This window comes from Stigmatopora argus, chromosome 1 (assembly GCF_051989625.1).
Source record: "Stigmatopora argus isolate UIUO_Sarg chromosome 1, RoL_Sarg_1.0, whole genome shotgun sequence".
Taxonomy (NCBI): Eukaryota; Metazoa; Chordata; class Actinopteri; order Syngnathiformes; family Syngnathidae; genus Stigmatopora; species Stigmatopora argus.
Genome location: NC_135387.1, coordinates 5,994,685 through 6,571,177, shown reverse-complemented (window position 1 = coordinate 6,571,177; position 576,493 = coordinate 5,994,685). Strand labels below are relative to the sequence as shown.

The 576,493-nt window shown below is 40.9% G+C and overlaps 28 protein-coding genes, 2 long non-coding RNA genes and 4 other non-coding genes across 64 annotated transcripts; 12 read left to right on the top strand and 22 right to left on the bottom strand.

Annotated features, from left to right (window-relative positions):
• Positions 1 to 4,554: 4,554 nt before the first annotated feature.
• On the bottom strand, positions 4,555 to 69,751 carry prkcz (protein kinase C, zeta). Its single transcript, XM_077615469.1, has 18 exons — positions 69,464 to 69,751; positions 65,990 to 66,111; positions 62,291 to 62,380; positions 60,640 to 60,690; positions 41,165 to 41,250; positions 39,744 to 39,875; positions 34,096 to 34,186; positions 33,604 to 33,659; positions 32,228 to 32,422; positions 28,902 to 28,999; positions 28,555 to 28,641; positions 25,223 to 25,358; positions 25,011 to 25,098; positions 24,736 to 24,855; positions 22,028 to 22,107; positions 19,217 to 19,306; positions 13,701 to 13,816; positions 4,555 to 8,805 (listed from the first exon to the last, which is right to left on the bottom strand). The coding sequence occupies exons 1-18, from the start codon at positions 69,538 to 69,540 to the stop codon at positions 8,718 to 8,720; spliced, it is 1,803 nt and encodes a 600-aa protein (XP_077471595.1). The 5' UTR covers positions 69,541 to 69,751; the 3' UTR covers positions 4,555 to 8,717.
• Positions 69,752 to 69,896: 145 nt separating this feature from the next.
• On the bottom strand, positions 69,897 to 107,963 carry LOC144085607 (tumor necrosis factor receptor superfamily member 5-like). Of its 4 annotated transcripts, none has more exons than XM_077615193.1 (8): positions 107,827 to 107,963; positions 104,122 to 104,250; positions 100,679 to 100,775; positions 93,597 to 93,722; positions 85,739 to 85,894; positions 80,883 to 80,970; positions 80,639 to 80,796; positions 69,897 to 70,137 (listed from the first exon to the last, which is right to left on the bottom strand). In XM_077615193.1, the coding sequence occupies exons 2-8, from the start codon at positions 104,161 to 104,163 to the stop codon at positions 69,974 to 69,976; spliced, it is 831 nt and encodes a 276-aa protein (XP_077471319.1). In that variant the 5' UTR covers positions 104,164 to 104,250; positions 107,827 to 107,963; the 3' UTR covers positions 69,897 to 69,973. The 4 variants fall into 4 exon arrangements, with proteins under 4 accessions (XP_077471319.1, XP_077471402.1, XP_077471232.1 ...); XM_077615276.1 differs by lacking the exon at positions 107,827 to 107,963 and adding an exon at positions 106,161 to 107,577; XM_077615106.1 differs by lacking the exon at positions 107,827 to 107,963 and adding an exon at positions 107,597 to 107,785 and having other exon boundaries at positions 69,898 to 70,137.
• Positions 107,356 to 111,236, top strand: LOC144085880 (uncharacterized). The gene is made up of 2 exons (XR_013304282.1): positions 107,356 to 110,629; positions 110,810 to 111,236. It is a non-coding gene; the product is annotated as an uncharacterized LOC144085880 (long non-coding RNA).
• A 1,045-nt stretch (positions 111,237 to 112,281) lies between these two features.
• On the bottom strand, positions 112,282 to 120,297 carry dnase1l1 (deoxyribonuclease I-like 1). The gene is made up of 10 exons (XM_077614977.1): positions 120,004 to 120,297; positions 118,034 to 118,201; positions 117,770 to 117,924; positions 117,533 to 117,621; positions 117,359 to 117,448; positions 117,166 to 117,278; positions 116,974 to 117,086; positions 115,961 to 116,118; positions 115,305 to 115,401; positions 112,282 to 113,876 (listed from the first exon to the last, which is right to left on the bottom strand). The coding sequence occupies exons 3-10, from the start codon at positions 117,914 to 117,916 to the stop codon at positions 113,769 to 113,771; spliced, it is 915 nt and encodes a 304-aa protein (XP_077471103.1). The 5' UTR covers positions 117,917 to 117,924; positions 118,034 to 118,201; positions 120,004 to 120,297; the 3' UTR covers positions 112,282 to 113,768.
• Positions 120,298 to 120,484: 187 nt separating this feature from the next.
• On the bottom strand, positions 120,485 to 126,506 carry LOC144085490 (solute carrier family 46 member 2-like). Its single transcript, XM_077614849.1, has 6 exons — positions 125,890 to 126,506; positions 125,398 to 125,607; positions 124,327 to 124,498; positions 124,134 to 124,217; positions 123,828 to 123,984; positions 120,485 to 120,664 (listed from the first exon to the last, which is right to left on the bottom strand). Exons 1-6 carry the CDS (start codon positions 126,433 to 126,435, stop codon positions 120,550 to 120,552), a joined length of 1,284 nt encoding a protein of 427 aa, XP_077470975.1. The 5' UTR covers positions 126,436 to 126,506; the 3' UTR covers positions 120,485 to 120,549.
• A 2,357-nt stretch (positions 126,507 to 128,863) lies between these two features.
• Positions 128,864 to 132,776, bottom strand: LOC144078512 (large ribosomal subunit protein uL16-like). Its single transcript, XM_077606613.1, has 7 exons — positions 132,639 to 132,776; positions 132,077 to 132,135; positions 130,758 to 130,865; positions 130,516 to 130,546; positions 129,537 to 129,644; positions 129,297 to 129,459; positions 128,864 to 129,069 (listed from the first exon to the last, which is right to left on the bottom strand). The coding sequence occupies exons 1-7, from the start codon at positions 132,659 to 132,661 to the stop codon at positions 128,914 to 128,916; spliced, it is 648 nt and encodes a 215-aa protein (XP_077462739.1). The 5' UTR covers positions 132,662 to 132,776; the 3' UTR covers positions 128,864 to 128,913.
• LOC144087315 (small nucleolar RNA SNORA70) lies at positions 129,127 to 129,260 on the bottom strand. The gene has a single exon (XR_013304683.1). It is a non-coding gene; the product is annotated as a small nucleolar RNA SNORA70 (small nucleolar RNA).
• Positions 130,942 to 131,074, bottom strand: LOC144087331 (small nucleolar RNA SNORA70). The gene has a single exon (XR_013304690.1). It is a non-coding gene; the product is annotated as a small nucleolar RNA SNORA70 (small nucleolar RNA).
• Positions 132,777 to 144,332: 11,556 nt separating the features above from the next.
• On the bottom strand, positions 144,333 to 147,298 carry rpl10 (ribosomal protein L10). The gene is made up of 7 exons (XM_077609070.1): positions 147,277 to 147,298; positions 147,124 to 147,155; positions 146,565 to 146,623; positions 145,357 to 145,464; positions 145,008 to 145,146; positions 144,768 to 144,930; positions 144,333 to 144,540 (listed from the first exon to the last, which is right to left on the bottom strand). Exons 2-7 carry the CDS (start codon positions 147,144 to 147,146, stop codon positions 144,385 to 144,387), a joined length of 648 nt encoding a protein of 215 aa, XP_077465196.1. The 5' UTR covers positions 147,147 to 147,155; positions 147,277 to 147,298; the 3' UTR covers positions 144,333 to 144,384.
• On the bottom strand, positions 144,598 to 144,731 carry LOC144087319 (small nucleolar RNA SNORA70). Its single transcript, XR_013304686.1, has one exon. It is a non-coding gene; the product is annotated as a small nucleolar RNA SNORA70 (small nucleolar RNA).
• LOC144087325 (small nucleolar RNA SNORA70) lies at positions 145,541 to 145,673 on the bottom strand. The gene has a single exon (XR_013304687.1). It is a non-coding gene; the product is annotated as a small nucleolar RNA SNORA70 (small nucleolar RNA).
• A 17,654-nt stretch (positions 147,299 to 164,952) lies between the features above and the next one.
• flna (filamin A, alpha (actin binding protein 280)) lies at positions 164,953 to 211,667 on the top strand. 4 transcript variants are annotated; one of them, XM_077614262.1, is made up of 49 exons: positions 164,953 to 165,159; positions 172,804 to 173,260; positions 185,795 to 186,046; positions 187,189 to 187,286; positions 188,669 to 188,816; positions 188,899 to 189,017; positions 189,106 to 189,183; positions 189,479 to 189,641; positions 189,720 to 189,920; positions 191,836 to 191,973; positions 192,870 to 192,996; positions 193,076 to 193,212; positions 193,287 to 193,483; positions 193,610 to 193,723; positions 194,003 to 194,146; positions 194,226 to 194,349; positions 194,523 to 194,683; positions 194,766 to 194,856; positions 195,217 to 195,386; positions 195,469 to 195,586; positions 196,199 to 196,311; positions 196,401 to 196,550; positions 196,619 to 196,937; positions 197,605 to 197,778; positions 197,853 to 198,015; positions 198,097 to 198,257; positions 198,813 to 198,980; positions 199,153 to 199,276; positions 199,342 to 199,498; positions 199,575 to 199,764; positions 200,602 to 200,625; positions 201,033 to 201,280; positions 202,542 to 202,616; positions 203,232 to 203,331; positions 203,409 to 203,549; positions 203,637 to 203,765; positions 203,842 to 204,015; positions 205,496 to 205,657; positions 206,125 to 206,328; positions 206,406 to 206,558; positions 206,640 to 206,762; positions 206,846 to 207,112; positions 207,198 to 207,335; positions 208,051 to 208,166; positions 208,783 to 208,915; positions 209,230 to 209,406; positions 209,490 to 209,708; positions 210,040 to 210,237; positions 210,433 to 211,667. In XM_077614262.1, the coding sequence occupies exons 2-49, from the start codon at positions 172,891 to 172,893 to the stop codon at positions 210,615 to 210,617; spliced, it is 7,635 nt and encodes a 2,544-aa protein (XP_077470388.1). In that variant the 5' UTR covers positions 164,953 to 165,159; positions 172,804 to 172,890; the 3' UTR covers positions 210,618 to 211,667. The 4 variants fall into 4 exon arrangements, with proteins under 4 accessions (XP_077470388.1, XP_077470438.1, XP_077470524.1 ...); XM_077614312.1 differs by lacking the exon at positions 200,602 to 200,625; XM_077614398.1 differs by lacking the exon at positions 202,542 to 202,616.
• Positions 211,668 to 214,402: 2,735 nt separating this feature from the next.
• emd (emerin) lies at positions 214,403 to 219,343 on the top strand. Its single transcript, XM_077613953.1, has 7 exons — positions 214,403 to 214,576; positions 214,656 to 214,735; positions 215,009 to 215,104; positions 217,302 to 217,336; positions 217,429 to 217,454; positions 218,871 to 218,924; positions 219,003 to 219,343. The coding sequence occupies exons 2-7, from the start codon at positions 214,657 to 214,659 to the stop codon at positions 219,181 to 219,183; spliced, it is 471 nt and encodes a 156-aa protein (XP_077470079.1). The 5' UTR covers positions 214,403 to 214,576; position 214,656; the 3' UTR covers positions 219,184 to 219,343.
• Positions 219,344 to 221,861: 2,518 nt separating this feature from the next.
• Positions 221,862 to 228,964, bottom strand: LOC144085026 (ninjurin-1). The gene is made up of 4 exons (XM_077614022.1): positions 228,276 to 228,964; positions 224,188 to 224,422; positions 223,841 to 223,976; positions 221,862 to 223,317 (listed from the first exon to the last, which is right to left on the bottom strand). Exons 1-4 carry the CDS (start codon positions 228,336 to 228,338, stop codon positions 223,233 to 223,235), a joined length of 519 nt encoding a protein of 172 aa, XP_077470148.1. The 5' UTR covers positions 228,339 to 228,964; the 3' UTR covers positions 221,862 to 223,232.
• Positions 228,965 to 229,177: 213 nt separating this feature from the next.
• Positions 229,178 to 229,774, top strand: mrpl49 (mitochondrial ribosomal protein L49). Its single transcript, XM_077614140.1, has one exon. The coding sequence runs from the start codon at positions 229,221 to 229,223 to the stop codon at positions 229,728 to 229,730; it is 510 nt and encodes a 169-aa protein (XP_077470266.1). The 5' UTR covers positions 229,178 to 229,220; the 3' UTR covers positions 229,731 to 229,774.
• Positions 229,775 to 230,768: 994 nt separating this feature from the next.
• Positions 230,769 to 235,777, bottom strand: haus7 (HAUS augmin-like complex, subunit 7). The gene is made up of 9 exons (XM_077613774.1): positions 235,518 to 235,777; positions 235,256 to 235,371; positions 235,094 to 235,164; positions 234,610 to 234,671; positions 234,340 to 234,524; positions 234,134 to 234,248; positions 232,725 to 232,940; positions 232,543 to 232,651; positions 230,769 to 231,139 (listed from the first exon to the last, which is right to left on the bottom strand). Exons 1-9 carry the CDS (start codon positions 235,590 to 235,592, stop codon positions 231,054 to 231,056), a joined length of 1,035 nt encoding a protein of 344 aa, XP_077469900.1. The 5' UTR covers positions 235,593 to 235,777; the 3' UTR covers positions 230,769 to 231,053.
• A 265-nt stretch (positions 235,778 to 236,042) lies between these two features.
• On the top strand, positions 236,043 to 238,355 carry las1l (LAS1 like ribosome biogenesis factor). The gene has a single exon (XM_077613650.1). The coding sequence runs from the start codon at positions 236,205 to 236,207 to the stop codon at positions 237,909 to 237,911; it is 1,707 nt and encodes a 568-aa protein (XP_077469776.1). The 5' UTR covers positions 236,043 to 236,204; the 3' UTR covers positions 237,912 to 238,355.
• Positions 238,356 to 239,543: 1,188 nt separating this feature from the next.
• crebzf (CREB/ATF bZIP transcription factor) lies at positions 239,544 to 244,965 on the top strand. Its single transcript, XM_077613897.1, has 5 exons — positions 239,544 to 239,733; positions 243,280 to 243,840; positions 243,941 to 244,101; positions 244,289 to 244,365; positions 244,613 to 244,965. Exons 1-3 carry the CDS (start codon positions 239,573 to 239,575, stop codon positions 243,987 to 243,989), a joined length of 771 nt encoding a protein of 256 aa, XP_077470023.1. The 5' UTR covers positions 239,544 to 239,572; the 3' UTR covers positions 243,990 to 244,101; positions 244,289 to 244,365; positions 244,613 to 244,965.
• A 2,967-nt stretch (positions 244,966 to 247,932) lies between these two features.
• Positions 247,933 to 309,171, bottom strand: atp2b3b (ATPase plasma membrane Ca2+ transporting 3b). Of its 5 annotated transcripts, XM_077613166.1 has the most exons (28): positions 308,983 to 309,171; positions 308,541 to 308,858; positions 299,398 to 300,132; positions 289,178 to 289,375; positions 288,662 to 288,919; positions 287,647 to 287,772; positions 286,757 to 286,882; positions 285,383 to 285,439; positions 285,026 to 285,067; positions 283,776 to 283,940; positions 283,586 to 283,657; positions 283,370 to 283,512; positions 283,009 to 283,141; positions 282,790 to 282,899; positions 282,565 to 282,699; positions 281,251 to 281,357; positions 281,081 to 281,156; positions 276,507 to 276,665; positions 276,220 to 276,399; positions 274,452 to 274,539; positions 274,179 to 274,285; positions 271,228 to 271,419; positions 269,973 to 270,186; positions 269,048 to 269,259; positions 266,505 to 266,612; positions 266,183 to 266,365; positions 262,194 to 262,353; positions 252,366 to 252,547 (listed from the first exon to the last, which is right to left on the bottom strand). In XM_077613166.1, exons 3-28 carry the CDS (start codon positions 299,633 to 299,635, stop codon positions 252,522 to 252,524), a joined length of 3,615 nt encoding a protein of 1,204 aa, XP_077469292.1. In that variant the 5' UTR covers positions 299,636 to 300,132; positions 308,541 to 308,858; positions 308,983 to 309,171; the 3' UTR covers positions 252,366 to 252,521. The 5 variants fall into 5 exon arrangements, with proteins under 5 accessions (XP_077469040.1, XP_077469206.1, XP_077469124.1 ...); XM_077612914.1 differs by lacking the exon at positions 262,194 to 262,353 and having other exon boundaries at positions 247,933 to 252,547; XM_077613247.1 differs by lacking the exon at positions 285,383 to 285,439.
• A 6,116-nt stretch (positions 309,172 to 315,287) lies between these two features.
• ccnq (cyclin Q) lies at positions 315,288 to 320,191 on the bottom strand. The gene is made up of 5 exons (XM_077602478.1): positions 319,639 to 320,191; positions 318,451 to 318,634; positions 318,046 to 318,178; positions 317,681 to 317,899; positions 315,288 to 316,080 (listed from the first exon to the last, which is right to left on the bottom strand). Exons 1-5 carry the CDS (start codon positions 319,787 to 319,789, stop codon positions 315,991 to 315,993), a joined length of 777 nt encoding a protein of 258 aa, XP_077458604.1. The 5' UTR covers positions 319,790 to 320,191; the 3' UTR covers positions 315,288 to 315,990.
• Positions 319,702 to 324,845, top strand: cfap126 (cilia and flagella associated protein 126). Of its 2 annotated transcripts, none has more exons than XM_077602493.1 (6): positions 319,702 to 319,823; positions 320,681 to 320,787; positions 320,865 to 320,927; positions 322,926 to 323,000; positions 323,095 to 323,292; positions 324,167 to 324,845. In XM_077602493.1, the coding sequence occupies exons 2-6, from the start codon at positions 320,761 to 320,763 to the stop codon at positions 324,383 to 324,385; spliced, it is 582 nt and encodes a 193-aa protein (XP_077458619.1). In that variant the 5' UTR covers positions 319,702 to 319,823; positions 320,681 to 320,760; the 3' UTR covers positions 324,386 to 324,845. The 2 variants fall into 2 exon arrangements, with proteins under 2 accessions (XP_077458619.1, XP_077458627.1); XM_077602501.1 differs by lacking the exon at positions 319,702 to 319,823 and adding an exon at positions 320,166 to 320,398.
• A 1,025-nt stretch (positions 324,846 to 325,870) lies between these two features.
• On the bottom strand, positions 325,871 to 354,376 carry ap4b1 (adaptor related protein complex 4 subunit beta 1). Of its 3 annotated transcripts, XM_077613539.1 has the most exons (14): positions 354,298 to 354,376; positions 353,994 to 354,122; positions 353,673 to 353,897; positions 353,468 to 353,598; positions 352,352 to 352,499; positions 350,850 to 351,135; positions 350,372 to 350,470; positions 349,720 to 349,831; positions 346,044 to 346,127; positions 345,837 to 345,940; positions 345,360 to 345,567; positions 344,976 to 345,284; positions 335,737 to 335,853; positions 325,871 to 326,406 (listed from the first exon to the last, which is right to left on the bottom strand). In XM_077613539.1, exons 2-14 carry the CDS (start codon positions 354,104 to 354,106, stop codon positions 325,910 to 325,912), a joined length of 2,433 nt encoding a protein of 810 aa, XP_077469665.1. In that variant the 5' UTR covers positions 354,107 to 354,122; positions 354,298 to 354,376; the 3' UTR covers positions 325,871 to 325,909. The 3 variants fall into 3 exon arrangements, with proteins under 3 accessions (XP_077469665.1, XP_077469581.1, XP_077469493.1); XM_077613455.1 differs by lacking the exon at positions 354,298 to 354,376 and having other exon boundaries at positions 344,976 to 345,281; positions 353,994 to 354,272; XM_077613367.1 differs by lacking the exon at positions 354,298 to 354,376 and having other exon boundaries at positions 353,994 to 354,271.
• A 3,473-nt stretch (positions 354,377 to 357,849) lies between these two features.
• sephs3 (selenophosphate synthetase 3) lies at positions 357,850 to 364,777 on the bottom strand. Its single transcript, XM_077605414.1, has 8 exons — positions 364,352 to 364,777; positions 363,597 to 363,700; positions 360,573 to 360,680; positions 360,334 to 360,488; positions 360,004 to 360,094; positions 359,821 to 359,920; positions 358,937 to 359,149; positions 357,850 to 358,787 (listed from the first exon to the last, which is right to left on the bottom strand). Exons 1-8 carry the CDS (start codon positions 364,626 to 364,628, stop codon positions 358,555 to 358,557), a joined length of 1,281 nt encoding a protein of 426 aa, XP_077461540.1. The 5' UTR covers positions 364,629 to 364,777; the 3' UTR covers positions 357,850 to 358,554.
• Positions 364,778 to 366,024: 1,247 nt separating this feature from the next.
• On the bottom strand, positions 366,025 to 382,585 carry ikbkg (inhibitor of nuclear factor kappa B kinase regulatory subunit gamma). Of its 5 annotated transcripts, none has more exons than XM_077611586.1 (15): positions 382,260 to 382,585; positions 381,643 to 381,783; positions 379,234 to 379,493; positions 378,655 to 378,729; positions 378,475 to 378,567; positions 377,309 to 377,485; positions 376,573 to 376,634; positions 376,319 to 376,366; positions 374,220 to 374,417; positions 373,978 to 374,130; positions 371,344 to 371,416; positions 371,124 to 371,258; positions 369,152 to 369,288; positions 368,956 to 369,032; positions 366,025 to 368,861 (listed from the first exon to the last, which is right to left on the bottom strand). In XM_077611586.1, exons 2-15 carry the CDS (start codon positions 381,779 to 381,781, stop codon positions 368,671 to 368,673), a joined length of 1,818 nt encoding a protein of 605 aa, XP_077467712.1. In that variant the 5' UTR covers positions 381,782 to 381,783; positions 382,260 to 382,585; the 3' UTR covers positions 366,025 to 368,670. The 5 variants fall into 5 exon arrangements, with proteins under 5 accessions (XP_077467712.1, XP_077467786.1, XP_077467868.1 ...); XM_077611660.1 differs by lacking the exon at positions 382,260 to 382,585 and adding an exon at positions 381,899 to 381,968; XM_077611742.1 differs by lacking the exon at positions 376,319 to 376,366.
• A 218-nt stretch (positions 382,586 to 382,803) lies between these two features.
• Positions 382,804 to 385,621, top strand: tmed4 (transmembrane p24 trafficking protein 4). Its single transcript, XM_077612147.1, has 5 exons — positions 382,804 to 383,015; positions 383,853 to 383,953; positions 384,091 to 384,216; positions 384,368 to 384,514; positions 384,586 to 385,621. The coding sequence occupies exons 1-5, from the start codon at positions 382,880 to 382,882 to the stop codon at positions 384,733 to 384,735; spliced, it is 660 nt and encodes a 219-aa protein (XP_077468273.1). The 5' UTR covers positions 382,804 to 382,879; the 3' UTR covers positions 384,736 to 385,621.
• Positions 385,622 to 386,115: 494 nt separating this feature from the next.
• On the bottom strand, positions 386,116 to 399,368 carry plpbp (pyridoxal phosphate binding protein). The gene is made up of 8 exons (XM_077612024.1): positions 399,200 to 399,368; positions 397,782 to 397,889; positions 397,662 to 397,697; positions 397,526 to 397,601; positions 390,952 to 391,092; positions 390,735 to 390,877; positions 389,116 to 389,214; positions 386,116 to 386,965 (listed from the first exon to the last, which is right to left on the bottom strand). Exons 1-8 carry the CDS (start codon positions 399,287 to 399,289, stop codon positions 386,783 to 386,785), a joined length of 876 nt encoding a protein of 291 aa, XP_077468150.1. The 5' UTR covers positions 399,290 to 399,368; the 3' UTR covers positions 386,116 to 386,782.
• Positions 399,369 to 401,595: 2,227 nt separating this feature from the next.
• On the bottom strand, positions 401,596 to 404,702 carry snrpg (small nuclear ribonucleoprotein polypeptide G). The gene is made up of 4 exons (XM_077596772.1): positions 404,552 to 404,702; positions 404,308 to 404,330; positions 403,899 to 404,023; positions 401,596 to 401,787 (listed from the first exon to the last, which is right to left on the bottom strand). The coding sequence occupies exons 1-4, from the start codon at positions 404,581 to 404,583 to the stop codon at positions 401,737 to 401,739; spliced, it is 231 nt and encodes a 76-aa protein (XP_077452898.1). The 5' UTR covers positions 404,584 to 404,702; the 3' UTR covers positions 401,596 to 401,736.
• A 4,289-nt stretch (positions 404,703 to 408,991) lies between these two features.
• On the bottom strand, positions 408,992 to 410,872 carry LOC144084411 (uncharacterized). Its single transcript, XM_077612795.1, has 2 exons — positions 410,722 to 410,872; positions 408,992 to 410,321 (listed from the first exon to the last, which is right to left on the bottom strand). Exon 2 carries the CDS (start codon positions 410,123 to 410,125, stop codon positions 409,502 to 409,504), a length of 624 nt encoding a protein of 207 aa, XP_077468921.1. The 5' UTR covers positions 410,126 to 410,321; positions 410,722 to 410,872; the 3' UTR covers positions 408,992 to 409,501.
• Positions 410,873 to 411,727: 855 nt separating this feature from the next.
• tbc1d22b (TBC1 domain family, member 22B) lies at positions 411,728 to 425,561 on the bottom strand. Of its 3 annotated transcripts, XR_013299816.1 has the most exons (15): positions 425,232 to 425,561; positions 423,454 to 423,510; positions 423,046 to 423,238; positions 420,249 to 420,366; positions 419,899 to 420,066; positions 419,734 to 419,804; positions 418,627 to 418,755; positions 418,479 to 418,544; positions 416,950 to 417,064; positions 416,592 to 416,698; positions 416,457 to 416,532; positions 415,410 to 415,537; positions 415,119 to 415,214; positions 413,703 to 413,949; positions 411,728 to 413,447 (listed from the first exon to the last, which is right to left on the bottom strand). XR_013299816.1 is itself a non-coding variant. In XM_077597560.1 (14 exons), exons 1-14 carry the CDS (start codon positions 425,285 to 425,287, stop codon positions 413,821 to 413,823), a joined length of 1,509 nt encoding a protein of 502 aa, XP_077453686.1. In that variant the 5' UTR covers positions 425,288 to 425,561; the 3' UTR covers positions 411,728 to 413,820. The 3 variants fall into 3 exon arrangements, 2 of the variants coding, with proteins under 2 accessions (XP_077453686.1, XP_077453687.1); XM_077597560.1 differs by having other exon boundaries at positions 411,728 to 413,949; XM_077597561.1 differs by lacking the exon at positions 423,454 to 423,510 and having other exon boundaries at positions 411,728 to 413,949; positions 425,232 to 425,556.
• LOC144072308 (uncharacterized) lies at positions 425,032 to 426,332 on the top strand. The gene is made up of 3 exons (XR_013299817.1): positions 425,032 to 425,661; positions 425,940 to 426,032; positions 426,273 to 426,332. It is a non-coding gene; the product is annotated as an uncharacterized LOC144072308 (long non-coding RNA).
• Positions 426,333 to 497,840: 71,508 nt separating this feature from the next.
• LOC144082390 (myelin transcription factor 1-like) lies at positions 497,841 to 551,818 on the top strand. Of its 11 annotated transcripts, none has more exons than XM_077609649.1 (24): positions 497,845 to 497,863; positions 502,050 to 502,156; positions 502,970 to 503,035; positions 508,363 to 508,417; positions 513,203 to 513,233; positions 514,015 to 514,077; positions 516,145 to 516,503; positions 517,350 to 518,354; positions 520,918 to 521,052; positions 522,204 to 522,294; positions 522,479 to 522,592; positions 525,671 to 525,885; positions 526,992 to 527,179; positions 529,576 to 529,830; positions 531,154 to 531,308; positions 531,388 to 531,450; positions 533,198 to 533,266; positions 535,514 to 535,576; positions 535,885 to 535,965; positions 536,422 to 536,643; positions 544,959 to 545,050; positions 545,131 to 545,234; positions 546,910 to 547,053; positions 547,193 to 551,818. In XM_077609649.1, the coding sequence occupies exons 2-24, from the start codon at positions 502,154 to 502,156 to the stop codon at positions 547,334 to 547,336; spliced, it is 3,717 nt and encodes a 1,238-aa protein (XP_077465775.1). In that variant the 5' UTR covers positions 497,845 to 497,863; positions 502,050 to 502,153; the 3' UTR covers positions 547,337 to 551,818. The 11 variants fall into 11 exon arrangements, with proteins under 11 accessions (XP_077466083.1, XP_077465775.1, XP_077465853.1 ...); XM_077609727.1 differs by lacking the exon at positions 497,845 to 497,863 and adding an exon at positions 497,886 to 498,144 and having other exon boundaries at positions 547,196 to 551,818; XM_077609568.1 differs by lacking the exon at positions 497,845 to 497,863 and adding an exon at positions 497,886 to 498,144.
• A 797-nt stretch (positions 551,819 to 552,615) lies between these two features.
• On the top strand, positions 552,616 to 559,699 carry LOC144083276 (protein-L-isoaspartate O-methyltransferase domain-containing protein 2-like). The gene is made up of 7 exons (XM_077611005.1): positions 552,616 to 553,020; positions 553,839 to 553,999; positions 554,622 to 554,772; positions 556,244 to 556,346; positions 556,412 to 556,583; positions 556,693 to 556,816; positions 558,180 to 559,699. The coding sequence occupies exons 2-7, from the start codon at positions 553,844 to 553,846 to the stop codon at positions 558,713 to 558,715; spliced, it is 1,242 nt and encodes a 413-aa protein (XP_077467131.1). The 5' UTR covers positions 552,616 to 553,020; positions 553,839 to 553,843; the 3' UTR covers positions 558,716 to 559,699.
• A 384-nt stretch (positions 559,700 to 560,083) lies between these two features.
• LOC144083175 (kinesin-like protein KIF3B) lies at positions 560,084 to 568,537 on the bottom strand. Of its 2 annotated transcripts, none has more exons than XM_077610784.1 (9): positions 568,106 to 568,537; positions 566,061 to 567,560; positions 565,792 to 565,893; positions 565,451 to 565,573; positions 564,090 to 564,208; positions 563,362 to 563,478; positions 561,744 to 561,849; positions 561,451 to 561,647; positions 560,084 to 561,333 (listed from the first exon to the last, which is right to left on the bottom strand). In XM_077610784.1, exons 2-9 carry the CDS (start codon positions 567,459 to 567,461, stop codon positions 561,228 to 561,230), a joined length of 2,271 nt encoding a protein of 756 aa, XP_077466910.1. In that variant the 5' UTR covers positions 567,462 to 567,560; positions 568,106 to 568,537; the 3' UTR covers positions 560,084 to 561,227. The 2 variants fall into 2 exon arrangements, with proteins under 2 accessions (XP_077466910.1, XP_077466996.1); XM_077610870.1 differs by lacking the exon at positions 568,106 to 568,537 and adding an exon at positions 567,847 to 568,005.
• Positions 568,538 to 569,515: 978 nt separating this feature from the next.
• Positions 569,516 to 574,791, top strand: LOC144067334 (kinesin-like protein KIF3B). The gene is made up of 8 exons (XM_077591027.1): positions 569,516 to 571,001; positions 571,625 to 571,726; positions 572,054 to 572,176; positions 572,298 to 572,416; positions 572,823 to 572,939; positions 573,848 to 573,953; positions 574,313 to 574,518; positions 574,590 to 574,791. Exons 1-8 carry the CDS (start codon positions 569,625 to 569,627, stop codon positions 574,693 to 574,695), a joined length of 2,256 nt encoding a protein of 751 aa, XP_077447153.1. The 5' UTR covers positions 569,516 to 569,624; the 3' UTR covers positions 574,696 to 574,791.
• The last annotated feature ends 1,702 nt before the right edge of the window (positions 574,792 to 576,493 follow it).

Sequence of the window (576,493 nt, the reverse complement as noted above, 5' to 3'; positions counted from 1 at the left end):
TAAGAGTAACCTCCGATTTTCGCTGGTCCCTTACAAGTTTCTCACTAACTCCAAACTTTCTTTCTGCTGCTCGATTACCGTTTTCGGCTGCATATTTCACTATTTGAAAATAACTTGAAATTATATAATAATGTGTTAATCATTTCACACATAAATCGCACCAGAGTATTAGTCAAACCCCCGGGCAAACTATGAAAAAAACTGTGATTTATAATCCAAAAAATGCGGTAACCTGAGGTCATCCTAAATTTTATATATTTGAAATTTTGGGTTATGTACATACTGTATGTGGGCACCAGGTCTTAATTATTATAATGACAAAGATGTTAGACATCTTAGTGGTTAACGCTTCAGCCTCCGAGTTGTGGAGACGTGGGTTCGATCCTTCCTGTGTTGAGTTTGCACTTTCATGTGCTAGCCTGACTGAATACTCAAAACTTGCCCCAAGGTATGAGTGTGAGCATGAAAGTCTCTGTTTCAAATTGCCCTGCGATTGGCTGCCCACCAATTTTTGTGTCCCCTGCCGTTGTGTCCATAGTTTGCTGGCATAGGCTCCAGCACCAACCACCCACGTGAGGATAAGCGGTTGAGGAGATAAAAGAATGAATGAATATTAGACATCTAGCACTGTCAATGGCACTCAGTTACCAAGGAAGTGACTCGCAATGCTCCAAAATAAATAGGAAGTACCGAAAATCTACAGGACGTGGGAAAGCAGAAGATCCGAATGATCATTGCTGAGTCTCCCTGGCGGAATAGATTGGACGTCCAGAACACCCCATGGCAGCCAATGTTAATTAAGTGCCCTATAAAGGGTTAAATATGGAATTTTGCTCCATTGAATAAGTATATTTCTAAGGGATTATTGGAAGCAATGACATCACGTGAAGAAGTCAAAGGTTCACAGAAAAACTATTGATTTTATTCTTTACACATAGTTACAAAGATGCCGTGGAGAAAATTAACATATGCAACGAGCATCGAATTCAAACAAGCCTGTGGACAATAAGTTGTTCTTTTGGTAGTCGCTGCTGGCCATTATTGGAATTATCAAAATGTCCACCTTTGGTTGCACAAGGGAAGAAAATTTCAAGTAAGATGGTAGAAGACTGCTGTACATAATATCTGAGGAATTTTCAAATGTTTATGTGTGTGTGTGTGTTTGCACTCGGTGTCTTTAACTGCTTCATTATCACTTCCCATGCTATCGTCCTCTCTGCATCTCAAGGCCTGCGGCTAAATGAGAACCTTTGACTCGGGAGCCACTAATTAATCCTATTATGGTTATCAAAATAATCAAGGATCAGATTTCATCATATAATTCCCAGCCCATGGAGTCATTTCTTCTTCAGCATATTTCAAATCTGAATTTGATGAATAAAATTAAATGTTTGATTTGATTAAACAGGGGCTCAAAAATCTAGATCTATATGTAGATGGTCAAACATTTGTCAAGAGTTAGAGAAAGGATTATATACAGTTGTGGTCAAAAGTTTACATACAATTGTGAAGAACATAATGTCATGCTCTCTTGAGTTTACAGTTATTTCTACAACTGATTTTTCTCTGATAGAGTGATTGGAACAGATACTTCTTTGTCGCAAAAAAACATTCATGAAGTTTGGTTCTTTTATGACTTTATTATGGGTGAACAGAAAAAGTGATCAAATCTGCTGGAAGTAATATAATACTCCTCGTATTAGATCAGAATAACAGGAAATGCAGCAGCTGAGCTTACCCACGTATTGATTGTGGGTAAAGTTTTATTCTGAGAAAGAGTGCCATTGCCTGTCGGCGTTGTGTGCACGAGTATACTTCATTACCCAGAAAGCCCTCTTTTTCCCGTGCATGCGCGTTGTGCGTTTCCTGGTCTGAATAACTCATTCGGTGCTCGTAGATATTGTTATACACGAAAGAGATGCAAAAAAGACAGTGCCATGGCCACCTGGCTTGGTCGCATCACGAAATTTTGACCGCATCACGGGCGAATTATTCGATCGAAATTTTCGTCGTAAGACAAGAATATTGTATGACGAGCGGTCGTATGACGAGGTACCACTGTATGTGTGTGTGTATATATATATATATATATATATATATATATACACACTTATATACGTATCTATGTATACATATATATATATATATACATATATATATATATATATATATATATATATATACACACACACTTATATACGTATATATGTATACATATATATATATATATATATATATACACACACACACATATATAAATTTTCATCGTAGGAGCACTGTGAGAGAGATAATCTAAAAAAAATCCAGAAATCACAATGTATTATTTATTAAATGATTTGAGTCATACATCTGCAAATAAGTATTTGAACACCTGTCTATGAGCTCAAATTCTGACCCTCAAAGACCTGTTAGTGCGCCTTTAAAAGTCCACCTCTACTCTATGTATTATCCTGAAACAGATGCACTTGTTTGATTGAGATCATTAGCTGCATAAAGACACCTGTCCACCCAATACAATCTGTAAAACTCAAACTTGTAACATGGCCAAGACTAAAGAGCTGTCCACAGACACAAGAGACAAAATTGTACACTTCCACACGGCTGGAAAGGGCTACTGAGAAATTGCTGAGCAGCTTAGTGAAAAATGTTAATAGTCTAAAAAAAATACCATACACTGTGATTTCTGGATTTTTCTTTTTGGATGATCTCTTTCACAGTGGACATGCACCTACAATGAATTTTTCAGACCCCTCCATGATTTCTAAGTGGGGGAACTAGCAATATAGCAGGGTGTTCCAATACTTATTGAACTGAAATAACAAAGCTGATGTTGAGCAGCAACATTATGTACATATTCCATAGAGTATAGTTTTTATTTGGGAAATTTATACTACAGATCTGCAGGGGCCTGTTATTTTTATAATTTATTGGCCAATCTAAAGTGGGAAGAATTTCCACCCATTGCCAGCAATATGTAAAATCGGGTCATTTGAATAATAAAATCAATGTTTAATGAATGAATTAATAAATTAAGATATTTTTCTTTTCAGGTGGCCCGGTGGGGCGATTGGTTAGTGCGTCGGCCTCACAGCTCTGGGGTCCTGGGTTCAAGTCCAGGTCAGTCCATCTGTGTGGAGTTTGCATGTTCTCCCTGGGCCTGCATGGGTTTTCTCCTGGTACTCAGATTTCCTCCCGCATTCCAAAGACATGCATAGTAGGCTGATTGGACATTCTAAATTGCCCCCTAGGTATGAGTGTGAGCGTGAATGGTTGTTTGTCTACTTGTGCCCTGCGGTCGGCTGGCCACCGATTCAGGGTGTCCCCCACCTCTGGCCCAGAGACAGCTGAGATTGTCTCCAGCACCCCCATGACCCTAATGAGGATAAAGAGGTTCAAGCACAGGTAATGCAACAAAAAAAATGTTAGGACATTGAAGTAATATTGTGAGTAAAAAAGTAATGTTAGGAGATTTAAGTTGTTTTCTTGATTTTACATTACTTATACCTGAAGGGGGTTTGGTTTCAAGGGCATCATCTTTTGGCGACTTAAAGTCTGTGTGAGTATAACCTTTCTTTTTATGTAACATTCGGAGATCTATATACTATTGGGAGAAAAAGTCATAAAATTATGAGATTAAAAATGTTAAATTACTTATTTTTACATCACTCCAACCGTAAGTTGTCCATGGTCGGCAGACATTAACTTTTGGTGACAATAGGTCAAGGTGAAACATTTGATTTTGGGGATTGTTTGATTCCTGTTGTAAAATCTTTGATCAGAATGACTTTATATTGTTAATATAAGAAACATAGTTTTAAACTACAAGATTTTTAGCTGGTGGTGTTCCTTGATATTTTTCAATGCAAAAGTGTAGGGAAACACTGATTTACAGTATCTTCAAAATTAAGTGCAGTATTTTAAAGATAATGAGTCACTTTTTTCATAGTTTATCTTTTCCTGCAACTCTTTATCCTGCTGTTCTCATTTTAGTATTATTATCTTTTAACATGTTTGTTCTCTGTTTCTGATCAAATAAAAAAATTGCCCTGCCAAAAATGCAACTTAGAATATTTTTTAACATTCATAGTTAATCTTTGGGGTTACGACAGTCTGAAAAATACGGTAGTTGGTAGATATATACTGCAAAATTAAGGTTAAATGTTAATAAATGAAACATTAGTTCAATGTTTTTAAACATTCAGCTCCAGCTGAAGCCTAACCGTGTAACTTTTTACTCCAAACTGGTTGAAAATTTGCGGGCAATGCAAGAAGAAAAGAAATGACTGGTTTATCTGTAAATATATTTGATTACAGTGTCAAATACATTTGTTATTTTGGTGGTTTGAATAAATAAAAACGGAATAAATGTAGAATTGTGTTTGTGATAGTTTGACAATTGCTGTGTCTACACTGTTAGTGTATAAGGGGGATTAAGATTTCTTTTTTTTTTTTTTAAACACAATTTTCTGAACACATCTGTATGTAAATAACCTAGGACGTTTAGACATTGTTTTGGTGCCTTGGCAACCAAGTTAGTCAAGTGAGAAGATTAGGTAGCTCTATCAAGCTTTAATGAAGATGGACACATTGTTCTACAAGAAAGCATGACCACCCAGCAGCTTGATTTTAACAACCAACTCCAGATGGTCCTGCAGTGCAGTGATTCCTCATATGGAAGGTATGAATAGGGTTAGAAGGCTACTTTTGCTCCTTCAAAAAAAACCCATCGGGGTCCGTCCGGACTATGTGCAACAGAAAAGTCTGAAATTTTTTTTAAAAAATCTAATCAATTATAATACTCTTGCCACACTCATTCGTTCCCAACCTCACAGATTGCACTGTACATTGTGAATAAAAAAATATCTGAGCAAAATACATCCATACTTAACCAAAGTGGTCAATAAATATTTCATTCTATTCAAGTTATTGTGCTAATTTCCTCCAGAGGGCCTTCACATCAGGAATAAAATATTTACAAAACTAGATGTCCAACTAACTAATTATGACCCCCAACAAGGACAGTGGCGATTTACATAGTGAAACCTTTTTTTCGCCAGACACACAAATAGTCATTTGCATATTTGTTCTAATAAGTTTTGATGCGTTCTTCAATAAATAGACATCGATAGTTAAGGGTTATATTAGATTTTAAACATTTGAGGGACCCCCGCAAAGCAAGGTGCCACGGGGCAATGAGACAGTGGAATAACCATACAAAACAGAAAATGCTGGGCTAATATTCGTCTTTTTGCCACCACATTGCTCGTTGCAAACTCATCATTTTATTTTGGCGAAGGGCTTAAAAGAGCCATGATGCAAATCAGGGTTCGCCAACTCTGGTCCTCGAGGGCAGCTATCCAGTTGTTGTTTTTTTCCTGGTCCCCAACACACTCGAATCAAATAATCAGGCTTGTTATCAGTGGTATGTCTTTGGCAAGACGTCGAGGCGAGGAAGCGGGGAATTAGGAACCAATCGCAGCGAAGCAGGCGAGGACGAGGGAGGTGATTGGATTGGATTGGATAACTTTATTCATCCCGTATTCGGGGTCTTTCATTGTGGCAGTAGCAAGAGGGTGGTTAGACAGAACAAAAAAGCAAAAGCACAAAGTACAAGCTGTAAAACACAAAAAACATAAGAGTGGACAGAGCTACTGCCACTGGCTTCCGTGTGACGCCCAAACCAAAACTTTAATAACTTAAACAGAATCTTAGAAAATAACAAAGACTTAGAAGTCAAATCACATAACCAAACCTGACAACGGGAGACACGGGAAAGCTGGGAACAAAGCATATGGAACAGGGATCGAGGTAACGTGGAAAGATGGCATGGACAAACAAAAGCAGACCAATGACATAACAATCAGTGGGGTTTAAATAGACTGACGGGTTGACAAGACAATTAGGAACACCTGGGAAACACATGAGGGAGAAGGCAGGGAATACACCAGGGGCGGAGAAACGACAGCTGAACACAATGGGCAATCACTCAGACAGGACACCAGAGGGGAAAAACCATAAAACCAAGCAACCCTAACAATCAGGCTTCTGGACAGCTTGCTGATGAATTGATCATTTGATTCAGGTGAGTTGGAGGATGCAGATGTGGAAAAAGACTGGATTAGGGGCCCTCCAGGACCTGAGTTGGTGACCCCTGATGCAAACATTAAAAAAAGCAAGTTTCAACTTTCACATTCATTCCATTCCTAACGGAGTGAGTACCTTGGCCCATTGTGATTTTTACCACTCATGTAAGGATCGAAGATAATAAAATACTGAAGAGGTTTACTTAACATGGATATTGATGGCTAGTAAGGTTTTCTGAACAAATCTATGGGACTGGTAAGGAGGAATACTCCTAACACACGTCTAAGCCAGTGATTCTTAACTGGTCGATGGGGACCCAAAAAGGACCCCAATTCAGTTATTATCAGATAACTACAGTTATACCTTGACATAGGAGTGTCCCAACATAGGAGAAATTTCTGATACAAGCAAAATTCCGATCAAAATTTTCCCCTGAGATACGAGACACATTTGACATACGAGCATACGATGCGGCCGCTAGGTGGTCCTTTTCAAGCTGTGCAGTGATATTCATGACAAGAGAGGGGGCTTCTTTTAATATGGATACAGGAGAAACAGTTACCGGAATCTACGAGGACTTGAAAGTAAAGCAAGCAGCTGATAAAGGGGAGACTTTGGCGCCAGCGGAAACCTTCAAAGCGGGTCGTGGCTGGTTCGATAACTTTAAAAAACAAACTGGGATACACTTGTTTGTGAGGCACGGAGAAGCAGCTAGTTTAGAGTCGAAAGCCACGGCGGAATACATTAACACCTTTGCCTCGGTTAGAGCACAAAGGTGTAGGTTTTGCAAGCTAAGTTCATTTAAGTTAAATTTAAAGTTTATGTTATGTTACGCAGTGTCACAAAAGCGTAGCGAACTGAACGTGTTGCCGTCAAGTCTCTCTCCTCCGCCGCTGCACACACCGCTCTGTCTCGAAGGTAAGAACTCCATACAGTATTGTACTTAACAATGTTACATTTTATTGCAGATCATAACAACTACATAAGTATTTGTTACTCTGTGAGCATAGGTGGTGAATTAGAACAATTAAAAACATGTTTTCCATTGTAATAACCTGGTTTTAAGTTTTTTTTTTTTTCCCCAGATGGTGGAAACTGATTAATTTGTATTTAGTTATTTTATAAGGGAAAAATTGATTTGAGATACAAGTAAATTGACATACAAGCTCGGTCCCGGAATGCATTAAGCTCGTATCTCAAGGTATTACTGTACTGCTATTACCAGAGGTTAGCGATAAAACTTTGACGCTTCCGGCCGGTGTACCAAATTATTTTGAAAGGTTTTTACTTGGGCTGTGAACCTTACATGTATTCACTTTTGTTTCGATTTTCCTATTACACATCGGTTATCCACATGGAACATATTTGGAAAAGAGTAACTTCCTTCAGGCTAACAGACAATGGCAAACTCAATTTAATTTGATCTTTTATAAAAGGTAATGAGTTTTTGGATGTTTAATTTGAATTTGTTTGCTTCTATAAATGCAGTTATGTTCACATTCACTCAATGTGCCATTCTTCTGAAATAAATGAATGCAATACAAAAATAGACATTTTCAAAAGTGTGTTTTTAAGAGGCTATTTTTAACAATACATTTTATTTTTCTTCTATAAAAGAGGAGCGGGACTTTGCAACAGTAGGCAAATGTGGATCCCAGGGTGACAACAGTTGAGAAGCACTGGGCTAAACAATTCTACGCAATATCCGGTTGATTGTAAGAAAATCAGATTCATTGGTCAAATATTAGACTTACTTAACCCTGCAATGAAATGTGCAAACTGGGAAACGTTCTCACAAGCCATTAACTCATCAAAACCGGTGGGTCATGTTTTGAAGTCATTTCCGACGTCGGGTTTGGCATCGCTGCACGTGTGCTTCAAAATTCCTCGATTTAAAAACAAACAAAAAATCCCTCGGTCTGTAGAGCTTATAAAAGAACCTGGCAAGTTACAGACTATTATATTCTGACTAGTTTGAGTGGGTAAAGGTAAGTGCAATCAAATACGTGGGAACTTGTTTGATCTGTGAGGCACTTCTTAAATCAAATTTAAAAAGCATGCTTCATGAAATTATTTGTTAGGGATGTAAAAGGGCCATTGGCATCAATAAAAAAGGCATCGTCAAATTTAGATTGAATACCTACGTGATCATTCGCAATAACTTAAAACTTTCATTCAACATTATACATTCTTATTTTAAATGAGTCGCACACCGCTCCTAATGACATTAAAAAAAGAGAGAGAAATTGCCAAGAGTTTGTAAAATGTTCAAGGCTTTTACAGAATCTGTGGTTCATCCAGAAATGGGCGACAGAAAAAAGGGCTGTCAAAAAAATTGGACACCAACGTGGACATTCTGTGGCATCAATGGAAGCAAAAAGACTGATGGAACCAGGAAAAAGGGCAGGATGGCTAATCCAGAAGTAATGTTCTTCGAGTGGAGTGACGAGTTGTTGGAGATACCGAAAAAAATAAAGAATTTGGTATCCCCTTAGTGCAGGAAGAAACATTTCATTTCCCGTTGCTTAGCTGACCAGGTCTAGACAGAACTGTTCTTCCTCTAGTTCTTGGGATGCCTTGCAAGAGGCTATTAGCTGAGATGAAAAAAAACCACATGGGGCACAAAATCACCTTCATACAGAATCTTCAGTAGACAGAAGAAGCGGGTTGATGTATTCAAATCCATCAAACTCCGACTGGTCTATTCTCTTGATGACACTCCTGGAAAGGAAAAAGGGGAGGCGTTAAACCACGTATGCATTGTGATATAAAAATATTAAAGGAATTTATGCATTACAGTAATCCCTTGATTATTGCGGTTAATGTCGACTAGACAAACGAAAAACCGCGAAGTAGGGTCACCCCTATTTAAAAAACAAATGTTTTTTTTGTTTTTACTTCAGTGCTCAGTTCTAGTCGCAAGCGGGGGACAGGGGAGTGGCTTCTGCTTGCGGGTTTCAGCATGGATTTTCACATTTTTATGAATTTACAAAAAACTTTTATAAAAAAAAAATGAAATTTCCCAAGAAAAAAATCCACGATGTAGTGAAGCCGCAATATTCGAGGGATTACTGTATACCATTGAGTGTACAAATGTGGCGCAAGAAATGTGCCAGAATGGCTGAGTTAGTGCTAGTTAGAATTACATAGCTTTCCTAATGTAGTGCCAACACTGCTGTTCTTTTCACATTTGGATGTTGGTCATACATTTTGGAACACACTTAACCAAAAAACAATGAGTTTGCCATACATGTATTATTTTTATTGTATTCATTTATTTCTTTTCTTTTCTGCTTATCTTCACAAGAGTCGCAGGGTTGCGGAGACTATCCTAGCCAACTTTGGCCAGTAGGCGGTGCACACCTTGGATTGGTTGCTAGCCAATCCCAGGGCACAATGAGACAAACAACCCATTTTTGTTTTAATGACGTCTATCCAAGACTGTTGAAATCAGCGTTTTTGGGTGCATTTGGTGTTTGTGCTTTTGATAGCAATCTACAACAGAACACACTTGCATTTTGGGGACTCATTAAATTGACTTAACTGGATAAGTACAAGCTTAGTTTTTTTTAGTCATTAAGCAAAATAGCATGCTGAGAATAGAGGGCAAAACTAATTCCGATGGTGTCTCTGACAGCAGCCCAGGAAAATGGCATGCGCTCAAAGGAAAGAAAGAATGTATTTGTGCAGACTAATCGGTACCTTTTGCTTCCCGAGTCTGCTGAATCCAACTTCAAAAACAGATTAATGAAGTGGAACCCCCTGACTAGTTGACGCAAACTGGCTGGGTAAATAGAAAGGCTTCCTAGCAACACTGCTGGCTTTAGTTTTCTAGCACATTGTGAGTGTTTTTGTGTTATTAGCGATACATTTCCTCAGAAGGGATGATGAAGAAAATAAGACTGAGCTTAAAGCAAAGGATGAGACTGAAACATTTTTAGGTGTAAGATTCTTGCTTTTTCAGGCTTTGGATGAATGCTGAAAAGTGCTGATGTTTTTCTGCAAGGCATCTCAGCTACAAAGACATATTTGACTCCATTTATTAAAATACAAATTCTGAAAAACTTTATATTCTTCTAAGACCCACATTTCTTCTACACCTCGCGTTTGTCTGTTCCAAAATCAAAACAATCTCCTTATCTAATGGAAAAAGTGGGCTTTCTCTGCTAAACTCCACTGCACCGACCTTGGCTTCTCAAATGATAGCACATTGATGGAACCTGTAATTGGATCCCGGACTTCCTCACCAAAGGCAGCTGAGAGTCTGAGTGGGGAGCCAGATATTTAGAACCCACTCAGGAAGTACTTGCTTTGGCTTCATTCCGAACCCCCTGTTGGTCACATATCCAATACTCAACTGCCAAATTGAACAATAACTCCAGCCAGTCAATCACGTTCAGCAATGCCGGCGAAGTCAGTGAGGTTCCAAACAGCTTTTTGTTCTACCCAACTATACAACCACCTGATTCACAACCTGCACAGCTCCCAAAAGGCCAAACCAGTTGATTACAACCAGATTCACTTGGCGGGTTTAGTAGGATTGGAGCAGGGATTTGCGATTGCGGGCAGTGAGGCAATATTTAGCGGCCCTTTATTTGACATCATTTGTTATAGTTCTAGGGTTCCAGGCACACCCCACGACTCTTGTGAGGATAAGTGGATGAATGTTATGTGATCATTTTAGTTTTGTTGTAAAACCGGGAGTTTGAATTACAGTTGATTTAATGACATTTTCTCTGAGTGGCACAATATTGTTGTTAATTATTCACACAAACTCAATAGCCTGGTGACTGATGTCACCACTTTAACAGGTAGAGCTGCTGGTTCAGGAAAATGATTCATAGTTATAATTCAGGCCATCGGACAACTCATGGCCTTCACCGATAACCGATTTAAATCAGTTTCTCTCTACAGTTCTAGTCTGTATGTTTTTTTTCTCATCTGATTTTCTGAACCGCTTTTTCCTCATTAGGGTTGCGGGGGTGCTGGAACCAATCCTAGCTGTCTCCGGGCCAGAGGCGGGGAACACCCTGAATCGGTGACCAGCCGATCGCAAGGCACATGGAGATAAAGGACAACCATGCAGACTCACACCCATACGTAGGGGCAATTTAGAGTGTCCAATCAGCCTACCATGCATGTTTTTGGAATGTGGGAGGAAAACGGAGTACCCGGAGGAAACTCACACGGAACATGCAAACTCCACACAGGTGGACTAACCTGGACTTGAACCCAGGACCTCAGAGCTGTGAGGCCGACCCGCTAAACACTCGCCCCACCGGGCCGTTTTTTTTGGTCAGGGTATTAATTTTTCTTTTCTTGTTCTTACATTTCTTTTGGACTAACATAGCTCAAGTAAATGATAATTTACGGTGGTGTTTCCATCAACTAGTTAGCCAAAGTGAATTGGAAATGCTAGCCCCATTTTCGGCAATCCTTGATGCAGCCCAGAAATACAGAGACTATTTCCAGCGCCCCAGCCGCTCAAAATGGAGTTTGAGACCCCTGGATTACAGTGTTGGTTGCCACCATTCCGATTTTTACAATAGCCGAGGCAGATCGAGAAATATACTTGCCTGGGTTGTGTCAATGGCTTCCATTTTCAAAGACTGGAGACTGTCATCAAGAATCTAAATGCCTCTCTCCCCCTTCCCCCTCACCACACCATCCTGGCAAGATCCCCCAGCAATCTGGTCTTTTAATGTAGCAATGTAAATCTCTATCATGGAGAGTTTACCCTTCTCTCGCCCGACAGTGCATCACTTTTCTTTCTTCTTGTGCCAAGCCCATCAGGAGTGGGAGCGAGGGGAGACTGGTGAGCTTTTTTGCATCACCCCCTCGTAGCGGGAGTGGGCGATATCTGCCTCTCTCCCTGGTAGCAGAGAGAAGAGACGGGAATGGGGAGATAAAGTACGGGGAGGCAGCGAAGAGCCAAGCGCCTTCTTTTGATGTGCCTTGGTGTTTGATGCGAGGTTGATATCTCCACTATGTGAACTGGCTTAGAGTTCTCCACCTCCCCAGCATTCATCTTCCCTCAATGGAACCCCCTCAACATCCAGCCTTCCTCCCACAAAAGACGGCTGCAGACCACTGTCGTCTAATTCTTTCACGTGTGATTTTGGATGCTGATGCAAGCAGCCTCGCCGCAACTGCTTAATTGGCTGAAAGGCTCAGCCGGCCTGAGGCTGGTTTGAAGCAGCGCACCGACTGCATCAACACGTTCAAAAGGTGAGAGAGTTGACGACATCTGTCGTGGGTTCAGAGCATGATGGGTATTTAATAAGGCTACAATTAACACTGACAGATCCAGTTTCTGCATGCACTCTCATCTTCCCACTTGCTGTTGAGTGGCAGGCCTGAAGTTGTAAGGAGGAAGTAAAGATACCTAACATTTAAAGCAGGGCTGTCAAAATCCTTTCGTTTGAGGGCCGCTTTGTGTGCCAGCTTGGCTCCCACAATTAATCGACTTATGAATTGACAGCTTTTCTGATAGTCGGTAGGTCTTTTATAGACATTAAAATGTATTCAAATCTTTTTGAGCCTCTTACTAGTAAATATTTTCATGGAATTTGGATTTTTTTTCTCCCCAATATATTTACCTTTTTGATTTTTAATTATCATTAAAATCTTTTGTCCTTTTGTTAAAAAAAAGTATAACTGTAAAGATCCAATTTTATGACATATTAAAGGGAATAGGGTATGCATTCTTTTATTTATTTTTTCACATTTTATATTTAAAAGTGAGTGAGACCATCCCTGAACATACCGTTTTTCAGATTTTTGTTTTATTTCAAACTTTTTCTAAAATAGGGAAAACATTAAATATTGTATTTTTCAATCAAATTAGAAAAATACAAGTAAAATCAATATATATTTTTTCGAATGCTTTTTGATTAAAAAAGCTACTTGAAAACATTAAATATTAGATTGTTTTAGTAAAAAGGTTAAGAATAAATATTTTCTATCTAACTAAAATCTTCAGTTGAGCTTTGGCATGAAACATGAAGTTGATACACATGATTTACTTTCATGAGGTACAGTGAGTACATTTTAACAACTATATTTCATTTTTTTAATTGTATCAAAAAATAAGAGTGAAACAGGAAATAGTTTTTTTTTATTTAAAGAAGACTAAAAATAGTCAATCTTAGTCTTTTAAAAGTTTTTTTTTATTTTTTTCTAAGGAAAAGCAACACTACATATTCTCAATATATTTAAAAACCTTTTTTTAATGTTAGCACAACCCGTGAATGGTTGTCCATCCCCTATTGCCCTGTGACTGGCTGGCCACCAATTCAGGGTGTCCCTGCCCCTGGTGCCCGAAGTTAGCTGGGATAGGCTCCAGCACCCCCCGCGAGCCTTGCGAGGATAAGCGGTTCAGAAAATGAATGAATAGATATGAACTGTGTAAGTGTAAATAATGATGAAAGCAAATTTTTGTTTTTGTTTGAAGTCATTAATGGACAGGTTTTTCAACTCCATCGCTTATCAAGGTGGCCAAAATGAAGTCAGAAAAAATGCATTCACGACTCCTGAGCATTTTTCACGTTAGTGAAACAATATGTACTATATTACTCAGTAATGGTAGTCATGACATTTGAAGAAACGGTACTTACTCATCATCCGGTGTTAGTTGTACTGGCTCATTGGTAAACTGAGTGTCAAAGTTTTCAAGGCCGTAGTCATCTGAGATTTGAGGCTTGAAGGGTGGCGTCATCTCCTTCTTCTCCAGCTTCATGGAAACAAAAACAAATGTATAGAATTAGTTTATTCAGGATGTTCCGTTGTTTCAGATGAACCTGTAAATACTATCAAAGTAACTTTTATATGGATAAAAAACACAAAATTTTAGCATGGAGCGCCTGGCAGCGATCTTTCAGCATCCAAAGAGTTACCGATACAGCACTAAAATTATGTCATCGGCATGGTGCCCACTAAGAAATAATGTGCCGCAAGTACATGCAATATATACTTTTCAAGATCTTTTTTTATAAAATTAAGTAACCATATATTTTCTGATAATTCATAGTTTAATATAAAAATGGCATGTAGAAAAAATGGATACGCTTTTTATATTGACAGGACTCAGACAAAAGTACTATCATATTCAAAAATTGTCTCAACAGTCTCCAACAATGTATTCCAGTATACTCAAAGTACACTATACAATAAATAAAAAAAATCCCCCAATTTAGTTTTGTGCTCATGGATCCCATTTATTTAGCTAACATCTTATTATTACAAACATAAACAGCCAACATGATTTATGAGAGATTAAGTTAAAAGCACAATAGTTAGTTTAAAAAACAACTGAATTTAAAGCTGCCAACCTGTTCATACAACTGCTTCACATGTATCTACCTTGTTAAGCAACAATAACAACTAGATTCCTTTGTTGTTTCTGTGTATAGTATTTGTGTTTATTTCCTTGAAAGCTACTGAGCTTCCACCTCCTTTCTAGGCCCTTTCTACACGCTTCATTAGCAGTACAGTTTCAAAGTGTTGTGTGAAAGGAGCTTCAAACAGAGACAGTCACTTTCCCTTCCAGACATCTCTCCATGGGGTTTTCCGATAGGGATTTTCAGGAGATTCAAGTCGCAAAATGAGCTCCTGGTTGACTTTGCTCAAAAACTCAGGGCATTCAGTTCCAAAACGACACCAGATCGAAATGACTTCAATCGAGAAATAATGCTTGTTATACATGACTTCACCAACAACAAAAAATATCCTCAACAGAGCCTTAATATCTTGATTCACCTTGGGAACTGAGAGAAAAATGTCAAGTTGCATTCTTCCTCTTGGAACTAGAGGATTATATACTTAACTGTAAGAAAAGAAGGAAAACCATTGGGTACCATTAGGCAAACCCATTTTTTGGTCACTTGAAGAGGAGTAAACTGTGATTTCTAAGTGGAAACCGTAATTGACCAACCAGTGGGAAAAGCCACCTGTTTATTTTGGGGTGCCTTCTCTACAATGAAAGATGTCAATCGAAAAACAACAGCCCAACTGCAGGAGCTTCCTTATTATTCACATCAGCTGCTAACTGAAAAAAAAATACAATAACATCAGGAGAGCCAGGAGAAAGTATATAAAAATAAGATGGAAGAGCTGTCGGCGCTTAACAGGCCAGAAAGGGAGTATTGTACTCTGTTACTGTTGGTTCTTCAGATCTAGACTAGTGAAGGACTGTGCGGATAAGCTTGGAAGAGTGATTCTGCATATTTTCAACCTCAGTCTCAGTCTGCAGAAGTTCCCCACCTTGTGGAAGACTTCCTGTGTGTGGTTCCAGTTTTATCTAGCTCTACAATGTCTTTTCCTGTGTCTGTATCCTTTCTTGCTACTGCAACCAAAATGGCGCCGCTCAAGTGGCAGCCGGTGGCAGTAGCTCCGTCCGCTCTTACTTGTTTCTTTGTTTTTACAGCTTTTCTATCTTTTTTTATATTGGATTTTAATATTTCTTAATACTTTCCTTTATACTTTACTTTCAACTTTAATGATTTCACGACCTTTACGACTGGACTCCACCCATCGTGTGTAAGAGGCAGCATTGTTCTATTAGTTTGGTTTCTTTATGCTAGTCCTGGAATTTTTTTGGAACCATTCAGGCCAGGAAGGCTACTGATACTGATGATCAGCTCCAGACTACCTAGGGAATGTGCGGATCAGCTTGGAAGAGTGATTCTGCATATTTTCAACCTCAGCCTCAGTCTGCAGACAATTGTGTGGGCTTCCTGTGTGTGGTTCCAGTTTTATCTAGGTCTACATTGTCTTTTCCTGTGTCTGTGCTTGCTACTGCTACAAACTGAATTTCCCAAATATGGGATGAATAAAGATTAATCTAATCTAAAATTACAAGGCTCGCAAAAACATGAATAAGCAAAACATTACGTCGCTGTATGAACATTACTTTAGGCAAGAAAGCCCAGGAGGGTGTTCACAAGGGTACAAAATATCACGTTAACAGACCAAAGTAAAGCAATTTCAATGTTCACACCTAATTTCTAGAGAGATAGGGATTGTAAGGGAGGACCTTCAAAATGTATTGATGGATAGAGAAGTATGGAATAGCATCGTTAGGTCTTTTTGAGTTGCTTTGGGCCCCGTCTATTTGCTGGGAATAAGTGGTGTTTAAAAAGCACTTCACAAGACTTTTTTTAAATAAGGGCTATCCGGGTTCAGGGACTAAGAAGGACTTGAGTGATTTCATCGCAAATGATCAATTCCATCAACCATTGCATCAAAAATGACACTAAAAAACCTTGCATTTGGAAAGAAAATGAAAGAGGGAGGGTGGCCCAGTGGCGCGAGTGGTTAGCGCATTGGCCTCACAGCTCTGGGGTCCTGGGTTCAAATCCAGATCATGTCCATCTGTGTGGAGTTTGCATGTTCCACCCGGGCCTGCGTGGGGTACTTCGGTTCCCTACCATTCCAAAAAACATGCATGGTAGGCTGGGTACTCGAACGTTTGGTCGCCCGGACGCTTGGTCGCCGGACGTTTGGTCGCCGGACGTTTACTGTTGAAACCAGCTCTCAAAATTATATTCATGAGAGAGAGTTTAATATCTAAATATCTACTGTTGAAACCAGCTCTCAAAATTATATTCACCCGGGCGACCAAACGTCCGGCGACCAAAAGTCCGGGCGACCAAACGTCCGGCGACCAAACGTCCGGCGACCAAACGTCCGGCGACCAAACGTCCGGCGACCAAACGTCCGGTCACGGGTAGGCTGATTGGACACTTTAAATTGCCCCTAGTTATGGGTGGGAGTGTGCATGGTTGTCCGTCTCCTTGTGCCCTGCGATCGGCTAGCCACCGATTCAGGGTGTCCCCAGCCTTTGGCCCGGCATCAGCTGGGATAAGCTCCAGCACCCCCCGCAGCCCTAATGAGGATAAAGCAGTTCAGAAGATGATATGAAAGAGGGAGGCAGGTAAATGATATTCAAATGTTTCATCTCTTCAGAGAGTAAAGCCGCACCCTAGGGAACTGTCTGATGAATATTAATTCGTAGTAACAACAGTAGCAGTGTGCCAGGCCTGTCAGAAATGGGAGACAGGCTTCTACTAGTTGGAGGGCAGAGAGCGTCGCTTCTCCACCTCTCAAAGCTTTGTCAACTTGTTTTCCCTCTGCACTACAGAGGGACTGCTTGCTGCATTCAGGAATCTCTCTTGCTTTGATATCCTTCCCCAGTTTGCCTTTGGTGTGTACTTCACAGCCACTGTGGCAGCACTCATTAACACACTGTCAATTGTTTTCCGCCGCAATGTGCTCCTATTACCTGACTCACATTAGACTTAGTCACACTAGAGAAATACCAATCACAGTGACATGGCAACTTATAAAGGCCCAGACCAGTATCGCTTCAAATGGAAAAACTTGAAACATCTGTATGTAGACTGCCATGAAAGCTGATAAAACACACTGAGGACATGAATGAAATTAATGAAATACAAATGTGAACTGACATTTTTCACTCTGAGGATACACTTCTTTTGAAGTTTTAGCATACATAGGTGTGATTTGATCGTTGGCCAAACTACTGTATGCCAACCACTGCAAGCAACCTGACGATTATTTTTTTCTCATCTGTAAGCACGCAGTACTTCCACATTCAGCGAAAGGGTGTGTGTGAACATCTGGTTACATGCACATGCATGGAGACAATAGCAATTACATTTACTGGTTTGTTTGGTATGCTGCGTGTCAACTGAGACACGACATAGCATCACATGGAGAAAAAAAGGATGTTTTTTTTGTTGACATAAACCAGGTTGACGTGACACAGTATAAAAAAAATACAATATATAGTATATTAATATATTGTGTTTTCTCACTAGTGGTTTCATCTAAGTGCACCATTATTGGGATGGAGTATTTATTGTGTTGTCAAAACCCTGAGTGTAGAGAGTAAACAACTACTGTGTTGTTTGGAAAAGTCCAATCAGAGACAGTGATGACAGCTATATTCTGTTGTCAAAGCTAGCTGGCATTAAATGTGGGTGTTCAGAGCCTACTCTGTTTGTTGTTTTTGCTACATTACATTGAAGTAATGTGACAGGTTGTTGAGTCAAAGCCCACAGCATCTGTCAGTCTGTCAGTTGAATTGTCTGAAACATAACTGATATGTAAAAGCTTTGTGTTTAGTCTTTGCCTTAAATAAAAATATTGTGTTATTTTCTATATGGCAGGGTTTGGGAACCTATAGCTCTTTTGATGGGTGCATCTGGCGCTGCTCCGCCAACCTGTAAACTTAAGAGTGAAACCCGCTAGTTCGCCTGACATGAACGAGCTGTGATGATATGATCATACATTCACACAATGATCTTGAACACTACAAACGTAGCTCAGAACAATACGCTTCAATTTGGTCCTCAATGGTGGTCGGTCCTCCCTTAGCAGATTGTGCAGGATGGTCTCGCCTTCCGAGACTAGATGTCTGGCGAGAGAGTGCGTCAGCCCCTCCCAACTCACTGCCAAGCAAACTGGAGAATATTGCGACAGCTGCAAGAACTTATTTATTTATTTTTTCCCCAGACTATAACTCGCACTTTTTTCATAGTTTGGCTGGGCCTGTGACTAATACTCAAGTGCGACTTATGTTTTAATTTTCCTCTCTGACCACCAAACGCTGGAGGGTTGTGATGTGTGTTGTTTTAGGCTATAGTTATCTGAAAGCGTACTATGTTAACAAATGCCAATTTAGCCCATTTTTCTCCATTTTCCTATTGTTAATTTAAGGCTGACTCAGAGTCATGGGAGCCCGCATCAAGAGACTGAAGAACAGCATCTTCTCCATGGCTGTAGAAAGACTGCTGCAGGGGCAATGCTGCCCCCGCACACATACACACAAACAACTACCTCTCTGCTCAACACACAATTTCTTGCAAATACATGCACTTTACCACAAATGACTTGTCTATTTATAATATGTATATACGTACAGTATACTTATTGTTCTGTTTTTTTTGTTCTAGTTGGTTTTCTCTACTTGTATCAGATGTGACTCGCTGCTTCTTTGAAGAGGGATGCAACATTTTATTTTTTTTTCAATAATAATGAAGCTTCTTTCCTTAATGTATGCTTTATTTTTATTTATTTTTAACCACAACTTCTCTGTAATGCTTCTCACCTGCTCCCAGTCTATACTGCGGAAAAATGTGTGGGACTTGATATCTGTGAAGCCTGTCTCGACCTGGCAACCCAGCCGCTCCTTGGGATCCTGTTGAAACAAAGACATCTGTTCAAAAATCTGAATTGGATAAACTCCATTCCATTTCATTGCAAAAAAATTCTAACAATGTCTGGACATCTGGATTCCCAATTGCTCTCTAAACCTAAATGGAGCCTCATATGGAAAGTAAATGAGTCTGAATGGGAAGGATATTCCATATCACATTCCAGATTTGAACAATTTTGAGCGAAGGGAGCGAGAATATGTGGAAAAGAAATTGTTTTGTTATTATATACTATACTATGTGATTGAAACGAGCTCTTTACATTAAAAAGATGAGCCAAAATGTTACTAGCATATATAGAGCAAATAAGTTTTGTGCACTTTACTATAGAAGACATTTTTGTTGACTGTTCTGACAGTTAAATCATCCATAATTATGAGTTAGTATTTCCATGAAAAGTGTGGTGTATGTGGGTTAAGGTCCAAATAAACAGTTGTTGGAGTGTAAATGGTGATAAAGATAATGATGTGCAAAGGTCTTAGTTAGGCATGTTTGTTAATAATAGAGTCTGGCTGACTTACAATTTGAAGACCTCCACCCCACTGCACATCTTTCCGCTCTTATGTCGTTATGCTGTGTGTAAAACCATGTGATTTTTGAGGTGAGTTGCATTCTACTGAAAATCTAAGTTTACTGAACAGTTTTTGCAGCAGATTTGAGGGAAAAATTAAAATATTCATGAAGCACTATTACTTCATGGGTGAAACTCTTTAAAACGGGCAGTGTTGTTCCAGTTACTTTTGAAATGTAAACCGCCCCCTGCCTGGTCCCCATAGTTGGCTGAAATAGTAATGTTGATATTTCCAGTCTAAGCAGCCCCCACTCTCAGTGTGATGGGCACTTACCATTGCAGCATGCTTTAATTTAAAAAAGTTTTGGATGTGTGAGTAAACTAGGTGTGGGCGGCCCGGTGGAACGAGTGGTTAGCGCGTCGGCCTCACAGCTCTGGGGTCTTGGGTTCAAATTCAGGTCATGTCCATCTGTGTGGAGTTTGCATGTTCTCCCCGGGCCTGCGTGGGTTTCCCTCCGGGTACTCCGGTTTCCTCCCACATTCCAAAAACATGCATGGTAGGCTGATTGGACACTCTAAATTGCCTCTAGGGATAGGTGTGAGTGTGCAAGGTTGTCCGTCTCCTTGTGCCGTGCCCTGCGATCGACTGGCCACCAATTCAAGGTGTCCCCCGCCTCTGGCCCAGAGTCAGCTGGGATAGGCTCCAGCACCCCCCGCGACCCTAATGATGATAAAGCGGTTCAGAAAATGAGATGAGATGAGTAAACTGGGTTTGTGTGTTTCTGTCTGTTAGTAAGCTGTACTAGTAAGACTCACCCTACTCTGTCAAACAGTCTCTGATTGGCTTACCCTGACATCTCGCCATATGTTACCCAATAAATAGCTTTTTCTGTAACATGCTTTATTCACATTAGAGCAGTGGTTCTTAACCTTGTTGGAGCTACCGAACCCCACCAGGTTCATATTTGCCTTCAACGAACCGTACTTCGGTGTAAAATAAATCATGATTTTTTTTTTCAAATTCAAGATATATAAATTTCTCGCAGCACTGATTGGCCAAGCAATGTCACGTGATCATCTGCAGCCAGTGATGGTCAAGTGGGGCATGTTATCGTGTATAGACATGATGAGTCGATGTGTCTTGACCTCCGCAGCAGAGGCTCCACCGAACCCCTGAGACCGACTCATCGAACCCAAGCTAAGAACCACTGCTCTAGAGGGATGTTCAAAACCCACAATTCAGGACAAATCTGCTATTGAATATTGCCCGAAAGCTGAGGGATTGGGAACAATGAAATTTGGGGACAATGTTCAGTTGAATAAAAATTGTGTTTGCTCAGTGTTTCTCACGTCCATTCATAAGTACAGAAAAAGACGTTTCATCACATGTGGATTACGGAAGTAACACGGGTAATGCTTGTTCAGTATTTTATATGGCTCTTATAGGTTAAAAATGTGATGGGTTATGTTAGAAGTTACAGCAAAAAAAATAGTTTCATTATGTAACATAATATATGTAACGACCTTATTTCCAACGCTGAAAATGGGCGTATACAATAATGTACTGTACACCATTTGGGTGTGTAAAAAAATAAAATAAAATCCTCCATTAATGTAATTCACATGGACAAAATGAATTTGGCAGTCAAATTGGGCTGTTTTTTTTTAAAGAATTTCATAGTTTTTCCACCTAAAACAATGCACACAGGGAACGCCCACTTTCCCCCCAGAAATTCTGGTTGTGTCATCAAAACTGGAATTGAATCTCAATTCTGTCTTTAATGTGTTGCGCTAGATAGTACATGTAGAAAGAATGACCGAACATTTAAGCAATTTGGAAAGTGCCATTTTACTTTAAGATCAGAATGGTGTCCACTTGTAGTAGGTGCCCCTGCCAAAGATTAATGTTTTTTTTCTTTGTCAACAAGACTGTTAACATTGGGAAATTGATGTGTTTGATTCAATCCTTGTGGTTCGTGTTGGCATGCTAGCGGTTAGCCACTTACCATGTTAAACCCGGCAATAGTTGTTGGAGCTCGACTGCTTTTTCTTTTACCTTTTCAAATACACCCGTTTCATGGTGTTTCTGGGTGTAGTTGTTTACATAAAACTATTAAAAAATGGGATTTGTATTTTGTGGTGTCACGTGTGCGGTGTGAGCAAAAGAAGTGCTGGTTCGGTGGCCGATTCTCACCTTGTTCAGAAAACCCTTAAGCACACTGGCAGCTTTAACTGACAGGGACCTTGGGATGCGAATGGGCTTCTCAAGAATAACTGTTGGTAAAAGAAAGCAGCAACACAAGAAGAGAGAGATTGAAAGAGAAACAAAAGGACAATCGTGAGAGGGGTGAAAGATGATTCACAGTCCAAACAGCCTGTGGGTCACCATGTCTGCTGTGTGGGAGTCCATGGAAAGAAGAAGACTCCATTCTGTGTTTGTTTCATTTTGATTGCGCACACAAGTCTTGACACTCACACATTCAAGCCATGATAAAATAACATAACACAAAAGAGGAAGTATAAAACTAGCTCCCAGTTTGAACTGTGCCTCGTAAGCATATCTCTTTGCAGGTGCCATTGTCGGGGGTTCAAACCGATATTGGTTTACAAAATCTATACCTAATTTTTTTTCCATTGGTGCATGCTCTTTTCTTGCAGACCCTTTTACGTCAGCCCTTTTCTTCTATATACAAGTAGCGTGTCGGCAAGAAATGTACCCTCCTGACAGTCAAGCGGTCATGGTCATACAGCAACACCTACAGAATTTTGAATTCAGTGCATACACAAGGCGCACCGACTGATTGGGCATCCCGTCCTATTTAAAGAAATTTATAGACTTAACGTTTGTATTTCCGAATGTTTACAAATCGAATGTTTTTAAGTTGGGAACCTTGTGTATTTCAATTATTTACATTTCCTTTATATACAAAAATGACCAAATGTACTGTATGGTAGGATATGCTGTTTGACTGCAGGATCAGGAATTGTGTCGACTCTCAAATTGACATGCACTGTGTTTCTTTTCCCTTGCAAATCAAATAAATTTCAAGCTCTGTGTGTCTGTCACACTAAAGCTGTGAGGCTGGCACATGTACTCAAAGCAGGACCAGGCGCAGTTTAGCTCAGTGGCATATGGTTGAGCAGCTCCTATAAGGATTGACTTGAGACGCGTTTAAAAGGCACGTGGCCAGGAACCTGCTGTTCTACCAGCAAACCCACTAGGAGGGTGCTATACTGGTAGCAGATGATAGCTACTGTGCTGCTGACAGTCACAGCATTGACATATTGCATTAACAAGCCTATTGCATTGCGGAGAAATTTTTGCTCTGAAAATCTGAAAGGAGTATAAAGGGGAATGTGCAATGTAAAGAGTTCAATATTGAGGAAACACATAAGAAAATAAATGTTTTAATATAGCACTGGAGTACATGTATGTGTGATAACTGGCAGTTTTTGTTTAATACAGTCATATCCCTCCTTATATTAAAGCTCATCATTGACTGTACAATTTTTTTGCATTCAATCCCATGCAGTCCTAACTCCTAATTATTTCCTGGTGATCTATCATGCTGTGTCTTTACTAGATGAAAAGGGGCTCTGCCAAATGAAATACTTTTTTAAAATATACTGCTTAAATATTGTAGGGATCTAAACTTTTTAAAGAAAAAAACATCCCAGTCATCCCAATAAAAGACAAATTACTAACTGTGAATATTTGGGTAAATTTCTTATCATTATAAAAAGATCAATGGCCAAACAGTATCTCAAAACGCGTAAACAGCATATAATATGCATTTGAAGTATTAGGTTTACAAATTTGCACTCTGTGGTTTTCCTTCAGTCATTATTGCATTGATGCATTATTATGTACGACCAACATGTAAAAGACCAAATAGCCGATTATGTCTTAAATGAACACAAACCAGATTTCATATGGAAAATGAAGTGAACTAAAGCAAATTAGCACAAGTAAGAAACTGAAATTAACCCTGTTAGTGATTTCTCTATGTATCATTAAGTATGCCAGAACTGTCTAAGCCTGTATTGGCACAGGTGCAAATCCTTCACAGCTTAAAGCTCATTTGTATTCCATTACATAATATTTATTTGTTTCTCGAGTAACGAATGAGAGGCTACGAGAATTAAGATCCACTCCAGTGCTACCCTCTAGTTGGTTTCTTTCAAATGTTGGATAAAATCAAATCTTATTGCTACAAACCATAATCAGAGCTGCCAACCTCCGTCGACCCCATTTCAGGAGTGCCCTTGTCCCATTTCCAGAGTATTTACGGAGTGAATGCGATTCACGCAAAAACGATATAAAATGTAAAAAAAAAATAAGTGTAGAACAATTTAAATCAAACTGTTATTATGTTTGTACATAATTTAAATTTTGTGGTTTTGCAAACTTGAAAAAGTACAGCATAATCAAAATAAGTATTAAAATAAGTTTAACTTTGTGTTTGGGTCCTTCCACGTGCGTTTTACAGTCATCAATTCCAACATGTGTCACGCGAAAGTCGCATTTGGGTGTTTTTGGAGACGATTGACACGCTGAAGTCGCATAAGATGAATCATTCGTCATAACTTGTAACTCAGACGATTCACAATGCACTCGTGTTACCGAATTGTTCCGGTTTACAGTGCAGTTGAATCAAGATGGCGGAAGCCGTAGCGATGGTGTGAATTTCGAGGCTTTTCAATTGGCAATTTGGTATTTGGTTTTCAGAAATGGTTGCTTCAAAAAAAAATGTAAGTGAAAATTTTGGGGGATTTCCGGAGGTTGTTCGGAGTCCCGGAGTTTGCGTTGCATTTTCGGAGAAACTCCTGAAAATACTGAAAATACGGAGTAGTTGGCAGCCCTGCATATTTCATTTATGGATCCACTGGGCCCCAACTCACCTTGAAAGAGGTACTCCTCGGTGTTCATGTCAGGATTGTCGGTGATGATGTCAAACGGCGACCTCCCAGCCATCATCTCAAACATTAGCACCCCTAAAGCCCACCAATCTACACTGAAGCCTAAGTAAGGAAGGAGAACTGCATTTAGTCAGAAGTTCAATTCTTGGCACCACTTTAAAAAATGACTTGGAATTCCAATGAAAATTGAAAAAAAAGAGTTATTTGAAAGATGAGGCATTTGAACTTCATCATGAACTCAAGACTTGTTTACTAACCGTAATCTTCTCCTCGGAGTATTTCTGGTGCAATGTAGTTGGGTGTTCCACAAAAAGTACTGGTTGTGTCACCTGGTCTGATTCCCTCCTAATATAAAAATAAAAATAGGCATACACTTCGGAAAATGATCCCCTCCCCCCCAAAAAGATTTGTCACTAGAATTAGACAATTTTATTTATTCATGTGGTTTATTTTAATCCCTGTCTCTCACCTTGCACATTCCATAGTCTGTAAGCTTGATGTGTCCGTCATGGTCCAAAAGAACATTGTCCAGCTTCAGGTCCCGGTAGATGATGCCTTTCTCATGCAGGAAGTTTAGAGCTATGCAGATTTCAGCAGCATAAAATCTGTTATGGTGGTTTAAAAATGCAAAGATTGGTTTGTTTAAATTGCATTCAAAACATTAAAATGCACAATCATTTAGTTGGTGTTGAACGTTTCATGAATTGTGTATTTTCAGGACCATACTTTGCTCAAATTATTGTGGAACTTAATAAGTATAGTACAACAGTACTTCAATCTTTCTTCTGGATTAACTACACTCTTGTTTTATTTCATTGACTATCCAATGGTCTAATCAAGCAGTGGAAAGTAACAGCGACTAGTATATGAGATGTTGCTATAAATCATTGCAGCTGTTTTGTTACCATTTGTATTTAAGTACGATATGGGGACATTACTTGTATAAATAATAGTTAAAAAAAACAATATATTATGGTCAAATTTGATTTGTGGCTTCATTATGACACAGAGAATTGAACAACTTTTACATCCTTATTCAGAATTCTGCTGCTTTTTATCATTGTGTCAACTCCCCAAATCATCTTTCACATTTTCCCCTATAACTTCATTTCTTTGTCGAATGTTTGAAAAAATAAAAATGCCCAGCGATGGTTCTCTGAGCCTTGTAGAATTCAAGCAAAAAATTGTGAAAGAGATGACAGGTGTGGGCAAATTATAGCACTTACTGGTAGCATACACAGTTCACAACTACTCAAATCACTGGCAGTCTAGAAGCTATTTATGACAGGCTATATGACGTTACAATATGAGAGATAAATAAAAGCATGATTAAGACACTGTTAAAGAAAATAGATTGAGGATGTGCCGAGTTGGTAGCTCATGCTGTCACAGGGAGATAAGCTTCTATTAAGATTGACTGGCCTTCTGCTTGAGTGCCTACTACAAATCCCTGAATGTCAACCACTGAGGAAAAGATCGTTTGACAGTGCAATGGCAAATCCCACATCGCTCCCCCACAATTTCACACTGACAGCCTTGATTGTATACAGTTGTTTCAGTGCTGGCAGACTGATAAAAGTACGGCGGTTTGCTCTCAGCAGCCCCAACCATCGCTCACAGACCGCCATCACCACGGCGCGGGGGAATGCATGAGGGCTCCCTAAAAGCACACCTCATGAATATGTACAATCATTATGAGTTATTAGCATGCTGCTTTGCATATGTGCGGCCACTGTCTCCAGAATACAGATTGTAGGGTCTGATAGGGGCCCAACAGTGCCTCTCTACATTACTGAGCCTTTGATCCAGCATTTATCAGGGGCACAGTTGGAGTGTCCCACAAGTAGAAAGGCAGCATGAATAATAGGGGCTCATTATATTCTCCAAGGCTGTAAAAAAGAAATGCTGTCGGTTGTGTGGTGCGTGTGTCCGTAAGGAACTGCTTAAGAATGATGTTGGGCAAGTGTTTGGAAGAAGCACTGAAAAGATGTACACTATTGAGGAATATTCAAATTGAGTCAGGGTGCAAAGGGGTCGCAAATAAATTAAATGGGGGCATCCCAAAGGTCTGCAATCAGATGCACCAGCAACAACGCCTACAAGATTCTCTGCTTCTGGTGTAGAGAGGAGCTGCACTCCCATTAGCAACAGCTACAACTATTTTACACAGTGAATGCATTTTAAATCAAGCTGAACTAGTGCTGCTACAAAAAAAACTGCAATTGTAGTCGACTAATTACCATAACTAAAGATGTGAGAAATATTAGCTTACTACGAACTGAGTTATAAATTCCTCCGAAATAGATTTCTTAGAACTTGATTAAACTGTTGCACTGTGGTCTTAAACTCGAAAATATGCTTTTATGAAATTTCAAAACAAGTTTTGGAAATAGAATACTCTTTATAGACCGGTGTCATAAAGTAGCTAAACTGTAAAGACATGGATGGCTACTGAAATCAAATTGGTGACTTCAATGTTCTCACTGCGCCTTATATATGCATCAATACGGGTCAATCATTGTATGAAATTCCCTTTAGCACAGCTCCATATGTTTGATGTATAAAACAAATCCTAACCAATATTAGTACTACTACAGCTCTATCTAGTGGACGTATAACGCAACCCCCTCCCTATTAGAGCTCTAGCTAGTGTATCTATAACACAACCCACTACTACAGCTCCATCTAGTGGATCTACCATTTTTACTCGCATATAAGCCGCATTTGTCGGACAATAAAATGATGACTGAATTGAGGGTACGGCTTATATGCGCATAAAAAGACGACATGCACAAAACTGCAAGGTACACCATAACGCCATGATGCCATAACTCAGGGGTAGGGAACCTATGGCTCGGGAGCCATATGTGGGTCTTCTGATGGGTGCATGTGGCTCTTTGCTAACCTGTGAGGTAAAATATGTATTTAAACCGCCGGTGCTGACATTACATCTAACTTCAATCATCTTTTTTTAATTAGACTTTTCTTGCTTGCATATTTTCATTGATTAGAAACTGCCATAACGCAAGACAATATGGCCGATACGGTCATTTGTTTCAAAATAGAGAACAGATAAACAGATAAAACGCCAAACAAAATTTATTTTGACGTCTCTGAATGAAATTCAAGGAAAAAAATGTATCTTGCATAAAACGTGTCCGACTCGGTGGCAGTGTGATTGGTTGTCTGTCTCTCTGTGTGTGCTACGACTGACTGGCAACCAGTCTAGGGTGAAGTCTCCTTTTCGCCCAAAGACAGTTGGGCTAGGCTCCAGCAACCCCCATAACCCTTTCGTGGATAGGCGGTATGGAAGATGAATTAATGAATGGCTTTATGATTTGTTTTTCATTTTCATGGGCCCTGATGAATTTGAGTGTGTTTTAAGAGAGAATAGAAATAAGAGAAACATGAAACGAGGCAAAGAGCCGCAGTATATACAAAATATGATAAGAAACAAAGCCGCATTCATTTTGGCCGGGAGCCGGATGCGGCTCAAGAGCCATGTATTCGCCAACCTGATCTAGTGGATGTATAACACAAGCCCCTACTACAACAACTAACACTCTGTTTTGTAATCTGGTGCGCCTTGTATGAAACAAATGTTAAGGTAGGCCATTCATTGAATGTGTGCGTTAAACTCCGGAGCGCATTGTAGTGCAGAGAATACTGTAAATCATTGCCAGTCAAAATGGATTGCCCCTCTAAATGGGCCGTCAATGGCAGACAGTGAGTTCAATGAGTTCCCCATAAAAGGTTAAAGCTTGATGACGCAAACTGATGTTAGAACCCTTGAATCCTTACCTCGCATGTTCTTCAGGGAGCTTCCTTTGTCGTTGCATATGAAACATCAAGTCCCCACCATTCACATATTCAATGACAAGAAATAACCTAAAAAAATTAAAAGAGGAAAGGTTCACTGAATTATTGGAAAGAAGAGAAATAATGGTGTGTATAAAAAAAGGGCCATGACTTTGAATGTAATAAATTCATTACAAACGAGCATGTAATACTTGTGGACTATTGACCTGATTTTAATTGAATTCCATTATAAGATCTCGAACTAAACTGTTTACTGGATCATACAGTACATATATTATGCTCAAGGCAAGCTTTATGAACTTTATGAATTTTTTTTCAGTTCTTCATACCGACTTTCCGTCTGGAAACAGGAATGTAGCCCCACTAAGAATGGATTTGTAGAAGCTTGCTCAAAGACATGCTTCTCCGTCTGCACCCAGTCAATATCCTAGAAATATTAAAAATATAGGTTCAATGCATGTTCACAATCAGAAAAAAAAACCTATATGATTAACCCCTTCATGCCTGTATTTAAATGTTACTTGTTGGCTGCTATTGATTGCTAAAAGATGTCCAATCTTTTTTGACTGGCAAGGCTGGAAGCCAGCACCCTAATCAAATTCTATTGGACGCCTATCGCTGTTGATGGCAGTGAAACATGAACACTCAACCCAAGTCCTTATAGTTGATATGAAAAATCAAATTTGTGTAAAAAAAAAATGAAACAAAACTTTGCAAGTTGCAACAACAAAAAAAGACTTAAGGCAAAGCAATGAAACTCAAGTGAGCATAGTCATCTGAAAAGTTGAATTTAATTAACACTAAGAAATGTTTAGATTAGATTAGATAAAATAACTCTATTCATCCCATATTCAGGAAATTTCACTGTCACAGTAGCAAGAGGGTGAGAATACACACAGGAAAAGACATTTTAGACATAAATAAATAGGTAATAAAAAAGTAAATAAATAAATAAGCGTGTTGCATGAAATATATATATATATATATATATATATATATATATATATATATATATATATATATACATATAAAATGTAACAGTTTCCATTTCCTGCCTCATTTTTCATTTACTTACATTTGCTAAATAAGGAGTTTCCTCTCAACAACAGTTGTAAAAAATAAACTAGCAATAGTATAGTGAAGCTTTAAATATTCTATAGTAGCTGTTCTATTCAGAATTGCCTGTTTAATGTTATCGTTTTAGTTCTACAACTTGGTAGATGTTTAGCCTGCGGCTAATAATTTGATGTTTTTTTTCTTAAATTGTCTCTGATGATTAGATTAATATTTGATATTAGCTTCAACTGTGTGTCTCTGAAATGTATCATTGTTGGATCATCTATGGCAGAAGAAAGCTGCTGGTGTGCATGTTTTCCCAAATTCCTAGTGACTTCTTAAATACCAACGGAGTGTATAATTATGCACATTAAACCATAGAAAAATATACTCCATTAGTAATTTTGTCTCCTTTATTACATGCTAGTATTTTTTGCGCAAAGCTAGTTACAAACCTACTTTGATGTCAGGCATTACAGCACTGGCGAGATTAATAATTCAACTAATGTGTATGTACTGTATATTGCCATGAATAAATAAAAACAAGATGTCTAATCAAACCAATAAGCAGATCCTCTACAGTGTAGATACTATGTTCTGGATAATGGTCATGAAAGTATTGCAGTTGTCAGTATGATTATGGTAGAGATAATCGTCCCATTTGATATTGGTAAACGCCTGTGTCAGATTTGGGATCTCCCGTTTTGGTACTTTCATCTGCTCTGATATGGGTTTTTTTTTGAGTGCATGAGTATCTATTTTTAGGAAGCTTTCTTGAGAATAGGATGAGGTTATGGTCTGATAGACCTGTTATCATATTGATCGTCTTCATCATATAGATCTATGCATGTTTCAGAAGAAGCCGTTAGTCTAGTAGGACTTTTGTTTAGTTGCGTAAAGTTAAATTTAGTTAACAGTGATTTCAACTGTCTGCGATGTGATTTGTCGAGCCAGTTATTATTTAACTATCAAAGCAAGATAACTTCATTTTTTGTGTCGCATTCCATAAGTAGGGCCCGAAGCTCCGTATTAGAGGCGGATGGAGGTCTATAAAACCAATCAAAGTTATTGACATCTGTGGGGATAATGAAATTTTAAGGCTGACACATTCAAGGTTGTGTAGGTTGACCAGGTGTTCCCTAACATAGAACATCACTGCCCCGCCAAGGCTTCCCACACGGTCCCTTCTGAAGATGTTGTGACCCGGTATCTGCAATCCTGCTATCGGGGAATTTACATTTAGCCAGGTCTCGGTTAAGCATAAAAATATCAAGGTTTGAGTTACTTAAAAATGAGGAATTTGGTCGCACTCTGGCAAGATGCTTCTGATATTTAAATGACCACTGAGGAGTCTTTTTGGCTTATGTCGTGTGTCTCTTAAATCCTGCTTTTCAATTCTCCCAGGCTGAAGGCCTCCTTAGTTGATTTACATCGCCATCCAGTGGCCTTTTAAAAAATCGGCATCTGTCCCCACTGCAGAGACTGAAACCAAGGAGCCAAGGAACATTCGTCTTTAACCCTTAAAAGTCCAGGGCTATTTTGTCCGATTTCTCATGCCTTTAAATATTTGAAAAGAAAGACTTGTTTACAATAACCTGCTTTGGTTTATTTTTTTCAGGACAACATAACCAACATCTCCAAACTGTTCTTCACTCTGACCAACTAACTAGCATTTTGGGTCTATAAAGACAAAAAAATGTCAATATGTTTGACAATTTTTTTTTAAATAGATGTTTTATTGACAACCAAACATGGTCAACGAACTGTTTTAAAGCTGGATAATACTAATTAAACTCGAAAAAATGAAACGGAATGGTATTATATTTGTATAACTAACAGAAGCAGGCATGGTCTTTGTTGTTTATGGTCCCCAATCATCATATGGTCAAAACAAGTTCTGTACAGTAGAACAACAGCGCCAAAGATGATGACGAACCTGGGTCACCTTTTCTACCAAGTTGTTATAATAAAATCAAAGTTACTTTACTAATCATTTCCAATGTCACTTGCATACTCCACTGACAATAAACTCTCTCACCAGGCACTGTACTCACCTGTAACAATTGTCAATTCTAGTTTGATCTCAGAAAAGAATCATTGGATATGTAGACCTATACAGTGTTTTCCAATTGGGAATAAAAAGGACAAAAACGAAAATAAAGACATGATCCATGCTGCGTTATTTATGAGGGCAATGTACCTCTATATACCTCTAATGGAATTATCTCCCACTTGGTGTATAAAAACGAGTGTGATGCTCCACTTGGTCACTTTCAAACTAAGGGTACCGCAAGCACGTGGGTGATTACATCGCAAGGCTATGAGGCTTGAAAAATGACACCCACGTGACAGGAAGTACCGGTGCATGCATCAACTCTAGAGGCAATGCTAATTGTTATTTAATTATATTATTTTCCCAACATATCGGGGGGAAAAATCAATTACTCTATTATCCTTCCGATGATTAGCACCTTGGTCGTCTATTGTCGTCAGTGGCAGCCAATGATTTAAATGTAAATGAAGGCATCAAGTGATTAAGTACTTTGGTGTTGGTTTCAGATGAGGATTTCCGTGATGTTGGTAAGTAGCGTAGCCTTACCTCATCGTCATGAACCAGCTCCTTCTTCACCACCTTCATGGCATAAACTTGATCATTCTTCTTTAAGCGAACCAGCAGCACCTTGGCGTAACTGCCACGCCCAATCACACGGATAAGTTCGAAGTCTCCTAACCCCAGAACAAAACCTTGAGACAGCTTGATGCCATCAATTCCATCCACCACTGATTTCATGTCCTTCAGTGAAAGAGAGAGGACAAAGTTTCAGTGTACTCAAGCATTAAATATACAGTAAAGTGCATTCAAGACATTTTTATTTGGATTTTTATTTATTTTGTTTAGCTGAATAGATGAATAAAAAACTGACGTGAAAAAAAAACGGTGGAAACAATTAAGCAAGTTTTTTTTATTGCGAGAGAGTAATGAATCTGCTGCAGTCAAAAAACTGTTATTGGCACCAATAACTGTTCTTTGACTGCAGCAGAGTACACATTTCATAACTATATAGAATCATAATTGTTCCCGAGTACTCGGGAAAAAAAATGGCATTTTGAAAAATAGTTGCCCAATTTTCCCATGTCAAACCTGTGTCAATTTAGATTAATGCATATAAAAGCAAGTGAAGTCACTGACTGGTCCAATACTTATAAAGTCTCTATAAACCTTTAGTAGTACAGTAACACCTTGAGATACAAGCTTAATGCGTTCCGGGACCGAGCTCGTATGTCAATTCACTCGTATCGCAAATCAAATTTTCCCATAGAAATGAACTAAATACAAATTAATCCGTTCCCACCCTCTGAAAAAACTCCCCAAAAAAGGATATTACAATGGAAAATCTTTTTATTCGTTCTAATTCACCACCTACTCACAAAGTAACAAATACCTATCTAGTTGTTATGATTTTCAATACTAAAATGTGATATTATTTAGTATAGACAGACGGTAGAGTTTACGGCGGAGTGCACGGGACGAGAGAGAGAGAGAGTAACATAACATAAACTTTAAATTTGCCTTAAAGGAACTTAAATTATGATACAACACACTTAAATGAGTGTAACTTGGTTGTGCTATAACCGAGGCAAAGATGTTAATGTATTCTGCCAAGGCTTTCGAGTAGGAACTAGCTGCTCCCCCATGCCTCACAACCAAGTGTACTCTCCCAGTACACTGTTTATCTTTTAACCACATGAAACGAAGGCTCTCCACCTCGTTATGAACCTCACTGATAAGCAACCTCTCGCAAACTCGGCCACCCGGATGGCCTCATCGGGAACCATCTCGTATGCTCGTATCTCAAATTTGTCTCGTTTCTCAAGGCAAAAATTCGCCCGGAATTTTCCTCGTATCTCAAATTTTTCGTATGTTACGACACTCGTATGTCTAGGTATTACTGTTTAGTATTGGATGATCCTTACCTCTGCATCTGTCTCTTCTATTTTGTCCACAGTACAATTGTGTGGTGAATACAGTCCTGAAATGACAAATAAACATATAAGAAATATGGGTAGTTTTGCAGACGTTTACTGTATAGAGAAATATTATTGCACATGATTGTTAGTTTGGCTTTATTTATGACGGGATACATTTTTCACTGCAAACAAAAAGCCATCAAATGTAAAACAGAACATAAAGGAGTATGTGAATGTGCCCTCACGTGCTGTACTCTGTGGATCTGTAGCCTCTTACACTAATAGATTGTAAACCAAGAACCACCTGTACACTGATTCATAGAAAAAACGTTTTTTTTCATCCAGCAGAGGGCAATGCTGTCCAGCTGGCCATGCACATACTAAAATAGGTCAACGCACACGGAGCTCCCGCCAAAATAAAACCCCTTAATAGTTTTTTTCCCCTTAAAACAAGACTAATAGATGACAGCAGTCAAGTTTTATTCACAACCATCTTACTTCCATCTGTGTCCTCTCTGTCCTCCAGTGGAAGGTCAACCTCTTCACTCTTTGCATCTGAAGGGGGCTCCTGTGATGGCATTGCTGGATCCTGAACAAAAACAAAAGGAAAGAAAAAAGCTGAGCCTGTTCAACCAACACTCCTTCAAAGATGTATAAAAACATCTACTCGTGTTTATCCACTGTTTACGAGTGTAAATGTTAAATTTAAAGACGTGCTCTAAAGAGTGCACAGAAAGATGCAAGATAATGTTGGGTTGCATCTGAAATCCCATAAGACCGTTTCATTAATGAGCCATTTACCTGGGAAATTAAACAGAGATACGCAGACTTTCATATTACACCAAACAATAGTGAAATTAATACAGAAAAAAGTCACTGATTTCGGGAACAGATTTTAACTAATGACCAGCTACCTGCACAAATGTGCCATGAACACAGTCTCATACTAGATTAGTGGTTCTCAACCTGGGTGTCGGGTTTGGTGGAGCCTCTGCCGCGGAGGTCAAGGCACATCGACTCATGTCTATTCACGATAACATGCCCCGCTTAACCATCACTGGCGGCAGATGATCACGTGACATTGCTTGGCCAATCAGTGCTGCGAGGAATTTATATATCTTGAATTTGAAAAAAATATCATATTTTATCTATAATCCTTATTTTGAACAAAATAGGTGCTGATAACAGTAATAAATTAATAATTCATAAATGGAATGTGTTATTGAAAAACCAAAAGGTGTTCGTTAAACAGAAGGTAATCTGTTTCTGTAAATTTCGTGTCAATCTGTCAAATGGCTTTGGAGCTAATGAACAAAATAAGTGCTAATAACAATAATAAATTAATCTATAATCCTTATGAAACGTGATTTATGGGTGTGTGAGTGTTTGTGTGTGTATGTTAAGATTCTTTCACTACGTTTGTCCAAACCGTGCAATGTAGAGAGTTTAATTTTTTTATGGTGGCCAGAAACGGCTGTCGGATCCTAATAGACAAGTGATTGAATTTCTTCACCTTCTCTAAGTGTGTAAACTCAATCTTTTATTTGTTAAACAACCATTTTTCAAAAGAGAATTTTTCAAAAGAGAATTTTTTAAATAGCGCAACAATTGTCTTTTGGTCCTGCTTGTTTTCCATTAAAGTAGGGTTCGGTGAATGCGCATAAGAAATTGGTAGGGTTCGGTAGCTCCAAAAAGGTTAAGAAGCACTGTACTGGATCCTACAAAGGAAAAGTATTTCAATCCACTTGAATAGATTTAATGTTTGACAATCCCCACCTCAACGCAAGTACATACAGAAATACCACACTACTTTGCGCATTTACCGCATTGTGGCTTCGATTCGCCAAAAGTTTTGAGTCTAGGAACAATAATACAAACATGAAATGGGGGAAAAAGCCAAGTCACAATTGGAGAGTGTTTTACCAGTCCCTAGTGAGCAGTGTCTACTTTCCGTAGTGAGGAGGAGGAGGCAAATGCAAGGAAGAGGACTTAAGCTGCCATCGCTCACCATTTTGGAGAGAATGAATCGACTATTTGCTAGGAGGACGAGGCTAACATTAGGACGATGTCCTCCATCACTTTAATAAGACAGAATAGATTTACGTCTCATATTAAGACTATCGTGTGCAAGGAAGCAGCACTGGCCATTTGGAGTGCCGAGAGAAGAACATAGCATTGGACATGAATATCATTACAACAAAGTACAGTAGAATCTTTATTTTATTTAATATTTTATTAATATTTTTATTTCTTAACAATTGTTCTTATTAGTACTGAAATGGTGAACAGTATTGTAATGGGTGGTTTAAATAATAGTACGTAGAGCAGGGGTCCCCAAACTTTTTCTTGTGAGGGCCACATAACTTTTCCCTTCTCTGATGGGGGGCCGGTGTCAGTTTGTAACAGAAAAAGTGTGACGATCATAGGGGAGCTTAATTTTTTTTTATTGTTTTCCAGAAAGCCACACATAACCAAATAACCCTTTCCAGGTTTTTTACAGAAAAAAAGTCAGGAAACATATAATAACACTATTAATGAAATAAATAATAACTAAATAACCCTCTCTGAGTTCTTCACAGAAAAAACAGGAAATAAATAACACTATTTATGAAATAAATAATAAATAAATAACTCTCTCTGGGTTCTTCATAGAAAAAAAAGCCATGGAACATTAACTTTCTGTTGTGCCATGCACAATCTTCTCCCTTTGCTCTGAAGTTTATGCACGACACCACAACCGTCATTACAGAATCCCACGTCAACATTTTGCAGCACAGTGCTTGGTGGTGAATTTGGCAGTGGACTCGTAGCGGGGCGGTGAGACCCCTTTTTTCCAACTCCCGGTTCATGCGTCCCATTATTAGACCGCGAGTTTCGGCCACCATGCTAGGAGCCCCGTCAGTCGTGATGCTAGCTAGCTTTGACCAGTCCAGGTCCAACTTCTCCATGGTTTGGCACACTTTGTCAAAAATATCCTCTCCCGTTGTAGTCCCTTTGAGACTTTGGAGGGCTGCCAGATCCTCGCAAATCTCAAAGTTTGCGCTAACTCCACGAATAAAAATGAGCAGTTGCGCTGTGTCTTGCACGTCCGTGCTTTCATCCAGTGCTAATGAAAAAAAGTCAAATTATTTCGTCTTCTGCTGCAGCTGGGCATATACATTACTCCCGATTTCTTCAACGCGTCTGGTCATTGTACTCACCGACAGACTTACGCCATTAAATGCATCTTTCTTCTCGGGACACACCTCCTCCGCGACAGTATCCATACATTTCTTAACAAACTCTCCGTCAGTGAAAGGCTTACCGCTGCTTGCTATCAATTTAGCAACCCAAAAGCTGGCCCGAACGGATGCCTGGTTCTGCTGAGATAGTAGTCCACTTTTTCGCTTTGAGAGTTTGTCTGCTCGTATTTGGCCTTGCAATCTATCGTACTTGTCTTTGTGACGGGATTCATAGTGTCGGCAAAGATTGTATTCTTTGAATACCGCCACTGTCTCTTGACAAATGAGACAAACAGCCTTTTCTTTGCATTGAACAAAAAAATAATCGTTTGTCCACTCCAGGTTAAATACCCTGCATTCTGAATCAATTTTTCTCTCACCTAACTTTTTCGCCATTATTCCGTTCTCAAACAGGTTGCAGTTTTAATATGCTTGAATAGTCCACTATGGTCCCAGGGCTTCGCCCTCACCTGCGATCGTGCAGATGTCTCGGTAACACTGCTTGTGCATGCAACGGTGGACGTGCCCGCATGCATCAAAGGGAAACACTCTCCCCGTGCATGTCACCAAAGAAGCAATGCGAAGCCCCGCTTCACTGGGATGATTTGTGGGCTCAGCAGGGGTGCAATGAACCAAACACAAGATTAAAACGTCCCAGTCTTCAAGGCCAAATAGGAAAAAAAATCCGATAGCGTCTCTGGTATTGTTCAGAGGGCCGGTCCAAATGTGCCGGCGGGCCGCATCCCAAAAAAAAAAAAATAAAAATAAAAAAATTAAAAAAAAAAAAAAATCCGCTAGCGTCTCTGGTATTGTTCAGAGGGCCGGTCCAAATGTGCCGGCGGGCCGTATCCGGCCCGCGGGCCGTAGTTTGGTGACCCCTGACGTAGAGGGTTTTAAAAGTCCAAATATAATTTAATAAACACCATAAAATCCCTGTCCCTTCATGTTGGAACCTATTAACCATGATGAACTAAGCATTACTGTGTTTAACAGTAAAATACTCGACTTTTCTACTTCATCCCAATAGTTACCATTCAATTAATGAAACTATATGACTAATTTCAAGAAGTAATACATTTTATTTCAGTACCAATGATTTTCAGAGGTCATAATGAGTCATAATCACAGCAGGTCTGAAGTCATGTTTAAAAACGAGTATTTTGCCTGTATCTCAAGAAAAAAAAATCTACCCCCACAGTACCTCGTTTTGGTCAAAATATCAGCCACACCCAATCACGTGAGTGCAATTTTACGCCTATTTAACCAGTGTGCCAGATCTTTGACCATGAAGCCTGACATTTATATTAAAACAATGTTGACAATTTACTGTAGCTGATCGGGAGGAGCAAGACATTCTTGTTTCAATTCTTGCATTTAATGGTACGCAGTTTATCTGCATCTCATTAAAGTAAGCTGTATTTTGTGCTCATCATGGAAGTAAGAATATAATGGCATACATTTGTGTGCCTTTGCTGACACCTTGTGGTATGAGTATAACACGATTGCGTTTCACTTTATCAAAACTTTGACATAGTTGAACTCAGTAAAGCATTTACTAACTTGGAGAGAGAGCTAATGGGGACCTGCCTCGGATGTGGAATGGCAAAAAGATAATATAACCGCCCTGCGCATCGTCCTTTGTCTGGCTTCTCAAATATGGGTAACATCTGGGCTGTTAAAAACAAGCAAGAAAATCCTTGACTAGAAGTTATGTCAAAACCTCTGTGAATTTAATCACACTATGGCTAGATGTAAATGTGGGTGCATTTTTGATGTAAGAACATATTTTGTTACAGGCAATGGGTTTGAAAACAGAAATGTGCAGTTATTAATATACATATGACAACGCATAAAACACAGAAATCGCAAGTCTCCACTTTGGTGGCAGTTGTTGAATAACTTCGTTTTATTGCCCAAAATGTGCGTTTGTGTGTGTGGGTGGTGATATGGTTATGAGTGTGAATGATTGTCTATCTTTGTGTGTGCCCTATGGCTGACTGGCGACCAGTCTAGGGTGTGGTCTGCCTTTCGCCCAAAGTCAGATGGGATAGGGTACAGCAATCCTTGCGAGCATGTGCGGTACGGATGATGAATGAATGAACGTGTGGAGGCGGCCTTAATTTGAGGGTTGTTTGGCCTTTGCATGTTTACTTGTGCTTGCTTGTTTTTTTCTGGATATTGTGGCTGACACCTTCATTCAAAAATTATGTTTGTTTTTTTCATGTAATCTTTTATAGGATGAGTGACTTTTTTTCTTTTAATAAAGATGCAATACAGATTTCAATTTTTTATTTAAGATATTTAAAAAAATAAACCGCTTTGGGGGGGCGCTAGAGCCTATCCAGCTACATATAAATTGAATATATACATAAATAGGAGAATGTTTGTGTTTATATTTGTTTTAAAAGAAAATAATTTTAATACTTATTAAAAATAAACAAGAGAATATTTACTTTGTATCATTGTCAACGATAGATGTGAATTTCATTTAAACTGGGTGAACTGCATGTGAATGTCTATGTTTCAGAGGCATTGACAGCACTAGAGGTCCAATCCATTTTGACTGGAAGGGTGAGCAGCAATCATCCGCTGTCAGCCTATACCAGTCAAAATGGATTGGACCTCTAGGGCTGTCAATGGCAGACAAGGAGTTAATTGAGTGACATCAAGGGTAAGAACCTAACTTGACCATATGGCCTATAGTATATGACCTGGGTACCCCCACCTTTTAGATGAAAACAACTTGGATAGCCTCCAGGGCAAACTTTTTGGTTTAGTTGTTGCATTGTTTGTTTTCCGTGTGTACCTAATTTGGCTTTGAGAATAATGTGAAGCACCACACCTAGCAGTTACGAAACACATACTGAATAATGCATGAGCTGTGCAATATTCACCAAATTGGCAACTAACAAGGGACTGACTCACCATAAGCCTTTGGCAGGTCTGAGGGATGAGTCTGTGACAGCGCTTATGGACCAGCAGTTTGCAGTTGATACACTTGTAGCCTTGTCCGCCAAGCCCCCATATCCTTTCACTGCAGTGGCCACAGTAGGCTTTCTGTGGGTTACACACAGGGCACCATAGAGTTGAAGATGAAAGTCAGAATCAACAACAAAAGGACAATAATACTGCTGGGTTATTATGAAAGTATCCATGAATGCAAAGAATACAAATAATTTAATATCAATTTTATAGAAAATAAAATTTCTACAATTTACATGATCACTCTCAGGACTTCAATGTTCCCGGCAGTGCTATATAAGCATGTCGAGCTTCTAGACTTTTCTTAGTCCCCCCATCCCACCAGTACAACTAAAACAGTGCTACAAAAAAGCACACATTTTAATAGCATTTCATCTGTGTTTGATGATACAGTTGAAAGTGCAATGAAAGTATTTAATGGGAGCTATGTGAACAAAATCTCTTCAAGCTCTGCTACTGAAATGAATTGGATTGTTGTGGATTGGGATTGTGCTATGTATATAGTAAAAATAATAATAATAATAGTAAAAAAATATATAAATAAAAATTCCTTTCTACCTAACAATTTTATTCTGTCCAAAAACGTGATATGCCGTAAATGTGGAGATGTTTTCTAGGGGGAAATCTGTATTTTTTCATTTTTGCTTTTAAAATGGATTTTTTAAAAACATAAATTAATGAAACCACAATAGTAGAGTACACTGTATAGTTTCATCCCTTACAGAGATCTGTAATATTAAAAAATAAAATAAAATATGGATCATGGGTTTTGACAGTTAAGACTTTTGCAACACACTTCAGCATTAGGGCGGCCCAGTGGGGCGAGTGGTTAGCGCGTCGGCCTCACAGCTCTGGGGTCCTGGGTTCAAATCCATGTCATGTCCCACCTGTGTGGAGTTTGCATGTTCTCCCCGGGCCTACGTGGGTTCCCTCCGGGTACTCCGGTTCCCTCCGGGTACTCCGGTTCCCTCCGGGTACTCCGGTTCCCTCCGGGTACTCCGGTTTCCTCCCACATTCCAAAAACATGCATGGTAGGCTGATTGGACACTCTAAATTGCCCCTAGGTATGGATGTGAGTGTGTGCATGGTTGTCCGTCTCCTTGTGCCCTGCGATCGTCTAGCCACTGATTCAGGGTGTACCCCACCTCTGGCCCGGAGTCAGCTGGGATAGGCTCCAGCACCCCCCGTGACCCTCGTGAGGATAGAGCGGCTCAGAAAATGAGAAGAGATGAGACTTTAGCATTAACCTCAAAATGCAATTGACACCCATCCAATGAACATATATTGAGTACAGTCTATTTTCTTACTGCCAATATTCACAGATAAAGTTAAAGAACAGTGAACAATGAAAGAAAGAGACATGCCGTGTTAAAGCGCTTGGCCTGGAAGAGGTGTCCGTTGACCCGGTAGAGTTTCCTCCATCTTCTAGCTCCTTGACGGTAGATCGATTCTGAGGTAAGGAAGATAAATTTAATCATGAGAAACATGATCCCAAAAAAGGAAACGGCTGAGGTACAATGCCCAGGAGGGATGAATTTGCAGGAACAAGTTGTACAATATGTACTTCAGTGCATTTTGAGAGCAGGCAGAAATTTTAACCAGTGGGACTTGCATTCAAAAGTTTAGAAAAGATTTTTAAAAAGTATGCCTGAAAATGTTAAAATGTTCAACTGTATTTTAAGTTCATCTAGAAATTTAACCTGAAAGTATTGAGAAAAAGAATCTTATTTTGAATGGCTAATTAACAAAATTAGTTCCAGAAAAAAAAACACATTTGTATGCATTCACATGGGTTCAACATTAATCTAGAAGAGACTGTTCACAAAATATGGCTATGGGAATAGCCACAAACAGCATTCTTAACCAAATAAATATAAATGTAGCAAATGCAAACAATGGGCAGAAATTGCAAATGATGCCACTCATTACTAATGGATTTCAATCTGGTTGGGTATTCTGCTGATTCCTCTTGCACTTAAACATCTTTTTCAGGCCTCTAATGATCTAGTAACTAAAGTTATGTTATTTCCACCTTATCGTGTAAACTTTCTTCTTAAATCCAACTAAATGAACATGTGAGAAAATAAAAATGACATTGCCTGATCTTATATGGTAAAAAGATGCTATGAATTCAAATGACAAATACATACAGCATTTGTCCATTCTCAATTTTGGTTCCTATTTGTTACTGACATCATCCCATGAAGCAAGGTGAACAAGGAAAGCCATCTATGAGCTGAGCTATTAAAGCATCACCGTCTTGAGCGCAAGGGACACAATGACCTATTTTATAGCTATTGGATGCTATCAAGAGTGCCACAGAGCATATGCCACAGAGTGAAAAAAGTGATACAATAATTAGAAATTAATACTACACCTCCAGATGCAAGGGTCAGTGCAAACGGTCCTGCCATTTTCATTCCAGGGTATTTCAAGAAGAGACGACCACTACAATTTTAGAACAGTGCAGTATAGCCGTAACTTTGGACAATGGTGGTACTGCAACGACACCACGCTATAACAGGACATTTTCCAAGGGCTTAACCCATTTCCAGAAATTGTTTCTCTTTCACAAACACACGGCCTCCTCCCTGATAATGAAAATTATATGGGAGGGGTAAGTTGAAGGGTAGTGGCAGAAAGGAAATACACAATTTTCTCTTATTGAGATTGGAAAGCAGCAGTATGCTAGTTTGAAATAGTCTTTTAGTCAGTACAGTATACTACGAGAGACTATATGAAAGCTGTAGTAAACTGCAAATAGCAGTATTTCTGGATACCATATCCCTGCTAGCAGAATCCAAGGGCAATTGAGTGTGGTTCTTGAGTGGTTCAAGGGTCTTAAACAGCTCATGTGTCAGGAACCAGATTAGCCAATGACGGGTCATTTTTTGTCTGCAGTGGGACACTAACTGTAACCCTCAGGGTCTCAATTACTGTCTCACATATTTATCAACTTACTGTTCTCGTCACAAACTTGTAAATCGGAGAGTCGATCAAACAGGCTCACAATAGCAGCACCCAGTTTGTGCATCCTCCCCATGTACCAAACAAACAATACAGTGATCCAAGGGTTTTTTTGGGCCAAAAGGGATTCAATTATAAAATTAGAAAATCTAACAATAAGCTAATATGAAATTCATTTAAACTAACACTTTGGACTGATATACTTTACAAAACCAGACATTGTGTTTGTCAGAACTTCTACATTATTTTCTGATTAATGGCTCAGTACCCATGTTACCATGTACAATTCTTCATCATTACAATTAAAATAAGTTTTATTAAATATCTCTGGCAAAATGCTTGCATGTGACATGAGCTATTCCAATCTGGTACGTACATTTGCCACAAGTTTAATTGGAACAGTTGTTTAAAGATGTGGCAAGCGCAGTTTTCTTCATCAAGATTGTCTTCACTCATCTATTTTTAGAACAGAAATTGAACTAAATAGTACTGCCAGCCCTACAGTTTGAATGACCTGGTCGTCTATTGTTGTCAATGGCAATGAAACATGATCATTCACTTCTAGCAATCCCTGTTCAAAAGGATTGGCCTTCTATCGCCATCAATGGCCGCAGTGAATTTCCCGAGTACGGGATGAATAAAGTTTAATCTGAATGAGTTTGTAAATGCTCCGTCTACAGAAAAGAGGAAAACAAACTCATCTAAAAAAGGAAAAACAGTTGTCATTAATAAGTGAAATCATTACTATGTCTTGTGTGCTCATAATACAAGTAAGAATTAATTATTGTGTTTACTACAGTATACTATGATATTTTCAGTACACTATTTGATTACAGGGCTACTGTATTTACAAAAGCTTGTTTAGGAGTGCATTTGTGTGTGCGTGCGTATTGATATTGATCAGTCGACCACTGCTAGAAATGCCACGGGGATGAATCAACTGTTTCCATTTCAGCACATCATTTACTAGAAACCACATTTACACAGCCCTTAAAAGCTATGTGATTATTGTTTACATGTCCATTTATGAGAACGACCTAAGACAAGAGATGACCAGTTACAATTATTTCAGATGACATAGGCAGTGAGGCAAAATACAAGTGTATGACACATATGTTTGCATTCCATTGGGTGTATGTCACAGTGTGTCACGAGCCTTATTCTGGAAGAGCTCTCCAAATTGATAATGACGCTTCTTCAAAATAATGGGATCTGGACTGAGAGAATAACATAAAAGTGGATACAAGCCAGATACATAAGCACACGTCACACCTAAATGTAATATTGTTAGAACTTCTACCATGTTTACTGTTAACTGTAAACCTTCCTATATTAATCAAGTGATAAACTATCACATTAACCTACATAGATAATGCAGTACTCACAATAATTGAGTTCTGTAGGGACCACATGAACTGATGAGGGCATAAAAGCATTAGCAGTAGTGTTGAATTCTATAGACCGGTATTTGTTTCTCCTGGGTGTCAGCCTCCTGTGCTTATGACTTAAAAGAAAAAAATCTTTCTCTTTCAAAGAATACTGACATAAAGATCACACCAAAACTGTTTAACAAGAACACTTAAGTACCATATGCACAACAATACCAAGAACAATTGTCCACAAGACACATGCTCGGTACCACATTGATACCAAGATGGCATAACAAGTTATAAATACTTGACAATGTTGAGGCATTTTACCCAAATCCAACGTTGAGGACTGTTTTAGAGTCAGGGCTGCATCCATTGATTGGCACACATCCTGTTAGATCTGCTGTGACACAACTAGGGACACTGAACTTGGTTCATTGTGATACCTATTTTATGGGGCTACTTTAAGTACAGTTTGTTTGTTTGAGATACGCAATGAATGAACTATGAAGTGAACATTTTCCTTGCATTTCTGCTGTACTATTTGTATATCTTCATAAAAGTTTTGCGTTTTTATAACAGGCGCTCCCCCAACGAAACAAGGTTTCTGTCTATTTGCCTCACCAGCGTAACAACAACAGGGAGGTTTGACCAAGCATTTTCTACATTCCTTTACGGTGATGTTGTGAAAGGTTGTTTCATGACTGGACCAATAACATTATCACTGTAACCTTTAGTCTTTTTTTCTTTATCACTCACAGGAATTTATACTATAGCCAAGCAAGTATTGGCCTTTTACTCTTAATCAACATTTTACTTCACTGCATATTCATCCCCGCTGTTAAATGCGGAGAATTAAGAGCAATATTTCTGCTAATCACATGTTTTCTTTCATTGCTTTAAAATAATGTGTATCTGTAGGTATGTCATTTATCTATCATTTAGTTTAAAAGAATACAGTGGTACCTTGAGATACGAGCTTAATGCGTTCCTGGACTGAGCTCGTATGTCGATTTACTCGTATCTCAAATCAACGTTGCCCATAGAAATGAACTAAATACAAATTAATTTGTTCCCACCCTCTGAAAAAAACACCAAAAACAGGATATTACAATGGAAAAACATATTTTTATTGGATGTAATTCACCATCTACTAACAGAGTAACAAATAACTAGTGGTTATGATGTTTAATAATAAAATGATTATTTTATACAATGGGGAGTTCGTGGATGGGGGAGAGAGAGAGAGCGTCACTTGACGGATGCGCTCGTAACGTAACATAAACTTTAAATTTAACTTAAATGAACTTAGATTCCGATACACACACTTAAAAAAGTTTTAATCTTACGTTACACTAAATTGAAACCTTCTTGTGCGATAACCAAGGCAAAGAAGTTCATGTATTCCACCGCAGCTTTCGGGGAGAACTTCCTGTTTCTCCATACATATTGACGAGCTAGCTCAGTCACATGTATACTACTCATGTTTTTCCATTATTTCCTGCTTAATATCGATTGTCATCATATGCCTTTTCTTCGCACTACCCTTCATTGCACCGGCTTGCTTTGGATCCATTGTTTCCCTTAATTCTGCACTGAATAATGCAAAAAAAGGAAAAAATGCAACGCTCCGCCCAGTGCTCGTAGAGATCTTTGCGCGAGGGAGATGCGGGAGGAGAGACAGTGTGGTGAAATCATAAAGCAGCCTCTCACATCGGCCACCTGGCTGTATGCTCGTATATGAAAATGTGTCTAGAATCTCAAGGTAAATATTTGCTAGGAATTTTACTCGTATCTCAAATTTCTCGCATGTCGGGGCCCTCGTATGTCGAGGTACTCGTATGTTGAGGTATTACTGTACATGTGATTATAAGAAATATTTCTCTTCAAGAATTAAAATGGATTCTTGTATTCAACGGGTGTGCTGTACCCTGGATGATCTTCAAATTGTAGCTTCAGAAATCTTCTAATCTGCTCCCTGAGAGGCTGCCAAATCATGGGCAACCCCATCAGACGTGTCAGAGGGAAAAAGAAAGGCCTTTGAGACAAATGATCTGCAATCCATTAGGATCGAGACCGCACATAATTTCATAATAGTTATCTTCAACAATCCAATTCTAAAAGCTCTACTTGCCAAAGACTTCTTAAGTATACACTGTTTCTTTATCAGGCCACAGATTGGTATGACCCAAATTCAAACACGATACAGTGGCACACCAGTCATTTTACTTAAAGAGTTAGTTCCAACCCAGTTAGTTAAAATAGAAAAGGAGGTGAAAGCACACTTTCAAAGAGGCGGGCCAACAATAACACAGACACTCAACACTCAACACATACTAAAGCTGGACAATAGCAACTAACTTCCAGTGCCACGGCGTGAAGACATTCTAATATTTAAATATGCATCACACCTAATTTACACAATTATGAATCCACATGTGGTGTTCTTTCATAAACACTGTACTCATCGCTTGTGTCAATCAGTATCATTTGTTATCTACGCATTATGCAAAGATCCTGCTACGTCATGGCTTTATAGCACTGCTTCATAAAGCAATACAGTGAACAAAATTAAATCCTGACTGCCCCATTGACAGTCATGCTTGGTTCAGTATTGCACAGCAAGCCATAGCTTGTTGCCAAGCAACAGTATCCTTCTTCATACTGCATAAAAAAGCCATAAAAAGGAAACATGTGATTCTGTCTCATTCAATAATCACTGTTACAGTATATTAGAAAAGTACTAGTACAATTTGACTCCAACCACAATACTGAACTTTAAGTTATTTGTGCCTTGTGATTGACTGGCAACCAGTTCAGGGTCTACCCCTCCTTTCTGGGATGGGCTCCAGCATACCTTTGACCCTATTGAGCTGAGATTTCTATTTTTGTTGTCTTCTGAATACTGCCTACAGAATAAGGAAAGACGCAAAGGCCATTAAACATTCTAAAACCACTCCTTATTTACTTTCCCACAATGTTGCACTAATGTGTATGTGTCCACGTTTTAATCATGACTTTTTCTACAAAGAGCAAGTTAGCATTCTTGGACTTAATTTACTAAATTTACAGTTGACAAAGGGTCGTCAATTTTTTTTTATTTGACGTAAGATAATTATTCTGACCCATATGATATTCTGTATTTCCAGTATATATTTTTCCCTGGTTATGCCAAAAGTTATCTAAATGGGTTGACTCTGGCACATTCTTGAACTGAGAGATAGCCAGATCCCTTGAAGTTACACATCATGGTGACTCAACCTTTCTGCTACTTAAACAGCAACATTTTGTTCATTTCGCCATCCAAAAATACCCTGTAATTGTGCTATATTCATAGAGTGATTCTTTTTTAATTCTGTGTTTTTTTTCTTTGTATATTAAACTGCCAAAGTGTTTGATAGTTGTTATAATTAGCCAGCAATCCAACGATAACACGGATGAAAATAGACTCAAGTTTAAGAAATTTACTACAGGTATAGACTTCAGAGTTATGGTTCATAATTTTCTTAACATGTCTCACAGGAAAATGACACTAAATTAAAGATTGTTGACCGTAACTGTCACATCTTAATCACTTGAAAATGTAATGCCCCCTTTAATGCAGTGTAATTTTTTTATTTCCATTTGTTTAATGTTGGGGAAAGAAGTCCTGAACCACTTTATCCTCACTAGGATCGTGGGGGGGTGCTAGAGCCTATCCCAGCTGACTCCGGGACAGAGGCAGGGGACACCCTGAATCGATGGCCAGCCGATCGCAGGGCACAAGGAGACGGACAACCATTCACGCTCACGCCCATACCTAGGGGCAATTTAGTGTCCAATCAGCCTACCATGCATGTTTTTGGAATGTGGGAGGAAACTGGAGTACCCGGAGGAAACCCACGCAGAGAACATGCAAACTCCACACAGATGGACGATGGACATGACCTGGATTTGAACCCAGGACCCCAGAGCTGTGAGGCCGACGCTCTAACCACTCGCGTCACCGGGCCGCCCGGGGAGAGAAGTATTTGGAAAAAATTATAGACAACTCATTTTCTTTGCATGTGCTCGTCATTAACTTAACCGTGTGTGCAGTGCGTAATATAGCGGTCCGCCTCCCCATTCATCTACACAAGGTAAGACGAGCAAGAGAAGTCCCTCCATTAATTTAGTGTGAAACAAACACACCCATGTGCTTTAACAGTGAAAGACAATGAACTCTGTTGTCCTCAAGTCTCTTTGGAAGAAAGATGAGGAAAGGTAGCACTCACACTATACACAGGAATATATAGTTCAACAAAATCTGGACTGTGGGCCATTTTCAATGCTATCTTTAGAATGTCTCGGGCCACAAAAATATGTATGATGGGCCACAAATGGCCCAGAGGCCAGACTTTGGACATGGCTACTATTGAGAGCAAGTGGTACAAAAAATAATGGATAGACTCAATAGCTCTTAGATTTATTAGATTTCATAAAAATGAGTACTATGGTATAGAGAAAAATATATACAAAGAAGGATTGTGTACTGTAAAGCTGTTTAATCCTAAACTATCAACACAAAATAAGCAAAGTTAAATGTACAGCTTCCACCTGTGTTTGAAAATCCAGAGAACAACATTTAAAAGTGAAGGAGTTGAGCTCTACTTTCTCAGCCTGAAGAACTGGTGGTGTTTCTGTACTAAATCTCAGGTATTGTTCATCTTTAAACATCCTCAGTGTTGTCATAGTGGGCCTCTGTCATTTCAAATAGGTTTGCAGTTTCTTGTGAATAAACAAAGCACAGTGTTACGGGGTAGAACGATAGTTCTCTGCTGTGCCAGAGTCAAAGCTCTAATTAAAAAATAATAATAATAATATTGACAGGTTTAAGACTTTGTTGACACCTTTACAGGTGCCAAAATAATCTGAGGCTCAAGTAAGAGAGTTTCCATTACTGATCGAATATTAGGAGAAATCAGAAAAACTCTTGAGGCATGTAGAAAATATATCCAGGTAATTATAATCCCAAAAGAATAAAAAGTAGCAAAAACTTTACTCTTTGAGTTGGATTTGAAAAAACACTGAGGCATTTGTGCCTCTGTTTCACTGCACTCAAGTTGAATGAATACTTCTTTTAAACCCCCACAGTGGTTCCTTTACAAAGCTCACATTGTATCTTTGTCACTTCATACTAGGATTTGGCTCTCACAAGTATGTAAAGGCAGAAAAATAACAGATAAACCCCCCAAAAATTAATGATGTGAAACCCAGGTATGCATCCAAAAGTTTAAATACACATTTTATAAATAGTAATTTCATTATTTGGCCTTACAGATGCAGGGATGTGGTTAAACATTTGATTCTTCATATAAAATTGACGAAAACAGATTCATGTCTGATAAAAGAAAACTGTTTGCAAGTCTGTCATTTCAGATAAATGTTTTCTGTGATAGAATGGTTGCAGTTTGAATACTGCTTCCATTTAAAGCGTATCTGGACTACTCATTTGTTAATCTTCCTAAATTTTAGTGGTGATAGTTTAAAAAGAACAGGTGTGCTCCCATATTTGTTATAGGCTAGAGTTTTGTACTGATTCGATATTCAGTATTGGCTGTTTTTGAAGTCTCGGACTTGGACAAAAGATCGGAACCTATCTAGTGTTCACATGTATGTGGCTTCAGCTTTTGTGCTGCTGTAAATCAACCCACTCGGGCCAACATGTTCACTCTGTGCGACTACATCTCTTAAGAAAACAGTAGTAATAAAATAGCATTGTGTTATATTTGTAACCATAGCAGTTCCCAAGCGGATACCAACTGGATCACTTTAAAATATCAGACAAATGCTAGTTTAAATGACTTATGTGAAAGACGGTTGCTCAAAAAGTGTAAATACATAAATCACAAATTTCTTAGAAATATAATAGTGGAGAAATTAATGGGAGTTGTCAGCTACAGTAGAGTCAATTGACAAAATTAGCACTGGCAAGTGTCTCATCTCATCTCATTTTCTGAAGCGCTTTATCCTAGGGTCGTGGGGGGTGCTGGAGCCTATCCCAGCTGACTCCAGGCTAGAGATGGGGGACACCCTGAATCGGTGGCTAGCCGATCGCAGGGCACAAGGAGACGGACAACCATGCACTCTCACACCGATACATACCTAGGGGCAATTTAGAGTGTCCAATCAGCCTACCAAGCATCTCTTTGGAATGTGGGAGGAAACCCAGACAGGCCCGGGGAGAACATGCAAACTCCAGACAGGTGGACGTGACCTGGATTTAAACCTAGGACCCCAGCGCTGTGAGGCCGAGCGCTAAGCACTCACTCCACCTGGCCGCCCACTGGCAGTATTTGAGGTTTTATTTTTATTTTTTCACAGTTAATTTGTTTTGTAAAATTGAGTAGTAGAATGGCTTTTAATTTTGAACTACAGTGGCGATTCATCCCTGCAACACATCCCTTATGTTATCCTAAAATAATCATTTAAGGCATCATTTTAAGGATGAATAATCTAAACAAAATAGAAATTTAAAATATGAAAACAATATCATTTTAATCAAAGCATGTAATATCATGTGGGGGTGTCTAGTGATATAAGGCAAGTGAGAGCCAGCCAAGCAGGAGGAGCAAAAGAACGGGCAGCATACATGCACTGTGACATTAATGGAGACAATAGCAAAACATGACTAAAACAAACTTTTGAGTGTAAGTAGACTGGAGGACATGGTTGATGTTCACTTAGAAGCACAAATTATTCTGATGCACTTCAACACAAAATGTAATCACCGGGGGATGAGCGACAAGTGGGCAGATGGGGGATCTGCTTTTCTGGATTCTGCTCGTCGTTTATATAGTAAAAATGTGCTTCAATAGTAAGGCTCATTTTCTCTCATGATGATGCTCATATAGTGACAAACTCGCAAGGTGTGGCACTCGTATCATGAAAGTTCACTATACTTGGTATTTTAAGTGCTCTACAGTCATTTTGACGATTTAAAATATAATATATATATATATATATATATATATATATATATATATATATATATATATATATATATATATATATATATATATATATATAATCTGTTTTTTTTTAAAAAGTGCTGAAAATATGGGCACAGGGAACGAGTGCTGAATCGCTGGGTTACAGGCCGAGCCTCTTCGGGTCTAATGTTTGACAGTTTTTGTTTCAGGTGTGTTTAAAACTTGCATTGTTGCCATCTTGAGTCCAAGCTCATCAATGCTTTCCGGCCTTTCACTACCACTATATAATCCAGTTGGTTTTCTATTTTAGCAAGGATCCCTACCACAGTGCTTTAAATATTCAAATTTCCTGGATTCCACAATGGAATAAACAACATGGTGACATTATTTAAAGTACCAAAAAATAAGGGAATTAAAAAAATCATTAAGAGCCACACAAATGGAGACGATTTTTTTAAAGGACTGCTTTCCTCCTCACTTATTAGAACAGTTGGTATATTCTGTTCAAGAATGTGATGCACTGCCATATCCCTTTACGGACCCTTAAAAAAACAGTGTCAGAAGTGTGATAAGAGACTGCAAAATGACAAACGGGATTTCTCCCCTCTCAAGGTTAGGCGACACTCCCGTCGACTAATGGGGAATAAAATCTGTTCCGATAAAGGGATACAAATCCCCGACTAAAGCCGTCTCTGCAGAAAGTAAGCATTTTACAAAGAATAGTTTTGCAAACTTCAGGCAGAGGCAACAGTGTTTCACGTGTTGATAAATTGCACAGGAGTACAAGTCACACCCCCGGCCAATTTTTTTTGTAAAAACTGAGAGATAGACTGTAAAATACGGTAATTAGGTCAATATGCTAGCAAATAATAACTACTTCTTTATAAGATATATATATTGTAAAAATCATTGAGGAGAAAAAAATTGATGGTAAGCATTCAGTTCCTTATGTCATTACTAGATTACTAACGACTCAGCTATCATTATCATAATCGTCATCAGTAGCAGTGAGGCCATTATGTGGGTGTGCTGCACTGCAGCAGGGAGGACCGACAAAAACACTTGCTATTTCTGGAGAGGCTTGTGAGTCAGGAGGTGTGTAGTCTTATGGGTGTGGCGTCTGGGTGCCAGTTCATTGGAGGTTTACTACAAATGACAGATGACATTTAAATGTTTAATTGCCAGCTAATGAGTAGCTCATTTACTGGTAAAGGAATTAAGTATGTGCCCTACAACTGACTGACGACCAGTCTAAGGTGTAGTCTGCCTTTCGCCCGACGACAGCTGGGTTAGCTCCAGCAACCCCCGCAACCCTTCCGAGGATGGGCGGTATGGAAGATGAATAAATGAAAAGGAATTAAGTACAGATGAGTTATTTTGTGATGCCTGATTTCGGGCAAAATAAAATCTTCCTCTGTTGCTAACACCGAGAAATAAATTTTTGCATTCGCTACAAAGAGAATGTCCTGTGGCTAAAAACCCTTAACAGACTAGTGAGTGAAGCATTGAATACGTGATGGATTGACTTATTAAAATGAAACATGTCATTATACAAATTGTAAATCAGAGACAATTAAGTCGTTGGAGTAAAAATCTCTCATCTCATTTTCTGAAATGCTTTATCCTCATTGGGTTGTGGGGGGTGCTGGAGCCTATCCCAGCTGACTCCGGGCCAGAGGCGGGGGACACCCTGAATCGGTGGCCAGCCAATCACAGGGCACAAGGAGACAGACAACCATTCACACACACTCATACCTAGGGGCAATTTAGAGTGTCCAATCAGCCTACCATGCATGTTTTTGGAATGTGGGAGGAAACCGGCATACCCGGAGGAAACACACGCAACCCCGGGGAGAACATACAAACTCCACACAGGTGGACCGACCTGGACTTGAACCCAGGAACCTAGAGCTATGAGGCCTACGCACTAACCACTCGCAACACCGGGCCAGGCCTGCAGTAAAAATATAAGGCATTAGTACTTTATTGGCATTTCTGATAATACAAACATGAAACACACTTATTTGGAGCATCATGTATTGTATCACTTTGAATTTTTGTAATATGAATCAAAGTATCATACCATGATTTGTAATGAAGAGTTGGAATCTTGTGTGATGAAATTAACACACCTAATAGCTTAAAGTGGAAATTTTCAACACTTTTACTGTACTGCAAATGTTTATGGGTATGCTCCCTTTCCCCTCACGTTATGAAAAATAAGTTAATATATAGATTGGCAATCTGCATGCCTGTGTAATTATTATAGAACACCCATGATCAGCTACATCAGATACCAGTGCCCATCACTGCACCAATCAGGTCATCTTGGTCAACTCAGACACAAGAATTCTGCCATCCTTTACTCTCATTCACTAAGCCATTACCTCACTGGCATCATGGTTTGCATGGTTTACTCCACACAGTGCATGGTGCAAACACACCTGAGGGCACATGTCATTTTATAACTGTTTTACATTCAGTCATAGGCCACTTTTAATCTAAAATGCATCTGTAACCTTGAGTGAAACATGCTCCGGGCGCAGCTGCTTCACGCGCAGGAGATCCAGAGTCAAATCTCCATTGTGATGTTTTTGTACCGAGTTTGAATGCTCTCTTCATGTCTTTCCGATCTGACATTTTACAAAAAAATGCTTACAACTGAAAATTTTAAATTGCCATTGGGTGTGAAAAGCTAAACTGAAAAAGATTGATGTTAGTAAATTCCTATTGGAATTTTTACCTTTATATGCCTGCCTTTCAGGTGTGCTTATAGAATATGCTTGACTAAAGTCATTACAGGGGCACTTTGACACTTCAGCTCTGTGATGCATAAAGCATCCTCCTCCTGACTCGTATAACTGTCCATCACCTCAACCCCTTTTCACTCACACAATGAGTGTTTGCATTCATCTCTGTAGCAGTAAAGATTTCCATTCAATCAGATGCCCCATTGAACTAGTGAGGTTAAACCCTCTTCCTCCTCTAATACTGTGTCATAATGTGATATCCACAAACAACCATCAAAAGCAGGACCTGAAAAAACATAAATTATTCAAGATACTATTTATTTTGTTTCAAGGCATGACTGAAAAGCATAAAAACTATATACACAAATATTGTTGAATTGGTTGGACATATTAGTGATGCAGGGCGGCCCGGCGGATGAGTGGTTAATGTGTCGGCCTTACAGTGGGGGACCTGGGTTCAAATCCAGATCGGTCCACCTGTGTGGAGTTTGCATTTTCTCCCAGAGCCAGTGTGGGTTTTCTCCAGGTACTCCTGTTTCCTCCCACATTCTAAAGACATGCATGGTAGGCTGATTGGACACTCTAAATTGCCCCTTGGTAAGAGTGTGAACGTGAATGGTTGTTTGTCTCCTTGTGCCCTGCGATTGGCTGGCCACCAATTCAGGGTGTCCTCCACCTCTGGCCCGAAGTCAGCTGGGATAGGCTCCAGCACCCCCGGTGACCCTAGTGAGGATAAAGTGGTTCAAAAAATTAGATGAGATATTAGTGATGCACCAAAGTGAAAATTGTTGGCTCGAACTAAAAAACAAAATCAGAGAATAAACTATAATTACTTTGATAGATTTTTTTTTATTTAATAAATATTTGTCTCAATAATGTTGTGGACTAAGCCTAATTTACAAGAGATTGAGCTATTTTGTTTTTCTTTACTTTACAAATTTAAAACAGTCATGTAATCAGCCGTCTGACCATGGAGCACTTTTCATTCCTAATAAACGCAGCAGAAATTGCTCTACATAACAAAATATCTGCGAAATCAGAGCAGATGCTATATTTGTGCACATTATTACACACAAATACACCGACGCACACAGACACTTGAAACTTTCATTTACACACCTATATATAGCTATCTAAAAAAATAAAATCAAGCTAAATCTTAGAGGATTTCTCCAAAATATATGATAAATACTGTAAAACATGTTTTGGTGGCTAATGTCCTCAATGGGAAGACTGGGGAGGCGTAGCCATAGATGTTTGTTTGATTAACTGCTTTTAGAGCATTACATAATATGTTGCTACAAACAGCAGGTTGTGCAGGTTTTTGTTCAAGTCCAGGTTTCAAAAAATATGTTGCATATCTGCTTTTGTATTTTTAAATCCATCATTATTCAACACATTTGAAACAAAGATAGAAAGCTGTTGTTTTTACAAGAATAATGCACAGTACGCAAAGATCTGTAATACAGGAAACTAAATACAGACGACCTACACAAGCTATGTCCTTGATGCAACACACTCAATAGTGTAATATTGCCATATCAAAATGCAAAGTAGAAATGTATGATATTGGAATGCATTGGATAAAAATCCATTAAAGAGAGCCACCCCCAATCTGTTGATGAAAGGGAATACACTGTAAAAATAGGTATTCATTCCTTGGGTGTGCTGAAGGATAAGCACCAGGTGGAGGGCACCCAAATTTTGGTGGCCAGCCAAGACATTCTATATATCTAATCTAGTCTATCATATCAAATTGGCACTGAAAAGAGAAAAGAAAGCCTCACTGTTTGAGTCTTTTTTCCATTTATTTATTAGCATTGTTTCAACGTTATTGTCAATATTTTTTTAACATTTTTATATTATACCCTATTGCACAAACAAGCATTGAATTGCTTTAAGATTACTGCAACACCAATGCAAAAGAAGTGGCAACCTTGGTCTATAAACCCCAAACCCCCAATAAATGAAAATGTATTTGATGGCCCAGACACCAAGAATCTAGGAATCCACAACTGAAAACAATAACTATGTACGACACCATAGCAATGTAATCTCCACAAGCAAAGATGCACCAACATGTCACAATCATCAGTTGCAATCCCTGAGTGTTAAAGATGAAACAGTCCTGTGAGGGAATGAAACAGTGATGGAAGTCAAGAAAAAATGCATCAGCCATGCTAACGGAACTAGCAGGTTGCTTGCACATAATTCCTGCCTGCAATGCGTGACACGACCAACGGCTGAATCTAGCACACATGCTAACAACGGCTGCAGAGATCACCCATGCATGCACACAAACAAGCCTGCAGCTAGGTGACGATTTCACACACTGAAATTCAGTGCTTCTTGCTTTTGTTTGGAGACAAATGGGTTGATGCAATGACTCCCATATTGATGGATGTGTATTGGATGGAATATGGAACAAACGTACATAGATATTGCTCACCGGTTTGTCTTCTTTTCCCTCTTCCTCTTTCAGCACATCATCCAGGTTAGCTGTCAGTCTGTATAGATGAGTGCGACTGTATATTTGTGCATGAATGTATGAGAGGTGAGCTGTCGACGACACGCCGCTACATCCACATCCTCCCTTGTCCCGCTCAGCTTTCTAAAAAATACTGCTTCCTTGCATCCTTCTTATTGTTCTTGATGCTGCCTACTCTAACCTCACAGCTGACAGCTCCCAAAGCATCTTAATTCCAGCTATCTCATGGCTGTGATGAAATGTTACAATTTTTCAGGATGGCTTCAAATAGAATAAAAACATTCTACATGAACTGCTTGATAAATTCAAGGTACGCTCTCTGCTATCGCTCTCTTGTTTTTTCTTTCGTATGCTGTGTCTCACCAGCTTGTTTTGTGCGATGCTGCAGCACTGTAAGCTCCTCCCCAGAGGGACAGTGGTGCCACACAGCTGATAAAGAGAGAGAGCATGGGGGGTATGAAAAGCCACAGCCACAGGGAGGAGGGAGCATCAAGAGTGGAAGAGAGGGAGGATGGGCGTGGCTAGTGGACGTTGAGGGGGTTTGCCAGAGAATCTAAAGCAAGCCAGGGAACCCTCAGGGATCTAATACTATTAAAGGAGCTACAGTAAGAAATACTACAGCAAGTGCCATTATTTATGGACATGAATCTATCCCCTCAAAAAGTGACAGTAAAAGGCTTAATAATATCAATTTAACTGATAATAAATATCTCTAAACAGAACATGATGTCACAACCTGAATGATATTTGCATTCTGCAACCATGCTATTCATAGACTTTCTATTCTCTTGTTGCCATTGTGACCGTTCTGTCATTGTGTCAACTGGTACTAGCTAGTGCAGGACTGGAAATCTAGATCATTAGTGAGCATGAATTCTGGATGTGATGCCACGACCAGAATGGTTGAAAAAAGTGGGCATTCCCTGATGCATTGTATTTTGTGGCAACACTTGAGTGCCAAATTCATTGTCTCCAAGTAAATTTACATGGGTGAAATCATTCTCATTATTTGACATGGTCACCATTTTATAGGGCCTTCAAGATTTAAAATTTTATGGCAGGCATGTCCAAACTATTCCACAAAGGGCTGCAGTGTTACAGTTTTTTATTCCAACTGATCCAGCTTGGACAGTTTACTCAGTGAGTTTTATTCTGAAACAAGCAGGTGTGTAGCCTAGCCAAGTATGGGGACCAGGCGGGGGACAGGCTGATTTGGTGGCCTGCCAAACAGAGGGTAGACAAGCATACACACTCAGACTCATACCTAAGGGCAATTTAGAGTGTTCAACAAGCCTACCATGCAGGTTTTTGGGATGTCGGAGCATCCTGTACCTGGAGAAAACCCACACAAGCCCGGGGAGAACATGCAAACTCCATACAGGAACGTCGAAACCTGGGATTGGACCTACGATCTCAGAACGGTGAGGCCGACGTGCTAACCACTCGTGCACTGAGCCGCCCAATAATGTTCAGTGAAAGCAAAATAACAGACTTGTACAAATTCATCATGCTAAATGATGAAAATGAACAATTAACAAAAATATATTTTGGAAATGTATAATATTTTTTAACAAAAGTAACTCACGCACCTCAATATTGGCATTGTTTCAATTTCAAAACGACTGTGGATGTGTTTCTAACAGCAGGTGCAGTACTATATTCCAAGTGCATGTTTTGTGGTTCTACTAACAGCATACATAGAAGAGTAGGGTGAATTGTGCCAGTTTTTACTGTGGTATAAAGCAATAGGATGACGTTAATGCCTCCTGCTAAAATATGTACATATATGTATGTTAGAACGTGGTGCATCCTTGGAAACAATCGCATTTAATCACAAGTTAAAAGTGTGTAAATTATGAGTGCGAGCATGAATGGTTGTCCATCTCCTAGTGCAGGGGTCGGGAACCTTTTTGACAAAGAGAGCCACAAACAATTCATATTTTCCAATGTTATTCCTTGTGAGCCAGACTACGAATTTAAAAGTCAAAATGCATACATGTAAACGAGTGCCTTTTCAATTTTTTATTGTAATTTCACCACTTTTAAAGTGGAAAAAATGAATGTTTTTTAAAAGAATCTTATGCTGTTGCTAATCAATGAGAGGATGCATTCCAGAAGAGTCTACTGCAAAAAAATGAAGATTAAAGCAGTTCTAGATGTAATATCTCAGTTCTGTCACCAGCGATTTCCATATTTTAGCTCACAGGTTAGCAACGAGCCAGATGCACCCATCAAAAGAGCCACATGTGGCTCCCGAGCCATAGGTTCCCTACCCCTGTCCTAGTGCCTTGCGATTGGCTGGCCAACGATTCAGGGTGTACCCCGCCTGTTTGTCGATGAAAATGCGACTGAAAAGCCACAGTAAACACTGTCATGTTTTGGTATGTTGTACATTGGGCTCCTCACTAAGAACGACCGACAACCAGAATGACGAAGACACCCAAAAACGCATCACACACACAAACTTCCCAAGGTGAAACATGTTGCCACAGCGAGTACGCAAGAGGCAGAGATGCAATATTACAAACAAGGACTGTAAATGTGTGTGCGTATATGCATGTGTGCGTGCGTGCGTGCGTGTGTGTAGGGAGGGGGTGGGGTACGCAGATTTTATAAACAATACATTCTTTCTAGCATGCTATGTTGAGTGGTGGGATGACAGAATTCAGCCTCCTTTATATGACAGATGGAGGTTGTGAATAACAAAACAGCGTCCAAAGAAATTAATTGTTGCTTTCGCCAATTAGGTGCTTTAAATACCTCCCCAGTCATAAACATATACAACAAATGCATACTGTATTTTTTGCACTGTAAGTACGGGGTGCCATTTGTAAACATGGAGATGCTGAACATTATGGTAACATTTTGTCACATTTAGCGCCAAACCTGAAAATGTTACAGTCACTTTTTTCAGTGTTAGGGATTTTATATATACAGTGGTACCTCGACATACGAGTGCCCCGACAAACGACCAATTTGAGATATGAGAAAAAGTTCGGGCAAATGTTTATCTTGAGATATGAGACAAATTTTGATATACGAGCATACAGCGGACGCGAGAGGCTACTCATGAGAACATCATGGGCACTGTCTCTCTGGTCGCAACTCCCTCGTGTAATGTCTCTACGAGCACTGGGCGGAGCATTGCATTTTTTCAGTGTTTTTTTCTCCCCGTTAACCCGTTAGCTCCCGTTGGCGGAGCGATCGCTAATATGAGACTACTTCTCGTTGGCAAGTGGTCGTGCGTTATCCTATTGTGAGGACATTTGTGTGCATCATTTTGGGAATATTTTGAACGGAAGACAAAAGCAAACAACCCTCGATAGGTTCCGTCTGAAAGTTAGGGTGGAGGCGGGGCAAATAGAGCCAACCCGGCCGGGAGAAGAAATGTATCAAAATTTAAAACAAAATTAGAATTAAGTTTAGTGTAAGGTTAGATTAAACTTATTTTTGAGTGTATCTGCATCATAATCCAAGTTCATTTAAATTTGTTTATGTTAAGTTATGAGCGCGTTGCCGTGCAAACAGTCCCCCCCTCTCTCTCCCCTCCGCGAAATCTATCTAACTTTAGTACTATTAAACACATTTTAGTTCTATTAAACCACTAGTTATTTGTTACTTTGTTAATAGATGGCGAATTAGAACAAATAAAAATGTTTTTCCAATCCAATATCCTGTTTTGGGTGTTTTTTCAGAAGGTTGGAATGAATTAATTAGTTTTTAGTTCATTTCTATGGGAAACGTTCATTTGAGTTACAAGTAAATCGACATACGAGCTCAGTCCCGGAACAAATTAAGCTCGTACCTCGAGGTACCACTGTATATATACACACACACACACATGGGTGAAACTTGATATTTAGCTAAAATCCAAATCCAAATGACCAGTTACCGTAAGTAACAAAATAAAAGGAGCTCAGACTTTGTTTACATCGCTAAATATTAAGGAAGCCTCACTCAACAGCGGCAATTCACGACGGAATATTAGGGCCAAAGAAATTAATAGTACTAGGAGATTATCATACTATTAGTACGATAACAAAGCCATATTATTACATGCATTTAACGTACCTAAATGAGTATGGAGGTATTGTTTACTTTATTTAGTTAAAACCTTTAAGATGTATGTCACTGAATGAGAAACCCAGTCTTCAATCTAAACATGAACGGTTTCTGTTAAAAATCACTTGACAAAGAAGAAACAAATACTGGAAATCTATCCTTGAGCCAAGCGTAGCTGTCGAAACTGTATGTTTGTATAAACCACATTTCCATGTCCAAGCTCAGCTATGAAAAGATAAGTGCTCAACTCACTGTCCTCTCCAGGGCATGGCATTCCAGGCTTCTCCGGAATACTTGGGAAGACTGTGTAGGAAAGCAGAGTGAGTGAGAAAGTCAATATTTTACTTTCCCCTTTATCCACCCAACAGATGTGCAACATATTCTATTGGGAAAATCAGGATTCACGTGATCCTCACATGACTAAAGAATCAGCAAATGAAACGTTGGCTGAATATATATCTCTGAAAAACAGCAATAAGTGAAGAATACAGTCATAACTCTAATTACGAATGTCTCTAGGTACAAAATTTTCAGGTTACGAAAGCAAATTAGTCCCTCGAGATACGACAAAGATTCAAGTTACAAAATCCCCCCAAAATTAAATGCATTTCAATTATTTTATTTTGAAATTGTGGCGGATGCATCGATTCTCACATTATAACCTTGCTACACTCTACTGGGCTCTCATTGGCGGTCTAACAACAGCCATCGATTTTTCAAGATTCTCTTCTGTACTTTTGACTGTTATTTGTTGTCACGTAGTTCTGACGGTGTTTTTTGTTAAGTTTTTCCAAGTGTGGATAAAGCAGCTCCTTCTGTTTTAATCATCATGCCTCCCAAGAAAATTTCCAGCCCGAATGAAAAGAATTGGTCAGCGGGGAGCATAAAACGAACTCAGCAATTTAGGAGCAATATAACGAGAAGGCGGACGAGGAGGGAGCAGCGACCATTCCAACAGCAAAAACAAAAGAAATGCTGGAGAAATTTCAGGAACTTTCTGTATTTGTCGAAAAAACACATCCCAAAAGTCTTCACGGGTCGTGTGATCACATGACAACGTTTGTTTGTTGCCCTATAGAAACATTATTAAAAGTTCTCAGAGGCAATCGTCTTTGGATAGTTTTTTTCCAAAATGTCTGTCAACCAGCACTGCAGAAGGGAAAGTTAAATCAAAGCAGGTAAGAACCGATAGCGACTAATAAAATTATATTCCAAAGAAATCATAAAACGTTAATGTTTGTTGTTGATTAATGTTATTAAATAGCCGCCTCGTGGTGTAGGGGTTCACTCGCCTGACTTTGGCGCGACCAAGTGCAGGCTCGATTCCCCCTGGTGCGGTATAATTGTAAGTACGCATAGTCGTTTGTCCCTCCGTTTGCCTTTTGGCTGACTGGCGACCAATCTAGGGTGTAGTCTGTCTTTCACCCGAAGTCAGCTGCATTAGGCTCCAGCAACCCCCGCAACCCTTTCTAGGATGCGTGATTTAGAAGATGAATGAATGAATAATGTTGTTGATTGAATTCTTAATGCGGTGTTTTTTAGATGTGTGTTCATGTGTATGTGCGGTCTCTCTATGTTGCCTACTGTTAGCTTCCTCTTGTTCCCCTGCGTTTCAACACGAGTAGATTTTGTGTATTCATTTTAAGACATTAATAAATAATTTTATGATCATTTTCTCTCGTGTGTGTGTGTGTTTCTCACATCTTTCTTACCAAATTGGTACATTTTGTCCAATTTTAAAGGGTTTAGTTGGTAGTTGTGTGAGGACTGTGGAACAAATTATAGAATTTACTTATAAAGTACTCCTCTTGGATTACTGAATTAAAAGACGTAGATTTAACTTTAATAATGTGTTAGTTGGTATTTTACAAAGGCTAAGATTCACTAAATTCAGTTATCTTACCATGCAACAGCAGTCCATAGCTTTTGTTTCGATTATAAATTCGAAATGCCTCCTCAAGTTCCAGTGGAGATGATATGGTACAAGGGTCTCCTGAAAACATAAAAGCAACCAGAATGACTTCTAATCTTGCTGGGCTACAAGGCTCGCTTCTCAGTTGCAATTAGATGCTTGGAACATGTTCTAAAAAAAGCTGGGACAGGGTCAAATTTACCACTATGTTATGAATTGTTGAAGCTTCATAGATGAAATTGTTTTACATTGTGCCTGATGTACAATTTAGCTGCTTAATAATCCTAAATGCGGCGCGGTGGCTCAAGTGGTTAGCGCGTCGGCCTCACAACTCTGGGATCCTGAGTTCAAATCCAGTTGTTCCACCTGTGTGGAGTTGTTTGCATGTTCTCCCCGGGCCTGTGTGGGTTTTCTCTGGGTACTCCGGTTTCCTCCCACATTCCAAAAACATGAATGGTAGGCTGATTGGACACTCTAAATTCCCCCAAAGTATGAGTGTGAGCGTAAATGCTTGTCCGTCTCCTTGTGCCCTACGATCGGCTGGCCACCGGTTCTGGCCCAAGTCAGCTGGAATAGGCTCCAGCACCCCCCACGACCCTAGTGAGGATAAAGTGGTTCAGAAAATGAATGAATAATCCTAGGTCGCCATTGTTTTGTTTTGTGCTTCACCACCCTCACGACAAAGCCACACTGTTGTAGCACTTGCACAATGTAGCATGGCATTGTCTGGCTGGAAAAGGCAGAGACGTCTCTGGGGGGGGGGTGTTTGTAAATGGCAGCATCAGTTGCTCTGAAACCTTCATTTAACTTTCATGATTAAAAGTACCTTCAGAACCTTGCTAAATACTATTGCTACTGAGCACTACACATTCACACACAAGTTCAATTGCAGATACAGTGGTACCTCGACATACGATCGTAATCCGTTCCGAGACTGAGATCGTATGACGAGATTCTCGTAACTCGAGCGGACGTTTCCCATTGAAATGAATGGAAAACAAATTAATTCGTTCCAACTCTCTGAAAAAACACCAAAAACAGGATATTGGATTGGAAAAAATGTTTTATTTCTTCTAATTCGCCATCTATTAACAAAGTAACACATAACTAGTGGTTTAATAGTAATAAAATGTGTTTAATCTAACTAAAATTGGGCGGATTTCGCCGACGGGAGACAGAGACGTTTGGGGGCGTGGGGGGGTGGGGTTCGTTTTTGTTTCCACGACAACGCACTCGTAAACGGAACAAACACATTTAAATTAACTTGGATTAATATATACAGACACTCAAACATACGTTTAATGTAACTTTACACAAAACTGAATTCTAATTTTGTTGTAATCTTTTGTTACCTTCGTTTTCCGGGTTGGCGGTTTGCCACGCCTCCACCCTCACGTTCGCTATCGATGGGCTGTTTGCTGTTGTACTACGTATTCCCTTAAAAATATTCCGAAAATGATTCACACAAATGTCCTCACAATAGGATAACCCACGACCACTTGCCAACGAGAAATAGTCTTATAGTACATTTTAGCGATCGCTCCGCTGCTCATAAAGACCGGATCGCAACTCCCTCGTTGAAATGGCTCTGGTTGCAACCGCTTTGAACGGCGCCTATGAGAGAGAGTTGCGACCAGAAATATTACAAACAGGGAATTGCGAGCCAGTGCCGCTGATGTTCTTAGGAGCAGCGAACGAGAAGTAATATAATACTCCTCGTATTAGATAATAGAAATAACAGGAAATGCAACAGCTCAGCTTACCCACGTATTGATTGTGGGTAATGAAGTTTCATTCTGAGAAAGAGTGCCATTGCCTATCGGGGTTGTGTGCACGAGTATACTTCATTACCCAGAAAGCCCTCTTTTTGCCCGCGCATGCGCGTTGTGCGTTTCCTGGTCGATGCGTATGAGAAACTCGTCTGAATTAATTGTTCAGTGCTCGTAGAAATTGTTATACACGAAAGATACACGCAAAAAAGGCTTGGTCGCATCACAAAATTTTGATCGCATGACGGGGAAATTATTCGATCGAAATTTCCGTCGTAAGACGACAATATTGAATGACGAGCGGTCGTGTGACAAGGTACCACTGTAATGGCTTATCAATTTTGGCCTGATAATCAGGATGGTGCTTTTTCTCTTTGTCCCAGAGGATACAATAGTTCCCAATAGTCATTAAGGCTGATCGAAGGTCTTGCGGTCGATAATTAAAATATCAGCCTTGATACCTGCGTAATGTGTATCTCATGCTATTATTGCATCCAGAGACACGGACACACTTCCTGGTTGTACTGCTCACGTGACTTCCCTTTTGTTATTTGTCCATGTGCAGGCACAACCTTTCGGAATGTGCAATCCAGCAGACGATCCTTTCGATTCATACAGTAGCTCAGAAATACAATGTGCGATTATTTTTCTTAAGATATTACCTTCAAAGTAACACATTTTAAAATATTAAAAGCATGAATATGGAGGTGAAAATTGTGAATCAGGGGGCGCCATACTACGATTTTAAGGCAATTTTAAAGGTGCGACTTATACGCAGAGGCAGTCAATATGCGAGAAAATACGGTAATCATTTGGTATTTTAGACAGTCTCAGAAATTAATAAACAGTGGTACCTCGACATACGAGTGCCATGACATATGAGCAATTTGAGATACGAGTAAAATTTTGGGCAAATATTTATCTTGAGATACGAGACAAATTTTGATATACAAGCAGACAGCGGACGCGAGAGGCTGCTCATAAGAACATCATGGGCACTGTCTCTCTCCCCACAACTCCCTCGTGTAATGTCTCTCTGGTCGCAACTCCCTCGTGTAATGTCTCTGCAAGCACTGGGCGGAGCGTTGCATTTTTTCAGTGTTTTTTTTCCCGTTAGTCAGTGCGAATGGCGTATATCCTACTTCTCGTTGGCAAGTGGTCGTGCGTTATCCTATTGTGAGGACATTTGTGTGCATCATTTTCGGACTCTTTTGAGGGGAATACAAAAGCAGCCAACACTTGATAGGTTGCATTTGAAAGTCAGGGCGGAGGCGGGGCAAATAGAGCCAACCGGGCCGGGAGAAGAAAGGTATCAAAATTTAAAACAAAATTAGAATTAAGTTTAGTGTAAGGTTAAATTAAATTTATTTTTGAGTGTCTGCATCGTAATCCAAGTTCATTTAAATTTGTTTATGTTATGTTACGAGCGCGTTGCCGTGCAAAAAGTACCCCCCTCTACCCCCTCTCTCTGTGCCTCTCTCTCTCTCCCCCCTGCGAAGTCCGTCTAATTTTAATAATATTACATACATTTTAGTGCTATTAAACCACTAGTTATTTGTTACTTTGTTAATAGATGGCAAATTAGAACAAATAAAAATGTTTTTCCAATCCATTACCCTGTTTTTGGCGTTTTTTCAGAGGGTTGGAATGAATTAATTAGTTTTTAGTTCATTTTTATGGGAAACGTTCGTTTGAGTTACGAGAAAATCGACATACGAGCTCAGTCCCGGAACGCGTTAAGCTCGTATCTCGAGGTACCACTGTATACATAGACATCCATTATTATTTGTGGCTGTGTGCTCTCAATATAACAATGACAACAAATTATGCACAGTTATGGTGGCATTTACTTTATTAACAATGCACTTGCTTTAAGGAAAATATAGCAAAACCTAGGCACTATTTCACTGTGAACACCAACCTTCATCATCAATCCACTTGAGTGTGAAGGGCTGCTGTCTGGTGAGGCTGCACATCATTCTCACCTCTTCACAAAGCTCCACAAAGGTTAAAGTGGCAGCCAGGTCTGTTATCAACATGTCTCTGCACACAAACACAGTCGAGCCACTTGGTTGAGTGGACCACAGGTCACGTAGAATGTACTTAAAGTAACCTCCCAATATTCTATTGTCAGTTCTTGGCTTGTTAGTTGACTATGGCAATTAAAAACAGTTGTCAATTTGGCATGTACTACTACCTTTATACTCAGGACCTCCTGTAGAAGTACATTATATACAACTAAAAACAATAGAGTGGTAGCAAGAATGTGACCCTTGTACTGGTGTTGAGTACTAGTGCTATATTGTAGGGCGTGCAAAATTCAAGCGAATTAGTCATGTGTAAGTATGTAACTAGCATATTGTGGCTACCAATAAAATGATCTTTGATCCCGAAAATCCATTGTTTCAATTCCATTTTAACTGCACTGTCATAGCAACTTGACCACAAGCAATGATTCACTGCCACATCCCATATTAACAGAAAAAAAGTGTGCATCCCATGTGGATCTTAAAAGCCACGCGCTCTGTCCCATATTGTAATGAAACTTGAAAATGGTATTTGATAGTGTTGTAGAATGGACGAATACTGATCAGGTGCTATTTTAAAATATGTAGGAAACATTTTTCTTACTGCACGAAATGTTCTGCTTTGTATATCCATTCATTTTCAATACTGCTTGTCCTTGTCAGGGTCGTGAGTGCTGGAACCTATCCCAGCTGAGCACACACAAGACTGGTCGCCAGTCAGTTGTACAAGGGATCACAAAGAGGCAGACCACCATTCGCACTTAGAATTACGACGCCACCAAATCGAAAACCAAGCTGCCTGTACTGAAATCAGCCAGAGGAACCACTGCACCATCGGTTCGCTTCTTTGTAAATTAACCTTCTCAATCCAATGATCATGCTGTCATGATCAATCACCCGCTATCTTTAAAGTTAGCAGGACAAGTCCACGTAAGTACACATACTCCTAGTGCAAGTAACCATAGTTGAGTACACCGAAATAAACATTCTATTAATAAAAAAAAAAAATAGAAAATAAGTCACCCAATGGTGTAGGGGTTCACTAGCCTGAGTTTAGTGCGGGCAAGCGTGGGATCAATTCCCTCTTGGTGGTGGTATGATTGGGCTTGCGAATGTTTGTCTGTTTCTCTGTGTGCCCTGTGGCTGTCTGGCGACCGGGCGAGGTGTAGTAGGGCTTTTACCCGAAGTCCGCTGAGTCCAGCAGCCCCCACAACCATTGTGAGGATACGCAGTACGGATGATAAATGAATGAATATTAAAATATTAGGGCCAATAATGAATAGTAAAAGAGTAGAGAACTCTTAGATATTACACCTCAAAATTTTCTTGGATTCATTATAATGCTTCAAGAAAGTTAAAGCAATCTCATGTTATTTATCCTATTATTTTTAGCATATTAAATCATGTAAAACTAATTCCCACGGATTTTCATTTATTTCACCAATAACAACAACATGGAAGGTATTTCAAATGATTTACTGCACTTCGCCAATGTAAGCCTAGATAGGTACCCTATTGTGAGACCGGTGAAAAGCTGCAATTAGGCTCCTGCTCACCCGGGAACCTAAACATTATAAATTGTAGAAAATTGATGGAAATGACCTTTGAGGCCACATTCCAATGCCAGAGCACCCTGCAGTATTGTTGTATCGGCACAAACAACACCAGACCTTAAATGTGCTCAGTGTCTTGTATTAAAAAAACATTTATATTGCTCAGCAGTCATTTTTGTATTGATTAAGTGATCCTTTAATTGAAAAGGTTTGACATACAGTGGTACCTTGACATACGAGTGGCCCGACATACGAGCAATTCGAGATACGAGTAAAATTTCGGGCAAATATTTATCTTGAGATAGGAGACAAATTTTGATATACGAGCAGACAGCGGACGCGAGATGCTGCTCATAAGAACATCATGGGCACTGTCTCTCTCCCCGCAACTCCCTCGTGTAATGTCTCTGGTTGCAACTCCCTCTTTGTAATGTCTCTGCGAGCACTGGGCGGAGCGTTGCATTTTTTCAGTGTTTTTTTTCCCGTTAGTCAGTGTGAATGGCGTATATCCTACTTCTCGTTGGCAAGTGCTCGTGCGTTATCCTATCGTGAGGACATTTGTGTGCATAATTTTCGGAATATTTTGAAGGGAATACAAACTCAAACAACCCTCGATATTGACTGAAAGTCAGTGTGGAGGCGGGGCAAAAAGAGCCAACCCGGGAGAAGAAAGGTATCAAAATGTCAAACAAAACTAGAATTAAGTTTAGTGTTAGGTTCGATTAAACTTATTATTGAGTGTGTCTGCATTGTAATCCAAGTTCATTTGAATTAGTTTATGTTATGTTACGAGTTCGTTTCCACACTCTAATCTAATATAAATCTAAGATAAAGAATGCTGCACAGAGGCAACAAAAATTACAAAGACTGCAAAGTGGTGTCCACAATATACAGGTCTGCTTCCCACATATGGTGACAAAATGGAGTGTGATTACTTCTCTTATCACGTGTGGTTTACGCTAGCTGGCCAACAAGTAAAAAAATAACCAGTTCTCATCTGACAATTAGGAGTCTCCTCCATCATATTATGTACTAGTTTTCTAAGTGTGGGTCACAATGAAGGACTCTCGGAATTGCATAAATAAACAGAACTTCACAATAATATCATCAAAAGATGCACAGCATTCCCATGCATTCCTAGCACTTTACTTGGCACGTTCTATATTCCTTTGTTTAAACCTATCATCTTGAATGCACATGTCATCCCTTGAAAAAATGAGGGTGTGTGTCTGACAAGCTTAAATTAACCACATGGATTCCTGCTATTCATGTTTTGCAACAATTTTTCATTTTTCTCCAAAAGACAGTGATGTGATTTTTAAAAAGCCAGCTGACTTGAGAATTAAATACTACAGTACATTCCAGAGTTAAGTCTTGGGAGCAAAGCACCGACACCCACAATTATAAGTAAATAAAATACATTCAGCTATAACACAAAGCCTGACCAGACAAAAGAAGACATGTACAGAATGTGTTTCCAATTCACATACTTAATAACTATTTCACTGCTATTGCGATGATAGACCTCCAATCACGTGACTCTTTTCAACCTTCTACTAAGTGTATATATATTAGTTTGACAGTGGTAGACGTCCAAACTATTCGAATAGGGAGGAGGATGGTCGACCATGTCAATTCAATTGGATTGGACGTCAATTGTCGATAATGGCAGTCAAACACTGAAAAGATCAAACATATCAAAAAACACATTAACAGTGTTCAACAGGTGTATCTCTACAATTACCAGACAGAAACCTAATCGCAACTTTTCTTCTTTTACTCTCACAATTTAAATAGATTTTGCGTGCTACTTACCCGCAGTAGTGCGCTTTAATTTTTACCGACTCGGACTCCAGGTCCATTATGGATCCGTTTGACGCTAGCATATGCATTGTACAGTTTTGCCAGGCTTCCAAGAAAGGCCGGTTCAACCAGCTTTCGGTAGTGGACTACCGATCGCTAATTTTAGAAGATAAATATAAGTTTTATCCGTGACAAACAGGAATGTAAACTTAGCGTACGACTTGAAAGTTTCTTGGGTTGAGATAACATTGGGAGTTTCGCAACCGCATGAGTCAAACTTTAGTTGTTACATCAGATGGTTCCGGATAGACCTTTCAATATAAAATATAAGCTTTGCGAAGGCAATAAACAACCGGGCGGAATTAATTTTACCACCTTTAGTTTGAAATAAACTCGCTGCTTGGCCACCTGACAACTACTTGAGTTACAGTTTGCCATGGTAACGGTAGACAAAATCACCTGTTTATGGATCAGAGAAAGTTATTTAAAAATACTTGCTCAAGAAAGACATTATTTAGGTATTCATTTATATGTTTTTAAAATTATATGTATAAATATTAATTTGATAACGGGTGGATGAGGGGCCACATTCTGGCGGCGAAGGTTCGATCCCAGGTCGGTCCTCACTGTGTGGACTTTGAAAGTTCTCCCCGGGCTTGTGTAGGTTTTCTCCTGGTATTCCTGTCAATGGCAGCCAAGGAGTAAAGAAAAAAATCTCTAAAGTTTATTCTATCATCCCCGCTTACTATTACATTTTTCTTTTGATTGACATGCAGGTAAACCAGTGCAAACATTGCCCAGTAGAAATATTCTCTCTCTCATTTTCTGAACCACTTTATCCTCATTAGGGTCGCGGGAGGTGACTAACTCCGGGCCAGAGGAAGGGAACACCCTGAATGAATCGCAGGGCACAAGGAGACAAACAACCATTCACACTGACACCCATACCTGGGGGCAATTTAGAGTGTCCAATCAGCCTACCATGCATCTTTTTGGAATGTGGGAGAAAACCAGAGTACCCTGAGGAAACCCACGCAGGCCCCAGGAGAACATGCAAACTCCACACAGTTGGGCCGACCTGGATTTGAACCCAAGACCCCAGAGCTGTGAGGCTGACGTGCTAACCACTCATCCACCGGGGCACCCCACTTTATTACAAATACGACACACACAAAAAGTGTTTTTATTCTCGTACCACACATTCAAATTTAATTCTGGTTACCCTTTTTCACACACACACCAAACAATGACAAGACACAAAAAAGCCACACGACAAAGACTATAATAAACAAACGATAAAGTTTTCGTCCACATTTGGCATCAGTTGACATAGTTCCAGGATATATCAGAAGATCTTCAGAATCGCATCTAGAATGACAAGTAAAATAGAAAAACTAAATGAAATGGTGATATCCATGCAAGAACAATTTAAATTCATTTGAAGCTTCACTCACTTTTTGTGTGGCTGACAAACTGTAAAGTTCCCAGTAGAAAAAGTTTCATTAGTGCAGTCTAGGCATATAGTGTCATTAAATGGGGTTCCTGTAAATGTAAATTATGTTGATATAATCCATTGTATTCTCAGATATAATCTCTCCTAGAAAGAAGCAAGTGTGAAAGTGGAACCAGAAACTTTAATACAATAACAATACAACTGTACTCCTGAAGCAGTTTCTAATTGACAGTGGGAATGGCCATTTTGTGCAGAACATTGTTTAAATATCTACAGTGGTACCTCTACATACGAGCTTAATTCGTTCCGGGCTTGGGCTTGTATGTCGATTTTCTCGTAACTCGAACGAACGTTTCCCATTGAAATGAACTAAAAACAAATTAATTCGTACCAACCCTCTGAAAAAACACCAAAAACAGGATATTGGATTGGAAAAAATGTTTTATTTCTTCTAATTCACCATCTGTTAACAAAGTAACACATAACTAGTGGTATAATAGCAGTGGCGGTCCGTGCATTTCCTAGTGACGCCTTGAGCAAAAACTATTTTATGGCTAAAAAACCTCTACTGCAGCTACAGCTGCGACACATAAAAAATAATCAATAATAACCTCATACAATTGAAATATTTTTTAGGAATATAGCCATATTTTACTCACCAAAAATCATTTTTAACTGTACACAATATCCATCCTCCTTTCTTTTTTCCTTCTTTTCTATCGCCATCGAAGCTAATGCTGAAAGTCGAGCCTGTCCTGTCGTGACAGGATGATTCGCCTAAAGACGTTTCGCCTAAAGACGTTTCGCCGACGGACGTTTGACAGACGGACAGGTCGCCGAATGAACGTTCGTTCAAACAGCCTTTAATGATTAAATACAAATACTAGTGTTTGTTAGTTTAATGATTAAATACAAATACTAGTATTTGTATTTAATCATTAAACGCTGTCTTCAGCTGGATTTGACCGAATTTGAGAGCATTTTGAGCCGTTTGGCGAATGGACGAATATGGACATTTTTTTGCCTCCATCGCGATAACATCACGACATTTTACCGAGGAATTCACTTCCCTGGGCTCGGTTCTAATGTCCAAAGAGCTCCAGTATTTGTATTTAATCATTAAATGCTGTTTTAGGATGGATTTGACCCGATTGCTGTCATTTTACGGCTCGGTTCTGCTACATCTGCCCGCCCAAGAGTGCTTATTCCCGGACTGCCATGCCCGCCCAAGAGTGCTTATTCCCGGGCTGCCATTGATGGTAGACTAACATTGATTTTTACTATAATTTGGACAACACCGGCGGCGGGCCGGATTAAAAATCCTAACGGGCCGTATATGGCCCGCGGGCCGAGGTTGAAAAATTTGTACACACACACGCCATAAGTATTCATGGACAAAACATAATTAACATCAGTCTGTGATTCAGATATTTTTTAGGGCAGCACAGAAGGCCTTGCAGGCCCTGATGGTCCACCACTGCAAAACTGTGATTAAAATGTTGCATGCTTTGGCAGGTGTAGGTACACAAACAGGCGTTGCACAACACTGTCTTTAAATGAAAGAGGATTAAGGCCAGGTGGACAAGAATCTGATACTACTTGTCATTTTCTCATCTCATCTCATTTTCTGAACCGCTTTATCCTCACTAGGGTCGTGGGGGTGCTGGAGCCTATCCCAGCTGACTTCGAGCCAGAGGTGGGGGACACCCTGAATTGGTGGCCAGCCAATCGCAGGGCACAAGGAGACAAACAACCATTCATGCTCACACTCATACCTAGGGGAAATCTAGAGTGTTATCAGCCTTCCATGCATGTATTTGGAATGTGGTAGGAAACCGGAGTACCCGGAGAACACCCACGCTGGCCTGGGGAGAACATGCAAACTCCACACAGGTGGAATGACCTGGATTTGAATCCAGGTTGGGCCACCTGTGTGCAGTTCCGGGTGTCCCCCGCCTCGTGTCTGAAGGCAGCTGGGATAAGCTCCAGCACCCCCCGCAACCTGAGTGAGGATAAAGCGGTTCAGAAAATGAAATGAAAAAAATAAATGTGACAATCAAAACAAAAGACACGACTGGAGCAACAAAAGTCTAAAGCTGAGGAATAAAACAAACTTGAACAGAAATCATCAGTGTTGTTTATTTGTTTCTGTATGCATTTATCTTATACAAACAAAGAAATATTTGCACTCAGCATCACGAACGCTATTTTTCAATATGAAAAATAATGCGTGCAGAATTTGCGTCTTTGGTTCATATATAAATCCTAAAAGCGGTAAGATAATGTACAGCTATGGACTATCACATCATAACAAATCAGTTTGTATTATTGTAATTTACTTCTAGACAGAAGTGTTAATTATTTTTAAAAAGAATACATGTCAATATAGTTGGGAAATCTTGTCAACTGTAATTCCGTTTGAGATTTGTAGAGAAAACTATAACTCACTGTATTTACTCGCATATAAGCCGCCCCGCGTATAAGCCACACCCTTAAAATTGTAGAATTTTACAATTTTTACAACTTTGTAAATCCAAAACATCAAAGTATTCAATTTGAAAAAAGAAATAAGTCTATCTTGATGAGAACCTGATGCTTTTTAATGACAGAAATTACAATTTTCTTATCAGCCGTGTAAGATGTTGTGGTGGCCAAATTGCTTCTAATGTTGAAATATCTCTTTTTTTTTCGATGGTTCATATTACTGCAATAGTTTACACTTTTGAACAAGAAATAAAAAACAAAAAAAATCAAAGCAGGATTTTGCATTATTTCATATCACAAATGTACAATCATTTTCTTTCAAAAAGGAAGTAACGTAAGCACAACCAGGAAGTGTGTCCGTTGGGGGTATAGCAGGGGTCACCAAACTAAAGTATTCAATTTGAAAAAAGAAATAAGTCTGTTTATGGATCAGAGAAAGTTATTTAAAAATACTTGCTCAAGAAAGACATTATTTAGGTATTCATTTATATGTTTTTAAAATTCTATGTATAAATATTAATTTGATAACAGGTGGATGAGGGGCTGTCAAAGCTGGGTTGCCTCGACAATAATCTTCATACAGAGGAAGCAGCAAAACACGTGGTAGTTTTGACTCCCGGCCGAATGGAGGTTATCTGGAAAGGAGGCCCCATCCCGACCGCTCTCAAAATGGTCGCCGCCCGCTCCTCTCTCTTTGTTCCTGGCTAGCCCCCTTGGCTAGCCCCCCCCCTTCCTAAGAAGGGGGCGAGCGGACGGACAAAGCTAGCGTCCACTTCGAGGTCCCCCATCCAGATACGCCGTCCGCTCGGTCGGGGATGGTATTTAATAGAAGTTAGGCGGAGACAAACTTTAGGCGGGAACACGAAGAAGGGGTGGGTTATATACAAAGTGATGACAGGCCTTGCCTGTAGGTGTCAGTAAAAATTCTATTCTAGTAACAATTCATAAGAGTGCAGAAGGGTGCAAGATTAAATATAAGAATACAGTTCATATTTCACATTTCCCCCCTGTTGTGACTTGAAAGAATTTTCATTAAACATATCAATTTGTATCCCTCCCCTCCAGTTTCTAGAATACAAATATCACTGACAGTTACTCAACAGGGTATGGAAAATAACAAAATCACATGTCAAAGCAGAGGCGAGAAATGATGTAATCAGTGGTAAAAATTCCTCTACGTCCCTCTTAATGAGCGAACCCAATATTTAAATCAAGACAAACACATTTGCATAGAGGACTCGTCACACTTCGAAAGAATGCGATAATCTCCAGTATGGTCTGTCATGCGGTGATACTGTGTCACTATAACCTACTAGCGTGTGCTGGATTGTGATTTGAATCATAACTTTCATACAGGGGATTACACACATAGAAAAAATACAGAACAATAACAAAAAAACGCAAGGTTGCAATTTTAAACAGAATTGAGAATCATGACCCGGTTATTAACCACGACCACAATGATACACCTACGGCTGAATGATCCTGGGCCATGGTGTTGACTAGGGCCTTTATTTCAGCTACGGCACGAGTAATGTACTGGTTTCATCTGGGATGAAGGTGCAGCAGTGTTCTCCCATCATGGCACACACATCTCCATCTTTGGCTGTTATCAGATCCAGGACTATCGGTCCTGCAACCTCCCTAGGGGCTTTTAAATCATCTGCTATACCCTGTAGGGCCTTGACAGTTTGGTTAATGAACACTCATGTAACAGCTCAATGTCTTTACACATGATTTTCTGTGGGGGTGGACCACAACCTTTGGTCAACAGGAACATCATCGCACCAGATTGAATCACGTGGTTTGAATTGCACTGATTTTGCACTGATTTTGATATCTTACTGTTATGTTCACTCTCCTTAAAAGGAATGCATCTTAGACCATCTGCACGACTGCAGATTTAAATGTGACGCCTCGACCCAGTGAATTCAGGATGTCAGGATCTGTGGAAATGGGTATACGGCTACACACATAACAACTTTCATTCGCAACAATCAGTTTTTTCTGGAACACCATGAAATTATACCACACGTCTTCTTCATAGTAATTCTCCAGATTGTTCTTTCATCTTGCTGTTGAGGGATCGAAGGCCCTCCAGGGCCTTGGTTAAACTCCTGTCAGCTGCTGTGTTGTTCGGGATGAACGTGCAGCATTGGTCGCCAAAGATGGAGCACACGCCACCTTTCTCTGCCAGGAGCAGGTCAACAGCAATTCTGTTCTGGAAGGCCATCAAGGAGGTCGCCGACAACTGTTCATGGATGGCTGCAAACCCTTCCTCCGTCCTGTTCTGGAGTCGTGCAATTTGGTCAGCGAGTTTATACTCATCTAGTACGCCGTGGGGAACCCCGATGTTGTTGATGTAGATTGGGTCCCCTGACCCCATCCAAGAGCGGACCGCTTGGCTCTGCCTTTCCAGTGATGAGGCAGGACGTTTCCTGCACTTGTTTTCCAACTCGAGTCTCTGTGGGCGGGGCGTTCAGATACGCCCAGGCTGTCACTGACAGTCCAGTCACTGTGATGTGGATGGCAACAGCTTTCACTGTGGCTTCTGTATAGAGGTGCAAAGTCTATGGGAGGTCAGGGTTAAGTGAGGGGTGCTCGTGGCTGGTGAGTAGACGTCAGATGAGTTTCTTCACGGACAAGGGTTTTGACACCGTCCGACTTACAGTCCTACTCAGAGTCACCTGTCTCGAACACCTTGACCTGATGAATCGACTTTGACTTTTCAGTGATCTTTGCTGCTGTGGAGGTTGGTGAGTTGGGCCACGAATGGGTCTTCCCATCGTGGAGAGAACCAGGACTTCATTTTTATGACTCGGATCAGGATCCAGTCACCTGGCTACACCACCTCCTGCAAGATAGACAAAAATCACGGCAGCTTATATGTTCTTTGGATAAGTTTCTCTCCTTCCTTAGTCTCTCGTCATGGGTCATCTTCCCATAAAGGAAGTTGGAATGGTCTTCCAATAACTCTCTCAAAAAGTGTTAATCTCAAGCTAGTTCTACCAGTTGTTTGCCATGTTTTGCACTATGCTGTTTGAAAAATGAGCTCCATTGTCACTCCAGATGATTCTGGAGATCCCATGTTCTTTACAGATCAATAAAATAACAAATTAAACAGTTCCTACAAAAATTTTAAAAGTAGGTATTTATACCTGTTCATCAAATCATTCCTCCCTTCTGAGGCATTTATGGCTCAATTTTGGAATAAATTTTTGGTAGGCACGGTAGCTTTGTACAGTTCGTCTGCTGACTGTTCTTGAGATCGGCTCAGTTTTGTTGTTGTGTATACTGCTGTGTACTGTCGTTGTCTTCAACACGTGCTTAACATTTGCTTACGGCTATTTTGTTGGGCTTAATACCTCAATGAACAAAAATCGCAACAATCTTACTTATTCCATCACTATAGTTTGTGAAAATTTAAATGCCTTATCAGTCAAAATCAAAAATGCTAGCTGGTATTCTATTATGATCACTGCTTCCTTGTTAAGATCAAGAACCCTATTTGTTTTTCCCTTTCCTCTAATTACACAAATTAACTAATCATACTAAAAATAGGAAAAACACAAAAAGTAAACCAGGGTGCTTTCTCCCCAGGAAAACAGCTTTCTCGTTCTCTGTAACAGTTAAATTCACATCAATTAATATCCAGAAACAAAATGCACACATTTATAATTCTGAATATAATTGAACCCACTAAATTGTAATCACCCCTTGTTTGTCAAGGTTAATATTTTAGCATAATTGTATCCTTTAAAGCAATTAAAACTCATTACTTATAAAATGCATACTAATCAAGTCCCAATTCATTTAACAATGTGTATCGCGTTGCATATTAAACTCAAGTTGTTTGAAATTCAAAATATCCCAATCTAGTAGTCTTTTTATCAAATGTAACATCCCATTGTCTTTGGAGTTTGTCAATCATCTCCTATAAAACGTTCTTAATCAATATTTTTCAATAGTCAGGCATAAAATTAAAATCTAGTTACATTTCTATCCATTGTAGTTTATTTTCTCTCTAATTGTTTACTTTAGAAATCTGTAAGAAGATTTGTCTCAATTGTTTACTTTAAAAATCTGTAAGAAGGTTTAGTCTCAATTGAAACGCTTTCCTTTTTTTTATGGAGACAATAAAACCAATATAAAAAGTTCCTTATGGCTTACAGCATTGCTCCCCGAGCAATAATCTTTCCAATCAATATTGGAGTGCTTGCCATTTCGTCTGATTACGTCAAAAAGTTTATCTTACCTGTCTCCTCATACGTTTCAACTGAGAGAACCTTGTTACAGTGCACAAAATGGATCCCGCTATTTTCATGTCTGCTGGTTGGTCAGGAACACGTGTGTTGAGCACCCAGGCTCCCGGGACCGCCGTTGGTCCAGTCTGTTTTCTGTTGGGAACCACAGTCTCCTCCTGCTAACCCAAATTCAGTGTGTTCCTTTAAAGTTTTTCTTTTATGCAGATAGCCAGATTAGCCTCATCCTCTAGTTCCAATCGTGTAGTGAACAATGACGTTTGGTATGGTCTACTAAATAGGATGTCCATATTTTGTTGTCCGGTTGACCTCGTTATGTAGGCGCAATGATTTCATAACGAAATATGGAACCTTTTTTCAATTCAGTCAATTATTCTGTTAACACAATTTGGATGCCATTATCACAATAAATCAATAGTACTTTGGAATTTCGTATCAAGCACTGTCTGTTTTTTCCCAGTGCTCCCAAATTTCGCATAGCAGATTTGTTTCTCCACTTCAAATTTCACATTTGGAGTACTGCTGCTTTTTCATTAAAAATATCCTTAGACGAAATATTTTTCCATAATTTGGCGTTGCCATCCGTAAAACGGCTTATTGGCGAATTCCGAAATCGATTCCAATTTGCTAAATCATTTTCCACCTTGATACCTAACCGATTGATCATATCTCGGTGGTCGGCCAATCAAAAACACAAAAAGGGACAAACAACCATTCACGCTCACTCATTTTCAGACATCAGTGGTCTGCAATTTTTTTTATCACTGGTGAAGAGCGCCATCCCCAGTCCTGGGGCTTCTTGGCAGCTAACCACCTTTCGCTGTGTCATGGCAAGTCATTCTAAAAGGAAATAGGTCAATGTTGTTTGGTTGGCATCAATTGTTCGATTCTAATGCGATCCGAGATATTCTCATAGTCATTCATTCTTACGACTCACGCTAAAGCATATTTCATCTGCTGATGGGCAAAACAAGACACATATCCCGTGCACTGAATATGTATGATTCTTTAATCCATCTCAGAGAAATCATGCCTATCCTAAATTAATTATTTTATCAAAACTGGCCAGGTACAATTTACCTAATACTTTGGATAATTCTTAATACTTAAGTCTAAATCGCAATTCATTCTCTTTTTGCTAAAATAGTTAAATTGCACTTGTTGAATTGCTATTCTGCTCCAAGATTGTGTTTATTTAATATAAGAGCCATTTTTTGTAGCTCACTCTTACCACAATTAAAATTTAGAGAAACTAACCTTCTAATTAGCAATTTCTTAATCATTTCCTAATGATAAATTTCAGTGTTTATTAGAGGACCCATAATTTGTCACTAATATGTTATATTGTCAATTTTCTGTCTCTAACTCTCTTCTTTTCTTTCTATTACTCTCTCTGCTCATGTCTCTTCATCACTGCTCCTCCTTGCTCATCGTGTGGAATGTGAGATGTAACCTGAGATTTCTTGCATTCCAGTCCCCCCCTCGTGTTCCTGGCCCCTGCGAATGGAGCCTGGCACGAGGAGTGGGCTGAGCAGAGGGGGGGGGGCACTGTTTCTCAACAGGCCTAATATATATATATCTTCCTGGGTTAGTGGAACGTGGGCTGGGGAAGAAAGGCAGTTTTAACTTCAGTTGGCTCGCCGCCATTTTTTCTCTTTGTTTGTGGGCTCGGCCATTTTTCCTCTCACATGCGGTCTGCTTTTCAACCCCCCCCCACCATCTTGTCCCAATGCACCCTCTCTTAAATACTTATTTTTATCCGTCTAAGTATTCTTTTTCGCCGATTAAACTCCTATTTTTCGCGGCAATCATACTTATATCGTTTATGAACGCGTCATAGCGTACTTATATATATATATCTATTCATATGAAGATTACTTGCATGCGTTTATAGTTTTATTCTATTTCTTTTTTTTTATATCGAGCTCTTTCATTATCTTGGCACTGTATAACAATATATTCCTTCTATATTTTTAACACAATCCTCGAAGTCCCTTGGCGGGGAGGCGCGACCTCCTCCTCTGTCTGCTTTCCAGGCAGATAGGCCGACACACAGCCTTTTATCGTGCTGTATACTATTTAACATAATTCCGACACACAGAAAAATGCCTTTCCGACACACAGAAAGAAGAATCTCCGACACACAGAGAAGAGTATACGCAACTTTTCTTTTTTTTTTAACGAATGAAGCATTTCCCTTCCTCGAAGGGAAACGGGGACTTATACTGGGTTGGATTCTACAAATTAATTTTAAAAAGTGCCTTACCGTTTTTTGGTGCCTCCTCTGTATGAAAGGATAATTCGTAATCTGTTCCCGGGCCAGCAGGCCAGATCGCCCTCTCTCAAGGCCGGAGTAGCCGACGTCAAGCCATCCATCCTTCTGTCGATCTGCCGTGGCCGGAAAGCAGAGAAGAATCCCGGGTTTCGGCACCAAAATGTCAAAGCTGGGTTGCCTCGACAATAATCTTCATACAGAGGAAGCAGCAAAACACGTGGTAGTTTTGACTCCCGGCCGAATGGAGGTTATCTGGAAAGGAGGCCCCATCCCGACCGCTCTCAAAATGGTCGCCGCCCGCTCCTCTCTCTTTGTTCTTGGCTAGCCCCCCCCTTCCTAAGAAGGGGGCGAGCGGACGGACAAAGCTAGCGTCCACTTCGAGGTCCCCCATCCAGATACGCCGTCCGCTCGGTCGGGGATGGTATTTAATAGAAGTTAGGCGGAGACAAACTTTAGGCGGGAACACGAAGAAGGGGTGGGTTATATACAAAGTGATGACAGGCCTTGAGCTGTAGGTGTCAGTAAAAATTCTATTCTAGTAACTAAATTCATAAGAGTGCAGAAGGGTGCAAGATTTAATATAAGAATACAGTTCATATTTCACAGGGGCCACATTCTGGCGGCGAAGGTTCGATCCCAGGTCGGTCCTCACTGTGTGGACTTTTAAAGTTCTCCCCGGGCTTGTGTAGGTTTTCTCCTGATATTCCTGTCCCCCCCCCCCTGGTTACCCTTTTTCACACACACACCAATGACTAAGACACAAAAAAGCCACACGACAAAGGCTATAATAAACAAACGATAAAGTTTTCGTCCACATTTGGCATCAGTTGACATAGTTCCAGGATCTATCAGAAGATCTTCAGAATCACATCTAGAATGACAAGTAAAGTAGAAAAACTAAATGAAATGGTGATATCCATGCAAGAACAATTCAAATTCATTTGAAGCTTCACTCACTTTTTGTGTGGCTGACAAACTGTAAAGTTCCCAGTAGAAAAGGTTTCATTACTGCAGTCTAGGCATATAGTGTCATTAAATGGGGTTCCTGTAAATGTAAATTATGTTGATTTAATCCATTGTATTCTCAGATATAATCTCTCCTAGAAAGAAACAAGTGTGAAAGTGGAACCAGAAACTTTAATACAATAACAATACAACTGTACTCCTGAAGCAATTTCTAATTGACAGTGGGAATGGGTGAAAACCTGGGATCCCAGCGGCCATTTTGTGCAGAACATTGTTTAAATATCTACAGTGGTACCTCTACATACGATCTTAATTCGTTCCGGGCTTGGGCTTGTATGTCGATTTTCTCGTAACTCGAACGAACGTTTCTGTTACGATCACGCTGCGTCGCTGCGTCGTCGCAGCGCGACCGGGAATATCTTAGGGGACCCAAGCGCAGGAAACGTGAGTGACTCGAGCCAGTTCACTTCAAACTACATTCTTTAATGAATAAACAAAGGTCTACAAATCCACAATGGGCTGGAACAGAATGGCAGCATGCTACGCGCACGCACAAACAAAGAGACGATCCGGCAATGGTCCTCTGACACATTGCTCCTTAAATAATAAAGCCAGGAAGCAATCAGCAGATTGACTGCAGCTGCTTCCCTGACGGCACGTCAGGAGGGACAAACAGGCCACTCCTGACAGTTTCCCATTGAAATGAACTAAAAACAAATTACCGTAATTACTCGAATATAACACGCAGGTTTTTGCTATATAATTAATTCCAATAGTTGGGGGTGCGTGTTATAATCAAGAACTAAAATAAATTACAAATTTTCGATCGAAAAAAGCATTGTCAAACTCACTTTGACGCACGGATTTTACGTCATCTCCTAAAGCCGACGCATGGATTTTACGTCATTTCGTAAACCCGATCGAAAATCGGAAAGCCGAGACCACCACTGCCCCCCTCTAGCCTCGTACTCATCTCAGTTCACCCTCTCTCAGTTCAGTGTTATAATCAATAACTAAAATAAATTATAAATTTTCGATCGAAAAAAGCATTGTCAAACTCACTTTGACGCACGGATTTTACGTCATCTCGTAAAGCCAATGGGAAATCGGAAAGCCGTGACCACCACTGCCCGCCTCTAGCCTCGTCCTCGTCTCAGTTCACCCTCTCTCAATTCAATTTTGGACACTGTACGAGCAACATGGCATCAAAACGAGCAAGTTATACCGCAGCGTTCAAAAGAAAAGTCATCCAAGTGGCAGAGGAATTGGGCAACAGAGAAGCTGTAAGAAAATTCGACCTTAGTGAAGCTAACATCCGTGGTTGGAGGAAGAAGAAAGACTCATTATTGAAAGAAAAGGCAACGGCAAAAGCATCAGGACGTGGAAGAAAAGCAATGTACCCAGATTTGGAGAAAGAACTTATTAAAACGATTGCTGAGAGGAGAGCTGCAGGGTGCTCCATTAACACAGTCGAGCTGCGTATCCTCGCCCTGAAAATCATAAAAAAAACCAACAAGGATTCCGGCTTCAAATCGTCTGCATGTTGGTGCTATAAGTTTATGCAACGGCACGACCTATCTATAAGAAAAAGAACGTCAATTGCCCAAAGGATGCCGGAGGACTATGAACATAAACTGATGGAGTATCAGCGGTTCACAATCAAGATGAGGAAGAAGCACCACTATGCAGTTCGGAATATAGGAAACGCTGATCAAACCCCACTGACTTTTGATCTGCCGAGCTCACTGACTGTGGATTTTAAGGGTGTAAAGTCAGTCACCATCAAGAGTACAGGAAATGAAAAATCTCGCTTCACTGTGATGCTTGGTGCATACGGGGATGGCTCCAAGATGAAACCATATGTCATCTTCAAGCGCAAGACCCTTCCGAAGGATGTTGTGTGGCCATCTGGTGTCATCGTCCGCTGCCAGGAGAAGGGTTGGATGGATGAACATCTCACCAAGGACTGGATAAGAACAGTATGGAGTGCAAGACCTTCAACACAAAGACAACTGTTAGTTCTTGATGCATTCAGGTGTCACCGCATGCAGTGTGTGAAGGACATCTTAAAAGAAGCCAGAACAGATGTAGCCATAATTCCTGGAGGTATGACCAGCCAACTCCAGGTCATGGACGTCTCGTGCAACCGTCCCTTCAAGCAACAGATGAAGCAGAGATGGGCGGAATGGATGGCTTCAGGGGAGAAAACATGTACAGCAAGTGGCAACACCAGAAAGGCATCACTGCAGGTAATCACACAGTGGATCAAGAAGAGTTGGGACGCAGTGGAGCCTGCCATCATCACCAGAGGCTTCAAGAAGTGTTGCCTCACCAACAAGTTGGATGGGACTGAGGATGATGTGTTGTGGGAGGAACAGGAAGTGGATGAAGGAAGCGTGGGCGTTGATAGGATTCTCAACGAAGAGATGTATGAGGAGACGGATGAGAGGACGGACAAAGAGAGAGAGGAATATCTGCAGAGACTATTTAAAGATTCTGATGCGGACTCATTTGAAGGATTCTAAAAAATAAATTTGTACTCTTGATGAACAGTTGTAGTTTAAACACATGTGATAGTCTTTTCCATTGTGGATATGTTCAAATCATTTATTTATTCAAGTTGTATGTTCCTTTTCTTGTTTGAGAATGACAATAGATATTTGAATTAAAACATGATATTGTCAATTGAAATGTAGTCAATGTTCAAGGAAGTCTGAAAGGTATTGCAACATAACATGTCTACATGATATGTTTGTCCACTCTGTGTATCATCTATTGCCCTAAAATTCAAACGCATAACTCCCAACTGCACGACACTCGACACGCTCGTACCTGAAGATTTCTCTGTCCGGTTTTGAACAAAACAATCGTGAAACGAAGAAAAAAAGGTAAGATTTCTGATTTTCGTCAGCGGGAAATTTTAGGTGCGTACTATATTCGAGTACTGCGTTTTTCCAGATTTTTTTGGCCCAAAATGACCTGCGTGTTATTTTCGAGTGCGCGTTATATTCGAGTAATTACGGTAATTCGTACCAACCCTCTGAAAAAACACCAAAAACAGGATATTGGATTGGAAAAAATGTTATTTCTTCTAATTCACCATCTGTTAACAAAGTAACACATAACTAGTGGTATAATAGCAGTGGCGGTCCGTGCATTTCCTAGTGACGCCTTGAGCAAAAACTATTTTATGGCTATAAAACCTCTACTGCAGCTACAGCTGCGACACATAAAAAATAATCAATAATAACCTCATACATTTGAAATATTTTTTAGGAATATAGCCATATTTTACTCACCAAAAATCCTTTTTAACTGTACACAATATCCATCCTCCTTTCTTTTTTCCTTCTTTTCTATCGCCATCGAAGCTAATGCTGAAAGTCGAGCCTGTCCTGTCGTATTTCTAGCATACGTTTTTATTCGATTTAGTGCTGAAAATGTTCATTCCCGGTTGTGACAGGCTTGCTTGCTTTGGAGTTGTCCGACCTTTCTTAATGAAGTCCAGCTTTTTTTTCTTGAAAAGTCAGTCTTAAAAATGGTGTTTAAATCAACACAACAATATATTTGCTTGTGCAGCTCGCTGCAGATACAGTTTGGTAGCTCTGGCTAGTCCACTCTATCACTAGCCAATCATAGTTGGTGAAAGCGATGACGTATCCCTACGCCTGCGAGAAGACAATGACGTATCCCTATGCCTGCGAGAAGGCAATGACGTATCCCTACGCCTGCGAGAAGGCATTGTGGTGTTGCCAACTTGAAATCTGATTGGTTAAAGCAACAGCCTTATCGATGCTTGTTTAATGCAGCAGAGCCTGCAGAACTGATTGTGAAGGCCTTGAGGCAGATTTCTGACCCTGGCAACAAATAATGGTTGAAATGTGATTAGTTAAATGCTTCAATATGAAAACACACATCTGGAAGCAGAGCAAACAGGGGGAAAAGCAATGAAAGGAAGCTAACAGACAATTTGGAATTAATTAATAAGTATTCATGGACAAAATATAATTAACATCAGATATTTCTTAGGCCAGCAGAGAAGGCCTTGAAGGTGCTGACGGCACACCACTTAATAGTAATAAAATGTGTTTAATAGATCTAAAGAAGAAATGCAACGCTCCGCTCAGTGCTCACAGAGACGTTACAAAATGGTAGTTGCGACCAGAGATATTACACGAGGAGTTGCGGGGGAGATTGCCAGTGTCCCTGATGTTCTTATGAGCAGCCAACGAGAAGTAATATACTATACTGCTCGTTTTAGCGATCGCTCCGGCATTCGCGCTGAGTGACCGAAAAAAACCCAGAAAAAAAACGCAGCGCTCAGCCCAGTGCTCGTAGATATCTGTTATACACGAAAGAGATGCGGCAAAAAAGACAGTGTGCTACAAAGATAAACAGCCTCTAGTGTCTTGGCCACCTGGCTTTCTCGCATCTTGAAATTTTTCTCGTATCTAGAGATAATTATTTGCTCGAAATTTTCCTCGTATCTCGAAATGCTCGTATGTAGAGGTACCACTGTACTATGTTCCAGACCTGCCAACTTCCGTCGACCCCATTTCAGGAGTACCTTTGTCCCATTTCAGGATTTTTTTCTTTTCATCAGGAATTTAATTCTTTCAGAATTTGTTGAGATTTTTTTAAATAGCAAAGATTTGATGAAACAATGTGTTCCAGGGGCAAACAATATTTACAGATTAGGCCTAAACAGCGAAAAAAAACATTTGAATGACAATTTGGAAAGCCGTGGAACATACTGAGAACCTTTTAAAACAAGAACATGCCATAGATCTACATAGTTCGACAGTTTCGTTTATTTTCATGAAGACGTGGGAAGAAATTGTAAGAACCTTTTTGGCTGATGTATTGTCCTGGTTGACAGATTTTGTGTTTCTGTGCGTGAAGACAGCTTTTGGCAACAGTGTCCAAACAGAAAAATCCGTCGAGTGGTTTACACAAAGCGTCTGAGATGCCGGTACACTCACGCTTTACTTCTAGACCAAATCCTATAGCCATAAGAAGAAAAAAAGGTCCATAATACAAACAAGCAATAAATACTAAGATCACTGAAGTTCAGTACTGAATCACGCAGTCCAGTCTGCTAATTTAAAACTTCAAATGGTGTCGTTGTATATCACACTCATTAGTTTATTCATTCATTTTCTGAACTGCTTTATCCTCACTAGGGTCACGGGGGGTGCTGGAGCCTATTAGCTGATTGCAGGGCAAACGCAGACAGGCAACTATTCACACTCACACCCATATTTAGGGACAATTTAGAGTGTCCAATCAGCCTACCATGCATGTCTTTGGAATGTGCATGTGTGGGTTTTCTCTGGGTACTCTGGTTTCCTCCCACATTCCAAAGACGTGCATGGTAGGCTGACCTAGACTTTAAATTGCCCCTAGGTATGAGTGTGAGCGTGAATGGTTGTGTCTCCTTGTGCCCTGCGATTGGCTGGCCACTAATTCAGGGTGTCCCTCGCCTCTGGCCCGAAGTCATCTGGGATAGGCTCCAGCACCCCCCACGACCCTGGTGAGGATAAAGGGTTTCAGAAAATGAGATGAGATGAACTACAGTTGATAATTGTCACACTCACTTAGATCCTATTTGTTGCCCTGGGTGTATATGAATTCTTTGGACAACTATCTGATACATATTTTTCGATATTACCTACCCTAATTTCATTTTATTCAATGCTCTTTGAGCGGTTTAATATGGTTAACGTTCATATATAACACAATTATTTACACATCAAATAAAGTAAAGACATACAAATGTTTTGTTATCTATTGGATTATTTTGTTACTGAAATATTTCAGTCGTTTGAATGACATTGGCTGCCTTTAACAAAACAAAATCTCAACAATGTTTTTGCATTTCATATGCTATTTGATATCACTTACCAATCAATATATTAATTCCGATCAATGTATTTTACCGCTAATATGAATCTTTTTGTTTTAAAATAAAATTGCTGCAAATCGAATACTAAAATATCTACAAATAGATGCAATTGAAAAGGTTACAAATATAAGATCATTGTAGTAGTGTAGGTTCTGTGTTTTGAGGGGGTGGGCAGCGCAAACAGGTGAAAGAAGATAAAACAGAGCAGAAAGGGCCAGGTGTTGTACCTAAACACAAACACAGGCGGGCAGGAGAATGGAGGGGAGACTGGAAGAGCCTGCTAAAAGATTAAGAATATACACAGAAAGATAGAAGGCACACAAACAGTCAAGTCCATTACTACATTGTTACATAGAACTTTCATCTTTTTGGCTCTGAACAACATCATAATGAATTAGATTTGAAACAAACGGCGTGTGCTCCAAACTAAAGATAATTTCTCTTTTACATAGAGAATATTGATTCATTCATTATTCTCACAGGGGTCGGGTGAGGGTGCTCGAGCCTACTCCAGCTAACTACTGGCACAAGGCGGAGGACACCCTGGATCGGTGGCCAGCCAATCGCAGAGCACAGGGAGACGGATAACCATTCACGCGCACACTCATACCTAGGGGCAATTTAGAGTTTTCAACCAGCCTACCCTGCATGTTTTTGGGATGTGGGAAGAAACCAGAGTAGCTGGAGAAAACCCATGAAAGCCCAGGGAGAACATGTAAACTCTACAAAATGAGGACCGACCTAGCATCGAAGCCAGAATTGCGAGGCCGAAGCGCGAAACACTCCTTCCCTGAGCCGCCTGAGAATATTTACATCAATGTAAATATGCTTTGAACTTTTTTAAGGTACCAATAATATTTGGAGAAACTATCCATCATGAGTCAAACGGTCACTTTTTGATACTTTTTGATACTTTGTTGAAAATACTCTGCAGTCAGAAACAGCCAGACGTCTGGAACCCATGAACATCAACAGACGTTGGGGTTCCTATCAGTTGATTCTCTGCCAGGCCTTTGTAGCAACTGTATTGTGATTTTTGAAGCATTTGACTGAATATCAGAAGCTAACATTGCATGTATTTAAACTGCTGTTTTGTCAGCAAACATGTAATCAATAATTACAAGGAAACCAGTTCTACTGGAAGCCATGAAGGCTTACGCTACGGAACAGCTGAGCAGCTAATTGCACCATTACTATTAGTAACTCCTCCTACTTTGGTAGATGGATACATTTGACTGTGTATAATTAGTGGGGCCTTCTACTTTAATATAAGCTAAATACATTTGTAAAAATGGTAAATAATTGTTTTACGATGTTAAATAGATATATGTAGAAATGTTGATTAATTTCAAATAGTCACATCAGTAGCACCTTACATAAAGGTTAACAGTACAACCACTCGCGATTGCTAAACCAATTAAAAAAACATCATAAATTCATCGCACAAACGATTGTGTGGACGACTGGTAGGTTCTGCACCCACCACCATGTGAAAACATAATTTGATACTAGAAGACAGTTATTTTATAAGGGATTTATCAGAACTACTTAAACTCACACTTTCAACGATGTGAAATAACTCCTCGAAATCATCGTGCCTTCCTATAGGAAGTGTCTTTCTCTCGATTGCCCGCCAACTTGTGCCATGTTCTCCCCGGGCCTGTGTGAGTTTTCTCCGGCTACTCCGGTTTTCTCCCACATTACAAAAACATACATGGTTGGCTAGTTGGACACTCTAAATTGCCCCTAGGTATGAGTGTGAGCATGAATGGTTGTCTGTCTCCTGGTGCCCTGCAACTGGCTGACCACCAATTTAGGATGTTCCCCGCCTCATGTCCAAAGTCAACTGGGATAGGCTCCAGCAGAGATTTCCCAATCCTAAACTCAGTATATTGGTATCGGCGCTCAAAACAGCTATTTTGGAGTATGAAACAGTATCTGATTTTGTCACGTCCATCCAATCCAGTAGTAGCGTGAGCTTTTCAACTGCAGTAAATCAAACTAGTAGGCAAACTGAGTTGGATAAATTCTCTTGAGAAACTAATGATGCAGAGTGTAATAACTTTGCAGTTTATATAACTGTTAATATATCCATAACAGCAATAGACGGCGGAGCCAGGGTAAAACACGTGTAGCTCTTTATTGCCACTGCCCAACAACACACACACACACAAACAAACCGGACACACAACACTACTACGTCCGGGTTACGCTGTGCTACCCCACGGCTCCAGGTGGCGTGGTTAAACACACTTCCATAACCCGAGGCAACTATCATTATCAATATATTACACTCCTCCCCCTTTAACTATGAAGTTCCTATTTAGACTTAGCACTCAACTCCAACAATTATCTTTGCCTCATTAACTTTTTATAATTTTACTTCTCAACTTGTAACTAAATTATTACTGCTAACACAACCATTAGACTCAATATTCCAGTCTTTGACATTTCAATCTCAGGAACTCTTTTCACATTTTTGTATGAACAGGAACTCTTTTATTTTAGGAACGACGTTCCTCACAACTGACCGATCACAAATTCAGTCGCTTCGGAGGTGCTCTATCTCTCACTGGGTACCTGCGCCCACACACCTCTGGGGAACTGACTGCTCGGTTGTCAGGTGTAACTGTCTTGTCACAGGCCACTGAGCCTGGCGAAGATGTTACACGTGTCTCTTCAGGTGAGTACGGGCTACCACCTACTGCTCCAGGTGTGCCTTTCCCCCCCACATCTGCGTGAACCACCACAGGGTACTTGTTTGTGATGTCCAGCTGCTCATCCGGAAGCTCCAATGTCTCTGGTCTGGACGGTTGGTTGTACAGCAGATGATCAATGTGGATCGAGCGTCGGCTCACACCATTCCACACCAGGTAGGTGACTGGTCCGAGTCTCTTTTCCACTGTTCCTTTTGTCCACCTCTCCTTCCCTCCATGGAAATTCCGGATCAGAACTGAGTCTCCCTCAGACAGATGTCTCAGCTTGGAGGTGGTTCTATCATGATAGTGTTTCTGCTTCTCTTGTTTTGCTTCCACCACTCGAGCGAGATCTGGTTTCAGTAAGCTGAACCTGGTCCTGATTTGACGTTTTAAAAACAGTTCCGCTGGTGCACATCCTGTAACAGTGTGCGGTGTACTCCTGTATGCTATCAGGAAGTTAGCTAGCCTGTGCTGCATAGTTATTGTGACCTTTTGTTTCTTCTCCTCGAGTACTTGTTTCAGCAGTGATGCTTTCACTGTCAGAACTGCTCGCTCTGCCGCTCCATTGGAAGCGGGATGGTAAGCTGGTACCAAAGTTTGTTTTATTCCGTTGCTCAGCAGGAATGTCTTGTACTCCTGCGAAGTGAATTGAGGTCCGTTGTCAGAAACAATCTCCTCAGGAAGCCCGTAGGAAGAAAAAATATTCCGCAACACCTCAATCATTTTGGCTGCTGTGGTTGTTGCCATGGCGATGACCTCCAGCCATTTTGAATGACTGTCCACTAGTACTAAAAAGTGGTGTTGGTCTTTCTCTGCAAAGTCAATATGTATTCTCTGCCAAACTCTAGTCGGCCATTTCCAGACGTGTAGAGGTGCGGTTGCAGGTAGTTTCCTCACACTCTGACAGGCGTCACATTGTTGTACTGTATGTTCTCTCCGGAAAAAGTTGACAGCTGCACTTTACTTACTTCCAAAGGCAGATGAGAGAGATGCTTCTTATACACTATTTCCGAAACAAGTGTTACCGCCGCCCCTGTGTCCAGTTGCATCTCTAGAGGAGTTCCTTCTAATATGACCTGTACTGTCATTTCCTTCCTCCAATTCCCGACAGCATTTGTGGGATACACGGCATTCAAGCGATATGACTCCCACAGTTCATCATCCGCACTTCCTGTTGTCTCATTTTGATTTCCTTTTACATACTGTGTGTGTCCTTGCCAACTTTTCGTTTTACACATCCTTGCTATGTGTCCTCCTTTTGAACACTTGTAACATGTCTCTCCTTTATACCTGTATTCCTGAGGGGCGTGGTTGCTCAGTCCACATCTGTAACAGGGTTGGTGATTCTCTTTTCTCTGTGGTCTGAATTTTCCAATTGTGGTTTTACTTTTCCAATCGCTGGTGGCTGGTTGGTATTTCCACGCACTTTTGCTTGTCTTTTCCTGGTCAATCTTATTTAATGTGGCAGGTTCTTCCATTTTGCTAGCGAACTCCAACGTACTCTTTGATGCCATCTCCATGGACAACGACAGTTCACATGTTTTTTTTAAATGTTAGATCTTGCTCCGTGAGTAATCTTCTCTGAATAGCTTCCACTCTCAATCCACAAACAAATCTGTCTCTCATTGCTTCGTCCAAATGGAGACCAAATTCGCAGTGGCTGGATAGCTGCTTCAACGCCACGATATAATCCGACACAGACTCGTTCTCTCTCTGATTCCTCTTTTGAAACTTGAATCGCTCCGCGATCACCAGCGGTTTCGGGTTGTAATGAGATGCTAATCTTCCACTTAGCACCTCATATGAGAGGCTACTAGGCTTCTCTGGTATGCAAAGGCCCTTCAACAGTCCGTAGGCCTCTGCACCTATTATAGACAGGAACACGTTGGTTTTTTTTTATCTTCCTCCACTTCGTTGATGATCATCCATTGCTCAAATCGTTCCAAGTAAGATTCAAAATCTTCTTTAACTGCCTCGTATTCGCCGAGATTTCCCAGGAATCTGCCCATGATGCAGCGCCGCCAATAGCTTAGCACTCTTGCTAATGCTAGTCTGCAAAGTCACGTTACCTCCTTGTAACGCCTTAATCTCCTCGTCCGAAACTTTTAATCCCTACCGCTTGGAAAGGGATCCCATCCTCGTCGCCACTGTAATAACTTTGCAGTTTATATAACTGTTAATATATCCATAACAGCAATAGACGGCGGAGCCAGGGTAAAACACGTGTAGCTCTTTATTGCCACTGTCCAACAACACACACACACACAAACAAACCGGACACACAACACTACTACGTCCGGGTTACGCTGTGCTACCCCACGGCTCCAGGTGGCGTGGTTAAACACACTTCCATAACCCGAGGCAACTATCATTATCAATATATTACACAGAGCATCGTGCAAAGAGTGCATTTCTTGAGGATGTACCACCGGTGCTCACTTTAATGATAAAAATAGCATTTGTCCCTTCATCTTGACTTGGATTATTTTTAGTGGATGAAAAACTCTGGCATCAGTATCAGCAAAACATACCTTGAGAAAAATTGGATCAAATCATATAATTCAAAAGGAAGGGTTAGGGTTAGGAGTGGACTCAATCCTGACCATTCTGCAAGCAAATCAACAGTGTTCAGGACCTGTGCACTCTGACACTAGAAGAGAATCACAGGAGAGTCGTTAAAGAGCTCGATTATCATGTAGTGTAAAGTCACCCTTACTCCTTACAATTGTCACAATTTTTTTGATAGTTGATTATATGTTAGCTAAAGCAAGACCGAGGTGGTGATAGCACACTCAGTCAAGTGTGTGCCCATGGACATGGGTTGGACCTTGAACATGCTGGGAAAAATAGAAGCAATCAAGCAGTGACATAATGACTTTGACAACCAATTTCCATCAAGATAAACAGCTTTACACAAAGCCTCTGGGGCTAAGTTCAACTGGATGAACCTTGGAGTTTCAGCTGTCGCTACAAGATTCATAATGATATCTGTGAGGGAGAAATAGATGGTGATAGACCCCAACCTCTTTATGAGCAAAGTTACACGCTGCAAATGACCTTTATTTTGCAAGGAAGTTTTTCTTTCAGGGCGGCCCAGCGGATGAGTGGTTAGCACGTCAGCCTCAAGGTGGGGGACCTGGGTTCAAATCCAGGTCGGTCCACCTGTGTGGAGTTTGCATGTTCTGCGTGGGTTTTCTCCGGGTACTCTGGTTTCCTCCCACATTCCCCATGGTAGGCTGATTGGACACTCTAAATTCCCCCTAGGTATGAGTGTGACCATGAATGGTTGTTTTTCTCCTGTGCCCTGTGATTGGCTGGCCACCAATTCAGGGTGGCCCCCACCTCTGGCCCGAATTCAACTGGGATAGGCTCCAGCATCCCGGCGACCCTAGTGAGGATAACCTTGGGTTGTCATAGTTTGTTCAGAAAATGAATAAATGATAAATTATTAGTTTTTCAATCACTATGCTTGCTGGTAGATATTTATATACATATAAATATGATGTTTACCGTTCAGTGGTTACTTGAGATCTTATGTTAATGAAGCTCAAGATGCTTCCGTGTCGGGTGATCTCTCTCTCACTTGTGTCCTGGTACGGTGGTTCTGTCTCCGGTTTAAACTTGTTATGGTTAAATCGGGATCATGTTCTTCGGGGCTTACTTCCTCCTCTGGGCCACTTTCAATTTTGTATTCCAGTTCGTCGCATGATACAGACTTCAAGTCTGGATTACTGTTTTCCATTGATCCATATACCCTCTTTATTATCCCAGCCTCTCACTACATTATCGGTTTCATCTATGCAGAGGCAAACCGTTACAGAAATAATTTTATTGCACAATTTAAAAATTACGGGTGTGTAAGGGTCATAATAAATATCTTTTAAATTCTCTTTGACCACAGTCTATCATCTAATTAGGATGTAAAAAGCAGGATAATGGGAATTAAAATGAGTGCAAAAAATCTGCATTAGTTTTTCTACAAACAGTTCTTTTCAGCTTGCGCAAGTGGAAAGTGAACTCATCGCAACCAAAACTGGAACCAGAATGTCCTTGAAAGGTTTGCAGTCCCTAGTGCCTAATAATTGATGACATAATATTTACCTGCGGTGCAGTTTGTGCATGGAAAGCAATATTTTAGTCCAGTCGGGATATTCATGAAGGTATTCTTCACGCACAACTGACATGAAGTGCTTCCATATTTAGTGCAGTCATTGCGAACATGAGTTCCTGAATAAAAAGAGAGCAGACCACCAGAATCAGGTCTCAAATTAACCGCCTCCTCATTGCTTGAGGAAACAAACATCACTGGAAAGATAAAGAAAAAAAATTAAACATAAACCATTCCTAATTGAGCAAACATTGCAAAACTTTAAAAAATATAATTTTACACTGGAGTATCTCATATCTTTGCCACGGCAAATTTTCTTAATCAGCAACCAAGAACAAACATACATTAAAGTAACACTTGTAAAATGGAGAACAATGGGATAAATAGGCATCTGTTAATATAGGTTTTTTGGATGACAATGGCCTAAAAATAACAACATAACATACTATTGGTGGTCAGGGAGAAAAATACGTAACTTGAGTATTAGTCGAGGGCCCAGCCAGGCTTTGAATAAACAGCTTCTACGACACTTGCCCTGTGTTGTTGTTGCTGGAACATAAATTGAAATTGCAAAGGTGGCCAATATCAATCCTCAGTGCAAGTTTTCTTCATTTGTTCCTAAATGACATTTGTCCTAATGATTTTAAGTTTTACTGCTAACGCAAGAGGCACTCATTGGAGCAGTCTGCAGCCTAGTATGAAGCTTCTGAGATAAGAATCAACACCTCCAAATCTGACACAATTTTTCTGAAAAGGTAAAATGCCATCTCTGCCCCAGGGATGAGGTCCTCTCAAGTGGAGGAATTTGAGTATCTTGGAATCTTATTCATAAGTGAATGAAGAATTGAGTGGGACATTGACACGTAGACTGTGTTTTGGTCGATGTGGTGAAGAGGGAAATGAACTGAAATGAAATGCACAGCTTTCTATTCACCAATTGGTTTACGTTCCAATCCTCTATGGTCATGAGAAGTGGATCGTGACCATACCACCCAAAATTAGTTTCATCGTTTTCGTGTCCTGGCTCTCCCAAGATCAGTATTTCCCAGGAGGAGACAGAGTAGAACTGCCGCTCTGCATCAAAAGGAGGCAGGCATGAGATGTCTGATCTGATTATGATATCCACTTGACGCTTTGTTGGTGAGGTGTTCTGGGAATGTTCCACGAGGTGGAGGCCCCGGGGTTGACTCAGCACAAGCGGGGAAGACTATGTCTCCCAGTTGGATTGGGAAGATCTTGGAATCCTCCAGGAAAAACTGAGCAAAGTGGCTGGGCTTCCTATTTTGATGAAGCCGAAGACGTACGAATTGTTATGTGTAGATGGGGTTTTGGGATGGATGTGTGTGTGTTCCCCCGTGTGATTATTGTATGTGTTTCGCCTATTGTGTCCCTCATGGTTTCCCATCCCTCGTGTGATCAGGTGTGAGTATTTTGTAATCAACCCCTTTCTGTCTATTTAAGCTCTGTGTGTTTGTCAGTCTTTGTCGGATCGTCTGCCGCACCTAACGTAACAATTGACAACTGTGACGCATACGACATACGCAGACAGAACAAGCGAATAAATATGCTGCAAAATGTACTCAGAACTGTCTCATAGCATGTCATAGTGAATGTGTGCCTGGCTAAAAATGACGATAGACGTTGAAAAACAGCCTGCCTCTGAAAACTTATAAACTGGTTGAGATGTGCCTAAGATCACTACTTGCTTGACTCGCAGGGAATTTTAAAATACGTATACATACAAGCACTATTTTATGCTGTACGTTCTACCTAGAAATGACGGTACAGTGGTACCTCGTCATACGACCGCTTGTCATACAATATTCTCGTCTTATGACGGAAATTTCGATCGAATAATTCGCCCGTGATGCGGTCAAAATTTTGTGATGCGACCAAGCCAGGTCTTTTTTGCATCTCTTTCGTGTATAACAATATCTACGAGCACCGAATGAGTTCTTCAGACGAGTTGCGACCAGGAAACGCACAACGCGCATGTGTGGGAAAAAGAGGGCTTTCTGGGTAATGAAGTAGACTCGTGCACACAACGCCGATAGGCAATGGCACTCTTTCTCAGAATAAATAATAATAATAATAATAAGAATCGGACATAGGCCCTGTCGTCATTATCAACAACACAAAAAAAAGCCTACTTGTCATCACACCCAGAAACTGCGTGTGACGAAATTGGTGGTGCTTCTCCATAAGCTGCGTTTACTCGGCAAAAGACCTAAATAAGTGCAAGTTACGGACTTGTAATTTGGCATTCTGCTGTTGTGGATACAGGTCGCTTACCTCTCACTGTCTTTCACTTACCTTACTTCAGTCAGCTAGTAGGAGGCAGATCACCACCCAAACATCTTTTCATATTACCGCAGAAGGGAATGTGTGTTATGTTACCGCAAGTTTAGATTTCTGATGGATGTGGGGAAAAAACTGTCCTTAAGCCTATTTGTCCGTGCTTTGTGGGACCTATAGCGTCTGCCAGAGGGCAGCAGCTGGAACAGATTGTGACCAGGGTGGTAAGGGTCCCCTATGATGTTCTTGGCTCTGCTGAGGTAACGAGGGCTGGCAATGTCTTCCAGTGAGGGCAGAGAGCAGCCGACAATCCTCTGGGCAGTGTTAATCACTTTCTGCATGGCCTTTTTGTCTGCCGCCGTGCTTCCAGCGTACCACACTGTGATGCCGTACGCCAGGATGCTCTCTACAGTGGTTCTATAGAAGGTTATCAGAAGCTTGGTGCCCAAGTTGTTCTTCCTAAGTACCCTGAGGAAATGGAGTCGTTTCTGAGCCTTCGTCACCACTGCCGTGATGTTTGTAGACCATGAGAGCTTATCTGTGATGTGGACCCCCAGGAATTTAAAGGACTGGACCCTGTCTACACATACTCCATTTATGAGGAGTGGGGCCAGATCTGTGCCGTGTTTGCGAAAGTCCAGGATTATTTCTTTAGTTTTCGTGGTGTTCAGTGTGAGATTGTTCACCGAGCACCACGAAGACAATTTGTTGACCTCATCTCTGTAAGCCGACTCATCCCCTCCTGAGATGAGTCCGACCACAGTGGTGTCGTCAGTGAATTTGATGATGGCGTTAGACTGGTGGGTGGGTGTACAGTCGTATGTGTACAGGGAGTACAGAAGAGGACTCAGTACACAGCCTTGAGGGGAGCCAGTGCTCAGTGTAATGGAGGAAGAGAGGTGGGGACCAAGTCTAACAGTCTGTGGTCGGTTGGTCAAGAAGTTCTTTATCCAGCAGCAGATTGAAGAGGATAGTCTAAGGTGGGAGAGTTTGTCAGTCAGAATGTCCGGTTTTATGGTGTTGAAGGCTGAGCTATAGTCAATGAACTGAGCTATAGTCAATGAAGAGCATCCTCACGTAGTTCCCATGGTGTTCCAGGTGGCTCAGTGCTGTATGAAGAGCAATGGCAATAGCATCCTCAGTGGACCTGTTTGCTCTATAAGCAAACTGGTGAGGGTCAATTGAGGGAGGGATTGTATTCCTGATATGGCGGGCTACCAACTTTTCAAAGCACTTCATGATCACAGGCGTGAGGGCAACAGGCCTATAATCATTCATGCTGCCAATGGTTGGCTTTTTGGGGACAGGGATGATGGTGGCAGATTTCAGACAGGATGGAATGATGGATTGTTGCAGGGAACAATTGAAAATGTTTGTGAAGACTCCAGCCAGCTGGTCAGCACAGGCTTTGAGCACCTTCCCAGGTACTCCGTCTGGGCCAGCAGCCTTCCTGGTGTTCACAGACCGCATTACCAGTCTCACTTCCTGTTCCCGGAACGTCAGTGTATTGCTGCAGGGTGGTGGTGGGGGTGTTGAGACTGGGTCTGATTTGTCAGTCTCAAAGCGGGCAAAGAAACGGTTCAATTTCTCCGCTAGTGAGGCATCTGCGTTAACAGACATATTATTGTTATTGTAGTTGGTAATATGTCGTATTCCTTGCCACATCTTCTTTGGGTTATTTTCTGTGAAGTGCTCCTCAATTTTCTTGGTATATGCTGCCTTGGCCTTTTTAATGCCTCGTTTCAGCTCAGCTCTGGCAGCTCTATATTTTATCTTGTCCCCTGATCTAAAGGCGGAGTTACGACATTTGATTAGTGCCTGTGTCTCATTGGTCATCCAGGGTTTTTGGTTAGGAAAAACCCGTATTCGTTCATCTATAGTGACGTTGTCAATGCAGTTTTTTATGTAAGAAAGTACAGAGTCCGTGTAGTCCTGGAGGTTGTCGTGTACAAAAAGTTCCCAGTTGGTGCGGGAAAAACAGTCCTGCAGCTGAGAGAGTGCGTCGTCGGGCCAAGTTTTTATTATCTTTATTTTTGGCGTTGTTTGCCTCCGGAGTGGAGTGTAAGCGGGGGTGAGAGATAGGCAGAGATGATCTGATCCAGCTAGGTGAGGGAGGGAAGTGGCTTTATAAGCATGTTTGATGTTAGAATAGACATGGTCAAGAGTTTTGTCTCCTCTAGTATTACAATTTACGTATTGAATAAACTTAGGTAACACAGTCTTTAAACTTCATTACCCACAATCAATACGTGGGTAAGCTCAGCTGTTGCATTTCCTGTTATTCTTATCTAATACAAGGAGTTTTATATTACTTCTCGTTCGCTGCTCATAACATCCAGCGGCACCGGCCCGCAATTCCCTCCTCGCAATATTTCCGGTCGCAACTCTCTCTCATAGGCGCCGTTCAAAGCGGTTGCGACCAGAGCCATTACAACGAGGGAGTTGCGAGTCGGTGCCCCTGATGTCCCCACGAGCAGCGGAGCGATCGCTAATATGTGCTACAAGACTATTTCTCGTTGGCAAGTGGTTGTGGGTTATCCTATTGTGAGGACATTTGTGTGCATCATTTTCGGAATATTTTGAAGGGAATACGTAGTACAACAGCAAAAAGCCCATCGATAGTGAACGTGAGGGTGGCGGCGTGGCAAACAACTAACCCGGCCAGAACGGAGGTAAAAAAAAGATTACAACAAAATTAGAATTCAGTTTTATGTAAAGTTACATTAAATGTATGTTTGAGTGTGTCTGTATATATTAATCCAAGTTAATTTAAATTTGTTTGTTCCGTTTACGAGTGCGTGGTCGTGGACAAAAAAACCTGAAGCCAACCCCCCGAGGCCAAGCCCCCTGCCCTTAACAGACACCAGAAACGTATAAACGTCGTCGGGCACCTTACCCTGGCTGCTCGGGGGGCCGCCAGCCCCCTCGGCCGGGAGGACCGGAGAGGAGCTGGGCGGGCAGGAGCTAGGCGGGCAGGAGCTAGGCGGGCAGGAGCTAGGCGGGCAGGAGCTAGGCGGGCAGGAGCTAGGTAGGCAGGAGCTAGGCAGGCAGGACCTCGGTGATGCGCCTCCCCACAAAGACAAGTCGGGCGGTGTTAGAAACTCCTCCCTGAGCCTCCCCGCCGGCCGCCACGCGGTGGTCCACTGTAGATGGCCCGCCGACAAGGCAAATTACCCCAGTCGGGGTAATCCAGGTCGGAGTAATCGGAGAAAGAGTGGGGGTCAACTTCCTCCGGTGGAGCGTATCGGAGTCCGAATCGGCTAAGAAAATCACTGTCCGAGTCCGAATCTCCAGCATACAAATCAATTAGCTCCCGGTCGTCCTCACCATCAGAAAAGTCAGAATCCCAACCGACAAAGATTTGGCGTTCCAACGGGGCCGATGGAGGCTGTGGATTCTCCCTCCATTGAGGAAAAGACTCGCTGGAGTTTTAATACAGATAACTTGGGCGATGAGCTGGGGGTGTCGGAACTTGGGCATTATCACTTAGCTGTGCTGGCAGCCCAGTGCGACGCGCTGAACGAAGGGTGGGTTTAAAGGTGGATGGAGGCCCAGAATTACCTCCTCGTCGGGATTCCTCCGCTGCCAGAACGTCTCTGAGGTGTCCAAACCACGGCGTTTCCATTATAAACTCCCTAAAAGATCTTAGGGAGCTTACGGCTAAATCCATGTGGTCGGGGGGCTTCGAGAAGGGTGGCCGGCGTCGACGAGAGCGTCGACGAGAGCGTCGGCACGAGCGTGGGTGGCTTCTCGCTGGGTCCATGATGGTCGGATCGTGCTGTTACGATCGCGCCGCGTCGTCGTGGCACGATCGGGAATGGATTCGGACCGAGGCTCGGGGAAGTAGGATCTGACGAGGTATTAGCTTCAAAGCAACATCTTTAATAACTCAGAAGGGACCTTACAACACAATGAGGACTTGTGAAAACGAAAGCGATACCAAACAGGAAACAGGAGAACGAGAGGTATCGAGGAGAAACGTAGCGTGGCTGCATGGCTACTGAATCCACGCAGTGACTTCCAGGAACATTCAGGAATTGTGCAGGAGCTTGCAGGAACGATCCGACAATGATAATCGAACTAATTGGTGTTTAAATACTAACTCAGGAAGTCATCAACAGATTGATTCCAGCTGCTCTGTTTCTACGGCAGGCCAGGAGGGACAAAACGGGGCGCTCCTGACAAATATTATTAATAGTGCTTGAACTGGTAATCTAAAGGCCAATTTGAAACACAGTCATGGTACTGATTGACTTTCCAATGATCCCTTATATTTCCAAAAACATGACACAACCTAACAAATGAAAATTCCAATTTGATCAAAATGCTAAATTAACCGTATATGGCCAATGTGTCATGTTTGATACAAGAATTTTCAACAATGCGATTTTTTTTTCCTCGATAGTACTCTTTTGTATAGTAAACTGTTCAAGCCTTCAAAAGGTATTCAGATCAAGCTATACAGGACTAGATTTAAAAGTATTAGCAACAGCAACAGCAGTCGTCACACTCAATGAAAGAATTGATAGCCATGCTTTTCCACAATGGGGAAATATTTGTCTCAAATGTATAGTATACACACAAATACATCTGAGATTCACGTGTTTAGATCCCCACACATCTCAACAATTGTAATGTTTTTGAGATCCACAAATACAGTTCGTAATTTTCACGTTTTTGGCGTGCACGGTTATATCCGTCTTTTCTTTTTTCTTTTTCCACAAACATCAGTGGTTACTTCACCCATCTTGGGAACAATGTGAAATGAATGTTAACTTACCAATTGGACACTTCGAACAACATTGGTTCTCATCTCGCTGAAACTGAGTTTGATGACATTCAAGTGTATTGGTCCGAAAGACATAAATTAGGACAATCTATAAAGAGACAACAAGATGTTAGTTATAGCTATAATTAATGAAGAAAAATCTGCAATATGGTTTTCCATTGGCATTTTGGCTAATTATGTCATACTTACATGGACATACAGTAGGGCAAATAAGTATTTAGTCAACCACCAATTGTGCAAGTTCTCCTACTTGAAAAGATTAGAGAGGCCTGTAATTGTCAACATGGGTAAACCTCAACCATGACAGACAGAATGTTGAAAAATAAACAGAAAACACATTGTTTGATTTTTAAAGAATTTATTTGCAAATCATGGTGGAAAATAAGTATTTGGTCAATACCAAAAGTTCATCTCAATACTTTGTTATGTACCCTTTGTTGGCAATAACGAGGCCAAGCGTTTTGTGTAACTCTTCACAAGCTTTTCACACACTGGCTGGTATTTTGGCCAATTCCTCCATGCAGATCTGCTCTAGAGCAGTGATGTTTTGGGGCTGTCGTTAGGCAACACAGACTTTCAACTCCCTCCACAGATTTTCTATGGGGTTGAGATCTGGAGACTGGCTGGGCCACTCCAGACCCTGGAAAGGCTTCTTACGAAGCCACTCCTTTGTTGCTCTGGCTGTCTGTTTGGGATCATTGTCATGCTGAAAGACGCAGCCACGTCTCATCTTCAATGTCCTTGCTGATGGAAGGGGATTTTCACTCAAAATCTCTCGATACATGGCCACATTTATTATTTCCTTCACACAGATCAGTCGTCCTAGTCCCTTTGCAGAAAAACAGTCCCAAAGCATGATGTTCCCACCCCCATGCTTCACAGTGGGTATGGTGTTCTTCGGATGCAATTCAGTATTCTTTCTCCTCCAAACACGAGAACCTATGTTTCTACAAAAAACTTCTATTTTGGTTTCATCTGACCATAACACATTCTTCCAATCCTCTTCTGGATCATCCAAATGTTCTCTAGCGAACCACAGACAGGCCTGGATGTGTACTGACTTCAGCAGGGGGACACATCTGGCAGTGCAGGATTTGAGTCCCTCGCGGCGCATTGTGTTACTGATAGTTGGCTTTGTTACTTTGGTCCCAGCTCTCTGTAGGTCATTCACTAGGTCCCGCCGTGAGGTTCTGGGATTTTTGCTCACCGTTCTTGTTATCATTTGACGCCACACGGGGTGAGATCTTGCATGGAGCCCCAGATCGAGGGAGATTATTAGTGGTCTTGTACGTCTTCCATTTCGGAATAATTGCTCCCACAGTTTATTTCTATACACCAAGCGTTCTACCTATTGCAGATTCAGTCTTCCCAGCCTTGTGCAGGTCTACAATGTTGTCTCTGGTGTCCTTCGACAGCTCTTTGGTCTTGGCCATAGTGGAGTTTGAAGTGTGAGAAACTGAGGTTGTGGACAGGTGTCTCTTATACCGATAATGAGTTAAAACAGATGCTATTAATACAGATAACGAGTGGAGACCTCGTTAGACCTCATTAGAAGTTAAACCTTGTTAGACCTTGTTAGAAGTTAGGCCTCATTGACAGCGAGAAATCTTGCTTGTTTTTAGGTGACCAAATACTTATTTTCCATTCTAATTTGAAAATTAATTCTTTAAAAATCAAACTATATGTTTTTCTGTTTATTTTTCTACATTCTGTCTCTCATGGTTGAGATTTACCCATGTTGACAATTACAGGCTTCTCTAATCTTTTCAAGTAGGAGAACTTTCACAATTGGTGGTTTACTAAATACTTATTTGCCCCACTGGATACTTGTTCATAAATATGCACTGAACCATTCAAATAAATTAAATAAATACCTTTCTAACTCAACTTCTAACTCAAATGCACTTTTTGAATCCCCCCCATTTAACTTTGACTAACAAAAGAAAAAAGAAACTGTGAAAGTTAAGTGTTGTATTTAATTTTTGATGATTGAATTTAAACAGCCACAAGATGATGCAAAGCAGTACTTTTACTGTAAAAGGGGGCAGCTAGATGAATATAAATAATGGTGGATAGGATACCCCTTAAAACTCTGTAAAATGTCAATTTGTGAAAAGAAAAGACTAGTTGGAATGAGCATCACAAAAAACATCTTAAAACTACAAAGCATCGTCTCTTTTAGGGGAACTGTTGGCATCAGCTTAACTAAAGACTACATGTTGAGGCAACTAGTACTTCAAAGACAATGTTCCACTATACAGTGGTACCTCGTCATACGACCGCTCGTCATACAAAATTCTCGTCTTACGGCGGAAATTTCGATCGAATAATTTGCCCGTCATGCGATCAAAATTTCGTGATGCGACCAAGCCATGTCTTTTTTGCATATCTTTCGTGTATAACAATATCTACGAGCACGGAACGATTAATTCAGACAAGTTTCTCCTAAGACCAGGAAACGCACAACGCGCATGCAAGAGGGCTTTCTGGGTAATGAAGTATACTCGTGCACACAACACCCATAGGCAATGGCAACCTTTCTCCGAATAAAACTTCATTACCCACAATCAATACGTGGGTAAGCTCAACTATTGTATTTCCTGTTATTCTTTCTAAGGAAAGAAGCTCCCGCGATCGTTCTTTAAAGAATATTTCTCGTTGGCAAGTAGTCGTGCGTTATCCTATTGTGAGGACATTTGTGTGCATCATTTTGGGAATATTTTGAAGGCAATACAACAGCAAACAGTCCATCCATAGCGAACGTGAGGGTGGAGTCGTGGCAAACCGCCAACCCGGAAAACGAAGGTAACAAAAGATTACAACAAAATTAGAATTCAGTTTTGTGTAAAGTTACATTAAACGAATGTTTGAGTGTCTGTATATATTAATCCAAGTTAATATAAATTTGTTTGTTCCGTTCACGAGTGCGTTGTCGTGGAAAAAAAACGAAGCCCACCCCCCCCACGCCCCCAAACGTCTCTGTCTCCCGTCGGCGAAATCTGCCCAATTTTAGTTCGATTAAACACATTTTATTACTATTAAACCACTAGTTATGTGTTACTTTGTTAATAGATGGCGAATTAGAAGAAATGAAACATTTTTTCCAATCCAATATCCTGTTTTTGGTGTTTTTTCAGAGGGCTGGAACGAATTAATTTGTTTTCCATTCATTTCAATGGAAAACGTCCGCTCGAGTTACGAGAATCTCGTCATACGAGCTCAGTTCCGGAACGGATTAAGCTCGTATCTCGAGGTACCACTGTACTATATATTTTTTTCAAATTAATTGATATTGTCATAAACACACCTGTCACAGGAAACATTTCTGTACTAAAGAAGTCAAATCAAAACAGCCAATAAGATTGAGTCATTTGTTAGTCAGAGGTAGAAAAGCTTGCAACATCACAAATGTTGCTTTGTTTTGTTTGTTTTACCATCATACGATGAACAGTGAGTTGATTGTTTCCCAACACCATTCTACGTTAAATGCTTGGCACGAGCCGGAAACCTTAATAATGGGCCCTTCTGCATGAACTTGGATGCAAATCCAAAATCAGATGTATCTGGAAAAAAAGGAAACATTTTAAGTCAATGTAAATCTAACCTGGTTTCTCCGTTAAGTGCAACGTACTCGACTGTTAGGCAATTGATACTAGTCCACCCAGAAATAAATAATGGATTTGATTTTTGTTCAATTGTGTTCAAAGTTCAAAAGGTGTTTTGTTTTGTAAAAACAACCACATTTTCTCTGACTTAACAAAGGCTTGTGCTTCTTGAAATAGCATGACTCTCCTCTCGGTTACCTGGGACAAACAAGGAAATTTAGTGGAAAACTAAAATGGTGGAAAGTTGAAGCCCAGAGTGTTTCAAAACCCCGCAGTACCAGAAAATGCCAGTGGAGGCTGCCTTCAAAAAGGACCGATCTTATGATACCCACAATGAAACACGCAATTTCACTATTTAAATAAACCTTTCTAAATTTGGACTGTATAACAAGACCATCGCTTTATGACAACTGTAAGTGGGTGATTTTTTTCTACCAGAATCTTTAAAATGTAATCGGTCTTTAAAAATATCAAATTGCATGACCGGGCGGCCCGGCGGGTTGAGTGGTTAGCGCGTCGGCCTCACAATAGGGGACTTGGGTCCAAATCCAGGTCGGTCCACCGGTGTGGAGTTTGCATGTTCTCCATGGGTCTGCTTTGGGTGTTCTCCGAGTTCTCCGGTTTCTTCCCACATTCCAAAGACATGCATGATAGGCTGATTGGACACTCTAAATTGCCCCTAGGTATGAGTATGAGCGTGAATGGTTGTTTGTCTCCTTGTGCTCTGCCATTGGCTGGCCACCCATTCAGGGTGAACACCGCCTCTGGCTCGAAGTCAGCTGGGATAGGCTCCAGCACGCCCCACGACCCTAGTGAGGATAAAGCGGTAGACAAAATGAGATGAGATGAAAATGCATGACTTTGTGGGCCATGCTCCCCTCCGCCAGGAATATTATTCGTCATATTATTATTATAATTATGTATTTATTTATTATCGTTGTTTAACAATGGTCACAATTTCTTGGAGCCAATCAGAAGTGGCAAACAAGCCTTTGCTTGACCAAGTTCTTTTTTACATTCTGTAATTTACAACTGCTACTGTAGACGTGAAGTGCATTTTGTCACACCTCTGCCTTTAGACCTGTCCAACTTGAGTGTCCCTCCTGAATACTAAGTCCTGCTGGCATAGCTCTAAAGGTCGCAGTAAGGTAGCAATCCTTCAGGGGAGTGAAAAACAAATGAGCAACATGACATACAGTATATAAAACATCCTTCACATAATATGAACCCACAACCTCATGTTTATCACAACTAGATGGCCTAGTTCTTAAATAAATTTTAACCTAAAATAAAAATTCAGCCACAATTTTGAATGTTTATAAAACTGAAAGGTAGCTCCATTATTGATTAATGCATTTTCCGCTCCATGTATCCTCACAAATGTAACGGGGGTGCTGAAGCCTATCCCAGGCAACTATGGATAGTAGCCGGGGGAACACCTGAATTGGTTGCCAGCCAATCGGGGGGCACAAAGAGACTAAGAACCACCCATGCATATGCTCATATCTAGGGACTACTTTGAGTGATCAATCAGGCTATGCAGACAACCTCCCATTCAAGATGAAAATGTTTTCCTTCTAAATGTTGGGATTGGGAGTGCAAATGGGTGTCTGTCTTTATGTGTCCCCTATGACTGACTGGCGTCCAGTCGGGAGTGTGGTCCACCTTTTGCCCAAAGTCTCCTGGCATAGGCTCCAGCACCCCGCCACCGTGACAAGAATAAGCGGTGTTGAAAATGAATGAATAAATAACCACAGTAGTTTAATTTTAATGGACACAATAATTCAGATTATTGATGTATTGATGATTATAGATGTATTCAATTTTATACGGCAAAATACATGTTTTTAAATAGAAATTACTCTCACCGTACAAGTTTGATGATATTTTCCAGAGCCAATCAAAATTGCGTTGGAGGTAAGATATTTCTGACATTGGTGTGAAAAGAAGAACCTCTATCCGCCTGTCACAAGGAATTGATTCATAACAAACCAGAATACGCAACAATACAAAACAAATACAAAAAAATAGGCGGCCTGGCGACTAAGTGGTTAGCGCGTTGGCCTCACAGTGGGGGATCTAGGTTCAAAACCAGGTTGGTCTACCTGTGTGGAGTTTGCATGTTCTCCCGGGGTCTGCGTGGGTTTTCTCCGGGTACTCCGGTTTTCCTCCCACATTACAAAGACATGCATAGTCGGTTAATTGGACACGCTAAATTGCCCCTAGGTATGAGTGTGAGCGTGAATGCTTGTTTGTGCCCTGTGATTGGCTGGCCATCAATTCAGGGTGTCCCCCACCGTTGGCCCAAAGTCAGCTGGGGTAGACTACAGCCCTCAGTGAGGATAAAGTGGTTCAGAAAATGAGATGAGATACTAAAAATAGCATAATGGTAAACATCTTCCAAACTATTTTTTTATTTTTTGTTATTATTTAGTTTTATTTATTTATAAATTGCATTGCATCAAAGGCATTTTAATGTTGTCATTTTTTTAAATACTATTTTGTTAAATTTGAACGTTTCTCTCCATATCCAAAATGGTATGCAGTTCACAACTCCACGCACAGGGAGGCGCTAAAATGCAAGATATAATTTGAGCAAAGATGAGCCTGTAAGAAAGACGCAGCTGAACTGTAGACATAGATGTTTAATTGTTAATAGTCATTAAAATGCTTCCTTGGGGAGGAAAAGCACATTTTGTCAAAAATAACCCAGATGTTATCAACCCTTCCAATTACCTGAGACTTTTTGGCACTTGTGTATAATATTTGTCTGGCCAAAACCGTATTGGTCGCTTGTGACCGGAGGCACAGAGGATGGACACTCCTACTCCCATTCTGTTAAATATTAGCTCCCCATAGCAGATTTGTGTTTTGGTGATCTACGATGCTACTCACACTTTGCCACTCCTAATTATTTATTCATTCGTTCATTTTCTGAAGCACTCCTCACAAGGGTGCTGGAGCCTATTCCAACTATAACTACATGAACCAGGCGGTTCAATGTTAATGAATACGTTTGCAGTGTACTTCTTTCATTGATTTGTACATTTTTGTATCCACCATCAAAGAAAGAGCTTGCATGGTAATGACTTATTAACTGACGTCCATGTTTTTTTATTTCCTGGTCTACAAGGCATGGTGTAATGGCGTGAGATGTGGTATGCGTACCACCCTACACACTTCAATATACTTCGACTAAAGTGCACCCACTGCGGCCCTTTGAGGACCGGTTTGACACCACTCACTCGCTAAACAGCTAGCATCTGTAAATTAAACACAACGTGTTACAATGACAAAGACTCACCGAAATATTTGAAGGCGACAGCGTTTGAGTTTTTTGTTTGTTTACTTTCACTTTGACTGGTCTGAACCACTCGTTAAAGGGTGCGCGCTAATCATGACCATATCGATTCTTTGGTATTTACACTCATAGCCGACTCATTTGTTATCCATTTCGTTTAACAAGTATAAATACTCATTGAAAATGTAAAATGGGAGTATATGCATCATTTCAACTGTTTTTTGGTAGTTTACCATGGCGCACAACACCCCGTAGCAGTTAGAAGGTTGGATAGTCCGTATCAACCGCGTGATCCATCAAAATGGCGTTGACGAAAGAGAAGTGCCGTGTTTCTGTTGCATTTTCCAAAACTGCAGCGGCGGACCGTGAATTTCTAAGCGACGCCTTCTATATCTGAATCAATCCAACACTGAAAAACTATTTTATGGCTATAAAACCATTACTGCTGCTACAGCTGCGACACATAAAAAATCATCAATAATAACCTCATACAATTGAAATATTATTTAGGAATATAGCCATATTTTACAACCCAAAAATATTTTTATTTGTACACAAAATCCATCGTCCTTTCTTTCCTCCTTTTCTATCGCCATCGAAGCTAATGCTGAAAGTCGAGCCTGTCTTGACGTATTTCTGGCGTAGTAATTCTTATTCGATTTAGGGCTGAAAATGGTCGTTCCCGGTTGAGACAGGCTTGCTTGCTTTGGAGTTGTACGACCTTTCTTAATGATGTCCAGCTTTTCTTAAAAAGTCCATCTTTAAAATGGCTTTGACAGTAAATCTGCAAACAAATCCATTTCTTCTCCTTCAGCCATTGCGGGTTGACAAAACCGCTATTACATCAACACAACAATATATTTGCTTGTGCAGCTCGCTCCAGATACAGTTTGGTAGCTCTGGGTAGTCTACTCTATCTCTAGCCAATCATAATTGGTGAAAGCGATGACGTATCCCTACGCCTGCGAGAAGGCATTTGTGTTGCCAACTCGAAATCAGATTGGTTAAAGCAGCGGTCACCAAACTACGGCCCGCGGGCCAGATACGGCCCGCCGGCACATTTGGACCGGCCCTCTGAACAATACCAGAGACGCTATCGGATTTTTTTTCCTATTTGGCCTTGAAGACTGGGACGTTTTAATCTTGTGTTTGGTTCATTGCACCCCTGCTGAGCCCACAAATCATCCCAGTGAAGCGGGGCTTCGCATTGCTTCTTTGGTGACACACGCGGGGAGAGTGTTTCCCTTTGACGCACGCGGGCACGTCCACCGTTGCATGCGCGAGCAGTGTTAGCGAGACATCTGGACGATCGCAGGTGAGGGCGGAGCCCTGGGACCATCGCTATTGCGATGCTATTCAAGCATATAAAAATTGTGCAACCTGAACCTGTTTGAGAACGGAATAATGGCGAAAAAGTTAGTTGAGAGAAAAATTGATTCAGAATGCAGGGTATTTAACCTGCAGTGGACAAACGATTATTTTTTTGTTCAATGCAAAGAAAAGGCTGTTTGTCTCATCTGTCAAAAGACGGACAATCTTCGCCGGCACTACGAATCCCGTCACAAAGACAAGTACGATAGCGTGCAAGGCCAAATACGAGCAGACAAACTCTCAAAGCTAAAAGGTGGACTATTATCTCAGCAGAATACATTTGTACGCCAAGCTCAGCTGAACCAGGCATCCGTTCGGGCCAGCTTTCGGGTTGCTAAACTGATAGCAAGCAACGGTAAGCCTTTCACTGACGGAGACTTTTTTAAGAAATGTATGGATGTTGTCGTGGAGGAGGTGTGTCCCGAGAAGAAAGATGCATTTAATGCCGTAAGTCTGTCAGCGAGTACAATGACCAGACGCGTTGAAGAAATCGGGAGTAATGTATATGCCCAGCTGCAGCAGAAGACGAAAGAATTTGACTTGTTTTCATTAGCACTGGATGAAAGCACGGACGTGCAAGACAGCGGGGGCAGAGTTTTGAGGCGTTTTTACGAGCTTCTACCCAAAATTAACGCTTTTCTTCATTTAACGAGGGCTGGCAATGTCTTCCAGTGAGGGCAGCGAGCAGCCGACAATCCTCTGGGCAGTGTTAATCACTTTCTGCATGGCCTTTTTGTCAGCCACCGTGCTTCCAGCGTACCACACTATATTCCGTAACTATCACTTATTTAGGTCTTTTGCCGAGTAAACGCAGCTTATGGAGAAGCACCACCAATTTCGTCACACGCAGTTTCTGGGTGTGATGACAAGTAGGCTTTTTTGTTGTTGATAATGACGACAGGGCCTATGTCCGATTATTATTATTATTATTATTAAAAGACAAAACGGTCCCAGAGCTGATCAACCCAGAATGGAAATGGCACCTCACATTTTTAACAGACGTGACAGAAATACTTAACCGCCTTAACTTGCAGCTACAAGGCTAAGGGAAACTCATTTGCGACATGTATTCACACATAAAAGCATTTGAGGTGAAATTAGCGCTGCTTTTGGAACAAGTGAAAAAGCGCAACTTTGTCCATCTTCCTGCTACCCAAAACCTGTCAACAGAGAACCCAGCGGTCCCGTTCCCAGCTGAAAAGTGTGTGGAAGCACTGGAAATGCTGAAGGCAGAGTTCGGTGTGCGATTCACTGAACTACATGTTCATGCAAAAGAAATCCGTCTTTTTCAGAACCCTTTTGTTGCCGACATTGATGAAGCCCAGCCTTCATATCAGTTTGAGTTGGCTGAGTTACAGAACTGTGATGTTCTGAAAGACGCATTCAAGCTCAACAGTCTCATTGACTTCTATGCCTCCCTCCCAAACGACACATATCCAAACATCAAAAAACACGCAATGAAAATGTCCTCAGTTTTTGGCAGCACGTATATCTGCGAGAAAACCTTTTCTCGCATGAAACTGCTGAAAACTCAGATGAGATCAAGATTGACAGATGAACATTTGCATCAGTGCTTGAGACTGGCTGTAACTAGAATGGAACCTGATATTCAACTTCTCACCAGCCAGATGCAGGCCCACAGTTCACACTGATGAACATACATAGGTAAGCTCACTTTTCTGACTTGAATGAGTCATTCTGAGCATAAACAAATATAATCATAATAAAATCTACTGGGATAAAATCCATCTTTACAACCATACTGATAGTGAAATGTATTGTGCTGTGTAGGTGTGGTTTCACTTAGTTCAGTTTCTCAACCTGCTTCCTTTGTGGTTTTCACAGGGAAGTTGATGAGAGAGCTGCAAACAGCGGTGTCTACAAGCCTATTGGAACCTACAAAAGGATTATAAGGAAGAAACACAAGAACTTTAAGAGACTGCTCATATGTGTCAGAGAGATTCTGCTCTGACAACTGAGCTGAACTTTTATCTGTTAAGATTGTGCATGGCACAACAGAAAGTTAATGTTCTATGGCTTTTTTTCTATGAAGAACCCAGAGAGAGTTATTTAGTTATTATTTATTTCATAAATAGTGTTATTTATTTCCTGTTTTTTTCTGTGAAGAACTCAGAGAGGGTTATTTAGTTATTATTTATTTCATTAATAGTGTTATTATTTGTTCCCTGACTTTTTTTTCTGTAAAGAACCTGGAAAGGGTTATTTGGTTGTGTGGCTTTCTGGAAAACAATAAAAAAATTAAGCTCCCCTACGATCGTCACACTTTTTCTGTTACAAACTGACACCGGCCCCCCCATCAGAGAAGGGAAAAGTTATGTGGCCCTCACAGGAAAAAGTTTGGGGACCCATGGGTTAAAGCAACAGTTTTATCGACGCTTGTTTTATGCAGCAGAGCCTGCAGAAATGATTGTGAAGGCCTCAAATCAGATTTCTAACCCTGGCAACAAATAACAGCTGAAATGTGATTGGTTATATGCTTAAATATGAAAACACATCTGGAAGCAGCGCAACCAGAGGAAAAGCAATGAAAGGAAGCTGACAGACAATTTGGAATTATTTAATAAGTATTCATGGACAAAACATAATTAACATCAGTCTGTGATTCAGATATTTTTTAGGGCAGCAGAGAAGGCCTTGCAGGCCCTGATGGTCCACCACTGCAAAACTGTGATTAAAATGTTGCATGCTTTGGCAGGTGTAGGTACACAAACAGGCGTTGCACAACACTGTCTTTAAATGAAAGAGGATTAAGGCCAGGTGGACAAGATTCTGATACTACTTGTCATTTTCTCATCTCATCTCATTTTCTGAACCGCTTTATCCTCACTAGGGTCGTGGGGGTGCTGGAGCCTATCCCAGCTGACTTCGACTCAGAGGTGGGGGACACCCTGAATTGGTGGCCAGCCAATCGCAGGACACAAGGAGACAAACAACCATTCACGCTCACACTCATACCTAGGGGCAATCTAGAGTGTCCTATCAGCCTACCATGCATGTATTTGGAATGTGGGAGGAAACCGGAGTACCCGGAGAACACCCACGCTCGCCCGGGGAGAACATGCAAACTCCACACAGGTGGAATAACCTGGATTTGAATCCAGGTTGGGCCACCTGTGTGCAGTTCCGGGTGTCCCCCGCCTCGTGTCTGAAGGCAGCTCGGATAAGCTCCAGCACCCCCCGCAACCTGAGTGAGGATAAAGCGGTTCTGAAAATGAAATGAAAAAAATAAATGTGACAATCAAAACAAAAGACACGACTGGAGCAACAAAAGTCTAAAGCTGAGGAATAAAACAAACTTGAACAGAAATCATCAGTGTTGTTTATTTGTTTCTGTATGCATTTATCTTATACAAACAAAGAAATATTTGCTCTCAGCATCACGAACGCTATTTTTCAATATGAAAAATAATGCGTGCACAATTTGCGTCTTTGGTTCATATATAAATCCTAAAAGCGGTGAGATAATGTACAGCTATGGGCTATCACATCATAACAAATCAGATTGTATTATTGTAATTTACTTCTAGACAGAAGTGTTAACTATTTTTAAAAAGAATACATGTCAATATAGTTGTGAAATCTTGTCAACTGTAATTCCGTTTGAGATTTGTAGAGAAAACTATAACTCACTGTATTTACTCGCATATAAGCCGCCCCGCGTATAAGCCACACCCTTACAATTGTAGAATTTTACAATTTTTACAACTTTGTAAATGCAAAACATCAAAGTATTCAATTTGAAAAAAGAAATAAGTCTATCTTGATGAGAACCTGATGCTTTTTAATGACAGAAATTACAATTTTCTTATCAGCCGTGTAAGATGTTGTGGTGGCCAAATTGCTTCTAATGTTGAAATATCTCTATTTTTTTCGATGGTTCATATTACTGCAATAGTTTACACTTTTGAACAAGAAATAAAAAACAAAAAAAATCAAAGCGGGATTTTGCTTTATTTCATATCACAAATGTACAATCATTTTCTTTCAAAAAGGAAGTAACGTAAGCACAACCAGTAAGTGTGTCCGTTGCGATATAGTGTTCACCAAGTCTCTAGGTGCAATAATAGCATGAGGTACACATTACGCAGGTATCAAGACTGATATTTTAACGATCGACCGCAAGACCTTTGATCAGCCTTAACTATTGGGATGTGCTGACATGGTAAATGCTACGAACACATGAATCAAGGCTACTGCATCTGGCCAGTCAGAGCACGTTTAACTAGGTAAGATGGCGGCGCCTTAGGTAAGATGGCGACACCTTGAGCGAGCAGTGACAGGCAGAGTTTTTTCATGTTTTATGCAAGATACATTTTTTTTCTTGAATTTCATTCATAGACATCAAAATACATTTTGTTTAGTGTTTTATCTGTTGGTCTTTCTCTATTTTAAAATAAATGACTGTATCGGCTGCATTGTCTTCCGTTATGGCGTTTCGTCTTTGTCACCTTGCAGTTTTGTGCATGTCATCTTTTTATGCGCATATACGCCGTACCCTCGATTCATCATGTTTTTGTCCGACAAATGTGGGTTATATGCGAGTAAATATGGTAATCTCTAAATAGTAGTTCACTATAATAGTTTTTCTTTCTGCTATCCATTGCCAGTATCACACTAAGAAAGTCCAAATATTCCTTTACATAATGATACAAAAATTAAAGCTAAAATAAAGCACCGATAATATTGAGATTTTTTTAGGTTAGAGTGTTTGCTCTTTTACCTGTTTTGTTTTGTTTCTCTTTTTAATAGGAGGTTCATTTAGGATCCCCTTCCAATTTATGATTCATCTGAAGATGAAAATAAGTGACACCAGGAGGAGACTGAAGCAGACTTTTGATGCATTGTTCTTCAGCAGGACCTCAATGGGGTAATGGTCACTCACCTTGAGTGCCTGAGTGGGAAACAAAAAAATAGGTGTGATTCAATTGTTGTTTTTACACTGAACACATGCACTTCTCGCTTAAAGTCATTTTAGATAGGCTGCCGCATACCTGCAACCCTAATGAGGACAACTGCTACAGAAAACATTTACATTTTTATTTTTCCTCTGTGTAATCTAAATTTTTGTGTGAAAGAGCCAAGCATGCAAATGTGATTGCCGAAACAGTATTTACCGTATTTATTCGAGTGTAACGCACACCAATGTATAACGCGCACCCATGTATAACGCACACCCATAATTTGTGAGTAAAAATTGGTGTACATTTTTTGTTCCACTTTTTCTCAGCTCACACCAAGGATTGCACCGGTAGTGGTAACTGGCAAATGCTGAACACGTCGCCATGACAAAACATTTATTCATAACATATGGTACGGAAACCTGGTAAAACAAACTACTACCAATATGAACACAATTCTCAAATGGAATTTACAATTTTAAATCCTTAAAGTCTAATTCATCATCATAATATTTAAAAATTTTCAAAGTCTGATTCATCATCATCAGATTCACCAAACAATTGATTCCATTCTTCTTGAGCTAGGATAGCGCTACCTGGGCGGACTCGTGAGCAAGTGTCCCGCGAACGTTTCCGTGGAGCAACTTTTTTTTATTTTTACTCCTATAAACTTGACGAAGGCTATTTGGAGAGGGCTGGCCTTTGAAAAAGAAGGTAGATTATCGCCATCTGGCGGACAAAAACAGATTTTACGTCTCCCATTATAACGGCTGCGGAGTGGACTTTTTCACCGGCGGAGAGGTGTTTTTCGCCGGGATTCAAACTTTGCTTCAGTTTTTTGGTACAAAAGTTTGCGCGTTATACTCGAATAAATACGGTATTCATTCATTTTCCCTTTTGCTTAGCCTCACAACGGTCAACAACTACGGACACCTGGAATTGGTTGCCAGCCAATCGCAGGGCACAAGGAGACAAACAACCATTCACAGCCACACTCTATCCTAGGGACAATTTAGAGCAGGGGGGCTGAAACTTTTTTGCTCCAAGATCTACTTTTCAAGGAACTAACATAGCACAATGTTTTGTTCTTTTTTTTAAATATATTGCATGATGGCTGCATCATTAGAAAAATACATTTTTTGGTAGTTACTGCTGGACTCTGGTCATGGTTTTTTATTGGACAACTGTATGATTTCCACAGCAATAATCGTTCAGTAGCTTTTCAGTACTGGTACTGATTTTTGTACTTATGTTCCAGTTGCTTGTTTGTTGTCTTATTAGGCTGTCTCAAACTAAATAAAAAACAAATTCCATGTGTGTGTATTATACTTAGCCAATAAAGATGACTCTTATTCTGGTTTGACTTCATAAAAGCTCAAGACTCCTTTGAAATATAGTCATTGAAGTAAGCCACTTATTACCGCTTCCTCTGTTAGGTGATATTCCACTTGAAAGTTAAATGGCTTGGCTGAAAAGGGTACAACTGCATTGGAGAAAGTGTTACCGTGTACAACCATCCTGGTGAAACACAAATAAAATGAAATTAATTCACATAACGGTTAGCATGAGTGGTTAGCGCGTCGGCCTCACAGCTCTGGGGTCCTGGGTTCAAATTCAGGTCGGTCCACCTGTGTGGAGTTTGCATGTTGCCCCCGGGCCTGTGTAGATTTGCTCCGGGTAATCCGGATTCCTCCCACATTCCAAAAAAACATGCATGGGAGCCTGATTGGACACTCTAAATTGTCTTTAGGTGTGGGTGTGAGTGTGCATGGTTGTCTGTTTCCTTGTGCCCTGCGATCGGCTAGCCACCGATTCAGGGTGTCGACCGCCTCTGGCCCGGAGTCAGCTGGGATAGGCTCCAGCACCCCCTGCGACCCTAACAAGGATAAGCGGTTGAGAAAATTAGATGAGAGATGAGATCATTCACATAACCATAATTGTATTTAAACATAATGTATTTTATATAGATGTGCTCCATTGTACCCTTTTTATATTTATTTCAAGAATCATTCGGTTTTAACTCACTTAATGCAGTATATTAATCTACACTTGTAGTACTTTGTTGCTCCCCATTTACCTGTCATAGGCGCAGGTGGTGGTTCCTCGGACAGTGGTGTCTGTCTTCTCTGGCATCAGCCAGAACAGATTGTTGTCTGTGAACAAGCGCAGTTTACCACGGGCCCTCTTGGAAAGGTAGGAACAATCAGCATTGAAGTCACCAAGAAGCATCACATTCTGTTAAATGGAAAAAAATAACTGCACAGAGAACTACTCTACCATGCATTAACTCGTTGGCTGCTTTTGATGGTCACAGAAACCCAAATATTTTTTGATTGTAGTGCAGGCAGCGATCAATAGCTGCAAGCCCTCCCAGTAAAAATGAACTGGATGTATATCGCCCTAAAGGGCATTGAAATATGAGAGTTCTTCGTCAGTCATCCCATCTTAAATGATTGGTCGTTTGTTGTTGTCATAGCAGCTCATGGGTTAAATTTAAAAAATAATCTTTAATATGTTAATGGCATTCATGAACTGAATGTATTTGTTTCCATCCATTTTTTTAAATTTATATTGATTCATTCATTTTCTAAACCGCTGTATCCTTATTAGAGTCGCAGGGGGTGCTGGAGGCTCTCCCAGCTGACTCTGGGCCAGAGGCGGGGACACCCTGAATCGGTGGCCAGCCGATCGCAGGGCACAAGGAGAAGGACAACCATGCACATTGACACCCATACCTAGGCGTTATTTAGAGTGTCCAATCAGCCTACCACACATGTTTTTGGAAACTGGAGTACCCTGAGGAAACCCACACAGGCCTCTGGGAGAACATGCAAACTCCACACAGGTGGACCGACCTGAATTTGAACCCAGGACCCCAATGCTGTGAGGCCGACGCGCTAACCACTCAACCCCCGGGCAGCTGTAAATTTATATTTGTATTTATTTATTTTAAAGAGTTTGATTTTCAGGGAAACTAGTATGTAACTGAAATATTTACATAAATAGGAATTTCAATTTTATAATGCAATTTATGGGAAATGTTGATCCATGCCCTAAGGACAGACCAATATCTTGAAAGTGACATTTTACCTCAGTTTTCCACATCCTCTTCACATGTTGTAATACATCATACAGAGCCTCAAGCTCCTTAGAAACGTTAGCTGGACTGGTATGTTGTGGGATGAGGACAAAATCCTTGATCTCTAAAAAGCAAGTAAGGAATGAGCATTGTAAGAATATAAAAAAATATATATTTTAGAGGGGTAATGTTGGGTGACAAACCCGTTTTTATGGCTTTAAAGCGAACAACAAAGGGCTCTCGGGAGAAAGCATCAACATCTCCTGGCTTAGTGTCAGGGTACTGATACTGCCCTGTGACTGTCACTGTATCGGCCCTGCATACATCCAACCTCTGTGAGAATTGGTATCTTACCATTAACTTTAAAATAAATACATGTTGAAATATTTAGCTTACCTGTAGACAAATACATACTGTTCCTGGTATGTTTCAGATCTACCCAGTCTTTTACTTGCCACAGCATTATACTCATGATAGGTGTCATATCTGAGTATAAACAGACAGGGGACAACATGACTCGGGACATTGATCCGAGTATTACTTTGTGTGTGTTTTTAAATATTCAATCACTTGTTAAGATGCTCAAGCAACTGGTTCAAAGCTGTTTTTTTACTGTCTCTCACTTCCTGTAGTAGACTCACGTCACATCTGGAAATTATCTGCAGGAAATCATGAAAGAAATAGTTTGCTTGAGGCAACATGTTGATGACACTATCACAGGTTGAGTGGAGTTCAACACTCTCTGTCCTCAAACTTAGTCTTTAAATAGTGAACCAGTTAAGTAGTAAAAGCCTATGAATACATTACCTTAGCATATATACGCATTATATCCTGCTTGTTGGCTTTCGAATCTCCAAAATGCTGAAGGTTGAAGGCACATATCCTGAATTCTGAAGATCCCTGAATACCACACATACAAAGATATGAAAGCAGGGTGGGGAGGAAATGTTTCATTGTCACGGCTGTAAAAGCAAAAACAAAGGGAGGAAATAGAAAACATTAATTGTTAATGTTGAATTTTGGCATAAATAATATCTCCTAGGCCGCTTCGTGCTGTCGAGGTTCACTCGCCTGACTTTTTTGTGGGTAAGCGCGGGCTCAATTCCCACCGGTGGCGGTATGAGTGCGGATGGTTGTTTGTCTCTCCGTGTGCCCTGCGATTTACTGGCGACCAGCCTAGGGTGTAGTCAGCCTTTCGCCGGAAGACAGCTGGGTTAGGCTCCAGCAACCCTCGCGACCCTAGTGAGGATAAAGGGGTTCGGAAAATGAGATGAGATGAACTACAGTTGATGATTGTCACACCCACATAGATCCTATTTGTTGCCCTGGGTGTATATGAATTCTTAGGACAACTGATTATTTTATTCAGGTGAATAATATGTGGTTAGCGTGTCGGCCTCACAGTGTGAGACCTGGGTTCAAATCCAGGTCAGTCCACCCGTGTGGAGTTTGCATGTTCTCCCCGGGCATGCGTGGGTTTTCTCCGAGTACTCTGGATTCCTCGCACATTCTATAGAGATGCATGTTAGGCTGATTGGACACTCTAAATTGCCCCTAGGTATGAGTGTGAGCGTGGATGGTTGTTTCTCTCCTTGTGCCCTGCGATTAGCTGGCCACCAATTCAGGTTGTCCCCCGCCTCTGGCCTGAACTCAGATGGGATAGGTACCCGGAGAAAACCCACGCTGAGGAGAACATGCAAACTCCACACAGGAAATCCGAAACTCAACGAAGGGTTGAACTCTCGACCACAGAGGCGTATGTACTAACCACTCTCTCAAACAAAATTACGTAATGTTATCTGTTTGACGTTATTTTCAATTGGAAAAACTGTCAATCGTTGAACCATTGTCAAAGACATTGGGCATATTTGTACATTGAAAATACAGTGGTTTATATTTATATTATTTTTAGTGTGTGCCAAGCAGGTTTTTGTTTTGTTCATCTTTTTAAGACATGGCTCCATGCCACAAAAAAACATTGGGCTATATATTTTACATACCCCGTTATACATATGCATCTGGGAGGAACAAGATAATACCTAAGTTATGTGCACTTTCACTTGTTATTTTGAAACTTCTACTCCCAATGCAGAGCACTATACAGTCTTGCATTGTACCACTGTCAAAAATATTAAAAAATACACAATAACATACATGGCACTCAGTCAAAACTGAATGGAATCTTCTTTATAGTATACTTATCTTTGGGTACAACATTTACGGAAGTTCTATTATGAGTCGCCTTATTCACCAGATACCACATATTACATTTTGTGGGCAAGCCACAAAGGTCACAACATTCGGGACCATTGCTAATAACAAAATCTGCCTATATGAAATAATAATAATGGTCAGTGTTATGTAGGGGACCTGTTTATTTAATCTTGCGGATGCACAGTATGTATTATAGCAAAGTAAAATAGTGTATGCAATTATTTTCTAACATTTCACCAATTGATATAGTGCAACTGTATATCACATGTAAGGGGTGAGCTAAGGCAATAATTATTTTAATCTTGTAAATTGCTTTGTTAAAAATTATTAGGGATAGTACAGTATAATATTTAAGCAAAACATGATTTTCTTTATATTAGTTTTTATGACTAATAATATTAAATATTGGGTGAAATACATATTTTTGTATTATATTCTTTTATAATGGTTAGTTATAATTAGGTAAACAATAAATTACATTAATACATGTATTCATTTTTATTTCAATAATAATCTATTTTACAAGCCTATTTTTTCAGAGATTTTTTTTATCTGTATAGACATTGCCCTATATAATTTTATATTTATTTTCTAAGCAAGTGTATATATATACACACACACACACACACCTCTTAAACACATCCACAGACCTAAATCTGTCACCCCGCATACGACTCACATGACAGTCTGTACAGTAAATGGAACATTTGTTAGATTGTTTTTCTGCCACACACAAACACACATGTTCACACACATTTCCTGACCCACTCAGCGTGTTTAAGAATCCTCCTATGAAAGTTTTTAAAAGGAAAAATATAGCCACTTACCAAGTCCAGATGTACTTTTATGCCAACTTCCTTCTTTCTTTATGTAATACTAGTAAGCTTGCTCTGTGACTGTTTCCTGTGGGTGTGTCCTCCTCCTATTGGTGAGTACATATGTATACATGTCTTGCAGTACACTAAGTATTTGTGCTGACTTATAGTTTCCATGCCTATGCGAGGTAACTGGCAGTTTAGACTTGCTTTTCTATTCGTCCAAATTCAGGGAAAAGTACTTCCTCACCAAGAGCTTATTGAAGCAAGTCAGAATTATATGAAAGGGACATGTTCCTTGTTAATTGGAGGTAAAAGTTTATGGAAATTCACACTTTAATTATGGCACAAACTTTAACATATATTTATATATATATATATATATATATATATATATATATATATATATTATATATTTCTATATTTATGTATGTATATATATATATATATTAGATAAATTTGAAAATATATTGGATACATACAATATGTAAGACAAATGTAATACATATGTAATAAATACAAATATTATCTGTACATTCACATGCAATTAAACATAGTTTAGGTTTTGTCGTCATTGGGTTCTTCTTTCTCAAGCAAGTGGACATGTTGTTCAGCCTCTTCGTTTGCAATCACCTGGTAGAGGTAGCCGACTGAAATTCTGCTGTCAAATATTCTGGAACATAGATGTGTACAGTAATTTTTTTAAGATTCAAATTCCCTTGTTAAACCTTTTGCTGCCATGCCAACCAATGTCAAAGTCATGTTGTTAAAATGAAGCAAGGCCCTAGGAATTTTGCCAACTTAGTGACCTAGTTGTTTTTTATCTTTTCCGACCCTTCTGGACACTTTTGAAAAAAAGTAAGAAGCAACAAAACTGGTGACTTTTTGTGCTGTCCTTGTATACTTGTGTTTTGGCCTAGATTAGAATGGCTTCCTTGCAGGCACTTACAGATATAAGACTGCAGCTGATTAACTAAGTTAGCGTATCGGCCTCACAGTTCTGGGGTCGAAGGTTCAATCCCAGATCACAGTGTGGAGTTTGCATGTTCTCCCTGGGATTGCATGGATTTTCTCCGGGTACTCCGGTTTCCTTCCCCATACGAAACACATGCATGGTAGGCTGGTGGAGCACTCTAAATTGCACCAATTGCATTCGTATGAGTACAATCATGTATGGTTGTCCGTTTCCGTGAATGAATGAATGTGCGACCAGGCACCCCAAAGACTTTTGTACACAAACAATTAAGCAGTAGTCTTCCCTCAATAATCGCAACTTCACTTTTCGCGAATTCATTTTTTTCTGCTATTCATTTTTTTTTAAGTTCATAAAAAAGTGAAAATTCACAATGAAACTTCTAAGCAGAAGCCACTCTTACTACTAGAACTCAGCACTGAAGAAAAAAATATTTTTTTAAGTTCATAAAAATGTGAAAATCCACGCTGAAACTCGTAAGCGGAAACCACTCTTGCTACTAGGACTCAGGACTGAAGAAAAAAAAGATATAAATTTGTCCTTAAAAAGGTAGTTATAATAGGAGTGAGTCTACTTTGCGATTTTTCGATTATCACAGCCATGTCTTGTCTGCATTAACCGCGATATGTGAGGGATTACTGTAATCGTCCCATTGGTGGTTGCCTATGTAAGATGATTGATCACATACAATTTTACGGTAGAGAAGCTGAAAGATACATCTAAGACAGTATAAACATTGTGTTTAACATAATTTAATATTTGATTACGAATGCGCTTACGTCTCTGACTCGTGAAAATCAACATAGTTTTTTGCATTCTCATTCTCCCAGGCTTTCACATCTTATTCAAGCGTTGTTTGTTTTGGGGATCACTCTCTTCAAACTCCCACTTAGTTCGGCCGCATCTCTCATCAAATCGGCACACATATTTCCATGGACTTATGAGTTCATTATAATGCTGTCATCATGTATTATATTTTCAATGTAGTTTACTAAAACCTGTGTGTATCAATACAAGCCCAACCCATGAGATTTTCTCCAGTCTTTCACAGAAGAGCTTGTATCTTTCAGATCATGATCAAATACTTTCTTTCTTTACAGGTTGTTGCTGATGTTACAGTTGCTTTAGTACACTGCACTTTTTGCTTTCAGCTCTCTGTCATCAATAGCTGCTGTTTTCCTTTAGCTATCCGTTTCACCTCTGTACTTTGTACAGTATTGAATATGGGCTAAAAGATTGTTCTTCTGACAAGGCACTGGTATTCATATTGTTACCCTTATTAGTATAAAATTAATAATTTTGCTCATAAAAAAGGGGTGATTTAAAAATTGAGTTATCTTTAAACCACTAATTCATGTGTTTGTTGTGTATTTTTTATTCTTACAGGTCACTCTACACATTTCTGGGATCGTGGGTTCAATCCGAGGTTCTGACTTTCCTGTATGGAGTTTGCATATTCTCCCCGGGCTTGGTGGGTTTTCTCCAGGTACTCCAGTTTTCTCTGATTTCTCAAAAACATGCACTCGTAATTGCCCCTCGGTAAGACTGTGAGTGTGAATGGTTGTCCGTCTCCTTGTGCACTTTGATTGGCTGGCCACTAATTCAGGGTGTCCCCCGACAAGTGGCCATAGCTGGGATAGGATCCAGCACCCACCGTAACCCTTGGGAAGATAAGCGGTACAGAAAATGAATGAACAGGCCACTCTTTTAACTCATTGGCTAGCATTGACAAACGTTCATTTGTTCCTCCCAGTCAAAATGGATTGGACATCCGACGCTGTCAGTGGCATTCGCAGCTAGTCATCCCAGTTTAATTGAATTGGATGTCTATTTCCAACAATAGCTTGCAATTGGTTAAATAGTATGGAACCAAACAACAACAAAAACCTTTAAGGTCTTACGTGGGGATGTACCCAATGTGCGTTTTCTTTTTTAAATTCAATTATATTTCATTAATTTACATTTTATTACATTACATACATTAATATGAATTTAGGAGTGTATTTAGAATGACAAAATAATATAAAAAATACAATAATGACTAATAATTTGTCATATACACAATAGTAATTAGTAATAGTATTTATATTTTGTATTCATTCATTCATGTCATACATTAATTCATTTTCCACATCGCTTATCCTTGTCAGAGTCGTGGGCTAAACCTAGCTTAGATGACTTCAGTCGAAAGGCAGACTAGGTACACCCGAAATTGGTCACCAATTAGTAAAAAAAAATTAAATGACCAAAAATACCTATTTGCTTTATAAAGGTTTTAAAATCTTAAATGTTAACGTTTGTTTAGCTGTCCGATGCAGTGATCACTATTTCTGAAAGGGTAAAATTATATCAGTTCTAGTTGTTTCTGTAAATAAAAGCTAAAATGTTAGCTATTCTTCTGTTCAGGAATATAGGCGAATAAAATAGAATTTCCCTTCCCATATTATTTTTCAATATAGATAATCTGCAGGGGGATATAGATCATCGGAGTATATAGTTATATATATCCAGCACATTTTATCATACATTATTTTTTCTCAATGTATCTTGAAGACAAACATACAGATATAAATACATACAACACCCTCTGACTTCCCTACTGGCAGAGGTGACTAATTTGCTACTATATTTCCAAGATGGCGGCGCGCACAGGTGCAGCGGCTCAATGATCTTTTACCAATTTCGTCATACACAGCTGGGTATGATGACAATTAGGCTTTTGTCGAGTCAATGATGATGACAAAGCCTATGTCCGATTATTATTATATAGATCACTTGTTTTTATGTTATTCATGAAAAAACAATAACATAATATTTATATTTTACCATTCAAACTGAATTTTGAACTTCTACTTTGAACTACCTTATCGGTATGATGGCCAAGATGGAGATCAAGCTTGATAATATAAGGACAAGTCCAGGAAACCAATTGGAAGTCTCTTGGTAAATCCTGGCGTACAACAGGTTAGTCCCTGCACTGAAAATTTTCAAAGAAAGCTGCAGTGAGGTGAGGACTTTACCTGGAAAAGAGTATAAACGAGATGACCAGTTGAGCTGTTAGAAATAAATATCACATTGTAGATCATGAACAAACAGATGAAGTCCTACAATTATTGGGGTTTCACTAAAGCCTTGTATAAAAAAATATTTTTGACCAACAACAACTCACTGTAGGAAGAATCATGCATTTGCTGGGACAGCAGAGAACAGATCAGTGGAACAGGCATCAGGGAGAAAAGCGCCAAGAAACGAGCTAGAGAGAAAGTCCCAGCGTTAATGTTGGTGGAGTAATATCTTTCAAAGTATTGATTGGTTGATAAAATGGTAGTCAAATCATGGTGGCAGATTTTTTTTTCTGTTACCAAAGAAGAACATGTACGCATTTTTGGCAAAGGCCATCGGTATCATGCCAGCTGCATTGGAGAGCAGGCCGATGATGATCAGAGATCTGTCACTGAGCCATCTTGATAAAAACACAGAACTCAGGAAGCTTGAGAGTATAATCAGGAAGCCGGAGGCATTCCCATAGCCAACCTGAGGGATTCACATGAGTGGTAGTTAGGAACAGACTAAAGTGGGCACAAATGATCTCTTAAATGAATTTGAGCATTCCTTCCCACCGACCACATTTTTTAAGACTTGCAATATTGATTGTAAAGACTTCTGTTGTGATTTGTTTCACCATTAGTTCAGTGTGTGCTTGGTTTGAATACTGGGAAGGGCTGAACGAAGACGTGTGTGTGATTGTAGTATCATATTTTGTTAGTTCAATAAAACCAACCAGACTTTCCTGTTATTCTCTTTGAAAAAATTGTTAAGAGCTATTCAATAGAATTGACACTAAATTTTATGAAAACTGATCTGAGAGTTATTTTTGCTTTGTTACTGAAGGACTGTGAAAAAAACTAAGGGACTGTTCGGATCAGCTTGAAAGAGTGATTCTGCATATTTAACCTCAGTCTCAGTCTGCAGAAGGTCCCCACTTTGTGGACTTCCTGTGTGTGGCTCCAGTTTTTTTTACCTAGGTCTACAATGTCTTGTGTGTCTGTCTTGCTACTGCAACCAAGGAAATTTCCCAAATACGGGATGAAAAAAAGTTCTAATCTAATCTAAAACCGTTAAGTAAAGCTACTGTGATGTTTACCACCTTTTGGGGTAACTAATAATCTTAAGTGTTCCTACTACTATTAAAATTATTACTATTTCTAGATCAAAATGATTCTTAAAAGTGTGTACTGCCATTTTAGAAAAAAAATCCTAATGTCTACAGATCACTACAGTAGAGTATACCCACACACAAAAACCCTCACTATCAATGAGAATGAATGTAGGTAGGAAGGGGATTTTCAAGTTCAGGAAACATAAAAATAATACAAAAACACTTGTTGTTCCAATACAGTCCATTAAAGTTTATGGAGAATGGAAAAACTCACCTGGATGTTATTCCAGTGGAGAGGCTTCATCAGTTGAAACAATACTAGTATGTTTCTTGTTGAATGATCTACTGCATTATAAAGAAGCCCTGACACCCACAGCAATATTATGTTTATGACTTTTTGCGGATGGTCAGATGTGTTGTTGTTGTTGTTGTTGTTGTTGTTGTTGCAATTAAAAGTCTTGCTGTGATCACAAAATGCTCCTACCTGCATGGGAATACATTACCGTATAGAAAATGAAGAAATAAAATATTGATTTTCCGTGAAAACTATCATAAAAATCCAGTTTGTGAGATTTTTTAATATGAATAGTTGTGTCCGTAATTATTGGAATATCGACGCAATTTTTCATCCTTTTGCCTCTTATCACCATCACTAGCTTTAATTGAAACTGAGAAATATTTGTTAAAATCCACCAAGTAGTAAAAATTTGGTGATATTAGAACCTGCATTTTGAGCAACTTATTTTAAGGGCAGTGAGCGACTCACCTGTAGGAAGAAGATCACGTAGAAAGCGCAGCTCGTCCAAAGCAGAAGACACAGCAGCAAGATAAAAACTCCTGCTTTCATTGTCGGACTTAAAAAGTCATACAAGTGTCCGGCTGTCATGGAGCCCACAAAACCAGACAGTCCGCGAATAAGCGCAGCTCTCATCAAAAGTTTGGATCTGTCCTGTGAGGTGGAGCTCAGAGACAAAAGAGTCATGATGCCACTCCAAAAAACAGCTGACCCCCCAGACAGCCCAGTGATGATCATCTCCACCCACAAGACTTTGAGAGGCCAGTCCAGTACCAACATAAGCACCACCACCGAGCGGGACAGCGTCTGGCCCAGTAGGGGGAGTGCGATGAGGCTTTTCCTCCAGCCCATATCTCCTAGCCATCCCAGACAAAGACCAGGAAGGATGGGAACCAGTTGACTCGCTACTTTGTAAATCATAAAGAAGCTGGACATTGAGGTCTGCCAGTCTTCAGTGCAGGATACGTTGCTAACCGATTGGTTAGACATGTTAACAAATCGTTCCTTCATGACCATTGGTAGGACAGTGTTGAAGAACGAGTTCCCCAATTGAACACCCGTTGCTACAACGAGAATGCCCCACACTAAGTGGCCTTTGTACATATCGCCGACTGAATGAGACATAGTACTACTTTGTGTGAATTGCAGCTTTGTCTCCACCTTTTCAAGGTGAGACCAGCCTGTCATGTTCAAAGGCTAGCTCCTCCGCCAGTGGCGTGGCTGTAAGAATATTTTGTTTTGTTACTTAACTCTTTGTTGCCCTTGGGTTTTACTGCACACCCGAATAAACTGCTGGTGGCATTTTAGGACACTGTCATCCAACTGTTAAAATAATGACCAAGATTTGTTGTTATTCCGGCGGATGAGTGGTTAGCACGTTAGCCTCACAGTTCTGGGGTCGAGGGTTTCATCCCAGGTGGGTCCTCACTGTGTAGAGTTCTCCCCTAGCTTCCGTGGGTTTTCTCCGTGTACTCCGGTTTCCTCCCACATCCCAAAAATATGCAAAGTAGGCTGGTTAAACACTCTAAATTGCCCCTAGGTATTGAGTGTGAATGGTTGTCTGTCTCCTTGTGCCCTGCAATTGGCTGGCTATCAATTCAAGTGTCCCATGCCTGGTGTCCATAGTTTGCTGGGATAGGCTCCAGCACCCCCCACATTCCTTGTGAGGATAAGCGGTGCAGAAAATGAATAAATGAGTTATTACTCTGATTTATCCAATTCTTTCCCCTGCCACGTTCCACTCCCACATTAAGTAAATGTCAGATACATACTGTATTTGCTCTGACCACAAACTTTTAGAAAACACACATTCTTTCCCTTGCTTCCCACAGTCGTACTGAGGGGAAAAGGTACAACTTCCCAAGTGTTGGAGAATGGCATTTAAGAGCACAAGTTCTAATAAGTCGTTTTTGGGATAATTGTATCACTTATTTAAAAAAGAGAGCTGCAAACAACACATGATTATTGAGAACTTTATTACACAAAATTTGTGTGAATGCAATCATGTCAAAATATTTGTGGCAATCATCATTTTTCAATAAAAAAACAAATGAATAATGAAAGACCTACAAATTTTATACCACACGCAAAATTAATCAATTTTCTTAGTTCTATTAATTTTTCAGTTGCACACATGGCCTCTTTTGACTCCACCCTTGAATATTTCTGTTCATAGCAAGCTGCTCCTGCCTGTTACATGACCATCTTTACCAAGCACATGGCATCAAGTGTGCTTGTTGCCGTTGACATCCTGAAGTCTGTCCTGATCTTCCTCACAGCACTGAAAACATGTTCAAATGTGGCATTGCTGCGGGGAATAAAAAGTATGCCCAGTGCAATCTTTATGTTAGCATATTTTGGGTTTCCAGAGCTGTCTTTTATTTCTCCAACTAGTCCCCATTGCACATCTGCTCTCTCCTGTACTGTAATGTCTCAGAGCTCCTCAACTTGCAGGCAGCTGAATTCTTCTTCCAAGGCATCAACCTCACAGCCAGGCTTCATGCATGGGAATCTGTTGATGAAGTACCTAACACTTGTGAAGGAACTTTTTTTGCTACCTCAGCATGTTTGAGCAATTCATCCTTCATTGGAAATTTTTCTTTTACATATTTCACTGCAGTTTTATAACTTTCTCACACTTGTGCAGATGGCAGTCACTTTTTTCTCTCCAGGCATTTCTTGCTCTTTCATGTACTGACGAATATTCTCACCAATATTAAGTCCAGCATTTTTCTCAAATGGAATACTAATCTTCTCATAATCCACTTTCACTTCCAACAAGTCTTTGTCAGACAAAGCAAGTTTTCATGTGGCAATACTTACAGTATGCAAAGAATTCTCCTTCGGTTGATGGCACCAAGCACGGATATACAATACTGTATTCCGTCTTGAACTTTTGCAGGCTCGTATTTTTTTTTCAATGGCAATATATCAGTATCAGTTCTATGGTCTTTGATTTGAAGCCATGGCAACAGTACAACTATGCTGCTTCAAAAATCTATCGAAACTACAGCCACATGACCTAAACGGATGTCACAGCCGTTTAAGTCATGTGGATGTATTTTCAATTTGTGCCATCCTCCTCAATTGGCAAATTTGAACTCAAAAGGTTATTACAAGCAAACGTAATGTTTCGAAACACCAGTCACGTCAGACATTGCTTGATTTACCCCCCCCCCCGTAGTTTTCATAGAAAATGCAGATTTCAAAATTTGCTGTAAACTACGGACGATTCTTAGTATTTGCTAGCTCTGAATAATTTGAAATATATTACCTATGACAGATCACATTTTAATATCATGACATCTACATCATTAAACATGCTAAGAGTATGTTCTCATTTAATTCCAGATAAATTCGAGGCAGTCTATCGCCGTAAAGAGCAGGGAATAAGACCCAAAACCTGCATTTGTGACTCCGTAAGTGAATGAACTAGACAAGGATATAATGAAAGCCACTTTTATTAGTTGTAGTCAATGAGAAGCTACAGGTGCTCTAAACGGCATGGATGGCCTTCCAGCGGGACAGAGGACCTTTATTGGGGATGTACTTGACACCGCAGCCATCAGGAATGACACGTTTCTGAGCCATCATCTCATCAAATTCGGTGGCATTGAACTTGGTGAAGCCATACTTCTTGGAAATATGGATCTGACGAGGAAAGATAAACATGACAATGAACCAAAAATCAGACCGACTTACTAATTAACATGTCTCAGTGGCCCCTTAAAGCTCTCCGCACTTCACAGCTGAGGGCATACACAGCCAAAGAGTTTGCTGTTTGCAGCCTTTGCACACCAGAAACGCACAACAGCGAGACTAGTCGGCTTAATAAACTGCAACGTTTCATGGAAAATGCATGAGTGCCACTTGTGTACCTTCTGGCGGCCAGGAAACTTGAACTTGGCTCTGCGCAAGGCTTCAACCACATGCTCCTTGTTCTGGGCCTTGGTACGCACAGACATGATAACCTGGCCAATGTTCACGCGGGCCACAGTGCCCTGTGGCTTACCAAAAGCACCACGCATTCCTGTTTGGAGCCTAAAAAGGAGAAAAAGGACCATTTTGACTCGAGGGATTAAAACCGAAGAATACTACAACAACAAAAAATCACTCACCTGTCAGCTCCGGCACAGGACAACATTTTGTTGATGCGGATGACGTGGAAAGGATGCAGACACATGCGAATGTGGAAACCATCTTTACCGCAGGTCTTCACCATGTACCGTAATTACTCGAATATAACGCGCACTCGAAAATAACTCGCAGGTAATTTTGGGCCAAAAAAATCTGGAAAAACGCAGTAATCGAATATAGTGCGCACCTAAAATTTCCCGCTGACGAAAATCAGAAATCTTACCTTTTTTTCTTCGTTTCACGATTGTTTTGTTCAAACAAATTTATTCATTAGAATCCTTCAAATGAAGAGTTCCTCTCTCTCTTTGTCTGTCCTCTCATACATCTCTTCGTTGAGAATCCTATCAACGTACACGCTTCCTTCATCCACTTCCTCTTCCTCCCACAACACATCATCCGATTGGCTTTACGAGATGACGTAAAATCCGTGCGTCAAAGTGAGTTTGACAATGCTTTTTTCGATCGAAAATTTGTAATTTATTTTAGTTATTGATTATAACACTGAACTGAGAGAGGGTGAACTGAGACGAGTAGGAGGCTAGAGGGGGGGAGTGGTGGTCTCGGCTTTCCGATTTTCGATCGAAATTACGAGATGACGTAAAATCCGTGCGTCGTCTTTACGAGATGACGTAAAATCCGTGCGTCAAAGTGAGTTTGACAATGCTTTTTTCGATCGAAAATTTGTAATTTATTTTAGTTATTTATTATAACACTGAACTGAGAGAGGGTGAACTGAGACGAGTACGAGGCTAGAGGGGGGCAGTGGTGGTCTCGGCTTTCCGATTTTCGATCGAAATTACGAGATGACGTAAAATCCGTGCGTCAAAGTGAGTTTGACAATGCTTTTTTCGATCGAACATTTGTAATTTATTTTAGTTATTGATTATAACACGCACCCCCAACTATTGGAATTAATAATATTGCAAAAATCTGCGTGTTATATTCGAGTAATTACGGTACTTGTTAGCACAGATACGGGCAGCCTCCAAAGCTGCAAAAGACAAAGCAAGACTGAAATTTCCCGATAGCCACCAAACGCTTATGAAACACCATCAGTACATGAATAAGGAGTGTTCAGAGGTAGCGAGAAAAAAAGCTCACTTTAGACATTGGACAGTCAATGTTTTTAACACATTTGAGTTCAGTTCCCCGTTTCCTATCACTTCTGGGAGCGTAAACTTTAAAAAAAAAACATTTCTCACCTTCAGAGGACAGCTGCTCATATTCATCAGAGACCATGTGCCCACACAGGGGAAACTCATCTACCTTGGCCTTCTTCCTGCCCAGGTCGAAGATCCTAATCTTGGGGTCTTAAACAAAAACAAAAAAGCCATCGAATACAAAAATCCAACTATGGAATGTTATACAGTACATTTCAATATATGAACATGTCTCAGTGATCCCTTAAAGAACTCAGCACCTCCCAGCTGAGGACATACACAACCAAAGAATTTATGTCTGCAGCCTTTGCTCACCAGATTTGCACTGCAGCAAGACTAGTCGGCTTAATAAACTGCAGTGTGGAAGCACTATACAGTAATACCTTGACATACAAGTGCCCCAACATATGAGCAATTTGAGATAAGAGTAAAATTCTAAGCAAACGTTTGCCTTGAGATACGAGACAAATTTTGAAATACGAGCATACGAGACAGCCAGGTGGCCGAGACACGAGAGGCTGCTTATGATTTCAACACCACATCTCCCTCGTGCAAAGATATCTACAAGCACTGGGTGGGGAGCTGCTTTTCTGTGTTTTTTTGCGTTTGTCATTGTAGAATTAAGGGGAAAAACAGTGGGTCCAAAGCCAGCAGGTGCAATGAAGGGTAGTGTGAAGGCATATGACGACAATCAATATTAAGCACGAAATAATCAAAAAACATGAGTGCTGTACGCCTGACGGCGCTGGGTCGCAAATAATAGAGCACCCGAACAAGTTGGCAAGTGGTTGCGCATTATCCTATTGTGAGGATATGTACGTGTCATTTCCGTAATATTTTGAAGGGGGGAGAAAAGCAAACAATCCTACATAGGTTCCTTGGAAGGTGGAAGCAAGGCAAAAAGAGCCAAGCCCGAAGTAAAAAATTAAAACAAAATTGGAATTAAGTTGTGTAAAGTAAGATTAAAACTTTTTTAAGTGTCTGTATCGTTATCTTAAATTTGTTTACCATGTTATGTTCCCCTCTGTCTTTCCCCTCTACGCACTCCGCATTGTATTGAATAATGTCTCATTTTAGTATTAAACATCATACCCACTAGTTATTTGTTACTCTATTAGTAGATGGTGAACTACAACCAATAAAAATGTTTTCCCACTGTAATATCTTGTTTTTTTTCTGAGGGTGGGAACAAATTAATTTGTATTTAGTTCATTTCTATGGGAGACGTTGATTTGATATACAGTAAATCGACATACAAGCTCGGCCCCGGAACGCATTAATCTCAAGGTACTACTGTATTAGACGCCAATGCCATACAATGATGATTTTTACACTCAAATGGAGGAAAGTGAGTTGCTTACCAGGCACACCCCTACAGAAACGTGACTTGGGGTAGGGTTTGTTCTTGCAGTACCTGTAGCTGTGAGCAAGAAATGGGCAGCAATTATGAGATGCTAAGTCATTATTTGGTAGGAAAAGCAACCAAGCACTTATTCTAAATTTGCAATGTATACATTCAGCATTGCGTACAGATAATTAATAATTTTCATAAGCAGGCCGCAAAATGGCTTACATGGCTGTAAAATTCAGTTAGGTAAATCATTTTGAAAGCTTGTGATAAAAAGGGTGTGATAATACGTGAATCAAATTAGTGCTACAATTACGTCCAATAAAATTGTTGCGGCATGCTAATGCTAACGCAAGCCAAGTTCTTCTCGAGTTACTTAACGCCGAGAAATGTACCCGACGTCTTTAAACACAAGGGCAGGTCCAGAGTAAAAGTTCAAAACCAAATGAGAACTTTAGCCAAGACTGCCATTTTCTAGAAGACAAGTTAACTAGCACGGTCCATATGTCGCGGTGAGGAAGCCATTTTGCTTGCGCGTCGGGCCGCGGAATAACACGTCAAAATAGCCGACTTACCAGCGGGCTGGTCGACGCCCCATGGTTGCAATCTGAAAATGAACACAAGTAAATGTTACGGGATAAGATTTTTTCCTTTGGGTTGAACAGTACCGACACAAATCAAACTTTCGGCAGAGTCGTAGAATGTGCGAGGCGACCATGCACTCACCGAATGGAGAAAAGGAAGTAGAACCCACTTCCGTTTGGTCACATGCCTGCTGATTTTTTTTAAATACTTAGTTTCAGATATAAAAACAAAAACAAAATTTTCACACGTTTATTTTTTCTTTCAGGTGTATAAAAACAGTTTCTTTCATATAAAAACATTACTTTAATATTTCAGGTCGGCAGTTTCGTTTCAAATGAACTCTGGGTAATGTAGTATTGTCTTCACATGAAGTCGTTTTTTGTTGTTGTTGATTTGCATTAGCAAGTCAAAAAAAAATTATGTGTGTTCCTGCAAGGTCTCCTTTGATAACCAAATTGCAATCACCCGAGGGAATAGAAGATGATTCCGATGAAGCCTGCATTGTTTTGTTGAATAAAATTGCTGATTTGTTTCTTTGGGTTTTTGACGACCCTGATTGGTGTTTTGAGAATGTTTTGGGAGGTGACCTTTTGGCTTTTGTAAAGAGGTGGATAAATACCTCACTGCTCTTGGCCTTATACTTCCCCTAACTCCAGAATTGCTGAGAAACAAAGATGCAGAGAACATATGGCTATCAAGAGACATTGGAAAACAATTTGGATGTGATTGATCCTTACGACTGATGCAGATGACATCGACTTTCAACCCAATTCGGACTCAATTACTACATCTTCAGGTAAGATTTCTGAAAAATCTCATCTCCTCTCATTTTTTGAACTGCTTTATCCTCATTAGGGTCACGGGGGGCGCTGGAGCCAATCCCAACTGTCTCCGGGCCAGAGGCGGGGGACACCATGAATCGGTGGCCAGCTGATTGCAGAGCACAAGGAGACGGACAACCTTCCACACTCACAGCCATACCTAGGGGCAATTTAGAGTCTTCAATCAGCTTACCATGCATGTTTTTGGAATGTGGGAGGAAACCGGAGTACCCAGAGGAAACTAACGCAGGCCCAGGGAGAACATGCAAACTTCACACAGGTGGACAATTCTGGACTTGAACCCAGGACCCCAGAGTTGTGAGGCCGGCACGCTAACCATTCGCTCCACCGGGCCGCCGATTTCTTAAAACGTATAATTTGTATTTCTGGACTATACTGTCGTTTATGAAGAGACTTGTTGGGTTAATTCTGGGATGTTACTATATGTTCATTTAGAATTAATGGAATAAAGCTGAAAGGAAGTTTTATTAAGGGGATCATGTGCAAATTTATAATATAGGGGGGAATGTTGGGGTAATCATTATTATAAATGTGTTTGCAATGAATATAGAGCCTTATAATATACATGCTTACTATATTAATCAATATATTTGCTCATCCTAAATGTGTAACTATATTAAACAATATATATATGTGTTTGATCGCCTTTATGTTAGAGTTGAATTAATATGTGAAGCAAACGCTTGCGCCAAGGTCGCTCTCCAGGACAGCGAGAGATACAAGTTCGAAAGGACATAAAACAATCCACTGAGTTCTTGCTCCGAGGACTGATTACTGGAAGATACGCGTCGACCCCTTCCCCAGATGCGAGTTCAACAGGGAAGATCGGTGAAGGACGCTTAAATTGTTGTTGGCTCAACGGATGGCTATCAATCAACTTGTATATTGTTTTAATTTGTGACGCCAGGTTGACGCTTGGTTTGCTTGATTATGGAATTGTTTTGTTTCTTGCTTACGCAAATGGAATCGATAACCTTGTAATTGTTTTGATTTGAAGCCTTAAATAGGCAGGACATAATGCCGCTCTTTAGAATAATCTTGGGTGGGGCGAGCTGCCGGATGTATTCTCTCTTGCAAGAATTAAATGTGATGTGACTACAGATGCCTTTTTTATTGAAAGCTGAATTGGAAAAACCTAAGGATAAACTTACAATTGGATGAACCTAACATTTGGTCCTTCGAGCCTGTGGTCAAGATACCGGAGCAGAATCCAGGTCGCTTCCGTTCGATATCTGGAAAGACCGTGCACGGCGCTTAAATACCCTTTTCCGGGCTGGATTACTCGACGAGGCGACTTGGGTTCTCGACGGTTGACGACTAACACTCTGAAAGAGACATCTGGTGTCATATCTGGTAAGTCCACGTGAATGTCTGCGTTTGTTGAAGGGGCATTGCACGTGAGGTCCATTTTTTTAAATGTGACTCGCGTCCAGGGGACTGCGACACGCGTCCAGGGGACTGCGTTACAAACCCTGGGTATACTAGTCGCTGCCAGGTAACGAGACAGAGCATGAGTCTATAAAACTTGGGGCAGTTCGGGGTGTCCTGTGCTGTGGTCCGGAAAGGTACAAATATAACTCTGACAGTATATCAAGCTAGGGTATACATTTGTGTTACGTGTTGTTACGTGTTGCGTGTGTTACGTGTGTCCTTCCGCGGAAAAGAAATTTGCTAACTGATAACTGAGTGCACGCGAGCTCCATCCAAAGATGGGCAGCTCAAATATCAAAGAATGGGGATTTTGAAATTTGTTGAAAATCAAAGCGCTACAAGGGTTAAACACCTAAATTTATGGATAAACAAATATGGGTTTGCTGGCCAGCTTAAATATGCATGAAATATTAAAACCTGCGGGATAAAATACGCACTAAGCATAGAAGTAATCTATATATAATATGTGAAGGGAGACACAAGCGATACGGCTTGTTCCACAGATACTAATTATTGTTTTTGATGACGAGGCGGGGAAAGGCAAAACGTGCTGTTTTGTAAATGATAGCGGTCCTCGGCTGGTTGATAGGAGCGAGGCGATGGGCTGTTTTATTCTAAAAACAAGACGGGCCTGCTCAAAATGATTTGAATGAGGATGGTGAGCTAAATTTTAAACCAGAGATCACATTCTTTGTGAATGAATTCAATTGGAATTTTTTGTATGATGCTGAAAGTTGTAAAACGGCAATTAAAATGGTTATTTCCAAGTCCTAGGCATACTTTGTTAATAGTACCTAAATGTACTGTCAATTTAATGGAATGAAATGGCTTATTGCGGATTATCTTGGTTTTATCCTGTCAGCGGGAATATTTTGGTTAACAGAAATACAAAACAGCAAATTAAATGTTTAGCGGGGTTGCCAAAACTGCGTTTTTTGTCATACTCTAAACTTGCCAAATAATGTGTTGATTGGGGGGAAGCGCTCTGTTTTGGTGCGGCTGATTTGATGGTGTTGGACATTATAATACAGTATGCGCGCGTTGTAATTGTACACAGGAGGTGAAACATTGTGCGCAGAAAGAAAAAGAGGTCGCTTAGGAATGTCAACATTGATAAGCTGCTTCTGCAGCGAGCGTGAAGGTCACAGTCAGCGGCTAAGGGCGCGCTTCCGTTTAAACATTTCAGAATAAGAACAATCATGGTCTGCAAGGGATGCATGGTTCCGCAATTATCTTCGCATTTATTTTTGGGATTTAATAAGAAATAGTTTTCGAGGTGATAGAAAATCTGTTTGGCAAAGATTGATTTGGTAAAAGCTTTGGAATTGGGAATAAATACTATTATTATTATTTTATTTTTTTGTCTTGTGAAGTTCAAAGGGCTCTTGATTGAAGAGAGCTAGTTTTGGAGGATAAAACGATATTATTACAGTTTTTGAATGGTTGGTTTGTTCAAAATACTTCAATATAGGTGATTGGCTGGTTTAAAGAAAAATGAATGGAATTTTGTTTTTGTTTTTTTTACAATATTATGGCATATTGGTGACAATTTGAGGGTCCTTTATTAAGCATTGAAAATTGTAATTAGGAAATGCCTAGTAAAAGGTGGATTTCTCTAATTTAATTGTAGATTTTTCTTGTGGTAACAGGGAGCTATAAGAAATGGCTCTTATCTTAAGTAAACATAGTATGGGGTGATTTGCAATTTATGTCTTAGGTATTAAGAGTTATTTGGTTGTTAAAGAAATCAGACATGAAATTAACAATGCGGAAATGAGAAATTTCATGGCATTCGTCCAAATTATTAGGTAAATTGAACCTGGTTGGGGTGGATAAGATAATTGATTTAGGATAGGCATAGTTTCCCTAGAAGAAACATGGAGCGTCTTTCAGTGCACAAATACGTTCCCTGTTTGACCTAGAGGGGGAGTATGCTTTGGTATAGGTCATATTGAATTTGATGACTATTGGGGCGTTATTACTGTCTATTGCTTTAGGGGCATACAAATTAAGAATTTAGCCAAAACTTACTGCATTGCAATTATGGGGTTAATACACCTGAATGTTACGGTGATAACGATTGGCAATAACAAGCTTAGATAAAGGGGAATATCTACAAAAAAATAAAATAAAATCTAAATTCAGGTGGGGCCTTTCATGGTGGGAAACAAGTGATGAAATAATGTCTATGTTTTAAAAATAACATCTCCAAATTATAAAATATCAACCTTGGAGAAATGCTTTAAGTAGATGGGTTGACTAGAATGGGCAAAATTCGATAACATTGAAAGGGGGTGTAACTTAATCCAGAACATGGAGATAAAGTTTTTACAAACGGTTAAATAAAAGGGGGTGTGTGTGTGTTTCAATGTGTCACAACTTTTCCGTTATTGCATTATTGGCGAATAGATAGTTAATCACAGCCACTCGCTTGGCAGTCTACATGCTGACTGAACTGGGGTAAGGGGCGGTGGCAATTGAACAAATTTCTATTTTTAGATATGTGGCATGTGGATCTAATACATTAATTATCTAGTTTCTTCAGGCATCAATTTTGCGGTTCGAGGATCTACTAATGCGGAGTGGATCCAGACCTTCCGGAGTGTGGAGTATTCCTGGTGTCCTCAAGAATTCGTAGGTTTTCTCTGGGTACTCCAGTTTTACTCCAACAAACCAAAATTATGGATGATTGGGGGAGCACTCAAAGCAAATTCCTTGATTATGAGTGCGAGCGTGGATGAGTGTCTGTCTTTTGTGTTTTAATTGGCTAGCCACCAAGATATATCAATATTCTAATATCAAGGTGGAATATTTCTGAAATCGCTGATAAGCCTTTCGAGGACGGCGGTGGCAGAGTAGGACAGAAACAAAAAAGAAAAAAATTTTTTTCACCAAATGAAATTTTTTGATTTCTGCAATGGGAAATTTTGGGAACCTGGGGGACTAAATAAAAACAAAAGACTTATCTAGGAGGGCCACCATTTTGAGTCATGGTAAATTTCATGCCTAAAATAAGGGGGAGGTTATATATATTCAATCTATATGCAGATATATGGCCAAAAACACGGGCGATTCCCCCTCATGTCAAGCTACAAAAGCTACATATCCATTTTCAAAGGATACATATGGATTTAAAAAGATTGGGGAAACCTTGTTGCAGAAACTGGTCTAGATTGGCAAGCTTGGATGACACACACATGCAAAAAAAAAAAAAAAACATTTGGTCTTCGATAAAATTAAACCATACGGTGGGGGCATTACAAATCATAATTCAGACTGACAAATTAACTTGTGGATCCTTGTCTGACGTTTTTCCTAAGTCCATGGGCAGATGGAGAAGACTCTTTTTACAAAAAATCTACAATTTTGTCTCAACAACAATGTCTATGGAGACGGTAAGAAGGTCGTCAGAGATGGAAACACCCGGATCCGCCATAGTAAAATTAAAATCTGAAATGACCAGAGAATTCATTTCTGCAACGGGGAGTTCCCAAACGGGAGGCGGTAAGAAAAAATTGGTTACTGTTGATGGAAAATGCAGCTAATACTATAAATCAAACCTGGATAACATGTATTGTGCCCCGCCCTCTCTTACGAGCAGTACCCGCGCAAATTACTCCTGATTGTGTAATGGAGATAATGACAAATGAAAATGTAAGCTTTTAAATCATTTTACCTGCTTAAAACCTTACAGGGCATGGTCTGAAGCTGGAGGCGATAAATGAGACGTGGTGTGCCCACGTCCTAAACCGACTACACCCTGGTACCACGTTCTGACCTATGGTGGTGGTGGGGTCAAAACAAATTATACGACTCCTGCCAAAATGACAGCAGGACTTTGTGCCTTGGTCTCACTGCTGTTACCAGTGTCTGTTTTTCCATCTACAGTAGAGGAGATACAATTGGCTGCACAGAAATCCGGTATGATGGCGGGCCCCTCGCGACGGCGTCGCATGGAGAGAGGGTGATCCGACATAGATTGATGCGATTGGCATCCACGGGGCATACCAGGTGAGTATAAGTTGGCTAATCAGATCGCAGCAGGTTGGGAGTATATTTTTCTTTTAATTACTCCAAACAAAAATGTTGATTGGATAAATTACCTGCATTACAATGTCCAAAAACTTGGAAACTATACTGAACAGGGATTTGTGGCGATAAAGGAACAATTGGCAGCCACCAGTCTTATGGCGTTCCAGGATCGCATAGCAGTTGATATGCTGCTTGCGGAGCAAGGGGGCGTGTGTGCAATGTTTGGAGATCAATGTTGCACCTTCATACCGAACAACACGTCACCCGGTGGGTCCCTCACCCAAGCCATTAGTGGCCTGCAGACCCTCAACCGCAATATGAAGGAGCATTCTGGAGTCAGAGAATCCGCCCTTGAAAGCTGGTGGCATAAGTCTTTTGGGAAGTATAAGAATTTGGCACAATCTGTTGCATTTTCCGTAGCCCTTTTTGCTACGATTTTGACATTATGTGGGTGTTGTATTATTCCCTGCTTAAGATCTTTGATAAGTTGACTTATGACCACTGCGATTGCCCCTACAAATTCTAAATTGCATGAATTATATCCTCTGTTGATGAGACATACTGAGGGAAGCAGTGAATTTCAAGAGCATGGTAGTTCCGAGGATGAAAAATATGGCGAAAATGATTTTGTTTTCTGCTTTCAGACCTGCCGAACGAGTAGGGCCTAAGCGGGTAAAATTAAAACAGCCAACGGAGATATCCCTCTCTTCTTGGATTTGCCATAAAATAAAAAACGAACATATAATAAAAAAGGGGGGAATGTTGGGTTAATTCTGGGATGTTACTATATGTTCATTTAGAATTAATGGAATAAAGCTGAAAGGAAGTTTTATTAAGGGGATCATGTGCAAATTTATAATATAGGGGGGAATGTTGGGGTAATCATTATTATAAATGTGTTTGCAATGACTATAGAGCCTTATAATATACATGCTTACTATATTAATCAATATATTTGCTCATCCTAAATGTGTAACTATATTAAACAATATATATATGTGTTTGATCGCCTTTATGTTAGAGTTGAATTAATATGTGAAGCAAACGCTTGCGCCAAGGTCGCTCTCCAGGACAGCGAGAGATACAAGTTCGAAAGGACATAAAACAATCCACTGAGTTCTTGCTCCGAGGACTGATTACTGGAAGATACGCGTCGACCCCTTCCCCAGATGCGAGTTCAACAGGGAAGATCGGTGAAGGACGCTTAAATTGTTGTTGGCTCAACGGATGGCTATCAATCAACTTGTATATTGTTTTAATTTGTGACGCCAGGTTGACGCTTGGTTTGCTTGATTATGGAATTGTTTTGTTTCTTGCTTACGCAAATGGAATCGATAACCTTGTAATTGTTTTGATTTGAAGCCTTAAATAGGCAGGACATAATGCCGCTCTTTAGAATAATCTTGGGTGGGGCGAGCTGCCGGATGTATTCTCTCTTGCAAGAATTAAATGTGATGTGACTACAGATGCCTTTTTTATTGAAAGCTGAATTGGAAAAACCTAAGGATAAACTTACAATTGGATGAACCTAACAAGACTGAAAACAATCAGGTTCAGGGGAAGACTATTCGACATGTACTTCTTTGATTTTCCAATGACTCAAATCATTTCATTTTGTTCAACTTGCAGAAGATGAGACTCCTACTCCACAAAGAAAGAAAGAGCGATTGGCGACTGAACAGACATAGGTGGCAAAAGATGACACTGTGGCATAAAAAATCAGTTGGAACACATCTCCACTTCACACCAATAGAACCTTACACTGCAGACGGAGAGCCAACAGTGGAAGCCAGGATAAAAATCAAAAGTCGCCTAGAAAGCTTCCTTTGTTTGATTGATCTTGACATTCTTCGCTTAATTTAAGATTGCATGACTCAACATGTGCAATATACGGAACATGCGGGCTGGTTCCTTGAACTCCCTGAACTAATGGCATTTGTCGCCATTATCATCTTGCGGGGGGTAATCAGGGTTCCCTCACTCCTGGTCAACAGATATGGGAAACCAACTGATTATTGGCATTATGCCCCGAGGCCTTCACCGAGATTATGAGGCATCTGTGCCTCGACGACCTGTTTACGCGCAGCGAAAGTGTGGAGACTGACGAATTTACTGCAATATCAGATGTTTGGGCATTGTTTGTCAACAACTGCATCAGATTCTTCGACCCTGCCCAACACATTACAATTGATGCACAACTTTTCCCGACAAAAATGCGCTGCAAGTTTTTACAATCCAATCCAAACAAATTTGGCAAATTTGGCATCAAATTTTGGATGGCTTGTGACTTCTGATCAAAATACATCTGCAACGTCGTACCATACTTGGGCAAGGAGTCTACTAATCCATGTCGGGAGATTTTCCATGAAAACGTAGTTTTGAGACTTATGGAACCATTCATGGACAATGGCAGAACTGTAACGACGGCCAATTGCCTCACTTCTCTGTCCCTCGCACAAAAACTGCTGAGCCGAAATACCACATTCATCGGCACCCTCAACAAGACTCGCCGGGAAATCCCTCAAGCTATTAAAAAGGCTTACTGCAATGAATTCACCACTGAAGTATTTTTTGTTGCCATTTTTACTTCGTCAACAGCTCTAAGTGTATCATCGTTTGAAATAGTATGAAAGCCGTATTTGTAACAAAAAAAATGAAGACTGAATCAAGGCTACAGCTTATATGCGCACAAGACTTACAGCATTGCTATATTCTTTTTCACCAGTAGATGTCGACAAATTAACCTTTACTATTTGTTGGTTATTTTCTGTTTTGCAGTAAGAAAACAACCATTACTGGATGAATTACTAACTTCCTTATGATATTGACCCTAATAATGTGCTTTTGATAAATACAGTATCTCAGAAATACCACGTGCAAGGATTTTTCTCATGATTTTCCCTTTAAAGCAGGGGTCCCCAAACTTTTTCCTGTGAGGGCCACATAACTTTTCCCTTCTCTGATGGGGGGCCGGTGTCAGTTTGTAACAGAAAAAGTGTGACGATCGTAGGGGAGCTTAAATTTTTTTTATTGTTTTCCAGAAAGCCACACATAACCAAATAACCCTTTCCCTCCATAATACTACCACCACCGTGCTTGACGGTAGGCATGGTGTACTTGGGGTTAAAGGCCTCACCTTTTCTCCTCCAAACATATTGCTGGGCATTGTGGCCAAACAGCTCGATTTTTGTTTCGTCTGACCACAGAACTTTCCTCCAGAAGGTCTTATCTTTGTCCATGTGATCAGCCGCAAACTTCAGTCGAGCCTTAAGGTGCTGCTTTTGTAGCAAGGGCTTCCTTCTTGCACGGCAGCCTCTCAGTCCATGGAGATGCAAAACATGCATGACTGTGTATATTTTTGACCCAGCAGATTTGATCACTTTTTCTGTTAACCCATAATAAAGTCATAAAAGTGTGGAGTATGGAATGTATTCTTATGCTTTTTACTAGTCAATAGGTTTATTTAGTGTAGTCACTAGGATAGAATTTTGCATGACCTAGCGGAAATTTCCGTCCGTGACACCTATGAGTTAGGGGCGCGTCATCTACCATGACACACCCATTTCTTTGTTCACAGTTTCCCGCCTAAAGTTTGTACCTATGTCACATGACCTTTGTCAATAAAACTGGTCAACCTGTTGGGGGGAAGCAGGGAGTTCAAACTAGTCAGGCTGGAGGATAGATGCGCTCCTGCCGCTGGCTGCTCTGACTCCCTCCTTCAGCTGAAGCTAGATAAAACTCATCATGGCCGACTCTGTGTGCTTCCTCTAATTCAAAGTTATTGAATGTTTATCGATTAGATCCAAAGTGTTGGAGAATGGCATTTAAGAGCACAAGTTCTAATAAGTCGTTTTGGGGATAATTGTATCACTTATTTAAAAAAGAGAGCTGCAAACAACACATGATTATTGAGAACTTTATTACACAAAATTTGTGTGAATGCAATCATGTCAAAATATTTGTGGCAATCATCATTTTTCAATAAAAAAACAAATGAATAATGAAAGACCTACAAATTTTATACCACATGCAAACTTAATCAATTTTCTTAGTTCTATTAATTTTTCAGTTGCACACATGGCCTCTTTTGACTCCACCCTTGAATATTTCTGTTCATAGCAAGCTGCTCCTGCCTGTTACATGACCATCTTTACCAAGCACATGGCATCAAGTGTGCTTGTTGCCGTTGACATCCTGAAGTCTGTCCTGATCTTCCTCACAGCACTGAAAACATGTTCAAATGTGGCATTGCTGCGGGGAATAAAAAGTATGCCCAGTGCAATCTTTATGTTAGCATATTTTGGGTTTCCAGAGCCGTCTTTTATTTCTCCAACTAGTCCCCATTGCACATCTGCTCTCTCCTGTACTGTAATGTCTCAGAGCTCCTCAACTTGCAGGCAGCTGAATTCTTCTTCCAAGGCATCAACCTCACAGCCAGGCTTCATGCATGGGAATCTGTTGAAGTACCTTACACTTGTGAAGGAACTTTTTTTGCTACCTCAGCATGTTTGAGCAATTCATCCTTCATTGGAATTTTTTCTTTTACATATTTCACTGGTTTTATAACTTTCTCACACTTGTGCAGATGGCAGTCACTTTTTTCTCTCCAGGCATTTCTTGCTCTTTCATGGACTGACGAATATTCTCACCAATATTAAGTCCAGCATTTTTCTCAAATGGAATACTAATCTTCTCATAATCCACTTTCACTTCCAACAAGTCTTTGTCAGACAAAGCAAGTTTTCATGTGGCAATACTTACAGTATGCAAAGAATTCTCCTTCGGTTGATGGCACCAAGCACGGATATACAATACTGTATTCCGTCTTGAACTTTTGCAGGCTCGTATTTTTTTTTTCAATGGCAATATATCAGTATCAGTTCTATGGTCTTTGATTTGAAGCCATGGCAACAGTACAACTATGCTGCTTCAAAAATCTATCGAAACTACAGCCACATGACCTAAACGGATGTCACAGCCGTTTAAGTCATGTGGATGTATTTTCAATTTGTGCCATCCTCCTCAATTGGCAAATTTGAACTCAAAAGGTTATTACAAGCAAACGTAATGTTTCGAAACACCAGTCACGTCAGACATTGCTTGATTTACCCCCCCCGTAGTTTTCATAGAAAATGCAGATTTCAAAATTTGCTGTAAACTACGGACGATTCTTAGTATTTGCTAGCTCTGAATAATTTGAAATATATTACCTATGACAGATCACATTTTAATATCATGACATCTACATCATTAAACATGCTAAGAGTATGTTCTCATTTAATTCCAGATAAATTCGAGGCAGTCTATCGCCGTAAAGAGCAGGGAATAAGACCCAAAACCTGCATTTGTGACTCCGTAAGTGAATGAACTAGACAAGGATATAATGAAAGCCACTTTTATTAGTTGTAGTCAATGAGAAGCTACAGGTGCTCTAAACGGCATGGATGGCCTTCCAGCGGGACAGAGGACCTTTATTGGGGATGTACTTGACACCGCAGCCATCAGGAATGACACGTTTCTGAGCCATCATCTCATCAAATTCGGTGGCATTGAACTTGGTGAAGCCATACTTCTTGGAAATATGGATCTGACGAGGAAAGATAAACATGACAATGAACCAAAAATCAGACCGACTTACTAATTAACATGTCTCAGTGGCCCCTTAAAGCTCTCCGCACTTCACAGCTGAGGGCATACACAGCCAAAGAGTTTGCTGTTTGCAGCCTTTGCACACCAGAAACGCACAACAGCGAGACTAGTCGGCTTAATAAACTGCCACGTTTCATGGAAAATGCATGAGTGCCACTTGTGTACCTTCTGGCGGCCAGGAAACTTGAACTTGGCTCTGCGCAAGGCTTCAACCACATGCTCCTTGTTCTGGGCCTTGGTACGCACAGACATGATAACCTGGCCAATGTTCACGCGGGCCACAGTGCCCTGTGGCTTACCAAAAGCACCACGCATTCCTGTTTGGAGCCTAAAAAGGAGAAAAAGGACCATTTTGACTCGAGGGATTAAAACCGAAGAATACTACAACAACAAAAAATCACTCACCTGTCAGCTCCGGCACAGGACAACATTTTGTTGATGCGGATGACGTGGAAAGGATGCAGACGCATGCGAATGTGGAAACCATCTTTACCGCAGGTCTTCACCATGTACTTGTTAGCACAGATACGGGCAGCCTCCAAAGCTGCAAAAGACAAAGCAAGACTGAAATTTCCCGATAGCCACCAAACGCTTATGAAACACCATCAGTACACGAATAAGGAGTGTTCAGAGGTAGCGAGAAAAAAAGCTCACTTTAGACATTGGACAGTCAATGTTTTTAACACATTTGAGTTCAGTTCCCCGTTTCCTATCACTTCTGGGAGCGTAAACTTAAAAAAAAAACATTTCTCACCTTCAGAGGACAGCTGCTCATATTCATCAGAGACCATGTGCCCACACAGGGGAAACTCATCTACCTTGGCCTTCTTCCTGCCCAGGTCGAAGATCCTAATCTTGGGGTCTTAAACAAAAACAAAAAAGCCATCGAATACAAAAATCCAACTATGGAATGTTATACAGTACATTTCAATATATGAACATGTCTCAGTGATCCCTTAAAGAACTCAGCACCTCCCAGCTGAGGACATACACAACCAAAGAATTTATGTCTGCAGCCTTTGCACACCAGATTTGCACTGCAGCAAGACTAGTCGGCTTAATAAACTGCAGTGTGGTCTATCAAAGCACTATACAGTAATACCTTGACATACAAGTGCCCCAACATACGAACAATTTGAGATACGAGCAAAATACCGAGCCAATGTTTGCCTTGAGATACGAGACACATTTTGAAATACGAGCATACGAGACAGCCAGGTGGCCGAGACGCGAGAGGCTGCTTATGATTTCAACGCCACGTCTCCCGTGCAAAGATATCTACAAGCACTGGGCGGAGCACTGTTTTTCTGCATTTGTCATTGTAGAATTAAGGGGAAAAACAATGGGTCAAAAGCCAGCAGGTGCAATGAAGGGTAGTGTGAAGGCATACGACAATCGATATTAAGCACAAAATAATCAAAAAAACATGTGCTGTACGCGTGACGGAGCTGGGTCGCAAATAAGAGCACCCGAACAAGTTGGCAAGTGGTTGCGCATTATCCTATTGTGAGGAAATGTGCGCGTCATTTCCCGAATATTTTGAAGGGGAGAGAAAGGCAAACAATCCTACATAGGTTCCTTGGAAGGTGGAAGCGAGGCAAAAAGAGCCAAGCCCGAAGTAAAAAATTTAAACAAAATTGGATCTACGTACTCCGCATTGTATTGGATAATGTCTCCTTTTAGTATTAAACATCATAATCACTAGTTATTTGTTACTCTATTAGTAGATGGTGAACTACAACCAATAAAAATGTTTTCCCACTGTAATATCTTGTTCTTTTCAGAGGGTGGGAGCAAATTTGTATTTAGTTCATTTCTATGGGAGACGTTGATTTGATACAAGAGTAAATCGACATACGAGCTCGGCCCTGGAACGCATTATCTCAAGGTACTACTGTATTAGAGGCCAATGCCGTATAAGGATGATTTTTACACTCAAATGGAGGAAAGTAAGTTGCTTACCAGGCACACCCCGACAGAAACGTGACTTGGGGTAGGGTTTGTTCTTGCAGTACCTGTAGCTGTGAGCAAGAAATGGGCAGCAAGTATGAGATGCCAAGTCATTATTTGGTAGGAAAAGCAACCAAGCACTTATTCTAAATTTGCAATGTGTACATTCAGCACTGCGTACATATTAAAATAATTTTCATAAGCAGGCCGCAAAATGGCTTACATGGCTGTAAAATTCAGTTAGGTAAATCATTTTGAAAGCTTTTGATAAAAAGGGTGCGATAATACGTGAATCAAATTCGTGCTACAATTGCGTCCAATAAAATTGTTGCGGCATGCTAATGCTAACGCAAGCCAAGTTCTTCTCGAGCTACTTAACGCCGAGAAATGTACCCGACGTCTTAAAACACAAGGGCAGGTCCAGAGTAAAAGTTCAAAACCAAATGGGAACTTTAGCCAAGACTGCCATTTTCTAGAAGACAAGTTAACTAGCACGGTCCACATGTCGCGGTGAGGAAGCCATTTTGCTTGCGTCGGGCCGCGGAATGACACGTCAAAATAGCCGACTTACCAGCGGGCTGGTCGACGCCCCATGGTTGCAATCTGAAAATGAACACATAAGTAAATGTTACGGGACAAGATTTTTTCCTTTGGGTTGAACAGTACCGACACAAATCAAACTTTCGGCAGAGTCGTAGAATATGCGAGGCGACCACGCACTCACCGAATGGAGAAAAGGAAGTAGAAACCACTTCCGTTTGGTCAGATGCCTGCTGATTTTTTTAAATACTTAGTTTCAGATTTAGAAAAAAACAAATTTTTCACACGTTTATTTTTTCTTTCAGGTGTATAAAAACATTTTCTTTCATATAAAAACATTACTTTAATATTTTAGGTCGGCAGTTAGGTTTCAAATGAACTCTGGGTAATGTAGTATTGTCTTCACATGATGTCGTTTTTTTGTTGTTGTCGATTGCATTAGCAAGTCAAAAAAAATTGTGTGTGTTCCTGCAAGGTCTAGAGCGGGTCATTTAGAGATGAGATTCCAGGATCACAACAATGCTGATAGCGTATACTCTCCTTTGATAACCAAATTGCAATCACCCGAGGGAATAGAAGATGATTCCGATGAAACCTGCATTGTTTTCTTGAACAAAATTGCTGATTTGTTTCTTTGGGTTTTTGACGACCCTGATTGGTGTTATGAGAATGTTTTGGGCGGTGACCTTTTGGCTTTTGTAAAGAGGTGGATAAATACCTCACTGCTCTTGGCCTTCTACTTCCCCTAACTCCAGAATTGCTGAGAAACAAAGATGCAGAGAACATATGGCTATCAAGAGACGTTGGAAAACATTTTGGATGAGATTGATCCTTACGATTCTGATGCAGATGACCTCGACTTTCAACCCAATTCAGACTCAATTACTACATCTTCAGGTAAGATTTCTTAAAAGTCTCATCTCATCTCATTTTTTGAACTGCTTTATCCTCATTAAGGTCACAGGGGGCGCTGGAGCCAATCCCAACTGTCTCCGGGCCAGAGGCGGGGGACACCCTGAATCGGTGGCCAGCCGATCACAGAGCACAAGGAGACGGACAACCTTCCACACTCACAGCCATACCTAGGGGAAATTTAGAGTCTTCAATCAGCTTACCATGCATGTTTTTGGAATGTGGGAGGAAACCGGAATACCCGGAGGAAACTAACGCAGGCCCAGGGAGAACATGCAAACTCCACACAGGTGGACAAACCTGGACTTGAACCCAGGACCCCAGAGTTGTGAGGCCGGCACGCTAACCATTCGCTCCACCGGGTTGCCGATTTCTTAAAACATATAATTTGTATTTCTGGACTATACTGTCGTTTATGAAGAGACTGAAAACAATCAGGTTCAGGGGAAGACTATTCGACATGTACTTCTTTGATTTTCCAATGACTCAAATCATTTCATTTTGTTCACCTTGCAGAAGATGAGACTCCTACTCCACAAAGAAAGAAAGAGCGATTGGCGACTGAACAGACAGGTGGTAAAAGATGACACTGTGGCATAAAAAATCAGTTGGAACACGTCTCCACTTCACACCAATAGAACCTTACACTGCAGACGGAGAGCCAATAGTGGAAGCCAGGATAAAAATCAAAAGTCGCCTAGAAAGCTTCCTTTGTTTGATTGATCTTGACATTCTTCGTTTAATTCAAGATTGCATGACTCAACATGTGCAATATACGGAACATGCGGGCTGGTTCCTTGAACTCCCTGAACTAATGGCATTCGTCGCCATTATCATCTTGTGGGGGGTAATCAGGGTTCCCTCAGTCCGAGACTCCTGGTCAACAGATATGGGAAACCAACTGATTATTGGCATTATGCCCCGAGACCTTCACCGACATTATGAGGCATCTGCACCTCGACGACCTGTTTACGCGCAGCGAGAGAGTGGTGACTGACAAATTTACTGCAATATCAGATGTTTGGGCATTGTTTGTCAACAACTGCATCAGATTCTTCGACCCTGCCCAACACATTACAATTGATGCACAACTTTTCCTGACGAAAACGCGCTGCAAGTTTTTACAATCCAATCCAAACAAATTTGGCAAATTTGGCATCAAATTTTGGATGGCTTGTGACTTCTGATCAAAATACATCTGCAACGTCGTACCATACTTGGGCAAGGAGTCTACTAATCCATGTCGGGAGATTTTCCATGAAAACGTAGTTTTGAGACTTATGGAACCATTCATGGACAATGGCAGAACTGTAACGACGGCCAATTGCCTCACTTCTCTGTCCCTCGCACAAAAACTGCTGAGCTGAAATACCACATTCATCGGCACCCTCAACAAGACTCGCCGAGAAATCCCTCAAGCTATTAAAAAGGCTTACTGCAATGAATTCACCACTGAAGTATTTTTTGTTGCCATTTTTACTTCGTCAACAGCTCTAAGTGTATCATCGTTTGAAATAGTATGAAAGCCGTATTTGTAACAAAAAAAATGAAGACTGCATCAAGGGTACGGCTTATATGCGCACAAGACTTACAGCATTGCTATATTCTTTTTCACCAGTAGATGTCGACAAATTAACCTTTACTATTTGTTGGTTATTTTCTGTTTTGCAGTAAGAAAACCTTATATGTGAGAAAATACGGTAACTATTTTAAAAAAAAAATCTTTCTTCTGTTTTTTTAAAGGTATTTTTAACAATGGGTGCTACTCTGACTGTATGAGGTCAAACGAAAGAAGACTCTCTACGTTCTGAGCAGCGGCCATAACCAGATTGAGGTTGAGGATACAGTCAAAAGAAAGCCAAACAATGTCATTCTCTGCAACGCCACAAAGAGTGCTGTCGAAGTTATGGAACAAATGGTGCACGAGTACAGTGTGCGCAAAGGAACCCGCCGAAGGCCAGTCGCCGTCTTCTACAACATGATCGACATGGCAGCTTTTAATGCACACGTTCTTTATCAAAAATGCTATGGGAAGAAAGAGAGACGGTTGATCTTTCTGTTGGAGCTAGCAAAAGAGCTTGCCAATGCTCACGTGAGTGCAAAGAGAGCGACAAAGAAGGCGCAGAGGGAAAAATTGTTTCATGAACAATCTGTAACACTTGACCTAGGGAAAAGGGCAACCTGTCAGGTGAAAGCTCAATGCAAGAACAATTATTCCACCATACGGTGTGCTGACTGCTTCAAATACACATTTGGCAGGTGTAGAAGGGAGACCCCATGGCAGTGCCAGGCCTGTTTTCCTAATCCCGCTGAAGAAGATGAATGAGCGGTAAAATTGCCAGTCATACTAATCAATAAGGCCTTGACACGGTGACAAAGTATGTACAGTCTTCCCTCGATTATGGCGACTTCACTCACTGCGAATTCACTTCTTTGCGATTTTTTTCATCTATTAACTATTAATATATATATATATATATATATATACGTGTATATATACACATACATATATATATATAATATATATATATATATATATATACGTGTATATATACACATACATATATATATATTATATATATATATATATATATATATATATATATATATATATACATATATTTATACATATACACACACATACACACAATGAGAAACTATTATTTGTATTGTTGTCGGCATGTGAAATTATTTATTGCACGTGGTGCAATTCCAGTGATTTAGTTTTCCACAATGTCTTGAAAAATATCCTAACCGATTAAAAATTGATTGTTATTTTTAATGTCTTGATTGCCTAATCATTAAAACTGACAAGAGTGTAAACATTATTGGATGGTGATCTTTTCCTAACATGGCACAGTGATTAAGCGTGTATTTTGACATATTTGGTATTTTTGTATTCCATGGAACCATGACAAAAGTATTGGAATTTTGGAAAGAGCACACTATATCGAGTGTTTAGATTTAGGAGGTCACGAAATAGCCTCAAACAGAATGTCTGCATATTTAGGTGCTTAATATAGAGGGGTATATATGGCTTTAGTGACAAATTAATACTACTAAAAAGTTGGGTATTAGATCTCTTTCCAAGTAGATATCTCTTGCCAATCTCTATATAATCTATAATTTGTTACTTTTGACAGTCATTGTTTTTTTTTTTTTTTTGTAAGCTTGGTTTGGTTACTCCTTGTGAATTTGCGCATTTATGGAATGTTTACGTACGTTTTCTTAAACGACAACTTAAAACTTTTTACAAGGACCTCATTCGCTTTGCCTTTTTCAGAAATGACCAGCAGATAGCAGTATTTCACCATGGTATTTGAGTACTATGGGGGATCTCCATATATTTCCTTCGTGTGTGCGCTCGTCTGAGTATGTCTGTTTGGCCCACACTAAGAAATAATTATTTAATCTTTGAACTCCAGTTAATGAAAAACAAAAAGGGGAATGTGTGGAATCCCTAAAATCTGACTCTATTGTGCTTGGTAAACGTAAAGCCATGTTCACTTAAAAGGAAATTTACAATTCAAACAGTGAGTCTCTTTAGTCTTAACAAACTGGATGAAACTGACCACAATAAATGCCGATTCCATTTGAACAGGTACAGTTCTGTTAGACCTTCAAGTTAAAATGGATTTAACATCTATCGCTGTCATTGGGAGTGAATGAGTTCATCGTGGTAGATAGTGAACTCTAATCGGGATCCTCGTGCAGCATCATGTGAGGTTCATCTATAGGCTTTGGGAGTCTATCTTATCTATTCCTGTTTTTTCTGAATCACTCCAGACTTTCCTATTTTTCTGAAGGGCATTCTGACGCAATGGTTTCTCCAGTAAGCACTCTTTTATAGTGACCCGTGACAGGAACCCACACAGACACACGTCAGGGTGTGCCTTTTACACCTCATGTGAGAACGGAAATGTGCACAGTTCATGTGATATGGTTTGTTTTATCTGCAATGCAGAAGGGTCAAGTCCCATTTACAACAAGTGGGGGGGCTCAGAGTGTGTGTTCCTCAAAATTGGGAACACAGCTTCCAAGCAGAATTCCAAAGGGGTTGACATCCTGTTGCCTGGCACTGAAAAATGAATACTAAGTTTAGAAATAAAACAAGATCAAGATGACTTTATGCTTGCAATCAAAGTGAGATCGGAACAGAAGAGTAGAACCAGATTTTGAGAAATATAACTGTGAATATGTGAAACACTGTCTTCTTCAGTAGTACCAGCCAGAATAAAATGATGGAATCTCACAAACAAATAGATTATATTATAATGTAATGCAGGCGGCCCGGTGGGTAGTGGTAGTGTGAACGTGAATGATTGCCCGTCTCCTTGTACTCTCCGATTGACTGACCACCGATTCAGGGTGTCCCCCGCCTGGTGCACGAAGTCAGCTAGGATAGACTCCAGCACCCCCACAACCCTTGCGAGGATAAGCGGTTCAGAAAATGAATGAATGAATATAGTAATGTAATACAATACAATTGGATTGGATAACTTTTTTCATCCTGTATTCGGGAAATTTCATTGTGACAGTAGCAAGAGAGTGATTAGACAGAACAACAAAGCAAAAGCACAAAGTACAAAGCAAATCAAAGTAAATGGGATCATTAAGAATCACCAAATCAAATCATTAAGACAGAAAAGCAGCAAAAACACAAAAACGAGCAAGAGTGGACGGAGCTAAAACCATATCATATGATATCACGGGGCCCTGGGTGATTAGCATCTCAGGCTCACAGTTCTGAGATTGAGGGTTCAATCCCAGGTTCGGACCTTCCTGTGTGGAGTTTGCATGTTCTCCTTCTGATAGTAGGCTGGTTGGACACCTTAAATTGGTATGAGTAGGGTCGTGAATAGTTGTCCGTCTCCTTGTGCCCTGCGATTGGTCTGGCCACCAATAGAGGGTGTCCCCCACAGTAGAAAAAAAATGAACGAATGGATAACATCACATAATAATATTTTATTTTTATATGTATTATTTTGTACGAATGGATAGATATAAGTAACCATCCAGTGAATCCTGTATATATCGATGATAATATATTATATTGTTCATTATACTAATCGGATTTCCACATCTGCATCCACAATGCAGAACTTATTAAGAAGTGAACATACAGAAGCAAGGAAAGGTGATCAGGGCCACTGTCAAGGGATTTCCTGAAAGGGCTTATTCAAACATAAGGTAAAGCAACCAGCTGTCGAAAGAATTACTAAGAAATGGGAAAACAAAGTCTTCATTGAAAAACTAAGTTAGCATCAAATCAGGTCAAGCCCAGGTTAGAACTGTCAATCTTGGAGCTCTGAGGGGGAGGACAAAAATGGAACATATGGAAGTCATTTCAGTCTTTATTTTTCTGTCACTCTTTTGGATGACACTGTGGTTTTCTTCTAAAATGATGATGCACACATGAACATGTCGAGACGAGATTATTAAAAAAAAATGCTGAGTGGCGCTTTTGAACAAAACAGTGGATAGGGAAGTGTAGATCAGACTTTACCATGGAAACTTTGGGCCGCAAATAAATACAAGGGAGTTTTACGTCAGGTACCTGATTTTATGTTATGTTGGTACAGGAAATGTAGAAAAAAAATCTGACGTGTTATGACCATTATAGACACAGGTGGACCGTTAAATTGACAGCCTATATATATATATATATATATATATATATATATATATATATATATATATATATATATATATATATATATATATACACATATGTATATACAGTTGTACATGTACTTACAACATTAATTCCAGAAGTGGTTTTCAAACTTACATTTTTTGTAAGTAGAGGCATATTTTACATTAAATTAGCTTAATCCCCTCCACGATATTTAATACTACCCTTTAGAAATGATAAAAGGATACAAATATTGGATGAAACATGTATGAAAATATATGTATGCAAAAAAGAGGGAAAATGGGTAAAACGAGATCTATTTTACAAAAAAACGTACTAAAAAAATCCCGTACAAAAGTTATTATACAGCGCACAGAATTTGAAATGATCAAAAAACGTATAAAATACGGGAAAACTTATAAGTTAACAGGTATGATACATACATACATATTGGTAATTGTAATATGTTCAATATATACTCTACTTGCATTAAATTTATATAGAGGTGCGTATTGAATCAAGTATCAGGGCTGCCAACTACTCCGAAATTTCAGGAGTTTCTCCAGAAATACATTGCAAAGTTTAAGACTGCGGACAACCGTTCTAAACTCCGTAAATCCCCCAAAAATTTTACAGAATTTTTTTGGAAGCAACCATTTCGTAAAAGCACCATATTTCCAATTTAACTCCCTCGAAATTCACACCATCACTACAGCTTCCATATCTTGATTCAGTTGCACTGTAAACCAGAAGAATTTGGTAACACGAATGCATTGTCAATCATCCGAGTTATGAAGTTCTGACGCATGATTCATCATGTGTGACCTCAGCGTTCCAATCGATTCTGAATCAAATCAAATCAAAAGCCTTTATTGTCATCATACACAGATGCGTATAACGAAATTGGTGGTGCTACTCCACAAAGTGCGTTTTCCCAGTAAAAAAAACATAAATAGTAACATAAAAGTATAAAAAGTCACATCCCGGCTAGGTAAATTCTAAAATATTGCACAGTCTATGATAATAATCGATTGCATAGGTAGCTTCTATCGCTTTAATATTTTCGTTTTCATTTTTTTCCACAAGCGAAGTATTATTAAGGCTGACTAAACTACCAGTCTTTTGTTTTGAAACAAATCCTATCATTTCTGTTCTAAAGTTGTTCAACTTTAGAACAACCCTAGAAATGAAACTTCTAATAAGAAACCCAGACACTCGCAGAAGTTTATTGGTTGGTATTCGACGAAATATCCCATGTTGAAGCCATCTCCAAAAGGACCGACATTTGCGCATTGCAGAACATGCAAGTGCGATTTCAGCGTGACACATGTTGGAATTACTGACAGTAAAATGCACGTAGAAGGACCCAAACACAAAGATAAACTTGGTTTAATTATTCTGTACTTTTCCAATAGTTTGCAAAAACAATATTTTAATTAATTATAAAAACATGATAATAAAAGTTTGATTTAAATTGTCCTACGCTTATTTTTTTTTTTTTTAAAAATATGGCTTTTGCGTGAATCGCATTCACTCCGGAAATACTCCGGAAATGGGACAAGGGTACTCCTGAAATGGGGTCAACGGAGGTTGGCAGCTCTGAAGTATTCTCAACCTAGTCAATCCTTGTAACACCAGATAACAAGCACATAGCCCTCAGGACGAAAGAGCTTTTAGTGTAGCTGATACCGCACTTGTAATCACAAACACACTAAATCTCCAACAGGGTACACTAAATGAAAAAGCCAACATGTGTTTTGCCCCACCATGTGTGTCCATGTCTCCTACTCGGCAGGTCATGTCTCTGCAGGTCTGTGCTGGGCTCAACTGCTTTAGTCATGAGATCATATGATGTCATTCCCTTCCTGCTGAACCCTGGGTGAGTGCACACAGTGAGAACCAGAGGAGAACAACCACCAACAGTTCTACAAATATAGTTTAACTCGTTCAGTGCCAGTGACGATGACAGACGTCCAACCATGTGATTCTTTTCATGCTTCTGCTGTTGGTTTAAATTAGTTTGTCACCCATAGACATTCAATCCATTGGAACTATGAAAGCTAGCAGTGGATGGACAAATGTTCATGCAGTGACATTTTATTTTATAATGATGTTTTTCTGTTAAGATTCAAACTACAAACAGGAGGATGCAAAAGTAAGTATACACACAGATTTTCTCTTTGTATAATAAATTGAATTATTGTTGTACAACTATACTATATATATATATACATATCCACGCACTTATATTTAGCAAATATTCATTTAATTTCTCTACTAATGTATAGTGTTACTACAATAACACTGGCTTGTATATGATTTTCAATACATTTTAAGTGTATGAAGAATAGTTGAATGTGAACTAATGCATCAGTTCCTTTCAATAACAAAGACAAGCCAGTACACTCCTTTGCTGTCTATTATGCAGAAGAGAAGTTGAGGTTATGCTTGGGCAGTGCCACACAAGAGAAAGACTGGTCATGCCCTACTAATTTTACACTATCTGCCATTCTCAAACAAGGCATTGCTGATTTTTATAATTAGTTATAATGTTGTCATCATTCCTTTCGAGGAGGCGCGGTATGAAAAATGAATGAATTTTATGTGTTGCCAACTGGAAATCTTGTACTTACAGTGTCACTTGACTATTAATTGCACTGTAATTGTCAAGATGGGTTAGTTTTAGTTGTACTTAAACTCATGTCCATTTTAATTCAAATGTCAATTTCTGCTTACTTTGCATAAATTCCAAGTTCTACTTCAAATGTTGTGTTCTTCTTTTTTAATGGTTTTGCTCCCCTAAAGGTTTTTCCAATAATTAGCATTTGTTTTCCATCAAGGCATGCGAGTGAGATAGCCATTCATTAATTTTCAACACCACTCGTTCTTGTCCGGGTCTCGGGGTGCTGGAGCCTATCCCATCGGACTTAGGGGGATAGGGAGACCAGTCAGTCATAGGGCGCATGTAGAGACAAAGAAACATTTGCAGTCACACCGCCACCAAGTCTGAATCGATTCCACGCTGCCCGCTTCAAAGTCGGGTGAATGAACCACCACAACATTGGGTGGCAATCAAGTGAAAATGGTTAACATAAAGTTTAAAGTGGTTAGCGCGTCGACGTCACAGCTCTGGGGTCCTGGGTTCAAATCCAGGTCACGTCCACCTGTGTGGAGTTTGCATGTTCTCCCCAGGCCTGCATGGGTTTCCTCTGGGTACTCCGGTTTCCTCCCACATTCCAAAAACATGCATGGTAGGCTGATTGGAGACTACATTTCCCCTAGGTATGTGTGTGAGTGTGCATGGTTTTCTGTCTCCTTGTGCCCTGCGATTGGCTGGCCACCGATTCAGGGTTTCCCCTGCTTCTGGCCTGGAGTCAGCTGGGATAGGCTCCAGCACCCTCTGTCACCCTAATGAGGATAAAACAGTTCAGAAAATGAGATGAGATGAGATAAAGTTTCAAATTCTGCAAACTTTTTTGTTTTTACATTTTCCACAAGTTTGATGGTTTGTTTCTTTGCTCACATAGTTGCTTGTCCACACACATGCAGACACACACACGCACACACAAACGCTCACCAGACAGTTCATCACATTCAGACATTTTGACTGCATGCTTCTGTTAATCTTGCATGAGGTCATTATGCGTTCCCCTTCATTTGAGTTCCAGTGAATCCAGATGCAAGTGAAGGCATACGTGTAGTGTCACCTTACTCTTTATCACACACTCCTATGGCAAGACTAATACAAAGGTCATCTGGAATCTCACTCAGACAACATGACACATGCACACACACACTGATGCAGCGTTTGAGTCACACAGGTGTGGTATTCTTGGTGTGTAACAAGTACCCGTTTGTCACCTTGTGTGATCTAATGCATATAAATCAAACACAAATGAAAAGCCGCTGATTCAATGGTTATGATGTTGTCATTGTGTCTGAAATTATATGTCTTTTGGTCTGTATAAAGTAGGACTCTTACGCACTATCTTGCAACATGTGTTTTCATTGCGTAAATGCCCACAACAAAGGAAATTGATTCAATGTGTAAGAATTAGAGCAAGATAGATTTACAGGAGAAGGGATGGAGGGGGAGGGAAGGGATGTGAGAGGGAGCTCCGTCATTCATAGCTGCTGACTGCATCCCTCCGCCCCCTTAAAAGGGCAAAAACACTGGAGCTCATCTCTCCGTCCATTTCCCAGTGGCACCATCTTCATTATTAACTTCAAATTGAATTTAATGGTGTATGTTCTTCCTCAGGATACATCTTCAAAACAACACAATTCCATACTGTCATCCGACGAAGTCAGGGCCACAAAACCATTTTCTTCTTGAAATCTGTACATCTCTTTGTATCACAGTAAATTTCTTGCTTGTTAACTTTACCCGCCTCCTCACTTGGTCTCTCACAGATGCTTTTCTCTCTTTAGTTCAACAAGACTTGACAGGGGCATTTTGGTCAAGAGGGAATATGATACTGCTTGCTTGGGGAAAGAGCCAAAGACGAGAAAAAATAAGAACACACGGGAGGCGGGGAGGTTTTTGGATGGGGGGAGGTTGGACTTGGTCGAAATGAACAGTGTAAAAGTGTAGGAAAGACAGGCAGCGAGAGAGAGGAAGAGAAAGCTTTCCTTAAAAGGCTTTGTTTGTAGATAGAGAAGGGCGTCCCAATGTTTAAATGTACTCGTGAGTGCACATTCCCAAGACATTTTATAATCTATTTGTTAACAGGTGGGTGTGGGGGCATCAAGATCAACAAGTTTCATAAGCAAAACTATACTGAGATTTCTATTTACTGCAGGAGTGTCAAACTCTTCTTCTAGTTATGTTTGACTTTGGTAGGATATTATGTTTGCCAACTTGGACTGCCAAGAGTCATCGAATAATTGATAACTAACTGATGATAAGAGTAATCATTTATTAAAGACATTGTTAACCTCAAGATGGTCCAAAGCATTTTTTGTATTTTTTTAATTTACAATATCGGTAGTTAGCTATTTCCTTTTTTTCATTTTCAAAAGAGGAAACAACTGAAAATATGTTTCCATTTTTTTATTCTATTAAGATATCTTCAATTTATCATGTTTTATCAACATTTTTCACTGGACAGCCCCCCCCCCCCCCAAAACAACAACAACAAACAAACAAACAAAAAAAATGACAAAAATTATACCAGTTTTTCAAAAGTGATTCCATGAAAACAGCATTTTAAAAAAAATGAAATGAATGACAGTAGATATTATCTCTTTTTATATATTTGTTAAGGAAAAGAACAGACACTGGTCTATTTAATCCCCAATATTTAATCAAAGACAGCAAAAATGTCACTTTTGCAAAAAACATCAAGTTGAAGCACAAAATTAATTTCGCAGGCCACACAACATGGTGTGGTAGGCTGGATCTCATTTGTGTGTATTTGCCCCAGAAAGTGCCTGATTCACTTACACGTATTGTCGTCAGGTTTTCTACTGAGGAAAAAGATAACACATAAACATATACATACACATATACAGTCACATGAACACACAGTGCACACCAAGTAAACCAGGAGAAGGTCCAAATTCCTGACCCTCCCAATTTGTCAAGCCTCTCATCCAATCTGTGTGATTGTCTTAATATGGCAAGGGAGTGGAAAGACACCCTTGTAGGAGTCACTAAAGTAAATGTCCAACAGTTCCTCGCCTTTTATTCCAAACAAGAGTCAAGTGTTTATTTAATCTTTGAAAGGCACCTACATTACGTCGGATTCCGTGAGTCAAAGTGAAAAAAATTGCAGGTTTGAATACTCTGCAGTGGATGTTTTATTTTTTTGTGCTTGGTTTCACATACTTTTTTTTGTCACATAGCTCAACTTTTAGAAAAGTTTGATGCTGAAAAAGAACAAAATGAGCTCCATTTTAATTTATTATTTATATTCAAAACAGCATGTTGGGTCCTCAGTGTTACAGTATATTTGTAAACTCATTAAATGGTGTGATTGAATGATTTAGTTTAGTGTTGCCTATAGAAACAATTGAAATCATTTATTTACATTAAAAGAGGCGGCCCGGCGAATGAATGGTTAGCGCCTCGGCCTCACAGTTCTGGGGGCCTGGGTTCAATCCCAGGTCGGTCCTCCTGTGTGGAGTTTGCATGTTCTCCCCGTGCTTGCGTGGGTTTTCTTCAGGTACTCCAGTTTCCTCCAACATCCCAAAAATATGCAGGTTAGGCTTGTTGAACAATCTAAATTGCCCGGAGATATCAGAGGGAACGTGAATGCTTGTCCGTTTCCTTGTCCATTTCCTTGTGCCCTGCGATTGGCTGGCCACAAATTCAGGGATAGGCTCCAGCACCCCCCACAACCCTTGTAAGGATAAAGCGGTTCAGAAAATGAATGAATGAATGAATTAAAGGGATGTCCAGTGCCTCTCACAGAATTGCTTGCAAATGACCAATCATTTTCAGTCACACAATGCACTGTGACGCACATGCTCCCAGACCACATTAAGACATACTGTAGGACCCCAAGAGGATAACAGATATCCCAAACTGTTTTGAGTCAGCCTGTTGAGGACATCAGTGAATCACTCTGATAACTGCTTTCTGTGTTTTCATATCTTTATTCCTAGTCCTGCTCTCTTGCTGCATGGTTAAAGTAGTTGCACTGTATTTGTTAACCTTTGCTCAGAGTATTTGTGTTCTGATAGCATTCATTGGAACGATCATTTTAGGAGTTGTAGATTGCCATATAGCGCGTATTTGCATTATAATGTTTCCATGACATCAACCCTCTCTTATAGCTAAAAAAAAGTGATTTGAACCCCTTAATATGGAATTGATTTGAATTGAATTGAACTGAATGCTTTTATTGCCATTATACAAGTATATAATGAGATTTAAAGCTTTCACCACATGGTGCACAACCAACAACAGACAGACAAATAAATAATCAATAAAAAAAAAGAATCAATAAGTAATCCAAGTGAGGTCAGCAGAGTGAAGCGGGTCTGTTCTGAGTCTATGGACGCAACAACAAACAAGCAGACACATAGAATGATATGTATAGATTCAATATGTAGTATCAATATGTAGCAGAGCTAAATAATCAATAAATAAGACATAAATAATTCATATAAATATATATATATATAATATTAATATATAATTTTAAAAATCATAAGATGTCCTGGCGGCTCCAGTTGGTATAAAATGAAAAGTAATAATGGTAAGTAATTTTGACGTGCTTCATGATTCACAAAGCCCCATAGAATTAAAATAATTTTATGTTCTAAAAACATTTTTTTCAAGCCCGAAGGCCATTTTTTTTGTAATTCTTTGGAATTAATATAGGCAGCCTCACAGTTCTGAGATCGAGGCCTCCCTGTGGGGAGTTTCCGATTGGCTGACCACCAATTCAGGGTGTCCCCCACCTGGTGCGCCTAGTTGCCTGGGATAGTCTCTAGCACCCCCCACAAATATATCTTCAAGTTAATAATGTCTTTTTTCGCCTTCATCTTCAAACATTCAACAAAGTCAAATGCATGATTACTAATGAATCAGCTTTACGATTACGACGGGAAAAAACATTTTTCCATTCTTTTAAAAAGATTGCTACAGCTGACATGTCAAAGTCTTTCATTACACATCTTGGTATTACAACCATTAAGACAGCTACTGTTTTATTAAGAAAACAAAAAAGATTTAAGTTTGCTAGCTTCAGACTATTTTCCCGAGCGGGTGAAATAAGGACAGGCTCCTATGACCTTATTATGAGCAAGCACTTTAATCAAAATGAAAGGAATTCTTTGTTGCGACACATGCACAAATTCCTTCTTTTCAAAATGTCAACTGATGGGCTGGAGGAAATTTCAAATATTTTATGTTTAAATGATTAAAACGTGTATATATAGGTTATATATAAACAATATATGTCAATATTGTGAATTGATTCAGCCATCCACATCTTGTTTAGATATTAGTAATGCAATCCACTGACCGGTCGGCATTGCATATCAGAATCTGTTCTCAATTACCTTACCTGGTTAAATATAGATTCAATAAATACATGTATACCTTTTTACTAAACCCAATAAAGATCCAATGAACATCTTTTCCTCCTCTGCTGTTTTTATGTAACTGAATTGCCTACTTGAAGTGGTCTTTAAACATCCATATATTTCACATGTCTAAAAATGGACCTAGCTTTAACCAGTAAAACATTTCCACATTTAGTCCTGCTGGTTATATGGGATCAAGGTTTATGTGCGTTGAGTGGCTTTGCCTTGGAGTCAAAGGAGGGGGGGTTGTTATGTGAGACAGCAGAAAAGAATATGGCATATTTGCTCATTTGCTCCCACTAAAAAAGTGACATATTTTTAAAAACAATGCTTGCGAGAGTTATAATCTACTCATATGAGCATAATGATCACCATTGGCTAATATGTAGCTTCGTATATCTGAATGCAGTGCACTACACTAAACAAGAGGCAGAAAGGCAAGACAAGAGGCCAAGGTCCATTTTGAACAATCAACTTCAACACTTCCAGTCAAACACTGAACCTCTTCAGTTTCCTAAACTGGCTACCAATGACTCTTTTGTTATGTGGCTTTTTAGTCGGCGCCATACAACTCAGACTTTTAACTACTGCCTCCAAAACTTCATTCATTCATTTTCTTAACCACTTTATCCTCACTGCGGTCACGGGGGTGCTAGAGCCTATCCCAGCTGCCTTCGGGCCAGAAGCGGGAGACACCCTAAATTGGTGGGCAGCCAATCGCAGGGCACAAGGAGACAAACAACCATTCACGCTCACACTCATACCTAGGGACAATTTAGAGTGTCCAATCAGCCTACCATGCATGTTTTTGGAATGTGGGAGGAAACCAGAGTACCCGGAGGAAACCCACGCAGGCCCGGGGAGAACATGCAAACTCTACACAGGTGGACTGTCCTGGATTTGAACCCAGGTCCACCACTGTGATGCCGACACACTAACTACTCATTCACCGGGCCGACATTTCTTTAATTGGTATTCACAATAAAAGCACATTTACACAGTAAATAGTTTTACACACTTGCAAAACAGGTATGCCAACGAGCGTGCTTACAGTTTTGAGACTTTTCACCATTGAATTGAATGAGAAAGAGTATCAAAACATTTGACCATGGGTGTATTGAATACATCCATGAATTGGTAGAGTGACATCATTTCTGACTCTGCTTCACTGTGAATTTCAATTTAAGAAACATTTTAACTGCTCAACAATTACCAACCGATGGCAATGCTTTACAAATTAGTTTCCCCCGATATTGAACTACATATCATTCATCACCTGGGCAAAAATGGCTGCATTTTAATAAAATTGATCCATGCTCTTCTGATTATTATTAAACAATTGACAAAGGTAGAATTAAACATTTTTCGCTGAGGAAGAGTATATTCATTCATCTGATAAGAATGATGCCTGAAGTTTATCATATTTTATGTTTTACTGTCTAGTAGGCAAATGTGAGTGTGGCCCAATAAACAGACGTGTGTATACCCCGCATTGTGGTTGCAATGAAAATGATTGCACACCCTTACTGTAAAAGTCATGATTCACAGTAGTTTTTAATGAACCAACATAAAAAATATCAAAAAGTTGTTGTTAGGCAGTTTGTATCCATCAAGTTACCCATATTTATTATAATATTTGACAATTGGGGTTGAACAGTATTGTATTTATCCTGAAGCCACTGTATAGATCCTTGACTTCTTCTATGCATCTTGCTGTGCTCATACGTCAGAGGAGTTTTGCTATTTTTGTCAATATTATTTCCTGGGAAAAGCCACATCAGTCCCCAAAAAATTATTGTGTGTTAGATCTGGTAATGTAACTTCTACAAAGTCCACATGGATGATGTCACTGACCGCTTGGCTCACAAGCCCAGCAGCAAACATCTGTCTGTAATTAATGCACTACAACACACACATACAACACACATACATACACACACACAAGAACAAACGCACTAAAACAGAGGTTTTAGTATTCACCGTATTTTCTCGCATATAAGCCGTATTTGTAACAAAAAAGATGATTGAATCAAGGGTGCAGCTTATATGCGCACAAGACTTACAGCATTGCTATAGTAGATGTCGGCAAACTAATATTTGCTATTTGTTGGTTATTTTCTGTTTTGCAGTAAGAAAACAACAATTACTGGATGAATTCATAACTTCCTTATGATATTGACCATAACAATGTGTTTTTCTTTCATACAGCATCTCAGAAATACCACGTGCGGTGATTTTTCTCAAGATTTTCCCTTTAAAGTAACACATTTGTACTCCCTATTAAAACCATGAATATGGAGGAGAAAACTGTGAATTGGGGGGCGTCATATACGCGAGAAATTGTAAAATTCAATGATTTTAAGGCAATTTTAATGGTGTGGCTTATATGCAGGGTGCTTATATGCGAGAAAATACAACAAGAAGTTTTCATGGTGCTTTTTCTTCAATGGATTATTCCCTCCATCCTACATCTGGTCGTCTCTGTGCTCTATCTCCTTTCTCTTGAAATGATGTCTTCCCACCTTTGAGGAAACTTAAGCAGAACATTCTTGCCTTTTGACCAAATACTCAGCTGGGGGTCAAAGGGTCTCATGTTAAACACACACACACAGACACACACACACAGACACACAGGAACACACACACACAGACACACACAGACACACAGACACACACACACACACACACAGACACACACACAGACACACACACACTCACACACGAACACACACACACACACACTCACACACACACACACACTCACACACACACACACTCACACACACTCACACACACACTCACACACACACACACTCACACACACACACACTCACACACACTCACACACACACACTCACACACACACACACTCACACACACTCACACACACACACACACTCACACACACACACTCACACACACTCACACACGCTCACACACACACACACACACTCACACACACACACTCACACACGCTCACACACACACACACACACACTCACACACACACACGCGCACACACACACACACACACACACACACACTCACACACACACTCACACACACACACACACACACGCACACACGCGCGCACACACACACACACACACACACACACACACACTGTACACACTTACGGGATGCGTGTGCCGTACGAAGCGATGACATCACAACATTGAGCTCCTTGAGGCGCGGCCCTCGACGTCACCAGTGAAAGAAGAGGCGCGGGGCTGAGGACAAGTCGGAGTAGTTGGTCAAACCCCCTCAACACCTCTGATGCTTCCAGTCCAGTCCAACAATTAAACCACTAGAACTCCTAAACAGAATCCGGCAGCTAAAAAGAGCGGAGGGACTACGTTTTTTCCTCCTGTTTTCCACTCTCTACTTTTAACAGTCCAAAATACATCCTGCTGGCAATCGGCGTGGGAGAGCGAACCCACCCAGGACAGCGGAGTCAGACAGCCTCACCTCCAAAGAGAAGACGTAAGTTTCTTCTTCTTCTTCGTTTTTTTATTTTTTAAAGATCTTCGGCGAAGGTGGATAGTCCGATTGAAATTCGGAGTGAGTCGGCGCAAGTGCGTATGTGACGCTATCACATGACAACATGCAGCACCCTTCAAATATAAAATAAGATAACCACCCTATTCACAGGCACATGCACGTGAACTATTATTTTTGCACTTTGCGGAGACAGCGAACGCGCAAATTTTGATTTGCCTCTGATTCTATGTGAGCAAGGCTCATTTATGGGGTCCCACCTCATCTCATTTTCTGAACCGCTTTATCCTCACTAGGGTCGCGGGGGGGTGCTGGAGCCTATCCCAGCTGACTTCGGGCCAGAGGCAGGCGACACCCTGAATCGGTGGCCAGCCGATCGCAGGGCATAAGGAGACAAACAACCATTCACGCTCACATTCACACCTAGTGGCAATTTAGAGTGTCCAATCAACCAACCATGCATGTATTTGGAATGTGGGAGAAAACCGGAGTACCTGGAGAAAACCCACGCAGGCCCGAGGAGAACATGCTGGGGTCCCACCAAATAAGGTAATCCATGGACGTGATTTTTTCCTCTGTCCTTCTTCTTGACTAGTGATGAGTTGAGGCATCACGCACGTACTTAATTTATATGCTGGTTTATATATTTTTTTTCTGCCAGTTATGTGTTGAGTCAATTGATGACAGCACTTGATTTATTTGATCTTTTGTGTTCTGTTTAGTGATGGGAGACAAGTAAACCAGCATGTTATGACACATTAAATGTCAAGTGAGGTGATCTGTAGTTCATCTTAAACCAGGGTGTTTTAAATAAATAAATATTTCTGAACCTCACAAGGGTCACAGGGGGTGCTGGTGCCTATCCCAGATGACTTTCGGGCACGAGGCGGGGGACAACACCCTGAATGGGTGGCCAGTCGATCGCAGGGTACGAGGAGACAGACAACTATTTACGCCCACACTCATACATAGGGGCAATTTTAGACTGTCCAACCAGGTTACCATGCATGTCTCTACCATGCAGGCCCAGGGAGAACATGCAAACTCCACACAGGTGAACCATCCTCAATTTGAACCCAGCACCCCAGAACTGTGACGATGACACGCTAACCACTGCCGCTGGGCCGCCCGCACTAAGGAAATAAATTTAAATAAATGGTTTTTACTCAACTGTTTTTCTATCGTCTAGACAAAATACAATGTACAACTACTTGGTTTGGATTGGATAACTTTATTCATCCCGTATTCGGGAAATTTCATTGTCACGGTAGCAAGAGGGTGAGAATGCAGATACAGGAAAGGAATTTTAGACATAAATAGATAGGTAATAAGTAAGTTAATAAATAAATAAATGCATGAATAAATATATAAATAAGCATTTGGTTATATATATATATATATATATATATATATATATATATATATATATATATATATATATATATATATATATATTATATATATAGCCTTTTTTGAATGTGTGGAAATTTTTCTTTTTGGACAGATGCAAGTACCCCTTTTACACCACTCCCCTAACCGAACACATGCATGCACACATAGATCCAGAAACACCGACATGGCCTAAAAAGTTGAAAGAGTGTGTGGTAGTTTGAATCAGCAATGATCTGTTACAAAATATAAAATGTGGTTCCACTATAGTTTTAAAAACATAGTCATAATTGATATTGGTTCAGAATTTGTGTTCGTCAGTAGTGTTTTAATGTATCCCGTTTGAATTCATTGCTGCATTATTAACATTGGTTTTATGGACAACAAATAATGTTTTTTCTGACTATAAGTCTCACCTGAGTAAAAGTCAAACTAGCCAGAAAATGCACAATGAAAGGATATATATATATATATATATATATATATATATATATATATATATATATATATATATATATATATATATATATATATATATGTATATATATATATAGCACTGGAGAATAAATGCCATTGTTGGGGGGCAGTTTTTTATTTATTTATAAGAAAATAAGAACAAATCTTATATGAAAGCAATAGTAAAACACGGAAAACCAGACAAACAGGCACCTGCTAAACTAACATATTAACAGTTTTTTTTTTGATAACTATAGCCTAAAAATCACAAAATAACAAGCTGTTGGTGTCAGAAAGAGAAAATAAAACATATAGTTCACAGGCTCAGCCAAACTATGAAAAATCTAGATTATTTGTCACTTAAATGCTGCTTGGTTGGATGGACTAATTCATGTATGGATTGATTGATGTCTTCAAACTTTAGCAAAACAAATTTTGTGTTGGTTTTACCAACTTTATCAGTACAGATTCTAAAACGGACCTTATCTTTTTTCATTAGAATTTTCTACTATAGGACTCCAAAAATCTCAAAAATAAGGAAAATACTGTGCATAACATATGTCCATTCGTCAATTTTCAACACTGGTGCTGGGACCTATTCCAGCTTACCTAAGGCAAAAGGCAGACTATATTTTGAACTGGTCACCAGTCAGTTGTAGGCACAAACAGCCATAGTGCCACTGAGTGGTAATTGATCCCATGTCTTCTGTGCCAAAGTCAGGCGAACGGACCACTATACGATCAGTGACGCCTATTATAGTTTTACAAAGGGTTGTATGCAAGTAGCAAAAAAAAAAACCCAAAAACGGAACGCATTTTTGGAATCCGCATACAAATCTAACTTCACAGATTTTTTTTTCAAATCGTTTTTCAGTATAAAAATGATCCATATAGACAAACTTTTGAATTCAAAATGAAAAATGAGAAGTATCATTTAATAAAGGTATCATGCAGACATAAAATGATGATTCAGTTTTACATGAGTTTTTGACACACTTATGCAGGGTGCTGGTAAGAGACAGCCCTCATTATTTTTGCTCGGCTTTGTGGTTGACTGGGTGTGGTGGACACCAGTGACGACAAGCTGTTGGCATGGCCAGCAAACACTGAAATGCATCACAGAGGAAGCATGTTAGAACCAAGGTGAAGTATGTATTTCACCAAAAGACTAGTTTAATATATTAAGAACCACTCTACACTTTGTCCTTGAACAACAAACTTTTTTAATCCAAGTCCAGATTTAAAGCCTTAACTTCTCAAAGTGGCAAAGTTGTCTCTTTCAAAGGCTCATATTAAATATGTAATATTATAATAGTCTATGTAATATCAACCAAATAGTTCCTACATGGGCGGGCCGGCGGATGAGTGGTTAGCGCGTCAGCGCGTCGGCATCACAGTGGTGGACCTGGGTTCAAATCCAGGACAGTCTACCTGTGTAGAGTTTGCATGTTCTCCCCGGGCCTGCGTGGGTTTCCTCCGGGTACTCTGGTTTCCTCCCACATTCCAAAAACATGCATGGTAGGCTGATTGGACACTCTAAATTGGCCCTAGGTATGAGTGTGACCGTGAATGGTTGTTTGTCTTCTTGTGTCGTGCGATTGGCTGGCCACCAATTCAGGGTGTCTTCCGCTTCTGGCCCGAAGGCAGCTGGGATAGTCTCCAGCACCCTCCGCAACCCTAGTGAGGATGAAGCGGATCCGAAAATGAGATGAGATAGTTCTAAAGCAAAAGGGACTTGAGCAACGATGACAGGCACAAATGTTTAAAAATTCAGTCAGATACTGGATTAATTGGTAAGGGCCCCACCAGAATACATTGATTATGTAATGTTTTGGTAGTTATTGCATTTTCTTTTTCAGATTATTGATTCAATGAACACAATATAGCACTGGATAGTGCGTCTCATTATGCTCATTATTCTCACAAGGGTTTTGAGGGGTGCTGGAGACTATCCCAGCCAACTATGGGCACCAGGCAGGGGACTCCCTGAATTAGTGGCCAGGTAATCGGGGGACACAGAGACGGACAACTAGTGTGTCTAATTAGCCAATGCAAAGTCTTTGGCAATGCATTTTTTCTTAATACTGAGAAGAAAGTAGTAAAAAAACAAACATTTAATTTAGGATGTTTAGACTATTATCAGCCACCCGATGGTGCAGCGGTTCTTTTGCCTGATCAGCAGTGTTGAAAATGAATGAATAAACTCTTATTAAATAAAATAAAATGTAAAATTATGATAAATGCTGCCTGGTGGTGTAGTGGTTCACTTGTCTGACTTTTGGTCCGGGCAGGCACGTGCTCGATTCCCGCTGGTGGCAGTGGGATTGTGAGTGCGAATGGTCGTCTCCCTGTGTGCCCTACGGCTGACTGGCGACCAATCTAGGATGTAGTCTGCCTTTCCCTGAATTCATCTGGGATAGGCTCCAGCAACTCCTGCAACCCTTGCGAGGATGCGCCGTATGGAATATGAATGAATGATAGATGTCAGTGTTCATACATACATACATATATCATTTGCTTGACCGACTGATGACCAGTTCAAAGTTCCCCTTTCAGTAGAAGTCATCGGGCATAGAGAATTGCGTGCACTGCCACAATGTGTCGCTAGAGGGAGGCAAATTACAGGTTCAAAGTACCAGTGACGTCTTCTCGGTCATTAGAGATGAAAAATAAATAAATAAAGAACTTTCAAATATAAATGAAAGAGGCAGGCAGGGAGAGAGAGACATTATCATGACAGGGGGGTGAGCAATAGAGACCCTTTTTGGGGTGTTATTAAGTATGGGTTACTGCAAGGTTTCTGTAGGATTGTTAAAGGGTGTTTAAGGGGGGGGGGGCATTCCTCAGATTCTCCATTGACCAGACGGCACACACAGAGAGACAAAAGCAATGGCAAAGCATTCCTCATAGCTGCAGGCCACACCGAGTCTGCTGGCACTGAGCTCCTTATTTAGTCAAAGACGCTTCAGTTGTATCTTTTCCTGTCTTTAGAGTCACTGCTGCCTTGTTTCTCGGAAAGGAATCCAATGACTTGTGCAACTGAAATTTGTGATGCAAGTGGCTTATCCCCATAACCGTATGACGAGGGTTATTTGGAAATAACACAATCAATCACTCACCATCGCCCTGTACCCACAGAAAACATGCTGACCTTGCGCAAAATTATGTCACTGCTTAACAATGTACAAAGCAATGTACGTATTTACTTTTTTTTATTTTGGTGATGGCCTCATGCAGTAATTCCCAACTAATGTGCTGTCAAACATGCAGAGAAACGGCTGTATTTAATGGCATACTTGTTAAATTAAGCATTTGAAAGAGGATTTTAAATATTGTGAATGTCAAGGATCCAATTATTTGTTACATAGGACAGCACGATAGGTTTGAAGGTTAACTTCAAATAGTATGAATAAAAACTTAAAAGCGTTACATTTCCTGGAGAGACAACCGATTTGAAATGAAGTGTGTCCATGTGCCTGGTAGCTCGAGTGGTTAGCATGTCGGCCTCACAGCTCTGGGGTCCTGGGTTCAAATCCAAGTCATGTCCGTCTATGTGGAGTTTGCATATTCTCCCCAGGCCTGCGTGGGTTTCCTCCAGGTACTCCAGTTTCCACACTGTGATCCCACACACAATAAAGGTTCTGGCCTGCAGTTGTACAAGGATATGTGTGACTGGATACCAGATCAGTTACTGGTTCAGTGGTACATTTGCCTGAATGCACTGCAGTCAGAGCCAATTCGGTGCCCAATAAGTGACATTGTGAATGTGTATTCTAGATTTAGTCTGTCTTTCGACACCGAACAATGGATGAACAGTTCAGAATTTAGTCTGCCATTTGACAAAATCAGCTGTTTAGCCTTGAACACCTGGTGACTCTGAGATAAGCAGCGTAGAAAATCAATAAAAACTGAAAGAAGTAGTTTTTTGAAAACATGCAAACTACACAGGGAAGTTCAGAAATTTGGAATTGTCAGACAAACTAGAAATCTTTTGTGATGAAAAAATACTGAAATATCTCATGATCCCATGTGGTCGGTCATATTGGCAGTCACCTTTACGATTTCATTGCAAACGTTACTAACTGGAAATAATTAACATTGTTTGGATAACTAAAATTGAAATTTTTTGAAGTGACCATGTGTACTTATTTAGAAAAATAGAGAAGACTATAGACCAGCAATCATCTGTGCAGTAGGCCATGGTGACAAATTGCACTTGATGGGAGATCCGCATCAGAACCAAATTTTACTAGATTGGACTAGAGTATTCCCATCATAACTGAATCTTCTTCCTTTTTGTTTTTGAGGGATTTCGGAATTAAAAGAGTACAGTCGTACCTCTACTTACGAAATTAATTGGTTCTAGAACTTTTTTCGTAACTTGAAAATTTCGTAAGTAGAGCAGTACTTTATATGTAAATTCTCTAATTTGTTCCCCGGTCCTCACACAAGTGCCAACTAAACCCTTTAAAATTGGTCAAAGTGTCCCAATTTTGTATTAAAGATGTGAAAAACACACAAAATGAGAGAAAATTATAAGAAAATGATTTATGAATGTCTTAAAATGAATAACAGGCATGAAATAGTTCCCTCCGCAGCCGTTATAATGTGGGACGTAATACCCGGTTTGTCCGCCAGATAGCGACAAGAGCCCGTTCTGCCAGGGCCGAAAGCCATTCACTTTGTAGTACATTTTAGACTTTAACGTGTGCCCTATGTGTATGTGTGTAAAAATATGTGCCACATTGCATTTGTAGGGTTTTTAATTGCTGAAGGTGGACAGGTATGTGAGAGAGAATCTTGAAACATGGATAGTGGTTGTTGTGAGACAGCCAAAGAGAGCCTACTAGAGGGTAGTGAGGTTCTAAAGTGAGAATCAATGCATCCGTGACAATATTTTCATAATAAAAAATAACGGATAAGGAAATGCATTTACTATTTGGATGTAACTTGGATCTTTTTCATATGTCGAGTCACTCATTTGCGCAGTTCAGAGATCGAGAGTTTGATACCAGGTCCGGACCTTCCTGTGTGGAGTTTGCATGTTCTCTTGGGGCTTGCGTGGGTTTTCTCCAGGTACTCAGGTTTCCTTCCACATCCCCAAAAACATGCAGGGTAGGCTGGTTGAACACTCTAAATTGCCCTTAGGTATGAGTGAGCGTGAACGGTTGTCCGTCTCCCTGGGCCCTCTGATTGGCTGGTCACCGATTCAGGCCAGCCTGGTGCCTGTACTTAGTGGGATAGGCTCCAGCAACCCCTGCAATCTCAGTGAGCGGAAGTGGATCAGAAAATGAATGAACAAGGAGGTGGATAGAGGGCGTGTTTTTCTAGGAATCTGATGCTTAGATAAGCTTGTTAGAGGAACATAATTACACGAATATACACTGCAAACATATAGTTTAAAAGATCGACATTGCTTTGTTTAATTTTGACATTGTTTCTAGAAGGTGGGGTTAAGTTTACCTGAGGTCTAAAGTATCATACAGAAAATGTAAATAGTACACAATGCTGAAAAGTAGATTTCGCAGCATATCATTTGTTTTCTGAACAAGTTCCCCGCTGACTTTGTGAGAAGAGCGAGGGAGAAATGCAAGGGTTAAAAAAAAGGGCAGTAATGGTCGCCTGAGGCGTCTTTATTTTCGCCGGTGCACTTTCGCCACCCCCTAAAAACGAACTTAACTCCGGCTCGTTTTCACTTCAAGGCAATGTTTTTTTTTTTTTTTTAATTCTAAAAAGCTTTCTCAAATTCTCAATGTTCCGTCTTGATTTGTTTCTGTCAAACAGCCGAGGCCGAGTGGCAGTGAAGGAAAAGTTGAAGAGACTCCACCCACAATCAAGGCAGCGAACCGAGAGACAGCCGACGCTATAAAAATGAGTGGTTCCCACCCCCGGATCCACCAGAGCGCCGCGCCCGCTCCCAACGCTCTCTCCACGGACAAGGACGCAGAAATGCCTGCCACGGAGAAAGACCTAGCCGAAGACGCCCCGTGGAAGAAAATCCAGCAGAACACGTTCACCCGCTGGTGTAACGAGCATCTGAAATTCGTCAAGAAGCGAATTGGCAACTTGCAGACGGATCTCGGCGATGGCCTGCGGCTCATCGGGCTACTGGAGGTCCTCTCCGGGAAAAAGATGTTACGAAAGTACAACCAGCGGCCCACCTTCCGCCAAATGCAGCTGGAGAACGTGTCCGTGGCCCTGGAGTTCTTGGACAAGGAGAACATCAAGTTGGTGTCCATAGGTGAGTGACTTTTACGACGAGTGCAATGAATGAATCCTCCCGTCTTCGTGTAGCTTGTTTTTTTTTTAAACTTTGTTCTGCTAAAACAATATCATCTAAATAAATCGCCGGTCATATCAATAAAATGTGATTTTTATATATGTATATATTTTTACACATTGCTTTTTAAACGCACCACTAATCACTCTTCACCAGGTGCAATGATTGTCTTTCAATTATCCCCGAATGTTAAAGACATGACAAAATACAGCTCTAATAAAAAAAATAGGTGTAGAGGAACTATAGAAAAATATAAATCAAAAAAAATAAATATTTTTAAAAAAAAAAATGGAAAAATTAGATTGGGCCACAAGCAAGGATTAACATTCATCAGTGTTGAGTGAAAAAGCAGGCGGTTCCCCCGTCTGCCTGCATGTACAGTGGTACCTCTACATACGAGCTTAATTCGTTCCAGGACGCACTCTTAACAGAACAAACAAACAAATTTAAATTACCTTGGATTAATATATACAGACACACTCAAACATTCGTTTAATGTAACTTTACACAACTGAATTCTAATTTTGTTTTACATTTTTATACCTTCTGGCTGGGTTAGCTGTTTGCCACGCCTCCACCCTCACGTTCGCTATCGATGGGCTGTCTGCTGTTGTATTCCCTTCAAAATATTCCGAAAATGATGCACACAAATGTCCTCACAATAGGATAACGCACGGCCACTTGCCAACGAGAAGTAATCTTGAATTAACGATCGCTCCGCTAACGGGAGCTAATAGGCTAAAATGCAACAGCTCAGCCTACCCACGTATTGATTGTGGGTACTGGGTAGTGAAGTTTTATTCTCAGAAAGGGTGCCATTGAGTACTAAAAGGAGAAGTTCCAAAATAGCACCTGAAAATACACCTAAAACTACTCCGATTGGGGCAGCAGTTCTTTTTTTTCTTTTAAACATTTTGTTTCAAAAGTCCTGCCAGTGAATCATGTCGTTCTGTTTATCCATGGTTTCAGCAATCATTTTCAAACCGGTTGAAGAAATGAAAATAACACCTTTTCCTGTTGCAGGTTCTTTGAGTTGCTTTTGCTACTGCTCTCAATGTATTCAGGTGGAAGTAATTGTGTATTGGACACTACACCTGTGTCCACAGGCAAAAAAGTTTAAAGCATTTCAATCATTTTTCGGGGGATGAGAATTTTAACAAAAATTAAGCATTTGCTTGTATCCATGCCAAATTTCAGAAGGAATCCACAGATTTACTGACAAAATTGACGCAGTTAGATTTAGTTGGGTGGAACTCTGTACTCTACATTTCTTGCAATCCAATTTTGAGAAGCCATAGATCAAGCTAACAATTTTACTGAACTCATTTTTGCCATAGTAGCAATATATAGCAAATTCATTTTAATTGTGGATTCGCCTTATAGAAAAATGAATGAATTGGATGGCTGTTGTTGGATTATGTTTCAATGGTATTTGTGTTGACAGACGCCCAATTCAATTGGGTTGTAAGGATAGTCCGCCATTGTCTGAATCAGTGCCAGTCCATCAGAGATTGAAGGTCTATCGTTGCCAATGGCAGCCAATGAATTAACCATGGAAACCTGTTGGTCAGAGTAACGCTCGTTGTCTGTTGTTAATGAGCGACACTTAAAAAGTTAATTGTTAAATGCAGCTACATACATTTTCTAGCATGCAGATGATTACAGAAGCATTAGTGTGCACTGTCCAAACAAAGGTGTATTTTTTTATTTTTTTGCCCATTGTGATCCATTACCAAGATGTGCCAAAATTGTGTTTTTATTAGTCTTCTCAGGTGGTACTGACTCAAAAATGGCCCTTTTTACAAGATGCTCTGCTACCATTTGTTAGTTTCTAAAAGAAATTGTCTCACCCAGCAGATATGTATGTTCAATTTATTGCTGTCAAAAAGCTCAATGGTAGCTCATGCTACTACTGGATTGGATGGATGTGACAAATCCGATACTCCAAAAATGAGCCATATCAGGTGCAGATACCAATAGAATATCGGATTGGTAAATCACCAGTCTGATACAGTTCCGCTCTGTTTCTACTAATGACAGTACAGTAATCCCTTGAATATCGCGGTTAATGTAGACCAGACATGGCCGTGATAATAGAAAAATCACGGAGGGCCATCCCTATTATAACTACTTTTTTTTGTAGTGCCGAGTCCTAGTAGCAAGAGTGGGTTCTGCTTACGAGTGTCAGTGTGGATTTTCACATTTTTCTGACCTTTAAAAAAAACTTTTTAAAAATTAATAGCAAAAAAAATTGCTAAATGTGAATTTGGGATAATTGATATTGATATAATATTAAATATTGATCGTTTTATCACTGTACAAACTTGTTAACTTGAGTTATTGATTAAACAAAGAATAAGTTTTCCATTACGGAGGGCAACAGAAAGCAGTATATTTTTAGTAGTTATAACTCCAAGGATTTGGACAATGAGTTCAACAAGTTCTCTCAATGTTTCACCAATTCTTTTAAAAAGCTTTCAATTTTAATTGCATCTCTATGGTCGGGCAAAAACGGTGACCTCATCGCCCAACCTTCTGATGTCAGTGGCATGACTGCACTTGTTGATCTCTCAAATATCCTGTCCACAAAACATTTATGTTGGAAGGAAAAAAAGTTGATGATTTAAGTAATAAAGGTGACAATTCTCGGTGAATGTGTGGCACTAGTTTTCAGAGGCACATGTACTGGACAATCATCATTATGCCAACCTAGTGTCCATGTGTGTATGAATGTATTTATATATGTACAATTTTATATTAGATACTTCGAAATGGGTCATTTACCAGTCTTCATGGGTGTGGTACCTTATCCAGCTTCTCCTTTTTTTACTTCTATAATCAAGATGAGAGTAGCCTGCTTTTCTCCTACTTCCTTCTTTCATTGCAGAAAATGGATACACCCACCAAGCCACCCTCACCACAATTTAGCACAAACTGCCATCTTTAACTCTTGAGGTTTTTTTGTTTTTTTTTATTACCACTGTCCTAGCTTTATCGATGGTGCATTTTTTTTTTTGCAAGAATTGTTTGCGGCGTCAGAATGTTATCATGTAACATTCTGATGAGCCACTTATCCCAAGCCACAAATAAAAGCGTCCAAGTAAATGAGGAAGCATCATTATAAAACTAGACATTTGAATTTTTGTTGGTGTTAAAAGATGGTCTTCTAATCCAACAATCAGTTAAGAATTCTATAAGTTGTGTGAAAGTGCTGTTGATTCCTGTGAATACAACCTAGTGTCACACCACTCACATTTCATACAATTTATTAAAAATACAGTTACTGTATTTTCTCGCACATAAAGCGCCTACGCGTATAATCCGTACCCTTAAAATTGCTGGAATATTTTTGTAAAGGGAACATATCAAATTATTTAATTTTGAAAATGAAAATTAATGACTGAAATTGCAATTTTCTTACCAGAAGTTAAAGATTGTGGCAGCCATATTGGTTCTAATGTCAAAATATCTCTTTCGATTCGGTTCATATTACTGCAATAGTTGTCACTTTCGGACAAGAAATAAAATAAAAAAAATGGGGGAATTTTGTTTTAATTTGTAATCACAAATGTACAATCAATTCCTTTGTGTTCCTAAAGATGTTGCCTGCACGTAGATGAATTCAAAGAGGAAGAAAAGTGAGCAGTAAAACCAGGAAGTGTGTCCCTAGCGGACAGTGTTCACCAAGTCTCTGGGTGCAATAATAGCATGAGATACACATTACGCAGGTATCAAGGCTGATTTTTTTAATGATCGACCGCAAAACTTTTGATCAACCTTAATAACTATGGGGATTTGCTGACATGGCAAATACTACCAACACAGCTATCAAGGCAACTCTCGTCTGGCCAGTCAGAGCACGTTTAACTACGGTAAGATGGTGTGCCCTGAGCAAGCAGTGGCAGGCACAAGTGAGTTTTTTTCACGTTTTATGCAAGATGTTTTTTTTTCTTGAATTTCATTCCTAGACGTCAAAATAAATTTTGGTTAGCGTTTTATCTGTTCAGCTTTTCTCGTTTGAAATAAATGACCGTATTGGCTGCATGGTCTTGCGTTATGGCGTTTCGTCTAACTCACCTTTGCAGTCTTGTGCAGTTCAAGTCTAATTTATGCGCGTATGAGCCGTACCCTGGATTCAGTCTTTTTTGTGGGACAAATCGGGCTTGTATGCGAGAAAATACGGTGTATGAAAATATAATAATCAAATATGTCCTGATGGATTAATTTAACATCAATACGCAGTTGCAACCAAGAAACATTCATCTTTTCAAATATTGTCTCAAATTCAAAATGTTGAAAAAGTTCCTGCAATGTCATTTAAATTACAATTTAAAAAAACAGAACCATGTATTTATTGGGTGAAGGCATTTTATCATATTCCAAATGGAATTATATGGTTACAAATGTATGCCATTGATCTTTTGTAGTGCATAATTTATAGTTTGAATATCTGCATGCGCAGCTCCTCAGTGGCAAGGCCCCTGGGGTGGATGAGATCTGCCTGGAGTTTCTGGATGTTGTGGGGTTTTCTTGGTTGACATGCCTCTTGTACATTGCGTGGACATCGGGGACTGTGCCTCTGGGGTGGTGTTCCCCCTTTATTTTGGGAGTTTGCCCAACCAATCTGCATGTGCTTTGTGGCCTTGGAGAAGGCGTTGGGGAGCTTTGTGGGTGGGGGGTACTCCAGGAGTATGAGGTTCCGGAATCCCTCGTACGTGGGTCCGGTCCTTCTATGACAGTCTCGTTTGCGTAGCCGGCAGTAAGGCAGATTTGTTTCCAGTGGGGGCTGCCCCATGTCACAGCTGGAGTACAGCCACTGCTTCTCCGGATCGAGAGGAGGCAGATGAGTTGGCTCAGGCATCTAATAAGAATGCCCCCTGGTGAAGTGTTCTGGGCATGTCCCACAGAGTAGGCCACAGGGCAACCTAGGATGCGCTGGAGAGACTGTCTCCCGGCTGGCCTGGGAACACCTTTGGGATCCTCCTGGAAAACCTGGATGAAGTGGTTAGGGAGAAGGAAGTCTGGCCTTTCCTGGGAGGGAAGCCTGGCCTATCCTGCAGAAGGTGCTGCCCCCGTGACCCGACCCCGGAGAAGCAGAAGATCTGTATACGCACGTCTTTCACCAGATTCTAATTGAAGAACTTTTTCGAGACTGACTAACCTCGCAACATCTTTTCATGTTAGGAAAAAGAAGAATCAATCAAAAGGGACTTCCCCTGCCTCAAAGAGACTTCCTATGACATTTTACATTTAGAATGCATTTTAAAACTAAATTCAGAATTAAGGATAGTGCTCGCATTTCAGTGGCATATCAAATGCGTCCTTTTAGTTTGACCTACCATTGATTGACTTGGTATATGTGATACACATGCACACACTCTGGTACTTGGTATGCTCTGTCCTGAAGCCCAAACCTGGGAGGAACTGCATGGTGAAGAAATCAAGTTTGCGTATGCCGGCTTTGTCATCAAAAATATGTTTGAATAAGGTTAATCATTCTCACGTGGTATCATTCTGCTTATGTAGGGTACTTTATTAGTTAAACTGTAATTGGATTGGATAACTTTATTCATGGGCTATGTTCTCTCTTTTGAGGTTCTCTGGAAATGTTTTGTCTGCATGATACTTTAATATACTTAAAAACAAATGGTTATATTTCTCCCAAATTATAATTGGTATGAGTTAGCCTGCAAGTTGCATGCAGTGTTTACTCCACTGTGGTTTTACTTGGTAACTGGTTGTTCTCTTGTCTACTGCCACAGGCTGAGCTGGCAGGTTGAGACACATGGACGTGTGGCAACAGCCTCACTATTTTGTAATACTAAAATGGAAACGAGGAAAGTCTTCGCATTTGGACAGTGAAAGTCCTTGACATCTGAAGTGCTTGGGTGCAACCAGATCTGGACAAATAGGATGTGGTGATGAATTCAAACTATTATTAAACAAATTACATGGGGTTTACAGTATTACAAATAAAATACTAAGTGAATAACTCATTGGCTAATCGCACATCTAATCTCTAATGGATTAATAGTATAATTGGTAAATGGCAGAGAATGAAAAGTAATTGGTTATTAGTCCTTTTGCAGTGGCAAGTTATACGATTGAATGCTAATCTATAAAACCATACGTAGTGCATGCATACAGATTTCAGTCACATTTTCTTGCACAATCAAAATCATAGTATTAAGTGGGATCATTAATTTTATGACTCAGAACTATCCTGTTTGTTAAAATTCTTTTAAGAATTTTCCAGAATTAAAATTCATCACTTTTCTTTGGACTTTATTCCTTCAATGTTGATACAATTTCAATTTCTTCTATTTTTAATGTGTGACTATTAGTATATATAAATACGTGTATTTATTTCATACTTGAGGACAATGAAACTAAGCTCTGGCCTTCTTGTGTGGAGTTGGGATAATTTCTTTAGTGGTTTTAAAGGGTTTCATTTATTAGCTTGCTCTCTTCAATGTTCTTTTACAACGTGCCAAAATGAATGAACTCACCTGTGATAGGTTAATTGAAGACTTTTCCCATCCATAGGTGTGAATCAAGTGTCATTTGTAGGCACGTGCATATGGGTTCCAACTCTACCATGACTCTTGATAAATTTGTTGTATAAATAGGCATAAGGGAGACAGGAATGCATAGACAAGTTTAGCTATTCTGTCTCAAATGAATCACTTCCTGCTCGCGCTTTATCATTGGCATAGCTTCCTGTCTGCATTTGGGTAAGAAGGGGGCTGTGAACATTCAATAGAATGTGCATTCTCATTCCATTCCGTGCCATTCAGTGTATTGCATCAGAGCTGGACACATGCCCTTACGCCCCATTCCTCAAACAGCAAGATAATTGACGCCACAGTTTTGGATCCACAAAAGTGTGTTTTCCTATTGGAATTATGTATATTATACCTATCAAAGTGGGAGATTGTGACAATACAATGCTGGAAATATATATATATTTGAGTTTGTCAATTACTAAAATGCAAACTTGTGTGCTTGTTCAGTGTTACCAGATGCTTCCATGAAAAACCACCTGATTGAAACCATATGGCATTCATTAAAGCCCCTCGTCCATCATTTTATATACGCGTTAGTCATCCCTCCTATTGGTCGTCTCCCCTTGCAGCCTCCTCTTAGCGAAAATCTCCCACCCATGCCCTTTACCAAAGCCTTTTTCACAATACTGTCCTTTCACTTGAAGAGGGAGCATATCTCAGTTTGTGCAAGATTAAACAAACAAAAATCCTACACAGCACTTTCTCTACCTTTTCTTAAGGTCTTCCAAGCCTCCCTGTCTCACTTCCCTAATCTTACCAAACCCCTCCTCCTTCCTCTGTAACTAGAGCCTTTGGAATGGGAGGGCCGCCAAGATCCAGTTGCTTCTGCCCTTTTAAGGCTAAAAAAACGGGGGAATGTTTTACAGTCAGAGTGAGGAGAAGTAGAAGTGGGAGGGTGGTTGACTGAGTGGAAATGGCAGAAAGGAACATCAGGAAGTGTAGTAGCTCAACTGCAGCTTTTGTTAAGGGTAGGTGGTAGGCGGGCGGTTGTATGAGAAGGGGAATGACCTGAGAGAGTAGGTCATTGTGAGAAGCTGCAAAATGGTTGTTGTAAAGAAAATACTAATTGGAATACTATCAATGAAACTTTGTAACTCTTGCCATATTAAACAGTCAAGTCCCAAAGCAAAGCTCGTTCTGCTATTGTTGATATTTTTGGTGCTCTCGAGACAGTTCCAACATTCATGTCATCAGTGAACATGGTATGCCATTGTCCTCAACTGGAAATCTTGAAGTCAGCCAACATGGTTGGCACGTTTCTTAATTATTTTTACACTCGAGGTTGTCCTTGATTGACATGCATCGCTGGGTGTGGGCCATTGGAGTTGGGTTTCAAAATGTGTAGATTGGGTATTAATATTGGGATGAGTCCCATATCAAAATTACCTTATTTGATGGCAAATTTTTTGGAGGTAGTTTTTCAATAACTTGTAAGAGAAGAACGAACATAGTAGCATGGTTGGTCCTTTGCCCACCATATAGACTTTTAGTTCTAATGCTCATCACGTTTCTTACAAATCATTTGGGGTAACAGGAGTTTGAACAGTAGTATACAAATATATTTCAAAATGGATTAAAAAAAGATTAGATGAGCTTTTTGTATTTCATGTCACGACAAACTATTCACAAACGTTTTTGGCAAGTTTTGAACTTGAACTGCTAATCATTGCCAACTGGAAATGCTTGGGGGGTTTGCGCTGATATTTTACAACAGTCCTGACATACCCAGCTGTTTCCGGACTTGCTGATAACCAAGTGTGAGCGAATGAATATACCACTGACAAAAACCCTTAATTGGTTTAGAAAGAGAGGGATCTTAAAGATATAGTAAGTCTCCATCTTATTTAGCATCTGAAAATAAGTGGTGTTTAAAAGGGTAGACCGGTGTCGTTTCTTACTACAAAACCTTGTTGTTTTAACAGAATAGAATGTAGCTTGATACTGTAAATATTGAGTTGCCTGGAAAAGACACTGCTTAAATAGCACCATGCGTTTATCGGAAACCTTTTCACCATTCATGATGTCTTGGGTACAATCATGCTCATGCCATCATGGATGCTTGCTTTTAGGTATTTCAACTTTGTACTGATAAAATGATAATAGTTGTTTCCACTTTGGCCCAGGGGACAATGTCCTTGATCAAATGGGTGTGTTGAGCATTCCTCAATTTTACCACGTTTGCTCTTCCCAGCTGTTTCAGCGTGGGTTGCAGCATCAAATTCAAAAATATAAGAATGTTTAGCAAAACAATGGTCATCATTGTGTTGATGTTTGTAATGGATTGCATTTTTTGTAGGTCACACAGGATTTGCTAATTCAAAGTTCAAACTAAATAGAAGTTTGGATCATTATTTGCATAGGAATTTAAATCACCTACAACAAAGTACCCGTCTGGATTTTTAAGGAATTTGACACGGATGCCTCCTAAATATTATGCATCAAACTGAAAATATGTCTCGAACTTTACATCTTGCTTGTGGTGTTCTTTCCTCATTTGCTCTACCACTCCCTCTGGATCTTTCCTTACGCTGAGCATCATAACCAATCGCTCAGGTCAGAGGTTGCGGCGATGTCATTGCTTTAACGCTCAAGAGGGTGGTGATGGGTGCATGCACACAGCATATAGTTGAGTCATGGGAGTTTTTTGATTGCGTGGCGGGGGCAGTCTCTCAAACAGAAACGCACATGAACACATGCACTAAGGGGTATGAATCAGCAGAGGGGGATTGTGTAGCAGTCTGTCCGTATATGGGCTCTGTCTGAACTGGTGGTGTCTGTCGGGAATGCCAGCACATTCCTCGCAAGTTTGGTGGCAAGAGAGGCATTTATCAAAGAATAAATCAGATTATTAAAGTGAGCAGCAATGTTTCCAAAGCCAGCAGGAAGGAGTTCGAATGGTTACTACCTGGTGCATTAAATCATTCACTCATTTAAACACTGTATAGAAGAATGCCCTTTTTACCTGTTATTTTTTAGCTTACTATTAATTCAGTATTTTAAACTTGTAATTTGTTTTTATTTTTATAAAAGGACCATTAAAAAAATCTACAAACCCGCAGACATCGTGTAAATTGCTGGCAAAAATACAGATGTGAAAGTATCTTATTTTCAAGCACAATTGTTCCAATTCTTTACTGGAATAATGTCCCCTGCAAGTTTAATTTATAGATTCAGAGAACCCTCTCTTTGAGATAAAACAAGTTTTTTACATTCAAAATGAAAACCAAATGGACCATGCTTGGTAATTCACACATTAAACAACTCGATGAAAATTTGCTATAAAAATATCCCCTGTGCTTTGCAGATCTATTTGAAGATGTTAATGGGTTTAGTTTTGGGGAAATGTTTAGCTCATCCATCACTTTTACCCTTAGCTTCTTAAGAAATGCATAGGCCAGCTCGCTGGGTCTTGTTTTTAAATTCCATTACTGCCTGGAGCCAGGTCTTTGAAGGGATGGGGTTTATTTTCCACTTCAGTATTGCATAGTACAAATTTCTTGCATTGTTTTCTCAGTGAAATATCGTCCACCTGTGCTGGCAGCCTCTATCAGACCATGACATTTCCACTAGCATGCTCGATTGGACGCCTTACCTGGTTGGCACAAAATATCTTTCACTGTAAATAATTCCAAAATATCAGACCACTGGACATGGTTTCTATAGTCTGTTCTCATTTAAATATTCCATGATTTTTTTTTACATTTTCGGCTTCCTCCCACAGCCCCAAAAATATGCATGGAAAGGTGATTTACCACTGAAAATTGTCCATGGGTATTGGTGTGTGCAAATGGTTCTTGGTCTCCTTGTGCCATGAAATTGGCTGGCAACCGATTCAGGGTCTATCGTCCCATAATTGGCTGGGATAGGCTCCAGCACCTCCTGTGGCCCTTTTGAGGATAGGATTCAATCTGTTTTAACATTGTCTACATTTCTGGTTAAATTCACATTGAGTATTGAATTTTGTTCTTCAATTTTGCAAAAGTTAAGCCTTTGTAGTGGTTCAACTTCTGTTATGTTGGCCTTTCTGGTAACTCTGTTGTCGTAGGTGATAAAGGTGGGACACACCCATTCTTTTGCCTCTAATGCTCTTACTGCTTGTTGTGGCGTGTGATGCAGTTAAATATACAAGGCAACTTGAAGTTATGTTTATCTTCAACATTTTTCAGTAAGACTATTTTCTACTCTCACATATTGCGCTTCCAGTCCTTTCTGTCGTCACCTCTTTTGTAGCACCACAGAATAATTTGACTTTGGGTTCCTATGGTAATCCACACATTCAGAGTTCCCATGGTGAGGGGTTACTAAAGTGGGCTTTTTTCTGGTTTGACTGCTCCAAATCACTATTTTTCCATTAGGAATCTTAATTCTTGTGTCACAGCTCACTTACAGATTGCCAAATATTCGAAGATGAAAAATAAATCAGTCACTTCAGAACTTTAAACTATTACTGTTATTTTTGGTAGAACAGACCAGTGTTTCCCAACCACTGCGCCACGGCACACTGGTGTGCTGTGAGCAATGGTCAGTTGTGCCGTAAGAATTTACAAGGGTTCATATATTGTAATATTCCGAGAGAAAAAATCTTAACGTTATGAGATTAAATTTAAATTACTATGAGGTTAAGATTGAAATAGGACGAACATTACATCATGGATTGTACCATTACAAGATTCAAAATGTCAAATGTTGAAATTTAAGTTTTGTTGCTTTTTATGTAACGTGAACCGGAGGTTCTTTTGCCGACATTAAGTCTGTCCCCACAAAACTTATCTTTGCATAATGTTGGGAGATTGAAGTAATATTAGGAGTCCAAAAAGTCGTAATGTTACGAAATTCAAGTTCTCTTGTTTTTATGTTACGTGACAAGGAAGTTGTTTGGCTTCAAGGACATCAACTTTAAAAAAAAAAAAGTCTGCGTGAGCACACCATTGCTTTTCACACCATATTAGGAGATTTTGGTAGTAAAAGTTATTAAATTATGGGTCAAAATGTTACAATATGTGCACTGGAAATTGTTTGGGATCGCTAGACATCAACTTTTGGTGACATTAAGTTGGTGTAAACATTTAGGAAATTTTTTGAATAGTTTTTGGGGTTTATATAATCCTGTTGATAAACTTTGATGAGAATGACTTTATATTGTTAATATAGGCGATATAGTTTTAAATTAGATTTTCAGCAGGTGGTGGGCCTTGATATTTTTTTCAATGCAAAGAGTGTACTGCAGTTCAAAAAAGGTTGGGAAACGCTGGACTAGGCCAAGGTTACTTTCCTTTGTCTTCCTCAAAGATTGTCCTTATTTTTTAGATTATTTTCCTGACTAGCCCATCTTCAGCGTGTACATGCATGCCTGCTGACCTGCGATTTAATCTTGAGTTTCTAGGCTAGGTCCACCCCATTTTCCCCCCCTTTCTCCTGACCCCTGTCTGCACACATGCCAAATGTTTAGTACAAATGTATTAGTTCAATATTTTTCATAATTTTATAATCTGGGGGATGATTTACAATGTCATTCGGTTTGTTGTTCACATTTGAGATGTTCCTCTGTTATTCGTAGATTGATCAAAATTTAATTTGGTAGATATATCGTAGGGTTATATGCGGCTATCTTTTGACACTTTATTTGTTGTTTTTATGAGGTGCAACTGTAGTAACTAGGGATGAACCAATCTGTTAATTGGGTGCTGATGATTTACACTCAAATTCAAACTGTCTGTCGTGTAATGAAGATGACGTGATTTATGGGAAGTTCTGGTATTCATGCAGAATTCCTTCAGGCATTATTCCGCTGACAACATTACAGCCAATTCAGAACAAAAGATTGTACCATTGCATCAAGAAATGTACAATTTCAATTAGTCCGTTTCCCATCCCGACAGAGTTGGAACATGAATACGTAACTGTCTTTTGTTGTTGTTGTTGCCTCTAGATTCCAAAGCCATCGTTGATGGGAATCTCAAGCTCATCCTGGGTCTGATCTGGACCTTGATCCTGCACTACTCTATCTCCATGCCGGTGTGGGATGAAGAAGAGGAGGCAGATGACGGCAGACAAAAGACCCCCAAGCAAAGGTTATTGGGATGGATACAGAACAAACTGCCTGAACTTCCAATCACCAACTTCAACCGGGACTGGCAGACTGGCCGGGCTCTAGGAGCCCTGGTCGACAGCTGTGCTCCAGGTGCTAAATGGGTGTATACTTGAGTTTATAAGCAAAAGGGGGGGCTGAATATCGGAAGAAGTGACGTGAAACATTGGGCATAGTCCTAGGTTTAGCCAAGGAAAATGTTTGAATTAAAGCAGGGGTGTAAAACATTCGGCCCGGAGGCTGGAAATGGCCCACTAGGGGGTCGGATCTGGCCCGCGGTGTTGTTCTGCCTGAGGGCACTTTGCAGTTCATTCAGTATGTATGAATGTACACACACAATTAAATGCTTTCATATATTTCGACAAGGGTGCCGCAAAACTAGATTTTTTTTTTAGTTGTTTGATCAAGTGTTTGCACTACTATCCGCAATCACATGCGTTCTTTCGCCCACTGCTGTCAAGACACCGCCTTCCATGGCAGCCAATGAATTAATATGGAGCTTTAAAACTCACTGAAATCAAAATGGAAATGCCCAAAAATCTGCAGAAACCAACAAAAAAACAAGCGTCCTGGAAAGTCCCGCAAAATCAATTGGAAATGATCCACAATTTAACGAAAGTGACAGGACATTCCCTAAAATGGAAGTGAACAAAAAGTGACAAAGAATTAATTAATTGCCTGCTATTGACAATGATGTCCCAATCACTTAAACTGGCCATTGACACTAATCTTTCAGTGCCTTTTGATAAACGTTCCTTTATTCACCCCACCCAGTGAAAATAGATTGGACGTTGAGCACCGTCAATGGTGGCAATTTGGTTAACTTTCTGAGCCATAAATAAAATGTCCAGCCCAGAAGAGATCTGGCATTAATTTGGCCTGCGAATCAAACTGACACCCCAGAGTTAATGGCTTTAATAATAAAAGAAAAAAAATTAAAAAGGCCTTGGTGTAAAGGGAGATGATTCTGTTATCAGTAGTGTGTGAGGGAGGTGAGGAGCCTAGTGAAATGAACATTTTAATGATCATATTTGAATGTTCTGAATATTTGGCACACTACTTTGCAATGTTTTTTTTAAATAACTCCCTGCAGAAAGATTTCTAAATAACATCCATAAAATTGCTTCACATCGGGAAATGCATTACTTGTGGCCTAATGTAACCGTTTTTCGCTCAAATGCAGTTTTTTTTTTTTATGTACTGTTTGTCTGATCACCTTTTGCCGTTCCCCGCAGGTCTATGTCCTGACTGGGACCAGTGGGATAAGACTAAACCTGTGGACAATGCCCGTGAGGCCATGCAACAAGCTGATGACTGGCTTGGTATACCACAGGTAGTTAATTATACATCTACAACTCAAAGGGTTTCTGAAATGCAACAAGTACTGTTCATGAAAACAGCTGTGTGACAAAGAAGGTGCTTTTCTCAATAAATCCATTGAAGTTATCTACTTCTGTTGTGATGCCATATTAATGAATTGGAATAGCTTGGGAACAAATGTTTTGATGCGATTTGTTTTTCTTGAGTGAGAGCTTCTCTGCACATTAACAGATTCTGTGCACAAATTGAGTTTGTGTACTTAATTTAACAGAGTTGGGGATTATGCAACACAGGTGCTTCCTTTTGTGAAGTGAAATGTTTATTACAGGAATGGGCTTGTTGTAACTTGATAGACAAACTTGTGATTGTTCGAGGGATAGGTAGCTATCAGTGCTGTAGTCTTTTCAGTACGTTTTAATATTTTCAGAGTGGCAGTTTAATTTTCTCGAATAGGCAAAAATAAGTGTGAAATCTGTTTTCACATCTTTTGTAATCTAAGAAATGAAAGTGCTAAGGTTGGACCTGCGTGTTACCTGATTTGAAAGTTGGTTTCATTTTTCTTTTATTTTCCGTGTTAGCTGCGTTGTGGACTGAATCAGTGTATTGCCCATCAATGACGTCTGGTAATGAAGTACTTAAAAATCATCTCGCTTACGTTTATTGGACACTGGATTTACTGTGTTCGCCATAGTGCACCCAACTTGACAGTTATTCCAGTCCTCGCAACATTCAAATCAGCTGATATTTTTTATATATGGTGGGTAGTTTCTTTACTACGCCGAGAGCCAAATTACATGGCAAAACAATGTTTTTGTTTTTGACTCAATGTTTCACACTCAACATTCACACAGTAAGTGTGACTAGATTGAGCTACAATTCTAACTGGACTTCGTGACAAATATTTGTGACTTTAATTCTATTTTGCTTATGTGGTTCTGTCCCACGTGAAGCAGGTATATTATCTAAACTTAATCTGAACAATATCATTCTATCCACATTCTGATGGATCCTTTACTCGGGGCTTCGTTAACCAAACCTTTTGGTGCAATTTTAAAATTCATAATTGTCATTCTGGTGACTGGCACAGAGTTGTCAGCTGGCACAGCATTGCGTGCTCACACTTTGAGTGTGTGGTTGCTGCTGTTTCCGCCCACCGCTATCATACTTCCGAGAAGAGCCTTTTGTCTCAGTCTTTGGTGGACCATTGCAGAAAAACAAAGGGCATGTGTTTCCATTGGTGGATTATGGCTTTGCGTGTTTGTAGGTTGCATGTAGCTTCTGCAAATTAGTTTTTCTTTTAGCTATGCAGCTGTAGCCTACATTCCTTTCATAAAAAATAAAATGACTACCACCCTTGTTACCTCATGTTAATAAAATCTTGTCTTCCTCTCCTAGGTCATAACACCTGAGGAAATTGTTGACCCCAATGTGGATGAGCATTCTGTCATGACTTACCTGTCCCAGTTCCCAAAGGGGAAACTTAAACCTGGTGCACCACTTCGACCCAAACTCAATCCCAAGAAAGCACGTGCTTATGGGCCAGGTAAATACACACAGATTCTTGGCCCCCCAAAACACATATAATTTAAAAAAATGCTAATTTAAACCATTCCTACTTTCGGCAGGCATTGAGCCGCTTGGCAATGTTGTGATGAAAAAGGCCGTGTTCACTGTGGAGACCATCAGTGCAGGAATGGGAGAAGTACTCGTTTATGTCGAGGACCCTGCTGGACACAGAGAGGAGGTTATAGATGCCTGTTGCTATTACTCACACGCTGTCACTGAGTGCTGCATTTATTGATTTTTTTTAAACCAATCAATTGTATGTCCAGGCCAAGGTGACAGCCAACAACGACAAGAATCGTACCTACTCAGTCTTCTACATCCCAAAAGTCACAGGCATGCACAAGGTAAGCAAAGTCTGTGTGTTTGTGTGGTTGATGTGATCAGGATTATTGGAATACATTTAGCAGCCATAAAAAAATTGAACTGCGAATTCTATTGAGCTCAACTCCAAATGCTTTTAGTATACAGTAAAAAAAAAAAAAAAGGTGTTGGCCTCAGTTTAAATCATTACGAAGTTAACTTTACAACATACTGTTAGACTTGGACATTTAATGTTTATAAAGCCTGAAAATGTTGTTTGAGCTGGAGGTGTTCTTTGTTCTGATAAATATTTTCTGTTTTTTTGGTTGACTTTTGTAGGTCACAGTGTTGTTTGCAGGCCAACACATTTCCAAGAGCCCCTTTGAGGTGGAGATTGGCATGGCTCAGGGAGACTCCAGCAAGGCCACTGCTCAAGGCCCTGGCTTGGAGCCCATGGGCAACATTGCTAATAAGAGTACTTATTTTGATATATACACAGCAGGTAATTGATTGGCTCAAATATTAGATGAAAAACTTCTTTCTCGTTTCACGGCCTCATAGCCCTCCTTCTGTTGAACAGGGGCTGGTGTTGGTGAAGTGGATGTTGTGATCATGGACCCTGCAGGCAAGAAGAACACTGTAACTTGCAACATAGAGGACAAGGGAAACAGTAGCTACCGCTGCACCTACAAACCAACCCAGGAGGGCCAACATGTTATATATGTCACCTTTGCTGGCGGTCAGATCAACAAAAGTCCCTTTACAGTGGACATTGGTGAAGGTATGACTTAAATATTTTGTGGTAATATTTCCAATGTTAATGGTTGTCAGTGACTCACATATTTAGCGATTACATGTTTTGTTTTATAATCCGTTTTCTTTTTGTATTTAATGTTTTGCTGTCTTGTTCTGTGTCTGTGCTGGATCCTCCCTGGCCTCTTCTGATAGAGGCCTGGTGGCATCTGCCCTCTGTCGGGAGCTGCCTCTTCCTTCTGCTGTTATTTCCTGTTTCCGGGAGTCTCTTTGGGTACCTAAAATATGTCTGTGCCTGTCTGTCCATATATCACAGTCTTGGTAAAAGACTCGGCAATAAGCTCATTTTTTTTCCCCAGAGTGATTCATCTCAAAAGATGCGTGTCACTTTTCGATGAAAGTTACATTAGTAGCAAAAGGGGTGACAATCAAATATCATCACCATCATAATGATCATCTAAAAGTTTTTTTTTAAATTGAAATGCATGGTTGGATGTTTGAGTGTTCAAGGAGTATGCCCGTGAATGCTTTTTGTAAAACTGCATGCCTTGGTATCGTTTCACCTGTGAACTTGCGTATAAACCATCTGCCTGACAGCTTTCTCTATTTTTTAGTAACCTAGTAGAAAAGAATTTCACACCTCCTTGAGGAAATTCTCTTCTCCTTACATGCTGCTAAGCAACCGACATTTTGTCTTGTTGTTAGTAGCCATTTCGTGATTAAAATGGTTTGAATCCAATTTGTTCCAGCTCAGTAAAATTCTGTCACCAGATTATATAATGGCATTAGGCACTGTTAATCTGATCCTTGCATGCAGCCTTTATCTATTCCTTTCACTGGGTTATTTGACAAAAAGATTTCTAAAAGTATTTCTTGTTTCAGAATGTATTAACTAAAAAAGACCATCTCTTCAATACTCACTCCTTGTTGTACTCGTCAATCCTGTCCTCTCTTGAATGCCTAGCATTGTATGGGTTAATGTAATTACTTTGACGTGGTGTTTATTTCTTTTAATACATGAAATCCATTACTGTAGATCACAACTGAATGAACATTTCTTGTACGTATCAAATAGCTCATCTCTTCCTATAGTTTCCCATTATCACTGCAAAGCCATCTGACTGTGACAGGCACTATACATGAAGGATGTCATTTCCCAAAGGAGTGGTAAAGACCCACTTCCTTTTGCTTCATGTTCATTTAAGATAAGATGGGCGAGGAAAAACTGAAGAATTTACCCAAAAATGCAGAATACAGACAAGTCGTAATTCAATGCTGGAAATGCTATTGAGTCTAATGTAAAATTATTTACATTGATTTTGTCTATGCACATGAATGGTATTATGACAAAGTCGAAGTTAAGCACTTATGCAAGGCCCCATTGTCATAACTTTATATGTTTGGCAATTTTGTTTCTCCTACAATAGTCTAGTTTAATACTGTATCATTAAGACTACGGCAGACCTATCCAAGAGCAAATCAGTGCTTAATGTATTCCACTGGCCACCATTGGCTATTGTTCACTCCTTCAAATCCCCAGTTATTGTCTTGGTTTGAATGAAAAAAGTATGTCACCTAGGAAGGGCAGTGTATCTTGAATGCCAGATTAGAATGTATGTACATGGTTCAAAGCCTAATTTCCTAGGGTTTGACAAACTAGTATTTGCATGGTATGATATCTAATACAATATTGACACTTTTAGAAAAAATTAAAAAAAAAATTCTCTGAAGTTTAATAATCCTTCTAGTCCCTTCTCATAGCAAGAGTACTTTTAACTGCTAGAATAAAATGTCATATCCATCCATATACTATTCAGTTTTGATGTGGACCACACACTGATACACGCACATTTGTCTTGACCTGATTTGCTGTCATAGTTTGCAAGAACATACAGACCCATTTCTCACTGTGTGGGTGTGTTTTTTTTGTTTGTTTTTTATAGCATGCAACCCCAGCTTATGCAAAGCAAAGGGCCGTGGTCTGCAGCCAAAGGGCTTGAGGGTAAAAGAGACTGCAGACTTCAAGGTTTTCACCAAAGGAGCTGGTACTGGCGAGCTCAAAGTTACTATCAAGGGACCCAGTGAGTGTGTTTTAATGTTTATTGTGCTGGAGGATTGTTTTCCTCTGCTTTGATGCTTAATCTAAAAGATCTCTAAACCATTCTTTTTCAAAACCTTTAATGTATGTGCTTATTATTATGGGTAAGGGGTTTGACCAACATTTTGTCACCCAGTTCCACAACACTTAAAAAAAACTGCAGCATTTAAAAAAAAAAAAAAAAAGACAATGATGTCCCAATCAAAGCGTATGCCTACAATTTTTTTACATTATACACTAAGAATGTAAATTACAAGACAATTGACCGTAATATTTACTCACATAGAGCGTACTTAAAAGTCGATCATTTTCCCCAAATTGGATGTAGTGCCCATTTAGTCGGTGCACTACATTTTAAGATTCTGTAGATGTCGCTGTATGATGCTGACAGCTTGACTGTCTGTGTACATTGCTTTGTGACGCGCAATAATTATATAGTGGAAAGGGGACTGTGCATGTCATGCTTAAAGCACGACAAAATTAGCAGTCGACGATGACGTTTTTGTCTGCTACCAGTGCCCGAGACAATCCGGATTAGAACCGAAATGGGTACAATGAGATCGGTTTGAGAAAAACGTACACTTATGAAAATAAAAAAATAAAATCCCGCACAAAAGTTATTATACGGCGTACACTTTGAAATGATCAAAACATGCATTAAATACGGCAAAAATGTACAAGTTGACAGGTATGGTGTTGCGTTCAGGCGTAATGCCTGAAGGGAAGTCAAATAGGTGTCCTTGTAGCTGTGATAAATGAGTCCTTTTAAATATACAATATTTTTTTTAAATGCAAGTCTCTACAAATCTGAACCCTAGCCATGTTGCAGGTTTTTCCCCCATTTATGCCAGTGTTACTAATGTGGATCCATGTTTACAGAGGGGCTTGAAGAGCCTTGCAAGAGGAAAGATTTGGGAGATGGTGTGTATGAATTTGAGTATTACCCCACCTCAACTGGCACCTATAGTATCACAATCACCTGGGGAGGACAGCACATACCACGCAGGTACACTTGCACTCACACACACAATGCTACCACTATTATTAAATGGTGAACATATACTAAGCCTGTTTTTGATCTTCAGTCCCATTGAAGTTAAAATTGGCCCTGAAGCTGGACAACAGAAAGTGAGGGCATGGGGTCCTGGCCTCGAGGGTGGCGTGATGGGCAAATCTGCTGACTTTGTTGTAGAGGCTGTCGGGGAAAATGTTGGCACCTTGGGTATGTATATCTTAAAATGTTCACCGGCACCTAATGCCCTACATGATTCGCTAACCATGAGTTGTTCTCTTCAGGTTTCTCAGTGGAGGGCCCATCCCAGGCTAAAATTGAATGTGACGATAAAGGAGATGGTTCTTGCGACGTACGCTACTGGCCCACAGAACCTGGAGAGTATGCAGTACATGTTCTTTGTAACAGTGAGGATATTCAACACTCCCCATTTATGGCTGAGATTGTCAACCCACCTGGCAAAGACTTTCATCCTGACAAGGTAACCAAGAATTTTGGTATGCTAGAAAATGTCATGTCTCTAAAATTGCATCTAATGGTAGCCTGAAGGTTTCATAGGACTTTCCGGTCCTTTTCCTAACAAGTATGTTTTGTATTTTCCTCCCAGGTTAAGGCATATGGCCCAGGTCTTCAAAGTAGTGGTTTGGCTGTTGGGAAACCCACTGAGTTTACGGTTGATGCCAAGCAAGGTGGAAAAGCTCCACTGAAAATAGTTGCACAGGTAAAGTTCTCTTATCCAAATTTGATCTTTTAAAGCAGAGAAGTGCTTCTTACTGCCACCTACAGGATACGAGTTAATTAATTTACTTTTAGTGGTTTGCTCAAAACAAGTTTCATCAACTGCTCGAAAGAGTTGCAAAAGCTCTTGATATTCTTTCATTTCCAATGCTGTTTTGTCTTTATGTGGCACAGTACACTAAGCTAGGTAGAGATGTGCTCTTTTTAAAATATTAATTTCACCAAAGCATATCTTATTACTCTCTTTATTTGAACTATACAGGATGGGGAAGGTACTCCTCTGGATGTGCATGTTAAAGACAATGGCAATGGCACATATAGCTGCAGTTACACTCCACGCAGACCTTTAAAACACACAGTCATGGTGTCATGGGGAGGAGTCAACATCCCTGACAGCCCTTTCAGGGTATGTGCACCAACATTTAATAAGGATTTCTTTAAATAACATTTGGTCACAGATTAATTTGATTTGTGTTGGGCAACAGATGAATGTTGGGGCCGGATGCCATCCAAACAAAGTGAGGGTATCTGGACCCGGAGTGGCAAAGACTGGTCTCAAGGCTTTTGAGCCAACATATTTTACAGTAGATTGTGGTGAAGCTGGTCAAGGTAAAGACGGGATGTTTTTTTCCCTTAACTAAATCATGCAAAATAAATTTGACTCTAAAATGGTGGTGTTAGGTTTTATGTGCATTTTTGGGTCCCTCATTTGATAAGGTTGCATTATTAGTTAGGACATTTCTAACTACCAGTGCATCATGATTTCACTTTTCTGTCCAAAGGTGACATCAGCATCGGAATCAAATGCGCCCCCGGGGTAGTGGGTCCTGCTGAGGCAGACATTGATTTTGACATCATCAGGAACGACAACGATACATTCACTGTCAAGTATATGCCTCCTGGGGCAGGCAGCTACACGATCATGGTTCTTTTTGCTGACCAAGTAAGTTGCAATTTAATAAACGGTGTTTATCCTCAATTTGAAAGATGTGTTGGTGTGTTTATGCCTATTTTGACCTTTTCAGGCTATTCCAATGACACCAATCCGGATTAAAGTGGATCCTGCACATGACGCCAGTAAAGTAAAGGCAGAAGGGCCAGGACTCAGCCGCGGTGGTAAGGGTATTTCTTTTAAATTTTCTATTATACGTACCTAATTGCGGAGTTAATGCGCTCAAAGCGCAACATTTTTTTGTTGGTAGTATACAATGGATTCCCACCGTACCACCATCACATTTTTCTCACAGACCATCTCATGCCTTTGATACTTTCATTCTCAGTAAGGAAATATTTCCAATTGAAATCACGTGGCAATGAGAAGTCAGAAATTAAAGCATACATTTAAACCTCTATAAATATTTATTGTATTTAAATTGTAATTTGACTTGTGTGGAATATCTTTACTGTTGCAGACACCATGTATTTAAGCAGTCTTCACATTGTCTAGCTAACCTTCTGCTCTTTTTTTTCTTCTAGGCGTTGAATTAAACAAGCCCACTCATTTCACCGTGACCACTAAAGGAGCAGGAAAGGCAAATCTCGAATGTAATTTTGTCGGGCCCGTCAAAGCAGAGGCAGTTAAGGACTTTGAAATCATTAACAACCATGATAACACCCAAACTGTGAAATACACTCCCGTGCAACAGGTTGGGCCTTAAACCCCTAGAATGTCATAAAATGAAGAGATGTTGAGCAATCGTTTGAATCTTTATTCTGTCTTGTCATTAGGGTCCTCTGGGGCTTGCAGTGACCTATGGTGGAGATCATATACCAAAGAGTCCCTTTAATGTTGCAGTGGCACCCTCACTGGACCTTAGCAAGATTAATGTCACAGGCCTCGGTGACAGTATGTGCTTTAAATCATACAACTCAGGGGTGTCAATCTCTTGTTTATGGGCCTCATTGTAATTATGGTAATATCTGGTGGACAATTTTCTCCCAAGTAGGGCTGCTGTTATTAACCTAATATTTGATCATCAAACACCTCATTTTTATAGTTAACTAATCTTTAATACGCTTTAATAGACATTGCTTTTAAATCCAAAAAATGTAAAATTTTACATTTGAAGTTTTTGCATTTTTGATGATTAAAAATACAGGGTGGAAAATGTTTTGCCTTTATGTATTTTAATTTTAGGAATTATATTCCTTTTGTATTTTTAGTCCCCCTTAAATTTCCTTTCTCTTAGGAAAACAAATCTATAATATAAAATTGACCTTTTTTTGGGGGAAGAGGACAATCAGTATTCAATATTTGTAGTTCTTAATTTCAACTAGGACTACAGGAATTATACTTTAGTGAAAAATGTCAACGCTGAGGATTTCCTTGACATGAAGTGATGGTCTGGATTTGCCACCCCCAATGGCCTTAATTTTGACACCACTGACACAGCTGTACATATTCATCATAATATACATGTTTTTCACCATTTCTGTCCCTGTGCTTGTGTTATTGTAGAGATGTCTGTAGGCAAGGATCAGGAGGTGAATGTGAAATCAAAGGGTGCTGGAGGTCAAGGCAAAGTGGCAGCCAAGGTGACTGGACCATCAGGGAAGCCAGTTTCCTGCAAGGTGTTGCATGTTATTAGTATTTTAATATTTTCATTGTGTGCCATGCTGACCAAAAATTGACATCTAAAACTGGGAAAAAAACTTCTCAGGTGGAGCCAGGGCTCAGTCCAGAAACCAGTCAGGTGAAATTCATCCCAAGAGAAGCAGGGCCATACCAGGTTGAACTTACTTATGATGGTGTCCAGATCCCGGGATCACCTTTCACACCCATTGCCTATCCTGCCACAGACCCCACTAAGGTAGACCCCAGTTCATACATTGACACGCCAGAATCTTACGCCCTAACTATGCAATTATCTCCGGTCAGGTGCGTTGCTCTGGCCCCGGCTTGGAGCGTGCTAAAGTTGGGGAGACTGGGGAGTTCATTGTGGACTGTTCCAATGCTGGCCCAGCTGAACTGACTATAGAGATAATTTCTGATGGTGGTACAGAGGCTGAAGTGCATATTCAGGATAATGGAGATGGCACGTACACCATCACCTACATTCCGCTCTATCCTGGCTCGTACACCCTGACTATCCGCTATGGTGGCCAGGATGTGCCTAACTTCCCGGCTCAGCTCACTGTGGACCCAGCCATTGATGCCAGTGGAATCCGTGTGTTTGGTCCAGGAGTTGAAGGCAAAGGTATAATTCATCAGAGATGCCACAAACTGTTATTTAATCCACTTGTTTACCATTTGTGCGAATGTAATAGCAATTATATTTCCATATTTTATTCTTAATCATATTTAGAAATGTAGTGAACTTTGCCCTCTTGTGAGCAACAAACCTTGTGATGCAAAAGTTTCAGTATTTCAACAATGCAACTTGGTCAACTTTTTTTGACACGTTTGTGAAGGTTAAATTCTGTTAGGACGCAGGTTACTAAAAATAATCTGTACTTGTTTTTAGTTCATCCCTACAACCACAGATTTCCTTCTTACTACTTTTGCACTATAGTAAGCAAAACTGTTTCCTCCCTACTGATGTAATATGACACAACTTTTTCCTTTTATCCTCTTTTTGAAGTAGTATACCACAAACTACTATTTTGTAGATTAGCATGCCATGTAATTTGGTTGAGGTTCGGGTGAATGTTTTAGTCCAGTAAATAACTGAGGCCTTGGATCATAGTTTCTTTAGAAATCTTGATCTAAAACAGTAATGTCTAAAAGGAGTTACAATCCTGGTTTTATATAACCTTTAACACCAAATGAACTTTAAAAATATTAATGGCCAATTGCTAAAATATGCCAACTTTTTTTCCCCAAATCTGTATTTAAAAAAAAAAAACTTTTTTTTTTTTTTAAAGGTATTTTCCGTGAAGCCACTACAGATTTCACAGTAGACGCTCGAGCTCTTACGTTGTCTGGAGGTGACCACATCAAAACGCTAATCAGCAACCCTTCGGGCAGCTGTACTGACAGCCTGATAACAGATCTTGGGGATGGAACCTACCACATAGAGTACACTCCCTACGAGGAAGGTTAGTAGCAATGTATACTGCAAAAATTGTAATCACAGGTACACCTCCTTTAAATGTTCCTGTCTGTACTTTAGGCCCTCACAGTGTAGATGTTTGCTACGATGGCACACCAGTGCCGAAAAGTCCGTTCCGTGTTGGCGTCACTGAAGGTTGCGATCCAGGCAAAGTACGCGTGCATGGTCCGGGCCTGAAATCTGGCACTACCAACAAGCCCAATAAGTTCACAGTGGAGACGCGGTAAACAAGCTCTGAAACATTTAATTAAAAGACTTCTCTTCAGTCAGTGGAATGATAGTACTTTTTTTTTTTTATTTACAGGGGAGCCGGCACTGGTGGTCTTGGTTTGGCGATGGAAGGTCCATCTGAGGCCAAAATGTCTTGCACTGATAACAAAGATGGAAGTTGCAGTGTTGAGTACATCCCCTATGAGCCAGGCACATACAACCTTAATGTAACCTATGGGGGACAACCTATCAACGGTATTAAACCTTTCAAAATTACTAGTACTTATTTGAACATATTGGGGGAAATTTGGCGAGTAAATGTAGTTGGTTGTTTTTTTTCTTTCTTCTGGACACTAACAAAAATGGCTTCTTGGGTGTTATTTGTTGACTGACTAGAATGAAATTTGATAAGATATATCATAGGGATGTATGCAAATCGATCCTTAAATCCCAATTCTTCTTTTTTTTTGTCCCAGGTCTGGTTGAATGCAGATTGATAATTTGCAAACTTGCTTTGTAGCAATTCTAGTTATCCAAAAGACGGCAGAATCGCGTTATTGCATGTTTGTTTTTGGTACCAATGTGGTTGTAGTTCACTTTTAACTTGTTTTTTATGCTTCAAAGTTTTTGTGGGCAAAAACAGTGGGATTAAAGACTAAATAGTGAAACATAAATTCTTAAGTTTTAGAGATTCTAAAGTTAGATTTAACTATAGCATTGGATCCATACTGAACTCCCCTTGCTTTATTTTGGCATAAATTGAAAACCTGTATTTTACACAGCTAAACCACATATGTGTTGCTTTGATAGGGAGTCCTTTTTCAGTGCCAGTAAGTGACACAGTGGACAGTTCCAAGGTGAAATGCCAAGGTCCAGGACTTGGCACCAACGTCAGAGCCAATATTCCACAGGTCTTTACAGTGGATGCTACCAAAGCTGGAGTGGCTCCATTGCAAGTTCGTGTGCAAGGACCCAAAGGTGTGTTCTTATGGCTATCAATTTCAACATTTACTGTACTTTTTTAATATTGACCATGCTGTAACTTTGACAATTACAGTACAAATTAACCTTCCTACTGTTCTAACTGCTTTCATTTCATTTTTATAAATTAACGTCTTTGATGCGATTAAGAGTTTTTGTGCATTATTAGGTGTTGTGGAGCCTGTGGAAATTGCAGATAATGGTGACCAAACTCACACAGTCAGCTATGTTCCAACTAGAGAATGTCCATATTCCATTAACGTCTTATATGCTGATGAGGAAATCCCACGGAGGTAAAAAGCTTGCAGACTTGTAATCATAAGTCTTTTATGGCACTGAATTATGTATATTGCTTCAGCCCTTTTAAGGTCAAGGTGCTTCCTACACACGATGCTAGTAAAGTTCGTGCTAGTGGGCCAGGTTTGAACACCACAGGGGTGCCTGCCTCTCTGCCTGTGGAGTTTACCATTGATGCCAAGGATGCAGGGGAGGGACTGCTAGCAGTGCAAATTACTGTGAGTGTCTGTCTGGGCATCCAAGAATGTTGTTCATTGAAAGTGGATTTGCCCTTTAATGAATAACTATGTGCAGGACCCAGAAGGAAAGCCAAAGAAGGCCAACATTCGCGACAACCACGACGGAACATATCTGGTGTCGTATGTCCCCGACATGACAGGCAGATATACCATTTTAATCAAGTACGGAGGTGACGAGATTCCATATTCGCCGTATCGCATCAGAGCCCTTCCCACAGGAGATGCCAGCAAATGCACTGTCACAGGTATGCACTGAATATCTTATGTAATTTTGCTCTTACTTGCTTTTTTAGGTATGATCATGCAGGTCAATTCTCTTGCACTAAAAATCCGCAGTATGATACATTTCAATGTATATATTTATTGCAGATATCTTTACAAATGTGCCCAGCTATGGTTTTATGTTCATTTACTACATTCTCAATGAGAAAACATGATATATATATTTTTTTTTTTTGTGGTGCAAGGCACTTAAGATCTCTTTTTAAATGCAAGTCCCAATTAACTAAGGAAATTGGAGTTAAAATCTTTCCTTCAGCCCAGCATGCAACCAGGCAGTTTCTTCATGAAGTTTACAAAATATTTTTTCAAAGTGATGTTTATATACTAAGAATGTCCTTCGCTTTCAGATGAAAATAGGCTGTACTTTTAAATATTTGTATTTATTTTAAGATTTGCTAAAGGTCACTGGCTGAGAGCATGAGATCACACAAAAGTAATTCCCACTCTAAGATTACTAGTTTCACATTGATGGAATCAAGAGAGCACTTTAGCCATTGGTTTTAAATGTCTGCTCCTAAGGTTTGTCATAAAGCTCAATTTTGCTGTATCTTTTTATGCATTCATAAGCTGTATTTCTATTGCTATTCTTTGCCCATTCACTCTGCCACACATGCACACATGCACAAACACTCACACACCCCTCCTTGCCTTACACAGCATTTTTTTTTCTATGTTGTAATATTTCTACTTAAGCTTTTAGAGCACACACATTTTGGCCTCTCATCACCCCACCTGACTGTTGTGTTTTTCCACTTGTTTTTTTTTTTGCACATCCTGCTTGCCACCGTTCCCACTATCAGTCTCAATTGGAGGTCACGGTTTAGGTAAGACCAATGGAACAACTTTGTATTTTAGAAAAATTCCTGTCTTTAAGCATGGAAACAACACTTTAAAATCTGGGTTCTATTTTTTTTTTCTTGATTTAAACCTTCTAAAATTTCCCAATTTTTATTTATTTTGTTACTGCCTTAATCTTAGCATTTCATGTTCATTTGAATACACCATACTAATTTAGGTTGGCATGCAGAAATGGCATTTAATAATCTATCTTCAGTTCTACATAGAAATATTTATCTTTTTATAAGTTGGGGCAAGTCATTTCTGGATTTAACATGACTAAATTTCATCTTTACTCTATTTTTCTTGGTGGTAAAATATGCATGCTTGATTAGTACTCCATGTAATGGATGAGCTACTCAATCATCTACTTGACGATGTTGCAATCCCACAGGTGCTGGTGTTGGCCCAACCATTCAGATTGGGGAACAGACGGTCATCACTGTGGACGCTAAGGCAGCTGGGAAGGGCAAAGTGACCTGCAGTGTGTGCACACCCGAGGGTGCGGAGGTGGATGTAGATGTGGTTGAAAATGAGGATGGTACATTTGACATCTTTTACACGGCGCCACAGCCTGGTGAATATGTCATCTGTGTACGATTTGGAGGAGAGCACATTCCTAATAGTCCATTCCAAGTCAAGGTGAGTGTATTTGTAGTTCATTTGGCTTATGGTGTCTATGGTCTAAGATTACTATGCAATTTCAAAGCTTTTAGGCCAACAGTAAGTCATTAGCCATTTGAAAAAACATAAAGGTGCCGATTAACAGTGGAATTTGCGGTTTAAAAACAGTTCCTTTTTCTGGGTAATTGGCACATTAACCTAATGAGGTCAACAACAGAAGACCAGCACACGTCCTTATACTAGTGTTATTGGTTGCTTCACATATTGATACACAGGCTGTCACCACCTTTATGTTGTGTGTTTATGCAATCTTAACCAATTTAACATGTGAAAATGGCTTAAGCAATTCCACCTGTGCTCATGAATGTTCAAAATCGTCTTAAGTAGTGTTAATCTCCCAATATTTTCTTATTATATTGAAGTAATTGTCGCTTACATTGATATTGTGGATTTTTAAAAATTTGATCTTGTAAAAAAAGAAAATCCACAATTTGCTCTACAAGACTAGTCTTTCCTCGATTATCGCGACCTCACTTATCACGAAATCACTTCGTGGCGATTGTTTTCTGCTATTTTATTTATTTTTTAAAGTTCATAAAAATGTGAAAATCCATGCAGAAACTCGTAAGCCGAAGTCACTCCCCTGTCTTCCGCTTGCTACTAGGAGTTAGCACTGTAGAATAAAAAAAGGTAGTTATGATAGGGGTGACCGTGCTTTGCGATTTTTTTTTTTTTTTTTTTTTTAATTATTGTGGCCATGTCTGGTCTATATTAATCAAGATATTCGAGCGATTACTGGAGTTATGACTGAAGTTTTTTTGTCAAACTGAACTGCACATGCCATGACTCGGCAATTTTGTATTTTTAATTGACAATACAAACCCAAATTACATCAGATCAGTGACATTTACTATTGTTACATGGTGACAGTCCAATAACTAAATAAAGCTAGCGAAGTAGCATGGTGACAGTCCAATAACTAAATAAAGCTAGCGAAGTAGCAGGCACAGCTAAAATCACATACCGTGCATATCTCGTCAATTTCATCTTGCACAGTTGTGAGGTTTGACTTTGGTCAAAGAATGGAGGGTGAGTTGTAGCTACTGTCAAATCTTGGTAGGAGTGTTGAAACTGCAAGCGCCACTCTGCCAAAGAGTTGCCTTTTTGTTATTGAAGTATCTCCCCACAAAAATAAGCTTTAGATCCAGTTGGTGTCACTTTTCGTTTACCTCCCTGCAATCCCTTCTATTTTCTTGCCAATCTCTCGCCCCTCCCCCAGGCGCTGGAAGGAGCTCCATCAGACCAACTCATGCAGCAGCGCCAAATGCCCCAGTACTACACTCAACAGCCCTGGGTACCAAAATACTATGCCCCACCCTTTTCAGAATTTGTATGGTCCTACGTAGCTTTCCATTTGTCTCTTTCCCTACTTCGTCATCGCTTGTGCACCATCAAATATGTCAGGCATCCGTTTGTGTTGTCTCTAATTGCAGGTTTCACACCTAAAAGCCATTTATTTCTCTTGCTTTCACCATGTTGCTCCATTTCATTAACAGGACCCTTAACATGGACAACGCAACAGAGTTGCTCAGTAACAAACAGACACTGGCTAACATTTTTATATTGAGTGTTGCAATCATTTGATTCTGCCAAAAATCCACCGTTCAGCTTGAACCATAGTGTTACCCAGTGCTCTGACAATTTACTGAAGGGACAAATGATCTGCGTTGACAGTCATCCATGTGGAGATGTCTTCTGAATCCATTGTCCTTTGACCTTATAGTGTCTAAATCCTCATCTCATTCTCAGTTTGTGTTGGTAGCTTGGCCATCATCTTCATCATCGCACCAATGATCAACAAGTTTGATCATTTCACCTCAATGTGTCATTCCATTTTGTTCGCTTGGATATTTCAAAGTTCAAAATCTTCATACACTTTGACTTAGTCCTTTGCTTTCTGTTTTCCTAGGCAACAGACCGACCCCTTGGAATGAATGGTCTAGATGTGACGGGTTTGAGGCCTTTTGATCTGGTTATTCCGTTCACCATTCAGAAGGGGGAGATTACCGGTAGGGAAATGAATTGTCAAGTTGGTCGCTTCTTTTTGGTTGGATGAGGCTCACTGTAGTCTCTTCCTGAACGAAAGGTGAGGTCCGAATGCCATCAGGCAAGGTTGCCAAGCCTGATATCACAGATAACAAAGACGGCACTGTCACTGTTAAATATGCACCAATTGAAGCTGGACTGCATGAGATGGACATAAAATATGATGGAATTCACATCCCTGGTATGTCTCTATTATTGAAACCTTGCATAACCTCAAACACAATAGACTACTGTTCTAATTTTATGGAGTCATCTGTGACATTCATAGGAAGTCCCCTACAGTTTTATGTGGACTACATGAACAGTGGTAATGTCAGCGCCTATGGTCCTGGCTTAATCCATGGCACAGTGAACCAGCCTGCTCTCTTCACAGTCAACACGAAAGATGCAGGAGAGGGTATGTGTTGTTGATGAAGTAGCCTGGAAATAAAGCACCATGTACAGTACTTTCATACAGCAAGTCTTTTTTTCAGGTGGTTTGTCTCTAGCCATTGAGGGTCCATCAAAAGCAGACATTAGTTGCCTGGATAACCAAGATGGGACATGCAGTGTGTCCTACTTGCCTGTTCTCCCAGGAGACTATAGCATCCTGGTCAAGTATAATGACAAGCATATTCCTGGCAGCCCCTTTTCAGCTAAGATTACTGGTAAATATACTTTGGAAATCCTGAAATACAATACGTTAGTGGTTCTCAACACAACAGTATCACCTTAAAGCAGTGTTTCACAACCTTTTTTGAGCTGCAGTATACTTTTTGCATTGAAAAAATCTCAAGGCACAATACCGGGTGAAAATTTTCTAATTTAAAACTATTGCCTATATTATCAATATAAAGTTGTGCTCATCAAAGTTTTATCAACTGGGATCCTATAAACCCCAAAACTATTCCAAAATCTTCCCAAATTTTTACACTGACGTAATGTCACCAAAAGTTGGTGAACAACTTCCGGTTCACGTCATGTAAAAATAAGTAATGTAATGTTTTTAATCTCATGATTCAATGACTTGTACTCCCAATATTTCTTAAGTCTCCTAATATGGCATGAAAACCAATGTTGTTTTACTTGGCCCAATGTTGATGCCTTTGAAACCAAAAGACTTCCATTTCACGTAAGGTAAAACAAAAGAACAACTTAAATCTCGTAACATTACGACTTTTTTTAATTCCCAATATTACTTAATACAATCTCCTAACATTATGCAAAGAAGTTTTGTGGTCACAGACTTGATGTCAACAAAATTGAAGCCAGTGAAACAATTGGGTTTCACGTTGCAACAAAATACATTTCAATTTCAACATTTAATGAATTGAATCTTGTAATGCTATTATCTGTGATGCAATGTTCGTCCTATTTAAATTTTAATCTCATAGTAGTTTATGAATCCATAGCCATCAGGACCAGGTTGTTGGTTGCCATTGACAGTGACAGATGTTCAAACATTGTGACTGGGAGAGGTTGGCAACAAATGATTGCTGCCAAACTATCACAATGGATTGGATGTCTATCGCCGTCAATGTGATATGAGCATCTTATGGCACACAATGAACTAAAACATTTGGTGTGATAGCCCAATTTTTTTTTTTATTACTTTTATAAGCCACAGTTTCAGAATTAACACTGCACTTAGAGTTCTGGTGGAATAAATGAAATCTGAATGTAAATGTAGGGTTATTTACACTAACCTGGAATAATATATATCTACTTGGTATGTTTAGAATTTTTAATGTATAATTTTATACTCCATTTATTAATGAATAAAACAAAATTATTTAATTAAAATGAAAAACTAAAATAAGGTTTGTTTATGGCTCCAATACAACACTAAAGATTTTGAATTTCATGGTATTTTTAGAATGCCCTAAAACATTTCAAATGTTGAGTTCGGATGGTATTTCCTAAATATTAGAAAAACTTTTTAAAACTAAAATGTGAATCTTGCATAGTTGAACGCAACTGAACTGTACTTGATTAATGCATTAAAATAGATTGAACAATTAATTCAGTCTCTGTTGTTTTGTACTTTAACCACACTTTGAGGACCACTGCAATAAATAATCGATGTATGTTGATTGGGTGGTTTTGTAGTTGTCACGGTGCATCACAATGTCATGTTCTGTCTTCCAGGGGATGACTCGATGAGGATGTCACATTTGAAGGTGGGATCAGCCGCTGACATTCCTCTGGACATTGGCGATTTCGATCACAGCCAACTGACAGCCTCGCTCATTACACCCTCTGGCCGTGAAGAAGCCTGCCTCTTGAAGAAGCTACGCAATGGCCTTGTCGGTCAGTAATACTAGTCCAAACTAGAAAACTCAAGAGAGCAGACTTCTGCATAAATTGTAAATTCATGGGTACTCCCTTCTTATATGCCCCAAAATGAACATGAACACTTCACTTTCGAGGTAAATACGTAGGCCAAGCCATTATAAAATTATCGAAAAATTCCTTTTGTCATCTCTGGTCTTTGACCTTGTTACCTCCACATTGGAAATGAAGTACAGCATGCAGTACTTGTTTGCACTGACTTCTATCTCTTCCTCTTCTCTCCATATTACAAACACATCCTACAAATTTGATACAAATCCTTTTATTCACTCTTGAGTTATATTCAACACAAATATTAAAGAACCTAATACATATCCTGTCCCTTCTCTAGGTTTCTTATACTGGTGGCGTTAGAAAAACAAAATATAGATGTATGGTTGTTAAGAAATATCTGAATTACCTTGCGTTGTATTTGTCTCTTCCAGGCATCTCATTCGTTCCAAAGGAGATTGGAGAGCATCTGGTGAACATCAAGAAAAATGGTCGCCATATTCCCAGTAGCCCCATCTCTGTTATGATTAACCAGTCTCAGTTTGGCGACGCCAGCCGCGTTCGTGTGAGTGGCGTGGGGCTAAGCGAAGGCAAGACTTTTGAGCCTGCTGAATTCATCATTGACACTCGTGATGCAGGTATAGGTTTTGGTCAAAGTTTGCAAATCGCTAATTGAGAATGGTTCTAAAGACTTTCTCACATTTGGTCTCTTCAGGGTATGGTGGCTTGGGCCTGTCCATCGAAGGACCCAGCAAAGTAGATATCAACACTGAGGACCAAGAAGATGGCACCTCTAAGTTCACATACTGCCCCACCGAACCTGGGAATTACATCATCAACATCAAATTTGCTGACCAGCATGTTCCAGGTAGGGAAATTGCTGCGTAGACTGTAGCAGCGATGTCCGCAATTGCTAACCATTGACCATTATTTGCATTCATCTGTGCAGGGAGTGCGTTCACAGTGAAGGTTACAGGCGAGGGCAGGATGAAGGAGAGCATCACGAGGAAGAAGAGGGCAGCATCTGTAGCTAATGTTGGTAGCCAGTGTGACCTTAGCCTCAAGATTCCAGGTATCAGAGAGATTATCAGTCATGGCAAAAGTTGTTCTCTCAGAGCATCGACTGTTCAAACAACATACTGCTTTCTTCTTTAGAGATCAGCATAGCAGACATGGCCGCTCAGGTGACTAGCCCCTCTGGTCAGGTTCACCAAGCCGACATTATGGAGGGGGAAAACAACACCTACTGCATCCGTTTTGTCCCCACCGAGACGGGTGTGCACACGGTATGTGTGAAATACAATGGGATGCACGTCCCTGGTAGCCCGTTCCAGTTTACTGTTGGTCCGCTTGGAGAGGGAGGGGCACATAAGGTCCGTGCAGGTGGGCCGGGTCTAGAGAGAGCGGAAGCTGGAGTGCCAGGTGGGTGTCTTTGTTGAATTTTTTATATGCCGCAATGAAATGAGAGCAAATGAAGCTTGGTTTGAGCCTTTTGTTTTGTGTAAAGCTGAATTTAGCATCTGGACAAGGGAAGCTGGAGCTGGAGGACTCAGCATTGCTGTGGAGGGGCCAAGTAAAGCTGAAATTGCCTTTGAAGACCGCAAAGATGGCTCTAGTGGAGTTTCTTATATTGTGCAAGAGCCAGGTGAGACAAGGGATGTACTGTGTTTACATTGAATCAAAGATGTCCCATTTGGAGGTCATTTCGAGTGAAATGATTCATTGTATACAGCTAATTGAACTGTATTGGCTTCTCCACCAGTTGTCACTGGGAAGTAGATGGAAGTTTATAGTAAATGCAGCATGCTGTTTTGTACAATAAGCATGATGTGGTATACATTTATTTTCTGTCTCCTTTTATTTTGGGGGTCAAACTTTCTTTATTTCCATCTGGTAAATGCAGGTGAAACCAATAACATTGGAACAAATCCTTTTACAATACAAGGCAACAATCAATAGAGCGCCACGCAGGGCTCAAACTCGCACAACCACCATTGTAGTTGAGTTTGCAGACAGCCAAGCCAAACACCAGTGTGACAGCTTAGTAGCCAATGCACTCTTTTGAATGCATCGGGAATGAAGATACAATACAATTCATATAATTTATCATTTTAAGTTCAGTTTACTCAGACATACAATTATGGCCCAGATATACAAGTTAATTCAACTCCGTTAATCAATTCAGAATTTCATCTTGTTACCACTGATTTAGCAATACAGTACTCTGAATGCAAGTTATTGAAGATTTAATTGACAGAACTTGGCAAATCAGAATCTCAAGTGTAAAAGCCTTTTTTTTAATTTTTTTTTTAAATCCTATGTCCTATGCCTGTTAATTGGAAATGTGTTTTTGTGTGTAGGAGACTACGAGGTGTCGATCCGATTCAATGACGAGCACATCCCTGACAGCCCCTTCATTGTTCCAGTGGCCTCCCCCTCGGACGATGCGCGACGCCTCACTGTTGCTAGCCTTCAGGTGAGGCTCTGAGACACGCACACATGTCCATGTGTGAGCACACACCAGGCTGCGGTACACTGCCCAAAACGCAGCTGCTTGTAAAGTGACCTCACTGTAAAATACATGAAGAAAGACGGAAAGTGCAACAGAGCTGATCTTAGTGGCTCAAATGTCTTGAAAGTTCACTCATGAGCAGCTGCGTCATTATTGGGCAGTGGTACAGGCTTCTGGGATAAGGAAGGACTGTGTGTGTTCCTCGTGCCTCATTCTAAAGGCTTCCAACAGTCTCCCACCGCTGAATGTGACTACGGGGCGCTAAAGGGTTAAAGAGGTCTAACATGGGCTGTTCTCTACTTTTTTATATTAAGATTTACATACTATAGATGGCTGTAAATGAAGCGTGTCTAGATGTCATAAGAAGAACATTAACTGCCATCACTTGGACTTTCTTACCGTTTACGTTGTGCTAAATTCCTTCTGGCATTTTTTTACTATGCAGCCTCCTCTTTAGCCTTCTTAGCGACCTCCAGGTAAGGTAGAAAACAATGTGTTATATGTAATTATCTCAGGCATACTTGAAATGCATGTATAAATAGTGATGCAGAGTTAAGTATGAGTGTGTTTTGTTGAGCAGGAGTCTGGCTTGAAGGTGAACCAGCCAGCATCGTTTGCAGTTAGCCTGAATGGAGCAAAGGGTGTGATTGATGCAAAGGTTCACAGCCCTTCAGGAGCCCTGGAAGAGTGTTGCGTTACTGAGATTGACCAAGGTAAACGTAAAAAAATAATAATTCTAAGACAAATACAAAATTTTGTGGAAAATTCCGGGGTCAATTCCGTGACTATTTTTGCTTATTAAAGATTTATCTCAATATATTTAAATTACTACCCTATGAAGGGTATTTTGATCTGATTACTTTAATTTGGACGTAAGCTGGAACAAAAATATAACAAACAAAAAAAATAGGACAAAAAATACATGAAAAATATCATTGGTAGGATGAAGCATATGCTTTAAACTGACCCCCTTCTACATTTTACAATTAGACAATCAGTCTATCATATTTTGTTTTCGTTTCTATAGATAAGTACGCAGTCCGCTTCATCCCAAGAGAAAATGGCCTCTATCTTATCGATGTTAAGTTCAATGGAAGTCACATCCCTGGTAGTCCATTCAAGATCAGAGTTGGAGAGACGGGCCAGGCAGGAGACCCTGGCATGGTGTCTGCCTATGGACCAGGCTTGGAAAGAGGCAGTACAGGTAACAAATTGCATAGTTATTCATGAAAGAAAAATACATTACAAAAAAGAAAGAGACTGAGCCACCTTAACTTTTTTCCAAAGGAACGGCATGTGAATTTGTGGTCAACACGACCAATGCTGGCCCCGGAGCTTTGGCTGTGACCATTGATGGTCCCTCTAAAGTGAAGATGGACTGTGTGGAGTGTTCAGAAGGCTACAAGGTCACATACACCCCAATGGCACCAGGCAATTATCTCATATCCATTAAGTATGGTGGACCCTATCACATTGTGGGAAGCCCCTTCAAAGCAAAGATCACTGGTGAGAGAGCCGTCCACTGTACAGTAATCCCTCAATTATCGCGAATTCACTACTTCGGTTTCCCCCCCCCCCCCCCCCCGCTATTATTTAAAAACTTTTTTTTTGAATGTTCATAAAAATGTGAAAATCCATGCTGAAACTCGTAACCAGAAGCAACTCTTGCTACTAGGACTGAGGAATGAAAAAAAAAAAATTAGGAGTGACCCTACTTCAAGATTTTTCGATTATCGTGGCCATGTCTGGTCTACATTAACCGCGATATTCGAGGGATTACTGTACAAGTAAGGATTGATAGTGTATGTGGTTGATTACACCATTTAATTCTTAACAGGTACCAAGCTTGTTTCCAGTCACAGTTTGCATGAGACCACCTCTGTCATGGTTGACCCGGTGACTCGTGCCCTCAGCTCTACTCAGCAAGGTGCTCCTCTCCAGTCAGATGCTAGTAAGGTGGTGGCTAAAGGCCTGGGCATTACCAAGGGTTTTGTTGGTCAGAAGAACAGCTTCAGTGTCGACTGCAGCAAAGCAGGTGTGTCTCAGATTCTAACGTACCCTAAACATCACTTCTTGGATAACTCCTGACTTAAGCTCATAGCTAACAAACAATATTCTGAATTGGCTAAAGAGCAACTAGCTCAAAGCTCACAATAGTCTAATTTTGAATAGTCAGAAAGCTGCTCACAAAAAAAAACATTCACATACAAATGTCTCTCTGTATCCACAGGTCGTAACATGCTGTTGGTTGGGGTGGACGGCCCTAAAGTTCCCTGTGAGGAGATCGTAGTAAAACATTTGGGCAACCGTCTATACAATGTCAACTACCAGCTCAAAGAGAAAGGAGAGTACATCCTGGTTGTCAAGTGGGGTGATGAGCACATTCCGGGCAGTCCCTTCCACATCATTGTCTAAAAAAAGAAAATGCAAAATTCACTTGCACCATCAGCAACTTCTCTTACCACTGTTGTAATTGTTTACAGCTCCATGTCCCATCCACGTTTATACATTTCTGATTTCAGTGTAGCTAAACCTTTTTAGAAAATCACCAGTTTCCCAAAGATGCAAATATTACTCTTGTTTTCACCTGTAAAATCAATTTCTAACAAATTCACGGGTAGGAGAATAAGGCACCTTTTTAATGACTAAACTAACAGTTCTCACATTTAAAAAAATATAGAAAATAGATAAAAACTAGGGCATACTGTAGTGGGCTTTGACAGTGGGCTTTCTTTTCGGTCTATAATGCCTCTACTGAGTCTGTTCCCAAATGGAACTACTATATATTTTACATGGGCAATACAAACCCAGTGCAAATGTGCCTTCTTTGTCTGATTGTCAAATAACACTTTAATTGCTCACAAAAAAGAATTTTGCTCATGATAAACACAGGTGGGTTTTGTGGTGGTGGTGGTGGTTTGGTTAGTAAATGGAAAATGCCCTGTCACGCTGTTATTCATTATGCTTTTCTTTTGTTTTTTTGATAACACCGGTGTTTTATCTGCTGATATTGTGAACCAGTTTTAGCCACTGCTCTTCTTAAAATTGTTATGCACATTAGAGTAGGAATCTAACTAAACATTTGGTATCAGCATTTGGTAAACCGTTAACAATCTAACCCAAAGCTCGTCTTATGCTCACCACAGCACTGCTTTTTTAGGGGTCTCTATGTGAATTTTTGTAAAACATCCGATTTCTGGATAACACCAGCCTATTAAAAAGGGAAGCATTTTAGAAATATGCTGGACAAAGATGTTGTTCTTAATCATATCTTTCCAATACGGTGACCAAAAAAGTACAGAATTGTTTATTCTATTGAGTCTTTCTCTCAAATTTTGAGATTCCTCCAGTGTTTTTTCTAATAGCTATTGTTCATCAAAAACCTAAATAAAAATGCTTTTTAAATGTGTTTGTAAGACAGTATTTTGATACACAATAAAGTTGTTTAGTATTTTTCTGCCAAAATGGGTTTGTTTCATTTGTCCATACTGCAGAAATAATTGTCATGTCCTACAGACTACACTAGGGTGTTAAAATTTTCTTAGACCGGAGACTAAATTTTGAACGTCTCGACTCGTGAACAAATCTAGTGCTTTGGTCAAGATTTGCTGTGATTCACTACCTTCAATTTAATGTGAATCCAGTTACAGCACATCTAAGAGCAAGGGGTGGTTTTCCCCATTTAGTAAGCAACCCTGTGAATACTAAGTTTGTCAGTTACAGTTCGCACTCATTTAGTTCTTTCATCGTCCAGGGAACATATCAAAATATGTTGAGACTGGACAAATATCTGCATGTAGGCAGCGATGCTAAAAACCAACAAGATTTCCGTGACGCCTCACTGAAAGTGCCCCAGAAGATCTTGCATTGTATTCTCAGACACACTTAAAACTTCTCTGTTAACAGTTCATCCCAATGACGACTAATGAAAGTTAAAACTAAACTGCAAATTGAAAGTCATAAAAGATGTCAATACTTAGAAACACCACCAGATTCTCTAGGCCTAATCTCATCTGAGAAGGGGAGTCACGATGTGGAAAATGGCATTTGTTAACAAATCGACACTTGGAAAAAGTTTGTAGAAATCAGACAGTGCCCACCAGATGAGATGGAATGGACTACGTGCCTTATTTGCCCAAAGTTCAAAAGCCAGCAGCTGTGGTGGCAAAGGGAAATTAACATTTGTAAATGCATCAATGCTGAAAAATGCTGCCATCATCTATGCTTACTTCAGCAAGGCAATGTAGTAAAAGACTGATTTTGTTGCAGTTCATGCCAGTTAATCCATGTAAATAATTCTCCATACACATTTGCCCCTGTACAAATGACACTTTATCAAAACTGAAACTATATAGCGCTACTGCCCTGCCAATTCATATTTGTGCCATCATAATGTTTGCATTACCCTTTTATCCAAATAATGTTGTGATGAGTGTTTGCTTACTGTCCTTCACTTCTACTATCTACTATTTTTACAATGAAAAACTGTGTAAATAACTGCTCTTTTAATTTTGCGTTGAAGCCAACGGTGATGTATCTGGGATGCTGAATTCAAATTTGAGCTTTTTTTGCATATAATGTAGCAAGGGTTTATTTGAAAAGATGTCAATACTAACTCCTAATTATTATTATTTTTAAATCTTCAATAGGAAAAATATAAAACCTTTGTAAAGTTTCAGGGAAATGCACTCTGCAGACATTACCATTAATAGGGACAACACATTTTCTGAACCACTTCATCCTCACTAGGGTTGTGGGGGTGCTGGAGCCTATCTTAGCTGACTTTGGGCCAGAGGCAGGGCACACCCTGAATTGGTGGCCAGCCTATCGCAGGGCACAAGGAGACAAAGGACAACCATTCAGGCTCCCACTCATACCTAGGGGCAGTCTAGGGTGTCCAATCAGCGTACCACTAGGGTGGCAGGGGGTGCATGTATTTGGAATGTGGGAGGAAACCAGAGTACTTGGAGAAAACCCACACAGGCCCAGGAAGACCATGCAAACTCCACACAGGTGGACTGACCTGGATTAGACACCAGGACTGTGAGGCCAACACACTAACCACTCATCTGCTGTGCTGCCTTCTGGATAAATTATCTGCTTTAGTGTTCATGCTAGAACACTAAAGCATGCGGTAAATAATTGATGATAGATTTGAAATCAGCAACCTGCTGGAAAAAAATGTATAGAATAATAAACACCTTTTAGAAAAAAATGTAATTGTCAAGTTGCTTTGTAAGTCTGTCAGTTTTTGGCCCCAACTTGAAAAAGGCCCCGGTCTTCCTAACGCATGAACAACTCAAAGTCTTCCTCCATTTTTTACAGTTTATTGTGGCTTAGGGTGACAGGAAGGTGATTAGATTGAAAACCAGTCGCGTATGACTGGGAACTGAAGGGTGTCTTTGGTTTCTTAGTTGCTGTTTGGAATTCACTAAGCTTCTTGAGCTTATATACCAGTGGTGGTGGGCAATCTATTTCACAAAGGGCCGCAGTGGGTACAGATTTTCATTTCAACCCATAGACAGGGCACCTTTTCACCAATCTGATGTCCTACAAGTGCAATCAGTGAATTGCAGTCAGGTGCTTCTTGTTTTCTGCAGAAATCTCATTGGTTAAACTCTCTGTGCTGGATCGGTTGGAACAAAAACCTGCACCCACGACAGCCCTTGAGGACTGATTTGCCCACTCCTGTTATATAGTGTTGGGGTTATTCTGGTATAACCTATCATATAGTGTCTGTGACCTCAGGCAGGAAGTGTAGAGAGTTTCGTCTGATTGGGGTTTTTCTGCCCCCTGTTGGTCTGGAGAGGGCAGGCGTGTCTTCCACTTAGTTGACTTGACAGTAATATACAGATATTAGGTTGATATTATTGGTCAGAGTAGGCGGCTCAGCAGATGAGTGGTTAGCGTGTCGGCCTCACAGCTTTGGGGCCTGCGTGGGTTTCCGCTGGGTTCCTCCCATAGTCCAAAAACATACATGGTATGCTGATTGGACACTCTAAATTGCCCCTTGGTATGGTGTAGGCGTGAATGGTTGTTTATCCCCTTGTGCCCTGCGATTGGCTGGCCACCAATTCAGGGTGCCCCCCCCCCCCTCTGGCCCGGAGTCAGCTGGGATAGGCTACAGCACCCCCCGCGATGAGGATAAAGCGGTTCAGAAAATGAGATGAGATGAGATATAAAGGAATCACAGATATTTAAAAATAAAACAATAATATTTTTTTTTCTAACTCTTCAATGAAGATAATCGCAGAGGACCGATTGGCTTAGGAGCGTGATGTCATCGATTACAACACGCCCTCCATTCTTTTCACTAAAACTGGTCTGGTCGGCTAGTAATTTTCTCAACGCGGAACTTTATTTCTGTTTCTAATGTAAGTTTGAGTCTTTTATACTCACTCTTTTTAGTTTCAGCCCCCCGTGCATTTTTTCTTCTATCTGTTTATCTCGCAGAATGTCTTTGAGTGACAAAACCGATGAAGAACTCATCGTGTTGCTTTCCAAATACGGCATTAAACATGGACCCATAGTTGGTAAGAAACTGATCTTTTTATTACTTAAAACTCAGTAACGTGTTCTTTTATGTCATTATCCCCTTTTAGATTTGCATTGAAAAAAGCAAGCGTAATTAGATTTAGGTACAAACGCGACCAGGAGTGACTGTATTCCATTCCATTAAATTCAATTTGACACTCCATAGCACAACGCGAAGGGTTTTCCCCTTTAAAAGTCACGTTATACAGAGTTGTGCATCTTTTTTATGTGTATTTTGAAGAGTTTATCGTTGACCGTGTGTCTTACCACAGATTCCACTCGTAAATTGTATGTGAAGAAGCTGGAGAAGGCCATGGAAGAACAGTCAGTGACGCCCTCCTCTGATAAAACTTACTACAGAGAGGAAGGTAAAACAACAATGGCAAATTGCAGGAAGAAACAAACATGTTTTTCTTGCTCTTAGAACACATTCTCTATTGTTGAACCTGGGAGGACTGACAGTGACAAATCAATTGGTCATCTTAAGTCCGTGATTTTTTTGTCTGAAATGCCTGTAGCCCCCCACTCCATCCAGTGGTGTATATTGTAGGATAAATAGTTGATGCATTTCTTTACAAGCTAATATATGTGGTTTGGTATTCATTAATTTATTTATTTTCTGAACGGCTTTATCCTCAAGGGTTGCGGGGGGTGCTGGAGCCTATTCCAGTTGACACCCTGATCCGGTGGCCAGCCAATCGCAGGGCACGAGGAGACGCATAACCACCTAGGGGCAATTTAGAGTGTGCAAGCAGCCTACAATGCATGTTTTTGGAATGTGGGAGGAAACCGGAGTACCCGGAGAAAACCCACACAGGCTCAGGGAAAACATGCAAACTCCACACAGGTGGACTGACCTGGATTTGAACCCATATATATATATATACAGTGGTACCTCGAGATACGAGCTTAATCCGTTCCGGGACTGAGCTCGTATGACAAGATACTCGTAACTCGAGGTAAAGTTTCCCATTGAAATGAATGAGAAACAAATTAATTCGTTCCAACTCTCTGAAAAAAACACCAAAAACAGGATATTGGATTGAAAAAAATGTTTTATTTCTTATAATTCGCCATATATTGACAAAGTAATAAATAACGAGTGGTTTAATAGAAATAAAGTGTTTAATCTAACTAAAATTGGGCGGATTTCGCCGAGGGGAGAGAGAGACGCACAAAAGGGGCGGGGGGCTTCGGTTTGTTTTCCACACGACGCACTCGTAAACAGAACAAACACTCCACCCTCACGTTCGCTATCCATGGGCTGTTTGCTGTCGTACTATTCCCTTCAAAATATTCCGAAAATGATGCACACAAATGTCCTCACAATCGGAGAACGCACGACCACTTGCCAACGAGCAGCAGTCTTATCAGCGATCGCCCCGCTGCTCATGGGAGCTTCGGGGGCGCTGGCTAGCGGCTCCCTTTTAGCTTGTAGCATCTGTGTTCGCATCCCCTCGAACGGCGCCTATGATCGAGTTGCTACCGGGGATGCTGTAGCGAGCCAGTGCCCCCGATGTTCTTATGAGCAGCCAACGAGCAGAGTCTTTTATCAGCGATCGCCCCGTTGCTTATGGGAGCTTCGGGGGCGCTGGCTAGCGGCTCCTTTTAGCTTGTAGCATCTGTGTTCGCATCCCCTCGAACGGCGCCTATGATAGAGTTGCTACCGGGGATGCTTTTGCGAGCTCGAGTATACTTCATTACCCAGAAAGCCCTCTTTTCACCGCGCATGCGCGTTGTGCGTTTCCTGGTCTGAATAGCTCATCCGGTGCTCGTAAATATTGTTATACACGAAAGATATGCCAAAAAAAATGCCATGGCAACCTGGCTTGGTCGCATCACGAAATTTTGACCGCATCACGGGCGAATTATTCGATCGAAATTTCCCCCGTAAGACGAGCATTCCGTATGACGAACGGTCGTATGACGAGGTACCACTGTATATATATATATATATATATATATATATATATATATATATATATATATATATATATATATATATATATATACATATATATACATATATATATATATATATATATATATATATATATATACATATATATACATACATACACATATATATATATATATATATATATATATATATATATATATCAGTCTGCTGTGTCAAACATTTAATGAGCAGTAGGCAATTTTTAGGATAAGATTTATTATTGTTGTACCGATACATATTTTGGGGCAACACCAGACCGACACAGCATTAAAAATAATATTTTGGTGTTGTGTTTCATATCTAATTTTCAACTGCTGGTCACCCCACGCAAGATGGCCACCAGCTGCATACACCATTGTTTAAAAAGAGAGAGAGAAAAAAAAAAGAGCACTTAGACATCCAATTGTGTGGCGTCCAATCATCCTTCTGCTGTGTTATAGCAGAAGGCAATTCTCAGTTTTGTGAAAATTATGGACCTGTCATTATTTCTTGATTCTTGGGGTATTTTGACAAAAGCCTACTGTGTGAAATATAGAAGTTCTATGCTATATTCAAGCAGTGTGACAAAAGTAACAAAAGTGTATGGATTTGTTATCTCTTAACAGAAGAAGAAATTACGTACGTCACATACCGCAGACCTGTGAGTGCAGCTTCCCACCATTTGTTTGTTACTCTTGTTTTGACAAAGACCAGCTAAATACATTAATTCTCTTTCTGGTTTAATTTTTGCAGGTCAAGCATGAAGCCTATGAAGACACGTGAGTGCAGCGCTAACACACCTATGGCCTAACCTACCGCCTAAATCCTTTTTTTTTAAATTATAAAAGTACAGTTATACCTCTACTTAAGAAATTTATTGTTTCCAGAACTTGTTTTGTAATTTTTATTTATTTATTTATTCTTTACTTCAGTGCTGAGTTCTAGTAGCAAGCGGAGGACAGGGGAGTGGCTTCCGCTTGCGAGTTTCAGCGTGGATTTTCACGTTTTTCTAAACTTACAAAAAAATGTAATTAGAAAAAAAACGTGATGTAGTGAAGCCGCGATATTCGAGGGATTACTGTAAATTCTCTAATTCGTCCCACTGTTAACCCTTTAAAAATTCTTAAGGTGTTATAATTTAGTATGAAAGATGTGAGCAAACAAAAAAAATCAGAGAAAATAATAATAAAATGACTTATTAATTTATTAAAATCAATAATAATCGTACAAAAACGATTTTATTCCTTTAGCTGTATAAGTGTAAGAGAAAGCTAAGGTTAGGCAACACACAAAGCACACGAACACATGCACATAATCACAATAAAGAATTTCCAATTATTATAATGGGAGACGTAAAACATGTCCTTGTCCGCCAGAAGGTGATAATATCCCTTTCTATTACAAAAGCCAGCCCTCCCCAAATAGCCTTTGGCAAGTTTATAGGGTAAAAGGAATAAATAATTTTTTAAAAGTTGCTCCAGGGAAACGTTAGCAGGGCACCTGCTCACACGAGTCCGCCCAGGGAGCGCTATCCTCGCTCAAGAAGAATATAATCAATTGTTTGGTGCAATCAGAATTTGAAACATTTTAAATATTATGATGATGAATTAGACTTGGGATTTAAAATTGTAAATTGTCACCTCCGCCACCACCATCTCCTTCCTCTCCTTACGGTAAGCTCTAGACCACATTTCCCTTCTGTAGAGTATGAACTGTTAGGACCAGACCTTAGACTTTCCGGGGAGTTGGCTCCACAAAGATAAAAAGTTGTCTTCTCTTCTGAAAGAAAATTTAAATATTAACACAAACAAAATAAATCCAAAATTAATTTAAAATTAAGTTTTTTTGTGACCAGTTTAAAATAGAGGTATTGTTTAATTTTTTTGTGTTTCCCCCCCAAAATTGTAATAAACCTTATTAATTTTCCATATTTGCTTTGGTTTTAATAATAAAATGATGTTTTAATAGTGTTTCCATGTAGGATTTACAATTTGTAGTTGCAATTCTTAATTTGATTTTTGCTCTATGTATTTTCAATTATTGTTACTATAGTTATGTACTTACTGGAGGACTTACAATACTTTTTAATTATATTTGGTAAATTTAACTCTGGCAATGAGTTCGTCTGTTTATTGGGTTATTAAATTATGTTTTTATATGATTTCAGTATGAAAGTGAAATATTTTTCCACCCAGGCTGAAAAGAAACAAAAGTGAACTAAATGATGAGGAATCGGATGCAGAGGAAAAGTACGTCTCTCAAAGTCAACGACTTTGACGCAAATAACATAATTTAATGGTGGTCCTCCCCTCCCTTCTCTGCTCCAGAGCCATCCAGCATAGGAGCAGAGCGGCCAATCGAAACGCCATTCACACCAAAGAGGCACGGCAGTCTGGATGCAGCATGTGGGGACTGATGAAAACGCTCCTCATTCTAGCACTATTGGCAGCGGCCTACTATACCTATTGTCACATGACCATGGATGAAAATCCTTTCAAATTTCAATAAACTAACTACCACTTCTAGGATTCCAGGTAATTTTCGCCCGTTACTCATATCGCACTCATTTCCAAAGCACACTTTAATAACATTCCAAGATGGCGCCGTTCACGCCGCAGCCAGTGGGAGTAGCTCTGTACACTCTTATGAATAAAGTTATCCAACCTGCGTCCGAGTTTCATCCGCATTATTGGGATGAAAATTAAAACCTCCAAGTTTCATGCTCAACCTACTTATGGTCATGTCCAATATTCCCTCTCTTTTTTTTTATATCTGGGCATACAGACAACCTCCCTGAGGACACTGAGGACCAGTGTGAGCAACATCATAAATGCTCGCTATGGGCACACAACAGTATCACACCTTCCATAAGCAGGTGCATGTCTACTACTAATAAATGATCTAGTCATGATAAAATTTAATGGTTAATATCTATGAATAAAACATCTTGTGTCACTACAAAATGTACAAATCTGACTAAAATTTTACCACTACAAAATGCACAAATCTGACTAAAATTTTACCACTACAAAATGCACAAATCTGACTAAAATTTTACCACTACAAAATGCACAAATCGGACTAAAATTTTACCACTACAAAATGCACAAATCTGACTAAAATTTTACCACTACAAAATGCACAAATCTGAATTTTACCTTATTTTTCATGTCTGGCCTCACTTCTCATTTTAATTTAAATGACTTCTGCTAAATGTGTCACTTGAGTTAGTCAAGTCCATTTATATGCAATAATTTTTCATCGGAAATCTAGCTTACAACTTTAGCTTCGCTGCATGTTTTGCAGAGGAGACCTTTCACACCTAATTTCACCTCTTGTTCTTCTTATATTCTGGCAGTCATTCCATCTTAAAAGAACCGCATTTCTTTTTTACTTTGCCTTGTTGAGTGGCTTTGCCACAGCCCAGTCTTTTCGCCATGATAAAGGCTTGGTAGCAGCTCCAACGAACCGTTAGCTATATGCTAACCTACAAAACAGGCATAATGCATAACTAACGCAGCCAATCAATGTAGTTAACAGTTACTCATGCCGCGCAAGTAAACTCATATGACGGAACCGCATCATATTTGGCTGGATTACCGTTTCTTGTCGTTTGTGAGTGACCGGCTGCCACTCTCTGAGCTGCGTTGCAAAATGGCACAGAAAAAATAGTAATGTTTTTTTTTTTTTTTTTTTTTTACAATTCAGGTTGGATTTTATATTGTGCGCTGCATATGTTTGTTGTGCGCTGAGAACATGAGAATAGTATTGCGCACGTGCGTATCTTAGAGGGAACATTTGTCATGCCTGAAAGAGCAGACTGTATTTTCTCGCATATAAGCCGCCTCCGCGTATAAGCCATACCCTTAAAATTGCCTTAAAATCGTTGAACCATACAATTTATCTCGTATAAGACTCCGCACCCTAATTCACAATTTTCACCTCCTTATTCGTGGTTTTAAGAGGGAGTACAAATGTGTTTTTTAAAGGAAAAATCTTAAGAAAAATCGCACGTAGTATTTCTGAGATACTGTATGAATCGAAAGGATCGTCTGCTGGATTGCACATTATTTGGGTCATTATCATAAGGAAGTTAATGTGCCTGTCTTTGTAAATGCAAAATATCAAATTATTCAATTTGAAAAAAGAAATATGACTATCTTGACGAGAACCTGATGCTTTTTAATGTCAGAAAGGACAATTTTCTTACCAGATGTTGTGGCGGTCATATTGCTTCTAATGTCGAAATATCTCGATTATTTTAATGGTTCATATTACTACAATAGTTGTCGATTTCGAACAAGAAAAAAAAACAAAAAAAAACTAAGGGGAATTTTCTTTTATTTCATCATCACATATGCAAGAAAATAAGGTAATTCAAATTATAGAACATTTCTTTCCCAGCGAGTGTGGATTCAACTTCTTTAGATGTCAATATCAGTGAAAGAGTTTAATCTACAAAAAAACCAAGCCTTTTTATTTATATAGCCTGTGCCTTCCTTTACAGAGAAGTCAATCCAAAATGTAAACGGAGCACTGTTTAGAATGCTAAGTTTACAGAGCATGATAAACTCAAATATTTTTACCTCATTCACTGCTATACCAGTCATGTCAATTTTATTTGGACTGGGATGGCTAGCAATAAGAGATCATTTTTCACTGCCATTGAGCGTAATAGTCGTTCAATCCAATTTGGTTTGTTAGATCAACGCAAGTCCTTCCGGTCAAAAGAGATTGGGCGTCCAATCTCTGCAATCTCATCAATGGCAACCAAATTCATAGCTGTTAAATTAATGACTTGCTTTGTTTTTCTTGCATGAAGTACGCCATTATATGCGATGTTTGTTTGTGCCTTTAATTTATTGTTTTTTTTTCTAGGTTAAAAGACACATTTCTCTTGTTAATGTACATTTGCCATTGTCATAGAAACAACATTTTTTTAAACAACATTTTTTGAATCATCCCAAACAAAACATTGTCATAAGTTATAATTGAATGATGAATGTTTGAATACACAGTGCTCGTAATATGCACTACAGTGGTACCTCGAGATACGAGCTTAAATCGTTTCGGGACTGAGCTCGTATGTCGATTTACTCGTAACTCAAATGAACGTTTCCCATAGGAATGAACTAAAAACAAATTAATTCGTTCCAACCATCTGAAAAAACACCAAAAACAGGATATTGGATTGGAAAACATTTTTATTTGTTCTAATTCGCCATCTATTAACAAAGTAACAAATAACTAGTGGTTTAATAGTACTGAAATGTGTTTAATAGTACTAAAATTAGACGGATATCACGGGGAGAGAGAGAGAGGGACAGAGGGGGGTACTTTTGCACGGCAACGCGCTCGTAACATAACATAAACAAATTTAAATGAACTTGGATTACAATGCAGACACTGAAAAATTAATTTAATCTAACCTTACACTAAACTTAATTCTAATTTTGTTTTAAATTTTGATACCTTTCTTCTCCCGGGTTGGCTCTATTATCCCCGCCTCCACCCTGACTTTCAGATGCAACCTATCGAGGGTTGTTCGCTTTTGTCTTCCCTTCAAAATATTCCCAAAATGACGCTCACAAATGTCCTCACAATAGGATAACGCACGACCACTTGCCAACGAGAAGTAGTATATAGTCCTCTCGTATTAGCGATCGATCTGCCATTCGCACTGTCTAACGGAAAAAAAACACTGAAAAAAATGTAACGCTCCGCCCAGTGCTCGTAGAGACATTACACGAGGGAGTTGCGACCAGAAAGACAGTGCCCATGATGTTTTTATGAGCAGCCCCTCGCGTCTGCTGTATGCTCGTATATCAAAATTTGTCTCGTATCTCAAAATGAATATTTTCCCCAAATTGTACTCCTATCTCAAATTGCTTGTATGTCGGGGCACTCGTATGTCGAGGTATGACTGTACTGCATTCCCTTTAACTTTTATTTACTTCAAGAGAAAGAGGAATTATGGATGTATAATTATTTTTATCATTTGCAAAGTTACATCGATCAATACATTGATTGCTTAAGCAATGATCCTGCCAAGTTGATCGAAATTGTCATTTAGGTTTGTTGGTTTGTCAAAAAAAGAAGTCAATTGACTGCAATGTTTCGGTCACAAAATTGTCAAAAGGTTTTTTCAAAATGTGTTGATTATGTTTAATTTGTACATATTGTGTTAAACTGAGAGAAGGCCCTTGAATCAAATCGTGGCAGATTTTGTCTTATCATAAAGTATTGATTTTGTAATGACATTAAATGACATTTTTGTCAAATTTACATGAGACAAACTGTTAGCAGTACTATTTAATACAAAATTACGAATTATGCAACATTTGGAAAAGAAGTATAGAGCTCTGTTGTATGTACACAATAAAAAAAAAACTGACAATGTGCAAACTTTGCATTTGATCATGAAATAATACTCATTGCCGGAAGTAGATATCCAACCCGTCTTACAATCAACGGCATTGGAAAGAGCATTTACAGGCAGATCTCCCATTCTAAAACCATTGGACATCTGTCGACAGTCAATGAGTTGAAAGGATAGTTCAAAGGCCAGTTGTCATGTTGAGCTCTGGATGTTGAGGGGACACCTGAAGTGTTGCTTCTAACATCGTGCCATGTTGCAATGACCTGGGAAGAAACACGACCTTCTGATTAACAGAGAGAGCGATAGGACTATGTGTCCCCGAGTACTGTATTTTCTGGACTATAAGTCACACCTGAGTATAAGTCACACCAGCCAAAAATGCATAATTAAGAAGGAAAAAAACATAAGTTGCACTGGGGTATAAGTCGCATTTTTTGGGGAAAAGGCAATTTAAAACTAAAATAAAATAGAGAACAACAGGCTGAATAAGTGTACGGTATACTAACATTACATGACTGACATGCCTGGTGATGTCAGTAACGACGTAACATGTTAAGAGTTATGATAACTCTAGCATAAAGAACATGCTAACAAGTTTACCAAACTATCAGTTTCACTCCAAATCACTAAATCCAATGAAATCTTCATCCTCGCTGTCACTTTTAAACAACTCCCCCAACTCAGGAGGTAGATTATTTCACACATAAGTCGCACCCCCAGCCAAACTATGAAATAAACTGCGATTTATAATCCAAAAAATACGGTATTTTATTTATTGGCCTGTACCTGATAGCATGGCTCTCAAAGCCCAGAGCTGTTATGAAGATGTTGATGAGCACCGTGAAGAAGACTAAGACGGTTGCCACATTGTTCAACTTGTTCAACTTGGCCTGTTTGCGTACATCATTCAAGTCGTACTTCACTGTCAAGCATAACAAAAGACAAACAATACTTTGTGTAAATGCAGCCATGCCAAAAACTGCTTAGCAAGAATGTAACTCAAAATTAATTCGAACACAGTGTGATAAGGTCCAAATTTTAACTTTTGAATAGGTTTAAACAGGTAATCTTTTCATTTGCAATTTGAATCATGGCTTAACAACAAAACCAAGGAGGATCTTTCTTTTTCTCACCTATAAAAATAAGCAGTAGGCCCACAATGACTTGCAGCGTGATGGAAATAGACAACAAGACAACAAGAGGGATGTAGAATTTGTACCGAGGCCCCACGTAGAGAACTGTCTTTAATTGGGACGAGTTGGCCATCAACAGAGCCACATCTAGCATGCTCTGAGCAGCACTCTTTTTGGTGGCATAGTGGTTCATGTTGATTCGCCGATGCACTTTGCCTGAGGGGGATACCGTTGCCTGAGGGGTACAGCACAAATTCAATGAAATCACTATATAGTTAATCTCTAATTATGGTAACTTTTCATACATGAGAAATTACTTTTTTTATTTTTTACTTCACACTCATTAAACTCAATGGCTGCCATTGACGGTCCTACATGTCCAATCCACTTGCACTGGCGGAGGTAAATGAACATAATGAAAAGTTGAGTATTCACAGCCACTCCTCCCAATTCTAATGATTTGGCCATTTCACATTTAGTTAAATATTATGAAATTTAAAAGAAGTGAGTTATTGGAGGCCTTCAGCAGAGTATATTATTGTTTTCATTAATTTTGGATTGGATTGGATTGGATAACTTTATTCATCCCGTATTCGGGAAATTTCGTTGTTCCAGTGGCAAGAGGGTTTTACCGTATTTTCTCGAATTTAACGCGCACTCGAAAATAACACGCAGGTAATTTTGGGCCAAAAACATCTGGAAAAACACAGTAATCGAATATAGTGCGCACCTAAAATTTCCCGTAGTCCACCGGCATCCTTTGGGCAATTGACGTTCTCTTTCTTACAGATAGGTCGTGCCGTTGCATAAACTTATAGCACCAACATGCAGACGATTTGAAGCCGGAATCCTTGTTGTTTTTTTTCATGATTTTCAGGGCGAGGATACGCAGCTCGACTGTGTTGATGGCACACCCTGCAGCTCTTCTCTCAGCAATCGTTTTAAGAAGTTCTTTCTCTAACTCTGGGAACATTGCTTTTCTTCCACGTCCTGATGCTTTTGCTGTTGCTTTTTCTTTCAATGATGAGTCTTTCTTCTTCCTCCAACCACGGATGTTAGCTTCACTAATATCGAATTTTCTTCCAGCTTCTCTGTTGCCCAATTCCTCTGCCACTTTGATGACTTTTCTTTTGAACGCTGCGGTATAACTTGCTCGTTTTGATGCCATGTTGCTTGTACAATGTCCAAAACTGAACTGAGAGAGGGTGAACTGAGACGACTACGAGGCTAGAGGGGGGCAGTGGTGGTCTCGGCTTTCCGATTTTCGATCGGCTTTACGAGATGACGTAAAACCGAAAATTTATAATCGTACCGAGCGCGGCAGGCTCCGAAAATCAGCCAATCAGTGAGCTGGAATGCAATACAAAATGGACGCTTCCATTTTGCACTACTGACGGTAAGTTCATGGTGTTTTTATGCTGTTACAGGAAAAATATTGGCGTTGACCATTTGTCTCTATCGCCATTCTACTTTCCAGCTTATTAATGCAGGATTGTGATGTTTTTGAGGCTTGACGATCTTTAATATGCGTGTATTTTGAATTCAAAGTTGGAAATTGCACAATGTCCGTGCGTCAAAGTGAGTTTGACAATGCTTTTTTCGATCGAAAATTTGTAATTTATTTTAGTTATTGATTATAACACGCACCCCATCTATTGGAATTAATTATATAGCAAAAATCTGCGTGTTATAATCGAGAAAATACGGTAATTAGTTCATTGAGTTTTTATTAAGCGGACCGGGAGAGAGTGGTTAGCACGTCGGCCTCACAGCTCTGGGGTCCTGGGTTCAAATCCAGGCCGGTCCACTTGTGTGGAGTTTGCATCTTCTCCCCGGGCCTGCGTGGGATTCCTCTGGGTACTCCGGTTTCCTCCCACATTCCAAAAACATGCATGGTAGGCTGATTGGACACTCTAAATTGCCCCTAGGTGTGAGTGTGAATAATTGTCTGTCTTTTCATGCCCTGCGGTCGGCTTTCCACCGATTCAGGGTGTCCCCCACCTCATGCCCGGAGTTGGCTGGGATAGGCTCCAGCACCCCCCACGACCCTAATGAGGATAACGCGGTTCAGAAAATGAGATGAGTTTTAATTAACATGGCATTGCTTATTTATTCATTGATTCATTTTCCATACCACTTATTCTCATAAGGGTTGCAGGGGGGGCTGCAGCCTATCCCAGCCAACTATGAGCCACAGGCAGTGGACACCCTGAATTGATGGCCAGCCGATCGCTGGCCACAAGGAGACGGACAACCAATCAGGCTCACACTCATACCCAAGGGCAATTTTGATTGTTCCACCTCATTATCATGCATGTTTTGGGGATGTGGAAACCAGACTACTTGGAGAAAAAACATGCAGGCACAGGGAGAACATGCAAACTTCACCAGGAAGGCTGGAACCCACCGGGGTTTGAACACTCCATCTCCAAAACGTCAGGCAGACATGCTAACGACTCGTTCACCCAGATTTCTCTAGTCGATTTTTTGGGGGGAGGGTGATAATCATGTAATCGGCTATAGCAAGGGTGGCGAACAAGTTAGACACAAAGAGCCAACATTTTAAACTGTGAGAGTGAAAGTGCCACATCTTACATCAGAAGCAGCATAAAAAAATAAAATCTGCCAAAATACTTAAAAAATATTATTTATTATTTGTTGTTACTGGGCCCTGATGAATGTGCGTGTGTTTTAAGAGAGAATAAAAATAAGAGCAACATGAAACGAGGCAACGAGTCACAGAATATACAAAATTTGATAAGAAGCAAAGAGACACATTTATTTTGGTCGGGAGCCGCATGCGGCTCGAGAGCCACGTGTTCACCACCCCTGGTCTATCATATAATAACAGTTCATGTAGATAAGTCAGTGCTGAGAAAAAAGAGATCTCATTGTTTAAAAAATAAAATCACACATTACAAGATGAGTATTCTTTTCACTGTATACTATATATTTATTTTTTACTTGTACTTGAGTTCATTTTTTGGATGACTATTTTTACTTTTACTTGTTTAATAATATATTGAATTTACCCTACTCTTAAAAAGTCTACTCTACCAACATCTGCCGAAATCTTATGTAAATTTCCCATCCTAAGTGGGATTACCCCCTCGCTCTACCTCAGAGAGGTACTTTTTGTTATGTTACTAGGAACTTAGGTGTGTAGCTACAAAAGGGAGTGGCGAACAAACGGAATGCAGTGAGTGATTCACCTGGCGAGAGAAAATTATTCCAGAACAACATGTTCTTGCCCAGTTACCAGACATCAATTACTGTTTTAGTATTGAGTTACTTATATAGACAGAGTGAGTAATTTAGGTTATCCACTTCCGTATGTGGACAAAAATTGCAAGGGGAACTTCTGTTTTGTTTGCCCTTGCTTACACAAACACTCACATAAAGGGCATCAGCGTTTTTCTGTGAGTTTAAACAATCCTGTCACACAGGTAGATGAGATATGACACTTACACTACAGCTTTCTGAGTTAACAACACGCTCATTCATCTCCGCATAGGGGGTGCCAGCAGGTGAGGTAGTTCACCGAATTCTCATTTATTCTGATATTTCATTCAGCTATGTCAGGGGTGGGCAAACCGGTCCTCGAGGGACGCTGTGGGTGCAGGTTTTTGTTCCAACCGATCCAGCACAGACAGTTTAACCAATGACATTTCTGCAGAAAACAAGAAGCGCCTGACTGCGATCCACTGATTGCACTTGTGGGACACCAGATTGGTGAAAAGGTACCCTCTCTATGGGTTGGAATGAAAACCCGCACCCATTACGGCCCATTGTGGAGTAGTTTGCCCACCTCTGAGCTATGTTATCTACCCTAGTGTTTATAATGTTAATATAGGTGACATAGTTTTAAATTAATATAAATAATAAATAATATTAAAACATAAAAAAATAAGAATCATTAAAAAATATAAATAACAAACACAAAAGAAATAAATTTAAAAAATAATATAAAGAAGATTTTCAGCTAGTGGTATGGCTTGAGATTTTTTCAATGCAAAAAGTGTGCCGCAGCTCAAAAAAGGTTGGGAAACACTGATCTACCCATCATAAAAGCATGGCATCGTTCTTACCTCAATGTCATTGTGTTTATTGAGCGCGATGGCCTCGCCGTTGTTTGCGCGTTCTCCCTCCATATATTGTTTTTTGTCAATTTCCCAATGTTTCTTGCCTTTATTGTGACAAGAAGCTGTCTGGTTTAGTACAACACTAGTGAGACTGAAGAGAGAGCGGCAGAAAGTGAGAAAAATTCTGAGAAGACAGACAGGATGAACAAGTCAGGAAACTCCTCCAGTTACAGTGGGACGTCCCCAGTCGAGTAGGAGGTTTACTGTGTAAAAATAAAGGTAGCATATATTTCAGGCCATCCTCCAAAAGTCTAACCCCGCCCCCTATTCTTGGGCTTTAGACCCAATGTGTTAATATCATAGTAGTAATGTAGTGTCTAGTAATCTCTCGATTATCGCGGTTAATGTAGACCAGATATGGCCGCGATAAATGAAAAACCGTGAAGTAGCTAAAAATCCAGGTCGGTCCACCTGTATGGAGTTTGATTGTTCTCCCCGGGCCTGCGTGGGTTTCCTCCGGGTAATCCGGTTTCCTCCCACATTCCAAAAACATGCATGAACACTCTAAATTGCCCCTAGATATGGGAGTGAGTGTGCATGGTTGTCCATCTCCTCGTGCCCTGCGATTGGTTGGCCACCGATTCAGGGTGTCCCCCGCCTCTGGCCCGGAGTCAGCTGGGATAGGCTCCCGCACCCCCCGCGACCCTAATGAGCGGTTCAGAAAATGAATGAATGAATGAAAATAAAACAACAACAATGAATATTTACTAATACTATTTCATATTTACGGGCCGGATTTGTGTTTCAAATAATATCTGAATACTACACAAGCAAAGAAAAAAATACGCATTCGTTTTAAGTAATTCCAGTGAAAATACACTCCGCTCACTAGAGGGCAGTGTTCTTCACAACCAACCGGAACCTTGCTTACTTACGTTGTCTCCTTCAAACATGGCGGCGTACGTCGCTGTTCGCTCGGTGTCTTTGCGAGGAGCCTTCCCTTTCCCACGGAGGACAGCGGGCTCTCCTCTTACCGCCGCGAGTCTCCGGTGTTTTTATGCCACAGACACGCCATTCCAAGAGTCGACGGAAGAATATCACTTCGTCCAGCGTCTCATCCCGCCGTCGCGTGTGCCCTCTCCGCCCAAGCACTTCGGTCCGACCCCGTCGGGGTGGACCCCCCCGGCAGAGTCCCCGCCGGATCTTCCCTACATGATCCGCCGCTCCCGAATGCATAACGTTCCGGTGTACACTGACGTGACCCACGGGAACCGTCACATGACGTTGGTCCGCAAGGTGGAGGGCGACATCTGGGCTTTGGAACGAGACGCCAAAGAGTACCTGAAGAAATTGACTGGCCGAGAATTGGCGACGCAAGTCAACGAGGTCACGATGACGCTTCGGGTCAAAGGCTATTTTGATAAGGAGCTGAAGGAATGGTTGATTAGTAAAGGCTTCTGAAAGAACGCGGAATCAGAAGACTCAAACTTGTCTTATTCAACCAGAAATACAATTTTCGGAAATCTTTGGAAACAAGTGGAGTTTTTGTCAGTGTTGTTTGTAGATAATTGCGTTCAAATGTTCATAAAGCAAAAAAAAAATGTAAATGCATATTGTGTATTGTTTTTACTTGCGTTCATGACATCAAATAGATGATCAAATACCTTTTTCTTCCAGGAAAGCATGCGAATTTGAATGAACATCAAACACTGCATCTTGATTTAAACACTTTGAACACTTTATATGTGATTTTTAAACCGCTTTATCCTCATTAGGATCGCAGGGGGTGCTGAAGCCTATGCCAGCTGATCACAACCATTCACGCTCACACCCATACCTAGGGGCAATTTAGTGTACAATCAGCCTACCATACATGTTTTTTTAGAATGTGGGAGGAAACCGGACTACCCGGAGGAAACCAGCGCTGGCCCGGGGAGAACACGCAAACTCCACACAGGTGAACGTGACCTGGATTTGAATCCAGGACCCCAGAGCTGTGAGTCCGACGCGCTAACCACTCGCTCCATCTACCAATAGTACCGCTGCCTATATATATAATTTCGCAAATTACCTACTCCCACAAAGTGTAACAAACTGAACAAATATGGTAAGATATATGTGATACTGGTATGGAACTACCTTTGAGGTAAATTCCAATTAAAAACAATTGGTATTCTACAGTATACTTTTTGGGGGGGGCTTCATGCCAGCAAGCACAAATGTGCCTAATTTGCTCACAGTCCAGCATGGCTGTAATAGCTGTTTAGTTTTCATGATAGTTTAACTTTTGAATCCCCTCTACATCAATTTTTTTCAAGTTAATTTGCCAGTTTTGTCTTTTCTTGAAATTATTAGTTTTCATTTAATTTGTTTTTCAAAAATGTGGTTATTTTACAGGTGTGGGGATAAACAAAGGACACAACAAAACGTTTTTTAAGTAGGCATTCTTTAATTACAAACTAAACGGTTTTCATTTGTTTATATTAACTACTCCATACAGAGTATCAAAACTGAGTTTATTATTTGTTTTGTGAACATACAGTACAGTTTCAGCTAGTTCTTCTTTCCCCTATAATTTTATTCAGCTAATAAAATCTGTCCAATTCTAGTTTTTGGCATTGTCCGTTTTCATTAGCGATAACCTCACATTTCACTCAGTTTTGATCGTTAATTAGTCTTTATTGGCTAAGATACATTACAGACAAATCAAACAAACTAATAGCACACATGTACAAATAAGAATTCAAAGAAAGCTTCTAAAAATATGAATACGCTGATAAATGATTAATGCTGTATTGTGGACTGTCCTGACAAATGAAGGCGGGAGTCGAAGTCTTTGTAGCGTTTGCTTAAATTATCCAGTTGATCAGCTGAGAAGTACAGAACAGAAACAAATGTTTTAAATGTTATATGAAACACAACAGCAAGTGACTTTGAAAAGATAGCAGACCATATTTTGCACACAAATCCATCTGAAAGTGAAAGAATGAATAATAATGAACTTAGATCCTAATTCATCTTCATTTCATAGCTGTCTTGGCTCCACCCAGTAAAAAAACCCTGACAGTTTTCCTCCAGTTCAGTCATGAATCAACTCATTTGCTGCCATTGACGGAGCTTGATGTCCAATTAGAGCTGGGCGATATGACAAAAATTATTACGATAAAAAATTATCAGTATCGATAATCACGATAACTATTACATATTTCTGTGAATAAGTAAATAAATTACTTTCCTCATTCAAATATGAAAGTAACTGTTACCTTACTTTATAAGAAAATAATATGAAATACGATTTTTGTGCAATAAAGGCAAGACAACTCCCTCCTTACACTAAGAAAAGTACAGAATAAAACCTGCAGAAATTGTGACAGGGGTCTTTATTTTTATAAATTTGCCTTCAAACCAAAAATTGCTGTGCAATATAAAATAATCAACTGGAGGCATCATCATCATTGGCAAAAAGACTATTTTCAGCCTCACAAAAAGAAACAGTGTAAACTTATTTCACATGTGGCCATTTGCCAAAAAAAAACGTGGGATGAACTTAACCCATTTTAACCCAAGATAACAAGTTTTAAATTTTTGCAACATTTTCAGAACATTTACATAAGATGGGGAAACACCTTGATATCAAGTGAGAAAAATGTCCTCAAATGAGGACAGTGGTTTAGGGACATTGATGATAGGTTCACCAATTTTCACCCCTTTTCAATAAGGCATTTAAAAAAGAAAGAAAACTCCAGAATTTACTTGGATCTTTTAGTGGGTCGGTTTGGTGTTGTCCTGCATCTCATAATCGCTCATTTTGGCCGTGTTGTTGTCCTTTTGCTTTTTTGCTCCGAGTTAGCCCATATTGCTAACATGCTTAAAACATGTTTCCTCATCGTCCTCGTCTCCTGAATGTTGGTCTTGAACTAGCATTCATCTCGCAACAGCACCTCTGTTCTCTCTGGTGGTCAGCTGGTTTAATTGCAGTTTAGAATTATCAATTTTTTATCAAACATTTTAATATTATTGTTGACAAAAATTATTTCACGATAATTATCGCTATCGTTTTATCGCCCAGCTCTACGTCCAATGGAATCGACTCCCTGGCAGCAAATGTTTGCTGTCAGCTTTCCCAGTCAAAATGGATTGGACGTCTATCCCTATCATGGTAGTGAAACATGAAGTTCACAGCCAGTCCTCCTAGCTTAAATGAATACGACTTCTCCCATTGTCGTTGGCAAACAATGAGTTCAACATGCATTACAAGCGAGCTGGGACTCACATAAAGTGATGTTTCCTTGTCCGCCCCAGGAACGGTATGTTTGAAGCTGGCGCACTTCCTCCTTTACCGACAATGAAGCATCTGATATTCCTGTTATTATTTCCAACTCCTGCAGAAGTACACATCAGCGTTAGGATCGTTTTCAAACAGTGTATATGTGCGTGCGCGTATGTGTAATGTACCATGCTGCAAGCCCGTAGAAGTTCGTATACTCTCTGGAAAACTTGGGCGTCTGCACTCAAGCTAGGTGGCTCTCCCGCAAAACTGAGTCTCAGGTCTTTCTCATACGCCTGAGAGAATGTGTTCATCAGCTGCTGGAGGTCACGTATTGCATCATCCAGCACGCAGGAAGTGAAGACAAGGGAACTTGGCACATCATTTGTTGTCAGGAACTCACACTGAGTGGGGCAAAACAAAAGGCACTTTCAACATTCAACATATTTGCCCTAGTTCTAAAATGAAAGATTTGCACTTTCGTCAAATGGCTGAAATATTTCAGTAGACATTAAAGAAAACATGTTTTAGGACGTTCTCCCCAGGCATGCATGGGTTTTCTCTGGGTAATCCGGTTCACTCACACATGCCAAAAACATGTCTAGTAGGCTGGTTGAAATCTCTAAATTGCCCGTAGGTATGAGTGCCTGCATGAATGGGATGGCCGCCAATTCAGGTTGCCTCCTGCCCGTAGTCTGCTGGGATAGGCACCAAGCACCCCTCTACTCCCCAGCACTCATTGCAAGGATAATCTGACTGGTGTTCCTTTTTTGGAGGGGAAAAATATGGTTTTGTACAAGGACATGACACCGTCAAGAAGATTGCCAAATTCGATGGTTCTGACTATGTTGTCATCAATCCAGAACAAACCTGGAATGAGGGAAACAGTCTTATTCGGTGCACCATTTTCTTCCTCATCTTTTCTCTTTGAGTTGAGCGTGCGATTCCTGCCCTCCGCTTGCGAGTTTTAGCGTGAATTTGGACATTTGTATGAACATTTTTTGATTTGTTTATACTAATGCAAAATACCACGCTGCATTGAAGGCGCAAACTTTTGAGACGCAAAGTGGCAAGGGATTATCATTATCATAGTCATTGCTAACACCACTGTGTTTCTGATTGAAGTACAATATTGGTATGATAACGCAGTATGATTTTGCACAGCGAAATGCTTATCTGGCATACCATAAAGTTGTGCTTTCAATGTTTTGATCCAGGCCGCAGCACCGTGTTTTATTGCTCCTTTCATACAGGGTGTAGTTTGTAAAGCTGCACTCGGTTAAAAAGACGACAACATTTTCTCATATTTAGCGCCAGTTTTTCCAAATATGGTGTAAAAATGGTAGTCACTTTTTGTTTGCATATTACATATAAATAAATACTGAAGTTGCTAAATATTATAAGTAAATGTGAATTCTAAATTGTAAATTTTAATGTTAAATCTAAATTGCAAACATAAACGCTAAATCTACATTGCAAACATAAACGCTAAATCTAAATTGTAAATATAAATCCTAAATCTAAATGGGAAATTTAAATGTTAAATAGAAACCCTAAATAGAATAGCATCCCATACTTTCAAATGTGAAGATCATACCTCAGATTGTAGCTTTTCCAACATGGAGCGAGTAGACTGAACGATGCTGGCCAAACTCTCAGCATCGTCCTCTCTTGGCTTTTTCAATTTGGACTCAGCAATCTTGTGTAAAACCCTGCGCCATAAAAATAAATTAAAACTATTGTGCAAGTGCTGTATTAGCTGATGTAGAAAAAACAAGGTCGCGGGGAAAGAGGCAAACGTACGTGCTGTCAGAAAGATTGAAACTCAGCGAAGGGTTGAGAATGTGTTCAAGATGAGCAAGATTATCGGCTTCAAAGAGCTTGTGGGGCAGCAGCCCCCTGTTAAGATCAAGGGATAAAGTGCATTCCGAGACCACATCTAAAAGTTGATCTAGGAACTGAAGCTGCTGCCGACTACTCGCATCACCCTGGGGAAAATATAAGCATGGAAACATTACAAGGCAAAATCCTAATAATGAAGATAAAACGGGTTGTCCTGGCAAGTCTTTTCACCTTAATCAAGTCCAGGTTATCTCCTTTGCACAGCATCAGACCCTGGCCTACAGCAGCCATCCCTGTTTACAAGGACGGGGCACACACAAAGATGTGCTGGTCTGACAACATCCACACTAATTTCACCATCATTGATGTTGTAGCATCATGCCTATTTATTTCATTTAAGGCAGAGGTGGCGAAGATGTGGCTCTTGAGCCACATGCGGCTCCCGAGTACAATGAAATCTTTGCTCCTTTTTATATTTTGCCTCGTTTCATGTTTCTCATTTTTATTCTCTCTTAAAACACACTCATTCACCAGGTCCAATTAAAAACAAATAATAATTTTATTTTATATTTTACAAATTATGCCATTCTGACGTAAGGTGTGGCTTTGTGACTCACAGTTTAAAATGTTTGGCTCGTTGCGTCTAACTTGTTCGCCACCCCTGATTTAAGGTTTCAATTTAAAAATAATTCAAAGACAAATAGTAATGTGTTACCCTTTGTCAATATATCTGGGTCTCTTTTTCTTAATGCCTCCTCTTTCAGACTGCCAACGTTTGGGTCAATGCTGTGAAGGCAAGTTGTCACTTTAACACAGCTGAATAATTCATAACATACTACGAGCGATTGGGTACAAATTTATTCTCATTTTTCTTCACCTGCAGCAGATCCAGGTCAGTATTTCGGTTCTAAATTGGGATGGAGTGCAGAGTAGATGAAGCGTGTCTTCAGAATTGAAGGTGAACACATCTTTTAGCAAGGGACAGGGTGCATTCTAAAGGAAAGGCAAACAGCGTTAACACCTGAAGAGTCTTGGCACTTACTGCCTTACGCAGAAGATCATATGATCCCCAAGCGATCCCAGATAGATAAATCGTTCATCTTATCTGACCGAATTTTCACACTGAGAAATTAGCTTACCATCAGACGTAAATAAATGCGTTGAGCCTGTTCCGTTTCGTTTGAAACGGCCGCCATTTTCTTCTTCGCTGGCATGACATCAGGGTTGCCAGATTGGAAATATAGTATCCAGGTAAAAAAAAACTACATTCTATAAAACAAAAAAACAAAAAAACTAACAAAACCCCGAAAATTACAATATAAGAGTTCCCCAAAACACCCTTATATTTTAAATAAGTGAACAGTTGGGGGGACAATACCGGCAGAATCATTGCAGTTTCGCCAATAAGCATCATGGGAAATGAAGTTCTTTTAAATGGTTAAAAACAATTATATCATTTTTGTTTCACTGAACTCAAAATTAGTAATTACTAACTGAATATCTTATTCATTAGCAAATGTAAAAAGTACATGTGTCTATAAAAAAAGTATTTGGGAAAATGACTAATTTGGCAACCCCTTTGGCCCGTGCGCATTGCGTTTTTTCTCTTCCGCTTGATTACAAAATTTCGCTTATTACTGCCTGCAGGTGGCGACATTGAGAATTGTAGCTTGTAAAAATAACACTTTTCGACAAAGAAGAAAGCCATTTCCTACATGAGCGCGATAGCTTGCTTCCCTACCAAATAAAGCATTTGAAAGCATTTCAGTGCAATTTAAAGGACTAATTGCAAGACTCAAGTTGTTTAAAGAGACTTGCGCTACAAAATGAAGAAAAAGAGCTCCGAAAAGAAACGCCATGTGGTCGCGTGGATCAACAAAGCGGAATGGGATCAAGTACGTGAATATCTTTATTCCAAAGATTGCGCCTTGCAGAAAAATGCCCTCCATAGAATATCGGCGTGGAAAGCGAGGTACGCCAATAGTACTCCCGTGTCGATGGACTGCACCGCGGACCTGGTGAGGTGTCAAGTGCTGGACCGGTCCGAAAAGTTGGACTCTCACGAGTTGACACTGCTTTACGGGGCGGCCCTGGTGAGGTTCACCAACTTGATCACCGAACGCCAACAAGGAAAATTTGCTCGCCCCTTAAGGCGCCTGGCCGGAAATTTAAATATTCCGCAATGGGTCGTCAATATTCGGCACGAGGTCACTCATCGCAAACTCCCTGCCTTGAAATGGTGCCGAAAGGGATGCGAGGTGGTTCTGGAGTGGCTCCAGCAGGAGTACTGGTCCAGGCAGTTGGGAGGAGTGTCCAGTGCGGACTGGGAGGATCAGACTGATGGGGAGGATGAAGAGATGGAGCTGAAAAGGCACGAAGAAGTGCGTTTGACAAGGCAAAAAGAATTGGACGCGTACAAGAATGCACGGGAATTTCTAATCTCCTTCCGAAAAGAACAGTTTGACGCTTGTGCGGTGCTGGAAGCCACGGGAAAGGACACGTGGCCCGGCCCGATGGCTGATATGAGCTGGATATTAGGTGAGATCAAGCATTTTTCTTTGGAGTTTGGCGAATTGCTGCTCGATGTCCTCTTAGAAGACGGATTCCTAATTCCAACAGCGGAGCAGCTGTCATCTTTAAAGTGCGCCCCCTCTGACGACGGGTCATGTGATCCCCCGGAGGCGAAACTTCCCAGAGTTTTCCTCCGTTTTTGGCTCCCCCTGCTAAAAACACTGAACTCACAGTCCTTCGTTCATTTCTTCCTGGAGAAACTCTTTGCGGAGCTGAAACTTGCCTCTGGCGAGCAGAGCACCCACAGGATGTTGTTCATTTCCGCATGGATTTCAGAAGTTTTGCTCTGTAACAGGAACAAGACTGACTATCATTTTGAAACAAAAGCACAGAAGAAAGCCAGGATGAAGGATAGGATTTTTGTCAAACGCATCCAGCTGAGGTGGCAGCAGCTGCTGTCTGCCTGCTTGGACGCGCCTTGTGCCAGAACGTCTCACCTGCTCTCTTTGGTCCTGGAGGACATGGAGCATCCTCTACCTCTGGAAACCCAGCAAAGGCTGCTGCAGCTCAGCTCCATCTACACTCAGACAAAACCTTGCCAACCTGACGGAGAGCCGCAACCCAGGCCTATTTACACACTGGAGAGTTTGCGTGAGAAGCTCCAGCGATCGGATCGCCAAGGCCATTCGCCGCAACTGCAGAAGAAGCAAAGAGGGGAGGGAAACAAATGGTCCGATGTAGAGGTGGAAACGGCCAAGTTGCTCCGAGGGTCTCCGTGGCAGTTGTGCTGCGATAAGGTTTTGTGGAAGAATTACCCTCTTGGAAAAGTGCCGGGTCAGTCAGACGAGCCTTCGTGCCTGATGGTGGACAATTACTCCACTATGACCGTGTACGAGCAGCCCGCCGAGTTGGAGAAGAGCGCGCCTCGGAGTGTGTCGGGATCTTCCACGAGGATAGCTGATGGTCATCTTTGGAGCCACGCAGACCTTAGCAAGCTTAAAACGGGACTACAGCTTTTTTGATTCTTAGTTAACACTATCAAGTATACCAGCTTGTTGTTAATGTTTCATTATGCTTTCTTGTTTTATAGGCGTTGACAGTGTATCACTTATTCACAATTTGTTTTTTTTGTACAGGTCAATCGCTGAGTGGCGTATTAGAAAACAGCAGTTTGTTATGTTTTATCAGAACAGTATTCCCAAAAGGCTATATTGAATAGTTTTGTAGTTTTCAATGGACTTTTGGCAGCCATTACCAATTATGAAAAATACATTTTCATTAACACTAGCGGTAAGCCACATTTTCTTTTTACATGTATTCGGATGGGTGAAAAAAACTGGGAGATCTAAATGGCATTCACAATGTGTCTAATAAGATTATCTGTTCACATGGTCAATAAAAGTTGTATTGACGCATTTAAAATCCATTTATCAATTGTTTCTTTTAAATAAATAAAAAATTAACTACTTTTCTTGACTTTTTCAGTCCTGTGGAAGGTGGCAACCTTTTTGAAACTGGAAACTACTTCTTACTGATGAATGTGAGCGGTTAGTAGTTTGATAGACATGTTTGCTCAAATATCCCCAATAGTTTATACTAATTTTAATGATTAATCCATTTTATTTAGGTTAAAACACTGCTTAAGTTAATGATTTTTTTGAGTGTTTTATTCTTGGGCACCCTGGTGTAAGAGTGGTTAGTGTGTCGGCCTCACAGTGGGAAACCTGGGTTCAAATCCAGGTTGCTCCACCTGTGTGAAGTTTCATGTTCTCCACGGGCCTGCGTAGGTTTTCTCCAGGTACTCCGGTTTCCTCCCACATTCCAAAGACATACATGGTAGGCTGATTGGACACTCTAAATTGCCCCTAGGTATGAGTGTAATCGTGAATGGTTGTTTGTCTCCTTGTGCCCTGCGATTGGCTGGCCACCAATTCAGGGTGTCCCCCGCATCTGGCCGAAGTCAGCTGGGAAAGGCGCGAGCGACCCCAGTGGGGATAAAGCGGTTGGTTCAGAAAATGAGATGAGATTTTATTCTCGTGTACGTTTGTAAAATGCTGGGCATTTTCTCAGCACAAAATGTTGTTTGTATTTTTCCTTATTTTCCATAGCCTAAACACTTTTTTTTAACTTACAATGTAATGACACAAACTAGAAACACATCTTTTGACAATTTGAGAATATTTGTACACTTAAACAAGCTTCACAACACAAGACACGGCAGAGATGTTACAAAGAATACAATGACTGCTGATTAAGTCACATAACAGAAGATAGGGCGGATTATAACTTCTTGGCTGACATTGGCGGTGCTAGACGTCCAATCAATTTTAACTGGGAATTGCAGCAGTCACAGCCAGTCCTTCCAGTTAAGATGAATTGGACGCCTGTCATTGCCAATGTTAGTTAGTTAGTTAGTTAAATATCATAAACTGTTTGCATCAATTATATTGCCTTTACAGCCTTTTGGTTCATAAAGATGGATAAACAGGTGAACATGCACCATATACATATTCAAATTTGGTGCCTTTAGGACAAATTCCGATTTCAAAATGTAGAATTTTGCCAAAATATGAAGATCAATTAAATAGAAATGTTGACTGCAGTTTAATAGTCAACAAAACAAATAAAGATTAGAAAGAAGGAAAAATGTTTGATCTCGGTTTAAAGCAAGGCAAACGTCACCATGACGTTGCGCCGCCATTTTGAAAGGCGAGTTAAGCGGCAGTTGTTTCACAAGAGTTCTTCACTTTTGGATCTGCAATTGTTTGATACCGTGGGCATAAGACGGAAGCGGGACAATCAAACTCGACGAGCATCAATCTATTACATCGTATCGGCGAACAGGTTTGAGAAATTGGTAAATTGGCTGTGTAGATATTGTTTTGTGTCGTCGGGCATCGGCGCTGCATCGCGCGTTGACTTAGCTTTAGCATTAGCTAACAAAAACGACGCGGTCAGATTCGGTCTTGAGAGAAAACCTAAAAGACGCGTAACGTGTTTCATGCAATTTATCTACAAAACAGTGAATGTTGTTTCCTTGTTTTTAAGTACTTCTTTGTATGGGCCTTGTCAACATAAAAGGGCTGATGTAACAATGTGCGTCACATCACAATTATATTCAATATACTACAACTTTGACCTGGAATAAATAGTTTGCATGCCTGAATATGGATATGGTACAATCGCATACTTAACCGGTTAATGTGCCTGAGATGTTTCACGCATTTTTGTGATAGTTTGGTTACTTCCGTTTGGAGTCGCGTTGCAACGTTGTTCTGACGTTTAAGGTAAGAAGTTCAGTAATAAAAAGGTGGGCATCAAAACTGATGGCGGCCACATAGACGCAACATTTTACATTTTAATCACTACGTACATAAAAGCAATCCAATTCTGAAAATGGACGACCTGCATGCTCTGAAGTGTTACTTGCATAACTCGTTACATGTCAGAATTTTGTAATCGAAAAATGGACGACCTGCATGCTCTTTGAAGTGTTACTTGCATAACTCGTTACATGTCAGAATTTTGTAATCGGGAGATTGTTTGATATAAATATTTACTTACTGAAAGTTGGTATCCTGTGCATCAAAGACAGCTGCTTATGCACCGATGTTGCAAATTGGCATATCCAAAAACCTTGTCACTGATGGGCCGATTTTACCATCAGCAAGTCTGACTAAAACTACATGATCTTTTTCCCCTGCTTACTAAATGGTTGTTTTAATCGGCAGTGGCTCCTTAGCCCGTAACTGGTCAAATAGTCCCAGGGGCTATTTAGCCGGTAACCTATTATTTAACATTGAGTGAATAGGGGATTTTCTAAACCATTTAACCAATCTTATTGAAATTTGGTGTTATTGCCAATTGATAGATTTTAACATTAGGTCAATTGGGATTTAATGACTATTATTTAGGCAGTGGCTCTGTAGCCGTAGTTTCTTAATATTTACCCCACACAGAATTCTTACCGGCTAAATAGCCTTATGGGGCCATATAGGCTATTTGACCGGTTACCGGCTAAATGGCCATATCAGCTATTTGACCGATTACCGGCTAAATGGCCATATCAGCTATTTGACCGGTTACCGGCTAAATAGCCATATGGGGCCATATAGGCTATTTGACCGGTTACCGGCTAAATAGCCATATGGGGCCATATAGGCTATTTGACCGGTTACCGGCTAAATAGCCATATGGGGCCATATAGGCTATTTGACCGGTTACCGGCTAAATAGCCATATGGGGCCATATAGGCTATTTGACCGGTTACCGGCTAAATAGCCATATGGGGCCATATAGGCTATTTGACCGGTTACCGGCTAAATAGCCATATGGGGCCATATAGGCTATTTGACCGGTTACCGGCTAAATAGCCATATGGGGCCATATAGGCTATTTGACCGTTTACCGGCTAAGGAGCCACTGCCATTATTTAACATTGAGTGAATAGAAGATTTTGGGGCCATATAGGCTATTTGACCGGTTACCGGCAAAATTGCCCCTGGGACTATTTGACCGGTTACCGGCTAAATAGCCCCTGGGACTATTTGACCGGTTACCGGCTAAATAGCCCCTGGGACTATTTGACGGGTTACCGGCTAAATAGCCCCTGGGACTATTTGACCGGTTACCGGCTAAATAGCCCCTGGGACTACTTGACCGGTTACCGGCTAAATAACCCCTGGGACTATTTGACGGGTTACCGGCTAAATAGCCCCTGGGACTATTTGACCGGTTACCGGCTAAATAGCCCCTGGGACTATTTGATTGGTTACCGGCTAAGGAGCCACTGTCGTTTTAATCCCAATACCGACCGATCAAAGATTTTGCTCCGGTCACCGTTACGAATAAAAGGAAAGTCTTTTTGCCATCTAACCTGATATTTAGAATCATATTTTGTCTTTTTGCTGGGTTTGTTATTGTTTCTTCCATTTTGCTTTTGATCTGCAAGATGTAGAATGAAGCAATTTCAGGTATGTGAGGCATGAACAGAGAAGGTGCTTTGGCTAAATCTGTCTGAAGGGAACTACACAGTCACCTCTAAAACCAGCCCTTGTTGATCTGTTGGTGACTTGCATAAATTATTGTAGCTTGTATCAGTGGAGCGCCAACTCGGTGTAGGGAAAAATAAACAGAATATAGACTATAAATTTAGACGGTGTCACCAATTGCGGTGTTTTTTTTTAATCTTTTGTCTTCATAGTGCTTTTTTCCGGGATGCTGTCTGGAAATAGGGAGAAATCAATCTGGTGGCGGGAGACTGGATTTATGCTTGGTAATTGGAAGACTTGCCGTATTTACTCGCATATAAGCCGTATTTTTCAGACAAAAAAATGATGACTGAATCAAGGGTACGGCTTATGTGCATAAAAAAAGACAGACTTTTTCTTTTTTTTTTAAATTGAATAATTTGATATTTTGCATTTACAAAGACAGGCATATTAACTTATGATATTGACCCTAATAATGTGCTTTGGATTTATACAGTATCTCAGAAATACCACATGCGATGATTTTAAGATTTTTCCCTCCAAAGTAACACATTTGTACTCCCTATTAAAACCATGAATATGGAGGTGAAAATTGTGAATCCGGGGGCGTCTTATACGCGAGAAATTTCAAATGAAGAAACAGCCCAAATTACAAACCATGACTTAAAATAGGATGATTTTCCTTAAACAACTCTGTATATTTTCGTATTATAAATTAAAACTCTGCAGGGTATGTAGGATATGTTGTAGTTGAATAATTTCTGTTTTGCTGATAATCATGGGAACTAGTTCCCAGAAAAGGTCTGTTTGGTAAGGAAATAAACACAATATTAATTAACATGATCGTTATTTGTTAATAGAAAAAAATACATACATGTTTTCTGATAGAAAACACGGTCAAAGTACATTTTTACAACCAGAGCTGGTTACAAAGTGAAATCTGTGAAAATCTTGCTATTGAGGTTGTTGTCAAATGCAGAAGCCAATCACTTGTCACGAGGAGACTATTTGTAACACCAGAATTATTAACTTAGGCAAAAAATAAAAAATACAGGTCACCTAATGAATTTTAATGTAATGTCTTGTTTTGCTACACATTGAATTCTGTTGCTTTCAAATTTGGGCAAAAAATAAGTCCAGTAGTATCTTGGCATGCCACATCTACTAGTAACACACATTTACATTTTCAGCAGAAGACTGAAAAGAGCCTCGAAAAAAACAAAACTTGGTAAAACTTGGCTTTTTAATGATAAATCACACTAAACAGTTTGACAGGGTTACTCAAAATGACTCAAAATATATGCCTTGAAGAGGAAGATCGTGCTTCCCATCTTGTGTAAAGGAGTTAATTTTTTTGTTCCAACAAAATATTAAAGATCTCCTTTGTTCATCTTCACAGGGATAAATCTCGTGTCATCTGGACATCTTTTGACTGTCCATTTGCCAGTGCAATGATAACCAGAAGAAGAGACCACCGCAACACTGCACTGGGGTCCCTGGAGATTGAAGTGAGCAGTGCTGTGAGTACTATAGAAGATTTTGCAAGTTTTCCCGAGGAGTTTCCAGCCCGGGATGTCGACAAGATGGAGGGGATGGAGTTGGAAGAGATTTTGGGAATTGAAGACCTGGAATGGAACATCGAGCCAACCTCGCCGATCTTCGACGTCGAGCTGGGCGATCTGTGCGGCGGCGAGAACGAAGATTCTGCTTCCGAAGTGGCATTTCCTTCTTCGCCAGACGCTGCGGCGGAGGCCACTTTAAAGATGGGGAGCAAGCGCCGGCTAGCGAACCAAGCCATCAACAAGAACGCAATCGCGGCTCGATTGAATCGCCTCAAAAAGAAAGAGTACGTTGACAGCCTAGAAAAGAAAGTGGGCATCATGTCCACGGAAAACAGCACACTCAAAAGAGAAAACTCTCATCTGAGCAAAAGAGTGGAAGAATTGGAAGATGAGACCAGGTACCTGCGAGCCGTGCTGGCCAATGAGAGCATGTTGGCTCAGCTGTTGTCACGGCTGAGCGGTGTGAATGGCATGAAATTATCCTCCTCGCTTTTCCAGGGCGCCGACTCAAACGACCACGACTACGCCCTGCCACGGAAATGCGTGAAAGTGGAGGCCAAAGAGACATCCGGTGGCGTGTGCCTCCACGTGGACAAGAACCATGTCTCAGTGGAGTTCTGCACTAAGTGTGCAGCCAGTGCGAGCACTTCGCTTAAAATGTAGGGTCAAGTACTTACCTCTGATTTCACATATTGAGATGAGACACGGCTCAATGTACTGTACCGGACCATCTTGATGGTGGACGAAGACTGTTAAATTCGTAATCCTCGATAGGATCCGCGGATTGTGCATGTGTTTGATGACATGATGGTTTGGGTGTGCGTTACTGCTAAACCTTGTTGACAGTTTCTTCTAGGTAATGCTTGATCTACCGTGAGGGATGTGAATGGCTTTCTGAACACCTTAACCTGCTTGACTTCATGGTAAGGATCAGAGCGGAAAGCATTTTTTTTGGTTTAAAGACATGTAAGAGCTGCATAAATCAAAGAATTGATATTAAAGATGTATAAATGGTGGTGAAGGTCCACAAAGAGTTTTTTTTTAACGTTTTAATTGACTTTCAAATGACAAACACTTGACGCTTATTCAAATGGATCTCTTTGTGAACCTGCACCATGATGGTAAAGAAGCATTTCATTTAGAGCCACTTGTTTTTCTTTATTACTGAAGTGGAGTCTTCTGATGGAGGTTGAAGAGACTGGACAAGCTGCTGCCATCATGGCCTGTTTTTTTTTTCATTTTCTGGGGGGATTCCCTCTTTCTTTTTTGAGGTAGTATCGGTAACAATGGTATTTGTCATTTTTTTGCCTATTCGACACAGCTTTTCTAGTAAAGACGTTCTTATTTCCTGTTTTTGGAGAGTTCAAATGCATCACGCTTGTGACTTTCGTTGTTGTAGTCATTGAAATATATCTAGAATCACTCAATTTTGGTGACAACTTGCCATCAGTTGTACAAATATGTAAAATGTGTACATAAATTGACCTCTGACAAAAGATGAACAAATAAATATTTTAATTTTATGCTTCAGTTGCAAATATTTACCTTGTTTTTGTGTGTCTTGTTGATATTAATGCTTCTCTCTTTTTCTTTCTGAACAGCAAGCTCTCTCCCGATAAAGATCTTTCTTTTCCTCAACATTTGGGTCGAGTCTGGTAAAGGTTGCAAGTATAAGGCATGCGCTGAAAAAGGTCCCTAGGGATGATCTTTTACATTTTGGCCTTTTTTTTCATTCGGGGAAAAATTGAAGATTGAAATGTGCTTGGCTCATGGCAAAATACAGTTTTAAGATGTCAAGATCTGGATTTGAACAGTCGACTTCAATTCAATGTTCATTGCAATATTGCTTTTTAACAAGTATGAAGTCTTGTAATCAGATCAAATACAGACTTGTAAAATATAAAAACGGAATTTACAAGAGAACAATATTTCATTCTGTAACATTTGTATGCATTTGTGAAACTCTTGATTAAAGCAGTGGTGTCCAAACAAAGGCCTGCTGTGGTCCGCCACCTAGTTTATATTGCCATGCAGCAAATAGATGAAAATATCACTTATTATGGGCAGCACAAGACGCTTGAATTGGGCCTATATTTTCTTGCACCTCTTGAATTGTAACACTAGATGGGGCTAGTCTATTCACTACACTGCCTCCTCAGCTCAGGGGTTAAAACCTGTTAAAAAAAGTAAGAACCTGTAGAATTTCAGTATTTTGCATGACCTAATTATATAAAAAGAAAACCCACTGTCACAAATTGAGCTATCGTGGTATATTTTCTTGCCTTCTTTGCTATCATTAGACAATATCTTTATACTGCAAAATTTATTTCATTACGTACTGTATATGTAATATATTAGTGTGCAATGTCTTTATAATTCTGGATTATTTTGTATCTTGTAGCCCTTAATTCATTGACTGCCACTGGGATAAATGTCCCATCCAATTTGACAAAAGGACTGGCAACAAGTGATCGTTGGCTGCCCAGCAGCATTTGATTTTTCTGTCCGCTTTCAGTGGATAAAGTTTGGACACCTCTGAATTAACCCCTTAAATTTTTAGGCAATTCTGATGAGTCCAGAATTTTCTGCTACACAAAATGTCTTAAAATATTTTTACATGCCAGTCATTTGCAACAATTACTGTTAACTGATGACAGGGGGTGAGGAGGAGAGTATTTGGAAGAGTTGTGATTTAAGGAGTGGAATAATTAATGTACATGCCGGGCGGTCCGGTGGAGCGAATGGTTAGTGTTTCGACCTCAATGGGAGACCTGGATTCAAATCCACGTCGGTCCAACTGTGTGGAGTTTGCATGTTCTCCCCGGGCCTGCGTGGGTTTTCTCCAGGTACTCTGGTTTCCTCCCACAATCCAAAGATGCATACCTGTGGTTGGCTCATAGGCTCCAGGACCCTTGTGACCTTTATAGGGTTAAATGGTACAGAGAATGGATCTCATCTCATTTTCTGAACTGCTTTATCCTCCCTAGGTTTGCGGGGGGTGCTGTGGCCTATCCCAGCTGACTTCGGGCCAGAGACGTGGGACAATGAGTGGCCAGCCAATCGCACGGCACAAGGAGACAAACAACCATTCATGCTCACACTCATACCTAGGGGCACTTTAGGGTGTCCAATCAGCCTACTATGCATGTCTTTGGAATGTGGGAGGAAATCGGAGTATCCAGAGAAAAACCCACGCAGGGGAGAACATGCTAACTCCACACAGGTGGACCAACCTGGATTTGAACCCAGGACCCTCACTGAGGCTGACGCGCTAACCACTCGGGCCGCCGGGCTGGCCAGAAAATGGATGAATGTGTTTATTTCATATAGCACAGCGACTTTTGTTTTGAAGGAAAGGTTATGCAAATAAAGATGCAGACGAAAATTTCTGCATGTTCTATTGTTTCAGTACATTTCATAGTGTGAGCAGGGACTTGTACGGCCGAACACTTAACAATGTTTTTTGGATGTTCGTTTTTAGTGTGCTTAAGTCAACTTTATTCTTTATTTTTCATATTGGGTCTACAGGGGTGGCCAACTCCAGTCCTCGAGAGCCACAATCCGGTCTGTTTTCCATATCTCCCTCCACCAACACACCTGAATCAAATAATCAACTCATCAGCAAGCTGTCCAGAAGCTTGATACCAATCCCGATGATTTGATTCAGGTGTGTTGGTGGAGGGAGATATGGAAAACAGAGCGGATAACGGCTCTCGAGGACCGGACTTGGCCACCCCTGGACTCTAGAAAGTAAAGTTCTTTTGAATTCATAATTCTAAGTTTTGTGTTTGAGTATATAGTTCATTTCAGTCAAACATTCGCCTCCTCAATCCTGCACCTTTCAACATGAATAGAAACTGTTTTTGCATGTGGTTCCATTTAATGGCTTTAAAATATTTAGTTTCACACATAGAATTAGGCTTTAGTAGTTGGTATTGGAACGGATTAAAGCTTTTACAAGTAAAATGCATCTCAACTAATGAAAAATTCAAATTCCGGAGCCAATTAATTTTGTAAGAAAAGATACCACTACACTTCTGTAACTGAACCTACGCTTGTTAGGGCAAGGTGACCCTAACCCCATCAGATACTGTAATTAGATTTTTTTCAATATCTTAGGAAACTAATATATTCAGAAAAAGAATTGCAGCCTGTATGTGAGCTATTCTTTATTTCATTATCTACTTACCTAGCATGGTTCCTATTGAACAAGCTAAAGTTAATTATAAGCTATAAACAATCTGTTTTTCCATGGACAACATTTGGGGTCCTTATGAACCCATTTCCAACACTGCCAACTCTCCAAGTTCAGATGACGTCTACTAGTGTGAGGATGAAAAGTGGCGTTTTGTGGGTACCAATCCAGGCTCAATCTGAATGTTTTTTTTAGTTACAGTGAATAACATTTCGACCTTGCCATTCTTTGAATGTTATTTTTAGCCAGTATGAACCAATACCACTCTGAATCAGCATGAACAAACAACACAGGATCACGCAGACTTGTCAAAGTTATTATTGTAGAATACTTTGATGTATTTTTTTTTCTTTCATACAGACAAAAAGGTGTTGGACTTAATTCTCGATAAATTATCTTAGATTTCCATACAGTTTGTCTACAGTATACAGGTGTTCTTCCTCATATATATATATAGATATTTATTCGCTTAAATAACAGGCAGATAACTCTTTAATATATTCAATAGTCTTTGTTGTAGGTGGTTTTTTTTGTCTTTTTTAAAATCTTTTTATAGCACAGTTCAGGCTGCATTTTCTGTCTGCAGAACAGCTCTGTTGTGCAAAAAAGGGAGAGGGGGGCATTCCACAGACAGGATTAGCACTACAGTATGTATAGTGAATTATGTAAAAGCCTAAATTTCTCCCAGGGCTGTAAATACTTGGGGCAGATCTAAAAGAGCAGCCTCAACAATGCATAGAATGGATGCATTGCACTTCTGCAGTCTCTAGTTCTGTGCCACCTTCCAGTTGTCCAGCCTCATTTTCTCCAGTGCGTTCCAAAAGAATAATAATAAGGTACATTTGGTCTCTCGCTTATTTACAGTGTCAAGAGACCTGAAAGCATCTGCACACTTCAAGGGCCGTTTGCCAGACAGAAAACGCAGCCCTCAGAATATGCTCAGGAGAATGTGCAACGTATGTTTTCCATCAGTGGGACTACTGGTAGAGACAAATCAGGAATCAGTCATGTGCAAGTGCTTTTGTTGAGATTCTCTCCTTACAAAAAGCAAAGAAGAAAAAGAGAGAAAGAAAGTAGCATAAAATAGAATAATCAGAATGTCGTATACCTGTAAATTAAAGTTGCGCGTGGGCACATTTAGGGGGAGCTGTACAGTTTTTGATGCTGTTGGACAATTTCTAATTTGGAGTAAATGTTCTTTTTTTCCCACATTCTGCGTGGCCTTTTATCTATCCCACAACATTGGCATGTAACATGGCTGGACAGATGGACAGAAATGGCTGGAACGGGTCCGTCTAAATTTACAACACTGTCGATTGGCTGGGTATTTTCAGTGTGCGTGTCTTTTTCATTTTGTTTACTGGAACAAGCACTGACAGGCGCTGAAATAGACAAGGTTAGACTTGAACAGGTGTGTGTCTGTGCGTGCGCACGCCTGTGCATTAAAGAGAGCAAATGTGGAGAGTTCATAGCACACGGTCGTGACAGTAGTCTAAATGGTTTACCTACACATAAAGAGTGACATTAATGATACCAAAATGCATGCTTCAAAACAGACAAGAGTCTCACAACGCTACCGCCCAAGTGTGAGCGGAGGCCATGATGAGGAGGAGCATTCAAGAAGACAAAGAGTTCTGTACAGTTACCGATTTTAACGGACAGCCTCGCGCCCATCCTGAAACAGAACGCTTCCTTTGCCCTGTTTTTTTTCCTTTTTATAGCATGTTCGTATCCCTGTTACGCCAAAGTTTGAATCTGGGTTCCGCGTGATGACACGTCAGTCAGTTGCATATTAGCCGCCCTTTGGCCTTTTTCAGGTGGTGGGTCCGGTCACAAGGTCAACGAGGGAAAAGTGCGGGGAGAGGCGGGGGGACGAGATTGGAGGGTGGGTGGCCGAGTGGCCGATTTGCATTGCGCTCCGCTCCGAGGCGACGCCAGGTCACCGGCATCATGGGTACTGGAGGAATGTGCTTAATATTTCCCGGTGGATGAATGTCGCGGAGGACGGGGGATGTCGCCGGTTCATGTGGTCTCACCATCATGTCATTTGGCCAACATTTGTAAAAAGTCAAATCAAACATGACTCTTGAATTCCTTGTGTTACAACTGAGCCCATATACTAAATATGGGGAGAGCGGGGTTGGTTGTCACATTTGCTATATCTCCACCAGATCGATGTTGTTGCACATTATCAGGGTTGAAATGATAATTGTGCCCAGAAAGAAAGTACATTGTTTCAAGTAGTCACATTTATTCAAAGTAGTAGTAATAGTTGTTTTCTTTTTTTTTTTGCTCTTTGGTTGTTATTAATAAACGTCTAGACTTCTAGTGACAAACTAACTTCATTTTAATAAGGATTAAAAGAGCGACATGATTGGACGTCTATCACTGTGAATGGCACGAAAAGAGTTAGATGAATGATTTTTTTGGTTTTATTATGCTGAAGCAACATTATAAACCTTTTCTAATAAAACCCATTAGTTGACAGTGATAGATAGACAAGCCAGCTGTGGTTTTTACTTTGACCACACAGTAAATTGTCGCTTACAACACTAAAACTAGTGAAAAACACATCAACAACGTTCCTACTGTTCAACTGAACTTTTTTTTCCAATTAATATTTGACATCTATCTCTTACAATTGCAGTGAATGAGTTGATAATAACATTGTAATAGATTATTCTTAATGGTCCTCGTTTTTTTAAAGATATTTCATTAATAACAACATTAAATTATATTCAGAATTCAGGTTCAGTGACAACCATCCCTAAAATGAATGAGTTTCACAATGTGTCAGTCTGGCTTTGATTGATAACAAGTCAGTATGAAAAAAAATGTGACTGATTATGATAAGATGCTTTGATTTTAAGATTTGGATTAAATAGGGAAAAATGTGACACCCAACCCCATTCTCCCCGACGTTCAAACATTTTCTCACATGAATCATGTTTCGGAAAAACAAAGCGTTGCTGTCTGTCTGTACAAAATAGCTTGTACGGATCCATTCACTTTGCTTTACCTGGCAGGGATCCACATTTGAAAAATAACAAGCTTAGTACGGATCACATATGTCTCACCATGAGGAAGTAAAAAAAGCATGTTTTCCCTCAGACAGTTTTAAACTACTGTCTTAAATAAGTATTGTAACGAGCTCCATTTGTTGAAAGAACAAGAGTAAAGATGCAGCAGATTTGCTCTTGTGTGGCTGTATTTGTAACGCCAACTTTATCCACAAATATGTGAATATGGATCTACTCGATGAAATTGACTTTATGTGATGCATCCGTAACAAGGAATATTGACCAATGTGAGTCCATATATTCAATAATGCATGATGGCGTTGACCTAATGACGCGGGGAGAAGCAGGAGCAGGTTTGAGGTGAGTGTCAGTCTTAAAGGGCCAGAGTCCGCGCATTGTGACCTGATGCCATTTAAAGGGATAAATAATGCTTCACAAGCATTCCAAAAAGAAAAGCGAGCAAAAGCAAAGTTGAGGGAAAAGCGTGATGGGAATAGAGAGGAAATGAAAGAGCCTTGAATAGGATACAGTATCAAGACATTGACATTGAGCCATACGTCAGTTCATCGTATGCATGGGGCCTTTGTACTGTACTATGTAAAATGTGTACTTTCTACACAAGACAACAACATCATGTAGATTTGGGGCAGCATTCAAGGATTGGCGACGGATGACAAGTTCTGCGTTGTCTCTTCCCAATTGTTAATAAAAAATAATATCATATATACATATGTACTGTATATATATTTATATAACTCCTTTTACTATTAGGCTTAAATGAAGGGTATCTGTTTGAAATGGATGAATCAGAAGAGACAAGACGACATATGCGTTTTGAAAGGGATGGGTCGAATGAAAAATACCGTCATGCTGCCAAGACAACGAGAAGAATTGAAGCCACGTGGGAAAGAATGAGCACCATTATGTTGAAAAATGAATGCATCAAGACGGGTGAGGAAGTTAAAGCTTCAACAATTATTTTACAAGCAAAACTTTCAATGCCAAACCAGATAATTGTTGCTATGTGCTGACTGAGGTGTCATGGCAGGCGAGTAGGCGGGGTCACGGCAACCACACTTACTCAACATCGGAGGGAATGAAGGGTTTGGGCCCCTCTTGCCAACATGAGCAAGGTCATGTAGCGGATGAGGGGGTGGGGGGGTCGTTTGAGGAGGGTTTCAAAGGGGGCTTGATCGTGTCAATGTTCACATGGAGTCGGCAGCCATTGTCCTTCCCCTCCTGTGTCACGAGAGAGACTGCATGGAAATGTCATGTGTGCTTCCTCAAAGAACCCAAACAACCGCCCCCCTCCCCCCACTCTTTTTTTAGAACCTCCCCACCCTAGGACTCTTTTCCCCCTCTCCCCGCCCCACTCAGTTATAAGGTGGTCTCCACACAATAGAGGTGGGCAAGGTGAGGGGTTGGGCCTTTCCCCAGCTGGTCCCTGCTGTGATGGTTGTTGCAGTGTTGATGATAGTGATGAGCACGCGTTTGGTCGCTAAGGGTTACGGTGTTGATGTCGTGTTTGATGCCGATGGATGAAGCGCCGCCGCCCCCGATGCTGCTGCTGCTGCTGCTATTGTTGTTATTTCGATTGCAATGGGTCACTGGGAGGCTATATTGGCGATACGGGCGGGTGGGACGGGTGCGGGCCGTGGGCTGGGGCTGAGCGGGAGGGGGCGGCGGCTTGCGAAGGGCTGGGTGCACGTGCTGATATCTGCTGAGTTCTGATTCGTCGTCCACGTCGGTGTCATCGATCAGCGGGATGTTGTGGATAAGGTCGTTGATGAGGAACTCCGGGTGGGCCATGAAGTTGTGGATGGAGTTGCGGGATTCTGGTTTCTCCCGGCCCTCGTGCATCGAACTACGGAATGCTTTCACCACTCGCATCTGCCCAAAGAAGGGACGGTGTCGGAGGAACCACAAGAGAAAAAGAAGAAAACGTTACACGCCGAAGTGAAAAGGAGTCTACGGAAAGCCGCAAAGGCCGCCTTGGTCTCCTTCAGAAGACGCACACAGAGAAATGGACAAGCACTCAGGGACAGGTGGTTTATAGTTCACTTCTAATGACGATTCAGCTATTTTCTCATTTTGATTAATTGCTACTATTGAGCGCCTCAGTGATACTAAAGGTATCTCATGTCCATAAACAAGTACTTTTCAGTTACCGTATACAAACAGATTGACTTCAGAAAGAAATGAATTGAGTACGGGATGAATAAACGTCAATCTAACCTAACTTTTTGTTTTTTTCCTCATGCAAATTTGGATGCATACTGCCTCTCATTTTCCATGATAGAATAATTTATAGATGTAGCCTGAGTGTCTTTGATATTGAGCATTTTTCTTCTGTCTGGTAGAGATTCAACTCTTATTTAGGTTGCACAAAGAGAATTGAAATGACAAAACAACCATTCACATGGAAATGTGCACCTACAGACAATTTAGAGCTTTCATTTAACATAACCTGCATGTTTTGAGAATGTGGGAGAGACCTGAAGCCCACATAGAAAACCCACGCATGCATGAAGAAATGGAGCATAATTGTCCACGCAGACTTGAACTCTGAAGCAGAGGCGCTACGAACGACTTCAAAACGTTACCGCAACAACTACATATTCTTGACAAATTATATACTTATGGGGTGTATTGCTAGATCATCAAAGAAGGCCATCATATCCAATTTATTTGTTGTATACATTGTCATTTTAGAAAAAATCATTTGTTGTCCAAAGAATTGATATCGTAAGATTGGTAATGCAACGCTCCAATCAAATTGACGGAAAGACTAAAAAGTGATCAATATTGTCATTATTTAGATAGGGCATTTTGTTAAAAAATAAATAAATAAATAAAGGTCTTCACTTAAACATCTAAAAAAAAATTTTTGCAACAAAATGCTCAAAAGGATTAAAATAAGAATTTGCTTTGCATTACTGTAACTGTTACTTAGTGTAACTAAGCCAATAGCAGGGCGCAAGGAGATGGACAACCATACACACTCAGACTTATGGCTAGGGGCAATTTAGTGTCCAATCAGCCTACCATGCATGTTTTTGGAATGTGGGAGGAAACTGGAGTTCCCGGAGGAAATCCACGCAGGCCCGGGGAGAACATGCAAACTCCACACAGGTGGACGTGACCTGGATTTGAACCCAGGGCCGCAGAGCTGTGAGGCCGACGCGCTAACCACTTGCCCCACCGGGCCGCCCTTTAATAAATATTATAATGATAAAAATAAATTAAATTGATAAACTAGAAAAATGTAAGATGAATAAATAAATAAATAATGAGTAACAATACATTTTAATTAAAAAAGAATAGAAGTAAAAATCTAATTATATTGTTTACCCTTTGTGAGGATTATATACAGTTGTGGTCAAAAGTTTACCTACACAGCAGATTTGATCACTTTTTTCTGTTCACCCATAATAAAGTAATAAAAGAACCAAACTTCATGAATGTTTTTTGTGACAAAGAAGTATCTGTTCCAATCACTATATCAGAGAAAAATCAGAGTTGTAGAAATAACTGGAGAGCCATGACATTACGTTCTTCACAAGTGTATGTAAACTTTTGAGTAAAATCCTCACAAAGGTTGTGGAGGGTGCTGGAGCCTATCCCAGCTAACTACGGAAACAAGGTCGGGGAGACCATAAATCAGTGGCCAGCCAATCCCAAGGGTTAGGGGAAATGGACAACCATTCAAGCTCATGCTCGTACCTAGGGGCAATTTAAAGTGTTTTACTAGCCTACCCTGAATATTTTGGGGACGTGGGAAGAAACCAGAGTACCCGAAGAAAACCCATGCAAGCCCGGGGAGAACACGCAAACTCTCCGAACGACCCTTTTGAGGGTAAGCGGTCCGGAAAATGAATAAGTTTATATGCAGGAGAATGCACCCACTGTGAATTATATGAATGGTTTCTAAGAGTTAACAATTCCATTTGAGGGAACTCTTCCAGACACAAAGAAAAAGTAATTTGTACAAAAGCCCAGACAGACATCCTCAAAGACAAAGACACCCAGTTTGATTTAACCTCTACGGATTATTATAACATAGTCGTCCACCCACTATTATGGAAGACCATGCCTTTGCAGTTATTATCTGAATAATCACCTTTCCTGGGCTTAAAAACAAATTCACTTCAATTTCAGTACAAAGGAAGTCCACCTGATCTTGTGTGCCGTCAAAAGATGTTAAAAGAAAAACGTGTTTTGAAATGAGTTTGCTATTGACAAACACTTATGTCAGTTCCTACACACCAGACAGACTTTGCAGCATCCACAAAGACCACAGAAGCAGCACCATCTCACATAATACATACACACTTAATGAGTGTGTAGGCGTGTGTGTGTGTCTACGTGGTAAAATACACTCGCACTCCAGCACACTGAATAACATGCAAGCAAAAAGGTGAAGCTGAATGCCAGGCACAGATGGGAGAAAAATCAGTAATAGAGTTAGTCGAATGGAGAATCACACGTAAGAAGTCAGCAAATGAGCACGTTCACACGTAGACATGCAGCAGCCGTTGCGACAGAATGGAGTCCCATTTTCTCATGTTGTTAGCTGGGGGATTTGGACATCTGCATGCCTTGCAAAGTTGTGAGTTCTGAGTCAGTCTGTTAGCATCGCTGTACACGCACGCGCACACAAACATGTGTTAATAATAAGTTCTGGAGTCATGCAGCAGTTAGAAATTAATAGCGGGCTGACTGTAGTCAGAAAGATGCTGATGAGAAAGGTTGCTGCGGGACAAAAATCAAATCAAGAGTTGCAACAACACAAAAAGAAAAGAAAGCAAACATCACAGCAGATTGGAAAAGCACGTGATTGGTTAGATTTAAAAAAAGGAGGCAACCGGTTCAAAGTGGGCCGTGTTACGCATCCAAAGGCAGCCAGGTCATGCTGAATCAGAACAATGTCACTCACATTCTCTCTGTCTTACAAACACACCAGAATGAGGTCCATGAGTGTACTGGGAGGTGCTTTATGCAGTGTATGGTGTAGGCGTGCATAACGGCATTCCGTTGCCATGGCGGTCGTTCCATGCACCCTTCCCTCAAGCCCGAGCAGAGGAAAAACAGAATGAGCTCAAAGAAAAGGAGACCATTTTATGTGAAAATAGAAAACGGGCACGGGCAGACAGAGACTTACAAAAAGACAGTTTGGCCAAAGGCTTTACATCAACTGCAGCAGCGACGATAATTTGGGGAGGTGAACAATAGGGCTGACATTCTCATCTCATCTCATTTTCTGAACCGCTTTATCCTCATTAGGGAGGGCTGACATTTATGGTTTAATAGTCAATCCTTAATAGACATTGTCGACCTAAGAAATGTTGCATTAAAGAAAAGGGTAGGAAATTGATTTTTTTCATTTTTCATTTTGTTTTCTGAACCGCTTTATCCTCACTACAGTCACGGAGGGTGCTGGAGCCTATCCCAGCTGACTTGGGTCCAGAGGCGGGGGACACCCTGAATTGGTTGCCAGCCAATTGCAGGGCACAAGGAGACAAACAACCATTCACGATTACACTCATACCTAGGGGCAATTTAGAGTGTCCAATCAGCCTACCATGCATGTCTTTGGAATGTGGGAGGAAACCAGAGTTCCCGGAGAGAACCTACACAGGCCTGGGGAGAACATGTAAACTCCACACAGGTGGACCGAACTGGATTTGAACCCAGGACCCGCACTGTGAGGCGCTAACCACTCATCCGCCAGGCCACCATTGAAAAAAGTTTTTTTCTTTAATATTTCTTTTTAATCATAAAAAAGTAAATATAAGCAAATATTCACTATTTATTGTAATATAGACAGTAAAAATGTGATTTATACGTATATGAACTTACTATTTAACTAATGGCAAAAATAATTGGTGATTAGTTGACAATGAAAATAATTGTGGCAGCCCTAGTGAACAGTCAAGCAGGTCAATGGGCGTCGATGCAACAGTTGGCCAAACTCTGAGAAGTCTCTACACATGACTCTGGCATAGATGACAGGCAGATAGACAGATAGACAGATAGACAGATAGACAGATAGACAGATAGACAGATAGACAGATAGACAGATAGGCAGATAGACAGATAGACAGGCAGACAGACAGATAGACATAGAGACAGACGGTCAAGCAGTAGGTTCAGTGCTTATCTGTTTTTCCAAAGAGCCTGTCAGACAGCAGAAAATCACTTCATGCAGACTGAGAAGGTTTCAGAATGTTACTTTCTCACTTTGTTGGCATTTTGTTTGTTTTCATTTTTTTTGTCCTCGCAAGTAGAGTAAACTTTCGAGTATATGTCGCCCACAGAGTGACCAGAAAGGCAGTGCATTATATATTACTGCTTTCTTTCTCTCAGCTTCCCTCCCTTGCTTTCTTTATCCAGCCCTGCCGGCCCACTCAGCATAGCTTGATGGAAAAACGATGATTAAAAGTACAAGGATAGAGGCACTGTAGGGTTGAGGCAGCTGTGTGAAAAAACAAAAAATAAAATAAAAAACAAGAGCTAATGGGAAGAAAATGCAACATAAAAACAGAAAGAAGCTGTGAGGTAGATATCTGGTAAATAAAATAAATAAGTACTACAGTCGTTTGATAGGCATGCCTTTCTCATTAGCAGCCCTCGCGCCAATCATTCTCTTTTTATCTCTCCTTGGAATATGAAAGAAGATGAGAAAGACTGAGGGAAAATGAGAAAGGACTGACAGATTACTTGAAATGCTCTCAACTTGCCATAAGATACTAAGTTGCTGTCAAATGAAAACAAACTGGATCCACAGGGATCACTTAGGTCCACCTATGGCAGTGGTTCTTAACCTTGCCGAACCACACAAGTTTCATATGCGCGTTCACCGAACCCTACTTTAGTGTAAAATAAATATGATTTTTTTTTGTCAAATTCAAGACATATAAATTCCTCAGGCACTGATTGGCCAAGCAATATCACGTGATCATCTGCAGCCAGTGATGGTCAAGCGGGGCATGTTATCATGAATAGACATGATGAGTCGACGTCTCTTGACCTCCACGGCAGAGGCCCCTGAGACCGACTCACCGAACCCCTAGGGTTCGATTGAACCCAGGTTAAGAACCACTGATCTATGGTGAAGCAAAGCATGAAACACACACGCATCTTGTATCTACAATTTCAAATATTAGGTGAAAGGCTGGAATTACTTTGTCAAGAGCACAATTGGAGGAAAACAACACAAAAGTTAGCTAAAATGTCATTTAGCTGACACGTGTTCACTTCTTGATGAATGGAAACAACAATCACCAAGTTACTTAAAAGGAAAATAGAATGGAAAATTTAAGTTTAATGTTTGGAAACAAATATGTGGGCTTCCAACACGTTTAAGCTCTATTCATATGCTGTCATTGGAGCGTCAAAATGTTCAATTCAAAAACATGAATGCAACATATCGTTGTAACCAATGCGTTTTTCCCCAAGATGCAAAATACTAATTTACACTAATAGGGTTATCACATGAATACAGTGTGATTGATCCAAATTTAGATCAGTAGTTCATTTGACACCTTTAGCTTTTTTTCCCCCCATGTGTGCGTAAGTATTAAACACTACACTAGCCAGTAAGGGAAAAATACTGAGGTAAATTCAACAAAACATGAATTTATGATCTCTGTTTTCTCCAAATTAGCAGAGCGCTACACTGCACTCGTACAACTCATTCTACCTTAAATTGGAACTTTCCAATGCTACAATTGCTGGTACACATTGTTTGTGTGATTCAAAAGGTGTCTTAACAAAAGCTTTCAAATGCATCCCTTCAAACTGCTTCTTCAAAATTTCCACAGTAACAACATCAATGCTACCTCAAGCTACAATAATATGGGGGTTGTTCCAGAATTGGAGGACATTACGGCTTAAAAATACACTTTCAGTTTTTCTGATTTTCAGCTACACGCAAATCAATAATAGGTGGTCAACTATCAAATGCTTGATTAGCTTTGAGTGGGAAATTATGCATCCGGTTCTCTTTTACTGTTTGTTGGTATTTTGTGTTATAGGTAACTCAACAAAAAGTATAAAGGGGTTATAATCAAACTTGGACGATATGTTTATTAATAAGAAGTACTTAAATTTAACAATGTGCAATATCTTAGATTGTGCAATATTTTAGAATTACCTTGCCCGGACGTGACTTTTTAAATTACTTATGTTTTTTATTGGGAAACACGCACTTTGTGGACTAGCACCATTAATTTTGTTATACGCAGCTGCTGTATAATGACAATAAAGGCTTTTGATTGATTGGTTGATTTGATTATCACTTAGATTTGCAGGGTAGGATCGTGATGACATTTTGAAAAAGGGAGAGTATTCTATCAATATGACAATGCTTTGAATTTGGTTGCTTTAGCAGAAGCTTGTTCCCTCAGGTGATCCTCTTATTATTACATGATTTATTTGACAGTAACAAAATGTGCCATATAAGTAACAGGGTTGGAAGTTTGGATAATTTGCTTTTTTTCAGGAGTGGAACCCACTCTTAATTATGTACATAAATAAGTAAACCAAATAATAATTACCTGGTTCAATTATTTTCAAAAACGGTCTGATGATGGCAAATCTATTTTGTGATCGACTGCTTTCTTGTTCTGCCACGATAACTTTATGGTAACGGTGTTGTGCGATACATGTTCTACAAATAATCATTAATATGTGAAACTTTATATTTAGCAAGACTAATGTTCCTGCATACAGAAAGGGAAAAAAAATAAATTTAAATCTCCTGTTGACAGTTTTTACAGTATTTATCGCCCACCCGATGGTGCAGTGCTTCCTTCACCTGACTTGCGTGCATATTTTAGTATCATGTATGTTTAAATTTGAAAAGTGGGATGTAATATATCCTCAAAGCTGGAACAACTCAGGATTCTCCATTACTTTCGCACTTGTTTCTAATTGCATTGGACACAAAACTTGATGTCACATCAACCAATTAGTTCAGTTTCAGGTCAACTTCAAAGGTCCTATGGTGAACATGCAACACGTTTCATAAGATGTAGCAATTGCGATGTAAAGACAGACACTTTCTCTAAGAACAACAAGCCCTCGGCTTTGTAGAGAATGACTGCTGCCAAGAAAGCGGTGTGTTTTAGCGCAGAAGTGAGCCTCTCTGTCTATAGCCCTTCATCACTTGAGTTGATAGCGCATGATGAAGAAGGAGGCAGCATGGAATGGCAGGAAGTAAAAGGGCATGAGGGAAGCAGCGAGGTTGGAAAGGAGAAGCAACTGAGAAGACCGATGATGAGACAGCACAAGCATGCGCTCACACCAACACACAAGGTCACGTCAAAAGCACCGGCACGCGCATGGCCGCCCACACACACACACACACATACACACACACACAAGTGTCTTCCCACACAAACGCGAGAGATGACCAAGGTGGCTCGGGCTACATCAACAAGTGCACACAGCAACACACTGACATACGAACTGACATACAGAGAAATCAAGAGGAAACATGAGGTGGGTTGTGCTCCCGTCCACATATGATGGAACAATGACAAAAATGGACCAAATCAAAAACAAGAGAAATGACAAAAGAAGGTGGAACAGGGAAATAAATGATGAGAAAATCTAAAGAAAGCTTATCGATACACTAGACAAGAGCCTGTATTTAGATCTAGTACATTCCAAATACGTCTACAAGATATGAACTATACTTATAGACGAACAGAGTACATTTCATAAGCTTTGAGCAAACAGGAAACCTGCAATATCTAAAAAAAAATTCAAATAAAAAATACAACACAGACAAAGTCAAGAGTCGCATTGGAGAAAGAGAGAAAGTTAACAAACAAAAGGAGACAGGGAGAGAAACCACAACTTTTTGGAAAGCTCAGGATGAAAGGCAAACATGAGATAGTCAAGCTGCAAATAGTGTTACACCAAGTCAATCCACAACACGCTTAACAAAAGTGAGAGCATCAGAAGAGGGAGGGAAAAAAGGCCAGCTTAACTTCGAATGGCAAGTTAGGCAACGGCAGTGTTTTTGAGGGCTTTTATACTCGAAGGTTTACATTTGATGACTCATTTTGGACAGTGCTCCAATTTTACCATTCCAAGAATAGAATGACACTCTATTTTCTTCTAGTCCTTTACATTTAAAGTAGGAGTCAGAGACCGTAACCTGGCTTGACCTTATTGACACACAGTAAAGAAGACATGGTGCAGCAGGAGCTGTCCTTTGCTCTGTGACATTTTATCCTTCCCACTTCCCAGAATCAATTTTATCACAGGTGTCAAACTCAAGGCCCTGGGGCCAGATCTGGCGAGTCATGTCATTTTGTGTGGCCCGCAAAACAGAATCATGTGCGTCTAAAATAAACTAAAGAATACATTTCATTTTCCACTTTTTGTTTTAGCTAAATGAAATAAATAAATACAAATAGGTGCAAAAATAAAACACAGAAGTGACAATTTAAAAAATAATAAGAGGATATCTATGGTTTCGCTTTTTGTGCTTTTTCATTAAAATATAACATTTAAATATATATATATATATATATATCATCCTTCTTTATCTCTCCTGTTTTGATTGATGATTAAAACATGTAAATAGATAAACAAAGAATCCAAATAAAAACAAAATTAAGAAAGTAAAATATCTATAGCTTTTATTTATAATAAAATAACCAAATAATAATGAAAAAAACAATAATTGCAATTAAGAGACTCCAAAAAAGTGCATTCGACATCAAAATCGTCGTCAATATTTTTGATAATCGATTAATTGTCAATTAATTGATTAATCGCGGCAGCCCTAGTTAGTAGACACAAAGGTACGATGTAGCCTCCCGCATCAAAGATTATTTTGACACCTCTGAATTATAGATATTTTTCCTTTTGGGCTAAATATCTACCTCAATGGTCCCCAAACTATTCCAGAGAGGGCTGCAGTAGGTGCAGGTTTTCCTTCCAACCTGTAAGAGGAAACCTTTCCACCAATGTGGTATCCTAGAAGTGCAATCAGTGGATTGCAGTCAGGTGCTTCTTTTTTCAACAGAAACCTCATTGGTTAAACCGTTTGTGTTGGATCAGCTGGAACAAAAATCTGCACCGACAGCGGCCCTCGAGGACCAATTTGGAGACCTCTGATCTACCTTATTTTCCCCATTAGTACTTCAAACATGAGTTTTCCTCTGGCAGGACTTTGACACGATGAGCAAAAAACTAATCAGCCTCCTGCACCACACACAACACCAAACAATAAAACCCAACACACTCTGCACTGCGACCAGACCTGGATTTGGACCAGACCAGATCAGACCAGAATTGCACAGCTGGTCAGGACAGGGTGCTGTTTGAAAAGGAGAGTAAGAAAAAAAGAAAAGAGGATACGTTGTACACGCATGAGCAGCGGGCGAGCTGGAGGGATGTGGGGGGAACAACCATAAAATACTGCAAGTCCACGTGCCGTGCATGTCGTGTGTGTGTGTTTGTGTGTTTCTGTGTGTGTGTGTGTGTGACTGTGTGTGCATGCTTTTGGCAGACTCACTCCCTGGGGCCGGGCTGGTATTGGCTGTTGCGGTGGAGAGAGCTACGTGAGAGGGGGTAGATATAGTGTTTACGTCGTGGAGCTGACTGAGCACGGAGGAACGCCTTCTCACTGCTCCCTGAAACGAGCCACTTCGCTTGAATGTGCTCACTACCTCCATCTGCAGGACAGAGATAAAACAGTGGCACTCAGTGAGGGCAAAGGGGTAGTAGCAGGGGTAGCAGGGGGCGCGATCCTCTCATCGCGAGTGGTGGTCCTTTTCTCGTTGACAACACTGCCTTGGTTCAGCATCTGTGCCTATGCTGCTGCCCCCTTTCTGCCTTTAAAACACGTGCGCACTCACAGACACACACACCAGACCACACTGGGACCAGACCTGGATTTGGACCAGACCAGATCAGACCATCATTTGTAAATGATTACAAATACAGTTGTGCCTCCCATTTACAGTAACGGTTTCACTCAAAGAGCGAAAACGCTACATTCTTGTCACATATTTCAAATATCTACAGAGATTTTAGCATAGATTGGGGGTGGGAGAAGGGGCACTTGCCCACTCTATCCCCCCTTAGAACCACCCCTGCAGTAAGATACTTCATAATTGTAGATTACTAAAAGCAATTTAGATCAGGGGTCTCGAACTCAATTTACCTGGGGGCCGCTAGAGGCCGAGTCTGGGTGAGACTGGGCCGCATCAGGATTTCCACAAGAAAAGCACTGATAAAACATTCCAACGTTATCAAATATCTTTATTTTTTAACAAAAAATAATGAATTAAATAAATTAACTTAAAGATGAACAAAAAATAAATCAATCAGTAATACAAAACCAAATAATACTAATGAGCATACAGTAGATATACACTGGCTGGCTAAGTAGAGAAAATGAATTATTTTTATTCCGTTTCAAATGTCTGTATTAACAGCTCTTTAACCTTAAACTTTCTGAACTTGAATGGAACATTGAACATGAAATATTCTGAACACGGCTTCTCTTGCCTACTCCTTGCTGCTAGAAACCTGGCAGCGCTTCTTCTCACATAGTCACATTTGGCTTGAGGGAGGAAGCAGTGGAGACCCTCAGTAGAGCTTGAAGATGCTCATCAGTAAGTCTGGACCTGTACTTGGACTTATTGAAGTTCAAGGTGGAGAAGAGCTTCTCACACAAGTATGTGCTCCCAAAAAGGCACATGGTCCGCTTGAACCTTCGGGAAAGTTCAGGGAAGCTGGGGGTCAACTCTCTCAAAAATTGCCCAAGCTTGTCTGCTTCTCCACTCACCTCCCTGAACTTGGCTTTGAGTGCAGAGTTGCACTGCAGGTCAATGAGCTCCATTTGAAGCTCAGGAGGGGCATCTTGCACATCAAAGGAGAAGGGGTCCGCAAAAATTTGAAATGTGGCTTTGTGTGTCTTGAAGTCTGCAAATCTGTGATCAAATTCCTCCTGTAGCTTCGAAATGGCCTCAACATACTTCTCACCACTGAATGGTGTGCCTGCATCCACGAGAGCCTTGCATGCTGGGAAATGGCAAAGGTTTGTCTGAGAGAGCTGGGCTTTCCATAACACAAGTTTAGTGCAAAATGCTCTCACGTTGTCATAGGCAGCACTGACAAGTTGCCCCTGGCCTTGTAGCTTCTTGTTCAGTACATTAAGCTCATGTGTGATATCAACAAGAAAAGCCAAGTCCATGAGCCATTTGGGATCACTTAGCACAGGATCAATCAACTCACAAACGGCGTAGCTAGCTTTGACTGCTGCATTACTGTCTTTGGTAGCCTTCTTGAAGAAATCCTGTTGCCTCAGAAGACGTGTTTTCAGACTGGCAACCTGGTTGGCTCTCTCATCTCCCTGGTATTTTTCGTACTCCTCAGCATGTCTCGTAGTACAATTACGTTTCAAATTGTATTCCTTGTGCACCGCAACTTTTTCAGTGTAAATGAGACACGTCGGGGTGCCCCTGTGTTCAACAAAGAAATATTGCACTCCCCACTTTTCTTGAAACTGTCTGTGCTCATCACCGACCTTTCTCTTCACGGCAGGCTTTGAAAGAGACATCTCTGGGGCTCTGTAATATGTTTTTCCACTTGGAATGAGTCTCGGGTTGATCTTTCACATTCAGTCGCGCGGGTTTGTGGCGCATGTGCACTTTCGCTCTCCGTTTCAATCGCGGAGATGGCTACAGACACTGACACAGGCTGGATCACGGATCATAGCGCCTCATTCAGTTCTATGCTGAGAGCAGCGGAGGAGTGTGCGCGCCGAGCGGAGTGATCGGCCTCACGGCTTCTCCTCCGCCCAGCTGATTGGAGGAATGAATGAGTGAGTGAGCGAGGCACTGGACAGCCCGGCCGATGTCCCGCCCTCCAGAGCCGTATACCTCACCGTGATTGGTTCATTCAGCTCCGAACCAAAGTTCCCTCTAATTTTTTGTTGGTCTGAGCAGAAAGACAACCTCCCTGAGCGCACTGAGTACCAGTGTGAGCGACATCATCGGTACTCGGATGATTCGCCTAAAGACGTTTCGCCGACGGACGTTTGACAGACGGGCAGGTCGCCGAATGGACGTTCCACCGAACGTTCATTCGGCCGAACGGAGGTTTCGCCGAAACGGGATTCGAACGCTCGCCCCGCCGGATCGTGTGTGTACAAGTTTTTCAACCTCGGCCCGCGGGCCATATACGGCCCGTTAGGATTTTTAATCCGGCCCGCCGCCGGTGTTGTCCAAATTATAGTAAAAATCAATGTTCGTCTACCATCAATGGCAGTCCGGGAGTAAGCACCCTTGGGCAGGCAGATGTAGCAGAACCGAGGGGTAAAATGACAGCAATCGGGTCAAATCCATCCTAAAACAGCATTTAATGATTAAATACAAATACTGGATGATATCGCGATGGAGGCAAAAAAACGTCTATAGACGTCCATTCGCCAAACGGCTCAAAATGCTCTCAAATTCGGTCAAATCCAGCTGAAAACAGCGTTTAATGATTAAATACAAATACTAGTATTTGTATTTAATCATTAAACTAACAAATACTAGTACGACCTGTCCGTCTGTCAAACGTCCGTCGGCGAAACGTCTTTAGGCGAATCATCCGGTCACGACATCATCATTGCTCGCTATCGGCACACCAGTATCACACCTGCAACAAGCAGGTGCATGTCAATGTTCCCTCTAATTTTTCATGTAAAACATGCTGTAAAACAAGAAAAACATGAGTGGACAGAGCTACTGCCACTGGCTGCCACTTAAACGGCGCCATCATGGGGAAAGGGGTAAAAAAAAAAAAAAAAAAAAAAAAAAAAAAAAAAAAAAAAAAAAAAAAAAAAAAAAAAAAAAAAAAAAACATCGATCTTTCATATTAAGACGGGGGCCGCAAATTATCGTCCCGAGGGCCGCAGTTGGCCCGCGGGCCGCAAGTTTGAGACCCCTGATTTAGATGGATGTTTTTTCTTTCTTCTTTACCAATACTGACATTTAGCTCGGTCACATGCTCATGATCTTATGGAACATTTGTCAAGCTCCCACAAATTGAAACAGTTACATTTATCATAATGAAGATTTGTCATTCCAAATCATTCATTGCCATCAGCAGCGACAGACATCCATTATTTTTGAACTGGGGGTTCTGGCAATGACCAAAATGGTTAGGTAAGAGTACACTATTAACAATAGTCAAAAACCATTTGTACTTTTCGTTTTTGTATCTACTCTATTATTATTCCTTCTGTACTTTTGTCAGTTAGATAAGCCTCTACTCAAGTACAGGTTGTGAATACTTTTATACATATACATGTTGAGTCGCATCTTACAAAGAACTCTTCTTAGTTAAGAGAGAATAGTAATGTGAGTCAGAGCAGAACATACTGTAATGTTGGCTGTGTTAAAAAGAAACACGTTAGGAGGAAAAGCAGAGCACAGAGAGAACAAACTAGACTAGAGAGTGCCATCAAATTTTGCATTCTGGGTTTCGTTCTCATTATTCTTACTGTACCTGAGTCTGTATGCGGTTGAGGCCTCGGAACCAGAGGATCTGTCCACGACGTAGCTCTCTCTCTGCACAGTCAATTTCCTCCTCATCCTCCGCTAGGTCCTCTCCTTCTTCTTCTCCAGGTTCCAGACCGAGACCCGCCTCCTTCAGGCACGGCAGCCGCTCCGACGGGACAGTGGCGATCACCTGGACGTCAACTTTGTTACATTTTCACTATTGCTAAGGTCAGGTTATCACGTAATACTGTTGAATGGGCCCGCATCAGCGGAAAATTCCACTTAAAAAGCTCCCACCTAGCCGGCAAAGCTGAAGAGGTTCTTCTTACCTGACCCCATAGCAACTCTCCAACCCCCACAAACAGACACCAGAGCCACTGTTCTACGTTGAGTGGAGCACAGCTGAATGGCTTGCCTCCCCACTGCACAATCACAATCTGAAGCGGACACAAACATGTACTGTATGAATGAAGATTAAAACACAACACACCAAGGCGCTGTGTATTACACTAAACTCCTTAGGGCAGTCATTGAACTCACTGGTTGCCATTGGCAGCGCTAGATGTCCAATCCATTCTGACTGAGAGAGATTGGCAGAAAATGATTGCTGCCAGACAAAATAGATTGGATGTCTAGCACTGTCAATGGCTTCGAAGCATGACCAATCAAACCCACATTTCCTAGTTTAAATGCATTGGATGTCTATTGTTGTCAATGATTTTATACTATAAAATTATTTTTAAAAAGATATGCAAAAAAAAACAACGATAACAATAATGTGCATATCCAGTATGTTTTATACAATATTATACTATACAATAAAATACGGCACAGTACACTATACTATTAGCGGGGTGGCGAACACGCGGCTCTCGAGCCGCATGGGGCTCCTGGCTAAAATAAATGCGGCTTAGTGCTTCTTATCATATTTTGTGTACACTGTGGCTGTTTGCCTTGTTTCATGTTTCTCTTTTTTTATTCTCTCTTGAAACAATCTCAAATTCATCACGGCCCATTAAAAACATAATAAATTACATTCAAAAAATCATTTGGCAGATTGGATTTTTTTTATGTTGCTTCTGACATAAGGTGTGGCTCTTTGACTCTCATGGTTTAATTTTTTTGCTTTGTGTCTCTAACTTGTTCGCCACCCCGTGCTATATAGGGTATACTACACTACACAATACTTTACTATAAAGTACTGCACCGTACACTATACTATATAGGCTATATATAGTGTACTGACTTGTACTGTACACTAGACTAGACTAGTTACTATTATAGAGTAGAAACAATAGAAACACGAAATGGGGGGAAAAAGATCACTAAGTATTTCAATGGCCACTTTGTGGTAGTGTCTACCCTGAGGAGGTAAATAATAGCACAGAGAGGGTTTGAAAAGTACAAATAATATTAAATAGACACCATATGAACACTGTCTCTTCATTGTGGTTATTTGACAATTGCTGCAGATCTTGGAACCTACTATAACTGCTTAAACCAGATTTTACTGAATTCCTTCTGTAAAATCCTGCCAACATTTTAAATGTGTGCACAGATATCCTCATAACTCTGGCATAATTTTGAGTGTGAAAAAAACAGGTTGCACAAAACAGCAAACTAAAAATAAAAACATGACAAAAAGCCTGGAAAAAACTGATGGTTTTGTATCATTGTCCCTTCAAAACATAGTTTTGAGGAGTAAGTCTTTTTTTCAAAAAAAGAAAAAAGAAAAAAAAAGGTCCAAATGCTTAATTTAAAAATCTGTCATGATACAGGAAGCGCCACCTCGAGTGAAAAGTGTGACGATTGTAAAATGCAATGCACTGTGAATAACAGGATTTGACTGCCAGTGATAATGCTTGATGTGACGAGCCAGACCCCTGTCTCATCCACCAGTCGAGTATGCGGACTATGCATCGGTCCGTCGTGGTCAACAAGGAGCTGAGCCAAAAGGCGAGGCTCTCTATTTACCAGTCGATCTACGTTCCCACCCTCATCTCTGGTCAGGAGCTGTGGGTCGTGACCGAAAGAACGAGATCCCGGATTCTTTAAATGGTAACATACGATATAAAATAATTTTTAAAAAGTCAATTTTAAAAGCCATGAGTGATTAGGTGGCCTGGCAGCTGAGTGGTTAGCGCGTCGGCCTCACGGCAGGAGACCTGGGTTCAAATCCAGGTCGGTCCACCTGTGTGGAGTTTGCATGTTCTCCCTGGGCCTGCGTGGGTTTTCTCCGGGTACTCCAGTTTCCTCTGATATTACAAAGACATGCATGTTAGGCTGATTGGACACTCTAAATTGCCCCTAGGTATGAGTATAAGCGTGAATGGTTGTTTGTCTCCTTGTGCCCTGCAATTGGCTGGCTACCAATTCAGAGTGTCCCCCGCCTCTGGCCCGAAGTCAGCTGGGATAGGCTCCAGCACCCCCCGTGATCCTAATGAGGATAAAGCGGTTCGGAAAATGAGATGAGATGAGATTAAAAAATACAGAAATAAAAAATAAACCTAAACTAAAAATAAATGAAAATGAATGTTTTTAAAAAGAGGACATAAATACAAATAAATGTGCCCTGTGTGTATTTTGAAAATTTATTATATGTATTTTAGAAAATGTATCTATTTATTTTATGACCTCACGAACTCTTTGGCTGCCATTGATCAAATGGTCCCTTCCAGGCCCTCCCAGTTGAAATGATTGGACAGCTATTGCCGCCAACAGGTTTTTTCAATATCAATGACCTTCTTTCACGAACTACCACAAAACACACCCTGTGACCTCTTAACCTACTAATAACTCTTGAGTAGATGGGTATTATCCCTGAAAGGGTTAGAACAGATAGTTTAATCCCACAAATGAATGTTGGTCTTACCTGAACTGCAAAGGTTCCCAGAACAATGGAACAGAAGATGGGGTTGGAAAATATGCCATCGAAGACATTTCTCTCCCCATGGATTTTGCGTGCGTTGATCTCATTGAACAGCTGCATGAGGACAAAAGTGTTGAAGATGATGGTGTAGTGCTCGGACGGAGGCGAGTGGAGCGGAGCGTTGCGCCCGCTGTCTATATTGAAAATGTGCTCGCCTGAAAACAGACCAGGGAAAGAAAGACAAGAAGAGATTAGTGATTGGTCTATTTTTTAACTTTAAAAAATAATAATAATCGCAGTTGTTATCTATTAGTTCAATGAATTTGTTAAGTTATTCACCCAAACACTAGTAAAAAGCAGCGGTCAGACCTTAAACAAATTTTCTTTTTCAAATTGCTAAAATATTGCAAACACGTTTTAATCCTCTGATAGGATGTGATCTTATAAATGTGTTGTAGGGCACATTGCTTTTTTTAATTTATTTTTTTATCTTCCACTTAGATTTCAGGAATTTTTTTGCCGCTACTAATATTTTTCGACCAGTAAAAAAATACATAAAATACGCAACCATTAATGATAAATCTTTTTTTTTTAAAGTAAACCCTGCCCGTATCTGCTAAGGAAATGCTCTGTTTATAAATATTACAAAATACTTTGATTTTAGTTTTTAAAGAGAAGTAATAGTGTCATTCACATGTTTTCCTAGTGGTATAATTTACAGCAGGTGAAAAGCACCATGGTCCTGAAAACACATGACCACTGGATCAGATCTGATCTTCTGCAAAAATCATATACTGTCTGATAATCCAATTATAGCCATATCAGGTGCCGTTATTAAGAAAGGGATTGGGAAATCACAATTCAGTGCTCGACCTCTCAATAATAGTGAATAAATCTTCCGTTGCGTCCTTTGTAAATGTGTGCGCACCAATAAAAAGCAGGGTGAAGATGATGACCAGCTGGTAAACGCCATGACCGAGGATGTTTTTCATCATGGTAAGGGAAATTAGTGGGTTGTTGCGACCGTAGGGTTTCCGTAGCAACAGCGCCTCAGTGGGGGGCTCGGTAGCCAGGGCCAGAGAGGCAAACGTGTCCATGATGAGGTTTACCCACAGCATCTGCACCGCCTTCAGAGGAGAGTCCTGCACAGAGATGGGTTCTCCATTAGGCCATGGGTCTTAAACTGGCAAGGTCTAATAATAATTATATTATTATGATATATTATAAAACTATAATAAAAATTATTCATTCATTCATTCATTTTCTGTACCGATTTATCCTCACTAGGGTCACCCATACCTAGGGGCAATTCAGAGGGGTGTGGGAGCCAATCCCAGCTGTCTCCAGGCCAGAGGCGGGGGACTCCCTGAATCAGTAGCCAGCCGATCGGAGGGCACAAGTATAGACAGACAACCACGCACACTCGCACCCATACCTTGGGGCAATTTAGAGTGTCCAATCAGCCTACCATGAACGTCTTTGGAAAGTGGGAGGAAACAGGAGTACCTGGAGAAAACCCATGCAGGCCCGGGGAGAACATGCAAACTCCACACAGGTGGACCGAGCTGTTTTGAACCCAGAACCCCAGAGCTGTGAGGCCGACGTGCTAACCACTCATTCCGCCGTGCCACCCTTTAATAAATATTATAATGCTAAAAATAAATTAAATTGATAAACTAGAAAAATGTAAGATGAATAAATATTTTTTTAATGAAAAAATAATAGAAGTAAAATTCTAATTCTATTCTTTACCCACGCAGGCCCGGGAGAACATGCAAACTCCACACAGGTGGACCAACCTGGATTTGAACCCAGGTCCCCCACTGTGAGACCGTCGCGCTAACCACTCATCCGCCAGGCCGCTTCTATCAGTACACAACATTGTTCATTCTGACTGAGAACATGGTAGCCCTAGTTCACATGACAACCAAGAGGAAGGCGAAGAACTGATCTCATAATCGCCTGACGATGGACGGGAGATAAACTATGACGCTTTTAAATTGGGAAGATCTCGTCTATTGAGAACTGTGTTAGGAGTATTTTTGTTTCTTTAATCTAAGTGCAAACTCACATACTGCTCATTTAAATTTCAATAAGTTTGGAATTCTATCTGCCACTCACCATGTGCCCAGACGAAGATCAATTCTGTTCATTAATTACAGAGTTCCATTAACTGTTTGTACCTGAGTGATGCAGGCACCGGTGAAGGCTACGATGACAGCCACTATGTTGACGGTGAGCTGGAACTGCAGAAACTTGGAAATGCTGTCGTAGACGTTTCGTCCCCACATCACCGCCTTGACAATGCTGCTGAAGTTGTCGTCCGTCAGGATGATGTCAGATGCCTCTTTGGCCACGTCAGTCCCGGCAATGCCCTGACAGAGATTGCCATGGTGAGGAGGAGATGCAAAGAGTCACGCCATGAATCATGGGAGTGCTGAAGCACTCTTAATCTTTCTCGAGAGTCACTGCCTCAATGCTAGGTTGTCCTTTTAGTAGTTGGCATGAGTAAAAGATGCGCGCCAAGAAAAATGCACGTAACCCCAATTTAAAAAATGACAGATCATCGTATTTTCTGAACTATAAGTCGCACTTTTTTTCGTACTTTGGTCGGGCCTGCAATTTATATACGTACGTATTTTATTTTTTTCACTCTAACCACCAACCGCATATATGTTGTGTTTTTAGGCAGTAATTATCCAATAAACCAGGGGTCACCAAACTACGGCCCGCGGGCCGGATACGGCCCGTCAGCACATTTGGCCCGGCCCTCTGAACAATACCAGAGACGCTATCGGATTTTTTTCCTATTTGGCCTCCAGAAAAAAAATCCTAGGCCCTGTCAAAGAGAGAACGAAATAATGGCGAAAAAGTTAGGTAAGAGAAAAATTGATTCAGAATGCAGGGTATTTAACCTGTAGTGGACAAACAATAATTTTTTTGTTCAATGCAAAGAAAAGGCTGTTTGTCTCATCTGTCAAGAGACGGTGGCGGTATTCAAAGAATACAATTTTCGCCGACACTATGAATCCCATCACAAAGACAAGTACGATAGCTTGCAAGGCCAAATACGAGCAGACAAACTCTCAAAGCTAAAAAGTGGACTACTATCTCAGCAGAATACATTTGTACGCCAAGCTCAGCTGAACCAGGCATCCATTCGGGCCAGCTTTCGGGTTGCTAAACTGATAGCAAGCAGCGGTAAGCCTTTCATTGACGGAGAGTTTGTTAAGAAATGTATGGATGCTGTGCGGAGGAGGTGTGTCCCGAGAAGAAAGATGCATTTAATGCTGTAAGTCTGTCGGCAAGTACAATCACCAGACGCATTGAAGAAATCGGGAGTAATGTATATGCCCAGCTGCAGCAGAAGACAAAAGAATTTGACTTTTTTTCATTAGCACTGGATGAAAGCACAGATGTGCAATACACAGCGCAACTGCTCATTTTTATTCGTGGAGTTAGCGCAAACTTTGAGAGCGAGTTATTTAGGTATTATTTATTTCATAAATAGTGTTATTTATTTACTGTTTTTTCTGTGAACAACTCAGAGAGGGTTATTTAGTTATTATTTATTTCATTAATAGTGTTATTATTTGTTTCCTGACTTTTTTTCTGTAAAGAACCTGGAAAGGGTTATTTGGTTATGTGTGGCTTTCTGGAAAACAATAATTTTTTTAAGCTCCCCTATGATCGTCACACTTTTTCTGTTACAAACTGACACCGGCCCCCATCAGAGAAGGGAAAAGTTATGTGGCCTCACAGGAAAAAGTTTGGGGACCCCTGCAATAAACTGTTAATATGTTACAATAACAGGTGCCTATTTAGTCTGTTGTTTCTTATTTTACTATTGCTTTATATATAAAGTTTGATCTTGCTTTCTGATAAATTCAAAAACTGCCCCTCAAAAATACAATTTAAACTCCAGTGCCACTTATATATATTTTTTTCCCTTTCATTGCTCATTCCTTGGTTAGTGTGACTAATTCTCAGGTGCAACTTAAGTCAGATTTTTCCTCTTGCATTGTGCAATTTATTGGCTAGTGTGACTATTGGCTTGTCCAAAAAATACAGTATTTATACTGTGGCAGGTGAGGCAAAACTGTTCATTAGTGCTACAAAATTATTTAATCCCAACATGACGAAACTGTCCCAATAATATGTGCTTATTCAGTATAGTCTACTATATGCAAAAAACGTTTCTTTCTTGATGCAGAAATGTTACTGTAAGATAAGATTGTAAGATAAGATGACAAAGTCGCTTGGGAATTGCTTGTTCATATTGTATCAGTTTTTGTAAGTATAGAACCAGCGTTGTCATGGAGACTGGACACTGATTAATCAGACTTTGCCCAAAGTTTGGTTGTTGTCATGGAGACTTGACACTGATTAATCAGACTTTGCCCAAAGTTTGGTCATTGTCATAGAAACTATAGTATGCCCTGTTTTCCTATATTAAGACTGACCCACTGTTCATTGGGGAGAGAGTTGCAAGGACAACAAACTGTGGCTTCACAGCTGTTGGAGCTCTCTCCCCATCCTGCAGTCTGGTAATAAATCAGTTTCCTTTAAATTGGTCTCACTCTTTCTTAACCTGCTCCTGAAGCTGTTTTCAGTTACAATGAACAAAAAATAGACAGATAAATTTGTTATAACAATCAGAGAGGAAAGTTAGAATACTCATTCATTCATTTTCCGTACCACTTATCCTCACAAGAGTAGCAGGGGATGATGGAGCCTATCCCAGTCAACTATTGGCACCAGGTGAGAGACACCCTGAATTGGTGACCATTCAATTGCATGGCACAAAAAGATGGACAACCATTCATGCTTAAATTCATAACTTGGGGCAATTTAAAGGGTAGAGTCTACCCTGTGTGTTTTGGGGATGTGGGAGGAAACAGAGTTACTGGAGAAAACCCACACGAGGCCTGAGACGCGCTAACCCCTCACCCGCTGAAAAATGTTCCAATGAACAAAAAAATGACGGATGGATTTGTTATCACAATCAGAGGGAAGTCAGATTGTTAAAATGAAAAATTGTGTAATTATAATCTTTTCAATTACCTTATGCAATTCATTAGTGAACAGTGAAATTACCAATAGAGGAAATTAAGACTGCAACAGTTATAGTTACCATAGCAAAGCCAACATCAGCTTTCTTCAAAGCGGGTCCGTCATTGGTTCCATCTCCTGTCACTGCGACCACCTGCCTCTGTTCTATAACGGTACTGTCAATGATGCCTAGATGGGCGCCAGAGAAACTAGAGGTAAGTATATATACATATAATATAAATATACACATATACATACACATACACGTACACATACACGTGCACGTACACGTACACGTACACACACATACAAGTGTGAAAAAGGGTACGTGTAACTTGAGTAAACCTTAACTCACCTTTGACAAGAGTATGCTTGTCTGTTGGTGAAGACCGAGCCAACACACGCAGTTTGGGCCAGATTTTATCAATTCGCTCCTGTTCAATCTGCACACAGATAATAAACAATAGAGAGAGCCCACAGATAATGTTATGTAATTCTTCTACAGGAAACAAGAAGATTGATTACTGTGAGTAAACACAAGAATGTAGACATCAGCCGTCTTACCGTCATATATCAAGGATGTGAGGTTGTTAAAAAAATAATGTTGATTGGCAATGGAAACATCCATTGCCTTGACGAGAACCTCTTCATCACATTAAGTGTTGCACTTAGCTAATAAAAAGGCTTTAAGGGATGTAGCAGTTTCGTAAAAATTGTAGGGACTATTTTCCCTAGCGGCATATTCTCATAACATAGGAAATGCATGTACTAGTCACTCCTCACTCTGCTGAGCAAGAGTTTATGCTAGACACAATTTATAATTCAATGAAATTTTAGGTGCTTGTAACAGAGTTGATTGAAAATACTTTTGAATTTACGTACTTATGTGACCACTTTTTCATGTTGACTAGATTAGAACTTTATTTCATCCCATATTTGGGAAATTTCTACTGATCTATGTTGTTACTACTTATTTATTATGTTGACTACTACTTATCTATTATGTTGACTACTACTTATCTATTATGTTGACTACTACTTGTTTATTTATTACTTATTTATTGATTATTTATTTATATATTATTTATTATTATTTATCTTTTCATTTGATTGTTTGTTGTTTATGCACTTCCCTACTTTTTTGTTTATGTTGAGGACTACCTATTTATTTATTACTGTTTATTGATTATTTATCTATAATTTATTGTTATTATTTATTGATAATTTATTTGTCTGTTTGTTTGTTGTTGTTATTTGTGCGCTTTGTGGTGACGCTTTAAATCTCATTATACTTGTATAATGACAATAAAAGCATTCAATTCAACATGAAGTGAGGGAGATCCTCAACTTTTTTTTCTAGTTCAGTCCTGTGGCTGCACATGTCAACCCACTGCAAAGTAAGACCTCGTAAACCACAAAATATGTACATTGCGACACTTGAAATCAAGGTAACACTGTTTGACTAAAATTACCAGATTTAAAAAAAAATTCCAGATGATAACAATAGTGTCAAAGAATTGAATCCTACAATAATTCAGAAGGTTCCATGCATAATGTTCATACATTTTTTAATAAACTCGCCACATTTTCACAGAGTTCTGCCTGTACCTTGATTAAATATTCATTAAAATAGTATTAGACTAGCAACTATTGTTCAGGAACTTTCACCACTTCTAAGGTCTTGTAAAAAACTGTGTTTTCATTCACCCATGTAGTTGCCACATAGTATCCCGTACATTTGGCGGAAAGTCTATTTGGGTGGAGACTGGTCTGTCGAAAGTTAAAAAAAAAAAAAAAAAAAAACTTGTGCAGCGAGCTTTGCGTCAACATGAAAATCAAGACGCACTGCATTTTACCCCTGAACATTTAAACTTACTCATTTGAGTGTGAAGTCAATAAATTAACATTCATAACATAACTGGTTTATCTAGTGAAAATCAACACAAGAATGTTGTAACATATCACAAACTCTGAACTGTGGGGCAGACATGAACCACTAGATATCAAAAAGTCATGTATTACAGCAGAGTAACCATTGCCACTACTGGAATTTGTCAGGGTTCTGAGATGAACCTTTAAATACGATTAAGGAAACATGCAAAATGCAACATGCCCCCACTCACCTCTCCTTTCTCATTTCTGATTCGTCGGTTAAAGTCTTTGCCCTCCAGACAGATAAAGTCATCCCCGGGATGGATGATTCCACATTTGGCAGCGATGGCCCGGGCTGTGTTAATGTTATCGCCAGTCACCATCCGTACAGTGATGCCGGCGCGCTGACACTTCCGGATGGCCTCGGGTACCTTGGGAAAATTGGTGGACGCAGAAACATGAGGAGATTACCTTCTAAAGACAACATTTGTTCACCTCCTGCATTATCAATGCCAGTCAGTCAGTGGTAGACTCCTACCTCCGGTCTTACAGGATCCTCAATCCCGACCACGGTGATGCATGTCAACTCGGTCACTATTTCGCCCTCATTTTCCCAGTCGGGTTCTGGATTGGAGGGCAGGTCACGATAAGCGATGCAAATGGTCCTCAGGCCCTCACATGCCATTGGCTCAATCACCTGTTTAGTAAAATGATAATCACAACTGAGCAAAGAAGCTACTAGTATAACTAAGCCATTCAAGGCAGTAGACACTGTAGTGGACAGCTATTCAAATGTTGACACTTTAAAAACGTTTAAAAAAGCGATAGTAATTGGCCATTTAAACTAAATAATGAATGGCAAATTACAATTCTTTAAATTCTGAAAATTTAATAGTCCCTTGGAACAAAAATACCATAAAATATCAAAAGCAATTTGTCATAAATTTCTATTGTATTTATCTGATATATCACTTTTTATTATAACACAATGCTCAAAATGGATATATCAATTATGATTCAGATGGCCATATTGGGTTAAGACAATTTGAATAAAAACAAAATAAATGAAAATAAATTGCATACATGCAGCCCGGCGGATGAGTGGTTAGCGCGTCAGCCTCACAGGTCTGGTGTCCTGGGTTCAAATCCAGGCCGGCCCACTTGTGTGGAGTTTGCATGTTCTCCCTGGGCCTGCGTGGGTTTCCTCCGGGTACTCCGGTTTCTTCCCACATTCCAAAATTGCCCCGAAGTATGGGTGAGTGTGCATGGTTGTCTGTATCCTTGTGCCCTGCGATCGGCTGGCCACCGATTCAGGGTGTCCCCCGCCTATGGCCCGGAATCAGCTGGGATAGGCTCCAGCACCCCCCGCGACCCTAGTGAGGATAAAGCGGTTCAGAAAATGAATGAATCAGAAAATTGCATACAGAAAAGAAAATACACAGTGGTGACAACTGCAAATAACACTGAATTTAATTTGAATTGAAATAATTTTTTAAACTTTTTATTCTTAAACATTATTTGATTTTCCTTTTATTTCTTGCAATTAAAAAGAAATTTACAAGTGAATACAATTCCAATAAAAACTAAATAAAAGAAATCAATATGAAAATAGACGGAAATACACAGAGTGGTTAGCGTGTGGGCCTCACAGAACTTGGTTCGAGGCTTCGATCCCAAGTTGGTCTAACTGTGTGGAGTTTGCATGTTCTCCCGGGATTGCGTGGGTTTTCTCTGGGTACTCCGGTTTCCTCCCACGTCCCAAAATGATGCAGGGTAGGCTAATTGTACACTCTAAATTCCCCCTAGATGTGAGTGTGAATAGTTGTCTATCTCCTTATGCCCTACAATTGGCTGACCGCCAATTTAGGGTGTCCCCTACCTATTGCCCGTAATTTGCTTGGATAGGATCCAGCACCCCCCTCCGACCCTTGTGAGGATACACGGTTCAGAAAATGAATGAAAAAATAGTATTTAATCCATTGCATGCTATGGATGGTGCTAGACGTCCAAGACAACTTCACCCAGTCAAAATAGATTGGACGTCCATCGCCGTCAATGGCAGCAGCCAGTAAGTGAATAAAAAATCATTGTCTTTCCAGATGATGTTAATAACTGGTGACCTTTTCAGCTTGTTTTCTGGTATTCTTTCTGACAACGCTGAGAGGGAAAACACCCCCTAGCCCCCAGACTAGTCAAGACAGCAGAGAAGGACAATATACGATGATGAGCTGGCGAGGCATAAAGCTTCCACAATGCAAGCAAAATAAGTGGGCGGGAAGACAGTTGTCTAAGAAGAGCATTTTTTTCTCACGGCATCAACTAAGGTAGCCGCAAGGCAGGTCAACGCGCCTGTCACCAAGACGGTTAGTATCGCTTTCTGCTTGTGAATAATTTAGACTGATCTAGAAATTTGATGGCAAGTACAGACGCTCCCCTACTTACGAACGCAATTGGTTCCGAGCGATTGTTCATAAGTTGAATTTGTTTGTAAGTTGATTCAGTGCTATATTTTGTATTATAATTTATGTTTAAGGCCGATATAAGTATATTGAAGGTTTATATAAGTGCATTTGTATGTTTAAGGCTTGTATCAGTAACACGCATTGGTTTGTACTGAAAAAAAAAACATTTAATAAAATGGAGAGAATATGTACAGTACTGTAGAGAGAGATTTATGTATTAGAAACTGGCCAAAAGAAGCGACCTAATGACGATTGCACAGTTTTCTTCTTTTTTTTCATCATAAATGATGCGGTAGCACTGTATGGCATCATTCAATTGATTTGCAAACTTTGTGCAACGTTCAATATTTGGGTCCTGCTGCTCGATCTTTCTGTTTATAAATGGTACTGACGGTCGAACGATTCAATGCCCGTGAAACGCTCACCACTCTCACGCGCATCAAGCTTCGTTATTATTGCCACTCGTTTCAAATGAAATGGCTTGCCTCTTCCTTGCAACTCCCTCAATAGAAGCCTTTAGCTTTTTACCAACCATATTCAATATTGGATGCATGAGATATTTAATGATACAAATGAAAAAGGTTCTTTGCACACTGGAGATACATTCACGCACTTCCGCATTGCAACGAAGAAGAAGGTAGATGCTGGGTGAGCTGAGCTCTCACAGCGCCAGGCGTCGGTATTAGCGGCGGAAAGAAGTACTACTCCGAAAAAGGCGCGAAATACAAAATTGGACTTGCGAACATTTTTGGACTTAAACGTAATTTGCAGACATGTTCGTATGTACCGTTGTTCGTAAGTTGAATGTTCGTAAGTAGGGGAGCGTCTGTATAACAAAGTGAGGAGATGCTGTGTCTAATGTTACAGTTAGTAATAACTAGTAATACCTGGAGAAATCGCATCAGGATGCTCTGCTCTTTTGGAGTTTTGTGTTGATTTAGTCTTGACTTTTTCCCTCTGTGTAACTTGTCGTTGTGATTGTCCATTGCTTACACCTGTTGTCGCCTGCCCTGTGTGTCACCCACCTGTTCTCCATGTCTCGTTAACCCATGTCTGTGTATTTAAGTCCCCTTTATTTGTTTGTTTCTTGTTGTGTCCTTGTCATTGTTATGTCAGTGTTACGTGTGTGTCCAAGTCTTGCCCTGGTATACTTGATTCTGTAGCTTTTGGTTTACTTGGGTATTTTTTGATTCCCTGCCTTTGTTTGTATTTGTTTTTTCTTGTCTTGAATTAAGCCTTTTCAGTTACCACCACTGTTCCTGGCCTCCCTGTTTCCCTGCGATTGGGTCCATCCCTATTTTCATGCCTGCACACCAAACTACGTGATGCTCATTGGACCTCTGGCAACGTCAATGGCACTGAAACATGAGCATTACCAGCCAGTCTTTACTTATTAAATTAATTGGATGCCTATCAATTTAAATTAGTTACTTTCAAGTCTCCTAATACGGTGTGAAAAGCAATGTTGTACTCATACAGACTTTACTTGGCCAAAAGTTGATGCCCTTGAAACCAAACAACTTCCGTTTCACGTAACGTAAAAACAAGAGAACAACTTAAATCTCGTAACATTACGACTTTTTTTTACTCTCAATATTACTTCCATCTCCTAACATTTTGCAAAGAGAAATTTTGTGGTCACAGACGTCAACAAAAGTTGAAACCCGTGAAACAACTTCCGTTTCACGTTACATAAAAATAAGGAACAAAATACACTTAAATTTCAACATTTAACAATTTGAATCTTGTAATAGTAAAATTTATGATGTAATGTTCGTCCTATTTAAATTTTAATCTCATAGTAGTAGTTAGATTTTGATCTTGTAACATTAACATTTTTCTCTCTGAATATTACAATTTATGAATCCTTGTAAATTCTTACGGCACAACTGAGCAACGCTCACGGCACACCAGTGTGCTGTGGCACAGTGGTCGGAAAACACTGCATTACATCATCGGGTGGCACAGTAAGAAAATAGGCATTATATAAATGAAAAACTTGACACGACATAAGAATTGAGAGCAGCCTTGAGTCCAGATTTGATGCTTTTTTTAAACAGTTCCTATAGGGGTCTGCAAAGTCTAAAAATAGAAATAAAGTTGGCTCGTTAAGTAACCTCTTGCTCATGTGCTCCCCCAACTCTGTGTCCTCTGAAGTATGATAACAATAGATGTTCTTTATCCTTCCATTAATTGATGGCCCTTTTTTAGTTGTTTTAAAATTGAGTGATTCTTTAAATTGTGGAGGAAAAATGCACAGACTAATGGCCAAATTAAATCATGGGCGGTCGGGTGGAGAGAGTGGTTAGCACCTTGGCCTCACAGGTCTGGGGTCCTGGGTTCAAGTCTAGGTCGGTCCACCTATGTTAAGTTTGCCTGTTCTCCCCGCGCCTCCGTGGGTTTTCTCCGGGTACTCCGGTTTCCTCCCACATTCCAGAAACATGCATGGTAGGCTGATTGGAGACTCTAAATTGCCCCTAGGTATGGGTGCGAGTGTGCGTGGTTGTCCGTCTACTTATGCCCTGCGATCAGCTGGCTACTGATTTGGGGTGTCCCCCGCCTCTGGCCCGGAGACAGTTGGGATCGGCACCCGCGACCCTAATGAGGATAAAGGGGTTCAGAAAACGAGATGAGACATTAAATCATTCACCTGTTTAACCATCTCATCTCGGTCCCTTGGACGGAAACCACGTGATTCTCCGTTGGCATCTAGAATGTAAGAACACCTGGGGAGGGAACGAATACTTTATTGTAAGAGGAAAAATCTGCACCAGTGTGACATATTTGATGGCCTGAGCTCTTCTCCCTGCTTCTACTCACTTTTTCAGCATGATTTCAGAGGCTCCTTTGCTGTAGAGACGGAAGGAACCATCTGGCAGCTTTATCACAGTACTCATAGATTTACGCACCGAGTTAAAGGTGTACACCTGAGAGCAAAAGAAATTGTATTACAGTAATACCTTGACGTACGAGTGCCCCGACATATGAGGAATTCGAGATATGAGTAAAATTCAGAGCAAATATTTGCCTTGAGATATGAGACATTTTTTAGAGACGAGCATACGAGACACCCAGGTGGCCAAGACGCAAGAGGCTGCTTATGAGAACAGCATAGTAAAGATACCTTCAAACAATGGGCGGAGCATTGCATTTTTTCCGTGTTTTTTTCGCGTTAGTTAGTGCAGAATAAAGGGAACAACAATGGGTCCAAAGCAAGCAGGTGCAATGAAGAGTTGTGCATGACAATCAATACTAAGCACGAAATAATTGAAAAATATGAGAGTGGTGTACGCGTGGCGGAGCCTGCTCACCAATACGAGAGGAACACCCGGTCAAGTTAGCAAGTGGTCGTGCGTTATCATATTGTGAGGACATTTGTATGCGTCATTTTTGGAATCTTTTGAAGGGAAGACAAAAGCAAGCAACCCTCGATAGGTTCCTTTTAAAAACTCTGGCTGAAAGTCAATATGGAGGTGAGGCAAAAAGAGCCAACCCAGAGAAGAAAGGTAAAAAAATATTTTAAAAATTAGAATTAAGTTTAGTGTAAGCAACAGATCCTCTGTGAGCACCTGGGTTGGCAGTTAATGATAAAAGCCCGACTTTTAAACATGCTTATGCTCATATTTCTTTTGCTCAAGAACCAGACCATTCATTCTCAGACAGCCACAATACCGAAACATCAATTTGGCTCTATTGGTACTGTATCCTTAAGAGCATTAAACATATTTTTCCATTTGTTTGGCTCACCACACAGTGTCACCTTGAAAGTTTTTATTGTTAAGATTCTCTATTTAGACAGTAATGATGTCTCATGTATTTTTATTTTATTTTATATATACTTCTCTGCTAGTTCCTGATATGATGAAATGCGAGTTTGGTTTTATTGCTCGTTTTTTACGGGGACAATAATTTTTTTATGTATCCTTAAAAACTACTTGTTTTAAATATCTATATCTTGAGTCTTAGTAAGGCGATAGTCTGGCTTCCTTGTGTGGCACAAAGCTGACACCAACCCAGCTCTTGTTCACACATCTGTGAGTCATCTTGAGACAGAATTCTAGTAATCACGACCTTCATTATTGCTAGACAAGATGCAAAAATGGATGCTGTGGTGGACATAGTCGTCATCCCTACCTTGTATAGTCTCTCCTCGGGGATTTGCTCTCTGACGGGAGTATAGTCTTGTTGGAGGTCTAAGACAAATCCTAGAAGGCCACACTCTGTCTTGTTGCCCACCTGCTTTGCTAGACCGCCTTCTACATCTGGTGGCTAATAAAAGGCGAATAGAAGAGAATGAAATAGAAACACAGAGAGAGGAAATGTACATTTTTGCAACATAATGATATCAGCAGGACTCACTAAGATCTTGGAGGTGTAGGCACTGTTGATGGAAATGGCGTGGACCATTAGATCCAATGTCCGAGAGTTGACCTGTCCAGGATCTGGGACCAAACGGTGGTGTACGTCGCCTAGACGACAACAATTAAACAAATTTTAACTACTAGTGAGGCATGGTAGCACATCAATGTGTAATCACAATATTGTATATAACACTGCATTTTCCTTGTGTTTACTGACCTATGTAGGCTTGTACCACAGTCATTCGGTTGGTGGTGAGCGTGCCTGTCTTGTCCGAACAGATGGCTGTGGCATTGCCCATGGTCTCACATGCGTCCAGGTGGCGTACGAGGTTGTTGTCTTTCATCATTTTCTGGCAAACAAAATGCGATGAAGGGCAGATTGGATTGTGTTTGAGAATTAATCACTTGCAATGATGACTGACATTAGCCTGATTCATAGCTGGTATCACAATATGGCGTACAAGTTATGTTATAGCAATAGAACTCTAATGTAATGTAATGCTGGGTCCATTTTAGATGCCTTTTTTCAAACATTTATTGTAATTTGTCAACTAATTTCCTTGAATAAGACACTTTACCTTGACCGAGTAGGCCAATGAGATGGTAACGGCAAGCGGTAACCCCTCAGGGACCGCCACCACCAATACAGTGACTCCAATAATGAAAAACTTGACAAAGTATTGGATGTAGACTGGTGTGCATTCTGTTACCCACATCTGACCTGGAATAAATGAAATAACTTTCAGCTTTTATGAGTTGAGCTTTTTTCTAGTGAGATGGGCACACATACTAACCCTCAACGACAAAGGTGTCAATGACAAAGTAGAGAACCAAAATGATGACAGTGATTGCGGACATCACCAAACCTGTAATAGAATTTCCAATTAGTTAGTTCCTTCATTTTCTTTCTTTATCCAATACATTTAGGATACTCCAGGAGCAAATATGTTCACACAATCTTAGCCCATAACAAACGATGCCTACCTGCTTTTCCAATTTGAACTGCAAGTTTGGTGAGCTTGCCCTGCAAGACACTCTTTTCCTTTTTGGGTACATTGGTCTTCTTCTTCTCTCTGTCCTCTACTTCCCCTCCCTCTGCACTCTTTAGGGGTTGCATCTCCATGGCCACACCCCCGTCCTGCTTCTTGGCTAAATCAGACACACAAAAACATTCAGAATACAGTGGTACCTCTACATACGAGCACCTCTACATACGAGCAGCTCGAGATACGAGGAAAATTTCGAGCAAATAATTATCTCTAGATACGAGAAAAATTTCGAGATGCGAGAAAGCCAGGTGACCAAGACATGAGAGGCTGTTTATCATTGTAGCGCACTGTCTTTTTTGCCGCATCTCTTCCGTATATAACAGATATCTACGAGCACTGGGCCGAGCGTTGCATTTTCACATGTTTTTTTCCCGTCACTCAGCGCGAATGCCGGAACGACCGCTAATACGAGCAGTATAGTATATTACTTATTGTTGGCTGCTCATAAGAACATCAGGGGCACTGGCTCGTAACTCCCTCGTTGTAATATCTCTGGTCGCAACTATACCTCTTTGTAACGTCTCTGCGAGCACTGAGTGGAGCGTTGCATTTTTTCAGTGTTTTTTACCCCTTTAGCCTGTTAGCTCCCGTTAGATCACGAGCGATCACTAATTCAAGACTACTTCTCGTTGGCAAGTGTTCGTGCGTTATCCTATTCTGAGGACATTTGGGTGCATCATTTTCGGAATATTGTGAAGGGAATACAACAGCAAACAGCCCATCGATAGCGAACGTGAGGGTGGAGGCGTGGCAAACAGCTAACCCGGCCAGAAGGTATAAAAATGTAAAACAAAATTAGAATTCAGTTTTGTGTAAAGTTACATTAAACGTATGTCTGAGTGTGTCTGTATATATTAATCCAAGTTAATTTAAATTTGTTTGTTCGGTTAGGATTAGGCCCTAATGAGGATAAAGTGGTTCAGAAAATTATATATATATATATATATATATATATATATATATATATATATATATATATATATATATATATATATATATATATATACACACATATATATATATATATATATATATATACACACACATATATATATACACACATATATATATATATATATATATATATATATATATATATATATATATATATATATATATATATATAATCTCATCTCATCTCATCTAATTTTCTAAACACGTCTAAATTACATATCATTGCATTACCTTTGTTCTGGTTGTTCTCCACTGTGCCATCAGGTTGTTTTCCTGCGGAGAAAGCGTGCATCAGACAAAAACATCAAGACACAAAGACAGATTTAACTTAAAGTGTGTTGTCGTCAGCAATTCATGTATATGCTGTGCGGACAGCCTACGTCACATTTCCAACCCACAATGAAATAATATTGAGAGGGGACAGTAATGAAGACACTCACATCATCCAACACTGGGTGAAAAGACATTATACAGAACACGTCAAAGTTCTTCATAGGTCATTGACACTGTCACGCTACGATGCACTGGGGTCTGTCTACTTGCTAAAAGGAGCGAGGAGGGCAGGACAACAACTGTGCGCTCACGTACCATTGGTGACTGTGCTGTAACTTGCATCTGTGGAGATCAACAACTGAGTATTGTCCTCTGTTTGGGGAATCGTATAGGAAAGAAGGTTTTGAGGACACGTGAGAGAATTTGGCAAAAAAAAGCATAAGAGAACAAAAATAAAAAGATTGTCTGTTTTCAGATTGGCGTCCATTTAGGGGCATAGGAGGCGTCAAACGTGAAGCAAACGAAAAAGAAAAAGCACACCTACTGCATGAGGAGAAAAATCAACAATTCATGACATGAAGTTTACTAAATAATACATTAGCTCCAGTAAGTGACTGCCTGAATGGTTGAGGCTGCAAAGACAGCGGCCACATCTGCACTCCGCAACCTGGTTTACACTAGAATTAAAAAAAAATGAATATTCGACCACTATGATGACGATCACGATGTTACTTTTTGTTTCTTAACGCACTGGCTGCCATTTGTTTGAAGGAATTGGGGCGAAAGAGACGGTTTGACCGAGCGACACTTTTTCCACAGTGTCTCTGGCTTCCTACGCTCTCTGCCGCACTCTCAATAATTGATTCAATCTACAGACGCTCTCAGATTAAGAGAGGCAAGCATGGGAGAACGTGAAAGAGGGTGAACACGGTGGTAAACAAGTAGGTAAAAGCAAGTAAGAGTAATAGAAGAAGGTGGATTAGCAGCAGCCGAGAGGAGGCGTGACAACGTGAGACAGACAGCAAAGTGGGAAAAGAGGGAGTGGAGAGGAAGTGTGCTAAATTATCTATGAGGTTAAACTGGCATGTTTCCTCTTCTAGCTCTTATCTGGAATCGGTTAGGTACCTCTCTCACGCGCACACCAACACACACATTTGTGATGGGTGCGTATTTGTTAAGATTTAGAGCTGGTCAAAATCATTTCTGAGATTGGACAAGTTTATTTCATAATTGAGAGTTAAGGCGTATTCACATCGGGATAGTACATAGTAATTTGCTTCATTGGGTTCGTACAAAAATCCTTTTGGATTTTTCTAGTGCATTTCCTTTTCATGCTGAAATTTATGCAAGCGACCTAGGATTTGAAAACAAAACTAGGCATTTGCAAACATCGTTCTAAAACGGTCTGGGTGGGGTAACCCATCAGGAAGTAAACAATCATGGAGCTCCAGTTTGCAGCACTGGTGCTCTTTTTCATAGACTAGAAAAATATATAGAAGACATTCCGTTTGGTCTGCGCCAGTGTTTTCTAGTTTGGGATTACACCAGCCCAAAAATTGCGCACCAAGGACCTTTTATATTTGGTCAAGACCAAACAGTACAGATGTGAATACGCCCTTAGTTAGTAAACCTCTCATTATGTTTTGCTGGTTTTTTTTTGTTGTGTTTTCGCATTTTTGCCACATATACCTTTTTTTTCTTTCCCATCTTCCTCCACTTCGCCAGCTCCCAAAAGAGTGAAGATGATGCCCGTTTGTGAGTTGACGCCAACAGCCGTCACCAACATGCGGCCTGAACCTTCCATCACATGAGTACCTAGATATCCAAAGAGATTTAGTTTTATTTCATTTAGTTCCACATCACTTCAAAACAGAATATGAGAAATGTTTGGTATTATCCTAACAATGACATGGGCCACTCATTTAACTCATATGCTGCCATTTTCACAGGAATTCAAAATGGATTGGGCGTCTACCAACGTGAGCATTCACAGTGTGTCTTCCAGGCTTAAATTAATTAGTTGAGTATCCTTGTCAATGGCAGGCAATGAGTTAAATACTATGGGGGGGAAAAATCAACTTTAGAGGTCTACCCAGGGACATAACCTCCTGACTACCAGTAGTTCAAATTTGGCCTCTGTAGAGGACATTTGTAAACCTCAATATCTCCAACCCAATGCATCCAATCGCATTAACAATCACATTTTGTGCTCTATAAAGGACATTCAGAGCTTTCCAATGATACCAAATTTCTTTTGCAGTATTCCAATTACTTCACATAGATTGGGGAATTTCAAAATAAATGTGATTGGACATTTTTTTTTCCTTGTAGTCAGGAGGCTATCCAGTGTGTATTTTATGTTTGTATATTCAGTTTGAGTTCATTCATTTTTCACAAGTCCAGCTCACAAAAATCGCCATGAATGGGAGCAAATACCGTACGTGACGTCAATCATCTATTTAACGCTCTGATTAACAAACACTAATTCACTTCATCCACATCCACAATACGGCACTCTTCAAAGTACCAACCTTGAATAATATATCTACAGAATTACAATGATTATTGGAAAAAGCAACCTGAGAGCAGCATTGGGTCCTTCTCCACAGACTTGCGTACATGGTCCGACTCTCCTGTTAGGGAGCTCTCATCTATTTTCAGATCATTCCCTTGAACTAAAATACCATCGGCCGGCAATAGATCACCTGAAAACAGACAAAAGGTTAATTTACTTCTTGTATATGGAAATTCTCTCACTTATTCCACGGTCCTCAAAAAAAAAGGGACCAAGTAAACCGTTTAAAAATGATCAATGTGGCCCAATTTTTTTTAATGAAAGATGTGAAAAACACGGAAATGATAAAAAAATGATGTATTAAGGTATTAACAAGCATACAATAAACATTTCTATTCGTGCAGGTGCCCAAGTGTAAGGAGGAAGCTTACATTAGGCAACAGATAAAGCACACCCACACATGCACATAAACACACAACTTCAAATTATGATTTCAAAACAATACAGCAGTAAATTATAATATCGGTCATGGATGGATAATAGGATTCTTCATTTCATTCGTACCAGTAATTTTAAATAATGAACCAAGTTGCTTTAACTACACTCAGAGAGTTGTTCTTGTGAGACAGCCAATGGGAGGCCAGCCGAGTGTTGGGAGTTTGGCAGCAGGAGGCAATGTGACTGCGACAATTTCAAAATAAAATAATGGATACTGAAAATGTGTTTACATTTTGGGCAATTTCGTAACATACATCTTCATATATTGGAACACTAGTTTGCATATCAAAGGGTTTTGTAACGTGAGAATTTGTAGAATTGATCAATTTGTAAATGTAGAAGCATTCCTAAGTAGATGTACCACGGTCTTCCCCACTATGCAAAGGCAAACTGTTCCAAAAGTTTGTATTGTACAATTCCAATAATGTGGGATCTGTGTGAGCCTCCTTTGACAGGATTCTATCATGTAATAAGTTTGCAAAACCTGTGATAGTGGGACTTTAAAATCAATTCCTCAAATGACACATTAGAATTCACTGTACACCAAATACTCAGCTGTGACGATTTGGTAACCCGCTTACCGTATTTGACCTGTGCCATGTCTCCCACCACCATGTCAGCCACGGGAATCTGGATGACGTTTCCTTTTCGTACTACGGTGAACCTTTGTTCCTGTTCGATTCGACTCTGCAGACCCCGGAACTGCTTCTCTTTGGACCAATCGTTAAACGCCGTCACCAGGACGACGCACGCCACGGAAAGCAGGATGGCGGCACCCTCAATCCAATTGGCCTCGCCCTCGCCTTCGTCCTCTGCCCCTGCCGCCACATTGCCACACGCTGGGCAGGGAGAGACGCGTGGTTATGGCAAACGTTCAAAGAGGATCAGACGAGTGATGTGATGCGTTTGATTAAGATTTCTAGTCTACACATCACGCTAATTATAAGATACTTCTTCTGTAAAACTAAATTACGTTACGTGGGACTTGTTTCAAAGCCACAAATGTGAAAAGACCACCTTTGCCTGGACCTGGGTCGCCCCCAGACCCATAAAAGATCTATTAAACCCGGCCCTCCCGATTACATTCCTCCTCTTACACTCTGAATCCTCTCCAGGAGGCTGGTAGAAAGAAAGGGCAAGGGAGATGATTGCAGCAATCTCCAAAATGATGAGCGTGACATCTTGTAGGGCTTCCCACACAAGCTCAAGGAAAGTCTTGGGCTTCTTTGGCGGGATGAAATTTTGGCCGAAGGTCTGACAGCGACGCTCCAAGTCAGCTGGATCCCCACTCAGACCTGACAGAAAAGAAAGAGCAAATGCAGATGCATTTTAACACTCTGCTTCCTATAAGATACATTGTACATATGAGAGAATTCATTTTGGAGTCTTCAATGAACCTAAAATTTTTTGGGTGTTTTAGCTGACCTGCTATCCGTTAGTCCGACATGGGTTTAGTGATTAACTTGGCGGACCAAAGAATTAACAGTCCTGCGCCTTCCAAAATATGGACTGCGATGACTGAAGTATTCTTTTCACTTCAAAACAAGGGCTTATGAAATACGATGCTCCTATCAAGTAAAATGCATCACTCTGTAAGACTACAGAGAATATCGTTTGATGCTAATTCCGGTACAAATTTTGCAGTCAACCAAAAAAACTAAACAAAAATCAAAAACTAATCCACAACACCTAAAAATCTCAGCCACAATTTCAAGCCAAACGGAGTACTTTAACCCTTTCAGAGATGGTGGCCAGACATTGAAAGGTTCTCATAAGTTTAACTCATTCACTGCCAGGCCAGGTTGCAGAATATGTGTTGTGGTAGTTAGTAAAAGAGGGAAATTGATACTGGAAAGACCTATTGACGGCAAACTAGTGTAACTGGCAATGTTAAATCTCTTATTTTTCAGCCACAATATTAGGCGATGCACAGCAATTTAACCCTTTCAAGAACAGCCCTTAAGTAATTATCATTGGCTTAATTTATTCACTCCCAAACTAGTACATTACAGAGTATGTCTTGTGGTAGGTAGTAAAAGAGGCTAATTGATATTGAAAAGACCTATAAATGGAAATCCATTTTAAGTGGGAGGGGAATGATCACTTCCAGCATCTTTGAGTTAAAATGGCTTGGACGTCCATTGCCGTCAATGGCAGCCAAAGAGTTGTACTATGGTCACAACAAAAACAAAAAATCTAGAGCAAAATTCTCGACTCACACTAAATCTGTCTTTATTCTTTTTTTTTCCTTTGTCTTTCTTTTTTTTTTTAAGTTGGATTTAAAAAAAAGGCAAAATTCTGACTTTAAGTCAGAATTCTGACTTTGAAGCAGTCTGACTTTAATCTCAGAATTCTGTTTCTAAAGTCAGAATTCTTTAGATCTCAGAATTCAGGATTTTTTTTTCTTCTTCAGTGCCCATAATCCTCTTCCGTATGAATCATTCCCCCCCAAAATCTATTTTAATCAGCTTTCTGTTTTCTTTATTAGGCCATTGGCATGTTGCCTACAAACAAAGCCACCCATTTTGTATGCAGCTAATCCAGTTCAAGGTCATGGAGAAATGGAACCCATCAAACTGCAACCTGGATTGGTCACCCATAAACCACAGCACATTTAGAGACAGACAGACAACCATTCACACATACATAATCACATTTAGTAGAAACATATCTTAACAATTTTCACAACTAGTAACAGACAAAATCAGAATCCTTTTGAGAATATATTATTTAGCAAATATGCTTTGGGAAAAAATCCCAGCTATAAATGAGATTAATTTCCAGAGTCCATGACGGGTTCCTCTTTCTAACAAGTTTCCTGCCTGGTAACAGGTGATATCGTCCCTCTAGCGTTTTAATTTTCCTTGTGTTTGTTTTATATCATTTTTTTTGATTGGCTGTCAGGGAAGAAGATCAGCAATGCGCCTGCAGTGGTTGGTTTAAAACGATGACACCCTTTGCGTACGTGAGCTGTTTGCAGATATAGTGCGCACTTGCTGCAGCGACTGTTGCTCCCGGCCTTGAACAAATGTGCGACAACATGACATCCGACAGGGTTCAGGCCAAGGCGACGTACAGAGAGTGAGGGAGTGAGAAAACAGGTGATGCTGACTAATGGTCGCATGCGCAGGCGTATTCTTTTCGCCATAGTCCGTCCCTCCTTCCTCTCTCTCCATCTCGTCCATCCCTCCATCCCTATCCATCCTCTCTGGTTGGCTCCCCTCTCTTTCCTCCCTCTCTCCATCTCCCCTTGATGTGTCCTTGACAATGCGGCAAGCCGTTCTAGCTTTCTCTCCTCTCCCCTATCGTACGCACACTTATTTCTCTCCCCTTTTTACCATAATTGCTCATCGGCCTCCATGCGTTCTCTTCGACGTGGGTAGAATGGTCTCGTACCGCAGTGTTCGGAACAGTGTGCGTGTTTACCAGGACTCTACTTTGCCTGTCGCCTTGCAGATCATGTTCTGAATTCTGATGGGCATTACTGGAGATCTACGTATTCACCTTTGGGTTGCATCCTCTGCTATGCCCTGCCACTGCAGAAATGAAGCGAAGATGAATTTGGTGATTAGTGGTTAACGCTAGAGGTCATTTTTGTCCTTACGTCTTTGTTCCCCCCCAAAAAATATTTGAGTACTAAGGCCATATGTGTAAAGAATTATACATAAAGATGGTACTTGGACATGTGATTTTTTTTTATTTATTTCATATGTTACAGTTTAAAAATACAATTAGAGTGTATATTTATTTTTTTAATATTTGTAATTTTATTTATTCATTAAAATATATCAAAATAAAGATTCATGAAAATAATAAAAATAGTCATTGTTTTAATTGAGGCCTGGCGTCCACCTATGTGGACATTACATTTTGGCCGTCCTATTATATAACAGGTTCATTTTATTGTTTGGGATGGCCGGCAACTAATTAAGGGTGCCCCCCATCTATTACTTTTACTTGGCTGGCATTGGCTCAAGCACCCCCCACAAACGTTGTGAGAAGTGATACAGAAAATGAATGAATAAATGATGTTTTTATGGCCTACATGACCAAAATTGTTAGGCCCAACAATATGAATGCCAGGTCTTTAAGAAGTTAAGTTTATTTATTTTTTAATTTCCAAAAATAGTCACCTGACCTATAAAGTGATAAGGCATATATCATTCTCTAGCCTGTGCCTCACACACACACACACACACACACACACACACACACACACACACACACACACACACACACACACACACACACACACACACACACACACACACACACACACACACACACACACACACACACACACACACACACACACACACACGCACACACATGAACAAATTGTTTCAAATTCAGTGCAGCACAAGACATCCCGGTCTATCACACTGTTCCAACAATTACATCTATTAAATTATTATGACATTTTGGTATAGTGGTAGAGTTGTTAGCACCTTCACCTCACAATTCTGAGATCAAGGGTCCAATCCCGGGTGGGATCTGATCTTACTCCGAGGAATTTGCATGTTCTCCCCGTGCCTGTGTGGGTTTTTTTCCTGGTATTCTGGTTACTTCCAACATCCCAAAAACATGCGTGGTAGGCTAGTTGACCACTTTAAATTACCCCTAGGTATGATTGTGAACATGAATGGTCGTCCATGATCCTTGTGCCTTGCGATTGGTTGGTAACCAATTCAGGGTGTGCTCTGCCTACTGCCCATAGTTGCCAGCACCCCTGCGAGCCTTGTGAGAATAAGCGGAATGGAAAATGAATGAATCATGCCAGGGGTGTATTTCACAAAGGGCTGCAGTGGGTGCAGGTTTTTGTTTCAACTGATCCAGCATTGTTTAAGTCAAGAGGTTTCATCTGAAACCAGTAGCACCTGGCGGCAATCAACTGTTTACACTTAAGATACCAGATTGGTGAAAATGTATCCTGTTCTTCGGTTGGAATGAAAATCTGCACCCACTGTGGCCCTTAAGGATTGGTTTGTACTCCATAACTTATGCTATCCATAGCCTAAACTGATCCACAGTGACTTGCAGAGCGCATCAGTCGCTGCTAGTCTCTCCTAGTCAGAATGGATTGGACATCTTGCACTGTCAGTGGCAGGCAGTGAGTTCAATAAGTGCCCTGTCAGGTTTAAAACGAAACCAACAACAACCAAAAACCATAATTCGTGCATGAAAGGTTTAAGTGGTTACTGAAGCCAAGCTGCCTGCACCAAAGTCAGACAGAAGAACCACAACATTATCAGTGACCACACTATAACTCGCTGCTGGGAGAAGTGCCTGTACATTTAAATTTTGGGAGAAAGCGAACCCACCATCAACAAAATGCACTAAAGCCTGGGCTGTTAACTGTGTGTTGGCATTGGCTCTTGTTTTCTGTTCTGGAGGTTTTGATGATAAACAGAGGTAACACACAAAAACTGAGAGTTGTCGGTGCGGTCAATAACTTGGCCAGGTTTGAATGAATTAGGCACACTCATAGATCTGCCTCCAATATATATTTCACGTTCAAAGCCAAGTGAGGGTTAGGTTCAATATTAGGCTGAAGCGGGCATGGCTAATTTTCCGTCTTGGGCATCACACACAATATACAAACAAAAAATGTTGGAGAAGGCTTTCGTGCGCCCCAACAGATTGCACCCTGGGCGTTGCCCACATTGACAATAACAAAAACCGGCCCTGAATAATAGGGGCTTGTTTCGATTCAAGAAGGAAAATTCAAATGGGAGTTGTTTGTGATTTATGGCAGATGTGATCATTAAAGTGTCTGATCAGTCAACTGCTTGAGAACAAATGTGTCTTTCTCCTAGTAGTGCCATCACACTCCTCTATTTCTCAAGGCTGTAGATAACTGAGGTTCACGGCAAGGAGAACATTTATGTGGCCCATTATTCAAGTGTAACTTGAAGGGACAAAGGCACACAATGTGTTGAGCAGTATCTTCGTGTGTTAAACAACAAAAGTCTAAAAGTAACAATAAAAATGTGAATATACTTGATCGATTAGAGTGATAATGCATAACAGAATAGGTCAATTATGTGAGTGAAAATACCATAAATGTGGATGCATAACGTACTATGTCAGGCCCGAGGTAGATTGCACCAATTGTCTTCCACAATGGATACATGAACACTGACACATTTGACTACACTTCTCAAACACGCAAAAACTCCAGTTAGGATAAGAAATATACAGCGCTGCTCATATGTCAATTGGTGAGCTCCAAGGAAGAGAATATGTTTACAAAAACTGTAATGCCTAGTGATGTAAATCTGAAACATACCTAAAATGAAAGAAGAAACATGATGTGTATACGTACTGTAATTCATTGTTGAAGACAATGTATCATATGAACACCAGTAGTAAAATAGTCATCACATAGTTATGAGGCTCAGACTTGGAGTAGAGATTCTCCCTGTGCTTGTGTACCCGTTACGTAACCCGAAACTGCACAGCCCAGTCAGCGCAGCAGGTGAGCATGGTAAGCACTAGGCTGAAAATCCAAGGCAAGCAGCTGAGCCTATGTGCTGGTGTTCCCTCTTGAAGGCATCGGTAAGGTTTTCACCGCATACAACAAACTTGCATTCACCCGTTACAATTGGAATTTTTTTTTCTTAGGGTAGTCAAGCTTTGTACTACGTTCCAAAACGCTTAGTGGATTTATTAAAGCGTAGAGTCTAAATTGTTTTGAGGTGTACAGTCATACCTCTACTTACGAATGCCTCTAGGTATAACATTTGCAGGTTACAAATTTTTTTATATCCAAATGAGTGACTCGAGGTACGAAAAAGATCCAAGTTACGAAAACCTGCAAAAAGTAAATGCATTTTCTTATCTGTTTTTTTATTTTGAAAATATTGTCGTGGATGCATTGATTCTCACTTTAAAACATCGCTACCCTCTACTGAGCTCTAATTTCATCGCTGTCATTCTATCTCATATAATGACAATAAAAGCATTCAATTCAATTGGCTGTCTCACAACTACCACTATCCATATTTTAAGACTCTCTCTTACATACCTGTCCACCTCGACTAAATGCTCCCCTTATTAATGATTGCAATTCCCCTTATTCAGCGATTAAAAACCGTACAAATGCAACACGGCACATTTTTTACACATACACACACACATAGGGCACAGGTAAAAGTCTAAAATGTAGTACAAAGTGAACGGCTTTTGGCCCTGATTGAACGGGCTCTTGCCGCCATCTGGCGGACAAATACTTGTATTTGAATATTGGAAGGACTACCTGAATGAAAATTAAAATGTAATGCTGGATTCACAAAGGCCAAGATTTATTCTCATTGCGTGATCGGTTCCTCTGCAAACGAGATCCATTCAATTGCAATTTTAAGGATGTCAGGTGGCCTGATGACTGGCGATTGCGTGTCTAGTGCGACGCAATGTCGCTGTTTTGACCAAATATGTCTGCCCCTAAGCCCCCTGAACTTTATGAGATTAAAGTCTTCACATGACTTATTTCTATGTTACGAGAAGCTGAAGTTGTTTGGCTTTGACTTTTAGCAACGTAGGGTCTGTATGAACACATTTCTGCTTTTGGCTATGAGCAGAGCATTGCAAGACGTTGCAGTGCCTCGGTTTAACTTTGGTGACACAACCATTTATCATGATCACATGCTTTTAATTTTTTTTTCTTTCCTTGAGAAAATAAGCACCACTTAAAACCTGCATTTTATATTTACACCTGTTATCTTCTGATATTTGTTTGATGACCTTAAAGCTTATAGCAAGGATATTTGATGTCCAATAATTGTTTTTTCAAATGTGTATTTGAGAGAGGTAGCGTGTATGAGAGCGTAGGGAAGTATCAAATTACATTAGGTTACTGTAAGTCCCTTTCCATTGTTAATTGGATACTGCAACCTGTTCAAAACAGTGTTCAATACACTGCACAGTCAAACACACCACCTATCAACATCATTAAGGACTACCAAATCTGTATTAAATACTTTTTTCTGAGATGATAATTCTCTATTTTTAATGCCACCGGCACAAAGGAATGAATTTAGCAATACATCATAAGAGTTTTTGCGTAAAGTCGAGCACAATTCCTCTGTATCACACATTGAGTTGTTACAAGAATTCTGGTGTCTCTTTTTAGCTGTATGACAAAAATAAAAATATTAGACACAACTCTCTTCTTATAATACTCTTACTCCATTTCAAAACCACCCCAATAAAGAAAAAACACCTCTGTGATAGTGCTAGTTAAAGTTGAATGTTATTTATTACTGTTAAAGCTAAATATTTGATTCATTGTGTGTATTGGATGTAATTATACAGTTAATATAAAAAAAATTTACAGACTTTTATTCGAATGGCTTGTTTAATTTATATGAAAAACAAAATCAGTGGGTAAGTCACAAAGGCGAATCAATGATAAGAGCAATCACATCTAATTAGCCACAATAATAACCTCCAACGACAACAGATTGGAACCTAAGCCCAGACACTCTCTCCGCACACTTTAACTCATCTATCGATTGGTTTGGTCGATCAGCTTTCCATTACTAAACTCTCCTCATCCATTGATCGGTCAATGCACCCAACATGTTGTCTAGGACAAAAAAAATCTGCTTTGTTCGGTTAACACAACCTCAGTTTGATGGGGAGGTTTTATTATTCCAGTTTCTTTATTCTGACAAAAAGTCTTTACATTAACAATGAAGTTTTCCCCCCAGTGATTTACAGTTAGTTTCATTCTATCATAGGAAGAACTCATTTTCCATGTTCCACCAGCAAAATTGTGGAGGGGATTTTACTATTGCTTATTCTGTGACCACAATAATTCTAATCTTACCCACTAATTCTCAAAGAACAACTAGTTGCATTTTTTTACATGTAATTTTATTTATATAGTATATATCTCATTAGGCTACAGCACCCCCATGACCCTAGTGAGGATAAAGCGGTTCAGAAAATGAGATGAGATGAAATATATATCAGTCAATCGCAGGGCACAAGGAGACAAACAACCATTCACGCTAACACTCATACCTAGGGGCAATTTAGAGTGTCCAATCAGCCTACCATGCATGTCTTTGGAATGTGGGAGAAAACCAGAGTACCATATTTTTTTAAACCCGGGTATATTTCAACTTATATTTGATGTGAATGAATTGGGGGGAACACTATATTGAAGCCAAATCTCCAATGTATGAAAGCCAATATTACCATATTTGTTTCATAATTCTAACTAATGACTTAGAATGGATGATGTTTTTTTGCCCGTGTCAACTGTTCAGCTGTCAGCCATCGTTAAATGATGTAGTCTGTGTTTTTTCTTTTAAATCGTCTTGCGATCACTCGAAATGCCTTGACGATGGTAATTGTTAGAGGCTAATTATTTCACAATTATTATTATACTAATGGTGGTGATGTGCATTCACCACCTCATACTGCATTCCTTTTTGTATGTGGGATAATGACACCTTGCTCGCATGGTTGTTAATTTCTTTGTGCCTTGCAACTGGCTGGCCATCAATTCTGGTGTACCATGCCTACTGCCCATTGATGGCTGAATTAGGCTCCAGCACCCCCGCAACCATCGCACGGAAAAGCGGCTGGAAAATGAATAAATGTTAAAAATGCTTTATGACATATAGCTTCTCAGTCAGGACATTGTTCGCAATAGCATCTATCAAAGAGCTACTATTTTTTACATTGTAAATATATGTGGTCATTCCCTATGGATGCTATCATCACCATTTAAAATGAATTAAAGACTCCCCAGAGGAGAATAAAGTGGGCTAATTGCAAAACTGCAACTGTGTCCACAATATATGGGGTTCTTAAAATGAAAGTAGATCATTTGTCATGGTGCCCTTTATTTAGACCACGAGGGAGCCCAACACAAATACCATTCGCTGTTGATACAATAATACCTTGAGATACGATGCGTTCCGGGACCGAGCTCGTATGTCGATTTACTCAGATCTCAAATCAACGTTTCCTGTAGAAATGAACTAAATACAAATTAATTTGTTCCTACCCTCTGAAAAATCACCCAAAAACAGGATATTACAATGGAAAAAAAATATTGGTTCTAATTCACTATCTACTAACAGAGTAACAAATAATTAGTATCTAGTGGTTGTGATGTTCAATCCTAAAATGAGGCATGAGGTTCAGTACAATGCAGAGTGTGCGGAGGGGAGAGAGAGAGAGAGAGAGACTTTTTGCACAGCAACGCGCTCATAACATAACATAGAAATACATTTAACTTAAATGAACTTAGGGGCGGACCGGCGGATGAGTGGTTAGCGTGTCGGCCTCACAGTGAGGGGACCTGGGTTCAAATCCAGGTCGGTCCACCTGTGTGGAGTTTGCATGTTGTCCCTGGGCCTGTGTGGGTTTTCTCCGGGTACTCCGGTTTCCTCCCACATTCCAAAGACATGCATGGTAGGCTGATTGGACACTCTAAATTGCCCCTAGGTATGAGTTTGAGCGTGAATGGTTGTTTGTCTTCTCGTGCCCTGCGATTGGCTGGCCACTGATTCAGGGTGTCCCCCGCCTCTGGCCCCAAGTCAGCTGGAATAGGCTCCAGCACCCCCCGCGAGCACAGTGAGAATAAAAACGGTTCAGAAAATGAGATGAGATGAGATGAACTTAGATTATGATACAGACATATAAATATAAATTTTAATCTTACTGCACTAAACTTCATTCTAATTTTGTTTTAATTTTTTTCCTTTTTTTTCTTCCGGCTTGGCTCTTTCTGCCTCGCTTCTACCTTCACTTTTAGGCGTAATTTTTAAAAGGAACCTATCTAGGGTTGCTTGCTTTTGTCTGCCCTTCAAAATATTACGAAAATGACGCACACAAATGTCCTCACAGTAGGATAACGCACGACCACTTGCCAACTTGTCCGGGTGCTCCTCTCGTATTGGCGAGCCAGCTCAGTCACCATACGCCTTTTCTTCGCACTACCCTTCACTACATTATTAAAACACAGAAAAAAATGCAACGCTCCGCCCAGTGCTCGTAAATACCTTTACACGAGGGAGATGCGGCGAGAAAGACAGTGCACCGTTCTCATAAGCAACCTCTCGCGTCGCGCCCACCTAGCTGTCTCGTATGCTCGTATCTCAAAATTTGTCTCGTATCTCAAGGCAATTATTTGCTCGGGATTTTTCTCAGATCTCAAATTTCTCGTATGTTGGGGCAGCGTATGTCAATGCATTACTGTATATCTTAAATCAACTTTTACGATGGACATCTGTGGAAAGACCATTTGTCAGTTTCCAACCTAATAGACCCTCCTAGCCAACCTGGTTCCCCTTCTCACCTTCAGTAGTGCTGGACTGTAGTCTTTGGCAGAGTCCGTCTGTGTCTTCGTAGCTATCCTGGATCTTCTGCAAGGCCTCGCCCCCCCTGAGCTCCATCAGCTCCCTCAACTCCTTCAAGGTGACACCAAAGTCTCCTCCTCCACGGTTGCCATCCTCCCTTCCTCCTCCTCGATTCCCCTTGGGGTAGAACTCCACTGTGCTGTTTGCCATTTCGCCCATTGTGGCTGTTGTGGACATGACACGAGGTCGATCGCTGTTGTGTTTGTCCTTCAGTCTGTCCTCACCTCAGTGACCCGCTGGTGCGCTCACTGACAGCTTGCTCATGTGTTCAACAGCTCGTCTGGCTCGTTCCCTGATTTCTTCTTGAGAACGAACTTGTTCTCCTACGCTTTAACGATCTTTTGCGGAATAAGGTGGGGTTGATTTTATTGTTTCTCTCCCCTCAGTGTCTTCAGTGGCTTCTCTTTCACTTCTCCATCACTGGAGGAGGAGGGTGAGGGGGGAGAAGAACAGTGTGCTTGTGCGCTTCACAGCCGTGGTATCTGAACGAATCCAGCTTTCTTTTCCTGGGTCTCGCCTGTCCCCCTCTCTCCAGGTTCACAGCCAGTCCATGGACAGGCGGGCCGGCGAAGGTAAACAGGAGTGGCTGACGAATGGAGAGAGGGGCCGGTGAGCCCAAGTTAGAGAGGAAGTGGGAGCCAATGCCAGGTAGGTAATAGCTACTCCTGCTCCACCTAGAAGACAAGAATGAATATTAGTGCATCCAATTATAGACATTTTAGCCATCAAGCAGAAAAATAGGAATACATGTGCCACCACATTTTCTCTCACATACAACTCTACCATTTCATTCATTCATTTTCTGAGATGCTTATCCTCACAAGGCTCGCGGTGGTTGCTGGAGCCTATCTGAGTTATCTTCGGGCCGGAGACAGGGGACACCCTGAATCGTGTACAGCCTATCGCAGGCCACAAGGAGACGGACAACCATTCAAGTTCACACTCATACCTAGGGGCAATTTTGAGTGTCCAACTAGCCATGTTTTGGAAAGTGGGAGGAAACCAGAGTACCCGGAGAAAACCCACACAGGCCCGGGAAGAAAATTCAAACTGAACACAGGAGGACCGACCTGGATTCGAACCCAGGCTGATGCGCTTACCACTTAACCACTGGACCACTCACAACTGTACCTGTAATCTATTTCCCTTTGCCCTCTCGATGGCAGTGTATGAATCAATAATTGACTGAAAAAGACTTGAGATTGCTCCTTTTGAATCAAATTGCTAGAGCAGACGCATCAAATTAATTTTGAAGGCCGCTTTAACTGCGAAGCCACATAAATGTATCATCACCTCTTTTTAAGACAAGAAATTGACAAACAAACTTAACGGTACCTGACTTTTACAACTCGCCAGTAAAAACAAGACTGACTCGTAGCCAAAAAGCAATTTCTGAATGTTTTAATAATGAAAATTTGCGATCATCTTCATAAAGTATCTAATTATTCATTTATTCATTTTCCGAACCGCTTATCCTCACAAGGGTCGCTTCATTGCAAAAAACACCATGCCTAATGTGGCTTTTCTACACGGCTGTACAGTACACTACTGTAAATACAGTTAGTCACAAATATTGTCTGGTGGCTTTTAACGCTGAGCTGGCGTGCATTTAGTTTGAGATCTCCCTGCTGCACTTACAACAACTCCAATCAGAGCACTCAACAAACAACAAAAGCAGTCAAACTTCACAATCAAATGTCCCTCTATGTGGAACACTCATTAACTACATTTGAAATATAGCATGCTCAAATTAACATCCTTCATTGCCCCCCCGGGGGCCCTCGGAGCCTTCTCCGTTGGCCTAAATACGATCAGAAGTAATGAGCGTCTTTTACAAATTTGCTGAAATTGTAATCATTTTATTTTTAACTGTCTATTATATCCATTTCATCGCGTGATTGTGCGTTGGCTTTCCAGTTTCTACTTTCTCTTGTGGAGGCCCGGTGGGGCAAGTGGTTAGCGCGTCAGCCTCACAGCTCTGGGGTCCTGGGTTCAAATGCAGGTCATGTCCACCTGTGTGGAGTTTGCATGTTCTCCCCGGGCCTGCGTGGGTTTCCTCCGGGTGCTCCGGTTTTCTCCCATATTTCTGGGAGGCTGATTGGACACTCTAAATTGCCCCTAGGTATGGGTGTGAGTGTGCATGGTTGTCTGTCTCCTTGTGCCCTGCGATTGGCTGGCCACTGAATGAGGGTGTCCCCCGCCTCTGGCCCGGAGTCAGCTGGGATAGGCTCCAGCACCCTCTGCAACCCTAATGAGGATAAAGCGGTTCAGAAAATTAGATGAGATGAGGCTTTCTCTTGTTGATGTGTGCTTGGAATCTCTCCTGAACTTTCGGAATCCCAAAGTGCTCGTTCATGTCATTTAAAAATCATCGGGTTTATAATTTCTTCTTTAAGCAATCACATTTTCAATTTGCCGAAGCCCACCTTGGCAAATTGCCAGAATTCTGGAGGAGCCTCTGTGTCCGGCTGGCTAAGTGGGGACACATTTACAAATGAGAAAATGAATAGTACTTTTCCACCTTTGAGCCATTCAAAGCACTTTTGACACTATATGCTCTATACCTACTGATGACGCAGTATCGGGAGCAACGTCTTGCTAAAGGATTCTTAGGCAAGGTTACCAGGGCAGGGAGTCGAGCCCATAACCTCTACATTGGAGAACTACAATTCTACCACCTTAACTGAGCCACCCGTCTATAGCTAACCTCATTCATAACTCTTACCTCAACCACACACAACCCTCATTGAGCTGCTTACATTGATTTCACATAGACTTTGGTGATCAGTGATCAATTTTATATTTATATTTATTAACCAAGTCACCTGATGTAGTGGTTCATTTGACTGTATGTTAGGGTTATTAATCTCACATTATTATATATTTGCTCGCAATGAAGAACGGTTTGCTTTAGTTAGCTTATAAACATTAGAAAAGTCATTTTAGAACATCTGCTTGCAACCATGTAAATGCTGGCTCCGTAGTTAGACCAAACAAATGAAGGTCGAATTGTCTTGGACTGCTGGAATGCGGAGAAGAACTTTCAGCTCAACAAGACCTTCATTTGTTTTGAGAGCTAAGACTTCTATTGACTTCTCACTCCTATTTTCTCACCCCTCCCTTGAGAGCTGAGATTTCTATTGTAACTAGGGTCCTTGAAGCTAATAAACAGGAAAAAGATGTGTCGAACGCCAGAATGAACTTGGACGAAGGCGCGTCAGTTCAATTCTCTCTTGAAAGAAAACCACAGATGAATCTCCTGTCTCTTTTATTTGTGCGTGCATTTGGGAATGCCTATTGGTGAACCTATCAATGACTTTAGTGCGGGCAGCGTGGGATCGATTCCCGCTCAGTGGCGGTGGGATTGTGAGTGCAAATTGTAGTCTGCCTTTCGCCCAGCTGGAGTAGCACCCCGCGACACAAACCAAGATAATAAATGATTGAATGAATATATCAAGCCTTTACAAATGTGTCACTGGCCACACGCGTGGTCAGGGTGATGCATTCAAAGATTTGGAAATTGCAATGCTCTATAGTGTAAGTGAGAACAAGTACTGTGAGATCAAATATACTGTACATAGAAATATTTTTCATTAAAACTCATGGTTCTTGGTTTTTTTTAGGCAAGGACAATTTGCAAACTGCCAAATAATCGAACTATTTTTAGTGATAGACTATGATGACAATCTTTATATTTTTCAATGCAAAAGTACAAAGACATTTTTTCTGTTCATTTTTAATCCATTGTGACAGTGTTTCGAGCCAAAAAGATGACAATCGTGTCTATGTTGTTTTATTTATAGACCTAAACGTAGATCAGGGCTTTTATGAAGCTACTTCAGAGTACCAATAGCCCAATGTTTGATTCGTATCCATTTTGGAGTTTCTTGGTTCTTTATCCCATTGAAGGACATATTTCTCACATTGATTTCAACTCCAGGATGCCTTCATTTTGTAATGTCTTTTTAGCCTGCGCTGATACGAGATGAAAAGCCCTGAATTTGTGTCATCAATTCAAAGAATACATTCCCAGAATTGTCATTTATCAATATTAAGTTTTAGTTTTTTTAAGTGTACACTTAGGGGGCCAAAATTTTGCGAGTGGAAACTGTTGTGTGGGAAAATCATTGACTCTTTCATGCGAATTTTTTTTTTTTTTTTCATCCTTACAGGTCCTCTTTACTCTCTGGTTGTCATGAAAGTCTATTCATTTATCCCTAGCAGTGAAAATGGATTGTACATATATTTATGTCAATGACATGCTTTGAGTTCAATACTATGAGGGAAAACAAAATCAATTTTCGAGTATTATATTTCTGTATTTATTCATTTGACTTGAATGAATTTTGCTTTTATTAACATTGTAATTTTTAATATTAATATTTATTTTCAACACCACTTATCCTGGGTTATCCCAGCTAACTTGGGACAAAAGGTGGACTAAAGTCTAAACAGGTCACCACTCAGACGTAAGACACACATGGAGACAAACAAGCATTCGCAGTCACAATTCCACCACCACCGAGTTGGAATCGAACCTACGCTACCTGCACCAAAGTCAGATGAATGAACCAATGCCCATGGAGTGGCAAATACATTGATATAAAAATAATATGTAAAAAATACAAAAATTATTAATAATTAAATAACAATAACTGTTAACCCACTATAGCCACTTGCCCTATAAAGTTTTAAAGTCCCAAGTGTCAACTTCTCAATAGCTCTCCTCGAAATGTTTTTTTTTTTAAGTACATATAACACATAAAACTATTCAGAACTCCAAAAATTAGATTCCTTTTTATCATTCATTTTGTGAACTGCTATCCTCACATGGGTCGGGGAGGGTGCTGGAACCTATCCCAGCTGACTTCGGGAACCAGGTGGGTGACACCCTGAATTGGTGGCCAGCCAATCACAGGGCACAAGGAGACAGACAACCATTCACGCTCACACTCATACCTATACCTAATTTAGGGGGTACAACCAGCCTACTATGCATGTTTTTGGAATGTGGGAAGAAACCGGAGTACTCGGAGAAAACCCACGCAAGCCCGGGGAGAACATGCAAACTTCACACAGGGGGAACAACAGGGACCAAACCCACGACTTCAAAACTGTGAGGCCGACACACTAAGCCTCTAAGAATTGGATGTTAATAAGAATATATGTTTTTTAGAACGACAACAACAAATATGCTGATCGTCCTCTGGTTACTTAGTTTTTGCGATAATTTCCTATTGTACAACAGTTGATCATTTTTAAAATACTGAATCCCTTCTGGCAGCTGTAATAGTTGTGTCCACCTTTGACAAGCTGGTAAGACTTTGTAAAAGAAGAAAGCCTGCAATGCGAGTCGATCTCATTGAACGCACTGGACATAATTTCCTAATTGCGGAATTCATGTTCACGTTTCAAATCGTCTCTGGAGATGATTCAATTAAAATAAATCTGACATCAACAGTGTTTCATGCTGCTCGGGAGTTTGCGTTGCTTCCACTATCCTCCAGCCTGCTTCATCCCACATGAGCAATTAGTGAGGCTGTGACAGTCCTGGATACTGCCATCATTACACGACAAACACACCATTCTGATGAGGCTATTTTACATTAGGAGGAGCATGGAAGGGAACCGGGGAAAAAAACAGCATCAAAGCTCATGGTGATTTCATGTCTTCTTCCCCCTCCCCTTATTTTTCATCCCTTCTGACCCGACGGAGCGTTAGTTTATAACTGAGTCACCTGCTCCCTTCTTCAAGTGTCCTCTCTTACACTACCTGCTCCAAATGCACACACATGCATGCGATTTCATGCCATATAGCTTACTCATCTCTCGGTTTGACTCCCCCTTTCTCCTCCAATGACTTTATCTCGCGCTATGTGCTTCCTGCCATTGCAATCATTTATTTACTCAGCTTGTCACATTCTTTCTTCCCAGCTTGGTCTCTTTCTCACTGATTCTGTCTGATTTTATGAAGCTCACACATGCAGCTATCCTGAAAGGTATTTTTCTCTTGGGCTCGTTCAGTGCTTTGACATGTGCAGTTGCACATGTGGGCGCTGCGTGCGCATGAAAGAGTGGGAAAGCATGCACAATATCATTGCTCATTCTCAAATAAGCATCGCACGCACAGCCCATGTCACTTATGCAACTGGAGGCATCACTGCTATACACACTCATGCCTGGAGACATCTCACTATTTGCCATCACACGTATACCCGAATATGTATTTGATCACAGTACATAAAGCAGTGTGGAAGAAAGCGCACAAGAGACTTCCACGCATAGCAGAGTTGTGTTTCAACATTAAAACAATCAAACACCAAGTTACCCTTGGCCATAACTACTTTGTATTATGGGTGAAAACAAAAGTAAATTTACAGAAAAATGTATGTAAAACCAGTAAAGTGGTCCCTTTTAAATTCATCTTCCATTCCGCACATCCTTGAAAGGGTTGTGGGGAGCCTATCCCAGCTGACTGCACCCTTGACTGGTCGCCAGTCCCCCGTAGGGTACACAGAGAGACAAACAACCATCTGCACTCACAAGTGAACCTCTACACACAAAGGCAACTAAAGTGGTACCTCTACTTATAAAATTACTTCATTCCAGAAGTGGTTTCTTATCATGGATGTTTTTTTTAAGTAGAGATGCACTTTACGTATATACATTCTCGAATTTGTTCCACTGTCCTCGATATACGACCAAATAAACCTTTTAAAAATGATCAAGGTGTACCATTTTGTGTGTAAGATGCGATAAATACACAAAAAAGAAGGAAATAATATAAGGAAATTATTTATTTAGCCTAAACCGACTGAAGTCAATGCTCTGCATGTAGAACATCAGGGAAACCTGTACCAAAGACTGGGCTACATGCTCAGTAGTCATCACGTTCAACTGCCGCTGGGACGCCGTAGGTTCAAACCTCATTTAAAGAAGAGTGACAACAAGAAATGATGTTACCATCACACTAGTTACACTGCATACCTTTGATATAATTTGCATAAATTCTCATGTAAAACGACAGTCAAGGCCACCCGGTGCGAAGTGGTTAGAGCGTCAGCATCACAGTTCTGAGAGCGAGGGTTTGATCCCAGGTACTTCCTGTGTGGAGGTTGCATGTTCTCCCCAGGCTTGTGTGGGTTTTCCTTGGGTACTCCCACATCCCAAAAATGGTCAGGGCAGGCTGGTTGAACATTCTCAATTGCCCCTGGCTATGAGTGTGTGTGTGAATGGTCTCCTTGTGCCCTGCAAATTTCAGTGTATATAAATGAATGAATGGATGAACCGCTGTCAATATTTTATCCTACATTTGATAGTTTTTACCTCAACACATACAATTCATGTATTACATAATTGTGGCCTCCTTTCTCCACCTGTTTAGTTTTGTCATCTGATTCATTTGTTTAAACGTTTCCATGCAAAATACGACAAGGACATTTATTTCCACTTCAGCACAGCAGTAACAGCAATGACCGCTGAGAGAAAGGACGGTCCCTTTGGGATTTGATTTCAGGCCAGTAGGCCTATGTATGCTCTGTGTGGGTGTGCATGCGCGTGTGTGCCAGACGGGTTAATCCAGGGTACACACACACATACCTGAGCACTTGTGATGAAAACTAATACATGCGCTTGCTCTATGCTGTGTGCTGTTTCTTGATGTTCACGCAACTGTTGTTGTTTGTTGTGTCACTCCTGAACAAATCTCTTAGTCACAGCAGCATTTGTTTAACTTGTTCACTGCCTTTGACAGCAAAGGATGTCAAATTCATTTGAAGTGGGATGGTTAGGTTTGCATGCTCATGTTTTAGTGCCATGGACGGTGATAGAATCTCAATCAATTTTGACTAATTGAACCCTGTTATGCACAAAGTGGATTTTTAATCCGCACGAACACCCACTATATATATATATATATATATATATATATATATATATATATATATATATATATATATATATATATATATATATATATTAGTGACTAAATATAGTCACTTGCCCTATGAAGTAAATTACAATGCGAGGAAGGCTATTGTCCTGTTTCCTTAGCCAATGAAAAAAAAATTCATTTGGGGGGAGATCTGGTTTGTCTTTCATCGACAATGAGCTGCGAGCAACATGCGGCCTATGTTCTTCGTGAAATGCACTATATTGGAGGGGGTCTCACACAAAGACTATAATTCCTTCATCGCCTTTTAAACTTGATGATGAAAATTATCCAACTTGGCTTTGACTGTGGCTAAAATACTTGCATTCAATGACATCAATGGCTAGCATGTAGTTTGTATCCCATGCATGTCCCTCCCACGTGAGCTTCACCTCCAACCAAAGCCACACACACAAACACACACACACACACACAGTTAATACTTGCTAATGCTGTGTTCCACTGTTCTCTGGCGTGCGGCACCGGTCCAATTCAAACCCAAGATGACCTTTGTTGGTCACCTTCAAACGTGCCTAATCATCATCATCGCCATCCTCCTCCTCGCATCGCATATATGGCAGCAATAGAAATCATAGCAAGTGAACGCTGCTCTGTAGCTTGAAATTCAAGGCCTTTGGCTTCTAGGTGCGCCATTAACCTATGCCCCTTTCACCGCAAGGTTACCAGGCCTAATGTACTGATACCGGATCAAACCGATGGTGCACGGTCAGGTGCGACAAAAAAGGAATGAGACATAGAATGGGATAGAAAGGGGCTGCTGGTCCTCAGAAGAGGCCCGGGCAGCTTCTCACGCTCGTCGACAATGCCGGACTGCAGCCCTTCGCCCACCATCCGTGGGAAGGACGGACGTGCCTCGGTTTGAAGCGCTGCAGCCGCGTCATTTAGCGCTGTTTATCAGGGTATTACGGTATGCCCGCTTGGCTATCAGAGTAGCTCCGCAAGGCTCACGGTGACACACCAGGCCCGTGCGTTTTTCATTGATTGACAAATTGAAGTCTTTTTGGGGAAAATTCCAAAATTTCCACGCATACTCGTCCGCAATCATAGCAAGTGACTCGCGTGGCGTGAATAGGAGTCACGCACCCATGCACGCGAGCACGCACGCCAACACGCACGGACTCGGCGACTCACCATGCAGGCCAAGCTCAAGGACATCAGCATCAGCATCAGTGGGCGGGCGGAGAGCCACAATCCCCTGTTAATCTCGCGTGTGCGTGGAGCGGAGAACGTCCCGGCCCGGATGAGAGAACGCACAGGGAAGCGGGAGGAGGGGTCGTAGCGGCGGAGGAAGCGCTGCCGGGAGCGGAGGATGAGGATGAGGAGGAGGAGGAAGACGACCGTGAGCCGGCTACCGCAGTCGGATGGAGGGGAGCCGATGAAAGGCGAGCGAGGAAGCACGTTGCTGATGAATATTCCACTCCGCGTTGTCACCTGACTGTGGGTCTGCGGCTGATGGAGGGAGGGAGAGATAGGCGCATGCAGAGAGAGCGAGAGAGCGAGGGATTCGCCCGCTCCAAACACCTCTCTTGCGGGCGGGGGCGGCGAGGGGTAGCGGGGACGCGCCGGTGCTTACCGCCTGCGATGCTGCCTGCCGGTGCTGACGATTAAAAGGACTGGGACGGAAGCGGTGAAGTGTCAAAGAAAAGAAAAGGAGCAAAGAAAGGGCAAGCTGACAGGAGATGCTCCTGCGACATCTCTGGAGGAGGAGACGCGCGCGCACAGGAGCCTGCGAGCGAGCAGCATCCACGGGCAAGCGAGGGAGGAGGAGGAGGTGCTGGTGATGGTGATGCTGACGGTGGTGCATACGTCACCCCCTCCTTCCTCTATACACTCTTCTGCGTGGTGACGACAGCTGACAGGGAAGGGTATTGCGGGTTAAAGAGCCACGTAAAAAAAATACCCCCAACATTCCAAAGTGTATTGTCCTAAATGGAAAATCTTCAATACCTGTAAAAAAAAGAGGTGGATGTCTATCTCAGATAAGAGTCTTACCTACTGAAAGTCATATTCTGAAATTGTGGATATCTTTGTTCCTTGGCATCAGTCCCACACACAAATAATGTTTGCAAAGCAGACGCCTGCCAATTAAATGACTGGCATGTCTAAAAAAAAATCTGCTAAATACATATTGTAAATAATAGCATTTTTTATTTCTCTTGGCAACCTATGTTATTTTTTTTACCAATTTTGATGACTTTGGGGTCACATTTTGTGTACCAGTTTCTGCAATAACAAGTCACTCCTTCAATTCATGGGTACCAGTTGGTTCTCGTGGCGACGCCCAACTGCAAATTATTTTTTTCTGCTGATTTATAAATTATCATCTCATCTCTTTTTCTGAAACGCTTGGATGTTGATGTGAATGTAGATGTAGATGTAGATGTAGATGGAGATGTAGATGGAGATGGAGATGGAGATGGAGATGGAGATGGAGATGGAGATGGAGATGGAGATGGAGATGGAGATGGAGATGGAGATGGAGATGGAGATGGAGATGGAGATGGAGATGGAGATGGAGATGGAGATGGAGATGGAGATGGAGATGGAGATGGAGATGGAGATGGAGATGGAGATGGAGATGGAGATGGAGATGGAGATGGAGATGGAGATGGAGATGGAGATGGAGATGGAGATGGAGATGGAGATGGAGATGGAGATGGAGATGGAGATGGAGATGGAGATGGAGATGGAGATGGAGATGGAGATGGAGATGGAGATGGAGATGGAGATGGAGATGGAGATGGAGATGGAGATGGAGATGGAGATGGAGATGCAGATGCAGACGCAGACGCAGACGCAGATGCAGACGCAGATGTCAGGTGCAGATGCAGATGTAGATGTAGATGTAGCAGTGGTGTGCCGTCAGGGCCTTCAAGGCCTTCTCTGCTGGCCTAAGAAATATTTGAATCATATATTATATTTTGTCCATGAATACTTATTAAATAATTCCAAATTGTCTGTTAGCTTCCTTTCATTGCTTTCCCCCTGGTTGCACTGCTTCCAGATGTGTGTTTTCATATTGAAGCATTTAACCAATCACATTTCAGCCATTATTTGTTGCCAGGTTCAAAAATCTGCCTCAAGGCCTTCACAATCAGTTCTGCAGGCTCTGCTGCATTAAACAAGCGTCGATAAGACTGTTGCTTTAACCAATCATAATTCGATTTGGTGACGCCAAGACCTTCTCTCAGGCGTAGGGATACGTCATTGCCTTTTCGCAGGCGTAGGGATACGTCATTGCCTTCTCGCAGGCGTAGGGATACGTCATCGCTTTCACCAACTATGATTGGCTAGTGATAGAGTGGACTAGCCAGAGCTACCAAACTGTATCTGGAGCGAGCTGCACAAGCAGATATATTGTTGTGTTGATTTAATAGTGGTTTTGTCAACCCGCAATGGCTGAAGGAGGAGAAGAAATGGATTTGTTTGCAGATTTACTGTCAAAGCCATTTTCAAGACGGACTTTTCAAGAAAAAAAAGCTGGACATCATTAAGAAAGGTCGGACAACTCCAAAGCAAGCAAGCCTGTCACAACCGGGAACGAACATTTTCAGCACTAAATCAAATAAAAACGTATGCCAGAAATACGACAGGACAGGCTCGACTTTCAGCTTTGATGGCGATAGAAAAGAAGGAGAAAAGAAAGGAGGATGGATATTGTGTACATGTAAAAAGGATTTTTGGTGAGTAAAATATGGCTATATTATTAAATAATATTTCAATTGTATGAGGTTATTATCGATGATTTTTTGTGTCGCAGCTGTAGCTGCAGTAGAGGTTTTATAGCCATAAAATAGTTTTTGAGGGTTGCATTGATTCCGTCAGCTGAAGGCGTCGCTAGGAAATTCACGGACCGCCACATGAATGGCATGCTCCTCAAATTTGGTGGGTTACGATGCTTCTCGGCCAGAGGAAGGACAAGTTTTTATATCTATATCTACATCTACATCTACACCTACATCTGCAGTAGATGTAGGTGTAGGTGTAGATGTAGATGTAGATGTAGATGTAGATGTAGATGTAGATGTAGATATAGAAACCTGTCCTTCCTCTGGCCGAGAAGCATCGTAACCCACCAAATTTGAGGAGCATGCCATTCATAGTCTGAAATGGAGCCCATAATACACGAAACGTAATCTCGCCTCGGTTCTAGTCGCAAATTCTGCTTCTAACTCCTCCTCTTCCTCTGCTCAGCGCAAATCAACAAAGCAAGGGCCCCGGGCACTGTCTATGGTGCTGAAAGCCAAACCACGCTCATGCTGAAAAACCATCATCGCCTCTTTCATGCATTACCAGTGTACCGACAATATACTGTAAATGCATGGACACAGAAAAATAAGCATTTCAAAAAATAAAGTGGCAAGAAAGAGAAGGCTATTTATAGATGAATGTGATTAATATATAAATAGACACCATTTCCTCTGGACTGTAGACACACACACTTTTACACTTTGATGAAAAGCTTTGTTTCCAATTTCATCTATTCCTTCTCTTATCATCACATCATGTCCCAGGAGCGTAATAAAAAAAACTGACACACTTTCATGGCGGATGAGCACTTTCAATATTTCCATAAATAGGTACAAAAAAATCCAACTTTTCAACTCAATTTGTAAGAGGTGAAATCTGAATAAAAATTGCATGTGATGGTCAAGTCACACATGATAGTATTTTTGGATGAATGAGCAAAGGTGATAAATACTGGGGGATTTAAGGCCTATGATAAAATGTGTGCCTTTGCAGGGATTCAATATAAACTGTGGGATTTAGCATAAAAGTCAAATGATAAATAATGACAATTAAAATTAGGATTAAGGGTCTACAATTGACTTGTTTTCAGGGGTTAGGAGCAAATTAGTATTTAAGTGCCTTAATACAGACATGCTTGCTTGGTTTTAGTTATATAAACAGAAATGTCCTTGAAATTAACTATTTTAAGTTAGTGCCTAAGGACTTTCCAGTTTTAAGGTCATGTGCACGTGTTGCAGCCAGCAGTGGTGATTTATATATTAATTATAATTCTTCTCAGTTTGCAAATCCCAAGGAAAGAGCACACAGAGCACTGACTGGTGCATTTTATGTACCAAGAAATCCTCGGTCAGCTTGTCACAGTCATAGAACAAAAGGATGTCAAGATGGTCTGTTGTCACGTTTAACTCATTCACTCCTATTGATGGTGGTACTTGTCCCAGCCATTTAGATTGGGAGAAATCATTCGCTGCATGCCCACCCATTCAAAATGGCCGCGATGTCTGCTGCCGTTAACGAAAGCCAATGAGTTCAAATGTCACATCCACCCTGGCCGTCATACCCTAGTCTTTCCTGTCCTCCTGCTTGGAGTTCTATCAATGACAATACCAGCCATTAAGTTAAAATGTCACACTCATACTGCCCTGACATATTTTAATCTTTCCTCTTCTCCCTCTTTGATAGCTATTGCCTACAATAACAGCTAATGAGTTAAATTGCCGCACTCACCCTACCTTGTCATACCCTAGTCTTTCCAGTTCTCCCGCTTGCATGTCTATCACCGTCAATGTCAGCCAATGACCTAAAATGTCAAACTCATCCTACCCTGTCACACCATCCTTCTCTCTCGTGATGCGAAAAGCACACCCTTTCAATATCTTTACTCCTCACAAATGTTCTTTTCAGCCATTCTCTCCAAGCTTGAAATTCCATCAATCCAAATCACTCTTCCTTTCCATGCTCCTGACTCTTTCCCCTAGTTCTCCTTCCCATCTGATGGTTAATTCATGGAGTCTGGCTGAACATGCTTCCTCTCCATTATTAATATAACATTAGGGAGACAAGAGGGAGGAGAAGAGAGGGGGATAAAAAGGCCGGAAACAAGAAGAGAGGGTGGATGGGAAGACAAGGGATATGGAGAAAGGGCAGTGAAATGAAGAGAGAGCATCTGGGATGGGGAGAGAGTGTTTACCCCCGATAGCTACACCGGTGGGAGTGTGACAGATGAGAAGAGGAAACAAGTCGGGGGGAGGAATTCCAGGTGGCACGTGATGCCATTGCAATGCACGCCATGTCCCATTCAAAGAGAAAGGAGGATCATGTGATACACACATGTATTTTTATGGAGAAATGCAAACAGTCACAGAGTGAAATGAAAAAAACAAGGGTGTGGGGGGTGGTTGGAGGGAGTATAGAAAGAAATACAACCAGAGTGCATTTGCCGCGCATCAGTGTTCACACACGTAGTTAAGCCTCTGTGTCTTATGCTCAACATAAAAGCAGAGCGACCTGAAATAACCCGCACTGAGGTTTTATTTTTTTTCTCCAACACATTAACCTGAAGTCTGTCTGCGTATGCACAGATTTCAAGGTTTACGACACAGGAGCACTCGGTGTCTTGATTCATCTCTGCAACTGAAACATACTACTATATTGTCTTTTTAACAACAAAAAAGAACTACAATGTTATTTCGTATTATCAAAACAGCTCATGCTTTTTGATTGGACAAACAATGATGCAGAAATTTAGAGGTTTCAATAAAAAAGCTGTAAACCAAAAACTAGCAGTCCAGAAATGACACTTCTGCACTTCAACTAGATATAAGATGAATAATAATTACAATGCATTTGACTTTGTTAAATTCGCGTTTCACACAGAATATGGTAGAAGTAAGCCATGTGGGCTACATTGAGGTACACAAAACTTGCTCTAAAAAAGAAGTCTCAAGACGATGTGTTGACATTGTCATCCAGCATTGCCTATTCTCTTTATTCAGATATTAAGAGACTAAGGCCCATAAGACTGAAAATAAAATTGGTATACATACTGTATGTCTATGACTAAAGGCATTTTTTATGTTAACCTGCCTTACAGAATGCAGAATTTGATTGCCACTGAACACAAAGGCTGGTGAGCCAAAAATGTCCACATTCTGCACTAGTATAAATGCAGCCAAGTATACAGGAGAGGAAATGTGCCGGACATGGTGGCCATGTGCATTTCTCCTTAATGTTCACTAATGACCTGCTAATTAGGAATTCCTGGGTGGGGATGTGTAGGACTTGCGTAATCATTGACTCACACCGACGTGTCCCTCGTGCATGAGAAAAGAAACACACTAGAGCTGATCCTCAGTAGCTAGCTTCAGAATTTAAAGTTGGTAGCATTCTTTTTGCCATATGAGCTCACTTACAAACAACCAACTCAGAATGAGCTAACATGAAAGAGCACACTAAAATAATACCACTGCATTGACATGCAACATTTTTCTGATGAATATTTAACTTTCTTTGATTCACTACTGTCCCAACACGTGGGATTGTGCATGTGTTGTGACCTGAGCAAAAATGAGAGCTGAATTGCTGTCATGAATTTCATTCGTACAAAGGTCTATGATAGGCTACAGCAGGAGTCTCCAAAGCGGTCCTCAAGGGCCACTGCGGGTGCAGGTTTTTGTTCCAACCCATCCAACAGAAACAGTTTAACCAATGAGGTTTGTGCTGAAAAAAGAAGCACCTGACTGCAATCCACTGATTGCACTTCTATGATACCAGATTGGTGGAAAAGTTTTCTCTTACAGGTTGGAACGAAAACCCGCACCCACTGAAGCCCTTTCTGGAATAGTTTGGGGACCACTGGGCTAATGCTTGACTGATTTACTTGTACGCCAACCAAAACAAAAAGGCAATAGTGGGAAAGTAAGGACTGGCGGAATCCCCCCAAAACAAGGACCTTATACTATGAGATCAAGCGTGACATATTGGGCACTTTTGATTTAAACCATTATGCATAATGTCCACCATACATATTTGGGGGAGCAGTGAAATTACTATTGTGACAACACACAATTGTTGGTATTGAGCAACACGTCAAAAAAATAGAACCACTAAAATAAGAGTTCGTTGGAATAATGTTCTCACATTTCCTTTTATTGGAATGTGCAGGTGAAGTTATGAAACCTGAGTGTATTCTATCTATGTCTTTTCTTTTAGCTCTTAAAAACAGCTCCAAGAAGGAAAATGCCTGCAAATACCAAATATGCACACAAATATAACTCAGTATGCAATGGAAAGATGGGCTATCTACATTTATTTTGTCATTATTGTCTAGGTCTACAATGTCTTCTGTGTCTGTCTTGCTCCATATTTATTTTGTTATTATTGTCTAGGTCTACAATGTCTTCGGTGTCTGCCTTGCTCCATATTTATTTTATTATTGTCTTGGTCTACAATGTCTTCTGTGTCCATCTTGTTCTCCAATTTTTTTATGAAGACTGATATAGAATTTTTGTTAGAATGGGCAATTAACACTAACAAACTAACCATTCAGTTGAAAGTCTGGACAATGTTGCTTTGCTACCAGACATACAATCCTAAAGAATGTCTGTTTTGCTGCACCACCAGCATATCTGCAACTAGAAAGGCAGGAAATGAATTGTCTCCCCTCAGTGTTACCCTCCGGTAGTGCAGTTTGGAGTTTTTGGCACAGTTGGCCAAATCCCTCGCGCATGCATGGACACAATAGCCCACAGAAATGACGCATTGGCAATTATAGATGCACAGGTGCATCAACAATTGGCGTCTTGCGCGTGCATGTCTGCCAGCAATGTCTTCACACGCACTTGGCCTCCATGTCGTACAGTTGGAGAAGGTCAGAAATCACGGTATCCAGGTGGGCTTTGGTCACGCCCTCACAAAGCACCTGCACACATACACATGTAGGCATGACTTCAAACAACCTAGAATTTCTTGCCGTAGGGAAGAACCACAAAAAAGTCCTTTTTTAGCATTTGCATTTAAATAGAGCAAAGCAGAGCTTCCACAAAAGGGACCTCATTAGTGAAATTGCTTGACAATGGAACATTTTAAGTGCACTACTCTCAGATTAATATAACAGGGTGAAGAATGTCAAAAAGTGGAGCAGTAGATGGTAAGCTTCAATCAAATATAATAGGTTACTGAACTGTATAACAACACATTGGCATTTGTCGTCTCTTTAATCATATGGCGACATTGGAAAATAATTTGGAAAAATAAATCAGTTGTTATTGGTCAGACAGCTTGATTTTTATGCTATCCTGTATTTCATTGTCATTATAAATTTATTTTGTAACATACTAATTTTTTAAAATTATTTTTACAGATAATTATTAAGTGTCAATTTGATTTTAAAATGGCACTGACCACAGAAATCTGAAGAACAATCCATTGATTTCCCTAATTCCCATGTAAAAATGTCATTTCCAAAATGACACAAAACCAACAGGAGGTAACCTGGATATGGCCAAAAAATCAGCAGAAAGCAACACATGGGAAACAGCCCAGAAATTCCCTAAAAATCAATAGCAAATTATCAAAAATTTAGAGGAAGCGACCGCTAAGTACCCTAACATGACAAGGAAGTGACGCAAAATTAACTCTGCCTGCCACTGACAACGTTAAAGCTCCAATTCACTTAAACTGGCAGTGGATGCTCATCCTTCAGTGCCATTAAATTACCATTTTATGGCCAAAATAAACTGATCCAGCCTACATAAGATCTAGTTGGCATGAATGTAGGCCCACAAATCAAATTGAGCTATCCATTAGCTTCTACTTAGCATCAACAGGCAAACAGTTCAGCCCAAAAAAAACGCACATAATTGACTGCTCCCTCCTTTGAATAACATTTTCTTCTGCATGTTCGCGCTGACAATAAAATAAATACATTTGTGAGTAAGGTGTTTTTATTTATTGAATAATTAAATGTTTATAATTATTTTTGGATTCACATTTAGTTTTGGAGTCTCATTTCTTAATTTTGTAATTATATTGAGTGTTCATTTTATTTATTCATGTATTTTTTTCCAAATTAATTTTTCTACTTATAGTATTTATTTTAATTTTTGGTTCATTCATTTATTTTTAATTGTCAGCTGTGGGCTGCCATTTTCACTCATTTTTGGGTGCAAAATGCAAAACGTCTCCTTTGTGTCTCAATCACATCTATTTTTTTTCTCCCACGGCTTACCTACTTAATATGTTGTTACTACATGGATTCAACTAACCCTATCCTTCAAGTATTTCTTGGTTGTGTGTCAAATTGTAACTCATTTCAGAATTTTAACATGTTCCAAAAAATGTATAATAAATATAAAACAGTATGACAATTGAGCACACCCCATGAACGCACACACCCAAACACAAATCTGCTTTCAGTATTGAGATTTAGTCCTCTATCATAAAACTACGTAATGAACTTGAAGGGAAATAAAAAGATCAAGCTGAGTGCACAAAATTCTGAGCCAATCCAACATACACACCTGCCACCAATGTTTCTCTCCAAGGGGAATCTCCACTCCGTAGCTGGTGAGAGCCAAATACAGTGTCGCTATAGCGATGTGTTGTGGCTTGTGCCGGATACACATGGATCCATGGTAGCAGTCTCTAAGCAACGCCCAGGAAGTCTCAGCAACGGGGCATCTCGACCAAGCGTGGCGGTTCACCAGTGATCTCACTGACATCAAGTAGTGAAGTAAATACTAGATAGAGGATGAGATAGAAGAACCACTTCCAGAAAAGCTCTGAAAACTATGATGAAAAAAAATGGACTTTCCAACCAAAAGGCAACTCTGACTCAAACACTCTAAAAAAAGCCCGACTCTCAGCTTTACTCAGGCCAACACACCTTGTGAGGGTGCTCAAAGGAGACTTGGAAGTTGAGCTGTCGGAGGATGAGAAGCTCACACTGCACCACACTGTCTCTCAAGTCCCAGAATTCCTTGTCACATTCTAAAGGAGGGCTGCCACTGTTGAAGTACCTGAGACGTTGGAGACAGTGTTTCAGTCGACAACCGCGGCACACTGACCAGACAAAATGGGAAAAGGCTGAAAAAGGATCTTTATTAAGATACGGTCATTGTGCTTTAAATTAAAAGAGGAATAAAGTTACCTACCTATTTTTTTTCTTTTCAACAACTAGATTGAATAAAATTCAATAAGTATTTTACAAGTGTTTTTGCTCTGTTATTTCTTGTGGTTTTGCACTATTTTTCTGTGCAGCATTCACCCACATACGGCGAGAGGATTTTACCTGTGGCTTACGTTGATAATGTCTCGGGTCCTTATGTGCTGCTCCTCCACTTTGCCTGCCAGGTATACACAGCTCATGGCCACCAGGTACGGTTCATACATACTGAAGTTGACGCATTTGAAGAAGTTGTGGTACAACACGCACGCTGTAGCCACTGGTACAGAGTGCATGCCAAGCTTCACTCCTGAGCAAAAGATAGACGTTTTTTTTCATTTTTTTTGTATTTATTTGATAACAGTAAACAATTCTCCTTATCTATGGTGTTCTGTAGAACACAGCAAGCTTTTTATACGTTCGTAAAGCACCCCGCACAACCCTATCGAGGATAGAGCGGTTCAGAAAATGACATGAGATGAGAAGTAATAAGACATTGGCTGCCACTGACGGCAAAAGATGTCCAACTCGTTTTACAGGGAGGGCTTGCAAATCAGACTGGAAGTGGTTAGCGCATCACCCTCAGAGTTCTGAGGTCGAGGGTTTGATTCCAGGTCGGTCCTCACTGTGTGGCATTTGAATTTTCTCCCCAGGCTTATGTGGATGTTTTCTCCGGGTACTCCGGTTTCCTCCCACATGCCAAAAACATACATGGTAGAGGGGTTGGACACTTTAAAAAGTTGTCCGTCTCCTCGTGCCCTGCGATCAGCTGGCCACAGTTTCAGGGTGTCCCCCAACTCTGGCCCGAAAGTCAGCTGGGATAGGCTCAGGCACCCCCTGCGACCCTCGAGAGGATAAGCGGTTCAGAAAATTAATTTTAAAAAAAATTAACAAACGTGTTTGAAACTTCTTTGTACTGCCCAAGTGATTTGTTAAGAGAAAATGGGGAATTGTGATTTTTTGGGCACTGTTTTGAAAACAGTGCTGTAATAATAAGCCTTTTATATGTTTTTTCTTGTATAAGTTTGGAGAAAATGTCGACTCTCCTTGATACAATTTTTGGGATACAACGACTATGACATGGTAAAACATAGCCAGAGTACCAAATTTGTTTTCAAAATGTAAATTTTTTTAGTGCAGTTATTTCTTAGGACATTTGATACATATTAGTGATGGATCGCAACGAGTTATTGGCAGATGTTCAAAATCGGGTCAATGGGACTCACATGTAAAAATATATGATTGGGACATCGCCTACGTTACTTCTTCAGATCTTACTGCTTTTGCACTATTTTTTAATGCGCGTTTGGTTACCTGATTCCATTATGAAGCGACACACTCGAAAGTGTGTTTTCACCTCACGAGGAATTTGCACTTCTCTCCTTGAGCCAAAAGAGTTCCCAGCAGCTAGAACCACAGGTGGATCGTGGGAGGCAGATGAGCGACAGGACGGACCTGGTTCCATGACTTCTGGAACATCAGCACGGAACTAATTACTAGTAAGCGCAAAGACAGTTTACAGACATCTACTTTGGTCACATCAGTAAGTCTATTTGCCAACTTAACGGAACACATGGGAAGACCCAATTCTTAAACAGGAGCGTGCCATGCTGCGGCTAACAAATAGTAGCTATCGGAAATACAATAAGTAAATAAGGCTCCTGCCGGTCAAATACAAAGTGCCAAAAATCATAATCATAAAATTGGAAATTGGATTCAATCATCCCCTAAACTAAGAATACTTTATATGGATGTTATATCCCACACAATAGTATTCAGTCATCGACGAAGTAAAAAAAAATAGTTTGGGAACGGTGCAGGGGCGCCCTATTATTACGTCAATATTGTCGCACAATTATGACGGAGGTGCCCCCAAAATGGCAATTCGCAATCACACTGCTAAATCGCAATATTAAATATAATTATAGTAAATAATTAAATAACATTTTCACAACTATTTTTCTTTTGTACTAATGGGATTTGGCTGACACGGAAAATTTTGAGTTATGTTTAAAATCTATTTGGCTTTCTCGTTTCTTGCCACAAAAGATGCGTTGAAACACAAAAAAACAAGGTACTACATCACGTATCTATTCTTTTCACGAGTGTCTACAATTGAAAATGTATGCGACTGCACTTGAAATATTTTAAATAACGTTAAAATCCCGAATACACGTTTTTACTGTTGTATGATTTACGTATTAACATCAATGCAGCACTAGCAACAAATCGTCTCCTTTAGGCACCTGTTTCTCGCTGTTTTGACCATGCAACAAAGATAAACGAATGGTACCTTATGACAACCCTTTCCCATGAGTTTCCTCTTTTTATTATTTAATTTTATTTTTGCAATCAGTGACGTTATAGTCGACACTATCGGCTTCAAGAGGTCACGTGGTTGGGTTGCTATGCAACTAGCCGCAAACAGCTACAGAAATGTCGTCCAGATACTCAGCAAACCAGGTCAATATTAATGCTGTAAAACTGAACCTTCGTTTTTCGCATTTGACATGATCTGGAATCGTTGTTTCTTTCCTCAGTACGATGATGCCTTCAACCCTAAAAGGCTGCAGAACTGGTGTCTGACGAAGCCTGAATTTAAGGTCACTAAAATCATTACAACAGTGTTTTTATGATGACTACATTACAAAAGTATTATACCAGGGGTCGGGAACCTTTTTGACATAGAGAGCCATAAACAATTTCTATTTTCAAATGTTATTCCTTGAGAGCTATATTCAGAATTTAAGAGTAAAAATTTGAAAATAAGATGTGATTTTTTGGGGGTCATTTTACCACTTTTAAAGTGCTAAATGAATTATTTTGGCAACACTGTTATGCAGTTGCTAATCAATGAAAATATGCATGCAGAAAAGTACAATGACAAAAAAGAAGATGACTGAAGTTAGAGGTAGTGTCAGCGCCATAGTGTCGACATGACGCTCCTATTGGTGCATTAGGGACTCAGCTCTGTCACCAGCGGTTTAAATACATATTTTACCTCACAGGTTAGCCAAGAGCCACATGCACCCATCAGAAGAGCCACATATATGGCTTCCGAGCCGTAGGTTCCCTACCTCTGTATTATACTAATTATATAATGCCGCGGTGTCCTTTTAATTTGTTTTATTTTTTTAATCGAAGATCTGAATACACAAAAACAAGGATACAAGGAGCAGGAAACAATCCCAAAAAGTTGGGACATTGTGTAAAGTGTAAATAAAAACAGAATAGACGACAATGATCTGAAAATCCTTTTGAAGTAATATTTAATTGAATACAAAAAATATTTAACTATCAATCTGTTAAACAGACTTGGTTCATTCTTTTTGAATACAATCCTGAAATACCTTACAATTGTACATTTAAAAATATTGTTGTTTACAAAGTTGTGAACCTTGGAGCATCCTTCCAAGAGACTTAATGACAATATTTGAACATCAACTATCACTATTTTCAATTGAATATATAAATTGAAAGTAATTTTATGATAGTTCTATCTATCTAAAAACGTGCGGTAGGCTGATTGGACACTCTAAATGGCCCCAAGGTATGAGTTTGAGCATGAATGGTTGTCCATCTCTCTGTGCCCTGCGATTGGCTGGCCACAGATTCAGGGTGTCCCTGCCTGGTGTCCGTAGTTAGCTGGGATACGGTCCAGCACTCCCTGCGACCTTTGTGGGAAAAAGTGGTTCAGATAATTCATGAATGAATAATTCTATCCTGTTTTTTTAAACATCATCCCGATTGGAATTAAGAGTTTGTATATACTCTTCACCTTTAATACATAAAAACTAGTCCATCAGTGTAGGTAAAGATCTGCTCAGTACTAATCGTTATCTTTAATATTTTTATGAATATATGTAAAAATGGGCGGCCCTGCGGCTTGACTGGTTAGCGCGCCGGCCTCACAGCTCAGGGGTCCTGGGTTCAAATCCAGGTCGGGCCACCTGTGTGGCTTGTTCTCCCTGGGCCTGCATGGGTTTTCCTTGGGTACACCGGTTTCCTCTCACATTCCATAAGACATGCATGGTAGGCTGATTGGACACTCTAAATTGCCCCTAGGTATGAGTGTGTGTGAATGGTTGTCTGTCTCCTTGTGCCCTGCTATTGGCTGGCCACCTATTCAGGGTGTCCCCCGCCTCTGGCCCGAAGTCAGCTGGGATAGGCTCCAGCATCCCCCGCGACCCTAGTGAGGATGAGGCGTTTCGGAAAATGAATGAATATGTAAAAACAGTTGGGGAATGAAACAAAAAGTTAACGATTAGTGAGGAATGCAACAGAATCACACATCCACATTCATTCAACTTTAAAACACTGAGAAAGGTCCATAAATCAAAATATAACAATTTTAGAAATAGCCTTCTTTTGTGTGTTCAGCAGCTCTGATATGACCTTTTTAAAATTGAATCTTCCTCGCCAAAAAAAGGGAGCAAACTGAGTGATGTTGACATGGCTTGCTGCATTTATTCATTGGGTGTTTTGAACACAACTTTTAGTTGTAAAATTGGCTTTGCGCCGAGTGTAGACAATAGACACAAGCTGTATACTCATGCTAAAAATATGTACTTGGCCAAGGCAATATAACCTTTCGTTTGAAGGCGCCCACAGCACGAAAAGGCTCCACCAAATTTGTGGCAGACAGTAATGGACACCTACTTCCTGGAACAGTTAAGGTAAAGCCTTAAAACTTGCATTACTTTTATTGTTTAATATTGGGCAATGTGGTTAAACAATATCAGTCATATATTTATATGTGTTATGCACCAGAAAGGAAGTGCTTGGCCTGATTTCAAAGGGACATGGGATCTACCCGCTCGAATACCAGTCCAGAAAATCAACCCCACTAGCCGCTCTGTGGAAGGTATTAAACGTCTCAGGGCCTGGGGCTTTGACCCGGACCACGTAGGCACCCCTGGGCCACCACCTGGCAGCAAAATAACTGATGCCTCGCCAAATCCTAGCAAGGTTTGGATTAGTCTCTTGGTCGCAGCTTTTACACACCAGCACGTCCATAGACACATCACCTCACCTATCGAGGGTCATGAAAGTAGCAATTCACATGGAAAGACATAACATCTAAGCTTGAGTTCAACGTTTGAAGCAGCATCAAGCTGTCAATCCATTCATGTCATGCCATTCCTAGTTAACTTATACAGCCGTACCTCTACTTACGAAATTAATTGGTTCCAAGAATTTTTTACGTATTTGAACATTTCGGAAGTAGAGGTGTACTTTATATGTAAATTCTCTAATTTTTCCATGGTCCTCACACAACTTCCAACTAAACTCTTTAAAATTGGTCAAAATGTCCCAAATTTGTATGAAAGATGTGAGAAAACACACAAAAATGAGAGAAAATTATGAGAAAATTATTTATTAATGTCCTAAAATAAATAAAGGATAGGAAAATGTGCCCTGCGCCGCTGAAATATCTCCCTCCGCGGCCGTTATAGATGTAATACTCGTGTTTGTCCGCCAGATAGCGGAAAGAGCCTGTTCTACCAGTGCCGAAAGTCGTCCACTTTGTAGTACATTTTAGACTTTTACGTGTGTCCCGTGTGTCCCGTGTGTGTGCGTGAAAATATGTGCCACGTTGCATTTGTAGTTTTTAATCACTTAATAAGGGGAATTTAAAATAACAGATAAGGAAATGCATTTACTTTTGAGGGGATTTCATGACTTGGATCTTTTTCGTATCTCGAGTCACTAATTTGCATATTTCGTTCGTAAGTAGAGGTATGACTGTATTGCGGTTTTCTCATGTCTTGCATTTGTTATTTGCTGCTTGATTTGGACTCATAACATTACAAATTCAAATATACGATCAAAATAATTTCAGAACGCCGAGGGTGTACAGCAGAACGATGCCATTTCTTCGTCCGTGCGACCACCAACAGCTGAAACCCAGACAACATCGCAGAGCCGCCCTGATACTGCAGACTCCAAAACTGGAAAACGTGTGAAGATGCAGGCACAGGTTTCGTCTGTCACAAATGCTGGCAAGCCTGAGACGAGCAAACCAGAGAACCAGACAGCCAGAGAGCAATGTTTTCTTTGAGGCCCACAACAGGGGAAATAAACTCTAAGTAAATGAGAACTGTAAATGCATAATTGCCATATTTTCTAAATGGGGTAACTCTACTGATGTACCAGATGTAACTGATGTAGAAATAAAATTGCTACATTTTTGTTGTTATCACACTGTTTTCAAGTTCAATAGCTGGACATTTGGAATGGTTTTGAGAATTCGGGAGTCGTGACATATCACACGTAAACATGACTGCTTTTATTGTTTTAGTACATAATAAAGATCAATTCAATCAAATCAAATCAAAAGCCTTTATTGTCATTATACAAAAGCTGCGTATAACGAAATGAGTGGTGCTACTCCACAAAGTGCGTGTTTCAATAAAAACAAGTAATTTAAAAAGTCATGTCCGGCAATGTTAAAATGTGAAAAAATCCGGCAGATGTTAAAACCATAGTGTAACCAACAATAAAATACATCTAAAATATGAGTTCATGAGATGAATGTTTGTGTGGGCAGACAAAAGATTCCCTGTGTACAAGAAAACGAGTACGGAAGTGATAGGAACATGACAGTATGCTCACAGTTGACTGAACAATGCTAACATAACTGACGGCCACACAGTTCTAAAATGACACTGCCCAGTCAGCCAGTCGCGCCCACTCCCAAATGACACTGACTTAAGATAATCAGCGTCGCCCTAGACAAAAAGACGCACAAACTCTTTGCCACTCAATACTACTTTTCCTCAAATGATCTTAAAGTCAGATAGTGATAAGAAAAAAATGACCGCGTGGTGTTTGGCTATGTGATTAATCAACACATCCATGGCACACATACCAATTCCATGACATGCAATGTGACTCAAATGTTTCATGTCAGCATGGTCCATTCTGCCTGTAGGTCAACTTCACACTGAGCCAACCAGTTTCCTCCAATCAGATGGAGGACTGGCAGCTGCAAGAAATGGAATAAAATGTGTACATTGGGGGAAAACCATTCCAAAACAGTCTAAAACCCCACTTTGACTTGGTTAAGGGTCCCCAACTCCGGTGAAGTGCGCCCATCCAATTTGTTTTCCATATCTCCCTTTTCCAACATCGCATTTTCTGAACCGCTTTATCCTCACTAGGGTCGCGAGGGTGCTGGAGCCTATCCCTGCTGACTTCGGGCCAGAGGCAGGGGACGCCCTGAATTGGTGGCCAGTCAATCGCAGGGCACAAGGAGACGAACAACCATTCGCGCTCACACTCATACCTAGGGGCAATTTAGAGTGTCCAATCAGCCTACCACGCATGTCTTGGGAATGTGGGGGGAAACCGTAGTACCCAGAGGAAATCCACGCAGGCCCGGAGAGAACAGGCAAATTCCACACAAGTGGACTGACCTGGATGTTAACCCAGGTCCCCCAGCTTTTGCATTACCACGAACATGATCATTCATCCGTAACACGATGCAACTCTTTCACACAGCAAATGCTTGAAGACGAAGAAACGGAAACAACGTGGACAAAGCCAAGAACAATGCACACTCCCTTTAGAAAGCGTAAAACATTCATTCGCTCTCTTGAGACAGTGTATGTAGGACAGTCGTGAGTATGGAAAGGAAACCCCTCAGAGCTCTGTCATCTCTCGGTTGCTGCTTCAGTGTCACTTTTAGCATTGCTATTTCTCCATTGTCCTTTGCCAAATCGCTGTTGTTCCTCCCTTCTAATGAAACCTCTTCTTCATGATTTCCTTGCCTTCCGATTTCTCTTTCCGCCACAATTTTATTTGAATCATGGTCATCGTTGGTGACCCCATATGCACCTTCCTCATTTGCATTTTCCGTGCAAAGTAACTCCCCCAGTATGAGTGTGCTGCAGGGAGAGGCTTCAGTGTGCGTATACAGATAGACCCTCCAAGGGAGTACATGTGTTGGTGTGAAGGCCAACGTCTGGATGTTGACCAACTGCATTGCAGCCTGAAAGCTTTGCGGCGAAGAGCGACTGACATTATGACACACGATGTGTTCTATCATACAAAAAACATCCTCTTCACTCTCAGCAATATCTAGGAGCAAGAAAACAAACAAATACAAAATATTAGAAATATTTTTACAGAAAATTCTAATGAAGTTTCTTCACTAAATTTGGATGATGAACTTTAAACATACAACACAAGTTTTGCGATTGAGCTCGTTGTTATAGAACTTGTGTAAAATGTACTGAAAGTATGAACAACTGATAGGTTTACTTCAACCATTTTTAGGGCAGGTGACTATTTATGGGAATTAAAGTAAAATGACCTCATTTGACTCCACATATGTGGGCTTCATGTTTTGGGTCATATAGGCTACAATATTAACATTCAGTATACAAGTCTGGGCTATATATGTGAGCCCCTGGTGGTAGTGACCACACTAATTTTCTGAACCACTTATCCTCACAAGGGTCACAGAGGGGGTGATGGAGCCTATCCCACCTAACTACAGGCACCAGGCAAGGCACACCCCGAATTGGCAGCCAGTCAATCTCAGGGCACAAGGAGATGGACAACCATTTATGCATACCTAGGGGCAATTTAGAGTGTTCAACCAGCCTACTCTGCAGGTTTTTGGGATGTGGGAGAAAACCAGAGCACCCGGAGAAAACCCACGCAAGCCTGCATAGAACATGCAAACTCCACACAGTGAGGACCCACCTTGGCTTGAACCCACGGCCCCAGAACTGTGAGGCCAACGTGCTAACCACTTGTCCGTCGGGCCGCCACTCCCTGTTCAATTTTTCCCAATAGGAATGAATTTTTGTCAAATTAGGGATTTTTTTTAACCGTAATTTCGTGGCAGACGCAAGAGCCAGCTAGTTCAGGATGCTGACCACCAGGAAAAAAATAAAATGAAAATAAAGCTTGTCAAAGGTCGAAATTAAAAAAATAAAAAATAAAAATAAAAAGGTGTTTAAGAAATGTTATCTCATTCAGTTGATAACATTAAGGCTGTATTTCCTAACCTTTTTTTGAGCCGCGGCACACTTTTTGCATTGAAAAAAATCTCAAGGGACACCACCATCTGAAAATCTTTTCATTTGAAACGATGTCGCCTATATTAACAATAGTCATTCTCATTAAAGTTTTATCAGCAGGAATCACATAAGCCTCCAAAATGATTCCAAAATCTAATTTTTCACACTGACTTAATGTCACCAAAAGTTGATGTCTGCGAACCCTGAACCACTTCTGGTTCGAGTGATGCAAAAATAAGTCATGTCATGTTTTTAATCGCATTATTTTAGGACTTTTTAGTACGCAAAACAATGGTGTGCTCACACAGTTGATGCAATAGAAACCAAACAGTACGGTTTTAATCTCGTTATATTCATATTCATTTTTCTCACCGAATACTACATTGTATGACTTCTTGCAATTTTCCGCGGCACACCTGACCATTGCTCACGGTGAACCAGTGTGCCACGGCACATTGTTTGGGAAACACTGCATGAAGGTCTCACAGTAAATGGTTGCCTTAAATAATGACACTAAACACCTATACAGTGGTACCTCGTCATACGACCGCTCGTCATACAAAATTCTCGTCTTACGGCGGAAATTTCGATCGAATAATTCGCCCGTCATGCGATCAAAATTTCGTGATGCGACTGTGAAATATAAACTGTATTCTTATATTTAATCTTGAATTTAGTCACTAGAATAGAATTTTTACTGACACCTACAGGTCAAGGCCTGTCATCACTTTGTATATACACACCCCTTTTTCTGGTCCCGCCTCCGCCTAAACTTCTATTAAATACTATAACCGACCAACTGGACGGCGTATCTGAATGGGAGGCCTCGAGGTGGTCGCTTGGCTCTGTCGAGCGCTGACCCCTTCTTAGGAAGGGTGGGGGCTAGCCAAGGGGGCTAGCCAAGAACAAAGGAAGCGGACTGAGCGGCGACCATTTTGAGAGCCATCGAGATGGGGCCTCCTGTGCAGATAACCTCCATTCGGCCGGGAGCTAAAAACTACCACGTGTTTGCTGCTTCCTCTGTATGAAGATGATTGTCGAGGCAACCCAGCTTTGACATTTTGGTGCCCGAAACCCGAGATTCTTCTCTGCTTTCCGGCCACGGCAGATCGACAGAAGGATGGATGGCTTGACGTCGGCTACTCCAGCCTTGAGAGAGGGCGATCTGGCCTGCTGGCCCGGGAACAGATTACGAATTATCCTTTCGTACAGAGGAGGCACCAAAAAACGGTAAGGCACTTTTTAAAATTAATTTGTAGAATCTAACCCACCAAGTCCCAAAAAGAAAAGTTGCGTATACTCTTCTCTGTGTGTCGGAGATTCTTCTTTCTGTGTGTCGGAAAGACATTTTTCTGTGTGTCGGAATAATGTTTTAATAGTATACAGCACGATAAAAGGCTGTGTGTCGGCCATCTGCCTGGAAAGCAGACAAAATGGGAGGTAGCGCCTCCCCGCGAAGGGACTTCGAGGGTTGTGTTAAAAATATAGAAGAAATATATTGTCATACAGTGCCAAGATAATGAAAGAGCTCGATATAAAGAAAGAAAAAAAAAAAAAAAAAGAAATAGAATAAAACTATAAACGCATGCAAGTAATCTTCATATGAATAGATATATAGATATATATAAGTACGCTATGACGCGTTCATAAACGATATAAGTATGATTGCCGCGAAAAATAGGAGTTTAATCGGCGAAAAAGAATACTTAGACGGATAAAAATAAGTATTTAAGAGAGGGTGCATTGGTACAGGATGGTGGGGGGGGTTGAAAAGCAGACCACATGTGAGAGGAAAAATGGCCGAGCCCACAGACAAAGAGAAAAAATGGCGGCGAGCCAACTGAAGTTAAAACTGCCTTTCTTCCCCAGCGTTCCACTAACCCAAGAAGATATATATATATTAGGCCTGTTCAACAACAGTGCCCCCCTTTGCTCAGCCCACTCTTCGTGCCAGGTTCCACTCGCAGAGGCCAGGAGCACGAGGGGGGGGATTGGGGGACTGGAATGCAAGAAATCTCAGGTTACATCTCACATTCCACACGATGAGCAAGGAGGAGGAGTGATGAAGAGACATGAGCAGAGAGAGTAATAGAAAGAAAATAAGACAGAAAATTGACAATATAACATATTAGTGACAAATTATGGGTCCTCTAATAAACACTGAAATTTATCATTAGGAAATGATTAAGAAATTGCTAAGTAGAAGGTTAGTTTCTCTAAATTTTAATTGTGGTAAGAGTGAGCTACAAAAAATGGCTCTTATATTAAATAAGCATAGTGCTTGGAGCAGAACAGCAATTCAACAAGTGCAATTTAGCTATCTTAGCAAATAGAGAGGGATTTGCGATTTAGACTTAAGGATTAGGAATCATCCAAATTATTAATGATATCAAACATGAAGACAATGCAGAAATGGCATTGATCCAAATTATTAGGTAAAATGTAGCTGGCAAGTTTAGATAAAATAATTAATTTAGGATAGGCATAATTTCGCTGAGATGCAATAAACATCATGACTTGTCACCAGTGCACGGGTGGCAATTCATTGTTTTGCCCATCAACAGGTGGAATATGTTTTAGCGTGGTTCATATTAATGACTATTAGAATATTAATTGCATTAGAATCGAACAATTGATGCCAACCAAACAACATTGACCTATTTCCTTTTAGAATGACTTGCCATGACACAGCGAAAGGTGGTTAGCTGCCAAGAAGCCCCAGGACTGGGGATGGCGCTCTTCACCAGTGATAAAAAAAATTTGCAGACCACGGATGTCTGAAAATGAGTGAGCGTGAATGGTTGTTTGTCCTTTTGTGTTTTTGATTGGCCGACCACCGAGATATGATCAATCGGTTAGGTATCAAGGTGGAAAATGATTTAGCAAATTGGAATCGATTTCAGAATTTGCCAATAAGCCGTTTCACGGATGGCAACGCCAAATTATGGAAAAATATGTCGTCCAAGGAAATTTTTAATGAAAAAGCAGCAGTACTCCAAATGTGAAATTTGAAGTGGAGAAACAAATCTGCTATGCGAAATTTAGGAGCACTGAGAAAAACAAAAAACAGACAGTGCTTGATACGAAATTCCAAAGTACTATTGATTTATTGTGATAATGGCATCCAAATTGTGTTAACAGAATAATTGACTGAATTGAAAAAAGGTTCCATATTTCGTTATGAAATCATTGCGCCTACATAACGAGGTCAACCGGACAACAAAATATGGACATCCTATTAAGTAGACCATACCAAACGCCATTATTCACTACACGATTGGAACTAGAGGATGAGGCCAATCTGGCTATTTGCATAAAAAAAAAAAAACTTTAAAGGAACACACTGAATTTGGGTTAGCAGGAGGAGACTGTGCTTCCTAACAGAAAACAGACTGGACCAACGGCGGTCCCGGGAGCCTGGGTGCTCAACACACGCGTTCCTGACCAAGAGCAGACATGAAAATAGCGGGATCCATTTTGTGCACTATAAGAGGGTTCTCTCAGTTGAAACGTTTATAAGAGACAGGTAAGATAAAATTTTTGACGTAATCAGACGAAATGGCAAGCACTCAAATATTGATTGGAAAGATTATTGCTCGGGGAGCAATGCTGTAAGCCATGAGGAACTTTTTATATTGGTTTTATTGTCTCCATAAAAAAAATGAAAGCGTTTCAATTGAGACTAAACCTTCTTATAGATAGTTAAAGTAAACAATTGAGATTAGATTTTCTTACAGATTTTTAAAGTAAACAATTGAGACAAATCTTCTTACAGATTTTTAAAGTAAACAATTAGAGAGAAAATAAACTACAATGGATAGAAATGTTACTAGATTTTAATTTTATGCCTGACTATTGAAAAATATTGATTAAGAAAGTTTTAGAGGAAATGATTGACAAACTCCAAAGACAATGGAATGTTACATTTGATAAAAAGACTACTAGATTGGGATATTTTGAATTTCAAACAACTGAGTTAATATGCAACGCAATACACATTGTTAAATGAATTGGGACTTGATTAGTATGCATTTTATAAGTAATGAGTTTTAATTGCTTTAAAGGATACAATTATGCTAAAATATTAACCTTGACAAACAAGGGGTGATTACAATTTAGTGGGTTCAATTATATTTAGAATTATAAATGTGTGCATTTTGTTTCTGGAATATTAATTGATGTGAATTTAACTGTTACAGAGAACGGGAAAGCTGTTTTCCTGGGGAGAAAGCAGCCTGGTTTACTTTTTGTGTTTTTCCTATTTTTAGTATGATTAGTTAATTTGTGTAATTAGAGGAAAGGGAAAAACAAATATGGTTCTTGATCTTAACAAAGAAGCAGTGATCATAATAGAATACCAGCTAGCATATTTGATTTTGACTGATAAGGCATTTAAATTTTCACAAACTATAGTGATGGAATAAGTAAGATTGTTGCGATTTTTATTCATTGGGGTATTAAGCCGAACCAAATAGCCGTAAGCAAATTTTAAGCACGTGTTGAAGACAACGACAGAACACAGCAGCTAAAGCAGCAGCGCAAACACTTACTGCACAGCATACACAACAACAAAACTGAGCCGATCTCAAGAACAGTCAGCAGACGAACTGCACACAGCTAAAGGCCTACCGTGCCTACCAAAAATTTATTCCAAAATTGAGCCATAAATGTCTCAAAAGGGAGGAAAAGATATGATGGACATCGAAATACCTACTTTTAAAATTTTTGAAGGAACTGTTTAATTTGTTATTTTATTGATCTGTAAAGAACATGGGATCTCCAGAATCAGCTGGAGTAACAATGGAGCTAATTTTGCAAACAGCATAGTGCAAAACATGGCAAAACACCTAAGTAGAGCGAACAAATGGTACGATAAAACCAAGGCTTGAGAAACCATGGGGGAGATAAATAAGCCATGGCAAGAACGCCTAACACTGGCCAAAACGTATATGAAGATAGTACCAACTAGCTTGGGATTAACACCTTTTGAGATAGTTCATGGAAGACCATTCTAACTTCCTCTATGGGAAGAGTAACCATGACGAGAGACTAAGGAAGGAGAGAAACTTATCCAAAGAACATGTAAGCTGCCGTGATCTTTTGTCTATCTTGCAGGAGGTGGTGAAGCCAGGTGACTGGATCCTGATCCGAGTCATAAAAGGAAGTCCTGGTTCTCTCCACGATGGGAAGACCCATTCGTGGCCCAACTCACCAACCTCCACAGCAGCAAAGATCACTGAAAAGTCAAAGTCGACTCACCAAGGTCGGTTCAAGGTCGTTCGAGACAGGTGACTCTGAGTGGACCAAGTCGGACGGTGTCAAAACCCTTGTCCGTGAAGAAACTCATCTGACGTCTACTCACCTGCCACGAGCACCCCTCACTTAACCCTGACCTCCCATAGACTTTGCACCTCTATACAGAAGCCACAGTGAAAGCTGTTGCCACCCACATCACAGTGACTGGACTGTCAGTGACTGCACTGTCAGTGACAACCTGGGCGTATCTGAACGCCCCGCCCACAGAGACTCGAGTTGGAAAACAAGTGCAGGAAACGTCCTGCCTCATCACTGGAAAGGCAGAGCCAAGCGGTCCGCTCTTGGATGGGGACCCAACCTACATCAACATCGGGGCTCCCCGCAGCATATCAGATGAGTATAAACTCGCTGACCAAATTGCACGACTCCAGAACAGGACGGAGGAAGGGTTTGCAGCCATCCATGAACAGAGCTGATGGCCTTCCAGAACAGAATTGCTGTTGACATGCTCCTGGCAGAGAAAGGTGGCGTGTGCTCCATCTTTGGCGACCAATGCTGCACGTTCATCCCGAACAACACAGCAGCTGACGGGAGTTTAACCAAGGCCCTGGAGGGTCTTCGATCCCTCAACAGCAAGATGAAAGAACAATCTGGAGAACTACTATGAAGAAGACGTGTGGTATAATTTCATGGTGTTCCAGAAAAAACTGATTGTTGCGAATGAAAGTTGTTATGTGTGTAGCCGTATACCCATTTCCACAGATCCTGACATCCTGAATTCACTGGGTCGAGGCGTCACATTTAAATCTGCAGTCGTGCAGATGGTCTAAGATGCATTCCTTTTAAGGGGAGTGAACATAACAGTAAGATATCAAAATCAGTGCAAAATCAGTGCAATTCAAACCACGTGATTCAATCTGGTGCGATGATGTTCCTGTTGACCAAAGGTTGTGGTCCACCCCCCCCCAGAAAATCATGTGTAAAGACATTGAGCTGTTACATGAGTGTTCATTAACCAAACTGTCAAGGCCCTACAGGGTATAGCAGATGATTTAAAAGCCCTTAGGGAAGTTGCAGGACCGATAGTCCTGGATCTGATAACAGCCAAAGATGGAGATGTGTGTGCCATGATGGGAGAACACTGCTGCACCTTCATCCCAGATGAAACCAGTACATTACTCGTGCCGTAGCTGAAATAAAGGCCCTAGTCAACACCATGGCCCAGGATCATTCAGCCGTAGGTGTATCACTGTGGTCGTGGTTAATAACCGGGTCATGATTCTCAATTCTGTTTAAAATTGCAACCTTGCGGTTTTTGCTACTGTTCTGTATTTTTTCTATGTGTGTAATCCCCTGTATGAAAGTTATGATTCAAAACACAATCCAGCACATGCTAGTAGGTTATAGTGACACAGTATCACCGCATGACAGACCATACTGGAGATTATCGCATTCTTTCGAAGTGTGACGAGTCCTCTATGCAAATGTGTTTGTCTTGATTTAAATATTGGGTTCGCTCATTAAGAGGGACGTAGAGGAATTTTTACCACTGATTACATCATTTCTCGCCTCTGCTTTGACATGTGATTTTGTTATTTTCCATACCCTGTTGAGTAACTGTCAATGATATTTGTATTCTAGAACCTGGAGGGGAGGGATACAAATTGATATGTTTAATGAAAATTCTTTCAAGTTACAACAGGGGGGAAATGTGAAATATAAACTGTATTCTTATATTTAATCTTGAATTTAGTCACTAGAATAGAATTTTTACTGACACCTACAGGTCAAGGCCTGTCATCACTTTGTATATACACACCCCTTTTTCTGGTCCCGCCTCCGCCTAAACTTCTATTAAATACTATAACCGACCAACTGGACGGCGTATCTGAATGGGAGGCCTCGAGGTGGTCGCTTGGCTCTGTCGAGCGCTGACCCCTTCTTAGGAAGGGTGGGGGCTAGCCAAGGGGGCTAGCCAAGAACAAAGGAAGCGGACTGAGCGGCGACCATTTTGAGAGCCATCGAGATGGGGCCTCCTGTGCAGATAACCTCCATTCGGCCGGGAGCTAAAAACTACCACGTGTTTGCTGCTTCCTCTGTATGAAGATGATTGTCGAGGCAACCCAGCTTTGACAGCGACCAAGCCAGGTCTTTTTTGCATATCTTTCGTGTATAACAATATTTACGAGCACGGAACGATTAATTCAGACGAGTTTCTCCTAAGACCAGGAAACGCGCAACGCGCATGCAAAAAGAGGGCTTTCTGAGTAATGAAGTACACTCGTGCACACAACACCCATAGGCAATGGCAACCTTTCTCAGAATAAAACTTCATTACCCACAATCAATACGTGGGTAAGCTCAACTATTGTATTTCCTGTTATTCTTTCTAAGGAAAGAAGCTCCCGCGATCGTTCTTTAAAGACTATTTATCGTTGGCAAGTGGTCGTGCGTTATCCTATTGTGAGGACATTTGTGTGCATCATTTTGGGAATATTTTGAAGGCAATACAACAGCAAACAGTCCATCGATAGTGAACGTGAGGGTGGAGGCGTGGCAAACCGCCAACCCGGAAAACGAAGGTAACAAAAGATTACAACAAAATTAGAATTCAGTTTTGTGTAAAGTTACATTAAACGTATGTTTGAGTGTCTGTATATATTAATCAAAGTTCATTTAAATTTGTTTGTTCCGTTTACGAGTGCGTTGTCGTGGAAAAGAAAACGAACCCCCCCACACCCCCAAACGTCTCTGTCTCCCATCGGCGAAATCTGCCCAATTTTAGTTAGATTAAACACATTTTATTACTATTAAACCACTAGTTATGTGTTACTTTGTTAATAGATGGCGAATTAGAAGAAATAAAACATTTTTTCCAATCCAATATCCTGTTTTTGGTGTTTTTTCAGAGGGCTGGAACGAATTAATTTGTTTTCCATTCATTTCAATGGAAAACGTCCGCTCGAGTTACGAGAATCTCGTCATACGAGCTCAGTTCCGGAACGGATTAAGCTCGTATCTCGAGGTACCACTGTACTAGATGTCAATTAACACAGGTTGTGCAATTTCACCGTTATGTTACAGTTGATTCACGAAAGGTGTCATCATCATTTTTTGACATTACCTTGGGTCCACAGATGCTCAAACTCGGCTGGATTTAAGGTGGGAAGTAAGCTGAGAGGGACTATAGTGCTGGTCGACAGGAGGTCTGGAGGCGATTGTGCATCCTCTTCGCAACTGTCTACAAGAAACATATGGAAACATTTCAATTTAGACAAGGAACCACTGGAATGTTATCCTTCTACTCTTAAAACCTTCACTACCTTCCCTGATGCATACCAATGAAATTTAGTTAACCTCTAATTAGAAACTAGAGACAGAAAATAATGTTTAGAGTCCCTTAGGTGCTGCCATCTCTCGCCAGCTTCAAGAAATAATTACCATCCGCAAAAGAGCTGTTCGAATGTAAACATAAGACGAGTGCGGCCAAAGATTTTACTAGACTTTTAAACCTACAGGAAAGGCCGGATATACGTTTCGCAGGTAAGTGAAAGGTCATTTTTCAATATAAAATATTCATAATATCATACCTCTACTTACGAAATTAATTGGTTCCAAGATTTTTTTCGGTACTTGAAAATTTCGTAAGTGTACTTTTTATGTAAATTCTCTAATTCGTTCCCCGGTCCTCACACAACTACCAACTAGACCACATGTGTCAAAGTGGCGGCCCAGGGGCCAAATCTGGCCCACCGCATCATTTTGTGTGGCCCGGGAAAGTAAATCATGAGGGTGCCGACTTTCTGTTTTAGGATCAAATTAAAATGAAGAGTATAGATGTATATTAAATTTCCTGATTTTACCCCTTTTAAATCAATAATTGTAATTTTTAATCAATTTTTTTCTGTGTTTTTAGTTCAAAAATCATTTTGTAAAATCTAAAAATATATATAAAAAAGCTAAAATAAACATTGTTTTAGCTCTATAAAAAGCTGAATATTCAGGGCTTTTAATCCAGTTCTTTTAATCCATTTATTAAAAAAATCTAAATATTACATCTAAAATGGTCCGGCCCGCATGAAATCAGGTTAACGTTAATGTGGTCAGCGAACCAACCCGAGTTTGACACCCTTGAACTAGACCCTTTAAGATTGGTCAAAGTATACTCTCACTTAAAAATGGATGTAACCTTGTTGTGCTATAACCGAGGCAAACGTGTTAATGTATTCCGCCGCGGCTTTCGAGGCGGAACTAGCTGCTTCCCCGTGCCTCACAAACGAGGGTATCCCAGTTTGTTTTTTAAAAGTTATCAAACCAGCCACGACTCGCGTTGAAGGTTTCGGCTGGCATCGAAGTATCCCCATTCTCAGCTGCTTGCTTTACTTTAGTCTTCGCAGATTCCGATAACTGTTTCTCCTTTATCCATCTTAAAAGAAGACCCTCCCTCTCGTAATGAATATCACTGTGCAACTTGAAAAGGACTACCTAGCGGCTACATCGCATACTCGCATGTCAAATTTGTCTTGTATCTCAGGACAAAAAATTGCTCAGACTTTTCCTCGTATCTCAAATTTCTCAAGTTGTCAAGTCAACTTTGGAGAAGATATGTCTGCCCCTCCTCCAGGCCAACAGGGGGCAGAAAAGAAAACCCAAACAAAAGTCACCTCGCCTCATTTCCTGCCTAAGATCATAGGGCATGAGCCAGGATATAAACATTCAGATTCAAGCCTTGAAAGTAGACAGGCGAGAAACGAGCAAGGAATACCAAGGAATACCCTTCAGACCCGATCACACGCAACTGGTAGGATAAAATAAGTACCACCTAGATGCCAGCTGATTGATGCTTAATTTGCTTCTCACAACCTTAAGCTGCATTCTTTGTATTTTCCCTTAACTTGGATTACTCTTATGACCTATCTCTGTAAAGTGAATATTTGTGTTTGATTTACTCAATCAGTTAATGTACCCATGCATTTCCACTCTATCATTTCAACGCTCTCCTGCTTTTCTGTAGTAAAGTCAAGATGTTATAAGTAAACTCAAGAGCAACACTTTGATCACCATAGTAACGTGAAACTTGAATGACGTCACATGCTTCCTCCTTTCCCCTTTCTTTAAGGTTTTCAACCTAACCACTTCCTATCACCATAAACTTCAATAAAAGTGTAAACTGGAAGAATTTGAGTTGTTCCTGCGTTGATAAGATCGGGGCCCCTTTTTCAAGTTTGGGGCAAAATTTGAAGAAAGTAGAGATAACTTGACAGTTGAAAACCAGCGTGGCATCATAGACAAAGGATTAAACGCCTTGCGTCAAAGCCAACACAGTCGTCGGAAGGGCCTCAAGAGGAGTGCGAGGCCTCAAGCCATGGCGGAAAAAGCCACTGGGAAAACAATTGAGCTGCTAAGGCTCGAAAGGGCCAAAGCAGAAAGAGCCTTCATCAATCAAGCCAGGTACCTAAGCAAAGAGGCAAGAAAACTGGAAAAATCAAAGTTGCTGAAGGAATACAATAGGCTCTATGCACAAGCACGAGAGGTACATAGCACTAATAGCGATTACGAACTCGGCCTCCTTGCCGAACGGGGAGGTTCTGAGGAAGATATTGGAGGAATATTGGAGAAAATAAAGAAGACCAGAGAAGACTGTGAAACCAAGCTGACAGAAGTAAGGGAGATAGTACAATTAAGTCTCTGGGAGAGATGCGGCAGGACTGAGCTCACGTCTGCAATGGCGGAAGCAGAAATATACTGCGGACACGCCCTTAGGACCCCAGTGACTGCGGCATGTAATGATGCCTATGAACAGCAAGTAACCCATGCTAGAAGAAGCATACTTGAGCTCATGACAGCGTTCAAGGAATGGGAAGAATGGATTCCAAATGAAGAAAGACCCACCTGGGAGAAAAGACTACAAGACCTAAAAGAACAGAGGGTCACCATCAATACAAGGAAGGCAGAACACCTACAAATGTCCAAGGAGGAGGGAACAGGAAGAGAAGGAACCCTCCGAACAAAGCCTGCAGAACAGGCACCCGGTCTCAAAATTAAGGCCACCAGTCTGCCCAAATTCGATGGCTCCAGAAGAGATTTCCACCCGTGGAAGAAGACCTGGGAAAGCCTTCAGAAACAAGGCGAGCCAAATGGCTCGACGGAAGCCAGAAGACTCCAGCTCCTTGAAAGTGTGGACGGGAGAATCTGCAGAGACCTAGGCCTGTACACCTGTCAGACCGCCGAAGACATATTCAGGATGCTGGAAAACCGATTTGGAAACAAAACAACAATAGCCTTGGAGATCGTTGAAGACCTGGATAAAATCCCCATCCTGACATTAGACCAACCCCGGAAAGTGATTGACATGATCCGAGCAATCGAAAAGGCCCTCAACGATCTCATAGAAATCGACAACACTGCAGCCATCAAAAATCCGCTTGTAATCAGATCAATAGAGAGGAAATTACCAGAAACAATAAAGATGAACTGGTTAGCCTTCATGACCAACCGAGCTAATGGAGTCACCCCAGACAACCACTTTGACAACCTCCTAAGGTACCTGAAGGACCAAGAGGAGATCTTGGAGAGGGCCGAGCAGCTTAATACACCTCTGAAGCCCGAGAGAAGAACAGTAGAACCGAGGCCAAATGAACCCAGAAGGTACGCCTCAACCAAGTCCACGAGCAAAGGGGGATGTGTCGTCTGTGGGGAAGAGGGGCACGGAGAGAAGCTTTTCTTCTGCAAGGCGTTCAAAAACCTGAAACCAAAAGACAAGTTGAGTGCAGTTGAAAGGTTGGGAGCCTGCAAGAAGTGCCTAGGGTGTCACAAGGATGAAAGAGACTGCAGTGACACTTACTTGTGCAGGAAACAGAGCTGCAAGAAAGAACATCACTTTTTCCTGTGTCAGAGAGAAAAAGCGACACCAAGACCAAACGCAGGGAGGCACGAATTGACAGAACGACAACAGCGATTCATGTCTGGACTGTCCCCCGAAGCAGCAGAAGAATGCAAGAGAGCCTTCACCAATGTTTCGGCAAGGTCGCTCTGCACCGACAAGTCTGCAGGAATGGGGCATAGTGCAGGGGAGGAACTCCCAGTGATGCTCATGCTCCTCGAAGTAACAGCCAATGCAGGTCAGAAGATCGGAACACTGATTGACTTGGCGTCTGATACTAACTATATCACCCACAGCGCAGCCAAGAGACTCAACCTCAGAAGTGAGAAGGTCACTCTATTGGTTCACGGTGTTGGGAGGATGGTTCTGAAAGAAAGAACTAAAAAATATCTGCTCCGCGTGAGAATCAAGACACCCACGGGGACGCTAAGAGACCATGAACTCACTTGCTATGGTTTGAAAGAAATAGCCAAGATAAGTAGAACCATCAAACCTGAAGAACTGAAAGAGTTCTTCCCAGATGTCAGCTTAGAGGACCTGCACAGACCAGAACAGGTCGAGCTCCTCATCGGTCACCGGGAAGGATGCCTCGCACCACAGAGGGTGAAAGTGATCTGCGACCTCGTCTTATGGGACGGACCATTGGGAAAGACCGTTGGTGGAACGCACCCAAACCTCTTTGAGGAAGAGTGTGTGGCAGCTCGCACATCCAAAACACACTTTGCACGGTCCATGAGGGCCACAGCAGTGAAATACCAAGAACTCAGAGCATCAGAGGAATTCAAAGCTGAAACTAGAAGCACTGTCACAGACAAAGAATTCCTCAACTGGTGGAAATGGGACAGTATTGGGGCAGCCTGCGAACCAAAGTGCGGAGGGTGCAGATGTGGTAACTGCCAGCCAGGAGGCAAGGAGATGACACTGAGCGGGGAGAGAGAGCTGGAAGTCATCAGAAAAGGCCTCACCTATGTCACCACTGATGATCACGTCAACCAACCTCACTGGGATACGAAATACCCATGGATCGAAGACCCCATTTCTCTACCCTACAACAGAAGTGGAGTAGAAGCAACCTTTCTGAGGACAGAAAAACAACTCAAGAAAGAACCCAAGTGGAAAGTGGCATACGCATCCCAAGTCCATGAAATGGTGGAAAGAAGAGCAGCAAAGAAACTCCACAAAGAAATGATCACCAATTGGAGAGGACCGGTGTGGTACGTTAGCCACTTGGTAGCGCCAAACCCCCACTCCGTCACCACACCAGTGCGCCTAGTCTGGAACAGCAGCCAGAAGTTCAAGGGACTTAGCATGAACGATATCCTGTTGAAAGGACCAGACGTCCTCAACCCAATCCGAGCAGTTTTACTCAGATTCAGAAGAGGGGTGCATGCAGCCCTTGGAGACATCAAGAAGATGTACAACTCAGTGTGGTTGGAAGAACCAGAAATGCACCTACACAGATTTCTTTGGAGAGACACCGAAGAAAGTGAAATTGAAGAGTATGCCATCACCCGAGTCAACATTGGCGATCGTCCAGCAGGATGCATTGCACAGCTGGCAATGAGAGAGACAGCAAAGCTACCCATGTTTGCCCACCTAAAAGAGGAGTGCAGAATCCTGGAGGAGGACTCTTACGTTGACGATGTGCTGACCTCTCATAACGACTTGGAAAAACTGGATGGATACACCAAAGGGGTTGAAGAGATCCTGAAAGCAGGTGGCTTCATCCTCAAACCCTGGCTCCGGTCAGGCCAAAGTGGGAGGGAGATACTCACAGCAGGAGCATCTTCCAGCAATATACTCATTCTACCAAATCAAAGAAGAGGAGAAGACGACAAAGCCCTTGGAGTCGGCTACATTGTTGAAAGTGACAAACTGTACCCCATGACCTCAGTTAACTTCTCTAAGAGAAGAAAGAAAATGAGAGTGGGTCAAAACCTCCTGGAAGAAGAGGTGAGAGAAAACACTCCCAAACCACTGACTAGGAGACAATTACTAAGCCAGGTAGCTAGCCTCTATGATCCGATAGGCCTTGTCACCCCCGCCAAACAGAAGGGTGCCATTCTCGTCAGGAAAGCTTTCCAAGAAGCTGGAACCAGCAGAATCCAAGACACGTGGGACAAACCTCTATCTGAAAAGTTAAGGGAAGAAGCAATCCAGTTATTAGAAGAATACGTCCGTCTCAGCCAAGTTACCTTCCACAGGAGCCTCACACCACGGAACAGGACCCGAAAACCGTGGGGAGTGACATTTTCTGACGGAAGTGACCAGAGTTACGGAGCCGTGGTGTACCTCAGATGGGAGACAGCGACGGGCATCGAAGTCAGACTCGTCGAGTCCAAGGCGAAGCTCTCACCACTTGACCAGAAGGGAGAACCAGTAAAAGCTGAAATATGTGGCGCTGTCTATGCGGCTCGCCTCAGAAGATACATCGAAAAGCACAGTCAAATGGAGATTGAAAAATGGATCCACCTGGTGGACAGTCAAACTGTGTTAGGAGCAATCCAAAGAGACAGTTACGGATATCAAACTTTCTTCGCAAACAGAGTGGGAGAGATTCAGAAGACCACGTCCGTTGACGACTGGTGGTGGATCCAGGGAGACCTCAATGTAGCGGACATGCTAACAAGAGGAGTTGCCCCGGAGGACCTCAGAGAGGGCTCCGCGTGGCAAGACGGACCCGAATTCCTAAGGCTGCCCATAGAAGAGTGGCCAAAGAAGTCGGCCAAAGAAGTCGCTGCCCATGCAAGGGAAGGAATTAATAAACTCCAAAGGAAGTCCTTCACAGCAGTACAGACCAGGTCACAGACGAGAGGAAGGACGAGCGATGCACCAGTTGCCGGAACAAGCAATCCAACCCATGCCACGAATGGGGGAGATCGGAGTATCCCACGAGGGGCTGCAAACGGAGATGATCCCCGAGCCCGAAGACCTCCAGCCGGATCTGCTGTGAAAGAACTGATCGATGTAAGGAGATTCAGCAGCCTAACCAAATTGACCAGGGTCATAGCCTGGGTATGGAGAGCTGCAACAAAATGGAAAAGTGTATTGGAACAAGACCCAACTTCAAGTAAACCAAAGAGCCAGAGACTTTCATCAGACCAGATAAAGTCCAGAGCCAAGCAAGCTGTACTTACACTGAGTGAGTACGAAGATTCAAAGAGAGACCTCTTCCAGGCAGCCCAAGAGGGCGCGTCCTTCCAAGACACCACCCTCAACAGGTTGGTGGTATACAAAGAAGCGGAGACCGAACTCTTGGTCTGCGGAGGAAGATTCCAAATCTTCGACAACGACAAAACAGCCGTACCAATTCTACCCCATGATGCATGGATATTGTCTCTTCTGGCACAAGAAGCCCACAACGCAAACCATGAAGAAACAGCAGGTACACTCCTGCGCATGAGGAAGAAAGCGTGGGTTATAAGAGGCCGAAGATTGGCTCAGAAGGTCGTAAATAATTGTGTAACCTGCAGAAAAAACAGAGCCAAAAGATGCCAACAAATCATGAGCGACCTCCCATCCGAGCGAACGACACCAGCCAGACCATTTCAATACGCAACTGTGGACCTGTTCGGCCCTTACGAAGTGAAGGACGAGGTGAAGAAAAGGTCAGGACTCAAAGTATGGGGACTAGTTTTCTGCTGCATGGCATCCCGAGCCCTACACACAGACGTAGTAAATGACCTGTCATCTGAAGGCTTTCTGTTGGCCTACAAGAGATTTGCAGCATTACGGGGACACCCGAAGAAGATATGGTCAGATCCAGGAAAAAACTTCGTGGGCGCCAGGCCAGCCCTCAAAGAACTGCATGCCTTCCGGAGGAAGCTGGAAGCATCCAGAGTCGAGGATGAAGCCTCCACGCATGGAACGGAATGGAACTGGAAACTCCACCCTGCGGACTCCCCACACCGAAATGGAGCTGCCGAGGCCGCAGTACGCGCTGTAAAACGTGCCCTGCACAACCTGGCAGGAGACAGATGCTTCACGTGGAGTGAGTTCCAAACCTTCCTCTACATGGCTGCCAACCTGGCCAACGAAAGACCCATTGACGCCAGGACGCAAAGTCGTGAGGAATGTATAGACTACATCAGCCCAAACACTCTTCTGCTGGGAAGAGCAGGACCCGAGGGAGATGCAGGAAGCTTCGACTTTCAAGGATACCCCTACAAGAGACTAAGAGCCATCCAGACCGAAGTCGACCGATTCTGGAAGAAGTGGAGCCAGCTGGCAGGACCCAACTTGTTCATCCGAAGCAAGTGGCACACAACGAGCAGAAATGTAGCCACGGGCGATATTGTCTGGCTGGCCGACCAAAATGCTCTAAGGGGCCAGTACAAGCTTGGACGAGTCGATAGTGTCGTCCCCGACACAAGAGGCATCGTCAGAGATGTACACGTCAAGACCTTCCCAAGCTACCCCGTCTCTACTACCAACTCTGATCAAGCAAAGAAACCCGCCACAAAAATCCCTTCAACAATTCTGCATAGAGATGTACGACGCATCATCGTCCTGATACCTGTGGAAGAACAAAAATAGACCAACATAGAAACGAGAGCAACCAGGAACGGTGTGACCTCTCTGGGTTCAAGAACAGAGATGCCAAGTGGGAGGTGTCAAGTCAACTTTGGAGAAGATATGTCTGCCCCTCCTCCAGGCCAACAGGGGGCAGAAAAGAAAACCCAAACAAAAGTCACCTCGCCTCATTTCCTGCCTAAGATCATAGGGCATGAGCCAGGATATAAACATTCAGATTCAAGCCTTGAAAGTAGACAGGCGAGAAAGGAGCAAGGAATACCAAGGAATACCCTTCAGACCCGATCACACGCAACTGGTAGGATAAAATAAGTACCACCTAGATGCCAGCTGATTGATGCTTAATTTGCTTCTCACAACCTTAAGTTGCATTCTTTGTATTTTCCCTTAACTTGGATTACTCTTATGACCTATCTCTGTAAAATGAATATTTGTGTTTGATTTACTCAATCAGTTAATGTACCCATGCATTTCCACTCTATCATTTCAACGCTCTCCTGCTTTTCTGTAGTAAAGTCAAGATGTTATAAGTAAACTCAAGAGCAACACTTTGATCACCATAGTAACGTGAAACTTGAATGACGTCACATGCTTCCTCCTTTCCCCTTTCTTTAAGGTTTTCAACCTAACCACTTCCTATCACCATAAGCTTCAATAAAAGTGTAAACTGGAAGAATTTGAGTTGTTCCTGCGTTGATAAGATCGGGGCCCCTTTTTCAAGTTTGGGGCAAAATTTGAAGTAAGTAGAGATAACTTGACACTCATATGTCAAGATATTACTCTATTAGCAAATGGGTCAAAAAATCTGAATACAGCAGACATGTGTCTCTAGTACTTAATCCCATGCTCAGAATGTTTAAAGGTCCTCATTTTAAAGGGCTTAATTTTGACTTCAATTGCAAAAATAAATATATAAATAAACTCGTCAGATTTATTGTCAAACTCACCAGAATGGACGCTTTGAAGTTGATAGGAGTTCATAGAACCTGAGAGGTCAGAGTTGGGTTTAAATGCAGTGTGCTGAAAGCTTCTGTTCTTGACTGATTCCGTTTCTGATGTGATCTGGGTAAGAGGTTTCAGTGTGTTGAATATGTGAGCCCACTGGCTTACAGGTTCTGCAGGACGTCCAATAAGAACACCGAGGGAAGGGTCCGACCTCCGACCCTGGAGCACTTTACGTGTCTCATCAACCCCACTTTGCAAAAGGCGGTAGTAGAGTAGTGCCTGATCCCGGACACACATGTCTGTCTCCTCTTCTGTCAATCAAAGATTTCAAAATATCTGAGATGTTGGAATCGTTTCGCCTTTTATCGGGCATGCACGCAACACACCTATTCCGTAATGTAGCAGCCTTCCAAGCATGTCCTGAGTTTCAGCGGGACGACACAAAAACAACCTCAATGTGGCAGTGAGGAGCTCCGTTTTGACCGCGGGAGAGGTCTCGCACCTCACTCCGTCAATGAACGCCTCCAGAGTGTAAGGTGCGCTAATGACTTTATCGCCATATGTTCCTAGCAACCAAAGTAAGGCCTGCTTGCCCTGCAAGGATGAGGAGAGGAAGCCAAACAATATTAAGGACTTTTGATGCAGAATAATGACATCATGAAATTTCAGGATAAAACTAAAATGGAATGAAATGTTTTATTAGCAGCCATTTGTCCAGATGTCAACCACTTGATAACAGAGACTGTTTATTTAGGCATAGATTCTACTGTTTTGGTACATTTACATATCAAAATCTATTTGTAAATTGTGCTTTTTGTTGCGCAAGATGACATGCATGGAGTGTGGCAATACATCCACCTCACCTGGCTATCATGCAGCATTTCCTCGCAACCCTCCAGAGCATAACACACAGTGTCGCTGCACTGGGGGCACACCCAGACTAGGTCCCGCATGGTCTGTACCACAGCTGCAGATTGGGGTAAGGAGGTCAGAGATTGAGTAAAAAGAGTTGATTACCTGGCATGTCTTGACTTTTTTTCATGCACAATATATGCAAAATTGAATATTACCAGATGTGATGTTGTCTTGCTTAAGCTCGAGCAGTCCAGTGAGAATCATGAGGCATCTGTCGCTGTAGCTCCGCCCAATACGACCTACAAGTTACACCAGATGTCAAACAGAAGTCCTTGGTGGAGGATACTCATACTACGTATACCACTATACAGTCATACCTCTACCTACGAATGCCTCTAGGTACGAAATGTTCAGGTTACGAAAGCTTTTTATGTCCAAATGATTGCCTTGAGATACAAAAAAGACCCAAGTCACAAATACCCCAAAAGGTAAATGCATTTCCTTATCCGTTATTTTATTTGGAAAATATTGTTGCGGATGCATTGATTCTCACTTTAGAACAGTGGTCTCAACGGTCCTCAAAGGGCCGCAGTGGGTGCAGGTTTTCATTTCAACTCAACAAGAGGATACCTTTTGCAAGTGTAATCAGTTAATCAGTTGATTGCAGCCAGGTGCTACTTATTTTAGAAGACACCTGATTGGTTAGAATGTCGGCACTGGATCGGTTGGAACAAAAACCAGAACCCACTGCTAAAGTTTAGAACCTCGCTATACTCTGCTGGGCTCTCATTGGCTGTCTCACAACAACCACTATCCATGTTTGAAGATTCTCTTATGTACTTTTGACCGCCGTTTGTCGTTACGGAGTTCTGACGTTTTGGAACACTCGACAATACGGGGGAATAAAACGAGAAGGCAGACGAGGAGGAAGCAGTGATCATTGCAACAACAAAAATCAAATAAATGCTGGAGAAATTTCACAAACTTTCTGTCTTCATAGAAAAAAAAACCAGAAAGTGTGCACAAGTTGAGCGATCGCTCACTTTGACGACGTTTGTTGCATTATAGAAACATTATTAAAAGTCGTCTTTGGATAATATATATATATATATATATATATATATATATATATATATAAATATAACACGCATTGGTTTGTACTGAAAAACATTTAATAAAATGGAGAGAATATGTACAGTACTGTATAGAGAGAGAGATTTATGTATTAGAAACTGGCCGAAAGAAGCGATCTAACGACGATTGCAGTTTTCTTCTTTTTTTCATCATAAATGATGCGGTAGCACTGTATGGCATCAGTCAATTGATTTGCAAACTTTGTGCAACGTTCAATATTTGGGTCCTGCTGCTCGATCTTTCTGTTTATAAATGGTACTGACGGTCGAACGATTCAAGTTGTTATATGTGCAACGCTCACCACTCTCACGCGCATCAAGCTTTGTTATTATTGCCACTCGTTTCAAATGAAATGGCTTGCCTCTTCCTTGCAACTCCCTCAATAGAAGCATTTCACTTTTTACCAACCATATTCAATAATGGATGCACGAGATATTTAATGATACAGATGAAAAAGGTTCTTTGCGCACTGGAGATACGTCACGCACTTCCGCATTGCAACGAAGAAGGTAGATGCTGGGTGAGCTGAGCCCTCACAGCACCAGGCGTATTAGCGGCGGAAAGAAGCACTACTCGGAAAAAAAATACAAAATTGGACTTGCGAACATTTTCGACTTAAACGCAATTTGCAGACATGTTCGTATGTACCGTTGTTCGTAAGTTGAATGTTCGTAAGTAGGGGAGCATCTGTGTATATATATATATATATATATATATATATATATATATATATATATATATATATATATATATATATATATAAAATGGGTGAAAAATTAAATTACAAATAAATCATAAAACGTTAATGTTTGCTATTGATTAATTTTGTTAATGTTGTTGTTTGAATTCTTAATGTTTCGTTTATAAAACGTGTATTCATGTGTTCGTGTGATTGTCATGTCTTGTTAGGGTTTTGGGTGGATGTGTCTGTGTTTGCTTTCTGCCTCTTGTGTCCCGCACACTCTGGGCTTCCCTTGCTCCGCACCGCCTGAGGGACACAAGAGGAGAAAAGCAAACACACACACATGACAGTGGTTGTGTGCCATCTCTGTTGCATGCCGTTAGCTTCCTCTTGTTCCCCTGTGTTTCAACACAGATAGATTTTGTGTGCCTGTTATTCAATTTAAAAACAATAATAAATCATTTTCTTATCATTTGTCTCATTATTGTGTTTCCTCACATCTTTCATACAAAATTCGGACACTTTGACTAATTAGTTGTGTGAGGACCGTGGAACGAATTAGAGCAATTACACATAAAGTAAATAAATAAAAATTTTCAAGTTATGAAAAAAGTTCTGGAACCAATTAATTTTGTAAGTAGATGTAGGACTGTAGTAAGATATTGAGTATTTTTAATGAAGCTTTCAACTGACACTAGATCAAGTTGATATGTAACTTATCGCGAATTCACTACTTCGCGATTTTTTTTCTGCTATTAATTAAAATGTTCTTTACTTCAGTACTGAGTGCTAGCAGCAAGAGTGGCTTCCACTTATGAGTTTCAGCGTGGATTTTCACATTTTTATGAACTTTAAAAAATATATATGGTATATATATATTTTTTTTACTTCAGTGCCGAGTCCTAGTAGCAAGAGTGGCTTCCACTGAATCCACGCTAAAACTCGTAAGCGGAAGCCCCTCTTGCAACTAGGACTCAGCACTATAGTAAAAAAAATATGAAAATTCACGCTGAAACACATACACAGAAGCCACTCTTGCTACTAGGACTCAGGAACGAAGAATTAAAAAGTATATATATTTTTTATATTAATAGAGGTGACCCTACTTTGCGATGTTTTTGATTATCCTGGCCATGTCTGGTCTGCATTAAACTGCGATATTCGAGGGATTACTGTAGGACTATAGTACCATTATAAATAGTGATATCCTAATCCACGTGTCAAAGTGGCGGCCCGGGGGCCAAATCTGGCCCGCCACATCATTTTCTGTGGCCCGGGAAAGTAAATCATGAGTGCCGACTTTCTGTTTTAGGATCAAATTAAAATGAAGAGTATAGATGTATATTAAATTTCCTGATTTTCCCCCTTTTAAATCAATAAATGTAATTTTTTAATCCATTTTTTCTGTGTTTTTAGTTCAAAAATCATTTTGTAAAATCTAAAAATATATTTTAAAAAAGCTAAAATAAACATTGTTTTAGATCTATAAAAAACAGAATATTCATTGATTTTAATCCAGTTCTTTTAATCCATTTATAAAAAAGTCTATCTAAGTTTATCTAAAATGGTCCGGCCCACATGAAAGCGAGTTGACGTTAACGCGGCCCACGAACCAACCCGAGTCTGACATCCCTGTCCTAATCCATAACTCAGTATCGGTATCCACACCTGATAGGGCTATTTTTGGATTAGGGGACAGTATCGGATTTGGTCATTAGATCAGATCAGATCCAGTGGTCGCTTTCAGTACCATCTTGCTTTTCGGCTGCTATAAATGAACCCACCTTGCAGCCAAGTGTGCTGAGTGGTCAGGTAATATTTATAAACAGAGCATTTCTTGAGGCGGTACCAGTAGAGGTTTGATTATTTACATAATTTTTAGCATTATTATTACAGGTCCAAAAATATGGACCGTTTATCTATATCGACACATTTCTTTAGAAAAATTAGATTTGAAGTTAAATAATGAGTATTTGGACATCAGTTGTTGTGAGCCATGCAAAAACATCATTAGTGAGTGACTACGGATCAATTTGGTTGACAACAGCAAACAACATTGCAAAGTGGCTACTTACCAATGGCTGATATTGCAGCCTGGGCAGTGTCTGCGTTAACATCAGTGCAGTATTCTTTCAGTTCATCCAGTAACATTGCAACATTATCATCATTTACCAGTTCTACCAGCACCTACAAACACAAATTGCAAGAGGACTTGTTGATGTTGGAATAAAACAGCACCTGAAGCAAAGAGAAGGTTGTGTCTGCATATTTTTTATTGCTTGTAGCTATCCCAGCGGCCGAGCGGTTAGCACATTGGCTTCACGGTTCTGGGGTTGAGGGTTCGATCCCATGTGGATCTTCACTGTGTACTTCCAGGTACTCCGGTTTCCTCCCACAACCCAAAAACATGCATGGTAGGCCAATTGAACATTATAAATTGCCCGTAGCTAGGGGTCTGAGTGCAAATGGTTGTCCGTCACCTTGTGCCCTGCCTGCAAATGGCTGGCCACCGATTCAGAGTGTCCCCGCTCCGGTGCCCGGAGTTAGCCGGGATATGCTCCAGCACCCCCAGAGACCCTTGTGAGAATAGGTGGTTCAGAAAATGAATGAATGAATGAATGTAGATTTCCCTCAAAAATTGAGGGATAGTCTCATAGATGTTTAGGAAAGAAAATTCGGATATAACATATTTGGAGAAAAAGAGAAAAATGGAGAAAACAGGCCAACCTGCATTTTCCTCTGCTTGATATATGCTGGTTCAGCATAGCCACAGAAAAAACGTTTGTAGTGTGCCCCCATCAGGCCAGGGACAGACCGCAACAGCAACTTCATGGGGAGAAAAAAATGCATCAGAGACGACCAGATAAACAAGCCTTCAATTTAAGGCTTATCTGCCTTTTTAAAACTAAGGGCTACTTTCACGCATTTGCAAGGGTACAAGTTCGACAAAAATTTCTCAGCCTGCTTCAGCTTCAACGTAGGTCATTACTACTATGGCTATATTTTTTTTTTCTAAAGTAGATGCAAATGTTTTGAATGTCTTATTTTGATGAATTACAAAGAGATGTGAGGCAGAAACGAGAGGATCTGCACTATTCTAAATTGATACAATTTATTTCAACGATTAGTCAATTTCAAAGTAGTTTTGGATTAATTGTATGATCGACTAGTTGTGGCTAAACCTGTTAACTTTGACAGCACACACCTGAATGTGGCAGAGCACGGTAAACCTGATCTCTCTTGATGCACTCCCACAGGCGGCCAACAAGGGAGCCCTTACTCGTTCCAGAGCTGCCAGGCTGACTGCAGGTAAGGTGGCGCACAGGCTAAGGAAGAGGCTCAGCGTTGCGGCCATAACTGGCACGTGAGGGCTGACCAGGGAGGTATCCAGCAGAGAGAGGATGTCAAAGAGCTCATCTTCAGAGTGAGGTTGGTAGCGCTGGAGAATCTTAAGAACCTCACTCTGGCCCCACACATCACATTCCTTAAACCTGAATTACACATAAACTGCCTATTCACATCAGCTATTCACATATTTCCTGAAAATTGCTGTTTAAATCGGTAAAGAGATTACCGTATTTTCTCGCATGTAACCCCTCCCCCGGGCGGCGAGGTGACACAAGTGGTTAGCGCGTCGGCCTCACAGCTTTGGGGTCCTGGGTTCAAATCCAGGTCACGTCCACCTGTGTGGAGTTTGCATGTTCTCCCCCGGCCTGCGTGGGTTTCCTCCGGGTACTCCGGTTTCCTCCCACATTCCAAAAACATGCATGGTAGGTTGATTGGACACTCTAAATTGCCTCTAGGTATGGGTGTGAGTGTGCATGGTTGTCGGTCTCCCTGTGCCCTGCGATCGGCTGGCCACTGATTCAGGGTGTCCCCCGCGACCCTAATGAGGATAAAGCGGTTCAGAAAATGAGATGAGATGAGAACCCCTCTCCCCTAAACCTGCCTTAAAATTGTTGAATTTTACAATATCTTGCGTACAAGCCGCCCCTGGTTCACAATTTTCACCTCTACTACTTAATAGGGAGTGCAAATATGTTATAGGGGTGCTGGAGCCTATCCCAGCTGACTTAGGGCAGAGGCGAGGGACATCCTGAATTGGTGGCCAGCCAATCGCAGGGCACAAGGAGACAAACAACCATTCACACTCACACTCATCCCTAGGGGCAATTTAGAGTGTCCAATAAACCTACCATGCATGTCTTTGGCATGTGGGAGGAAACCGGAGTACCCGGAGAAAACCCACGCAGGCCCGGCGAGACCATGCCAACTCCACACAGGTGGACCGACCTGGATTTGAACCCAGGTCTCCCACTGTGAGGCCGACGCGCTAACCACTCAGCTGTCGGGCCACCCCCAAATGTATTACTTTGAAGGGAAAATCTTAAGAAAAATCATCGCACGTGGTATTTCTGAGATACTGTATGAATCAAAAGCACACTATTAGGGTCAATATCATAAGGAAGTTAGTAATTCTTAACTGCAAAACAGAAAATAACCAACAAATAGTAACTGGTGAAAAAGAGTATAGCAATGTTGTAAGTTTTGTGCCCATATAATTCAGTCATCTTTTTTTTTTGTTACAAATACGTCTTATATGCGAGAAAATACGGTATCAATGCTGTAGAAAAAAAGGAGCCAAAGGCTCCTTGTTTAACATCCTTTTTGAAGGATAGGAAAAGTTGATTTGAAATCTTTCTTAACCTGTTGAGTAGGTGATGAGCAATGGGTTTGTTAATTGCAACACCTCCTTCCTCCTTCAGAATCTCCTCCAGAGCTCGAAGGCAGTTCACCATCACCACAGGATCAGGGTCACGAAGAAGGCTGTACAGCTCATTCACCACTGCAGCATCTGGCAGAATATTTCAGGAAAATAATCTGTACTGTAGTACAGTCATCTCCAAACGAATTGCAACAAGATTAGTTCCTGTGTTTTTGTCATATATGTATAAGACATTTGGGTATCAAATATAAAGAGGAATATGGCACAAAAGTTTAGAATTCCAGCTTTTATCGTCTGTTTTTTTACATCCAGGTGGATCAAACAACACCGGAAGGATGACCTTTTCTTTGAACATGTGAGTAATGGGTGTTTCTAGTTGCCTTTTAGATTTATCGCACAGTCATTATGTAGTTCCTGTTTTTGGCTTTGGGTTTCATCTGCGAAGGAGACGGACAACCATGCACACTCACACCCACACCTAGGGGCCATTTAGAGTGTCCAATCAGCCTACCATGCATGTTTTTTTGGAATGTGGAAGGAAACCGAAGTACCCGGAGGAAACCCACGCAGGCAAACATGCAAACTCCACACAGGTGGACGTGACCTGGATTTGAACCCAGGACCCCAGAGCTGTGAGGCCGACGCACTAACTACTCGGTCCACCTGTGTGGAGTTTTCATGTTCTCCCCAGGATTGCGTGGGTTTTCTCCGGGAACTCCAGTTTCCTCCATCAAAGACATGCATGGTAGGCTGATTGGACACTCTAAATTGCTCCTAGGTATGAGTGTGAGCGTGAATGGTTGTTTGTGTCCTTGTGCCCTGCGATTGGCTGGCCACCAATTCAGGGTGTTCCCTGCCTCTGATCCGACGTCAGTTGGGATAGGCTCCAGCACCCCCGCGACCATAGTGAGTTTAAAGCGGTTCAGAAGATAAGATGAGAATATAATGTATCAACAATGCTTGGGTCATTTTCTGAGCAAAAAAACCATCATGTGATTTTGTCCCTTCAAACTTTGACTCAATGTTAATTCAAGTTATACATAATTTTGCAAGCATCCAACACTTGTCAATTCTGGCGTTTCCATCAAGCACCTCACCAATTTCAGAATTAGGCTGGAGATTATGCAGTTTGGCCCAACCGAGCACAGCAACCCGTCGCACGCAGGCCGCTCTGTCTCTTAGTCCTGCTGTGAGAGGTTGCTCCACATACTCCATCAAACTGGGCAACCTGGAACACAAAGTACAGCTAGATGTCACCGAATCGACAACAAAAAGAATGACCTGGATGGATTGATGAGTCACCTCAGGTTGGTCATGTTCCTTAAGGCCAAGCTGCGGACCATTGGGTTTGGATCTTGGCAATCCTTCCTCAGTGTGTTGATGACCAGAAGAGAAAGCTCTGGGTTCAGAGAGGCATATGAACACAAGAAGACATAGACCAGTTTTTTCTGGACAATGTCTACTGTGGCACATGCTTTGACCATCTCACTGAAGAGAGTGGAGACATCTACTCCCTGTGACATCAACCTGAGGCACATCAATGTGATGTAAAGCCCAAAGGGGAAAGTAAGTGATGATATCAAAGATTGCTACATTCAAGTCTCAAAATGTAATCTAAACAACCTGATGACTTTGAGAATGGCATTCCTGTAACGCAGCTGGTCAGACTGGACGTGGGGGTTAGACAAAACCCTCCTCAGATCCTTCACCGTGTCCTCATTGCCCAGATACGGCATTGTGGACGCAGTCAACCTGTCATCCGTAGTCATACACATATCATGGTGTTATACATTACGATCCATATTTCAAACACAATGCAGCAACATGAACATGTGCGTCTCTCTAGACTACACAAAAGATCCGAAACCCTCCATTTAAAACAAGCGTACAATATTCAATTCGCAATAGACACGCTAAAGTTTCACACCTTGGTTTAGTGTTTGTTTTCCCAAATACGTCAGTGTTTCTTCTTCGACGTTTTCTCTCGATTGCATTTGTCGCCTCCTGGCGGTTTGGAAGGTAAGACCGTCACACTGTATACCAGGGGTCTCGAACTCAATTTACCTGGGGGCCGCTAGAGGCCGAGTCTGGGTGAGACTGGGCCGCATCAGGATTTCCACAAGAAAAGCACTGATAAAACATTCCAACGTTATCAAATATCTTTATTTTTTAACAAAAAATAATGAATTAAATAAATTAACTTAGAGATGAATAAAAAATAAATCAATCAGTAATACAAAACCAAATAATACTAATGAGCATACAGTAGATATACACTGGCTGGCTAAGTAGAGAAAATGAATTATTTTTATTCCGTTTCAAATGTCTGTATTAACAGCTCTTTAAACTTTAACTTTCAGAACTTGAATGGAACATTGAACATGAAATATTCTGAACACGGCTTCTCTTGCCTACTCCTTGCTGCTAGAGACCTGGCAGCGCTTCTTCTCACATAGTCACATTTGGCTTGAGGGAGGAAGCAGTGGAGACCCTCAGTAGAGCTTGAAGATGCTCATCAGTAAGTCTGGACCTGTACTTGGACTTATTGAAGTTCAAGGTGGAGAAGAGCTTCTCACACAAGTATGTGCTCCCAAAAAGGCACATGGTCCGCTTGAACCTTCGGGAAAGTTCAGGGAAGCTGGGGGTCAACTCTCTCAAAAATTGCCCAAGCTTGTCTGCTTCTCCACTCACCTCCCTGAACTTGGCTTTGAGTGCAGAGTTGCACTGCAGATCAATGAGCTCCATTTGAAGCTCAGGAGGGGCATCTTGCACATCACAGGAGAAGGGGTCCGCAAAAATTTGAAATGTGGCTTTGTGTGTCTTGAAGTCTGCAAATCTGTGATCAAATTCCTCCTGTAGCTTCGAAATGGCCTCAACATACTTCTCACCACTGAATGGTGTGCCCGCATCCACGAGAGCCTTGCATGCTGGGAAATGGCAAAGGTTTGTCTGAGAGAGCTGGGCTTTCCATAACACAAGTTTAGTGCAGAATGCTCTCACGTTGTCTTAGGCAGCACTGACAAGTTGCCCCTGGCCTTGTAGCTTCTTGTTCAGTACATTAAGCTCATGTGTGATATCAACAAGAAAAGCCAAGTCCATGAGCCATTTGGGATCACTTAGCACAGGATCAATCAACTCACAAACGGCGTAGCTAGCTTTGACTGCTGCATTACTGTCTTTGGTAGCCTTCTTGAAGAAATCCTGTTGCCTCAGAAGACGTGTTTTAAGACTGGCAACCTGGTTGGCTCTCTGATCTCCCTGGTATTTTTCGTACTCCTCAGCATGTCTCGTAGTACAATTACGTTTCAAATTGTATTCCTTGTGCACCGCAACTTTTTCAGTGTAATTGAGACACGTCGGGGTGCCCCTGTGTTCAACAAAGAAATATTGCACTCCCCACTTTTCTTGAAACTGTCTGTGCTCATCACCGACCTTTCTCTTCACGGCAGGCTTTGAAAGAGACATCTCTGGGGCTCTGTAATATGTTTTTCCACTTGGAATGAGTCTCGGGTTGATCTTTCACATTCAGTCGCGCGGGTTTGTGGCGCATGTGCACTTTCGCTCTCCGTTTCAATCGCGGAGATGGCTACAGACACTGACACAGGCTGGATCACGGATCATAGCGCCTCATTCAGTTCTATGCTGAGAGCAGCGGAGGAGTGTGCGCGCCGAGCGGAGTGATCGGCCTCACGGCTTCTCCTCCGCCCAGCTGATTGGAGGAATGAATGAGTGAGTGAGCGAGGCACTGGACAGCCCGGCCGATGTCCCGCCCTCCAGAGCCGTATACCTCACCGTGATTGGTTCATTCAGCTCCGAACCAAAGTTCCCTCTAATTTTTTGTTGGTCTGAGCAGAAAGACAACCTCCCTGAGCGCACTGAGTACCAGTGTGAGCGACATCATCGGTACTCGGATGATTCGCCTAAAGACGTTTCGCCGACGGACGTTTGACAGACGGGCAGGTCGCCGAATGGACGTTCCACCGAACGTTCATTCGGCCGAACGGAGGTTTCGCCGAAACGGGATTCGAACGCTCGCCCCGCCGGATCGTGTGTGTACAAGTTTTTCAACCTCGGCCCGCGGGCCATATACGGCCCGTTAGGATTTTTAATCCGGCCCGCCGCCGGTGTTGTCCAAATTATAGTAAAAATCAATGTTCGTCTACCATCAATGGCAGTCCGGGAATAAGCACTCTTGGGCAGGCAGATGTAGCAGAACCGAGCCGTAAAATGACAGCAATCGGGTCAAATCCATCCTAAAACAGCATTTAATGATTAAATACAAATACTGGATGATATCGCGATGGAGGCAAAAAAACGTCTATAGACGTCCATTCGCCAAACGGCTCAAAATGCTCTCAAATTCGGTCAAATCCAGCTGAAAACAGCGTTTAATGATTAAATACAAATACTAGTATTTGTATTTAATCATTAAACTAACAAATACTAGTACGACCTGTCCGTCTGTCAAACGTCCGTCGGCGAAACGTCTTTAGGCGAATCATCCGGTCACGACATCATCATTGCTCGCTATCGGCACACCAGTATCACACCTGCCACAAGCAGGTGCATGTCAATGTTCCCTCTAATTTTTCATGTAAAACATGCTGTAAAACAAGAAAAACATGAGTGGACAGAGCTACTGCCACTGGCTGCCACTTAAACGGCGCCATCATGGGGAAAGGGGTAAAAAAAAAAAAAAAAAAAAAAAAAAAATCGATCTTTCATATTAAGACGGGGGCCGCAAATTATCGTCCCGAGGGCCGCAGTTGGCCCGCGGGCCGCAAGTTTGAGACCCCTGCTGTATACATTCATGGTAAATACGGATTCAATTATACTACTATATTGTGAATAAAATAAAGAGTAGATTTAATGTTTTAAAAATAATAGTTTGCCTATAGACATATTTTATACACTTGCTTTTTTGTAGTAGTGCTTTATAAAAAAACATGTTCTGTAGCAGTGCTTTATAAAAAAAAAACTAATTTTTTTTTCCCAATTCCAAAGGTAAAACTCCCAAGTACTACTAGTGCTCTTGCAGAACTACTACATTAAAGGATGGAACACAGATGAGATTACCTTGTTGATCCCCATGATTATGACAAAATCTTATTTTCATGTGACCCTATTGGAAGACTGACTATATACTTTCATTTAGAAGTACTACACTCGCAGTGTGAACTAAATTAGTACCCATTTCTCAGGTGAATGTAAGTAATGTTTGTTCTTCATTGTGGTTTACAGCATAGCACAATGGTTGCTAAAATATCTGGATCGCGAGTGAATTCTCCTGAATTCTCCATAGTTTCTCTCCAAAGTCCCAATAGGCCATGCTAATAAACATAAAAAGTTGGTTTGGTACCTGTCTAGACTTCAATAAACTAGAACAAGATATATGTATTCTTTAACACAAAATGGAAACGGGGGGAAAATCCGCCATTGTATGTTTTTTTGTTTCCATGTCAAAACAAACAGACTACACTCAAAGTTGATTTTTTTTATTTGATTGTGAAAAGCAGGAAATATACAAACAGCTTTAACCATCCTGCAATCCATGTCAGCATTGCTCTTCCATTGACAAGCATCCACTCCACCTGGCCCCTTAGCTGGGGTTTATGGGTCAGAGTTTCATAAACAGGAAGAATGTGACTGACTTGGTGCTAGACAACCAATCAGCTGAAAAAAACCCATCTGTACCTAGCATCACGTGTCCAGAGAAAGCTGCTCAAACTTTCTGCTGGACTGTAATGCCTGAGCCAAACAAAGACAGATGGATCACCCATTAATGCAAGGGGAGTAAGGGTGGCAAAATAAAAATTTAAATTTAAAAAAACAATCATACACATCAGACCCTATTCAAATTAAGCCGTTAAAACAGCCCACGTCACATAAAAAAATCATCCGTACTCAAACATACTCTTTCACTCCCTATTTTTTCAATTATAATTTAGAAAGTACGATTTGGAATGTTAACTTCTTATTTTCCATTCATTCCTCCAATTAGTTTAGATGACATGATTCAAATGAGTCAGAGACTGAGTAATTACAGTAGATTAGTACATGATGAGGTAGTATGTAGGCCCATACATACCTAACTATAGAGAGAAAAATGAGTGGTTTGTGATTTCCAGTAGATATGGACAGCATACTGACCATTACCACACATTCTGACACATAATCATATAGTCTAGGACAAATTGGAACCAGGCACAGGACTGGCAGAATTATTATCCTGATTGGGCACTGGGCTTCCCCGTGGGAGAACCTCGATGATGCGGGGCTTATCGATGATGCGCGCGTGACGCTCTCCTTTCTCTACAATTCCGATTATCCAGGCACCCTGACCTCCATCCCCTGAGCTCTTCATCTCAGAACAAAATTTGGCAGCCTGCTCTCTTGGCAGACACACCAGCAATCCACCTTCAGAAAAGTAAGAGAAAATGGTTGGAGAAGCTATCAGAAAAACACTACTTAATTAGTATATTGAGCATGAATAGAACACCCAGTATCAAATCTCATCTCATTTTCTGTTAGTACATGTTGACATGGGTTTGTGCCTGCATTCCTACCAGATGTTTCGGATGATGTGCCCTGAAGCAGATTGAATATGTTTCCACACGCTTTACTGACGGCAGCCATCTTGGCTAGGATGGGTAGGTTGTGAATGACGAAGGCCACGTCGTTGCTTTGTTGCTTTGCCAAGTTGTTAGCATGTCCCAACAAACCGAAGCCTGTCACGTCTGTTGCTGCATGGGCCTGGAACCTGTGCATGAGACCTGCCGCTGAAGCAGAAAGTAAACATGACCACAAACTTAGTATTTAGATTTAAAACGCATGCACACCCACACAAACAAAGTAGAGTTGTGTTCAATCTAATGCAGCAATGTAAAACATGCAACAATTCGGGAGGACTAAATACACTGCTATCCGTTTTGTCATTCATTTTCTGTACCGTGTAGCCTCACAAGGTTCGCAGGGGTGCTGGAGTTTATCCCAGCCAACTGTGCACAATAGGCGGGGGACATCAGCCAATCACAGGGCACATTGGGACAATTTAGAGTGATCAACCTTGTGGGAGGAAAGTGGAGTACCCGGAGAACATGCAAACCCCATTCAGCAAGGTCAAAACCCACCGGGGATTGATCCTTCCATCTCATAATTGTGAGGCGGACGTACTAGTTGTATCTGATGGTTAATATATCATTTTTGAGACCATTAAATGACTTTACTTTGCTTTTTTTAAATTAATTTAAAACTTTTAACTTGTTCTTCCTCTGCCTTGGATGCACCCTCCCACCAAATTTGACAACTGTGCAATCCATTGTCTTTGCTGACTACTGACAGATTGCAGTGAATTGTAGTAAGAACAATAAAAAAAACTATACTATTTGAAAAAATATAGATATTTCAAAGAAGATTCTCAAAACTGATCCTGACAATTTATTCTGTGTACCTGTACGGTTAAGCGTTGCCATTGAAAACATAGCTTCCTGATAGGCCTCTTTCACTTCCTGCTTGGTGATGACAAGCTTGATCTTGTTCCACCGATCAGGCTGGTTAGACGGGTGGAGTCACATTTTTGAATGTTAGGCTTGTATTGCAAATTTTCTCTGAACACAAACGGAATGACACCGACCTGGTCGAGCCACTGGTGAGCATTGACAGCCACCTGTGTCCCAAGCGGTTTAGTAAGCACTAAGACATCACCGGGGACGGCACCGTCGGGCCTGAAAATGAGAAGGAAAGAGGCCCATGGCAAGTGAAGAAGGAGAGAAATAAAATGAGGCTCAGAATGTTACCCGTCACTAGGCCTTGCTCTCCGATCTGAGTTAATGAATAATGTCTTTCAAGCATGTTTACAAAGTCTTGAACTTGCAAATGACAACAAATGAAAAATGAGCACAAAGGTCGAGATGAACAATAACCAACCAGGGACATGGTGCTGTCAAGAGCAATACTGCCTTACATGATGAGGTCGGTGGGCTGGCATACAACTGAGGCCACTCCTCCTATAATGATCCAAGGATTGATGACTGTCTGTCCACCTGTCACTGACGTTCCTCCTTCTTCGGCAGCGTCTCGAAATCCGCGAATCATTAGCGGCATGACGCGCTCTCGGTCCTGCCCCGTTATGAACAGACGAAGCACTCTTAGGGAAACTCATTCTACATACTATGTTGATAAAGAGGTAGAAATATACATTACCTTGTCATTCATCTTCTGACTGACACTGAGTAGCATCAGCATGTTGTCACACTCGGTGATGCCCATCGCGTAAAGGTCACTAAGAACATTGGCACAGGCTATCTTTCCCTGTAGGGCAAAAGACAAGTGGTAAGTCCATCTTCTGAAACTGTACTTGTACAGTCGTACCTCTACTTACAAAATTAATTGGAACTTTTTTGGTAACTTGGAAATTTCGTAAGTAGATGTACTTTATAAGTAAATTCTCTCATTCGTTCCACAGTCCTCACACAACTACCAATTAAACCCTTTAAAATTGGTCAAAGTGTCCCAATTTTGTGTAAAAGATGTGAGGAAACACACAAAAATGAGAGAAAATAAGGAAATGATTTATTAATGTCTTAAAATAAATAAAGCAAATGAAAATTTGCCCTGCACCGCTGAATCAGTTCCCTCCGCGGCTGTTATTATGCGAGACGTAATACCTGTGTTTGCTGCCAGATGGCAGATGGCAGCAAGAGCCCGTTCTACCAGGGCCGAAAGCTGTCCACTTTGTACTACATTTTAGACTTTTACTTGTACCCTATCTGTGTGTGTGTGTGTGTGTGTGTGTGTGTGTGTGTGTGCGTGTGTGTGTGCGAAAATATGTGTTGTGTTGCATTTGTACGTATTTAATCGCTTAATAAGGGGAATTGCAATAATTAATAAGGGGAGAATTTGGGTATGAAAGAGAGAATCTTGGAACATGGATAGTGGTTGTTGTGAGACAGCCAATTGAATTGAAGAGGGTGAGACGTTTTGCACCGGTGAATCGTGATATAACATAAACAAATTTAAATGAACTTGGATTACGATGCAGACACACTCAAAAATAAGATTAATCTAACCTTAATTCTAATTTTGTTTTACATTTTTATACCTTCTCCTGGCCGGGTTAGCTGTTTGCCCTACCTCCACCCTCACGTTCGCTATCGATGGGCTGTTTGCTGTTGTATTCCCTTCAAAATATTCCAAAAATGATGCACACAAATGTCCTCACAATAGGATGACGCACGACCACTTGCTAACGAGAAGTCGTCTTGAAATAGCGATTGCTCCGCTAACGGGAGCCAACAGGTTAAGGGGGGGAAAAAACACTGAAAAAAAATGCGCTCCTCTCAGTGCTCGCAGAGACGTTAAAAAGAGGTAGTTGCAACCAGAGATATTACACAAGGAGTTGCGGGGGAGAGAGCCAGTGCCCCTGATGTTCTTATGAGCAGCCAACGAGAAGTAATATATATTGCTCGTATTAGCGATCGCTCCGGCATTCGTGCTGAGTGACGGAAAAAAACACTGAAATAAATGCAACGCTCCGCCCAGTGCTCGTCGATATCTGTTATACACAAAAGAGATGCGGCAAAAAAGACAGTGCACTACAATGATAAACAGCCTCTCATGTCTTGGCCACCTGGCTTTCTCGCATCTCAATTTTTTTCTCGCATCTAGAGATAATTATTTGCTCGAAATTTTACTCGTATCTCGAAATGCTCGTATGTAGGGGTGCTCGTATGTAGAGGTACCACTGTATGATGCAAATAAGCGACAACAGGCATCTATTTTTTTTTCAAGATGGCGCCGTTCACGCGGCAGCCAGTGGCAGTAGCTCTGTCCACTCTTATGTTTTTCGTGTTTTATAGCCCTTCTATCTTTTTTTAATTACATTTTATTTTTTCTTAATACATTCATTTTTACTTTACTTTGTACTTTAATGTTTTTACAACTTTCTTTGTTCTGTTAGCCTGGCTTCTTTCTGCTACTTCTTTTTTGGAACCATTCAGCCATGCCTACGCTGTCATACACATGGGACTAGCTGTTACAATACGCAGCAGAAGGAGCAACACCTCAATGCCGCTGGAAATTCGGAGCTGGACAAAAGTACCGGGAGAAGAAGCAACACTTCTGACCAACCATTCCATCATGGGATAAGATGGAAGAGCTGTCGGCGCTTACCAGGCCGGAAACGGAGTCGAGGGACTCTACTCTGCTACTGTTGTCTTCAGCTCCAGAATACTGAGGAACTGTGCGGATAAGCTTGGAAGAGTGACTCTGCATATTCTCTACCTCGGTCATAGTCTGCAGAAGTTCCCCATCTTGTGGAAGATTTCCTGTGTGTGGTTCCAGTTTTTGTCCAACTTTACAACGTCTTTTGGAGTCTGTATCCATTTTTACTACAGCAACCAAAATGGCGCCGTTCAAGTGGCAGCCGGTGGCGGTAGCTCCGTCCACTCTTGCTAGTTTTCTGTTTTTGCTGCTTTTCTGTGATTTGATTTGGTGATTCTTAATGATCCCATTTACTTTGATTTGCTTTGTACTTTGTGCTTTTGCTTTGTTGTTCTGTCTAATCACCCTCCTGCGACTGTCATAATGAAATTTCCCGAATACGGGATGAATACAGTTATCCAATCCAATCTATGGTAAAGAAAACATTGAGGCTGGTTTGATCTGGAATGCAATTCTTTTCTATGTAGTCTGCAATTCTAGGAAGTCATTTCTTTTAATAACATTATTATTTTACACTTTTAAGTGTTATTGTACTTTTCCTGTTTAGGCATTTCTTTCAGTTTTTTATTTGTTTATAAAGAAGAGAGATCTAGAAAGGACTGCTCTTTGTACACATTTGTGGAAAAAAAAGAATACAGGCAGAGTACAAGGTCTCCATGCATGTGGCGTGTCCCTGGCCTGTTATCTAGACGTAGACATGCAGATGCCTCTTGGACGTTTTATTTTTTATTTAATTTTTAAATAGTAGCCTGAATGCACTGGGCTCAGCCTTGGGTAATTTCTTTGTGACGCATGGAAAGCGAGGTTCAGTTGAATTGATGTGACGCAGCTTTGAGTTGCATTTCACATTAGACTGCATCTCCAACAACTCTATCATGCACGTCTTTCTAATGTGGTAAGAAACTGGAGCCTCTAAAGAAAACCCATGTCAGCCCAAGAGTTAAATTCAAACTCTCCAGAGATGATTCAAACCATGCACAAACCACTTGGAAGGAAACTCCTCACCATCATGTAGGGATCCTCCACTAGAGGGTAGAAAAAGTCTGTTGTCTGGACTAAGGAAAGCCCCCCGTGCCTCAGAGGGATCACACAGCAATCCATTCCCACTCCTGAAATCAGAAAATTAATAATTCTCAGCACATGTATGCCATAACACAGAAGCAAGCAATGGGTGGCTTAATCTTAGATTACTTTATTCATCCCGTATTTGGCAAATGTAACGGTCACAGTAGCAAGAGGGTGAGAATAGACACAGGAAAAGACATTTTAGACATAAATAAATAGGTAATAAATTAGTAAATAAATAAATAAGCGTGTTGCATGAAATATATATACACTCATACATAGATGTGTGTGCGTGTGTGCGTGCATATACGTATATTTCACTCTTCACTCATTTACTCTCATTAACAAACAAAAAAAACCACGTCAAATCCACTTCCACTGTGAAAACGGTGGCGGTCACTTCTTTGAAATTGTTTATTATAACGATCTTTAAATACGTCCCTGAAATCCCAATTTGACGTGAAGATCATGGCGCAGAGGAAGAGGATGCCTCGCACAAATTATGCTGAATCATACTACCTTGTCAATTCTCACTTGTCCATAACATGAAATTGTTTTTTTCTGGCGCTTGAACAGCAGCCAAAGACCCGCGTAAAAGCTTAATTGTGCAGAACGGCAACATTGAAACACAAAGTACGATAGCTAGCCTTGTTAGCTACACTGGCTAACAAAGCTTGCCTAAAGCGGTTCCCTACCTAGCCGAGGGCCGGGTAATTGCTCCGTGAAGTCGGACCTGTGGTCTCCGTCCTTCCTCGGCCCGTCGGCCCGGTTGGGCTCGAGTCCCGTCAGGAGTTTGAGCAGAGCCTCCTGCGGGACTTTGCAGCCTCATCCTTTCATTTCCGAGAAGGCGGTGAGGCGAAAGCCGCGCTCCAAGCCGTGCTCCTCGGGGTTGAAAGGCTTGTACCCAGGGGGGAAACACGCCTGGGTTGCCATCGTTTCTGCTTGGGGAAGCGGGGGAGTTGAACTCGACATGCCTGTCTTTAGTCACCCAAATCCGCCAAACGGGCGGGGAAGGGAGGCTATCTAAGATCCGCTTCCAGGATGAATGATGGAGGGGTGGCGAGAGCCTTTCGATTGCACACAGAACCCACCAGGAAATGTCAAAACGACGTTAGATTATGCCAAAATAAATTTGACGTAACCTCACGCCACGGTCTTACTTAAATTCGTGCATAGAGTTCTATAAAGAAGCAGTCAACAAAAGGACAAGCATTACTTTACCAAACAAAAAATATATATAGATCAGGTAACGTTCTTAAAAGAGACACAGATTCTCTTATTTTGTAAATAATGTTGACGCGCGTCGTAAATTTCCCTCCGCCGTCCACATTGGTCTTATTTGATCGAGTTATAGATAAACTTCTTATTTCTACCGAAATTAGACAACTGCTTAGGTTAGTAGGTTAGGAAATTATGTTTTATCTAGTCATCCTGCCTGAATGAAAGCCTTTTTTTCTGGTTAGCTCGTCTCTTTTGTGTCATGAATGTGCATGACAGGGCAATGTTTTTTTTCTCACACTCAGGTTTGCCATGAATATTTACCCTCAACTCATTTTCTGAACCGCTTTATCCTCACTAGGGTCGTGGGGGGTGCTGGAGCCTATCCCAGCTGACTTAGGGCCAGAGGCGGGGGACAACCTGAATTGGTTGGTGGCCAGCCAATCGCAGGGCACAAGGAGACAAAAAAACACTGAAACCGGAGTATCCAGAGAAAACCCGCGCAGGCCCAGGGAGAACATGCAAATTGCAAACTCCACATTGATGGACCGACGTGGATTTGAACCCAGGTCCCCCACTGTGAGGCCGACGCACTAACCACTCAAGCTGCCGGGCCGCCCGAATATTTCTCCTTTTATTCTGATTATTGCTTTTTCCCATTGTATGCGAAAGGCTTCCGTGGTTTCCATGTTTTATATTACTTGTGTCTTTCATCCACTAATATTTGCCAGAGTCGCAGGGATGATGGGATGGGCTCCATTTCATCGGACTTTGGGCAGAAGGTGGGCTAAACCTCCAACCGGTTGTCAGGCAATCTTAATCATGTTATAAATAGTAATAATTTCTTCCTAGGTAGCCAAATTAGGGTTCTTAAGATGCAGTATAGAGTATATTTTCATTCAAAACAGCTATTCCTCACCACAAAAGTTATTTTACAGTTTTTTTAATGTAGGGAAATTATACATACATGGGAGGTTGCTTTTTTTCATTTTTTTCTGTTAACTAATTATACAACTTTGTTTGCATTATGGAGTTATAAAGTGGCAGGGTGAGTTGCACAAAAATGATTAGCATGAAGCCTCGAGTGTTTGTGGAACAAATGGAGGGGCCTTAGATATTTTCTCCGCAGTTAACGGCATCACGCGGATGCTTGCATTGAATATGTGGTTTATTTCAGAACTTGTTAAGTGTATGAAACCGGTTTCTTTTCACCAACAGAGAATATCCATCACAGACAATCACAAAACATTGACCTCAATGCTCTTACATTCAGGTAATTGATAGCTACAGGGAAGAGTACAACAATATCCCATATCCTCAGTGATACAGCAGTGATGTAGTCAGCAATATACATAACAGTACATAGAAAATGGATACTTTGTTCAATAAGAAAACCATCTCTAGTACAGATGTTTTGAGGCAATGCAGACTGGCAACATATATGACAAAAACATACCATATTTGAATATACACTTCAATTTAAAGTTATCTAGGTTACACGCTCACGTTGACTCTTCAGGGCCTTGGAAAAAGATTTCCCGTTTTTTCAAGATACATCATCTTAGGTCCAAAGATTAGATAATAAACTATGAATGACACCATTAAAGAAGACATTTAATTCCACATACTTCAACCATTCATTCCTAAATACACAGCTATATATGCACATTAAAAAGAAAGAAAAAATGAAAAAAATGAAGAAAAAAAACAATGAAAGAAAAAAGAAAGAAAGAACAAAATAAAGAAAAATAATGAAAATGGTAGCAGGGACTGTGTTAAAAAGCAGTTAAAATGAAAATCTTGTTCATCAGGGCCAAAGACTCTTCAGTGGAACTGTGGAAAAATCTGTAAAAAACAAATTACATAGAAGGAAAAGTACTGCAGTGGCGAATGAATGGAAAAGCTCCATCAAAAAGCTAATGGATGGACCATGTCAAGCGATTACAATACAATTGTTTCTTTAATTCAAAGAAGAGTCCTTTTTTTGGCACATCTTGTTTCAATCTTTAAGTATCCATAGTCTGATAACTTGATATAACGCAAGTTATATTCATTTTTTAAGTGCAAATAAAGTGCGACTACAAAAAAAAAATCTACCCCAGCTAAATACTGAGATGAAAAACGGATGGCCTTTCCCTGTCTACACCAATCAGCCATATCATCAAAATCAGTCTAAAAAAGCTGTCATGGAGTACACAAGAACCTTCATATTATTGTGATAATGATACAACATCAGTTTGCTAAAATATGTGTACAATCAAGTAGGAACCAATTGTCCGATAAATCTGAAATTGGATGGAAGTGTCTGGATTTAGGATGCAAAGACAAAAGTAGAACTTGGTATGTGATATATAAAAAAACCCTAAACATCACACTAGATTTTTCAGTGCTCAAATTCTTTAATGTTAGCACTACCTGGTTCAATAAACTGCCCTATTAACACAATTACCGTATTTTCTTGCATATAAGCCGACCCGCGTATAAGACGCACTCTTAAAATTGCCTTAAAATTATTGAATTTTACAATTTCTTGCGTATAAGATTCAGAATTTTCACCATTTTGAGTTACAAATACAGCTTATATGCGAGAAAATACAGTAAGAGCGGAAGTACAGTAATACCTTGACATACGAGTCCCCTACATACGAGGAATTTGAGATACGAGTAAAATTCCAATCAAATATTTACCTTGCGATGAGACAAATTTTGAGATACGAGCATACGAAACAGCCAGGTGGCCAGGGTGCAAGAGGCTGCTTATGATTTCAGCGCAGTCTTTCTCGCCGCATCTCTGTCGTGCAAAAACCTCTACGAGCACTGGGCGAAGTGTTGCGTTTTTCCATGTTTTTTTTGCGTTAGTCAGTGCAGAATTAAGGGAAACACAATGGGTCAAAAGCAAGCTGGTGCAATGAAGGGTAGTGCGAAGAAAAGCCGTATGATGACAATCAAAATGAAGCACAAAATAATCGAAAAACATGGAGTGTACGCGTGATTGAGCTGGCTCGCCAATACGTATGGAGAAGCAGGAAGTTCGCCTCGAAAGCCGCGCTGGAATACATTAACCTCTTTGCCTTGGTTATTGCACAAGAAGGTTTAAATTTAGTGAAACGTAAGATTAAAACTTTTTAAAGTGTGTGTGTATAGGAATCTAAGTTCACTTAAGTTAAATTAAGAGTTTATGTTACATTACGAGCGCATCCGTCAAGTCTCTCTCTCCCATCCGCGAACTCCCCGTTGTATTGAATGTCTCATTTTATTTTTTCAGAGGGTGGGAACGAATTAATTTGTATTTAGTTAATTTCTATGGGAAACGTTGATTTGAGATACGAGTGAATCGACATACGAGCTCAGTCCCGGAACGCATTAAGCTCGTATCTCAAGGCATGACTGTATCTCAAAAACTCTACCGTGTTACGGTAAAAACTTTTGAGAATAATAAGGCACACTAATCCACGGTACTGTATGAAAAGAATTGGTTATTAAAAGGAAAACGTTTGTGCTTTTGTAAATTAGTAAACAGCTGTTAGTCAATCACACTTGGGACCCATTATCCTGTTGTATCACTGGATGTCCTTCCTCTGAACTTGTATAGCAGATATTTGTAACGCTTTCAGATCATCTTAATTTAGTCAAATCAATTTTGAGGGTAGAATGCCAAAACCACATAGTCTTAAAGCTCAACCAAAGACAGGTGCTATTGTAATTGTAAGTTATTCAATTCACCTAGCCAGGGTTTAAATGCTATGGCTGGTGGGTGTTTGATGATGGCTTGGTTTTAAGATGAACTCTGAATCTGTTACTGTATGCAGTCCATTACATGAATTTGCAGTGTGTCCATATCTGGAGCATGATACTGGCACTTTGGACAGCATAAATCTGGCAGATCCTCAACTCCAACTGCTCCTTGATCACCAGCCTGCACCAATCCAGAATTGCGGTAGATGGATGGAGGAGGTGCAGTGTTGAAAGTACCGGGAGAAAATCCACCTGATAAAAAGGGCGCATGAAGACTCCTTTCAATTTAAGAACTCTGTTCTGTTCTCTAAGCCTCTGTGTGTAGCATTACACAGTCGTGACGTACCTTGTGAAGGTGGAATGTGTGGAACACGTGCTGAGAAGTCGTCTTGATGTCTCAGCTTCATCTGCTCCATACGTACCCTTAAAAAGTTAATCATGTGAATACCTTAATTTATCTGCTTAGGAAATCAATCTGTTATTACTTTACCAGCATAATTATTCACGAGATTCACGTTTTTTTTTGAACTGGCAAAATTTACCGGGATGCGGCGTCCTGTTTGTGCCGATCAATTTCAGCCAAAGCATGAGTCAGCTGATCCTGCAGCTCTTCTTTTTTCTGATTTAGTTTTTCCCTTGCTTCTCTTTCTGCAAGGAAGTCTGCCTTGTAGATCTCAGCCTGAAGACATTTTGAGATGGAGGACAAACAAATGCATGAAACTCAATATACCTGTTAGGTTTGTATGCTTTTGGAGTTTTGTGTTGATGTTGTAACGTCCACAGGAGACGTCGTGGCGAGGTAGGAGGGATTAGGACCCCATCACGGGGAAGCAGGTGAGGACGAGGCAAATTGTGCTCATAACCAAAACTTTAATAACTTAGGAGGGACCTTACAAAATAACACGGACTTGTGAAACGAAACATGAAACCAAACCGGACTAGGGAAAACACGTGGAATCGAGGAGCAAGGTAGCGTGGATGCATGGTAAGGAAATTTAGGCAGACGATCCGACAATGACATTAAACTCAGTGGGGTTTAAATAGACAAATCAGAGACTAATTTCGAATCACGCGCAGCTGCGCAGACACAACGGCAAGGCAGGAGGGACAAACGAGAGTCGGGAAAAACAATAGCAGGCTGCTCCTAACAGATGTAGTCTTGGCTTTTTCTGTGACATGTACTCTCTTTAGAACAAAGCCAACCTACCATACTTCTTTTGTAACCAAATGGAATTTATCAGTAACACCACCTATGGAATTTTCCACTAACACCGCCTATGTGTTAAGGTGTGCGCGTCACCGCCTACTTTTGTGTCACCGCCTATTTTTCTGTCACGTGATCTTGTTTCAATAAAACCCGCGGAGCAGAGGGGGGAGTTCGGAGACCATGCAGAGATCACCATTGAGAGCGCAGGGAGATTGAACTCTCTGCCTGTCTCTCTCCGTGCTCCCCTTCTGCAGAAGCGTTAAAATCTCACTCCATCTGTCTTTGTGTGCTTACTTGTGTTCGACCTTATTGAATGTTCAGCGCGGACCTGACATTTTCCCTCTGTGTAACGTGTCGTTGTGATTGTCCATTTCTGTCAAATGCTGTTGCCTCCCTCGTGTGTCACCCACCTGTTCTCCATGTCTCGTTCACCCATGTCTTTGTGATTAAGTCCCCTGTGTTTGTTCATTTGTTGTTGCGTCCTTGTCAATGTCATGTAACTGTTGGGTGTGCATCCAAGCCCTCCCTTGGTATACTTGAGTCTGTAGCTTTTGGTTTACCTAGGCACTTTTGCGGTCTCTGTCTGATTTTTGGTCTCTTAATTAAACCTTTTGAGTTACCACCACCATTCAGGGCCTCCCTGTTTTCCTGCAATTGGCTCCATCCTCTGCTTACCACACTATGTGACAATAGCCTGCGATATTGAACCTTAAGTCAGTCAATCATCACTCATCATCTCTAGGAATTCCCATATGCTCATGGCTCAGCAGCCAAAGTGTATTTTTCAGATTTGTGAAAATGGACAAACTAAGCCAATTTTAAGAAATAACAACTTGGCGAAAAAAAATCTAGCCTTGTGACTACTTTACAGATGCTCTGTACATCCAAAATGACATAAAAAATGTTAAAACAGGGATATGTAGTGTAAGGATAAGTGGAGAAATCCACTCAGTTTTAAAGTTGTTCCACCCCGATAAACAGCAACTCAAAAAGTCTGAATGATTTCATCAAAGTAAAATGTGTTATTACTTTTGAGCTACAAATATTTAGAAGAAAAAAAAATGTGCAGTCATGCTTCAGTTTTACACAAATATAAACCTAATGGCTTATGAGCGATAAATTCCTTCAGTTGACTCATGCGCATTTGAGCTGAGACTCTGCTTTATTGTAAACAAACATATCCGGTTCTGACAAATCTATTGGAATAGAGGTTTTTGAAATGTTGGAAAAAATATCAATAATAACTCAACACCTTCCACTATAAAAACTCAAGTACCTCATGAATAATGTGACCAACAAATGCGTACCTGTGCAGTGAGAACAGGAACCGTTTCCAGTGAGCCTTTTTGTTGCTCTACCTCCTCCTTTAATTTGTCAATAAGGTCCTGCTTAAGGGCCAACGCTCTCTCTGCCTCCTCGAGTCGACTGCACAAATCCCCTCCCTGGAACACATGGATATGAAAACATTAACCTGGTAGAAGTAACAGAATTGTCACGGGTAAAGGTTGGTCATTCAATGCATTTTACCTCACTCTTAAGTATAGCATCATAGTCTCTAAAGAGACAAGTGTAGGCATGCTGAAGCTGTGTCAGTTTTTTCCTTTAAAGAAAAGAAGGGATCATCATAGTTATTTTTGATACATTAAAAAGCAGATGGACAGAGTAACCTTTCAAAATTGAAAATAGGTTTATCGGCCTAATGGGAAATGTGCAAAATGCTTCGAAACAAAATGACACAGGTGCTAAAATTTGTCATTTTGTTGATTTGAATACCTGGTAACTTAATGGACAATCAGGAAAAAAAAATACATACGAGCTTATCAAGCCTTGAAACTCAGAGATTCATTCATTTTCCGCTTATCTTCACAAGGGGTACGGGGGTGCTGGAGCCAATCCCACCTTAACTACGGGCACGGAAACGGCAGCCAGCCAATCGCAGTGCACAAAGAGAAGGACAAACATTCATACTCACACTCATATCTACGGGAAACTTAGAGTGAGAACTGTGAGGCCGACGCGCTAACCACTCGTACGCTGGGCCGCCCATATCCATACAATCATGAGAAAATTAGGTTGTGCTTCTGTTGGAAACACTAGCGCAAAGTGGCAACATGGAGACCTCAAAGAGCTCTCAAATGACCTGAACGTATTCAACATCATGGTTCAAGGCTTAAACATTTGAGCTTTCCACTGTGATGAATGAGAACTAGAAAACCACAAACACAATTCATATTAGCCTGATATGGTAGGCCAAGAATATCAGTGATGCCAAAGCAAAAGATGGCGTGAACGTGTGAACGACAACGCATAGACGACGACCAAAAAACAAAAACATAATTTTGCTGCAAACGGCTTCACTGTGCATCTTTCAACAATACAGAGCACTTTGCACAAAGAGAAACAGGGCGGGATAATGACGAATAAGAACCGTTTTCTTCATACTTGCTACAGACTCACTTGAGGTATGCAAAAGCACATTTGCACAAGACAGCTTCATATTGGGACAAGGACTTCAAACTGAAGAAAAAAAAAATAGTTACTATTTTATACATTGTCATGAAAGAGCACTGCATTCCAAGTAAAGCACCAGCTACCTTAAGTAAAATTTGGTGGGCGGGCCAGCATGCTACAGTGTTGCCTGACCAGCCATGGTCAGGGAATTTTGTTTAAAGTGCATTCCTGTCAATATCAACAGCAACTTGGGAATTATACTCATCAAATAGTCACAAATTTTCCATTGTATGCCGGGCATAGACTATTTCAACAATACAAAAAGCCACAACATTGCTCAAAATCTACTACTACTACTACTCTACTATTCATACAAACTCGCTAGAAGAATGTTTTAAGAGAGACATCCCAGTCCTCAGGCCTGAATATAGTAGTTGAAAATCTGTTCCATGATCTGGAATGGACTGTCCAGGCATGGCAACAATTAAACTGAACTAAACCAGTAAAGAGGATTGGTCCGAAGCTCGGCGGAAATGACAAACATTTAGAGGCTGTTATTTTAGCAAAAGGAAAATTTACTACTACAACTTTAGCATTGGTTCAATTTTTGGGGTGTCCAAATGATTTTTTTTTTACCTGTAAAATGTTGTATTGATGATCATTGCACATCTTCCATTAGACCAAAAATGTACCATCACTTAATGACAATATATATGTTCATGAAAAGGGAGTTTCTTATCCAAACACCCAATGATTTACAACTAAAATAAGGAAAATTATTAACCAATCAAGGGTGCGTATCTGAAATTACCTGCCCTTCCGTATCAGTGCATGCGCACAAATATAACTGACATTACAAAATAGCTGCCCATAAAATGTCTTTTTTTGTCAATGATTTAATATTGTCATAGGTCTAAGAAATTCCCAATTTGCATAACTACTTAAAGCAACTGGTCTTTCATATGAATTTCCTTCTATACATGAGTTGTCTTCAACATAGTACACCAATGGCCTGGGTCCTACGAAAATGTTTGAATCTGATTATTTTTTCAGGCACACTTTAAAACAGGGGTGTCCAAACTATTCCACAAAGGGCCGCAGTGGGTGCGGGTTTTCATTCCAACCCATCAAGATGACACCTTTTCACCAATCGGGTGTCCTACAAGTGCAATCAGTGGATTGCAGTCAGGTGCTTCTTGTTTTCTTCAGAAATCTCATTGGTCAAAATGTCTGTGCTGGATCGGCTGGAACAAAAACCTGCACCCACAGCGGCCCTCGAGGACCGGTTTGGCCATCCCTGCTTTAAAACCTAGAATGAATCTTTCATAATGTAACTTTGGAAAAGCAGTGTTGTAAAGAATGAGCATTGTAGTATTAATAAAGCCTTTTAGACACAGGTACTACTCAAAAAATTGGAATATCTCAGTCTTCCCCATTACTGAACTCTTTAAAGCTCAACGTAAGACTGATTTCTTAAAGGCTGGCTCTTAAAGTCGCGTTTCCAAAGTATAGTAGGTTTTTAAGTTTCATTGTTTTAAAGAGCTGAAAATCTTCATCATCAACACATTTAAAAAAGGAATCGCTCGAGATGTGTCAATTTGTATGTATTGGCTTGCTTTCATCTTTCATGTTAAATAAAACAGCTTTTACTCGATATTCAAATTTTTCTGGTAGTACTGTAGTAGAAGACGTGTGCGTGTGTGTCCCCACTTTTCCATAGTGACAACGTTTCTCTCCGTTTTGAGGGCTTGCTCCAAACTCTGTATCTGCAACATTAGTTTGTCCTTGTTCACATGGTGCTGATTCCTCTGCTGCTCCAGGTCTTGTTCTGTCACTTGCAGGGCTTTCACCTTACTACCCAATCTGCTCAGGTATAGAAAATTGCCTCATATAAGCTCACACATGCTGACTGTCTTGCACATCTCAAGGACTCGCAGAAAACAATAACATACTTATCTTCCAGGATTTTGCACTCTTTCTCACTTTTGTCCAGACAGCTTTGCCTCTCATTGAGTTCTGCTAGAAGAGATGTGGCCTGAGCTTTGAGTGCCTCACAGTCCTTATCCTTTTGCTTGAGAAGAGCCTCGGTTCTGTCACGCTGAGCAGAACTCTTCTGCAGGTAGTCAAGCTTCTCCTCCAGCTCACGATACCTAATAATTACAATGATATTGATTACAGTGCGCAACAATTTAAGGAAAAAATTGCTGTAGGTCTGGCAGCTGCTCTTGACGAATTATCGCGTGAGTCCAGAATCCAAAACATCCTCAGTTTGTCTCAATCACGTCCATTTTTTTTCTTACTACTATATATACACAACTAGCCATGTCCTTAGTGAAAACTTCAGTGTTAAACCCTGGTGTCCTGCCTATTTTGTTGATATTTTATTCTATTTCAACATTCTAAATTTTGAATAAAACGGGCATTTATGGCAAATACAGTTTCCTTATATTTTCTGTTAAAAGAAAATGGTGATCCTATTATTTTTTTAAAAAATCACGTGATGGAGAAAAACAGATCAGTTTTGGATTTCGCTCCCAGAAATGAGGTCAAAAGTGTAGTTGGATTTAAATCAACAAAAATTTTGCTCCCCAATGTTAATTGTTTTATTATAATCTAAACTAAACTATATTATGAAGAATTTGAAGGTTGCAAACCACCAGAAATACTGCAATGACAAAACTAATTACACTTTGGTGTGATCAAATCATGCACAATGATCACAGGAAACAAGTTTAAAGAGTTTTGTTTCACAGTTCTCAATTATTCTTCCTGCATATGATTTCTTGTGTGTGTAGTTAAAACTCTTTTTCCACAACTGTAACATAACATCTGACATTTCGAGGACTTTGAAACAGCTAATTTAAGATTTAGAAAATATGCTTGAGCTGAAAAAGAGTAGTATAAATAATGTAAGTCTTGAATTTAAAAGAAACATTATTGCTTTGTAATTTTATTTCTTACCACACAAATGTCATGTGTCAGTCAAGCTAAAACAGTGGTCGGGAACCTTTTTGACAGAGAGAGCCGTAAACAATTCATATTTTGAAATGTTATTCCTTGAGAGCCATATTGGGAATTTATTCATTCATTCATTCATCTTCCGTACTGCCAATCCTCAAAAAGGTTGCGGGGGTCGCTGGAGCCTAACCCAGCTGCCTTTGGGCGAAAGGCAGACTACACCGGTCGGCAGTCAGTCGCAGGGCACACAGAGAGACAAACGACCATTCACGCTCCCAATCATACCGCTACCAGCAGGAATTGAGCCCGCGCCTGCCCGCACCGAAGTCAGGCGAGTGAACCTCTACACCACGAGGCGGCTTATTCGGAATTTAAAAGTCAAAATATATGAAGTTTTAAAGTACAAAAAGTCTCTGAATTCTTTTGACAAAATTGTTACGCTGTTGCTAATCAATCAGGATCAATAACAGTATGTATGCAGAAGATTCTAAAGCAGGCTCGCGAGCCATATGTGGCTCATTTGTTGGGCGCATATGGCTCTCTGTTAACCTGTAAGCTAAAATGTACCTCTACCGCTGCTATAATCTTTTTCTTCTTCTTTAGACTCCCTCGTGAACGCACTCTCATTTATCCTCATTGATTAGCAACAGTGTAATAATGTAGTTAAAATAATTCTGAGACTTATTTTTGTAAGTGTTGAGGGGACCCCAAAAAAACTACACGATAAAAAATATGATAATTAAAGCGGCGCTAAAGGTTCCGTCAACGCCACAGGGCTGAAGTGACGCTCCTATTGGTGCGTTCGGGACTCAGCGGTTTCCATATTTTCGCTCACATGTTAGCGGAGACCAATATGCATGCATCAAAAGAGCCACAGGTTCCCAACCACTGAGCTAAAAGATATTCATTCACAACATAAAATTGTATGTTTTGGACTGGGGCTTAACTATTAACAATGTTTGCAAAATAATTCAATGAACAAAGCCACAGATCAGCTTACAACAGCCAGAGTGCAGAAGGGAGAAGAAAGGAGCAACGTAACATGCATATGACCAATGAGAGAGAGAAAAGCCACACAGAGCTGTGGGCTCACCTGCCCTGTGTGGCCTGAAGCTGCTCTGTGAGTTTAGCCAGGCTAGAGCTGGAATAAGGAGGAGGAATAAAGGGGAAAATAAGCAAGGCTTTAATTACAGCAATAAAACCCGCATGAAGAGCACTCGTGGTAATTTAACTCAAAATTTAGTTAAGGTAGAAAAATGTTCCATAGCAAAGTGCTGTTGCCAGACTGGAAATTCTAGTAGTATTTGATTGAAAATGATACCATGATCGAGAAAAAAAAGATCATACCAGTCAGAGGAGTACCGAGCTTCAGTGCGATGTTGACCAGCTTCCTCAGTACCACTGCTTGCCTGCCACAGAAAGTCACGTATAAGCTTTTCCCATCATATAATTTTTAACACTGCATCAGTTGACATTGGAAACTCAAATCCATCAACAAAATCAAGTTCCCCCCAAGTTCACTTTGAGCCATTTGGGATGAGCTGGATCACTGTGACATGCACCTGAGCTGTGACCGGACGTTTGGTCGCCGGACTTTTGGTCGCCGGACGTTTGGTCGCCGGACGTTTGGTCGCCGGACGTTTGGTCGCGGACGTTTGGTCGCGGACGTTTGGTCGCCCGGACCCAAACAACCGGCGACTAAACGTCCGGCGACCAAAATTCCGGCGACAAAACAAGGTAAAACAACACGGTCTACGCATCAATCAAAGCCAACAATGGCCCTGAGCAGTTTCACTGAGCGGACGTGTGAGTGTATAAGAGTTGTACATGAGTTGTCCCCTTAAGAAGGGACGTCAGTCAGGGTCTTAACAAGTTCTCCAACAAAACACAATAAAAGTACGGGAAATTTGGAGCTTTTCTTTAGCCTAATAATTAATAGGGCATTAAGTATGACTAAATAATAATTCGCAGTTTGTATTTAGGGAATTTGAGCAATAATTTTAAATGGTAATTATCAATAACCTTCCGGGCGACCAAATGTCCGGCGACCTAAAGTCCGGCGACCAAACGGCCGAGTACCCACCTGAGCTAGTTTGGCCCACAGCTGATCAATGTAGCGACGCATTCGCTCTCTCTCTTTTTCACACTCGTCCCTCTGCTTCTCCAGCTCTTCGTTTTTCTTTTTGAGGTCTCGCATCGCTTCCTCCAGCTTTTCTTTGTGGCTCTTCACTTGCAGGACATCAATTGCACCCTCAACGAGCTGTACAGAGAAATGCAAGTTGACGGCCTTACGAATGAGTGGGTAAGTATGGGAACAATACTAAAGAAATAATTTGGATAGACTAACTCAATAATCATGATGTTCTCAATATTCTTGATTTGGTTAAAGAAAGAATTTCAAACAAGCATTACAGTACAGGTGCTCTAAAGTATTGGATAACTTTATGAAAGCCAAGGAGATTTTTTTTCAAGTAAAGCCAACAGCTAAGCACTCCATCAAAAAATTGCGAACATGCTTGCTTTCGGCACCACCAGAAATCTCCCCAAAAATGGCCTTTTGTTGGATCTATAGGAATTCTATGCTCAGAAAATATAGCACTAGAAGGGTGGTGCTGAGAACCCATTAAGTAGAGAGGTAAGGAGAATTAGCCCTTGAGTCCACGTAAAGGCATCAACATGGCCAATCAGCCACGTATTCGTGCAGATTTACGGCATCCGACTGTCATAAAAACTTCTGAACAAAGAGAAGATTTGCCAATTCTCCGTGTACTGGGTATGAATACAATATCTGTTGTTTTACATCTTAAAATGTCACTACCTGGGAAGAAATGCTTTTATATCACAGACCCTACGAGACCCTCATTTAGATTCGGAACCAGTAGCGCTCTTTCTCGACCAGGCGTTTTTTTTAATTCTTGCTTGCCTTTACAAGCCCATTTACGAAAGTTAGCATTGAGGGTGGTCAATTCCCACAGTGGTGCGTTTGTCAGTTGTTTGAAGATTAGATTATTAGATTAGATAACTTTATTCATCCCATATTCGGGAAATTTCACTGTCAGGGTAGCAAGAGGGTGAGAATACAGACACAGATGGAGAGGGGAGGACATTTTCGTCAGACAAAAACTACAAATGTAGCATCTGAGGGATCAAGATTGATTTGATTTTCTACAGGTCATTCGAAGATGATTAATTCGGAGCAAAAACATGAACACTGGTGATAAACAGCAGGGTTTGAGGGAGCAGCCTCACCTTGCCATTCTCCCTCCCTATTGACCCCCCCGATACCTCTGTAAGGGAGGTAGAGAGGTGACTACTCACAGAGCTATATACACTTGGATCACCCTAGAACAAACATGCTATTAGAAGGGAAATAAACTAATACATTACAACCCAGAGCATATACAGCAAGCAGGTGACCATTTATCTTACCAAGCTACGGGGAAGAGTTGTCTGCGTGTGCTGATCTGCTTCCTCCACTTTCTTCTTTTCTTGCTGATCCGGGACCTGAAAGAAGAGATTCATGCATTCATATTTTGTTGGATTGCTTGTCTTTTTCTTTTGGAAAGTGCATGAGCTTTTCCCCTAGGAAATTCATTAAAGTATACATAGTTTCTGTTGTTTTTGCTCAATCGTGACTAATTCAAATAGCTTGGCAACAAAACTTCTCATGGGGCACTAAATGTTGCTGACATTAGAGCATTGACATTTTCTGTGGGCCGAACTAAAGAACAAAAAAAGTGTGAACTTCATTTCTAGCATATCAGTGCCTTTCATAAACTCTTAAGGCATACTCGTGGATTTAAGGACAGGATTTCGCTTTTACGGAGATTAAGGCTGTTCATATCAATGGTGGCTCATGTTGCTTGCCAAAAGAAATCGGGACAGTTAGACGTCAAATCCATTGGATCCGGGAAGGGCGGGTAGCAAATGATACTGCCTGAGCCCTATTGCCCTGTTGTGGCTATCAAAAATGTACTGACAATTTTCATTCATTTTAAATAAACCAACCTGTGCTGCATCAAGAAGGCCATTTTTTGTCGGAAAGGGGTCTTCAGTCTGACTCGAGCTACTGCATTGGCTGGATGAGGAGGCAGGTCCATTCACAAGACCTTGTAAAGAGTGGTTCTCCTGGGCTAACCTCTCTACCAAGGCCCTGGCCTCTTGGAAACGACAACTGAGAAATTCCCTTTCTTCCCTTGTCTTTCGCTGCCAACCCTCCATCTCTTCACAGCGCTGGCGTAAAGCAAGGTTGCTTCGCCGCAAGGCATCTGAAATAAGGTAAGATATGGAAAATTTGTCAAACTTAAATAACTCTGTGGAGCTAACTGATCAAACTGATCTGACAGGTCGTCTTAAACTGCAATACTGGAAGTAAATGATGTATACAAAATTTGTCATATCCTACAAAGTTGCCTGTTTTCTTTTTGTTGTCACTTTTGGTCACTGGTTCACACATCCCCACCACACTTGTTGTAGTTGTAGTTTCAAATAATGGCTATGTAATTTGCATGTTCACACTGTGACTGCGTTTCCAGGTACTTTTTCCAAGGACATTCCCAAATATGCATAGTGACGGAAAGGAGCAGTTCTCCAAATGTGATCTTTTTTAGATAAGAGCATTTAATTTGTTTCACTATTACATGCCATAGATAGTATACAAACGTCTGCCATCTATTTGATGAGTAAATATTTACTCACATCAAACTGGAAGCAGTAATTTGTAGATGGTCCCTAACCCGGCAGAAGGAGATACAGTAATCCCTTGAATATCGCAGTTAATGTAGACCAGACATGGGCGCGATAAACGCAAAACCACAAAGTAGGATCACCCCTATTATAACTACCTTTATTTATTTTTTTGTGTGTTTTTTTTCTTCAGTGCTGAGTCCAAGTAGCAAGCGGAAGACCCGCGAGTTTCAGCATGGATTTTCACATTTTTCTGAACTTTTTTTTTTTTTAAAAATTGCTTCAGTGCTGAGTTCTCTGTTTTCCGCCATTTTCCTAGTAGCAAGCAGAAGACAGGGGAGTGGCTTCCGCTTGCGAGTTTCATCGCGGATTTTCACATTTTTATGAATTTACAAAAAAATGTAATTAAAAAAAATGTTCCAACAGAAAAAAATCCATGATGCCGTGAAGCCGCGAAAGTTGAAGCCGCGAAAGTTGAAGCCGCGAAAGTTGAAGCCGCAAAAGTTGAAGCCACGAAAGTTGAAGCCGCGATATTCGAGGGATTACTGTATACAGCTTCTAGCCGTTGTTACATTTATAGGGACAAGAAATGCACGTGATCTTTTGACAGACAGTTTCCAAAATTGTCCTCCACGCACTACACTTGTGATATAGTCAATAATCTATATGGATATTCCAAGATGGCGCCGTTCACGCGGGAGCCAGTGGGAGTAGCTCTGTACACTTATGATTTTTGAGTTTTACAGCCCTTCTATCTTTTTTTTAAATTACATTTTAATATTTCTTAATACATCCCTTTTTACTTTACTTTGTACTTTATACTTTTTACTTTAATGTTTTTACAACTTTCCTTGTTCCGTTAGCCTGGCTTCTTTTGGCTACTTCTTTTTTTGGAACCATTCAGCCATGCCTACGCTGTCACACACATGGGACTAGCTGTTACAATACGCTGCAGAAGGAGCAACACCTCGGTGCCGCCGGAGTTTTGGAGCTGGACAAAAGTGCCGGGAGGAGAGGCAACGCTTCTGACCACCATTCCATCGTGGGATAAGATGGAAGAGCTGTCGGCGCTTACCAGCAACGGAGTCGAGGAGTTCTGCCCTGCTGCTGTTTTCTTCAGCTCCAGACTACTGAGGAACTGTGCGGATAAGCTTGGAAGAGTGACTGCATATTCTCTACCTCGGTCACAGTCTGTAGAAGTTCCCCATCTCAGGAAGACTTCCTGTGTGTGGTTCCAGTTTTTGTCCAACTTTACGTCTTTTTGAGTCTATCCGTTTTTGCTACCGAAACTCGTAGCTCGTTTTGTGTTTTTGCTGCTTTTCTGTCTTAATGATTTGGTGATTCTTAATGATCCCATTGACTTTGATTTGCTTTGTACTTTGTGCTTTTTGCTTTTGCTTTGTTGTTCTGCGGCCTTTGACTGTACTGTCTAACTTATAACTATGGCTTCTCTTGCTACTGTCACAATGAAATTTCCCGAATACGGGATGAATTAAGTTATCCAATCTAGCTAAGAAGCAGTTTGAGTGAGAACAAACTGAATATTACACATCCAGCAAACCTTTACCCACACCACGATATGTAAAATGCCACGATTACACTTTTATGATAGCAATAATCGTGTAATATAAATGATAAGATGCCCCTTTGTAGGTTGAGTCAGGCCAGCAAGAACAAAGAAAATAATGGGAGTGATCCCTGCCACGCCAACATTGTGTGGCGACGAGGTACCTCTGAGCTGCTGATTGTCCCCAAGCAACCGCGTGACTACTTCATTGGCTGCCAGCTCTGGTGGGACCCTGAGGGCCCCCCCACTATCCTCTCCTGACATGTCCCACTGCAGTGCGCCATCAGGCTGGGGCTGCACCATGCCTAAAGACAGATGTAAACACACACATATCAGTGCAAAATCGTACTCATTCAAACAATAGGCGTTGTCGCGACACAAAGATGATCGTTTACGTTCTATTTAAACGTCAGACCATACCGGACTGGACCCCCGAACCGTAATTGGAATACTATCAGCAGTACCGTACCATCATGCGTAGGAGAAGCGTCGTTTCTGACCGCAAGAAAACATTACGTCATACCCATAAGAATGGGGCAAACGGGGGACTAAGAAATGCTAGCCTGTAACGTATTTTTTCTTTCACCATTTAAATGTAAAAGAAAAAGGGAATTAAAACAAAGAAAAGTAGACATATTGTGTAGTTATTAGTGACGTTAGAACGCACAGTAATGAAACAATGGAAGAACTATCTAATAAAACAATAATAATAATAATAATAATAAAAATAATAAACATTAAATACATGTTCGTAAAAATACAATAAGGGACTTCGTGTTACCTTTTATTCTTGTCCAGCGTTAGTATTCGGGGGAAAGGGCAGCCAAAGATAGTTCGCTAACAGCCAGAACGAAACTAGAGGTAGAAAACTACGTCTGCTAGCCACTTAGCTCAGGGAGCTAGCCTGAAATGACTGCTTCTGGGATCAAAAGTAATTGTTGACAATTAAAAAACTAGACAATAAAAATGAATATACCCCAAGTTAATTATCTGCTCCTATATTTTCTTAAATCATTTGGTATGGGTTGAGATCAACTATAAAACACATGACGAGGCCAGTGTTGTTAGCACAGGAAATCTGTCACATAACCCCGAATTTTGACTCACAGGCAGAACATTTTTGAGCTCGGTTACAGCAATCATAACGTTTGTTCAGTCTACTTTAACCACCTTGGTATTGGTAAAAAGAAAAAAAAGGCTTTGAACTAAGTGTAGAGTCCGTAATATATGGAGTGTAGTCGTGTAACCACAATAGGGGGAAGTTTTGTTTTGATTTCCTTAGACAAAGACCAGGGCAAAATTAACCTTGTTCAAAATACCCCCCTCCCATTCTTCCGCACTTGATGACGACGGACAACGATTCTGCAGTCTGTACTTTTGCCGTGGAAGACTTCATTAAAGATGCTCACTACTACTACGCTTGGTCTAATTTTGATAGTTGCTTGGACTTATCCAAGTTCAGCACTCTATTTCCACATAGGAGAGACGGAGAAAAAATGCTTTATTGAGGAAATTCCGGACGAAACTATGGTTATCGGTAAGCAGCGCTAGCTAGTTTTGGACGTAAGCAGGCAGCTGCTTGTTGAATATGAGGCGTCAGAATTTCTTAACCATAGCGGTGTAGTCTTCGATAGTTAGTAGCTTGTACATTTCCCACTTTAATTTTTCCTATTAAGTTTTATTTTTAATCCCTGAAACATGAGTAGCGAGTCTCGAACACCCTAGCACAATTGGTATTTACCCTACTACTACCGGTTCCGTGACATTCATATTGCACCTGACACGTGGATTACATATTCCCCTTTTTCAAATGTATGTTAACTAGCTTCTCGCTGTTTATGAATGTTTGTTAATAAGTCAGTGACACTCATAATTTGACGATAACATGTTATAGTTTGTTGTACCCCATTCATTGGAAATTGGCTTTTATATGAATAAACATCTCATCTCATTTTCTGAGCCGCTTTATCCTCACTAGGGTCGCAGGGGGTGCTAGAGCCGATAGCTGTCTCCGGGCCAGAGGCGGGGGACACCCTGAATCGGTGGCCAACCGATCGCAGGGCACAAGGAGACGGACAACCATCCACATTCGCACCCATACATACCTAGGGGCAATTCAGAGTTTCCAATCAGCCTACCATGCATGTTTTTGGAATGTGGGAAGGAACCAGAGTACCTAGAGAAAACCCACACAGGCCCGGGGAGAACATGCAAACTCAACACAGTTGGGCGTGACCTGGATTTGAACCCAGGACCCCAGAGCTGTGAGGCCGACGCGTCAGTGGCAGCCAATGAATTAAAAATATGTTAAGATCTCTTCAATTTTTGGATACAATTTTAAAAAGTTTTATAAAGGATTTTTGTCTCTTTACAGGAAAGTACAAAACTCAGCTTTGGGACAAACAGACAAATTCCTTCCTCCCATCCACACCAGGTCTTGGGATGCATGTTGAGATCAAGGATCCTGATGCAAAGGTATGACAAAAAATGCTAGGTAGTGTGTTCAAAAACAGAATTACACTACATTTATTCATAATGTTGCCAGTGATTTAAAGCCCACCATCATAAAGCCTCTTTTGTGTAACATGTTCATTGCAAATAATCTTTTTTAGGTCATCCTTTCTCGCCAGTATGGTTCCGATGGCCGGTTTACATTCACTTCCCACACTCCAGGAGAGCACCAGATATGTCTGCACTCCAACTCCACTAAATTGGCACTGTTTTCTGGAGGGAAACTGGTAGGACTCATCTACTGTCACAGCTAGAGTTTGCTTAGTTTTCTTGATATCAGTTGAAGGTTTTGTAAGCGTAGTCATTGACGGCATGCCACGCTTTCTCCCTACACTGCAATTCTGTCCGTTTGTAACAGCACATTTTCCGATCTTGCAGAGAGTGCATCTGGATATTCAGGTTGGAGAACATACCAATAACTACCCTGAAATTGCAGCCAAAGACAAACTAAATGAGCTTCAGCTGCGTGCCAGACAACTCCTGGATCAGGTGGAACAAGTCCAGAAGGAACAAAATTACCAGCGAGTGAGTGACTAAAGATGCTTGCTTGAATTGTCTTTCACTCGCTTGTGGCTGACGGAATTTTCTTTGTTCAGTATCGAGAGGAGCGTTTCCGTATGACCAGCGAGAGCACCAACCAACGCGTCCTATGGTGGTCCATTGCCCAGACGCTCATCCTCATCATTACTGGCATATGGCAGATGAAGCACCTTAAGAGTTTCTTTGAGGCCAAGAAACTGGTTTAGCCAGAGAGTGAATGGGAGCAACAGACACCTTAGGAGACAGACTTGAATGACCAGAATGAAGATTCCCTCGCAAGAATTCAGGCAGAGACTTTTTTTGTTGAGTGTTGGCAATTGATCAAGAGTTGTGTAAATCCTTTAACATCGTTTGATTTGCCTATTTCATTTTGTTTTAGTGGTTTGACAACATCAGGCATGTTTTGGTAATGCATCAGTGGATTTCACACAATTTTTTGTTACGTATTATGGATTTAGAGGCCTGATTTATCATTAACCTATTGACTGTGATGGAGCTCCAATTCTTTTTGACTGGGAGGGCTGACAGTAGATTGGATGTCTATAGGCATTAACAATGACAATTAAACACGGTAATCCACTGCCAGCGCTCCTAGTTAATATAAATTTGACATCACTGTCAGTGGCACACAATGATGTCACTGTTGGGAATATTCTAGCATCTCAATTGTCTTTAGACCTGTTCACACGCACTGAATAAATAAACCATTTAAATGTTGTATAGGTGTCCATAGAAACATATCTACAACATTGACATGGATAGACAATGTTGTAGTTACTACTTGTGGAATTCTAAATTGTCTGAAAACAACATTTTAAATTTTGTTCATCTTTTGGATTAATTTTACTGCATATAAGGTAATTTATTGTTGTTGTTTTTTAAATCAAACCTATTCGTTAGTACATGGGAATACCACAAGATAAAATAGATGTCCTACATTGTTAAATGGGAAACACCTGAATAAGTCATAAGTTTTACATTTTTTTGCAATTCATTTAAATATCTAATTTCTAAAATGCACTGTAGTCGACCAGAAAATGTTCCTTCAAAGTCATGTCACCTCCCTATGCTTGATAAAGAAATGTGGTCCTATTTGTTTGGTCTTTTATTTTTACAGCAGGTGTTAAATTACTACTTAACCAACCCAGCAACATTTAATTTAGTTTAATAAGTATGTGAACACCCTACCACTATATTGCAAGTTCTCCCACTAAGAAATCATGGGGGAGTGATTTTTTTATCGTAGGTGAGGTTGAGTTAGTCGTGGTGAGAGAAAACATCTAAAAGATCCAGAAATAAAATAAAAAATACATGGTGTGGAAGTGGACTAACAGGTCTTTGAGGGTCAAGAATTCTAGCTGATGGACAGGTGTTCAAATACTTATTTGCAGCTATATCACAGAAACAAATCCTTAAAAATATATACATTGTGATTTCTGGATTTTTCTTTTTAGAAGTAGTGGACATGCATCTATGATGAACATTTCAGACCCTTCCATGATTACTAAGTGGGAGAACTTGCAAGATAGAAGAGTGTTCAAATACTTATTGACCTGACTGTACATGAAAAACACTGGCACTGGAGATAGTTCTAAAAGGATAGTTTATTGCACTGTTTAGGTGTCTCAGAGCAATGCTAACCACTGTTCAAATGTGCTCATCAATACATTGTATTTCCACAATAAATATTTGACAAATGCCTGAAGAAAGGAATCAGATCAACTGTATCAACTTTAGTATACAGCTATGTTGAAAAGAAAACCATGTTGCACAGATTCCCTCACAACACGGCTTCTATCTCCTATCTTGAGTTGTGAAAACAGCACTAAAATTCACAAAATACTTAAGGGATGCGAGTGTTTTTTCAAGTGTTTCTTTCACCACAGCAAAAAAAAAATCAACATTTGTAACACACCACTGTTAAGCACAAGTTGAGTTAGACTTGTATAAATCAACACGTCAACAGAACAAATGGCTCTAGCTTATGTAGAAAAAAATAGCTTATGAAAAAAGTTATGAGGTGTATGATTGCTTTGTAATTTTTAGTACCGGTTTAAGTACCACAGTTGATCAACAATACAGTGAAAACCAGTTAACCTTTTCGTGGCAAATTCGCTTTCTTAGAAAATTAAATATTTTTCAAAATATGTACCATTTTTGGCAATTGAATGCCTGTGTGTGAGGGGGGTAGTCGTGTTGATTTTAATAACTGGTTCCATCTCGATGGAAATTGACAAAGAAACATGTTCAGATTCAGACTGTCAGGTGCTGCATTTTCTTGGCAGCCTCTTCTGACACCTGCTTGGATGTTTTCTCCGGGCTGGGGGCAGGGCTGGGAGCAGGACTGGGAATTGGCGTGTTGGCTGCGCTGTTGGGATACTCCCTGTTGCCGAAGATGATGCTTCCCACCCGTACGTTAGTTGAGCCCACCTCGATCTGCAATGTGATACCACCACAAATGATACAGATTAAATGGAATTCCCTAATTCTATACATGGTGGTACCTTGAGATACAAGCTTAATGCGTTCCGGGACTGAGCTCATATGTCGATTTACTCAAATCAACGTTTCCCATAAGAAATGAACTAAATACAAATTAATTCCACCCTCTGAAAAAAAAGACCCAAAAACGGATATTACAATGGAAAAAAAATTGTATTGGTTGTAATTCACCATCTACTAACTGAGTAACAAAAAACTAGTGGTTAAGATGTTTAATATTAAAATGAGGCATTATTTTAGACAATGGGGAGTTCGTGGATGGGGGGAGAGAGAGCGAGTCACTTGACGGATGCGCTCGTAATGTAACATAAACGTTAAATTTAACTTAAATTAACTTAGATTCCTATACACATGCGCACTTAAAAAAAAGTTTTAATCTTACGTTACACTAAATTTAAACCTTTTTGTGCAATAACCAAGGAAAAGAGGTTCATGTATTCCACCGGGCTTTCGGGGCGAATTTCCTGCTTCTCCATACGTATTGACGAGCCAGCTCAGTCATGCGTACACTACCATGTTTTTCCATTGTTTCATGCTTAATATCGATTGTCATCATACACCCTTTTCTTCGCACTACCCTTCATTGCACCGTCTTGCTTTGGATCCATTGTTTTCCTTAATTTTGCACTGACTAATACAAAAAAAAAATGCAACGCTCCGCCCAGTGCTCGTAGAGATATTTGCACGAGGGAGATGCGGCGAGAGAGATAGTGTGGTGAATCTTTTTTTTTCCACAACGCACTCGTAAACGGAACCAACAAATTTAAATTAACTTGGATTAATATATACAGACACTCAAACATACATTTAATGTAACTTTACACAAAACTGAATTCTAATTTTGTTGTAATCTTTTGTTACCTTCGTTTTTCGGGTTGGCGGTTTGCCACGCCTCCGCCCTCACGTTCGCTATCGATGGACTGTTTGCTGTTGTATTGCCTTCAAAATATTCCCAAAATGATGCACACAAATGTCCTCACAATAGGATAACGCACGACCACTTGCCAACGAGAAATAGTCTTTAAAGAACGATCGCGGGACCTTTCCTAAGAAAGAATAACAGGAAATGACATAGCTGAGCATCCCACGTAGTGATTGTGGGTAATGAAGTTTTATTCTGAGAAAGGTTGCCATTGCCTATGGGTGTTGTGTGCAGGAGTATACTTCATTACCCAGAAAGCCCTCTTTTTGCATGCGCGTTGTGCTTTTCCTGGTCGTATGAGAAACTCGTCTGAATTAATTAGTTCCGTGCTCGTAAATATTGTTATACACGAAAGATATGCAAAAAAGACCTGGCTTGGTCGCATCACGAAATTTTGACCGCATAACGGGCGAATTATTCGATCGAAATTTCCCCCGTAAGACGAGCATTTTGTATGACGAGCGGTCGTATGACGAGGTACCACTGTATATCAAACTACCGTATATACTGGCATATAAGACGCCCGCATGTATAAGTTGCACCCTTAAAATTGCCTTAAAATCGTCGAATTTTACAATTTCTCACATATAAGCCGCCCCCGATTCACAATTTTCACCTCCATTTTCATGGTTTTAATAGGGAATACAAATGTGTTACTTTGAAGGGAAAATCTTAAGAAAAATCATCTCGTGGTATTTCTGAGATACTGTATGAATCAAAAGCACATTATTAGGGTCAATATCATAAGGAATTCATTCATCCAGTAATGGTTGTTTTCTTACTGCAAAACAACCAACAAATAGTAGATGCTACTTTGCCAAGTTTTACTGGTGTTAAAGAGTAAAGCAAGTCTTGTGCGCACATAAGCCGTATCCTTGATTCAAGTCATCATTTTTTTTATTACAAATACGGCTTATATGCAAGAAAATACGGTACTTCCTAAAAGGGTTCATTAATGTTGTACCATTTGTTGTAAATTGCCTCATTGGTCAATTAAATTTGGCACAACAACTTTCTATTTAATATTCACGCTTCAGTAATAGAATATTATTTTCTAAAAAACATTTTTAAATTGTTCTGTATTAGTCTACTTGCTTTTACGGTAGTTTGTCGTCCCCAAAATGTTTGAATTTTAGAAATGTTTGTCATTTTTGCTACTTACCGCATGTTCGAAATCTGTGGACATCCCCATGCTGAGCTCCACCTCCTCCAAAGGTAGCTTTAGCGTGTCACAAATCTTCTGTCTCTGACTCAAAAGCATCTGTGAGGGAACAAACAGTTTAGGGGCAAGTGAGCAAAAGACTAAGTAAGGAGAAGGGGGAAAAAAGAGTCAAGTTGTAACATTGTCTATGTGTAGCGTGCATCATTTGGTGAATCAATTTCAAATTTCACCTAAAAAAAATAGTCTAAAAGGTGGACTTTTAGCCTTTTTCTTTTCAGAGAATAAAATAAAACCTCCCAAAATTGCAGCGATTTTGAATGATCAATCTGAACTTTATATTCCAAAAAATAAAATTGAATATACAGGTTGAGAGTGTGATTCTATCATAAATTATTATTTATATTATATTATCATCCAGGCTCTATGCGTGGATTATTTAAAATAATTCAGAGCGCCTGATGTGCTGGTGTTTTATTTCCGCTATTTAGGGAGATTCTCCGGAGTCCCAGAGTTTGCGTTGCTTGTAAACGCGGGGTAAACTCCCAAATTTCCGGAGAAGTTGGCAGCTCTGAGTACAGACGCTCCCCTACTTACGAACATTCAACTTACGAACAACGGTACATACGAACATGTCTGCAAATTGCGTTTAAGTCGAAAAATGTTCGTAAGTCCAATTTTGTATTTCGCGCCTTTTTCAGAGTAGTACTTCTTTCCGCCGCTAATACCGACACCTGGCGCTGTGAGAGCTCAGCTCACCCAGCATCTACCTTCTTCTTTGTTGCAATGCGGAAGTGCGTGAATGTATCTCCAGTGTGCAAAGAACCTTTTTCCATTTGTATCATTAAATATCTCATGCATCCATTATTGAATATGGTTGGTAAAAAGCAAAAGGCTTCTATTGAGGGAGTTGCAAGGAAGAGGCAAGCCATTTCATTTGAAACGAGTGGCAATAATAACGAAGCTTGATGCGCGTGAGAGTGGTGAGCGTTTCACGGGCATACAACTTGTCAGTACCATTTATAAACAGAAAGATCGAGCAGCAGGACCCAAATATTGAACGTTGCACAAAGTTTGCAAATCAATTGAATGATGCCATACAGTGCTACCGCATCATTTATGATGAAAAAAGAAGGAAACTGTGCAATCGTCGTTAGATCGCTTCTTTCGGCCAGTTTCTAATACATAAATCTCTATCTCTCTCTCTATACAGTACTGTACATATTCTCTCCATTTTATTAAATGTTTTTTTCAGTACAAACCAATGCGCGTTACTTATACAAGCCTTAAACATACAAATGCACTTATATCAACCTTCAATATACTTATATAGGCCTTAAACACAAATTATAATACAAAATATAGCACTGAATCAACTTACAAACAAATTCAACTTATGAACAATCGCTCGGAACCTAACTCGTTCGTAAGTAGGGGAGCGTCTGTATATGTATGTATTGGGGGAAAAAAGGTTCACTTTGACTCACTTTGCTGTGCCTGCTCACATATCTCACTGATAACAGCAAAACGCTATAGAACTCAATTAACTAGCCAAATCCCCTTTGAAAGTTTTTAACAAATTGTAAAAAAAAAAAAATTCAAAATACAAACAATGTTTATACCTCAAAGTCTGGATTCGGGCCCAGTGTGAGGTTGTAGCCGTAGCGCCCAATGGTCATGAGTCCTGAGAAATGCAGCGCAGTGCACTCCAACACAATGTGCTTCACAGTATTGACCGTTTCCTCTGGTGGGAGGCCGTATTTACCTACATTTGCATATTGAAGTGAACATTAACATGTGACAATACATAAAAGATACAGTTAAGGACTAAATACTAACTCTGTTCGCCACTGGTGTTGATTTGCACCATGACCTTTAACCTCTGCGGGCTAACTCCTCTGATACGCTGCCATGAACTATTGACCTTGTCGGCCAGTTTCGGCGAGTCGATGGTCTCCACCAAGAACAAATTTGGCACGCCTAGGGGAAGAAATTTGAAACTACTACAGTGGTACCTCAAGATACGAGCTTAATTCGTTCCGGGACTGAGCTCGTATGTCGATATTCTCGTAACTTGAACGAACGTTTCCCATTGAAATGAACTAAAAACAAATTAATTCGTTCCAACCCTCTGAAAAAACACCAAAAACAGGATATACATATAATATATACAGACACACTCAACCATACATTTAATGTAACTTTACACAAAACTGAATTCTAATTCTGTTTTATTTTTTTTTACCTAAAGAGCACATTTTACTGAAAACTTGTCCAGAGCTTAAAATAGAACACGGTGCAAATCCTGTGGAGTTTAAAGAAAAAGAAAAACAAAGGAAGCCCGTCTTCTCAGTGGACTTGTTAAGTTAACTAAATTATTTTGTTTTATTTTTTGGACTATTTTCTTGACAGTTTTTTTTTTTTATAACCTGCTTGACAGTTGGGTTTGTCAAGCAGGTTCTCAAAAAATCAACAACTGTCAAGCAGGGTTGACGCCACCCGGACTTTCAGCGGGAGTTTTTACAAGGAACGCATCAAGAGTTGTTTGTTTTTGCCTTCCCTTCAAAATATTTGGAAAATGACGCGCACAAATGTCCTCACAATGCGATAACGCGCGACCACTTGCCACCTTGTCAGGGTGCCTCTTTTCTACAAAATCAGAAAACTCTTGCCACTTCGCTAGCATGTTTTTGATATCCTTTGTAGCCAGGATAGGTTTATGCCCCCAGTAGTGCCTTCTCCTCTGCCATGATGAATTTCCGCCTGGGCATCTTCTTCCAAAAAAGACGGTGCTCGGATGATTCTCTGAAAGACGTTTCGCCGACGGACGTTTGACAGAGGGACAGGTCGCCGAATGGACGTTCCACCGAACGGTCAATCGGCCGAACGGAGCTTCCGCCGAGCGAAAGTTTCGCCGGCGCGCTCGCCCCGCGTGTGTACAAGTTTTTCAACCTCGGCCCGCGGGCCATTTACGGCCGTTACAGATAACATTCATTTAGGAATAACAAGGGCATGTACTGCCTGGCCCCCACAATAATAAGGGCATGTACTGCCCCCCGCTGGGCATATTTCTAAATACAAGTACACAGCATATAATGACAGCACTCATGTTAATTTCATCCTAAAACAGCATTTAATGATCAAATACAAATACTGGAGCTCTTTGGACATTAGAACCGAGCCCAGGGAAGTGAATTCCTTGGTAAAATGTCGCGATAAGGCAAAAAAAACGTCTATACAGACGCTCCCCTACTTACGAACGAGTTAAATTCCGAGCGATTGTTCATAAGTTGAATTTGTTTGTAAGTTGATTCAGTGCTATATTTTGTATTATAATTTATGTTTAAGGCCTATATAAGTATATTGAAGGTTGATAGTGCATTTGTATGTTTAAGGCTTGTATAAGTAACACGCATTGGTTTGTACTGAAAAAAACATTTAATAAAATGGAGAGAATATGTACAGTACTGTATAGAGAGAGAGAGATTTATGTATTAGAAACTGGCCGAAAGAAGCGATCTAACGACGATTGCACAGTTTTCTTCTTTTTTTCATCATAAATGATGCAGTAGCACTGTATGGCATCATTCAATTGATTTGCAAACTTTGTGCAACGTTCAATATTTGGGTCCTGCTGCTCGATCTTTCTGTTTATAAATGGTACTGACGGTCGAACGATTCAAGTTGTATGCCCGTGAAACGCTCACCACTCTCACGCGCATCAAGCTTCGTTATTATTGCCACTCGTTTCAAATGAAATGGCTTGCCTCTTCCTTGCAACTCCCTCAATAGAAGCATTTCGCTTTTTACCAACCATATTCAATAATGGATGCATGAGATATTTAATGATACAAATGAAAAAGGTTCTTTGCACACTGGAGATACATTCACGCACTTCCGCATTGCAACAAAGAAGAAGGTAGATGCTGGGTGAGCTGAGCTCTCACAGCGCCAGGCGTCGGTATTAGCGGCGGAAAGAAGTACTACTCTGAAAAAGGCGCGGAATACAGAATTGGACTTACGAACATTTTTCGACTTAAACGCAATCTGCAGACATGTTCGTATGTACCGTTGTTCGTAAGTAGGGGAGCGTCTGTATACGACCATTCGCCAAACGGCTCAAAATGCGTTTAATGATTAAATACAAATACTAGTATTGTATATACAATACTAGTATTGTATTTTATACTAGTATTTTATTTAAAAGACAAAGGAAATTCACATATTCTTTGTGTATACAGACTAGATGTCCGATGCGCGTTGAGAGACAACGGAGCTCAACGTCGTCGCTTGTCGGCCATTTTAAGAACAGAGCCATTCGCCAAACGGCTCAAAATACTCTCAAATTCGGTCAAATCCAGCCGAAAACAGCGTTTAATGATTAAATACAAATACTAGTACAGACGCTCCCCTACTTACGAACATTCAACTTACGAACAACGGTACATACGAACATGTCTGCAAATTGCGTTTAAGTCCAAAAATGTTCGCAAGTCCAATTTTGTATTTCGCGTCTTTTTCGGAGTAGTACTTCTTTCCGCCGCTAATACCGACGCCTGGCGCTGTGAGAGCTCAGCTCACCCAGCATCTACCTTCCGCATTGCAACGAAGAAGAAGTGCGTGAATGTATCTCCAGTGTGCAAAGAACCTTTTTCATTTGTATCATTAAATATCTCATGCATCCAATATTGAATATGGTTGGTAAAAAGCTAAAGGCTTCTATTGAGGGAGTTGGAAGGAAGAGGCAAGCCATTTCATTTGAAACGAGTGGCAATAATAACGAAGCTTGATGCGCGTCAGAAAGTGGTGAGCGTTGCACATTCAGTACCATTTATAAACAGAAAGATCGAGCAGCAGGACCCAAATATTGAACGTTGCACAAAGTTTGCAAATCAATTGAATGATGCCATACAGTGCTACTGCATCATTTATGATGAAAAAAAGAAGAAAACTGTGCAATCGTCATTAGGTCGCTTCTTTTGGCCAGTTTCTAATACATAAATCTATCTCTCTCTCTACAGTACTGTACATATTCTCTCCATTTTATTAAATGTTTTTTTTTTCAGTACAAACCAATGCGTGTTACTTATACAAGGCTTAAACATACAAATGCACTTATATAAACCTTCAATATACTTATATAGGCCTTAAACATAAATTATAATACAAAATATAGCACTAAATCAACTTACAAACAAATTCAACTTATGAACAATCGCTCGGAACCAATTGCGTTCGTAAGTTGAGGAGTGTCTGTATTTGTATTTAATCATTAAACGCATTTTGAGCCGTTTGGCGAATGGTCGTATATAGACGTTTTTTCGGATACGCTCGGGGAAAACCCCCCGCCGATGTATGTGGTGCTCACACTTAGAAAAAAATATGGTGCTCAGGATTCCAGCGGGGCATGTGTCACCCCTGTCCGCCCACAGAGCACTGTGCTCGGTGAAAACCCCCCTCCAATGTGTGTGGGGCTCAAATTTGAAAAATTTCTGGAGCTCCAGAAATTCAGCGGGGCGTCGTCCAACCCATCCGCTAAGGGTGCACTATTCTCGGATAGGCTCGGGGGAACCCCCACCGATTTTTTAAGTGCTCAAACTCGGGAAATATATGGAGCTCGATAATGAAACTCAGCATGTCATTAAAATCCGCCCACGAAGCACTGTTCCCGGGGAGAAACCCCTCCAATGACCGTAGGGATATGATTTACATACTCGGCGGGCCGGATTAAAAATCCTAACGGGCCTTATATGGCCCGCGGGCCGAGGTTGCAAAACTTGTACACCCACGATCCGGGGGCGCGGCGAGCGCGCCGGCGAAACCTCCGCTCGGCGGAAGCTCCGTTCGGCCGTTCGGCCAATTGACCGTTCGGTGGAACGTCCATTCGGCGACCTGTCCCTCTGTCAAACGTCCGTCGGCGAAACGTCTTTCAGCGAATCATCCGGCCACGAAAAAAGACCAGTTTCCTCGCAGTTGAACACTTGTTGGGGGATTTAACTTTCCTGGGTGATAATCGAGGCAAATGTGTTGATAAATTCCACCGCGGCTTTCGAATTGGAACTTGCTGCTTCAACGTGTCTAATAACAGAGTGTATTCCAGATCTTTTTTTAAATTTTTCAAACCAGCCATGACTCGCTTTAAAGCAGGGGTCCCCAAACTTTTTCTTGTGAGGGCCACATAACTTTTCCCTTCTCTGATGGGGGGCCGGTGTCAGTTTGTAACAGAAAAAGCCATGGAACATTAACTTTCTGTTGTGCCATGCACAATCTTCTCCCTTTGCTCTGAAGTTTATGCACGACACCACAACCGTCATTACAGAATCCCACGTCAACATTTTGCAGCACAGTGCTTGCTGGTGAATTTGGCAGTGGACTCGTAGCGGGGCGGTGAGACCCCTTTTTTCCAACTCCCGGTTCATGCGTCCCATTATTAGACCGCGAGTTTCGGCCACCATGCTAGGAGCCCCGTCAGTCGTGATGCTAGCTAGCTTTGACCAGTCCAGGTCCAACTTCTCCATGGTTTGGCACACTTTGTCAAAAATATCCTCTCCCGTTGTAGTCCCTTTGAGACTTTGGAGGGCTGCCAGATCCTCGCAAATCTCAAAGTTTGCGCTAACTCCACAAATAAAAATGAGCAGTTGCGCTGTGTCTTGCACGTCCGTGCTTTCATCCAGTGCTAATGAAAAAAAGTCAAATTATTTCGTCTTCTGCTGCAGCTGGGCATATACATTACTCCCGATTTCTTCAACGCGTCTGGTCATTGTACTCGCCGACAGACTTACGGCATTAAATGCATTTTTCTTCTCGGGACACTCCTCCTCCGCGACAGTATCCATACATTTCTTAACAAACTCTCCGTCAGTGAAAGGCTTACCGCTGCTTGCTATCAATTTAGCAACCCAAAAGCTGGCCCAAGCGGATGCCTGGTTCTGCTGAGATAGTAGTCCACTTTTTCGCTTTGAGAGTTTGTCTGCTCGTATTTGGCCTTGCAATCTATCGTACTTGTCTTTGTGACGGGATTCATAGTGTCGGCAAAGATTGTATTCTTTGAATACCGCCACCGTCTCTTGACAAATGAGACAAACAGCCTTTTCTTTGTATTGAACAAAAAAAATAATCGTTTGTCGACTCCAGGTTAAATATCCTGCATTCTGAATCAATTTTTCTCTCACCTAACTTTTTCGCCATTATTCCATTCTCAAACAGGTTGCAGTTTTAATATGCTTGAATAGTCCGCGATGGTCCCAGGGCTCCGCCCTCACCTGCAATCGTCCAGATGTCTCGGTAACACTGCTCGTGCATGCAACGGTGGACGTGCCCGCATGCATCAAAGGGAAACACTCTCCCCGCGCGTGTCACCAAAGAAGCAATGCGAAGCCCCGCTTCACTGGGATGATTTGTGGGCTCAGCAGGGGTGCAATGAACCAAACACAAGATTAAAATGTCCCAGTCTTCAAGGCCAAATAGGAAAAAAAATCCGATAGCGTCTCTGGTATTGTTCAGAGGGCCGGTCCAAATGTGCCAGCGGGCCGCATCCCCCCCCCCCCCCCCCCCCCAAAAAAAAAAAAAAAATTCAAAAAAAAAAAAAAAAAAAAAAAATTCCGATAGCGTCTCTGGTATTGTTCAGAGGGCCGGTCCAAATGTGCCGGCGGGCCGTATCCGGCCCGCGGGCCGTATCCGGCCCGCGGGCCATAGTTTGGTGACCCCTGCTTTAAAGGGTTCTGAAGGTGTTGAAGGCTCCCCCTTTTCAGATCCTTTCTTTGTTATTAAATCCATGTAAATTCCGCTGGCTTTTTCACCTATAGTTGACTCGGTCACGCTATATCCTGCTAACTGTTTATCTTTTATCCATAATAAAAGAAGGCTCTCCATCTCGTCATGAATGTCACTGCGCCGGGGGGAAATTATAGTTAGTCCCTTGGAAGGCCTCAATTGCGTCCTTCTGCTTCAGGATGGTGCATATGGTTGACGTATTCCTCTTGTATTGCCGAGCAAGCTCTGTGACACGTACTCCACTCTCATATTTTTAAATTATTTCGCGCTTAATATTGATTGTCAACGTTCGCCTTTTCTTTGCACAACTCTTCATTCCACCTGTTTGCTTTGGATCCATTGTTGTTCACTTTGTATTATGCATTGACTAACGGGGGAAAACATGGGAAAATGCAACGCTCCGCCCAGTGCTCGTAGAAATCTGTTATACACGAAAGAGATGCGGCAAAAAAGACAAAAAATGATAAAAAGCCTCTCATGTCTTCTCGTATCTCAATTTTTTTCTCGTATCTAGAGATAATTATTTGCTCGAAATTTTACTCGTATCTCGAAATGCTCGTATGTCGGGGTGCTCGTATGTCGAGGTACCAGTGTATATGATTTTTTTTAACTAATTGATGTACAGTAAAAATGTACTTACCCAAGAGTTTGTTGACATTACCCTTCTGTAGATGGCCAATGAAATGCCACTGGATTTCTGGGCATGATTCTAAAATCTGAATGAGAACATCATTATTTAAAAAAATTAAAGAAACACAATGACCATGCCAACTTACCATCGGATCTGAAGCTTTGTCCACAAGTTCATTCACCTGGCATTAAGACACAAACTTGCAGTTTATTTATTCATGAAATCAAGTTTCAGAAGGAGCAGGTGTTGCACGCAGTGTACTCACGTAATTTTCTCCAAAGTCACGCTGGCCTTGGTTGTAGGCCTCCACGACCATCTCCGGTGGTTTGGTTTTGCTGACTGCGACGAGTCGTGGTGGCACAGCTGGTAACGTCTAAGTTAAAAAGGTGTCTTGTCATTTTGTACTGTTCAGTAGATTACATTTGTTGCTCTTCCTGTCCACCAACCTATGCATTTTCCCAGTCACTGTAAATCCCTCAGTGCTATTTGTTCATTTTGTAAACTATCATTTGAGGTATGGCTGGGTTTTGGAGCACTTCTGTAGATGTTGCCATCATCTTGGTGCCAAAAAAAAACATGAATAGCTGCCAACCGTCACATCTCAAACACAAATGGAGACATGAGCGAATTGAAAAAATAAAATTAACCCAGAAAAAGGTTACATAAATCCCCCAAAAAATGTTTTTAAAACATTTCTTTTACAATTACGGATTTTTGATCGCCACCTCCAAATTTACTTCAAGTACAATTTTAAGTGCCGCCTTGCGGCTTGAATGGTTAGCGCGTCAGCCTCACAGTGAGGGGCCTGGGGTCAAATCCAGGTCGGTCCACCTAAGTGGAGTTTGCATGTTCTGCACGGGCATGCGTGGGTTTTCTCCAGGTACTCCGGTTTCCTCCCACATTCCAAAGACATGCATGGTCGGCTGATTGGACACTCTAAATTGCCCCTAGGTATGAGTGTGAGCGTGAATGGTTGTCCGTCTCCTTGTGCCCTGTGATTGGCTGGCCACCCATTCAGGGTGTCCCCTGCCTCTGGCCCATAGTTAGCTGGGATAGGCTCCAGCACCCCCCGCGACCCTAGTGAGGATAAAGTGGTTCAGAAAATGAGATGAAATGAATGGCTGTCTGTCCAAACGTGCCCTTGAATTGGCTGGCAACCAATCTCGGGTGTGAGCTAGCATACACTAGAGCGTCATGCAGCCATAAATCATAAACATCATCATTAAATGACTTCTCAGTCATACATTATCTAATTCTATTGTGAATTTTCACACAGCATCTGTACTGAGCTCATTGGTGGCATCGGCTGGGGATTTAACAAAACAATAATACAATCATTTCTCTCTTTGATTCCCTGAATACGGGGTGAAATAAAGTTCTAATCTAAAAAAAAACACTTGTTAATCGGCAAATAGCAGGAGTAACATAACATTTGTGTTTGGTAATCAGCGGGTGGATGTTATGGCCATTTTACTGTAATAGCCAATAGATACCAAGCCAATGCCAAACTACAATGACATTCTGTGCAATAGGCTGCCTCATAGACCACGCGTGGTCTTACAAGAGCCCCACTTATGATCAGCCAAAGGTTGAAAGCCTTACATAACTGATGATTGCAAAACAGCACGACTTTCTCCGAACTAAGTGGTGTAGGCGTTAGAACTCCGTCTTCCCGGCACGTACCTTCGGTCGTCGGGAGGCCGCCTGGTTCATCCGTTGCACCACCGACTTCAGCGCCTTGCCTACCTCGTCCGACATTGCTATTTTCCACATCGCGTGAGAACCTGCGGCGTGCTCCCGACGTAAGGGACGCGTCTACAGTGACGACAATTGACTTTCAAAATAAAAGCAGGGTGCTGAACACAGCCTCCTATTGAGTAGTACTAGTCCGTCATACTTTACATTGCACCCTACTACGATGCCTGGGAGGTTTAGTAAGACTTTGGCCTTAAATAAAAATAATCTAGCATATTCATGTAATAATGAGGATAAAGCATTAAAACCATGCGGGGGGTGCTGGAGCCTATCCCAGCTGACTTTGGGCCAGAGGCTGAGGCCAGCCGATCACAGGGCATGAAAAGTCAGACAATCATTCACACTCAGACCTAGGGGCAATTTAGAGTGTCCAATCAGCCGACCATGCATGTTTTTGGAATGTGGGAGGAAACCAGAGTGCCCGGAGGAAACCCACGCATGCCCGTGCAGAACATGCAAACTCCACACAGGTGGACCAACCTGGATTTGAACCAGGACACCAGAGCTGTGAGGCCGATGCGCTAACCACTCATCAACAGGGCCGCCAGAATCTAGCATATCCATGAAATAATGAGGATAATGCATTAAAACCAGTTCTATCCAAACTATGACTTGGAGGCCTGGACAATTTTTTTTATTGGCCCACAGTAAATTATGAAAATGTCAGGGTATATGTCCTGGAAAAAAAGCTTGAGTTCAACCTACATCAAGTTGTTAACACTTGGGCTCGTCACTTAAACAGTAGCTCTTCATAAACTCAGAAGTCAAAAACTACTACAGTGGTACCTCGAGATACAAGCTTAATTTGTTCCGGGACTGAGCTCGTATGTCGATATTCTCGTAACTTTGGGCGAGCAGGGGAGACTTTTTGCACCGGTAAATTGTAATATAACATAAACAAATTTAAATGAACTTGGATTACGATGCAGACACACTCAAAATAACTTTAATCTAACCTTAAACTGAACTTAATTCTAATTTTGTTTTACATTTTTATACCATTCTTCCGACCGGGTTGGCTGTTTGCCCCGCCTCCACCCCGACTTTCTCTATTGATGGGCTGTTTGCGTTTGTATTCCCTTAAAAATATTCCAAAAATGATGCACACAAATGTCCTCACAATAGGATAACGCACGACCACTTGCCTCTGGCCTGGAGTCAGCTGGGATAGGCTCCAGCACCCCCTGTGACCCTAATTAGGATAAAGCGGCTCAGAAAATGAATGAATCAACTTTTTGTACATGGGTATCCAAACCAGTCCCCAAGGGCCACAGTGGGTTTTCATTCCCATAGATTAGAAGAAGAGGATTCATTTTCACCAATCTGGTGTCTTAAACGTAATCAGTTGATTATTATCAGGTGCCACTGGTTTAAGGAAGAAATCACATTGGTTAAACTCTGTACTGGATCAATTGGAACAAAAACCTGCACCCAATGCAGCCCTTTGTTGAACAGTTTGGACACCCCTGGTTTTCTATATTTCTCATCTCATTTTCTGAAGCACTTTATCCTCAGCTGACTTCGGGCCAGAGGCGGGGCAAAACCCTGAATTGGTGGCCAGCCAATCACAGGGTAGAAGGAGAAAAACAATCATTCACGCTCACACTCATACCTAGGGGCAAACTAGTGTCCAATCAGCCTACCATGCATGTCTTTGGAATGTGGGAGGAAACCAGAGTACCCTGAGGAAACCCATACAAGACCCAGGAGAAGATGCAAACTCCACACAGCTGGACTGACCTGGATTTGAACCCAGGTCCACCACTGTGCTAACCACTCACCGCCAGGTCACCCAGTTTCTCACTTCCAATGTGATAAATTGAATTACTATTGAGGTTGCAATTATTTTGACCAGGGCCAGTTTTTGCAAGAGGGAACGTTGGCGACCGCCTAGGGCACAATCTATGTGGGGCAGATGACAGCATTTTTTCCCCTAATTTACATATCACCGGTTGTATTATCCATCATTTCCATATCAAATTAGTGGCGTAGACTATCTGCTCGATGGCGGACATTTCAATCCAATCATCCTGAATGGAATTTAATGCCACATGTAAAAGGGGCAAATAACACCCAAAACATTATTAATGTTATTTGTGATTTAAAATGAATCTATCCACTTGTGTGGTTCAAGGTACTATGTGCATTTTACATTGGTGTTTATTTCTACTCTGCAAAATAAGCTTTTTGCTAAAATGTTCCGAATCACAATTCATCATGAAAGGGTTAATATTGACAACAGAACTGTTTTAACAAACAAAACTAAAAGATAGTGAGGCAGCAAACTGCAACAGTCGAAATGTAAATTCAACATACTGTGAGGATGGAGACTACAAAGAAATTGATTTATTCATTCTGAAATCCATAAAAAGTCATTTTCCACAAATCAAAGACAGTTGTGTTGTTGCACTTAAACCATGTATACATTAAAAAAAAAAAGTGTAGCCATAGACGTGCAGCTTTTCTCATACTCTCTCCAAGGCTTCTAACATGATGATGCTGTTACCTCGAATGACCTAGAAAATAAAAAGGCATACATGAGAAAGACAGCAATAAGCAACTTAGAACCAACCCTGTTCTTGCTCGCGATGGCTGCAAATTACATGAAGTGACATTCCCAATCGCACATCAGATCATCTGAGATGTTTCATTCGTTTGACAGCAAAGGGCAGTATTGAACAAAATGGTGACCAAAAGACAGATTAAAAATGAAAAATGGATATCCTATTGTACTTTCTCAAATGAAAGACATGGAAAAAAGACAACCTGAAATGTGAGTGTTTTTTTTTATTACTAGTGGTGGCTATAAAAATCTGTGGCATTTCTTTCCTGTTGAACTATTGCGAAGTAGCAGGGTTTTTTCCACTTTGGACGTCACAGTCAAGGAGGCAACACTTCCAAAGACCTGGGTCATATGTACAAATGGGGCGAAAGGCAGATTACATCCCAGAATGGTCGCCAGTCTATTGTAGACATAAATTGCTTTACAGAAATATTCCTGACGATAGCTGGACATTCCTTTCGTGATGAAAAATGTATGGCAGTGGCTCCTTAGCCGGTAACCGGTTAAATAGTCCCAAGAGCTATTTAGCTGGTAACCTATTATTTAACATTGAGTGAATAGGGGATTTTCTAAAGCATTCAACCAATCTTATTGAAATTTGATGTGTTTTTTCCCAGTTGATAGATTTTAACATTAGGTGAATAGGGATTTAATGACTACAGACGCTCCCCTACTTACGAACATTCGAGTTATGAGCAACGGTACATACGAACATGTCTGCAAATTGCATTTATGTTGAAAAATGTTCGTAAGTTCGATTTTGTATTGCGCGCCTTTTTCCAAGTAGTGCTTCTTTCCGCCGCTAATACCGACGCCTGGCGCTGTCAGAGCTCAGCTCACCCAGCATCTACCTTCTTCTGCCCACTTCGTTGCAATGCGGAAGTGCGTGAACGTATCTCCAGTGCGCAAAGAACCTTTTTCATTTGTATCATTAAATATCTCGTGCATCCATTATTCAATATGGTTGGTGAAAAGCGAAAGGCTTCATCCATTATTCAATATGGTTGGTGAAAAGCGAAAGGCTTCTATTGAGGGAGGTGCAAGGAAGAGGCAAGCCATTTCATTTGAAATGAGTGGCAATAATAACGAAGCTTGATGCGCGTCAGAAAGTGGTGAGCGTTGCACGTGAATACAACTTGAATCGTTCGACCGTCAGTACCATTTATAAACATAAAGATCGAGCAGCAGGACCCAAATATTGAACGTTGCACAAAGTTTGCAAATCAATTGAATGATGCCATACAGTGCTACCGCATCATTTATGATGAAAAAAAGAAAACTGCAATCGTCATTAGATAGCTTCTTTCGGCCAGTTTCTAGTAAATCTCTCTCTCTCTAATGTATTATATATTACATATTGTCTCCATTTTATTAAATGTTTTTTTAGTACAAACCAGTGTGTGTTACTTATACAAGCCTTAAACATACAAATGCACTTATATAAACCTTCAATATACTTATATAGGCCTTAAACATAAATTATAATACAAAATATAGCACTGAGCAACTTACAAACCAATTCAACCAATGAACAATCGCTCGGAACCTAACTCGTTCGTAAGTAGGGGAGCGTCTGTACTATTTAGGCAGTGGATCCGTAGCCGTAGTTTCTTACTATTTACCCCATACAGAATTCTTACCGGCTAAATAGCCCCTGGGACTATTTCACCGGTTACGGCTAAGGAGCCACTGCCAAAATATATCTACTGCTCGTGTTTTATAAATTAGTGGCAAACGATTTTGACAAACATTTTTTGCCAGCAAATAATCGTGGCCGTACTACCGGTAAATCAAAATCGAATCTGAATCTATACAACAATGGCAGCGTCCAGTGCAGCTCAACCTTGTAAGATGGCTTGTTAGCGTGCTGCACAGGCAGACTATTGTCCGGGCTTTCAACATTTAAAATTAATTCTGATCACCCTGAATTACCATTTGTTAAAAGTCATAAGCATTTTTAATAGTCTTTCATACCCTGTAATTTGCGCTATAAAAACACAAACCTTTAATTCATTTCTCGAATAGGCAATTATGAAAATGATCGCTAGCTGCAGCCCTACTTACCACCATGCCAATGGTATGCTGTTGTCCTCCTGGTCCCATTTCCAGAGTGTCATCCACCACCAGGTTCATAAAGGGGTCAAACCCGCGAAGGATGCCCTGCACGTGTCTGCCTCCATTTAATTTTACTAATACAAACGCACAAACATAAAAACTGAGTATAACGTTCATGAACCTATCAAAATGGTAAGGGTGTTATTTAATTTTTTTTATTACATAACTGTTCAACTTAAATCGTTTTTAGAGCATTTATAAAAACAATGTAATTATAAAAAATAGCGGTTTTTATCAATGGAGAAAAGATGTACAATAGGAGTGTGTATGACGTCACTTACGCCACGGATAATATTCGTTTAGTTGGATGTGAATAGAAAGTGAACGAACAATAAAAAAATAAATGGCACAAACTCACGCGAAAGCTTCTTGTCCATGAACCTGAAGGAACAAAGTCAACATTAGTTTCCGTCACGGGAACCAAGAGAATGTATTATGAATGTTCAACGAAGGTATTCCCTGCTAAGAGTTGTTAGCTTGGTCTCGCTTTACGTTGATTGGCGCCATGGCCGCGCGGTCAAAATGCTCGAGTACAAACGTATATTTACAAGACAAAGGGGGAAAACAACGTTTTTTTACAGTATATCTGAGGAATAACTTACTTTTTCAACTCGGGAGGATGTGCTTTGCTCATTTTGTTGGTTATTCACAAGTCAACGGAGAAACGTTTTGTTTAAACCTGCGGAAGAACGTGCGTAATTCAACCGGAAGTAAATCCACAATTCTCATCCTCTTTCCGTACATTCAAATGTGAACTACTGCCCCCTTAGGATTTGGACACCCATTACAATCTTACACTATGAATCGAGTCACATGATTCTAAAATATAGTTTGCCTTTCTAATTTCTACACAGTATTCAAATTAATAGAGCATAAAGGCTTTACTAAAACCAGTGTATTACAAAATGTGCAAAAAAATGATTGCATGAGTTGCTTTTATTATAGATTTTTATCTCTAATCCTTTAATGTACGGTTTATTTCCTTAAATATTTCATGTTTTCTCCCTTTTGTACTGACATTTATTTGTCTGCTAAGCCTATTGGAATCTTTTTATTATCATAATAAATAAATGTATAGGCGGCCCGGTGCGTCGGCCTCACAGCTCTGGTGTCCTAGGTTCAAATCCAGGTCATGTCCATCTGTGTGGAGTACATGTTCTCCCCGGGCCTGCGTGGGTTTCCTCCGGATACTCCGATTTCCTCCCACATTCCAAAAACATCAATGGTAGGCTGATTGGACACTGTAAATTTCCCCTAGGAATGGGTGTGAGTGTGCATGGTTGCCCGTCTCCTTGTGCCCTGCGATTGGATGGCCACCGATCCATGGTGTCCCCTGCCTCTGGCCCGGAGTCAGCTGGGATAGGCTCCAGCACCCCCCACAACCTTAATGAGGATAAGGCGGTTCAGAAAATGAATGATTAAATAAATGTATAATCTATAAATAAATTTGACTTGACCAAACGTACATCAATTGGCTGCAGGAAGATTTGGGTTGTTCCCCACCTCTTGCCTGTAGTCATCTGGGATATGCTCCTGCACCCTTTAAGCAGTACGGAAGATGTACAAATGACAAAATTTCTTACTGGCTGAACTTTGCTCTGTATTTTCCTGATTTAGTATATTAGAAACCCAAGGCGTAATTTCCTGTATGTACAGATCAACTGAAATATTGAAGCATCTAATTGAACTGTTTCATATTCACCAAATTAGTAGACAAGTAACACCTTCTGAAAACATTTTAATGACTGCTGTATAGAACAAACAAATGTAAAAAAAAATAATTAAAACATTGTGTAAAAAAAATTACACACCAGCGGTTTGAAAACTGTAGATCAGGGGTCTCAAACTTGCGGCCCGCGGGCCAACTGCGGCCCGCGGGACGATCATTTGCGGCCCCCGTCTTAATATGAAAGATCGAAAAAAAAATTAAAATTTTTTTTTTTTTTTTTTTTTTTTTACCCCTTTCCCCATGATGGCGCCGTTTAAGTGGCAGCCAGTGGCAGTAGCTCTGTCCACTCATGTTTTTCTTGTTTTACAGCATGTTTTACATGAAAAATTAGAGGGAACATTGACATGCACCTGCTTGTGGCAGGTGTGATACTGGTGTGCCGATAGCGAGCAATGATGATGTCGTGACCGGATGATTCGCCTAAAGACGTTTCGCCGACGGACGTTTGACAGACGGACAGGTCGTACTAGTATTTGTTAGTTTAATGATTAAATACAAATACTAGTATTTGTATTTAATCATTAAACGCTGTTTTCAGCTGGATTTGACCGAATTTGAGAGCATTTTGAGCCGTTTGGCGAATGGACGTCTATAGACGTTTTTTTGCCTCCATCGCGATATCATCCAGTATTTGTATTTAATCATTAAATGCTGTTTTAGGATGGATTTGACCCGATTGCTGTCATTTTACGGCCTGCCCAAGAGTGCTTATTCCCGGACTGCCATTGATGGTAGACGAACATTGATTTTTACTATAATTTGGACAACACCGGCGGCGGGCCGGATTAAAAATCCTAACGGGCCGTATATGGCCCGCGGGCCGAGGTTGAAAAACTTGTACACACACGATCCGGCGGGGCGAGCGTTCGAATCCCGTTTCGGCGAAACCCCCGTTCGGCCGAATGAACGTTCGGTGGAACGTCCATTCGGCGACCTGCCCGTCTGTCAAACGTCCGTCGGCGAAACGTCTTTAGGCGAATCATCCGAGTACCGATGATGTCGCTCACACTGGTACTCAGTGCGCTCAGGGAGGTTGTCTTTCTGCTCAGACCAACAAAAAATTAGAGGGAACTTTGGTTCGGAGCTGAATGAACCAATCACGGTGAGGTATACGGCTCTGGAGGGCGGGACATCGGCCGGGCTGTCCAGTGCCTCGCTCACTCACTCATTCATTCCTCCAATCAGCTGGGCGGAGGAGAAGCCGTGAGGCGGATCACTTCGCTCGGCGCGCACACTCCTCCGCTGCTCTCAGCATAGAACTGAATGAGGCGCTATGATCCGTGATCCAGCCTGTGTCAGTGTCTGTAGCCATCTCCGCGATTGAAACGGAGAGCGAAAGTGCACATGCGCCACAAACCCGCGCGACTGAATGTGAAAGATCAACCCGAGACTCATTCCAAGTGGAAAAACATATTACAGAGCCCCAGAGATGTCTCTTTCAAAGCCTGCCGTGAAGAGAAAGGTCGGTGATGAGCACAGACAGTTTCAAGAAAAGTGGGGAGTGCAATATTTCTTTGTTGAACACAGGGGCACCCCGACGTGTCTCATTTACACTGAAAAAGTTGTGGTGCACAAGGAATACAATTTGAAACGTAATTGTACTATGAGACATGCTGAGGAGTACGAAAAATACCAGGGAGATGAGAGAGCCAACCAGGTTGCCAGTCTTAAAACACGTCTTCTGAGGCAACAGGATCTCTTCAAGAAGGCTACCAAAGACAGTAATGCAGCAGTCAAAGCTAGCTATGCCGTTTGTGAGTTGATTGATCCTGTGCTAAGTGATCCCAAATGGCTCATGGACTTGGCTTTTCTTGTTGATATCACACATGAGCTTAATGTACTGAACAAGAAGCTACAAGGCCAGGGGCAACTTGTCCGTGCTGCCTATGACAACGTGAGAGCATTCTGCACTAAACTTGTGTTATGGAAAGCCCAGCTCTCTCAGACAAACCTTTGCCATTTCCCAGCATGCAAGGCTCTCGTGGATGCAGGCACACCATTCAGTGGTGAGAAGTATGTTGAGGCCATTTCGAAGCTACAGGAGGAATTTGATCACAGATTTGCAGACTTCAAGACACACAAAGCCACATTTCAAATTTTTGCGGACCCCTTCTCCTTTGATGTGCAAGATGCCCCTCCTGAGCTTCAAATGGAGCTCATTGACCTGCAGTGCAACTCTGCACTCAAAGCCAAGTTCAGGGAGGTGAGTGGAGAAGCAGACAAGCTTGGGCAATTTTTGAGAGAGTTGACCCCCAGCTTCCCTGAACTTTCCCGAAGGTTCAAGCGGACCATGTGCCTTTTTGGGAGCACATACTTGTGTGAGAAGCTCTTCTCCACCTTGAACTTCAATAAGTCCAAGTACAGGTCCAGACTTACTGATGAGCATCTTCAAGCTCTACTGAGGGTCTCCACTGCTTCCTCCCTCAAGCCAAATGTGACTATGTGAGAAGAAGCGCTGCCAGGTCTCTAGCAGCAAGGAGTAGGCAAAAGAAGCCGTGTTCAGAATATTTCATGTTCAATGTTCCATTCAAGTTCAGAAAGTTAAAGGTTAAAGAGCTGTTAATACAGACATTTGAAACGGAATAAAAATAATTCATTTTCTCTACTTAGCCAGCCAGTGTATATCTACTGTATGCTCATTAGTATTATTTGGTTTTATATTACTGATTGATTTATTTTTTATTCATCTTTAAGTTAATTTATTTAATTCATTATTTTTTGTTAAAAAATAAAGATATTTGATAACGTTGGAAAGTTTTATCAGTGCTTTTCTTGTGGAAATCCTGATGCGGCCCAGTCTCACCCAGACTCGGCCTCTAGCGGCCCCCAGGTAAATTGAGTTCGAGACCCCTGCTGTAGATATTCTGAATAAAGCAAAGTTATACAATGTTAGGTAGACATACCACACAAAGTGTGGTGTGTCTGTCAAAGATATGACTTAGATTATATATATAAACATGTCATAGAACAATTCTTGTGCATTTTCCTGAAATTTGCACATACATATATTCAAATAAAGCTGCATCAAACATATCAGATAAAACCTGAAAGATGAATATATATCTCACCAGTCCATGTAAAAGTTATCTTCACAAAAGCTTGAAATATCACTATAATGTGCTCCTGATCATTTCTTCAGTCACGAATGCTGCAGACTAATGAAACCCCAACGCAGCGGTTTTGTCCATTGGAGATTTATAAAGAATGAAAATTTGGTAGAAGCTATCTTTTTTAACATTCCTACCGAACATTTTACAATTGTGCCTATAATTGATGTCCGCATGTCTTTAACTGACATTTACAGGACAATAAAACCAGCATATTTCTTTAATGGAGGGGAAAATAGTTTCCAATACACATTTGCAACACCATTCAATAATTTTCATGTGCACTTGGACACTGCATTGTCAAACATGACATATTCAGTCCGTCATGGTAACTATCCACCATATTTGGCAGCCATAATTAGGGTTCATCAAAGACGAAGGGTATTGATCTGTTTCCTTAGTCTCAGTGTTGTGTTGTTACAATATGCTTAAGTTACAGTTATGGTCAATGAAAAAAAAAAAAAAAATTTTAGAGCAGATTTGGTTCGTTTATCCCACGATTGGGTTGCGTTGGTGCGCTTTGGACCATAGTGTATAATTCTAAAATAGCACTGAATAAGGTTAGGCATAATCTCAAGAGCACCTTATAGTGGCATCGACCTTAAACCTGGTAAAAACACCTAGCATTTTTTAAAAATCATTTTCCACTCACTGACCCCAAAATTAGAAGACATTCTTAGGGCTGCCTCCAGCCTGAGATTTTTAAATCCTCTGACTCAATCAGCCTTTTCATCCTTGGATTGCAGGTGCTCCTGACAGTGTTGCAGGAAAGAGTCCAGTGCTGTGAAGCCCTCCTGACAGGGCATGCAGTGATAGAAGCGCTGCCTCCGAGACCCCGACTGCTCAAAGGTGTCCATCTCTTCCGTGCACAAGCTGCACTCTCGCCTCACCGTGGCTGTGTCATGGAGCTCCACGTGTTGCTTCAGCTTTGACTGGAGGGAAAAAATTTGAGTGCAGGAGGGGCAAGGAAACTCCCCCCAAACTTCAACATCTTCCTTTTTCTTGGGTCTCCCTGGGCCAGCCCTTACAGTCTTGCCCTGCGTCAGACTACTTTTAACTTTATCATTGGAAATGTGGCTCGTCAATTTACTGTCATTTCCCGTTGCCTGTCGACATGAACCGGCTCCATAGTGTGCATTCAAAGAAAGATGATGGAGGAAGAGCTTGCCACATTTTTTGCATGGATAGGCACTTTTCCGCCTGCGTTTGCCTGATGCGGGCTGTGTTTCACCTAGCGTCATTTTCTTCCCATACGATTTTATACTGTGCTTTTCTTTCCTGTGCATGACAAGTTTTGAGGTGCGTCGATAGACAACGCTGCCAGAAGCTTCGCTCATCATTTGCTTTTAGTGGATCCTCAACATGATCACATGCTACCTGAGATTGGACTCCTTACGTCACCGCTTACGTCTCCGTTTACCAGCGTCTGTGTTGTTGAACAGAACGTGGTCAATTTGTGCTATAAAGCCTCGATGTTCTGTTTCTGCTGTGGCTGGACGTCTTCTGGGAAATCGTGGGATTACATCCACCCACTTGCTGTGAATATAGGATCAGAAACATAATCAGAGTCGAGGACGATCTCTAAAAACAGAATTAATTGAATTCAATTGAATGCTGTTATTGTCATTATACAAGTATAATGAGATTCAAAGCTTTAACCACATATGGCACAAATAACAACAACAAACAGATTAGAGCAGCATGTGGATTAAAATAAAACGTGCCACAACCACCGGCTTTTAACTCCTTCCATATAACATTACACATTTTATTTGAACTCACAAGACATGAAAAATACTGAGTATGAAAACTCGCGAAGAAAGCTGCGAGTTTAATGACCACTTACCACATTGCCATGACTAGCATGCAGCTAACGCTAGCATTACAGTAGACACGTTGAAATAAACAGCGCGGTATTAAACACAGCACAACTTACCTTGACACCCAAATTACGTGCAGTTTCACAGCCGAACAGTCCGAAAGAACAAACTGTCATACGACAGGAAATGAGCAGATGTTTTTATTTGGGAGAGCAACGCTAACGCTACAGCAAACCTGAATGCAAAGTTTGAGTGGGCAATACATTATGAAATGATATCTCCTACGTCACGCCACTCTTATCCAATCAGAACGGAGTACAGTGCTCTAGTCCAATAGTGTGCCGTGAGCAATGGTCAGGTGTCCCGGGGGATACAAGACATACAATGTAATATTCAGAGAGAAAAATTAATATGAATATAATGAGATTAAAATTGAACTATTACCAGATTATAATAAAAATATGATGAACGTTAAATTATAGATGATACTATTACAAGATTCAAATTGTGAACGTCATTTTTGTTGCTTATTTTTCCTTGAACATGGACCGGAAGTTGTTTGGTTTCTAGGGGATCAACTTTTGACGACGTAAAGTCTGTGTGAGAACAACATTTTTTTGCGTAATATTAGATTTAAGTAATATTTGGAGAAAAGCCATAAAATTATGCGACTAAAAACATATTACTTATTTTTGCAATACTCGAACCGGAAGTTGTTCAAGGTCTGCAGACATCAACTTTTGGTGACTTTACTAAGTCAGTGAGAAAAAAGATTTTGGAATAATTTTTCAGATTTATGTCATTCCTGCTGATACAACTTTGATAAAAATGACTATTATTAATATAGGCGACATAGTTTTAAATTAAAATATTTCAGATGGTGGTGTCCCTTGAGATTTTTTTCATTGGCTGCCATTGACGGCGCTAAACGTCCAAGCCATTGCAGCCTCTCCTAATATAATGGATTGGACGTCAACGGCACTGCAATATGAGCATTCACAGCCAGTAACCCCAGTTTTCAATAACAGGCAATGAGATAATTTGACCATTCTTGACAGTACTTTAGTTATGAATTCCTTTTTTCATCAATCCGTTAACAGGACAAAAAGACCACAAAGCCAGGAAGGTTGGCCAAATGATCAATCGTTTAATATAAACAAGTAGCACTACAGCCTAGAACTGTAATAATTAAATTATTTCTTTAAGGCATTAGTACATGTCTGCCGACTTAAACAGCCAGTGTGTTGACCCAAATAAAGATTTGGCATTCATTGAACAGAAAGACATTCATGAACACATTTGGATTTGGTCAGGAGATAACAGAACATAAAGACAAAAAAAGAAGGAATGAACAATACCTCAATGGTAGACAATGTGGGGAAAATTGTACCTGAATGAATAACACTCATTGGTAGCGAACATATTTTAGCACAAAGAAAATTCAATCAAAACTGATTCATTCATTTAGGTAGAAAGGTATGATGAGCACCTCACTGAAATAAATCATTGTAGTGAACTGAAATTAGAAAAGACAAGCGATTTAGTTACACACAAAAAAAATGTATTCTACAGCTGCCATAAAAAGCCAGGCATTCTTCCAACGCTTAACCTAAAACTGACAGACTTAATTGTTGATCAACATTTTAGCTGAAGAAATAACTTGATATTTAATGGAGATTAAGTTACCACTGGTCTAAAACTTTCAAACAAAATTAAAATTCACCATTTTCAAACTATCTTTTGCAATGCCAATGAATGAGACGACAAATTACCAGTCCCCAGTCTCTAAGATACGAGAATAAACAGGCCGAAACAAAAAGACTGAAATATTCGTAACGCCATAAACGACAGGAGTACTGCAGTACATTACAAAGGTATTGTCGCAAACAACAAGTTAAACTCCACCTATGGCATATAACTGTTAAATAGTTAAAAGAAAATTAGTTGAACGTTTTTTTCCCTTCTAGTCTTTTTAACAATTCCTCAATGAAAAAGACAGAATGCCCAAATATTCACTTTTTTGCGATACAGATTTTTTTTTAGTTTTCCATTATATGAAAGTAATACCCATAAAATGACAAGAAAGAAACAGTTGTAACAGTTCACGCTGTGTAATCAATCTACCGGATGTAAAGAATTGTTTCACTGTTAATTTAACTCAAACTAAAACCCAACTAATAATTTTCTTGTACATCAAACTCAAAACACAAATCATTAAAATAACACTAAATGTGACATGAATTGTACATTATGATGACTCCAAAGTAATAATTATTAGAACATACAATTTAAAACCAAAGTTTCAGATCAATCATAAAATAAGATCTAACGAAACACAAGTGCTCAAAATACATTAAGTTGGTGATCTACATTCCACTTTCAGCATTTAGTGGCCATAAAAACCATACGTAATCACCACATAACCAAAAAATGCTGTCTGACGCAATTATCGTTGTGAAATGTAACATCCATTTTAGTCCACTATACTTCTAATTTGTTTACTTGTAAATGCAATAAGGTACAAATTCGGAAAAAAAATCCTCACCTTGAGATTTAAGTGAATTTATTTTGATAAGATGATTGTGCATTGCGCATCATATTGACCATTTGTCCATTTTTTTTACACTAGTTGGGAGTGACAAAGGCTAATTACTTTTTCTTCTCAAACACTTCAGTGTTAATCTTTTTTTATGTATAAGACATCCTACTATCTTAGCTCATATTCAGTACGTCTTAAACACATAAATAAAAAAAACTGTAAAAATATAATCTGTATAGCCTCTTGGATTAAAAGGATGAAATTGAAGACATTCATCACCGCTTTGAAACTTTGAATCATCTCCTGAAAGTATACCGAGGAAAACAATCATTAGTTAATGGCATGACTGGGGCAAAATGAAAGGTGTGTGTGTTTGTGTGTATGTGTGTTTCTTTGTGTGCTTCTATACTGTAACAGTCCAGTGTTAAAATGCAATGGGGGAAAAAAGGAAAATGGAAAACATGTTTTCACCATTAAATAAAAAAATAAAATAAAAATAAAATCAGACTTATGCTTGTCATCATCATTGACTAAACAAAAGCTTAATTGTCATCATACCCAGCTGCGTATGACAAAATTGATAATCCAGCTTGACCTTCATCAAGAGCATTTCATAGTGCTCTTTTTGGGGGATAATCTTTCAGGAGCACATGTTCAATTTCCTTATGTGCTGTGCCTATCTCTTGTAGTGGCTGGGCGCATCTGCAAACATGTACTTCAGTCTGTAAGCCTCTGCCAGAAGAAGGCCAACCTCTTCGTTCCCCCAGTGGATTGTAGGAAGGTTCTGCAGTAGTATTAGAAGGCCCTAGGAAGAAAAAAAAATCAACTCCGAATTCAGAGAGAAATTGCATCATTATGAAAATGAGCCAGGAGAGGCCTGTTTATTAACAAAGACTAGTGCTTCAGTATAGGTCAATTTAACTTCAAAAAAGTGATCTTTTAGGATTCGATCTAATTTCTTGGTTTCATTTTTAGATCACAAAAACTAGCAGTTCATTCATTCATTTTCCGTACCGCTTATCCTCACAAGGGTCATGGGGCGCTGGAGCCTATCTCAGCCAACTATAGGCAACCGAGCTGACCTGGTATCTAGCCAATCGCGGGCAGAATGAGACGAGCAACCATTCACACCCACACTCATAGGGACATTTTAGTGTTCAACCAGTCCACCATGCATAATTTGGGTATGTGGGAGTAAACTGCATTACCCAGGGAAAACCCACAAAGGCACAAGGAGAACAGGCAAACTCCACACAGTAAGTTCAAACCCCCTCGGGATTGAACCCTCATCTCAGAACTGTACGGCGGACGTTCTAACTACTCAACACCGTGCCAACCACTTAATAGTTTTGAGGAGGATATTAGTTATTTTCCAGAGCTGCCAACCTCCGTCGACCCCATTTCAGGAGTATTTTATGTTTTTTTGATCATTTCAAATTGTGTACGCCATTTAACAACTTTTGTACAGGATTTTTTTTTAAAGTTTTTTATTTTATTTGTAATACTGATCTCATTTTACCCATTTCGACTCTAATCCGGATCGTCTTGGTCACTGGTAGCAGACGAAAACGTCATCGTCGACTGCTAATAGTCATGGTTTAAGCATGACATGGGCACGCGCATTCCCTTGTCACACATCCGCATTTTCACCGTCAGTAAGCAATGTCCCCAGACAGTCAAGTTTTCAGCGTCATACAGCGACATCTGTAGAATCCTGAATTTAGTGCATACTGATTGGGTACCCTGTCTACTTTGGAGAAAACTTTTAAGTGAGCCCTATGTGAGTAAATATATGCCACGTTGCATAGTTTTTTTTAAATCGCTTAATCAGGGGAATTTCCATCATAAATAAGGGGAGCAATTGGCTGAGGTTGACAGGTATGACAATGTTATACTTTACAGTCAGAATAATTGGTCTTGGTGTCTTGAGAATTTCAAGTAATAAGGTATTTCACTAAAAATTGGGATGCATACCTGAAAGTCAACCATGGAAAGAATTTCTTTGCGCCACTCAATGAGGAAAGCGGCGCAAACATACAAGTGAAAGTGTGAAAAGCCGTCTGCTTCCGCCTATTGGAGAAAAAATGTACAATTTTTTTTATCATCTGAAGTAGACATTCCATAACAGTCAGTCATTTCATTAATTAAGGAGGCGGACATGTTATCCACTCTTCCCACATGTCGCTGTACAATTATTTCAACAAATTGATTTTTTGTACTTTCCCAACTCGATGATTTATGACAAATTCATGAAGATGAAACTACCTGGTATGTATCCCATAGGCGGATAGTGCAGCGCAGTGGCAGCTCTCTCATCAACAGATTGTTCATCCACCGGAAAGCAAATTGGAGATATTCCACCTCATACTTTTTCAAATGGTTGTCAATGTGCTCTGAAGATACAAAAAGACAAAGTGAACTTTCATTGTGATTAAAGAATACAGTAATACCTCGACATACGCGTGCCCGGAAATACGAGCAATTTGAGATACGAGTAAAATTTCGAGCAAATTTTGATATACGAGCATTCAGCGGAGGCAAGAGGCTGCTCATAAGAACATCATGGGCACTGTCTTTCTGGTTGCAACTCCCTCGTGTAATGTCTCTACGAGCACTGGGCGGAGCATTGCATTTTTTCAGTGTTTTTTTTCCCCGTTAGTCAGTGCGAATGACGGAGCTTGTTCGCTAATACGAGAGGAGTACTACTTCCCGGGCAAGTTGGCAAGTGGTCATGCGTTATCCTATTGTGAGGACATTTGTGTGCATCATTTTCAGAATATTTTGAAGGGAAGACAAAAACAACCCTCGATAGATTGCATCTGAACATTAGGGTGGAGCCGGGGAAAATAGAGCCGACCCGGGTGAAGAAAGGTATAAAAATTTAAAACTAAATTAGAATTAAGCTTAGTATAAGATTAGATTCAACTTATTTCTGAGTGAGTCTGCATCGTAATCCAAGTTCATTTAAATTTGTTTATGTTATGTTACGAGCGCGTTGCCGTGCAAAAAGTACCCCCTCTCTGTTATACACGAAGGAGATGCAGCAAAAAAGACAGTGCGCTACAACGATAAACAGCCTTTCATGTCTTGGCCACCTGGCTTTCTCGCATCTCGAAATGTTTCTCGTATGTAGAGATAATTATTTGCTCGAAATTGTACTCGTATCTCGAAATGCTCGTATGTAAGGGTGCTTGTACGTCGAGGTACCACTGTATATATATAGAAAACATTGCGCAATTTATGTGTACCATTCACATCTGCATTAATAATGGGTCTGTTTTAAAAGGAGTGAGTGGTTGGAGAACCTCTTACCATCGATACGACCGACAAGCTCCTCTAAAGCTTTCACTTTGTTCTGGATTCCCGGCTGAGCAAAGGTGTAATTGTCCTGAAACACAAAAAATGTCACAAACCAAGCACATTTTAAGAAATTGAGTGCATGCAGACCTGTATTCCATCCAGCAGTTTGCTCATGCACCAAAAAGTGTCAGCCTCAATGTTTCTCTGAATTTCCAGAGAAAGAGCAGCCACTTCAAAGTTCTCCATGTCCTCCACTAGAAGAGCAACACATATTATCCAAATATTCCCTCATATTAAATACAATGCCAGCATCTTATTCCCAAAGAGCTGTTGGAGAGACTAGAAATACTGGAAACTTAGGGAATGATCAGAAAAAACACCATCTTGGAACATTCCATAGAATAGGTTAATTGGAAACAGCTGAGTGTGTTTTATTTATCTTTTACACACATATTCTGGAAATGCGGGTAACTTTTTTTTCCAAAATTTCTCACGGGTAACTTACTGACAAACTCGGAAAGGAAGACAACAAAAAACGGTGTGACAAGATCGTTGATCCCCTGGACATAACCGCTTGCCGGGTGTCGGATAGCCCAGATGAAGAGAATACGCTCGAACACCTAGAGAAACCAGAGATTATAAAACTTATATCTGAAATATCCTAAATATCTTTGTGTCAGAACCTGGACTTCATATAAAGCGCTTTGGTATACCATAGCTGTGGCTGTTGCGAGACAAACTTGACATTAGAAAAGTCATTTTAGAACATCAGCTTGCAACCATGTAAATGCTTGCTCCTTAGTTAGACCAAACAACAGGAAGGTCGAATCATCTTAGACTGCTGGAATGCGGAGAACCTTCGGCTCAACATAACCTTCATTTGTTTTGGGAGCTAAAACTTCTATTGACTTCTCACGCCTGCTTTCCCACCCCTCCCTTGAGAGCTGAGATGTCCATTGTAACTAGGGTCCTTGAAGCTAATAAACAGGAAAAAGATGCATCGAACGCCAGAATGAACCTGGATGAAGGCGAGTCGGTTCGATTCTCTCTTGCAAGAAAAACAGATGATTGTCCTGTATCTTTTATTTGTGCGTGCATTTGGGAATGCCTATTGGTGAACCTAACAATGTCAAAACACATTAAAATAAAAAAATAAGATGCTGTACTTAATATAGAGTTAGGGTTTTCATTGGTTTATTTGCAGAGCCTCCAAGAAGTGGAAATGTGTGGAATAAAAACCTTCTTAAACGTTTTTTTTAATTTCTAATTTAACCATCAACTCTATTATCACCGGGCGTTTAACGGTGACCGTAAGCAGCCCACCACTCTTTACCTATAATTGGCTAACTGGCTGCCTTCAATCTATTAGATTGTTGGACTGGTTGATAGAACAAGATAAATGGTATTTGGTGGAGATGACCAATCCTCTTGGAAAAAAACAAAACCCAAAGAAATTAAACTGATTTATTTATTCATATTTATTTATTTATTACATATTTATTTATTTACTTATTTATTACATATCTATTTATGTCTAAAATGTCTTTTTCTGTGTCTGTATTCTCACCCTCTTGTTGCTGCTACAGTGAATTTCCCAAATACGGGATGAATAGTTATCTAATCCCAAAAATTTTTTTTTTTAAAAAGACGATGTAAAACAATCTGGCAAATGACATTTAACTGCTCGTAACTACAGAAAAAAACAACTTATTTTATCTGTGATGAAAAATGTGAAACTAATATTACTTTTTGTAAGTTTTGTGTTCATGTAGCCATAGAAAACAATATTCCAATATTCTTCTGTATCGCTCTCCTGTTACGGTTTCTATTCTTTTGGTTAAACCTAGAAGGTCCAGCTTTCTTTTTGGGAACATAATGTGAAAAAGAGGGCAAAAAAGAAAAAAAAGGTACTTCCGGCACACATACACAAGCAAGCCCTAGGCATTAGCTAAACAGGAACTATGGCGTTGCGTAGTTAGACAGTCGTAGGTTGAGAAAATGGTAACCCGAGGACTCCCTGAATTTAGCTGTTACCTCTTGCACTACAGGCTGTTGGAACAATGGAATCAGAGGGTTGGTCCTTGGAATGTCGATGTGAATCTACCAGGAGGAAATAATTAACATTACATTAAGAGTATTACACCATAATTTAGTTCTGCAAAGCAGCCCTGGTCAACTGTACCTGTCTGTACGTGTCTTTATAGTGCTCGTCTGTTCTGGAGTGGTAATATTGCACTATGAAGCCAAAGTATTCCTCTCGTTTTCTTTTGAGAACAAGCTCTCTGCGCTCCTTATTGGCCGGCAGGTAACCCTTTTTGGAAGAAAAGAAAGGAGAACAAAGATTTATAAGCAGTTCAAACCATTTCCTATGGCAAAGGAATGGCGTCTTTGGATATAAATAGGGGTGCTTTTGTCAAATTTACGTGTTTTAAGCAAAAACATCACACGTTTGTGAGCCTTGATTTCACATTTTTTTTGCTCTGAAAATTATGTGAACTCTATTAAATAAACGTACAGACATGGATGCATACATACACACAATTGTTAAGATGTCAATATTTTGGGCATATGAAATGCATAGGGCCATGTTTTTGATGCAATGTGAGGGGCAAAAAGAGTCTGCGTCCTGTGATTTTCTGAAAGACGAAATCAGTCAATGTGCGTGGATGATGCGTCACCCTGAAAAGGTGGACAGTAAAAGTACGAATATTGTATGTGTGGAGCTTTGCTTTGCAAATCACCCACATAATGAATAAAAACTTAGTTATTCAGGAGATGTTGAATGGAAAAACATTGTGATAACTGATACCAAAGGAAAATGAATTGGTGAAAGAAAAGAATACAGTGGTACCTCTACTTATGAATGCTTCTAACATACGATATTTTCAGGTTACATTTTGATATGGAAATTACTGTTCTAATATACAAAAATAAGATCCAAGTTACTCTTTTTTGACCGCCGTTCGTGATTCTAACAGGCTTTAGAATCAAATTAGCAAATTTCCATATCAAGTACTGCTCTACTTTCCACATTACGAAAAAAGTTCTGGGACCAATTAATTTCATAAATAGGGGCACCACTGTATATGTAAAATCCCAAGTATGTATTGAATTAGTATAATTGAACTGCCAATCGGCAGGTTGACACCATAACTCAAAAATATTCATTTAGATAAAAAAAATCAAATAAAATCAATATTAAGAAAAAAATAGACTCTTGTGTGAATCTGTGTTTTGAGAACCATAAATATCCACTGTATAATACAACTATACTTAGAATGTCTCTTACGGAAAGGAGCCTCCAGGTAACTGGACGGACTTCCCTTGGAATGCCTGACCAGCTGTGTTTCCGCAGCTCCTCTGAAACCAATCAGGAAGTTTGGGTACATATAAGTATGTACTATTTTCTCAGCTACGATGATTCATTACCAGGTCTGTGTAGCTTGTGTCTTACCAAGGTCAGTGTTGGCACTAGCCAGCAGCTGCTTGAATTTGTCCAGGCGGCTCTTCTCCCGCACCGTCATGGGAGGGGCTCCTGATGCATTCTGGTCTGAAATGCGAGCCACCAGTGGGATAATGGGTCTGACAGGTAAAGACTTCTGCTTCTGGAGTGTGGAGCGAACTGCGGAAAGTCAGATGGAAAAATGTCCACGAACATTGTTTTGATATGAAATGAGGAACATTTTAAGTGTAGACTGCTGAAGCAAATGTTGTGGTTGAGGTACTGTACTCATCTTCAGACCATGAAAGAAGATAACATTATACTAATGATAAAGTGGAACATTAAATAGGTTCAATTCCCACCTGAAGGTGTGCTGAGCTGAACCTCGCTGTTTGACTTGACCACCATGCTGTTTACAAGCTTGCACTCAGTATCATCCTCTGTTGTTTTAGAAATCCCACTTTGTGTGATACCATCGTGCTTCAGAAAAAGACAAGAGGAAGTAGGTCAGTTTCCAATTTGAATAATTGTAATTGAATGATTCGATCAAAGATAATGACTAACAAATTACTGGGCACTCTAACTAGTAGAAGAGTAATTCGCATAAAAACAGGTTTTCTTGAAAGAGCAGAGAAGATAGAGAGAAGAGACTTAATGGACTACTGTTTTTTATAAACCCATGACATGAAACTGACTTACAATATTTTCATTAATTCATTCATTTTCCGAACCACTTATCCACACAAGAGTCGCGGGTGGTGCTGGAGCCTCTTCCAGCTAACTATGGGCACTAGGCGGGGGACACTCTGAATTGGTGGCCAGCCAATCGCAAGGCACAAGGAGATGGACAACCAATCACGCTCACACTTATACCTAGGGGGAATTCAGTGTCCAACCAGTCTAGTATGCATGTTTATGTAATGTGGGAGAGAAAAAAGTATCCTGAGAAAATCCAAGCAAACCCAGGGAAAAGTCCACACAGAGAGACCCCACCTGGGATCGAACCCTCAACCCCAGAACTGTGAGGCCAATGTGCCGACTTACAGTCTTGAAATCCAAATTCTTGTTTAACGCTGGAACTTCAGTTACCGTAGTTACCGTATTTTCCAGACAAGTCGTGCTTTTTTTCATAGTTTGGCTGAGACTGAGACTAATACTCAACTGCGACAGTTATGTTAACAGTATGCCTAATTAGTCAGTTGTTCTCATTTTTTTGTTGTTACTTTAAAGTATGTTCGTCCTTGGTTTCTGATAAAATGAAAAATTGCCCTGCCAAAAATGCAACTTTTTTCCCTCTTGTGTATTCTTTGGAGGGTGTCACTTATGCTCAGGTACAATTTATAGTCTGAAAAATACGGTGAGTTACAAAATTTTACACACAGACATATGTCTGCTTGACTTTAAAAAAAAGATTAGATGATGTTTGATAATAATAAACTATCAGACAGGATTCATATTTATGCTGTGTACGGGCAAATAATTTAAATGAGGGGTACATACAACCTCTGGCCTTGATACAGTGGTACCTCTACATATGAGCAGCTCTACCTACGAGATGCTCAAGATACGAGGAAAATTTTGAGCAAATAATTATCTCTAGATACGAGAAAAATTTAGAGATGCGAGAAAGCCAGGTGGCCATGACACGAGAGGCTGTTTATCATTGTAGCGCACTGTCTTTTTTGCCGCATCTCTTTCGTGTATAACAGATATCTACAAGCACTGGGCGGAGCTTGCATTTTCCCGTGTCACAGAGCTTGCTCATTGTCATGGATGATATCGTGTCACTTGGAAATTCCTTGGGGCTGGAGGTTAACGAAGCAGATGTGAATGATCTAATCGCCGAGCACCACGAAGTACTGATGACACAGGATTTAATCGAGCTCCAGGAGAGTGAACATTTGGAGGTGTTGCGGGAACTCGTAGCGAGGAGTAGGTGGAAGAGGGGGGGCGCCTGGCTAGAAAGGATATCAAAGACATGCTAGCGAAGTGGCAAGTTAAATAAAATAAATAAATAAAATCAGACTTAGGCTTGTTGTCATCATTGACTAGACAAAAACCTAATTGTCATCATACCCAGCTGCGTATGACGAAATTGAAGGTGCTTCTCCACGAAGTGCACTTTTCTCAGGCAAGAGTTCAGACTTGCTGGCATTCTGCCGTGATGGATACATCGCATCACCTCCCGAGCGCAACCAGCTCCTGGCGACTGCGAAGGATTGCCTCAAGTTTTCTGATTTTGTAGAAAAGAGGCACCCTGACAAGCTGGCAAGTGGTTATCGTATTGTGAGGACATTTGTGCGCATCATTTTCGAAATATTTTGATGGGAAGGCAAAAACAAACAACTCTTGATGCGTTCGTTTTAAAAACTCCCGCTGAACGTCCGGGTGGAGTCAACCCGGAGAACAAAGGTAAAAAAAAATTAAACAAAATTAGAATTCAGTTTTGTGTAAAGTTACATTAAACGTATGTTTGAGTGTGTCTGTATATATTAATCCAAGCTAATTTAAATTTGTTTGTTCTGTTAAGAGTGCGTTGCCGCGGAATAGTCCGCCCCCCTTGCCTGCCTCTATGTCTCACTCGCTGTACCCTTCGCAAAATCCGTCTAATTTTAGTTCTATTAAACACATTTTATTACTATTAAACCACTAGTTATGTGTTACTAAGAAATAAGATATTTTTTCCAATCCAATATCCTGTTTTGGTGTTTTTTCAGAGGGTTGGAACAAATTAATTTGTTTTTAGTGCATTTCAATGGGAAACGTTCGTTCGAGTTACGAGAAGATCGACATACGAGCTCAGTCCCGGAACGAATTAAGCTCGTATGTAGAGGTACCACTGTAATTCTGTTTGAATTGTTATTTCAACCTTGTGCTTTTTTGGTGTTTGTGTCAAAAACACAGTAGAATTGGAAGTGTTGGACGCAAGCGTGTGTTTGACTTGTATAAGTGCTCATCATGAGAAAGAGGAAAACACTTCAATTAGTGAAGTTTGAATACTCCTGCGAAAGCAACGCCCTTATGTATAAGATAAGCAATTTCATGCTCACTTGTGAAGTTTAAAACAAGTTTGTGAAGTAAGTCGCCAAGTCTTTGGTTAAACAATTTACTAACTGCATACGCACTCTTGCTCACTCTGGCAAAACAACAAGCATTCACCTGTTTCTGAGGGAAAGCGGAATGTATTCCTGAGGCCAGGGAAGAACACAGGGCTGGGCCACCAACATACTCGTCATCCTCTTCATCATCGTCAATGTCCCAAGCATCATTTGTGCTCCGAGCAAACTCATGGAAGCTTGATGTCTTCTTAGACTTGGGATTATTTAACTTCAGCTTTGTGTCTTTGGGATACCTGCAAATGCAAATGTCGGAGTATTGTAATATTCACATTCACAGGTACTGCAGATAAAATGAGAAAGACGAACAACAAAAAACACTTTCGATATTCGAAATATAAAGTGGGAAATAAATGCCTGCAGACCAAATCAAAACAAAGGACGGGGCCAGATGAAGTTTTTTCATGCGGACACCGTGACAACATGCAGTCCATTTACAGTGAGCACTTACAAGCGTCGCAGACATGGGTCAAGAGGTGGATGCTGTGCTCCATAAACAGGCTGTACACTGGAGAAGACCACATGTGAACGACAGACGCGTTTATACAACTTTACAGACTTTTGGCCTGTTCAGTCCGAGAGTCGGGAAGGAACGCATCTCATTAGGAATCAAAGGAAGTGGTCAGACACTTAACCCCATTGCACTGTTTTTCCATTAATTGTGGTATTATCTAGCTGTTACTATGAAGAAAAAAACAGTCTTGGAACATAGGAAATAAAATTGAACAATTCAAATACATTTCAACTTTTGATTTCTTCTAACCTGCGGAAGTAACTTTTTATAGTTTCATGCAACCTTTAAACACACTACCTCAATCATAAAACACAATACATAAGTGGCATTTGTGGGCACCAAATGTCCTTATTCTGTCACAATGTCAACTTTATTGTTGTTTATTTAAAGCAACTGCGATCGGCTGGCCACCGATTCAGAGTGTCCGCCGCCTCTGGCCCGGAGACAGCTGGGATTGGCTACAGCACCCCCCGCAATCCTAATGAGGATAAAGCGGTTCAGAAAATGAGATGAGATGAGATTTAAAGCAAACTCAAAGTAAGCCTGGCATCTGAGATCGAGGCTGACTCTCAATCTGACAACAACAGGGTTTGCCGGAGTTGTTTAATCACGTAAAGGCGCAAGGAGTAATAGCTGCTGAGTTTGTATGATTGGATTTCCATTCATTCCAACCACTTCAGTGTTTATGAAACAGTGTGTATGTGTGTGTTAGTCTCAGTCAGAGACAAATGCAAGTAACACCCTCTTATTACACTGTGCCTCGCTTAGTAAATGACATGTCACCTATAAAGATATGGCTTATCTCCTTAAAACACGTTTTTAACTTGAGCCAAACCAATATGTCATCAGAGGAAAAGTAGTGGGAGACTACAACAAGGGGCGGCCCAGCAGCTGACTGGTTAGCGTGTCGGCCTCACAGCGGGGGACCTTGGTTCAAATCCAGGTCGATCCACCTGTGTGGAGTTTGCATGTTCTCCCTGGGCCTGCGTGGGTTTTCTCCAGGTACTCCGGTTTCCTCCCACATTCCAAAGCCATGCATGGTAGGCTGATTGGACACTCTAAATTGCCCTTAAGTATGAGTGTGAATGGTTGTTTGTCCCCTTGCGCCCTGTCATTGGCTGAACACCAATTCAGGTTGCCCCCCCACCTCTGGCCTGAAGTCAGCTAGGATAGGCTCCATTACCCCCGCGACCCTAGTGAGGATAAAGCGGTTCAGAAAATGAGATGAGATGAGACAATTTTCAGGATCAGCATAAATGTTGACAGCGGTGGTTGGCTAATATTTAGCCAAAACGAACCGGTTAGTGCTAGTTAGTCAGTGCTTGCAGAACGCGTCGACCAGTATGAACATAAATATTATATCCATATGGCCGGAAAATTGACTGGTTAGTGACAGAAAGCGCGCAAGTGAAAGCGGATGGGATCGTTCAATGAAAACTAGGGGTTATAGCTGCTAATTCAGATAAATACGAGTAATGCGATGACATAAGGGGTAAAACCTCAAGGTGAGGAAATTGATTTCCACAGCTTAGCAGCTCGCGGTTCTTCCGCAACCAATTATAAAGCATTAATGCCACACGCAGAACGCGTTACACTTCAGGCTAGTGTTATGTTGCACTCCGTAGCGGACTGCTACAAGCTACACTAATCCCCAAAGGTCCTGTACACGACGTGTAAAACATTAGAAACGGACGTGTACGAAGAGAAAGTCTTACCTTCCGGGAACCTTTGCGTTTCTCCTCCAAAAATTGATCCTGTTCTCGGTGGCCATACTCTGTTAAGACGTCCCCCCCTTAGGCCCACATTGACACCGGCCCCCGACACCAAGCAATGGTGAGAAAACCACTTCCGTCATCCATTTAAGATGACTCGGTTTCCCTTTGTTTTCCCTTGAGCTTGCACGGACGGTGGAAACGCTGTTTAGTAGCAAACGCGACGAAGTGGAAGATACAAGGCGGTGGAAGCCGCCATCTTGGCGCACACTGAAGCCAGGCGAGCGGTTGGTGAGCATGGGGAGCAGGTGCAGTGAAAGTAGCCAATGGGAGACCATGTTGTGGCGGGGCCCGGATGGCGTTCTAAACGCGCAGACAACAGAGAGACGCTTCCCGGACTGCCAAGTTGCCAATGTGTGATTTTAACAATCAGGTAGGGGTTGAAAACTTTGATAAGCTAACGTTTTAGAAAAAAAAACGTATTCCTGAATCACAAATTTAAAGTCATTCATAGTTGGAGAATCACATGAGTCAATTGAATTTTAGAGCTGAGACTCAATGATAAAAGCCTGTCAAGTACCAAAGGAATTACTGAAATCAATGTGTTGTTTAAATAAATCAAAACCACAAATCAAAGTTATTCTTCTGCAATTTTGGGCATTTGGTAAAAGTGCCTCTGTACGTAGTAGTACTTCTGTTTTTTTCTTCCAGGCATATTCTGCGTTTAAAACATCTGTCCACACGATGGCAGACTTTCTTCCCCCCATCAGATTATCCGAGAAAACCACCGTTTACTGTTAAATGGTGGGTTTTGCCTTTAATAATTTTCTTTTTTTTTTACTTGCGTTAGTATTCTGAAACAGGAAAATCACAAAGCAAGGTTACCAAAATACCAAAATAATTTTCAAGTTCAACTAAATCTGCAATACAATTTACATGATTCAAATAAATGCACAGCAACTTTCGGATCTTTGTTTCTCATTCAAATGCAAGCAAATTTACCCTTTTTAGGTCGTGAGTCTATACACAGTATTTGAATTCCAGGTGCTCTCTACAGTTCGTTTGTCTAGGAAAATCACCACCAATACTCCACTAGTCTTGACATTCTCCAGTCGGCAACAAATATCAACTGACAGTATTTACAGGTGAAGTTCAGGAATGTTTTTTTTCTTCAATTTCCCTTGGATTTTTTTTGTAGTATCTAGATACATCATATCACATTACATTTAGATACAATGTATTTTGAGTGACAAGGAAATAATTTGAATTTTGTGACTTTTGGCTGCTGTGATATGCTTTCAACACTTCTCACACTTTTTCACTGTGACCAGGTCAATGAGGGTTCTGATGTCTGAAAAAGGTAGGAAGCCACTTGGTATCACTTAGCACTATTACAAGCTTATTGTAACACCCAATGCTTCAATGGTATATATATATATATATATATATATATATATATATATATATATATATATATATATATATATATATATATATATATATATATATATATATATTAGTTATATACATACATACATACATACACACCATGTATATAATTCACTCATTCATCATCCGTCACCAGGGTTACAGGGGTTGCTGGAGCCTATCCCAGATGACTTTGGGCGAAAGGCAGACTTTGATTGGATATTACTAAATATAAGATCTGACTGGCACCTGCATCTGAACATCTGTGATTTCTCACTGATTAGACGTCAAATTGCAATTATTTTCTGTATCAATGGCACACGTTAATGAGACAATTTCTGCCAGGATCCCAGTCGGCATGCACTGTTCACGGTTTAGTATGAAAATCTGCGCTCACTTCTCCAGAAGGCTCCGTTGATCACAGAGCAGGGCGACAGCTGCGCTACAAATCAGAGCCCATTTACTAGTGACAGAGTCATTAAAGCCTGCTCATCTCATAAAACACAATGCTCATGGTCAAATACCACTCACTCCATTCCCTCTCATAACTCAGGTTACTGGGCACACACTCATAGAGCCTATTACCATTGGCCACATTTCCTCACAAAGTTAAACTGAGCATGCAAAGTAGAACGGGCATAAGGAGGATAGTAATTATAATGTCACAGAGGTAAAGATATATATTTGGTGCATAACACCAGTGGTATACAGTGTCACACTGTGAGCAATTATTTGCTTTATGCTACACAGGGTGGATATGCTGTAAAGTATTTATTCATGCATGTAGGTGTGGACGTAGGCTATGCATGCACGTTGTGATTTTTCTCTTTTTGCATATTAATCACACACAAAGTTCTCAGTTCATCAAATCAATTTCAATCTCAGAAAACCCTACGAAATATAAAATGCAGTTTCTAAATATAAATTTTATTTTGCCAAATGTGAAAAAGCACTGTTTACTTACAAGTCTACCTTGGTGAGGATACGCCATATGGAAATGAATGAATGAATTCAAAAAAATATATAATAGGGCTGTGTATAAGTTGAAAAGATTTTCAAATTCCCAAAAAAGACACCACAGATGCTATAAAGAATGAATGAGACTGTGACATATTTAATGAATCAGAGGATTCGATGCACATTTTCATGAATGAAATATGCCACACATAACTCACGATAAAATTCACCAAAAATGTTTTAGACCAGCGGTCTCCCTTGTACCGAAAGGTAGGCAGTATCCACCCATCCACCCATCCACCCATCCACCCATCCACCCATCCACCCATCCACCCATCCACCCATCCACCCATCCACCCATCCACCCATCCACCCATCCACCCATCCACCCATCCACCCATCCACCCATCCACCCATCCACCCATCCACCCATCCACCCATCCACCCATCCACCCATCCACCCATCCATCCATCCATCCATCCACCCATCCACTCATCCATTAAATGTGATTGCAGTACTATGTGTTATCAGCAGATGTCAGTGTTTCAAATAATTTAGTCACACGTGTTTGCCTCCTACAGTCTACACACAAGTCAATTTCAGTATTGTCTGCACTTCACTCGGTGGCCTGGCGGATGAGTGGTTAGCGCGCCGGCCTCACAGTGGGGGACCTGGGTTCAACTCCAGGTCGGTCCACCTGTGTGGAATTTGCATGTTCTCCCCGAGCCTATGTGGGTTTTCTCGGGGCACTCTGGTTTCCTTTCACGTTCCAAAGACATGCATGGTAGGCTGATTGGACACTCTAAATTGCCCTTATGAGTGTGAGTGTGAACGGTTGTCCGTCTCTTCGTGCCCTGTGACTGTCTGGCCACCAATTCAGGGTGTCCCCCGCCTATGGCCCAAAGTCAGCTGGGATAGGCTCCAGCACCCCCACAACCCTTAAGCGGTTCAGAAAAGGAGATGAGACGAAATAGTAGACTATGCATCCAAATGGTTTAATGTAATGTGTCCAGAACAGATCCTTACCCTTAAGGACAAAAGAAACAGAAAAAGTAGGGTCGGTGAACTTCTCATTTTTTTTCCATAACATTGAACATCATTTTCCAAACTGATTTTTAGCTTGCACATGATTAAGTGTCAAATGATTTCCCATAACCTGCTCTTGGTGCTCGTCTACACTATTTGCTCATTTATAGTTATTATCAGAAGCCATTTCATTCGTCTGCTGCACCTTGTTGACTTTAGCCTCATTAGAGGGCCAAATGAATATGACAAGTTGTGACATTAGACCACAGCTGGAACGAATGTGCTAGCCACTCACTCTCCAGCATGGCCAATTTTTCTCCCCTTGCTCCCCCCTTCACACATTGATTCGTTGCTCACTTATTTTACGGCTAAGGATTGGATTTGTTTGCGGCGATATTGGAAATGTAGATGGCTATGTGTTTTGAATTGGATTGCACGCTTTGATGCTGAGATAGATTGTAAACCGTGATTTTATTAAATCCTTCATTAGGATTCATCAGCGGGATTGAATCAGAGAAAGGTCACTGTGCAGATGCACCCCCACCTCTCTTCTTTTTGCTCCATCTACCCTTATGTATACCCTCCTCTGGTAGCTATCCTGTTTACCCGCACAACCCCCCCTTTCCACTTCCACACGACAACAGTGCGGACTGCATGGTTCTCAAACATCATTTCTTACTCATGCTCTCTTGAGCTCTCTCTCCTCCCTTGGTGGCCGTTGCCTGAAACACATTTGCGATGAAATCGGGAAAAAAAATGATCATCATGGGCCTGCGAGAGAAACACAAGGTGAAAGTGACATTAGCGTCCCCCAACAACCACCTCCTCACAGTCACACAGGCTGGCGCCAGTGGCACGCCGGTGCCACAAATCATTTGTATACTCTCATTTTTGCAAGGGGCCTCGATGTTGCTTACTGCTTAGCGAGCAGATGACTTTCAGAAAGAGGAAAGAATTGGAAGAGATGGGGAGATGTGGAAAGAAAAAGGGGGGCTGATAAGCATGAGTATGAAGGGAGGAGGGGCAATTTGCTGGCGTGAGCAGTTGGATCTGAAATTGATAGAGAAAATGTGTGCACCATATGTCAAGTTCTACAAAAGGGAGACATTCACTGGTGCCTGTAACTCGAAGTGTATTGACACTATTCCAGTCTCAGAATGAACTGTTTATTGAATCAACCTTTATTATTTACAAGGGCTGCCTCAAACAATTATTTTGATTATTTTCCAGTGACAGTCACAGATCTCTATTTTGATAAGTAATCATCTACTTTAAGGACAACAGAAAAGCAGAATATTTGCATTTTTTTTCTTATTTTGAATGTAATTTTATTTTAAAACTTAAGAACAAATGCATTTTTTATTTCATTTTTTGTCTTAGAAAATTTATATAGGAATAAAAAAAAAATGTTATCAGATTGTAAAAAATTAAAACTATATACAGTATATTTAGTCTTTTTATCCATTTAAAAAATAAAAATAGAGAACAGTTTTTACATTTTTTTTCTATTTAAATCTAATTTCATTGTAAAAATTAAGACAAACAAATTAATAAAAAATTTAGTTTCATTTTTTCTATTTGAAAATTTAAATAGGAATTAAACATTTTTTTAATTGGATTGTAAAAAAATAAAGAATATATACAGTACATTTACTCTTTATCCATTGAAAAAATAAAAATACAGAATGTTAGTTTTCTCTCGTTTTTTTAACTCTTATAATTACATAAAAATAAATAATAAAACAACTTTTGCTATTATCTCATTGGCTGCCATTGGGAGTTATAGACATCACACAAACATAACAAAGATAACCCAGGTAAAACATATAAGGCCGAATTCAACTTTACTGCCATTGAACATGACAGATGTTCAACCATTTCAACTGGGAAGGGCTGTCAAAGGTCGTATGATTATGTACACTTTCGCACACATGCACACACACACACACACACACACACACACACACACACACACACACACACACACACACACACACACACACACACACACACACACACACACAATTGGATTAAGCAGGTGTTGCTGTCAATGACCGCCAATGAGTTAAGACCTCAACAACTTAGTATCTGGAAATTTCTTTTGTTCAACATCGTCTCTAAATGATGAATGGAATATCTAAATAGTGGCCGGTTAATATAATAGTCGACTTGTCATCAATTACGTACTGTAAATGTGATAGCCCCATTGTATGCATCCCTGTTATTATATTTGCAGAACTCCCCTCAAAACAAGGAGATAGATAATGTGAATCACATATTGTCTGTCACAGTTTGGTCATCTTTGTTCCCCTCATATGTACATGCATACACCCTTCCCCCATTTTTTTCACAGTGTGAGACATCATGATCCTTCTGGTACACCGAATACATTTTTCATGCAAGCTGAGCATCGGTCAATGCAGGTGAACATATGACATGGTATGAACATTTTTTTCACTTCCCCTCACACACCTGAATCACCAGGCTGTTGCAAACACAATAAAACATACAATAGTCAAGGCTTGCATGCATATATAGTAACGTGTAGCACATGCATCCTCCCCCACATGCATTTAGATGCACACACATTTTCAAAACAACATAAATATATGCGCATGTACACAAACGCAAATGCAAAGACGGATATTGTTTTCACATACATTTGCACTATGATCTCTTTGCACATTTATTCAGAGACACAAACACATTGGTTGGTTTTCAGTAAATATAGAGCAGAGACACTTCGGCACAGTGACCTGCAGAGGAACCCACACACTTTGCCTGCTAGTTCCACAGGGCTTTGTGTTTTCAGGAAATCCATGAAGTATTCATGGTCCAGTCAGAGGGTGTTGTAAAGCAGGATATCGAAACCACAGCATCATGGGGAAATGGAAGGAAACTGAGAGTAGCTCAGTGGGACACCACTAGTGTAAAGCAATACTACATGTTTTTCTTTAATACTATACAGTATATTTGTTGAACATATCTCCCCTTATTGTTGACTTGATTTATTTATTCTTTGCTATTTTTTGTGGTTTAACTGGGTTACCTGCATGCATTTTTGTTCCTATTTTGTTGGCATCTGTGTTTGTGTGGGGATGGGGGTTACTTTTCATGCTCTACTGCCTTTGTGAAATAAGTCCTTTTTCAACATTATCTGAATGCTGTCCCAGACTTGACTGTCTTGAGCGCCCGTACACACTCGCACACACTTTTCACACACACACACAATGCTTGTTGTGACCCACATTTATTAGAGCTAGTCCTTGAAAGGCCTTCAGGGAGTTCTACGGGTGGGGTGTCCCCATCAGGGTGCACCGTTGTTGGCACGTTACTGAGCTTTGCAGCCTCTGAACTGTGGAGCTTTCCCTTCTTAAGAGGGTTGGCAAAGTCACTGACAGGTTAAACTTTTCCTGATAATTAAACAAATTGTAATTATACATATGTGAAATATAGTGTATATGGCCATGTCAAATTGGATTAATAATAAGCTGCTGAACTCTGAAATCATCACAGGGGTGTTTGTCCTATTTTATGACATGATCCAGCATGTATGTTTTTCATAAATAAAAAGTAGATGCATTTTCAAATGTGTATTTTATGTATTTTCATATTTGAAAATAAAATCTGATACTGCATATTGTTCTGTTTGCACATGGGGGCCATTGAATGCTCCCTTTCTTGACGTGCTGGAAATTCTCAGCTTTGTTTACATTTTTATGGACAAAATATGCCATTAAACGATGTAACATTTAATCTCGGAGCAATATGCATTAGAATAGAATAGGTTTTATTGTCATGGTTGTTGAACAATGAAATGCAATTTAGCTGCTCGCAGTTTAACAGCTTGTATAAAGGGTATGAGCACACTATATAATAGTCGAGCGTACACACTACATTCATCTTAAATTCACAACAGAACTTATTTCAAGGCAGGTATGATTAGTTTATCTGGTTCATCTCTCATCTCATTTTCTGAACCGCTTTATCCTCATTAGGGTTGCGGGGGTGCTGGAGCCAATCCCAGCTGACTTTGGGTCAGAGGCGGGGTACACCCTGAATTGGTGGCCAGCCAATAGTAGGGCACAAGGAGACAGACAGCCATTCACACACACACTCATACCCAGGGGCAATTTAGAGTATCCAATCAGCCTACCATGCATGTTTTTGGAATGTGGGAGGAAATCAGAGTACCCAAAGAAAACCCACGCAGGGCCCGGGAGAACATGCAAACTCCACACAGGTGGACCGACCTGGATTCGAACCCAGGATCCCAGAGCTGTGAGGCCGATGTGCTAACCACCCAGCCGCTGGGCCACCCTTACCAAGAAATAATCCTTTATAAATTCCAGCTAACTACAATTACTACTATAAATCAAGTACAGTAATACCTTGACGTACGAGTGTCCCAACATACGAGAAGTTTGAGATACGAGGAACATTCGGGGTGAATTTTTGCCTTGAGATACGAGCATACGAGATGGTTCCCGATGCAACCGTCCGGGTGGCTGAGTATGCGAGAAGCTGCTTATGAGAACAGCATCGCTCTGTCTTTCTCGCCGCATCTCCCTCGCTTAAAGAGATCTACGAGCACCGGCCGTACAGGTTGCATTTATTGCATTAATCTGTGCAAAATTAAGGGAAAAACAATGGGGCCGAAGCCAGTGCAATGAATGAAGGGCTAACCATAATTTCCAAGATGTGCACTAGATAGGTATTTGTTACTTTCTGAGTAGGTGGTGAATTAGAACAAATAAAAATGTTTTTCCTTTGTAATATCCATTTTTGATGTTTTTTTCCCAGAGGATGGGAACAAATTAAGTAGTTTTTAGTTCATTTGTATGGGAAAAATTGATTTGATGAGCATTGACAGATGAGCTTTGTTCGGGAACGCATTACGCTCGTATTTCAAGGTATTACTGTACTTTAATGTGTTCTATTTAACTTCTATCATTATATCTGAAACAGTGTCATTAAAACTTGTCAACAACTGGTTTGATTGATTGATCAGTGGCCATTTTTGTTTTTCTCATTTATTTGACTTTTATATTCTTCCAAAAAGCCTTTAAATATTCCTAATTGACCCTTTTGTTCCTTTGGAGTATAGTTGTAGAAAAAGTGTTTTTAAAACACTGACTTTTCCATACATAATTTCAATAACCCCTAATGCATTATGCCTTAAAAATAGACCAATCACATTACGGTATCCCCACATAGAAACCAATATATGCTCGAAATATTAAAAATACCTAAGAATTCTATGCCCAACTGGAGCTCAGTAGGAATAGCAAAAGAAACTTTGTATTGATGGGCCTAAATTGGGGATTCCCTTAGTGTATATTTGTGAAAACAGAAAGAAAATGAACGCTTGCTTTTTGATAACTTTTGGGGGGCAGGTAATGATTTCTTTTTTTTTCTTCCTTTTTTTAACCCTTTGCAATGTTTATTTTATGATAATCAAACTTTCAATGGATAACATATGTGTTTATCCCGTAGTTACATTTGTAGTTAAAGTATTTTTTTCCTCAAATATTAATGACAAAGTTGACAAAAACGGGCAAAGTAGCAGGTGTTTGCCTCTAGTTGCAGTTAGAGGAGTAGAGTTGCGAATGTCAAAGATGTTGTTGAACAGATCTTTTATTTGGCAACAGAGAACCCCTTGTGATAAATAGCAAACTTTTCAACCAAGGTAGAGAATAGGCACTTTCATAGCTGTCTTTTTTCAGAACAGGTGGGTAAGTTTTGTGTTCTAACTCATGAACGGGATGGCTTTTAAAGCATAGAGGGAGTGACTTTTGTAGACAGACTAAGCTCTCTTGCCGTTGTGCTCTTCAACTCTCATGAATAATTCTGCAGTGCCCCTTTTCACTGCTGTTGTAGTTGTTGTTGTCGGCTGTAGTGTCACTCCTGTCTGAGAGAAGCGGCAGGGACAGAGGACTCTTTACACTTCAGTCCCTTCTGCACGTCCTTTTATTCAGAGGCGCAGGAAGGAGCAGGAAGAGAAAGGGAGGGAAGTCATGTCTTGTATAATGGCCTGTTTGTGTCTTTGCATTGGTTTGTAGTGAGGAGGTCTCGCCAAGACAGGGAAAGGGAGCAAACAGTCACTAGCACAAGAAGAAAAGATGTTTAAAACTTTCTTTTAAGATCTGCGAAGTTTAAACACAACTGTTTTTTTTTGCTTTGCAAAGAAAAATATATAATATGAAAGAAATATTTGACTTCCAAATTAAAACATTTGTGCACAGGTACACACATAAATAAACACAAATGACCTGCTTAGATGGTAAATCTCATCTCTCTCATTTTCTGAACTGCTTTATCCTCACTAGGGTCGCGGGGGGTGCTGGAGCCTATCCTAGCTGACTTCGGGCCAGAAGCGGGGGACACCCTGAATTGGTGGCCAGCCAATCGCAGGGCACAAGGAGACAAACCACCATTCACGCTCATACTCATACCTAGGGGTAATTTAGAGTGTCCAATCAGCCTACCATGCATGTCTTCGGAATGTGGGAGGAAACCGGAGTACCCGGAGAAAACCCACGCAGGCCCAGGGAGAATATGCAAACTCCACACAGAAAGGTCCGAACCTGGATTTGAACCCAGGTCCCCGGCTGTGAGGCCAACGCGCTAACCACTTGCAACACCGGGCTGCTAGATGGTAAACATATTGTTGAAATTACATGATTAATTTGTAAAATGAACTCATTAAAGAACTTGTCATGTGAGATGATACTCTTGCATTTCTTCCACACACTGGGTTAGTAAAAACTACTGCTTGAAAATAGTCCATTTTGAATCAGTAGATGTAGGAGCTAATGCGAACATAATTGAAGGTTAGGGATCTGTAGGGTTGATTGAAATTGTGTCTTTTCGATGTCCATTTGGATATAAATAGCCTAACGTACTTATAAGCCATTTCAATAGAATACAAAATATTTTTCAGCGTGAAAAAAGACAAAATGATTACTAAATGACTTTGATGTCTTTTGATAGACAGTAATTGAATATATCTTCAAGGAGTGACATACCATCCCAAAAGATGTCCAAGGAAATGGAATCTTAGCAAAACTTTACATTGTATTTGGTAAATTGATTCAAAATTGGAGGGGCCTTAAAGTGAGATGTTTAACATTATATATGGACTAAATAATTTCGGAGCCAATAATTGAAATGTCTTAACCTTGCTCGTGGTATATATGGCCTAGACTAGAGTCTACCATGTGAGTGTAATTTGTACGTAAATTAGTCTAGCCTTCTTTTGAATGCTTCTTGTGGGGAATGATGGATGCTGTGTGCTTTACAAACTGTTTAGCTGGAGTAGATGATCTATTTCTCCTTTTCCCACGGATATGTTTTTTTCATTTAAAGTAAAGTTGAAGTTGGATAACAGGTGATTCATTATGGTTCGATAAATTATTCAATACTGCGTTTGGCTGGCCACTAATTCAGGGTGTCCCTTGCCTGGTGCCCACAGTTAGCTGGGATAGGTTTGTGAGGGTAAACCGTACAGAACATGAATGAATGACTGAATAAATCATTCAAAAGCAACCTATGGATTCTAATATGTTATATTATCATACTCAGGATTAAAATAGATTTTTAACGGACATAAAACTGTATCTTAAATTTTTGGCTGCTGTGTATCTGCTGAGTGCTGTTTTTGTCCCAATTTTAGTTCAAGTCCATCACTCACAGGGGTTGTTCTTTAAATGCATTCTGAAATGTCCACTAGGCATGTATGACAAAGGAGCTTACTTGGCACTGCTTTTTCAAATCTTATAACTCAAGAGAAACAACAATGGAAAAAAAAACATAATGTCTAGAGGGATGAAAGGCAAATATGTGTCCAACGTTTTACATAAAACTTTAATATTAAAAGAACGTATGGAAAAAACCTATAACCCTTGGCGGTTTGCTCTTCCAACTTTCCATCGGAAGATTATTCCATATTTACTTCACTTGCTGAATAATTAGTTGTTGTTTTTTTAAAAAAATTCTCTGCCTATCTTAACTCAATTAATGTCCCCCACTGAGTACTCACAATCCCCCCTCTAGCTTCTTCCTGACATCTACTTATTCTCTTCTTCTAATCTAAACAGTCATTCTCTCACTGCAAGTCCAGGTCTTCCCACCATCTCAATTTAGCTACACACATTGCTGTGCATCCTCTGCCATTTCCCATAACTCAGACATACACTCAACCCCCATGCTTCCCTCCCCCTTGATTCTCTTCTTCGATTTCCCCAGTGGACTCTTCCAGTAAACTGCCCTGTGTAATTTAAATGCAGGGCCGTCTTTTTCAAATGGTCGGAGGACAGACAAATGGAACTATCATACAAAGGGTGCTGATTTGTTCTGGTTCAAGGGTTCCAGCTCAAGATTTATTTCTAAAAAAAATACTAGAAATAATTTTCGTAAAACATTTGTTAAGTTAACAGAAGCTTTACGCTTGTTACCAATTTCAGGATTGTCTCCTAGTCTATCTAATAATTCGATGACCAGCCAATGCTGCTACATAACTGTCAGCAGTTTTACTAGCAGCGACCAGTCGACTTGCTCTTCCAATTTTAGAAATATAACTTACATATATCATCACTTTATCACCAAATTTTCTCAATTACTCCTTGACTTGATTGTGTGTTGTGGAATTGGTATGAAGCCAGTACACCGTCACAACAACAAGTAATCTGTGGTCTGGAATTATAGTAGAGATTGTTCTTCATTTTACCTCATCTTCAAAAAATAACTGGTACATTTTCTTTTATTAAAAATACATGGGTGACAAACTGATAAAGGGCTGAGTTTGATCATAAACTTAGGTTCAGTGGTTTGATGGATGGATGGTTGGATGGATGGATGGATGGATAGATGGGTGGATGGAAGGATGGATGATGGGTGGAAGCTGTGTGTTAAATTCTCTTCTGTATCTTTAGTCAACACCTGTGTTTGAGTTTGTGGTGCCTTGTTTAAAGTAGGATGAATGCATGGCCCCAGTAATCACCCTGATGGGTTGCAATAGTAAAATCGCTTTGGAAGACTTATAAAAAGAAGTTACGAGATGTGTTACTGTAAATAGATTGAGCATCCTCTACTTGATAGCATTTGGTATTCAGGTCATTAAAAAGGACTTAAACCATATGTCAGCTAAATTGCCTTCCAATGGCATCAATGCACGGACATATTGGAGTCATGGTATGGGGTAATATTGTTCTCGTCATGTAGCCAGAGTTCCTGTAAGTCTGGAGAAGTGGGTGGGGGGTGCATTTCTCCCTGCATGTGAATGTGTGTGTCTGTGTAAGCTCAACTTCAGCCCGCAGTGCTAACCACAGTTACCCCAACATGCCATATGGCCGAATCCTAATCTGAGCCTCATCCTACTTTTATCACAGTGATTAACTTCTGTAATTGGATCGGAAGTTTGCTTCTGGTCCCATCTAGGGACACAATGATAGACCTCTTGCTGCTTAAAAGAGGTTGAGTTCCTAAGCACAAAAACACAATTTAGACCAGGGGTAGGGAACATATGGCTTGGGAGCCACATGTGGCTCCTTTGATCAGGGCATCTGCCTCTCCGCTAACCTGTGAGCTAAAATATGGAAACCGCTGGTGACAGAGCTGAGATACTACGTCTAGAGCTGAGATACTACGTCTAGAGTTGCTTTAATCTTTTTTTTTTTTTTTTTACATCAGACTCTTCTGGAATGCATACTGTCATTGATTACCAACTGCATAAGAATGTTGTCAAAAGTATTCAAGATTTTTTTTTCCACTTTAAAAGTGGTGAAATTACTAAAAACAAAGGCACCCATTTACATGTATTTTGACTTTTAAATCCGGAGTATGGCTCTCAAGGAATAACATTAGAAAATATGAATTGTTTATGGCTCTCTTCGTCAAAAAGTTTCCCGACCCCTGATTTAGACTTTGTTTTTTAGAATCCATTCTGTCAAGGATAATTTAATTGAAGTAGCTAATACTACTACTACTTGTTTAGGATTTTAGTTGAATGGAAACACATTTTTAAATGATGTTCCTGTATTAGATTTTTAATATTTAAAATTTCAAATGATAGTTGCAACCCTTTCCATTCCTAATAGATCAGATTAGATTAGATAACTTTATTCATCCCGTATTTGGGAAATTTCACTGTTACAGTAGCAAGAGGGTGAGAATACAGACGCAGGAAAAGACATTTTAGACATAAATAAATAGCTAATAAATAAGTTAATAAATAAATAAATGTATAAAAAAATAAAAATAAAAAAGTCCATAGAGTGATCTCTTCCAGGCCATGTTTTTATTTGGGCTTCACCTTGATTGTTTCTTTAGCTTTACAATCTCTACAATGAATAAATAGGGTTGTTGCGACTGCACTCAGGGGAACTCTTCTAACCGTTCTACTCTGCATCTAGCTAAGCTCTTTTGACCCTCTCTATGTCAATCATTCTATTCTGGATTGTGTGCAGCAGACTTCGACCTTCTTCTTTTCCTTCACCCTTCTCGTTTCTGTTTCCCCAAAAGTTAAAGTAATAAGAGGTGTACGATGTGACACTTTTCTATATTGTACTTTTGATCTATGTTCACTAATTGTCCTTCTTTTGTGAACTGTAGAGAATTGTCCGGAAAGACCAAACTGATTCTCTAATACAATCAGCCGAACCACATCTGCTCTACTACTACCATGCTTAATTGCATCATTCCAGTGATAAAGTCTAGAGTGACTTGCTGCTCTTCTCTCCTCCCTCTCCCTCTCTCACCGTGTCTTTCATTCTTGCTTTTTCTCCTTTTTTGTATCTTAGAGTTAAATATCTCTCTCTCACTCACTCTCTCTTTCTCTCTTGCTCTCACTTTCATTTTCATTTCTTAGAGTTGAATCAGGAAAGCCAGAATGGATTTACATTTAGGTTGCTTCGACTTTTCTCGGACAACAGGGTCAAGGGAAATCAGAGTGGTTTCCTCAAAAATGATCAATGACTGCCATGTACTGCTGGAAATAATGTCAAACTGTCCACTCGAAAAGGAGTTTGTTCTCTTATTTGATTATAAGAAAGAGTATATGGTATATATGGCCTAAAGCAGGGGTCCCCAAACTTTTTCCTGTGAGGGCCACATAACTTTTCCCTTCTCTGATGGGGGGCCGGTGTCAGTTTGTAACAGAAAAAGTGTGACGATCGTAGGGGAGCTTAATTTTTTTTTTATTGTTTTCCAGAAAGCCACACATAACCAAATAACCCTTTCCAGGTTCTTTACAGAAAAAAAGTCAGGAAACATATAATAACACTATTAATGAAATAAATAATAACTAAATAACCCTCTCTGAGTTCTTCACAGAAAAAACAGGAAATAAATAACACTATTTATGAAATAAATAATAACTAAATAACTCTCTCTGGGTTCTTCATAGAAAAAAAAGCCATGGAACATTAACTTTCTGTTGTGCCATGCACAATCTTCTCCCTTTGCTCTGAAGTTTATGCACGACACCACAACTGTCATTACAGAATCCCACGTCAACATTTTGCAGCACAGTGCTTGCTGGTGAATTTGGCAGTGGACTCGTAGCGGGGCGGTGAGACCCCTTTTTTCCAACTCCCGGTTCATGCGTCCCATTATTAGACCGCGAGTTTCGGCCACCATGCTAGGAGCCCCGTCAGTCGTGATGCTAGCTAGCTTTGACCAGTCCAGGTCCAACTTCTCCATGGTTTGGCACACTTTGTCAAAAATATCCTCTCCCGTTGTAGTCCCTTTGAGACTTTGGAGGGCTGCCAGATCCTCGCAAATCTCAAAGTTTGCGCTAACTCCACAAATAAAAATGAGCAGTTGCGCTGTGTCTTGCACGTCCGTGCTTTCATCCAGTGCTAATGAAAAAAAGTCAAATTATTTCGTCTTCTGCTGCAGCTGGGCATATACATTACTCCCGATTTCTTCAACGCGTCTGGTCATTGTACTCACCGACAGACTTACGGCATTAAATGCATCTTTCTTCTCGGGACACACCTCCTCCGCGACAGTATCCATACATTTCTTAACAAACTCTCTGTCAGTGAAAGGCTTACCGCTGCTTGCTATCAATTTAGCAACCCAAAAGCTGGCCCGAACGGATGCCTGGTTCTGCTGAGATAGTAGTCCACTTTTTCGCTTTGAGAGTTTGTCTGCTCGTATTTGGCCTTGCAAGCTATCGTACTTGTCTTTGTGACGGGATTCATAGTGTCGGCAAAGATTGTATTCTTTGAATACCGCCACCGTCTCTTGACAAATGAGACAAACAGCCTTTTCTTGGCATTGAACAAAAAAATAATCGTTTGTGCACTCCAGGTTAAATACCCTACATTCTGAATCAATTTTTCTCTCACCTAACTTTTTCGCCATTATTCCGTTCTCAAACAGGTTGCAGTTTTTATATGCTTGAATAGTCCGCGATGGTCCCAGGGCTCCGCCCTCACCTGCGATCGTCCAGATGTCTCGGTAACACTGCTCGTGCATGCAACGGTGGACGTGCCTGCCTGCATCAAAGGGAAACACTCTCCCCGCGCATGTCACCAAAGAAGCAATGCGAAACCCCGCTTCACTGGGATGATTTGTTGGCTCAGCAGGGGTGCAATGAACCAAACACAAGATTAAAACGTCCCAGTCTTCAAGGCCAAATAGGAAAACAAATCAGATAGTGTCTCTGGTATTGTTCAGAGGGCCGGTCCAAATGTGCCGGCGGGCTGCATCCCAAAAAAAAAAAAAAAAATTAAATAAATAAAACCATCCGATAGCGTCTCTGGTATTGTTCAGAGGGCCGGTCCAAATGTGCCGGCGGGCCGGATCCGGCCCGCGGGCCGTAGTTTGGTGACCCCTGGCCTAAAGCATAGCATATGAGAGTAATTTGTACGTAAATTAGTCTGGCCTACTTTTGAATACTTCTTGTGGTGACTGATGCATGCTGTGTGCTTTATAAAATGTTTGCCTGGAGTAGATGATTTATTTTTTTCCATGCTCTGATGAATGACACAGACATGCTTTTTTTTCATTTAAAGTAAAGTTGAAGTTGGATAACAGGTGATTCATTATGTTTTGATAAATTATTCAATACTGCGTTTGGCTGGCCACTAATTCAGGGTGCCCCCCGCCTGGTGCTCATAGTTAGCTGGGAAATAGGTTCCTGCACCGCCCCCTGCGACCCTTGTGAGGATGAGCCGTAATCAGAAAATAAATGAATGACTAAATAAATTATTCAATAGCAACCTACGGATGCTAATATGTCATATTACCATACTCGTGGTTAAAATAGATTTTAATGTACATAAAATAGTATTCTAAATTTTTGGGTGCTCTTTTTGTCCCAATTTTAGTTCAAGTCCGTCACTCACATGGGTTGTTCTTTATAAACATTGTGAAATGTCCAACAGGCATGTATGACAATGGAGCTTACTTGGTGCTGCTTTTTCAAATCTTATGAGTCAAGAGAAACAACAATGGCTAGAGGGATGAAAGACAAATATGTGTCCAACGTTTTACATAAAACTTTAATATTGAAAGAAGATAAGGAAAAAACTTATAACCCTTGATGGCTTGTTCTTCCAACTTTGTATCAGAAGATCAAATCAAAATCGTTTCTTTGAAAATGATCAATGACTGCTATGCTAGTTGTACTGCTGGAAATATTGTCAAACTGTCCACCCAAAAAGGAGTTTGTTCTCTTATTTTTTGTCATTTTCCGTGTATACCTTTGTAAAATTTGAAATACAGATACACATTCCTAGGACCTGGCGTCCACATTTGTGGACATTACATTTTTGGTTGTCACAAGAATACAATGTTAAAATTTGGACTACAAGGACCTGTCGTCCACTTATGATGTGGACATCATTTTTCTCAGAAACTACATCATATTGACTTGGGTTGCATAACTTTATTCATCCCGTATTCGGGAAATTTCACTGTGACAGTAGCAAGAAGGGGGGAATGCAGATACAGAAAAAAAACACAGTTACAAGTTAGACAGTACAGTCGCAAAGGCCGCAGAACAACAAAGCAAAAGATAAAAAGATAAGTCTTTGTTTTTACACTCATCAGGTCCCAATTAGACTAAATATCAAAGAGAAAATAAAAATGCATGCCTTGCAAGAGTCTGGGTCTTAGGAGGTTAAATAGCTTAAAATCCCCTGAACTAGACTACTATTACTATTTACTGTCTGTGCTTGTGAATTTTGAATTTTGGCATTTAAAAAAACTGCTCTATCCATTGAAAGTGACCAAATTGAATGACAATAATACTAAGAAGGTAGAGCTTCCTTTGATACTTAATGTGCTTTGTGAGTTGATAAATTTAGTAGCATTCAGAATTGTTTTCTTTCATCCAGAGAGGATGTTCTCCCAAGCAACTGAATGCTGAAAGGGTTGTTCAAATCAAGAGATGTATTGATTTAGTAAGGATGGACTGGATATTCTCTCTTTATAGTCATCAAAGTTGCTTTCTTGGTTGTAGCACTACAAATAGAGGTAGAAGCCTGAATCGAAGAAGGTACTATAGACTCATATGAAATGCTCTTTAATCAAAATGAATAATGAATTGAATTCTTGGTTTTGGGGCTAAAAAGAATCTCAATTTACATAACCTTTATGATTGTTTGCTCTTCTCTCTTCATGTCAATTTCTACAAGAAAAGTACATTTCTGGTCGGTACTTCAACCTTTAAATGTGATTTTGTGTAGTGGGGCTGTAAAGGAGACACAATCTTTATTTTATTTTTTTCCCTCTCCCTCTTCCATATTTTCATTCTACCCCGATCTCTCTCTCCCCCCCCCCGCCCCCCCATCTCTCTCTCCCTCCATTTCGCCCTCCCTCCCTCCCCCCGTGTCTCCCTCTCTCTCTCTCTCTCTCTCTCTCTCTCTCTCTCTCTCTCTCTCTCTCTCTCTCTCTCTCTCTCTCTCTCTCCCCCCTCTCGCTCTCCCTCTCTCTCTCCATCCATCCCTTTCTCCTTCCCTCTCTGTCTCTCTGCCTTCCTCTTGTCAACCTTTTCAAAACATATCTATATTCTCATTCGAGGCTGTAGGGGCGTGTTGTCATGTTGCTATGCTGCCTGAATGTCAAGCGCAATGTCATAGTAATGCCAGCGTGAATTTACAATAAAGACTAAGCTACAGCTCACCAAAGTCCCAGCTGAGTAAAAAGTAAGCTTGGACATGCAATCTCTGCCCTTATGCAAAAATAAACACATCCCCTTAACGCTCCGTTTTTCGTTCATTCGTTCATTTGTTCATTCGTTCATTCGTTCATCCGTCCGTCGATCCACCCATTCATCCATCCACCCGCCCTCCCGTCCATCCGTCCATCCATTCATCCGTCCATCCATCCATTAATTCATCTTCCATACTGTTTATCTTCACAAGGATCGCAATGGGTGCCAGCCATCTATGGGCACCATATCGCAGGGCACAAGATCAAGGACAACCATACATGCTTACACTCATACCAAGGGGCAATTTAGAGTCCCTAGAAAAAAACCTACTAAATCTTGGGCAGAACATGCAAGCGACACACCGAAAGGTCCAAACCTGCGATTGTACCCCAAAAAAAATTCTTTGTGGCCTATGCGCTAACCACTCATCCAACACACCGCCTGTTACTTTCATGTAAAATATAATTTCTGTTCTTCCCTTTTTGCACAAAGTAAAAAGGAAAGATTTAGAATGATTATTTACAGTGCTGTTGCTTTAAGAAGACACCTTTGTCATCCACAGCTAACCGGAACTAATGAAGTGTTGATTGGATTAAAAGTGGTTTACGTATTGCTGTCCTATTTTTGAAGAATTTTCTTGATGCATTTTTTACCCTTTTGCTTGATAGAGTTCCATAAAGTCACAAGGTTTAGATTAGACTGAAGTCTAATTCTCTATCTAATCTCCAAACCAATTATCAACTATCATTTCATGTCACGGACAAAATTCTACTTCTGTTTTTTTCCATCATGCCTTTCCTTTCCAATCATTTTTTAGCCACCAAAGACATCAATCTCATTTTCTGCTCTGAATTACTGTTTAATGAATGTATGCTTTTGGATTTGGAGAAAAGCACACTATTTAATGGCTTTGTTAGTTTGTTGAGTACCATACCACTCTCATTATTGCTTTCAGTGATGTGATTAGTAACTTGATTTTCGGGGCAAATCCATCAGAGAACTCATGTGCTCATACATACTTGGATAAATGTGTGCATAATGCAGAGATTTGATAAGTTATGACTGTAGTTTCTGACCCAATTAGAAACAAAAAGCTGGATGGCTTAACCCTTTCATGCTTGCTTTATGTTTTTTTTTTTAAACCTTAAGGAGTAAAAGGTACTATATTGAATTTTTTGCCTGCCATAGATGGTGTTAGACATCCAGTTCATTTTGACTGGAGATAGCAAATGGAAACTAATCGCTGTCAATGGCATGGATTGAGTTTAATACCATCCATTTTCAGCACTGCTTATCCTCGTCAGGGCCACAGTGTGCTAGAGCCTATCCCAGTTGACATCAACCAAAAAGCAAACTACTAGTCTTGCTAGTCAGTTGTATGACACACATTGAAACCGCCACTGAGTAAGATTCGATACCACGCTGCCCGCACCGAAAGCAGGCGAAAAAAACACTACATCAAGCGGCTAGTTAAATACCATGAAAAAATCAACAACTTTAATGTATTACCTGCGGCAGTGTCAGTGTGTATTTCTGTTTTTGTTTGTTGTAATTTCATGAACTTAGTTTCAGTTAACATTGACGTCAGTTATAAATGTATATGATTATAAAAAAATAAAGTGTCAGAAACAATAGATAAAATGAATGTGAATATTAATTCATTTTCTGTACTGCTTATCCTCACAAGATTCGTGTGGGGTGCTGAAGCCTATCCCAGCTGACTTTGGCTACCAGGTGGGGGACAACCTGAATTGGTGGCCAGCCAATCACAGGTCACAAGGAGATGGAAAACCACTCATACTCATGTTCAACCAGCCTATCAAGCATGTTTTTGGGATATGGGAGGAAACCAGAGTACCTGGAGAAAACCCACGCAAGTCCGAGGAGAACATGCAAACTCCACATAGTGAGGTCCGTACCTGGGATTGCATCCTTAACCCCAGGTCTGTGAGGCCGACGCACTGACCACTCGGTTATCAGGCTGCCTAAATGTGAATATTTTATTTTATTTTTTAAATTACCAAAAATAGCCACTTACAATCTAAAGGCTGAATTGTCTTAAGTGCCAATTTTTGAATAGCTGTCCACTCTAGTGACCACTGTCCTTGACAGTGTTTAAAACAGGGGTCTCGAACTCAATTTACCTGGGGGCCACTAGAGGCCGAGTCTGGGTGAGACTGGGCCGCATCAGGATTTCCACAAGAAAAGCACTGATAAAACTTTCCAACGTTATCAAATATCTTTATTTTTTAACAAAAAATAATGAATTAAATAAATTAACTTAAAGATGAATAAAAAAGAAATCAATCAGTAATATAAAACCAAATAATACTAATGAGCATACAGTAGATATACACTGGCTGGCTAAGTAGAGAAAATGAATTATTTTTATTCCGTTTCAAATGTCTGTATTAACAGCTCTTTAACCTTTAACTTTCTGAACTTGAATGGAACATTGAACATGAAATATTCTGAACACGGCTTCTTTTGCCTACTCCTTGCTGCTAGAGACCTGGCAGCGCTTCTTCTCACATAGTCACATTTGGCTTGAGGGAGGAAGCAGTGGAGACCCTCAGTAGAGCTTGAAGATGCTCATCAGTAAGTCTGGACCTGTACTTGGACTTATTGAAGTTCAAGGTGGAGAAGAGCTTCTCACACAAGTATCTGCTCCCAAAAAGGCACATGGTCCGCTTGAACCTTCGGGAAAGTTCAGGGAAGCTGGGGGTCAACTCTCTCAAAAATTGCCCAAGCTTGTCTGCTTCTCCACTCACCTCCCTGAACTTGGCTTTGAGTGCAGAGTTGCACTGCAGGTCAATGAGCTCCATTTGAAGCTCAGGATGGGCATCTTGCACATCAAAGGAGAAGGGGTCCGCAAAAATTTGAAATGTGGCTTTGTGTGTCTTGAAGTCTGCAAATCTGTGATCAAATTCCTCCTGTAGCTTCGAAATGGCCTCAACATACTTCTCACCACTGAATGGTGTGCCTGCATCCACGAGAGCCTTACATGCTGGGAAATGGCAAAGGTTTGTCTGAGAGAGCTGGGCTTTCCATAACACAAGTTTAGTGCAGAATGCTAGGCAGCACTGACAAGTTGCCCCTGGCCTTGTAGCTTCTTGTTCAGTACATTAAGCTCATGTGTGATATCAACAAGAAAAGCCAAGTCCATGAGCCATTTGGGATCACTTAGCACAGGATCAATCAACTCACAAACGGCGTAGCTAGCTTTGACTGCTGCATTACTGTCTTTGGTAGCCTTCTTGAAGAGATCCTGTTGCCTCAGAAGACGTGTTTTAAGACTGGCAACCTGGTTGGCTCTCTCATCTCCCTGGTATTTTTCGTACTCCTCAGCATGTCTCATAGTACAATTACGTTTCAAATTGTATTCCTTGTGCACCGCAACTTTTTCAGTGTAAATGAGACACGTCGGGGTGCCCCTGTGTTCAACAAAGAAATATTGCACTCCCCACTTTTCTTGAAACTGTCTGTGCTCATCACCGACCTTTCTCTTCACGGCAGGCTTTGAAAGAGACATCTCTGGGGCTCTGTAATATGTTTTTCCACTTGGAATGAGTCTCGGGTTGATCTTTCACATTCAGTCGCGCGGGTTTGTGGCGCATGTGCACTTTCGCTCTCCGTTTCAATCGCGGAGATGGCTACAGACACTGACACAGGCTGGATCACGGATCATAGCGCCTCATTCAGTTCTATGCTGAGAGCAGCGGAGGAGTGTGCGCGCCGAGCGGAGTGATCGGCCTCACGGCTTCTCCTCCGCCCAGCTGATTGGAGGAATGAATGAGTGAGTGAGCGAGGCACTGGACAGCCCGGCCGATGTCCCGCCCTCCAGAGCCGTATACCTCACCGTGATTGGTTCATTCAGCTCCGAACCAAAGTTCCCTCTAATTTTTTGTTGGTCTGAGCAGAAAGACAACCTCCCTGAGCGCACTGAGTACCAGTGTGAGCGACATCATCGGTACTCGGATGATTCGCCTAAAGACGTTTCGCCGACGGACGTTTGACAGACGGGCAGGTCGCCGAATGGACGTTCCACCGAACGTTCATTCGGCCGAACGGAGGTTTCGCCGAAACGGGATTCGAACGCTCGCCCCGCCGGATCGTGTGTGTACAAGTTTTTCAACCTCGGCCCGCGGGCCATATACGGCCCGTTAGGATTTTTAATCCGGCCCGCCGCCGGTGTTGTCCAAATTATAGTAAAAATCAATGTTCGTCTACCTTCAATGGCAGTCCGGGAATAAGCACTCTTGGGCAGGCAGATGTAGCAGAACCGAGCCGTAAAATGACAGCAATCGGGTCAAATCCATCCTAAAACAGCATTTAATGATTAAATACAAATACTGGATGATATCGCGATGGAGGCAAAAAAACGTCTATAGACGTCCATTCGCCAAACGGCTCAAAATGCTCTCAAATTCGGTCAAATCCAGCTGAAAACAGCGTTTAATGATTAAATACAAATACTAGTATTTGTATTAAACTATCAGATACTAGTACGACCTGTCCGTCTGTCAAACGTCCGTCGGCGAAACGTCTTTAGGCGAATCATCCGGTCACGACATCATCATTGCTCGCTATCGGCACACCAGTATCACACCTGCCACAAGCAGGTGCATGTCAATGTTCCCTCTAATTTTTCATGTAAAACATGCTGTAAAACAAGAAAAACATGAGTGGACAGAGCTACTGCCACTGGCTGCCACTTAAACGGCGCCATCATGGGGAAAGGGGTAAAAAAAAAAAAAAAAAAAAAAATTAAAAAAAAAAAAAAAAAAAAAAAAAAAATCGATCTTTCATATTAAGACGGGGGCCGCAAATTATCGTCCCGCGGGCCGCAGTTGGCCCGCGGGCCGCAAGTTTGAGACCCCTGGTTTAAAATGACACATCCTGAACATTTAAAATGACACATCCTGAACATGTTTTGATTTATGTATTCATTTTAAGAAGTGGACATAACGTTACGGCATTGATTAACAGAGTAGAAAAGACACTCAAACACATTTTTTTTCATGTTTTGTTTTCTCAATCTACTGATGACATAGAACAAATGGACACAAGGACATTGCTGGTTGTACCATTTTATAATTTGAAATGCAGCTACAAAAACAAATAAACGCTTCGGACACATTTGAAGCTCTCATTGAAAAAATATTTTCAAGAATACTCCTGTTTTAAAGTGAGGTATGATCAAATCATAGTGAGACTCCATTCAGAGTGAGTCACTGTGTTGCCCAAGAAGTATGCGATGCCAGCACACTTTCAGTGACTATGATGGAAGCAGCTTTCCAATGACAATTATCTGCTGAGAAGAAACGATGATGTGAGCTTTTGCTCATCTTTTTTTATCTTTAGATGTCTGAGGGAGGTCTCTAAACGTTGCCATAATGGTGTCACCGCTACGATTACCAACCATCCTCGCTTCTTTGCCAAGCTCCAGGCTGTCATCACAAATGTCAGATGTATCCCATGTTACTAGTCATCAAATGAGTTGTGGGAGAGGGCACAGCTGTAGACTGCTGTCTTTAAGGTTAGCCATCTGGACTCACACCAAGTCACTGTCTGCTTTGTACAAATCTGTGGATGCGTGTACACGACTATATAATATATATATATATATATATATATATATATATATATATATATATATATATATATATATGTATATATATATATATATATATATATATATGTATATATATATATATATATAGAGAGAGAGAGAGAGAGAGAGAGAGAGAGAGAGAGAGAGAGAGAGAGAGAGAGAGAGAGAGAGAGAGAGAGAGAGAGAGAGAGAGAGAGAGGAAAGCATTTAACCTAACTTTCCCCATTAGCCAGAATCAAAGATCAGACCATCTTAAATTGTACTCCTTTTCCCAAACTTGCATAAAAATAAGCATTTCTCCTGTGGGAGAATATAGCAGTACATCCTCAGAAATTGCAGTTCATATAATTTTTTTGTCAGGGAGAGGGATTTATTAGTGCTGAGGGAGTATGATGATATATTGACAACATTCTAAAATGATTTCATTCATTTATCTTCCGTACATCCTCATAAGGCTGGCAGGGGTTGCGGGAGCTTATGCCAGCTTTGGGCGAAAGGCTGACGACATCCTAGATTGGTCGCCAATCATACCACCACCTAGGGCAGGGGTGGGGAACCTATGGTTCGGGAGCCATATGTGGCTCTTTTGATGGGTGTATATGGCTCTCCGCTAACCTGTGGTAAAATATGGGAACCACTGGTGGGAGACCTAAGTCCCGAACACACCAATGGGAGCGTCACGCCGGCAATGTGGCGCCGACACGATCTCTAGCACCTTTTTAATCATATTTTTTCTTCATTAGACTCTTCTGCATGCACAATGATTGATACTAATTGATTAGCAACAGTGAAAAAATGTACTCAAAAGAATTCAGAGACTTTTTTTAACTTCCAAAGTGGTGAAATGATTAATAAATTGCCCACATTTCATGTATTTTTACTTTTAAATTCTTAGTATGGCTCTCAAGGAATAATGTTTGAAAATATGAATTGTTTATGGCTCTCTTCCTCAAAAAGGTTCCCGACCCCTGACCTAGGGGAATCGATCCCGCGCTTGCCTGCACTGAAGCCAGTGTCAATATTGTCATTGTTAATCATATATTATGAAAAATACTCAAATCAAGTTTTGATATTTCTTAAATCACTGAAGTAGATTGGCCATACATGTCCCTTTACCAGCAGACCAAGAGGTGATAAATCACGCAACACAAATGTGATGCAGAAATCAAACACTTAACTTACAGGACAATACCCTGATAATGTGCATTTGTTCATTCATTTTCCATACCTTTTTCAAGACAAAGGTCACAGGGGTGGTAGAACCTATCCTAGCCAACTATGTGCAGTAGGCGGGCAACACCCTGAATTGGTGGCCAGCCAAGCGCAGGGCACAATGTGAAAAACTACCATTCACGCTCACACTCATACCCGGGGGCAATTTAGAGTGTTCAACCAGCCTTCCATGCATTTATTTGGAATGTGGGAGAAATCCAACATTCCCCGAAAAAACAGGGAGAACATGCAAATTCCACATAGTGATTGGGATTTAACCTACGATCTCATAACTGTGAGGCAGATTTGCATCGTGCCGCTTGATTATGTATGTTCATGCAGAAATAATAATTTGATAAAGTGAAAAGAGGCAGTAATGGGGGAGAAAAAGTTCAATAAAAGCTAATATATATAAAAGAAATAACTGTCAAACATTTTAACCTTGGTTACGGCATTGTGGAGACACAGCATTCTTCTAGCTAATTGGAGGCCAGCGAGGTGTTGGGAAAACAACTCTCACCAATAACAAAGACAATTTAAAAAAAAACGGTGCATGAAGTTTATTTACGTTAAGGGGGATGTTTGATTTCATTTGATGTTTCAAACTTTTTTTTATATATCTTGGGGCAATTTTGGGGGGGCTTTTCATAACCTGAATATTCAGTATGTAGAAGCATTCATAAATAGAGGTAACACTGTATTTGGTCAAACTTGCATCTCAAAATAACCAAAAATGTGAGGCCTCAGCATCCATCATAATAATCTTTATCATGTATAATTTTAATCTGATTGCTGATCGGCATAAAGACATTTTTCCCTGAAAATGTAGGCAGTGATTCTGAAAATGAAATTATTAATAATTTCTCTGTATTTTTGTACACTATACTGGTGATAATTGGTCAAGCTACTTCTGTACTTGCCCTGGCCTTGGTCATGTGTTTCTTTCAAGTCCATGAGCATAAAGTGGCCACTACCACTTCCACTGTTTCTCCATACACACACACACTAACAACAAACACTAACAACAATCAGAGTTGTATATGATGGCTGGACATTCTGTTAATAACTCCATAACACCCTTGTCAACATAGCCCCAAAACCTCAACACCTGGCTGCTAGGAAGTAACATGAAGGTCACATAGAGGGTGATGTGCGACACTGTGAACATATGTGATATTTGTCATGTTAGGATTTGCCTATGATTCCGAATTGATTCAGACACTCAACCCCCCCTCACAAATTTAAGTTTTAAGTCTGGAACATCTCCTTCTCAATATGTCAACTCTCATTAGGCTGCAAGCATCGTGTTTGACCTTGTTCGTCTTTGCAAGGGCTGCTGTGCTTTGTTGTGTGTGTGTTCATTCAAGGGCCGGGACCGCGTCGCCCTAATGATGTGGCTGTGAAATCAGGCCGGAGCCCAGTGCCATCTCTCATTATGGCCCTCCAAATTCATTTGCTACATTGGTTCTGCCTGCTCATGCATGCACGGCACAGCGTCTGCCCATGCGCCTTTTCTTGTACCTGCTGTTTTTCTACATTTAATACACAGGTTAAAATGCTTCATCAGATACGGTCACGGGTAGAACTACAAATACTTAATAACCTACAGTATATTTTTATTGATCTGCTAAATTAAACACGCGCACACCTAAAACCAAAGCTTTCAGAGTGAGAAAGATTTTTTTGGTCTTTGACTTTTCGACAGAAGTGTAGCTATTTAATAAAAATCTGCTTTAAATGAATTTTCAGGTTGACATATTTTCAATCAGAGGAACAGAATTAATCAGTTACCATGAGCTCTTAAATATACATTTTGATACGAGCACAGCTGCCAAAGCAAATATTTTTATTGACTGATTTGTGTCAGTATCTGTAACCAGATTATTTAGGAGTTTATTTAAAAAAATATACTATGAACAATGTACTGTAAATGTAACCCTAATCCTAGTTTGAAATTTTTATCCAAGTTGAAGCAAGATTTGAAACACTAAACCTAGTTTCTCATCTCATCTCATTTTCTGAACCGGGGGTGCTGGAGCCTATCCCTTCTGACTTTGGGCCAGAGGCGGGGGACACCCTGAATTGGCGGCCAGCCAATCACAGGGCACAAGGAGACAAACAACCATTTACACATTTTAAGTCTGGAACATCTCCTTCTCAATATCTCACACTCATACCTAGGGGCAATTTAGAGTGTCCAATTAGCCTACCATGCACCAACCAGCCTACCATGCACCAACCAGAGTACCTGGAGAAAACCCACTTCATGCAAACTCCACACAGCTGGACCGACCTGGATTTGAACCCAGGTCTCCCACTGTGAGGCCGAAGCGCTAACCACTCGTGCCACCGGGCCACCCGGTAAACCTAGTTTGAAATACTAATTCTTGTTGAAACCTTAATATGAAACGCTAACTCTAGTTTGAAACCCTTCTTTGGAACACTTTCCCTTGTTTGAAACCTTTCTTTTGAATCCTAACCACAATTCAAACCCCTTTTTGGGACCCTAGCTCTTGTTTGAAAACCATTCTTTTGAACACTAATCCTACTTTGAAACACTAACCACAATACTATTTATTTGAAATGAGACCAGTCTAATTATGATAAATTCAATGTCTTGAAAACCTCATCTCATCTCATTTTCTGAACCACTTTATCCTCATTAGGGTCACGGGAAATGCTGGAGCCAATCCCAGCTGTCTCCGGGCCAAAGGCAGGGGATACCCTGAATGGGTGGCCAACCGATCGCAGGGCACAAGGAGACGGACAACCATGCACACACACACCCATACCTAGGGGGAGTTGAGAGTGTCCAATCATTTTTGGAATGTGGGAGGAAACCGAAGTACCCGGAGGAAACCCACGCAGGCCCAGGGAGAACATGCAAATTCCACACAGGTGAACCGACCTGGATTTGAACACAGGACCCCAGAGCTGTGACGCCGACGCGCTAACCAATCGCCCCACCGGGCCGCCCGTCTTGAAAACCTGCCCCGCATTAATGACAATATTCTCAAGTTCACATTCTTGTCTTAGCAAACGTTCATTATACCCACCAGTATATTTACTAACATGACAATTGATCTATTGGACACTCTAAAATGCCCCTAGGTATGGGTGTGAGTGTGCATGGTTGTCCTTTGTCTCGTTGTGCCCTGCGATCGCCTGGCCACCCATTCAGGGTGTCCCCGGCCTCTAGCCCGGAGAAAGCTGGGATTGGCTCCAGCACCCTCCGCGACCCTAATGAGGATAAAGCGGTTCAGAAAATGAGATGAGATGAGACAATTGATCTAAACGTGTGATCACAGTGTGGTTGTCTAGTAATATTACTCTTGCTCAAACTGGATGTATCTTCCAGCCCTCGCGTGTCAGGTTATAGTTTCCTCCTCCGCTAGCCATAAGAGATGACAAACATGTAAAGGTAGTGTTAGAGTGTAGCTCTGTCCTTATCTAGATGGGGTGGGGCGGGAGGATGGGTGGGGGGCTCATTGGCAGACATTCGCATCAAGCATCTCTTATGACCTTGACAGCTGTAGTAGTTGTTGACTTAAGGTGCTGTGCGAAGCCTTTGAACAGCAAAGGCAACTGCTCAATCTCGACCCGGCTTTTGATCCAGCGAGGCAAAGCTTCCTGCGCGTAACAATCACCTTTTACTCCACATTTAACATATGCCGGAACTGCCTGGTCCAGAGTGCACGGTGAACACTCAGTGTACACTTTACAAATGCCATAGGTTCTCTGCCTCTTCATGTTATCCGATCCGCCATCACCGTGCTCAAGTGTGTGCTGCGTCTACCATTGCCGCAAACAGATGGTATCGTAATGACATCATTGCACACAGGGGTTATGTTCTGTGAGACTCAGAGCAGGAGGAAGAAATTAGGAAGAGGTATTAGACGAGTGTTTTTCAATTAATCGAAAAGCGCACACACATGTACACGCTGACGAGCTTTTCAAAACATTTAGCTCCAGTCTGCCCCACTAAACGCCAAGCTGCCTCTTAACAAATGCCACTGGTGACTTGAAATGTATACTTTGCTTTCTCATTCTGTTCTTCATTTACAGAGGTACAGTAGCCTCGAGTACTGGCGGTTTCTTTTTTTTTCAACTGTCTTTTTTTTCTTCCTCATCCTCCTCTGCTCTTGAGATCTCATCTCAGTGAGCCTGGAGAAACCTGTCACTATAAAACATTTGTATGCTCTTTTCAAGTCTGTGCCTCTTGTGCCTTTTCCTCAGTTTTTTCCCTATTCTCATCTTCCCCTCCCCATGGAAAAAAATAGTTTATGTGTCTTACAGGAAAAAAAACCTTTTGTTGGACAGTAAACAAACCCAATTGGCCACTTATTATTCTGCAGAGAATTTTCTATGTAGGGTGTTTGTGGTATCCATAGCAACAAAATAATGTGACTTTATCCCATCCCTCCTCATCACTGAGCTGAATAGGTGCGAGATGATAAAAGGAGATCATAAAATAACATACAAGGCAAGCTACCGTGTGTCTATCACTTTCAAGAATAGCAGTTTTGTACATTTGCATGTAAACTTTCACACAATTGAGTCTGTGTGCACGTGTGTGAGCATGTGTGTAGAAGTGTTTGTTTTCTGGTTAACAGAAAGAAATTTAGTAACAAAAAAGGAGAAACAGAAAGAGAGAAAAAATGGTGTACAAAGTGTGCATTTGTATTGACATTGGGGTGTATTTAAAAAGTTCTCAGCTCAGCCCTGCGTGTATGAAAGACTGAGTCACAGTGAGATAATCTTTTCTCTAACAAGTCTTTCATACTGGCAGTTTCCTTTCAGTGGTCCAACCTCAGTCTGTAAATGCATAGAAATCAATGAGAGCCGGTGGTGTGTCCACTGTGCGGCTCTTAAAATACTTTCGCAGTGAAGGGTGGGCAGTTTGTTGTGTCGACCCTTTTATTCCAGCTCTTCCGTTGGAACCCACTAGCCAGCACTATGCCAGGATAGTTTAAAGTAGGACACAGACAAGGCAGAAGCCATCTAACTTCGTACAAAATACAAGACACACTGTTACGTCCACGGGAGACGTCGTAGCGAGGTAGGAGGGATTAGGCCCCAATCGTAGGGAAGCAGGTGAAGACGAGGCAAATTGTGCTCATAATCAAAACTTTAATAACTCAGGAGGGACCTTACAAAATAACACGGACTTGTGAAACGAAACATGAAACCAAACCGGACTAGGGAAAACACGTGGAATCGAGGAGCAAGGTAGCGTGGATGCATGATAAGGGAATTTAGGCAGACGATCCGACAATGACATCAAACTCAGTGGGTTTAAATAGACACAACAGCGACTAATTTCGAATCACGCGCAGCTGCGCGAACACAACGGCAAGGCAGGAGGGACAAACGAGAGTCGGGAAAAACAATAGCAGGCTGCTCCTAACACACACCAAAAGCTTCGCAAAGTTGTATGAAATAATTTCTGTACACGTCTTTAGTAGTGTTTCTTATCATAAACCATTACCACAAGAAACCAATACGAGAGAAAGGTCATATAATACAAAGGTCATATAATACAAAGGTCAAATAGTCAATAATGTGTAATGTTAAATGTTAAAACTATAGCGTATGAACCAACCCCCTAAATCGGAGGTCTCCAAACTGGTCCTCGACAGGTTTTTGTTCCAACCGATCTAACACAAACAGTTAAACCAATGAGGTTTTTGGTGAAAAACGAAGCAGCTGACTGCAATTCACTGATTGCACTTCTAAGATACCAGATTGGTGGAAAGTTTTCCTCTTACAGGTTGGAATGAAAACCCGCACCCACTCCGGCCCTTTCTAGAATAGTTTGGGGACCACTTCCCTAAACGGTCACTCACCTAGCAAACATTGGTGTCTGTCCACCAGTTAACATTCTAAACTTTAGAATCTAAAGTCAGTCTCTATTTCTCAAATAAAGTCATACATAATTGTATTTAAGATATTGGTTTAGCGATCATATGTGAATGTTTCATAATTCATCTATTTTTTTAACCTCTCTTCCTTTTGGAAGGTGGTTACATATTCAGTTCCGAATAAAGGGTTTTTCATGAAATTTCCAGGATATGTTCATAATATGAAATGGAACAGATGCTAAGGTCAGGTTGCTTAAGGCAGGAGAGGATGCTTTAGATTAATAGGGTCAAAGGTCATAGAGCTCAGAAAATGAATTCTACAACATTCATTCATTTTCTGAACTGCTTCATCCTCACTAGAGTCACAGGGGGTGCTGGAGCCTATCCCAGCTGACTTCAGGCCAGAGGCAGGGGACACCCTGAATCAGTGGCCAGCCGATCACAGGGCACAAGGAGACGGACAACCATGCACACTCACACCCATACCTAGGGGCAAGTTAGAGTGTCCAATCAGCCTACCATGCATGTTTATTGGAGTCTGGGAGGAGACCAGAGTAACCGGAGAAAACCCACTCAGGCCCAGGGAGAACATGCAAACAGGTGGACCAACCTGGATTTGAACCCAGGACCCCAGGCCTGTGAGGCCGACACTCTAACCACCCAAGCCGCCGGGCCCCCATAGCACTTTGATTGGCTGGCTACCAATTGAGGGTGTACAGCACATGCTGCCCACAGTTGGCTTGTATAGGTTCCAGAATCCCCGTGACCTCCGTGAGGTATAGAAAATGAATGAATGAAAGTTTTAAGTAGTATATTGAAAACAGCAATAAATGTAAACCATCCTCATTCTTACGAAACTTTCATTCGTTGGCATTAATATAATTAATTAATAGCATAACTGGTAACAAGAATCTTTTGGTAAGTTCATATTCTATTTATTGTTTTTTTATATGACTATAGTTTCAATATATAATGGATCTCAGGTAAAACATTTTTTTAAAGCACAGATGTATGATTTGTGTGTACTCAAGCTCTGAGGAGGCTCTAAATCAGGGGTCTCAAACTTGCGGCCCGCGGGCCAACTGCGGCCCGCGGGACGATAATTTGCGGCCCCCGTCTTAATATGAAAGATCGATTTTTTTTTTTTTTAATTTTTTTTTTAATTTTATTTTTTATTTTTTATTTTTTTTACCCCTTTCCCCATGATGGCGCCGTTTAAGTGGCAGCCAGTGGCAGTAGCTCTGTCCACTCATGTTTTTCTTGTTTTACAGCATGTTTTACATGAAAAATTAGAGGGAACATTGACATGCAACTGCTTGTGGCAGGTGTGATACTGGTGTGCCGATAGCGAGCAATGATGATGTCGTGACCGGATGATTCGCCTAAAGACGTTTCGCCGACGGACGTTTGACAGACGGACAGGTCGTACTAGTATCTGATAGTTTAATACAAATACTAGTATTTGTATTTAATCATTAAACGCTGTTTTCAGCTGGATTTGACCGAATTTGAGAGCATTTTGAGCCGTTTGGCGAATGGACGTCTATAGACGTTTTTTTGCCTCCATCGCGATATCATCCAGTATTTGTATTTAATCATTAAATGCTGTTTTAGGATGGATTTGACCCGATTGCTGTCATTTTACGGCTCGGTTCTGCTACATCTGCCTGCCAAGAGTGCTTATTCCCAGACTGCCATTGATGGTAGACGAACATTGATTTTTACTATAATTTGGACAACACCGGCGGCGGGCCGGATTAAAAATCCTAACGGGCCGTATATGGCCCGTGGGCCGAGGTTGAAAAACTTGTACACACACGATCCGGCGGGGCGAGCGTTCGAATCCCGTTTCGGCGAAACCTCCGTTCGGCCGAATGAACGTTCGGTGGAACGTCCATTCGGCGACCTGCCCGTCTGTCAAACGTCCGTCGGCGAAACGTCTTTAGGCGAATCATCCGAGTACCGATGATGTCGCTCACACTGGTACTCAGTGCGCTCAGGGAGGTTGTCTTTCTGCTCAGACCAACAAAAAATTAGAGGGAACTTTGGTTCGGAGCTGAATGAACCAATCACGGTGAGGTATACGGCTCTGGAGGGCGGGACATCGGCCGGGCTGTCCAGTGCCTCGCTCACTCACTCATTCATTCCTCCAATCAGCTGGGCGGAGGAGAAGCCGTGAGGCCGATCACTCCGCTCGGCGCGCACACTCCTCCGCTGCTCTCAGCATAGAACTGAATGAGGCGCTATGATCCGTGATCCAGCCTGTGTCAGTGTCTGTAGCCATCTCCGCGATTGAAACGGAGAGCGAAAGTGCACATGCGCCACAAACCCGCGCGACTGAATGTGAAAGATCAACCCGAGACTCATTCCAAGTGGAAAAACATATTACAGAGCCCCAGAGATGTCTCTTTCAAAGCCTGCCGTGAAGAGAAAGGTCGGTGATGAGCACAGACAGTTTCAAGAAAAGTGGGGAGTGCAATATTTCTTTGTTGAACACAGGGGCACCCCGACGTGTCTCATTTACACTGAAAAAGTTGCGGTGCACAAGGAATACAATTTGAAACGTAATTGTACTATGAGACATGCTAAGGAGTACGAAAAATACCAGGGAGATGAGAGAGCCAACCAGGTTGCCAGTCTTAAAACACGTCTTCTGAGGCAACAGGATCTCTTCAAGAAGGCTACCAAAGACAGTAATGCAGCAGTCAAAGCTAGCTACGCCATTTGTGAGTTGATTGATCCTGTGCTAAGTGATCCCAAATGGCTCATGGACTTGGCTTTTCTTGTTGATATCACACATGAGCTTAATGTACTGAACAAGAAGCTACAAGGCCAGGGGCAACTTGTCAGTGCTGCCTATGACAACGTGAGAGCATTCTGCACTAAACTTGTGTTATGGAAAGCCCAGCTCTCTCAGACAAACCTTTGCCATTTCCCAGCATGCAAGGCTCTCGTGGATGCAGGCACACCATTCAGTGGTGAGAAGTATGTTGAGGCCTTTTCGAAGCTACAGGAGGAATTTGATCACCTATTTGCAGACTTCAAGACACACAAAGCCACATTTCAAATTTTTGCGGACCCCTTCTCCTTTGATGTGCAAGATGCCCGTCCTGAGCTTCAAATGGAGCTCATTGACCTGCAGTGCAACTCTGCACTCAAAGCCAAGTTCAGGGAGGTGAGTGGAGCAGCAGACAAGCTTGGGCAATTTTTGAGAGAGTTGACCCCCAGCTTCCCTGAACTTTCCCGAAGGTTCAAGCGGACCATGTGCCTTTTTGGGAGCACATACTTGTGTGAGAAGCTCTTCTCCACCTTGAACTTCAATAAGTCCAAGTACAGGTCCAGACTTACTGATGAGCATCTTCAAGCTCTACTGAGGGTCTCCACTGCTTCCTCCCTCAAGCCAAATGTGACTATGTGAGAAGAAGCGCTGCCAGGTCTCTAGCAGCAAGGAGTAGGCAAAAGAAGCCGTGTTCAGAATATTTCATGTTCAATGTTCCATTCAAGTTCAGAAAGTTAAAGGTTAAAGAGCTGTTAATACAGACATTTGAAACGGAATAAAAATAATTCATTTTCTCTACTTAGCCAGCCAGTGTATATCTACTGTATGCTCATTAGTATTATTTGGTTTTATATTACTGATTGATTTATTTTTTATTCATCTTTAAGTTAATTTATTTAATTCATTATTTTTTGTTAAAAAATAAAGATATTTGATAACGTTGGAAAGTTTTATCAGTGCTTTTCTTGTGGAAATCCTGATGCGGCCCAGTCTCACCCAGACTCGGCCTCTAGCGGCCCCCAGGTAAATTGAGTTCGAGACCCCTGCTCTAAATTATGCAAAAGTCATCAATGTAGTGAGTGTGGCTCAAGCTGGATAACAACATTGCATCAATTTTCATCTTTTCGGATTCTGTTTTCTTTGACTTCATGTCTGAATGTTAATTTGTGTCATGTATTTTTCGGACTATAAGTTGGAGCTGAGTTTTAGTCGCAAGAGCCGAAAAATACAGAATAAAGAGGGGAAAAATACATCTAATTCACACTGGGGTTCAAGTCACATTTTTTGAAGGGCAATTTTTTATTTTATCGAAAACTAAGAACAAAAATACATTAAAGTAACCATAGTAAAATGTAGAACAACAGGCTAGATAGACATCTGTTAGCATAACAGTTTTTCAGATAACTATAGCCTATAAAAACACAACAGGCTGTCGGTGGTCAAAGAGAGAAAAAAAAACACTTAAAGTCACATTCATCTTCCATACTGCCCATCCTTGAAAGGGTTACGGGGGTTGCTGGAGCCTAACCCAGGCAGACTACACCCTAGACTGGTCGCCAGTCAGTCATAGGGCAGACAGAGAGACAAACAACCATACGCACCCACAATCGTGCCGCCACCAGCGGGAATTGAGCCAGGCAAGTGAACCTCTACACCACGAGGCGGCCTACTTTAAGTCACATTTGAGTATTAGTCTTAGGGTTAGTCAAACTATTTTAAAAAGTGGGACGTATAGTCCGGAAAATTCGGTAGTTGCTGTTCAAAAATGCCAAAGTACATTTGAATATCAGCACTTCATATGCATGCTGTGCACATAGAAAAGTTCAAAAATGTGCAAACAGAAATAAAAAATTCCATCTGGATGCCAGATGGAACAAGGCTAAACTCTAAAGATCGTGAACAGCATGTATGTTTTCTCACTGTAAATTAACGGATCAAATATAAGCAAATAACATCACAGATTTAGTTTTTGGTTCCTCCCTGATATCAATGCCGTAATCAGCCAACATACTTTTTGAACGTGAAGTGCGACATTATTTAAAATCACATGGCCATGTTATGTTGTGCTGACGTTCCCTGGTGATTTTTCCAGCTGCGCTTCTGATCGAGGAACTGAACAGCGCGTTTTTTTATGTTTCGGCTTGTTCTCTCGTTGTTTGGCTGTCGTTCTTTTCTCACTGAGAGAAAGATGAATAGAGGTGTAATTATCACGCAGGGTAGCTCGTTTATTCTTTTTTTAAATTTTAACTCTGTTATTATGTCAATTTATAATTCTGTGTCATACAAAAATATTTTGTATTTAATGCTCGGACAGAAAACACAGGAGCAAGTATGAAAGTCAAATGGTGATTCATATTAACGAAAATAGTACTGATTGGTGTGTGATTATTACTACAAGCTTGCATTAGCAAATAGCACAGTGGTTATCTATTACACTTTTTTCCATTACAAAGCATTTTTGAGAGTAACATGAATGCATTGATTTGGAAAAAAATATCTGTCCCGAATTTTCATTGGCTTGAATGATTGGTGTAAAAAATATACACATTTAAACCATCTTAAAGCCTTGACTGTTGCACAACAATTTGCTTTTGATACAAAAACCTATTAGATTTAGATTTAAAATATGTGGTATATTAGACATTGATTTTTTAAAACATTTTCTACAGTTCTTTTTGTATGTTGTTTAGAAACGATTAATGTCAACTCATTGGCTTTCATTGATAGCAGCGATTATTTTCTGGACGTATCTCCCAGTCAAAATGGATCCGACGTCCATCACCGTCAGTGCCACTGAAACATAATCATTCACTTTACCAGTTCAAATGGCTGGATCCTTTTTACTGTGGCAGTGAATACATTCATGTTAAAATCATGTGGCACACCTGCAAAAAGCTGGTGGCCTGCTACCCTTCTTTTCACCCCTGCATGTAGCCCAAAGCCCCCCAATGATTAAAGCCATGAAGTTTCATGCAACACAGTACAGGAATCAATAAGTGAATTAGACTCCACTTTTAGCTTCCTCTTGAGCCAGACGGCTCCCAAACCAGCTGCTCCAGATAATGAGCCTTTGTGAGGGGATGAGAGGGAAGCAGAAGGGACAAAGAGAGACTTTAAGATGGTGAGTTATACTACTGTGTCACACAGTCCTGCTCAGGACATATGTCTGAAATATGACCACAACCGCTTTATTAAACTTCTCAAATTTTGAGGAAGGTAGTAGTTCTGTCTTTGAATCAGTCTGACTATAATCTAACCTTTAGACGAACCATATTGTGTGCAGTTTATCCACTAGGTGTTTGATGAGTTCATTTATTGATGACTTCAAAACAAAACTAAGAAAAGTATTAAGTAAGACAAATTTTATTTGTCTTTTAACTGTTTGAAGAAAGTCTGTCGAAACAATGTTGTTGTCTGTTGAAACAATGACGGAAATCTTGACCTCACCGAGTGCTTTGGCACACTTTTAACTTAGTGCCATGTTGCTTCTTCGGGTTGGCACTTGACTGGGTGTGCTTGTGCCACACTCTTAGCAGGGGTGTGATGCCATATCACAGTGCCATGCTCTGCTGCGACAATGCTGCATCTGTTGCTTAATTTACTACCATGTCAGGCCTGTAAAAAGGTGAGTGACACAATAAGTCAGTCATATATACAGACTTTTTATTTAGGTGTGGAGTGGGGGAAGTACAATTTGTAGGCTTTGATATAAGATGGTGTACTAAATTGTTACTCATTGGGTTGGTCAGGTTTTGTTGGGTTTTTTCCCCTCTGCAACCTGTCTTCGTGATTGCCCATTGAATTCACCTGTCGTTTCCCCGCCCCTGGTGTATCTCCTGCTTGCTACGTCTCATGTGACCCAGGTGTTTCTGATTCTCTCGCCAACCCATGTTGGTCTATTTAAACCCTGTGTATTTTTCAGTCCTTGTCGGATCGTTGCTTGTGTCAACCCATTTTCACGTGTGCCCTCCCCATGTCCAATGCTCCTCATCTCCTCGCATCTTCCCCATCAAGGTTTGGTTTTGTTCACTTGTTTTCTAAGTCCTTGTTACTTTTGAGAACCTTCCCTAGTTAATAAAGTCTCTGTTAGTACACCTTCACTCCCAGTCTCTAACTGATTCCCTGCTTTTGGGTCCTACCACGCTCCATACCCCGGCACTCGTAAGCGAACTATCCAATCCATTATGGACCAGGCGGGAAGGTGTCGGTGTGAGAGCCAACGACGACCGACTGACAGCTCTCCGGCTCCCCGCCCGCTCATGCTATCTTCGCTATGCTTTCCCCCGGAACATACGGCTCAACTTCCATTGCCCTCCGTCAATCCATACTTCTATCTTGTCGTAGATTCAGACTTTTCTGAATGTGAGAACGGTACGGACCTAATTGACTTGCTGGACTCGGATCCAGAAAATGACTTCCTGGCCCCGTATTGTCACAAGAGTTTCTCCTGCAACGTTTTTCCCCGGCCCCTGCTCGTGGGACCAGGAAGAGGCGGCGGCGTAGAGCTTCCTCTGGCCATCAAGGCAACTTAGACTCCCAGCCGTTGACCCCCAGGGAGTCATTTTTTTCGTTTTTGAGGGGGACACGGTGACGTGAGGATGGCAGTCAGGCCATCAGGCTGAACGTTATGTTTGGCCGGAGGCGTCGGTGAGCACTGTGCGAGGGAAGAAGAGTGGGGCGGTTATCGATGCACGAGCTCTCGAACTGGCACTCCGTTTGACAGCATCAGTTCCTAATCCCTGCTCAACGGCGCCCACTCCTTCTCGACGGCGCCGACTCCTTCTCGACAGCGCCGACTCCTTCTCGACGGCGCCGACCCCTGCTTGACGGCGCCGACCCCTGCTCGACGGCGCCGACCCCTCCTCGACGGCGCCGACTCCTGCTCGACGGCGCCGACCCCTGCTCCCTAATTGACGGCGCCGAACCCACCCCGTCGTCTCGCCAAGCTCCAGTCGATTCAGCTCCTCACGGGCGTCGCCACCGCCAGAACGCTGGCGACGCCCGTGAGGCTGACCCCAGTGACATGGACTGCGGCCGTGATGGCCAGGATGGCAGAGATCAGGACTGCGGCCTGACGGCCAGGTCGGCAGTGAAGGAAGAAGCCAGGGCTGAGGCTCTGATGGTGGAGGCCAGGACTGCGGCCATAATGGCGGAGGCCATGACAGGGCAGGACGCCAGTGACTCATTGCAGGCAAGACGGATTGTAACCCATTGTGCTTCCAGGGCGAGACGGATACTGGCGACGTGGAGCACGGCTCCTCCAGAGATGGTTCAGGGCGGGGCGTCCTGTGAATTCGCCATCGCTCTTCCAGAGACCATTCAGGGCGAGGTGACCTGCGATATGGCCATCACTCCTCCAGAGACCGTTCAGGGCGGGGGGGGGGGGACCTGTGAATTCGCCGCCGCTCCTCCAGAGACCGTTGAAAGCAAGGTGACATGCGACATCGCTCCTTCAGAGACCGTTCAGGGCGAGGCGATCTGCGATATTGTTCTTCCAGAGACCGTTCAGGGTGAGATGATCTGGGACTTCGCCGTCGCCCCTCTAGAGACTTCACGACTGAGGTGCCTGGCCGCTTCCTCATGGGATGGCCAGGACGACCGTTAGACCAGCTAGACCGCCGCTTCCTCTTGGGCCGGCCCGGACCACCGGCGGACCAGCCAGACACGCGTTTCTTCGTAGGATGGCCTGGATGACCGCTAGAGCGGCCAGATCGGCCAGACCACCGCTTCCTCATGGGCTGGCCTGGTCTACTGCCGGATGGGCTAGACCGCCGTTTCCTTATAAATTATAGTATAATCATAATTGCAGTGACACAGTGATGTGTGGTTTGCATGTCTGCCTCACCTTTCTGGGCTCAAGGGTTCAATCCTGAGCTTCAGTCTTCATGTGTAGAGTTTGCATTTACTCATCGTGCTTTGCGGATTTTCTCCAGGTACTCTGACATCCTCCAACATCTGAAACTGTACGGTTTAACACTCCGTATTGTCCATAGATGAGTGAAGTGGGGTGTGCTTGAATGCTTGTTTGTCTTGTTGTGCCCTGTGTTGGGATGGCAACAAATTTAGGATGTACAGTTTACTGCCTATGACCCATGCAAGCCCAGGGACAACATGCAAAGTGAGTGAGGACTGAAGAAAAACAATAAAATGTTCTTACACCAGTTCCCTGAAAAAGAAGATATCAAGCTGCACCATTGGATTGTAAACATTAACTCCAGATTGTTCCCGCCAGTGGTGAAATAATGCAGATGGCACAATCGTTTTCTTTCATCTTCTCAGTCAATTTACTCAGTAATTTCTGGCTTCAGAGTGAAGTGACTTTAACCTCAGCGTGACTGAATTTTGGCAACTTGCAAAATTGCCTATGAATTTCTTGTGATCTCTTGAGCAACTCCAAAACCTTGAGGGTATGAGGCAACAGTGAATAAATGCCGTTGAGCCCGCAGTTAGTCAACAGGGAAGTCTGCAGGATTCTCATTTGTGTTGATTATTTTTCAACTGCTTTATCATTGATGATAACTATGTGAATTATATATGAAGAGATTTTCTTGGGCGTGAACATGGTGATCCTTCATCTCTAGCTTGTCCAGCCTGTCAGATGTCACATCAACTAATCCTTCAACCTCTGGTTATCCAGCAACTGTACTACATTATGCTCACTGCTAGATTGGAAGTGACAAATAGATTGGAAGTTTGTACCTTCTTAAATTCTTAAATTTTACCAGATACTAGTGTGTTAATGGGTGAACCTATACCTCGAGAGAATTTTGGGCACTCTGATAGTGTAGATAAAAGTGCCATATGCACTCCATTAAACATATTATGAATACAAATTATTCAGAGCTAGGAGACACTGTAATAAAAGTAATTACCCTAATTTAAATTAGTAATTAACTATGGCTAATCACTTTTTTGGAAAGTGGAGTTCATTTTTACTGAAGACAACCAAGCTTGAATACCTTCAAAAAGTGCTGCAAATCACTTTAATATAACTTGATGAACTGACATTGGCCAAAGGTTTTCCAAAAATGTCCATCCATCCATCTATACATCCATCGACACCCATATGCCTCAATATGGTGGTTATTATTGGCAATCCTTAACAAGCGCAGAAGTCCACAAATAGAACACTGATTGGGTTTTGATCAGTACGGCCAGTCTTCCCAATCACCCCCCTCCAGGTTTCACCCACGTGAGCATTGAAGTCCACCAGTAGAACAAAAGAGTCCAGACAAAGGGTACTCTCCAGCACCACCTCCAAGGACTCAAAAAAAACAGCGGGTACTCAGAGCTGCTGTTTGGTGTTTAAGCACAAGCAACAGTCAGCACCCATCATCCCATACCCTGTTGTCTACTGATGTGAACCCCAGTGTACCGACACCAAGTCAGGGGGCAATGAATATGCTAACACCTCCTCGTCGCCACTCACCGTGGGTGACTCCAGAATGGAAGAGTATACAACCTCCCTGCAGAGGGATGCTAGCATGCTAGAGTCCGACTGCATCTAGTGGAAACTTCTTAACCTTAAGCACAAACCCAGGCTCCTTCCTGACCGGTTGGTGACAACCCATGTCTCATGAGCCAGCTTTTGCAGCTGGGGACCAGAGCACCATGCCCTTGACATCCTAAGCCCCGCCCACAGGTTGTCAGCCCAAGGAAAGGGGAACCCACATTGCCTCTTCGGGTTGTGCCCGTCGGGGCCAGGCCCAACCACCAGTGCGCCACCTCCAGGCCTGGCTCCAGAAAGAGGCTCAGGTGAACATTGTATGGGTAAGAGAAAATGGAGCGCCACACGAAATGTTTTGAATGAAGTTTTAAAGAAATTTAGAAAACATGAAACAGTGGTGAACCTTCAAATATGACCATAGTAATTGACCCCATGGTGCAGTGGTTTTTTACACCTGACTTCAATGCGGCCAGTGTGAATGTGGATGGTTGTCTGTTTTTATGTGGGCCCTAAGACTGATGGGCAACCTGTTTAGGGTGCTGTCTGCCTTTTGCCTGCAGTGATCTGGAATAGGCACCCAGACGCCATGATCGTGACAAAGTTAAAAGGTATTGAAAATGAATGAAAGAGTAACTGACTTCAATGGGTCTGAGAAGCTCAATTTTTAAAGCTTCTAAAGCCATTATCTACAAATGTAGAAAAAATGAAACATGTGGTGAAAAATGACCCCAAGAGCACAGAGACGATGCTTTCAGGAGGTCACACAGAAAACCGAGGTATCTTCTATAAATGTAGGTGACCCTTACCTCAGTTATATTCTGTGTTCTTGACAGTGAGTGTGAGAGTGAAACCCTTGTTGACTCAAAAGTGAAAAACTAAAAAAGCTCAAAATGAATTACCACCGCCCAGCTGGCCACCTAAACTCTCAATAAATGTACAATTGGAGAGTGCATTCTTTCGACTGGCTAACTCAGAAACTACAGGCAACAATAAGTCTAAAGATAATTGATGTGATTAATCAGAAGATACACACGCAAAAAAAAAGACTTAGAGGATCAATGCTTATACGCACATCACAAGCCTATAACACCAAATTTAATTGCGATCAGTCCATGAAAAATAGAGTAGCAATTTTATTTAGTGTCCTTCTCTCTTTTAAAAACTATATTTACTTTGAAAAAGATAAACTAACCAAACAAAAGTATATAACTTTTTGAAGTTAGCACCAGCTGACTTTGGGCACCAGGAGGGCATGACCTTGAATCGGTGGGCAGCCGATTGTAGGGCATGAGGAGTCAGACAACCATACACGCTCACACTCATACCCAGGGGCAATTTAGAGTGCCCAACCAGCCTACAATGCATATCTTTGGAATGTGGGAGTACCGGAAACCGGAATACCCAGAGGTAACCCACGCAGGCCTGGGAGAACCTGCACACTCCACACAGGTAGTCCAACCTGGATTTGAACCCAGGACCCCATAACTGTGAGGCTGACGTGCTAACCACTTGTCCGCCAGGCCGCCCCGCTTACCTTCACAAGGGTCATATTTGACGCTAAAGCATATGATGTTGGCACAAGTCTTTTGCAGTTATTAGGAGAAAAAAACATTCACACACACTAATACCTAAGAATAAGTTTTTGCTTAAAATTCATTCGATAAAAAAAAAATAGTAGGTTATTCTTTTTACAAACACTCTTGGGTACTTAATTTGATTTCATCAAACAACATATTTTCAACATTTCCTGCACATTTTCAAGTTTTAAACATATCTTTGCCAATCGCAGACATGTTGTTCTTCCCTCCCTGCTTTTCTTGCCAATTTGTATGAAATGGCATGCAGGGTATGTTTGCTCTCATTATGTGTAAAGCAATGTCACTAGCATGCTTTTATCATGCAATAATTGGGATTCCTGATACTAATTCTCCCGTTATATTTATGTTTGAACAGCACGTGTGAAGAAGCCGTAAGTATTTGGAATTCTATGTTGTGTATGCATATTTTTTCCTCTCTATACTTAATTATGGGTGCAATATTTTATGAGCTAAATCCAAGTTGGATTTTTAATGTGTTCCTTGTGTTACACCCTGCATTCGATCTTGACACACAGGGGGAAATAATCAGAACAGCGAGATGTTGTTGTTAGTTCAATCCAAACTTTTACTGTAATGATTCAACAGACCCATAACATACAATTAAACCCATATATATACATTATCAACACGTTAGAACCCAAAACATAATGTACAATTACACCTATATATATAAATATATATATTATCAACACTTTAGAACCCAAAACCCAATGCACACACACACTCGTTCAACACACGGTCATAACTTGTTATATCTTTTCCTTTTACAACTTGTAGTAGTCCTACTATTATTCAACAGGACAAACAATGCAATATCAATAATATAAAATCCTTTCTATGACCGTTATAGACACTGTCAACGATAATGGTGGCCGAAGGTAGCGTGCTAAATGCTATTCCATGTGCGTGCCCCGAGACTCTCACATTCACGCCCGTAATTCAAAAGTAAATAAACATTAATAACCATTATCTCTTTTCTCACACGCTAAACAGTGTATATTACAAACCCCAAACTCAAACAACCTTTACAACAAACAGCATACCTTGAGACACAGGGGGAAATAATCAGAACAGCGAGATGTTGTTGTTAGTTCAATCCAACTTTTACTGTAATGATTCAGCACCCCTCCCGTGCCTCAAGCTACTTGCTAAGACATCAATAATCGAATACCGATCTACTTTAACATGCCCCACACTTGCCATGTGGATCCAAGGATCACCAATCGAACACTGATACACACATTCAATCCAAACTCGTCATAGCTTCTTTACATGCAATCGTTAATAAATCAAACACTCTAGCATGTCACACTAATAAATCAAACACTCTAGTATGTCACACTAATAGATCAAACACTCTAGTATGTCACACTCTCCCCCACAAAAACAAATGTCGTCCCGACATCAGTATATTCCAAATATCTTCCCCTTGTTGGTTGTTATGCTGAACAGTCTAGCGAACTTGTCATTTCACATCCTCTTCTGTAAACTGATACTCATGAAAACTCCAGCCGGCAAGGGCCACAGTTCAAATATAATCCACAACTCGTACGGTCCACGTTCTCTGGATGGAAACTGTAATCACAGTCGTAACAGTCCATGTTCGCATAATACATGCCACCCTTGTAGGCTCAAGCCTGTTGGAGTCCATACATAAAGGGTGGTTGAATGTAATATGGCTGCAGGTGTCCTAACCAAGGAACCACTCCTGGTGCAGGGTAAGAAGGTAGCAGCTGACGTGGTGACTGAGTACTATAACAGGAGGGGACACCAAGCTGATCATAGGTCGTTCGTCGTGGTGGATGTCTCTCCCTTCTTGGCCGTTCATAAGTCAACGCCTCAGGTTCATTCACAGTGGTTGGCGGAGAGGTCTCTGATAAATGATCATCACGAGGATCTTCAACAGCCAGATTTGTTCCCTCACCAGGCAGGTCCTCCCGCTGATAGTCATCTTCTCGTTGTACTGGTCCGGAAGCAGGGCCCTTCACTCCGAGTCTCTGATTCGCTGGCAGTGGCCTGTGCTCAGACTCCATCCCTTGTCTTCCTTTCTCCACTTTGGCCTTGTATAACTCCAGCTTGTCAGCTTTGATTGCGCGTTCTCTCAGCGCATCCAGTTCATCGCGATAGGCGCGGGCTGCACGGGCGTCTACGAGCAGCCTCAAATTCTCCTGCTGGAGCCTCTTTATTTCTTCCTCCATGTTTTCCTGCTGGTGTCTGTTGTCCAGCAGTTGTTCATTCCTCTCTTCTAGCTCTTGTCTAAGTCGTCTGATCTTTGCCTTTGAATCGGCAGGTTCCACCATCAGGTGTTGCTGAGTTCCCACCTGCTGCTGTTGCATGCTGGGAGGATTGACGATGGCCAGTGGACTGGGTGTGCCACAAAGCACACGAACCACACCTTCCCTTTCCTGAGTTAGCTCTGCTATAGTCTCTTCTTTTAGTGGTCTGCCTCCTCGGATTTTACATCCAGCTTGGAAATGTTCTCCACTCCCACACCGATAACAATGTGTGCACTTCACATCTCGCCCTCCCTGCTGACAAGCAAAACACCTTCTTGGGACATAAGCAGGGCGGCTAGTGTTCCAGGGGGGTGCTGGGGGCTTGCTGTAGTAATTTTGTTTTGCAAAATGTGGCTGGGGCTCCCTAACTGGTCTTCTAACTGAGGGTGGGGGGTAGGACTGAGGCTGAAATGTAGACTGCTGTAGTATCTCCTTTATCTGAGCTATTTCTGCACTGAGATCTTTAAGAGAAGCAACACTTGCCTTAAGTTCAGTCAACTCCGCTCGTACCTCAGGGGACACTTTTGGTTTTTCTTCTACAGGGCAATTGGTAGGTCGTAGTTCTTCTGACTGCACCTTGCTAACATGTGTCGCTGCCTGTGGGGTACTAAACTTCTTTTTATTTCTCCTTTCAGTTTCATTAGCACAGGCTACATTTAACCGCTCTAGCAAAAGCTCATCTGAAGTCTTACAGTTCAGCAAGAGAGGCTGCATATCTACTCTAACACTGTCACTCTGGAGACCAGTGAGTATCGTGTGCAAGCACATACGCTGGACTAAACTTGGGTTGTACTGGATTCCTGATTCTGATTCTCGAGATGCAAACAGTACCTTCTGCCTAAGAACTAAGACTCGCATTAAGAAACTTTGAGGAGTCTCTTTGATATGCTGCACTTCTGAAGCTAACTGCACATAGAGGTCGGTAGCACTCCTTTCCTGAAAATGAGCGCGTAGGATGCGTTTGAGTGTGGGAAGAGTGAGGTTAGGTTTCTCTTCCAAATAATTACGTAGCTGCAAACTGGGGGAGATAGCTCTGATAACTGCATCAATAATTTCCACATCTAGGTAACCCCTATTCAGTCCATTTTCAATTTGATGAACAAGGCTGGAGAATGTCAGCTTGTCCCTTTGGCCTGGTTCACCTATCTGGCCAGCAATTTTGAAGTCCTTGCGCCAGTATGAGCTTGGCTGGGGCTGGGGAGACACACCCCCTTGAGGGTCCGCAGCATCTGGTAGCTGGGGCAAAGTTATTGGAGTCTCTTCCAATCTTGATCCTTGCTTTTCGTTTTCATCTCTTTTGACTTCATGCTTCATATCTGATATTTTATCTTTCAGTTTCAACAATTCAGACCTGCCTTCATCCTCTACTTCCTCTAGTTCTTCTCTTTCTAGGTACTTTACAATGTGAGCCACTAATGACAGACGCGATTTCCGTTTAACACTTCTTAATATGTTAAGAAAATCACATATTTCCAGTAGGTTATTTTCCGTCAGGTTGTTCAATCTTCCTACCACCTCTTCGAGTAACTGTTCCATTTTGTTGACGATCTAGGAGCTCTGTTGACTGTACAGGAGTGAACTCTGAACTGGCACGTCTTTACTGTCCATCTGATGATCTCGTAGGCCTCAGATGACAAGTACTCAACCGCCAACTTCCAGTTCTTCTTAAACAGCAACACCTCCTCTCACTGCCATCGGCCTGGTTTTGTGGGGGGATTTAGCTGGCTCAGAATTCAGTGAGCAGGTCTTGGACACTGGACATCTGAACAGCAATCCCAGCGGTGCCTCCAAAATGTTACACCCTGCATTCGATCTTGACACACAGGGGGAAATAATCAGAACAGCGAGATGTTGTTGTTAGTTCAATCCAAACTTTTACTGTAATGATTCAACAGACCCATAACATACAATTAAACCCATATATATACATTATCAACACGTTAGAACCCAAAACATAATGTACAATTACACCTATATATATAAATATATATATTATCAACACTTTAGAACCCAAAACCCAATGCACACACACACTCGTTCAACACACGGTCATAACTTGTTATATCTTTTCCTTTTACAACTTGTAGTAGTCCTACTATTATTCAACAGGACAAACAATGCAATATCAATAATATAAAATCCTTTCTATGACCGTTATAGACACTGTCAACGATAATGGTGGCCGAAGGTAGCGTGCTAAATGCTATTCCATGTGCGTGCCCCGAGACTCTCACATTCACGCCCGTAATTCAAAAGTAAATAAACATTAATAACCATTATCTCTTTTCTCACACGCTAAACAGTGTATATTACAAACCCCAAACTCAAACAACCTTTACAACAAACAGCATACCTTGAGACACAGGGGGAAATAATCAGAACAGCGAGATGTTGTTGTTAGTTCAATCCAACTTTTACTGTAATGATTCAGCACCCCTCCCGTGCCTCAAGCTACTTGCTAAGACATCAATAATCGAATACCGATCTACTTTAACATGCCCCACACTTGCCATGTGGATCCAAGGATCACCAATCGAACACTGATACACACATTCAATCCAAACTCGTCATAGCTTCTTTACATGCAATCGTTAATAAATCAAACACTCTAGCATGTCACACTAATAAATCAAACACTCTAGTATGTCACACTAATAGATCAAACACTCTAGTATGTCACACTTGCATACTTTATCTGATAAAGGTCTGTTTGTGTGTGTTTGCACTTCTGCATGCATTAGTATAATAGACGCTTGATTTGTTCACAGTCCCTACACACACCCCCACACATTTATCACCTCCACTGATGCTGGGTTATACCACAGATCCATCCATCCGTTCATCCCATCCATCCAATTTGAAACCACTTGTCGCCATTGGCAGGAGTTAAAGCCTAGAGCAGCTGACAAATGCTGCTGTCCAATGTAATATTCATTCATTCATTTTCTGAACCATCCTTACTTGGGTCGTGGGGGTTGGAGCCTATTCCAGCTAACTACGGGCACCAGGCAGGGGACACCCTGGATTGGTGGCCAGCCAATCGCAGGGCACAAAGACATGGACAACCATTCACACTCACACTCATACCTCAGGGCAATTTAGAATGTTCAATCAGCCTACCCTGCATGTTTTTTGGATGTGGGAAGAAACAGGAGTACCCGGAGAAAACCAGGGCAGAACACGCATTCCACACAGTGAGGATTGACCTGGGATCGAACCCTCAACCCCAGATCTGTGAGGCCAACGCGGTAACCCCTCCTCCGCTGGACCACCCTGAAATGTAATACTGGATCATGAATGGGAATCATCCTTAAATCAGCATGTAATCTGACACTTATAGTGTTCTCCTTCTTTGTGCCAGTGAAACACAACAAATTAATATTTCATATTAAACAAAAGGAGAGAGAAAAAATGGTCATTGTTTAAGATGGATAAAACATGCAAAGTGAAGATGAAATAATGTGAAATCAATAGTTGGCAACGAAGACGAGGCTATTGGGTTGAAATAGAGAACAAGTACATTTTATCATTAGTATGCGGGCCTTTCAGCTTTTTAAACTTTCAATCTTTCCAGTTGTGATCCCCATGCACATACTTGACAGACAAGAGATGAGCTGTGCGGAATACCAAATAGCTACGCATGTTGATAATAGCACACAATGTATAGCTACACGCGCGCGCAAGATCCATACACACGCCCTCAAATCATCTACAAGCTCTCGCCACTTACGCACAATCACACACTTCTCGACTTATACATTCATTACCCAAGCAGTTGTCACTCACAAACACACACATTAACATTCATGCTCACACCGAGCTCCCCTCTCAGATAATCACTTGAATGCACAAACATACATGCATTCACACATAAACAGATGCAAATTCCTCCTTCAATCTCAGAAAGGCATATAGATATCATAAACATTACCTATTCAAACACGAACAAAGAAAAATGAATCCTATAGATACATAGAAATGCACATATTTGTGCTAATCTCAGACACACACTGTGCCATTCGCATGTTTTTGTATTGGGTGTTCAAACACACCCATACAAACAGACGTGCATTCTGCTAAATGATTTGCTTCCTTCTCCTGACTGATGCTTATGAATAAAACAACAAACTCAGGGGAACTTTTTGCTTCAGATAAATAGGAATTTAGATAGAAAATTACATTATTAATCTGAGAGTTCCGGCCTGCTGTGTATTTAAAGATTTTATACACTCATTGCTGGAATTAAAGATGCCTGAGTTGTATTACTGATACTAGTTATTCGGGTAACATTGGTAGTAACCACAGTTTACTACTGGTTTTGATAGGAAAAGTAATAGTATTTTATATATTAATGTTGTGGTGAAAGTGGCAAGAGTACTTTTATATTACAATTAGAGTGGCACAGGATAGTCAAAGCCATCATGTCTTGTATATATGGTATTATTAGTTCTAATAGTTGGAAGTGATAGTATGTAGTACTGTGCTTGGAGTGATCAAAATGATCATCCTTCAGTAACGGAGGCATTGAAAAAATAACATAAATTAGGCTTTAATGGTTTCACAAATGGATATATTTATATAATCTAATCATTGGAATAGTGGTATAGGTGGTCACATTCATTAACAGTTGTAGCAATAATAGTATTAATGGTGAGAATATGTTTTTGGACAGACAACCACTCACATTCCCACTGAGTGGGAATCAAACTCAAGCCTAGTCAGGCGCACAAACCACTGCACCATTGGGTAGCTGTTTAGCTTTATATTAGTAGTAATTTAACTGGCCATAATGGAATATAGTAGTGACAATCGCATTAGATCAGGGGTGTCAGACTTGGGTTGGTTCGCGGGCCGCGTTTCATTGATTTTTCGAGACAGATTTTGACTCAAATTGTAATGAAACCAGCAATGGTGGTGGTGTCAAAATCTTTCTTGCTGTCCCCAGTCTCACATCTTGACTTGAACCCACATTTTCATCTTGGCTGACCAATGTGCTAACCACAGCGCTACTGGAAGTGAAAGTACTGTGAGTGTAGAAAATAAGGATAAAAATACGTAAAACTTAAAAGAGCATACTGGCAGCTAAAGCAAAACCGTGCTATTGGTTCAGTTGTCAGTGCACCCGACTGCCAAAGTGACTGCAAGGGTCCAAACTCCGGTTGTGAAAGGGGAAGAATGTAAAAGCAACTGTGACGTCACCACCTCCACTGCAAGAATTTGTGAAAAAAAATTCCAACGGAACAACAAGGGTTGGCTGGCTCTAGAGGTGACTGTGTACTTTCCTTGAGAAATGTGATTGTGATCACAATGCTGCCTAGAAGTGTGCTACTCGTGTGTGTGTGTGTGTGTGTGTGTGTGTGTGTGTGTTTCTGTCTCATTTTTTATCTTCAACCTGCACAAGATGGAAATTAGCCTTCGGCTAAAATCTTACATATTTACATATATATGTTCATTAACGGGCGGCCCGGTGAAGCGAGTGGTTAGCGCGTCGGCCTCACAGCTCTAGGGTCCTGGGTTCAAATCCAGGTCACGTCCACCTGTGTGGAGTTTGCATGTTGTCCCCGGGCCTGCGTGGGTTTCCTCTGGGTACTGCGGTTTCCTCCCACATTCTAAAAACATGCATGGTAGGTTGATTGGACACTCTAAATTTCCCCTAGGTATGAGTGTCAACCTGAATGGCACAGCTGGCCCGGAGACAGCTGGGATTGGCTCCAGCACCCCCCGCGACCCTAATGAGGATAAAGCGGTTCAGAAAATGAGATGAGATGTTCATTAACATGAATATGTTCATTTTTATGTACTGTCCCTTTACTAATAAATCAACTCATTCCATCACATTCAGACAGTTACACATATGTAATTTAGTCATTTGATATAAAACAACAGTTACATAGTATGTAAATATTTCAAATATAATAACATATAAGCAATACGGAAATGATTGATTGATGATAGTTCTTTTTACGGTAGTTGTTAGTTTAACAGGACACGTTTAAGGGTTTAGTTTTAAAATATACAAGTGATAATTTTGACAACTAAAATGGTTGAGGTAGCCGCCAACGGGTTGAAAAATATCACGTCACATGAAAAACATCAATCAGAATGCCAAATCAGTCTGCATATAAAAAGTTTAGTGGCAGGGGAACCTTGTATGGGGGCGGGGCAACCATTTCATGAAGGAAGGGCAAATAGCTGAAGATTTACAAGGTTGTTTGACTTCCGATTTGATGGTTAGATGGGCAGGGATGGAAGGCAACCAGAGAAGCCTATTTGTATGCAAACAACACAAATCTCTATGAAATAATGATAATCATAATTGCAGTCATCAGCAGGGCCAACATGAACTCTTTTGCTGCCATGGACTGTGGTAGATGTCCACTGTTGTTTCATTTATGCCTAATAAAGTGTTAGAAAAAAATCTTGTGTTTCATGCAGCATAAAAAAATATATTATTTCTGAATCTAAATATTGTCAATTTAAAAAATCATTTGACTGTTTTTTTTCTTTGTTTGAAAATAGGGCAAGAAATCACAACTCGTTAATTTGATTTAAAAAAAATCTTCAAACAAAAAAGCATAACTTCAAATCACAATCGAAGAGAAAATATCTTTAAAAGCATTTTTGCAGTCTCAACCGTATGTTAGCACGTCGGCATCACAGTTCTGGGGTCGAGGGTTTGATCCCAGGTCAGTCCTCACTGTCTGGACTTTGCATGTTCTCTCCGAGCTTGCGTGGGTTTTCTTCGGGTACCCCAGTATGAATGATACAGACACAAATCTACGTCCTTTGTTTATCGACTCAGTAATGTTGTCGATTCACTTGATTGTGATTGAATTGTGGAATGATTAGGCAACACGTTGGCAAAATATTGAAACTTGTTTATTTGTATGTTTGATTGTTGTTTACCCTGAGAATTTATTGGGTAATAATTGGCATTCATTCCTTCATTCGGTCGTGGGGGCACTGGAGCCCATCCCAACTCACTTTAGGCACCAGGCAGGGGATACCCTGAAATGGTGGCCTGGCAATCACAGTAGTAATTGCTAATATTACATAAAAAAAAATATCCACTATCTCAACCTCTTGAAATATGTGGTTACAGTCTTCTTTTTATGCATGAACTATATTTGTCATTTTGCTAATTATGGCAGATTATGTATAACACAAGTCGAAATAATTGTAAAACATTTTCTTTATTTTGTTTTATTTTTGAAGAGCTTTTTCTTCTTTTTAGGCCATGATGTCAACACTTCAGCAAATGAGTTTAAAATCATGTTCTAACAGTTCTCTCACTGCATTCTGCAGTGAGGTGCAAATTATGTTAACACATGGTGAGAAAGAGACGTGGGGAGGATTGTGTGAAGCAAATAGAAGTGCAGCCAGTGTTGATTTTTGTTTGTCATGACAATAGTTGATTAGGCTATGAAATATTTGCTATGAAATCGCATATGAGGAAAAACCTCTGATGAAAGTCTTCTCATTTTGCGACACGTGCATTTCATTATGAGAAAGGGATGACTATCCAAGAGTGCTCCAACATTGCAGCGCAGGTGCACAATCCTTCTAATAAAACATCCGTTTTCCCTCTCATGTCTAATTGGTCCTCAACAAATATTGCACCGCGTCCTGTTGTTTTTTTTAAATGTATTTTCCATGGCTTTCCAGCTTTAATCTTCATTATTCAATTCCTCCCTCCTCCCTTTGGATGAAATAGATGAAGAAAGCCATATATGTGGCCTTACCACCCCAGGCTCCTATAAAGAACATGTCACAGAAATGTCTCTATTTATGTGCCTCACGTGAGTGCTGTCACACTTTTACGATTGTCAGTCGTGATTTGTCCATAAATGGAACTACCTTGATATGTGTTAAAATGTCCAAGCAGTCAAACACAACAGAGCGGGAATTAACAAATTAGATTTTCAACTGGTGCCTTGACAGAAGACAGCAATGGTAGTAAAAGTCACAGCAGAACGACGAGCAAAAGACTGTATAGTTTCCTTTTTGTTTTATTCACTTTTACACCAGTGGGTAAGACTCACATGAAGGCAATTTTAAACGTTCAAATGCAAATAATATAGCAATAGAGTTAAAAGTAGTGAATCTGGATTTTCGCCAGCATATTGAAAGGTGTGTCCTTTAAGCAAGGAACAGGGGGATGGTAAGTTCTTTTTTAATGTATTTTCAAGCCTAGTCTAAATTTTACATCAATATACTGATGTTTTAACTCTAAAACAACTAAATTGGTGTTCAATTGAGGTGAAGGCAGACAGATGCACAAACTCTGTAGACATATATGCTTTTTCATCTGTGTGAATCACTGAATAAATCAATTCATTGAATACATAATTGTTATTTTCATCTTTATTATATTTGAAATCATAAAAGCTAACAATGGGCACACATACATATATTTGAATGCAACTAGGGGGTTGTCAGAAGCCTTATTAAGAGACACAAATCCCTTGGCAGGTGCTCCCTCTCTGTCTTTGTCTTTCCCACTCTGTGGTATTTATTTGTTCAATACATAGGAAAGTGTCCCTGCTTTCAGCCCCTGTGGGGGAAACAAAGAGCAAAATGCACATAGGCGGTGCTGCTTCTGCACCCTGGCATTGAAAGAACAGGTGTTCCAAGGATAGGAAAAGTTAAAGCCAACTCTTCTTCTTTAGTGAAATATGCTGAGAGGAAAGTTTAGCAATAGTTTAGCACAGCCTTGCACATCCGAGTCAAGTGTGTGGTCAGCTCATTGTCACACCCTGGCTGGTGTTTAGGGAGGAATGCCACACAATGACTTGGACTGAGGGTAAACTGAGGGTGCATTCGTGGTCTTCTAACTCTAAAACTATATGTAGTCTGGCATAAATTCACAAATTGTAAGACCGCTACAAATGTATAGGTGTTTGTTTTTTAAATCAATGTATTTGTAACAATCACATTCTTATAACCACTTAGGCACATGCATACAATTTACATATTGGCATCCAACTCGGTGCAAAAAAAATAATCTAAATCCACACTTTTGAAGACATGGGCTCATATAAAACGTTTTTTTTTCATTTAATATTTTCTTAATCCATCTGTTTTGGTATTCGCTCCATTGTTTTGTTACACAAAGCAGAATCGTTTATGTGACAGACTGCACTGCTCAAGAGCACATTGACAGCTGCCAACAAGCGGACTGGCATCCCCATTATAACTAGTTGTCATTTTAACATTTTTGAGTTACCACACATTGAGTCCATTTTCTTTCAGGGGATCGACACTACAAGGTACTTTAACATGAAAGTCATAATAACTCATTCATTGCATTGACAGTGACAGACATCCAATACATTTAAAGTGGGAGGGTGGCAACCTTCATTCATTCACTGCCAGGCTTCCATTTGAATTGAATTTGACCTCTACTAATGATAAACTCATTCAAATTCATAGCAGAAGGATGGAAAACACACAATTGGACATTTATCATCATCACTAGAAGTGACAAAGTTAAACTAGAAAATGTAATTTCCAGGAGAAATTGCGTGGAAAAGTTTTTCATGCTGGTTGGTAAACTCCCCTGGGTAATATAGATTGTAATATGGATACAGAACTTTTTTAAATAATATTAATTCCACAATGAAGGCAGGCCGACGGATGAGTGGATAGCTCTTCGGCCTCACAGCTCTGGGGTCCTGGGTTCAAATCCAGGTCGGTCCACCTGTGTGGAGTTTGCATGTTCTCCCCAGGCCCGTGTGGGTTTCCTCCGGGTACTTCTGTTTCCTCCCACATTCCAAAAACATGCACGGCTGATTGGACACTCTAAATTGCTCCCAGGTATGGGTTTGAGGGTGCATGGTTGTTTGTCTCATTGTGCCGTGCGATTGGCTGGCCACCAATTCAGGGTGTCCTTTGCCTCTTGCCCAGAGTCAGCTGGGATAGGCTATAGCACCCCATGCGACCCTAATAAGGATCTAGTGGTTCAGAAAATGAATGAATGAATTGCACAATGCCTCCAGGGAAAAAAACTGAACCGCTTTATCCTCATTATGGTCGCGGGGGCACAAGGAGACGGACAACCATGCACACTCACACCTATACCTAGGGGCAATTTAGAGTGTCCAATCAGTCTACCATGCATGTTTTTGGAATGCGGGAGGAAACCGGAGTACCCGGAGGAAACCCATGCAGGCCAGGGGAGAACATGCCACTGGCCCGCCACGGGAAAAAACAGTTTCCAAAAATCTCAGTAAAGGTTTGTTTATGTACAATATTTTTTTCTCCAAATTTCTAAAAAAAATATTTTGGCATCCACAATAAAGATAGATAAAATGGAAACAGTGGAAAATATTTTAGTCTAGAAACTTCCCATGTTTATTAAAATTGGGAATTCATATTACAAGCATCAGAGAAACATCCTTTTAACATATTTCATTGATAAAAGTATTTGACTAATTATAGAGAAGTTCACAACTTATAATTTAACACATGGACCAGAATGATATTTTGGCATTGGTTCCATGTCAATACAGACTAATACACCCAAGATCAATACTTAGTCAATATTTGCTTTTTCATTGCATTTTGTGTGTATATTTGTGTATAGAGTGTGTGTATGTGCACGACGGGGTGAGCGTCTGTTTGTGTGTGAAGAGAGGGCTGCCTGCCAGCTGTGCAATCTGTTCAGTAATCTCAGGTCTGGTCTGTGCACACAGTCCACAATCTGCTCCAGTAAAAACTGTCCCGATATACACACACGCATACAAGCACACAAATAGTCACAGCAATCATTACGTGGACCATAAAGTTTTTGATTGGGGTTAAAAGCTCAATGTAAATATACACACGTTCTATACTCTAATTTACCTCATTTGTGTTGTTAAATGAGAGAAAAAAGCAGCAGATCACTCATTGTTTTGCTTTTGCTTTTTTTGTTGTCACTGCTGTCCCTCTCATAGTTTTCCTCAAGGACATCAAACTGGCTGCCCTTTGTGCACTTCTCCATCCTCAGCACTACCCCCAATACCTCTTATCAGGCCAATTTCCCTTCCCTCTCTCCATAGCCAATTTTAACATGACACCCTGTTTGTTGTTTAAATGGAAGGCAAAGAAAATTGGCCACTTTTGCTGTTCAGAAACTCCTGCAGCTGCGAGTAATCGCTGCCTGGGTGTGTGTGCGTGCCTGGTAATCTGCAGTTTCCACAGTAGGGGTTCATGAGGTGGTGGAAGTGGAGAGTAGGGTCATGGCATTAAAAAGTGCTATTAGGAGAAAATGATATGCCAGTCCCTGAAACTCCATTACACACCAAAAAAGTGAGAAGGCTTTATTACAGGGCAACATGAATCATTCAGCACTCATGCGAGCAACTGGCCTCTCTGTGCGACCCACTCTCTCCCCAAGAACAACCTTCTGTTTAAACTGGAAGATGACCAGGAAAGCTGTGGAGATGAGGAGGCTTCTCCATCGCCTTTGGATCGAGCCCATTTACCTTAGGGCTGACTAACAAGTGGAGAACAGGGGGTGCAAAGAAAATTCAAAGTGACAAGATGAGATTTGAAGCTGCTTGTGAAAAGGGTTGCAGAAAATTCAAGACGAGCAGAAAGCCAGTAAAGTATAAATGTGAGCTGATTAAATGAGGTGTGAAAATAGTTTTGGTGAACTACAGGAATATAAGAAAATATAGACAATCTCATGAAACGAAGTAGTCGAATAAAAACAAATGGCATGTTGAGGCATGAAGTAATCTTTGAATGAAAAAGAATAAAAAGAATGTGTGTATGTCTTTACTAACATCTTTGTCCGTTTGTGTCGCTTAATAAAGGCAGCATGTTAGGGCCTCTGCACCTCCCTCCTGAGGTCTGACCTACCTTGGGCAGGTGAATGAGGGTCTTATCTGATTACAGGTTGGAGGCAAACGGGGCGAGCGGCCACAGCTGTAGGCAATCAACATCAGTCACCTTTAAATAACCAGTGGATGCTCTACCGCATCGCCCGATCAACTCGTCTGGTTTCTCCTTCAGCAAGAAGTCTTGTGCTCAGCTGCCATGTGCATCCAAGAAACTGGTGGGCTCACCTGCAGAGGAGGGACTGCTGGTGAGCCATAGGAGTAATTCCCCTTCACGTTGACTCCAACTCCTTGCGATGCTCTCCTGGCAAGGCCAGTCACATACTGTCACCACCTTGGTGGACTGTGGAGCTGATGAGAATTTTGTAGACAGTGAACTCATCACCCAGTTGGAAGTGAGGATGTGACCACTCCCTACGCGTCTGAAAACCACCACCCTGGATTAGCAGGTGTTGTTTCAGGTGACACAGCAGATCAATACTCTGGATCCCTTGCTGTCTTGTAACCACCGTAAGAGGAACAACTTTTCATTTTTTTTCTCGTCCGCGCAGCTCTCTGGGTTGCCTAGGTTGAGATTACACGACCCCTCCATGGACTGGACCCATCCCAAGGTCATTGTCTGGAGCCAATATTGTCACTGCTGCCTTAGCGCCCTGGTGCCAGCATCCTCTATCCAGGATCAGGAGCAGCCGGATTTATCCACAGTTCTTGACTGCTACCATGATCTTGGGCTGATCTTCAGCAAAGACCATGCAACGATCTTGCTGTCTCTGCACCAACCCCTTGACTGTGCAATTAACCTCCTTACTGGTACAGTGCTTCCTAAGGGCCGCATGTTCCACATCTCGCAACCAGAGAGGGAAGCCTTGGGCACTGGTGCTATTCGCCCGCCCTCCTCCCCAGCCAGTGCAGGGTAAAAAGGATGGTGGTTTGAAACCTTGTATTGATTATCGTGTTCTGAACCAGATTACCATTAAGAACAACGATCTTCTGACACTTTTTGATTCAGCATTCATCCCCTCCACAAGGCTACAATTTTTACCAAACTTGATCTATGTAACGCACATCATCTCATCTGCATAAGAGAGAGGAATGAGTGGAAAACGGCTTTTAATTTACCTCTTGATCATTTTGAACATTGAGTTATGTCATTTTCCAAAACCTGGGACGACGTCCTGGGAGACATGATAAATATTTTTTTGGCTGTGTACCTTGACGATATTTAGATTTTCTCTACAACTGCCTTCAAGCACGAGGACCAGGTCCAGCTGGCACTACAGAGGCTGCTTGAGAACTGGTTGTTTGTCAAGGCCGAGAAGTGCATGTTCCACTTATCGGAGACCACATTCCTGGGTTACGTTGTAGGTGAGGTGGAGCTCTGCCTGGATCCAACAAAGGTCACTGCGGTAAGTGATTAGCCTTGCCCAGTAGATAGAAAACAGCGACTGCATTTCCTTGGATTTGTCAACTTCTATCGGAGGTTCATTTGGAACTGCGGTCGGATAGCAGCTCCTCTTACTGCCTTCACCTCCCCCTCTGTACCATTCCGCTGGTCTGACAGTGCTGACTTGGCCTTTTCTGAATGAAAAAAATACACTTCACTACAGCCCCCATTCTGGCCCATCCCAAACTAAGATCAGCATGGTGTGCTGTGCTGTCCCAACGACATCTGGCTGATGGCAAAGTACCTCCATGCGACTTCTCGCGCAAGCTGTCACCTGCTGAGCACAACTATAGAATCGAGTTTTTGGCAGTAAAGCTTGCTCTGGAGGAATGGCAACACCATCTGAAAAAAAACTCCACAAAGCTTTTTAGTCCTGATAAGAACCTTGAGTACCTCAAGTCAGCCGAGAGACTGAACCCACAGCAAGCCAGGTGGGCCAAGTTCTTCTGTCATTTTAACGTCTACAACATATCCAAGGTTCCCAAAACACCAAGCCCGATTCGTTGTCCCACCAGTTTCATTGCTACTATGGAGTGGGAGATTGAGGGTAAGTTCAAAGAAGCCTCACGTAAGGACCCAGATGCACACAATCGTCCCAATCTAATTTTTTCATCCCAATGTCTTGTCCCACCAGTTTCTGTCTGAGAAGTCCCAGAAGGGGCTTCCACCCATCCCACCACAGACCTGTTTCATTGGTGCAATGAAGTGGAAGATTGAGGGTAAGGTCAAGGAATCTAATCTTTTCGTCCCCAATGCCCTCCGTTCCCAGTTTCTCAAATGAGCTCACTCGTCCTGTCTGGTCGTTGCCACCTTGGCGTCAGAAGGATACTGGCAGTGCTGCACCAGTGGTTTTGGTGGGCCTTTATTTCTAAAGACACCACAGTATTCGTCACACCATGTAGTGTCTGTGCACTAAACCCAACTCCTCCACCCACTACCCATCCTGTGTCGCCCATGGTACCACATTTCACTGCATTCCATAGCTGGCCTATCCCTATTGAAGCATAACTCTGTTATCCTCACTGTGGTAGACTGGTTCTTCAAGGCTGCAAAACTTCATCCTGCTTCTTTCGGGCAGCGAGAATGCCGACTTGCCAACTACCCCGTGCTACGTTTGCATGGAATACTGGCAGATATCGTTTCTGATAAAGACATTAGTGAAAGTCTGTTGTTAGAGTGACATCCGGAAACCAATGGCCAATGCAGGCGGACAAACCAACAACTTGAACCAGTTCCGTTGTACGACTCAAGTCTGTCCATCCTCGTGGAGTGACCATCTCTCCTGGGTCGAATACACCCAGAACTCACTGCCGAATGCATCTTCAGTTATGTTGGCTTTCCAGTGTTCCTTAGGTTACCAGCCCTCATTATTCCCCTTGCAGGAGCAAGACATCACGGGGTTGATTCCCGCTGATGTCGGTATGATTGTGAGGTTAACCTCTCGCCCACTGGGCCACTTGTTTCTTAACAGTAAGGAAAATAACAAGAACTAGAAATGAAAAAGAAAAAAATCATTCAGTCAGTCACAGAATTATTCATACATTTTCCGAACCGCTTATCCTCATAAGGGTCGCAGAGGGTGCTGGAGCCTATCCCAGCTAACTATAAGCACCCGGCGAGGGATACCTCCAATCGGTGGCCAGCCAATCGCAGGGCACAAGAAGACGGACAACCATTCATGCTCACACTCATACCTAGGGGCAATTTAGAGTGTTCAACCAGCCTACCATGCATGTTTTTGGGATGTGGTAAAGAAACCGTAGTACCTGGAGAAAATCCACGCAAGACAGAGGAGATGCAGACTGCACACATTGAGGATATTGGGATCGAACCCTCAATCTCAATACTTCGAGGCATATGCGCTAACCAGTCACCCATCGTGCTACCTGATTAAATGCATTCCTAGATGGTCCTATAATATTTCATAAATAAGCAGTCAATACAAACACCTGGTGTCTGGCTTTGATAGGCATACACGGCGGCAAGGCAGGTCTTAAATTTCCCCGATATGCAGCATAAAATTGCTCCCAGTGCAGTTTGCTAAAATGACTTTGTTAGGGCAGCTTTGACCTTTGAACACAGATGGCACTACCTACTCCTTCTTGGATAACTTATTAAATAATATAATACTTGTTAAAATGAGTATGCTACAGATTGTGAAAAGACTGTTTTCATCATTTTAATTAAGAAAACAACCAATATGTATATTGTATAAATACAATCACATCCAACATTTTCAATACTTATCCGTTTCAAGATCACGGGAAGCTGGAGGTGCTGACTTTGTGCAAAATAACATAATTGGTTGTTAGTCAGTTGCACCCAGCCAGGAGGCGTGTGAGCACAAATGTTGCAAAGGCAGGTGCAATAAAATACAACGTTTTGCACTGCTGTAGGCATGAACCTTGAAAACTCCAACCCTAACCAACTATTTCCTGCAAGGTCCATTCAACATTAAGTTGACAAACATTATTTTAATGGATTCAGTGGTAGCCAGTCGTGATTTTTGTGAGTTTCTCCAGAAGTTGCCACCATCTTTGTAACTGAGTGAAACAAATACGAGGCTGGAGAAAAGGGCATATGATAACAGCAGCTATCTTGACTTGCATTACTTGGTTTCTATGGTTACCCTACATATATGCAGTCACTCTTGACACATGCACTCCTTCAGCCTGACCTCCTTTAGATTGCCTTCACTATCATAACATCAGTCACCCACTCTCAACCCCCCAACCAACCATGATATTTGCATACAGATGTCTTACTTGCTCAGCTATTGTATGGAGCACTTGTGAATATGTTGAAATGCTACACACTGACCAGCCATCACATTATGATGTTTCGCACAGTATGGTATGCAATCCAATAGCTGTATCAAATATTCTGACTTCACAGGGGTATTACACTAATGCTTGCATGATTGACCCTGAAAAAGAAGTAGTAGTGTTATTTTAGTGATACATTTATAAAGAGGGTGGCCTGGCGGCACGAGTGGTTAGTGGGTCGGCCTCACAGTGGGGAAGCTGGGTTCAAATCCAGGTCGGTCCACTTGTGTGGAGTTTGCATGTTCTCCCCGGGGCTGCGTGGGTTTTGTCCAGGTACTCCGGTTTCCTCCTACGTACCAAAAATATATTTTCCTACGATCATTTAGAATTATGCATATTGATTCCTCGCTGTTCTCTTACTATCTTCTTTTCACAACAAGCTTTTTCTCCTTTCTATGTACATTTTAACTCTCCTCAAAGATATGATAAGGACATAGGAATGTATTGTTTACACTTGGTATTTTTCCACTGCGTATGATTCCATGGTTCAGTGTGGAGGATGGGTTTAACTTGCTCATTTGCATAGAAAGTAAATAATAAAATATCAAACATAAATAATAATAAGAACATAATATTTCTTACATTTCCCTTACCACTTATCCTCAAAGGATATTCAAGAGCTATTCAATCAGTAAAGGAGCAATATTTAAAATTTGCACTCAATTTTATTTTTTATAGCCTATCCCATGCAACTACAGGCACCAGGCGGGGGACACCCTTAATCACTGGCCAGCCAATCGCAGGGCACAAGGAGACGGACAACCATTCACACTCACACTCATACCTACAGTGTTCAACCAGCCTACCATGCAAGCATGAATTTAGGATGTGGGAAGAAATCATAGTACCCGGAGAAAGCCCAAGCAATGGAGTTTGCATGTTCTCCCGGGGCCTGCGTGTTTTTTTTCTGGGAACTCCCGTTTCCTCCCACATTCAAAAAAACATGCATGGTAGGTTGATTGGACACTCAAAATTGTCCCTAGATGTGGGTGTGAGTGTGCATGGTTGTCCGTCTCCTTGTGCCCTGCGATCGGCTGGGCACCGAATCAGGGTGTCCCCCGCCTCTGGCCTGGAGTCAGCTGGGATAGGCTCCAGCACCCCCCACGACCCTAATAAGGATAAAGCGGTTCAGAAAATGAGATGAGATTAATTTTGTGTTTTTTGTTAAATAAAGAGAATTAAAAAACCTGTAAAAAAAGAAGAAAGTCCACTCCAGTTATATTTGACCTGACTTTTTATCCTCATTTATTTTTCTTATTGGGGCTGTCCCACTCAAATAATTATTTTGCAGTCACCGGATTTTGAGGATCTGTTGAGTCCTCATCCTGCCCTTCAGTAATGTATTGAGGAGGTGAAAATACACCTCTTTTTTTCCTAGTTTAAACAAATCTATTCCAATAGTATAGCCATATAAAAGCGTTAGCAAAACAGTAGTGCTTTCAAAAAAGCAAAAAAAAAAAACGGAATCATGAATCCTTTTTTTTTGCAAATCAAGTGTGCAGCACAAAACAATGTTGCAAGTAAGAAATTACTTTTACATATTTTGTTTTAAATGAATAAACTTAAATAAAAGAATCAAGTTGGTAAATCAGTGTGATGAATTTAGCTAACTCGGTTGCGATTTACTTGACTTTCTGTCACGTTATATTTAGTTCTGCAAATTTTGTTTCAGTTGTGGAAATATAAATACATATGCTATAAAATGTACTGTATATACCTTCTACAATATCCTCAGGATTATTTTGTTGTTTGCAGATTTTAAGTCATTCACTGCTATTAAAAGTTATAAAATCAATTTGAACTGAAAAAGTAGGCAGTGAGTGATCATTTTTCAATGCTATTGACATCCAATCAAATTTGACTGGGGACTGTTGCTGCTAGCCCACCGAATCAAAATGGTTTGGACATCTATTGCCAGGAAAGATACAGTTAATTAAAACATTAAATCCCAATCCTTTTCTTTTTTTTACCAGATTCCAATCCTTTGAAAATGACGTGATCGGCCTGATTCCTAATGATGTGATCCGTTCAGGGACATCCCTAAAGCTGATATTTTAAACATTTTTATCCATTGGCGTGCATAATATTTGATGTTGCTTTGAATATAATATGCATCAATTCATTAACTAGTGTGGTTCATATATTTATGTGCATAGATATTTTAAAATCATATTTATCAGTCAACTATCCCTTGGTCACCATACAGAAAAGAGAAATGTTTGAGTGCAGGGGTGGCTGAAATTCAATTTAGTGGAACTTGAGTGGCTTTCTAAATGAAGTTAAAAAGAAAAAAAATGATAGGGGGTGAATGAATTGAAGCTTCACTCCAAATCAGCGGCCCTGCCCCCATCGCCACCTTTTTTCCTTCTTCTTGTAAACGTTTTCTCCTCAAGGCCCCCGAAACAAGCCACCTACACTTTAGGACATCTGCTAAGCTGATTTTCTGGGGCTTAGCAGCACCGCAGTGGTATCAAAGAGATTAGGTGAAACAACATCCAACTCTGGCTTTGTGCTGTGTTTCTACAATTCAGACCTCTGCAAACGTGCGTGTGGTTGACTGTCGGTCGGCCGTGCACAAGCTTACCGTGTCTGCGTGGGTGTGTGTACATAATATGCTGTGTGTTACAGTGCAGCAAAGTCATGGAGGTGGTGTAATACTGCTAGATCTGGAGTGTGAGTGCTTCTTTGCAAACAAGAAATCAGAGCCTGTGAACACTGAGTAGCTTGAGTGTAGCTCTCATCCTTTGCTTTTTAAGCCGAACCAATTATGACTTGAAAAATAAACAGTGCTTTGGCATAGTGGAAAGGCATTTTATATTTTTGATGCTTTCAGCTTGCAGTCACCTGTAATCAGGGCTGCTGTTAAAATCCACTTACACCATTTATTTTTTCTACTATAACCATGCAGCAGTTATTTATTTATTTATCTTTCACTTAATTCAACTTTAAATTGACCCGTACTTTGTGATGCGACATGACTATGTCTTCCCTATTAAGCATGCACGCTGGTTAATGCTTAGGAACTATATCCATACAGATAATTAAGTAGTGAAATGTAATAATGTCATTCAACCCTCTGGGTTAAGGGTTTGAATAATTGCTGCCAAGTCAGCCTTCTATGCATTATGTGTGTGAACATGCATGTGTTCGTGTGTGTGAGACCAGGGATGTACACTTGCCTCCCCGCCTTGTGTGCTAGATCAAGAGAGAGAGGTCTCATTTGTGATTTTTTTTTTCGTTGTTTCTTCCCAACAGCTTTCACTTTTTTTGTGCTCGCTAACTAGAGAAAAAAGAGACGAGAGGGGCGGAGGGAAGGTTTTTGAAGGAAGAAAAGAGTGCAAGCCAAAGAGCATCGGGTGCTGTGTCAGTCTGATATTTTCCATAGTGACAGCTGGGCCCAAAAGCTCAGACCCTTTTCTTCTGGCACACAAAGCCCATTAAGTATGCCGCTCGCTCAATGGCCCCCGCAACCTCCAAATTGCTGCAAGCTCCTCCCAAAAGTGTGGCAGTCTTTGTCATTGTAATCAGCCCTTGTTTGTGAAGTGCTGCTTGTATTTACCAGCACGCTGGGTTCACATTTGCCCAGCCGGCTGCTCTTAGTGCAGAACGAGAAGGGGCATTTGGGGAAAGCATAAGTTCAGATGGGAGTGTTTAGGGCATGAACAGTGAGGAGAAGGTGCAAAATTGAGAAATCATCAGAAAAAAGCCCCAAAAAGAATTGGACTCGGTGACTTTGCATGATGGCGAGATCTTGGTAGGGGGGTGCTCTGTGAACGCAGCGGGTGGGTGGGCGCTTGGACACCCGTCTGCACTGTGGAGTGGAAAAGAAGGGGCCCCAAGATGCTGCTATGTTGCTCCAAGTTGTGGCCATGCAGATAAAGAGATCCATGCCATGGCATGAAAAGCCAAGACACTGACAGGCCCCGCCCCCTCGACATCAAGGTAGAGCAGACGATGAAGCGGATTGGGGCCACACGATGCCTTTTGGCAGAGATGACCCCATTCCACTTGTCACCCTCTAACCCCCCAACCCCCAAAACTTCACCCCCAGCTGCGTCGCGATGGGGCAAGCAAGAAGGGGAGACGACACGGAGGGGTCGGTCTCGGGAAGTGACGGTCATCCACAGTGGCATCCAGACCCAACTTTGTCTCTTGGCTTTCTCCCTCCTTTCACTTTGAATGTATGCACACATGCCTGTTAAGGATTCATAACTCCCACCAAAGAGTGAGGCAGTGTAATAAGTGAGTAATGAAGAGCCAGAGGCATTTGGAGCCTTTATTATGTTAAAAGGCAACCAAGTGAGGCAGCGCTCATTTTTATACCACAGTTGATACTGCTAACAAACCTGGTCACTTTGGATAGGGGTTCAAATTGAAAACAATAGCCAAATCCATCCAAGATCATGCTGAACGGATGTTAGAAAAATCAGAGAGTAAGGTTGGGGGTGTGAAAGGAAGAATGTGTTGGCGGCTCGTTTATCCGAACGCCAATAGCCTATTTAGTAGTATAAAAATATCTGTATGTAATGAATTGGATGCATGCGCTTGCAAGTATTTGGCAAATTTTCTTTTTGAAAAAAGGGACGTTTTCAAAAGAAAAATGTGGCATAATTAACAAAAAAAAGAACTTTCCCCTTAAATAGATTTTTCACAAATGCACAGCTGCACATATACATATATTTGAGACACACTGAATCGATGGCCAGCTAATCACAGGACACAAGGAGACGGACAACCATTCCCTCACATTCGCTCACACTCCTACGTAGGGGCAATTTAGAGTGATCAACCACCCTAACATGCATGTTTTTGGTATGTGGAAAGACACCAGAGTACCTGGAGAAAAAACACGCAAGCCCGGGGAGAACATGCAAACTCCACACACTGATTGGGATTGAACCCTCAAACTCATAACTGTGAGGGAGATGTGCCAATGAGTCATCACCCACCGTGCTACCTGATTATGTGCGTTCCTAGTTGGTCCTATAATATTTCATAAATACGCAGTAAATACAAACACCGGAGAGCCCGAAGATAACCCACGCAAGCCCGATGAGAACATGCAAACTGAAAACATGGGATCGAACTCTTGAATCCCAGAACTGCGAGGCCGACACACTAACCACTCATCCGCAGGGCCGCCCAGGATACTATGTTCTTTTTCTTAAAAAAAAAGAACCATTCGCCCTTTTAATTAAAACTCCCACCAATTAGGAATTGAACTCACTCACGCAGCCCCCACAAAAGTAGGGCGGAAGAACCACTGCACCATCGAGTGGCAGGATAAATAATGGTTAAATAAATTATTACATTGTAAAACAGGCATTTATATATTAAAAGTCTGTCCCCATCATCGCCATTCTTTTTTTTCTCAAGAAGTTCTTCTAGTGAGTGTGTGCACGGGTGCAAGTATTTGTTTAAACTTTATTGTCATCGCCATCTCCAGGACAGCTGGAGGCTATGTCAGAGTTCAGCTGCCTGCTTTACAGAGCACAGAATAAAGTGGGTGACAGGAGAGGAGCCGGGGGCTGGAGGGTGGGGGGCTTTATGTTTATGTGTGTATTCATTTGGATGAGTTTGCATAGAGCCGAACTTGCAGAGTATGTGTGATTGGCCCTCTTTGCCGGCTGGAGCAGAAGGGTGGGGGTGAAGATGGGAGTTAATAGGCTAATGACAGAACTGTCATTAGTAAAAATATTACATACAGGCTGTCTGGCAAAGTCACTTGAAAAATGCAATGTTATTACAGTGAAAAAAAGTAGTAGTTAATTCACAGCAAAAGGTAATTTTATTTTTGTTTTAAGGTGTCCTCCGTATGAGCATATGTAGAAAGTGCTTATTGTAAGGAGATAATTATGACTGTTTTTTGTGTTACTTTCATGCCAGTAAAGTTGGTTGGGAAATATAAATTTAGGGGGTTTAGATTTGTTTGTTTAAATTACATTTGGGTTGCACACTACAAAGAGCATCAGACCATAGTCTGGTTTATGATTGGTGAATTGAGTTTTGTAATTCATTAAATTATCATGCTCATCATGTGTGTGTGTGTGTGTGTGTGTGTGTGTGTGTGTGTATGTGTGTGTGTGTGTGTGTGTGTGTGAAACAGATGGAGAGGGAGAGAGGGAGAGTTATTTTTTTCTTAGTTTGTTTTATTCACATCTTTCATACTAGTTTTAGTTTATTTAGCCCTATTTAATACTACATAACTTGTTTAGTTAGTGTGTGTTTGGATTAGTCTATGATGTTATTGTTGTTGTTATCACTTTTAAATGTATTTTAAGTTTGCAGTTTTTTTTTAATTTTCTGGAAAAAACACACTTGTATAAATTTTGGATCGGTGACTTTATTGAGTTTTTGTTCACTACAAAACTAAGGATTCTGGTTGACAAACAAATAACACATTACGAATACACCTGCCTGGCTTTCATTGCAACTTTTCTAAACAAAGAGTAGGAAAAATTTGAAGTGAATGAATGGAGATGAAATGAAATGAATAAAAGTGTTAGGTTGTGCATTGATGGTGGCATATCCCCCTTTCCATCTTGCAGGGATGAGGATAATGGGAGCAAGCAATGGGAGAGCTCATTATCTGGCCGACCATCTGCTATTGGGAGGGAGGAACTGTCTGTCTGTCCCACACACATACACACAAACACACACATAGTGAAAAGGCCTGGAGTTAGAGTGAAATGTTCCTCTAACTTAGCCAAATTAGCTGTACATCTGCTATATGCGGCTCCTTGAGGCCTTCGCGTCAGTGCACACTGCAAAACAAAGTGTAACTTTTAAACTAAAAAATAAAAAACGACACACATAAGAATGTGAAATTATATGCAAAGATCCTAAAAGTGAAATGGTAGTTTATGGCTTATTTATTTGATGTAAATGCATATTCTCACCTCATTTTCTGAACTGCTTTATCCTCATTAGGGTTGGGGGGGGGGGGGGGGGGTGCTGGAGCCTATCCCAGCTTACTTCAGGCCAGAGGTGGGGGACACCTTGAGTCAGTGGCCAGTCAATCGCAGGGCACAAGGAGACGGACAACCACGCACACACACACCCACATCTAGGGGCAATTTAGAGTGTCCAATCAGCCTACCATGCACATTGTTGGAATGGGGGAGGAAATCAGAGTACCCAGAGGAAACCCACACAGGCCTCCGGAGGACATGCAAACTCCACACAGGTGGACCAACCCTGGATTTGAACCCAGGACCCCAGAGCTGTGAGGCGGACACGCTAACCACTCGCACCACTGGGCCACTTTGCGAAAACAATTCTACTGCATATTTTTGCATGTGATCAACTTTTCAAATATGTACCAAGTAATATAAACCTAAATACTTTGCCGCGGAGGTCAAGACACATTGACTCATCATGTCTATTCACGGTAGCATGCCCCGCTTGACCATCACTGGCTGCAGATGATCATGTGACATTACTTGGCCATTCAGTGCTGCGAGGAATTTAATATTTTGAATTTGAAAAAAAAATCATTCTTTATTTTACACTAAAGTAGGTTTTGGTGAATGCGCAAATGAAATTGGTGGTGTACGATGAATGCACTTATGAAACTGGTGGGGTTCGGTAGCTCCAACAAGGTTAAGAAACACTGCTATAATAGTTCTTCAATTTTGAGTAATATCCAAAGTAAAAACAAAAAAGAGAGAGGCGTTGGTCTTGGTTATTTTTATGAATGCTTTGAAATTAGATTGCTAACAGTACTCAGTGTGACCGTGAGAAGTCGTGGGCCACAGCAGATGCTCTTTGTTGCATTTGCAGGCTATTGTTAATGTAAGCTGAGACTTGTAGGGTAAGGGGGTGATGATGACGATGATGTGGTGGTGGGAAGGGGGTGGGGGTACGGCCTGGGGCCAGCTCTTGGCAGTAAGAAGACACAGCCTCTCGCTATTGGCTCCCTGTAGCTGTCAATCACCGTCTCCCCACCCCCGCCCGGCAAGTTGAACTAAAGTTTAGACAAGTTAGTGCCGCACTTGTAGAAAGTTGTCAGCGGCACTTGAGGCTTGCTGGGGGCTCGCGCACCCAACAGAAGACGGAATGGCCGCAAAGATGAAGCTTTGTCGCACTTTTCTGGGTTCGTATCATTTACTCACTTCAAAGGAAAATTCTGCAAAGCTCGGCGCGTGCGTGTGTGTTCAAAAGTCACACGTTTGTTTTTAAAAGCCGTGTTTAAATATTTTTAGGGGGAAAAATATATTGTTTGTATTTTTTAAAAAAATCACTTTGATTCAAACAAGTGTTAGATTAAGGGGGATTAAAATGGAGATTGCATGACCTGTGTCAGCACAAAAGTTTGGTGTCAAACAATAACTATATAAAGGACATGAAGTTTTCAAAAATAAACTTTACTCTTCACTCTTGTCCAGACAAAGAGGAGTTGATCCCCTGGGGAACCTTGCGGCTCTGGTACCGTGGGGACAATGCCAAGCCGCGGGCTGATTAGAAACTTTTTTTTGTTGTTGCGTTAGTCTGTCGGCTCGTTCCATCTGTCGAGGGCCCATAGGGGCCTCCCCGGGTCCCAACCTTAATACTCAGTCAGCTGCTGCCCCATGTAATATTTATGCACAATATCGCCACCATACAACTTCATTCAAAAGCGGAAAGAGGCCTCTGGGCCATCTGCACTCACACAGTCAACATTGCATAGCAAGGTTACATTGAAGATAATGATTCTCATTTCAAGTTGAACCCTTTCGAGGACAGTGGTCAATGTAGTGGACAGCTATTCAAAGTTTATACTCAAGACCATTGATTTAAAAAAGGCTCAGATTATGGCTCCAAATATCACTGGGAAATTGTCCCCCCAACTCCCCCGCAACACACACGCACAGTAACACACACACACACACACACACACACATACACACACACACACACGCATACATACACACACGCATACACACACACACACACATACACACACAGTATTGAACTCCTTTCATGTGGCTGATGATGATATTTGATGGATGCCAGAAAAGACGGCCGTGAATGCTCACATTTCAGTACCTTCAGTATTGAGGGTGGTAGACAAAAATATTTTGAGTCATCTTGTTTCCACATCTCCCCCTCATAGTGGATTAGACGGCATTGTTGGCAGCCGAAAAGTTAATGAACAAGTTGAGCTATGGTGATGTGACATTTTAGTATTGGAACAGCATAAAGAGCAGCTTTTAGACTCAATATAGGATCAGCTTTGTGGCCACTCTCAACGTTTTTTGAAAAAAACAAAAAACTGCAAGACTAATCTTATATCTGCTTATCAAGCATATTGATATCCTCAGACAAAAGCTTTTGTTGCCGGCACAATGAACTCATGTAAGGGATTGTTCCCCTCTCAGAACTGTCCAGGGTCCTGATGCAGAAACTTTGGAGCTCTCCACAGCAACAAAGAGCAGACGTTCATTAACGGGTCCTACTGTCTCTTTTTAAGTCCTGACTTAGCCCTAACTTTGCACATCTCTTCTTTCCGCTCTATACTGGATTGAGGCCTAGGATATTTCGTAACACCCCCACCATCAGCCTCTCCGCCCGCCTTGTTTATTCGATTGTCGCTCCTGTTGTGTGAGCCCTCTCTCCTCCTCTAGTCTGAAATCATACTGATACGACGTGCACGCCCGGTGATTGATTTCAGCTCCAATGCATAACAATGGGATTGCACAAAAAGACCCTGCTGCAAGGAGATAAGAATTTAATAGAATTTCTGAAAGCTGAAGGTTGGGCTTTTTGAATATTCCCTGCGTGCGTGGCGTGGAGACAGCAGATAAAGAATGGCATTTGTGGGGACTATTCTCAAATGGCTTGTAATGAATGGTTGTCATTTCCACTAATGGTTCCAAAACAGCAAAGAAAAAAACAACAACATTTGGGAATGACTCCAAGTAACACTATTAGGAGGGTGTCTTTGCTGCTTGAGTTATTTTCTCAGTCAACCTATTGACAAATCTGTGACAGAGCTCTCACTGCTTCAAACTCTAATGACCACGTGGCCCTTACTCATTCGCCACCATTGACAGCAATTGACGTCTAATACATTTAAACTGGGACAGCTGGCATTAAAAGATCATGAATGACGGTGATAAGCATCTATTTCGACTGGATCTTAATGGATTGGATTTCTATCGCTGTCAACGGCAACCAATGAGTTCATTTGTGAAATAATAAAAGGGCATTAAAACCCTATGATTTTCAACTGAATCAGTGTCAGAGAATTTTGGGGAGGTCACAACCAGACTTTGTGTTCTTTTATTCATTTTAATGTAGTTATTTTTGCTTTGAGTCACATCGTTGTTTTTAAATGTATTCATTTATTTTTTTTAAAATTGTACTTAATTTTGATTAAAGAAATGAGCGAAAATAGTTTTCACTTTCTCTATTAGGGGTTATAGCAGTTATAAAAGTAGGCAAGTTGATCACACATTACCTTGTTGTTAAGTGGTTATATGTGTGGTCAATGTTGAAACTGGTCGTTTTTACAGCAGTTTTTCGATCACTATCATTAGCAGGTGCTTACTGAATTTATCAAGTAAGATTAAAGTATCAGTAGGAAAGTAAAATAGCAGTAGTAAACAGTTCATTTTTAGAGTCAGGTTGGTTCGTCACGGTCATTGGTAGCCATTGAGTTAAAAGTCTTCCGTTAAATCAGGGAATAAGACAATTTTAGTCAGTAACTCCATCCCTGCTGTATCCTAGAAGTAAAACAAACACCATCAAATGAAATATTGGACCGTACCACTTTCAGGTGGCCATAGGGAGGATAAGGTTAAATTACATATAGGTATGATTGAGTAAGAGGCTTGCTCTGATATTATTTGGAAAAGCCGAGCGCTTTAGGGGCTTTAACTATGTGCGTTGGATTAAAATCCAGTTTTCCTCGTTTTATTGGCTCAGAAGATTCATGTGTTTGGGAGCGGGCGAGTGTGTGCGTGTTCAGCGAGAGGGGGCGTGGTCAAGTGCGAGTGAGTGCGTAGTGAGGGGTGTGTGGGGGTGCGTACGTGCGTGTGTGGCGTAGAGAAGGATGATGGGGGGTAGTCCTCAAGCCCTGCCCATGTGATGGTCGAGGTTTTACTACGGCTTCCGTGATGTCATGGCAAAGGGCGGAGGGAGGAGAAGGGGGTGGCGGAGGGGAGGGGGAGATACAATGGCTCATGAGGGAAAGGTAAGTCAATATTAGGTTTTTTTTCCTCGCTGACAAAGGCAAATGAAGCCATGTTTTTGCTTACAAACAAGTAACATCCCTCACGCCTCGATCCGGAGCCGTGAGCCGGTGCTGCGCGTGACCGAGGCCGCTCGCTTCATCACCCGCTTTACTTACCACATCTGGACCTTTGGACCGGGATACAAAACCCTTTTTAAAAACTACCACTCGGATATTATTATTATCGAACGTCTTCACCTGCAACTATTAAGGACGCGACGAGGCTTTATTATTGATTCAAGGTAAAAAAAAAAAAACTGCTTTGATGTTTTTTTTGCGCGTGTATACTTTTGCTCACTCAATTAACCAATTAGTGAACCTTTCGCTCATCAATTCAAACTTGCTCGCCTGCTAAACTACGTGATTTTGTGAGACTAGAATATCACAACTATGGCACGTTTATCTATTTGTAGTGATATAGTTCGTCAGCGTGGTTCGTGTGTGTCAGCGTCAAAACGAGCGAGTGTGTGTGCGCGTTTATGAAATTGGAGGATACTTGTCCTCCACTAATGCCGTTTTATGGAACGATGTCCCACACTTGAGATGCACCCTATCCTCTACCTTTAGCTTTTAGTTTTTTTACGTTTGGGTTTGCTGCGTGTGTGTGTGTACAAGCCATTTTTTGCGGTGCTTGATGCGCAATTTGTGCAATCTGATGCGCGGAGTTTGGCATTAAATGCTCGGAGATGGAGCGTCAAAGAGGGAGGGGTTGCCCATTTGATCCTCTGCAGCAAGAGAAAAAAAACACAAAACAACGATGCTCTTTTCAAATGTCAGCCGTCTTCATTGGTGTGCACATTCGTCCCCTTTGAAAAGTCGAGTCTAGAAATATCCACTACTGTTGAGAAGACGCGCGTCGCAATGTATCGTGATTTTTTTATGCGTGTTTTTATAAACGAGTATCTAGTGAGATCCCTTTAGAATAGATGTTGTGGTTTTTCCTCCTCTTTGCTTTGCTTACATTGGGGACGTAGTGTATGTGTGGAAATCGGTCTGTCAATGCACCTGCGTCCTAAGATGGAGGAAAGAGATGAAGGATGATGATGATGAGGAGGAATAACAGTATACTTTGGGTATCTTTTATCGGGATTGGCTCCATGATGCTTCTAAATGAAAAAAAGTTTTGCACTTCTGACACACACTTTTTTTTTGTTTTTTTTTGTTTTGTTTTCCTCTCATTTTTTGTAGCCTACTTTCAAAGGATTACAGAATTAGGTTATTGGTGCCTTATGTTGTCACTGGACACTATAAAGCCTGAATGCAGCTGGAGCTGAGCTCACCTCTGTGTTTTTAGTTACCTTCATGGTAAACCTTTCTATTTATTAGAGACTGAATAGCCTATGGTGAGGACAGCAGGTGCCGGAGGAGAAAGTGTAATAAACATGTTGGAGGAGCAGCTGGGGCCAAATTGCACCCTCGTCATTCAAAGCCTATCAGAAATCTAAGCTATACAGGCAAAGGTCAGGGTCCTGCAGGCTTTCAATGGAGAGCAGGCATTTCAAATGACAGGCTTGGAAATAATGAATTTCATGCTTTTGGAGAAGGGGGGGGGCAAAATGAATTTATTAAAACAATGCAAAATGTACCTTTCAGGGGGGCGGGGCACAAAAGAATGCAGTGCCAGTGCCACAGTTCTATTTATATGCAGCAGTGACACTTTTCTTGTTCCTCGGATGCTGAGGTCAGGGTTGCCCTCAAGGGAGTTTTTCCAAAAGCTGCTACTTTACTCTCCTATGTACATTGCTTGCCCTCTTGTCCTATAACTGCTCGGAAGAGCATTTGTCCTAATAGCAGGCTTTTAACTTCGGTCCTTACACACTATCTAACATTTCTGCCTGTAATTTTGATTTATCCTCAGCTCGAACTTTTGATTTGTGATTCACTTTCTATTTCGTTGGCTGTCTAATCACATTGTATTGTGACTAAATCCGTCTTTACAGGAGCAGTAGTGTACAGCTGGCCTGGCCCCCCGTATGCACACTTAATACTGTTACAGTCGGCCCGCTCTGGTATTAAATCTAACTATGGATTTAGGGTTCTTTATTCCATTGTCCCAAGATAGTAAGCTGAGAGTAATGGCATTACCCTAGCTTCAACTTTGTCGTTTGTTGTAAAAAATAAAATTAAAAAATGAGCCTGTACAAAGATCATGGTGGCCAATTTTGGTTGATTATTGATTTTGTGGTTATATCTTTTAGATAGTGTAAAACTACACTGCAGCATAAAAGTATTTAATAATATATTGTCTCTCAGTGTCATAAAATATATCACAATACAACTCCAAGAACCCATTATGATGCAGACCAGTCATTTGCAAACAACTAAAAGTAAACAAAATATCTTCGTGTTTACTCCTTGGATTGACGGTGATAGACGTCCTATCTGTTTGAACTGCCAGTTCATGACAAGTGCATGTCTACTTCCATTAATGGGTGCTTTTGATATACATCTTGTAATTACTATCAAAATAAATACTCTGTAAATATTCCATATAAAGTTGGACAGAAAGCAAATGAGCTAATAATCCTTTATTGGCTGCTGATTTTAAATCTATCAATGAAAAAATATTTATATAAATAAATACAATAATAAACTATAGTAATACAAACATACAATAAGTAAAGCCACTTGTTTTATTAAAAGCTATGCATGTTTTCACTTGATTTCTTTAGCTTACAGCGTTGTACCTAATAAAGTGAATAGGTGTGTGTGGGGGAAAAATAGCACCAACAAATGCAAGCTCTAAAAAAAGAATCTCGTCTTTAGTATGTTTTTTAATCCGAGTCACTGTGCATTAAAACATCCCTCGAATACTCCCACATCATTTTGCTTCACATTTAACAAACCTACCCCTGTGAGCAACTTATAGACTCATGCACCTCTGAGTTCTACTGTGAAATAATGAGCTGCTGGCTTTGAAAGCTGGGAATATGCAGCATAGGATCAAAGAATATACATATCTATCATATCTAAAAAGCCCAGTAGTAGTTATCTCCAGAAGAAACATCTGTTCATTACTCAACATGGACAACAGCGACTTCTACCCCAGGCAGAAAAGTATCCTAATAAAAACACGCTGCCATACTTTTGGCTTTTTGGAAGTACTCGTGGCTCCTTGACATCCTAACTAACAATACAGCACAGATGCTCACTTGACTTTACTTTCAAAGATGGAAGGGGAAAAAGGGGCTAGGGAAAGGAGATTGAAGCGCCTTCAATGAGATTCCTGTAAATGTATGGAGACAGCTGAGACACAGATGCAGACTAACAGTATTGCTGTTGTCATCACTTTCCTGTCGTGAGGGAGGGCGCAAAAGTTGATAAACAAGCATTTTGCAAAGTGCTGGCTGGGCGTTGGTGAGTTTTGCATTTAATGGGCAAAGTAGGGATGAGAACACAGGGGGTGCGGTGTAGGATGTCTCAGTTCATCTAATCTTCACTTCTGCTTTGCACTCTGGACTCCAGTATATTAGGTACAGGGGAGCAGACTGTAAGACCGACTCAAATGTTCATTGAGTCTGAGCACTCCATTTCCATTTTCAAATGTGTGTTGCGTTGTCCCAAAGTGGGTGTTTTAACGAAAAAACACATTGTGTAGATTAATTTATCATTGCATACTTTATTCACAAGTGTTTTCTTATTCATTTAATGTATATCTACTCTATACTTCACTGTTGAAACATACCAAGGCAACATATTTTACAATAACAAGAATCGAATGGGGATTTGGAATAGAATGAAACTTTTTCTTAGGTAATCTGGGCAATTAAGTGAAAAGCTCTTATCTTAATGAAAAAAAGGGGAGTAAAAAAAGAAGCTTGATTTATGGCTGATTCATTATTTACTGACCATTCATCCCATGTATCCTTCCCCCATTCTCTTATCCATGTTTCTTGAAAAGCTCGATAAAATGCACAAATTTGATTGATTCTATTAGGAGACTGACAGGGACCCCAGCTGGGGCATTTTGCCATTTAAGTGTGCGTGTGCAAGTGTGTGTTGTTCCCTAGATATAAAGTAGTGTGTACTCCAAGCTTGAGTACCCTCGCCCTACCCCTTAACCTTCTATTCCTCAACCACACCCCATACTACAATCACGGGTCCTGATCATATAAAATAGCTCAGATGTTTTTCTTCCTCACATTAGAAAATGAGTTTCGGGGCGAGCTGGTGAACCAGCGGTGGACACGAGGCGAAAGGACCAGCAGCCGCTGTCAGGCCTCCCTGAGACTGCAGAGCCGCCGACCAATCATGGTGAGTGACAAGGCCTCACAGCAGCCCCCCTGTCCACCCCCCCCCAGACATTCACCGGCACTCTGAGTTACCCCATGCACTCTGCTTTTCTGCTTCCTGGGCATTTTGCAATTCAGCAGGGACATGAAGAAAGTGGGGGAGGATGAAATATAAGAAGGGAGGGGGGGCATTGAGCTAGGGAGGGGTCATATGATGGAAGGCCAAAAAACATAATCAAACAGCACATCAAATGTCCTGCTCGGCACCTCCTGTCGGCCACTCTTGCCCGGTTCAGCTTAGCTCAATTTAGTTAAGCTCAGCGCTTTGCCTCACCGAGTTAACTTCTTACTCCAGCGTTTTTTTTTCTTCATTGTACTGAAACACAATAAAAAAAGCTCAAAAGGATGGCCTAAAGCACCGCATACTTGATATCAGCAGAAACAAATTCACCTTCCATAGCTCCTGAAGTCACTTTACGCCGCTTCCAAATTGCCAGCGTTTTCAGAGTATTTCGACAAGCTGAAAAACAGCTGGTCTCTTTTATTTTCTCGCTGTGCGCATCACAACTGAGGGTGACATACAACAAAGAGATTGAGGGGGGGTTGCTGGGGGGTGAAAGAAAGATGAGGAGGGGGTTGTAAGGACAAGGAGGGGGAGGAAAGATGGGGGAGTGGGTTCTTCCCCCTTGGGCCCAGTAAAAGTAGTCTTTCTCCCTACTGATGGCTCAGGTTCATCTAAGAAGATGACGTTTATTGATTTGGTTTGATTTCTGGTGCTGTGGGGTGAGGGGAATGGAGAGATTCTTGTCTGTCATCTCCTCTGTTTATGTCATAGAACCGTCTTATCACAACTGGAGTGGAGAAGATGCTGTGGTCGCAAATGAGATCCCATCAGGATCAGGTGCAAATTCAGATGCTTTCATTTCTCTTTCACTCGGTCAAAAGCTTATCAGCGGCAAGTAAGCAATGAATGAATGAAAGAAAATACACAATCATCCACAGTGAAATGCTTTTGTGTTTCTTTCTCCCTACCAAGTAGTGTATTTTTTCAAAGTACCCTGTACTTGTTTTTAATATAATGATCGCATTTCATTACGGCGACCCGGGTGAGTGTTTAGCGCGTCGCCCTCACAGTGGGGGACCTGGGTTCAAATCCAGGTCGGTCCACCTGTATGGAGTTTGCATGTTCTCCCCGGGCCTGTGTGGGTTTTTTTCTGGGTACTCTGGTTTCCTCCCACATTCCAAAGACATGCATGGTAGGCTAATTGGACACTCTAAATTGCCCCTAGGTGTGAGTGTGAATGTTTGTTTGTCTCCTTGTACCCTGCGATTGGCTGGCCACCAATTCAGGGTGTCCCCCGCCTCTGACCTGAAATCAGCTGGAATAGGCTCTAGCACCCCCCGCGACCCTAGTGAGGATAAAGCGGTTCAGAAAATGAGATGAGATGAGACATTTTATTACATGAGGAAGCAATGCTTTTGCTGTTTCAGGTACAATGGCTGGGAGGGAAGTCTCAAAATCTTGTTGGATTTGTTATTCTTCTTAGGTAGGACATTAAATAACAGTTCTGCTCCTCCAAGATTCATGGACGGAGCAGAAGGAAATGTGTAAAGATGTATCTGCTTTGATTTTTACCTCTTTATGTCAGGACTTATTGTTGCATGCAGTTAGTCAGTAGAAGGCATGTGCGCTCATTACTCGTTCTTCGTTTGTGCTTATTAAGTCTCTGGGCTGATGAAACGTTGAGGGAGTGAGTCGAGTGTTCGTAGCTTATTTTGATGATCTGTTTTTTTTAATACCATATCAGGTCTTTTTAAAGGACATATGTGGTTCTTTTATGTTTAAAAATTGAAATTTTTATATACAATAAAATGAAACTGCAATGCTTTTTGTAAAATAAACAAAAAAACAAAAGACTATTATGCCTATGGCTACTCGCATGCCTTTAGTAACAACATAATAGGTAGGAAAATTGACAACTCAAATAAGGTTTGCATTCCTCACCCAAAAAGTGTTCAAATAAAGTTGTCAAATCTAAAGCAACAGCTTTCCTATTAAAATTGTTGGTGTTATAATTACAGCAGTATGAAACACATTTAATCCCATATTGCTACATTTCAGTTTTCAATATTTGCCTGTGAGGAATCACTTGTAGTGTCTCATAACTGTGCGCGTGTGACCCATTAAGAAAACACTCTTAGGTTGGTAAAATGGCTCCTTGGGCAATCAGGGGGACTATTTTGGCCTCGGTGGGCATCTGCTCTCTTACTCTTCATTGAAGAGCGAAAGACTCGCTTACCCCTCCTTTTGCTGTTCATGCTCTGTCTTGTGTGATTACTAAAATGAAACCATGCTGCTTCCCAACCCAACATGGACTGCGCCTGGCATTAAGAGGTGTGACGCCAACCCTTCTAATTGACAGCTGGTGCCTGTGGGTCATTTTTGGTCATCTTCTCCTTGTAACGCTCTCTCTCTAAAAATGAATGAATGTGTCATTAATTTGAGGCAAGACAAAGGGTGACCTTCTTTCTGAAGTTAGTGCCCCAGTGAGACATTTACATAGCGCCGTGGCAGTGTTGAGCAAAGCCCTCTTACACTAACACATCCCACAAAACGTAATTGAGAATTTACAACACACCCTGTAGGGATGAGCAGTGCATTCCACCTTGCGCTTTTACCTTTCTTCCTCAGCCACCATTCCGTCTTTCATTTCACAGTACTATTTTAAGTCACACCTGGTAGTTTGTGCCGTACACTTCCATTCAGACTCAAACGCAACAGTCTCGCTCTCCTACGTGCCCTCCCACTCTTTTTCATGCATGAGAGTTTGCCAGTTCTACGCACATTGTACAAAGGGTCTCGCATAAAAGACAACCAGGTAAAAAGGACAAGTTTGAACATTCATTAGAAGCGGCCCCTTTCAAAGAGATTATGAAAATCAGGTGAAGGCCTGCCTTGCTGCTTTTGGATTCACTCACCATGACTTTGTGAACATACAAATTTAATGAGTTGGAATTGAGAAAAAGGGACAGGAAGAGAACGAGGAGAAGAACTCAGATGTGCTTACCAATTTAAATGTACGTAGCTATGGTTACACAAACATGAAAGCGGTAGGCGCCCTTTCCTGATGACTGATCAGTATGAGCAGGAGCAGTTGGAATACAGGAGTGGAAATAGATGACAATTTTAGCGATTACGCATGTGTACCTTGCGTGCTCAGAGAACAACCTTCTCTTATACTCATTTTATCCTTTTACTAGTGGATTACTTTAGAATTATCAGTCATTTTATTAACCTATATTACAGGTCAATGGTTATCAATATATTTTCAGAACCATACACTTATTTTAGTCATTGGGTTGTACTAATGTTAGTTTTGTCACACAGAAGAAAGCTCTTTAATGAGTTGTTACTGTTGATTAAGAGGATAGAATCATTCATTCGTCCATTCATTCATTCATCTTGCAAGCCACTTATCTTGATCTTGGTGGGGGTGTTGGAGCCTATTCCAGCTAACTATGGGCACTAGCTTGCCAGCTAATCGCACTTAAACTTATTTATGTAAATAAGTAAAGGCCAAAAAATAATCATAATTACTTTATTCTGTTTATATACAGGATTGCATGAAGTGAAACATTAAATAGTCTACAAATATATATATATATATATATATATATATATATATATATATATATATATATATATATATATATATATATATATATATATATATATATATATATATATATATATATATATATAAAACTAAGGACGCCGCCTCGTGGTGTAGAAGTTCACTCGCCTGACTTCAGTGCAGACAGGCGTGGGCTCAATTTCAGCTGGTGGCGGTATGATTGGGAGTTCGTATGGTTGTTTGTCTCTCAGTGTGCCCTATGATTGACTTGCGGCCAGTCTAGGGTGCAGTCTGTCCACTGGGTTAGGCTGCAGCAACCACCGCAACCCCTTCGAGTGATAGATGTCCAATCTATTTGAATTGGGGACGTGTGGTATGGAAGATTAATGAATCAATAATGAAAAAACAGGAATTTGCTCGACTCAAATTTTCGGATAAACTGTCTGATTGTTGTCAAGTCCCACATATGATTCACAACTTTCTTTTTTCCCCATGTTAAAAAGGCTATGGAAACTGGGTTCATATAAAATCATAAGCAAGTATTCTTTCTTTTAGTGGGTATTTCACGTATATTCCGAAATGAGATGTGCATTATTTAAACTTTGAAAAAACGTTTTTTTTTAAAACCTCCCAACAAATGGACTCGCAACCATCCAAAATTCTGAAGAAGCGCATGCGCAATCGTAGAAAACACTTCACACTGCACTCTTATCTACTCAGCTCCTCATTGTGAGTGGGGTGCAAAAAGAGTCGACCACTTCCTTCAGGCAGGGTACAAAGCTGTGTCTTGTTGCACAATTTCAGCGTTCACAGCACCTGATCTAATAGAGAGGCAGAACGTGGTGACGGGCCAAGGCCGTGGAGGCCGCACGCAGGAAGGGAGGGACTTTTTCCGTCTGCACCTGTACGTCTAAAGGCTAATGAAAGAGCATACCCCGGCTGAAAAGAAAGACCTCCTCGACAACAACAGCATGCTTCATCGTCTTCTCGTCCCGCTTTCTCTCCTTCTTTTCATAAGTAGTCTATAAGCAGGAAAGGGCCTTTGCCAAAGAGAGAGAGAGAGGGAAAGGGGGAACACTAAGAGGAGAAATAAGGCCTTGTGTTCGAATCCCACTGCACCCATGCCAGCTCGATCACTCAGCAAAGCAACTCTAAGCAGTCAAGTGGCCAGGCAAAGAGGGGGTCGAGGTGCTGTGTTAGGGAGAAGAAAAAGAAGGGGCAAACCCCTGATATAATAATGTCCAGTAATCAAAGCTAAAAGCGCCATTGTGAAAAAAAGCATCTGATAGTGTGAGAGAGGACCACTATGGTGGTTTGCTTTCAGAGTGTGACCGCGTTTGTGTGTGTGCGTCAGGTTAACACCTGCCCTTTTGTGGCTTAAAAGCCGAGCTATGACTAATCGGTCGGTGCTCATTCTGTTTCCTATTCACAAATGCACACGCACACCTGAGTTAGCTTCACAGAAGCGTGATTAAAGCAGGTTTTTGAGGATGCATGATTTTCTCTTATTATTATGATATTCATTTGTGTAGTTTCCTATGCATCTTCTGATTAATGCTTGTATCGTAAGATACTTTTGCCTCCTCCGCAATACAAAATCATGTTGTGTTGTGTGATGGAAGCCGTGTATAGGGAGAGAATTTAAACGAAGCGGGGCTACCTACTCCAAAAGCTGATATTTGTCTTTCTATTGATGGCAATTGATGGCCAATGTGTTTGTACTGGGAGTCCCAAGCCAAAGGAATTAAGGGTCTATTGCCATTAATGCTTAGTATTTAAATTAGATTTTAAATACCGTAATACCCAAACTATAATGCACACCTGACTGTAAACTTCAAGTGGCCACATCTTAATAACATCTCTACATAAATATAGGATATTTATGTAGAGATGTTACCTCAAAGGATTTGATTCATCAAAATGTTCTTTATTAACCACATTTTCATCGTTGCTGTAATAATAGAACACATGGGCAAGTCAGTAAATACTTTGAACACAAACTGAGTAGCAACGTCATCATGATGCACTAGCGACATGAAAACCTTAATATTTTATTTTTAACTTGAAACTACAAAGTTCGTATGTCTCCAAAAATCGATAGGAAGCCCATTGGTTATTCAAACCAAAATAGTTCAAATGGAAAGAAAAAGTAGCCCAAAAAGTATTAATTATGATATAGTAAGATTTTTGTCTTTTGAATGAACTACCACAACCTGTTGAGCTTTTCCCTCCTACTGATTAATAAAGTATTTTCTTACCTTTACCTTTTACCAACATATCCTCTGCCACCCCTCCCAATTCAAATGGATTGGACATCTATCACTATCAATGAGTGTTTTGAATGTAAATTTTCTGTGAATGGGTATTTAAGTTGTCTTCTTTCATTAACTATAACACATAGTGTGTAAATGCTATACATATAACTCGGGAAGCAACCTTGGATGAAGAAGAACTGAGAGAAATGATTAGTTATTCTATTTTTTTAGTGTCATTTAGTTGAGAAATTACCACTTCCCCCATTGATGAAAATCTATGCAAAATATATGTAACCTTTAAAACTAAACATCTCTTTTTCTCTCTCTTTAATATACAGATGAGTGTAGAAGGTGATGACAAGCGAACTCGGACCCGGTCGAAGGGAATCAGAGGTGAGCATCATTTTATTTTTGTTGCCCCAGGTCACGTCTGTTTGCTTTGAAAAATATGTTCAGGGTCATACATAATCATTTCTAAAAGTAGTCATATAATTTTGTTCAGATTATGTCCAACCACAAAAAATAAATACATAAAAATCATGGGAGTCCAAATGCTTGTGGGAGGAGCAAATATAAAAGCTCTAGGTCTGGAACTGAGGGGCTTTTATTTATAAATCAGTCGTTAGCCATTGTCAGTCATTAACAGCAATACAGATTGAATTATTTCTTTTTTCCTGCTTTCTTACAACATCTCACAACTGTTTGTAAAAGTTAATTTTAGACACAAAATAGCCTGAATTGTCTTTATGGTATCTACTTTTGGGGGCTGTACATCTGTGCTTGAGCATAAAAAGCGGTGCATCGTGATTTTTATGCCAGTGGCTTTTTGGCAATTGTGACAAATTGGTGGCTGGAAAAAAAGTTTCTTTGTCTAACATGAATTTGTGGTGATTTGTTAGATTAGATAACTTTATTCATCCTGTATTCGGGAAATTTCACTGTCACAGTAGCAAGAGGGTGAGAATACAGACACAGGAATATATATATATATATATATATATATATATATATATATATATATATATATATATATATATATATATATATATATATATATATATATATATATATATATATATATGCATACATACACATAGATGCACATGTTTACATACGGTTGGTCTTAACATTCAGCCATTTCTTTAGTTTAGGCAGACAAAATCATGAGCTCTGCAGACTTAAGTATGCAGGCTAAGATGTTGAAAAATATTTATGGAGTGGCCAGAGGGGGTAGGAACATTTTGATGCCAATTATTTCATGATGGTATTTATAACACATCATCGATTCTTTGGAGAATGATAGGATATTCTTCAACGATTCCATTCAACCGCTCCCGATTAATATAATGCAAAATTATGAACACGTTGAACACAATCCTTTCCAATTCATCTGAAGGGGGTGCTGGAGCCTATCCCAGCTGACTCCGGGCCAAAGGCAGGGGACACCCTGAATTGGTGGCTAGCCGATCACAGGGCACAAGGAGATGGACAACCATGCACACTCACACCCATACTTGGGGGCAATTTAGAGTGCCCAATCAGCCGACCATGAATGTCTTTGGAATGTGGGAGGAAACCGGGGTACCCGGAGGAAACCCATGCAGGCCCGGGGAGAACATGCAAACTCCACACAGGTGGACGTGGCCTGGATTTGAACCCAGCACCGTCGAGCTCTGAGGCCGACGCACTAACCACTCGCTCCACCGGGCCGCCCCGCCATAAAAAATACAAAACAGATTTGATATGTATGATGATTTCCTTGATGAAATATCTGCTTTTTTTAATGGCATTTTTTTAACAAAACGGCTAATCAAGATTACAATCATTTTGCATTTTGATTGATTTATTTTCAATTGTGCTTAACAAATAAATATATTGAGCCACGTAGATTAATTCTTACACCCCAAGTTTCAACATTGCAGATATGTACACAAAATGAAGCAGAGTTTTTAAGAAACCTGTTAAAGTAAACACCACAAAAAGCACACCTGACATTAAAGGACGGATATAAAGAAACCCAACTCCACACAAACCCTTTTAAATGTTAATATAAGGATCTTAACTGACACCACTAAGATACGGGAAAACAACTTTTATTTTCCACAAGCTGATGAACTTCTAAAAATGCATTCTAGCATGGTTCCAAAAAATGTCTCGACCTAATTTTTTCATAAATTAACCTCCTACTTGCATCACTTGAGTCGAGTTCGACTCTAAGACACCGTTAGGCCACAATTAATTTGACATCAACTACAGTTGCATTCGCTGCACTTGAATTTTGTAGACAACCATTCACACTGACTCAAATATATTCCAGCTGGCAAGCCTGTCTTTAAGAGGGACTGGCCATAGGAAGTAGGTGGAAAATTCCACCTGCCATGGTCCAATATCTACCTTGCGCCTCTCGCTTGCTCCTCTTTTTTTTTTTAAATAAATACTATTACTAATAGTCGGCGGCCCGGCAGCTGAGTGGTTAGCGCGTTGGCCTCACAGTTCTGGGGTCCCGGTTTCGAATCCAGGTCGTAGTTTGCTCCGGGTACTCCGGTTTCCTCCCACATTCCAAAGGCATGCATGGAAGGATGATTGGACACTTTAAATTGCCGCTAGGTATGAGTGTGAGCGTGAATGGTTGTCTGTCTTCTCGTGCCTTGCGATTAACTGGCCACCAATTGGGGGTGTCTCCCCGCCTCGTGCCTGTAGTCAGCTGGGATATGCTCCAGTACTCCCAACGACCCTTGTGAGGATAAAGCGGTTCTGAAAATGAATGATTGAATGAATGATATTAGGGTGAGTATTGTAGTGGCCGCTTCACAGTGTGTATATGTAATCTACCTACAAACAACTTTACATCATCTCCCCACAGAGGTGCGTTTTCAGTTCCTCACACCCAAATGCGCATTCTCCTCTGACAAGTGCAAAGCAGTGTCTTTTTGCACATGTCAAGGGCTGGCAGTATGCCACTAGTGCACCACCTTTAAAGGGAATGTCGAATGTCTGCACACTAACCCCAGCATAAAAAGCCCTCTTTCAAGTTCACCTGCCTGTCCAGGCCTAGCAGGCTTCCTTTCCTGGCACAAAAGCTAGCAAATGATATCTACAATTCGCACCAAAAAGTGCTCTATTTCAGCTTCTACCAATCACTGTGCTGCAAGCGATGGAGAAATTGCCTGCCAAGCAGTTATACATTATAATAGTCTGGAAAAAAATATTAAGAGATTAAAATTGAAATATGGCAAAGAATAAGTTTATACTGTAATATTAGAAGATTCAAATCATAATATTGCAAGATAAAATTTGTTGTGTTGCTTATTTTTAATGAACCTGATTTGGAAGTTGTTTGGTTTCATGGGAATCCATTTTTGGCGACTTCTGTGACATCACAAAATTGGCTTTGACATAATATTAAAAGATTGAAGTAAGCTTTGGAGGAAAAAGACATACAATTATGAGAATAAAGTTAGTACGTTACCTGTTTTTACATTACGTGAATCCGAAGTGGTTTGGCATCCAAAGACTTCAACTTTTGGTAATGCAGGGTCAGTGAGAAAAATTAGATATTGAAATCTTTTTTTTTGTGTTTCTTTGATTCCTGTTGATAAAACTTCATTGAGAATGACTTTATATTGTAAATACAGGTGATCGAGTTTTAAATGAGAAGATTTCAGATGGTGATGTGCCTTGGGATTTTTGCAAAAGTGTGCCGCAGCTCAAAAAACAGTTAGGAAACACTGCTTTGTGCGTCAGTCCTGGCATTGACTGATTGATCACTTCAAATAGAGATTCAACAATTCAGAGGCTGTTCCACTGTTTCAGAGCAAATAAAAGTTTAGTTCCACATCTGGTGCTCTTCTAGTCCATGAAATGCATTCGTGCCGAAAGTTTTATTTATTTATTTATTTTTTAAAGCAATGTGGCCAAGCTGCATTTCAGATTCATCGCTAGTGAATGATGAAAGACAGAGAAACTGAGACTTCATAAACACACACGCACGCACACACGTACGCACACAGTGCAATTTGTGGATATCTTAGTGAAACTTGATACAATATGTGGGGTATTTTTGACATGTGATTAATGAACTAGATATTGGAGCCCTGGCTTTACTCTCCAGGGTTGTATTATTTTCTTATTTGCACCAAATGAAAATAGAAGATTTCTCCGAACTCCTTTTGTTGCTTAACTCCAAATCGATGCCAACATTCAGCTGACAGTATTTGACTTTTCAAGACAATTACTGTACTTTCGATGGACTATTACCGTAATTACTCGAATATAACACGCATATTTTTGCTATATAATTAATTCCAATAGTTGGGGGTGCGTGTTATAATCAAGAACTATTTTTTTTTTTGTCTTGTTACATGGCCCTTAGCCTGGTGCTTTGCCAAATAAATTGAATTGAAATTGAATTGAATAAAATAAATTACAAATTTTTGATCGAAAAAAGCATTGTCAAACTCACTTTGACGCACGGATTTTACGTCATCTCGTAAAGCCAATCGGATGATGTGTTGTGGGAGGAAGAGGAAGTGGATGAAGGAAGCGTGGACGTTGATAGGATTCTCAACGAAGAGATGTATGAGAGGACAGACAAATAGAGAGAGGAACTCTTCATTTGAAGGATTCTAATGAATAAATTTGTTTGAACAAAACAATCGTGAAACGAAGAAAAAAAGGTAAGATTTCTGATTTTCGTCAGCGGGAAATTTTAGGTGCGCACTATATTCGAGTACTGCGTTTTTCCAGATTTTTTTGGCCCAAAATTACCTGCGTGTTATTTTCGAGTGCGCGTTATATTCGAGTAATTACGGTACTTGTTATTGTTCATTTAAGATTTATTTCCACTCTTACCCCTGATAAAATGCGAGAATCTATTTTCGCCTGCTGACTCCTGCAAAGATTAAAACCTTTCCCTTTTTTTCTTCCTGCTTATTTATTCTTGGTGTTTTTATGCAGTTTCATTTTAGAAACTGTATGTTTGTATATGTAAATTGACTTGTCTGTATTTTTCCCTCCTGTGCTTTCAGGAGTTTATGGAAGCCTCATGGGATTTGTTTTCATTTGTGGTTTATTGATCAGAATTTCTTTTAGCAGCACAAATTTCACAACACTAACTCACATTTGTTTCCCTCCTCTCCCTCCTACACCTTCTGTCTCTTCTCCTCCCCATTCTTTCAGTTCCTATTGAACATATTGGACAGGAACTGAGGTAAGAAAACAACCCGCCTTCACCTTCCATAAAGTAGTTTTATCTTCACAGCAACGAACCCCTTGGCTCTCACAAACACTAACAGTAGTTCTTTGAGTGAAAATCCATATTAGTAGGGTCATATTTTATTTTTTTAGATGGTAGCTTTTCAGATTCTGCTCAGTGCTTGAACTCCACTACATTTTTTGTTCATCCTAACACCAACCAATGCTCTGTTTTCAGAACATCGAAAAGAAACAAACACTGAAACCTCACTGGAAATGAAAATGCTCGTTTTTTTTTACATCTGAAATTAATAATAATAATAATGATTAGAGTAGTAAAGGGGAATAGGTGGGCTACGTTAATGAGAATTGAAATGAGCCATCCTGAGGGGTCATAGCAACGTGAATCAGAGACAGCGAGTGGGGGGGTAAGAGATAGGAGAATGGGGGGTGCTTGCCTGATGATAGTGATGGTGAGGAGAGCAGAGCAGGGGAAATTACAGCAGGTCTCGGGTGATCATTATCGCTCATGGTAACAGGATATAGGCCAGGCTTGATGTACGACACACAATATTATGTTCTCCCGGCTTGATGCCACCTGCATTCATGCATCATGTGGATACATATCAGCCACCAAGTGGGCCTTTCTGCATGTGCATCTCTGTGACGTGTGCATTTGCTTTGCATGCCTTTGTCTTTTAGAGGGGGTTTTGCTTCCAGTCACTGTCATCAATTTTGCTTGATAACTTCAATGCACCATGTCTTAAACATATTTACCCTCCATCCATTCCATCCAGCTGCCCCACCCCTGGATGCAATGGCTCTGGTCATATCAGTGGGAGATACTCACGACACAGAAGGTAGGGCAGAAAAAAAGGAAAACACTCTGGCTGTCCTTCTTTGTCTGTTTGTCTGTGCTTGTCCTCACTGATCCATGCATTCATGATTTTTTTTCTGAAAGTCTTGCTCATTGGCTCACTGCACTACATAGGCCTTCCCATTGGTCTGAATCCGAAAGTCATATGTTGATTTTTTTCCCCCCAAGTTGTATTTCACAATAATGTACCCCCTTAGGGATTTGTTATTACTATTATTATTACAGGGCAGCTGAGTACCGGAATATTATTGTTAAATATATAGGGAAACTGTAAAACACACCAAAAATTGGTATAGTACCTCAGTAACCGTAAAAAGTGCGATAGATTTTTGTATTAACAGAAAATAATGGTAGACCGTTTTTATTTTGTAATTATTTTATACTGTAATCCATATGTTAAGAGTCTGGGTGGTGATGGCAAAGCCCCTTTTCAACTGTGATTTGAATCCATGTCACCGTTTTGATGGTTGAGCGTGCTGACTACTGTGCTAACAAAGACCAGCTGGAGGAAGTGTCGGGTTCGGAATACCTTACTTCCTCAGGACTTAAACGAATGTACCGGCAGCTTAAACTAGATCGGACAGTTGGTGAGGACACTTAACTGCAGATTCAAACCCTGGTTGGAAGGGAGTGAATGAGAAAGGTGATGAGTGCAGTGATTTCACACCAAACATACCAAAAATACATTTTACAGTTGTTTGCTGCAAAACAGCAGTTAAAATGTTATTTATCCGTTAATGTTTTTATAAATATCTATTTATTCTCTGCCGTAGTTTATTTCACCGTAAAGGTTTTTAGGCTTTCCCTTAATTTTAACAGTACAATTCTGGTAAGCTAAGCACGGTGTTCGAGTGGTCAGCACGTCCGCCTCACAGATTTGAGATGGAAGGTTCAATGCCTGCCTGGTGGGTTCCGACCTTCCTGTGTGGAGTTTGCATGTTCACCCAGTGTCTGCGTGGGTTTTCTACGAGTACTCCAGTTTCCTCCCACATTCCCAAAACATGCATGTGAGGCAGACTGAACACTCTAAATTGTCTGTAGCTGTAAGTGTGAGTGTGCAGCTTTTCCCTTTTACCCTGTTGGGCACAGTTAACTGGGAGATGTAAGTACAGAAAATGACTAAATTAACTCTGGTAAGCAAAGCTACAAATATTTTAGCAGGGTTTTTAACATTATTTTTTTTTTAAGACTACTCTTAAACAGTAAATTTGAATTGATTGCAAGAGACAATTGCTGCCATCTCCTCCCATTCAAAATGGATTGAACGTATTTTGCTATGAATAGGAGTATTTAACACTGTCATAGTCTTAAAACAATTATCTCACATTTACAAGTTGTTAAAACTTATCAAAATTTATGCTACGCTGCTTTCATTCTTAACCCCCGTTGAGGAAAAGTGGCTCGGAAAATGAATGAATGACTGAAGAGAGATTTTACTGAAACTACAGCCATTCTATTCACAAAGCTCAGTACACGCGGCTTCAGTTTGAAATCAGTTTTCAGATTTTAAGGTTGCACTGAATAATTACTTGAGTGGTATTCATAGCTGTTGAAGGACTAGAATACAATAAATAACACCGGGGGGAAAAACGCAAACACCATGGGTGGTGTGAAAAGTGATTTCCGTAGGTTCCATCAAGCTGTGATCTTCCTCTTGTATGTCTCTCACTCTCACGAGAGCAGCTGAGCACGGGCGGCTCACTGGTTTGTGACTTTTCTTTATTGTGTCTTAGACATTAGCTATCTGTTTACATGTGTAGTCATTCAGCAGGCAATTTCAAACGCACTTTGTTTATAGATCCTCCTTCAATCTCACTCGCTGTCTCCCAGGTGAGAATAAGGGGGAGTTTATTGGATTTCACCCTTCGTTGCCTCCCCGCCGCTGTCGCCATACGAGCTGTTCATTAAACATTTCACTCAATTGGCTGAGATTGGTTGCCATATCTGATAGCGAGTGAGCGTGGCGCCCTCCTCAGGCTCCCTCCGTGTCCACTCTTCAGCGCATTGTCAATCATACGCAATTATTTTCTCTCTTTCCTCTCATTTTCAGCATCCTAGGTTGCCCCATAGCCAGGAAGCGTCGACTTGAGGAGGCCGAGGCAGATCAGGAGCAGGAAACGGAGCGGCCGGCATCGAAGAGAAAGTCCCACCCCCTGAAACTGGCCCTGGATGAGGGTTTCAGCGCCGAAAGTGATGCCAGCAGTGAAGCTGAGGGAGACGGTGAAAGGAATGGAGAGAACAGAAGTAAAAGCGAGGAGGAGGAGAACAATACGGATGCTGCTGAAGTCGAAGAGAAACTTGTGGAAGAGCAAACACATGAGCCACAAACAAATGGACAGAGTGACAAGATTCCAAATAGTCCAGAAGAGGATGTCAAGAGGAAAGAAGTATTAAATCCTAAGGACTTAGGTTAGTCTTCTCTCATTTCATTTAATTTAAAAGAAAAGGCGACACTCAGTACAAATGGCCTTCATTTTGAAGAAGGTCGCTCAAAGTATTGGTGGGTAATGATGACATGCTTTGAGAACAGATAATGGAGAAAATCATTTTTTAACTAAAAATACCATTGTTTACAAGCGTAGGCATTTTGTGATGTCAATTTTATCCACATCCATGAACACTGATAGACTCGAAAGCAGGTGCATGGGGCAATGGGTATTAATGAGGCTACGAGGTCTGATATTCACATTTGATTAGCTACAACAGGGGTCGGGAACCTTTTTGAAAGAGAGAGCCATAAACAATTACTATTTTCAAATGTTATTCCCTGAGAGCCATACTCACAATTTAAAAGTCAAAATACATGAAAATGTGCCATTTTTTTAGTTATTTTACCACTTTTAAAGTACAAAAAGTCTTTGTATTCTTTTGACAACATTTTTACGCTGTTGCTAATCAATGAATATCAATGAGTATCAATGAGAGAATAGATGCAGAAGACTCTAATGAAAAAAAAAGTCAATGCCACACGAAGTGACGTTCCTATTGGTGCATTCGGGACTCGGCTCTCTCACCACAGGTTTCCATATTTTAGCTCAGAACCATATGCAACCATCAAAAGAGCCACATGTGGCTCCTGAGCCATAGGTTCCCTACCCCTGAGCTACAAGAATAAAAATGATAAAATGTCAGTCTTCATGATGAACAGTAACCTCCTAGAAATTCTGCCTTGTATTTATATTTATCTCAGTTTCTTTATCTCCTTCAATCTTCATTCTTAAGATATCAACCATTGTACTGTCTTTAAATTCTCAGAAGAGTGTGTTATCATCGGATCTCCAATGACACAGGAATGTCAGTCTCCATCTCAGAATGCTGAAGAAGTGGCCAACTCTCTCCTTTATCTCGGCCGAATCCCTAATAGCAGTGATGCTCCAACAGTGGCCACCCCACAGCCAGTTGCTATGGAGACTGAGGGGAATGTCACAGTGGCAGTGGAACACTGTGAAAAAGTAAAAGAGGAGCAGGATGAGGAAACGACTGAAGCAAAGGATGGTGTGGCAGACAGGAGTCAAAACATGAAAGAGGAGACAGAAAAGTTGGTGAATGATCGAGGAGATCACGAAAGTCACGCTACGGAGGTCTGTCGCGAAGCCACCACGGATGAAGACCAGCAAAAGAACAGACCGCAAGAGGAGGAGAAAGAAGAGGTGAAACCTACTGTGCCAACTTCTGTCCGCACCATCACCAGCATCCCAGCAGCTCAGGAACTACACATCAAGACTGAGGACCACAGGGTCAGTCCTCCGGAGGACTACAATGCACACGAGAACTACAGTGCCACACGAGCCAGTACACTTGACAGCTACGACTCCACGAAACCACTTCATAACTACAAGTCCTGCCTTCCTTTAAACTACATCTCCCACTTGACCGAGCCTCTCGAGAACTATTCAGCCAATCCCAGAGGCGATCATGTGAAAATCCGCAAAGTCTCACCCTCTGCCTCCTCCGACATAATCGAGGTGCATTCGGACAAGTCGGACGAGAAAGACTCTGACGATGGCGACGGTGACGACGAACACGACGACGAGGACAGCCTCTCTCAGCGCTCGGCCGTCACGGATGAGTCGGAAATGTTCGACATGACTCGAGGGAACCTGGGCCTCCTCGAGCAAGCCATCGCCCTCAAAGCAGAGCAGGTGAAGCCGGCCGGACCTAGGGAGCTGCTGGTTGTGCCTGATATCCAGCACCACAGATACTTCACCATGGAAGACCGGCCAAAGCACCTTGATGTCATCAGAAAGAGCTACTTTAAAGGTAAGACGGCGTGCACAAACAATGCTGGGAATTCAGGCAGGGAAAGTGGATTAGTCCCAAGATGTCTTCATTATGAGGAAAACTACTCTACCTGGAGTCATTGGTCCATCTCAACTGTGATGGCTAGCATTGTGCCATCTTGTTTCCCTTCCATTGCTGCAGATAAACGTTCAATCCATTTTGACTGGGATCGAATGATAGCTGTCAGCTCTCCCTGTCAAAACGGATTGGACGTGTATTGCTGTCAAAATAACCAATGAGTTAAAGCAAAGGTCTAAAATAGAGAAATAAAACAGTAGGAACAGTAATAGTAAATCCACTTCCACCATATTAAAGAAATAAGAAATAAAGAAACAAGAAACAAACAAGCAAATGCATTACTACATTTACACAATCAATATGTACAATATATCTTATGTTTAATAATCAAATTAATTAAATAAACATAAAACTCCTACTAATAATGGCTTGTTTTTATTTTGTATTTTTTAACTACATTTATCAATTGTCCTATTCACATTTGTCGATAGCAATAAAGTGGTTTGTCTTGTATCGTAACCAAGTTTTGATTACATTCATTAACATTACATTAACCTTAATTTATTTGATTTCCCACTTTAATATATGTTAAACTACAAGGTGATTGAAAAGTATCTCCCTCATTTAAAATACTTCACATACATTTATTCATGATTTAATATTTTCCTTATTTTTCATGTGCGGGTGAATGCTTGATAAGGTATGAAAATTACATCTATGTCAATTTTTTTCCGATTGGCTATTTTGTTTATAATTTCAAAACCCTAGAAACATGTCCTACCCTATAAGAAAGTGGCCAGTTAGTGGCATGTTACATGATACATTGTTCAAGTGCAAAGATGGCGGCGGACTAAAGGTTTTCATGGGGACCTTCCTGCAGGGCTTTTTGAATTTTAAACAAAATAATCGATCTGAAAAGAAAACAAGAACATCTAGTACACAAACTCCATGTCATATGCCAATTTAACCCGAGGGAAAACAATGGATGACGGTACTACAACCTTCCTCTACTGCTGGGGTGCGCAAACTATTCCACAAAGGGCCGCATTGGGTGCAGGTTTACATTCCAACCCATCAAGAGGACACCTTTTCACCAATCTGGTGTCCTACAAGTCCAATCATTGGATTGCAGTCAGTCTGTGCTGGATTGGTTGGAACAAAAACCTGCACCAACAGCGGCCCTCAAGGACCAGTTTGCCCACCCCTGCTCTACTGTAAGGAAAGAAAATGAGAGCAGGGTTAGATGAGGCGGCGACAACTCAAGCAAGAAAGTGACGGAAAGGCCTGAACAAGTTGTTTGTTTATGTTTGATGGAGCCTTGTGCTTCTCAGTTGGCACGTTGCCCTCTCGTCATGCTCCTCTTACTATCAGCAGTGGTGTTATTAGATGCCTGCTAGTTTTGCCCTTTCCTTGGCCTCCCCTCTCTCCTGTGGTGACGTTCTTGTACTGCTCAACCTTAATTAGGGGATGCATGTCTCATTAACATTCAATTTGAAGGCCAATAGAGCATCGCGCCACCCTCTAGCCGGTCTTTCCTTGCTCCAACGCCAATGGTGCTGCGTTGCTTTCCTCTAGTAGCGGAAATGAAAAGTGCAACGGGCGGGCTGGCATTGAATGATCATCCTTCAACGCTCTTGAAAGCGATAAACGTCTACTTCATTTTGACTTGTATCTTTCGCTGCCAGTCAAATATGTTTGGCCAGGTTTGCCTACCAATGTCAGAAAATGAGTTAATTTTAATAACATTAATGCAGTCACAAGACTAGGATGTTTCTTGATCTTTTTCCTTCATTTCTGTTTTCAGTGGTAATTTGCTAAAGTTACTGTATAGTCGACGCAAAAACAGTTCATTTTTAGAGCTACTTTCATCTATTATGGTCAGTGGAAGCCAATGAGTTAATTATGTATGATGTTGTTGAGAGACTGGTGTGCTCTCAACAGGCACAGTCTAATGAGCTCTCAAATGAGAGATGGAGTATAGTAAAGTCTAACAATGATAATATTTGTTACCATCAGGGGTTTAGAGTATCTATTTTACAGAGGTCATGTTTGCCCTTAGAACTGTTCAAATGCATATGCGTCAGAGATTTTAAAAAATATCGGGTATTTTGTGGGGCAATTCCGTACTACAGCAAACTTCTCTATATTACCACAGATTAACATTTCATGAAATCCAAGGAATGGTGTTTTAAAAATGAACATGTATCAGATCAAACTGCTTAGTCACCTTTGACCCAGTTAGCTTACATAATAACCAAACATTTGACACAGAAATGTCATAAAGGTTTTAAAGACAGAGTCACTGCCTGTAAACAAATAAACATAAGATGCAAAGAACGCGTACAGATGGTGCTTCTGCGCAGTCAAAACACCAAATACTGTATGTCTAGATTTCATGCTCAGCCAAGCAGACCGTCTGATGGCATTAACCACTTGCTTTTGTCCTCCTTTCTCATTCCATCTTCCTTTCTCCTCCAACTTTGATCTCTTCTTCCTCTAACTTACGCACGGTCTCATCGTCTAGAGAGTATTCGGCCAGAGAAGAGGGAAATCAAGTGCCCCACCCCAGGGTGTGACGGGACAGGTCATGTGACTGGCCTCTACCCCCACCACCGTAGTCTGTCAGGCTGCCCTCACAAGGACCGGATTCCGCCAGAGAGTGAGTTTTCATCTAGATGAACTGGGATTGACATCTAATTTTCTTTATGGTCTTTAACAAATTGTGCTCACAGAGGTAGATTTGTCCAGATTACATATCCAAATCTTAAAGGTTGCTTTGTTCTCACGCACAAGTGAATATACTGTTGAATTTGTAGTAAAAAATTTCCTTAAGCCACCTGATGGTGTAAATGTTCACTCGCCTGACTTCGGGCTCAATTCCCACTGGTGGACAACGGATGTGATAGAAACTACGCATATAAGGACTTTTAATACAGATTTTTCAACGTAGTCTCACTCCTGACTTCATTGTCACTTTCAAACTTTGTGCCGCTTTCAAGGGACCAAATAGGTGAAAGCGTGAAGGGGCAAGTTCTTGGCTGCAAGGGGGATTGAGGAAATAGTACTCATCCCAGCTCGTTGGTGGTCTGCACCGTTTAGGCTGCTGTGTAAGGCCTTGCGTTGTCATGATCCAAGATGGCTCCTGCTGACTGATGACTATTACATTTGTTCTTTATGTCTTTCTTGAGCTCCAAAAATGTCATTTTACTAACTAATGGTCAAATTAAATCTCAACCAAAGAATTCAAATGAAATTAAAGAAGTGAAGCCAAATGTCCCAGCCATCAAACTGCATCTTACATGACTGCAACATGAGATAAAAGCTTTTAAAATCTGCCAAACTACTACTTTATATGAATATTACAAGGTCTTAAAGTTGCCTGAGTAGTATGACCAATAGAATTTAGGTCCTTTTTTATACAGGTTCGCAAATTTTTTATTAGGTGGTAATCACTAATTGAGAATAACTTGTGTGTAACACTTGCTATATCTTCCTGACTACCAGGAAAAAAATGTTGTCCACTCACATTTATTTTGAAATTCCCCAATCTATGTGAAGTAATTGGAATAATGCAAAAGAAATTTGGTATCATTGGAAAGCTCTGAATGTCCTCTGTAGAGCACAAAAAGGAGTTAATGCGATTGGATGCACCGGGTGGGAGATATTTAGGTTTATAAATGTCCTCTACAGAGGACAAATTTGAACTGGTATTCAGGAGGATATTTAACGTGCATTGTTATTGCCACAGCAAATTGAGATGAATAATTGTATATTTTTCGGCATGTTGCATGTGTGCTCATATCTCTTCAGTTCTGGCCATGCATGAGAATGTCCTGAAGTGTCCAACTCCTGGCTGTACCGGTCAGGGCCATGTTAACAGCAACCGTAACACGCACCGCAGGTACGCACAGATAGCATTTCATATGTTGATAACGTTTTTTTCTAGGTTTCGCTTATTTTGCAAGCGCATATATTTATGCTTGCAAGACAGCAATTGTGTCAATCCACATCAGCGTGGCGCAGATTTACCGGATCAGCATTCTCCCGCTAACTATGAATCCTTCTCCTCCTCTGAATCTCTCAAGTCTTTCAGGATGTCCCATCGCAGCGGCAGAGAAGTTGTCCAAGAGCCACGACAAGCCGCTTTCTCAGCCTGGCAGCGAGCTCCTCAAAGGGAGTCCCAATGACAGAGTGCTCAGGTGTGTGAAGCCGAACAGAAGAATTGATAATTACTTATAAAACTGAATTCAATCGTGCTGCTGTCTTGAATGTTTAACACTTTGGTTCACTCCATTCATTTCAAATACAATGTAGTAATGCATTTTTTATACTCATTAAAAGGCATGTAATTTGCATTAATTATAATTTTAATACTGGTGTACGTATAGATGTAAATTATTAAAACAGAGCCTAGCCAACCTTGTATAATTTGATCGGCATAGTGAACTCATACATTGACGCCGACAGCCATAGACATCTTTCACAGCCAATGATTTACAGTAATTAGTACTTAATAACTTTAAAACAAGAGCAGGATGGTTGTTGATCTGTTTTTATTAGTTCTCGTGTTGTAAATGGTGATATGCCAACAGTTCAGTTTTAGACGAGTTCTGGTTCATCTATACTATAGCCAACAATAGCAACCTCTGAGTTAATAACTACATACAGTTGTTTGTTTTTACAGTGTTTATACCTCCCCAAAAGAAACGACAACTAGAATTTTTGACACGCATTTTAGAACAAACCATTGGACAATCATTCTCATTTAGGCTTTCTCCTCCTTTACACTACACACAATCCTGAAGAAATAATTTCAATAAATCCCTTACAGTGTCGATCTAGGCATTCTTGTATCTTGCGACAATTGTGAGTAGAGTTGTGGACTGTGGCGTGAAACATATTGTGTTATCATTCAATAGGGAAAAACTATTGGTACGTTTTATGTTTACAAATGAATGAAAAACAGACATGATTGTTTGTTGAGCCAAAGAATACACAATGAAGCAAAAAATATATATAAACTGCACTGGAGTAAGTAGCATTTTTGGTAAGGCATTTTTTTATTTAATCAGCGACCAAGAACTACACTACACAAAGGACTGAAAATGGAAATTAGCCCACGGCTACAATCTTACATATACATGTTCATTAAAATGAATATAAATATTTTCATCAATATGTGCTGTCACTTAACAAATCAATCAATCAATCAAGCAGTGCTTCTCAAATAGCAGGGCGGGCCCACCTAATTTTTATCCAAGTCTGTTTTTTGATATATATTTTTTTAAACTTTGGTTTTTCTGAGTAATTTATTTTTAGGGTTATTTTTTTTAAATCTTTGTTTTTCTGATTAATTTATTTTGAAGGTTGTTTTTTTAATTAATTAATTTTTCTTCGTTTTTTTTTTAGATACTCGGAAGTCTCGCGCGAACTGCATTCCGCAAATTCTAGACTGAAAGACACTTGTACGCATACCCAAGCTTCTTGTAGTTTATTTTTATTTTTATTTTTTTTAGCAAAAACATGCTAACAATTCTCAACAATCATCACGCTTTGTGAGAGCTACAACAGTAAACAGCTGTTAGCATCATATAAAGTGGCATACTAAAAAATAATAATTGATGCACTTAGTCTTTTTTTTGTTCCAGACAAAAATGTTAAATATTGAAGAGATTAATGAAGTTACTTTCTATTGCTTTTCTATATAATGTATTTTCGTTAATTTTAACAAGGATATAATCTTAGGCAGAGGTGTCATTAGGGGGGCCGCGAAAATGTTTAATTTTTCCTTGGTTGGGAGCAACTGAAATTAATTGAGAAGCACTGCACTAAAGTAATCCTACTAAACAGGCTAAATAAGCACATTCTAATATAACAGTTTTTCACATAATAATAACCTAAAAAATAAAACGTTTCAAACCGTCAGTATTCAGACAGTTATATGATAATTCTATTTTCTAAAGGTTACTAGAAACAAGAATGACTATGTAAAAATCAGTTTTATTAAATCATGTTTTTATGATCACTGCTCTTGGCAAGCCCAATTAGACGTCTAGTATCCATTATCAATGGTTGTTGCTTGTTAATAACGACAATCACATATGCGTCTGACGTCACCTATTTACAAGTTTTATACACAACATATTGGACACCGCCTGTCGTATTGCAATATGCGTTTTGTGTCATTTCATATTGGAATGTGCAGATAAATCGATAATATTATCCCGCTGTAATTGCGATATCGGTTGCCGGGATCTTTGGGTGTTTAGAACCTTGCTTACAGATTGTTGATTTAAAGAAACTCTTCAGGCATCGACTTGGGTGGTCTAATCATTAGTGCCACTATGTTAACACGAGCATCTCATTCTCACCATTAATCTCCCCAGCTGGCCAGGTTCCCTCATTATGGCCAAAAGAATGATTATTAGCATAAATGAGACATCTGTATTATGCTAAGTCCGTGCGCTTCCTCTTTGGTATTTTAATTAATAACGCAGCAAAAATGCTAATTATTCAAGCCAAAGGGGGCATTGTTGGGGGTCACATAAAGTCGGTGTGAAGAGAGCTACGATGTGTGCGTTGCATAGATTTGTACTGTTTGCCATTCGATCCACGTTTTAATGTTAATGTATACGTACGATCAAACCTCCTGTGATATCTGGTTTTAAAAAATGTCTTGTTAGACCCTTTTCGCATCTCTGAAAGCATCGTGCCTTCAAGCATGGTCATTAATTAGCATGTGACGGCAGATCAGCACTACTATACATTATGGAAAGAGTGGAGGAAAAGGGGGCTGGGCTAAAAAGGGAGGATAGCGCAGAGATAAGGGAGGGGATGAAGGAAAAGAAAGAAAAAAATGGGGAAGGTGACCCCACCCCTATCCTACCACTCCCCCTTCTGTTTTCTCCTCAGCCCCCTCTTTTCTTTCCCTTCTTCCCCGCACCCTTCTTTCAGCTGTATCAGTGGATTTACGCCAACAGGTCTGACAAAAGCGCTGGCTCTTTAGGAAAACGAGAGGGCTTAAAGCTCATAAATTCCTTGCTGTACAACATGCAAATGTGCCCTCCACTGATAAGAGAGCTTTTAATCCAGCAGCACTCCCGCTAAGTACACTGTTGCCCTATCTTCCCTCTCTCACTTTCACCCTGTACCTCCCCTCTTTTGTTCTTCCAATTACTTTTTCCTGGGTGCTGATCGGGTGAGCCTTTCACTCCATATCCTCCTAGGTTCTGTCATTATTGTTTTACCCTGGCGTCTGCTCCTTGTCACCCTCGTAGGCCCATGTGCTTCGTAAAGCAACTGGAGATGCCCCAGTACGGGAGCTTCAGGCCCAACATGGCACCAAGCACACCCCGCGCTAACCTGGCCAAGGAGCTGGAAAAGTACTCGAAGGTGTCCTTCGATTATGCAAGCTTTGATGCTCAAGTGTTCGGGAAGCGTATGCTTGCGCCAAAGATGCCCACCAGCGAAACCTCACCCAAAGCCTTCAAAAGTAAGAGAGGCTGTATTCAGAAATGTCTTATAGTTGTGTTATTTAAAAAGATGATATGTTGTCATGAGGCCCGGTGGCGCGTCGTCCTCACAGCTCTGGGGTCCTGGGTTCAAATCCAGGTCACGTCCACCTGTGTGGAGTTCGCATGTTCTTCCGGGCCTGCGTGGGTTTCCTCCCACATTCCAAAAACATGCATGGTAGGCTGATTGGACCCTCTAAATTGCCCCTAGGTATGGGTGTCAGTGTGCGTGGTTGTCCGTCTCCTTGTGGTGTCCCCCGCCTCTGGCCCGGAGACAGCTGGGATTGGCTCCAGCACCCCCTTGCAACCCTAATGAGGATGAAGCGGTTCAGAAAATGAGATGACATGTTGTCACGAGTAGAAGCCCAATCCATTTGAAGTGGGAGGGTTGGCTGCAACTGAATGGACATTCATTTGCTGCCAGACCTCCCACTTTGAAAGGATTGGACCCCTATCACTGACAATGGCAGCCAATGTGTTAACAAGCCACTATACCAAGAACCTTAAAAATTACGATTTTTTTTTGCGTTTTTTAATTAACAGTTTTTAAAAGACCATACATGGACATGTTATGAGAGATCCCGGCAATGCAATCGTATTCATTTTACTGTGTGGGGTTACAATTCCCACTTCCAGCTCCAATCAGGATTTAGGTCTCCATAATTTGAGAAAGAAATACGATGATTTCACAATACCCAGTTAGATTGATATGGACATCCTTATTCATACGTGTGCCAAATCTGAAAAGAAAATGTTGAAGCACTTTCACATTATGTCCAAATTTGTAAAGAAAGACACATAAAAACAACGTGTGAAAACATGACCACCAACAATCTAATTTGACATTTTTAATGCCTCACAGTTGTGAGGTCGAGCGTTCAATTTCAGGTTCGGAACTATGTAGTTTCCATGTTCTACCTTGCGTGGATTTATGCATGGTAAATTGGTTGAACACAAATTGCCCAAAGGTATGGTTGATCTTCTCCTTGTGCTGGCCGCTGACCCCGTGCGACTCTCACATTGCATAAACCTTGATGATTCCATGATATACTGAATGCCACAATGACACTTGTACCCGTCCCTTCAGGTAAGCCCTCATTCCCAAAGTCATCATCACCCAGCCTTAACCTCCACGGTTACGGCAAACCTTCCTCCTTGGCCTATGACTACTCCCATGATGCCGAAGCCGCCCACATGGCCGCCACCGCGATCCTCAACCTGTCTACACGCTGCTGGGAGAAACCTGAGAATCTGAGCACCAAGTTGCAAAACAAGGTACGCCAAGAATTGTTGTATCGCTACCCTTGTGACCTACTTCCTACGAGGTATGTCATCATTGGAAAGAGCACTGCTTTCATCTCTGCTCAAATCTCAGCAATTACTCCTGCATTGTAGCATGAGACAGAGCTGGGCACAGCAGTCTCCTCTCTCCTCTTCATATTTCTGCCCTCCCACCAGTTGTGTATCATCAAATCGGGCACTGACTGAAAGCAACATCCGTGGTTGAGATGCACTTGCATCACCTACCCTGTTCTCTTTCATCCTCACATCCCACACACTTCTCATGCTGCTGTTGAATGTAGCGCACAGACACTTCCGTGGATTCATATCACTACCAGGTAGCCTTTTTTGCTTGAAAAATCTGCAGCACAGATCTACCACTGTCCCCACGCTGTCCAGTCTTTCGTTTATTTTCTTTATTTCATACAATTCATACTTTCCCACCGTTCCCTTCTTGTATATACAATACCAAAGTCAGTGTTTGCCTCTGTTTTCACATCTGATATTATCTCTGGCCACAACAGTTACAATTGGAGCCCTACTTTGACTCATATTGAGACTTAAAAAAACAAACACTTTTTGTATGTTCACAGTAAAATGGGGGGAAAAAATCTATTTAGACGCACAGTTTTGTGACAGTAAAAGGTAATCTAGTCGTTCACTGCCATTGACAGCGGTAGAGATTCAATTCATTTTAACAAGGGGCCTGTCAGCGATAATAATACGACTAATAAAGTATAATATAATGATATGATCTATATACGGTATTTTTGGACTTTAAGTCACACCTGATTATAAATTGCGGCAGCCAAAAAATACAAAATGAAGAGAAAAAAATTTATCATATTTTGGGGAGGGCAATATATTTTTTAAATCATACACCAAAAACAAACACAAGTTATCCTCTTATGTATGACCTGGCGTCCATATGTGTGGACATCACATTTTTGGTTGTCAAAGACTACAATGTTACATTTTGGACAACAAGGGCCTGGCCTCCACCTATGATGTGGACATCATTTTTCTCAGAAGCTACATCATATAAAAAGATAATTCTTTGTTTTTACACTCATCAGGTCCCAATTATAGCATAAATATCAAAGAGAAAATAAAAAGGCATGCCTTGCAAGAGTTTGGGTCTTAGGAGGTTAAAGTAACAATAGTAAAATAGGGAACAATAGGCTAAATAGGCATTTGTTAACATAACAGTTTTTCAGATAACTATACTTGAGTATTCGTCGCAGGCATAGCCAAACTTAAAAAAAGTTATAAAAAAACGTACACTTCTGTCTCCAAGATTTTCATGCTGAGGGATTATGAAAGCTCATCCACAGATGGGAAAAGTGTGGGACACTAATGGGGGAAAAAAGCAAGCTTATATCTATGTTAGAAGTCCTTATCGCCCAAAAAAAATTCAATGACCCTCATTTATTGTCATATTCCACGGCATTAAAGTGGGTAAATTGGATAGCTTCCTGGCTTTGGTTTTAAGAGGTTATCTTGGACATAAAAATGTAGGACAGTGAATATCTGATGGTACACGTGTCATATGACCGAGCTGAGTATGTAGTACAATGGCTCACAACAACAAGGATTGAATCAGAGTAAGACTATGAGCCAGTTAAAAATCAATAATGGAACAGTGAACACATCAACGAGGGACATTTCTGGGAACAGTTCCCAATTCTGTCCCCCCTCTATCCCTTTGATACAGTATGTATTTTTGGTCCACAATCGGCCCATAAAGCCATTGCCTTTTTAGAAGAAACCATGCAAAAACACAGGGCATGTCATCTCATCCCCTGCCAGAAGCCACTCGTCTTTTCCCTGACTCAGTATTTTCACTTTGTTAATATAATGTCAAACAAAGTAGAACGTAGCTTCATATTTTCACAGGATGAAGCCAAAATTAATGAGCATTATGAGGATGACTACCGTATTTTCTTGTATATCACCCATATTTGTAATTCAAAAAAAGATGACTGAATCATTACAGTTGCTATACTCTTTTTCACCAGTAGATGTCGGCAAATTAACATTTACTATTTGTTAGTTATTTTCTGTTTTGCAGTAAGAAAACAACCATTACTGGATGAATTAATTACTTCCTTATGATATTGACATTAATAATGTGCTTTTGATTCATACAGTATCTCAGAAATACCCTGTGCGATGATTTTCCTTAAGATTTCCCCTTAAAGTAACACATGTGTACTCCCTATTAAAACCATGAATATGGAGGTTAAAAATGGTGAATCAGGGGGTGGTTTATACGCGAGAAATTGTAAAATTCAACGATTTTAAGGCAATTTTGCTTAAATGTGAGAAAATAAGTTAATCCTTATAGCTGTTGTGCGAGAATGTAAACGCCGGCCCAAATATTTTGCCAGGAAATGGACATTGAGGTGGACGAGAATGGCACTCTGGACTTGAGTATGAAAAAGCCCATCAAGCACGAAGGCAGCCTGACTGGCACCAGCCCTGGGGTCCGTTCCCCAGACCCTTCTTCCTCATCTTCATCGCTGCATCACGGGGGAAGCAGTGGGGTGACATCACCAAATCTACAGAGCTACAAGCAGGAGGAGTGGGAGGGGCCTCTGGATTTTACCAAACACAACCGCCAAAGGGAGGAGGAAATGGACGAGGTCAGTATTTTGCTACCATGCAGTAAAAATGCAAAAATCAGGCAGCATTTCCTGTGTGGCTGATCACAGAGGAGCTGTTGCAACACCAAGAAATTCCTCAAAACAAACTCACTTGTTTATTTCCTGAAGCCCTGTCCTCTTTCTATTGTTCCTTTTTGTGACAAAAAGACTTACCGCTCAGTTAAAACACTGCTCTGACTAACAGAGGTGGTGTGTCAGTTGCATTGCACCATCTTTTCCTTATGCTAATCCCTACTGCTTTGAACTTTTTCAAAAGAACTACATAGAAAGGGCCAGATTTTCTTTTAATCACAAAACTGTGCATTGAGAAAAATCCCTTTTACCGAAAAAGTTACTCCAAGCTTTAACTTTACACACACGGTAATTGGAAAAGTTTTCAAAGGCAGAAGATTTTAAAAAAGTAATAAGTGCATGGATTGTTCAGGAATTGGATATCAACAACAAAACCAAGTGAATGGCGATGGTTGGCATTGAACGATTACGTTTTAGTGCCACTGATAGCGACAGGCCTCCAATCAATATTCCCTCCCATTCAACATAGCAACTGATCAGTTAATTTATTAAATAAAAACGCAGTTACAACAGCTAAAAGGATATTGATGGTTTTCTTAATTTGAATGTCGTAAGTAGTTAGTTATATGCAGATGTTACAGCGTGGTTGTTGTTAAAACTTAATTTTTTAGGGTCGATCTGTTTCGTCTATCACTGTCAATGGCAGCCAATGTGTTAAAGTCCGACTGGCCGCGTGATTGGATTTTTTATGCTCTGATGGACCTCTAATGAATTTAACCAAACGGAGCATTTGTCCACTCTCCAAGTGCATGTGTGCCTTTTCCCAGCATTTGACTCAGCTCTTTTCTTGGCTTTATTTATGCTTCCAGTCATGTTGATTCAAAATGGTTGAAAATAGGAATGCATTACTAGCCACACACATTAGATTAGATTAGATTAGATTAGATTAGATTAGATAATTTTATTCATCCCGTATTCGGGAAATTTCATTGTCACAGTAGCAAGAGGGTGAGAATACAGACACAGGAAAATACATTTTAGACATAAATAAATAGGTAATAAATAAATATATAAATAAATGAATAAGCGTGCTGCTGAAATATATATATATATGTATGTATGTATGTACGTACGTACGTACGTATACATACATACATATAAATATACATACATACACATAGATGTACATCATTTTGTTAAAGAGCCTGACAGCTGAACCTTACTCATTAAATTCAAAGAATGACTGAGGTCCTTTACTGTGCCATTTAATTGGACTTCTGCCTTTTTCAGATGGATCACACTGGACAGTCATATGTGTCATCTGATCCAGAGGACTGTGACATGATGCAGGACTTAATGGAGGACAGGAAATACCCTGGAGAGGTCACAACTCCAAATTTCAAGGTCAAGTTCCAGCCCAAGGACAGCAAGAAGGAGCTGCTCTCGTAAGCAGAAAAATCCCCAAAAGACTTCTCTTTTGTTTACTGTCAAAGTGTAAATTCCTTTTGAACTGTTTGTGTCCAGATGTCCAACACCTGGTTGCGATGGCAGTGGCCACATCACTGGGAACTATGCATCCCATCGCAGGTATGCATTTGAGCAGTGTGCAATTTTCTCATACTCTTCTTTAGAAATGATTAAAAGTGGAAATGAATTGTATTGATGATTTAAATACAAAAAAACATTTAAAAAACATGCAATGCAGTCAAACATAAGGTTTATGATTATGCATAGTCCGTTTAAAAGTGTTGTCATGAATCGGCCACAGTACATTTTTGCTTATCTCGTTTTTACTTTTAATAGAAACCAAGCCCAACCAGTTAAATTGATGTTCAGACCCATCCCGTAATCAGTTCTTATTTATGGTAATATACATGGCAACTCTGCTAAGATGTTTTGCGGGTCACTTTTTAAGTGTTGCTGATGAAACTTGCATGGGTGCAACATGCATTTCATCGCCAGCAGAGGACAATTCTTCCAGATATGCCTGCTAGACGAGATGGTAGAAATTTAGTGATACGTATAATCTTTTAGAGTTTTGAGCTGGAACACAAATTTAAATGAAATATGTACTGTTATTACAAGAGGGGACCCATACAACGCATTCAGGTGGAAAATTTATTTAGTTCCCAGTTAAGTACAGTTCTGTTGTATTGAACTATTTGGAGACAATGCATCAGTAGTTAATCCTTAGCCGTTTATGGAAAAAATGTTTTTATTTACATCTCATTTGGAATGCATTTTTTTATATGTGAGAATTGTGAATAACAATGGCTTACACTAATAGATAATTTAGGAATAAATCCGGCCTCCCTTTGATAAGCACACAAATAATAATTAGTGTTTTAATTTACTCAGTAATTATTGCATGACTGTTTTTTGCTACAAAAATGCAAACTAGTATGTTGATTTAGCTTTTACTAAATATAATAAAATGCATCCGATTGATTATTTTTGGTGCACAATTAAGTGGAAATGTCACCAGTTCAAACATAATCTCAGAGATGAAATGTTGAAAATTAGAGTAAAATGTTAGAAGAGCTGATAAGTTTAATCAGCATGGTATTATTTCCTGTAGTACCTAAATTAGGTGAATAGGAATGAAATACTCTACACTGCTGCTTTGCTGTGTTTGAATGCTGCTCGTGATTGTGGTAATTCAGAGCAGAGTGTCAGGCAAAATGTTAAAAGTTCGAAAACCACTCATCAGAATCATACGATAGGAAATGATTACTATTTCTTCAACTGGCTTGTTTTTTGCTGCCCTCTACAGAGAGAGGACACAATTTGTTAGCTATTCCATTGGTCTCCACCTACCTTATAATGAGGCAGAACAACACAGTTTATGAATATTAATGTTGGTTTCTAGCCAACGTGAAAATTTCAACGGATTTTCTCCATGTTCTTTGTATATACATGGAAACCTAATGTTCCCCAAAAATCAGCAATGCACATACATATGTCGACTTGAGGCCAGATTAAACAATTTGCTTCCACTGAACCACTATGGACGATAGGATAAAAAAATAAATTCGATATATTAGCATTGTCAGCGTTGCTTTTGCTTTCAAAGCACCATTTGCAATGTTATTTGATCAGGAGTCAGGAACAGTCTAGTGTCCGCCAAGATTCAAAGACGGCCACTGACACTTAGATATGCATCAAGGATTTACTTCTTGCAGTCTGTCCTCTCTTTCCGAAATGACCTTGGTATGCCTCGCAATCTTGATTCCCCTTCACTCACGTCTTTTTCCCCTTGCTACCTTCTCCTCTGTCTTCATCCTCTTCTTCTGCCTGTCCTTCACTTGTTCTCCTCCCCCAACCCTTCCTTCAGTCTATCTGGGTGTCCTCTCGCTGATAAGAGCCTCCGGTCCCTCATGGCGGCACACACCCCTGAACTCAAGTATGTCTGCGCTACACCTTCACTGTCTTCTCACAGCACCGCTACTGACAACAATGAAACACTGCTTTGATTCTGCTTTTGTTTGCTGCTGCTTCTGCTTAATCTGGTCCTGGACTTTTCTTGCTTTGAGGTCAATTGGTGGCAATAGAAAATGGTCAAAAGAATTGCAATAAGCCCTGAAAAATGCATTTTTTGGAGATACATAGTATATTTAGTCCATGCGGATATAGTGAAAACTGTTTGGGTCATTCCAGAATTGGGGTACATTTTAGGTACCAACATACAGATTTTAAACTAAAGTGAAAGCTTTAAAAGATATTTTAAATACCAAATAAGCCTGGAGCAGGTCCCTATTTTCTCTTATCTCAATAACCAAACTTGATCTCAACTAAACAAGACAATGGAAATTTAAGTTTCTTTTCAGGGGAAATATTAGTTCCACCGCTGTCTCATAATCTGAACATTTGTTTTTTCACATAATGTTTCAAATGCGAATGATTATTCATGGACAATATGTCCCATAACATATATATAACCGTTTTACCATAATCTTTTTAATCATAGCGGATCGAGAAAGCAATGAATAACACGATTACCAGTTTGGATTTCACAGTTTCTCAAAAGAATGACTAAAGCAGTTGTATACTTCCTGCCTATATATATATATATATATATATATATATATATATATATATATATATATATAGTATATATATATATATATATATATATATATATATATATATATATATATATAGTATATATATATATATATATATATATACAGTGGTACCTCGAGATACGAGCTTAATCCGTTCCGGGACTGAGCTCGTATGACAAGTTACTCGTAACTCGAGGTAAAGTTTCCCATTGAAATGAATGGGAAACAATTTAATTCGTTCCAACTCTCTGAAAAAAACACCAGAAACAGGATATTGGATTGAAAAAAAATGTTTTATTTCTTATAATTCGCCATATATTGACAAAGTAATAAATAACGAGTGGTTTAATAGAAATAAAGTGTTTAATCTAACTAAAATTGGCCGGATTTCGCCGAGGGGAGAGGGGCTTCGTTTTTTTTTTTCCTCCACACAACGCACTCGTAAACAGAACAAACACTCCACCCTCACGTTCGCTATCGATGGGCTGTTTGCTGTCGTACTATTCCCTTCAAAATATTCCGAAAATGATGCACACAAATGTCCTCACAATCGGAGAACGCACGACCACTTGCCAACGAGCAGCAAGCAGTCTTATCAGCGATCGCCCCGCTGCTCATGAGAGCTACAGGGGCGCTGGCTAGCGGCTCCTTTTAGCTTGTAGCATCTGTGTTTGCATCCCCTCGAACGGCGACTATGATAGAGTTGCTACCGGGGATGCTGTTGCGAGCCAGTGCCCCCGATGTTCTTATGAGCAGCCAACGAGCAGAGTCTTTTATCAGCGATCGCCCCGCTGCTCATGTGAGCTTCAGGGCGCTGGCTAGCGGCTCCTTTTAGCTTGTAGCATCTGTGTTCGCGTCCCATCGAACGGCGCCTATGATAGAGTTGCTACCGGGGATACTTTTGCGAGCACGAGTATACTTCATTACCCAGAAAGCCCTCTTTTCACCGCGCATGCGCGTTGTGCGTTTCCTGGTCTGAATAGCTCATCCGGTGCTCGTAAATATTGTTATACACGAAAGATATGCCAAAAAAAATGCCATGGCAACCTGGCTTGGTCGCATCACGAAACTTTGACCGCATCACGGGCGAATTATTCGATCGAAATTTCCCCCGTAAGACGAGCATTCCGTATGACGAACGGTCGTATGACGAGGTACCACTGTATATATATATATATATATATATATATATATATATATATATATATATATATATACACACATTATTTTTACATTTTTATAGTATAGTTTGCATTCATGAAACCCCGCTACACACATTTAGAACAATTAGAATTAAAATTAAAAAATATATTATTATTTTCCTTATTTAATATGTACGGTTTATCCTCTTGGTCAGTAGTGACAGATAGCTAAACAGCTATGCCTAGTATTTGATATGAACAATAAAAAATGGTAGCATTGATCTGTAAGCTGGTTCATTATCTTTTATTGTTGAATTTGTAGGAGGAAATCTGAATTTTCAAGCCAAAATGTGCTCAAATTTTGACACACAATAAGCAGCATTTCTCTGCTGGTTGCCTTTTGTCAATGCCAATGTCAAATGTTGTCATATCCCCTTCCCCCAGATGTCCCACACCAGGATGTGATGGCTCAGGTCATATCACAGGAAACTACGCCTCCCATAGAAGGTAACACATTAAAAAAAGAATGGCTCATGCAAATGCACACACACACACACACACACATTTGGACACACAGACAGTCAGTCAGGGAGGCTCAGTGACAGTTCATGGTAGAATTAGACAGGGACTACATACGTACACATATTATTCTTAATTCTATGATTTGGCACTTGAGTTGAATTGGTTTGTGATTTGGTTGAAGAACCTCTGTGAAAATATTCTTCCTTGCATTTATTCTTTCTCTTTATCAAGAAATCACTTAACCAAGGCCTTTTTCAACCTTATGTTATCAACTCCATACTTTCTGTTTTCAGTCTCTCTGGGTGCCCGCGTGCCAAGAAAAGTGGAATTAAAACTCCTACCAAGGACAACCAGGAGGACTCGGAGCTTTTAAAGTTCGTAAAGAAAGCCTTAATGTCTGCCTTTAGCAAGACCTACCTAAAATGCAATGAAGGGAGAGCCAGGAAAGTTACTGTGAATCATATGCAGAGATAGCGACCTGCCCACGTGACTGCGTCTGTCAGGCCCTGACTCATGGGGAAAGACATTGAGCTGCACGTAGTGACTGTCAAAGTCAAGTAACCTAGAGCAGATTGTCAATACAGATGAAATACATGAGCTTCACAAAACAATAGTAATAGCTCTTCTCTTCAGTAGTCTTATTTGCATGATATAATGTAACTGATTCAACTGAGGAATTCTTTTTTTTTTTGCTCTTAGAGGGGTGTGTAACTTAATTATTTTCTTGATTTGATGTTGTTTGCTTCTGCTCGTCTAACCGTTGTACCCTTTTCTTTTCAACTCTTTCTATCTGCCTGGTCTTTCTTCTGGTTTCATCTTGGGCTCAGCAGATGTCCGGTACCGGGCTGTGACAGCCTGGGACACATCAGTGGGAAGTACGCCACGCATCGTAGCGCCTATGGGTGTCCTCTTGCAGCCCGTAGGCAGAAGGAGGGGCTTTTAAATGGCACACCCTTCAACTGGAAGGCTTTTAAGACAGAAGGACCGACATGTCCAACCACGGGATGTGACGGCTCCGGACATGCTAATGGCAGTTTCCTCACACACCGCAGGTAAACTAAAATCCTAGAAAGCCTGAAGGAGGAGAGAGTTAGTCGCGTTGAATTTCGTTTAATTTAATTCCTGACGATAAATGTCAATTCTTTGAATGGGATATTTCCTAATATTACAAAGTCTGTACATTCAATAGCCTATGAATGATTTAATACGATAGTATGTATACATTACCGCAATCAGTTACATTCTATGAAACCTGTTATACAGACGCTCCCCTACTTACGAACATTCAACTTACGAACAACGGTACATACGAACATGTCTACAAATTGCATTTATGTCCAAAAATGTTCGTAAGTCCAATTTTGTATTTCGCGCCTTTTTCGGAGTAGTACTTCTTTCCGCCGCTAATACGACGCCTGGCGCTGTGAGAGCTCAGCTCACCCAGCATCTACCTTCTTCTTCGTTGCAATGCGAAAGTGCGTGAATGTATCTCCAGTGTGCAAAGAACCTTTTTCATTTGTATCATTAAATATCTCATGCATCCAATATTGAATATGGTTGGTAAAAAGCTAAAGGCTTCTATTGAGGGAGTTGCAAGGAAGAGGCAAGCCATTTCATTTGAAACGAGTGGCAATAATAACGAAGCTTGATGCGCGTGAGAGTGGTGAGCGTTTCACGGGCATTGAATCGTTCGACCGTCAGTACCATTTATAAACAGAAAGATCGAGCAGCAGGACCCAAATATTGAACGTTGCACAAAGTTTGAAAATCAATTGAATGATGCCATACAGTGCTACCGCATCATTTATGATGGAAAAAAAAAGAAGAAAACTGTGCAATCGTCATTAGGTCGCTTCTTTTGGCCAGTTTCTAATACATAAATCTCTCTCTCTCTACAGTACTGTACATATTCTCTCCATTTTATTAAATGTTTTTTTTTCAATACAAACCAATGCGTGTTACTTATACAAGCCTTAAACATACAAATGCACTTATATAAACCTTCAATATACTTATATCGGCCTTAAACATAAATTATAATACAAAATATAGCACTGAATCAACTTACAAACAAATTCAACTTATGAACAATCGCTCGGAACCAATTGCGTTCGTAAGTAGGGGAGCGTCTGTATTCATATTATTTTATGTAAAATGTTTTAACAAGCGGCTAGGCCAGGGTTGGGCAAACTTTTCGGCCCGGGGGCCACATTGACTTAAAAAATTTGACAGGCGGGCCGGGTCAGCACAAGATACGATACATATAAAAAACTGCATCCATTAACAGTACATATGAAACATAAACAAAAAAAAGGACTAAAGTATGAAGATAGGTCTGTTCACACACATGTAGAGCCAAATAACACCAGAATCCTCTGTGCCATCTTCTGGATGTTTGTAAATTTGGCTGCACTTAATGAAGCCTAAAACTCAGAGACTTTCAGGGAGTTTAACTTGTCACATTGGAGATCAATCAGTTCCAACTGCAACTCCTGTGGAACCGTTTCCGGGTCTTGTGAGAAAGGGCATGACACCAGCTGTCAATTTTTCCAAAATCACAAAACCGACGGCAGAATTGCTCATGCAGGTCATCCAATGATTTCCTGTATTTTGACTGCACAAAAAAATATATATATATATAATTATTTGGACAACGTCGGCGGGCCGGATTAAAAGGCCTAACGGGCCGTAAATGCCCCGCGGGCCGTAGTTTGCCCATGTCTGGGCTAGGCGGTCGAATGGTAAGCGCTTTGGCCTCGCAGTTCTGGAGTCTAAGGTTTAATCCCGGAACGGTCCTCACTGTGTGGAGTTTGCGTGTTCTCTCTGGGCTTCGTGGGTTTTCTCTGGGTACTCCCAGATCTCAAAAACATGCATGGTAGGCTGGTTGAACACTCTAAATTGCCCCTAGGTATGGGTGTAAGGATGTAATGATTGTCCATCTCCTTGTGCTCTGCGATTGGCTGGCTACCAATTCAGGGTGTCCCCCGCCTGGTTCTCATAGTTAGCTGGGATAGGCTTTAGCACCCCCCGTGAACCTTGTGAGGATAAGCGGTTTTGGAAAATGAATGAATGAATGTTTTAACAAAATGGAAATAGTGATCAATGATGTGCCTTTTGTTCAGTTTCGATTCAATCAAGAAGGAGATCCATTCTAAAGTTGAACTATTTTTCGTTGGCATAATACCATTTACAACACTGAAGCTAAGGATACAGGTCAACGACCTTCTACTTTGAAGGCTTAATCTTGGATTGTATTTAATAAATGAATTCATTGGGAGCCACTGACGATGAGAAACCTCCAATCTAGTTGGTATAGGAAGGCTGTCGGCGATTGAATAATCCAAGCCAGTCCAACTAGAGTAGATTTTGGATTGCAGTAAATGACCACCATGATGAACCCAAATGTTGCCCAGGGAGACCAGACTAATTTTACTTATACTTCATATGATTAACCTTAACGTGTTCAATAGTCACCGTGACAGGAAGTCAATTATGAAATAAAGAAACCATTACACACATATTAGATCTCATCTCATTTTCTGAACCGCTTTATCCTCACTAAGGTCTCGGAGGGTGCTGGAGTCTATCCCAGCTGACTTGGGGCCAGAGGCAGGGGACTCCCTTAATTGGTGGCCAGCCAATCGCAGGGCACAAGAACACAAACAACCATTCTGTTATGAACGGGGGGTGAAGACCCCAAAGCAGGCGAGGGCTGCGAGTCTGGTTCCCGAATCTTTATTAGAATGATCCAAGTGAAAAGCCAGGCACCAGAGGGGACGGCGTCGGCGTGTCGTTAGGCGTATCCGTGGTCGTGGAGGCCGAGCGTAGTCGGAATCCTGGGAGCAAAACAAGCGATCGTATATCAATGAAGGCAGGTGAGAAAATACAAGCGGGTACCTCACTGTGAGCAGATCAGACGATCCCGCAGCGTGGTCCTGTTCAAGGTGGCCTTAAATACTCCTCACTGGCTAATGACTCACACCTGGCAGCCCTCGAGTCATTAGAGGCAGGGCCTGTGGTTGGGTGGCGGGCGCAACCAGCCACCAATCTCGTCTGGGGCCTGACAGTACCTCCCCCCCTACGCGGGCCACCTGGCCCGCGACGAAGGGCCCCCGGGTGTTCCCGGTGGAAGTCCCTGATGAGGTCCCTGTCGAGGATGTGGCGGGCAGGAACCCAGATGCGCTCCTCAGGACCGTATCCCTTCCAGTCCACCAGGTAGTGTAGGCCGCGACCCCGGCGGCGGACGTCCAAAAGCCGTTCTACCAGAAACGCCGGGCCCCCCTCAATCATCAGCGGAGGGGGTGGGGGAGGGTTAGGGGGGGACAGAGGACTTGTCTTGACCGGCTTGATCTGGGAAACGTGGAAGGTGGGGTGGATGCGAAGGGGGGGTGGGAGCTTGAGGCGCACGGCACATGGGTTTATTATCCGTTCGATCTTGTAGGGGCCGATGAAGCGGGGAGACAGCTTCCGGGATTTGGTCTTTAAGGGAAGATCACGGGTGGACAGCCAAACCTCTTGACCCACGACGTAGGCTGGTGCGGGGGCACGGTGGCGGTTGGCCTGCCCTTGGGCACGGTCGGAAGCAAGCTGAAGCGCGGCCCGGGCCCTCTCCCAGATACGGCCACATCTGGTTATGTGGGCCTGGACGGAGGGCACGGCAATCTCCGCCTCCAGGGAAGGGAATGCGGGGGGTTGGTAGCCTAGGGAGCATTTGAAAGGGGATAGGTTGGAGGAGGCGTTAGGGTGGGAATTGTGGGCATATTCTATCCAGGGCAGATGTTCACTCCAAGTGGTCGGGTCGGCATGGGTGGCGCAGCGAATTGCTGCCTCCAACTGCTGATTTGTGCGTTCACACTGACCGTTAGACTGTGGATGATATCCCGAGGAGAGGCTTGGGGTGATCTTCAGGGCTGAACAGAAGGCAGACCAGACATGTGAAGTGAACTGTGGACCCCGGTCGGAAACGATGTCGGCGGGAATTCCATGCAGGCGGAAAACATGCTGCGTGAGGAGGTCGGCTGTCTCCTGGGCTGAGGGTAGTTTTCGGAGGGCGATGAAGTGGGCGGCCTTGGAAAAACGGTCGACAATGGTGAGTATGGTGGTGTTACCCTGGGACTTGGGAAGGCCCGTAACGAAGTCGACCGCAATATGAGACCAGGGACGACTAGGAATCTGGAGTGGGAGGAGTAGACCGGAGCTTGGCTTGGTGGAGGACTTGTTGCGTGCACACACCTGGCAGGCGGATACGAAAGACTGCGTATCTGCCCTTAATGTCGGCCACCAAAAGCGTCGGCGCAATACCGCCTGTGTGCGGGCAACCCCTGGGTGGCAGGTCAGGCGGGAGGTGTGGGCCCATTCAAGTACCTTGGAACGCATTGAAGTCGGAACATACAGGTCCTTCTGTGTACCTCTTCTTGGGTCTGGCTCCAGTTCTTGGGTCCTCACCACCTCGGCTTCCAGCCCCGTCCTCATGCTAGCCACCCTGCAGGAGGGAGGTAGGATCGTTGGGGGCTCCTCCTCCGTGTCCGGGGACTGAAAAACACGGGATAGCGCATCCGACTTCCCATTCCTGGAACCCGGGATATAGGTAAGCGTGAAATTAAATCTACTGAAAAACATGGTCCACCGGGCCTGGCGAGGGTTTAGCCTCCGGGCCGACCAGAGATATTCCAGGTTCTTGTGGTCCGTCAGAACCGTGAACGGCTGGCTAGCCCCCTCGAGGTGGTGTCGCCATTCCTCCAGGGCCATCTTCACCGCGAGCAGTTCCCTGTCCCCAATGCCGTAGTTGCGTTCAGCTGGAGACAGCCTACGGGAAAAGAAGGCGCAGGGGTGCATCTTCCCATCCGCCTGTTTGCGCTGGGAGAGGACAGCGCCGACCCCCACCTCCGAGGCGTCGACCTCCACCTGGAACTGCAACTTAGGGTCGGGGTGGGAGAGGACAGGAGCAACGGTGAAACGGGACTTCAGGTAACTGAACGCCGCCTCCGCTGCGTCAGACCAACAAAACGGGAGTTTCGTGGATGTAAGTGCTGTGAGGGGTGCGGCGATGCGGCTATAGTTCCTGATGAAACGTCTGTAGAAGTTAGCGAACCCCAAAAAACGTTGCAACTCCCTTCTCCCCGTGGGCCTGGGCCACTGAGTAACAGCCTCCACCTTCTTGGCATCCATCCGCATCTCCCCGGCGGCCACCACGTACCCCAGAAAGGTGGTCTCCGAGACGTGAAATTCGCACTTCTCAGCCTTGGCGAATAGGCGGTTCTCGAGGAGACGTTGCAACACCTGGCGCACATGCTGCACATGCTCCTCGAGGCTTCGTGAAAAAATCAAGATGTCATCCAGGTAAACAAATACAAATCGGTTTAGCATGTCCCGGAGGACATCATTGATCAAGGACTGGAACACTCCCGGGGCATTGCGGAGCCCAAAGGGCATTACCAGATATTCGAAATGTCCCTGGGGGGTGGAAAAGGCCGTCTTCCATTCGTCCCCCTCCCGAATTCGGACCAGATGGTACGCATTACGGAGGTCTAATTTCGTAAAAATGCAAGCACCATGTAGCGGGGTAAAAGCCGAGTCGATGAGTGGCAACGGGTACGCGTTCCTGACCGTGATCTCATTCAGGCCTCGGTAGTCGACACAGGGGCGCAGCGAGCCGTCCTTCTTGTCGACAAAAAAAAACCCCGCCCCGACGGGGGAGGAGGAAGGGCGAATCTGTCCAGATGCCAGCGCTTGGGAGATGTAGTTATCCAGTGCCTCCCGCTCCGGCCTGGAGATGTTATAGATCCGGCGCCTAGGAAGGGAAGCACCAGGCAATAAGTCAATGGCACAGTCGTAAGGGCGATGTGGGGGGAGTGCTGAGGCCTGGTCCTCGCTAAACACCCGTGAAAGGTCCCGATAGCACTCGGGCACTGTTGCTAGGTCAGGGGCATCCCTCCTCGGCGGTGACACTGGGGGTACGTGGGCTGCCTGGAGGCACTTGGTATGGCATGCCGGGCTCCAGGCTACCACGTTGGGTCCCCCCCAGTCGATCACCGGATTGTGCTCTCTTAACCATGGTAGGCCCAGAACAATAGACGCCTCCGGGCAGTCCAAGAGGTAGAAGCACGCCATCTCCTGGTGATTGCCGGATAGGCGGAGTAGAACAGGGTCCGTCCGTCGCTCCACTCTGCCTAGGGTACGCCCATCCAGTGCCGTAATACTTAGGGGTCTCTCTATAACCCGAGTCCCGATGCCCAGCTTAGCGGCCACGGAGCGGTCGATAAAACTCTCGTCCGCACCGCAGTCGATCAAGGCCGTGGTGTTGGTATCTCTTCCCCCCCAGGAAAGAGATGCTGGTAAAACAAATCGACGGGAGGCTTCCCCCACGGCCAGGCTCACCATGACCTCCCTTCCTACTGGTGAGCCCTTGCTTTTACCGGGCGGGCAGGGCATGATGGCGAGAGATGACCCCCCTTGCCGCAATAGAAGCATAGGACCTGCCGGCGGCCGCGCGAGCGTTCCTCCCCGGACGCTCCAGCGTGACCAATTTGCATGGGTTCCGACGTCGCCACAGGAGGAGGAGGCGCAGCCGCTGCGGGGGAACCAGGAAGCAGGCGCCGAAGTCCAACCATGGCGCCCACCTGCGAGTCACCTCGCCGCTGCCCTCGTCGTCTCTCTAGTTGGCTGTCGATCCGGATGGCCAATTCCACGAGCGCGTCGAGGGACCCTGGTTCCTCTCGGATCGCCAGCTCCTCCCGCATCTCCACATTCAGCCCCTCCAGAAATGCGTCCTGGAGGGCAGAGTCATTAAAGGCACTCTCGGCGGCTAAGATGCGGAATTCGACCGAGTATTTTGCGACGCTCCGGACGCCTTGTCTGAGGGCTCTTAAGCGCCCGGCTGCCTCCCGGCCGCCCACCGGGTGGTCGAAGATCTTTCGCATCTCTGCGGTAAATAAGTCGTAGGAGGTACAAATGTGGGAGCCCCGCTCCCATTCGGCGCTCGCCCAGGCTAGGGCCTCATCACAAAGGCAGCCGATCAGGAAAGCGATCTTGGCTCGGTCCGAGGTGTAGTTACGGCTTGGTTGTTCAAACACCAACTGGCATTGAACCAGGAAGCGCCGGCATGCGCCAAGATCTCCACCGTAGGGGGCGGGTGGGGGGGCCTTAAGTCCATCTGGCGGCGATATCGGTGTTACCAGGGGAGCGGCGGGGGTTAGCTGTGCACTTGGTGAGTGAGGCAAGGAAGTGAGTTGTGCTCGTATGTCATCAAGGGTATCAGCCATGCTCGATACCTTAGAATAGAGGTACGCAATAGCTTGGGTATGCTGTTCCACGACCTGCGAAATTTGGTCGGAGGGGGCCTGGCCTGCGCCCGCGGGGTCCATGTTGGCGGGATCGTGCTGTTATGAACGGGGGGTGAAGACCCCAAAGCAGGCGAGGGCTGCGAGTCTGGTTCCCGAATCTTTATTAGAATGATCCAAGTGAAAAGCCAGGCACCAGAGGGGACGGCGTCGGCGTGTCGTTAGGCGTATCCGTGGTCGTGGAGGCCGAGCGTAGTCGGAATCCTGGGAGCAAAACAAGCGATCGTATATCAATGAAGGCAGGTGAGAAAATACAAGCGGGTACCTCACTGTGAGCAGATCAGACGATCCCGCAGCGTGGTCCTGTTCAAGGTGGCCTTAAATACTCCTCACTGGCTAATGACTCACACCTGGCAGCCCTCGAGTCATTAGAGGCAGGGCCTGTGGTTGGGTGGCGGGCGCAACCAGCCACCAATCTCGTCTGGGGCCTGACACATTCACGCTCACACTCATACCTAGGGGCAATTTTGCCTACCATGCATGTCTTTGGAATGTGGGAGGAAACCGGAGTGCCTGGAGAAAACCCACGCAGGCCCAGGGAGAACATGCGAACTCCACACAGGTGAACCAACCTGGATTTGAACCCAGGTCTCCCACTGTGAGGCCTATGTGCTAATCACTCAGCCGCCGGGCCGTCCTCACATATTAGATTCCACAGATATTTAAAAACACAAAACACAGAATATTACCCGGACCTGAGAAGCATAGGTTCAGTTACAGGAAGTATCAGTGATGTATCAGCCAGTCTTAAGATGCATATCCTATAAAGGTGTGGTGTGGGATCTCAGGGCTTAGGGTGTCGTACACAAATCAGAAGCCAAGCTCACCACCCTCTCCAAGGTCATCACCTATGTAGATACTGTCTGAGGTCTTTTCCCCGTACAACCTTGTTAGTGAGGCTTCATCAGAAATATGCACTTTATTCATTATTATTTGCTTAACTAATGACCCGTAACTATGCAATTCCGTCACTGCCAATGTTAGTGAATTAGTTGGAGATTTGATTAATGAATGTGTATTTTGTACAGCCTCTCAGGATGCCCCAGGGCATTATATGCCAAGAAAAAGGCCAAATTCCCAACCGAGGACTATCTGAGTGCCAAGTTCAGAGCCGGTGACGGTAAGACATTTTCACAAACCCTCTGATGTCTTTTAAAAGTGTATTGGAACATATTTTTATTCTTCACTTTTTCCATTTAGTTTTGGACAATGACGAGGACATCAAGCAGCTTAACAAAGAGATCAATGACCTCAACGAGTCCAACAATGAAATGGAGGCCGATGTAGTCAATCTGCAAACCCAGGTGTGGCTCTCTTATTTTACTTCAATCCATATACAGTTGATTTTACAGAATATTTGTTGAGTGGCGGATGAATTGTTAGCGCGTCAGCCTCACAGTTCTGAGGTCCTGGTTTCGAGTCCCAGTCGGTCCTCCTGTATGGAATTTGCATGTTCTCCCCATCCCTTCATTGGTTTTCTCTGGGTACTCCGGTTTCCTCCCACATTCCAAAAACATGTAAGGGTAGGCTGGTTGGACACTCTAAATTGCCCCTAGGTATGAGTGAGTGTGAAAGGTTGTCCTGTCCGCCTCCTTGTGCCCTGTGATCAGCACCGATTCAGTGTGTCCCCCTGTCTCCGGGCTGATGTCAGCTGGGATAGGCACCATCACCCCCGCGACCCTTGTGAGAATAAGTGATTCAGAAAATGAATGAATAAATATTAGTTGAACTGCTTGAGTACATAAAGCCTTGCAACTTAACTCTTTGGTTACCATTGAGAGCAATAAAAGTCCATACATTTTCTTCTTTTTACTAACTGACCACAACACATACTCAATGGATACTACTTATATCCACCTGTGAGATAATTCATTAGCATTCAACATATATCATATATCAGCACCATGTCTATTACTATTCTTCAGATTTACAAAGTTTCTGTATTTGTCCTACTTTCAGAGATTATCCTTCATTATTTGCTAAGAAACTCCTCCATTCACTCATTTTTGTGCAAAAGCAGTCATGTCTAATAGAAAATAATATTGCTTTGGTGCCTTCTTTTGAAGTGATTTCTCATAAACACAAAATCTAAAGTAACTGAGTTAGGCGGAATTATGGCAATGTTTTTGTGACATCCAAGCTTCTCCTTGAATCGTGGTAATATCTCCCAATCTACTAGGGTGTTCAATAATTCCCAAGGACCAGAGAATAACGAATGACTCACACACCAATTGCAATTTATTCCGTGATTGATTGATGTCAGAGATACTGACAGTCAAAATACAGGATACTGGTTGCTATTTCCTGCCCTTACCAAGTAAGTGGGTTCCGGGAAGTATCAGTGCTGTCCCTCGGCCATTATGTGGTTTTTACACAACACAGGCAAGGCTATCAGATGTCTTGTGATGTTCTTTCCATTAATGAAGCTCGCCTGGTGTAATGGTTTCTCTTTCTATGTCCAAAAACGTTGACGCAATTCCAGCTTTGTTTGGATAAACACATTTTCTGCTGAGCTAAGCAGTTGCCCAAGTTGGTGCAAGGTCGCTGTGAGTGACCATGTTAGTAATGCTTTGCTGGTAAACCAATATTGTATGCGTACTTTCTTTGTTCATTTAGTTGTAGCATTTGCATTAGCGTTCTATAAAAATGTATGATTCTCACCGTTAAATGAAATGATCTTAAGGGTGAACGTAGTAATTTGACCTTCTCAAATTCATTAAATACATGTGTACAATGGCCTCAATACTTTTTTCACTTACTTAGTTGTCTCAAAATTCACTAATGGGAAAATTCAGTTCAATTTCTGGGTCAATTCAAATTGGCATTTTGCGATTTCGATCTCACCAGGTGAGACCTATCAATTGACAATGTTTTGTCTCTGTACCCATTTCAGCAAGTATGATTCCAGCAAAACTTTGTAGAATGAAACCTTATCTGATAGAATGCTGTCGAATGAACCTAACATAACGTATTTTACAGATCACATCCATGGAAAAGAATTTGAAGAGCATCGAGCATGAGAACAAGATGATCGAAGAGCAGAACGAGGCTCTCTTCATGGAGTTGTCTGGGCTGAGTCGGGCCCTCATCCACAGCCTGGCGAACATACGTGTGCCACACATGGTGAGTTTTTACTCACACACTCAAATACGCACACGAATGGCACACATGTAAAAGGCTTGAGTGTGAAGGTTCAAGAAGGTAGCTCCGGTGCCACCCGGGATGGTGTCAGTTGTTGAGCTGGTTGTCGTTTGCACCACAGCAGGAGCCCATCACGGAGCAGAACTTCGACAGCTATGTGAGCACCCTGACCGACATGTACACCAACAAAGACTGCTTCCAGAGCCCCGAAAACAAGGCTCTACTGGAGAGCATCAACAAAGCTGTGAAGGGCATCAAAGTCTGAGACGCGCTGACGCGCTGGTGCGCAAGATCGAACGTGAGGGTCACAGCGATATTGAAACACATCAAGTAATATAAATCAAAAACAACAAAAAAGGGAATTCAGGTTATTTAAATAAACACAACCCAGGGAGCAATCTGTGAGCAGAAAACGGACGTGGACCAAAATCCCCATCATGCTGCTTCTGGGATCAGTGAAGATAAAAAGGAATCCTTCAGGCAAAATGGATGGAAAAGAAGAATGAAAGCTACCCTTTCTGGGGCATTCGGTATGCTGAATACTCACTCATACAACTGCTGTGTCCTGAAATGTGTTTGAGGACTGTTTCACTGTTGCCCAGATGATCCTCTTTTTATTTCTTTGTTCGTTTTGAATTGCTTGAAACATGAATGGCAGACTCGAAAAAGGAAGAGGAGTCGAAGATTTTAGTGTAGCATTCACTGTGGCAGGTTTGTTTGTGTTCACCAGCTCTTAACAGCCCAGCGACCAATCGCAAACACACACTTACACAACCCAGCAATATGGAGCATGCACTAAACTCAAGGTGTTTTTGCTTTGACTTACAACCACACCAAAAGGGGGCAACGCAATGTTGATCCCGAGTTGTGGACAACGTCAAGTGGCAGGCAGGCCTATCCAGGCCCAGCGCAAGTTGTGTTCTTTCTTCGTGCGACAACTGATTGATTCCATTTAAACGGCTGCAGATAAACGACTTTTGTTTCTTTGTTTCAAAAACAGAAACGCGCTTAGTCATAGTGTGCACACATTTCAATTCGAGTTAGTCATATCAATAGTATTTATATCCACATAGGAATTGCACTTCATTTCAATGACTAGTTTTGTGGTACAGTAATTATTGTTATATATGAATTATTTAAATTTGTGAACTTTTGGATTGTAACTTATTGACAGTTATGTTATTGAGGTTTATTTATTTGAAGCAATTTATTTATTGACTTTGTAACACAAAACAATGCATCTTTACTGATTAATATGGAAGTGATTTACAGATGTCTTACATCGATATTTTGAGAATCTTTATAGATAAACGACAAGACATATTTTTTTTAGTACTTTTTAAAACAAATGTTTTATAACAAAAAGAAACCTTTTGCATATTAGTTTTTTTTTCAATTATGTTTCATTTGCTTTCCTTTTTATGTTCTTTCTGGTACTGACCTTCCAAAACACTACTGAAAAAAGTCAAATATGTATTTATTATTTATTTAATATGAAAGAAATTGACTAATGGCTGTATATTTATTTTGTTATTTATGTGCGTGATGTGACTATGATGAGTCTGAGTAGTCTTAAAAATCCACTGATAATATTAAAATAAAGACAAAAAATCAGCACAGGTATTGTTTGATTACTTAGGCCTAAATGTGCAGGTATGCCAGCAGCTGTTTCAAAAAAACTGAGAGCAATCACTGTTGGTTTGCTATCTGTTATTTGTCTTGTAAATGCCAGCTCATGTTTGCTCCTTTGACAGAAAACCAAGGAAATTCAAAAAAGTGACCTCCCCAAGCGTTTTGTAGCAGTTGACAAAACTCAGCCCAAATCCATGTTATTTGCTATCATTGTGTACAAAATGCATTTGGATTTTCTTTCTTTCTTTTATTTTTTCAAGTATTATTTCTCTCGTGATGCATCAGGTTGGCTTTCAAACACACACATACACAAAGCAAACCGTAGGGTCCGTTTTGACAAAAACAAATCTATATACACCCTTGTAGCCTTACTGTAGATGTTTAATTTTTTGATGCACAAAGTGCCACTAAAAGAAAAAGGAAAAAAAATCTTTATTTCCAGATTCGTGGCATTTTTCCAATGCTCTGTCTGGTCCTGAAGACCATGGCATCAAGAGTGTGGTGATTGTTTCAAATGCCTTTATTTCTCAGCCAAGATGGCCATAAGTACACTATATATTCATTCTGTATAAATAGATTTTAAAAATGCTATATATATGAATATAAACATACATATATTTTTCCAGTGTAATTGTGGACTTGCGCTTCTACTCCTTATCAAAGCATCACTCACTGTGTAGAAGAGATGTGAAGGCTGTATCAATAGGAGTCAGTTACACTACGATCCGCTCAACTGTGGCTTTAAACCAGACACTCGCTTGAGTTCAACTCAATTAGGCAACATTATATGTTACAGATCCGCTCCGCTCCGCCTGCTTGGTTTATTTTTCCCGTCCTTAATCTAGAGATGCTAAAAGAAACATCTCCTGCCTGTATGTTGTACTGAATCGGAGATCGATACTTGATGTTTGGCTCTTTATTTTTTAAGTGTCGTGTAGAGATAATGGAGAAAAAATGAGGGGTGGGGGCAAATGATGGCTCCAAATAATGTTCTGCACAGTGTTTGGCTTACTTTGTGCAGTTACTTTATTGTTACTGGTCACTGCCAGCTGGTCCCCTTTAATGTTAAAACAAGCAAGTGGGTGAGTTAAATGTTAAACCTGCCTTCTGAGTGGTTTGTCACAGCTTCCTGTGGTGTACAATATGATCCCTGTGTGTAACTGATGTCAAAGGCATGTTTTCAGTGTGCTTCTAGCCAATGTAGAAAGGAACTCCTATGTGCACTTTCTGAAGAACTGTTGAAAATGCCAGCATTTGAATCCTTTTTGGTGCAAAAAATGAACTTTATGGCCTGTGCACTCAGAAATATAGATAGAAGCAAGACTCTTTCAGGGCCCCTCCCTTAAAAAAAGAAAAGAAAAATAGCGGTAAAAGATTTTTTGGGGGTGAGAGGCTGCTATTTCAGTTTGTGTCTCAGCAGAATGACACAACAGGTCAGCAGTCAGCTGAGGCCTGGGGCACTAAGCAAGAAGGCATAGTGTGTGGGAGTGGAAAATTGATTTACCAGGCTGCACAATCTTTCTCTTTTGGAAGTGTTTGTTGCATAAATATGAGTCCATCACTCAAAAGAATGTCAAAGCTTTTTATGACCCACCCTCCCAGTCTCCCTTCTCTTCATGTCTTGCGTAACCTTTCCTCGGGAAAGATGGTTTGAATGCATTTGGTTAACAAAGTAGTCCCCCTCTCTCGTTTTTGCCGCTCTCCCTCGCAAAATATATGACAATACCACCCAACACTGTGAATATTCTCCCACCTTATTTGATATGGCGTGAACCCTTTTAAAATGCTTGATGAAATTGTCAAGCGAGGTATGTAAATGATTTATCAGCGAAGCCGTTATAGTGTAACATTTTCAAAAAATGTCAGCCGCATTAGCCTAAGGGTGCTGGTTCTGTGCCCACACACTGCAACTTTTCGTATTTACATTAAGTGGTGGAGTCAGGACTTTCATTACTGATGTTATAAATGTGGAAATGTCCTTTCAAAACAAAGCGATGTGGGCCCACTTTATTTCCACTTCTGTTTTCTTTTCTTTTCTTTCTTTCTCATATATATACGCACTTTCAGGGAAACCAGCCTGGGCCAAAATCCAGCAGCATGTTTAAAGACAAATGAAAATGTAGTTTGGACCTGAAGGAGAAAATTGACAGTTTATGTGGCTCATTTCATCAAAACTGACTAAAACCAAAAGTGACCCTCCCACCCCAAACCATCCCATTGTAGTTTCAAGCTGTGTGGTCTTATCATGTGTGCCTTTCTCATGCTACCCATACAAAATAATGGTATGTTTACACTGGTTGAGACACTCAACACGGTTTGGACTAAATTCCTTTACTTGTGGTACAGTAACAAACAATGACATACAGGCAACCTTTTTTTGTTCACGCAAAAGAAACTGTGATCTTATCTGTTGATTCAGGTACGGTAACAAACTGCATGAACAGGCGCTATGAAGGAATTACAGTAAATATTTGAAGAAAAAAAAGTTATAAAGAAACAAACAAACAAAAAACAACACCCCTATGTACCGCATCAATGTGCAGGGCATTATTTTGAAACAAGTGGAAGTCTGTACATATTTATATTGAGATGAAACAGTGTTATAGTTGTTGTATTGGAAACATTTGGTTAAAAAAAATAGTTTCTGACAAAAGAAAATGCATCCACAGTCAAGGCTTGTCCTGCTAGCACATTTTTACAGAGATGAGCTATTTTTACTGGTGATTTTCTAGGCATTTTAGATAAGTGCAAAACTTCCAAATTTACAAGCACTTCCACAATAATAGATTGTATGGTACTTTTTGTTACTTTTGTAGATGTGGTTGTTACTTTGCTATTGCACCATTTTATAAAGTGGGACAGGCCTTGGCTGTGTGTCCTCGGGGTCGTTTTTTGTTATGGTTTTCAAATATGATTGCCTTTTATTATTATTATTATTTAAGTGAAACACTGTCGTTTGGCCGAAGTTGTGACTGTGTGTTTGTGTACTTGTATACATGTTCCCATGTTCCGGTGTCAGTGTTCTAACCCAGAGAAGTGATGTCAGATGTTGTGTGCGTATGAATCATTTTAAATGTTCTCTATGAAAGACGCAAATAAAGAATCATAGACAATGGCCATTCTGTTATGTGACTTTGGAAGTTGATTACGTGCATTTTTGATCAGTACACACTCGGTCGTGTGATTTTAACACAATGGAAGACAGTTCAATAAAAGGATTTCTACATGAATGCAATTATACGGCCGTATAGGCATAACGTCACCATGGAGAAGCCGTTAAGGCAAAATGGGGTTAATGCTTATCACAGTGGGCGGCCTGGCGACTGAGGTTAGCGCGTTGGCCTCACAGCTCTGGGGTCCTGGGTTCAAATCCAGGTCGGTCCACCTGTGTGGAGTTTGCATGTTCTCGTACCGGAGGAAACCCACGCAGGACCGGGTACTCCGGTTTCCTCCCACATTCCAAAGACTTTCATGGTAGGCTGATTGGACACTCTAAATTGCCCCTAGGTATGGGTGTGTGAATGGCTGTCCATCTCTTTGTGCCCTGCTTTGTGCCACCAATTCAGGGTCTGGAGTCAGCGGGGATAGGCTCCAGCACCCCCCGCGTCCCCAATGAGGATAAAGTGGTTCATAAAATGAAAAAAAAAGATCACAGTGAATGCAGTTTTCATGTTGAACTGTACTGACCTCTAGTGGAAGTACACGTAAACATTCACAAAGACACAACTAAAAACATACGTAGTACGTAGGATACTATTGTCTTCATCAATAAGGAACCAACACCGATAAAAACCTTATTTTACATGAGATAATATATGTGTTAAATAACTTCATAATTCAGAAATATTAATTTCAATTTACCAAATTAAAAACATTTGGTGTCATTTATTTTTTTCGCGATGTGGCTAGCCTTCAGTGATTGGTTACACTCAGACCACGTGCCATGTTCACGTGACCCTGCATTGCCAATCGATTTGCAGGTGAATTGGATTTTGCAGAGGAGTTGAATTCTAGCAGATCGAATCGAAAAATTCATCCGCGTGTGTTGCTAAACTTCACCAAAGTGGATTACGGAACAAGACTGGCCAAGATAGACATTTAGTGTGGACTTTTTGGGACTGTTTTGCCTGCTACTTAACTAGCGTACCCGCATGGCTGGCTGTTATCTTTACGTGATTTACGTATGACGTCAGAGCGTCAGCTGGCCCAATGTTTACATCCGCCAGTCTAGTGTGTTCGTGAGTGGGTCCTCGAACGACAAAGGGCTGATCGTGTAATAGATTCCCGTCAAAAAGGCTCCATCGGCGGTCCGTCCAGGTAGGTGTACCCTTCGTCTCTTTTGCGAATAGTCAAACAGCCGCATTGTTGGTGTCACCTTTGTTTTTCTCCTCGTGCGAAGACAGGTTTCAACCCCGTCGGAACGCAGTGTGGTGGTTTACCGATTTGCTCTGCCCATCATATTTATGACAATCTGCGATGTTTTAAATGGGGATTCGATGTTTACTACGAGATTGAACGTCCCCGTGACGGTAATATGGATTATTTACAGTATGTGCGGAATCAGGAAATATATTGTAATGGCAGAGTTTGGCTGAAATCGAGTCCCCTAGTGGCCTACTAAACCAAATAAAAATGCTACTGTGAGAGGAATTGGTTATAGCGCCGCTCCGCGGCATTTCTGTAATCGTAAATGATGATCTGTTTGACGTTGGTAACTTCAAAGGCTACCTCCAATTCTATATATATTAAGTATGTCATTACCCGTCTACATCCACCATGTGGAACCAAATGGAGCTATTCACATTCTTTCATGGTTTGGTATTCTGCCTATTTGCCCTCTGATCTTTGTCCTGTTGTCCCGGTCTGAACTGTTGTTTTTAACACCGCTCCGAAACATTCATTCACACCTACCTAAACTTGCATTATGCAGCAAAAGCAGCATTTCCACCCTTGAGGGCTCCTAACCCCATTTAAACATATGGGCGAGAAGTATTTCAATGAGAATACATAGTAGGCCGAAACAGTGAAAAAACTGCAATGTCAAAGGGTGTTCGTTCAAATGTGTTAGAAAGGTCACATTTGAATGAGATGAATGAAGCAATATAAACCACAGCAAATGTTTCCATCACCTTTAGGCATCATGGGTGGAGCCGTGAGTGCAGGAGAGGACAATGATGACTTGATCGACAACTTGAAGGAGGCCTACTATATTCGCTCAGACCTGGTGGAGCGGGCATTTCGTGCCATTGACCGAGCCGATTATTACCTCGATGAATACAGGGAAAATGCCTACAAGGTGAGCAAAGTGGGTCACCAAATACTAAGTGAACACTGTTTAGAGCACAGGTGTCAAAGTGGTGCCCCGGGGGCCAGATCTGCCCCACCGCATCATTTTGTGCGGCCCGAGTAAGTATATGATGAACAACTTTCTGTCTTAGGATCAAATTCACATGAAGATTATAGATGTATGTTATATTTCCTGATTTTCCCCTTTTCCAATCAATAATTGCAATGTTTTCATCCATTTTTTTCTTAGTGTGTTAGTAGTTCAAAAAGCATTTTGTAAAATCTAAAAGTAAAAATAAAAATATTTGCTGTTTTCCACTCTATTATTGAACATAATTAAAAAAAATGTAGTTTCTTTTTTAAAGGAAAAACAAATGATTAAAAGATGTTTTCCTTACTAAGAAAAAAACCCTCAAATTAACATTGTTTTAGATCTATAAAAAGTGAATATTTAGGGCTTTTGATCCAGTTCTTTTAATCTGACTTTAAAAAAGGAAATATTCTATCTAAAATGGTCCAGCCCACATTAAATTGAGTTTATATTAATGCGGCCCGCGAGCCAACCCGAGTTGTACACCCTTGGTTTAGAGTGTTGAAGAACTCTGGCTTGCTTTATCTTCCTTGACCTTTAGGACTTGGCTTGGCGACATGGCAACATTCACCTGTCAGCTCCATGTATCTATTCAGAAGTAATGGAGGCTTTGGACCTCCACCCTCGTATTTCCTTCCTCAACCTTGGCAGTGGGACGGGCTATCTCAGTACCATGGTGGGCCTTATACTAGGTAGGTCATTGATCTACTAGGTCTGAATGGTTGTGGTTAAAAAATATTTCCTGTTGTGTTTTGTGAACTCTATAAAGGAATTTTGAAAATGGGAAAGCCTCAAGTGTAAACGTACGCGTGTCCATGGAACTGAGAACAACTCAAATCTACTTTATAGTTATGTTTCAATTAAAAGATAATTTCTTATCTAAAAATAACAGTCAACAGTCAGGGATTGGTTACATTTTAATAGTATGCAGCATAATGTCCAGCTCTCACCATTTTTTGTACACTAGTAAAATTAATGTACCTTTACAAAAGGGATAAAAAGTGAAATATGAAGACCCACACATGCATAACTGTTGAAATTGTGCAATTAAAAATGTTTTGTATTGGTTTCCTTCTGCATGAACCTGGCAGGCCAGATTGATTGTTCCTTATATTCACCATGAATACATATACATAGATCTATCTGACAAAGACCCAGTTGAGACCTTTCTCATTGGAGGAACCTTCAAAAATATACGGCTGCTGATTTTAATGGTGAATGTAGGTGTATTTTAGACAAAACTTTGCATTTCCACTGTATTCAAGGAGATAGGCGCTTCCTGGTCAAGCCTGCAGCTCACCTGATTGCCTGGCTATTACAAAGAAACCACTCCAGATCAATCCACAGTTTTTCCACATATTGCTTCAGGAAAAAACTGTTTCCTGTAAAAAAAGAAGCTTATTGTGAAATTCCTTGCTCTTCTTTAAATAAAGAGTATTTATATAAATAGTGTATTTACAGCCGGCTCGGCGGATGAGTGTTTAGCGCGTCGACCTCATAGCTCTGGTGTCCTGGGTTCAAATCCCGGTCGGTCCACCTGTGTGGAGTTTGCATGTTCTCCCCAAGTCTGCGTGGGTTTTCTCCGGGTACTCTGGTTTCCTCCCACATTCCAAAAAACATGCATGCTAGACTGATTAGTCACTCTAAATTGCCCCTAGGTATAAGTGAGCGAGAATGGTTGTCTGTCTCCTTGTGCCCTGCAATTGGCTGGCCACCAATTCAGGGTGTTCCCCGCCTCTGGCCCTCGATTCAGGGTGTTCCCCGCCTCTGGCCCGAAGTCAGCTGGGATAGGCTCCAGCAGCCCCCGCGACCCTAGTGGGGATAAAGCAGTTCAGAAAATGAATGAATGGTGTATTTACAACAAAACTGCAGAAATCGACCTATGCACACGAACCGCATTGCAGTCCGAGATGTTATTCAAGAAGATGGTTTCTCCCTGGTTATCTTTGCCCTGATTGGCTCGGCCATTGGATGGCGGCAAAGTGGTTAGAAACTTGAGGTTGTCAAGACAGTACCATGAATTATAGAAACGGGCGCGGCTGTATTGCTTGCAGGCTATGCTGAGACAGTTCAACGCGTACCTAATCATATTTATCTTAGAAAATCCAAGTGATTGCTTGATCCGTTCATACAATACATGTATAATATGTTAAATTGTTTCAGGGCCATTTGGAGTGAATCATGGGATTGAGTTGCATGCTGACGTAATCGATTACGCCTACCAGAAGCTCGACTCCTTCATCAAAACCAGCGACAGTTTTGACAGGTGGGTATTAAACATTTTACTGACATTGTCAGTTTTAATGGCTTTGTTCCTCTTCCGCCAAACAGATTTGAGTTCTGTGAGCCATCCTTTGTGGTGGGCAACTGTCTAGATATCCCTCCAGAGACGCGTCAATACGACAGAGTGTACTGTGGCGCTGGGGTGCAGAAGGATCACGAGAAATATATGAAGAACCTCATTAAGGTTGGGGGCATCCTAGTCATGCCGCTTGAGGAAAAGGTAATAAAGTGAAAGCACAGTCACTTGCTACTGCCTGTAATTTACCAGGGAAAGAAGACTTGTGTATGTATTATGCTCCAAAATGTTAATCTTGCTATTTTGTTTGTAGCTGACCAAGATTACTCGCACAGGACCAAATAGCTGGGAGACCAAAAAGATCATTTCTGTGTCTTTCGCTCCACTCATACTGCCAAAACACAATGTAAATGGCAGACCCAAGAGTGTCCCGCTGCGTAAGTCTTTCTATTTCTTTTTTTACATGAACAGTGCATATAAAACAACTTTCATTGAATTCAATTGAAAGGGTGCAGTCGTAAAAGGGCTCTTAATCCTGTCTTCTTTGATGGCTATCAATATGGCAATTTTGGCACTATTTGCCCATTTTTGATTGGTTCTCTAGTTTGCACACATTTGGAGTAGTAATAGGTCCGATTGAACCATTCATTTGTGGACACGGTTATCCGTTGTTAGCAGAAGATGGATGTCAACTTAGCCTTATGCCTCAAGAAGTTCATTCATTCATTCATTTTCTGAATCACAAGAGTCGCAGGGGGTGATGGAGCCTATAATAATAATAATAATAATCGGACATAGGCCGTCGTCATTATCAACAACACAAAAAGCCTACCCATCTGACTTGAGGCACCAGGCGGGGGAACACCCTTAACTGGTGGCCAGCCAATTGCAGGGCACGAGGAAAAGGACAACCATTCGCGTTTACACTCATACCTAGGGAAAATTTAGTTCAACTAGCCTACCATGCATTTTTTTAATGTGGGAGGAAACCAGAGTACCCGGAGAAATCCCACACGCAAGTAGAATAGGCAAACTCCATACAGGAGGATCGACCCACGACCTCAGAACTGTGAGGCCAACGTGCTAACCACTCACTGTACCGGCCCGCCCTCAGGAAGTTCATGAGAACTAAAATAATGACATTTTAATGAAAATGAGTGATTTATCCTACTACCTCTATGCACTTCTTCAGGTTAGACAGGGAGGTTTTGAATGCTAGTAGTACTATATAAGTAACGTTAATTTTCTCTGCTATTTCTCCTTTCGCATAAGAGACACGTCATCCCATGTGCTAAGTATTTGATTGAAATGGGGGTAAAGTATTGTAAAACTTGTTTTTTTTAAAGTTTATTATAGAATTGTGTCTTTGCGAGGCTATTATTTAACTAATATATCTTAACTACAAGACCCCTATTTAGGAGCCTTTTAATCCAAATTTTGGGGGTGTTGTGTTTATTGTATTATGTCATTTATTATTTCATTTTGTCATGTCCAAATGCAGTTACATCTAGTTGAGAAATGAGCAGCCATTTTGCTTGAATGAAATCTGATACTTGTGGTACCCCCTTTGCCTCATGATGTTACCTTATGCTTGTTATTGAATTTTTCCTGTTTTATCATATTGTTGTCTTCGGGGTCAGAACCTTTTACCATGTGAGTGGTTAGACCCTCTCCAAATAGACAAAGCCTCTCCTGAACGTTTTAAATAAGTTACACAAGAATTAACGTTTATAACTCTGTCCGTTCTTTGCCCTCTGTCGATTCCTTGTCTTAATTGTTTCATTGTTTTCACTCTTGCAGCCAAGTACGAGGTACGCTCATTACAGGAGCTCACTCGTTCCTCCATCCGACATACGCTCCAAACCAATACAAATGGCGGAGAAAGCCATTCACGTAGCCGCGGCTCTTCGTTCAGCGTGGGCCGGGGCCTGGCCGTCGCCGGTCTCCACAAGTACGGCCCTCGGTTTAAACGCCGCCGTGTGCATCGGCGCCGCTGCAACGCCCTCGTCCTGGCCTCCCGTCAGGTGGTCGGCAGCACCATGGGCTCCGCCGCTCTGGACAGCAACAATAACCAGGGAGGTCGAGTGGAGGATGAGGAGGAAGCAGGTGAGAGGGAGGCAAGGCGGGAGGTGAGGGGTTCTAGGAGGGCGACTAGAAGGGCCAGGGGGATGATGGAAGAAGAAGAGATGGTGGAGGATGTTGAAGAGGAAGATGACAGAGAGACTGGAGAGCTTCTCCAAGTCCAACCTGCTGTAAATGTGTTGAGAGAGCGGATCCTGGGCCTTCCACTACCCGAGCCCTTAAAGAGGTACCTCTTGTACTACAGAAACAAGTGAGTTACAAGCCAGTAGAGACTGAAGTCGCTCTCCCACCCATAGAAGGCAGGACAGCATGCCTGACGTCACCTAGCCCTTATTTAGCATCGATCAATGTTTTGGAAAATGACCGGTAGGAAAAAAAAAAATGCATGCTCTTATTTTCCCTTAGTCTGACGTGAAACCAGACTAGCTTTATCCGTTTTAGGTTAATTAGGATCACTGAAATGAGTTCTATTTGTAAAACATTTGACTTTTAAAAAAATATATGTAAGTATGTATGCAAATATTGTGTATCAATTACTTCCCGGGTGACTAATGAGGGCTGCCACTTTGATACACATCTGAAATAGCAAATTTGGTCAAATGTAGTACTGCATAATGGGTGTTTTAACAAGACGGGATAACAGAAAAATCTGTAGAATCCCTTTTCAATAAATCGTTTCAAGTGTTAACATTGTCGAATGATCACATCTACAACATTCCTAGGAAATCATGTCGTCCCATTGCTGAGCTAATATTAAAAGGCACCCATGAGTTACTCGTGTGGGGCTATCTGTTTCCCACAGGCCTCATGTTGGTAACCCCTGTACTGTCATTCATCTGTGCTCTACAGCAGGATTCAATCAACTCCAAGTCCTCAATGGCAGTTCTAACTATACAGTTTATTTTCCATGTCTCCTTCCTCAAACTCATTGCCCCGGAAGCCTGATAACATGCCTGGTTATTTGATTCAGGTGTATTGGTGAATGGAGATATATAGAAAATAGACTGGATACGTGCCCTCAAGGACCAGAGTTAGTGACCCCTGCTCTACACAGCACAGTTTTGTTTGATTGTTATGCATTTGCGATTTGCTGCTGAATGTACATGACCACAGCATTTTTGTATGATGCGTCAGGAAAGGTATGAATAAATGCGTTGTTTTTGTAAACTGAGCTGTTCTTAATGCATAAACTGGATTGGATTATTGGCCGCTGTAATAAAGTGGATTATACAAAAGTACAGTATTGTATTAATGGAGATGGCAACCATTAATCTGGGAATGAATTGTGAAACTCTTTAAGACATTGAAGACTGGGAAAACATTTTCAACCTTGGATTGCAGTCAAGTGCTGCTTGTAACAGCAGAAACATCGGTTTTACATATTTGCTGGGTCAGTAGGAATGAAACTCTTGTGCGGAATTGGGGAGGATGCACCTGTGGTTGATTAACAAGCAATATAAGATTGAACTTCTCAAATAATAGAAATTGATGAGCATGGTTTTCTTTAGTTTAACAACTAGAAGTGCTGTCTTAAATGATGCTACAAGGCATTTGTTTTTTGGGGGGCAAAACGAGCATCATAGAATATAAAATTATGTAAACCACTCATAAATTACAGACAATGAGCTCACTTAACTTTTATGACTCCAAAATTTGAACAAGTACAAAAAATGTCACCTGGGTTTCTGTATACAATATTAGTAAAGTGACAAGTGAAGACTTGCAGCAAGCTACCCTCAAAAGGGTTTATATCTCCTCTCTCCATTTTATACATCAACTACATTACAATCTTTATCTGACAGTTCCAAACGCTAGCTCTATTGGAATGTCTGGCGAAATATCACGAGGAATTATTAACTTAAAAGTAACAACAGTCTTCACATTTAATTCCTTGTGACATTAATTGTAATACATTGTTAAAAGAAACAGCCTACACTGTCAAGCAGAGAAATCTTAGTCTGCTTTATCATAGCTACTCCTGTCTGTCATTTAAACTCTAAATCCAAGGCATCAAACTGAAATGCTGAGAAAATGGACATGAAGAATGCCAAGGGTTATATTGGAATTTCAGTCAAACTGCCATTGCCAAATAATTTCAAGCACTTAATAGTGGATGTGAATCTCAGTAAATAGCAACAGTTGGTAGGCTGAAACATTAAGCAGCAAGTGAACATTTTTCCTGCAAGCCAACGGAAGCAAAAACAAGGACAAGGCTGGGTTAGAATCTTCTACATCTGCATGGCCCTATTAGTGCCTGAAATAGTGGTCTTGAGTAGAAGTCGTGATTTGTCAACAAAACGATGCATTGTAAGGAAAGCTATGATTCTGTGTCAATACAGTTTGCAAAAAAAGTGCTCTAACACAAGTTCACTCTCAAGTGCATCACAGCTTGCTGCTTAGCTGTGGACCAGTTAGTGGGTCCACTCTCAAAGTGCATTTTACATCACGTGACATAGTGAGAACAAGCAATTGGGTTTGGTAGGTATAGCTATTGGTGTATGTTTAGTCAAATTAAACTTATTGCCATCAAAGCCAGTGGACGCACTCATGGAGAACGTGCTTTAAATTCAGTCAAAGATGAAAAGCACCTGATATTATCAAATAGTACTTTGATTTGTTATTTCTAATAAGCAGCATTAATCCTTACATTTTCTTTTGCGAATTCCATGATACTGTTGCCACAGGCAAAATAAATGCACTCTCATCCTGGTTGGAAATACAATTTCAGCATAGGAAGGCGCATGTGTGGTGCGTAGATGGCAGCTTTCACTTGGGCACCAGTCCACGGGATTGGGGGTAAATTGGAGATGCTGGATTGTGAAGACCGAACGAAGAGGTGCAAGTGTTTGATTGCTTGCCTGTTCTTGGTCGACTGAAAACAAGACAGTTCAACTTATCGAATGTCTCGTAATGGTCATAATACTATATAAATTTACCGTGAACATATTTTAATACACTTGGCTAAAAAAGGAGTCCGTGTGTAACTTACGCAGCCTTTGGTTTCCTGAGACTTCCGCTAGGAGGGGCAAAACTACTATTAAATCCAGAGGCATCAACGTGAAGATCCTCCTCATTCTTAAGTGCGTCCTCCAGAGCTGCTGCTACCTTTGGAGCAATAACTGGTTGCTCATAGTCTTTGGTGGTCCGAGACGGCATATCCATGCCCAGCAACAAGACATTCTCTCCCTGGGGAGAATTACAAAACCACCTAAATAAGATGCCATGCAAGACTCACAATTCAAAGAAGGTGTTCTTCTCAATTCAATCAGTATTCTAACTTACTTTATATCTCATATCAGGGCTGTCCTTCATGGCCGTCTGAGCATGGTTACACAGAGGCCGTCGAAAACCGATGGCAGACTGAGGCCTGCTCATCATTTGATGATTACTAAAACACAAGCAAACATACAGTGCGCGCACAGTGAGACAATACATTGTTCATTCATTGTCCACTTTGCTTATCCTCACAAGGATTGTGGGCCTGCTAGATCCGACAGAGCCCACAATGGGTAATAGACAATCGCTAAAAACAAATACAGGCTTTCATGTATTTTTGAATACAATGTTCTAAATCATTGATCTTCATCTCAGTTGAACTTGGATGCATGAAATGTGCACACAGTCACTTAGTTATGATCAAGTTCATGCGGTGACCTAACCCAAATTTCCGCAAAAGTTGCATTTCACTGTTAAAGTAGACATTTATGTCAAAATACTATGTATAAATTTTAAAATAGAGGAAAATACAATTTTAGAAAATGTGTGACTATATTTACCATTACTGCTGAGGTGGGTGGAGAGTTAGAGTTTTCTATGGGTTATTTGTAACAGAAAGCACGGAAGTTAACTACTACTGTGACGCTAACAAAACGAAACCAAAACCATCAAGTCTGTCCCTCCCATGCCAGTCAGACGTGGGAGGTTTAGGGACATCACAGAAAACACAGCACTCAGCACATCCACATTGCCTTATGAAGCCTACATGCAACCGATTTGACATTGCTCTCTTTTGGAGTTACATGAAGGGAGTTTTTTGACTTTGACTGTTAGCGACGTAAAGTCTGTGTTACAACACAACTACATTTGTCGAGGAGCAAGGCGTTTCCGTGCAACGGTTTGTTTTAATGTGAACGTAGCATATCTTTACCAATGTTAAGCTTTGTTTCAATGGTAATTTCTATTCTTATGGCTAAATCTAGAAGACCCAGCTTCCTTTTGGGGCCATAATGTAACATAGAGGGGCTAAAAAGGCAGAGATCTGCCCAGCAAACAAACACAGACAAGGTCTTTGCACTAGCAAAGCAGAAACTATGGTGCAAGGAGCCTAAATGGCCGACGAGGTGCGGCCGTCGTAAGGTTGGCACGTCGAGAACTTCATGAGCCAAGGACTGCCTCTACCAATATTTTACACACAAACCAGTGATGACCGCAATCTTAGCTTTGCATTGACAGAGAGGTGTTGTGGTTGTACTACTACATATTTAGACTTTACACGACTAGTGAAGTTGAAGATCACTGTAACAACAATAAACAACATATCATTAAAGTAGTTAGTCATCTTAAACATGTCAATTAATAATCCTGGTACAGATTGGTTGCCCAATGTATTAAGCGCACACAAGAAATAGAGCTAGTGTTTTTCCTTGTATAATAGTCATTGTTGTTTATTAATTCAACTGTAAACCCTACTTGATGTCGTATAGGGTGGTTATTAAGAGTAAGGATTCATCGGTGCAACTGTTAATCTATTTTCGACAGTGAATGTTTGTCTTTTGTGTATACTTGTGTAGTAGATACTCCCGGATTTGTGATTTTATTTCTTCTGGATTTTTTTTCCTTTGTTTTTGAGAAAAATACACACGCACAGTATGTGTTAGGGTGGACATTGGAAAATACTCACTCCTCAATGTGTGTGATAGGTCTCATTTTCCAGTATTCATCCTCCTCATCAAAAAAAGCCCTGTTGACTATTTTATTCTTTTCTTCTAGTGGAATGAAATTCTCAATGATAAGATGCCTGAAGGAGAAATAATTAGACAGACAAATGAGAAAGTTAAAATACCAAAAGCAGAGTTCCTTTTCAATCAGGCCAAATGTTGAATAGAATTTTTTTTTTATTGTTTCGCAAAATGTATTGGTTAGATACATAATAAGTCAGCTTATTTTGAGAATCTGCTGATATCAAATGCCAATCCGATACTTTGGAAATGTATTGAAGGGGGAAAAGCACATTCAAACCCAAGCTATCCATACATTATAGCCTTATAAAGGGGTTATTATGAGCTGCACTGTGATTTCAATTAAGCAAAAAAGAAAAAAAATCTCTTTTCAAATCAGTTTTGAGGCACTAAATAAGAATGAGAAATTATGTTTAAAGATGTCAGAATTGAATGGACATCCATTGTGTCAATGGAAGCCAATGAATTAAAAAGTTCAAAATAAAAATAATTACATTTGAAAATCCAATCCTTTACACTTAAAATGACGAGAGCAGGCCCAATTCTCGATTTAATGATTGGATTGGGAACACCCCTAGTTAAAATGCCAGATTTCTCAATAATGAAATTGTTCTTAGGTGATAGATTTGGACACAAAATGGTGTAGTAGTGTCACATTGAGGCTTCCTACTTGAGTTTAAGGTCCCGTGTGAGCTCATTCTGGGTCTGTTCCAATTCCTGGCGCTCATTAATGTGCGCTTCCTGGATGTCATTGATTTCTCCCTTCACTGCTTGCAGTTTGGCAAACAACTAGAACAGGGATAGACAAACAGAGGGCTAAGTATTTCATGTAAGAAAGGTATTTGAAAATTCCTGTACTCACTGATGTTGTGCAGAAAAGTAGAATTATTCCTCATCCTTCTAGTACACGGTATTCTTAAACATATTTTTCTTCATGTCAATACTACATTGTCTTTTTCCAACGTTTGTGTGGTTATTTGATGAAATAGCTGTTTCAAATTCCTGCTTAACCCTTTCATTCACAAATAGTGAATATTTTCTTACTCTTACTGGGCCTACATTGGCTTTGGTCATTCATTCGGCATCTCGGGCCATCAATGGCACGCAGTCAGTTAAATACTTGCGTTTTTTTTTTTTAACTTGGGCTATAACCAGTGTATTTGTGTTTTTATTCATATTAATTAAATTAATATAGCTTTATGACCATTATATTAATTTAGAAATTTCTTCATAATTATATGAACAAAATGAAAATGAACAAAAATTATATCTAAAAAAAATTGGCAAATATTTTATTAGTATTTTTTTAATGGTCAAAACTAGTCACGAACCCTATTAAGTGTAACCTTTTGAATAGCAGGCCTCTGTGGTGACCACTGTTCCAGAAAGATTTAAGTTGGCCCAGCAACATATTTCAAACACTAAATCGTCTTAAACCACCTGATGATATAGTGGTTCACTCGCCTGACTTTAGTGCGAGCCGGTGCGGGCTCAATTCCCGCTGGTGTCGGTATGGTTGTGAGTGCGAATGGTCTTTCTCTCTGTGTGCCCTATGGTTGACTGGCAAGCAGTCTTGGATGTAAACTGCCTTTTGTCAGCTGGGGTAGGCTCCAGTAATCACCGCAACCCTTACGAGGCTGCACATTACGCAAGACGAATGAATAAATTGTCTTAATCTAAGGTACTTGTACTAATCAAAGCATCGTCTTCATTAAGCCTCAGGTATTTTCAGACTTCCAGTCAGGTTCTTCGCTTTTTGTTGTTTCAAGACACATCAATTGTGTGAGTAAACACATCACAAGTGTGCTATACAAAAGCCAGAATGAGAAGAACAGGATCATACAAGCTGATTATAGCTCATTTAGCAATCTAGCGAGAAGTTGGACAACGTCATAAGCCACTGACATTGAGTCATGAGTGCGACTGCCAGTCATACTTCTCTGTCAAAACTAAGTTAATTAAGTAAAATTTTCTACGAGAATAACAAAAAAGGGTCAAATTCAATGTTTTAACCAAAGCTGGAGTTGCAACCTTTTTCAGTTTCTTGGTTTTAATGTCGACTTCCTGTTGCAATGAGCTGTAGGTCTCCTTCAGCTCCAGGGTTTCTTCATCACGACAATCCATTTGCTGTTGCATTTCTCGTTCTTTCCGTTTCTAGAAACACAAAAACATACACACCGTACATAGTACACCACTAGCGTTTACAGTTCCACTTCAATTGATTCAACCTCTACTGTAACTTGTGTTTTGTGTGTGTTGAGGAAAGACTTTGCATCTCCTTAACCATCCCACAATCTTTAAGCTTTTCAAGAATGTATCATTAAAGTAGAAGATAGCAGTAATTTGAATTTAACACCCTTTTAATTTCTTACCTGTTCAGCAATCTCTTGCCTTCTAATCTCCAGCATTTTCTGTTGTTCGTTAGTGTGATCGACAATGTTCTTTCCCCCAACTAAAAGTTTACTTTCCATTGCCTAAAAAAAGAGTAGAGAGAGAGAGAAAAAACACTTCCACCTGAAACCTGAAGAAATATAGTACAAGAAATTGAATTTGACCATGACAATTGCACTCAGCTTTGCCTTATTGGGATATTCAAAAGCTCTGTTATTAGGTATCCGAGTCATAATTCCAATGAGTTCACCTTCACTTTGGCTGCCAACAAATCTCCTGCTTCCTGCTCCTTCTTTAGGTCTTCCATTTTCTTCTCCTTCTCCTTAAGGAGTTGAGCTTTCTCCTCTGCAACCAGGCTGTGATCCTCCATGATGGCATTCCTCTCTCGCTCCAGCTTGTCCTTCTGCTCTCCCCAGTAATCCCCCTTGCTTTCCTCCCCTTCATCGTCATCCTCACTATCTTCGCCCCGACCATTACCGTTGCTACAATCTCCAGCCCCCCTCTTTTGCCTCTTTTTGTTTTTCTTTCCTGTACGTTTGTCCAGTTGTGACTTCAGTCTTGCAATTTCCTCTTGAAACTTTCGCAGCAGAGCGTCCTTGGGGTCCTCGTTGACATGGGGTTTGTTCTTGATGTTTTTGGCTCTGTTGGAGTAACGCAGAGTTGTTAAAGTCTCTTCCACGTTGTAAGAGGCTGGACCAATATTGGCCACCATGACAGTGAGGGCATTGCCCCCCAGGGAGTCCTGTAAAAGGCGGGTCAGTTTGGAGTCTCTGTAAGGGATGTGGCTGCTCCTGCCATCCACTAGAGCCGATATGACGTTCCCCAGAGCAGAAAGTGAAAGGTTGATTTTTGTGGCTTCTTTCAGCCTCTCTCCCTGAGCCCCCGTCTTGGTCTGTCTTTCGCTGCCAGCCAGATCCACCAGATTGAGTTTGCCAACTCGAATGTGGTTTTCCCCGTCCACCCCCAATTCACTGCATTCCACAGTGATCACAAAGATGGCATGAGAGCGAGAGCTATGTTCATTCATGTTCGTAGAACCCACAGAGCGGTTCTGATTGCCCACATTCATGACATTTTCGATTTCACGCACACTCTTGGTGACAAACGATGACAGGTCTTTGACATAAACGCCAGTGTCCGGCCTCTCTCTCAACTCGAGACGACGTGTTTGGTCCTTGGAGAGTAGATCTCGGATCTCCTCTTGATAAATCTCCAGATATGATGCTCGCACCAAATACTGCTGATTCTGAGATCTGGAAATGTGAGTGAAGATGTGGTCAAAAGAGTTGGGGATGACCCCTCTCTTTTCAGGATCGTTTTTCGTACCCTCCATGGTGTACGTTTTCCCTGTCCCTGTTTGTCCGTATGCAAAAATGGTCCCATTAAATCCTTGTAGAACTGAATCCACAAGGGGCCGAAAGGTTTCATCGTATAGCTCTATTTGCTTTGACTTGCTGTCATAAACGGAATCAAAGGTGAAAACTTTAGGAAGCTCCCCAGCAGACGCTTCTCTTGGGTTCCTGACAATAATTTGACCAAATTTGACATCGACTGACACCACACTTTCAAATTTGGCGGCCAGTTCTTTCTCGTTCATAGGCCGGCAACGGACCACAACTTTGACCGTCGCAGAACTCTTGCTCTTTGACATGATGTGGACCACAAATTTACAAACACGGCTTGAAACAAATGCCTGTTTTCAAGCAGGCCGTCAGGGAAATCCTTCAAGTAGAAACATCCAAATCAGTACCTGTTGATAAAAAAAAGACAGCAGTTAGTTACAGATAATCAAATCTGTTGTTTTGACTGGTACAGCAAAGAGCTCATATTATTCACTTTTATTATGGTTCCGTTTACACTCTTCACATACCATAGGAACATTTTCAAATAACGTAATTCCTGAATATTTATGTAATCGCAGCATTCTAACAAAATGGTCCATTAAACGACAAAATAAAACTTGTTAGCTTCATTAATCCGTTCATGTTAAACCCGTTTGAGACCAATAGCATTCACCGCACGCGACAGGATAGTACCTTTATGGTATAAGATTGAAGCTGATAATGATGACGAATACACAAGAGATAAAATAAATAAATAAATAAATAAAACTACAACCCGCGGTGAGGGCATAAAACCGACTAAGCAACAGCAAACACAGGTAACCAAGGCTACAAGTCTTATACTGCTTTTGCCTGCCTAACCTTCAGTACGAGTGTTAGGCTGCACATTCGCTATGTCACCCCCAAAAATTAAAAAAGTCATAATTTCAGTGCCACCGCATCGAATACATACCTTTTCCCCAAGTTGCTTCGCAAAATGTTTTTTAAAGCAGCTCGGAACATTAGCTAATCCGCCACTCAGTTAGCAAGCACGGTCAGGGGTAGGGTTGCCAAATCTTAACAGTTACATCCCCATCTGCGAAAGACAGCTACATTGATTTTTAAGGTTTAACCTGAATAAATGTCTGCAAACAAACTTTAATATGTTTGCTTTTATGAAATCTAAAGACATATATTTATATTCATGCAATTTATGCGTTTTATAACGATTTCTGAACTGCGTTTTTATTCGTATGTGGCAACCTTGTCTCGCCAGTCTCTCAGCTGCTTTGCCTCTTTTAGGCAAAAGATAACACGAGAAACTTGAAACAATCCATAGCTTTGATTAGAAATTATATATAATTATTCATTATATGTTAATTCTTCGTCTGTAAAAAAGAGAAGGAACGAAGAATAGAGAAAAAAGAATTAAAAGGAAACAATCGCTGAGGAACGGAACAAATTGTGCTCTTTTCCATGCGTACACCAATTTTAGTTGAGGAAATCGAAAAATCAAAAATGGTCATATTTATACATTATTGATTTTCATCTTAATTAAGTAGAAAAGGCAATACCAGCTGTTTTTTTAATTAACTCTATTACCAATTATCACACGGTATTATTTCATTTATACTGTGTAGTTTATAATGATAGCTTATTCCAGAAATCCTGATCATGTTTAAAAATATTCACTTTAACCAAATTGAACGTCCATTTGGTGCAACTTTGTAGCCCAGCTCTTCCGTCAGTATCGCTCAATAACATGTACAAAACAACGACGTTTGTCTAGTAAGAAAGCCAAAACGTCAAAAAAAACCGCCCGTCGTGACTCGATTCACTGCTTTCGTCACACGAATAGCTGAACAATTCTGGGGCCACGTGGGGGCGTGAGTACAACGTAAATAATGATAGGAAGACTTCCATTCGGCATTTTTTAAACTTTCGAACCTATAATGAATGAACAATGAACTGCGCAAGACAGATTCACCCAAATGGTAAGATTTAAATCGTGCGTTGTACGTGTGTAAAAAAAAAAAATCAGTTTTAGGCACGTGCGCGCGCCTGTACATGCGCGCGCGCGCTCAATTGTAGTATACTAACAAGTTGTTATGCCATAAAGTTAAGATTGTGCATCCAATTTCCTAGGCAGGTTCTGCATAAACGCTGGAGCAATGGAAAAGCGATGTACAACCCAGCAACAAACCACAGACTAAATCGTTTGTCTTAAGGTTTTATGTTTTATCACCATGGACTTTTAGACTATCTTTGGACATGTGTTTTAATAAAACATTCTTACAGTAAGCAATTTTTTAATTGTGATGGCTACATGAGCATCTATGCCAGCTCTCAGCTTTTTAACAAATGACAGTTTTTTTTTCTTTTTTTTCTTCAGCAGCTTGTGAATAGTGCTTACAAATAGGTGAGATTCCACTAGACAGGCATATGATACAGCTTGTTAACACGCATGTGTTTTTCACCCCCCCCTGTCCAAAATGTCCGCCAAGTCAGAGTCGATAAAGGTGGTGGTCCGTTGTCGTCCAATGAATGACAAAGAAAGGGCGGCTATGTTTGAGAGTGTGGTCACGGTTAATGTGAAAATGAAACAAATAGCCGTCAAGAACCCGAGAGATTCTATGGCCGGTAAAGCCTCAAAAGTGTTTACTTTTGATTCAGTCTACGACTTTAAGTCAAAGCAAAAAGATCTATACGACGAAAGCTTTAGGCCCCTTGTGAATTCAGTTCTGCAAGGATTTAATGGGACAATTTTTGCATATGGACAAACTGGCACAGGGAAGACGTTCACCATGGAGGGTACGAGAAACGACCCGGAGAAGAGAGGTGTTATCCCCAACTCTTTTGTGCACATCTTCACTCATATTTCAAGATCTCAGAACCAGCAGTATTTGGTGCGAGCTTCGTATTTGGAAATTTACCAAGAGGAGATCCGAGATCTACTCTCCAAGGACCAAACACGCCATCTCGAGCTAAGAGAGAGGCCGGATACAGGTGTTTATGTGAAAAACCTGTCATCGTTTGTCACCAGGAGTAGAGAGGAAATCGAAAATGTCATGAATGTGGGCAATCAGAACCGCTCTGTGGGTTCTACAAACATGAATGAACACAGCTCACGTTCTCATGCCATCTTTGTGATCACTGTGGAATGCAGTGAATTGGGGGTGGACGGGGAGAACCACATTCGAGTTGGCAAACTCAATCTGGTGGATCTGGCTGGCAGCGAAAGACAGACCAAGACGGGGGCTCAGGGAGAGAGGCTGAAAGAAGCCACAAAAATCAACCTTTCACTTTCTGCTCTGGGGAACGTCATATCGGCTCTAGTGGATGGCAGGAGCAGCCACATCCCTTACAGAGACTCCAAACTGACCCGCCTGTTACAGGACTCCCTAGGGGGCAATGCCCGGACTGTCATGGTCGCCAATATTGGCCCAGCCTCTTACAATGTGGAAGAGACTTTAACGACACTGCACTATTCAAACCGAGCCAAAAATATTAAGAATACTCCATGCATCAACGAGGACCCCAAGGATGCCCAGCTCAGGAAATTTCAAGAGGAGATTGCTCGATTGAAGGCGCAATTGACAAAGCGGACAGGAAAGAAAAATAAGAGGAAGATAAGGAGGAGAGCTGATGAATGTTGCAATGAGAGCATGGAGGAAGAAGAGGATGAAAGCATGATCGGAGATTATTGGAGGGAGCAACAGGAGGTCCTGGAGCGAGAGAAGAAAGCCATCATGGAGGATCACAGTCTAGTTGCTGAGGAGAAAGTTCAACTGCTCAAAGAGAAGGAGAAAAAAATGGCTGACCTGAAAAGAGAGCAGAAGGAAGGAGAGCTACTTGCAACCAAAATTAAGGTACATCCTGAACTACCACTCACTATTATGTCATTTCTTCCTGTTTCCTGTCATGTTTTTGATGTAGTCAGTATTTATCTCGACTTGCCGTGTTAAGAGTCAAGATCAGGACGGTTTTCTATTCAAACTATTGATGGGCACTTCAACAACAAAAACACGTTTAACCAACAGCAAGCTCTATATCATAGATTTTCAACCATTTCACAGCAACTACCACTGAGCTCTACACGTACGATTAATTTCAACCGGGAAAGACTAAAAGCGAATGATCTCTGCCTTCCCTAAAGGAACAAATGGATTGTATGTCTATGGCAGTCAATGGCACATAATGAAGATCAAAATTTCTCAGCGAAGAAACATGTTTTGTTTATTTTATAAACCACTGAACATTAGCTCTGCACTCAGTTTTTAAAAAAGAAAATGGTGAGATACATACGGACTGAGTTACTAAATGTCACACTTATAGGTTCCTGAACATTTTAAAAGAAATAATGAAAATTGAAATGGTGTCACTTTTTACGAACCACTGGTTTATATAGTAGGTGAACATCCACAGGTTTCAATGAAATGGACGCAGTTCAACTGTCATCTAAGTACAACAAGTGGTTATATTTATCCTGCAGGCAATGGAGAGTAAACTCTTAGTCGGGGGGAAGGACATTGTGGATCATACCAATGAGCAACAAAGAATGTTGGCGCTTAAAAGACAAGAAATTGATGAACAGGTACAACTAACAGTAGAATTTGAATGATTGTAACAAAAGTGTTCCCATTATACTTCCTATGCTGCCTCAACAATGGCTGGATCAGGGGGTTTCGAACAATTCCACAAAGGTGGGTGCAGTTTTTCGTTCCAACCAATGGAGAGTACTTATTTTTAGCAGAAAACTGCTAGATGGTTGGAACAAAAACCTGTGAGGACCAAAGTGGAAACCCCTGGGCTAGGTGTACTTAGTTTACCTTTACTGGAAGATTTTCTGTTCTGAGCAGATTTCTGGTACATTGTATATATGGTGTTGCAATTCAGCCAGGATTAATGAAGGTCTTTCCAGAAATGGAGAGAGCACGAGATGCGGCAACAGATGGTCTCTCGTGATGAGGAGAATCTGGAGCTAAAGGAGACCTACAGTTCTTTGCAGCAAGAAGTTGACAGTAAAACCAAAAAAATGACAAAGGTCAACTTGAATAAATGCCACATTAACCTACTTCTACGCTAACACGTGTATCTGTGTTAGTATGATTCTAGGGTGGCAAGAGGTCATGTCGAGTAATCTTGCCTTCTCCTTTGCCCTCCAGTTGCTTAACAAACTGGAGGCTCTAAAGGCAGAAATCCATGAAGTCCAGGAGGCACATATTACGACACGCCAGCAGCTAGAGCAAACGCAGAACGAACTCACCAGGGACCTTAAACTCAAGTATGGAACTATAATCTGTCCCAATTTTATTATTTTGCAGTCCAACTTTAGAAATGGGGTACTGTGATCTAGTTTTTGTTTGTACTACTATAAATTAAAAAAAAAGCATAAACACTTATTAATCAGAATGTATATACATTTCTATCGGATATATATATATATATATATATATATATATATATATATATATATATATATATATATATATCCGATAGAAATTTATATACATTATATACATAGATATTTTAATTTACATTCCATTGATTTATTGTTTCTCATTAATGGCGATAGATGTCACTGCCAGCCTTCACAGTCAAAGCAGAAAAAAAATCTTTAGCTTGTTGAAGTAGCGTCTGATTTTCAGATTTCTCTAGTGCCCTATCTGATGTTTTATTTTTTCTCTAAGGTCTCAGATGATTGAAAATTTTATCCCTTTGGAAGACAAGAACAAAATAGCCTCCAGAGCTTATTTTGATGAAAAGGATGAAGACTGGAAGTTGAAGCCCATTACATCCATGGAGCAGTAAATGCATAATTATTCCTCTCACCCTTTTTTATTGATCATTTACTCGAATGAGTGCGCTTCTTGATTTAACTTTAAGTGTCTTCAGAAGCAGAAGTGCTTTCTGATAACCAGTTGTGATTTCATCTGAAAAGCTAGTTTTTTTTTCGGGCTTCCTGGTGCCCGAGTTGTTACCTAGAAACAATATTGTCCAAATTAGTTTATTCTTGATCATATTTATACCTGGTATTGTGTTGGAAATCTGCCACAGCCTGAAAATTCTACATTTGCAGTATATTGCATTTGAGAAAAACTGACCGGTTTTGACATTTGGGGATGCAAATACCAATATTAATTTTCAAGGGCCACGAGGTGTGCTGGAGCCAATCTCAGCCAAATATGGGCATGAGGTGTGGGGGACACCCTGAATAGGTGGCCAGCCAATCGCAGGGCATGTAAGAAACATTTTAATTAAAAAATAATAGTATAAATAAATACATCAAATAAAAATAGAAATACCTAAAATTACAAGACTTAATTTTCAGTTTTAAAGAAATACATGGGGTCCAATAACAGTGTTGAGTCCCAAAAGGGGGGGTTGCTACTTGTCCTCTCTGTTGAATACATTTTGGTAGCCTTCGGGGGCCTCAAGCAACTCCACGGGCTGCCTGTCCGCTAGCAATGCCTCTAGGTTTATCTGACTGTTTAACACATTTGATTAATTGCATAGAAATGAATACCACAGACTGTATACTTGGATGGGAGACCAATGAGAACATAGACTGGCATGCATGAACATTTCATGCGACTGCATTGCAGATAATTTTGTAGAATAAGAAATTTGTTGATGGGGAATAGCTGAGCTTTAATTACCACTTCATCAAACAATTTGTATTCTGGTTTATAGTTAAGTGTGCATTTGTGTACAGTGATCCCCAGATGTTGAGCAGGCCTCAGTCTGCCATCGGATTCCGAAGACCTCTCAGTCACCGTGCTCGAATGGCCATGATGATCAGCCTTGACATGAGATACAAAGTAAATGCACTTCATGCCCTTGACATTATATGTTAATTCATTTTTTTGCATTTAAATCATACTTCAATTAAAATAGGACCTAGAGTCAAATGCCTAATTCCAATATGTTACACTGCAAAAAAAGTCTTACCAAGCATATACGGTGTTTTTAGTTTCTAGTAAGAAAATATCTCATCAAATGTAAATAAAATCCTTAAAAAAGTATTTTCAGTCATTAAATTGCGTTAAAGCAGTTTATCAGTGGGGAGGTTTTTGATCTTTTTTTTTATTCGGTGTTGTAAATGGTAATATGCTGGTGTTATTCATTCATTTTCAATACTGCTTATCCTTACAAGGATTCCTGTCCTCAATCTTGCCAGGCTGAAAACATCTTGTTGCTCGACATGGATCTTCCTTCTCGCACTACCAAAAATTATCAGCATCCAGTAATCTCCCCAAAGGTGATGGCAGCTCTGAAGGACGCCCTGAGGGATGAGGAGGACCTTGAGATAAACGCATCTGGGTTTAGCAGTAACATTTCCCCTCTCGTCGGTACAAGTGGAAATATGAAGAAATCAAAGTCTAAGTAAGTCATTAAAGAGTTTATTTGTCTTGGCCATTCCTGCTATCCAATTCATGTTTTTTTTAATTCTTCAGTCGATCAAGAACAAGCAAGCAGTTGAACACTCTCACTGCTTCATGCAGCCCTCACAGTCTTACATCTCCGATTTACCCACAATCTCGTGGGCTGGTGCCCAAGTGAAGGTGCAATCTGTCACCAACTATCTTGGGCACATTTTAGAGCTGAAATATGAGCCAACAGAAGCTGAACTGCAGTGCTAATTGTGAATAGTGTCAATCAAATAATGGGAAGAACAAAAACATTGTGATTGTATTTGTGTATTGTATTATATTTGAATGATAATAATATTTTTGCTCTTCATCTATCTGTGCAAACATTTAATTTTTTTCAGGTATATACTAGACTAATAGACAGACTATATTTATACTATTTCTGAGAATGTGTGTGTAGCGTGTCCGTGAAGTCTGGGTGAAATGGAGGCCAGACCGTAAGTCTGATTTGAATGCGGTTTTCACCAAAAGTTGCCAAATTTACGCCTCTAGGGATGCCCCGTGGCCGATTTTCGACTTTGAACTCCAGTTATTCAGAAAATCGATATTTGTACCAGGGTGTCGCATTTTTTAGGTCGGAAAAGTGCAACTTTGGGCTATTTTTTTCGGATCAAAACTACTCTGTTTTGTAAAAGCACCATGACGAGGACAACATTGCATTGCCTCATTTGCTAAAAATCGATAAAAACCCTTGATTTTGGACACTTCCAAAAACAGCCATTTCATACGGATTGGACGCCATTTCCACATTTTACGTTTGATTTTAATGCAGTTTTCGACTATGGTTAGCTTCAATAGGGAATTGTGTCATGACGGCCCGATTTTTTAATTTCCCCTTTGGTTCTTCAAAAAATCGATTCAAATCGACCCCGAAGTCGCATTTTTGACCTTTGACCCAGTTTTTTAACACCTGCAAAACTTTCAGACCACAAACGATTACAGTTTTTGCAGCATTATGCAGGCGCACCTGCGGCATTTACCTGCTTTTTAAAGTGGCTTCCACCGTCAAGCTACGAAACGAAAAAAAACCTTGATTTTGGACATCGTATAAACCTGCTTCATGTTTACTCTCACTTTTCAGGGTCCCCATGAAAGAATTCCATTACAACATCTCATCTCATTTTCTGAACCGCTTTATCCTCATTAGGGTCACGAGGGGTGCTGGAGCCTATCCCAGCTGACTCCGGGCCAAAGGCAGGGGACACCCAGAATCGGTGGCCAGCAGATCGCAGGGCACAAGGAGACACTCACCCATACCTAGGGGCAATTTAGAGTGTTCAATCAGCTTACCATGCATGTTTTTGGAATGTGGGAGGAAACCGGAGTACCCGGAGGAGACCCATGCGGGCCCGGGGAGAACATGCAAACTCCACACAGGTGGACGTGACTTGGATTTGAACCCAGGACCCCAGAGCTGTGATCAGGGGTGGCGAACACGCGGCTCTCGGCCAAAATGAATGCGGCTCTTTTCTTCTTATCATATTTTGTATATAATGTAGCTCCTTGCCTCGTTTCACGTTTCTCTTATTTTTATTCTCTCTTGAAACACAATTTCATTAGGGCCCATTAAAAACAAATAAATTATATTTCAAAAATTTGGCACATTGGATTTTTTATGCTGTTTCTGTCTCTCACCGTTTAAAATTTTGGCTCTTTGTGTCTAACACCCCTGCCTTCAATAATCTTGTGAGGGAGAACAAGCTTATGTTTTAACAAAGTTATTACATTAGGCACTATGCTCTATTACACCCAATGTTCCCGCTAATTTTTTGTTTGTCTGGGCAACCTCCCTGAGCACACTGAGTACCGGTGTGAGCAACATCATTGCTCGCTATGGGCACACACCAGTATCACACCTGCCATAAGCAGGTGCATGTCTACTACACATAAATGATTTAGTAATAATAAAATGTAATGATTAATATCTA

What these genes read in the sequence shown, in the direction of transcription:
- prkcz (XM_077615469.1), bottom strand. Translation starts at nt 69,540, where the DNA reads ATGCATATGCTAGCGTCAAACGGATCCATAATGGACCTGGAGTCCGAG. An exon ending in CAAGTGGATTGATGATGAAG is followed by an intron (nt 62,381 to 65,989) that starts GTTGGTGTTCAC and finishes TTATGTTTTCAG; the next exon opens with GAGACCCTTGTACCATATCA. An exon ending in GCCATGCCCTGGAGAGGACA is followed by an intron (nt 41,251 to 60,639) that starts GTGAGTTGAGCA and finishes TCCTTACCTCAG; the next exon opens with AATCGATCTACCGTCAAGGA.
- LOC144085607 (XM_077615193.1), bottom strand. Translation starts at nt 104,163, where the DNA reads ATGGTGTTGGGAAACAATCAACTCACTGTTCATCGTATGATG. An exon ending in GTTTGTCAGCCACACAAAAA is followed by an intron (nt 80,797 to 80,882) that starts GTGAGTGAAGCT and finishes TTGTCATTCTAG; the next exon opens with ATGTGATTCTGAAGATCTTC. An exon ending in AAAGGGTAACCAGGGGGGGG is followed by an intron (nt 70,138 to 80,638) that starts GGGACAGGAATA and finishes TTGGCTGCCATT; the next exon opens with GACAGGAATACCAGGAGAAA.
- dnase1l1 (XM_077614977.1), bottom strand. Translation starts at nt 117,916, where the DNA reads ATGAAACATTTCCTCCCCACCCTGCTTTCATATCTTTGTATGTGTGGT. An exon ending in CAGTATGTATTTGTCTACAG is followed by an intron (nt 117,279 to 117,358) that starts GTAAGCTAAATA and finishes GGATGTATGCAG; the next exon opens with GGCCGATACAGTGACAGTCA. An exon ending in CTTTAAAGCCATAAAAACGG is followed by an intron (nt 117,087 to 117,165) that starts GTTTGTCACCCA and finishes CTTGCTTTTTAG; the next exon opens with AGATCAAGGATTTTGTCCTC.
- LOC144085490 (XM_077614849.1), bottom strand. Translation starts at nt 126,435, where the DNA reads ATGGTCATGAAGGAACGATTTGTTAACATGTCTAACCAATCGGTTAGC. An exon ending in AATGCATGATTCTTCCTACA is followed by an intron (nt 123,985 to 124,133) that starts GTGAGTTGTTGT and finishes ACTCTTTTCCAG; the next exon opens with GTAAAGTCCTCACCTCACTG. An exon ending in TTGGCCATCATACCGATAAG is followed by an intron (nt 120,665 to 123,827) that starts GTAGTTCAAAGT and finishes TCTATGTTCCAG; the next exon opens with AATATTTGACAGCAGAATTT.
- LOC144078512 (XM_077606613.1), bottom strand. Translation starts at nt 132,661, where the DNA reads ATGGGGCGTCGACCAGCCCGCTG. An exon ending in TTTCTGTAGGGGTGTGCCTG is followed by an intron (nt 130,866 to 132,076) that starts GTAAGCAACTCA and finishes TTTTTGTTTAAG; the next exon opens with ACCCCAAGATTAGGATCTTC. An exon ending in TCCTGTGCCGGAGCTGACAG is followed by an intron (nt 129,460 to 129,536) that starts GTGAGTGATTTT and finishes TCTCCTTTTTAG; the next exon opens with GCTCCAAACAGGAATGCGTG.
- rpl10 (XM_077609070.1), bottom strand. Translation starts at nt 147,146, where the DNA reads ATGGGGCGTCGACCAGCCCGCTG. An exon ending in TGAGCAGCTGTCCTCTGAAG is followed by an intron (nt 145,147 to 145,356) that starts GTGAGAAATGTT and finishes TGTCTTTTGCAG; the next exon opens with CTTTGGAGGCTGCCCGTATC. An exon ending in TCCTGTGCCGGAGCTGACAG is followed by an intron (nt 144,931 to 145,007) that starts GTGAGTGATTTT and finishes TCTCCTTTTTAG; the next exon opens with GCTCCAAACAGGAATGCGTG.
- flna (XM_077614262.1), top strand. Translation starts at nt 172,891, where the DNA reads ATGAGTGGTTCCCACCCCCGGATCCACCAGAGCGCCGCGCCCGCTCCC. An exon ending in GTACACTCCCTACGAGGAAG is followed by an intron (nt 197,779 to 197,852) that starts GTTAGTAGCAAT and finishes TCTGTACTTTAG; the next exon opens with GCCCTCACAGTGTAGATGTT. An exon ending in CTTGGAAAGAGGCAGTACAG is followed by an intron (nt 209,407 to 209,489) that starts GTAACAAATTGC and finishes TTTTTTCCAAAG; the next exon opens with GAACGGCATGTGAATTTGTG.
- emd (XM_077613953.1), top strand. Translation starts at nt 214,657, where the DNA reads ATGTCTTTGAGTGACAAAACCGATGAAGAACTCATCGTGTTGCTTTCC. An exon ending in AACTTACTACAGAGAGGAAG is followed by an intron (nt 215,105 to 217,301) that starts GTAAAACAACAA and finishes ATCTCTTAACAG; the next exon opens with AAGAAGAAATTACGTACGTC. An exon ending in ACGTCACATACCGCAGACCT is followed by an intron (nt 217,337 to 217,428) that starts GTGAGTGCAGCT and finishes TAATTTTTGCAG; the next exon opens with GTCAAGCATGAAGCCTATGA.
- LOC144085026 (XM_077614022.1), bottom strand. Translation starts at nt 228,338, where the DNA reads ATGGAGGGAGAACGCGCAAACAACGGCGAGGCCATCGCGCTCAATAAA. An exon ending in CCTACTGCTTATTTTTATAG is followed by an intron (nt 223,977 to 224,187) that starts GTGAGAAAAAGA and finishes TATGCTTGACAG; the next exon opens with TGAAGTACGACTTGAATGAT. An exon ending in TTTGAGAGCCATGCTATCAG is followed by an intron (nt 223,318 to 223,840) that starts GTACAGGCCAAT and finishes GTTTCTTCCCAG; the next exon opens with GTCATTGCAACATGGCACGA.
- mrpl49 (XM_077614140.1), top strand. Translation starts at nt 229,221, where the DNA reads ATGGCGGCGTACGTCGCTGTTCGCTCGGTGTCTTTGCGAGGAGCCTTC.
- haus7 (XM_077613774.1), bottom strand. Translation starts at nt 235,592, where the DNA reads ATGCCAGCGAAGAAGAAAATGGCGGCCGTTTCAAACGAAACGGAACAG. An exon ending in CCCAGATATATTGACAAAGG is followed by an intron (nt 234,672 to 235,093) that starts GTAACACATTAC and finishes CCTTGTAAACAG; the next exon opens with GGATGGCTGCTGTAGGCCAG. An exon ending in ATAACCTGGACTTGATTAAG is followed by an intron (nt 234,525 to 234,609) that starts GTGAAAAGACTT and finishes TATTTTCCCCAG; the next exon opens with GGTGATGCGAGTAGTCGGCA.
- las1l (XM_077613650.1), top strand. Translation starts at nt 236,205, where the DNA reads ATGAAGAAAAAGAGCTCCGAAAAGAAACGCCATGTGGTCGCGTGGATC.
- crebzf (XM_077613897.1), top strand. Translation starts at nt 239,573, where the DNA reads ATGACGTTGCGCCGCCATTTTGAAAGGCGAGTTAAGCGGCAGTTGTTT. An exon ending in TACATCGTATCGGCGAACAG is followed by an intron (nt 239,734 to 243,279) that starts GTTTGAGAAATT and finishes TCATCTTCACAG; the next exon opens with GGATAAATCTCGTGTCATCT. An exon ending in GAATTGGAAGATGAGACCAG is followed by an intron (nt 243,841 to 243,940) that starts GTACCTGCGAGC and finishes TCGCTTTTCCAG; the next exon opens with GGCGCCGACTCAAACGACCA.
- atp2b3b (XM_077612914.1), bottom strand. Translation starts at nt 299,635, where the DNA reads ATGTCCACAACAGCCACAATGGGCGAAATGGCAAACAGCACAGTGGAG. An exon ending in CAAGCATACTCTTGTCAAAG is followed by an intron (nt 274,286 to 274,451) that starts GTGAGTTAAGGT and finishes GCGCCCATCTAG; the next exon opens with GCATCATTGACAGTACCGTT. An exon ending in CCGGTGCCTGCATCACTCAG is followed by an intron (nt 270,187 to 271,227) that starts GTACAAACAGTT and finishes ATCTCTGTGCAG; the next exon opens with GACTCTCCTCTGAAGGCGGT.
- ccnq (XM_077602478.1), bottom strand. Translation starts at nt 319,789, where the DNA reads ATGGAACCAGGTCCGTCCTGTCGCTCATCTGCCTCCCACGATCCACCT. An exon ending in CCTTTGAGCACCCTCACAAG is followed by an intron (nt 317,900 to 318,045) that starts GTGTGTTGGCCT and finishes TCCTCTATCTAG; the next exon opens with TATTTACTTCACTACTTGAT. An exon ending in GAGAGAAACATTGGTGGCAG is followed by an intron (nt 316,081 to 317,680) that starts GTGTGTATGTTG and finishes GTATGTGTGCAG; the next exon opens with GTGCTTTGTGAGGGCGTGAC.
- cfap126 (XM_077602493.1), top strand. Translation starts at nt 320,761, where the DNA reads ATGTCGTCCAGATACTCAGCAAACCAG. An exon ending in TACTTCCTGGAACAGTTAAG is followed by an intron (nt 323,001 to 323,094) that starts GTAAAGCCTTAA and finishes GTTATGCACCAG; the next exon opens with AAAGGAAGTGCTTGGCCTGA. An exon ending in CCTCGCCAAATCCTAGCAAG is followed by an intron (nt 323,293 to 324,166) that starts GTTTGGATTAGT and finishes AAATAATTTCAG; the next exon opens with AACGCCGAGGGTGTACAGCA.
- ap4b1 (XM_077613367.1), bottom strand. Translation starts at nt 354,145, where the DNA reads ATGTGTATGACTACGGATGACAGGTTGACTGCGTCCACAATGCCGTAT. An exon ending in AGGAACATGACCAACCTGAG is followed by an intron (nt 353,599 to 353,672) that starts GTGACTCATCAA and finishes TTTGTGTTCCAG; the next exon opens with GTTGCCCAGTTTGATGGAGT. An exon ending in GCTCATCACCTACTCAACAG is followed by an intron (nt 351,136 to 352,351) that starts GTTAAGAAAGAT and finishes TGTGTAATTCAG; the next exon opens with GTTTAAGGAATGTGATGTGT.
- ikbkg (XM_077611586.1), bottom strand. Translation starts at nt 381,781, where the DNA reads ATGGTGCAGCCCCAGCCTGATGGCGCACTGCAGTGGGACATGTCAGGA. An exon ending in CAACTCTTCCCCGTAGCTTG is followed by an intron (nt 378,568 to 378,654) that starts GTAAGATAAATG and finishes TGTTTGTTCTAG; the next exon opens with GGTGATCCAAGTGTATATAG. An exon ending in TGTGGGCCAAACTAGCTCAG is followed by an intron (nt 376,635 to 377,308) that starts GTGGGTACTCGG and finishes TTTCTGTGGCAG; the next exon opens with GCAAGCAGTGGTACTGAGGA.
- tmed4 (XM_077612147.1), top strand. Translation starts at nt 382,880, where the DNA reads ATGCTCACTACTACTACGCTTGGTCTAATTTTGATAGTTGCTTGGACT. An exon ending in TCAAGGATCCTGATGCAAAG is followed by an intron (nt 383,954 to 384,090) that starts GTATGACAAAAA and finishes AATCTTTTTTAG; the next exon opens with GTCATCCTTTCTCGCCAGTA. An exon ending in TGTTTTCTGGAGGGAAACTG is followed by an intron (nt 384,217 to 384,367) that starts GTAGGACTCATC and finishes CCGATCTTGCAG; the next exon opens with AGAGTGCATCTGGATATTCA.
- plpbp (XM_077612024.1), bottom strand. Translation starts at nt 399,289, where the DNA reads ATGTGGAAAATAGCAATGTCGGACGAGGTAGGCAAGGCGCTGAAGTCG. An exon ending in CGGCCTCCCGACGACCGAAG is followed by an intron (nt 397,890 to 399,199) that starts GTACGTGCCGGG and finishes TTTTTAACTTAG; the next exon opens with ACGTTACCAGCTGTGCCACC. An exon ending in CCACAGATTTCGAACATGCG is followed by an intron (nt 386,966 to 389,115) that starts GTAAGTAGCAAA and finishes ATCACATTGCAG; the next exon opens with ATCGAGGTGGGCTCAACTAA.
- snrpg (XM_077596772.1), bottom strand. Translation starts at nt 404,583, where the DNA reads ATGAGCAAAGCACATCCTCCCGAGTTGAAAAA. An exon ending in CATCCTCCCGAGTTGAAAAA is followed by an intron (nt 404,331 to 404,551) that starts GTAAGTTATTCC and finishes TTGTTCCTTCAG; the next exon opens with GTTCATGGACAAGAAGCTTT. An exon ending in CATGGACAAGAAGCTTTCGC is followed by an intron (nt 404,024 to 404,307) that starts GTGAGTTTGTGC and finishes CGTTTGTATTAG; the next exon opens with TAAAATTAAATGGAGGCAGA.
- LOC144084411 (XM_077612795.1), bottom strand. Translation starts at nt 410,125, where the DNA reads ATGATGAGCGAAGCTTCTGGCAGCGTTGTCTATCGACGCACCTCAAAA.
- tbc1d22b (XM_077597560.1), bottom strand. Translation starts at nt 425,287, where the DNA reads ATGGCCACCGAGAACAGGATCAATTTTTGGAGGAGAAACGCAAAGGTT. An exon ending in AACTGCTGGATGGAATACAG is followed by an intron (nt 416,533 to 416,591) that starts GTCTGCATGCAC and finishes TTTGTGTTTCAG; the next exon opens with GACAATTACACCTTTGCTCA. An exon ending in GCCTATGGGATACATACCAG is followed by an intron (nt 415,215 to 415,409) that starts GTAGTTTCATCT and finishes TTTCTCCAATAG; the next exon opens with GCGGAAGCAGACGGCTTTTC.
- LOC144082390 (XM_077609649.1), top strand. An exon ending in GGACCGGATTCCGCCAGAGA is followed by an intron (nt 521,053 to 522,203) that starts GTGAGTTTTCAT and finishes ATATCTCTTCAG; the next exon opens with TTCTGGCCATGCATGAGAAT. An exon ending in GAGGACTCGGAGCTTTTAAA is followed by an intron (nt 535,966 to 536,421) that starts GTTCGTAAAGAA and finishes TGGGCTCAGCAG; the next exon opens with ATGTCCGGTACCGGGCTGTG.
- LOC144083276 (XM_077611005.1), top strand. Translation starts at nt 553,844, where the DNA reads ATGGGTGGAGCCGTGAGTGCAGGAGAGGACAATGATGACTTGATCGAC. An exon ending in ACAGGGAAAATGCCTACAAG is followed by an intron (nt 554,000 to 554,621) that starts GTGAGCAAAGTG and finishes CTTGACCTTTAG; the next exon opens with GACTTGGCTTGGCGACATGG. An exon ending in ACCCAAGAGTGTCCCGCTGC is followed by an intron (nt 556,817 to 558,179) that starts GTAAGTCTTTCT and finishes TCACTCTTGCAG; the next exon opens with CCAAGTACGAGGTACGCTCA.
- LOC144083175 (XM_077610784.1), bottom strand. Translation starts at nt 567,461, where the DNA reads ATGTCAAAGAGCAAGAGTTCTGCGACGGTCAAAGTTGTGGTCCGTTGC. An exon ending in TGTTGGCAGCCAAAGTGAAG is followed by an intron (nt 565,894 to 566,060) that starts GTGAACTCATTG and finishes CTCTTTTTTTAG; the next exon opens with GCAATGGAAAGTAAACTTTT. An exon ending in CTCAGGAAACCAAAGGCTGC is followed by an intron (nt 561,334 to 561,450) that starts GTAAGTTACACA and finishes TCTTGTTTTCAG; the next exon opens with TCGACCAAGAACAGGCAAGC.
- LOC144067334 (XM_077591027.1), top strand. Translation starts at nt 569,625, where the DNA reads ATGTCCGCCAAGTCAGAGTCGATAAAGGTGGTGGTCCGTTGTCGTCCA. An exon ending in GACAAGAAATTGATGAACAG is followed by an intron (nt 571,727 to 572,053) that starts GTACAACTAACA and finishes AGGTCTTTCCAG; the next exon opens with AAATGGAGAGAGCACGAGAT. An exon ending in AAACCAAAAAAATGACAAAG is followed by an intron (nt 572,177 to 572,297) that starts GTCAACTTGAAT and finishes TTTGCCCTCCAG; the next exon opens with TTGCTTAACAAACTGGAGGC.